The sequence below is a fragment of the Phalacrocorax carbo genome, chromosome 2 (assembly GCF_963921805.1).
Source record: "Phalacrocorax carbo chromosome 2, bPhaCar2.1, whole genome shotgun sequence".
NCBI classification, from domain to species: Eukaryota; Metazoa; Chordata; class Aves; order Suliformes; family Phalacrocoracidae; genus Phalacrocorax; species Phalacrocorax carbo.
The window spans coordinates 156,249,164-156,825,879 of record NC_087514.1 but is presented as its reverse complement, the minus strand read 5'-3'; the positions used below and the strand labels follow the sequence as shown (position 1 = coordinate 156,825,879).

Genomic DNA, 576,716 nt, shown 5'->3' with positions numbered 1-576,716 from the left:
TAGTAAGGAAAGAGATAAGATCACTTGGCATAAGGACTTCGAAGTCACACTGGACAAAGTTAGGACAATGGTAGCAATGTCAACAAGCAATTGCTGAGGAAATTCCTTAACATCTGATGATATTTTCTGAGTCTTCTGGTAACAAAGTATTTATTAAAGATTAATTTAATCAAATGTAAATTTTGCCAGGGCTCCAGAATAGTAATATAACACACAAGTTTAGGTGTTGATATAAATATCTTTTGCCTGTATCTTTTGATGTAAAATATATTTCAGTCTATATCTTTTAATACATTCACACTCCTGGCAGGAAAAGACATACCTCTTCAAAGAATGATTGCAGAGGATAGAACTTAAGTATATAGAAGCACCTCTGTACAGCCCTGTGACAAGTACTGCAAGCCAGGCTGTGTTTCACGTGTAACCTCAGACCTTACTCCTGGTTTGCTTGAGGGGTCTGTATGGTGAGTGTGACAAGAGCTGCGTGTCCATCCTCAGGTGCAGTATGAGGATGAGCACAGGGGTCTCTGGTCAAGGACCAGGCTTTAGGGCTTCCATGTTAAAGCATCTAGCTATTAAGTTCATAAATCTTTAGATGTATCCCTAAAGCTTCATTTTCTGAATATTTACTTATCCCAGAAGGTGTGAAGAAATAAGGCTAGCCAACAGGCTAGTTGGGGGAAAAGGGTCATTTGAGACCGAGGTAAAAATTAAATTACCTTTTAAGGTTGTAATAATTTGCTCTGTGGTAAAAATGCACTTTATTACAGAACATTCAGGAATTCCCAGGGTCTGGTGGGCTCTAGTTTTTTATTCACTACTGAAATCTACCCAGTGGGTTAAGCATATCATTTCAATCTAGTTTCTATTATATTTGATTCTTAAATGTTGTCCTCTACAATGTTTCACGTGTGAATAGCAACTTGCAAGTTTTTTGTTGAAAGAAAGATTACCATCCTGCTAGCACTGGCAGTCAGTCTCTATTTATCCTTCCAGCAACATACAATCTTTAAAAATTCCCATAGCTACCTGATATTTATAGGCACATTTATTATCCAAAGCATAATTTTACTTGTGGGAAGGCACATAAATGCCCTGCATTGCAGAACGTCTGGTTTGGGTTTTTTTTTCCCCTCCAATATTTCTCTGAATTTATTAATCTTATATGGGATTCACCTCACCTAAGAGGAAAGTATTTGAGGGAAACTACCTGTCACTTTTACCAGCAATTTATAGAAACAGACACTTGGGAAGAAGTGATTCATCCCAACAGTCTGGGACGTTTATTTCTCTCCAGGAGGTGCCTTTGTCGTGTCACTGAGGTGGAGAGTGCTTAGATGTCATGCCTACCTTTTAAATGATGATTACTAAGTGAGATAAATTCTAGACTGTTAATGTACAAAAATACTTCACACATTCTAGGTAGTATTCTGACTGATATCAAAATCACATTTAGCTTCTGATTACAGAGTTTTAACCTACTTTTTAAACAGAAAATCTTTGATCTGAGAACTCAATTTTTGTAACAAAAATATTTTACTATAAGAAAAAAACCACAGTCATTTCCAGAGCTAGTGAAAATAATGGGTTCATGGAGTAACTTTAATATAGTTGAACAAACATATAATAAGAATACCAACAGTCTTTGCAGTCATTATCTAGGTTTTGGTTCTGGCATTAATTGTGCTCAGTTCCCATTTACAGTGCTATCATAGTAGCATGCTCTAGCCCTCTATTTTTTAAATGTGAAAGTGCCTGTGCAAAAATCTTGGTATTTTGGATAAGAACAGAATTTTTGTCTACATAGGAGTATTACCCCAAATGTGGGACACAGCAAGGAGCAAAAAGGCAAGTAAATGGAGCAGAATTCCATTCCAGACAACGGAAAATGAAAAAAAAAATAAAATTCAGTGTTAAGTGTATCTGGCTCGCTATTTGACCAAAACTGGTTAAAAATGTAAGAGATTTCCTAACCACCCCAAAATCTTCTCCAGTGACAATCTGAGCAGTTCTGCAATGGCAAGAGAACTGGGCTCTCTACACACAGACTTCAGCGCTGACATTCTGCTACTTATGCCCTGTGTAAGGAAGGAAGAAACAGCCTGAATACTCCTGGGAAGAGTTTCTGGACATTCTGATTACATGGGAAATTCAGTGACTGAAACAAAACCTGGAACAGTTCTCTTTTTTTAATTTAAATTTCTGCCTATATTTTGTAAGCACGAAGACTGTGGACATCTTGTGCTGCTACATCCCCCTTGGGCTACATTTTCCAATATAATGGGCTGTGTGCCCTGGGACTCACAAAATCTCTGACCAGCCAAGCAATGATATAACTCAGATCTTTCCTATTAGGGGAGGACAATTACAGTGGATTTTCATTACTTTTCAAGAGGTTGTTAAAACTCTTGGCAATCATTACTGGAGAAGCAGGGTAGCCAGTTCTCATTTTTCTGTTTTACAAATCCATTAATGTTTCATAGTAAATCCAGCAATATTCACATCCCTGAAAACGACCAATCTTCAACAGCAAATGGATGAAGCAAGATCTTCTGTTACCAAGACTGCATTAACTAAACAGACTATGATGTACTTTGCCAACAAGCAGGAAAAATAAGCAAAAGAAGTACCCAAAACATTGGCCAAATTTTGCTCTGAATTGCTCTCATGTAAACCAAAGAGAAAATGTACAGAGGTTTCTTGCACTTACAGTAGCTAAACATCATTTGGGTGCTATGTTTTGACATGCATAACCAAATTTTTGTTTGAAAAAGGTTGATAAGAAGATGACAGATTTTCCCATATTGATACAAATGCAGAAAGTGAGAGTTCTGGGACACACAGCAGACTGAAAAGACTCCTAAAACTGTTGAGTTCTGCCAATTGTCCAGACAATATAGGATGTATGAATATATTTCTTATTCTTAACCATCTTTGAGGGAAACACAAACACGCAGAACATGAATAAAGTTTCTACTATCTTTCATCTTTCCATTCTTCAGAAATTGGGCAAGCTTTCAGCCTGCAGCTGCCTATTACTAACTTTAGCTTGTTTAGTTGCTTTTTTGTGCCCATTTAACCAATTCATCACAACAAATGTTCCACACTGGCCCCAGAGCTGGCACATAAATATTTACTTCCCCTGTTCTTCTGTTATTGTTTAGTCTCATCTATTATTTTCAAAATCATTATACACGAGATGGGCTGGACTCCCCATGAAAATATAAGATTGATATGAGAATATGCTTAAAGCATATCTAGTCAGCAGTTGAGGAAGCAGATACTTGTTACGCTGATATTTTTTTTTGTCCCAAATATTTGTTATTTGCTTGGATGTGACAACTACACTGAACTTCATCATATACTTATTAAGGTTGAATTCCTTCAGAGAGCTGCACAAGGAGATCCTATACCAACTCAAGATCCCACCAGCATGTTTTGCTCTGTTAGCTGGGAACCTCATCAATTTCCTGAGCTAAGTGGCTCAGAATATCTTCAAGAGTCCTTTGTCCTATGCTCTAAAGCATGTACATAAAAATATTGTACAAATAATACACATACTTTCTAATATTTGGATTTGATTTAGGTTTGGGTTTTTTTTTTTAAGAAAAAAGGTTTTTGCTTTCAGAAAGCTTAAGATGTTAATTTGTATAACAAAATCCTTTTGCAGATTTTTTGCTAAAAAAGGAAGCTCTATATGATGTATGTTTAAAAATGCCCAAAGCTACATGACTTGATATTGCAAAGCACCATGAACACAAATTTGTTTCCAGTTGTCCGTGAACCTTCACTTTTGGAGCATTTAACAAAGTTTTGGATAAGATATTCTAGTATTGATTAATCTCATTTAAAAAAATAAGAAATATAAGACCTTATTCTTATTTTAATTCCCTCATACAGATCTAGAATGCATACTCTAACATAAAAAAAATGAAAGGAGTATTTTTTCCTGGAATTGTAACATAGAACTGCCCTTGAAAGTAATTTATCTGAGGCAAGCTGTCTCCTTTCCTCCTTTTCTAATCTGTAATATCTAAATTAATACATGAGCAAACAGAATGAACAGGTTGCAGCCGAGGGAAAAAGATTGACTTGTTTATCTCTAAGGACCATACCTGACCCAGGCCGTACCTGTTAAGGCCACAGTCTTCAGAGAAACTCAAAGGGTGATCAGGAAATTATATACAGATTAGAATAGAAATATGGTAGATATAGTCGTGGTAGCTCAACAATGCTTCTGAAATTTCTTTTGCTGGCTGAACTGCCATTTCTTCCTTCTAATTCCTTCTCCCTCACTTCACTTTAAAAAAGCTTAATGGAAAAGACAATAGAAAAAACAGAATTCACTCAACAAAAAAGAAATATTTTCACAGGGAAAAAAAATCAAAAAAGTTATTAGGAAGAAAGAAAAACATTTCAAAGATGCCCTTTATGGTGACCTCAATCATAAAATAAACAGTAATACCAACAATGGGAAAATGAATTTTCACTCACTCAAATAAATAAATACATATCATGTCTTTCCAGATTGGATAAAGGCAGAATGAAAAAATAATCCTTTCATATTCAAGCCATATAGCACAAAGTGAGAAAAATGATGCATCCTGACAGATTTACGGTCTAAAAGAACTGGGAATTTCCACATTTTTCAAGGCCAATCACATTCAGAAGGGACTTAGCCCTGGAGCAGGGTATATATATTTATAGATGTTCCATGGACCCTTCCAGTACTGAGTGAAACACCAGACTAGTTTCTTTATTAGCAAAGAAAGATCTGCACTTAGGGCTGGCAGCAGTAATATAGAGACAGAAAGCCCCAAAAGAAAGTGAAAACAAGATCTCTAGCTTTCTAGTCGGCATGCTCAGGTATTCAGTCCCAGCTCTAAGCACAGGTCTTACACAGGCATAACGCTTCAGTGGCTTCAGAAGAGGCTCCGGTACCATCTTGGACTTACTCCAACATAATTAAAAGAAGCTTGTGCTCATGTACTTTGCTCTGTGAGAAATGCAGTACAATTATTTCATCGCATAACAGCGTGCTGGTATAGACAAATTGGACTTTCTGAAGCTGTTCTATTGCTGCTCTGACCTGGCTGGGCATGAGCTTCCTCCAGGCTGGAAATCATTTTAGGAGGATGTACTCCAGCAGGTCTTTAACATGGCTGGCCCATACTGACCAACGCCAGGCTGAGCCTTGTCTGCATTATATGCACGGGCATAATTGCAGTCCACACTGCCAGCTCAGGGTCTCTCAGCAGTGTAGGCACCATTTCATTTTCATTTTCCTGCTCCAGGACTGAGAAATGAGGACTTGAAACTGTCCGTTCCTGCTGAAAAAAAAAGGGAAGGAAGCATGATAAAATCCAAGCCAGAGGTCAAGAGTGAGTAAAGAGCCACAAAGAATTTCTTGCCAGCAAGAGAAGGTGAGAATATTGGCTCTGCTTCCACTGGAAGGAGAAGGGCTTACCAGCACTCCCTCTTCCTGCCATGTACCCAGCAGTCTTCTGTCAATGCAGCAATGGCTGCAGATTTTCAGGGCTCAAAAGCAAAAGGAGTAAGCTGTGGGCCCACACTGGCTTTAGAGAACTGCTTGCTTCACCTGTGCCTAGCAATTACCCTGCCCAGGAGGTTACCTGCAAGGCCAATTCTGCAATGAACTGGTCTGCATTCCCTGACTGACCCCATCCGCCAGCTGAGTGTCACTGTGGGGCTTGTGCACTCATGTGCTTGGCATCTATCGCTTCACCAGTGAAAACAACTCTTCTGGGTTGCTGGGAGAGGGGAGGGAGGATGAGTTCTTCATTTCCAAAAATATTTCTTCAGAAGAATAAGCTAACCCTAATGACTTTCAAAAATTAGTACTGCATATGGCAAATAGAAAAAACTAAGAACTTTCAATAGGCATTCCAAAGTGCCACTTAGCACTATAATTCAAACAGCAATTCAATTTTCCAAGGTCTAAATTCAGGATATGATGTGTAAAAAAGACCCAATTCAAAAGACATATGAATGAAATGGAAATGCAAGCATGTGTGATTCATTCCATCAGCATCATCAGCTTTATAAATGCAGGTTCAAAATACCCAAGGTCAAACTGCATTCATGAGAAACAGTAACAAGTTCAGAGCTGTGATGAGGGATTTTGTCAGAGGTAACAGCCTCTTTCAAAAATGAGTTTTCCCTAAGGCATGAAAGGTAACAACAGTGCAGAGATCTGAGTGTTAAAATAGTAAATGGTTTGGGTTTCGTCTGAATCTGGATTCTCCCATACAGCCATACAAGACCTAGGGAAAAATATCTTTTCTATTCCCACTTCTTCATCCCATTTATATTCTCTAAGTTTCCCCAAACCTTGCCACCACAAGTTACTTCCATTGGCCTTTTCCATATTTTCCTGTCAGGCAGTGATACACCCTGTAGCTTCATTCTTAGCATGTACTAGAATCATTGAACTTTAGGAAAAGTTTTTAGAATAAGTTTTTAGAAAAAGCATTTGTTAGAAATTAATTTCTGGTCAATATTACTATTTTCCCATGGCACTTGCTTTTAAATTTATGAAGACATCCAGATGTAAATTTGGAAATTATATTTGAAACAAAGATTAATTTGATTCAGAGTTCCTAAATTTGCAGTGACCAGATTTCATTGATTTAATGGATGATACAACTGACTTCCCAATTCATAATACAGTTAGTTTCCATCTGACTATTTCTTGGATCTGCGTATTACTAATAAAGTACATGGAAAGCAAGTTGCCTTAATACTCATTGCCCTCTAATTCAATGCTGAATTTTGAAAATATTGGGGGCTCAGGATTGTTTTTGTGACTGCTTATTCACCCATCTTTTTTTTGCAGTACTGAAAACTTCTTTTCTTTCCTGTTAGATGGTTGTCTTCTGTAAAAGCTGTATTGTTAGCAAAACTCAAGTAATGTTCTGTGTAGGACCACTCTGTTCTCACTTTACCTGTCCAACTCCATCTCAAGAACTTATAAATTCAGTGCCAATTGCCATGTTGAAAGAAACTCTCTGACATCAATAGTAACATCATTTGTCATTGTCATTGTCTACTTCGTCTCCCCAAGCTATACCTGATATAAAACCATCATATCTCATTTATCTTCATTTTGCTTATATAGGATTCCAAGAAGGCTATCAAATACTTTCTTAAAATCTGTGGTGCATACTTTAAGTATTTGTTGTTGTTTGATGCATCTTTGATTAGTCTTCTATGGCTAAAAATGTGGTTGAAGAGTGGTTAAGATTTACCCGGCTCTTGCTAAACTTTGTCTTTATTCTCTTTAAGATGCTTTTGTAACATACTTGGCTTATTAATTCTGCTGTTGAACTTTTCTCAGGTTAAGGTGCATAATTTATTTGTCTGTTATAATTTAAGATTATAGATTAATGTAGTAGGCCTTGTGATTTACTAACACCTCTTTCAACAGTTGTATCAATTTCCTTATTATTCGTGTAAATTCTCTTGGATTTTTTGTACTGCTTTTACTGATGTGATTTTTATTGATTTTGCTTCATATGGAAGAGTTGTGGGCTTGTTGGAGTTTTTGAAACTGTTTCTGAGAAGTGAAAGTTTTTTTTGGCTGATTTCCTTTTGTTGATAGAGCTCTGTATTTTCTCATTTACCCATGCTGAAGGATTGCTTCTCTGGAAACTGTATTTTTTCCAGAATTTATGATACTGTCATACCGAAAGGGCTTCATGATGGCAGTGTTGATGTCTTGTGGTGAGTCAAGCCTTGCCGCATGTGAAATCTTTACTTCAGTTTGAAAATGCTGCAGTAAATGGCACTGCTCTTAGTCTGTTGTGGTCAACTTTCTCTTTTATTTTTCAAAGATTTGTTTTCTTATGTTTCATTTGCTTTCTTATCACATATAGTTTGTTATCTTTGGTTCTGAGGATTAGGTTCATTGCATATCCAGATATTCATGCAAGCTTTTTCCAATACATATATGGTACCTGATAGCTCTGTTGGGAGAATTCCAAGTTACTTCATGGATTTCTTCATGAGGAAGTATAATTCATGAGCTCCTGTGCCAGAAACAATTCAGATATCTATGCACCATTCTAGCTGGAAAACTCATGCTATATTTGTACATTTATTCTGAGTTGTTTTCCCAGCCACTGGGTCTGAAGTTCCTCATTAACCTATTTGCTGTAAGCTTATCTAAATAAGGTGGGGTTGAAGTTTATGTGAAAACAGGAAGAGTTCTTGCCTAGATGTTTTGTTTAGTTCAGATTCATTTTTTCTTTCTTTTTATTTATTTGCTGATTTTTTTTTCTAACCTAAAAAAAGCACCCCACAGTTAGATTTAGATACTATTACAGGAACGGAATGAGACAGTCAGTCAGTAAATATTTCTTTAAATTAATTATTCTCTCACAATGTCTTTGACAGTACATGTTTATTTATCTATAGCATTTTTAAAATACAACTGGAAAAAAATATAATTTTTGTAATTAGGAGGTCCTCATATCACAATACTATGTGCTAGTAAGAGGCGGCACGCCTGGTTACGTGTACCACCTATCTGGGGTTTGTTTACAATAGAGCTTCGCTGCATATTCTCACTCTATCGAGCTGTGCTTAAGCCTGCAAAATAGACTTTAATCTCTACTTGGTAGGAGTAATCTGTGCTGCCAATTTTTTAACTAAAATGTAATCTTTGATTTTACTTTAGAAGTGGATCTTACTTTTCTTCTGGCTAGTGACCTTGTAGGGACCTAGCTAATTGTTATAAACAGAGGTAGACAGCAGAGATGCCATTACCATGTTAATTGCAAATATTTTGTAACTTTTTTTTTAGTAGTGTATTGTTGATATGAACTAGGGGTTAGTAGCACATGGTTTTGTTTCACTTATCTCTAGTGACCAATTTGTATGTCATCTACTGGTGTACATGGCAAGAATATGCTGCCATGTATTGAGTAGAGAGTTAAACCAGAGCAAGTAAAATTGGAATGAGGTCTTTTGGATACGTTATTCCCCATATGGTAAGAATTATTATTATGCAATTTACAAAGTTATTGTTTTAAGTTAAAACATTTAGAAGGGCCTTCTTAAAACTCTAGAGGCTTTTAAACAATTCATCCAGATTCTTAATCCCTGAAAGGCCTTTTGGACTATTAATCAAGCCATGTTGGCTTTTGCCCTTCACATTTTTCTTCAGACTAATCCACAGAAACAAGCAAATAAATTACACATTAAAATTTATGAATACAAATTTTTTCTTCCCTCTAACTAATATGTGTGATTTTCCCTGGAGAAATTCCCTCCTGCATAAGAAATTAAAGCTTTTAAGCAAAGAACAGTTCCACTGTCAGGAAGAAAAACAAATCCATTGCTATAACCATGTTATTTTCAAACATTTTATAATTTTGAATACTATATTGTTCATATGAATGAGGGCTTAGTAGCATACATAACCATAGTTAGCTCCTGAATGTCACAACACTATAATACAGTCTGGAAAAAAAAAGGATAGGTTAAATATTTTTTCTGCCAGCAAGCAGATTTTGTCACAGTTTATTCTTTAAAGAAGCCTCAAAAGGAATAAAAATCTTAAAGCAGCAAACTTTTCAGTTCTTTTGATCTCCTGACAGCTGAAATCAACAACTCCAGAGCCTACAGACAAGTTGGTTTCCAGTCTAGATGATGAACTGCATTTGCAGGAGATTAACTGTTCATAGGGAATGGACAGAGAAACCAGACGCGTGACCTGAGAAGGCTGTCTCAGTTCAGATGAAAATTTTCATCAGTTTTTGAAGACTCAGCAAAACTCAAAGATAGGTTGTTATTTTAGTCAAGAGTACACTTTGAGGTTAAAATGGACCTCTTGAAAATCACAAAAATTAAGATGTAGGCATTTTAAACACCTACTTGATAAATGTCAATGGTATCACCACTGGAGGTTACTGCAGCATACTTATTAACATCATTTTTACATTGGAATGCTTTTCAAAACCAGATTATTGTGCAGAAAAGTAAGGGCTTTATCTTGGCTTCCAAGAATATATCCAGTGCACAGTTATCTGCTACACTATAAATACACATTTTTGCAAAAGGGAAAGCATAATTGTCTACTGCTAGTGGAGCTGATTGTTAGAAGATAGTTATTTTCTTGGGTCACGTCAAGACAGAGCTTTGATTAGTTCTATATTAAGCCAAATTACTTTATTGCATCAAACATTTGAGCCAAGCAGGCCTAAGCTTTAGCATAATGTTATCTCTGTATTGCTAATGTTACTCTTCTATTTGTAGAGGGGAAGGACCTGCAAAGGAAGAAGCAGACCACAGTTGCTGAAATGTCATCTGTTACTTACCCAACATTTTAAACATATAAATTTGGTTGTAGGCTCCCAGTACTAAGAGCCCTCACAAAACAGACAGCAGTGGACTGACATTCTCTTTGCAATCAACCTATTCAATGTAATTATACCTTACTGTTGCTCTGATAGGTTTGTTCTTCTAAAAGGCAGAACTGCCTTTTATTTGAATTACCTGGAAAACAGCTTTACTGAGATCAGCTGGATATTGTACATAGAAGAAATAGAATGAAATAATAATAAAAAATTCTAATTACAGAATAGGTTAGAGTCAGACCTGCAATAACTGGCAAGTGGTTTTATTCAATTGTTGTGGTTTAACCCAGCAGGCAGCTGTACACTGCACAGCCATTTGCTTGTTCCCCCAACCCACTGGGGAGGGGGAGAGAACCAGGAAAAAAAAGTAAAATTTGTAGGTTAATATAAAGAGTTTAGTAGGATGGAAAAGGAATGGATAATAATAATAATAATAGTAATAGAATCTACAAAATAAGTGATCACAATGCAATTGCTCACCACCTGCTGGCCGATGCCCAGCCAGTTCCCAAGCAGTGGTCACCACCCCCTGGCCATCTTCCCCCAGTTTATATACTGAGCACGGTGTCATGTGGTACAGAACATCACTTTGGCCAGTTTGGGTCAGCTGTCCTGGCTGTGCCCCTCCCAGCTTCTCACTGGCAGGGCATGAGAAGCTGAAAAGACTTTGACTAGTGTAAGCACTACTTAGCAACAATTAAAACTACAGAGTTCAGCATGCAATTCCCCCTTTCATCCTGGCTCAGCTCGGCTCTAACTTTTCAATTTCAAGGTAAATTTGATTCTTCTGCACAAAGCAGAGGTTTCCCATGTTCCACAGTGTTCAGAAGAGAGCCTGCTGTGCTCCAGGGATGAGTGCTGCCACTTTCACTGGTATGATCAAGCTGTACTCATTCTCTGGAGATGCTGAAAAACTGTAGAGGACATGAAAGTCTATCTTGACTTAGTTCCTGAGCTTTCATCCAGAAAGAGATTTAATGGACCCAAAATACAACATAGCTTCATACTTTTTTTGGGGGGGAAATAATTTTCAGAAGAAAGAGGGTTTGTTTTTGAAATAACTCAGTGGCACTTTGAGGCAGGTTGGGAATAAGACGGCATTTCATATCAAAACAAAGAAGGAAAAGGTAGAGATAGCCAAAGTTAGATAAACCTATTTGACATAACTACATTCTCACTTTGACTAGAGAGAGACAGAATTGCAAGTCTGAAAAAAAAAGAAAAACATTAATACCTTCATTTTCTTTCATTCTTTTCAGGTCTGCTTTAAAGATTGAAGAAGTTCAGTAAAGCCACCAAGATTTTGGATGTGTAGTCTAAGCCAAAATTAACAGCCAAAATTTTGATACCTAATTCACCACAAGTATTGGAAACAAACATTATCTTTGACCTAAACTGGTACTATTTGTTCTCATAATTTAGGGGAGGAATTGGGGGGATGCTATTTTGTTTTGTTGGTTTGAAAACTTAAATATGAAAATTGCCGATGACTGTGGGAATGGGTACTCATAATAGCAGCTTTTCATGTTTCTCCTGATAAGCTTAATCAAAGTATCTGATTATAACCCTTCCCTTAGCACTTCATGTATTGTCTCCTTGGGAGCACAATAGATGTAATTTCACTCTTCCAGACTAAATTATTTTCATGGTAATTTCATCACCATTATCCATCCCACACGTGGTGATTTTGTATATAAATGTGTCTGACCCATGGCTTCTAACCAGCAGTCTGAAAAAATGTAGCTTTCAAACATAATGAAAAGGTAGAAGTCATAGCAGAGCTAATAGCATCGAGTACAGATAAAAAGACACAACCTGGACACAAAAAATCTGTTAAATAGAAGCTGAATTAGAGGTGGACTATGAGAGCATACCTGATTACTCTTCACTGGAAATAATTCTTGAAAACATATAAGTTAAGTCTTGCCAGATTATTCAGCACATCAAATATTTCATTTGCATAAAAGTCTGATGTATTTCAGGTGTCTCTGTGGAAGATAAGAAATTTAATGTGGTTCACCTTTGCCTCTACTATTCAAGTACTACAGCTTTGGATGTCCTGGTTTTGGCTGGGATAGAGTTAATTTTCTTTCTAGTAGCTGGTATAGTGCTGTGTTTTGGAGTTAGTACGAGAATGATGTTGATAACACACTGATGTTTTAGCTGTTGCTAAGTAGTGCTTACACTAGTCAAGGACTTTCCAGCTTCCCATGCTCTGCCGGGTGCACAAGAAGCCAGGACAGGGCACAGCCAAGACAGCTGATCCCAACTGGCCAAAGGGATATTCCATGCCATATAACATCATGCTCAGTATGTTAACTGGGGGGACCTGGCTCCTGGCGATCGCTGCTCAGGAACTGGCTGGGCGTTGGTCAGTGGATTGTAACCAATTGTATCGTGCATCACTTGCTTTGTGTATTATTATTATTATTATTATTATTATTATTATTATTACTACTACTACTACTACTACTACTACTACTATTATTTTACTTTATTTCAATTATTAAACTGTTCTTATCTCAACCATTGAGTTTTCTCACTTCTACTCTTCCGATTCTCTCTCCCATCCCAGCGGCGGGGAGTGAGTGCATGGCTGTGTTAGTTGGCTTAGTTGCTGGCTGGGATTAAACCATGACAGCAACAAAGGTAGGTGAAATGTCAAAAGAGCAGACCCTCCCACAGACTGGAGGTCAGCAGAACCAGCAGTCCAGCAGAAGAGACCTACTGGTAGTCATGTAAGAATGCTCAGTGTTTCTGCTTGGACATACCCAAGAGAATATCTCCTCTAGTACAAACATTGTCTTCTTTTAAAAGGTAAAGATGATAAAGTAGCATTGTAGAAACAGCAGTATGGAAGCGAATGATGAGATACTACATGGAGGTAACAAAATCGATTTTACTTGTTTATCTGTTATTCAGCTATCACAAAAGACAGAGAATTAATCTTGTGAGGACCCAGGGGAATTAAAAGTTCAGGATCCCCTATACAATGCACAGACAAAGCTCCCCTGTGGAGCACTTGTCCTGTGCTGTTCCCCAACAGTATGAAGCATCACAGCTACTTTGGGGTTAACAGCCAGCGCCTGTCTCCTGCAGCTAACCATCTGTGTCTGTTCAGTCCTTTCTTTCGCATAAGAGGCACTCACCTGACGACGAGGCTGGCACAGTGGGATGGATCCTCTGTCTAGAAACTGGAGGCCTGAGTTAGCTGTCTCCCTTCACTTGGTTGAAATAGAAACTTGAACGGTCTCCCACCTTGCAGGTGTGTACCATAAGAACTGATATATTTTGTTCTGTGCCACTGAAACTGTTCTTATGCAAAACACATAAATGACTGCTAATCAGAGAGGACTTGAGAATGTGCTGGTCAGAGAGGACTTGAAAACCACAGAGGGTGAAGACACATACGTGGGCCAGAAGACACAGGATTTAGTTTCTACTTCACTTTGGATTAAAAAATAATAATCTCACTGCTTTTGCCTTCCTGGGATTTTTTCCTCCTCCACTTTACAATGCTGTTGCTACTAAATGATATACTTGAGGTCAGATTTGAAACTCAGAAAATGTACTAGAATACAGTTTTAAATTACTTTGTACTAACCTGATAAACAAATCCTCCCCTACTATAGTGTGACAACTTATTGCATTTTAGCAATCATGATAGCAATGTACCACAAATGTATTCATTATTTTTCTCAAATGGATAACTTCTCATGAAGGAACCTTTGCTTCACCTCAAGTCAAACATGAATTCCTTGAAAGACCAAGTTAAAATCATCCAGCCTAATCATGCGTCCTGGGTTGCAGGTAAAGTTTCATGTCATTCTGAAGCAAACAACACATGGTGAAATCACCTTGGACTGCAGCAGAACTAACACAACTTGCCTTGCTATGGGTTGTGTCCTATCCCCAGGGGATCCCTTAGCTCCTGATGGCAGGAACATGCCAGGTAGTAGGTGCCAGGTGGGTACATTTTGCCTTTGATACTCCCAATCCTGTTTCTCTCACTGCTTTCCTCATGTTAGATGAGAATGTCTTTCTGTGCCTGTTTCAGTGGAACCATTTACTCTCCATTTAGTCTTGATAGCTGGAACACGGGTGTCCTGGTCTCAGATGGGATAGAGTTAATTTTCCTACTAGGAGCTGCCATAGTGCTGTGTTTTGCATTTAGTATAAGAATAATCTTGATAACACACTGATGTTTTCATTGTTGCTAAGCAGTGCTTACACTAGTCAAGGACCTTTTCAGCTCCCCGTGCTCTGCCAGGTGCACAAGAAGCTGGGAGGGGACACAGCCGGGACAGTGACCCCAACTGACCAACAAGATGTCCCACACCATATGGCGTCATGCTCAGCTTATAAAGCTGGGGGAAGAAGAAGGAAGGGGGGGACATTTGGAGTGATGGCATTTGTCTTCCCAAGTAACTGTTATGCATGAAGGAGCCCTGCTTTCCTGGAGGTGGCTGAACACCTGCCTGCCCGTGGGAAGTAGGGAATGAATGCCTTGTTTTGCTTTGCTTGTGCAAGTGGCTTTTGCTTTACCTATTAAACTGTCTTTATCTCAACCCATGAGTTTTCTCACTTTTATTCTTCTGATTGTCTCCCCTGTCCCACTGGGGGGGAGTGAGCAAGAGGCTGTGTGGGGCTTAGCTGATGATGGGGGTTAAACCACGATAGTGGGCCATCACCAATACTGCTTTTTGTTTATTCTTGGCCCTTCTCTTTCAGAGGACTTTGGGGAGAGCAGCCCTTGAGCCTAGTCTGATGACCTGGGTAAATATCTAGGTGAGGCTCAGAAATGTCATGAGGTGTCCCAAAGTCCTTGTAGTCCCTGTGTGACAGATGGCAGCCTGTCAATATCTAGTCCATAGATAGGACTGTTGTCATGGAAAAAAACCCTACATGTAAATACTAAAAATAAAGCTGGCCAGACAACCTTGATATTTTTTAAGCAGAAAACCAGAGTGAGACCGTGCCATGGATATACTTGGAATTTAGACAGGCGTTTGATAAGGAGACATATGATAGTTTAAGGAGAAAATGAAATCAATTTGGTTTAGACAATACAATTAGTCCCACCAAAAGCTGCCTTGGGAGTTACTGACAATAGAGAATTAGAAATAATTCATTAAAGAGAGAGAAATTGCCCGGTGATGTCCCACAAGAATTGGTATTGGGCTACCTGTTTAAAGTTTGGATAAATATATCTCCAAAATTCTATTAAGAATACTAAAGTAGAAAATAAGTAATATGTATTACAGTACTAATTGCTGGGGGTGGGGTGGAGGTGCTTATGAAAATACATGTCCAAATTTTCCAGCCTTCACAAGCCAAACACATTCGGCTTTTATCTGTCAGTGGAAGATTTTTTGCCTGAATTTACATGGTAGAATTAGGATAATAGCTCTAAGAACTGGGACTTAGTTTTATTGGATGGAGAATCCAAAAATCCTTCACTCCCAATTTTCTCACTTTCAGACCTATGTTTCCCAGTATTTCCTTTAATATGAGCCACACTAGGTAGCAGCATGAAAGACAGCCCCGGTGCTGTAGGTCCCTGGGCTGGTATCCAGCCATGCATTGAAGAATACACAAAATCCTTCTCCATCAGCAGGTAGCTCACTATGTAGTGGCAACTTTACTCAGCTGTGTTAACAGGCATGATTAACTTAGACTCCTGCTAGTAATGTCTATGACAGAAAAAGGTAATTATTTTCTTTTAACTTCTTTATAACAAGAATATTTTTACTATCTAGTCTCCTGTGCTGACACCTCAGCTGTGGAAAGCACAGTGCTAGTAAGATAAAGGGACTACACAGAAACATTTGAGATGGCTGTAGTTACCAATCTCGGACTCTACTATTAATCATTTAAGTCACCCAACTTTTGCAAACATCCACTTAAAATAAACACCAGCAGCTAAAATCATAAATACATCAGCAGCCAAGACTCATTTACATTTGCAGATGTGGTACAATAGGCAGAACAACAGTTTCATTGTAAATCCTCAAATGGCCGCTATTTTCTGAGACAGATATTTCACTTAATTTCTGAAGATAGACAACCTCTGACTCATCAAAGCTATACCTCCCCTGTCACTGAACAGGGTTTTTCAGATAACTAGTTTTATTTTAGATCTCTTTCTCACAGTCTGCTGAGTTATCCTTTATTCAAGTAACTACATTTTCCTCTGCCCTTGAATTATTTAAACTGTTGTGCATCCAGACAAACACACTTTCCCAGCTCTCCAGTAAGATTCTATTATAAGCAGATATTTGTGTCTAATCACATGCATTAGTTAATGTAAAGACTTAATGTATCTAGCATTATGATCTTGGATGCAAAACTACATCAACATTATTTATAAAACACTTAGAGCTTTCATTTTATATTTTATACACTAATAACATTTTTTTGTTAAGAGTCCAATCTGGCTGCACTAAGTACATACTCTCCCAAAAATTAACCTATGGAACCTCAGGCTGAAGACAACATTTATATTCATGGTTTAAAACTACCACCTTAATCAGAGTATTATTGTGTTATTACTTGATAATGCATTTTTTGTAGATAATTTAAATATTAATTAATGCCCAAGAATAACTGATTCCCCTCAGATCAAACAAATTAAGGGACTAGAATATGTAAACAAAACCGATTTATTTCAAATTAAAGCAGCAGCAACAGGTTTAAAGAAAGTTTAATCTGAGACAATTATGCAATTTTAATGCAGAGGAAATTAGCTTAGAAAAACTCATCAAGAACTTAAATAACCTGCTTTAAAGCAGTCAGTCCAGAAAGTATTGACAGCACCATGTCAAAGGCTTAATCAACTGCAAAACATATATGCGAAACTCAGTTTCACTGTGTTGAAGCTTCCTAACTGCAAAATATATGAGGGTGGTTTGGGACTACAGCCTCATACAGTGTTGTGGCAAAGTCTCTACGGTGAGAGAGAGAGGCACCTGGACAGAGTTGAGGTGGTTATAATCAAAATGACTACAAAACCCCCAGAAGTGCAGGTTCATGCTCCAAAAGGCAGGTTCCAGCCACTGCCAATGTCTTTAAAAGACTGGAGAGCCTCCATGTCTGCCTTTGTCACCAGGAGAGGAGTTGGACACCAGGACACAGAGTTACTCCGTGCGCAGCCCCCACATTAAACCCCTGGTTCCTGGGTGACATGAGCCCGTCCATCTGCCCTTTGTGACCTGCGGGCAGGCAGACAAGGAGCATCCTGCTCAGCCCACCCTCCTCCAAACCCACCTCACACAAACTGTCTGCACCTGCAGGACTTAATTTTCCTAGTGAGCTCTGAAGCTTTAAATGCCATTGCTCTGGATCAATCCCATACAGTTAGGTGGCAAATTCTTAATAAGGTAACTTGTCATTCAGGTTACCCAACACTGTGCACAAATAGATAGACTCTACAGTAACTAATTCTAGCTATCTGAAAACTGATCACTTAAGACACATGCTGTAGTTTCTCCTCTTTACCAAGGTGACAGAATTTTACATTTTTTAAAGAAAATTAAGTACTTAAGGAAAAACTGCATATTAACTCACTCCGAGAAATACTCACTAGTTATCTGCTTTCTTTAGGAAGTCTTCCTGTAACCAAATCTGTACTTACACAATCATGAACAGAAAATACACACAAAGTGGTATGACGTACATTTGTGGGTTTAAGCTGAATCAGAAGTCCTGAATTTTATCCTAGGACTTTCCCTACCAGAGCTCTAATCTATTTGGAAAACCTGACAGCGTATTGAGAAGAATAAAAAGAAATAAATTATATGTCTTAAAACACCCAAATTGCAGAGTGCCTGAATCATGTGAAAGATGTAGTGTGATGCATGCTTCTGCAGGCATTAAATCTCTGTTAAGGGTTAAGAGGAGAGTGCAAAGTAATTTATGCTAAAAATTATCACAATCTCAGCAGAGTATAAACCAAGGAAAAAACGTTGCTTTCAGCTTGCCTCCTCCTGGTGTCATGCCATATACATACGCGAATAGTCAATGAACTGCAGACCTGGTATCAGCCTACGAGAGCCCAGGGGCAATTGCAAACCCAGGCAGTTGCCCTGCCGCAGCTCTGCGACTTGCAGCTGTTTTGCTGGCTGGTCTTGGCTACTTCTCATGGGTCTCTGAGTTACTTTCTCAGCTACCCAGCTCCACAATAGTCAGAAAACAGAGAAAGCTCTAAAAACCCGTTTTCTAATATATTTCCAGTAAATAATTAAGTGCATTGGCTGGTATCTTTGCTGACTGGGCTGTTGCAGCATCTTTGATTCTCAGGAAAAGGAGGAGTAGAAGACAGGCTGAGCCCACTGCAGTGAGCATAAAGCTACACACTAATTTCTCCTTTTCACCACAGCAGTTTTCAGTAGCCTTTTTTGTGGCAGAACTTTCTGCTTTTACAGATATATTGATCTATGGCAGTTTTGACTGCACTATTCTCCATTACTCCTTTAAAATGACTTGTGTGATTGAAATTCTGTTTGTTGTTTCAGACCATCCCAGTATGTGAGCATGAATATTTTGGAACCTGAGACTAGAATACCTGGGTGCTTATTACTCAGGATAATATTCAAATAATAAGGAATTTTTGTGCAGTATTTGCAAAATTGTTTTTCACAGAATAGAGGTGTTCACTGATAAAGAGTCTTCATCCTTTCACTTGAAATCATTGATGAGACGCTAATCAGAGGCCCTTTCAATCTGCCAAAAAATCCCTCTTGTTCCATTGATAAATTGGGCTGCTGATGTCTCCTTGTGGTTTCAGTGGACCATGGCATCAAGTATACTCTTTATTCAGAGACCCCAATTTCAACTTGGTTTGTACATTCCATACATCTTCATGTCAGATATATCTTGGCATAAAAGTAAAACTTTAAAAAGGTATCAACAGTAGTACACATTTGGATACTGAGAGTAAAAAGAGAAGTGTTAGAATAAAAGATTTAAGGTTTGTACTTAAAAGCTAGTATTCCACGAAAAGAAAAGAGAAATCTTAGACACTTACAGTAACACAGATAATTTCAGAAGTATTTGTTTGGCAAAGGTTTTCAAATATAAATTCAGTTATAAATGTTATAAATGGAGTAACTGCCTCAGCAGCTGAACAAATTAACACAAAATGTATATGAATCCTGTGGTACTATAAACATGATTAGTCATAGGATTGTACCAAACCTTCCACATTCTGATACATATTTACTGTTCTTACATAATTTAGCTTGTTGTAAGATTTCATTTTCTCCAAATCATTGGACAGAACAGGCTTTCTGATCCTGAGATAAAACAGTGATGCTTCTTCCAACTCAAAACTTTTACTAAACATAGTCTGCAGTGACAGTTATGTAGCAGCCTCAACTCTCATTTTCAGGATTCATATCTTCGTATAAAACATCACCTGTGGACCTCAGAATATACAAGGATTTTTCAAAAAGTGATCAAGATTTAAACTGTACATGGCTTTTGCTATATTTATTATACTAGAAAGCTGTTCCAGACCACACTGCTTTGATGGATAAAATTCATCCTGACTGCCAGCCTACCTGTGTTCCTAGTCTGGTTCCATTATTTTCCTTGTCAAATAGATTAAGTAGTACTTATAGCACTTTGCTTTTTCTCAGCTTTGTTCTATTTCCAAAACCATGATATTCACTCTCAGCCTTTGCTTCTCTTAGTTAATGAAGATGAATCTTTTAGGCTTTTTTTTTTCCCCGTTAGTTGCCTGTATTTTTCTCATGGAGACCAGAACATGAGTGATTAAGTTTGCATGCAGTATTCCAGCAGGGTCCCAGCTATGCCTTGCATAATGTCATCAAAACTACTCTTTCTCTAAAAAAAGTATGCAGCCTACAGAATTCCTACTACTGCCTTTCATTTCTGATGGGTGCACCATAACAACAGATCAAGGTCATTCTCTGATCAACTAATTTAGCCGGATTTCTTTTTATTTCAGTGCAGAGGAAATAAGCAGCAATGGCCAATGAACTAGTTTGTGTTACCTGTGCCCGGTGCACATGCCCATTGCATCAGCTCTGCTCCCAGATTTGCTACTTCAGCACTGAAAAAAAAATGGTTAAAGACCTGAGACCCAGTGATGACTGCAGCCAGCCTACACAGAACTTCAAAGCAGACTAAAGGTGAAGACTGTGCACAAGAAAGTAAAACAAGGATTGTTATTTATAGCAAAAGTCACAACATGCAATTTATTATGGTGTTTTATCCTCATATGCCACATATTGTACATAGAGTAACGTAATGTATTTATAATCCCACAAAAGCATATTAATGTAAATAAACTGTAAGATATAGATATATATATAAATACTGTGCTAAATATTAGCATTCCAAGTCTATAGACCTTGATTCAGAGGTCTTCAAACATTTTTCTTAGAAATACAAGTAATTCAGTGTTATATATTAGAGTGCATGAAAATTTCAGGAATTCAAGCAATTCAAGCAGTCGGGGTCTGTGTGTACTACAGTTTGCGGAGTAATCTGCAGAAATGAGCTTTGCTTGCAAGGACTTGATCATTCCAAGAAACAAAACCTTAAGTCAAGGAAAGTGCTATTTAATGCAGCAAAATAATCTGTTCCTTTATAATTAGGAAAACATTTCAAAATTACCTTTAGGTCATGAGCAGTTGTGAATCTAAAAATAAATGCATTTTGGCTTTCTAAGCTCTCATATTAGAACACAAAGTGATGTAAGTCAGTCTGTAGTTCTCATGCACTTGTGTGATACTCTGAGGTATGTATATCCAGCATGGCAGAAACTGGTTTAATTTAAAAAAATATTATTGTTTTCATTGACATTTTCAAAAATCTTGAAAGCTTTTGTATCCCGATTAGTCCATTTTAGGAGAAAATCTGAAACTCTGGGTCTTAACATTGCCTGAAAACTCTTTTATCAGTGTACATGTTACTAGCAGTAATCCAACTAGAGAGTTCACTGTTGAACTAAGGAAGAAAAACAAGTATTTCTATTTTAAGAGACACATGAACCTCGTTGGAATTAAAACATGCTGGAAATGTAACCCCTGCAGTGGCAGGAGTGTTTTACATGGTTTTCTGAAGTTTCAGTGGAGGAGCACATAGAAGTAAATTTACTATTATTGACATTCTGTTGAGCTCTTCTAGCTTAAAATCCAAGTTCTACATATATTTTTTGCCAAAAGGGTAGCAGGTGTCAATCAACAACTGAAGCAGCATTTCAGACCTGAAAGCCCTCACAAGCCCTCTGCGAAGTAGGCTTACAGCCAGCTACACATTAATTTTAGCAGATAAGAACCAACATCAGCCTGAGTCTTCCCGAAGTTGAGGCATACCTGTAGTTTTACTTTGGATTTTTCGTTCCTCTTATAATACAAAAAGAATGGTTTGCTTAAGTGCCTGGATCAAACTGAAACCAAAAGGTTTAATCATTTTGCAGTGGTGAAGATGACAGTGTTATGAAATACTAGCGCTGTGTGTTAAATATCAAACAGAACAATCAACCCCTTCCGCCCCAGGAAACTGAGATGTCAGTGGTGGGATATTCCTTTGAATCAGCAACTGTCACTGCTGTAAAACTTAATTTCAGTTTATTAATTCTGCTGAAAATAGAGAATCCTAATTCCTAATCTCCACTGCCTGTTTCAAGCTGAACAGCTTACTTTTTCCTACTGGAAAATCTTTCCTCATTCCTTGTGACGTCTACGTTCCAGAACAGAAATATATGGGCAACAACTTGCCCTAACCAGTTTGTTCCCTCATGTATCTGTAATGCCATCCAGCTCACCCTTCGCAGGATTTTTTAACTTCATCCAATGAATAGTTAAGCAATAGCACATTTTGCAATCTATCCTTTCTAGGCTGTTGCCCTAAAGACAGATGGAAGATATGAGAGACAGGGAGGATGGAAAAGGAACAGAATGAGGATATCCTTCATGGAAACACAACTGCTCATGTGCACTGTATGTGAGCTATGGCATAAAGTGAACCAATCCAATACTTCACCAGGAAGCATCACACTCTACAATGTGGTCTTGGAGGGAACAGTACATTGATTCATCATAAGAGAGCAGCTGGGGCAGTGCAGTCAGAAGCAAAAAGAATTAGAAAGTTCTGCTAAGGACCCAGAGTGGCTCTAGCTCCGGCTGTCGTTTGCCTCCAGGAAGAGTACCTCCATGCTCTGCATGATGATTCAGGATGCAGTATTTGCTGTGGTCCCATTTTACAGGTATGGAGACTGAGTTCTGGAAAAAAATGAAGAATTTGCTCGCAAACTTGATGCATTCCTCAAAATCTTACTTATGCCTACCTCTGCTTCTCACTTCCCAGAAAAACTCATTTATTCCAAGAGAAAACTGACAAATTCTGGTATGTTTTTCCATATGTGCTCAACTCACCATCTTTAGCCCTCTTTCCTGTGTTTCTCCCAGTCTCTAGTAACTGACCTCAGTAAACAAACCCTCCGACCTCCTTAACTGTTCCTTCTGTGTCTTCTTCAGTGATTCCTTGTCTTTTTCCATCCCTTTTTGGTGACAGCTCTGTCTTTTCTGTGTACACCTTTTCTAAGTAAATGTCATCTACAAACATAAATTCTCCCTCTGCTTCTATGCCTCACATCTACCCCTGTATTCTGTTCCTGTGGATGGGATTCATATGTCTGAATATAGATATTTATTCCTGAACCACCTGTTGTAGGCTCTCAGTGACAATCAAGTCAATAATATTTAAAGAACTTTAGGATGCAATTAATCCAGCTGCTAAAGAACATCTCTAAAATAAGGCAGCTGAAAGATGATCTAACTCTGCTTCTTTCCTTTTGCTGTAAAGCGTAATATCTACATTGTAGCTACAGTCCTTAGGTGGGATAATTCCTACTATTTTGTCCAAACTAGAATCCTAGTCTATCTCTAACATTTATTTGTAGACATTTAGGCATAACATAGCTAATATAAAACTAATATTCTCCATAGTATTTTTCTGCTTATTTCTTGTGGACAGAACTATGAAGCATCTGATCACACAGGACCATAACCTGACCGTGTTCTTGAGGTCCTCACACTCAGTCTTACAGAATCTTTCTACCGGACATCTCTAAAGCACACTGCTTCTGATTCATTCACTCAGCCCAAACTGTTATCCAGGCTCTCACTTCATGCATGTGGCATGCTTTCATGAGCTCGAGTAAATCCCATGTCTCCCCTATATACCCAGAAGACCATTGCAATGAGGATTTTCCAAGTGTGTTACTTTATTCATGCCATTAGTCTCCTCTCACTGAGGTTCTTCCTTTTTTTCATATCAATTAAAGGCTTTTGAGGACCTTCCCAGCCAATAACAGCTATTTTTCTTCTGATTTGGCTCTGAAGCCAGCTTCAGGCTTTGTTCAGAGCATGTGGCTAGTTTGTACCTGACTAGATTTTCAAAAAGTACCTTTATCCTTTCTTTCCAGCCACTGCTAATGTTTGACAGGAACCTCTCACAAACATGTGCAAAACCTCCCAGTCTGCCTTTAAACTCTTTCTTGAACTTCCCTTTTCCATACTGCTTCGTCAGACCCTTGGCTAGTTTGGTAGTTTCCTAGGAAAACTGTCTTATCTCCTATTGAAAAACACTGCTGCTTCTTCTTGCACATTGGACTCCAAGTTCTCAGGGCTTTGACCATGTTTTTGTTCTGTTTTCTGTACAGCTCCTAAAACCCCAAGGTGCCAGATTTCAGAAAATGGAAATTTTGACCAACATGTTCATGAAGTATCTACACTATGCCAAACTGATTTGTTTATATTTATTTCTTTTCCCAGCAGAAAATAAGTTCCACTTACAGAGCATAAGACTGTCAATTTATTATAAAAGTATAAATTATTTGTTCTGTGGCAATAGGCATTAAGGGAAAGGAGGTTTAAGTGATAATGCGACTGTCAGGCACAGAGGAAGGAAATGAAACCCCACAAGTTTATTTAATTATTTTACTTGTATTTATTTTACATTCTTGATTAACCGAATCCAATAACAACGAAGTAGGCACTGTGAATATTTTCCAGCTAGTTTGGAGGTATAGAGATAATTCTGCAGGTAGATTTTCCCTTGTGGAAATACTGCTTTTAGTGCATAGTGCACTGAAGCAAAACAAAGACAGTCATAGATGCTCTTAAAGTGTTTCTTAAGTGGACAAATGGCCTTTGCAACACAATAGAGACTCAGAGTGTTATTTATCAGAAGCTGTGCAAAGGCTGTCATTCAACCTTAACTTGGGGAGCTGGAGTCCCACTTTCCTCTTCCATTGTAAGGCAGCAATTAGTTCTGAAAAATATAAAGTCCTCAAACAAGAACATTATGGTGCTACACAAATGGTTAACAATAATTGTTGAAAAGGCTAGTAAAATGTGCAATTAAAGGTGAGCCAGATGATGTAAAAAATTCAACTATCCATTGCTTAGCTTGCTCCAACTACTCAAAGCACTGGTTCAAGCAATCAAAAAAATTTAGTAGGAGATTAAAAGGAAATATCTGTCATATTGGCACAAGGCAGACACTGTGCTCCATTCCCTCATCTGCCTACTTCAGAAGTGCTATGCCTTGTTAACTCTGGCGTATTTCTCCTCCTGTGCTACTTGGAAAGACCCGATTACTGAATGGAGTGTATTTGTCAATGTTTCTCTTTCCTTTGGTTCTGCAACATGTCTATACAGGTACAACAATGCTTTCAACCTCATTACTTCCACTTTATCACAAGGCTTATTCTAAACAAGAGGAATTCAAAAGAAAGAGGCATCCTGTTCTCCTCCACAAATGAAACACAGATGATAAACTCAAGTGATTATAATATGAAGGTTGCTATATAGAAGAAATTAAATTAAGTTCCTCTTAGAAGAAATCAAAACATATTAAGGCAGCAAATGTAAGGCAGCAATATGTAGAACTAAAATAACTGTATGTTGTGGTTTAACCCCCATCATCAGCTAAGCCCCACACAGCCTCTTGCTCACTCCCCCCCAGTGGGACAGGGGAGACAATCAGAAGAATAAAAGTGAGAAAACTCATGGGTTGAGATAAAGACAGTTTAAGAGGTAAAGCAAAAGCCACATGCACAAGCAAAGCAAAACAAGGCATTCATTCCCTACTTCCCACGGGCAGGCAGGTGTTCAGCCAGCTCCAGGAAAGCAGGGCTCCTTCATGCATAACAGTTACTTGGGAAGACAAATGCCATCACTCCAAATGTCCCCCCCTTCCTTCTTCTTCCCCCAGCTTTATAAGTGGAGCATGACGCCATATGGTGTGGGACATCTTGTTGGTCAGTTGGGGTCACTGTCCCAGCTGTGTCCCCTCCCAGCTTCTTGTGCATTCCCAGCCTACTCACTGGTGGGGTGGGGTGAGAAGTGGGAAAAGGCATTGACTCTGTGTAAGCCCTGCTCAGCAATAATGAAATCATTCCTGTGTCATCAACACTGTTTCCAGCACAAATCCAAAATATAGTCCAATACTAGCTACTGTGAATAAAATTAACTCTATCCCAGCCAAAACCAGCACACCATATAGGTGCTGGGGAGAGAAAGCACAAAGAGGAAGTATCTACTTTTTTTTAAACGTTAGAACTAGTTAAATTTAGAAGTAAGAATAATGAAATTCATTATTTATGAGAATAGGGTCACTGCATGTTGTCACAGTGGCATGGGTTTACAGTTGCCCTCGTGCACTAGATGCTGTTTTCAGAATTAACTTGTTTGTATTATTTTTCTGCCTAACTAAATAGTGATAAATGTTTTTGTCACACATACAAGGTACGTGGCCTCAAATTTAGCATGACTTAAAGTGTGGTTTGGACATGAGTAATAATGTGAGCATCAGCGGTGTGAGTCCTACAAGACATGTAAAAAAAGTGCATAATGCACAAGTTCAAAGAGAGCTGAATGGGAAGGTGAATTTGGTTCTGATATGAATAGAAGGACAGTAATTTTCAAAGAGGGAAATCAGTTACAACTATTTGAAATGGAAGGCCACCTTCTGAATCTGGTACCTTAGAAAGAAAGGCAGAGATTTAATTTCATTTTTTGTAAAATAGTGTAATTACTATCCCTCACTTTTTTCTTACTTCCTTTTTGTTGGTCTTGGATGCTGTTCTGGATGCTGAGAACCAGTTTGAATCTGGAGATATCAGCCCAGCTCTGAGCTAAGGTGCAAAAGAAAGCAGCTGGGGAAATGTTAAGTAGTAACTTTGTAGAGATTCTGGTGAGAGCCACACAGTACAGCAGTAACTTGAGGACATCTTAGTCATGAAGAGAAAACATAAATACACTGCTCTGATCTCCTGCACAAATGCCTCTCAGCTATTGCTGTTTCTTGTCTTGTCTATCGGCACTGCAGCCCTTTGGAAAAATTAGAGCCAAGGAGATTGCAGGGATTTGAATTGTGAGCTCGAGCCCTAACTCTGTTTTGAATGAATAAGATCTTGTTCCTGCAGGTCAGGGTCAGGTTCATGTTAATTTGAGGGAATTAGGCCAGAGGGGGGTATCTATAAAAGCCCCCTGGTGCCTAGATGTTGTGTGCCTAAGGATTAGACAGGCACCCAGCAGAGAAAGGCCTACATACCTATTTGTAGCTCCTGTGGCAAAGACACTTCTATGTGTGAGGGAAGAATGCCTTCAGGAACCAAAAGTACTGAGGAGTTAGGTGGTTTCTTGGTGGACCAACCAGTAATGCATAGGTGCGTGAATTGCACCTAAGCTCCTTTTGGAGATACACCATCACTGAAGCAAGGAACCAAAAGATTAAACGATGCTTAGATGAAATGCCAACTGTCAAGTCCCCAGCCACAGATCTAAGTGGTGGAAACCTTACCAGCATGCAAAAGCAGAGCCTGAAACTATAGAAGTATACCAAAATATAACAGTAAGATGCAGCAGGAGGCAAGTCTCAGTCTGGTGTGCCCCATTCTTTCAACTGTTCTTACATAATGCAGATGTTTCTTTCTTACAAAAACATAGATAAGAAGCTTCTGAGCAGAGCCCACACTGGCATCCCTGAGATTGTAGCAGTCTACATGTGAATTCAGTTCTTTAATATTATCATTATGAAGCAGCATGGCAGAAGGCCAACAATCACTAATCAGGGAACAATAGAGCTAATTACAGCTAACTGCAAGCTGAACAGTCACCAGACAACAAAAATTCTCTTTCATTATGGCTGAGTCCCATCCTGAATTTAATTTCAATTCAATCTGTTCTAAACAGCGAAAAGTTCGAGGGTAACAAAATCCTTTCCTAGATGGCTCCTGGAGCACCAGCTTACAGGCTTTCCTCAGCTAAGGTAGCCCGTGCTGGTACAGAGCAGCCAGGATTTACAGTGCTCTGCATAAACCTAACTGATATCCTAGTTTATTACCCAGTACAACTCTCCCACACTGTCATGGAGACTCACCCCTTTCAAGTTTTAAAGATTAACAACCTACACTTGCATAACCCTTTCTGAGCTGATCTTCAAACACTCTGGGTGCTGCCAGACTAAGTAAAAACTATAGATGGGCTGCTAGACAGAGATCTACGGCATTTTTTTGAAGGAAAGAAATGTTAGGTAAAGTTCATATTCCCTAAGGTCTCAGCTGGGATTGTGGGGCTAGCTAAGAACTGAGCTTACTCTTGATATATGGCAGGGTTTTTCTCAAGATTTATTCTAATTATACAGATCTGACCCTGCTTCCTGCAGTCTATTGTAACATAAGCCTGGCACATGCCAACTATTTTTGCATGCATTGACATATGTGTCACAGGCACAAAAGGTTCTTTCATTATACATATAAGATATTTTTAATGTAGCAATGTTGACATATAGCACATTAAACACTAGAAAAAGAGCTAGTGGTCTCTCTAACACTAAATTTTCTCTAGAAGAATCCGGCAGTTTTTCAGTTATCGCTGACAGAAAAAAAACAAACCTCTATAAAGTCGGGCATACTGTAATTCTCAATGTCATGAAGAGGACAAAACTAATGAACAATAATAGCAATACCTTTTCTGTTCTAAAAGAAGCACAGGATCAGAATAATGAAGATATATCTTGGGCCCATCAGCACAGAATGCACAGCTGGGGTGGGCTGAAGCCCTCCAGCACAAGCCCATCCTTTCCTCAGCTCAGAGCAGGGGCTACAGCAACCCTGCAGTAATGCTGGCTCGGCCCTGAACATCCTGGTGCTTCCTCTCATCGATTTGCAAAGCTCTTTTTCACACTTTCTGGCTCTAGCACTCACGAGCTGGTTCCATATGCGACAATCTAGAGGATCAGGCTTACACCAGAATAGTTTTAAAATCCAGAGGACTCCAGAAACACGTCCTCTATTGCAATGAGCCTTCAGAGCCAGAAAGGCATCACTCAGTTTTTGTCAGAACACTTTTAAACAGACACATCTTTACTTGGCTTCCCTCTTGCTGTCTTTTGTCCTCCCTTGAGGGCTCTTGAGGGATGTTTGCACCACTTTACATTAACAGAGTAAAGTGGAAAACATTGTGCAACCAAGAAGTAACATTCAACATCTTTGGGTGATCAGATTCCTGCCATGAACATACCCATTTTAAATTAGTTAATCCACTGCTTGCAATGCGACTATTGGCTGAACTAAACCTGTGAGAATGATTATTTGAGACCATTGATATTAAAAACAAATGGGAATGAAGGCACTTCCACTGTCTTTACTATCTGTCAGGCTGCCAGTCATAGCATATGTAAGCGATGTTATACCATTTCACCAAATAATGTGCTTATGACCACTTACATTTTGGAATATGAATCAGTGTTTCTGGAGGAAACTGAGTATTCAGTAAGAAAGACCTGATTCAGGACATTGATCTTTACAAGTTTAATATGGCAACTTAATTGCTTTTGGAAATCAAATGGATATAGGAGGATTCAATGTAACTTGCAAAAATAATTCAAAGTTTATCACCATCTGGAGATGGGTGACAGGGCCCTGGGAAATAGGACACTGCATAATGGCAGTAACAGTGGGCACTGAAACAGTTGCAAAATTTTCTAATAAATAACCTGAAAATTAGTCATTTCTTGTGCTGGACATAAGTGTTATAAATCCCTGTGGCATTCTGAGTGGGGTTTTTTGTATTCAGTGCCCTCTAAGCAGGAAAACCAATTTTGGGAGGAAAGTTTTCATTTACGTTTCCAAGCAGACAGGACAGCAATTCCACAGCACATTTTTAGTTTAAATAGTGCACACAAGACTTTGCTAATAGAAGACTGCTCTCATTATTTCAAATGTTATTCCAGGTGAATTAAATCATTAAATAGGAAATTTTGCATTCTCTTTCCTCTTTTTGCTGTGCTGCTATATCAGGAAATGGCAGTACTACCAGGGTAGAATATAGCATCTGGAAAACAGAGCAAAAAAGGGAAAAAATGCTGCAAGTTGGATTAGGAGTCTTGTTCTTATGAAAAGTGGAATCAAAATAGCCCTCCATCACAGAAGTAGTACAATGAAGTATCATTCCCTACATTTTTAAAGCTACTGCTATATCTGGATAAAGAAGGAGGAAATTACTGGATTTATTTTTCTGTGTAGCAGAAACTAGAAACTAGAAACACTTTACTAAAAGAACTAGATTTCACATTTAATCAAGAGTCAAAAGGATTGTCTTTACTGAGAAAAACAAGCCTTTTTTTCCCTCTATTTTGGGTTGATGAGTGCATGAGGTATTCAAAGATAAAAAACATAGTCAAATATGACACTTTCATCTTGGCAGAAGCCTGTCAGTGCAGGGGCAGAGGGCTGACCTCGGCCTCTTGGCCTTCTAAGAGTTCACCTCTTAGGAAAATTAAGCCTTTTTTTCTTTACCATTCTCCCTTTGGCCAGCACCCACATTACTTATAGACAGTAAAAAGCCTTGAAGAAATTGATGGAAAAGCAGCTTAGTTGCTTTTGAATAATCCACTGTACTTCCACTTCATCTTTAGGAACTTAACTATCTTTGAAGATAATTGTCTGCATATTCTGGGATTGAATCCTCTCTAAAATGTCTATATAGATTAACCACATAAATAAACAGGAAATATAGAGGTAAATGGAGCTCAGAATCTATGGCAAGAGATTTAAATAATATTTTTTACTCTTTTGTATTTCCACAGGGCTGATCCTCAGGCTCAATGATATGAAACAAGTGAATGTAATGATAATAATAACACTCACAGACTCTCTTTTAGCTTCCCACAGCCCAGAAAAAGAAAATAAAGTAGCCCAAGATGGGTTTATATAAGATCTGCTTGTACTGAGATATGTGTCATGGAACTTGGCAAACTTTCTCAGGTCACAGACTTTGCTACCACAGTGCAATGTGAGCAGTTTAACCAAATGAAGTAAATATAATCATTTCCTATCCTTTAATCATAAAAATATGTTCCTAAATAGACCACAGATAACTCCCTCGACATACTACAGGGCAATGGCTGCAATTTGGATTAAAGCCACGCAGTAAGAAGGCACACAGCTCAGTGGTTTTTCAGATTCATTTGCAGTTCCAAGGACAGCCTCAAATTATGCCTTTCACTTCCACAAACCAAAGAGAAGGACTGGCAGATGCTGTCCAGGCATGGAGAAAGTACTTCCTTGGTAGTGTCATCCCTACCTTGGGGTGCTGCTGATCTGGATTCTAAACCGAAGCAGGGAAAACCTCCTGGAATATTTTGGAGTTTCGGCCACTGTTTGAATTAATCCCATTGGGATGCTGCTCCACGTGCTTTGGAAGACAGTATTGTCTCTGTAGATCCCTTCCCACTTTCAGAAGTCAATAATTATTAGTGTAGTCTACTCACTGTGATTTGAAGAATGGTTGGGATTGCAACTGCTTGCAAGCCATGGAGAATGGGAAGGCTGGAAAAGTTCATCTAGGCTTTAATTACAGATAAAATACTGCTAGCATTTAGGAGACATTTAACAAGGTTAGTAGGTGAGTATTTCTAGGCTTTTTTTTTTCTTTCTAACAACTACTAATCATTTCAAAAGCACCACAATCAGTTCAGCCTGCATGTAAAAGTGCAATGACAGCTCTGTTAATCATCCAGAAATCATCTGCTTGGGACAGTCTGATAAATAACAGGCAAACTACCCAGCCAGTTCTTGGAAGCAGAGCCCCTGCTTTGGAACAGTGTGAAACCACAAATACTATCCTTGTGCAAACAAATGTGACTTACAGTTTATCATTTATATTCAAGCTGCCCTGAAAATGTCTTTCCTCTTCCTGAATCATTAACTTGTCCGAAAAAAAATAGAATCAGATACATATTAGAGGAGGTCAATAGAAGAAAAGCGAATGACAAAAATTAAACAAAACAATAGACTGTGTTATGTTTCCATGGAAAGGCAGCAAAGGAAGAAAGGCCAAAAACAGAACGATGAAAGCATTAAACAGAACATAACCAATATTTCAGTAAACGATGGCATGTTTCTCTTCCCTTTGAAAATGTTTCTCTTGTCAATAGTTACAGGTCTTACGATAGGCAAGCTGGGGAGAGCTCACTCTGCTGAGGGCATCCCCTCCCTCCTCATTACACATCCACATCCATGCCTTCGTTTTGCAAATTATTTGAAGATCGCTTTTTATCATTTCCTAAGGCCTCCTCCGTGTGTTCAGAATTACATTAACCAAAGAGAAAAAGACGGTTATTTCTGTGTGAAGTCACTACTTACATGAGTGACAGATGATTACTACTGTAATTACACCCAGCACCCAAGTTTGCAGCATATCCCCCCTCACAGCTCTGAAGCCTCTCAGATCTGAGAGGTCTTCCAAGATGTTTAGCTTGCCATTATTTTTAGAGGTATGGCTGAGTGAAAAAAGCTAAGTGGATGCTTGCATTTATATGGAAGCCTTGACAAGCAGAACCTAAGGGAGCTTTTCACAAAAAATATTACCCCAGTAACTGCAGAAGTGATAAATAGTCTGTAATTGAGAACACAGGATCAGTGGGCAAACACAACAGACAACTGTTGGACGCATTGTGGTGTCAGAAGAATGTGAAAATAAGGCCTGACATGACAGCATTTACTCTGTGGTAAATGTTCAGGGTATAGGCTCAAGCTACCCAGTCTGATTACATGCAGAAATCCATTTCTGCATTGTGCTGCTCTGGCTGTGTATATGGCATTAACACAATTGCATTTTGAAGGTGCAGAGCACGGTTTGCATTTTTTCCACATGCACTCAGTTTTGGGGGCTATTTTTACCAGGTATTAAAGCCATAAAATAAACATGATTCTAAATATTTGTGAAAGATTTTTTCCCCCCATGTTGCATTTATATATATTCTTTTACATTTGATTTCCACTCTGCTGGTTCCCATTCAGAAAAGGAGCTAAAGGGGGGGCAAGGAAAAGAAAAAGCAGGTATCATACAGATTGTTTTCTTGCATTTTACTTCTGTTTGTTGGCTATACAGAAATAACTCTGAAAAGGATATATCTTCCTTTAGGAATTTAACTTTAAAAAACCCCACAATGTGATGCAAGTTCATACAGACATGATGCCTATTTCTTGTGGGTTGTTTTCAAAAGGATAAAAGAGGTGTGTTTCATCTGCTGTTCTGATAACAACACAAAGAGATTCATCCTGAAAACAACAAATTGGATGCCTCTTGGAAGATTGGGAAAAAGTCGTGACCATGGGAGTTATGTCTAACATTAGCCTAAAAAGTCAACCACAAAACTATCTCTGATGTAGCATTTGCAAGGGTTGTAACTCCAGCCTGGAGACCAAGGACAAGCCCCTGGTAAACGGTCATAACCCCACCGAAGTTAGAAATGCTTCCTCAATTTACAGAGGCTGACCTTTTGTTTAGAGAGGCTTGAAAAATATACATTTTTTTTAAATAAAATGACCTAAATACTTAGGCCTGGAAAGCCCTTTACAGAGAGGCTGAATATTACTCTCTGATCCATGAAAACCTTTTTCCAAGACTAAATCAAACAACTGCTCTTAAACATTCTTGTCTAAAAGGATGGATGTGCCTCTAATAGACAGCAGTATAAATTAGCTTATAGTCTAGATGGGATATTTGCATTTATAAGTGTACCTAAACCACAAATTCTTCACTAGTAACAGGATTGTGCTTAGCAGTTGCTGTATGAACTTAATTAACAGAGTATTTTCGTTTAATTGCTCATCTCAGCAGAGCAGGCTTGGGCCTTCAGGGGTTTGTAACCCTAGGAAGTGAGAAAGTCTTCTCTGGTGTAACACGGGGAGTGGTTACTTCTCAGTGCTGTGGGAATCCTCAGAAAAACATATTTTTGTTACATCTGGGGACTGATACTGGTATGTCTGGTTTCTGTTAAATTAGATCTTTTATACTGTCAAAACAGAGCCACAGACGCACCTATTAGCAAACCCATGATTTTGTCTGTTTCCCTGTTATGGTGCTCTCACCGCTGGCCACCACTTCAGATTTGTGAGTGTCACTGTCCTGCCACCTGCCAGCACGGGCCCTGGGAAGTGACCTTGTCCTCTGGCACCTGCTCTGGGTTGCACTGAAGATTACCCAGTGTTAGAAGAAATAAGAGGTTAAAAAAACCTTTAGTGTTAAACTGACCTTGAAACACTACTAAACATCTCAATTTCAGACTTTTAAAATCTGTGTTAGCTATGAAAGGTGTGGCAAACAGCACCAATACTGATATTGAACCGCACTCTTGCTCTTTCCTCAGAAACAAGGCACTCTTTGGTAAATTATTTCCAATCAGGGTTAGATTTTTACCTATCTTCTTGTAACCAAGATTCTCTAATGACTATTTTGCTGAATGTCTCTCAGTGTGTTTATGTATTGCTTACATATGTACAAAGGCTTTTATATAATTTACCAACTCATCATACTAGTTTTAAATTCACTGCTAGTAGTGCCTGTGTACCTTTTGTTTCATATTTGGCCAGCCACCCATACATTCTGCTGAACCACAACCATAGCAGGATGCTGGAGTTACCATCAGAGAGCATTTACTTAGCAGGAGATGAGGGAGTGGAAGAATGAGGGGGGCTGTTTCTGAGAGATGCTGCCAAGAAACCTCTGTACTCATGGGCTGTGCACACAGCACCTTGCATGAGGAATTCGGCCTCTCAGATCCATAGTAGGGAAGCTGTAAATTGCTCAGTCTTTTAACTTTGTGAAAGTAGGTTTGTACAGTGCACCTGCCAAGTGCCATCTAACAATAACAATTTTAACTTTTGGGTTTTGAATAAAAGTACTTTGACAAGAGCCTCCAAAATCCCACAACTTCCCTTTTTTTTTTTTCTTTTCCACTGTTTTACTTATGTGCACAAAAAAGCAAAAAGCAATCCCACAGACTAGCAAAAGACAACCATTATAAAACACCTGATAAATGAAATTTTACTATTTTGCAGCATTTACCAGGATTCAAACCTGTGTGAAACAAATGAAGAAGTCAGCTGCAATGCTGGGAAGCCCTCCTAGAAGAAAGCAGAATTCAGAGACATTAGCTGCGAAGTAACAGAGCTCTCAGCAGCAGTGTCGAGCACACAGGATCGTGCTGTCCCTCAGTGAAGAAACTGATTTCAGGGTATAACAACTGAGGATATCACAACATTTGAAAAGCACAGAGTTTCTGATTTTAATCTAAATGGATGGCACTTTACATGATTACAATTTTGATAGAGAGTACAAGAATTAATATTATTGTAATGGTTTTCATGATCTATGTTATCTTATTTTTTGACTATAATCCTAGAAAGCAGAGGGGCATCTGCAAAGCTGTATTAGCCGCCACCTTCCTTGCCCTAGAGCACTCCTGAGCCCTGATCCCCTGAACCGCGTGCTGTGGACTGCTGGATGACCCTCCGGGAAAAGAAGAGTGGATGAGGGCTGCTGCACTGAGAGGAGTGGAGGTAACTGAAGACAGCCCCGAGGCACGTGGCAGGGCACCCGTGCATGTTCTCAGGTTCTCAGGGTAACCCGCATTTGAGTCCTGCATTTTGCACCGCTGAGCCCTTGCAGGAGCACATCCTGGTGCACGATGCAGCTGTTAAGAACTAGCTAAGACAGTACACATTGTCTTTCATTCACACCATCACGCTGGCACCGGAGTGCTTCTCCCCAGATCTCACTCAGAGCTGTCACTAAGGACTGTCTGGTAGTGATGGAGCCTACCTCGACTGCACAGCTGGGTCGTGGCATACTCGTCTCCAATTGTCCTTCTGTGAGTTAAACCCCTACAACCCTCAGCACTGGCACGAGCTGCTTGGGACTCTCAGCTTGCTTGGTGCAACATGGCCATGAGACCTCATCTCAGTTTAACCAAGAAAATGGTTATTTGAGGTGTGAGCAGGGCTGTGAGCTGAATCCATGCGAGGAAAGAAAAGCAAGAACAAAAAGGTGTCATTGCCAAGACACTAGCAGAAGCTCAGTGAAACAAGAGAAGAAATACTGATATGACAATGTACAAAACCTGAGGAGGAAAAGCAGAGTATAGGAAGATGGCGGCTCAGCAGTACAAGGATCAGCAGAGGCTAACCCTTCCCCCAGGGCTGACATCTGCTCTGCCGGTGAAGGCTTGCAGGGTTTCTCGCTAAAGATGGTGAGATGTATTAATGCTTAGCCTAGTGGGTTATAAGTCCTGGCCTTTTGTTGTGTGCATTAGCCAACAGATAATTGCTCTGTCCTCCTAAGTGGGTATATTCCACTTAGATTCTCTGCCCACAGCAGTAGATGCTGAACCAAATGTGACCCACTGGGAGAGGTTTACCACACTGCTTCCTGGGGCTGGGACAGGCTGAGGACTATGGGGACTCCAGTTCTCCCAGCTGCTGGCAAGCCCAGGACACCAGCTACCACTCATACCTTTCTTCCCTGCTCAGTGACGTGGGTTTGCTGCTGTCTTGAATTGAGGTACTTTCTGTAGCTGGCCCTGAAGCAAGACTACCTTCTGCCACGTGTTTTACTGTTGGCAATTCAGTCCCTATCATGAATCCAACTCACTGCAAATAGATAAAGCCTTAAAGAAGAGGCAGAAGAGCACAGACCTAGTCGCAGCATCACCTCCTGCTTTGTGCCCAGCTGTGTCCATAGTCCTCCTGGGCCAGGTGTGGGGAAGGACTCAGACAGTGGGTATTTTTGGGAGTTAACACAGTGCATGTGTACCCCTCCCTGAGCCTGCCCAGCCAGAGTGGGGTCTGGCTGTGGGTCAGCATCAGAAAATTCACTGCAAAGTGGCTGCTACACTGCTATGTCTGTTGCAGCCCAGACCCTGAGCCAGCTTAGGTACTTTCACAGTTAACACACCAGGAAACGATGCTCAAGGTATTGCAGAAATCAAAAATACTGAGTCAGTAATGAAGACATGTATTTCTGCTGTTTTTCTGCTTACAGACAACAAACCTCTATCTGGTCTCTCTCTTTATGTCACAAACCAGACAGGCAATCTCTTGGTTTCCCCAACCCAGCCTGCCTTCCCCTGAGACACCTTGCACTCACCATGGCTAAGGCAGCCAGCCTGTACTAACAGGGTTTCCTTCAGTCTGCATGCAGCCATTTAAAGAGAAAATAGATGAACAAAAGGTTTAAGATGCAACCTTGAAAAAGAAGATTGCTTAGTTACCTGCTTTCTACAAAAATGTTTTCATTGGACATTCAATTGAATTTTAAATTAATATAAATAATGATTCTTAAGAAGAATACAGGTCTATAAACTCGAGTTCTGTTCCCTACAGTATAGTGTTATGTGCCCCAGTAGCTGGTACCTGCCAGAAGGCTCAGAGAAACCCAAGTACAGGAAGTCACCAGATAACTTTCTTCCTGGTAATTTTTCTCCTGTTCTCCCTTTTCCATGGAGATAAAATCTTGCTACTAAGCCAGAACGAAGGAAAACTGAGACCAGCCTCTAAGGATGATACAACTGCAAGAAACCAAGTTACACATCTGTTGATGTTAGCCTGTCTCAGCTCAGCTGGGCTAATTGCACATGCTCCTTGATTTTTCACAGTATGAATGAAAATGCTCTTGCTTAAACTGTTGCAGAAGGTTACAGTGCATCCATGAAGATGGTCAGTAAAAATGTTTTACTTCCCACTGCAATGGGCTTTGTTTCTGCACATCCAGGCTTCATGCCTGGGCTGCAGGGCAATCACTTCCAGCTGACAGGCGTAACTTCTGAAAACATGATGCTGCAAGCACTAAGAGCTTACCCTCTTTTGAAACCTCTAGCCCTTTGCCTCAAAGGTATGGCTCTGGTTTTGAACACAGTCTCTCCCATCCATTTTAAGTCAGTGTCACACTGATAGAGAGGCATACTGGATGCCTTTCTTCTCAGCTTCAATCAGTGCCGGTTTTTAAATTACCGTAGGAGTCATAGAGCAATGCTGCTGATGTTCATGTTCTCTTACCCTATCCCAGAGCTGAGCAGGCTGGCCTTACTGTGATTCCCACACAGCCTGAACAAGAAGTTGGATACTTTATTCTATGTTAAATTTTAAACTTTAATTAAATTTAGACGTACTTGAACTGAGATGCTTATGCGGCATCTCAATAAAATAGCTTATTATTTCCAATTGCCCATGGTACACCTGCTTCAAGAGCTCCTGGATGTCCCTGGATGTTTCATGCTTTAAGTACAGGGAACTCCAAGTAAATGAATCCTGACATTAGAAGTTTTATCTTGGAGAATCTGATTTACTGCAAAGTTCCAGTAACAGCTCAGAAAATATTTCTTAAGTATGTCTCCATTGACGCGTTTAGCTCAGCACCTTGATGCTGGTAACTGTTGATAGCAGATGCCACGGAAAGATTATAGGCATGGGCAGTCATAAAGTGCCTGCTCCTGTGATGTGGTCTCCTGCCTTCTAGCACCCTGCAATTCTGGAACTTACTGACCCAAAGATGTTTTCCATGTGATCAACAGGCATTACCAGATATGCCTTCCAGGTATTGGTCTCACGGATTTTTGCTCTTTAGGCATCCATAATCTTGTGACAGTAGTATTATGAATTAAAAACCCCCCAAACCTACATTATACATTCTGAGTCTGTCGCCTCATAGTAGAAGAATTATGGGGGCATTAATGAAACTAAGAAGAATGGTGAGAAAAAATTATCCTGTTTATCTACACTATCTTCCTGATTTCATAGACTTGTTTTAGAAATGCTTTTTCAGACTCATGAGCTCCAGTTTATTTACTTCCTCCTTGTACTGAGGCCATTCCACACCTCTGAACACCCATCACATATCACATTTCTATATCCTTTTCAGACTGGGACCGTCCATGGGCCTGAGGTGTCAGCTTAAATAATAAAAACACCTCAACTGCTGTAATTCTCAGGAATGACACTGAATAAGAGAAAAGCTGTGGTAACATCTCTTTCTTGATCTGTAATTTTTCTGAAAGCTGTCAGGTGAGCCTTTAAAACCCACTCACTCAAAGGCTAACATTTTTAAAGACAGTCATAGATACACAGCATTAGATGAGTCATCAGCATTGCTTCCCAACGTCACCTACTGATAGCACCCCAGAGGAGCTATGACTCCTCTGGTGGGATTTGTCTCACCAGCTGTGGACACCTGCTTCTACATATCTGTTTCTGATGTGGTCACCCCATACCTCTGTGTAGGCAATGGATAGAAACAGGCACTATCAGGAAGCATTTCATCCAACCTACATAAGATTCCTTCACTGGGACAATTTAAAATATGCCACCTTCTCTCCACTGACTATCTAGTGAATCTACATGAGTAACTCAGATCTTTATTCTAAATTTGGTAAGATTAGCTTTACTTCTTGTGTCCTCAAATGCTTGTGAAAATTTCTAGTTGTAATTCTTATGGCCAGACAGCAGTATGGCATTGTACTATTGTGTCTTGTATGTGTTTACTCTTGTTTTCCACACATTCACATCCATTTGTTGGATGAAAACCAATGTAAGTTCTTTAGATCCTTTTATACGTAGTATTACATTATATTTATTAACATTTACTTACACATACCATACATAATATATGTGCTATGCAATATTATAATGTAACAACACTGTGCATAGTATTATATATTTGTCTTTCTCAGGGCTGAAGATTGCCTGTAACATTAAAGAAGCTTGATACAAAAAGACTCCTGATGATGGAGGTAGGAGTAGGGGTCAACTTCTGTTCACTGCTCCAGCTTTCATTCATACAGGGGGAAAATGAACTAACGTTTCTGGATTCTTGGCCTACCATAACCTGGAGATCAGTGCCCAAATTAAGAGGCTTATATTTTTTTCTGCAGGAGCTGAAAACCCTGGGTTTCATCCCCGATGCTTGATTAAATGATTTAGTGAAGTGCTTTTCCTTTACCCATTAATTTCTTTCCAATACTTTTTATTTAGACCAGTGCATCTAGTCCAGGAGCCATCTGCAACTTCCATGAATGGCAAGTGAAGTCCCAAAGAATAAATAGAAAACAGCTTATTCACTACAGATTTTTCAATCACATCCATTTCACTTACAGATTTAAATTGTAACCTGGAATTTGACCAATGCTTCTATTAACTTAACTCTTCATTTTATATCAGTAAAGCAATTATTTCAACTAATAAAGATAATGGATTATGGGAAAGTAAAAAACAACCAGAAGAAGAAAGGCATCTGTACAGATGCTAAAATAAAGTTGCGTAGAGAGCATCAGTTTGCACAGCTGTGAAATTATTGGGAATGACTCACTGCAGAAACAGTTAAATGTTACCTAGAGACATAAGGGGTCTAATAAGAGATAAGTCTTAATGGGTTATGTGGGTGCCCTTAATTCCTTCCCCTTGTTGTTCATTTGTCCTAAAACAAACCTGACAGTATGTCTTCAGATCATGAGGTTAATGAAAGATGTATGTATTGTGAAGGTCAAATAAGGCCTCTGGTTAAAGAAGTTTCCACACAAAAGCCTGAAGCAATTGGCATTCTTCTTGTGCTTCTGATTTCCTAATGCAGCCACTAAAGAGGCAATTTGACAAACATAAAGCGCTCAGGGCTTTTTGTCCACAGTTGTCAACTGTTTTTTGTTCAGTAAAAGCCAGTGGAAAGAAAGGGCTTTAAACAGTCATTTTGTTAACATAGAACTTGGATTTAATACACACACATCTGTACCCAGTGGTGCTTTTTGCACTGTTCTTTGTAAACTGTAAATCCCCCATATGAGGAATGTGCAATCTACATGTGGGAGCTCATCTGCCTTCCCCTACTGCTCCTGCTTTTACAGCAGTTTCTTTTTAGCAGTCATTAGGGGAACACAATATAAAAAGGGTTTTAAAAACAAACAAGCAGATTATTTGAAGTATTCTGCCTTGCACTTTTCCTAACAAACTTCATGTTTCAGAGTGCATACATCTATTTTTAAGTTTTACTTAAAAGTTTGAACAGAATTATCTACCAACATGCAAGAAAAAAAAAACCTCAACCCATAGCTCCATGAACATCATCTAAATCACTGGATTTACAGAATTACCAGTAGGAAGAAAATAACTCAGTGTTTTGTTTCATATTTCTTTTTTCTAAAATCTTTGTTCCCTGGTTCCCTTCATGCAGAAAATAAGGATACATAAGAGCTGGTCTATCAAGTAAGACTCGTGGTTCATTGAACATACTTTCCCCTCTCTTCCAGCAGCAAATGCCAAATGCCGGCATGAAACTCCATGACAGATAATTATGGATTAATCATTTTTTGTGTGTGTGTGTAATAACCAACTTACTTTCTTGCTTCAGTGGCATCTATGAAAATGTTCAGAGACTTCTCAGGAGCCCAAGGCAAAATGGAAACTGCAGAGAGGGTGCAGAAGTTAAAGACAAGCTGCAGGAAATGGATGGGCCTTGGAGACCCATTGCCCTCTGGAGATCAGTTGCCCTCTGGACACATATTACACTAACTAAATCAGGTCTATGTTTAAAAGATGGGTTGCTACATTTAGGAACAATTATTTCCATGCTATGGCAATAGTACTAAAGATACATGCTTTTGGTGGGCTTGGTATGATTTTTGGTAGTTTAAAATTATTTGGGTTTGTTGTTCTTTAATGCAAATACCTATCAGCAACTAATAAACAAACTAAATGTGATTATCAGCCTCTGCTGCCTCTCAAAGATCCAGGATGAGCTCTGGCTGTGGCACCTGGATCCCCATTCAGATTGGCATCTAAAACCTTGCCAAGACTGCCAGAGGGAAGTGGCTCCATTTTTAATCCCAGTCAGACCTTATCTCAGCAGTGAGATGTGAGAACCTGGGGAATGAGCTGCCTTGGGAGGGGTCTGCAAAGTTTCCCAGGGTTTCTGGGCACAGAGATTTTCTGTGGAAAGATATCATCCAACAAAAAATCTTGTCCTTGGAGAGTAAAGTCCATCATTATATATGAATAGTAGTTAAACTGGCACCAGCTAAACTTATTTTTCCAAAACAGATCAGCAGGACTTAAAGAGGTATTAGAAAGGCACTACAAATCTCTGCTGGGAAAAAGAGAGCTAGGTAACCTTTTACATAGAAATGAACATGTGAAAAATGACTGGATTTTTAAGAAAGAATACACTAGTGAGTCCAGCTGTCAGTCTGATTTACAAAAATCCTTAAACTATTAAATGCATATTCTTAAGGACACAGTTTGACCTTGCTGCTTCTTGGACTGCTAATGATTCATTTTCTTGTTTTCCAGAGGAAATGAATTTTGCAAAAGCAAATGATTAAAACTTGCTTTCAGAGCTTCTAGCTCTGGTATGGTAAGGGAAAGACAAGATGATATTAGGTCACATCAATAGATGATAAAACCACTGTATTTTTAAAATGCTGGTGAAAATCAAGGATAAAAGTACAAGGGAGTCTATTTTGTAAAAAGAAAGGAGAGAAGAAAACTGCTTTGAGCTCTAGATTTTCTCCTTGTAGACACTTATTTAAGATCTTTGCTAGCAAGAACCATTCAGAAGACTGAGATTCTCTCTGAACATGAGATCTTTCCTACATAGTGGCTTGTTATACCTACCTAAAAAGTGTGCACCAGGATTTATTCTCATTAAAATGTGTCCTAATTTTTAGGCTTTTCTCCTACGATGTCTTTTTCTCCCCCTTTTCCTTCCTGCTCATATTTTACAGTCTCCTGGTAGGTCTTCACAGTTGCATGTCCTCTGTATGTTTAATGAGCATTCTCCTTTTCTATACTTCTGTAGTTAATGAAAACAGCCCCTGAAGCATGCTCATTGATTATTACAACAGCGTACATACCTCCAGCCTGTTTTACACCTCAGCCTGTTGTAGTTCCACTTAGAAACGCATTTTCAAAGCCTACTTGTGAGAATGCTCTACAAAGCAATGTGAAAGGCCTTATTACAGACACCACCCAGGGTATCTTCCACTCCTCTCTCATTCACAGAGCTGCTGAAGGAAATTTGAAAGGTATGACATTATTTGTTCTTGCCAAGACTGTGCTGGCTGTCACTCAGCTCTATCTTCAGCTCCCATCATTCTTCCTTTTGCTCTGGCTTCTATGCAGTTGCTCTCGCCTCTGCAGCTTTTCTGCCAGCACGCTGAGGTCCCACTGACAAAATTTTTGCTGTCTGTGGGATGCAGCTATCATTCCCTTGATTTGCCATCTTCACACTTTGATTTGCATTTCTTTTTCACCCTCTTTTTTTCCAAATAGTTTAATGTTTTTCTATCTGTTGAGAAAACTCATGCAAAGGCTCCCATTCTTTGCCTATAATAATATTCCACTTCTCTGGATGCTTCCTCAATTTCTTCTCACTGCTGTGTCTGTTTCCCTCTCTGCCTCTAGTCCTTTAGACCTCCCTCTGACTTCTCTTCTTTATCCTCCTCCGAGAACCCCAACAGCTATTTCTATCACCTTGAAAATCTATCTTTTACATGCCATTCTTGCTAATTCAAAACAACAAAAAAAACCCCTTTCACCTCTTCTGCATCACATTATCCTCCACCACTGAAAATTATTAGATAGAAACCTCTTAAATATCTTTGTCACTTCTGAAAATTAAGAGGAAGGATTAAGCCACTTCTACTGATTTCATTTGGGACCCATGAGCACTACAGTAATCCAGGATTAGATTCTCATAGTCCTTTTTTAAAGCAGCCGTAACAATATTCCTATTTGCTAGTCTGACAGATCACAGCAACAGAGTCATAACTTTTAACAAATTGACAACAATCCCAAGGCTTCTGTCTTCTAAATAAGGCCATTCTGAGTTTCCAGCTCTTATAAAGTAATTATGTTCCGTACTACATTTACAATGGAAATGGATTCATTCAGTCTAAAGAAATCGGCCTTTTCAAAGGAAATCAGACTGAGGGAAAGTAGCTCTGCAATCTGAGAATTCACACAAAGCAAGCAGCTGATCTTGCCTACACGCACTGGGAATTTCTTTTAAAAGGAAAGGTCTAATTACAACTGGCACTTTGAAACCAAATAATTCTGCTTTACTCAAAAGTGACATAATTATTCTGACACTGCTAGCATGGGACACAATGTGCAGCAGTCCTCATCCTCTCACCTCCATTTCAAAATAAATAGAATATAATAGGATTTTTGTGTAATTTTTAATGTCTGAACTTCAGCATTTTCCTTTGCAGTATTGTTTCAGGGAAAGGGTTTAGAGAAAGATCAGGCCAGGCAAACAAATGAAAATCAAAGGGCTTGTAAAATTCCCTACAGAGCAGTAATAAACTCAGAGCAAAGGTATTTATGCTTCAAAAATATCATCTGAAGAATTTTCAAATGATATTTTTAAAATCTGACAGATGACCTCAAGAGGTAAATCCACTTAAACAAATCATATTCTTTTAAAATAAATGTCATTCTCCCTACTCACAGCAACATCCTCCATTGGCTTATCAGCATTTCCTCTAACAATCCAAAAAGCTCTTAACTCTGACTATCTGTAATAAAACTTGTTGCTAGGGGCTTAGGAGATAGCTGTATGTTCTGAAAGGAAGGTTTCTCACAGGCGGATTATTTGAGTGGGAAACAGGTGAGGGCTGTCTATGTGGCCCCAGTCTTAGAACAGGGAAAATCCACGAATACCATCTAAGAAACACCAGGGTATCAAAACCTACCAGTGTATTCATGAGGGAAGAAAAAGTTTCTAGGTAATTTCATCCAGGATCATTTTCTAAATTGCATCTAACTGTATATTAAAGCCTGATAATGCTATTTAAAATGTATTTCTTATCCCAGTGAGGTGTGACCTTTCTATCACTTTCTAGTCCAGACTGGAGTACTTGGCTCTTTCTCCATTCAACTCTTTTCACAGCCTTGCCGCCTCTTATTTAAAAAATAATTCTTCACCAACTTTTTATGCTGTAACTATGAATTTAAAATTATCCATCACTATGCAAGGAGTTTAAACTTATTCAGGTGGCTTAATTCCTGGCAAGCAGTGCCTTGTTCCTTGCAGTATTTCTAATGCTGATCTTGTTTGTGTTTTTTGTTTTCATTTGTCTTACTGCTATGGATTCTGAGACATGTGACCCCATAGTCCTAACCCCTTCCTAGCAACCCAGAGCATGAAGGTAAATATCCTGGTGCTTCTGAGTCCTCTCCTTATACTTGGGTTCTGCTTCCTACACTTGGGTTCTTCACCAAACACTGACTTCCATTTTGCCTTGATTATTGTTTCTCAGCTTAAAGCAGTCTGAATGGCACAGTCAGCCTATCTCTGCAACCAGGCTGCTTCTGAGCTGGCTGAAAAGCAATCAGATGTACATTGTTTGAAAAAGTCCAAGCTTTCAAATATCTTCTTGGTCCTTTACGGTCAGACCATCAAACAGCTGCGCAGCATTAACACAAGTGAATTGCGAAAGTTTATATTCTTTCGGGCTGATAATAACAAAAATTCAGTTTCTTCCCTGTCTGCCAGATTTATCAGTCATGAATGATAAAGTGAAAGGGGGGGGGGGGGGGGGGAACCAAACAAAAAACCACCAGAGAGGGAAATAGAAAGAGAACCTGCTTCTCTCCTTGTTTACAGCTGGGCCAAATTACCTCACGTCTGGACTCACTCGACCTGTACAAGAGGGACTTGCTCCTAACAATGCAGCCACTACCCTGGGACAGGGCACTTCAAGGAAGGAGCTACTGTAACTTTCAGGACCAACAAACCATTTAAATTCCAATGCCATATGTAAGCTTCTCAGGCAGGTCTATAAAAAGGATCAGTCCACTTGCTGAAATGGAAAGCACTTCTCTTTCTGTTCAGACACCTAATCCCCAAAGAGACAACATGTTCCTTAAGTTTCCTAGTTCCAAATGAGGAAAATTTTGGAAGTAGATTTCCTAGTTTCCAAAAGCTCCATAGCCTCAAAGCCCACGTGTACTTTGACCATGCCCAGAAAAATATGTCTCAATAGTGCTAAGCAATTAAGCATTTAGCTGGTCCCAAAGTTTTGAAAATAACCAGAAACCCTTCTGAGGTCTGATTTGGAAGTCCTGCTCTGAAAACCCTCCTGCCTGGACTTGTGCAGCGCTCAGCTGTATGGAAGGGATGGCCATGCTGCAGGATGGGACGCAAAGGAGCACTTCTCTGCCAGGGCATCTCAACCCACCTCTTTTAATTGATAGTCCTAATTCATCAGGTTGGAAGATAGACTGGGTTTGTGACCTGCCCTGCGGAAGGAAGCTCTCTGTTGCATGGGAAAATTAAATATGCATCATGCATATGATAAAGAAAAGGAGAAAGAGATAAGAGGAATATGACTTTCCATCCTCATGGTTCATTTGGGATGAGGGTATCTGGTATTCAGTCTCCGCTCCAAAGGACATGTACACATTCTGTTTCAAGATACTGATGCTCTGGCTTGCAATAAAATGTGTTTTTAAACCCAAGAAGTGTTGGACTACACAGTGAATGTGCACTTAAAATTACTGCATTTGGAATGTGATCATTTTTAAAGATGATAACATCTGTTTGAAAGCTGAACAAGAATTGAGCTCATGGGTTTGCAGGAACTTATTAAATAACATAAGACAGATTGTCTTTCATATAAAACTTATGTCTTTTTTTTTTTCCTTTAAAAGGACAACTACAAGCACTGTGCAAAATGAAGCTAAAGGCTGCTAATACTTCCACTCTACAAATAGTGTTTACTAGTAATTATTTGCTGGATCAAGCTGGTACTAGTGCTGGTATGTCCTGCCTGAAATTATAACCATGTAACTTCAAAATCATATATAACACTGTCCCTTGTCTCTGCAGCTTTCTTTACCTCTTCCCGTACTAGCAGAGCCAGTCTCTTTCCTACACAAGGATTTTAGCCTCCTCTCTAAGGTATGCACATCTGTACATCAGTTGAGTTTTGCAGGTGTGAGCTTAAGAAGGGGAAAAGTGAAGGTTTCTGCATGGTTATTGCAGCTGTTACTTAAGAATCAAAGGATCATCCTCTCTGTTTACACCAGATATTTTAGGCTTACAAGGGTTCCTTGGAAATTAACGTGCAATATGTAGCTCATGATCCTCAATATAGTCACTGGGATCTGTACATCAAGACACACTGTGTGCCACATCACCTTCCATACAGGGAGCAAGGCATACATCTCTGAAGCCTCCAGAGGGACATCCTACTTGTCTAATTCAAATATTTATATTTGTAAACTGCATATACAAAAATACATATATAGGTACCTACACTCACATATAAAAGTATAAAAAAGCGTTTAAGTCACAGTGAGAAATTGGTTTCTTCTCATAAGCATGTGGCGATATGTTTGGTATATTATTTAGATTATAAATCAATATAAAATATAAAGTGTAACATGACGATTTGAAGACAAATGTGGGTAAGACTGCTATTTAAATGGCACTTTTGCCATTTTTAGCACTCTGAACTGAAAAACCACAACAAAACCGACCCTACCCCAGGAACACAGTATGTGGGGTGGGACCCAGGGGAGACTCCGGCTAATGGTACGTGGAGTGGATGCAGCAGGGTTTTCTCAAGGCAGGCTGCCCTGCCTGGGCAGGGCTCTCTTCATGCTGCACTCCATAGACAACATGCACATATGCAGGTTAGGCACGTGGGGTCTCCTTCTGGAGGCTCTAGAGGCATCTTCCTCTCTCCATTGGCAATATGGAGAATTTATACATTTAATGTATGTCCACCAGAAAACTCAGCGTGGGAAAAAATTAGTTACTCAAGCTTGTAGACAGATCTATGAGTAGATGAAGGTAGTGGCAGCAGAGAGATGCATTTTGGTGCAAAATGAGGAAATAGAATAACTGTAGTTTTATGCTAGCAAAGCCAGCTTTCAGTGACTCCAAGCCTATTTATTTTACTTATTCATGCTTTCTTCCTTTTTCCTCTTTCTTTTTCATCTTACTTCTTTAGTATTTGTACCTAGAATATTTTTCACACATTCATCTGTCTGCATGTGGATGTTTTTCTTTTCTCCAAGGTCAGTTTGCACCCAGATGTCAGTATTTCACTATTTTTGACATTTTTCCCTCAGTAGTCACAGGGACCTCTGACACTGATATGCCCAGTAGTGAGGTGCACAATGACTCCTGACCATGAGAAGCCAGGGGTAGGATAGGGATTGCAAGCTAAAGACCTGATGAGAACTTGATAGGTTAGGAGTACCAAGCCTGCTGGGAACCAAGGCTTCAGTGCTGGTGAGAGATGTGGGGAGCAGAAGCAAGTTGAAGAGGGGCAATGAGATGGATTTGAGTACTGGGATGAATGGCATTAGTTGGATGAACAGCCTTTGAGAGCACGAGTCAAGCAGAAAAGGATGGGACAGGGAAAGGTGGCAAAGGAAGGAGAGCAAAAGGAAAAACTGATACAGTCAGGCCCACATAATAAAGCTTCCAGTAAACGCCACCCCTGAACACACTCCAGCACTGCAGAAATTCAACGCAGTCATGTAGTAGCACAATGATTCTTCATATTGTATAATAAATGCTGTCGGCTATATAAAGTGGCCGCATTTGCAACTCTCAGGGAGACCTGGACCGTTTTCTCATCACAAAACAAAGATATACATTGGACAAGAACAAATAATGGAACTTGAATATATTTATTTTAATTCATTAAGTGTTATTTTATGGAAAAGTATTAATCATTGGGAAAATATATTTTTTCCTGGTAAGTACTTTATACTGCTAAAAGTTTCTGCTAACAACATGTGCAAATAAATCCAACAGTCACTGTTTTCTTTCTCTCTTAAAGACAAGTTTCTCCTGCATTATTTCTTTGTTAACATGACTGGCAAGAGCCAGCCAAAATATTGAGTTTCTTCATTAATGCAAATATGTATGGAATATCCCTTGGGTCCGTTGGGGTCAGCTGTCCCACCCGTGTCCCCTCCCAACTTCTTGTACAGCCCCGGCCCACTCACTGGTGCGGTGGGGGTGAGGGGCAGAAAAGTCCTTGACTCTGTGTAAGCCCTGCTCGGCAGTAGCAAAAACATCTCTGTAATAGCAACACCTTTTCCAGCACAAATCCAAAACATAGCCCCATACTAGCTACTGTGAAGAAAATCAACTATCCCAGACAAAACCAGCACAATGCTGTTCTGGTTTAGTTAGTTTATTAAAGTTCTAGTGGTATTTTCTCACTGAGGACCACAGGCATTAGAGTTTCTGTTGGACAGGTGTCGTATTAGGTTATATTTTTAATTCTGGGGCAAAACCTTTTGGACACCTAAGTGTTTGCACATGGAAGTAGAGTCAGGCTTGCAAGATCAATGCCCAGCATTATTCAAGTCATGCAGGGCATCAAAATGTTGGCTTATTACAAGCCTGCCAATACTCTGAATGTCTGAAATTGTCAAATCTTCCACTCAGATGCAGAAAAAAGCCAATAAATCCCCTTCCTCTGAACTACATGCCCTCTGACTCTAATATTTAAGCTCCTTCTAGCCAAAGAAGCTAAGCTATTAATTTTATAATACTTTAAGTTTTGCCTTGTTAACTTTCTCATAACTCTGTCTAATGGCGTTTTGCCATTATTCAAGTTCTGAAGGATCCAGAAGCACTTCAAAAATCATAACACAAACTGTTAACTAAGGTTACTCTGCTAAGCACCCAGAGGCATCTGTCCCTATGGCTGTTCATTGTTCCTTTTTTTTTTTGGTTATGTCTATTTTGACTTCACAGTTGTGGCTTTTTAATTATTATCATGCTTCTGTGTCTCAGTATGAAAATATTGTGGGCAGGATGAAGAAAATTCAATCTCTAAACATTAATATGCTCCTCTGTAATACCTTATCTTAGAACACACGATTGGAATAAAATGTACTCACCTGCTAACAGAAACACCAGAAACTAGTTCTCCCAATATATCTGTAGATATATTTTCCAGGATAGAGATAAGGGAGTAGAAATGTCAAGAAATCTCTATCCACATGTTGGTTTTGAACCTGTAGGTATTCCACTGACTGCAGACATTTTTTTTCTTTTCTTTCACCCATCACCGCAATAATACAGTACTTGATAGCCAAAGGGATACCTTAGCTGTTTTTCTTTTTAACGATAAAAATACTATTTACTTGCTACATCTATGTCACAGAGCACGTATGAAACCTTCACAAGCCTCACCTCTGCAGTTTTCCTAATACCAACTTCTAAGGTTGAGAAAACTCAAGGGGTCTATAGTCCCTGCCCGTGCTATGTTTATACCAGCTTCCGCTATTTATTACTCACATTTCACAATTTTCAACCAGAACCCTTTACTGCTCATTGCCTTTTCCAAAACAATTCAGAATTCCTGAATTTCTAATGCATTGCTACTACCCTTTCAAACTGCTTACTTACTCCATTAGTAAATGTTGCCGCTTTTGCCAAGTAACCACTCCATTTGGACACACGATATAATTATTTTCTAGGTCGTTACATAAATGACAGGGAACAGCATCAACCAAGCTGAATCCATAAACTTATTTCCTAAAAGAGGCAAATGACCAAATGATACAGTGTGCGGATGATATAAATGGAGCTAACTTAAATCCTTCTAGGCTGCGGGAGCAAAAGAAGGTAGCCAGGCAGTGGTTTGGTGTTATATGCCACTTATTAATAAAGAATCAAAACTCATGTCACCCCTGAAATACAAAAGGAAGGCACTTTGTCTTTGTCTTGATAACTGCATTTACAGCAAACGTATATTTCTATCTGTATAAAACTTATTGAGGTTTATCAGTCCCAAGCAAAGAATTTGCATGTTCATCTGAAAATGTCTCCTTGCAGCGCACTCTGGACCCCAGTTCTCCTGATGAGGATGTCTGCATATAGAATTTGTCAGAGTCTGAATCATTACAGGTCCGTTACTCAGAAGAAAAAGAAAAAAGCTTGCCTTGCAGAACTCATTCAGGAACCAGAGTATGGGAAGTCCAGACTTCAGTGAGCAGAAGGTAAACATGCACTGGACAATATAAAAGTACTCAGAGGCAACTGAGAAAAGTCTTGAGTTGGGAACCTGTATGTGAGGGAGAAATAATTTTATCTGCATCCCTGAGTTTGGCATTTTCTACCGGCTCATTTAGCTTATGGTTGCTCTAAATCCCTCTTTGCTCCACTTAATACTTACTAAGGGCATAGCAATTTAGCTGTCCATCAAAGCATTGTGAATTCTTGGTGCCAGACAGCCAACATTTAGGAGTTGCAGCACTGAATATTTCATTGGATTTTTGTATTCTTTTTCCCAAGAGAAGTTGTAGTTTCGTTACAGGATGATGTGACCGGGAGTCACATAATTAGTCCTCCTGCAGTCATCAGCTTCTCTAATACCAAAATGTGGCCTAACCAGACTGTCTGCCCGCGCCTTTACAATCCATTTTGATTCTGTGACCCTACTGTTCTCACTATGACAATTGCATATTGGACCCTATAACTTCCCTTGGCTGCATGCCAGGTCAAGAAAAGGGGTGGTTACTACATTTTGTATAGCTCCATGACCTCGCTGAGACTAACAGCAAATTGCCAGTGCAGCTGTCAGCTGGGCGGTTTGTGTTTGGCTAAAAGCAAATGTCAATAATAATCAGCATCTGTTGTGGGCCCCACACTACTGGGCACATCTTCAAGTGTGAAGCATAGCTCCAAGTGAAGCCACTTATTTAGCTGCCTAAATATGGATCAGGAGTGCCCATTTTCTGTTGTTGTTGTGGTTTTGCTGTTCATATGCATGAGCAGTGTTTCTTACCCCTGCCAATTCCAACCACCTTGGACTAGAGATGACTAACATGTGGCTAAGAAGAAAAGTTTATATTAAAAAAAATAAATTTTAATCCACAGTAAATTCCCTGTGTTACATGATACTGAGCTATGTTTGAATATTATCTGTCCTTTTGCATAGGCCAAACGAAGTCTCAGGGAGGACTCTGAAGAGTGCTAACTGTGCTGCTTATCGTTCAGTTTAACCTTTAAAATCTAATAAAATTTAATGCACACTAGAGGAAAATATGGCATCAGTTAGTTGGACTTCTTGTATAGTGCCTTTCTCTAAAGACTTTACCTACTGAGGACTGAAATCAACTTTAGATAAAAGGCATGGCACAGAGATAACAGGGAACACCCAGATGCTCACAGTGGCCGAGAACCAACTAGGTCAGATCTGCTTAAATGTTCCTGTGGACAGGCAACATGGAGAGGACAGGCAAAAACCCATGGTTACTTCCAGATTGAAACTTGCACTCAAGATCAATCTGGAAGTAAGCAGCTTGTATCTCCAGAGAGACTCCTATCATGCAAGTACATCCCAGGTGACCCCTATAGCTCTCCGGCAATAACTCACCATCCCCAACATTCACAGTCCCAGAAAAGATTTTATATCAATCCCTGCTTCATCACATTTTGCAAAAAATGTGCCAAGGATAGAGCTTATCTTAATTACAGTGAACCACTATTAAAGTAAGGAATGATTTCTGGAGATATTCCCTCAGTTCCTGTGAATTGCCAGTCACTCATGGAAGTCCAGGTAAATCTCTTTCATCTCAGTTTCTGGTATCAAGGATGAAAACATTACACCTGGACATAAATGGAAGTAGGTTACTGTTTATACTCAGGTAGATTCCACTGGTTTTGCAGTATATTGTGCTTGCTTGCTCTTCATTGCCAGGATTTGTGGTTATGTAGTAGGTTGCTTAGACAAGGACTCCTGTGATATTTTTAGCCAGTTTTTCTTTCTGGTTTTTATGTCTGCTTTTAGGCCAAAAATTCAGAACTCCTCTAGTATTTAAGCTCAGTGTAGACTTTTGCCCCTTCTTTCTCATTTAGACAAGAACATCCCTCCCTCCCTGTCTCCCTTCCTTCCTTCCTCCCTTCCTTCCTTCCTCCCTTCCTTCCTTCCTTCCTTCCTTCCTTCCTTCCTTCCTTCCTTCCTTCCTTCCTTCCTTCCTTCCTTCCTTCCTTCCTTCCTTCCTTCCTTCCTTCCTTCCTTCCTTCCTTCCTTCCTTCCTTCCTTCCTTCCTTCCTTCCTTCCTTCCTTCCTTCCTTCCTTCCTTCCTTCCTTCCTTCCTTCCTTCCTTCCTTCCTTCCTTCCTTCCTTCCTTCCTTCCTCCCTCCCTTCCCTCCCTCCCTTCCTTCCCTTCCTTCCCTTTATTTCCTATATTTCCTATATTTCCTTTCTTTGTTTCTGCCTGCCTATTGAACTGTTACTGTTGATGAGGTGTGTACTCAGCAAAACAGGAGGCTTTGTAAACCTCCTGAAGACCCACTCAGGGCAGAGACACTTGGCTCATGACAGATATCACTGAAACTCATGGAAAACTGAGCACCTCATTCTTCTAGTCTCCTTTGGAAAATCAATCTGCAGCTCTTCTGAACGTCAGACTATGCTGAGTTCAATCTTCTGCTGGTGTTGACTTACTATACAGACTCAGACACAGACTCGTTGCCAGCCTACGTGAAGATCATGGAGATTAAAGAAAATGACAAGTCATTTGATACTTATGCATGACCTGTATATCTCAAAAGAGCTTGAGACTCAGCATCTTGCCAATATTTTATTTACCCTCAGAACTCAAGCTTCCTCCCATTTCAGCTTTTTAAAAAAAATTCTTATTAAAAAAATTGCTTTGTTTCTTATCTGAGCCTTCAAGATCAACATAAAAGATTCAAAATGAAAGTAATATAAGTGCCTGCAGCTGACTCTCCATCAGTGTTCACATACCACCCTCTTTAATGCCAAAGGAATTTGTTATGATCTCTGTTATTTCTGAGTCCACATAAATTAAAATAATAAGACAGCTAAAATAAAGTGTTACCAAATCTTAATCTCTAAAAGTGGTATGAAATATTTTCCAGTAAATAAAAGCAGAAAGAACTAATGATCTAGGGCTTTTAGCCTATTTATGTGAAAGAGTAAAATAAACCTAGATTCTAAGTTTTGATCAATAATAAAAATGTGTGGTCTAGAAAATAGCCAGCCTAACAAATGTATACATTGGATTCCAGCTGAAAATGTGGGCACTTGTTAGTCAAATCTTTTGGTGAGGAGATTCACTCTACAGTTTGGGGGCGGCTCTGTGTTAACTTCAGAAGAAAGGTAGCTATTTCTGGTTGTTATTACAAGAAATCATACAAAGACCTAGACCTCTTTGGAAAGAATGCTAACAATTTCAAATGTCATAGGCCAGTATTGACATGTGCTTTGAAAAAGGATCAAATTCAGTATAAGATATAGAGTTAAAAGCAGGATTTTGGCAGTTATAAGAGATTTCTTTCCAGTTGTAGGCATTGAGTGATTCACGTATTTTGCTTCTCCTGTGGAAGAATGAGCAAACTCATTTCATCAGTCAGAAAGATGACGAGGATTTCGTTCATGATGAGAGTTTTGTACCTTCTTTGAAAATCTTTTAGTTGTGCAGGACATAAGAACACAGAAACCTTGGATGCTTGTGACAAAGAGAAAGGCAAAATTTTCTTGTCTTTTCACTTCATATTGCAGGCTTTCAGTTTTTCCTTGGACACATTTCCTAATGTCCCCATTAGCACAGTTAATTCTTAAGTGGTGAGGAAGAGGGGGCTGTGGGATGATCTTCTCCAAAAAAACCACTGCATTGCCTGGGGAGATGCTGGTCACCACAGTCCCAGAGGAAGTCCTGTAGGAGGGACTGAGCTGCTTTATACAGAGGAGGATGTTGACACAGTCGGGCTTTATAGTCTTTAGGACACCTTCAGTTGAATGCAATGGGTGTCTTTGACAACCTCTGGGCCAAAGTGCTCCTGAGCAGCACCAGTGTCACACTGAATCCTCTAATGCCAGAAAAAAAAAAATCCCCAACCCAATGCCAGATTACATTTTTCTGAGTCTAAATTCAGGACATAGCTGAAATCTGTAGCTACATACATCACACAGTGTATGTGATGGGAGCCTCTTAACCCTGAGAGCCAGCCAAGAAGGTAGCATAGGGTGTGCATTTGTCTTTGCTGGCAAGTTTGGATTTCACAGACAACATTTAGGCATAGGAAAAGCAGCATCCCCTGTTCCCTCTCCCACCCATCAGACACCTCCACATCTGAACAACCCCAGGGCAGTGGGAAGCTCCTGGATGGAAACACGGGGAAGACAGGGCAAGGGGGAATCCAGGGAATCTAGGTGACATCTCACAGTCCAACAAGTAATGCTGTCACTAGACTATGCCTAAACCTGATCTTAAAAATTAAAACTTATGTAAATTAAAAATTATACATAGGAGCTGAGCTGAATTATATATTTATTCTGTGTTCTCATCAGGTGTTCAGGCTTGCTAACACTGGCTCTGTCCCTAGATACTAATAGTGAATCTCAGCACTCAATTCACCTTCACAGTTGTCATGGGACTCAAGATGCTCCAGAACACCCAAGGCACCTGCACAGGGCTAGAAGGACCAGTGGGTATACCCATGCCCTTCTGGAACGAAGTGGGGCCTATGGTCATTGGGTATCTCAGATGTTTCTACACATCTATATGTGGGCAACTGAATTGAACACCGACTGTCACTGGTTTAGATAGAATAGAATTTTTTTTTAATTTATTTTTAAGAATATTGCTTCAAAGTATTTTTCTTCTAAGTGGTGCACTGAGAGTGTTGGAGGCTTTGTCTGATGTCAGCAATGAACTGAAAATCTTAGTGAAACAAATTCCTCCTCTTGTCCCCTGCAGTCACTTGCCAATCTTTGCTGCCTTGCCAGATTTTGTACTTTTTGTCATTTGTTCTTGGCTCAGCAGATGAAGATTAGTTTAGAAACAAATGAAAGAGGAGTAAAATGCAGATGCTAAATAAAGTAATGCATGTTAATGGGCGTCCTACAATTTCTTCCACTTTAGCCAAAATTGTCTCTAATGGTGAATGAAAGGAAGAGGATGGGAAGCAGATGTTTCTACTGTCTGTAGCAATTGATTGTAAATTGGCCTGACACTTCCCCCAAAGAATTTGTCAAGAACATTTGATTCAGTGGATCAGTCCCAAACCCAGAGTTGAAGCACCATTATCTCAGCCAAAGCGATCGACCACTTGGACCTGATGGGGGGGAAAAAACAACCAATCAGTCAGAGAAAATATTCCAGCTTTACATAAACACATTTCTTTTACCACAGGTGAAGAATTAAAATACTAAAGTAATCCTGTAGGTTAGCTACACCTCACACTGATAGCCCTGGGAGTTGGCTATAGACCTCCACGAATCAAATGTAAGCTTCATGTGGAAAAGAAAATAAAAATTTGGTTCACTCTAGAACATGTTCCCTTGTAAAATAAAACTGTACCATTTGGGAGGAGCTGTCGCCTCAGTTCAGATACAGCAGAAGACAAGAATAACAGATGCCTCAAGTCAGTTGTGGACATGTGCTGAACTAAATGAAAGGAGAAAATGAAGAGAAAAAAAACACCTAAACAATCTCAGTTAAATTTTAACTAAACTTTAGACTTAAAACTGCATTTTAGACATAGAATTGGGTTTGACTGAAGGTGCAGAAGTCTTATAATGAGATAAAAGTAGGCTCTAGTGTTAGATCTGAAACACAAATCAAGGCATAAAATAGAAGATTATTTTAATGCAAACAATTATTTTAATGCATAGATGTAGAGAAACACTACTTTAGCTTGTCAGAAAAACAAATTGGAATAACAATCACACTTCCCATAAGGAGAACCTAAATAAATACACTCAAAAGAAAACTGAGAACCATATGTCCTCCTTCTGGATCATGAGGAAAAAGCAAATCAACCAAAGAAAGGATAATAGGGAAAACAGCATGGAGAGAGAAATATTAAAGAAATGGGTTATAAACACTATTGCCAAAATGTTGCATAATGTTCACTCTTATGAACAAACAGAACTGGAAATGTTGCCCTCTTGCTTTCCAAGAAACTTCCAACAAGTCAGGAATGTGACATGATTAAAAAGGACGACTGTTTTGTCCCCCTGAAGTAGTGAGTTTTGGGCACTTTATGTACTTTTTGAGAAGTACACAGTATGTGTGTATTCTCACATACTCTCAAAAACTGTGCTAGCTTTTCAAACATGACTCATGTTCTGTCCATTTTCTGTCAGCTCTGGGGGATTGAGCAAGACACTTTAAGGATGGTGGAACTTGAAAGTTCATCAAATTCAGATTTCTGAAGAGATAAACAGTATATCAGAGTCTGGAATTATATTTATTTTTCCCAGCAAATCTGGGAAATTTCAGTCACACCTTATTTTCCTGGATTTTCCTGATCTCCTTTTCTTTCTGGAATAAGAGGGAAAAGAGGGACTCCATGGTGGCTGGAAGGAGGGGTTGTTCTGCTAAATAAACACTCAGTGGTGCAGATCAGTGTCTTCCATGCTCTGAGGTACAACCACTGTGGGAGCTATAAGAAAATCTAAAGATTAAGGACTGCTAACAAAAGCTTGCAGCCATTCAGTCCCCAGGCAAAGGGAGAAGAGTAAAGACGTGCATATAAGCAAGCATACGTTGTCCCTCCTCCTGCCCCATCTCATCACCTTGTGAAGGAACTGCAGACTGAAAAACATAGATAGCTCCCTGGCAGGCATGAACATTGCAGCTGGCAATTATGGGCTGTTCCTGGATGGTAATTTCATGCGGCATGTTATGGTAGCCCTGCTAGCTGAAGGAGTTCCCTCTGTATACACACTCCTCCTGTGGCCTGGCTATGTGTTCCTCCATTCCTGCCAGTTCACACCCATCTTTGTGCTGAGGTCAATGTCCCTCAAAATGGTAGTTGCAATGATGGAAAAACAATCACAGAATTACAGAATCACAGAATGGTGGGGTTGGAAGGGACCTCTGGAGATCATCTTGTCCAACCCCCCTGCTTGAGCAGGGACACCCAGAGCAGGGGGCACAGGAACGCATCCAGGCAGGGTTTGAATGTCTCCAGAAAAGGAGACTCCACAACCTCCCTGAGAAGCCTGTGCCGCTGCTCTGGCACCCGCACAGGAAAGGAGTTTTTTCTCATATTCAAGTGGAACTTCCTGTGTTCCAACTTGTGCCTGTTGCCCCTTGGCCTGTTGTTGGGCACCACTGAAAAGGGCCCAGTCCCATTGTCCTTTAGATATTTATAAGCATTGATGAAATCCCCCCTCAGTCTTCTCTTGTCCAGGCTGAACAAACCCAGGTCTCTCAGCCTTTCCTCATCAGGGAGATGCTCCAGTCCCCTGATCATCTTGGTAGCTCTCCACTGGACTTGCTCAAGCAGTTCCACATCCTTCTTAGACTGGTGGGCCCAAAACAGGACACAGGACTCCAAATGTGGCCTAACTGGGGCAGAGTAGAGGGGGAGGATAACCTCCCTCGACCTGCTGACCACGCTCCTTTTAATGCACCCCAGGACACCATTGGCCTTCTTGGCCACAAGGGCACAGTGCTGGCTCAGGGTTGACGACTTGTCCACCAGCGCTCCCAGGCCCTTCTCAACAGAGCCACTTTCCAGTAGTTCAGCCCCCAGCCTGTGCTGGTGCATGGGGTTGTTCCTCCCCAGGTGCAGGACCTTGTGCTTGCTTTTGTTGAATTTCTTGAGGTTCCCCTCAGTCCAGCTCTCCAGCCTGTCCAGGTCTCGCTGGGTGGCAGCACGGCCTTCTGGTGTATCAGCCACTCCTCCCAGCTTGGTATCGTCAGTGAACTTGCTGAGAGTACGCTCTGTCCCTTCATCCAGGTCGTTGATGACTATGTTGAACAGGACTGGAGCCAGCACAGACCTCTGGGGAACACCACTAGTGACAGGCCTCCATCCAGACTCTGCCCTGTTGATCATGACCCTCTGAGTTCTGTTGTTGAGCCAGTTCTCTGTCCACCTCACTGTCCTCTCATCCAGCCCACGCTTCCTTAGCTTGCCTATGAGGATGCTATGGGAGACAGTGTCAAGTGTGTTACTGAAGGCCAGACAGCATCCACTGATCTCCCTTCATCGACCCAGCCAGTCACGCCATCGTAGAAGGTTATCAGGTTGATCAAGCATGATCTTCCCTTGGTGAATCCATGTTGGCTGTTTCTGATAACCTTTTTGTCCTCTACATGCCTGGAGGTGACCTCCAGGATGAACTGATCCATCACCTTTCCAGGGATGGAGGTGAGGCTGACTTGCCTATAGTTTCCCAGGTCCTCCTTCTTGCGCTTTTTGAAGACTGGAGTCACATTTGCTTTCCTCCAGTCCTCGGGCACCTCTCCTGTCCTCCACAACCTTTCAAAGATGATGGAGAGTGGCTCAGCAAGAACATCTGCCAGCTCCCTCAGCACTCATGGGTGCATCCCATCGGGGCCTGTGGGTTTGCGAGGATCCAGTTTGCCTGGGTGATCTCTGACCCAATTCTTCTCAACCGATGGTAAGTCTTTCTTTCTGCAGATTTACTCCCTCACGTCTGGGGGCTGACATTCCTGAGGGCCAGCCTTAGCAGTAAAGACTGAAGCAAAGAAGGCATTCAGTAACTCTGCCTTCTCTGTATCCTGTGTCACCAGGGCACCCACCTTGTTCAGCAGTGGGCCCACTGTATCCCCAGTCTTCCTTTTACTGATGATGTATTTAAAGAAGCCCTTCTTGTTATCTTTAACATGCATTGCCAGATTTAATTCCAAGTGGGTCTTGGCCTTCCTCATCGCATCTCTGCATACCCTGACAACGTTCCTATATTCCTCCCAAGTGGCCAGTCCCTTTTTCCACATACTGTGAACCTCCCTCTTCATTTGAGTTTCACTAGAAGCTCTTTGCTCATCCATGCAGGTCTCCTGGATCTTCTGCCTGACTTCTTCCTCCTAGAGAGGCACCGATCAGTCTGTCTTGTGGTGGGTTGAAATCTTAAGAGGACAGTGGAGTGCTGGTGTTGTGAAGAGGTGGTTAAAGGAAGACAGATGAGCCAGAAGAGCAAATACAGATGTTACACAACTTAGGATGTTCTTCTGGCCTTTTTGGTAAGCAGGATGCTTTCTCATTTTGAAGAAATACCATTTGCATGAGCAACTGGCTCTCCCATAGCAGTCTTCCAGTAAGTATTAAACAGGATAGGTCACTGAGGTTGTGTCTATGTTAGTAAACTAATGAGTACATCTACTAAATAACAGACCACTGCTGGTTGTGAGGCTGTGTGGGACATGTACAGTGGTCCCCTGCCACCCACCAGAGCTGGCAGCTGCATTCAACACCCTTAGCAGCAAGATGCCCAGGTCTGTACCACATCCTCCCTGATGTCTTGGCATCTCATGGCAAGAAACAACAGAGGGCAAGCTGCAGCCATGCCAGGCCAATCTTTACAGTTTAATCTTTGGGACAGTTGTAGTCCTGGGGTCCTATCCCCTGGGCCTGCTTATTTCACTAGTAGAGACACAGCTAACAAGACTAGGAAGTAGCCATTAAATTTTTAACATGGTTTTGGCTCTCCTGGGCAAGGTGTAGGCACGGTTCAGGGATGGGAAATACCAGGGACTGGTACCAGTTAGCAGTATGGACCACTATGGGCCAGTATGTGCCACCTGCAGTCAAGGCTTAATAACATACTAATACAGGTATAGTAAGTGTGCAAGCATGTATTTTCCTAGGCTTGAAGACTGATGGCCCAGGGATTACTGCTGATGCGACTGTATGGATTCCACAGACTGAAGAAGACTCACTAATATTTTTCATAGCTCAAGGAAAACCCTTCAGAAAGCATTCCTCCTGCATGAGGAAAGTAAATATTTAAAACTTAGTCTGAGGGATGGGACGGAACAAAACATGCAAATTTTATGTCTTCTACAAAAGAGTAATTTAAATTCACAAAAGTAGGCATTTCTGGTCAAGCTACTAAATAGGAAGATACTGGGATTTGAGGGAAAATAGGCCAAAGTGCGTGAAGAATAGTCTATAATGATCTATTTTATGAGAAGGTCCAGTGAATTTCTGTGACTTAATTTAAGATCATGTCTACACTAGTGTTTTAGTGCAGATCAGGAGGGTGTTCTGTTCCCATTTCCCATGATTTGATTAACTTCATGGGGATGTCTTGGAGAGCATAAAGAATTTTATGTGGATGAAACCAAAAGGTAACTCCAAGCGCATTCCTCATGGGATCTAAACCCAAAGTAAAAACCACTCAAGTGTGTATGGTACACACACTAACACAAAATGTTATACATATCTGCTCCCAGTACCTGCCCTACTTGCTGGTGTAGACGTACCTTATAGTGCTTCTTGTCTATAGCCTAGACATTAGTGTCCTTCTGACATTTTGAGGAATAGTAGATCAAATAGGCAAAGCAGAATTTTAACATGCTATTTTGAAATTTCAGAAAGAAGAAAGCCACAAGTACTGTACTATAACGCATCTAAAGAAAATCCAACCTTTGATATTTGTAGTGGGTTTTGTATTGTTTATGCTTTTTTTAGCCTGAAGCAATAGATTTGGCATTACATCCAACCAGCAAGTTGCCAAAAATTTAGCCTTAGCATTCCAATTGACTGAGCCAGATTTGGCTTAGTCAGATACCCTGGTTGTATACATACAGTGTTACTTATGTCCAGTGTTGTCACATCTGTGAGGCATATATGGATTATCCTCACAGTGCAATTTTTAATTTCTGCAGAAATATGTGATACAGGAATCTGTGAATTTGTGCAAAAAACACAGAGCTTCAGGTATTCACCATTCTAATTTCTTCGTTACTCAAACTTTTCCTCTGAATAGCCATCAAAATTGCTTAAAACCTAACAATGGACAGTAAAGGAATCATTAATGATCAACAGTATCATTTATGATCATCTGAAATGGCAAATCTTGGGGTTTAGATTTTTAGGGCATTTGGAAGTCCTCAGAGGAGAGGAGAGAAGGCACCCGTAAGTAACCTTCATTTCAGTGGCTGCATTTGTTGATAGCAGATTATTTAGGTCAGTACAAGAACCACAACTGAGAGTTTCATAAATTAGTTGTAAACTAAATGAAGAAAAATATTTTCTTTAAATGTCAAGGAGTTTCATCTGTAGAAGTAAGACCAGTCACAGTGGTTAAGTATTCTCTTGTGGCTTTCTAAATACAGGCAAATGCATCACTGAGTTTTATTTCTGTACAAGCAGGGTACTGGCTGTGCATGGTACAAGTGAATCCACTAGTCAAACATCTAAATGTTCTCAGAATGCGTCTCTCTGTGAAGAGAGGTGTTACATACTATTCACAGGCTCTGTAAAATAAAAGCCAGATATGGAGTCTATTATACTGTCTCTTGTCACACTGGAAGCATATACTCTTTTATAATGGCACAATAACACTTGAGATAATAATGACATACAGTTACTAACACTATATGCATGTACAGTGCTATTCTTCTTCTTTTATTGCTAATCAGAAATAAGAGTAAGAATTAATAACTGAGCTAGAGCCTAAGTCCTTCACTCCCTTTGCAGATCATCTACTCCTTTGAGTATTTCCCCATCTATACAGATACAGTATTCACCGTCTGGACCTAGATTACAGGAGCTTATGTGTGAGATGTTGGAGTAGTCAAAAGATAAAATCTGATATAACAGAAAGGCTATATGTGAAAGGGCAGCTGAAAGCACAAGAGATGCAGACACAGGAAACAAAGCAGAAAAGCTTGGCTGGAAATGAATTATGGATAAGCGAAGTGCACCTTCTTCGAGGTATTGAAACAAGATACCACACAGCACCTACAAGAAAGACATCCTGTGCACAGGAGGTCAAAAGGAATCAGATGAGCATACTGAGACTTGGGGTCTACTTTCAAACTGCTCTCTGTGCTTATTTTCTAGTAAAAAATGGCCCTTTTAAGAAAGAATATACCCTGGGTTACGTTTTTCCAAACAAAGGAGACAGCTGAATGGAAAACTGGAGGACAGAGTGAATCAGTGATGGCAGAGGAAAGAAAAAAGGAAAACAAAACTGAAGTAGTCAATATGATAAATGCAGTATAAAGAAAAGTCCAAATAATGCCAGACGACTTATTGAACTAATGTGAATGTAAATAAAAACCAAAGTCACTCTGCAAAATATAAATACAATAGATATGTACATTAATGTTCCCCAGCTGGCGTGCTATAAATAGCATGAGGTAGCTGGAGGTCAGAAACCAGTGGGAGCCATCCAAGAGCAGGGTCAAGGCTGAGAAAAGGCCAGATTCTTCAAACTACAGAGAACTGAATTTGATCGAACACAGGAGCTCAACGCTGGCCTCAGGAATGAGCCGTTCACAGGAGGGAGAGTAACAGCTCCCCAGCACCGTTCTGGTCACTGTGTCCCTTGGAAAGCCTTTGCTTACCACCAGCACAACAGCTACAGTTATGTAGTCTACAGTTACATTTTAGACTTGGCAATATCCTCTCAGGCAGATGTTTTATCCATAATTCCAGTTGTAGTATTCTCAAAGTAGAGTAAACAAGATCTTGCTGGCTGTTTTCCTACATCCCAGATCCATTCACAAGATCTTATGGCTAGATCATTTCACAGCTGCTTTAGGAGTTCTGTAGATTATTACACAAATATTTAAATTTCAGAAGGAGAAACCAAGGGCATTAGACCCAAGTCTCAAAAGCTTTGTTTCTTTTAGCTTCCTCCTGGGGGAGGTTGACAGGCTGAAACAAATTAAAAAGATGAAGAAAACTCCATGTACAGTGTGGAGTGACGTTAAAAAGTCAGAGCATCACCTAAGTGCTGTGGTGCTGCACCCTCCCAACAGCCAGCAAAGCACAAGGAAATGATGCGACTAGCAAATGCCATATGGAGGACCTCTCAGGCCTCAATACCTAAGAGCGATTTACAGTGGTCATTTGGGAAGCAGCCTTCACCACAAGCCAGTTCAGTCCAAGTGAGGCTTGGACACATGCCTTCCTCTATAGGGAGATGCATTTCAATCTGCAGTGACATGCCTCCGTCAGTCCACTTCCTCACAGACGAGCAGGGATTGAAAATTTTCAAAATCACTGCTGTGTGGGTTAAGAGCTCAAGTTTTGTCTTCAAGGCAACTTAAGGTTTGAAAACAAGGTCCAAGTTCCTCCATCATTTATGGAGTCTGAAAGATGTCAAGGAGTACTGAGAATTTCGGAAGTGAGGAGCTGGGCACCTTTGCATCACTGAAGACAATCAAACACAAGCCCTGAAAAAGCAGGTCCCATTAAAGCAACATGACATTACTCAAGCCCTGAAAAATCTCACATTACTGACTGCCTTTGAAAAATTGCAGCCAAACTGCTGCCTATTTTCTGGCTGTAATCATAAAACTGGATCTCAAAATGATACCACACAGAAAGCGTCAGTCTGGACTGACTCCAAGGGCTACAGGCATTTCTTTTCATTTAAATCATATGCAAAGTGATCTCAGGTTGCTATGAATAAAGACAACTCATAGTATAAAGTAAGTGATATATGGAAGGAATGTCAGCTCATTTTCTTTCTGAGGTAGATATACTTATGTATTTAAAATAGGTAATACAATTAAGGAGCTTTTATTGGCTATTAGACATTATGTGAAAGTAGTTCTTTCCTACTATATCAATACTGTTCCAGGGCAGCCAGATTTAATTCTGCTCTGTGAGTAATAGTGTCAGGTACATGTTAATGTATCCCTGAGGTGGTAAAAGTGAGAAGTCACACTTTGATTTTAGGGAGGTTCACAGTGGTTGCTTTTAGAGGATTAATTTTCAGTTTGACATGTCAACAAGCTTCATACGGAATTATCAAAAGAAGCCACGTCCCCCCTTTTTTTAACCTATTTACCTCGACTTAACTAATCTTGTATAATGTTCTACTTGGTAGACTCCTCTAAATTAATTCCCTGAAGAGGCATAAGAAAGTGACTTCAGGCATCCAACATATATAGCAGTAGAATAACTGGCATATTCCAGGCCAGGATACCAACTTGACTGTTAGATGGAAAAGGAATTGACTGGATGGCCACATCAAAAGATTTATAGTCAACGGCTCAATGTCCAAGTGGAAAACAGTAATGAGTAGTGTCCCTCAAGGGTCTGTAGTCAGACCAATACTATTTAATATCTTAATCTACAACATAGAGTGTGGGATTGAGTGCACCCTCAGCAAGTTTGCAGATGACACCAAGCTGAGTGGCGCAGCTGATATGTTTGAGGGAAGGGATGCCATCCAGAGGGACCTTGGCAGGCTGAAGAAGTGGGCCCATGTGAAACTCAGGAAGTTCAACAAGGTGAAGTGCAAGGTCCTGCACCTAGATCAGGGCAAGCCTCAATATCAACACAGACTGGGGGACAAATGGAGAAGCCCTGTGGAGAAGAACTTGGGGATACTGATTGATCATAAACTGGGTGTGAGCTAGTAATGTGCATTTGCAGCCCAGAAAGCCAATTATCTCCTGGGCTGCATAAAAAGAAGTGTGGCCATCAGGTCGAGGGAGGTAATTCTCCCCCTCTACTCCATTCTCATGAGGCCCCACCTGGAAGACTGCATCCAGCTCTGGGGATCCCAGCACAAGAAAGACATGGACCTGCTAGAGCAGGTCCAGAGGAGGGCCACAAAAATGATCAGAGTGCTGGAACACCTCTCCTATGAAGAAAAGCTGAGAGAGTTGAGGTTGTTCAGCCTGGAGACGAGAAGGCTCCAGGGACACCTTATGGCAGCCTTTCAATATATAAAGGGAGCTTATAAGAAAGGCAGATAAAGACTTTTTACCAAGGCTTGCAGTGACAGGACAAGGGTCAATGGTTTTAAACTGAAAGAGGGTAGATTTATATTCGATATAAGGAAAAAATTTTTTACAATGAGAGTGGTGAGGCACTGGAATAGTCTGCCTAGAAAGTTGTGGATGCCTCATCATTGGAAGCGTTCAGGGACTGGTTGGACGGGGCTTTGAGCCATCCTGGTCTAGTGGAAGGTGTCCCTGCCCATGGCAGAGGGGTTGGACTAGATGATCTTTAAAGGTCCCTTTCAGCCCATACTGTTCTACGGTTCTATGAGTCACAAAGAAACCAGTGGCAACTAGGGTGGCTATTCAGCAGTTGTATCAGCAATTATCTTCTTGGCAACCAGCAGTGCCAGACACTCAGATTTATGTAACCTCACTGACATGGATTTTGAACTTTCCAGCTTAACTGGAAACTTTCTTTGAAAATACTAGCGTTATCTTAAAAATGGCCAAAAAGACTCCCCAAACCTCACCTTTTTTATTAGGAAGATTTCAGCCATGTCCTCTTCAAAAATTACATCCCTCTGACTTCCCTTTCACAACATGGTGAAACAGCAGAAGGAGCCGATCATGGCACTTATCCTTGCTGAGGTGGCATGGATTTCCCGCAGAAAGCCCTGCAAAGAGCTCCATGCCTAAATCACTTGGCCTGGGAAGTCACTTTGTTCTTTTGATTCCCAGCTAGATGAGAAGCACTGGAGACAGAATTCACACTGCTGAATTCAGCATAGAGAGACAGACCATTAGTCAGTCGGCTGTGAAATGTAAATAATTTTTGCCTTTCAGAATATCCTCCCTGATTCTGTCAAAATCCATCATGCACAACTGCTTATTCAAGCAAAAGGTGGCCAAAAGTAACTCTAAAAAATTCCCCAAACTTACAGCCTCACAGTGAACAACTTCATTTCAGACAGTCATTCTCATTACACTTTTGTGAAAAATACTGTTTTACCAATACCAGTCTGTCTGGCATACTGTTCAAATAACAAAAGCCAAACCTTTTAAAAATTAAAGGTCCAACCTCTGGTCTCCCTTATGAACTGTCAATTGGGAGCAACTCCACTGGTCTCATGAGCCAGGTTATTTAATTCTTAATTGCAACCAAGGGTAACATTTGACCCACAATCAGCAAAAAAAGTCAGTAAAGGCCAAACCAGGACCCATATTTATGCATCGGCACAGCCATTCTGTTGGGAGTAAAACACACTCACTAGCGGGCACACCTCTCTGAACAGCCTCTCGATCTGCTTTGCAGGAGGGTGATGACCCCTCTGGGAGTCTCCCTTCTGCCTTTGCAGGGGTGAGAAAGAATTGGCTTCAAGAATCAGCTGTTGTCTGGGTCTTAAGTTCTTATTTTCCCCTTCAAATTTCCAGACTGATTACATGGAAAGCTGAATTCAACGATATTTCAAAGATGCAAAGTGATATGATAATGCACATTGTTGGATGCTTTCAAAGGTCCAGTCCAACCGAAGCAAGAAGGTCATACACCTAGGGAAACACTTCTGTCTCCTGAGTTAAGCACATATACAGAAGTATGTGCCAAAACCAATACTCTGAACATTTGGCTTTCCCATCACTGCCAGACTCCACCAGCAAGAGTATGACCATGAGTTGTTCTTCAAGATCTTTGTAGATGGAAACTAAGTTTCACAGAATATTTGTATGAAACTTATCAATTTTGAGCAAACAAATAGGTTCCTCTAAGCCAAATTTGGGTTTGTTAAAAAGAATAAAATAGTAGCATTAGCTGAAAGTTAGAAGAGCTATAAAGTCATATTCAATGTAGAGATTATCATTTTACTAATAGAAGAAAATAAATGCATAGAAACATTGAGAAGCAGCTAAATATTTTAAATAATTCCTTGGAAAGATATAAAATACAACTTAACTTGAATATCTATTTAGATATTAAAATTGTCATAAACAATGCCTGCTTTTAACAGACAGATAAATTTTGCTCGGACATAATTGCAGTAAGATTGTCCATAAAGACAAACAGTGTTCTGGCCATCAGGACTGAGCCTGTTTTTAACTTTGTGTTTACCACTTTTTGTCCTTTCTATCTTTCTTTTACTTACTGGTTTGTGCCCTAGAATACCTTCCTCAGTTACTGAGGGGTTCTGACAGGGGATCTTTACAGAAGCTGTCAAACTTAGTATTTTGGTCAGAGATGGTGAATGCATTTTTTAGTCCTGTGCCATCAGAAAGAAAGAGACTACCATGGCCCATGTTAGCAGCAAAGAAACACCTGTCCAGGTTAAATGTGATTGCTGCCATCAAATTTCAGAAAACCACTCCGATCCTGATTTTTTTTCCATAATTTTCCATAAATTTCCATATTTTTTGCCATATGACCCACCAATGAATTCAGAATGTCACTGTTAATTAAGAATATTATTGTACTGATGAGCATCAGAAGAAGTATGGCTATTTTTTAAACAAAGAAGCAAAGAACCAAGCAATTCACAGCATATTTCCTTCTAGGGATTGACTGGTTAATTAATTAATCAATTTTAATTAATTTTAGTGACAAATCTTCCCTACTCAGTCTTGTCACATGCATCTCAGCATCGGAGTAAAATAAGACTTAGAACCTAAATCATATTCTCAGACCTGCTCAGTCATCTCACATCTTAAAGATTTCTAGCTACCTTGGCAATTAAGTCTTCTTAGCTGGGGTCACTGTGGCGTCTGTCCTAGTTCGAGATTAACCCTGAAATTAATAAAGTTCTTTGAAAAGGTTTCCAGTTGTTTCCTAATTGTATATGGATATGATTGTGCTTACCAAATAAAACATGTTTCCACATGTTTGTTCCGTGAATTAAAGTAGCCTTCCAGCATCCAACTTTCCATTATTCTGTGGTTTTTCATAAACTTGTTAAGATTATACGTTACAATTCTGTTTTAGTAAGAGCTCTTACATTACAAACACCAATATTTTTTTTCACTAAGACCATTAAATGCTCAGGTAATGCTGGAGTCTGGCACAGAACATCTCTTTCTGCATAAAATTAAAGCAGTTCAATCCTGCTGTCTCCCAGAAAAAAAAAAAAAAGGTCCATCTGCCGAAAGGAGCAGCTGTGTCAGGTTTGCCACTGGTGCTACAGGTAGATGCTACTTAAAAGAAAAGATACCATGCAATTAGAAGATGCGAGTTTTTCCCCCAGAGAGGATATAGATTCTGGGAATAAGATTGTTTAAAAATAAAAATCCAGTTGGCTCCTCCTTTTCCACTAGTGTCAAACAACCAGATTACAAAATAACTCTTGTTCCTAATTTCACTGAGGCAAATTCTACTTAGCCATGGATGAGGTGGTGGTGTGCAGGCAGCTGGAACCACAAAATTATGCTTTAATGAAGCCAGAGTGTAAGTAATCACTTCATTCTCCAATGGCAAATTAAAGTTTGAAAATTAGTATTTATTATGAATTTTTTAGAATGAAGAAACAATGTTTATACCAGTACTGTAGTTAGGAGCTCCAGTGAGTTTCTGAGATATTAATTTAGACAGAGACTGTGTGGTAATTGATCTCAGGCATTTCTGGAAATCATGTTTTTTCTTCCAGTTCAATAGTCTTTAAGGAAGACTACGATGGAAATCGAAGCACAGTACCAGTAATACTATACCACAATATAGAATAAGTAGAGACCAGCCTGTGAGCTTCTAACTAACAAAGGTGACCCCTTTGTGCAGCTGTGCAGGTTTTGGTGGGGCCATTTGCATGAGGTTTTGCTCATTAATCTCACCCTAGAATTTCTCAGGAGGGCAGGACTGGGTTACACGTAGTGACTTCAGGAGTCCCATTATAATGTAGCAGAGTCATCATGGCAGGAGCGAGTATGATATAGAGTAGCTTGGAGACATTAAGGAAAAAAAAGTTCTTTCTAGACAATCCTTGTCATATTTGACACAACGCATGGATCTTTCACAACAAGTCCTGATGTTGCATACTACTGGATGCACTCATCTCTTTTTCTTTTCAGGATAGGACAGATTTATTTCTTAATTTCTAAACTTCATGCCAACATATGCGACACCTAATCATTTTCTCTCTCTCCTTTTTCCCTTATTCACTTTATTTCCTCTGCTTCTAAAAAGCCACCTTTTGGTACACAAGTGCCATCCTGCATCCAGGATGATGCAAGGGCTGCTTACCTTCAGCTACCATCTGGGCACTGCAGGAAGGATGGGCTCAGTGCTCCAGCACTGTCCTTGACTCCCTCAATCTCTATATTGGGTCAGGGAGTCAGAAAGAAATCCCTGTATTATGTTGTAACACGAGTTCCCAGTACAAAAGCATGTAAATTTGCTTCTTAACTCTGACATATATATAAGGTAACAACAGATGAGTGTATGAACATCTGAAAGCGCTTGGTGCAGAAAGTAAGAGGGAGAGAAAGAAATGCATCTCTTACAGAAGGCTGTCAGTCTCTGGCAAAACTGGCTAAGGAAGTGTTTTATCTATGCTTCTTATGAACAGTGGAACTTAGAAAAAAGGTAAAAGCAAACTCTTTGGTGAACTGCTTTGAATACTGCAGGCTACATCAAGGTTCAAGGCAGGGATGTTTGAGGGCTCCCTCCTGCAATACTAGTTCCCTGGTCTGGATATTACTGGAGCCTACCATGAGTCCTGGTTTTCTGTCCATGGAAACCAGGGGACAAGGAGAGGCATGGGGCTGGGGCACAATACTGCGTCTCCATGTGTCCCCAGGCTGGAGGTTCAGACACATTAGTGCATCCCAAACAGTGGGCATAGCCCACTCACGATGCTAGTCTCTATTTCAAAAAGCACTGCAGAAAACACAGCTTACCATCGGGCTGCTGATGTTCACACCATACTCTTCCTCCTTCTTCTGCATAATTAAGCATTTGTGGTGATCCAGCTGCTAATACTTACCCTGCAGCGAAGGTACCATAGTATCTAAAATACATGAATGAGTTCTTGCCGTTTCTGTTGCAGCTGCCTTGCAGTAACACACTCTGAAATAGTAGCATGCTTCACAAAGCAACAGAAGATGACTGTCACAACCTGTACATCTTACTTTTAATTACAATTTAATTTAAAAAACTAATTACCATTTTTTCCTTAGTTTAGATATACAATTGCAATCAGGAATCAACCACTGTGGAAGTATCGCTTATATCTAATTTGGCCATCTACTTCTGCATCCATGTCAAACCAAGGAGCCTCAAACTCATCATAACAATGTTCAGCATTTTCTGTTTTGTTTTGCTTTTTTCCCCAAGTGTTGTGCAACCAGTCACTAATTAATCCTCATAACAAAGAGAAAGAGAAGGGTCAGATTTATTTGGGGTTGTACAATGAGTTAGATGGCAGAGCTGGCAGTAGGATTTCTGCGGAAGTGGTTCTTAGCCTTTTGCTTAATTCATAATTTCTGCTAACTTTCCACATATAATTCATTTGCTAATTTTGCTCCTAGATCTTTTTATTTTCACCCTCCAGTAATTACTGTTAGTTGATTTATTGCCCGCAGTGTAGTTGACACTTTCCAGACATACAACCAAGACAAATTATTTTTACAAGGCTGCCTATAAAAATACATTGCGTGTCTGAGATCACTTTGAATTAGTGAGGCTGGGAGATTTCACACATTGGTATGCGCAGTGTATTCAGTATAACTATGTAGGTTGGTAACAAAAAAGTTCACTTTTTCTCTTGCTTGATGTGATTGCAACTTGTTGCTTCTTCCAGTTACTGAGCACAGCATGCTCGAAGTTAGTAAAGCTGGAGTTTCATGGACCACAGAAGTCCTTAAAATTACATGGTTTTGTCCCGTCCAGAGTCTGATCCTAGTCTCACTTAATCAGTGTTTCACCTGTGCAGCAGTGAAGATAAAACAATCGCCAACTTCTGTTAATGACAGTATGAAAGGGATTTAAGTCACCTATTTTAATATCTCTGTTATTCTCTGATTCCTAGGAACAGTAAGGCCAATCGAAAACTAAAAACACATTCGTTTTCCTCATACTGACCAGAAATATATATTTATAAATACATACTCTATATATACACTATGCATATATGCATTTATGCTATTTATTTATATTTTAAAACTTCCAGATGTTTATATATTTTAACAGATAAATATAGAAAATACTTTACAAAAATATCAGAAGTTAACTTGCTGCTTCTCTTAAGTCCAGCTGTCAGGTTGTATCTGCAACTGTCTGTTCTCTTCTGCCATCATGCGGATATTACTGAAGTGCAGAAACACACCAGCTCTGAAAGAACACCCTTGCGCCTCCCGGGTACTTCGGGCAAACTGGTGTAGCTGCCTGACAAGATGCATGAAATCCATAACATTTCTCCATACCTTCAGCTCTTTTACTACCTAAAAGTTCAATGCACATCCAAAACAAAACAAAATAAAACAAAACAAATAAAATAAAACAAAATAATTAAAAAAAAAAACCCAGTCACTTTCCTGCAGAGGTGTTTTCTTGGAATACAACACTGTTTGGGATGATTGTGATATTCTGGGTGTTTCTTCAAGTAAACCCAGGAGCAGAACACCTCCAGGCTGGTTTCTGTTTGTTCTCAGCGACCATCCATGTCTCCAGAGCCACTCATTTTTCAGAGGCCACCAGAGACTAAGTGGCTGTTATATGGCTATGCTTTAAATATGCTCTTTTCAGTTTAGCTTATTTAATCCTATCTCCCTGTGATTATGCTACTGACAAAATATATCAAATATAAGATGTACACAATACAGCTACTTCAGATAGAGGATCTTTTGACTTTACAGCTAGTTAAACAAGGAATTATCCATCTAGCTCCTGACTCAAAGATGTTCTGTAAGTTCTTACTCCTCTAGTAAAAGCCTGAAAAGGACAATACAATTTTGTTAAAACTTTATTTATTACAAAATTATTTAAAAGTCACCATCTCTCAAGAATTCCTATACAATGGCATTCATGTTGCTATAGTCTTCCCCATAACTAGCAGGAAATAAAACTGGTATATCTTTTGGATAATGCTGAAGGAGTCTTAATGTAGTGTATAGTAGTTTTTAAATACTGCATTTGAAGAGTCAGTGTGTAGGGATTTCACCCTCACATAAGCACTAGTATTCTGGGTAAGTGCATATTTTGTCTTTCTATTAAAAATAAAAGAAGACGGAAAAGTAAACTTATGTCTTCTCATTAAACAACAGATAATAATAATCCCTTAGAAATAAGCTACAATAGTGTGTTCTTTTTTTCCTGACTGTATCCTGAGTTTGTAAATAGTTAATATTTTCTTTAACACCAGTCAATCTATAAATATATTTTTGACCTCTGGATAACAGCAGGCTTAATACATCTGCATGTCAAACACTGCAGGTTTTACTTTGATTCACCCACTTAAAGATAAGCCATCATGTGTGCCAGACAGCTGTTTTTTCTCATAGCTTCCCACATAACTAAAACCTCTGCATAGTTACAAAGCAAAAAATGACACCAGAATCACAGAGATATATGTGCATTACTCAGGACTAAATGGCTTCTGCTTACTTGCTTCAGCCAAGTATAAACCATGTAAAAGTACACTAACTTAGCTTCTAAAAGCAAATGTCTTGTCAGAGTATTTCACTCCAGTAGTAAACACTCCATCTTCAGATTTTTCCTCCAAAGTAAATAGTAAAATTTGTGCAACTTTTATTCAGGGTGGTAAATAAAATTTTAATTAATAGCTCTCTCCATTTCAGAGACTGCTTTCCACAACCTAGATTGTTCAATATAATCAATGCATATTTTAATGCTAAATAATTTGCTGCAGAATTCTCACAGTGTAGACAGAGCCCTCTTTATCTATTCTTACATATGTGCAAGTACTTTGTAAACATTACCATGTTAACATTAACTTTATAACCACGTTAGCATTTCAACAGCCCTTAAAATTACACAGGTGAATGATCACCATCTTATAGCTATTAAGGTCAAGAAGAGTCTTGGAAGTTATGTGCTTCCAATTTGGCCAATGCAGTGTCTGCAGTGTCTAAAAATTAGGTGTCTGGAGTCAGAGGATAATTTAAGAGAGCCAAAGGCTGCTCTGTAGAGTCAACGGGAAAAGTCAAGCCATTCCAAAGGCCAATGTTCAGCAACTGAAAAGAATTAGGCCCCTCTAAGACATGTTCCAGAAAATCTACTTAGAGCTAGAAAATAGGAAATGCTTGAAAAAAGTCAGAAGGAAAGCAGTATAGAGGGTGTAAAGGTTGTGTTAACTGGGTAAGTGCAGCTAGGAAATAGTTTGGCCTCTAGAAGGTCTAGATAGGTGCAACAGAAGTAGGAATTGCTTTGGGCAAAGCAGGAATGGTTGGTTAGAAGATTATCATGTCCTGTAATACCTTAATTTGAGTGATCAGGAAGTTTCAGGAAGACTTTCATTAGAGCACATCATTTTGAAAAGATATTATCAAAGCCCTAAAAGCTTTGTAAATTCATCAAGATGTAAATGATGTTAGAAATGCAGCAGAATGCAAGTAGAAACCAAAAGCAGAATTATTCCATATGTACTGTGCAATATATACAATACGTACATGAAATGGTCTGGATTAAAAAAAGAGGGTTGGCATTTTTTTAGAGCTTTCACCAAGCTGGTAGATTTTACTTCTGTTCATCATCTTGTTCTGCCAAATAGGTGGCATGCTTAAGAGGGATGGTGACCACTGCCAAGGTTTGCTTAGGAAAAAATGCATTGACTGTTTTAGCAATAAATAATGCTCAGTATACCATGTTTTCTTAGCAGTCATGATTTCCTTTCATCTCAGTTTGGGGAAAGACAAATCAAGAAATATTAATAAAGGTTAATTAATCTATGTGTGATCTCAGCAGACTGTAAAGCTCCATAGGAAGCCAGAAGCAGCCTTGCTGGAGAGAGAACACTTGGGCCCTACTCACTGCCAGCATCTTAGCTCATGCATTTTACATGCAATCAGCATTACATAAAAAATATGGTGACTAAGAAACACAAAAATAACTATTGCAAGAAGGACTGTAAGGCCAAACATTCCCTCAAAAGGAGGCTAGAGTCAGTTCATTCATTTTTCTCCTTTTACTGCACATTTCTTGTGTTGGAGGTTACACCATATCTCAATTTCAAGGGGAAAGTTGTCCTGTGAAGCCTATTTCACAACCTGGTGATTTGCGTAGGCTCCTGCAATCTCCAGCGCACAGAGAAAGGCTGGGGTTTCAGCTTGCTTGGTTGGTCTATGGCACTGCAAACCCACAAGGTCATTATGAAAAGGCAGGCAGAGGTGTCTCCTCCACACTTCCTGCAGAGAGAAATCAGCAATGGCTTTCATGTGTTACACCTGATTCAGGCACTCTGCTGTGTATTACAATGCTATGAGTAAGACTCAGAGACCTGGTCTTTGACAGAAAAACCTAGGCACCTGTTTCCCCAGAGCATAATTTCTGCAATTACTGAAATGCCTGACTCTGCTGTCCAAAACGCAAGCACCCAGGACATTTGAGGATCTCTGAAACTTAGGTTACTAGAACATTTTGTGGATTGCAGACAAGAACTACTGTGGGCAGCCTCTTTTGTTCCAACTTTAACTGATTTGTCCTTGTCCTTAGGACTTAATGTTGTGTTTGGCTGGCTCCTGAATTTCATTATCGCCCTTTGCTTACTAGGCTCAATACCCTCTTCATTTTTCTTACTCAAGTTTAGTTTTCCATTATGTCAACAGATTGCAGGAAAGCTGCTCTGCTGATCTCCTCATTCCAAGACTGAATAAATAAGTGAAACTTCCTAATGTTACATTATTATTATTTCTCCAGTTCCCAGAGCTATAGGAACTTCTGACAGCTCATGCAGAGCACAAGGCTGTTAGTAGTTATCTTTCAATAAAATACACTAATGAGAAAATTTTTCATCAAATCTCAAAAAGTGTGGTTTGTTCCTTACAATGTAATGTTGACACATTTGTGGGCTGCTGTTCTGAGTCTGGATGTCAAAGCACATCAGACTTGTACATTGTATTAATGAATTTGATTGGTAAAAATAAATTAATGTTTACCTTCTGCAGTTCCAGTTGTTGATTAGGTATTTCAGTTCAACTGATGGTATATTTACAAGCAAACATCTGGAAGAATATTAGCATAGATCAGCTGAGGTCATCTTTCTTATCTGAAATCACCAGGTATCTTGAAATCCAGTGAAATTCAGAAGCATATTTGAAAACAGACCAAGTTCATCTACAGGTTCCTGTTCTAACTCTAATTTACTAAATACCTGGAAAAGCACTGGCTTTAGTCATCTCACTAACTATACAGATTGCAAAAGGATTTAGTCCAAGTTTGAACTGGCAACTATGAATGTTTCAGCTGTCAGACATAAACTTCATGTCAGAGTTTTCATGTCTTTTCACCCTGGGCAGTAACCCTGGAGGGACTGGGCATGCAGTGCTTATCTTAAGTGTATTTATAACGTACATGCAACCCTTCACAAATACAAAGAGGACGTAGCATGATGTCAGACATGTACACTGTAACCAAAGCTGGGATCTATGCTAGCTGACAGTAATGAACTCTGATAGTGAAGCAGTAGTTATTTCTGTCCTAAATGACAAACTGCCATGTCCTATTATGCAGAAGCTTTAAGGCCTGTCACACTCTATTTCATCTAATGAAAACAGTTTAAAATGAAAAGACAAGTTAATATATGCCAATAGGAATGAGCATGGAGCTGTATTTCCTCAGGTAGCCGAGAACTAAATAACAGTGATTTTTCTAACCATGGTGGTGTTTGTTGGTTCGTTTTATTTCAAGGTGGGCTTAAACTTCAAACAAGTACTTAAATTAGCATCCCAGCCTCACCTCAGTTGGCTACTCTTCCCAGGAGAAGACAGAAAAAGGCTGAAGTTATCACAAGTAATTACCCCTAGCTGAGCAGACATTTTACCAAAAGAGTGACAACCACCATTTATAATCAAAAAGAAGAGACAGTGAAAGGTAACACCTTGTTGCTTCTTCCTCTCTTAGGAATGGGTGGTTGTAAAGTAGTTCAGACTAGCAACATCCCTGCAGATGAACCTCACAGTACAAGAGTTACCTCTCCCTAAGGGTAATTCCATTTAGTATTTAGCTCCGAATCAGCCTTTTGCCTCTTGTCTAACATCTTACATTTTCAGTACTGCAAGGCAATGACATCATTTTTGCCTTGGTTTTCTGCAGTGCTTAAGCTATGATTGGGATTCCTACAGCAGTTATCACTAACACCATTGCATACCTAGACATTCAAAGTCCCTTTTCCAGGGGCTTCTCTGTCAGACTAATACTTGCAAAATTCAGCACACGGGCTAGGGTTTGGCCCAGAGACTTGAGACAGTGGTATCATAAACCATGGGAGTACAGAGTGCCATAGAAAGACTATGTGCCCTGGTTCATCTTTAAAGACTCATGCTTTTAATGGAATTTTATCTTCCCAGACATTTTGAAATTCATTAAAATGAAAAAATACTTCTTGTGGGTTCCTGGAAGTAATTAATTCATTTATACTTAAAATACAAGATAGAGATTGTAGTAACTGTAACTGTCAAAAAAGGCGACACATTAGAAAGGCATAGGAAATACAGGCTATGTTTCTGAAAGGCAGCTGAGGAGCTGCAGGGAATTAACAATGCTGGGGACATTACATTCTTTTATACCTCACTAGCAGGGACCGAGAACCCTGAAGTGTCATTTAATGACAGGATTAAAACTTTACAAAGCCTCACAATTTCCTTTTCAAAATCACCTAAGTATTTGGGCAAGAGGAGAATATGAGTTAGTTACACAGAGGTGAACTAAGTATTGCTACACTTGCCAAAACCAAAAAAGTTTTTTGCATACATACTGCAAATGAGTGAAGTATCAGGCACTCGATGGGCAGTCTTCAGACAGATGACCAAAATTAAATGCATATATATGAGAAGGTAGTCAATGATGTTGGTGGGGTTTTGCTGCAGGCAAAAATAAAAAGCATTCAGTTCAGCTCTTTGTGATATAGTCCACCTTTAATTAGGTACCCACAATGAAGCTGCAAACAAAAATTATGCAGAAGCAAAGAAAAAAATGCTGTCATACATTGTAGGAAAAAACTAATCACACTATTCCCACTAAACATCCATCTCAGTAACAATTCAATTGAATTCATCTAATCTTTTAGTAGTATGAATATGACTCAGCTGAGAATTTAAATGCAGCAATGCAGCATCGAAAAGCACCCAAAATATAGTAACCACCCTGAATTCATTAAAAGATTCCTCTAGACTTTTTCTTCTGGGTCTATCTGTATCAGAGAGAGTGAAACAGGAGTCCACAAAAGTGTAGGTCCTGCAGATGGGATGAACAAGATGGACAAGGAATAGTGGATGGCCAAAACACAAGTCTATGTGTCGACATAAGTCTTAAAGCTGTTTTGTTTTTTCTTTTATCTATAGTGGAAGAGGTAAATTCTGTCTATCCAGGTTGCAGTTTTCAGAAACTCTTGAAATGGTTTTGAAAAGGAGTCTAGTACTTCTGCTTTGCCTTTCGCAAGCTTTACACACAACTGTGGTTAATCATAAGGTTTCCTTACTGGAACGCCAAAGTATCTTTCCACCTTCCTATATCCTATGTTCTCTTTGATTTTGTTAAAACGACACTGAATTTTACATTTTGCATTTTTAAGAAAAAAGGCTTTTGTTTCATCCTCTAGATACCAGTGTTTTTGTCTTTGTATATAGTATTCCTGTTCCTATCTATAGATATTTGGTCCAGAGGAGGATGGCAAAAATGATCAGAGGGATGGAACACCTCTCTTACGAAGAAAGGCTGAGAGATTCAGCCTGGGGAAGAGAAGGTTCTGGGGAGGCTTTATTGCAGCCTTCCAGTACTTAAAGGGGGCTTATAAGAAAGATGGGGACAAACTTCTTCGTAGGCCCTGTTGTGATAGAACAAGGGTAATGGTTTTAAACTAAAAGAGTGTAGTGAAACGCTGTCCCAGAGTTGCCCAGAGAGGTGGTAAATGTCCCATCCCTGGAAACATTCAAGGTCAGGCTGGCCGGGGCTCTGAGCAACCTGATCTAGTCAAAGATCTATGATATTCTGCCTTAGAACATCCTTTACCCGTGTCACAACCTCTGAATTTGTAGCTCTGAGACTCTGCTTGTTTGAGTTTAGTTCCAGTGCCTGGATTCGTATACACTTTGCTGGAGGGACAAAATAATACAGCAGTTCTGAATCCGAAAATAGCTTTACTAGATTTTTTTTTGTTGGAGTTTACATTTAAGGTAACTAAAATTCTCTATTGCATAACTCTCATGCTTATTTGCTAGCTGGGTATTAACTGAATGATTCAACACCCTAGAACTGTAATAGTGTGCTAATTGTAAATTGTGCGCTAATAATAATAAAAATAACCATAAGCACAGCTGCTAACTGCACTATTTATCTGAAAGATGAGCCCAAGTCACAAGACCTCTATCCAGATCTCAATTTCCCTGTTTTTCAGATAATGCAGATGTGCTGCTGGCTTTTAACTTGTGTCCCATTTAAATAGCCTTTTCATTCATGTGTATATAGCTTGTTTATTTTTAACAAGACAAAATAAACATCTAGGATTCAAATAACTTTTTTGTAGGATTCATTGAAGAAGAATGAAGAATAAATTTTTATCAGATACAGTGAGGTTGAGCTGAGGAGCAGGTGTTTCAAATGTACACAGAGCGATTCACTTACTGTCAGTGTGTTTAAAGCTTGCTGTTCCCAGCCTGGAGAAGCCGTACAGTGCTGTGCTCCTCAGCTTGTAAACTCTGTTTGCTGATGTGATGGGAAACAGAGAATGTTCTGCTTACAAATTTAGACTCTTCATCCCAAGAGGTCCTACTAGATCCTAGGCTCTGGGAGGAATCCAGGTTCTTTTTTCATGCCCCATGTATTCCGGAATAATAATTCAAGACATATGCATTCTCCTGCTGAAAGCCCAGAAGAAAGCTGTTTCCTTCTTGTACAACACGAGCAGCCCTTTCAGTCTTCACCAACACAAGTCACAGGGCTCCCTGAGAACCAGGAGGGAACAAATGCAGGAATGGAACGTATATGTTGCTATTTTCTGTATGTTGCTTTCACCAGTTTGTTTATAAGGCTTCTGTCTTCCCAGAGTATATGTAAATATAGGTATAGGTATAATAATTGCTAAAATATATATAACAGATTGTCTAGAGTCTATCAGACTATAGTTGTGTGAGAGCCCAAATCAGAGTTCCTCCAGTCTCTCTGAACTGCCTGGCAGTGAGCAATGGACAGAGAAACACTCTTCAGAGTTCTATCACTAGTGGATACATTTATAAATATAAGGGTAATGAATACCATAAGTTTGTCTTTACGTCCTTTTTCTTTCCTATTTCTTATTTCAAAAGTGTAAATAAACAAAAATTCCCAAGTTTCCCAGTTGTATTCTTCATGGATGTAACTATTGATAAGAGCATTGTAGGTGAACATAGAATACAGTGGAGCTGTTTTCAGAAAAGCCTGCAATAAGAAGCAGACACCGGAGTCTGAAGAGACAGCAGAAGGCAAGGTATTTTGAGACAACACATAGATGAGATTTTTAGTGAAGTAAATGATGCTGCATAGCAGGGAGCAAATCAGGAGAGGAGGCACTGCACCAGCATGCCTTATTCTGCCAGGGAGACAGCTTGAAAAAGACAGCAATTATCTTCTGAAGAAGCAGTACGGATGGGAAAAGTCCAAAATTATTACAACTGCTTTTTTTTCTCATGAAATTTAACGATAATGAGGGCAATCAAGGCAGGAAAGCCACAAAAAAAATAGCTGTTGCTATGTTCTCTGTAAAATTGTGCCTTTTGCACTGGCTCAAGCAAGGAATTAAAGAATCATGAAGAAACCAAAGAGGAAAAAAATTAACCAAACCTCTTCCGACAAAACTAAAAACTGAAGACATGAGCAAATGAGCTTATACGACCAAAGCTGTGTTTTAACCTACATCAGCTCATTGTCACTCAGTACATTGTTTGCATTCTGACTTCTGAAAGAGTTGTAATACATATCCCAAGCAGCAACTGTCTGAAACACAAACAAAATCTTCTTAGGAGTTAACCTGATATATTATTATTAAAAGTATTTTGGCCTCTGCAAAATGTAGTAGTCATGATCGTTTGAGTTCACAAACTGTCAGCTCCTTCCAAGGTATAAGCTTATTGCCCCAGAACATTAAAGTTTCAGAAAAAGAACATTTCTAAGATATTTTAGCAGAAGAGTTATAAAATAGTTACTGGCAAAGGTGCTGTTGTTCATTTTATTTAAAGGAAGTTTATAGGTCAAAACCTACCTGGTTTCTGTATACCTAATGAATAAGAAAGATTAGCTAAGTATCTCTTTCAGAGAGGGATTGTGTGACCTCTTAAATACTTTTCACATTTATTTACAAAAATAGTTCTGATATGAGAATGCCATTAACTTCTCAGAATTGGTTTATATACGCTAAAAAAAAAAAAAAGTTGTATTTATAACCATTGCAATAAGGTTAAGAATTTTACATTTTCAAATATCCACTAATTCCACCAGTATTCATATATCCCAAAGGTGGACCCCTATGGTAGAGCGTCTCTACCAAGCATCCTCAGGTTTACGTAGAAGCAAATGACAGCAAAGCATTGTACAGAACACAGAGGATTTGTCATGCCAGGCATCTAGATTAAAAAAGGACTATTTCTCGAACCTACAATTTTATTCTCCTATGAGTTGAACATTGGTGGAAATCTTTATAACAGTTATTTTCTGTTCTTGCCACTTTTCCTCTCTGAAAATATTGGTACTTCTTGCCTTCACATACGGGACCAAAAGCCTTATGAATTTATCCTGAATGCACAAAGCCCAAAATCTGGAGTTTGGCACAATGTCAGTGTAAGGAGAACACACACATACCATTGCAAAGGCCTTAATAGTTCAGCCAAGAGCTTACAAGGTTTTCATATACTCATGCATGAGGAATGCAACTCCCTGTGAATTCAGTTGTCAGATCTGTCTTTCTGAGATTAAAGCTCTTACCTATATGTTGAGAGCATATGATTTCAAGGAGGGCATCTGACCATGATGAATGCCACTGCTGCATGCTGAGAACTCCTGTTGCACATTTCAGTTACATGAATCTTGTGGACAATTTCTTGCTACAAATCCTCCCAGAGTTTACAAAAACCTGCCACATAGATGGTCCCATTTTAAAAGTTTCCTGAACATTGAAAGTTTTTGCTGGTTTGAAAAAGATTCTTTGGATTACATTCTGGCCCCACTTGTGTTAACGGGCGTTTTGAAATTGATTTCAGCAATGCCAGAATTTCAGGCATAATAACTGAAGGGGATATGTGTAAAAGGGGGAAGTATTTAACCAGGTACCGCTTCAAGCTTGCACTGATCTAGGCTCTGCTCATGTTAATGTGGCTACGGCTTAAATCTGCAGTCTTCACAAAATTCAGGTATCTACTTGCAAGCACTCGGTACATGCAAAGCTACTTTCTATTTTCACCAGTGAAACTATATAAAATTGTAACTCACTGTGCTTTTGTGAATTTGCTGTGAATATGTAGTAAGTAAAAAAAAAAAAGTTTCAGTCTTAGATTTTACTTCTTGTGAACTAAGTGACACTAAACATTACTCTATTTTCCCAAACATAGTTACTGAGTTTCTTCAGCAGAGGAAGATACAGCCTCCAGCAAGGATAACACAGTGTTCTGAGAGCTGCATGAAAACTTGAGGACTGTCCTTACCCTTTGATTCTCACACCTGAGCTTGCCCTCCTCACTGAAAAATTCAAGCCAATAAATGTGATGGTTTGCTGTGTGAAGGCTTCATCAGTAAGACAGTGGCTGTGCCCTGATGGATAACAATGAAAATGCCTTATCAGATTTGTACATGAAATTCAGTGGCATTGTACATAATGGGTGCTTGCAGTGTGGTCTTCATGCTGCTTCTGGGGCTGTCACTGACTGCTCTGCATAGCCGAGGCTTGTGTTGCAAAGAGCTGTTGAATAAAAAGTCAACCACATTTTTATTTTATGAAAGAAGCCTTCATACGAGCAGCCTGACACTGAGGACCCCTAGATACAGAGCATGTTGTGTTCATAGAGCTGATTTGGCTTCAGGGTTATAATAATGTTTCTTTACATGTAATGTGTATATCTGTAGGCATTAAACTGCAGAAATAACTTGCCTGTATCGTGGCAATGCTTGCTCAAAGTTTGGGGTTAGTTGGGTATTTTGCCTCAGACTCTAAAAATTCTAAAAAACCAGAGCACTCAGAAATAGCATAGGTGTTTCATATTCCTAATTCCTGTTTGTCACCTTCCCAAACTCCCCCAAAACAATCCCCCCCACCATACTATCTTTCAAAAAGAGTGTGGAAATTAAGTTAATGTCAGCTACACACCTTGTAACATCACTACCAGGAAACTGGATTGCACATTTTGAGGGAAAATAAGATTCAGTGTATATCTTTCATCCTGGTTTTTATCCTTTTTCTCCATGGAAAATATTCTTACCTTTGCTGAAAATCTAGATAAAATTCTGTCTGTGAGAGGAAAATTATGTGGGGTTTTGGGGGGATTTTATTTATTTATTTATTTAGCTATTTTCTCTTTCTGTTTGGGCTACTTTTAATCCTTCTTGGAGACCTGATATAACCTTAGTTTTCTACATTTTTGCACCTGATTCAAAGATCTGACTGTGATAAATGTCCACAATGAAGCTCCTTGGAAAATCTGGTGGTATCACTCCTGCCTCTATTGGAGAGCTCCTAGATTACAAGAATATAAATGCTTTCTCCTTACTATCCCAGCTCCAACAAGAGGAAACAAAGGGAACTATGAAAGAAATGTTGACTCCCTCTGACCAGCTGAAAGCCTCACTTGGTATTTCTACGCTCAAGATTTTTTTATGTAATTTAAGTGCCATCATTGCTTTTACATAATTCTTCATTTGAAAAGGGCTGTATGAAATATTCAACTCAGCTAATCAGCATATCTAGCTTAGTGATAACAATTTCCCACAAAAAACAGGGAGACACAGGTTAAAAAGTGTGAACAGAAAGGATCTGATTTATTTTTGTGATTAACTACTGAGCTGTGATACATTGGAAACATTCAGAACTTTGACAGGACAAGGGAAAACTAAATGTAATTAAATTATATTCCAGTGCTCACAATGAAAACATTGCACACTGTTTACAGCTCATGTTAGGCTTTCAAACCTCAAAGAAAGAAAGGAGTGATTCAAATGCTAAGCTCATTTAAAGTGCATCCACCTCTATCAGATATCAGGCTTCTACCTTGCCACTGTTATCCAACACCTTAGAGGAAGTTACAGAGAAGCTGGAGGTACTCTGTTCTCTAGGGCGCACAGTAGCAAGACAAAAGACAATGAGTACAAGTTGTTCCAGGGGAAATTTCATGTGGGTTTAAGAAAAAAATATTATTCATCCTGTGGAGACTTAAACACTGGAATAGGCAGCTCAGAGAAATGGCAGAATCTCCTTAGCTCAAAATATTCCTTGGCCAGACTGTGCTCTGGAAAACCTAATTTAAGGCCTGGCTTTTGGCTGGAGATTAGACCAGATTATCTCCAAAGGTCCCTTCCAACACTGAATTTTCTGTAATTCTGTCCTGTAACTTACCACTTCTGTTATTTTCTAAAATGTGTTAGTAGTGCTTAAGAAATATTAAGTCATGCAAAGTGCATGTTCACCTAATATATGAAATCATGTGAGAAATAAAATTATTAAGTTATGTCCATGGAATTCAGACAATGGATATTACTTGAAAATCAAGGTTATTCAGACAGGGTGAAAGTCTAGGAACACTGGTCACTGTCTATCCCAGTTAACTGAGGATGCCTGGACACATATACCAAGAGGCACGGAGCAGTCTCCATCTGTGCTAGCTAGACTATTGTCTCCGAAAGTAGTGCCTGCAAGCAAATGCCTATTTGAGCTGATCCCTGGTCAATTCTCACTGCCAGCACCTCCTGTGCAGGGTGAGCATAAGGGAAGTCCTACCTGGGACAGGCATAGCTCCTGATAGATAATATTCAAACCATTTATCAGACAGATCACAGTGATTCAGGGCCCAGAAATGTCCCTGGGCAAGCTGGGATTTACAGCCAGAAAGTACAAAGGTGTTAAGAGTAAATAGGCCTTTATTCCACTGTACGTGAGCCAGCAAAAAATACGTTGCACATACAAGGAACAATTAGCACAAAACATTAATTCTTTACACTACAAAAGCATAAGCACACTTTAAAAACAAGATAAAAAATAAAAAATAGTTAGCTTGTGGAGCAGATATGGTGAAAGTATTTTATAAATCTGTAGCAGATAAAATTCTGGATTATTAATGATTTGATTAGTCAAGGGAAGGGTGGGAAATCAAACAAACAGAATGTCCTTGCTGTCTCAAAGGAGATAAATTATTTGCATGAGTACATTCAGTGTTACGGCAGATCTACACTACCAGTTTGACTTACCACCCTTTTTTCCTCAGCCCTGGATGACTGACAACACCACTACACAGCATATTTCCTGGTTTATTGAGATGCTCTGCTAAGGTATCTGCATATTGAGCTTTCCCTGAGACGAAACCTGTGCATGGGTGACAAAACAGCCTTCTCTGTGGTTCAGACAGAGCATATTCGCACATGACCACCACATGCCTCTGATACTGGCCTGAAGGTCCTACTCTTCCTGATGCACAGTTGCTCCAGTGAGTTACAGAGCAGGTCCACAGACATTTTGAGCCAGAGAAATCCGCTATCATCATTACAAACTGGGGCAGAGAGCGTCATCCTCCAAGGCTGAGTCCCTCACAGTGCTTGTGAGGAAATCCCCTCCGTCCCCCAGATGAGGAGGCTGTGCCCTTGGATCAGGCGCCTGGCACCTGCCATAGGATAGCACAGCAGCTTAGCACTATTGGATGTGGCTGTGGCACCAAACCATTTAAATGCCACCCAAAATTCAAGAGAATAAAAAATGGCCTTTATGAAGGCATGGATACCAAACAGGATGTGGTGCACCCTGAGACATGGTTGTACCTCATGCCATACCACTCCACGGCCTCCAAAGCAGACATCACAGCAAGGCTGGCATTTCAGGGTCAGTGGGCTCAGAAGGCTTCAACCTCCCTGACCGTCAAAACTTTCAGAAGATCTAGCAGAGGGTCCATCTTTCAGGGTTTCATCTTCACTCCCAGTAACACAGCAGTAAAGCTCAGGTGGACTGCTACCATCCTCCTCTCAGCATTTCCCAGCTCAGGTGATTGCCTCGCTCTGCCTACATTTAGCTGAGGACTCACAGGGGAAAAAGACTAAGTATTCAGGCTGTGCTTAAGAACAGCGTGAGACAGACAGACAAATGATCCCCAAAAAGTTATGGTATCCTCAGGTGGGACAAGGTTTCCAGAATCAGCCTGATCCATTCATCATGCCCGCATCCACAGCAATACAGAGGCAGAGGAAAGGAATCACTTCAAGTACCAGAGCCCCAGGGGCTGTTTAATAGTAGCTGTGCAAACTATGCCACGGCTTCGGCCTCTGTCAGTTGCATGCAGGGCAGGTGCATGCAGTGAGCACCGCTCTGCCTGAGCCTCCCAAACTGAAGACATGTCTTGATCTAGCAGGGGAGCATGTGTAGATCTTCCCTGCTATCCTCCCTTCACAGAAAAAATGGCCCAGGCACTGTCTGCAAGCTGGCGGCAGAGGGGGTGGGGAAAGAAATCTTTCCCCTATTTTCATAGAAAAAAGACACAGTTGGCAGGATGGTAGTTTTTACAATTTATATGGGACATCCTGGTGGAGCAGTGGTTACACAGCCCCCTTTGTGCACCTTCCATGTCATCATGCTATGGACTTCTGCGGGTACCCGTCCTCCTGCGCCACCCAGTCCCAGGAAAGGTCACACGGAGCCACCAAGGCACTGGCAGTCCAACAGGGAGGGCTGAGGATGGGGGGATCCAGGGAAGCTGTGGCCATAGCCAGGTAAGCTTTGCTGCTCATTCACTCACATGAGAAACCTCCAGATGCAGCAACAGAGTGAAAACACCAAGTGATAGGTTGAGGCTTCTTCATGTAGTCTTTCTCAGGTGTTTCAACAACTCTTGCCTCCACTAGGACACCCCCTGTCCATGTCATGGCACAGGAGATGCAGGTGTAATTCCTCACCCTCAGGGGTAGGAAGATGGAGAGGAGAGCCCAAAGTGGTCAGCACGGTCCTGGCAACACATGTCAGGAAATGCCATAGTGTAGTTGAACAATAACATGTGATGACACTTATCACTGCTTTTAAAAGCCTTTAACAGGGTGCCTGAGTTAGGAGGAGGTTCTCAAACCAGATACTATGCAGCAGAGACACACCAGTAAAGCCCTGTGTAGTGTAGCGGACTTTCACACAGCACTTTTACTTGGTGCTGCCTCTTGCTCCATCTGCCTTCACTTACTCCATCTGCTTCTTTTACAATTTATCAGGAGGCTCAGGATACTCAGGCAGCCTGTGTCATGGACATCCCTACCATGGTATGAAGACACTTTTCTGTAGCTAACAGAGTGTTGCCTTCAGAGAGGTTTCTAAAGGTCTGGGCTCAAGAAATTAAGGATGATGTGCCTGGCTGGTTCCCAATTATGAAGCTGTGAACTTTAAATTCACATAGGCTCGACACAGGCTCACTGTGGTATCCCTCAGTCTTATGGGATGATCAGCGAGGCTCTGTACTCATGCAGGGTGTGTTGTGAGGATGGAGCGGAGCTCTGCACACCTGCCTGGCCCCAGCGCTAATGCCAATGTAAGGAAAGGGGTCGGCAGAGAGGTCTCAGAGACAGTCTGTGACCACAACACTCAACCACCTACACAACCCCCTCAGGTAGATCATAATGAGACTGTTAGGGTCTGAAGGATAGGTAGGTGAGTTTGGCAGTACTGTGGCAATGAAAGCACAGTGAGCAAATGCAACGTATGTTCTTACAGTGCCATCTTGTGACACTCAAAGGTAAAGTTTGTGCACTCAGAATTGACAAATCTAGATTTACTATTTCTAAATAGTACTTGTAAGCAATTTCCAATAACACGCTACTGAAAATTAATGCATGCTTTCAGTCTGCTAATTAGGGACAGTTCATTCATTACTTTTAGTTGATTCAACTGAAATTCTGAAAATCCATGCATCTCTAATTTTGAACGTTTTTTCAAACAAATTCAATGCCAACAACAAAGTCACAGAGTCCTCACAGTGTCTGTATTCCATTTTGGACAAGGGTCAAATCTGGGAATAATTTTTAAAAAGCATTTAACTTTTTTGTTTTGTCTTTTAAGGGGGAAAGCTGGCAGAGTTTGAAGACTTCAAATGCCTTTAATTTGCTGAAAAGGATCTTTCAGAGTGCAGCGTTTCTCAGAAATAGATCAGGCCACTATGTTCTACTGATCTCTTGGAAGTTTATTTGGACCTCTCTAGCGGCCAATGCTTTACTTCCAGCTCTCAGATGTTAGTGTCACGCTCTGAGTTGTTCTGATGGCACATTGCTGATTTAATAGATTGAAATACATAAAATTCCTCCTTCATGAAGTTGGGGGCGTGAGTCTTAGACTGATTGCTTTGCAAATTAACACTAAAACCATAAACTGGCATTGGATGGAAGCCAAAAGAGAGACTATAACCTGGGGCTACAGCTGTTACTGTGACCTAAGCCGTGGGAAAGGCTTTGTATCAACCTCTCAATCAGATACAAATACCAGTAACTTCTTTCAAATTTCTCTTCAAAACACCAGCAACAACTGGGATCTGAGGCACTTTAGCTTAAAAAAAAATAGAGTCGGTAGAACAGTAATGACAAAAAGCAGTTTATAAGCTTACTAAAGCCAAAAAGCTATGGCTTCATGTGGATTCTGACTTCCAAATTATTTTGTCTACGCCTGCATTCTGAGTCAGACAAATTATCTGCAAAAGTAAACTGATGCATTCAAGAAAATAGATCCTTTTACCAATAATTAATATAGCTGGAGTTGTCTGAGTTATTAAAGATCTCCAGCCGGTAGCTGTTCTACAGCTGCTGCTGCTTCCTTTGAAGAACATCTTTTTGTCCATTGCCAAAGAGACCTAGAGGTGATATGCAGTGAGAAATACATTGATGTGAAAGCGTACTGCCCCTGCCCCACAAACTTGAGTGGAGGGGCTGCAGATTCCTGAACAGAATTGAGGAGGGAAAGAGCAGGGAACAGCAGTGCTCAAATAGCCTTGTCATAGATGCTGTTGTAAAGCCCAGACTGATGAGGGCTGACCATCTATCACTTGTTCACAGTCCCATTTACAAGGCCAGTCTGGATAATGTAATCAGACATCTTTCTCCCTTTCTATTTTCCAAATAGAAAATGGTTTCCTCTTTATTTTAATGATTTGGGACCTCTTTATTTTGAGACATAAAACTGCAGAAAATATAAATGTAAAGGAAGAAACAAAAAAGACACGCACTTATCTCTGCACCTATGTACTTCTGGTAATATAAATTTCAATATCCATGGTAAACTTTTTCATATTACTGATGTTTACTTGCATGAGTAATTGTGTGTTTTCTCAGCAGTTTTCTTCTGTGCTTGGGTTTGATGTATAGTTCAAAAATCAAAGAGCAAGCCAACATCTATGCTTTAAAATTTCCAGCACATTTTATCGTTATAATTAACTTGCCAAGACATCTATATTTTTATTGACAATGTCCACCTTTCCCTGATGTGTGACTGAGTTGCATGACTCTTTATAACATTAGTTTCTGCTATAGCAGAGTTTTTAGATTTGTCTCTTCCCACTTCTCTGGACATTTAGAAAATGTATTGATGTCATTCGACTGCAAAATAAGAAGTACATTGTCGCATACAATGTCCTAAACATTCAATAGAGAATACCTCTAAATAAGAAACTTGTATTCAGGTTTGATGTATGGTATTCATCTCACCTAACTTCAGACATCAATGATGTAGACATTTAAGCTAAACAAGTCACTCCAGTGTCTTCTCATAGGGAGTTAAATGGTGTTTCAGGATGATGTTCTTCTGATCTACTTTAGCTATTTACCTGGAGAACGAGATTAACTTATACCCAGATAATACTGATATCCTGAAGAAAATAGAATTTTCCTCTAAGTAATAGCAATGAGCCATCTGAGCCTTGCAAAACAGAATTTGGTGGCCAGAGAAGAGAGCTGAGAGATAGGGAAGCATTTGTTTTACGACTATATCCTTGAAGAGAGCTGAGAGACTGATAAAAGGGAACATCCTGCCTCAGAAGACACTGAGAACTGAGTGATAAAGTGTATAGCTAAAGAGAACAACTAATTGGGATGTTGATAAGAACTAAAACTAAGTGTCCTTTAGGTGAACTATCCTCATTATAATACCAAAAATCACATCCATAGGCCAGAAAACCCTTACTCAAATAAGCCCCTTACCCTCTGAGCATGCATAGTAAATTTAAAGGGAGCTGCACCTTTAAGTTGAAATGAGAAAGAAACTAACCAATTTTTAGCTGGGGGGTGTGAATATTAGCTGTGACTGACATGTTTAACTGTATAAACACCTTGCAGTTTCTCAGTGCAGTGTGCCAGCTTGATAGAATTACCACCTAGCATCCACCTTTGTGCAAAAAATGAATTGAATAAAATACCTCTGCTCTACGTGTAGTTTCACGTTTTGCACAGTGGGCGAATGAACCCACTTTGGGGATAACAATATTGACAAAAGTAACTGCTTCTCCGCTGACTTCAGTATCTAGCTCAAATGTAAACCTATCTTTGTTTAGATCAATGCCATTCCGATTGTAAAAAGGCAGTAACAACACATTAATAAGCATCAATTTAAAGAACAACTCTCAGACTTCTTTTTAGTCAATGTTGTATTATTGTAGCATCATTCTGTTTTCGCAGGGTTTGTTGCAAGGCTTATATTATCAACATTGGTTTAAATCTGATACACAGCACAAAGCCTTCCCTAAAGCTTAGTTCTGTAATCTACAAAAGCTAACGGCAGTCACTGCACAGTCTATAACATTGCCTGCGTCTCAGCTAGCTTAGAAAGTTGTTTGCATGGTGTGATACTGGCTTCAGCAGAGTAGGTGAAAATTCTACCAAAAATTTCTATTTCTGTAGGTGGGAGGGGAGGGGGTAAGGGACAATCTTTTTCCTCATTCTTTGGGAAGAAAGAGGTTCAAGAAGATAAACGGTTGAAAAAAAATATATAATCTTCTCTTGATTTAGTAGCAGACCTTGAGTATAATATGAATATTGTTAGAATTTGGCAGGGTTTTCAAACACATTCACTAGTTCACCAAAAAGTATTTACGAACTCCTACAGAAACGGTCTGCCATAATAACCAGAATATCAAATTCAGCTGTTCATTATAGTGGATTTATAGGAATAAAAGGTTTAGATTTCACTGAATGATTTTAAAAAAAAAAGCTTGAAAAATTTCAACCCCAGGAACAGGTTGGGGTTTTTATTCCTGGAAACTTACTGTACTTTAAATAGACACCCCCCCCAACCTTCATCTGCTATTGTAATTAAGCTAAAACTGTTGCAATGTTATGATCCTCATCTAAAAAATTATCAAATTTATCCTCACAATTTGTACTGCACCGTGGTAATTGTATTGTCCTTACAGAATTAGATATTCAGTGCTGAAATTCAGTTTATTAACAGCACCTATCTCTATTGATTTTCTCTGTGGCACCTTTTGACCAATGCTCTGAAAATTATGCAAACTTAATGAATTTAGTTTCACTTCTCACTTACAAAATTAAATCAAAATACTGACCAGATTCTAGAGACTGAGAAACTAGTGTCTCATCTGAACAAGAAAAACACTTGAGTTCTCATGCTGTGTTCTCAAGTTAAATACCACAAGGTAACACTGAAACCTAGACAGTTTGTAACTCTGACATGAATTTGCAGGTCAAAATAAGCTTGTAGGTATAGTTTTTACTTGATCTACTAATTGATATGAAAACTAAAAATAGAGTTTAGCTTTCAATAGAATTTATTTGCATCTGAGTTAATTCAATTAGGTAAAGTTAAAATAAAACTTTTCCCACAAAAAAAATGCAGCCAGAGTTGTTAAAATAGTTACAATTGTGATGTGTTCTGTATCTACTATTCAAGTCCAAGCTACTTGATACAACAGTGCTCAGCAGCCTAAAAAAGTTTAGCTGGAAATCTAAGACAGAATTAGGAAGGTTCTGCCCAATTTCCTGAAGTCCAGCTTTTGCCTTAACTTGTGTGAAGTTGGCATGGTACTGCACCTCCTGAAAGTTTTCACCTGAGTGCTATTTAAAAGAATCAATAATTTAACTGTTGTTTATCAGAAAAACATGGTCTCCTCTAATCTTTGAGCAGCCTATTTTCCTATCAGTGTACATGCCATTATCTCAGTAGTGCTAATGGGATTTGGAACCATGTGTCTAGAGACAATGCTTGTCTCGGGAACCTCTCTGAGAGATATTGAGCATTTGCAATTCTCATTGACCTTAGCAAGAATTATCAAGTTTTGGGTCTCAAACACAGCAATCTTTTTTTTTAGGTCACATATTACAGTGTGCTGTGGCAAAAAAATCTGGACTGTGAAAAAGAAAGTGGAAACTTTAAAAAAGGTCTGAGCTAGATCTAACAAGCCTTTATGCATGCATGTTCTGTACATAAGCAAGTAGTCACACTGCTGAAGAGACTGCACTATCAGGCAGTGTTAGAGAAGAAAAAGAACAAAATTAAATTACAGCAAAGAAGAAATAATTAAAATCCTTTGAAAAATCATCAGTAACAAGGTTTATGCATCTTTTAAATTTTTATTTTTCACATTTTTGTTCAATTCATCTTTCTTTGAGTCTCATCCAGTAAGGTCTCCCTTCCACTCCCTCCATCTGGAATATGAATCCACTTCTTTATGTACTTTCTTTTCAACTTACTTTTCAACTCTGTCCCCAAAGATCCTGCAATTTCAGTGATTAATTGAACAGAATCTGGAATACTTCCAAGCATACCTCGTCCTCATTGGTTTGACAATGTTCCTGTGTTCTGGTCATTAGTACAGCATGACCCTGCAGAACTAACTCAGCCATGAAGCAAGTTAAACAGTAAATGGAGTTCTTGAATAGAGAATTTTTATCCTGAGTTCACCAAAGCAATTATGTGTTAATTAATTCTCTGCCAGGAACAAAGTAAGACAAATATAGGAAGTATGATCTTCAGAGACATAATTTTCTGGGGAGAAGGTCAAATCCTAAACTGATGTAAATTGTCAGAGCTTCTTTACTTACTTTGAGCTGTTATGATTTATACCTTCTGAGGATCTGGACCTATTATAAGCGGACTCACTATTTTAATTTTATTCTTAGTCCTAATAACCAATAGCAAATCCATGCCAACTGAGCCTTTCTTCAGAGAAATAATGAGTTTCCTCTGAAAAATTGCTTCATAGGACTTAAGTTAGAAGTGACCAATCAGGTATATCGCCATTTTCTAGATATACATGGATGTGTCTCATATTAGACAACATATAAATATATATCTAGGTCCTGACTTCTTTAATGTTGAGCTCCTTATAAATTTATGCATGTAACTTACTACAAAGGCACAGCATTAAAATCCCCAGGAATACGCAGACTAAGACTTGAAAGAAAGCTTTGGATTGTATATTTTCTTATATTTGAAAAATTAACTCCTATGAGCGTAACTCAAGTAGACCATAGTTCAGAGTGCTGCACAAGCAAAACAGCTTGCAAATCTCAAATGAAAAATACATCAAGAATCTATTCTTGTTCCCATTTCAATCAGTAAGATATTTATTATCGATTTAAATGGGAACCAAAGCAGTTTTTAAACCAAGAAACCTCTTAATTATTTCAGAACCCAATTTTTTAAAAATGGACACTGACTGGGGTTTCCCAGTTTTCAGATGTCCCTTTTGTAACCCTTTGAAGGGATTTTATGTTCAGAGGATCCCCAAGTGTAGCCAATAAAATCTCAAGGCACTCACTCAAATCGCTTTGGAAAGAAGAGGCCATCTAATCTACCAGCAGAACAGTGTACGCATCTCATTAATCCTATGGCTAAGAGTCTAAATAAAAATTGATCATTGTCAGATTTTTTTTTTTAAATGAAAGCATTTCATATGCTGATCACAGCAAAGGTGCTGCTCAGTGCGGTTGTCTAGGCATCGTACTTTCTCAAGAAGGAGTATGTCAAGTCTTTGTGTTCCATTTCCATCAACACCCGGTTTCACTGCTCTTCAGTTGTGCTTTCAGTTCTATAAACATACTTACATGAGAGTAAGATGAGAAAAGCATCTTATACTGGACTCAGCTGAATTACACAGGTGTAGCTGAAAGCATACTGCTTCATGCCAAAACTTCATATCGGATGTGCCTAAGGGCTTATAATGTATACAAGGTTCTAAAAAAGTGTAACACTGAAATGTCTTCACTGGAAAATTGATTATAATTCCTCTGAGCAAAAGTAAGCCTAGTCAGACATATCTCATCTGTAATTATCCTATTAAATCTCTTGTTGTCTTTCCATATTTTTTGCATTCCAGATAGTCAAGCACGAACAAATAGTAGTAATGATGTGTCTTCTCAGAGTTGTTATTACTTCCAAACTCACCAACGTGCCTACAAAATGGTACTTCTCAGATTCTTATGGGATTTGTGTTGTTTGCAGACACAACAGATTCAACAATCAAAGGTGACATAGAAAGTGTAATACATGTCTGTAGGCAATCATAATTAAATATCGCTAATAGTCCTGACAATATGCCTGTTGCAATTACTTGGACTGCATGTGACCAGCTGGTTATTTTATGGCTCCTGGTGATATTCAACATGTAATATTTCTCAAATAATATTCTTCATCCTTCGTTTGTTATTAATCTCTTGCTGAAGGACAGTGTTTGCTAAGGAAAACAGGGTGTTCTGAATTCTAAAGAACACAGATAACGATTTAAAAAAATTGAGCACCTAACTGCTCAATTGCATACCTAGATACCATAGTTCTTTGGGCAGAGTAGGTAAATGCATCTCCAGATAGATGTATGACTCATCATTGAAAGTACAAATACACATTATATGCTGAAACAAAGTGCCAGCACAGTGGAAGTTTATTAATAGACACAAGCAGTTCTACATAGAGGTGAGCCGCTTCCAGTGGTGTGCTGTATAAATGTGGATCTGGATCATCTAATAAAGGACTCTGCAGACTCTACTCATCCTACTTTGTATTTTCACAAAACTTGTAACAATGATGTTTTTTCCTCTCTCTTCCCCTCTCTCACATAAACAAAATGGGATCACGTGTCTCCTTAGGAAACAAGGGTGAAAATAAAAGTTGGGATTCAGTTTTTGTAAAGGAAAGTAAAAGGGGAGAGGAAGTACCCAGAAGGGTTTGGGAAGGAAACCATTGCAAAACAAAATAATGAAATTACAATAATAGCTTAAATATAATCCAGTAATATACAAATAGAATCCTAAACTAAAGTTGCATGCCAAATTAATATTTCTATGTACATATTGCATCTCTTCTCCTCGTATTTTCTGTCTCTGACCCTAAAGACAACAGAGTAAGATCTTCAGGGAGGAAAAGCATGTTTCTATATATCTTTGCAGAATTCAGCACCATGTGGGCCTAATCCCTTTATGGCTTTTGAGAGTTAAAATAACACATAACTCCTAGCTGTCACTGTAGTAAAGTGAACCGAAGCCAAAGAAAAGCCAAGAATATCTACAGGGACCACTGTGAACAGGAATTGACAAGTTTCTTGGAGTTCTACCTGCTAATATGTGCCAAAATTTCATGTTCCTGCTTGTTTATAATTTGCTTAACACAAAATTAGTTCCATTATTTTTATCCCCATTAAGTTCTGAAATGACATATCCCTTTCATGCACAGACTAGCCTGCTTTAGTCATAACAAACTGCTATGTTAAAGAAATGAAAGGCCAAGACTTTCTTCCAGCTGTAACACTTGTCTAAGGAAAGGTAGTATAAGATTACTGAAATCCATTGTCACTTCTCTATGACTCTGTAATGTTATTAAAACAACTATTTTAGCTACTTGCCTACAGAGTAGGTTAAAATATGTCTTACATTCTTTTTGCCCCTTGACTATTCCATAAGCAGTCTTTCACAATATTTTTTCAGAAGAAAACATGCATGTTTCTTCCAAAAAATATGTCAAGTTTTCTCCTTTAACAGATGGTGACAGTAGTGCTTATCGTATTTCCTCATCCCCTTACTTTCCTAGCAAAACATTTTGGCAAATCAAGATGTATAAAAAAAGATTCAGATGTTTATTGAACAGCACGTAATTTAAATAAATCATATTTATGAATGTCTGGCTGAGCAGAATTGATTGCCAACATATACCCTTTGGCCCTGAGTTAGTTATCTGATGTTTACCTTAGACTGGAAAACACAGTGTGTGAATCATTTATCCATTTTTGTACTCTTTTTTCTCTTATTTTTTCATATTTTCTGAATCACTATTTAAAGTAAAAAACCCCATTACTTTGAAAGGTACTAGCATGCCCAATAAGTTTGTAATGCGGGAACCTACAATAATTAAACGGAAATTAAAAAACAAATCAATCAAATAAACCCTCACTATTTGCCCCATTCCCTCTCCAAATAATCAAATACAAAGAAATTCTTACATTGCAACATCAGGCTTTCAAAAATTTGGCTTTTCAACCTGTCAGAAGCAGGCTGCAGAAGTACAAACCCTCTGCTAAACAAGCTCTGAATTCTTGAGAGGTGCAATGCTGGCAACACACTGTACCAGCAAACCAAACAGACAAAAATGCCATGAAGGAATACAAAACAAGCAATGATCTTTCCGATCCCCAGACCTGGGGCAATTCGAATTCTGCAAGCCACCCAGGCAAACCCAGTAGGTGCTTCCATGTTCTCACCATCACTGCTGATGTTTCCAGACTGACCTTGATTAGTCTACTCCCATCTGTACTGTCAACAACTGATCTAGTACAACATTTACAGTGTCTGGAAGAAACAGAGGAAAAACAATTTCAGCACAGAAGGCCAAATCATGGGACTGCCACTGATAGTAGCCTTGTAGGATAAGCAATGTCTAGACCTGAGAAGAAATTGCAAATATTCCTTCATTTTCTCATGTTCTTTCAAAGAAGGGAAAAAGAATCCAACAAAGACAGTACAACTATCCCCACAAGATACCAGAAACAAATCTTAAAACCACATAGTGAATGGATTTTTATACCTTATTTTTATAACTGCAATTATAATGAAACTTAGTAGAAAAAACTAGTAGTCTCTTAAGATGCCCATGCAAAAAAGGTGCAGCTAGGTTTTTTAGCATTGAATGAGATGTTCATAGATAGCAAACTCATACACCTGATGTGCAGGTGTTAGTATCCACAGCAAGACTTGATTTCCTTCTCATTTATATTTATATATGTCTACTAAAGTGGATGGAGTACATATTCAGCAAAGTCTCAGCCTATTTAAAACTTCATGTCTGTTACCACCTCTGATATATACAAAGTCTGAAGTCCTTCTCCCTTCCAAAGCTTTCATAATGGCAATTATGTATGTCTCCTTTCTCATCCACTCCTAAGCTCCCCTTCATCACCTCCTGCAATCTCTCATTACAGTATAGTTTTTATATCAATACTGTTACTAAAAGATTCACTCTTCCCGAAATAGAATTTCTCTTTGTATTCTTGCTTTGTTTCTGGAATACTTTTAAAAAATATTTTTCATAAGAACATTTAAAAGAAGATCCACCTCAAAATGAATGTATTGCCATTGGTTGAAGTTGTTTTAAAACCAGATAACTTCCAATGTTTGAATCTCCAACTAGCAAAATTAAATCACATTGTTCTCAACTTCACGTTTCCAAGTAAATAGTGGCTGAAAAAGAAAATGGTAACTATGTCCTGGGTGGCAACAAATATGACCAACTTCTAAAACACATTATCAAAAAAGATGTTTTAAAGAATTCACTCAAAAGGCCTGCACACAGACAACATCATGAGAACCTGCTTCCCTTGGTTAGCAAACTGGTGCCAAACTGAGCAGCTACACAGATAGAGGAGTCAACACTGACCTTTATCAAGTTGATCAGAGGAGTCACTGGTGTCTGACGCTTACGCTAAATACGCCGCTTAGCAAGGCTGCTACTGAACCCCATTCTTCATGGATTTGAGTAGCATGATGAATTATAACAACATAATCTCATGTACTGGTTTTGGCTAAAAGGAATTAATTTTCTTCATAGCAGCTCATTTGGGGCTGTGTTTTGGATTTGTGACCAGAAGAGTGTTGATAACAGAGGGATGTTTTAGCTATTGCTGAGCAGTGCTTACATGTCAGGGTCTTTTCTGCTTCTTATGCTGCCCTGACAGCAAAGAGGCTGGGGGTGTACAAGAAGTTGGAAGGGGACACGGCTGGGACAGCTGACCCCAACTGACCAAAGGGATGTTCCACACCATAAGACATCGTGCTCAGCAATAAAAGCTGGGGGAAGAAGAAGGAAGGGGGGGACATTTGAAGTTATGGTGTTTGTCTTCCCAAGTCACTGTTCTGCATGATGGACCCCTGCTTTCCTGGATGTTGCTGAACTCCTGCCTGCTGATGGAAGTAGTGAATGAATTCCTTATTTTGCTCTGCTTGCACATGTAACTTTGCTTTATCTAGTAAACTGTCTTTATCTCAACCCACAAATTTTCTCACTTCTACCCTTCCTGCATGGCAGTGAGCGAGGGAGCTGAGGGCTGGGGCTGAGCTGCCTGTTGGGGTTAACCCACATCATCTCAAAATGACAAAATCAGTCATTATGATAGAAAAGCATGCAACCATTCACAGACAGTATAATCAGGTCAGCTTTCTATTTTCAGTGCCTCACCAGGACATAGCAAACAGTTCTTTCAAATGCAGACCTGGCTACAGTTATTCATACTGTGGAGCCAGCCAGGAGAATGGTATCTTAGACTATACACACCAGGAGCACCAGTGCTTCAAGGCACATAGCTAAGGCAGTGAGCTCTATCTGCCCTTTTTCCTCTAAGATGCTCCTGCTTAGTTTGCTTTTAGCTGTTCTCGCATGAAAGTCTTGTGATTTTCTTCCTGTCAGACTCAAGCAAAGGGGTTAGGAGAATCATATTTATGTGCAATGAAGTAGAAAGCAATGGTTTGAAAGCAATCACCAGTTTACTGTGGCAGTATGTACTCTATGTTTGCCTGCCAGGCATCTCTGTTACATTTTGCATGAATATACAGGGCTGAGTGTTTTGTGTAAAGGCTAAACCCTCCCCAAATCTTATAGCTTACAAAATATTTTAAAAAAAAATCTTAGAAGATAAAATACTGACCCGGTTGCAGGCAAATGTTTCTAATATCTGAAACTATGTATTCAGTCAAGGCCACGCCAGGTAACGCTGATCCCTTCCTGAGCGATGTCTACTCAGACGTGAAGGTTTGTGCCTCCGCTGTCTTCCTTCCTCCCTTGATGTTCACGTAAGTCCTTCTCTGTGATGGAAGACTCACACAGTCAGTGAAGTTAAGGGACCAGTATGAAAAGGGGTAAGGAAAAGAGATAAAATGAGAAAAGAACAAGCAAGACAATAAGGTTGGTGAAAAAAAGCATTACTCTCCTGGCCTCTCTTTTCCCTGATGTGTCTCTGTTGACTCTGCAGTTGCTGATCTCTGCAATTGAGCAGGGTCTCAGGTCCTTCCTGTCCTCACTTTCCTGGCTGTCACCAACGTTACTCCATAGAGACAGAAAATGAATACTACTATCCCAAGTACGTGGGGGTATGCTTGTTTTCTCCTTTAAGAATCACTCTCCTGTCTGGTACAGCATGGGCTATGTAAGTGATGTGTATGGTTTGTGACCTCTTTCCCATTGTGTAAGGCAGAGGACTCTCTCCACGCAGCTTCACTGGAATTCAGATTAGGCTTTTACTGTATCATAGAAAGGTTTATTTCTTCTCATGTTCATTTTAGCATTTACAAAAACTTCCCAAGGTAAGAAGCAGGCCCTAGCTCATTTACAACTCAGAACTTCAGCAAATTTTAACTTAGTAAACGGAGTGATTTATTGAGTTTGCTAGAAAGAAAGAACAGAGTTTCCTGTTCTGCCTTGCTAAATCATTTTTGTAAAATATTAAAAGTGGACTCCTATTTCTCTTTTGTATGGTTGCCTGTAAAAACAACCTCCAAAACTATGAGGTTATTTTGCTAGGTTTCAATGTAAACAGAAGAAATGGAACAACTCTAAAGGCCTCACTCAAGCTAAGTTTTCTTGACTTCTAAAGGGCTTTAAATTCCCTCTGAATTCAGAGATGCAGAGTGTGGCCTAACAGAGGGTCCAACGGTACAGATGCAATGGAAATATGAAAGCATAAGGGATTTTTTTTTTTTTTTGACTCTCGGAGTTACACTTACAGATTTTGGCATTGCAGGGATTCTTACTGTATTTTACAAGAAGCATTCAAAATTCTAAACATTTACAAATGGTCCTCAGCAGGTAACAAAAAGTATTTTAAAATGGCATTGTAACTTGAATTTCCTTGGTGTCTTTTTGCCTGTGTACTACGTTTAAGGATTTGATATTTGTTCTCTGCCAAAAAAATTGTACGTGATTTTTTAAACTTATACCGTTATACCTCTATTTAGGTATCTAAGTACTACAACCTTCATTCCTTAATAAATGAGAGATGGATACATATCAAGTAATACTTGATATGTTCAGAACAAGATGTTGGGGATCAGATTTCTTTTTTTCCCATTGCCTCTTCCCTGAATTTGAGTGATATTAACTTACAACTTGTGCTTTCTAAATGCTAGCACAATAAATATTTAGACTGCCTGAAAATAAGATTTATTTTTCAAAAATAAACTGCAGAATAGGAAAAGATCAGTAATATATCTGTGTAACAGAAATAATCAGTGTGGTCTGTCTTCTGTTGTTGAATTAAACAATTCACACTTATGCTCCTGTAATCCACAGGCATAATGAGCAACAGTCTTTTGGAGTGCACATGGCTTCTACGGTTCTAATACGACAAAAAGCAATAGAGTTTCACACTGTCCCCTCTCTATTTCACAGTACCACAGGAGGACGAAGATATAGCACCAAGCATTTCTGTTATAAGCCTCAATTAAAAAAATATGTAATTTGTGGATTGAAACCTGTCATAGCTGCTTCCTTTCCAGGGAAGCTCTAAAGAAAATTTTAATCAATTCTATTTAGCCATTTCTAATAGCCAAGGGAGACAAAAATGAATATATGACAGCTGTTGCTATTACTACAGGCCCCACTTTTTTAGTCTCCATTTTTCACATCATGTTCTTCTAAAAATTAGGATATAAGGAGCTTAAGGTTGTATTAAATTTTCTGACTTACAAAACTTATTTTAATACATTTATTTTTAACATTTCTGATGGTGTTAATTAAGAAAGGTTGTGTGTGTATGCTTAAAGAAATTATTCAGACATTATTGTGCTTGCTAACTCAAACATGTCTTGACAAGTTAAAAAAGCGATTTAAGAAGTAGATGTTCCTAAATGCTTCACAAATTTCATGGGTCTTCAATACACAGAACATAAGTTTTTCAATTTTTTTAATTATGTTATGATGAGAACTAAATAGTAAGTGATCAAATTAATGTCTTTCATACACAAACAGGCACTAGACATGATGTATTTAATTCTAGTAATTGTAAACTGTATTTCCATGAATGCACATTTAAATCCTACTCTCATTGCTTGCTAGGCTTGTAGTTGCTTTGCAAACAGCTTGCTTACATTAGTAGTACCAAAATTATTTGTTTAGGGCAATGATTATGGGAATCCTGATTAGATTTCAGGGTTGTCAGTAGATGAATTTTTTTTAAGAATAACTGGACTCACATATATTTCTGTAAGTCAGAGTATGCAGGTAGTATGAATAAAGAAACAATGTCTTTGGCCTCTTCAAAGACCTGCTGTCAGGAATCCCATGGGCTAGGGCTCTGGAAGGCAGGGGGTCCAAGAGAGCTGGACAGTATTCAAGGACCACTTCCTCCAAGATCAAGATCGGTGCATCCTCGGGGGGAAGAAGTCAGACAGAGGATCCAGGAGACCTGCATGGATGAGCAAAGTGCTTCTAGAGAAACTCAAATGGAAGAGGGAGGTTCACAGTATGTGGAAAAAGGGACTGGCCACTTGGGAGGAGTATAGGTATGGCAGAGATGGCACAAGGCCAAGGCCCACTTGGAACTAAATTGAGCAATGCATGTTAAAGATAACAAGAAGGGCTTCTTTAAATACAACAGCAGTAAAAGGAAGACTGGGGACAACAGTGGGCCCACTGCTGAATGAGGCAGTGTCCCTGGTGACACAGGATGCAGAGAAATAAATCTGGAGAAAGAAAGACTTACCATCGGTTGAGAAGAATTGGGTCAGAGATCACCCAGGCAAACTGGATCCTCGCAAACCCACAGGCCCCGATGGGATGCACCCATGAGTGCTGAGGGAGCTGGCAGATGTTCTTGCTGAGCCACTCTCCATCATCTTTGAAAGGTTGTGGAGGACAGGAGAGGTGCCTGAGGACTGGAGGAAAGCAAATGTGACTCCAGTCTTCAAAAAGCGCAAGAAGGAGGACCTGGGAAACTATAGGCAAGTCAGCCTCACCTCCATCCCTGGAAAGGTGATGGATCAGTTCATCCTGGAGGTCACCTCCAGGCATGTAGAGGACAAAAAGGTTATCAGAAACAGCCAACATGGATTCACCAAGGGAAGATCATGCTTGACCAACCTGATAACCTTCTACGATGGCGTGACTGGCTGGGTCGATGAAGGGAGATCAGTGGATGTTGTCTGGACTTCAGTAACACACTTGACACTGTCTCCCATAGCATCCTCATAGGCAAGCTAAGGAAGCGTGGGCTGGATGAGAGGACAGTGAGGTGGACAGAGAACTGGCTCAACAACAGAACTCAGAGGGTCATGATCAACAGGGCAGAGTCTGGATGGAGGCCTGTCACTAGTGGTGTTCCCCAGAGGTCTGTGCTGGCTCCAGTCCTGTTCAACATAGTCATCAACGACCTGGATGAAGGGACAGAGCGTACCTTCAGCAAGTTCACTGATGATACCAAGCTGGGAGGAGTGGCTGATACACCAGAAGGCCGTGCTGCCACCCAGCGAGACCTGCACAGGCTGGAGAGCTGGACTGAGGGGAACCTCATGAAATTCAACAAGAGCAAGTGCAAGGTCCTGCACCTGGGGAGGAACAACCCCATGCACCAGCAAATCCTGGGGGCTGAACTACTGGAAAGCGGCTCTGTTGAGAAGGGCCTGGGAGCACTGGTGGACAAGTCGTCGACCCTGAGCCAGCACTGTGCCCTTGTGGCCAAGAAGGCCAATGGTGTCCTGGGGTGCATTAAAAGGAGCGTGGCCAGCAGGTCGAGGGAGGTTATCCTCCCCCTCTACTCTGCCCTAGTGAGGCCACATTTGGAGTCCTGTGTCCTGTTTTGGGCCCACCAGTTTAAGAAGGATGTGGAACTGCTTGAGCAATTCCAGCGGGGAGCGACCAAGATGATGAGGGGGCTGGAGCCTCTCTCTTATGAGGAAAGGCTGAGAGACTTGGGTTTGTTCAGCCTGGACAAGAGAAGACTGAGGGGGGATTTCATCAATACCTATAAATATCTGAAGGGTGGGTGTCAAGAGGGATGGGGCCAGACTCTTTTCAATAGTGCCCAACGACAGGCCAAGGGGCAATGGGCACAAGTTGGAACACAGGAAGTTCCACCTGAATATGAGAAAAAACTCCTTCCCTGTGAGGGTGCCAGAGCAGTGGCACAGGCTGCCCAGAGAGGCTGTGGGGTCCCTTCCCTGGAGACATTCAAACCCCACATGGACGCGTTCCTGTGCCCCCTGCTCTGGGTGTGCCTGCTCAGGCAGGGGGTTTGGACAAGATGATCTCCAGAGGTCCCTTCCAACCCCTACCATTCTATGATTTTGTGATTCTGTGATATTGATAAACTAAGCAGCGCTAAGGTCCAAGCACAGTCACTGGCACATGGTCACCAACTTTATTAAACAGTTAACATGGTTTCTTAAGAAAAAAGAAAAGGCAAAGCAGGACCCAAGTGCAGTACAAGCCAGACACAAATGCCAATAGGATGTTTGGAGGAGAACATAGTATTCTGGAGGTAACAGAATTCAGCCATGTGAATGTAAGATGATGTACGGCTTGATAATAGTCTGGGACACATTTTAGTTACTAATCAGACAATGCTGTTGCTTCTGATCAAAATCCTAACCCAAACTTCTATTAAAATATTTTACAGAGGGCATTTTATTCAGCATTTCATTCTTCACTACCTCTTTTTGAAGCCTCAGCTACAACAAATTCATTTACCTTCTCAACAGAGTCCACATATCACCATCTATACATATACACCATATGTCCATATACATACCATATATACCATATGTCCATATACACCATCCCTAGAAACATTCAAGACCAGGTGGGACGGGGCTCTGAGCAACCTGATCTAGTTGAAGGTGTCCCTGCTCACTGCAGTGGGGTTGGACTAGATGAGCTCTAAAGGTCCCCTCCAACACAAACCATTCTATGATTCTATGATCTAAACCTTAAGTCAACTTTCCTATAGACTTACTGCTTCAAATGCAGCAGAGGCTTTTTGTTTTTAATTTGGTCTTCAACTCGTTATTCCCCCTCTAATCCATTCTACTTTACCTTACTTACTGCAACAATATCCTCCTTTCATTAACTACGCAAGTTCATGTTCAACTAATTATCCAGCAGGACCACCAGCTCCTTTCAGTTACTAAACTACTAAGTCATGTCATACATTCTCTAGACTCCAATCTGTATTCTTTGTTTCTGGAGGGAAGAATGATTTCTATTTTTTTTTAAAGGAGTCACCTGTGAGAAAGGTTGGAAGCACCTCTTTGTGACGCTTTTGCCAGCTGGTGAGCTTCCCAATTTCAGAGTCTTTTTTATATTTTCCAGTATCATATTTGATCAGGTATTCCCATAAAGATAATATAATTACATTGCTGTCATATATAATGTGTTCAGGTTTGACTTTTGCACTCCAAGGAATGCTAAGCTAGAACTTGAGTAGAATTTTGTCAGTCTGTATTGTGCCATGTAAATCTGGTAACTGAGACAAAAATAATCGAGACTCCAATCCTGCAAAGGCATGACTCCTTACCACACACACTTCATTCTTCCATGAAGACATTCAGACAAACTGCCACCATTACTCTGTGGCAAGTTAATGGCTTACAAAAAGCTCATACCTCCCCACGTTCCCTGAGCCCGGGAGTTCCACAGGACTGAATGAAAATGCTTACAAATAGTACAATTTAACAATTCAATTAATATTCTGCTGGAGTTCTGTAGATTGTAATTTTTCCCTACAGACATCGCATTGCAAAATAGCGTACATAAATCTGTTATGTTTTGTCTCTTTTACCATCAGGGGGACTTGAATGCTTTTACTGTGCCAATGAAAAGGCAAGAGAAGTTCACTGCTAGCACTAGTATCTCCTGTCATCTCGGTGGCCTTACCAGTAAAATATAAATGTGGATACAAATCTGGGACGCTTGACCCCAGAATTCACATACACATATGATATAGATGTACATCACATATACACATATACACATATAGTGCATAGCAGTCATACTGCTACCACAAAGATACTCTGAGGTCATTCTTTAGTCACTAAAGTCACTAACAAGTGTCTTGTTCTTTACCATGTGTAATCCTATCATTTTGCAGTTTTTCTGAATACCATTAGAAAAATAGTTCTAAATATAAGAAAAGTATAATTATATAACACCAGTTCTCTCGATTCATTTTCCAAATACAATTATTTCTATTTTCGGCATTCCACAATTTTTCTGCTTACTTCATCCATAGATTTCAGAACTAATATGATGCTTTGTTTAAAAAGTCACATAGGATTTGCTTATACTCTAAAATTGTACCAATGCTTCATCTTTAGCTTGATGTTATGTAATGCAGAATATTTCTACTAGTCCAAAACTAGTGTTGCTGCATTTTTTTGAGGAGTTGAGCTAAGGCATAAAATGTTTTAAGACCTGTGCAACTGGAATCTGTTGGCAATTTTGCATATAGTAACAAGCTTCAGAGCTTGAATAAAGGAAATGGGAGCATTTTATTCACATGAAATTTAATAGTTTTAACCACAGTTTTTACACTGCAAACATGAAAGCGCTTACAGGATTGGTGGCTGTAGCCTGTTCCCTTCATCTGTCGATATTTGCTGAGGGAAATATTAAATGGCTGAGATGGTCCAAGGAAACGTAAATATGTGGAACTGCTTTTGAGCCACAAAGAGTCTTTAGAGAAGGAATGTGCATATTCCCTAACTATATGCAGTGCTTTTTTTCTAAAAAAAAAAAAAAAAAAAGAAAATAAACACAACACTTATTTAAATGGCACTTGAGCAGGATTCCCTGGATCTCTAGAGACTTATGGGAGACAGAAGAAAAAAACATGTCTGTGTTTGTGTCCCAACACCTTGGTGCTGTGCTAAACCATTCAAAGGCAACATTATTTCCAAAGTGAATGCAATATAGTTGTCATCTGAGAGGGAAAATGTTCACATCAATAACTGAGATGAAAAGTAGCATGACCTTCAGATAAGAATTGAAATATGGGGATGATAAATCTTTCCCTTTATGTTAATAAATGAACAAAATTAGCACTAGCCCAGCACTAAGAAGAGGCTATAAAACATGCAAATACTAGCAATAGAATACGTGGATTTATTTCTCAGTGTGAAAAATTTAGTAAGTGCAGATATCAAACACAAAATGTATTATCAAGATTGCCCTGACACATGCATACAGTTCAGCATATCAAAATCTGATTCTTTTTATTTTTTTATTCAGGACTGAGGAAATTTGGTGGAACTTTCTAAATTCATCAGTCTGGAGTATTCAAAGCTACTCTTTCCATGGTAACTGTATTTAGTTACCCTGCTAATAGCTAACCATGACTTTTGAATAGTATGCCTCATAAATTTAGGAGACGTCAAAAAACCACATTATTCTTATTAGAGTTAATAGGGTGTTAATAAATTCTTCTTAAAATGAGAAATCTTTTAACGGATTGCATTGCCATCTGCTAAACATAAAGCAGCTTTTAGCTAATATAAATAGACAAATATATAAATAATATCTATTACCTGTGAAATACACATAATACATATCCTACATGACACATAAGATCAAACACTATACTATCTATTTTTCCCAGCACTCTTTTCAAATCCCATCATTTCAAACAGTCCCAGTGTATAAGTTCCACTTTGGTTAACTTGTCATGGCATTCTGTTCCAATTCCGTCAGTGTAAGAAGGTTGTTATTGATAGGCCAATTAGACTTGAATATTACAATTTGTTTTGAGCAGGTGATTCCTTACAGAATGCAATGAAAGTTAAATTGGAGATACTGTATCAAAATAATTTATCTTATCCAACATGTTTTCTTTTACTCTGGATAATAGAAGCTGCTTTCAAATAAGGGGTCAGAACCACAGAATGGCAGATGTGGATTTGTTTCGTTCCTACATTAGCTTTCATCTTGACTATAACGGTTCAAAACTGACACAATTGTTGCTATTAAATATGCCTATCCTGTACAGCCAATGAGTGATATCTCTAGGAGGTTTATTCAAGCTGCAGATGACATCAGGATACATTAAAGCTGCAAGCACATCAAGATGGCTTCATGCCAGGCCAGCTTCAGTCTGGTAGGGATCTTTAGCTCCAGCAATGTGTTAGATGCGAGAGCAGCTCTGTTCCAGAAACAATTTTGCCTCTTCTGCGTACCATTGCAACTGGCATAATAAGCTGTGTGAGACTGGAGCTAATGCCATGCAAAACACTGTGTTCCTGGAAACTGGAGCTGGGGAAAAAGCTGTACAGAGCCACAGCTGGGTAGCTCTGCATATGATCAGCTCAGGTCCAACAAGGCTTATTAGCTTCAGTTCAGTACTAGTGATAACACATTATCTCTTTCAGAAATATTTGGATGTCTCTGCTCTATACAGGACAGAAGTCTGTTTACTGGAAAGGCTTATTAATCCCAAAGAAGTGGCACATGAATGCATGGAGCCAGCCTGGGAGCTAACAAGCCAACTTTGAACATGGAAGGCTTTGAAGTGCAGGGCAGAGACAGACTATTTCTGCAATAATTAGCTCAAAGCCGGTGCTGGACCAAACCTGGTCAAGCCTGACTTGTAATGAGCTGATTCAGTGCAAAGGCTCTTGGATGTCTCTGCATGTTCCTAATGCATGCAATAATACCTCCCTTATCCATGTATTTCCACTGTCCTGGGATGACAGACCCCACTTACTTTAAATATAGGATATTTTTTTGTTATTATTGGCTATGTTTGTATTTAATATGATGCACAATGTAATTAATATTTCCCTAGAATTATGACATTCATAACGTTGCCTTGTAAAAACTCTGGTTTTGTAATTATTTTAATAACAAAAGGTACTACTTATTTCCTCATAGTCATAGCTGGTTTTCTAGCAAATGATATATCTGCAGTCACTGCATCCTCATAAAATAACAATAGATCCTATTTCAGTCTAAAAGCAAATTCAGGTTTTGTGATCTGTTTTGCATAAATTATTTTAGATATTACACCAAGACTGGACAAACCTGGGTGAGATAAATTTGTTGTACACTTGGAAGCAGACATTAAAACTTTTCTTCATGTTACATGTTATGGCACCTACTCCCATGTCAAAAATACAGTAGCCAGATGACACAAAGTATGAAACCGGTACTAACGCACTCTGTTGTTTTGAATTAGTTAAAAAATATGGAGCTATGTTTCCTTTGGCAGACTCTGTGCTGAATCAGGCATACAGTTTTCATGAAGCATAATGCTGGCATAAACACATGTCATGTCATATGTCAAACATATGTCAGTTTACTCACAGGTAAACTTTTTTGGATAAACCTCTATTCCCAATTGTGCATGAAAATGTAAAGAGAGAATACAGTGGAAAAAAATGAATTTTGTATCTTAATCTACATCTATACTTGGCAGGCTTTCCCCATTTTGTTATTACCAGTTATTATACCCACAAGGTACTCCCACATTTGAGTACTGGCCATAGAGGGCTGGACCAAAGGTCCGCCTCCCCACAACATACTGTCTTCAACAAACACCCCAGAACATCTTCAGAAATTCTGCCTGTACTTTTCCTCCCACTTTTTAATTTATAACCTTACTTTCTCAAGGCTCACCAAGTTGAAGAATTTCTCATCAAGCTCCTCTGAGCATGGTGGCTAGCCAGTGCTGGATGGCCAGTCTGCGTGGCCAGGGACATAGCAAGGAGAAGTAAGCTGAAAAGGGAGGAAGGGTCTTGGCTGCTGTGGGTTCTCCTTCAATTCTCATCATGTCAAGCCTGCAAGGACAGCACCTCTGGGTGGCATGCACTCATCCCTTAGTTTTGTGGAGCAGCAGACATTGCTGGGGTTTCTTTGCTGTGTCTCCCTCTTGAGTCTGGTATTTTGTTTTCAACGCCTGGGGAAAACAGGAACAGCATAAGCTTCTCCTTAAGACTCTCCCATCCTCCAACTGTTGTCAGCTCAGTGGATTTCCTGAGCCTGTTGTTACTAAGGCTTTGTTCCCTTCCCCCCAGCTTCCTAAATTAAATGCTTTGCTGAGATTTTTGCTGCAAAGAAAACTATGTTGCTAAACTTTGTTCTGATTAAAAATTTACACTAATTTTCTGCATTAATACTCCTATGATCACAACACAGCAGACCTGCCTCTCAGGAAACACATTCAAATTATCTTTGTTTCAGCGTGGCTGGGAGTGGAGCACACAGTAAAGTGGGTTGGCACCAAGAGCAAGAGACAGCTATCTTACAAAGCCAGATAAAGACTTGAGCACGTAGTGGGTGGGTTTGGTTCAGCCAAGAAGATGGTAGGAAGTCCCGGAGAAGAAGGATGGGCTGTGCATTCATTAGCCTAGCACAAGTCCCGCAATGGTGAGGACACAACATTCCCTGCTCTACTAAGGGCAGCATTCAATTGATGTTTTCATGGTCCCGAGACCAGTGCCTAGAACCCGCCAGCAATGATGTACTTGATCACCTGCGTGCTTGATGGTTGTACCACCGAACCAACAGAATGGCAAAAGAGCGTGGAAAGAATAAAAGGTCATATCCACACAGGATTGCGTTGTCCACAATTAGAACTAAAACAATCTTTTGAAAAGAAGTATCAATTAATAGGAAAATTGAGACATATTTACCAGCCCACACGCTACTAGGCAGTGTCAGCCTTCTCAACACACACAAAGCGTAGTGGATGTAAGGGGATATGTTGGGAAAAGGTAGAAGCCAGACACCCAGGGTATTTGTGTCTCAGCCTCCAACTTTCAGCTCAGGGGTTTCCCAATCCATGGGTCGTGAGTCTCCAACCTGCAAGGTACTTCTTTCCCATGAACCTGCCTGATATCCCCTTTAATTCATGGCAGTAGATTACATTCTTAGTGTGGATGCCGCTTGTTCTTGCAAAACTCTGCTTCTGCTTACACATGTTCTCCTGCCCTCCAAGCCCCTTTCCAAGGGAAGCAAATGGTACCAACGAACCTCCTGTTTACACACCAGCGCAGCAATACTGGCAAAAACATATAGCACACGCATGGCCCAGTGTGTTCCTATGGTAAGGACTTTATACTCGAAAGGAAGTAACTTTATCATGTTTTCTTTCTGACATTGCATTAGCGGTGGGTTTTCTTTCGCCACAACCTTGCAAGCAAGCAGATGGCTGGACCCCCCACCATTACACCCCGAGCTACCGACTGCAGCTCTACAAACGTTTTTGACAAGCAAAGTCGTTGCCCACCCAAGCTCCTTCAGCCCGAGACGCGCCCGTCCCGCTGCAGGAGCCCATTCGCCACCCGCCTGTCCCGGGGACCTTCCACGGAAGGGCGGGAGGGAGGAAAGGCCGGCGCAGCCCCGCGGCGCGCACAGTCCCCGGCCCTCGCCCCGGGGAGGGGGGCTGGAGACGGCCCGAAGCCCGCTTTTTGTTTTAACAAACATTTCCCCCGCCTGCGAGGAAACCCGCCGCTGCCCGGCGCGGGGGAGGGAGGGATTTCCTTCCCATTGTCTGCCGGGCTCGGCCCGCCGCGCCGGCTGCGGCGGGGCTGCGGCGGGGCTGCCTCCTCGCCGCCTCCCTCCTCGCCGCCGCCGCCAACTTCACGGCCAGAGGCATCGGCCGAAGGGCCTGCGGCAGCTTTCACACCAAAGGCTGATAAATGCAAGAATCGGGACTGACCAACACTGCCCAGCAGGGCTTCAAACCTGTATATTAATGAGCATTGAAAAGTCTTTCCAATACAGACACAAATAAGCCAAAGCACCGAAAGATGCATCCTTTTTATCCTCCAGCACGCAAACCGAAGGCTATATAATGCAAACAGTTACCCAGCAGACCTAATGAGGATATACCCCCAAGGCTATATAATGCAAACAGTTACCCACGGGACCTAATGAGGATATCAGAATATTTCAAAACAAGGCCCACAAACACCCATACATGCCCGTCTTTCTACACTGGATTTAATTCACTGCCCACCAGCTCAGACAAGGTAACGAGGCTACGGTTACAGACACTCCCTATGTGTTTGCTTTAGGATACCTTGTTCTTTCCAAAATCAAATATTTGTATCCTGAAACAAATATTTGGCGGTGGTCCAGACTAGCCTTTACAAATACGTTAAGTACAGCAAATTGTTGGCACGCAGCAGACTCCAGGTAAAAACCTGTAAGGTTGTCAAACCGTAAGGCTTCAACCCTGCATATGCTTCTGCATCAGTGAAACCATGGCCTAAATATTTATTTGACAGCTCTCTATGGGTCCCGAAGAGATAAAGGGCTAAAACCTTTTTATACTGAAGATAGCTAAACTTCTGCCTTAAGTAAATATTTACATAGGTAAGGAGAAAGCACTGTGGCAGAGTAATACATCTTCTCGCTAAAGAACCCGAGGCTGGAATTGGAGCTTCATTTTGGAGTTATGGCAAATCCCTGGAGCCAACCCAGTTGCAGGGGTACCTGGCTGTGCTGGCTGAGGAATTGAAGCTCGTTTGGTATGCTGCTGGCTACGCCTCTCTCTTTGCTTGTGGGTGCAAAAATCGGTGTGCTTTAACCATGCCAGCTTGAGCAGAACTGTTAGCTTGACTGCATGGCAGAAACAGTAAAAACGATAAGGACCCAAATGTTTTGGGTTTTTTAAATATAAATATAGCTCAGACACAATTTGTATAGAGAAGGTTTCAAAGAAACCTAGGACAGCCAAGCCAACAATATCCCATGGAAACTTGGCTTATATTTCTATCAAACTTCTTTTGAAAATCACATGCCATAATGAAATCAGACCCAAACATCACAAGTAAATGCTTAACATAAGGTAGCCTTTTTGTAATTCTACTGATGGTAAATCCCTTCTTACTTAAAGAATGTCCTTTAAATTTCATTTGCTTTTTATTAATACAAGAAATATAACACAGTTAATAAATTATAGCACCGCTGTTTGGTACATGCCCAACCCCTCAAGCACCCTTTGAAAGTAGATTACCAGCCCTTTCTTTCCTATCTATTTTAGATAATATAAAATGTTCTTTCATATTTAAATACATAATAGAAGTAAAGCTTTATCACTGCTGTGCAACCAACTGTTATTTGTGTTTTCTTTTTCAAAAGAGGATGTAAAGTCCTGATGCAGCAGTCTCGAACAAAATGTGGTTTTAGACACTACTAGAAATCTTATTCACTAAACACACCGGAGAAACTTTTGCTGTTCGGTGTGCAGACTCTGCTCAATCTTTGACTGACTGGGCACAATGGATGCATCTTCTTCACCATTATCAGTCCAAAACTATTTCAGTAATGCTAATGACTGCTCATATGAATAAAATTATTTGCATGCATAAATGTTTATAGAACTGAGCTTACAGCGTATCTTAATAAAGTATGTCACATTTCTGGTCAAGATAAATTAGGTGTGAAGTATGTTATTTTTCCATTAAATAATTCCTGAAGTATTCCAGAAACTTTAGAATATACTTGCTTAGTCATTTATTATTAATAATATTTATCTCACAGGCAAATATAAAACCAGGAAAAAATGTACATGTTTTCTTGCTACTTACACATATATATGCACCTAAAAATGTGTATATTTCATGTTACTGTGTATCTCTCAATCCTGCAGCAAAAGTGCGGATCTTCAGCTCGCATCATATAACCAGCTCTGAGACAGACCACTGATGCTGTATGTCTTAGTTTCTGTTCAAGGCAAGCATCCACTTTTGAAAACATCACTCGGAATTTCTCCAGGTTGCACTTCATGAAAGGAGGAATTTGCCGGTATCAAGGCCAGATAAGCAGCACATTTTTCCTCTGCAATGAGATAAGGTTCAGACCCAAGAGCGTGATAAAACACATATATATTAAATAGTTAAAGATCCGTTTCGAATGTATTATTAAAAAAAATAATAAAAGAAACAAACAGCAACTCCAGCAGACACCACTAGAGTTCTCCTTCTCCCAAATATCCCTAGCACCATCCTAAACCCTGTTTACCCCAGAAACCTGAACTGTGGACAGACAGAAGAGGAGAGAGAGAGAGAAAATTCAGACACAATAAAACTCTGAGGGGAAAAATATGTGGAAGGAGGAGGCAGCATCGGCCTGGGGAAGGGATTGAAAAGTTTCCCCTGGCTTAACTTCTCCCCCCCGCCCCTGCAGCAGCAGAAGCAGCGGCAGCAGCACAAGGTGAGAGAGACTTTTAAGTCTGGGGAGGAGGGGTGTGTGTGCGGGAGGGGGGGTGAATTTACAGCCCTGTGGATATTTCTGTGTCTGCCTCCCTGGCTTTGGGGTGCGAGAGGCGCCGTGTCTCATGCTGGGTGGATATTTTTTTTTAATATGATGGAGGATTATAAACATGGCGCCTTAAAAAAACTACAAAATCATGTACACACTGTTCCAAGGAGATGGGGGAGAGGGGACAGGGGAAGGGCTGGGCACCAGAGGAGGGGGTGATCCTGCCCCGCGGGGTGCCATATGGGGCGGGGGGAGCGATTATACTTAATAATAAAATGTATGGGGCTGCGGTGGGGGGGGGGGGATATGATATGGAAGGCGGGATTTTTTTTTTATTATTTCATTTTTCGGAGTGGGCAGGAATATCTGGCAGCCCGCTTGGAAACCGAGGAGAAGGGGACGGCGGCGGAGCGCGTGTGATTATTAACGGCGATTATTTTTGTCCCCACACCTTCCCCGGTCGGATTTCGGCTGGGAGGCGGCGGCGGGTCCCCCGCGGCCCCGTGCCGAGTTGCCGGCAGCCCTGGGCCGGGGCGGGAGGCGGTGGGGTGGGCGGAGGGGCGCACAAGGGGGTCGCTGCCCTGGGCGCTCGGCGCGGGCCTGCAGGGAGCGTGGGAGCCGGGGACTCGCGTGAGAGGCGAGGCCGAGCGGGGTGTGGCGCAGCCCGGCCTCAGCCCCGTCACCCCCCCCCCAAGCCCCGCTCTTCTCCCACACGCGGGGCGACCCGATTTGCTCCCCACTCCCCCCTGCTTCCCTTTCTCTCACACACCCCCGCCCGCCGCCCCCCGCATTTCCTCGCTGGGGTGGGGGATGTCTGCTTGGAGGACGGGTCTTGGCCCGAGTAATGGCAGCTGCTCGACAGCGCCGAGTCTCCACAGGAGAGAGACGGCGGGCCCCCGCAGGCCGGCCGCGGCGGGAGAGGGGCCGCGGCTGCCCTTCCCGGCGCGGGGCAGAGGAGGGGACGGGGAAAAGGGTGAACTTAGAGCCCCAGCCCTCCTCCCTCCGGGCGGCTGCGGGCGGGCTGCGCCACCCCCGCGGCGGGGACGGCCTCAGCGCCCGGCTCTGCGAGATGGCAGGCGGGGGACGGGGGGCCCCTAGCTTCCCGGATCGCCCTGCTGGCGGAGCGCCTCGGCCTCCGGCGTGGCCCCGGGGGCTTCCTCGCCCCCCCCCCCCCCCGCCCCGTCTGCTCCGAGGCAGGGCGTGGGGGGGAGAAGGGGCAGATTTCTCCGCTCTCCTCCTCCGACTCCCCCCGCTGCGGGCGAGGGGCGTGCGGGGAGCCGCGCTGCTGCGGGCCGGGGCCCACCCGCGCCCTCCGGGGACAGCTCTCTCGCTCCCCTCGGCTGGAACGGGCCTTCCCGGAGCCCCGCCGGACGTGACGGTCGGATTTCGGGAGAATATGAGCTACTGAGGGGCTTGCTTTTGGTGGTTTTGGGGGCTTTTTTTGTGTCCGTGTCCCCGAAACCGCGTCTCCAGATAACTCCCCTTGGTTCACTTCGTGAGGTGTTTTCCTTCTTCCACTTCTACGGGGGTTGTCCAGAGGCCTATCTGCCTTCTCCCTTCGGGGGGAGAGGATGCAGGTGTAGGTGTGGTAAGGATGATGGGGAGTTTTGGTGTGCTGTCCTGAGCTTCCGTGTGTTTCCAAGAACAGTCCCCCCGTAAATTACTGATGTTAAGGACTTGGGAAACTTTGTGTGTCTTTTGGGCTTATACTGAAAACAGCAGACTTTGTTTGGGAAATTGTTTTTTGTCTTCTGTGAACATGGCAAATGGAACTTTAGAAAGGCTAGAGCTGGGGTGGCTTGAGAAGAGAAAAGGGAATGAAAAACTGATTTGGTGCCGGTGGGTTTTATAATATTATAATTTGGCCTTTTAACACCCTGGAATCATCTGCCACAGTCTCTGTATTGTAGAAGTAATACTATTCGTTGTATTTTTGAGATCTTACTGCAGTGGAAAGGACCCAAAGTAGAAAATGCTGTCTTGTCCTAGATATGCTGAATTTTTTGCGCTTCTGTTGCTATTCTTTGCAGGAAATTGTTTAGTTCTTTAGGGGTGATCACTGAGACAGGTGTCGGGAGGGGGGAAGAGTGGGAGTGGAGATGCCAGTTTGTGGTTCAGGCTGCAGTCCCTTGGGTTTTTCTAGTCCCTCATCCTTCAGCATGAAGGACCTGGCATCTCTCCACATTTTTCTATTTTTTTGATTTTGTTATCAACCATTCTGAGTGCACTACAGAAAGTCTTTGGGGAAGTAGACCATTTGCTGACTGCTGTTTTGTACAAAAGTGAAAGTACCCACAAAATAATTCTCAGCATTGATTTATGTTTATTGCCAGCTTTTCCATGCCTAAACAAACCCTCTCTGCTTTGGCCAGATATCTGTATGGGGAAGGGAATGGTTCATGGGCTAGGTAGTTGTCATGGATGGAGGTGCACAAAGTCAAAGTAGGCGGCTAATATAACCCAAAATAATTTTTATTCTCACCAAAAGTGGTTTGATGCTCCGACGAACATTTGAAAACCACAGGTTCAGGGTGCCCTGTGCACAATGGACTTAAAAATTCTTAAGCTTTAGAATGACGACTGGAGGTGCGCAGTCACTCACTCACCCAGGAAGGCAAGGGCTCTCCAACTTCACAGAGTTACCTTGGGTGGCATCCTGACCCAAGGGGAGAGTCCCCAACGGCAGACCCGCTGCTCCCAGGCTCAAGTCACCCCCGCAGAACTCCATTTATCCCCTAGCTGCATCTGATCCGCGGTCACATCTGGTCATGTCCATTTCCTGTTGGCTGAGGGCTCCGTCTGTCGGCGACTGTGTCAGTGACAGCAGTCGCAGCAAGGCAGTTATGGCGCGAAAGTGAGGGCACAAAAAGTATCAGTGGCTGCTCTGCTGCAGCCATCGGAAAGCCCTGTCCTCAATCAGGGCAGGTGCACCTGCTGCAGTAGTACAGCAGAGAGCACTTTTATCTTTCTGGTGGTGAGTTTGGTTTTAATGAGTGGGGAAAAAAGTTACTTTGTTGATGACTCTTTGTGGATTGTGCTATGGAGGGTGGTCTCTGCCATCAAGAAGAGGCACCTGCAACTGATAGTTGGTATCGGGTTCAGCACCAAAGGACTGAATGAGAAAAATGACCCTTCGACTCCATCCTACTAGCTGGATAGTGTGATGGAAATTACCAAGTGATGAAGTCAGCTATGTAAGGGGAGTTGCGGGTGTGTGGATGTTGGGTGGGGGTCTCAAGACTTTGGTGGTGTGCTAGAAGATGCTCTCTTTCCACAATGTGGAGCTTTATAGCACTAGTTTAACAAGAAAGTGCCCTCTATTCTGGTTAAACAGGTGTATTTTTTTTAATCTAAGCAAGCACTTAGAGCCATTATTTTTAAATATAAATGTAAAAAAAAATAAAAAGGAGTTTGTTTGCCATGGACTAAAACTCCTAGCAGCTTAGCAGTTTGTCTTAGTCCTTATGTATTGTGAGCCAGAGCAGTACTTCTTAACTTTTCGGGAAAAATTGAACGCTGCAGAAGTAACAAGAATTTCATGACTGTAATCGCTGTGTGTGCAATGTGTGACTACTAGGTTGTTTGCTGGAATCTGGTGCTGTGTGCCCATACTATTTGCAGGTAGTAGGCGGTCTGTGTGCAGCTAGTATTAAGGTTGCCTGTGGGTCCTGCCTGCCCTTGTACCAAAGAGTAGAAGGGACTGTTGAGGAAAGTCTTGAGGCTTCTGCAGGGCAAGAGCCTGGATCATCTTTTCAGCCAAACATCATCTCAGGAGCAAACGAGATGGTGAAAGTTTGTGATGTGCTTGGCATTTCCACCTTGCAGGTAAACATAACCTTCCGGGTGCTGTTAGTGATGTGGTGCTCCTGGAGAAGGAAACAATGTGGATGGACAATGAGTTTGGCTTCACACTTACCTTGAAGTGGCTTAGGCTACATCTGGACTGCTGTGCATTTCTGTCACTGAAACGCTGCTTGGGGGCCACTGAGCTGTGCTACCTGCAGTCTCTGAGTTAGGATGAAATACTTGAAAAAGAAATAGATAAAAGGCAATGTTTGAAGATGTTTTCTCAATTTAGGTATCTAAACCTCTCCATAACTCTCTGCATTGTCTAGTTTGTTAGAAAACTGTCTTATTGCACACAACTTGAGGATCGGGAAATTTTGGAATTAGGAGACTTGTTTTGGAATAGAGTACCCAATTTCTGTCAACTAAAGTTTAGAAATCCTGGCCATACTTATAACTAGTTTTCATAGTTACTACCTTCCAGTTTTGCAGAGCATTTACCCCTGGAAGTGTGTAAAAGGACTTCAGGGAATGAATCTGTCCAGGATAGAAGTTCTGAAAGAGGGACAGGGTGGTGATGAAGATGTCTTCAGTAAACTTCTGATTTCCTTCTTAAATTGAAGACTTTTTAGCTAGCTCTAGAGTGGCATAAGTGTCAGTAAAATAAATCTTTTATCCACAGTGTAGATTGTTACAAATGCTGTGTCAAACCATAAACAAAATCAATCTATCCAAAGTACGTGTGGCTCACACCAGTGATGAACCTGGTTCATAAAATGCTGAGTGGTCTAAAATTGCTGGCCAGATGTGTACAAGAATTTACTTTCCTGGATGAGTTAAAGTAGATGGTTTTTATTTTTTTGCGAAAGTTAGATTAGAATTGTTGGAGCAATTCCTTTTCCCATGTCTATCCAGTAGATATATACATTTCTTTTGAGTTCTGACTGCTGGTTTTATTAATTGGGGTGGTTTTCCTTCCACAGTATACAACTTTCTTTAGCCATCCTTCTTGCACTGATTGTTTAGGACCTAATGTCAAATCATGTTCTTTATCTGCAGAGGTTTTTTGTGTTGGTTTTTGTTGAGTTTTTTTAGTCTCAGGTTATGATGAACACTCCCATAGTACTTGTGTAGTACTTGGAGTGTGGTGCCCTTGGTAGCTGGGCAATGCAACATATGTCATCTTTTATATAGCTCATACATTTTAGTCTGTCAGTGTTGCTTGTGCTAAGTGTTGTGAACAAAGATTGTTCTTGTCAGGTTCTGGATGATTTTTGATCAGTTGAATGTAAATTTAGCTCATAATTGGGTTATTGTTCTAAGGTTTAATCTGCCAGTTGGGAGGATATAGCCTGCAAAATAGGTAGTTTATAAGATGAGGTAATGATTCAATTTTGCAGGAATTTCCTAATAAGTTAACTCTTACATTCCTAAAACAAGTGTTCAGTAATTTTCAGTGCAGTATAAAGATGCAAATTCAGCAGTGATGACAGGGTATCATGTAATCTATACGAAATGCATAACAAGTGTAGAATGCTTTTTCTTGAAATAAAGCTCAAAATTGTCTTTAAATGGTGGAAAATAACATTTCTCAAAAAAACCCTGTTCATTCCTGGATGTAGTGGAGGTACCTGGAAGTAGATTGATAGGTACTGGAGTGGCTATGTACAGTACAAGAAACGCTGTGGCCTCTAGCCTGAGTGGGTGAACTCCTACGGCACACGGAGCGCCCTGGTTTCAGAGGCCTCTCTGCATGCATCTCCCTTTGACGCCAAGGCTGGGTCAAGCCAATTTTTTTCCCATATTTTCAGTTCTAGTTTTTAAACATAGTTTTATAATCTGTTTAAACCAATGACTGCCATCAAGTTAACTGAGCAAGCCTGAATTGTGTCTTATTATTTATTTTTAACTAAGCTGTGGACCTTGAATTATACAAAGAATTTTTTTTTGAGGAAAACTAGGCAAATAATTGCGTAATGGATTTTTAGCATTGTTTTTGTTTCAAAAGGAATAAATAAGCTACTTGTTCCAACTCTACTGTTTCACTGAGTGTCTGAAGTCATGCTAACACACACTGTTGGCTTGAAATGCTTTTTGATGTAAGATGGCTGCAATCAGTTTCTTTAAATACACAAGTTATTAAAGGGTGAACTAACTTGAATCATCAGCTATGCTAAAGGCTGATTTTTTCCTTATTTTTTAGTAAGACTTCATTCACATTTTTTATGTCTCTCTGCTCTCCTGGAGATGAACAGGGTCTTTTAGTCCTGTAGGCAGGCAACAGCAGGGACAGTGGTGATACACTGTGACATGTCCATGAACCCAAGTTAAAGCTCATGGCATCTAATTTTAGGTCAGCTAGCTTTGGTAATATCCCATCAGAGCCTGATCCTATAGCTGTACCACACAGATAAATCCAGAGTGTAGTTATTGAGAGTTTTGTGTACAAAAAGACTGGTTTTGATTTTCTTCCAGTCTCTCATTTTCCACTTCACAAATGTGCAGAAGTTTCTGCTGTGAAAGTATAGAGACATATAATTTGAGTTTAAAGTGTGTCATTGGTTAAAGTGGCAGGATCATAATATTTGTAATTTCAAAATTACAGACTATTTAAAAAATATAAGTAAACTTTGTTACTGGTGTACCAACAGTCAGAATATCTTTGCGTATACCTTTACACTGTATTCAGTGTTGAATTCCAAGATTAAATAATTGCAGAACAAGACATTGTGAATTAGTGATTATGACTCTTCATACAACTTTTAATTGTAGTACAATATAAAACTAATGCTTAACAAATAATTTTAGCACCAGAGGCAGTGAAATCTGAAGTGCTAAAATCCACTTATTGGTTAAAAAATTAAGTCAAGCATACCTACAAAAATACCAGTAACATCCCATTCGCCCTCTTTGTGGAAATTGCCTTTTTTGCATGCAAAGAACTGGTCTCACTGTGTTAATTAATTTTTTGTCTGTAATAGGATACTATTGCTTTGAGATCTAGTAATTTTTAAAAAAGAAGAGTTAAGCATATTGCTGTTTACCTCTCATTTCTTGTATGCTTCGTTTCCTTTTCCTTTGTTAGTATGTTAAAAATACACATGAAACCAACTTGCCTTATATTCAAATATATGATTTTAATGCAGCTGACTTAACTAATGTTTTGGTTACAGACCATAGGAGCCTGCTAGTAGGTGTAGTACTCAAAAGCAGCATTTTGGAAAGTGGATATTTGTACTTTGATCTCGTGCACTTACAGCACAGCATTATTATCTGGTCTTTCAAAGATAGGTGGACAGGAGTCGCATGCGGTGACTCTTGGGACATAGTACTTAGTTCACTAATTTTGGCAGCGTGATTATCTTCCAGCATTAGGTTTTATTGGAACCTTTTGGAAAAGTGATGATGTGAAACAAAATGGGGTTGACATAAAATTATTAGCAGAATCCCAAAGTGTCTAGAAATAATATACAGTAAAAAATAAATTAAAAGGATGTAAGATATGTTTATTGCTCCACAAATCTTTGACAAGATCTGAAAGATAAGAGAGCTTTATCTTTCTTAGCACGCTATCGTCATTTTCTGTTAAGTCTTACACAACATTTATGCATTCAGTAAGAGAGAATCTCATACTAGGGATACCTGTTTACCAATACAGATGTTTCTCAAGTCAGAAACCAAGTAGCAGCCTAGTCTGCATTGACTGTGCCTTATTACTGTTTTCTTGGTGTCATTGCCAGTAAAATAAAACTTCTGAAGGGGAGATAGTCTGTGCCTTGCTGCGTAACATTGCAGTGCATGCATTCACTTGCACAAATTAAAGTGGAAATTTAACCCCAAAATGGCAGGGTTTTTTTGTTCCTCCAGTTTTCCCTTTGGTTGGTAGGTTAAGTTTGAGGTTGGTACCTTCTGAGCTGTCATTGCTTCAGGGACAAGCTTACACCCAGTGTTTATGCATAATCCCCTCTCCCCAACCAATTACTTAAGATTGAGGTTCAAAATTGTGCAAAATCAAAACAAAAGAAATGCTATTTCATAAAATGTAACCACAGGCTGCTGATTGTTCACTGTTGCAAATTAATGATGTTCACTGCAGAAGATTCATTGTTACCAATAGATTAATATTCATATAATGATGGAGACCTTGGTCATATAAGCACTTGTTTCCCACAGGCATAAAAATGCATAGGCCTTGGAGCACACTGATGAATCAATTTTATTTTCATAAAATATTTTTTAAAATGAAAGCTTTACGTACAACTCCAATATTCAAGGAAGAATGCAGTTACAGTTTGTTTTGCCTATACAATTTTATGTAACATTATATTTTTTATTCTTATGCAATGTTATGTAGGCATTTTTCATGCCTTTTGAATATCAACAGTATGTCTGTTCTTTTAAAGAGACTTTTGCACACGCTACATTGTATGTTGGTTGTTGTTCCCAATGAAGTTAAGGCACTTTTCTTATGTGTACATTAGTCTTCAAAGGAATTTACAGTATCTGTGAAAAGAAGAGAGGAAACACGGCCAACATTTTTCTATTAGTGACTTTTAATATTTTCTGTGTATCTTAAAGCCTGTATGTTACAGAAAAACTTAATTATAAATAAATCAGTAAAAGAAGAAATATAAAGATTCTTAATGGAAAACCTGATACCATTATGAGAAGAAAGGTTTATTTTTACATTAGGAAAGCTAGGAAACACATACGTCAGTGAGCTGAGAATTTTAACGTTGTTTCAAAATTGTGGGAATCATGTATGTGAAAGCAAGTTTAACAGTTGTATGATTTTATTTTTTTTCTACCACAGAACATAAAGTAAAAACCTGCAAATTCTGAAAATTATCTTGACTCATCCTGTTCATTAGCAAAATCTAGATGATCCTTTGCGCTCCGTGTGACAAGGGGTTTAGAAAGAGTAATGTTCTCCTCACCTTGTGCTTCCATTCTTTCTTTGTTATGCAGTTCAGAAATCTCAGAAAACTTTTTTTCCTTTCTGTGTTAATTAAAAGCAAAGAATTGTTGTTAGTTGTCTTCACAGGAAGCAGACTGGCACCGTTTTTAGCTTCATGTAACTATAGTTGCGACTTCAGGATGTTCCTAAGAACTGACTGCACGAACCTTTTCTCAGGAAGCTGGATGTTTCAGTGTCAGTCATCATGTGCAAGCTGACATTTGAAGATAATACGGCACGCTGAATAATTTGGCATCGACATGAACATTTTCTCAATTAAAAAGGAGAATTTTAAATTATTTTCACCAACCAAAATAGCTTTCTGAAAACTTCTCTTGATCGTGGTAGAATGTGAGGGAGAGTGAGAAGGGATGTACACTTTGCTCATTGATAACTCACAGTGTCTGACCTCTCTCTTACAAGTCTGACTAGAATGTAATGTCAGTTGTTCAAAAGCTGCCATAAGTATTAAAATCTTGTTTATTTGTTTGCTTACTTGTTAAAGAAAAGATTGCTTTATTTCACTGACATACCTTTTGAAGGAAAGTGCTGATGCATACCTGGAAGCATTTCAGACTGACAGTGTTGGAAAGCAAGAAGCATGGACACTCTCAATCTGTAATTGCATCTCACCATTTTTTAGCTAAGTCTTCTTTTTACAGTGACCTCAAGTAAATAGACTTACAGGAAATATTTGTAGTAAGAAAGAGATTCTTGTTTTTCCTGCGCACTTTCCACTCCACTGGCTCCCAGAGGCTTCTTTGTAGAACCTCCTAATTGGAAGCATACTCCTAACTTCTCCCTGATTGCAGACGTGAGATCTTCTCTTGTTATTCAACTTGTACCTTTTAGAAAATACGGATTATTAGTGAAGTACCTCCAGGTGCTAGTTCTATTAGGTTTTCTAATCCATGCTGAGATTCTTTTTCTCAATAGTTTTAAAAAGTTTTATAAAAATAACCCATTTACAAATCTTCCAGGTATAAGCCTAACTTGGAGCACTAACTTCTGAAGACATAGTTTTCAATAGAATGGAATGATTTTTGTCCCTTGTAGTGGCACAGGAAACATGGATAAACATCAGCTAAAGGTAGTTGGTGGCGCAGATGCTTTGAGTATGGGTGCTCCAAGGAGCCTAGAAGTAGAATGGTGTTTGCTCTGCCAAGTTAGTGGATAAGTTGTTACAGTTTCCCGGGCCAGCAGGAAGGAATAGTACCCAAATTTCCGTTTGGCTCTTCTTAATGTGAGAACTGCCTTTCTTGATCAAACTAGCATGTCGTGTAATCCAGAGTCTTGTCTCCAGCCATTGCCAATCTCAAATGTCTCCCAGAAAGATGCCAAAAATCACCCAATTTTCTGATATAGGAAGCTATAGAATACTTTTCCCCCCACAGCAGTTCCCAGACAATAGTAGTTTAGATTTTGGTTCCTGCTTTTATGCATAAAACTTTATATTTATTCCAAAACCCTTTTGGGGGTTGTTGTAAATTCTCTTTACTATGATAACTGAATAAAGTTCAAACCTACTCCTTTTTTGGGTCAAACCTGGTCTTCTGTCCTTTCCAAATGCCTTGCAGCCTCCCGCTGCAGTGGTCTTTCTCTTCTGTTATTTACTTGAGAGCTCCTGCCTCGGTTGCAGAAGGGAGCCACATATACCTGCCTGTCTGCACAGTGTTTGATGGAGATGAGAGACTTTGAGGGGTGAGTTAATGAAAGGCCATAGTGGTTGTCTGTTGAGTGCAAATAAGAGCTGGGAAATGCATGTATGAAAGGAAGAAAGGGATAGTTATGGGTGAAATGCACATTGAGAGAAAGTCAAGGTACACATGGCACAGTATACGTGAGAGAAGGCCAGTGTCTTTGCTGACATAATTTGGTGCAGCACTGTTGACTTTAGTGGAGAAATATTCGTTTACACCTGCAGAAAATTTTCTCCTCAATATCTGGGAATGAGAATATATAATGAAGTGTTTATGTATGAGTGACAGAGAGAGAGAGCAGGCGAGAGCAGGAGCGCATGCACGCATTTTCAGGCCTGATTGATTATATGAAAAAAACCCTGGAGTTGAAAGAATGTTATTTTAAATTAACATTCATTATCTTCACGCGTGAGATAACAGTTCACTTTGGACCAGATTCTAGCACCATTATGTTTCTTGAGCAGAGACTGCTTTTTCCTTGAATGAGGTTATTCAGTGTGAGAATGGCAAAATGTAGTCTGATCTCTGACAATAAAAATATATGCTTTAGTCACCATACATTAGAATAATACTGTATTATTTCTGTCAGGAAAACATGGATTCTTTTTTTAAAATATATGGTTACATTTCCTTTGAAATGTAAAATAAAAAGTAAGAGAAACCTTTTTTTGATCTCTAGTCTTATGCTTGGAGAAGCTTGTAGCCATTTTAATTCACACCATATTCATTGATCTAGCAGTTAGATTATTTAATCACACTGCAGCTAGGTCATCTACCTATCGGACACCGTGAAAGGGTTCAGTCATATACTTTGGGTTATTGGCTTCTAAATGTCACTGGGGGGGGGGGGGGGGGGAGGAAAACACAATGTGAATTCATGGTCTTACGTTTCAACTTTTTTTTTTCCCTATACATAATACAAATATTAAAAAAAATGCACATCATAGCAAAAAAGGGAAAATCCGATTTTGATCTTTGGCAGTTATTTTCCTTTTAAATACACAGGTTTGCAACATTAAGTCATCTAACATAGCAGAAGCTTGCTATTAAGTATTTTCATAACAGACAGTTTGTGAGCATGAAAACGAAAGCTACATTTTAATTATAACCCCAAATAACTTTCTGAAATTAAAAAATACTCTAAAAATGGCTTATTCTGTAATTTCAAGTATAATCATGGAAAAAGTGGGAAAAGCCTGTATTTTAGGTATTCAGCAGCACTAGGAAACTATTTTGCTAGACTATAAGGGCTACAATAGTAGAAGCCCAGTGATCAAGGTTTATAAAAAGGGAAATGTGGCAACACCCGATGTGTGGCAGTGAAAAGTGGAGGAAAAGATTGTCATGATGCTCTTAAGTGTCCTGTATTTTCTGAGACAGACCTACTCACAATAAAGTGAAACCTCTTCTTGGTATGCAGTAGGCGAGTATCTTGTATAAAAAGTGGTGGTAAATTCTTTGGCAGTGATGCACTTGGCAGCAGCAGTTTTTAAAGGGTGACCCACGTGCTTTTCAGTTATTTTCCTACAGAGATGAAAAGGAAAGTTCATGCTATTCTGAGGTATTGTTTTAGTCTGTCTGAATGCAGGTGGAGTAAGAAAGTCATGTTTCATATGAAGATGGGAACTGTATTTCCCTCTTGTGACGTGAAGGCTAGGGATCCAGAGATGCTAATTCTGTCTGTCTGTGTCTGGATCCCTTGACTTATTTTCTTGTGCTGTCCTGATGTACACTGAAAGCTCCATCAAATGAACAGTTATGATCATGTTAAGTATCTCTGAGTGTTAGTATACCTTCAGCAGAGAGTCTCTAAACAGAGGAAGGGGTTTGTTGTTCATCTTATGAGCAGTGTTTTCTTAATAAGCAAATTATTTGATGGTTTCACTCTCAGACTATTTTAATATCTCCTCTGCTTTATTATATTAGTCTATGAGAATTTTGGTACAACTTCTTGTTATACTTTCATCTGGGCACTCTGGGATGCGATTCATTTCTTTAAGTAATACACCGTGATGTATATACATGAGGAGCCCGACTGTAGAGGAGGAATTTGACTGAAGGTTTTATGAATACCATCCCATTGCTGAGTAAGACCTCAGTGCAGCAAGACAGGTTAAATAGGGATCTGATACTTCTGCACTCTTTCTTTGGAAGAGCTCTGAGTGGGCTGCAAACTCAGACAAATGCACTGTGTCCACGCTGTGTATTTCTTTACCAGTAAATAGGGACTTTAGTCGTGGAAGGCAACTCAGTGAGGTTAAAAAACAATGGTGCTGAAACCCAGCTGCATGACAAAGGAAAATGAGAACTGAGTGATAATAAAAGCAGAAAGTCAGTGTTAATGCAGTGTATTTGCAGTTTTTTTCAGGAGCTGAAGATGCCTCTTGAAAAAGGTTGTGGGTGGCTGAATTATAGTTTAGGACGTGTCAAGAGAAAGGGTCTCTAGCTACGGGTGAAGCAGACTGAAGCCCTCCTCTGCAGGAGAGCTAACAAGTGTCTGTTGAGTTCAGTCTATTCTGGTGGGTGTGGTGGGCAGATGATTATCAAACAAATAAACGAAGTACAATATTGCAATGGGTATCAAACCTTTTCGTGTCTACATAACTAAATTACAAAACAAAAGAGCTCTTGACAGTTTGAAATTACAGCCCTGTTTTTGAACATTCTTCCGAGTTCCACTGAATTTATGAAATTAACTGAACTGCCAGAGTGCCAGGTGGAGAGCTGCCGGTTAGCTGTTGTTGCAGGAACCCCACATCTCAGGCAGAATGTGCTGCTTTACAATCACTTTGTCTTGAATTTAAATGATGACCTTCACTTCCTGCGTCTCAGCCTACAGCAAGCTGCAATGGGAGGTAGCCCTGAGAAGGTGTTTGCTAATGAGGCTCTAGCACCCTTGACAGATATGCTAGGTAATTAAAAAGTGATAGATGATGGTGTACTGTGTTTGGAAATTTCATTTAAAGTATACATTTATGTAGTTATGATTTTGACTCATCCATGCCGTTTGTTTGATCCCTTGGCACTTTCCACAAGAGTGGAAAGTCCTCGTGTCCTGGCCAAGTTCCAGTTTAGGTAATTACATTCTGACTACCTACATTTCTGTAAGGTTTCATTTGGATTTTGTTACTGTTGTTTATTTACATAGTATTGCATATGTACTTGGCAGTTTACAAAATAACAGCACAGGATAAAAAAGTTACAAAAATCTCTGCTCCAAATTACATTTAGTATTTGTGCATGAATATATATAGTGTGGCATGACACAGTACAGAAAAAATACAAAGTGACATATTCAGTAATAGCGCTCATAGAAGAGGTAGCTTTTTAGAGTTTATGAAAAAGAAGAGACGGTGCAATCCATGAAGTACAAGTGTAAGACAGCAAAGGGGAGATGAAGACAAAGGAGGGAGCTGAGAAAACCAGATAGATCTGGGAGGGATGAGAAAAGAAACACAGGATGAGGTTTAGTTCAAGAATGCTTTGTAGAAGACTCCTGCAAAAGCTGGTACACCATGTGTTAAGTTGCTGAGCAGTGTGCACTGTTGAACATATGATATATTTTGCAGCAGGAATGGATATAATTCACTGCTAGGAGAAATAATACCTGTTTGTATTGTAATTAAAACTATATATATATTTACAAGGCCATTGGGCATGGATTTTACATGTGTATCAACAAGGGAGGGGGTGTCAATTTATGTGGCGGTGTGTACATGTGTCAGTACAACTTAGGCAATCACAGAGCTGCACGTAACAATCATCTGCTGGTGCAGAAATGTTCCTCTTCTACATACAAAGGCACATTTTCTTATCTACCACTCAGTCTCTCGGAATCCTGCTTAAATTACAGTAGGAAGAACTTGCTGTGTGTTGCTGTAGAGTGACAGGTAGGTGAAAAAAATGAACCCAAGCCACATCCTGTTGTGGAGAGTTGTTCTGTAGAAATACGAACTTTAAAGCTGCAAGCTTACTCTTAAAACTGATTGATATTAATAATCAGTATTAAAATGGAATGGATTTCAAGAGGAGTTCAAAATAATCCAATAATAGACAATATTGCATAACCACAGCAGTCTAATATTTACAAGAACTGTCCCAGTGTTATTTAAAAAATACTTAAGTCTGCTTAGAGATGCTTGCTCCGCAGCCCAGATGTACCCCATTTAACACAGGTATTAGAAGTATGTGGAAAAAAGTTTAAACAGTTTTCATTTTGAAAATGCTTTCCAGAAATATGATTTTGAGTAGTACTTGTGAGTGAAATCATCCTCATCTCAAATAGATTGTTCACAACAAGAGGGTTTGGGGTTTTTTGTTTCATTTTTCTAGAAATGGAAAAAATGGTTTTGAAAATATCTTGGAATTTGCATATTAACATTGATGCTTCTTATTGTTAGTAGTTTTTACATTACTTCATTTGCTAATAAAAGTAGTACATAATGTACTGTGTACTTATGCAAAAGAGATTTAGGACAATGCATGTGCTTTTCAAAGTTGTGGTTCTTCCTATTTTTACTTTGGTCTGTTTAATGTTTTTTTGGGATATCTATCTTGGCATTGTTTTTGGAAAGAGTTTCAGAAAATATTTTCACTTTAGGTCACAGATACTCACTAGTACCCAACCTTCAAGCTCATATCTAGCAGGGCTACACTGATCACTTACTCTGACCTCCTTTAGCTCCTGTGTAATCGAGCTTAAATAATTTTACCTATTTCTCCTGGATCAAGCCCACTGAAAATGCCACCACAAGCCCTTGTGACAGCAGCCAGGCTGTCGTGAGTAAGTGAAAGGGTTGAAAACCCATCTTTCAGCCCTGTTGGGCAGACAGGGATCTTACCCATTTAGCTATGTTTGTCTAGTTGGCTCTTTTTTTGTCATCTGTGGGCTTTTCTAATGGAAAGAGGCAGGAATACTTCAGTGAGGAAAGCCATCCAGCGCCCACATGCTGTGCATTCTGGAAATGAGATCCATGTGGCTTCTTACCATTTTTTTTCCTTCTGTATCATTTATTAAAGCTGTTATGGAATATCTGCTTAAGGCTAAAAGAGTTTGAACTCTCACTTGGCCTCATTAAGGTCTTGGGCTTGGCATTTACTACTTCTGCTTTCATCTAGGCCGCTTCCTCAGAGGCTTTTGCAGGACATACATATGTTCTTATGGATGACCTCCTTCATCTTCTGCCTCAAATTATGGTAGAATTATACTTTTTAATCAGAAGGTTTTATTTAATCTCCAAATTTTATTTCTGGTGTTCTGCTTCTAAACACCAGAATTTGTTTTTTATACTTGTATGCCGAGGGTTGTCTACTTCTATAGTCACACATTCAAATGCTTCAGGCTATTCTTGTGTGTTTTCTGAAGTTTTCTGAAGGGTTTAACAGTTCAGCCATTTCCACACAGACTGTTGAAGTCAATTGGAGACTGTCAAAATTTGCTATCAGACTGCTAAGATGAATCTCCTGCTGTTACTACAGGGTACTTCTCCAGAGCACACAACATTGTTAAGAAATAGCTGAGGTATTGGAGATGATGTTTTCTGGAGCTCCATCTCTACCTCCATGTGCTGTAACATTACCCAAACCTATGTATTGATAAAGAAGTGCTAGAGTGGTTTGTACAAAAGACTCCAGGACCTCAGGTACTTAGTGGCCAGGTGTAGTTGTTTAAGTCACTGTGATAAACTGTATTTGTGTGCTGTCACTCAAAAGGAGATAAAGAGGTGATTTACCAATAGGAGGGTATTTTTTATATGTATAGTTAACATTTATGGGTTTGGGGTTTTTTTTATTACTTTGTTCTCCCTCAGAATTTTTGGAAGTTCCCTGAGTTTTATTTCTATGGTTGAAAGGAGGCTAAAAGTGGCACAGTCAGTCTGCATCTTTTATACCTGTTCATTGCAAAGATGTGAGACTAGACTTAACTGAAAGGACATATATGTAACTCATTAGTTTGAATATATATGAAGAATTAATGTCTCAAAGAATTCTGGTTTCTGGTACGGCACCCCTCTTTTCCTTCTAACTATAATTTTAAACTTTGATCAACAAATGTGCTTAGACTAGTGATGTGCTTATTAGGTTAAAAAAAGAACAAACTTTTAATAGGAAAAAATTATCACAGGGCAGACAGCATGGGATTTCATTAGCATTTATGGATTGTTAAACTGCAATTTAAAAGTCACATTTCTGTCTAAAAAAGTTTTCCACAATAGTCATACAAATAACATTAAACAATGCTTTTTTAGTTTGTTTACTTGGGATCAGATCTTCAGTGATTAAAGTTGCAGGGACTGTCTGTGAAGGCTACACTACTTAGCTGCCATTGATTTTAGTGGGACTTTGAATAAATGTTAATTCTGAAAATCCTGCCATGCATGGACCTCATCTCTGTCTTCAGACATCTTTGAAAATCTGGCCCTTAGGACAGTTGACAACATTCGCATGTTGTTTCAGTGGTTTTCCCTTACCAATTTCCCATTTTACTCTGCTCAGGAAGGTCGCTCAATTATAAACAGTATTTTGTAGTAATTTCTGAACTTAGACTTCATACCTGTCAAGAGGGGATAGACTGACAGAAGAGCCTTGGCCCTGGCTTTCCACATAGTATTGTAGTTCTTTGCTCTAATAACATAAATAGTCCTTAGGATAATTCTTTTCATCCATAGATGTTTAAGTGCTGCACAAAGGGGATTAGTATAATTAGTTTGCATTTGGAAATGGTAATACAGAAATACGCATTGACTTGCCTGAAGTTAACCAGCACAGGAGGAGACTGTACCAAGTTAGGAGCCCTGGCGCTTGGTCTTCTTTCTTCAGTAAATGTAGTTTCAGAGTGCTTGATCTATCCATACAAAATATCCAGACAAGAATCTTGTAAATGTAATGACTTGGTACTTAAGCGGTGTGAGTCATGTTCTGGGATGCTGGCAGTGTTTTTTTGTGATATTTCTGTTTCACATTCAGCTTCGGGGGCTCAGCGGGGGCTTTTGGTCTGGTTGCCATATGAAGTTCATCAGGGGTGACAAGCGAAAGCAGCTTAATGTGCTCATGTTATTTTTGTCTATAGTAGAAATTTGTGATGGGGACTATTTCTGTTTTGCATAAAGTCACCAAAATAATGCGTTGGGCTGTGAGCTAACTGGAGATGCCCAGGACTACTCACACCAGACTAGCCTGGCTAGTGTTAGTTGTTGGATGTAATTATTTTGATTTCACTGGGGGCAAAGGCTAAAAACCACTTGTCAGACTTCCGAAATTGCACACCCTGATAATTGTGATGCTGAAGTTGGGTACCTCCGCTGGGCCTTCCAAACATTGCTTTTTGTGTATTGGTTCCCCAAATGTAAAATGAAAAAAAATCAAAAAACAAATCTTACAAGTGCTCTGAGCAAAAAAACATTCAGGGCTACAAGATCCTCAGCCAAGATGTCTTGTGGAAAAAACACTAGTAACATTATCCAGCTTCTAGTCACCATGGAGTACTTGTCACTCTTCTCTCCTTGCTTTCTCAAAATTTACTGTAGAGGAGGGACACCGGGCCAGGTTGGATGTGTGTACTGTAGGTACTACGGGAGCTCTGGGTCCAGCTTGTTAGCTTTTCTCTACCCCATCACTTAGAGTGGATTACAGTAAACTTTTCAGGCAGGAGAATAGACATGTGGTCTGTCTCCCTTAAATTAATTCCTGTAACTTGCTCAGCTGAGGGTTTTTCCTGATCCCAAAGGCTAGAGACCATTCCCTCCAAGGACTGAATTAGCCAACACCTGCCTTGAGAGCCCCCAGACTTAGGACACATTTCTCCTTAGGATTCCTTCTCTTGGGCACAACAAAACGGCTCCCCAGGGAATCACAGAATCACAGAATGGTCGTGGTTGGAAGGGACCTCTGGAGATCATCTTGTCCAATACGCAATACACTGCCTGAGCAGGCACACCCAGAGCAGGGGGCACAGGAACGTGTCCATGTGGGGTTTGAATGTCTCCAGGGAAGGGACCCCACAGCCTCCCTGGGCAGCCTGTGCCGCTGCTCTGGCACCCGCACAGGGAAGGAGTTTTTTCTCATATTCAGGTGGAACTTCCTGTGTTCTAACTTCTGCCCATTGCCCCTTGGCCTGTCGTTGGGCACTATTGAAAAGAGTCTGGCCCCATCCCTATTGACACCCACCTTTTAGATATTTATAGGTATTGATGAAATCCCCCCTCAGTCTTCTCTTGTCCAGGCTGAACAAACGGAGGTCTCTCAGCCTTTCCTCATAAGGGAGATGCTTCAGTCTCCTGATCATCTTGGTAGACCCAGGATACTTCATGTTGTTTTCAAAGTAAGACTCTCAAGATTCCTCATAGCATACTCATTCCTTCTAGTCACAGCTCTATTTAGAGAAAGAACCGATATTTGTGGGCCTTATGGGTATGTTGGATGGGAAGGCAACTGGTTGAAACATGGAGGTCTGTTTGCTGAGTCAGTAAAAATATCTAATCTTTATTACTCTTATTTACAGTCTGCTTATGCTAATAAGCTAGGATTTAGATTTGTTGTGAATTAGATGTTGACTTTTCTCTAGTGTTCCAACAGAGAGGCTGAAACTGTGCTGTTACCTATGTTACTTTCTCCATCTTTAGCCTGTGAATATCCCATGTATTTGCGTAGCTTCATGTCACACTCAAGGAATTCAGTAAATGTATCTTTGATCAATACCTATGGTTCTTATGATCTCTATAATTGTGTCTAGAAGCAGGTGCATATGGAAGAGAGTAAAAACCCACTTAAGCCTCTGGCCAATAATGGCATTAGGATGACGATACAGCTAGAGTAAATGAAAATTTGAAGCTCTGCTGTAGTTTCTAATCATTAGCATTTCAGATGGAAGAACCTGTCATGACGTCTATATAAGACACAGGTCATGTCATAGCGGCTTTTCAATGTTTACTGTATAGGGCAAGTATGGCCAAACTCCCTCACCTTATGGATTACACACTATATAAGAGCCAAACCCACCATACCATATGCTTTGGAGAGCTGAGGGTGCCCAAAATGTGGGTAGAGACTTGTCTCAGTGTTGAGTGCTAGGGTGATGTTTGCTTCAGCAACCTTTGTTGACTTGTTTCTTCCACATCCAATAATTTGAATTTATTCAGCCACCGCTGCATCAGCATGGCCCTGCTGCCAGATATATGACTGGCATCCTTGCGGGAGCCACACCTGAAATATTTTGAGCCAGGAGCTGTGCACTGGCTACCACTGACTTCAGCAGCTCTGTATGGAGCAGGTGAGAATAACTCATCAGGTTTCTGAAATGATTTACCAGTCATGCTGTCTCACTTTCGTGCTTGTAACAGATTTTGAATATACTTCTCTATGGTATGATTTCCTCCCTGTAAAATAGCATTATCAGCACTTTGCTATATTATGAGGCATTTGGAGTATAAATTAGAGGGGAACAGTTGCTAAGGCAAACACTTCCATTTTATTCAGAAGACAAGTCTGCTTCTAAGACCAGAAGCAGATAAAGATAATATGCCAATACTTGTAGCACTAGGAGAAAATTAGAAGTAAGAAATAATGCATGTTATTTTTGTGGGAGCAATGGATGGAGAGAAAGTGGTTTTGATAAAAATGAAGGCAAGTGCAAAAGTAAAAGGCAAGGAGATGTAATACACTAAATTATTTAATGGCTCTATAAAGGTGGCTGGAGCTTCAAGTTGATGGTATCCCTGTAGCAGCAGGAAATGAAATCGTGCTCAAGCCATAGAAATTGTGAAAAACGCTTGCTACTATGAGTTTTGGCTTAAAGAAAGTATTGCATTAAAGGTAGCAAATTTTGTACTTAGTAATTAAATTAATGTTACTTTGAAATTGAGAAACTGCTAATAACTTGTGAAAGAATGTCACAGGCAGTAGGCATCATCTTCCTCAAGAGAAAAATCTTCCTTAAAATCCTCACCCTAGCCTCACTGCTAGCAATTCCCTTACCAGTATTCTACTACTATTTCTTCTCTGGGAAGACTGAAATGGGTTTCAATTTACATTTGCTCATAGCCCATTCTTTACTTTTTGCCATGACATCAGAAGTTCTGTTATCATCAGTGAGCTGAGGCATCCACTGTGATAAAATCAGGAACTACCCTCAGCTTTTTAGAGAACTGAATGTTATTCTTACAGAAATGGGCAGAGGGTCCTTGTGCTGTAGAACATGAGCCCTACACTTGGAAACACCCTCCTCTATTTCTTTCTTGAGCGTAATTAAACAGGAATGGCTTCTTCAGTGTTCACTCACTGAATACTCATCTTTCAAGAATGCCTAGAGAGTATTACAATGAGAATGTATATGTTGGTGTTTTTTTTTTCATTCTATAAAAATAAAGACGATTTATGAAGTGCTAAAGAATATAGATAGGATATCTTTTTTTTAACTGAGGTTAAGAAACTTTCCTGGTGTCGTAGCAAGTCTGTAGCACTGCCAGGAATTGAACTTGGACATACCTGCAGGACAGATCTTAAACAAATTTATTTGCTATACTGTTGAAGCTGGCTGTCAGCAACTGGCCATGCATTGTCATTTCTGCTTAAAACAGATAGGAGTGGCACATGAGACAGGAGACTTAGTACCAAAATAGTCAGTGCAATCTTCCTGTAGCTCAGCTTTTCTATTTTTTAGATTTTTAGCAGATTCTTCCAGAGTGTTTACCAGGTCAGCCAGTCTTTTTTAATTTTCTGAAAAACTAGTTGTACAGATTTTACATAGGCTCTTCCTTTTCTAAAGAAAAACAATAAAAATAAATACATTAAAGAAAATGTCTTTTTTTTAAGCTTAGAATTTATTAATAATAGCATGATTTAAAAAATGAATAAATTGAGAAAATATAATTTTTCACATTTTCTTACTAAGCTTACATGAAAGAGCAGCTAAAACACTCCCAGTAAAAAGTATTAACATTTTAAAATAATCAAATATGCTTTCCAATATGTACTTCTGTTGCTTGCTTTCTTCTAGCTGGTAGCTGTGGCCAATTAAAAACATGAGTCCGTTTATTTTTTATTACTCATAATTAGCATTTTTATGTTCCCTATAGTCACTGAACTTTCATAGCAGTTTCCGGGTGATTTAAAAAAATATTTGTAATTTATTGGTTCATACTGCTTTTTAGAAATTCTTTGGGCATTTTGAGATGCTGGCAAAGGAGCTTATTTACTGCTCTCTTGAGAAGAAGGACTTCTCTTACCCTGTCCTATATTTCTACGCCCTGTGTATCAAAAGCTGCTAAACAGGGAAATAAAAGGAAGTAAGGACCCCCAAGAAAATCAGGCAGAGCAGAGATGAAATGTCCCGTGTTCCTTTCCCACGATTGCAGGAAACAAGATATAACAAGGAACAGGGAGGATGTCAGGGAGGTGGCCTATAATCCATGAAAATTTGTTGCAAATCAACTGGACAACTGAAGAGGCTCTTGGTGTGGGAAAATGACTAAAATAACTGAAGTCGCTGGAGAAGTACTTGGATACTACGGCTAAGCAGAACAGCAGCGAGCAGGTCCTGAATGTTAGAGGCGTCATAGAATTAAGGGTACAAAAACTGTATCAACGTGGTGGATTACCTGAAGGAAATTAAGTGCCTCTGATGTTCCCCTTGTTGTTTTTTGAAAATAAATATTTGCAGAAAAATATCTGAGTAGAAGAGAAATCTGACTTTTTTTTAATTACAAGAGAAAAAAAGATGAAGTCCACTACTCCTCCTGGATGAGATCCAGAAAAGGCAAAGCTGAAATTCATTTACAAACTTTTGGGTGATAACGTGCCTGTTCTGCAGGATTCTGAATGTCTTTACCCTATTTATAATTAAAGTAGATCTGCACCTTGTAACATCCCCAATTTGTTAGGAAGGCAATTCATAGTGAGTTACCTTTTAGCTGTTACTGTCTGCTTCAGTCCCTTTCAGAATTGCGAAAAAATCCATGTATCTTCCAACTAGCTACCCTATACCAAACAGATTTTTCCTGCAAGAGAAAAATCGAGTCTCTCAAATTTTTTGTACACTTGTGTGTTTATCATATAAATGATAAGCCCAATGCAAAATGCATGTAATCCTTCATGTCATTATAGTATTTCTTGTTTAACTGTCTGCTACCTCCTTTGCTCTAAAAGTGCAGTCTCTTTGTAATACACTTTGGATTTTTTTTTTCTTCAGATTGAGTGATTCAAAGATACTACATGAGGGAGAAGCAATTTATGTGATGTGGTTACATTCTTAAGCTGTAACAATGATAAATTAGTTACATTGCTTTAGGAGTTCGCAGTCATTTTGCTTTGGTATGATTTGAAGAACTGTGTTGTTTTAAACTTGTTTTGTTCTTCACATACCATAGAAACTTAATAGTATGGTTCTGTACAGATTCTTGACTGAATTATGACTAGATTTGCTCCTTAGTCTGGTTTACTGGAGTATATTAATGTACAGATATCAAATATAATTTATTTCCTTGGCAGTGCTGTACATTTGTATTTGATTTATATTTACAAAGCCAAAATCATATAATAAATAATAGAGCCAAACTACTTGCATAGCTTTCTTTTTGATCTTTTTTCTTATCTGCATAAACATTACTGGCAGCTCCGGGGCTGATACCTGTGGTAAATGGATGTTTGACGTTTTGCATTTCTCTACCATCTTATCTGCCTCTTCATCCAGCCACGTAGTCAAGCGTCTCTTCCAGAACATGCTTATTCATAAAAGCTACTGACTGTTGTCAGGATTGAGATGTGAGGGCTGTAGGCAGTGATGAGATGTGAAACTTTGAACACGTATCTTTAAGATATCCATCTACCTGATTTGCTTCTCTACTGAAAAGAGTGTTTATTCGTCTTGGCTATTTTGAAATTAATTTCTTGATTTTTGATGCGACTGAAGCTGAGAATTGAACTGAAACACTGCTTTTCTTAAAATTGAATTATTTAGAATTCATGCCAGAACTTTTGGTTTATGTATTTTTCCCATATGTGGCCTTTTAAAATAATTTCTATAATCCCTGCTATAAAACGCTGGTGCAAGATTATATCTGATTCATGATGATGGAGGGAGGGAAGAACAGCAGGAAGGATGGAGCTTGGAGATTTGTCTTTGCTATTTACAGATCTTGGGCAAGCCCTTTAACCTTTCAAAGCCTCAACTCCCCCTGCTTTAGACTGTGGGCAGGATTTTGAAGTTCTTCGGCAGATACAACAAAAAAAGCCAACTTGTTTAGGGTACTAAGAACTACACTAGAGAAAATGAGTTACTCAGTCATCCAGTCTTAGTGTCTTTTCTTGAAGGGTTATCTATGACCTTTGGAAATTAAATATTTTTCTGGTTTTTGGATAATGCTTCATAACTTAGAGGTAGCTGTGTATCCTATGGCAAGTCCAGTACTGAGCGTACTGGCTAAATACATCCATTTGTGGTTTGAACTGTGGGATTTTGCAATGGAATTGGCTTGTGGACATAAGCTCCTGATACACCGGAGGAGAATAACATTTTCTCTTGGAATTAGCCTGAGTTATCCGATAGAATACTTCTGCCAGTTTCTACCTGTGTCCAGCTCCTGTTACCATCTCCATCATCATGCTGCTTTTGGAGGACAGTCATGCCACGCTGTTTGCACCTCCCCTGTTGTGGGGGAGGTGCCTGAGGAGCACTCACCATCTTATGCCCTGTCCTTGTGAGGTCTCTCCTTCACCAGGAACATGTCAATAAGAGCCTTTTTTTAGCTGTTTGTCTTTATGCTCTTGTGTGGTGGTGGTGGACATCTCACAACCATCTCCTTCCCTCTCAGGCTGGTTTGCACATGTCAGCTTCTGTCCTGGTGTAATTCAAAACCACCATATGCTATTTCCACTGCTTTCTTACAGTGCCATCGTGACATTTGTCACCTTTTGCGTTTAAAATGTTATGATTGAAGGCCATTTTTGCCTTTAACACACTATTTGAAGTATTGAAAAGTTGATAAGCTTTTTAACTAATCCAGAGCTTTGTGGTAGTAATTAAAAAAATGAGTGGTGCTAGTTTTCGTCAGAGCTGAAGGTTACAGGAGGCATAATGTATCAAGAAAATGTGGCACATAATTCTCCTCCTGATTCTTTTGTGAAAATTGAAATATGTATTTTTTTATTAATATCTTTTTTATAATTTTGCTTTCTTTATTAAAAATAAAATTAAAAACACTGTAAATTGAATCCTTCCTTATTTAGGGATGAGGAAAAATGTAATTCCAGGTGCAAACCAGTTAACAATATCACAGCAATGAATATATTTTCACTGGAGGTTTCTATAATGTACGGGAGATTGTGCAGTTATCTAGGATTTGAGGTTTTGAATCATGTTGGAATAAATATTTAATTATTCATGCAAGTGGCACCACTCCAGCAGGGCAGCTCCATAAACGCTTATACAGAACCTAGGTGCATGTTCACAATTGGTAATCACTTTGTGTTGGGTATTTGGCAACAGGGTAATTCAGTTAATGAAATTTAAATGACTTGGGCTTTTTTTAAAAAAAAATCTCAGCATGTTTAGCAGCATTGGTACATACCTACATACCCCTGATATGTGGCCCCAACTCCCACTGTACTAGGATTTACCTCAAGTAGTGGATAACAATTAAAACTCCACCTACCTTTCTGACACTAGCATTTTAATAAGTCTTTAAAATATTCTCTGCCCTCACCGAAGGCAAACCTCAATTCTAAAATGTTACCTTGTTAACAGACTTCTGCCATTCTGTCATGTTGTTTAATGTAGGGACAATAATGTCTGTCCACATTCACCACCTGTAAAGAAAATCTATCGTGGTAGCGTGCTTAGCTCAACATTGCGCATGCACAATATCTGTGTGCAAACACGGCAGATGCTGTTCTTCAATGTTTTGTTATTGTGCAGCACTTCAAAGAGTTCCCTTGTATCACTTCGTGTATCACTTAGTCATAAAAAACCTCTTTGAATATACATTGTGGGAGCCTCAGAAGAGTGTTAACTGTATTCTGCTGCAGTGGTAGCCAGAAGGTCAGGATCTAAAATTAATATATTTGTGAAGAATTCCAATTTTGCATCAAGGTTAATTTTCATGGTTACTACTCAGACTATCATGCTAATTTATGGCTAATATATTACATATTTTTCCGATAAAAACAAGGAAGGCCGTTCCCTTGTCCTCACAGATACAGGCATGCTATCTAAACATTTCTACTTTAGAAATCATTAAATACATTGGTAGATTCTTGGACTCACCTCAAATGTGTACAGAAACTATAAAATTAAGAAAAACTCTTTTGAAATTAACCTACTAGAGATTTTTCAGTGAAATTAATTAACTTTTACTTATATTATCAATATATGCATCTGAAAGCATTTTGAAAAAATAGTTAAGTAATTTATTTCTTTAAGGAAGAAGTTGTGTATTAGCTGAGTTCCAATACAATATTATTCTTCTTTGGAGAACAGTTGAGTGTAATTATCTTTGGATTAATCAGGTTTTGAAGTCTTTTCCAGTGATATGTATAGAGAGGATTAAGAGAGAGATTACCAAAGCATTAAGATTTTTTCTGGTTGTTTTTAAGAAGGAATCCTTGCCTTAAGTCAATTACAAAGCGATTTCCGTGTAAGAAACTGTCAAACAAACTAAAAAAAATAAAATCACCTGTAGCAGGCTTTTTGTGTCCTAGGGCTGGAGAGAGAGATGTGCAAGCAGTGAGGTCCTGTTTTGGTCGTGCACCTTCTTGTTTTCTAACTCTTTCTTTCCTTGTTATGAGGTAAGGCAGAGTTGTCTTTTTCTTTCCCCATTACAAATGTTGAAGTTCCTTTTCTCTGGCTTTTCTTCTGTTAGATGAGCAGCAATAAAGGAGAGGAATAACATCCCTTCTCATATCCTCTGCTACCATTTTTCACTGGGGAATAGTTTTGTTTTTCTTGTGCTCATTTTTCATGGGTATTAACTGGCTCCATAGTGTTCTCCAGTTTGACCTTTATTTTATGTTTTGCTTTGGATTTTGTCAGAATGATGATACAATTTAAATGCAGTTCTGTAAGGTTATTTTAATTGAATGTTTGAGTAACTTTATGTGCCTCTGTAATAGATTAAATTAACTTGATCTGGAGCTTGGAAGGACTGTCCTATGTATGATTTCATAATTAAAAAAATAATTATTAATATAATGTTCTGTTGAACAGATCTCAGATCACAGTTCATTTGCTTTTGGCTTTAGGGAACCAAAGTGCAGCCGCACCCTGAATTCCTGCTGCTGAAGGGTTTCTTTCAAGCATCCTGTTATATCAAAAAATGGTATGTGACATAGTTCCAGCCCTGGGATTCACAAACTAACCTTCTCCTATAGGAATTTGCTTTTGAGTCGTGATTGCTTCTTTTTCTTGCCTCCCTACAGTAGTCCTTGTTTAGTGCTGGACTATATCGCATCAGACAAGCCTATGTGGATATTGTTAAGTAGCTCTGTAATAATATCTCCATTACTTTCATGCCTTCAGGGTTTCTTGCCTGGGTTGTTTTTTTTTTTTTTCATTTTCCTCATTTCAAATTTATTGGAAGGGCTGAAGAATAAAGGGTTGAGAACAGCTTAGACCATGCTCTAGGTTGAGATGAGTTACATTGAGTTAATAACGCAGGGTTCAGGTGTGATCTGTTCACCACTGCTCTCCTTGTTCTTCTGGTACATCTGCATTGATAGTGTCCCAGTGTGGAGCTGTTCAGTGGGACTGTTTTCAGTTTGTCTTTATTTTAGTTGCTTAGAAGAAAGAAAATCTGCTTATCTAAGCCATTTTCTGCTAGCATGTTTGCATCCATGACGGGCTTGCCATTTTCATTATACTTCCAAAGTGGCAAAAGTTTTTATTACAGATCAGTTTTTATTATAGCTGTCCAAGACTCATAACCTTCTTATATCAGGGAAATACCACCCGCTAAGTGACACATCATACTCAAGCAAAAACCGTATACATGAGTCCTAAAACCCACAAAGGCAGAAACAAAGAACAATCTGTCATTTGAGACATCAGGCAAGACTGATTTTTTTTTAAGGTCCATTGTACTTTATTTTGAGATGTAGCTGATTGTAAGAGCAAGCCTCAGCCCTTGCCTATAATTCATTGCTTGTGACAAGTGGAAGAGGAAAGGATCTGCTTTAGGTGAGGTTTGCCCATGGGTCTAGCCAAAACCTAGGTAGAGCCAGCCAAGATGGTTAGCAAAAGGCAATATTTAAGCTGGGTCATAAACCTTGAAAAGGCAGTCATAAATCATAATTAAGGTTTTTTGTTTCCTCAGTGGTGTAACTCCTCAGAGATGGAGACTGAAACTGTTTACCAAAGCCCATTTTTTTTGTCTTTGGAAAAGTGTTTAGGAAACCTGAACCAGGGTTTATTAAGCATATCTGTGGGAGACAAAAGAGGGAATTGTTGGTCTCCAAGCAGCAAGAGGCATTGACGGACTGACTGGTGTGGTCAGAAAGGATATTTAATTTCAAAGGATAAACTACAGGATTCATTTTTTCTTTTTTATCTGAAGTTAAGCTTATCTAGTTTATGCCTTATCTAATTTAACTTACGAGAATTGTAAATTTGGCTGTTAAGCAAACTATTTATTTTGTTTTAATTCCATTTTCTCTTTGTTTTATTAAGTCTTGGTTTTGTTAGGATTACTGTTGTGGGGGTAATTTCACACAGATGTCTTCAAAGACTAAAGAAAATCCATAACTCTTAAAGAGAAGAGCTGAAGGGGAAAAACCCAACTCTGGAACTCCTTTTCATTCCTCCGTGGTCCTACTGGAGGGGTTGGGATTAGTGTTGTATCAGGAAGCTGTCTTGCTGCAGTTGGCAACCATAAGAGAGAACCCCAGAACTGAAGAAGAGATAGAGAGTTAATAGTTTCAGCCTATAAAATGTAAATTTAAAATTTTTCCTATAAAGTGTAAGTCTACTAAATAGTGTAGAGAGGAGCTACAGGTCTTGTCTGTGAGATGACAGGGATGTATTATCTTTGAGAAAGGAAATAGTAAAAAATTAATTTTGAGATATATAGTAATATGAAATAAGAGGAGAAATGATCAGGTTCTGTTGTTTTCTCCTTCTTTTCCAGCTTCATAAAACAAGATGAAGAAAACAGATATTTAAGAGCAGCTTGTAATTTTATAAGATACTGTGTTTTCAGAAAGCATACATTTAGCCTATAGAATTCACCATGGAGGTCATATAGTTAAATATAGTGGTTCAATTTTCAAAAAGGGCTTGATGATATAAAGGCTAGTAACAGTGGCAGGAAAGCATGCTTAGAGAAGGGTAATCAAATCTCATGATTTAAGATATAAGTACATTACCTGGGAGCATCTGGAAAGACCTCGTTCCTCTCTGTCACCTGCAAAGTCTTCTGCAATTAGTAAGGTTCATTGTGGGTATTTGTAGTGTCTAATTTTTTTGAAGCCTTGCTACTAGCAGTCATTAGGTATAGGATAAAGTCTTCTGTATTTCATCATACTGTATCAAACATTTGCACAGAATGTTGCCCTGCTTTTCTGTGCTGCTGTATTGAATGACACCACCATAGTTTGAAACAGAAGAAACTGGTGATGTGGTGGTGCTGCTGGCTGCAAAATCAGAAAATTGCCTGATCCACCATCAAATAGGAGTGAACTGGAACAGTTTTTACTTGTTACTTTGGGATTTAATTCAACTCTTTATTTTGTAAATCAGTTGTTACAGTTTGTGTAAAAAATCCCTGAATTTATAAGCAGTAGTAAGATAAGAACTGAATGCATGGAAGTAGGCAATTGCTTTTGAGATGAAAATGGAATGGTATTTTATGTCTGATTTTTGCTTTAATTTTTTTTTATATCTGAAATTTACTCTAAATAGCAACTACTGAAGTTAAGATATTTTGTTTAAAATGCAGTGAGGAGTATATACAGAGTTGAATCATACATGAGTTCCTCCTTTGTAAGTAAAACCTATAGGGAGGAATGAGGAAAGAGTAACATGTTTTAGTAGGTAGGAGAACATGCTGTTAACCCTTAATAAATCACAGGAAGAGATAAAGACAGCTTCTGAGGCTGAAGGTTTGAATTATAGTGTCAGATGAATCCTAAATGTTTTGAACTGCTTTTCCAGCACCCTCTCTATAGAGGAGTCCTGGAAGGGAGCAGGGTGACTCCTTGGTGGGCTGCTCCCTCGCCCATGGGATGTAGTTCCACATGCAGCTTCGCTGGGAAGTGAGGTTGTACCTGTGGTTTCAACATTTTTCATATTTATTTTACATACCAGTTATAACTTTCTGTGAACTCCATAAAAGTCAAGGTCAAATTGAAGGAATTCTTGTGAAGAAAGGGAGGCATTTATTTTAAGTTGGTGAACAGAGAAACATCAGTATTGAAAATTTCCACTGCTTATAGTTGCAGCTTGTTTTTTTATTGCACTTCTTAAACTGTTTGGAGGTAGTTGCATGCAGTGCATATAGAGATCAACCTCAGAGCAAACAAATGAATTTGATTAGATGAACGCTGAGAAAGCTAGGAGGGTGAGGCGATGGTTCCAGTGGTGACACGGTAGTGAGGATGAAGGCCGCAAAGTTATAAAAACAGATGAAAAATTTGTAGTTCTATTTTAAATGAAGGTACAACTGACCTGAAATAAACAGAACGCCTTGTGACCTAGGAGTCAAAGTCAGCAAAAGTTAGCCTCCTGAAGTAAGTAAGGATATTAATTTTCTTTCTTAGCTCAATTTCTACTTCATCAAGGTATTGTCATAAAACATTGAAGAAAATTCTAGTTACGCTTTTGGAGCTTCATTTTGCCTGGCTAGATAGCTGCATTTATAAAAAATATGCTTCTTGCAAGAAAAATGAAAAAATGTCTTACACTGCAATTTTTTCTTAATTAAAAACTCAATCTGTCAAGAAAAATTAATTCAAAATAGACATTATTCACATTGACAATTAGAATATATATTAAACATTGCCATTAATGAGCCATTTACTAGAATTGCAATGAAATTACTATGGTTATAACTGAACTTTTTCTGGTTTTGTTTTTTTTTGTTGTTGTTTTTTTAAAAAAACCAGTTATTTAAGCCTTTCTCAATGAAAAACACAACTGCATTTCTTGACTTTAAACAGATGGGGTAAATAAGATATCTTCGCTTATTCAAAGATGTCCATATGGAAACTGAAAACATATCGATGAAATTTTGCATCCAAAAAAGGCAAAGTAGCAGAAAACCCAATAATATGGTGGCTAGAGATGTAAGAAATTCTGTCTCAAGCAGGACTTTAAACTAGGTAAGTGTAGGTGTTGGTTAAAAAAGATGGCCTGAGTAGTGTGTGTGATTTAAGTCCAGCCACATGAACTAGTCACCCTAATCTCACTTTATCTTCTGTGGAGAGAAATGGTTAATTTTAGGGCTTCATTCAGCTGACCTATTTGTGATGTCTGCTTCACAACAAGATGAATTGTTGCACTGACCAGATCATGTCGAATGTGAAGGGACCGTAGAGTGATTAGCTCAGAAGTAGCTGTTTGCGTTTAATCCAGTTTTTCCAATCTCTCTCGTGTGCTGGAGGTTACATTAACAAAATAACAGACGTGCTGTAGTACACTGGCTATATAGCTGGAGCTTCTACAGTGTTCACCTACAGTGCCCAAAACTCCAGATGAGGTGAAGGGATTGAGGATACATTTCCACATACATGTCAGTTAAAACTGGTGTGTTTCCACAAACCATCTTGGTACTAATAAACCAATATTTTTCAAAGGAGAGAGCTTTATTAAAAAAATGTTCAGCTTAGTGTTCATTTCTACCCTAGTGTGACTATCTACTTCACTGAAAGGATCATAAAACAGTTGGACTACAAGGAGTACACAAGCGTTCAGCAGCCTTGCCAAAAGTAGAATAAACATTCCTTGATTTGGGGAGATGAAATTTCAAATGTTCTCCTCTGAGCGACCATGCTATGGAAAGAATATCAGTTTGTTTGTCAGTGTTATTTCCTGTTCTCAAGTTGCTTAATATGCTCTCATTTTTGCAACACAGCATGCAGGGAAAAGAATTCTTGGTCTAGTGGCTGTGCTCTTTCTTTACATCAGAAGTCTGATATTTTCAGAAGACTAAAACCCCAACAAATACAGAGTTACGGGTTGAAAATGCCTAGGTGAACATTTCAGCAGGTTGATGCAAAAAATGGTTTTTGCCTTTAAAAAGGGTTTTCATGTTTCCTTGTTTGCTGGCTCTAGCTAGCAGGAGGCACTGCTGTGCAAAAGGGGGTTTTAATGAAGCTTGTGCTTTTTCATTTGAAAACCAGATTTTCAGCCTTCCCAGCACATTTTGGGGGTAAATAGCTGCTTTCTTCTCTGAACAGGTTAGGTAACTTGTTGGGCACCTTTTTTTCTCAAGTAATTATACTTTAGGGGCCCTGTGTTACAATTTCTGCCTTGAATTGTTTTTATAGAGCAACCGGCAGCGCTGCTGAATGGGGTTTCTTGGTGCTTTCCATTCTCTGTTCTCTCCTCAAATGCTTATGCTTTTGTTAAAATGCTGCCTGTTTGGCTGTTACCTACCATAAACAAAAGTTATATGTTGTCATGCGTTGGACTTTTTGCCTAATACTTAATTTATTTTTCTGTGTGGAAAGTGCTAGTAAGAAAATGCTGTAGTTGTTTAACCTGCGTGAAATAGTTGAAAGACCATCTGTAATGTGATTATTAAATATATTCAAAACAGGAAGCACAAAGGAGGGGAAGAGAAATGGAAGTGCAAATGTAACTGCTTTTTTTTTTTTGTCATCCTCTTGTGGTATTATGTAGATCCCCAGCCAGATGGCTACTGGCTATAAGCTGTGTGTGGATTCACAGGATGTTAACTCCTCTGTTGGTTTCCCATCTGTCATAAACTCAGAAGCTGCAATCCAGAGACTGACATGTTAGCATCTTCTTTAGCACACCGAAACAGTTATGCTTGAAGGCTGCAGAAAGAGCATGAACCCTAACGAAGGCAGGCTAGTGTCTCGTTTAGCAACCATGCTGCTAGACTGGGGAGTAAGATTTCTTGTGGTCAGTTTTAAATAGTGCTTTGAACTGCAGGTGACCACTGTGGCTGCAGCCTCGGACTAACACTGCCTGAAAAGTCTCCCCAAAAGGAGCTTTTAGTGTTGTTGGAGCTCAGCAAAGACTCTAAACTCACAAATGGTTTTGGTAGGAAATCTCATGTCTGAAAATAAAATAGCAGACTATCTTCAACAGAAAGAAGGTGGTAAGAGTCAGAATCAGCACTGGAAGAATAGAGGTGAAATGGCTAAAAACAATACTATGATCTTTCTTTGCTTTAAAATTACCAGTTCAGTATATGTCATCACTTCAACAGACACATTCTGTTTCTGTTAATGGAGGTGAAAACAGTGAAAAAAATCTCAGGTTTCATGGTATAGGGTAGAGCAAGGTGTTCATCACTTTGACTGTGGGCACCCACTGGGGCCTTGGCATCACTGAAACAAAGAAACCTTGCTCCTTGAAGTAAAAGAAGCTCTCAGTCTCCCTTTATGTCATGTCTTGTTCAAGAAAGCAGAGTGAAAAATTAAGATAAACCTTTATGAAACAGGCGTGAACAAGTGAAATAGAAATAGGGGCTAAGCACACTCTAAACTGTTTTAGAATTAACTTTAGCAGGTAAGTGTATGAAAAATATGTATGTAAGCCTGTAAGGAAATCACTACTGTTATGATGTCTTCACAAATTTTGACTTGGTTTTTGTAATTAATGGATTTTATTTATGTGAGAATAAAAGTTACACCCCTGTGAAAAACTAACCACTTTCCTAAGGAGTAGCTGTCTGAAATGGAGCAATCTTGTAACCCAGCTTCAGAAACACTGTCATGAACAAATTAACCTCTCCGTTTCCACTTTGGGTTTGGTTCTGTAGGACCGGGAGCAGCTTAAGAGGGTGATGAAGTGCTACTATGCTTCAGGTGGTTTCTAGTGCTTGGTGAAGTAGCCCAAGTTAAACACCTCATTCAGCATTAGGCATCACAACTGAAGTTGTCCCAGGCAGGTGCTTCAGCAGCAGAGTGGGATCCAGGTCTTCTGCCTAGGTTGAAAGAACACCACATGTCAAAATAAGATATTAATTGGAAAGACTGCCAGAACTCTAGCATTTTTTTTTCTCCTCTGTTTGCTGCAGAACATTATGTTGCAAGTCCAAGCTTCAAGTCAACAGGCTTGCCCTTTGTTATAACACCATAATGTTATGATACTCTCACAGTTCATTTTCCTTGGGTTAAGCAGAAGAGATTTTCGCAGAAATCACAGTAGAAAGCTGTATTTCGTGAATGACATTTTCTGAAATTTATGTTAGGTTGATGGTACGATTGGTTAATTTTGCTGGGCTTTAGTTTCTGTTGGTAGCCACAGGGATGTCACACTATTCAGTTGTGTCCCGCACTTTCATGAATTTCCCTCACCCTGTAGGGCTAAGTCTCGGTGTCAGAGCTCTGGCTCATTCATCCACATTCAGGTTAAAGGAGTAAAATTAAAAAAAAACAAAACAGCCAAATATTGGCAGTGGAATAACTGAAATAATCTGAAAAATGAAGTTCTGCTTCAGCTGACAAAATTATTAATCCTGTGTTTCTGTGTCTGAAGGAAATGGCTGAGAAGAGAACAGTATGGTCCTATTGCCTTTAATAAACCTCAGTCCTAGATAATGGTACAGCAGGAAGAGCTCTTGAGTTTTCAGGAAGTCATTTCCTCCCTAAAGGACCTTTGTAATCTGCTCTATGTTATCACCACCACCATCATCAGTGCTTGAAGAAATAGGTTTCAGATGCACCTGCCATAGGAGAGGCAGAATATAATTTTGCAAGTGAGAAGTACTGTAATCTCACAGAGCTGCAGAGAGCTCTTTCGTCTCTCTGACCTGACGCTCTAGCATATGCCATGGATGTGCATATGAATATAATAGTGAACCATTCGTCAACGTAATAAGTTTCCCATAGAAGTAATACATAAAATGCATACAAAATGCAGGAATCATGCTGATGTGAAATGGATTTTCAGTATCAAAAAAGGGCATCATTTAGTTCACCCATAACTAATCCTGGAAAAGCCTTGAGAAGAATTCTCTACATTAAAAAATAAAAACATGTTGTAAGTTGGATTCAGGTGAGAGCAGATGAGAAGAAATAAGAGTTGGAAGCATCTGAAAGTCACAGATAATAGAAAATTTATCAAAAGAGATCACACTGGAGCTCCCATCAAGATCTTTGAAAGGAACAGCTCAACAAACTTGAGACTGCAATCCATGATAGCATGTATAGTATTAGGAAAAAAAAAGTCTATGCCAGAAAAGCCCATTTGCCAACCTCCCCCACACCATCAGCCACACCAAGAGCTAGTGAGCAAATGAAGTCATATATTCCTCCTGTCCTCACTCCTGTCTCTTTCAGACAACTTATAGGAAGGAAATGCTAACCTGCAATGGTAAGGCAAAGTTTTCTTGATGTCAGCTGCTACCAGGTTTGCTGAGAAACTGGTGTTATCTGAAGTAATGGCAACATATTTTCATCACCTGACCAGTTTCTTTGGAAGATCTTTATTTCTTTTAATAATGTTTTGGCTTTAAAATTTTCTCTTTATAAAGATTGTAGTTTTTGAAACTTACTTTTTATAATTTTCCCACTTTTGATTTATCAACTTTTGCAGGAAAGATAAAAAGAAAAGGGCCACGATTATACTCAGCTGTTTTCCACATAAGGATTTGTTTAGTTATGAATGCAGTTGCTTATCACTCTACATTGGTTTTCATGAAGGCTGCTGTTCTCACATGTCTGTAAATTGTCCTCCAGGCAAGCTTCGTCTTTGTCCAGACATGAACATTTTGGGGGGAGAGCTGAGGGCAATCTGAATGAAGAAAGTGCAAACAAAATAAATTACCTGCTTTTGAGGTATAAAAAAGATTTGAAATGTCAATGGAAAAAAAATCAAAGTGGGCCTTTGAAATGGATAGGGATTAAGGCTTCACTAAGTAGTGATGATAGACTTGGTTTGGGGCAGGATGAGAGGAAAGCTTTATTGGAATGCATATAATTAGTGAGTTTGGATACTGCCTGTGGAGGAGAAAGCATAGGCTCCAGATATACTTCAGAGTGTACTTTCAAGCCAGATGTCAATTCCCAACATAGGAAATACACTCCCTAAAAAACAGAGAAGAAAACCAAGCGAGGTGAGGATGTGGGGAAAAGCTTCCAGTTTTACAGCATATTATTCTTTCTGTTGCTCTTGTTTTGATGAACTGTCCCACAGCTGGGGGAGCATTGTATGAAACTTTTAGGTCCATTATTTCTGACATTCACCTTGAATTTCAGAAGCAGGATCTAAAGCTCAGATTTTAGAATTTGATCCTCTCCCTGCCTTAAAGTTTCTTTTGATTAATGCTGTAAAAGCCTGTAAGCTTTGGCAGTGTTTATCTTTGGCTCATCTTACTGCATTACAGATCAATGTATTTTAACTCTCTAAGTTCTGAGCATATTTCTGAAGGTTTCCAACGGTGAGCCCAGGCATTTTGGGCTTGAAGGAGCTTCGGTTTGGAAACCTTAGTTGGTTCAGAATTGCACTAATTTTCTTTATATAGTCTCAGCTTTCCCTGAGATGACTGTTGACAAGAGAAAGTCTCCTCTGGGCTAATGCTGCTCGTGGCCTGACTTCTGGAGGAAAGCAGTTGTGCCTGCATAACACACTGACTTTCAGATAATTCAATATCTGAGCAGTTTTAGAAGTTGTGTAGTTGTGCTTTTATTTATGAAGAGGGAGAGGCCAAAGAGAATAGCTTTGAAAGAAACAAGTTCAGGCAGTCTTCGTTTTTGTTAAGGAGCAAGAAAAATTGATTCAACTGCCTTTCGTCAATAAAAATGCAGCCTGGTGGAGGAATAGTTTTTACGAACATCTAAGGTTTAAGTCCTGTTGCTAACAGCAGAATCACAATTTGTACTTTAAAGATACTGTCAGTTGCGTGCAGTTCAGAGAAAGAGAAGAAAAAACAGCAATTTGGAATCTCACGTTACACTGCAAAAACTCAACATCAACTCCTTATTTTACCACATAGCATACATGATCTGCAATGAATTTAGTTTTTTTCATGATTTAGCTCTTTTCTATACATTCCTAATTCTTTGACCTGGAAAGTCAAAGTTTATTGTTTAGTGCAAAACTGACTTTGTGTGAATTACATTCCCTGCTAACATACCATGAAAAAATATTTATTTATTTATTTATGTCATCATACCTTATTTATTTGTATTGCATTGGTTTAGCTGAGGCTTACAGAATAACCAAGCTCCTTAGCCTTCAGAACAGACAGGAAGATGATGATCAAAAGCCTGCTTTTGGAGAACGAGATACTCCTCTCATTTACATTTCTTAGCATTTGCTAAGATGTCTTCCACCTCTCACTTTTATTAGAGAGAGTTGCAGAATTAAAGTGGCATCTATTTATCATCCAAACTGAAATTCCAGCCCTCACCATCAGCCTTTTTGGCCATGGTTTTCTCCCTTTTTACAACCAAGTGAGCGTTGGAGCCTGTCAGGATGCATAGCTGCATTAATCATCTCTGCTCACTACAGCCAAGCGAGTGGACAGGAAGCATCTATTTGCGAAGTGCTTGTCTACATGGGGAAATAGCTCAGATTGCTCATTAGGCATTAACTCCTTCCCTGAATTCTCCTCAAGCATCTTTCTGTGGTTTAGCTTTAGGCTGCTTTGGAAAATATGGAATTTGGTAGTGGGTGTAGTGAAACCACAGAAAGCCCATATTAGCATGCAGCATGGGTTCAGAACACGAAGCTGTCTCCACGTGTCACTTAATCTGCTGTAACTGGCTCTCTTCATGCTCTTAGTCTGTGGCAAATGGAAGGTAAAACGTGTTAGTTCAAGCCTCTTATATCAAGGCATGTGTGTGTAACTTGGTTGTGTGTCCGTGCATCTGTGCATTCATTCCGGGGATGCAGAGCGACGCTGATAGTAATTTGGGTGCAAGTGTTATTTTTGATGTCTCCCCAAATAAACAAATCTGAAGACAACTTGTTTTTTGACAGCCATGATAGGGGACAAGAAGTGAGTGGGATGATCTGCACCTCGTATGACCCATCTATTATTTAGTGATGTTGAAGTTAGTCAAGTTGGACTGTCTTTTGTATAGAAAATTTCTTCGTACAAAGATGAGTAGCCTTCTGGAACTGAACAACTTAAAGGCTGTTTAATACTACTGTATCATCATCCTGGAAGTAAGGGGCTTTGTTACTATGGCAGCTAAAGCTTATCTTCATGGAAAGTTGCGTCACAAGAACTGTATTTTTTTAAAGCAATTTATACTAGTGCAAACTCCATTCTGGAAACTCTTTATTTAGCATAGCTTAATTTCATTAACTAAGCTTAGCCAAACAACACTAATTTTTTAAATTTAAATTACGTTCATTCAGAAGTTTGCATTTTTAGTAGTGGTATTTTCTTATGTAAACAAAAAACCTCCTGTGGTTCTTGATATTCCTATGTAACTGTTAATTTTGTTACTAGCTATACAAAAATAAATATTCTCCATGTATTTAATACCTATTTAAAAGATGAATGATGAATATGGAACACAGGAAAAAATTGCATTGAGACAAATCTTTAGTAGAAAATATATCATGTGCTTCAGCTTACCTATGCACATTACCTGGAGTGAAACATGATGACCATTACCAAAAAAAAAGGTAATCAACTGAAAGAAGTTGGTATGGATGGCTACATTGCTAGTAACAGATTTGGCTCTTTGCTTTCAGCCCTTTCAACTATATTACTTTCTTTGGCAGTTGTGTTCTCCTCTTCTCCAAACTTACTTTACTAGATAAAATTTTATTCAGTGATTTCTGCCAGATGGGAACAAAGGATAGTTTCCTTCCAATTTTTAGGACGGCATTTGCTATTGTCTGTGAAATTCCACACTGGGGTTGGCTGCAGGGGCAGCAAAACACAGGATTACATTTTAGCCCTGTACATATGTTTGTATTAGGTAGCAAACAAAACCACTTCAACAGCCTTTGTTTGGGGTGTATGGCTGTTTTTCTTTCTCAGCAGCTGTTGTTGATGCTTCATCTCAGGTTTTGTTATCCTCCATTTACACTGACTTACACTTACACTTTCTTAGAAATTCTTTTTTGGGATGGTGCCTCAACATTTGTGTCAAGTTCTCTCTAGCAGGGTGAGTTAATTAAACAAGAAAGTCCAGGTTTGGTTTCAAAGGAAAAAGAGAGTTCTGTTTGTACACTGATGATTCAGAATGCCTGTGCTTAAAATTCAAGTATCATATGCCTTATCCTTAGTGAAGGACACTTACTTAATCATTTTGGATTAAACACTATACAAATGAAGTAAATGCAATATCAGGGATTCAAATAGAGCTTACATATATGTGTAGTAAAAGTGTTCTCGGGGCCTTTAATTTTGTACTGTCCTTGGCTCTGATTTCTACAATGGCTCACTGCCATCTTGGAACAGCACAAGGTAATAGCAAAAGCTTTCTTGTATTCTGCATACTAAAGTTGGGAAAAAAAGTTGAATTGCAGAGAGAAAGAAGCAGAATGCTACAGTTTTGTATTAACATAGTCCTGTTTTCTATCTGTACTGCACTTTATGGAGCTATGCAAAACCTCACTCAAAAAGGTGTGTGACGTCAAGGTTACAAACCAAGCAATTAGGAAATGCAAAAGGTGGGATTGTGCATAACAGCACAATTATTTCACTTGCACATGTGAAATATTTAGGATAACTATGCTAATAAACATCTTTTGAATGGACTGTGTGCACCTTAATATAACAGTGAAATGAAAAGATTTTCGTTAGTAATAAAACACATTCAACATCCAGAAATCTTCTGTAGTACAATAACTTCCAAAATGACAGCATTACAGCATGAACTAATCTCATAATACAAAAAGGCATACTGAAGAATTCTGTAACTTTTATTAATTTATAATCTAACTTTCTGAGTTTAGTTTAATTAACAAAGAATTTTTGCCTCTCTCAGCCACAAGCCTTTGTTACATTTTTCAGCTTCCCTAGCATCATTAAACACCTCCCCAAGTTTTTCATTGTGAGGATGTGGAATAGCAGTCAGCAGTTGAAAGTTTGCTCCAAAACCCTGGAAAGTCAGCAGAAAGGCATTTGTTGATTTTAGTGGATTGGGATTAAGTCCAGAATAAATATCTAATGACATCAAAACACTTGCTGATTCTTAAACATTTGAAAATTATTTTGTATGCAAAATCTGCATTTCTGATAGCCTGCACTCTTGCAAAAGAGGGTGTCCTGCTACCAGGTGCTCAGCTAATTATTGTACTCTCAGAAAGACAAGTGAATGGTAAGCAAAACCAAGATTTCTCTTGCCAAAAGCTTTGTCCTCACCCTAGCAGCTACTCCCCACACTTGGATCACTAGATCTGGAAGGTAGACCTGAAGTTAATCTTTCTCTTGTTTTTCCCCCCATGCATGACGTCAGTCAAAACATTGTCATGTGCACCTTCCATGTGTAAAAATAGGGTAATTGTCACCTTTCCTCTCAGTTGTTCTAGGACGGGAAGACTGAAGAGTTTACCCTCCCACTAAACTGGTGATGAAATACACATTTTAAAAGCAGTTGAAATTTTGAACTATAAAGTTGCAGAACTTCAGAGTACAACAAAGACCTGTATAAAGTCCAGGAACCCAAATTCTACATCAACTCACAAATTTGTAATCTGGATTTTAATAGGAAACTCATATTTAATACAAGAACAAAGCACTAAACATTTGGAACTACTTATACTGCTGATACATATACATTTTTATGCTTACTATAAAAAGTTACACTTTAAGAAATGCTGGAGCCCATATTATAATGTGCATATAAATATGGAGCTAAGTCTGTGGCCAAGTTTCCTAACCACCCAAACTCAGCCAGTCTCACAGCATGAAAGCCACAAAAACTAGGACTGAGCCTAGCCGCTTCTTCCTGTTGAGCCTGAAATCTTTTCACCGTGTAGTGTGGAAGAAGTAAAAGCAAGCTCCAGGGATGTGGGCCTGAAAGGCAGAAACTAGCAGCTGAACAGTGGCAAGGATCGACTTCTTTAACTGTCTTTCCATTGCAATTAACTGCATACCAAATCTTAGCCAAATGGTCGCTAATAGCAGGGATGAAGTTTAACCTGTTTGACTTTGCACTGAAAGGGACAAGCGCTACAGGTAGCCTCGCTTACAGTGAAGTATAAACATGAGATTTAACAAGCTACTACTTGTCAGCTCTTAATTAGCAGCTCCCATCAGAGCAGCAGCATCCAACTGCAACACCGTCTGCTTCAGTGCAAAGTCCAATTCGTTAGTTAAATTTTCAGAATTGGACGATGGTATTTAACAGCTTAAGCGTGGCAAAATTTCGCTACCTTTCAGTGGTTTCTGTCTGTAGGGAATGTTTCTAGCTAAACTTAGTACCTGATAGTTTCTGCTAAATTGGATGCAAGCAGCAGGTCAGGAGGTTCCTTGGGCTAAATCCCTAGACATGGTGCAAGGTGATTTTTGTTTGTTTTGCCTTGCAGTGCACATTTCCATATCCACTACTATTGCAACAAAGAGCTGTATAGCATTTGATTTGGCCACGTGTGGGTCTAACAACTAGTAGCCTTGCTGTTTAGACAGTATGTCTGGTTTGCCACTGCTGTAACATCGCCACCACAAACTTTGCTATGGGTTTTGAGAAGATAAGCTATGCTGGGTGTGTTCACAAGATAAAGCGCAGTCTGTTTAGCCTATGTAAGAAATGTGGGTAAGATCTAGCTCTTGAGGAAAGTTGTGTACTTTTCAAAATGTTGTACAGAGGACATTCAAGAGGGATTTAAAATATAAAATATGGTAACACTTTACTCAGCACTGAGGAACAGTTAGAGAGTTGAAAATTGAGAAGGTAAATGATTTGCTTTGGGCACATGCAAATGAGCATGAGATGGGAGTGTGTGAGCTGGCACATCAGCCACACAAAAATTCCTTTCTTAGGAGAATTCTTCTTATATTCTGCAGGTCCCATGGATGTCTACAAAACCTAAGACACAGACTGCTGATATAAATTCTTAGATTTTTAGCCATCTTTTGTTTGCCAACCTTTCTCCAAGAAGGTGCATCCTACCATAAACTTCCTGGCTGAACATGGCAGAAATGGCAAGAAACAAATAATTTTATGTGGACAGGGGATACCATAGCTAAACAAGCATGATGGATGGCAAATCGCAAGTGGGAAATTAATGTTGACTTCAGCTTTTAGTTTTTCTTTCCAGGGTATTGAAATGAATGCTATAATGAAAGAGGGGGATGAGAAACATCTTCAAGCATTTATACGTAAATGTACATTTCAGTATTGTGGTCTTAAAGAGTCTCTGGAGTTCTACCTTCTTTAAAATAATGCATGGATGAATCAGCCTCTTTCAGTATTTAACCTCTAAGCCATAGATTCTTACACATACTCACACATACTGGATGTTTATGCTTGTTCTCTTACGCGCGCGTGTGTGTGTGCACCCACACATAAGCAAGTAATCAGGAGTGATAAATATAGATTTGCGAATCTAATATGTCTCCCATTAAACTTTAAACTGTTATTTGCATGAGTAAGTTGTGCATGTTGAAGCACTGGGAGCATTTTCTGTTGCTTGGCAGTAGCACTCCAAAGCATTTTATGAACTATTAACAGTCTGATACAAGTTATCTTTAAGATTTTATACTAATATAGAACACTGCTTTTATTTTTGCAGGAATGCAGGGAGTAGACTGTTGTGGCTAGTTTTACTATGGAGGAAGAGTAGCTGCAATGAACAGCAAGAAATATGCCACAATCTTTTAATCTTTTTCTTTAAAGCAAAAAGGCTCTATATTTCTTCTACACCACACAGTTAAAAGATGAAAATAATGCTAAAGTGGTCTGGGCCTTTTGGGAAAAAAAAATAAAATCTTACTTTTACATTTTTGGAAGTGTGGTGTTTAAAACTGCTATTTCAATAGTGGAGTGTCAAGTCTTGAGTTTAACAAAAGTGGCCTTAAATAGTAAACGAAAGCTATAAAAATGAAACTTATATTCTTTGAAGGCAGAACACCTGCTAAAATTACTCTATCATAAAAAAAAACCAAAACAAAACAAAAACCCCAAAACCAGAATACTTTCTGATTGCTGTGTCCCACATGTCACAATTCTTACTGCTTTTATTTCTAGACAAACAAGGGGGGAAGCAGTAGTGGGGAGCAGGGGACCAGCCAGCCAGGAGGGAGCAGTTCGGGCAGGCGTCCTCACCAGCTGCGTTTTGGGGGGTTTACTTCAGACCAGGTCCAGTCTGGTCCCATAGAGTGACCTCCTTGTAGCAGCTGGGGCCTGGGAGGAGCATGCCTGTACTGTGGGTTGGAGTTAGCCATGGCACCGGCTGTAGCGTTCGCATGTTCCAGGCCAACAAAGTGTGATAAAGATGGGGCAGGGGCGCGGTTGGGAAATTTGTTCCAAAAGTGCACTGCAAAGGAAATGGGGAGCCTGTAGGGCCTTTGCAGGGAGAGACCTTCCTCTGACTGCTGGCAGCCATCTTGGGGCAGCTCCGCAAACACAGGGCTTCAGGAACCCATAATTACAGCTGTCCTTCACTCTCCCACTCCCTGTCTCGGATGTGGGCTTCTTCTTCCACCCTGGAGACACAAGAGGGAATTCCTTAGCCTTTCCTTTGGCTGCACAGTGGGGATGTGGAGCCATGCTGAGGCAGCAGATGGGTCCCCTGAGGCCCTGTCCTGTGCTGGGGCCCTCAGGCCCGGGTGTCACAGCGGGGTGAGGGAAACCGCCTCCTTCCCCTCTGCTGGGCACACTGAGCACGGCTCTCTCACGGGCAGCCATATGCCAGGCTGCCAAAAATAATGGTTATTTTTAAAGTAATTGGGATAACAGGACCCACTTCATTTATTACAAAATAAACTGAGAACGGGTCTGTTGTCTCACACTGATATCAGGGTCGAGAAGGATGAGCATTTCCTCCTTGATCGTCACGCTTGGGCATGATACTGCGTAAGAGGCTCTGTGTCTGGCCTGTTGACTGCAATATCAGCTAACAGTTTTTAAAGCAGATAGTTTGTAGAGAGCTAGAATAGAAAGAATTACTTCACTTCTACTCTGTTCTGAGTTAGGAAAGGAGTTTTATGCTAAGATAATTGGCCTGTAAAGGTTGTCCTTTTTTGTGTTAGTGTCTAACCTTTTTTTGTATTTTACAAATCTGTTTTCCTTAAGAATGAAATTCTACAAATAATCATATGTTTCCCTTGCAAATTGGGAGGGTTTTTTTCACTTGTAATGGCCTCATGTTCTGTGAAATGAATGCAGAGGAGCTCACAGGGATACAGTGTCTTTTCCCACTATTCCCAACAGAGGCTTTCTTTGAATCATTCTTAGGCAATGCTATCGACTGCCTGCCACTCTTAGCTATATGTCTGTCATATTCTCTCTTATCCTTCCCTCAAAAATGTATTCTTGGCCTTTCTTTTCTGGGAGATCCATCCAGTTGCCCTTGCTTTAAATCCCAGTGGGAAGAGATTTCTAAAGCAGAAATGCAGGGTCGATGTGTGACCGCACCGTGTCTCCGTGAGCGCCGCTCTGTTCTGCTGTTCCCTGCTATCGCCAGCAGCCAGAGCTGCCTCATGCACCTGGATGTGCTCATATCACTTCACATAATCTTTTTTTTTCTTTTTTTTTTTTTTTAAAATGGGCTACATAATGTTAATTATAATGGTGTTAAATCATTTCTTCTCCTTAATAATAAAATGTTGCACTTCTTTTCATTACACCTGTAGAGTGAGTGAGCATTGCTGAGCTAATATTGCATCTGAAACTTGACAGCCCTCTGACAAGTACCTGTAGGTCCCATGGACTTGAAAATTATGTTGCTGGATCTGATGGAATACTCGAATCTGTTTAATTTTCCTGAATTTGAGAGGAGGAACACTTTTAATACTTAAATTCCCATCTTTAACATTGCACAGATGGTGTAACGCTTTAGCATGTTTTATATTATTTTGGGTTACTGAAGTTAATATTCTGCTAGCTGCAAGTATCCGCGTGCATACCACAGAGTTCATTTTGAGGACAGAGCTCTAAAATAAATTAGAGACCTTGGTAGCAGTCATAAATCAGTCATTTTTTTTCATTGAGAAAGTGGTGGCACTGGAAGTTATTTAGTGATCAAAATGCATCATTAAGCTTTTAAAAAGGGATTCTGTGCCTGTAGTAGAGCTGTAGGCGATTTATGGCTTATCTGTACTCATTGCCTTGAGCTTTTGGAAAATTTGTAAACAAAGCCAGATGCTCATTACGTTCCAGTTCAGGGTTGGTTAGATAGGTAAATGCCATCAGAAGCACTTTGATCATGTTGGGTTTTAGCATGTTACAGAAAATGGAATTGCTACAAAATATTTTTTAAAATATTTATCATCCATGGAAATATACTTCCTATTTCTCTCATAGAATGGATTTTTTGAATAGTTGTAAGTGATGAAAATATGAAAGTAATACTCTGAGAACTATATTGTATACTAAACTGTGGGCTCAGCTTTTTCTGTGTGTCACAGTTCATGCTTACACCATGTTATGTAGTCAAGCACCACTTGCCCTTTTTAAGGGTTTTGGGCAATGCAGGAGGCTGTGGAAGTTTAAGGTTAGGGTAGTTTCTGCTTTTTACCAAATTTTAGGGAACTGAGATGTGAACTAAGTGACTTTTCATAACCAGTTTGATAAGTTAAGCCATTTGCTATTGATTTGATAATTTTTACTGCTCACTTTTTGCCTTCTCTATAGATTATGTAATGTGAAAGGGGTTCTTGTAAACTACACTGTTCTGCTTTTTACTGTTCTTTAAGCACAGAAAACATGCTGCTATATACAAATTAAATTGCTATAGGTTAACAAAATTTTCCTTGTAATGGTATTTATTGCAATATGATCATCATGCAATCCATTTCATAATTCATTATTAACTTTTTGGTGTATTTTTTTTTATTTATTGGCTGCAGCTGACCAAGTAAACAGGTCATGGCACGCTTAACGAAGAGACGACAGGCAGATACAAAGGCTATCCAGCATCTTTGGGCAGCTATAGAAATAATCCGGAACCAGAAGCAAATTGCTAACATTGACCGTATTACAAAGTAAGTGATCCATTCCAAAAAAGTCTTGATGAGGGGGAAGGTTGATGCTGTTAAAAGCCATGGGAAACAGAGACAATAAACATTGTGAGAGATTGTGAAACAGTTATGTGCACTTCTGTGTTACTAATTATAAAAAATAAACTTACAGAACTGAGCACCTAAAGATCCTAAAGTGAGGTTTAATCTGTTGAATTGAAATGTTATTCACCCTCTGTCTGTTTTGTATAAGCATCTTTAGGAAATATGCAATATATTTATAGTACCTGAACTGAGTTTAACATGTCAGAGCTGTACTCACTTGGTAGCTTGGTCAAAATACAAGAAGTAGATATAACAGTTAAGGAGAAGAGGGCAATAAAATCTGTAAATAATCTAATTCTTTAGGAAACTGTGATAGGCCAGTGGAGAACTCTTCTTCCAGAAGGCAAAGATAAACCTGAAGTGTTAGGTTGCTCAAATAAATAAGCCATATTTGCTGAGATGGGCATAGGATGCTGTTAAAGAAGACACGAGATGATTACCACCTACGCCTAGTACTATTGTTACTATTAAAATATTATTCAAAATGTATTAGGTGCTGCATACACAGAGAAATATATACTCTCTGTTCTGTGGAACTTGCAATGTATAAAAGGGTCTACAATATTAAAATACCCTTTAGGATAGCTTGGAGTAGCCACTGTAATAAAAACCGAGTGAGGTTTTGTGCCTCTTCCTGCATTTCCAGGCCAACATGTACGTCACATTTGTCAAAGTAATCAATATGAATAATTTAAAATAGCAAAAATAACCATTTGGCAACTCTTCAGTTGCCAGAACAAATGTGAACTGATAATGAGGCCAGAGACCACTAAAGGGAAGAGTTATAAACAGTGTAGGTGACTAACGAAGTCAAAATCATTATAACATGGTCCACTGACAGAGTTTGGAAGCTCTGGGGTAGAAGTGGCAAGCAAAACTGGCCTCATAAGTGAAAGAAGTGTAACAGTTCAGGTTCTCCAAACATAGTGAACAATAAACAGGAGAAAGAAAAAAGATTATGTCCCAAATGAGTTGGTGTGCACCTGGATCCTACAATAAAGGAGACTGCACCATTAAACCAAAAAGTACCTTCTCAGAGATAGATAGTTCCAAGTGGGCTTGAGAGGGAGATTGTATTTTAGGTTATTTAATTTCTGAGTTGCACTTGAGGTTCAGAATGCTTTAAAGCATAAATATTTGCATCATGTCTCCAAGGAGACAAGTGGGTAAACTAATGCTATACACTTTCTGTTTTAACATTTCAAATTACTTGCTCCAGACCATATATTAGATGAGTTTGTTAGCTGTTTACGCTCTTTTTATATGTAATAAAGGGAGACAGGCATGTCTAGCTGGGGATTCATCCCACTCTTATGAGAGATGCCTATTTTAAGATAGCGTGGGTAAAGTTAGGTAAGACAAATCCTATCATTACAAAATAGGTTGAGAAAACAAGTAATTAGGTACTAGAAAGAGACGTAGTGCTCTTGGTAACTGAAGGATAGTTTGCTCTTTTAAAAAAACAGTCTAGATCCAGATTGTATGACTCTCATCTAATTAGAAGAAAAAAGTGACTAAACAGAGATGCAAGCAGCCTTAGTACTTTGAGAAAGATGTGCAAGGTGTTAGCCCTGAAGAGTAACCTAAAAAGTGCTTGGCCATTGTAAATATTCCATGTGCACATTGGTGACAAGAGTGGTGAACAGTAGTCTGGTTTCTATTATATGATATTTTTAAGGAGAGAACTTTTGTAAAGGAAAAGAAAGGAAAAGGCCTTTGAGTTGCTTTATGGTACTAGTCATTGATGAAGCAGCACAGGTGACAGACAGTAAGTGAGTATGCATATTACACAGTATTCAAAATAAAATTCTGAAGTTAGCAGGGCAGCAGGATATCTCTTCTGATGAAAACTGAGCAGCTGATATATTCTTCCAGGCTCAAAGATCATTTGATCAAGTACAACTGCATGTCCTTAAAAGTTCAATCAGTCTCTGGGCTCATAGGCAAATGTATGGATAATAAGAAAGATCAAAACCAAACAGTGGTCAAAAGTGAGAACGATGAGCTTATCTACATAGCTGGAGCTAAAGGGAGGATTCTCATACTTGGGTTAGTAACATTTCTGAGAAGTGTTAATACCTCCTGGGATTGACTGAAAGAGTGGCTTTGCATATTACAAGTATTTGCAAGTAATAATGACAAATTTATGGAAGCATGTCCTATGCCTGAGTAAGGATACAGAGAAACAGCAAGATAATCTTTTTATAAGTATATGTTTAAGGTAAGTGACAGGCATCCAAAGCATTGGTAGGGAAGAGACCACACTGCACAGACTTGATGTCTCCAGAAAAAAAAAACAACCCAACAAATCATTATATGAAAGGTATTCTGCAATTTTAGTGTTTATTTGTGGGGTACATTATAGTTGGGATGGTACTTTCCATTGGTTGGAGATAAGCATTCTTCAGTAGCTTGAAAACTAAATGAAGGATTGAAAACCAATACTAAGAAGTAACAGGATAGTGAATTTAAAGGAATTAGTACTAAAACCGCCTTTAGTGCAAACTGCCTTTTGAAGAGAACTTTAAAATATATATATGTAAGTTCCTATCTTTGTACATAGGCATCAGTGTGTTCAATGCATTTTTATTTAACAGTAAAGCTCACTTGGAGGCAGCGGTAACATTTCTGTAAAGGTATACAAGATAAATATTCTCACCTGGCTTACATTGTCACAGTGTATCTCAAGTCAATGAATTACAATCATTTAAATTCTAACTACTAGTAATATCTAACATTTCTAAACTACCAAATTACTTATTAACAAAATTATATTTCTATTATTTAGATGTGAATTATTGGTATTAGTTATGCTGAAAACACTAGTGAAGAAATGGCTTCCAGTATCTAGTGAATTCTCTGTCAAGAGCACAGCTTGACAAATTGTTCATCCTTAAAAGTGTGTTAAAAATCATAATTATGCTTTGACTTTCTGTTTTTTCCTCATTATCTTCCATCTGTTTTGGATTTGGGGTAACTTCAGAAAATGATCCTATGGAATAAAATCCCTTAAAATACACCAGGGAAAAAGGCATGCGTATTTTAATGAGTAGGATAAATTATTGACATTCAGTTGCCTAGCAGATTAGTAAGTACTTCTGTACAGACATGGTTTTAAAGTCCCTTTCTTTGGCTACTCCAGTCTTCCAGTTTCTTTTATAGTGTTTTCTTTATGATTCCCTTACACGTAATTGGACTCCTAAGATTTAATTAACTATTAAATAAATATTTACCCTTTTTCTCTCAAGGTATTGGGTTTCCTCAGTAGGAATTTATGAACGTTTCATGATCTTTATGATTAGTTCAGAGTTCATTATCTATTAAGTTAATGTTATTAAAATACCCAGTTGGCAAATATGGTGTTCTAGAACTATTATTTTCCGCTTTCAGGATTTTGTCATTGTAAACAGATAGTTATTCTGGTTTCTAAACTACTCCATGAAGGCTAATGTGAAGAACCACAACATAATTATTTTCTTCCATACTTCCTTCCTCACACTTCTGTCTCTTTCCTTTTGATGTGTTTCATGATTTATTTAGTTGATTGGCTTCTCCCTGTCTGTTATGAAGGCTGTGTCTGTACTGTCTTTGTGTACTGTGACAGGGAATGCCCTGGCATCATCTGGAGCAGAAGCACTGCGGCCACACCGCATTGGCTTTGGCTCATGGAGTGTTTCTTTGGCCCTGACATATTCTTTGTTTGTTTTGTGTGTGTGTGTGGTTCTTCAGTTCTAAGTGCCAAAAATAATACAGCCCACAGCAATGCTATTCTTGAAACTTGAAGCTATGGGCATAATAGTTTGCCATCGGGCATGTCATGAAGGCATTTGAGGACACATAGCATGCTGGAACACTGTTGGAGTGCCCTTGGCAGAAGGAGCCAATCTTGGCATGGTTTACATTCATGTTCTCTGTCAGGAGCAAACTAACCTCTTGGCCATGCTTTGCCTTTTTCCTAGGAAGAACAAGTTGGCTTTCTCCAGAAAGGAGTCTGAAAATGAGTTACTTTGGGAATGAAACCAAGAGTGGCCATAGTCCACAGGGTAGAGGTATCCTAACTCTTGGGGGGATGAAGCTGGTGGAAAGAAATCTAGGATAAAACTGATATGCTATAATTGGAGAATTTGTGTTATTTTCAAATAGATCACAACTTAAGCTATTATTTTCATCATCCAGAAAGCTGTTTTACAGCACTGGTGATACAAGAAAATGTCTTTTTTTTCAGAAATACGTACAAAGACTCTAATCTTTTTAAATTGGCTTTCAAATGGGATGGTCCAGTACTAGGTTCCTAAATGGTCATAACCGTTTTTCCCATATTTGTTTTGTGGACTCATTTTTGTTATATTCTAGTTTAATGTAAGCTCAGCAAAGTCAGATCATCTAAGAGAAATGAGCAGATCCCAAGCCTATATAGAGTGGACTCTGTCAGTCCCCTGTTAGCTTTGTGTGGACTGACATTAATCAGCATTGATGAAATAGCATGCCAGAAAAGAATTGCTCAGTATGAAAGACTGCTGTAAAATGATGAGATTTTCTGGTCCCACAGTTGAGGTGGAGTCACTAGCAGCTGATCGAGTGTGTGACCCTTTCAGTTTGGCATTTAGACCTAGGAAGGGGATTTCTTCTCCAAATATCACTCTATGAAATTTCTCCAGTCAATCTCTGACAATAGTTAACGTTAAGGGCTTCTCCCATCCATAAATCTGTTTTTGTTGCCTTCATTCTTCTGTGGTTCTCTTTTTAGACCGTCTAATTTCTAGAATTTCTAGAATTTCTAGAAGCACTGATTAAAGCAAAGATGAGAATGAGCAATTTGAACAGGTAGAGAATAATCACAAGAGTGTAAATTTTAAAAATGAGCAATTTGATAGGGTAGGGAATAATCACACATGTCTATAAATAAGAATATGTGATGCAGTGGTAAGAAAAAAATTGAAAGAACAAGATTCTTACAGTATTGCTTATTTGAAGCTCAGGAACTTGTTAGGAAAAGTCTGCCACTATTTATAGCACCTTTAATGAAAATTTAAATCTTCCTAGTATTTCCATGTTGCAAATAAACAGTCATACATAAACAAAAATAGTAAGTCGTAAGAATGATTAGGAGAGCAAATGACACTGGATTTATAGCTAGATAATCCTGTTGTTCTGTTCTGTGAGCAGAAGTATTGTAGCACCTGATATTTCTTTGACTGAAATGAAAGCTTGGAAATGTTTTTCTGCTCTGTCAGTTTCTCATTCTTTGTCAGGCTATTCCCCTAAAATATCTGTCTTTTTGTTACTGGAAAGTAAGCTTATCTGAGAACAATTGTTTGAAGTAAAACATCCTCCTGTTACACAGAAGAATGAAGTGGTTGCTTGACTTCACTTTTAACCAGTGTTACTGGCTCCTTTTCCACATCTTTACATCCTCATCCTCATGTATGTTTTAAATGTGACCATGTGAAGTGAATAGGGTTATTAAAAGCAACTCTTCAGAATCTGGTACATGTTAATCAAACCCTGGTCAGTTATTCTATGGTGAAGCAGGTCAGTATTGAAGGAGATACTCAGGAAAGCCCACATTTTAACCATTTGGGAAAGGATGAGGAAGAACAGCACAACAAAGTTTTTTTTTCCATGCCAGGCAGTGTAATAGCAATTCGTCATTATGCAAGGGTAGGCAAAAATGTGAAGTACAAGGTCCTACAATAAGAAGTATGGTACTGCTTCCTCAGGAGGGCACACTGCTGCTTCTAGTGGCAGCCTGTCTATTGAGTGTTCACCTTTGAGAAAACTGAATTCAGTTTGTATTGGATTGGCTTAATTATAGATATATTATTTAAAGAAAACAAACACAGAAAGACATCACCAGGTGATGACAGGGTAGAAGACTCTTAGTTTTAAATACCGCTTTATGTATTTTCTGTTATAATTAAGGACAAGGCACTTCTTTCTGTCTGCCTCCACTATGTCAATCACCTTTTCTGTTTCTTTTACTTTACTTCTCTCTTACCCATTATAAACTTCAGTTGCTTCTTTTAGGCCAAACCCAATGGTTTTTTCCTGTTTTCGTAACACTATTTTTATGTTAAACCAAGAGAATGAAAGCTTGTAAAGTGTTAGTCATAGAACATCCTGTGGGGGAAAAAAGTGTCTTCTGTGCTTTTTTAGCAATTTTTAACTGATTTCATTAAAAATCATTTTATTAATAAACCAAAAGCAATCTAAAACTGATAATTTAACTCCCTAATAACAACATTTTTAGTAAAAGTACTATTTTGGTCATATATAAAACCCCTTAGGAAGAAATGACGGATTGTCATTGATTGCACAAGGAACGCTCACAAAGTTCATTAAATTTCACCTGTGTTGCCTGTAGATGGCTACAGTTGTTGTAAAGCTTTTATCTGTTTGTTTGTATTGTGTTTAATCTTAATTTTGTTTGTGAGCTCATAATGATTTTCTGTTTTGGCTACTATGTAACTTTAATAATGCTGGCATTAATGGTCCATTTTAAGAGCTCCTTTTAGACATTTTATGCTAAGGAGGGTGGAAGCAGGGATGACAGGGAAAAAATCTAACCTTTTCTTGGAAAAAGGCTATAAAGAACCTCGCTGCCTTTACTCTGAATAGCAGTAGAATTAAAACTGCTGAATTAGTAGATTTGGTTAAAATGTCATCTTGAGTTTAGAATGCATATTAATAATTACTCTTTTTCCCATCAAGCTCTTTCCTTGATATAGGCAATGTCTTCATTTTTTGTAACAATTCTATTTAATCACATTAATTAAACTGATTAAAGCAATACATAAAAGTAAGTCCAGATATATTAAGCAGCATTGCTTGTGGTTTGTTAAGGATAATTGTTCCTTCAACTTGGTACTGAGCCACTGTCCCGCCATGTGATAAAGAACATTGCTACCTGAATTGATGGGTCTGCTCCTCAGTGCTGGCTGACATAAGACTAACTCAGTGCCTAGTGGAGAAAACTCTTCACCATGGGACTGACAAATTCCTCCAGCCTTGCCACCTTTTTTTCCTGCTTTATGCTGACTACATGGAATGGAAAGGATGCTGTAGCTGGCTGTGCAACTGTTAATGACTGTAGGGGTTTAGCATAAAAGGCTATAAAAGACTGAGGACTAGAGCTTGAGGTTAGGCTAAACTTTTTATGCATTTGCATTGATCAGAAATATTAGCGTATACACATCTAGCTCCTACAGTTCATTCTGCAAAAAATAAACAGGTGCTTAGATGTTCTAACAAGTTTTGCTTTATCAGTTTTCCTTATCTAATAATTCTTCTCCTAAGAATGATCGTATGTGGTATTGTTAGTAAGGTGGTTTGGCTTTTTTATCTCAAAGGTCAATGTTCTTCATTGATTCAGTACGTGAAGTCATCTCTGGGCTGAGCATGAGTGTGACTGGTGAATAAAATGATTCACACTAACACATGGTTATTAACAACAGCCATACTCCTTGTTTGATGTTTGCTAATGAGTGCCAACTTATTTAAATGCTGAGTTACTATAAAAATTGTGGTATTCAATGTTTAATACTTTTCATAGAGAATACATGCAAACTATGGACTCCAGTATAAATATTGAGAAGGAAAGTGGTGGAAGTGTAACAGACTTGAAAACCTCTATCCACGTTTTCATTTTAGTGAATATTCTCATGTACTCCATGTTAATATTTGTGTTGAAGTTGTGTAAGTTTACACAGAAGAATACATAACAGGCTACCTTTATTTCTAACTACTAAAATCAAACCAGTTTACTTTTTCTGTCACAACCAGCATTAAAAAATAAATAAAAAAATGTTTAAAATATTTGAAAGTGAAACTTCTGGCTTATGTTTGGGTTCCTTTCTGTAAACGTGGTTTTGCATTAGAAGTAAAAGATAAAACTTGGGTGTGACATGGCCATTTAACAGGTTGTTATCTGGCCTGAAGTGCTCCTCAAGACCCTACTCATACCATCTATTTTAGGCTGAGGTCTCATATTCCCATTCATGTAAACAATATCATCACCAAAAGCAGCAGCCCAGTCCTGATGGCTTTTCCAGCCATTATGCTGTTCCCTAGCTGGTAATTAGGTGAACATTTGTGTGGCAATGTGATGATTTTGAAACTCAGCCAAGCCAAAACTAATCTGACCAAAAAGAAAAAAAGTTTTTGTTACTTTTAACCCAGATAAGAATGGAAATTAAATTGGATAGAAATAGAAAACTCTGAAAAACTGAGTCATGAAAGCACTTGAATGTTCTTTTTTTTAAGCATGTTTTGAATTGAGATGCTCAATATGAGCTTATTAAATATTTCATTTGCAAGGTATTAGCCAGGATGTTATATTCTGAGTCATGTATTACTTGTTTGTCTCTTCAGTACATCCACAGAAAAGTGGTGGATGGAACAGTGGCTCTGCTTATACACAAGCTATTTTTCATATGCATGAAATGGCACCAATTAGTGCTCCTGTTTGCCAGTAGTGCTCAGGGCACATATTTGTACATTACCAGCAGTATCACATACAACTTTCTAGGTTTGAAAAATGGGATTTTTGTTTAGATGAGCTCCTCCTTAAGAAGCTGGTAGTAGTTCTGAAAGGGAGATTTTTGTAGATAGGGATTGAATAGCTCAGTACCTTAATTACTTACTTTTCATGGTCTTATTGGAGGGTTACACAGTCTTAAGTGTATAGTGAAGTTGTGTGAGGGAGAATTTAAATTACTGAAACAAGGAATTACCTGAGATAAAATTACCATGTTTTTGACAGAAATGACCCAAGTGATTAACATCATTGGAAACTGCATGGTGCCTGGGGTATCTAAAGCACGCACAAACAAGATTACTCCTTACCTTTGTCTCAGCAGTGGCAGAAGAAACATCAGGCAGATCTGTTTCGTTGAACTGATGGATCTCACTGTTATCAAGTTTATGCGTTCTTTTTGTTTTATTAAAATGCTGCACAAAATTAGATTCTAGATTCATGCAACATTAATTATAGATTACAAAGGAGAGTTGAAACAAATTTTTAAAATATTTTCTACTTAGTGTATGTGTCTTCAAAATGAATGTTGCAGATACTGGTGTCAGAGGGAAGAGAAAATTCATCATTTCTCTGTAACTCAGTTTATCTGTGTCCCCCGTTTGGAATTTTGGGCTGCACAAAATGTAGATCATATAATCAGTGTTTCATTGCACAGGCAACAGCTCTGTCAGTGCCTGTGAGGTCTATGCAGTGTGCTGTTGGTATGTGAAGTGCAGTGGAAATCAAATGCAGTCCGTTCATGTACATGCATCATCTCTTCCTGAAGTGTAAATACAGGGGAAGAAAGCTATGCTATGCTTTGCTTGTCTTTATCTTAGTGAATTTAATCCAGAATCAAAACTTCAGAACCTGTAAGTGTATAAAAACGTATCTTAGAAAACAAAGGTGTGCTGCTATGTCCCTGCTGTAAATGGTTCTGCTTTGTCTGTGTGTCTGTATTGTCTTCAGCTCTCAGACCAGCTCTCAGTTTCTGGCAAGCAAGGAATATATATTTCAAATATATTGTTTTGAAATACAAATACCCAAATGTTTAGCCTGTGTTTTGTGAAAGTTGATTTGTACCACAGTGCTACATCTGGTGGGAGCAGGCAGCCTGTGCTTCTGAGTTGAGACCTTGAGATACCACTGAGAGAACAAATCTTCACCTGCCTCTCCACAAGGATAGCTAGTGGATTCCTGAGATTTGAGCCTGGGTATTTTAAGTTCTTATGCTATGTAGCTGTATTTGTTAAAAACAAACAAACAAACAAAAAATCACAGCTATCTCTTCCATTTTTACTTTCAGTACGATCAAGTGACCTATTCTTTGCAAATTAAAAAAAAAAGTCTTACAAGTAGTGCGTGGGCCTTCTATAAAACTGCTGTCATACCCTGACTCTAAAGCAAAAGGCATCATTTCTCACCAGAGGTAGGAACACAATATAAAACTCAGAAGAGATTTTTGGCTGCTTTCCTTCCATTTTATGTATTATTCCTTAAGGTCTGTCCCTGAATCTAGGACATTTTTATATAGCTGAAGGTAACATTTTAAATTGATGGCAGTCTTTTAGTTGAGTTTAATGGGAACTGCTGTATTTTATCAGATCTCAATTGTGAGATGGGCTATGCATACAAGGAAATCTTAAGACCTCTGTTTCTCCCTGGATGAGTTGCTTAGCAGACAGTCTGCTGCTGCCAGTACACTGCTACTTGCCTTCCTCTCGTGGAGGGCGGGGGCATCCAGCATAGACAAATAATTGATCAGACCAAGATTACAGTGTTTGCCACTAAAATTAGCATCTACCTACACTTGTCACACTGTTGTGTTTTATAAAAGGCAGCTATTCCCTATATGTATTTTACTTTAGTCTTCTACAGAGATGCTTGCTGTATCATTTTTTCAGTATTTTCCTTTTGATGAGTTCAGGTGAGTGAAAATGCAATTCCTTATGAGTCCAGAAAGCTTAGATTTTATTTTTTTTTTAATACTGGTGTCAACTTTCCATCTTAAGCAATTCTGCTTCCTTCCGTGGCCAGCTTTGTGTTTTGGGCCACAGCACAGCTGCGCCCATGTAAACCATTTGCTGCATCTCAGTAGACCACAGTTGCCTTCAGGAGGACTCTTTGGGGGTACAGTTAGCTATTTATGTGCATTATTTTGTGGCCATATATATTAAGCCCTTTGGGACAGCGTTTGGCTTCATGTTGTGTCTTGCACAGCACCGAGTGAGAGAGTTGTGAGCTGTGTGACAGCTGTAGGCGAAAAGTTCACCATCTGATCCCCTGCAAGCGCCAGCTACTTTTGTATCTGTTTTGCTCCCATGGTGATTGCAGCTTTAGAGTCTGCTTCCTCCACACCCCTTAGATCAAAACAAACATTTTTCTTGAGTTTTAAGGTGTGTTATGAAGCACATGTTTTAGATGTAGGTTTTGAATAGAAAGACACGCTGAACACTAGATAGTTTGAGAAAATTTTTTTTCAGTTTTAGGCGTGAGTTGCTCATACACTGACAGATGTTGGTGCTTCTATAACGTCTGCTGGATGTTGGGCAGGCAAGTGGTTTAGAGGTGGATTAGGGTTCTCCTGTGGTCCAGTTTTGTTTAGCAAAGGGAGGTGGCAAGATCCAGTTGTCACTTAGTAATGGAATGAGTAATAGGAGCTTCTGCAGTTTGTTGTTCTGGAGGACAGAGACTCTGGAAGGGCATGTACCAGGTTTCCCTGCGTATGATTGCTCCCCTGTCATAGCAACATGGCTCAGGTGGGGTGTCCAGCAGATGGCTGTGTGGCTTCTGGATGCTGTGAGGCCTGTGAGAGCTCCTCAAGTCCTCACCTCCAGCTGTGCTAACCCCTTGGGCTGTCCCTTGCCTGTGATGTCTGAAAGATGGTCAATGTTTTAGGATGGGTAACAAGAAAAAAGTATATAAATGATATTTTATTGCTGCTAAATTTGAAAAGACCTCACTACTGTTTACCTGCAGTGCAAAATAGGTTTGAAATTGTTGTTTCACATTTTTCTGATTGGTATTTTGTGTACTAAATACAGATGAGCATGCACACACACATACAATCTACAAATCTATTAATAATTATCTATTGTTCTCCTCTAAATTTTTTCTTTTGCTGTCGGACAGGTGTGCACATATATTAGCTATGTGCACATATGCATTTACATGATTCTGTTGGTAGTATCTTGTTTCTGAAGGTCAGCACATTTACATACACATTTGATGGTGTGACAATGCTGAGGTTTGTTTAAGGGTGGTAACAAACAACCTACATGCTAAAGATTCTTATCCTTTGCTTTCCAAGTGGTGTTGCAATAATTGAAAACATGCTTTAGTAGGCTCTTAGAAGTTGATTACAAAAACTGTAATTGTGCTAGATTTGCTGGATTCTTCTATGCTAATGTCAAGGAGGTTTACACTGCCAGTTTATAAATGGAGAAAATACTGACGTATAAATACTGTAATATTGAGCAGCAGTTCGGTTGTTTCTGTGTCCTGCAGACAGGCAGCCTCATTTGGTGAGATTTGGAATTTAACATGTAGATTATCAGGCCAAACCTCTTCTTTTCATCAGACAGACCCTCATTTTACGTAGTAGGGATTAGCACAGTTAAATTGTATTTTGAAATGGTTGTTTCAGCCCCCTATCTGTTTAGGGCTGGTTTACTGATTTAGGGGATTTTACTTTGTCTCCATGCCTTATTCTCACCCATCTGAAAGCATATTTGCTTTACTTCTTGTGGCTGGCTACATAATAGCAGTATAGGGATAGCATTAGACTTCTCAATCTGTCGATATGGAGGACTGGGCAAGAGCATAACAAACCAGTATTGCTTCAACTCCCTGTCTCTAAGGTAAGGCTAATCAGCTTCTGTTGAAAACAGCACCCGGGGATTGCTTTATCTCTCTTACTTGTTTTTTAACTTCTTGGTGCCAGATGCTACAGTGCATGCAGTGCCAGGAAAAGACGTGCATTCCCTGGATTAGTAGTGTCACTTTTGCACAAAGATGTTTAAATATTGTTTTTCCCAGATCTCATTATGAGTCTGGTATGGTAGTTAGGACTCCAAACATCATGCTTTCTGTCTCTTGGCTGGAGTTTAACTTATTTTGTGTTTCCAGCATCTTTCCCATGTTGTGACAGTTTTTCACATTTTATTATTAAAGAACTTTAACTGTATTTTCTGGTTCAAATCCTGTGCCTTAATAGCTTCGTAGTTTAGCTGCCGTCCTTCTGGCTGAAAAGAAACAAGATAGGATTTCATCCAGACCCTGCCAGTGTTGTTTTATAGTCTGTGAATATCTAGCCATGTACACTTCACAGGTTTTAATAAAAGTAAAAATTTGGGGGGAGGGAGCACTTTTCTAACAGCAGTTGTACTCTGCGAATTAAAAACATTCTCTCTACATGTGTGTGCTTTCCTGTGAAAGCTGATAGCATTTTACTTTAAACATGGAAAACATAGCCTTTGTGGATCTCCAGACTACACAGTCTGAACATTGACTAAGGCGTTCTTCAAAAAGCTACTGGGGATTTATTACTCCCGATTTACAGCTAGAGAAAAAGAGGAGATTGTTTCATTGGTGGAAGTGCTTTCACTCTAGTTGAGAACACAGATGGATTTGAGAAATGGGAGATTCCGAGCCTTATGCTCCTTTTCACTAGTACACGCCCTGCCACAGTTGAAATAGGCAGATAAACCCTCCTAGCTGATTAGAGTTGGTTTAAGGCTTTTTGGTTTGTATTATATATCTGTTCTGATCAGAGATGTGCGTGAGAAATAATCACAAAATATGTAGCTTACATGCAAGCATTTGGTTGGACTGTGTTTCTGCAACCATGGATGATGCAGTGCAAAATAGATGGTTTCTTCAGCAGGATGCACTGGAGATTATGGCACTGGGTTAATGCTGATTTCTGTTCGCATATGTATAGCAGCCCACTGTATAACTGTAGGGAAATGCTTCCTTGCTCAGTCCCTGACTTGTTCCATCAGTAAATTAGGAAGAATGATAGTACCTATCCCTAGTTTGAGGCCTATTAAAGACTTGAAGAAATTGCAGAAGACCTGAGTGCGATGGCTTTGATGGGGAGGTTGTTAGTACAGAATTAAAAGTGAAATTTACTGAAAAACCAGTAAAGTTACAAATGTTGACAAAGGTAATGTGCACTTTAAAAAGCTAGCTGTGTTTGCATAAATATGTGTATATGTGTCCACACATGTGAAATACATGTAACATGAGTATATAAACAAATGAGTTGTTTTCCCTATTTCAGGCACTTTTAAAGCCTCAGCAAACTAATGGCGTTCACTTGCACTCTGAAAGTGAAGTAATAGATTTCAGTCTCTGCCTTTTTAAGCCCTCCTTGGAATCTGGAGAACTTGGAAAACTCATTTGTAGTGTTTAATATCTCTTGAACAGATTCTCGTGTTCAGTTTTGGTTTCTACAGAGGCAGAGGGGGATCAGGTTGGGCAGATAAGCATCCACACAGTGTGATACGGAACTGAACTGATGTGCCTGTCTTCTGAGTCATTTCTTGGCCCTTGATCCTTTTCGCTACCCAGCATAAGATTCACAGATATTAGCTTGGATCACAGACTTGCACAGAATTTTGTTCTTTCTCTATTAATTCCATTTATTATTTTTTTTATGCAGTGGTAGTATGCACAAACCAATCATGTTGTGGTACATGTTGTGAAATACAGTAAATGCCAGCATCTGTCTCTAAGAGTTTTTACCCTAAAAAAAACCCCAAGACTATGCAAACATGCTGCATTTATGTAAATGCCTCTGATACCAGGCAGAAATTTATAAATGTCCTCTGTTGCTCTGATTATTGTATAATGAGCTACACAAATATATACTTCTACTCAATCAGAAATTTACTCTGTGATTATGTGCATGTAGTTTCCTTTAGAGGAAAACAAAAATATTGTATTAGGTAAACCAGTTCTCGGCAAAAGCTTGAGAGAAAATGCAGGATTGGAAAAGACCTTTATTCCTCCAAAACAATAAGAAGTTTGAAAGTCATAGTCTTCAAAGAGAAGGGCTGATTGAAGGGTTGACTATTAGAGTGGTCTTCATCCCTTATTGTAAGTTTATAACTTCTAAGGCATTAAAAGTTCATGTCGGCCATGTTATTAAAGAAAAAAAATTAACTTATACAGCTTGTTTTGTTTTTGTTTTTGTTTTTCATGGAGTGCTACTGCTTTAAAATAAATGTTCCTCAAGTTTGCTCCTGATATTAAGTAATTATATTTTTTGTGATGATATTTGTGATGACAGTCACAAAAGAATCATGATTACTGGAATTCATTATCAAGCATGAAACAGAAGCTACTGTAGCTGACAGCTTTGTCTTAAAGCAGGCAAATTACAGATTTCTCTCCTAGGAGACAGGTAAAGACAGAGCACCTGGAGAAACCATAAAAGGGAGAGGAAATCAGTTAGCCCTGTAAATGTAAGAGAGTTATAAGTAGAAAAGTGTTGACAAAAGAGATATTTCCAATTGGTTCCAAGTCAATTTACTTACCTGTTGATTGCATGCGATTGCAGCTGTCTTCACTTCTCCTTGTGCAGTGACTCAAAGATATGTTCTTGGAGTTCTGAAGTGTAACGATCTTAAAAGAGGAAGGTTGTCTTTTTTTGAGGGAAGATAATTTTGTATTGTTTAAACCAAGTTAACTTTTGGTGTTGGTCTAGAAGTAAATTATACTGGGTGAAGGTCAACATTGTACAACTGAATCTCATGTATATACATGGTTTAGGCTATATAGGTTTTGCTCTTACCAGTGCAGTACATCATAGTGTGATCATTGTGGTTATCTCAAGAAAAGGAGAAAAGCCACCTAGTACTGTAACTGTAGCTGTTGGGTTTTTGTATGTGATGAATGAATTTCACATTATTTGTAAATACATTGTACTCACGAGCATCATATAGATTCACTGGTACGTCTCCAAGCTCATTCTATAGTATATATGCTAGAGGGATTATTACAGAAATGCAGGTTTCAATTAATTTAAGTCAGTCTCTTTAGGGGCACAAATGGATGTGGAAGTTTAGCAGAGACAGGCCTGAGCAGTGTGCCTGTTAGTTTTGGGGTGTAATAATTTTTTTGGTAGATTACTGTTCTACTGCTCATCTAAGTGTGTACATGATAAATTCAAGGCCAAGAAAAAACGATTTGGTGTAAAGGGGGAAATTGTATAAGTCTTGAGGGTTTAAAAACAACTTAGACTGTGTATTATTTCAAATCATTTGGAAAAGGGTAATTTTTTGCTGATGCATTTTGTAGTTTAATACTAACACTTAGAGAGTTTTGTGCTTTTTGTGCAGGTATATGTCTCGAGTCCATGGTATGCATCCAAAAGAAACCACACGTCAGCTGAGTTTAGCAGTCAAGGATGGTCTTATTGTTGAAACCCTGACGGTGGGGTGTAAAGGGTCAAAAGCTGGTATTGAACAAGAAGGATATTGGTTGCCGGGAGATGAGATTGTGAGTATAAAATCTTTGAGAAAATAAATCACGACTTCTGGTATCTTAGCATGAAACTTGCTTTAATTTCTATTTAAAGTTATTTATAGATGCTGTTTGGTGCTTGTGAACAGGGAAGTAATGCACTCTCAAACTTTTTTAACCTTTTCTATTCCATAGAAGCTCTTTCTTCTTGAATTCGGAGTTTTTTGCTATGAAACATTGGCAAAGTCCTTTGCTCAGTCATCTCTCACTTTTATGTAGTATTCTCTTCTACAGCTGTATAGGAAGATAGTAAATATTATTGGTATTACTTGAAATCCTCAGACGTCCTCAAATCCCAAAGACAGTATCTTTTAAAAAAAAAGAAGGCAAGAATTTTTTGTTAATCTTGCTTTAATCTGAATCTGAGGAAGGAAGAAATCCTCCCTTTCAAAAGCACAACAAGAAGTTGTACATTTATATAGAAACACATATGAAAAGGTGTGTTTTACAGATATTTGTGAACACCAGGGCGCTCAGTTAGGAAGGATTTTCTTAGCAAATTAGTTACAGGCATCCAGACATTGTTCCACTGGATGTGAAAAATATTTAAATCGAGTTAAACAGGTTGAAAGTGTTATGAAGGGAAGAAAAGCATGTTTTCTCTATCACTCCATAGCTGAGATGGAATGCACTCACAAAGTTAACTGAGAATAGTCCCATAGAACATGAAAAAGCTTGTGCAACTGTTTTGCCTTGTTCAGAAGCCCGGTCTCTGTATTTACAGGACCATATTTTCATAATTTAAAAAAAAGAGTTTGGCAGAGCTTTAAAATACTTGAACTAGGAACTGTTTCTTTGGAATATGAATTTCATTAAATACTTGTAAAATGGACAGTGTTGTCTCAGACATAGATAATAATTTAAATTTTGAGGAAAACTAGAAAAACTTCACAGCAAAATAAATTCTAAAAACCACCAAAATGCTCATTGCATTATTGCAGCCATTAATATGATCCTGAAAGTGAAACAACAGATTATTTTTTGTTTTAAAGTGAGAGAAATAGAAAGTAGAAAAAACAGTATCCATAATAGAAAACATTATGGTTAAAATTGTCCCAGTTATACTAATTTAAAGTATTGAAATACATATTTAATGTATGTTATGTTGCTGTTAAGATTCTCATTCTAATTTCATTAGAAGCCCTCAAGGGAACCTTTACAGGGTATGTAGCTTTGTTTCTACTATTCTCCCTGGGAGTAAATATTTCAAAATTCCAGCTTAGCTCTTTTAGGTATTTCTTATGTCAGTTTTATCTGTTCAGAGGTGATGTCAACTGTGCAGACTCAGCATGACATGAAATCTGAGATCTGTATTTATCTTACCTCAGGTACTTAGTATGTTTGTTTCCTCTATTTCTAAGAGGGAAAAAAAAAAGAAAAAAAGAATCAAAATGCCTCACTGTAGCCATTTCTTAAATGGTCATTCAAAAAAATGTTCCTGCTACTTATTAGGAACATTTGACTAACAGAGCTTGTATGATAACCAGCATGTAAATTCCCAGTGAGTCACTAGAATGACGTAATTATTTTATCTCAGTTTGAAGCAAGTTGTCTTTGACTTGACTGAAGATGCTGCTTAAGTCACATTATGAATAGCCCTTTGGTTAAAAGTGTTGACTGTATTTTCAGCATGACTGCTAATCACTGATGCGTTGTGCTGTGTCCATATGTCTGATGGCCATCTCAGTTGTTCAGAACACCAGTGCGCACTTGACTTAATTTTATGCAAAAACGGGAATCAGCTTCTGATCCAAGCCATGTTTCAACAGTACCCAACCTCCAACTTCTTGATCCTAATAATGAATCAAAACGCTGCAGACACATGAAGAAAAACACATTGACTCGGTATGAAGTCATTCTCTTTGTTCTTTTACTCACAAGATTTTAATGAGTAATAAAGTGTTGTTGCCATCACTTGACATGAGATCAAGTATTTTCCATTCTCCAACGACTGGTGCAAAACCATGACGTTTGGTACGTTCTTTATATTGGACACACTGGATAGTTTTACAGATGCTTTGTCTGCACTTGGTCAAGATGCAGTTTGTAGTTCTTTGTAATTCAGTACTGCTCAGATCTGGTGCTAATGACTGTTGAACCACGAGCTCAAGTTAATTTCAGTGAGGACAAACACACAGGAGATCCACCTGTAGGAGATAGAACTCTATGAAACAGGGCGATTAATGTTGGAACAGGGATTTCAGGCTCATCAAACTTTAGCACTTACAGACAGGCCCTTGGCCCAATTGTCAAGCTCAGTTTGACTGGTACTACAGGAACTTGGAAAGCTCATAATGTGATAAAAAAAGACTTGAGAACTGATCCACCACCTATTGGCATCTGTGCAAAAATGCCCTTGGATTTTAGCTTGTTTCCTGACACCACAGTGGCAGTCAGTAAGGACCAGCTGTTTCAAGGAGTTGCAAAGGGACACATTCCTGTCATCCCCTCCCCCTGTTTTTTATTTGAGTATTTGTTTGATGTTTCTTTGCATTTTTGAAGTTTTTGATCTAAATCTTAGCATTTTAAATCCATATTCAGGAAATAAGTTACTGACCTGGGCCACAGAACTGCTGAGCACCTGTATCTGTAATTTATGTAGGTGCCTGGCTAAAGGCTACCACAAGGCCTGAAAGTACCGATTTTAATTATGACTGTGGACTGATTGCTAAATGCTAACAATAATTAAAAGCATACAGATTATGAAAACACAGTTCTATTTGCAAAAGATTTATTAGATAATCTGTGGTGCTTGCTTATGTGTTTCCAAACATTTGCCCTGTCCAATAGGTTGAAATAATGATTGATCTGTGCAGTAAGGACACAATCTCTGGTAGAGTTACTGTTAGCCTTCAGAGGAATGTGTTAAAAAAATTATGCTATTTTGCTATCATTGTTCTATTGGCATGGTGAAGATGTGGTAAAAAAATTAAGCAAAATCTTATATATTTAGAGAAATCATACAAAAGAAGCTGAGGAGCAAAGACAAAACAGTTTGAGGGCATCAGGAGGAGGCCCTTTCAAAACAGACAACTTATGTGAATGTGAATATTCTGAAAAACTGGTAAAAAGAATGGTCAGATTTAAAAAAATATAAAATTGTTCTCTTTTTCTCTCAGATATGTGTGGGAGAAATATTTTTAATATATGTTACTAAATTTAAAATATGGGTTCAGTTGCAAAACATACTATATTCGAACTGGTGTTTAACGGTTGGTACCCATACAAGAATTTTGCTGCAAATATTACACCTCTGGGGCTTGGGCAGGTACTCATTTTGTTTGCTCATTTGCCATCTATCCAGATGTTTCGCAGATTTTCAAAATGTGTTCTCATCTTACAGGCTTCCTTATCTTGCAGATGATTAATGCATTTGACACAAAATAAATGAGAGAAGAAATTATTTCCCATTGTTATCCAGGATTTTAGTTAGGAATTTTGCATTTTCACTGTTTGTTGATGCCTTTATTATGCATTTCAACAAAATCTCTGCAGCTTCTTACCTTGCAAGGGAAATGTCAGTCCTGAAATCTTGTAATGGTACTTTTTCTTTCTAAAACCTTTATTTCTATTTCTCACAGAACTTGTGGAATTTGAAAGTTTTATTTATTATCAACATAAAAGAAATTATCTCCTTACTCTTTGGGTTTAGAAAAGAATTTGCAAATCAGTGTTGTTAACTATGTTTTCAATGCAGTCAATAAAGTTGAAGGGAAATGTAGTTCTTGAAGAAAAGAATCATGAATCTCCTTACCTATTCATTTCTATTTTCAGTTACACCATGATTTTCATGTACTTTTTTTCTGTGTAAAATAGTGGTCACTCTAATCCCAATGAAAGAAATCAAATTAAAGCACCAGTGTCAGGTAGCTTTGTAGAGGATTGGGTACAGCTCTTAGAGTTAGTTTATCTTACTCATTTACATATTTTGTGATTTTTCTACAGACAGTGTGTACAGAGCTATTTTGAGCATTTAATGTGCTAATTCTTCTTCTCATGATTAAAGTCATAAAACTGCACTGACCCAGAGAGAGGCATTATGAATGTATAATTTCAATTTACGTGTGTTCATAAAGCCAAACAATATTGTGCTCTTTTAAAATGGAGATGTGTTAGTAAACATGGGTTCATTGTTTGCATCTGAATGCAACGTATCTCATAGCGCTGCTGTGGTTTAAAGGTGGTTCATAGGGGCCAAATTCTCCAATGAGATGTGAAGAGTAAGGGACGCTTCACACTTAGTTAAGGCACTTTGAGCTGTTTCTTCACTGACAAAATACATATGAGGAGATTGTGTTTTCAAGAAGTCGCCTTTTTACAGAGTTCTCTTTTCTGATCATTTAATTGATTGCTTAGAGAAAGAGCCAGCAATTCTTCTGGCTAGTTAAGTCTGACTTTGGAGTTTAGTTACATTCATTTTCCTGTGCATTTGGTCCTCTCCATATCTAAATTATTGCCTCTCCAATTCTTCCCTCTGAAGATTTTTTAGTTTAGTGGAGAGCATGCTATTTGGAGGGGCAGTTTGCTTGATTTCCTGTTTTCAGGAAGCATCAGAAGTAGAATGTGCTTTTTCCCACATGCCCATGTATTCATAACTTCCTAACTCATTACTGGGGATTTGCTGATATTTCATATCTAGAAAGTACTGGTGCTTGCTCAAAGTGACTCCAGATGCTTTCAAAACTCAAGGCTGCCTAAATAATCAATCTTTTCACTCTGTCTGCTTTCCCAGCATTTTAACCTTTGTTGTAACCCACAGCCCAGCCAGCCCTCTGAGTTTTGAAGGTGATTTTGTTAACCCTAGTGACCTTAGGCACACACCCAGTGATTATTGTGATGTGATGTATTGCAGGTTCAGTTTTGTTAGGATCAATCTATGAGAAAGGAGTATTTTGGCTATTATGTTTGTGTTAACCTAAATTGCTTTAGATTGAGCAAAAGCTGGATTTCTTACTTGCCATGCTTAATTGCTTTTGTAATTATATTGATTTTTCCATGCTAGGCCAGTATTGGTAGCCAGAAGCTGTTTTTTGAACAGGCTGTGTCATCTTGAGTCTCCATAAATATGAAGATAATTGTAAAAAGCTTAATAATGGTCACTGTAGGGGTTTGAATATTTTCTGTGCAGAAAATACACTTTAAATTAAAAAACAAAACAAAACAAAACAAAAAACCCACCCTCAAAACAAAAGCAACCTACATAGCTGCCAGTTATTGCTAGCAAGCTAAGGGCTTCTAACTAACTAGGTTGAAGAATGGTTTTAATGTGCATCCCATTCATTACAGTTAGGAGCAGAAGGATAATGTGAAACAGCAGTAGTGACAGCCAGTGCCTTCATCATGAAAGCGCTTACAACTAGAGAGCACAAAGAGGAAGAACATGTCATGCCAAATGAAGAAAAATTTCCTTCAGTGTTTGAAAAATTCTCTATTTGTCTTATCCATCCATATTGCCTTTAATCTGAAGTCCTGTGTGAATTCACTGATCCAAAGCCAAACATAGCCCAAACCATGGTAGTTACTATTTCTGACATATTATAACAAACTGTGGATTTTCCAGGCTGGAATGTTCCAGGAAGATTCCCAATTATTGTGAAAGTACAAATATTCTTTACATTTGGTAATTCACTGATGCAAAGAGTTAATGAAAGATCCTGTGGGACAGAAAAGTTCAGACTGGTTTCCATCTCTTATTCTACACCTCAGGGAGAGTATGAGAAGGCTTTGAGCATCAGGACAGGTAATAGTCTGGTCACATGAGGGCACTCAAGGGAAATGAGCTCTGGAACTCTGAATCTTTCTTTGCTGCCTATCTTTCCATCCTCTAAGGTCCTGTCATTCAGAGCTTATTTTGCCAAGACACTGCCACCATATCAATCCACTGCGTGCTAAAAGCAATGATTTTTGATCGTTATCACAAAGTACACTAGTGTAAAATTCTGCTTATTAATGAACCAAAGATTAGTGTCCAGTGGTGTAATATCCTGCTGTGGATTTGTGAAAGTTCAGAAAAGGAAATATTTCAAGGAAATTTTCAAATTGCCAAATCAAAGCATAGACTATTTTGTCCTTGAGAAGCAATTTAGAATTCTGAACTCCCACCTCATGGACAAGAAATTCTTGCTCTATTAAAACCAAGACCCTCCTTTCTCTTTGCATTAGGGCTATTAGCATGCAGCTCATGAGAATGGCCTCACTGCTATTCCAGTGGCTCTTTCTCTCTCCAGATGGGTTAAGAATCATTAACAATTCTCTGCATTCCTTTTCCAGTCTTGTTTTTCTCTTCCCATCTGTTCAGGAGTATGTCTTCCCTCTCCTCTGCTCACTCTGATTTTTCATCCCCTAAGCCACGCTGTTTGGAGGATCTTCATATTACCAAAGATGACACTAGTAGAGTCTGCCTTATTGCATACCGAAGAGATTACACTTCTTTTAACTGGTAAAACAACCTCATCAGCATCTTCACTTGCCTCTCCCAGCTTTGCCAACTTGACTTTTAAAAATTCAGTCCATGTAATGCTGTATTCTTCTTTCAGGCTTTCACTCACTCTTCTGCAGTTGAGATACTGATGATGTTGTACACGGATTTCACAAAATGTTTTTTCTGACTGAAAGGGTATTTTGGAGAATAATAATTTACTTTACGGGTTTGAAGTAAACTAGTCAAACTAGTCTGTATAAAGCTTCCATCATGGGACTCAAATTATGCTAACGGACTAGATGACGTAGATCAGTCCATCTTGAGTTTGTTCTGAAAACATGCATCTTGTTTTTTCCACTTCTTTTGTGCCAACCCTGACCTAGTAGTGTTGTTTTTATTAACTTTGTGGGTTCAAAATCCTCTGCATCTCTGGCAACTGTTTTGAATCTTTTATTATTATGTCATGCTGGTCACTGAATGAAACTTCATTGAAGCTGATGGGTTTATTAACATTCACACTTCATTCACAATAAATGCAGCCCTCGTTCCTTTATATCGCTGACAGCTGAAACAATACCAGCCACACCTACGGCACAGGGGACATGGACAAGAAGTTGGACATTTAGGTGAAGTGTGTAGGGATTTCTGCTGTTGGTTCAGATAAAATGTTTCTGTGTGTGCAGAAACATCAACGAAGAAAAACACTACAAAATGCCATGGAGAAGATAAGGCCAGAAAAGCAATGTAAACATATTTTAAGAAAGAAGAGGGGAGGGAGACCCCTTTTGTGCACAGTTCTTCCTGGAAGGAGACTTGGAACTACAAGCAAAGAGATGGTTTTTTTTCTGGTCTGGATTCATCCTCTTTCTAGGGGAACACAACTTTCACATAATGTGGAAATAAAAGGCATTGCACCTAATAAATACTTCACTCCATCACTGATTTATCTCGCTAATGAAAATAGCCTACAAACCTTGTGGCTCAACCTAAGTAAAAAATTGTGACATTAATAGCAGAAGTGAATCCAGTTTCTGAGGAAATAAGTTGAAAGTTTTTATTAACCTTGAACTCACTTGGAACATGAAGAAAGAAAAAAAATATTTTCATTTGAAACTATTTTCTATTTCTAATATCCTGGAGGATAATACTTGTGTTGTCTCACCTCAAATTCTGTAAACTACTGCTACCCAAACATTATCTTCTTGGGAGGGAAACTGAGATTTATTCATTGCTTCAGGAACACAACTCATAGGCTGAGACGATAAGCCTATGACAGGAGTTTTAGCAGTGATTTTGGCTGCTGGCATGCTCTACACTTCTTGAAAAAAACTTCTTAGTTAGCTCTGGGAGCTAGAGACTGGCTCTATACTTTGGAGCTTATCACCCTGTATTGTGCAGAACATAACTACGAGGTAGGAGAGGGAATAAAAATCTACCTGTCTTGGCAGGCATCCAGAGAAGAGTTTGCTGGTTTCTGCCAGAAACAGAAGACTTCTAAGACAAAATGGCAATAAATTAATTGGACAAACTTAGGCTTGCAGATTAAACTCAGTGAAAGAAAGCTGAAAGTATTCTGAGAGGCTATGGAATTCACTGCAGAACCTGAGTCTTCTTGCATCAGTGCATCAGAAGAGGAAGCAGTTATCAGTGAAGAAAATGGAAATGGATTGTCACAAGCCTATAAATATGTTTGTGTTTAATATGCACTATGGAGAAGGAGATTTTGGTCTGTCTCCTCACTGATGGTTTTGTGTTGGTTCTTTTTAGACTAAAACTGATTTCTAAAATGAGAAAAAGTAAAAATAATAATAAAAAAACCCCAGTTAATTGCTGAGATTCTGAAAATCTTGGCCATAATAAATAAGTAAGTAAATATATAAATGTACTTGAAATTAAGCAAAGTGCCTAGGTAGTGGTGAGGACATACGAACTCATAATTGCTTTGGATTTCTTTGTGATAAAATATGAGAAATGAATACGCACAAAGTGTCCTACAGAGTCAGTTTGTGGAAATTGATTTTAAAGATGAAGCCCAGGTCATCAAAGGAAAGGATCTATAAAGGCAACTGATTTGCAATGGACAGATTATCCTGTCTGTAAAAGAACACATCATTGTAGCTACCTGCTGTGGTAGCTTTCTAGAAAAGGAAGGAGAAGTTAAAGTGAAACAATTTTCATAAAGGGATTCTAGCTGCTGAAGTCTTTTTGGCTTTGAAGGAGAGATGAATGCTTGTTTATTTGCTGAGCACTTCTGATGAACAAAAGCAGTAGGATAAAAAATAGATGCAAAACAGGAGGCAATGTATTTAGTAAATACATACATACAAGGAAACTTCTGGGGAGAAAATAAGCTTATTTTGATGCTGAATTTACTCTAATGCATTACTCTAACATTAAATATAAAACATGGGATGATCTAAGAAACTTTATCACTGTAAAGCAATCATCTTGAAGAAGTATGGATTCTGTACAACAATGCTAAAAGGGAAATACTTTATTAAACAGCTAGCTCACCATTTACCTGCTGCAAAGGTGGAGTAAATCCTCCGAGCCATCAAGGAATTAATCATGCCTTCCTCGGTTCAGAACCTAACCTATCATTCTGATGAATAACTAAAAGCAGATTCAGTGGGCTACTGAAAGCAAATTTACAGGAGGATTCATGCTCGCTAAGGAGTAGATGGAGCCAGGGATGTTGTGGCATGAAGAGAAGGCCGACCCAAAGGGAAGGAGGAAGACTGCCCTCACAGCAGGCTAGGACCTCTGGCAAAAAACACACAGTATCCTCACTGCATTTGAAAAAATACTACAAATGGTGTTCCATGACATACTATGTTTGTTCGATCCAGGTAGTATTTGATGCATGCTAGTGTCTGAGTGAAAACCAATACTTCTGCCAGAGATCCATGATAAGCTGAAGATTTCTTACTAGCTACTGTACCCAATGAGATGTAGCCTGTTTAAAAAAGAGGCCAGTGTGCACATACAAGGTGCACATGCCAGTCTTCCTCTAAAAAAGAAACAACTAGTAAGGCTCCAATCTGTCCAGCTCTAGAGATAAAGAGACACATTTTATAAAACTCCTCTTCCTACAGAGCAGTTACTTGGAAGTTCAACAGTATTGCAAAAGCAACAGATAGATGGGCAAGGGGCGACATTTCAAAGCTGAGCACGGTTTAGAATTTGCACAGTTTTTAAGGGCTCTTACAACTGCTTTTGCCTGAGCCTGTTTCAGACTGCCTTTTGTACAGGACACAGATTCTGATATTTAAGCTTTGAGAGAGGTATTGGTGCACAGACAAATAATTTAAGTGTGCAGTAGCTATTTACAGCAAACTTAAAAGTAAAAAGCACTTTCTTCAGGTTTTGTACTGGAGGACAGGAATGTACATAGGTAGTGTGTCACTTCAGTGGTTTGTTGTATTTGTGAGTCATAAAGACTGCAAAATGCACAGCAAAGTTTTAAGAATTATCTGTAGTAAAGCTCATGTCTAACTGAGAAAGCTTTGATGGGAACAGATGCTGCCTGAAAAAGACAGAAAGGAACTTATTATTTAAGAACGAAGAATGTGTTTAGAAAGAAATAGATGCTGCTTTGTTTAATGCGAATGGGGGCATAGGTTCCTGCGGCATACTCTGAGACCTCTTAAGGAGAGGAGTCAGACAGCAGAGAATGATGGTGTGGTAGATATACCCATGCTAGAATGCAGTAGCACCACTTGTTATTGTAATAAAGGCTTTTCGCTTACAGCAGAAAGTTTGAAATATGAAAGATTAAGTGTAGAAGATAGGAATTACTTCCTAACAGCAGATAGTGATGGATGCAGGTTGCAAAACCTTAAGCAAAATGAAAGATGTGAAAAAAGTAATGTGTAATTCTTGTGGGAGGCATTTCTCTCAATGTATCTGTCTGCTTGATATGGACTAGTAGTCAACTTTGTTGGGTTCCAGTGAAGAGTTACTGAAAGCCAACAAAGAAACCTTAACAACAGAATCCAAGACTTTAAAACCTTCTCTCTTAGCTGAAGGTGGGAAAACTAAAAGAACTAAAAGATGTTAAAGCTGATGGAGGTGGGGAGAAGAGAAAGAAGTGTACCTTAGGGCTGTTCCCAAATCCTAAAGTACCAGAATCCAGAACATTTGCCTCAGAAATGATATCTTCAAATTGGGCATGGTCTATCTCATCAGATGTCAGAGAATTTGGAATCTCAGAAATGATAGGAACTCATATGTTGAGATCCTTTTCAGTTTTCTAAAGGGCTACAAAATAGTCAGGAAAAGATTACACTGAAGTTTTGGGTTGGTTTTTTGAAAATATCTTGAGATAAATGTAGCATGTAAACACTACTATTTTTAAATAGTTTATATTTTGTAAATTACTTCTTTCTGCTGGCACGGACCTTGTTGCCATTCTAGATTCCACCACTGTGACAGACCAAAACTGTTGTTATGATACAAAATGGGTGAAATCTACTATGTATCTGCTAAATACTCTTCCTTTAGACTAAATGTGAAAAACTGTTTTAAGTTCTTTATCTGCTAGACAGCTGGAGCTGTAGGGACTGTTAAAGCACAGACACTACACAGGGCAGACCATGAGTCTGTGCACAGGTGGGTCTGAATGAAAATCCAGTGATCTGGAAGGAGCTGTGTGTGCATGAGTGTGGATGAGAGATACAGAGAAACACCATAGCAGTGCATAGGTAAGCAGCAGAGAAACTCTGGAGAAGCCCTTGAAACAGAACACCTGGGGAAAAAAAAGTCCAAAGAGTGCTATGGGACAAGTGCCACGCAGGAAATGCTGGGAACCATGAGCTCCGTGGAAAATGCTTTCCCTCATTTGCGTCATATTGAATTTAGGACAACAGAACTGTATGTATATTATTCATAAATAAACATGATTGCACCAAAGACATAACTGACTTACAATTGTTTTTCCCATCTATGTGACCCTTTTTTTTTTTAGCTTACTGGTTGGGTCCAAAGGATATCCATAATTTGGATGATTTGGGAAATCTAGTTCAACAGTGTGAAACCAGCAAAGCCCCATAAAGGGGAGTTTCATGAATAGAGTTTTGCCTTTTTTCCCCCTCCCTTTTCCTCTCTCCACCTGATAGTACAGTGACTTAATACCGAGTATCTGGGCTACCATTAAGGGACTTGGAGAAAACAGATTAACAGGTAAGAAATGAGCTATGTTAATGGCATATGCATTATAAAAAGGCCGAGTGGTCCTTTTAGACAAAGTCTAAGAAAGGAGGCTATATTGTTTTCATGTGCTGTGCCTACATATGATTTATAGGAAAATAAAAATTTACTAATTGTTCTTACTTTTTTTTTTTTTTTACAATAATTATGGGCTTGCTAAGGTATGGAAGTGACCTAATAGTTACAAGTGTGACCTCCAAGTTATTGTTAATTTTACTGTCAGTATGTGCTTCACATCTCCTACTTAATGGTATGCTAATTGTACAGCAGGATGTCACATTCTCCAACATACAGATTCCCTATTTCAATTACAGCTAAGTAAATCTCCATTACTAATGAGTAAGCATTTCTTTTCCATGTACATTTGCATTATAATGGACATTTTCTTTATGCACTAAAATTATTCTTTCCTTGACAACAACTATATATTTTATTCTACAGTAAAATCTACGGCATGATGATTCGTTCCTTTCTGTTGGGTTTATCTGTATTTAAATGGTGAAATGTTCTGGATAGCCTGACATTTTCTGTCCCATGTTATTTTTATGTACTTCTAGAGTAAATTTGTATATTTGCTTTAAGACAACCTACTTAAGACAAATCACAAAAAAAGAAAGCTTATGTGTCGGTCATAAATTAAGCCATAATTTTGAAATTGTTGTGTTGCTTCATTCATGTTGCTGAGAAATCTCAACTATTTGTGTCAGTGCAGTGTGACCTTTATGATATATTTTACTGATTTGAATATAAAGAACAAGTGACCACAAGTGACCCATATCAGTGCAAGATCCCACTCTGATTAACAGAGCATACCTCTTTGGCTGTTAAATACGATCCTCCAAACAGACATTTGCTGCCCTGGTGATGCATAATCTACAAATGCACAGGCAGCTGAGTAAAATGAAGGGGGAAGGCCTCCTGCTACATCTGAGCTATGCAACTTTGCTGCCAAATCCGCTCCCTCTTGGGAGTTGTGGCCAGTCACTGGGTGCTGCTGAACCGCTGAACTTGGGCAGCTGGGCACTGCCGGCAGAGGATTCCCGTCGTCTGCCAGCGCGGTGACCCAAGAGGCTTTTCCTGCCCCGCATCAGGAAATAAGGATATTGGCAAATTGAATTCCTGTGGTGGAGATCCTTCCTTCATTCCACATGGCCCCGGGAAAATGTGTCACTTTTTATATACAAATAAGGACTGTGAGTTTTATTGATAAAGCAATAGCTTAATCTTTGATAATATGCAGCAAAGAAGGTGTTGCTTTGATTTTGGTGGGGTCACTGCCTATGCAGTAAATTATGTTACAGGGATCTTTTTTAGATGCCCAGAGAAGGTTTATGTATCAAAGAGAGTGCATTAATTAACATTAATTAATATTCTTGACAATTTTTAAGTTGGCCTGGTGGTGGGTGTTTATATGGGGAAGAAGATGGGTGTTGGGTTCTTTTAGGGATACAAGTACATGGGATATTTTAAAGAAACAAGATGTGGTGAAGGCATTAGGTAGCATTCCAGAAATGCAGGAGGAAATGTATGCAACCAGATGTTAGAAGTAACAGATTGATTTCCTGGTCACTGTGCATGAATTCTTTCTAGCCTTGTCTATATCCTGATAATTGGATGGCTTACAGTATAGATACAAAGTTTGTTTTGTTTTTATTTTGAAAGGCCTACGGTATGCAGCCTTTTTCCCAGACAGCAGCAAAAAACAAGGTGAACAATTTTTGCACTATGTGGTTTTTGAATTCTGTCATATTTTCTATTACGTTTCTGTCTTCCATTAGGATAGCTTAGTTTACTATATTAACCACCACCATCATCCATATCACTTCCAATTCTGAGTTTAGTCTACATTATGTATGTATGTAGTTTGATGATTTTTTCTCTCTCCTGGGGGCTGGAAGTGGTTACTCACATGTTACTGTTTAAAATGTTGTTACAATGGTTGCCCTTTAATCAGTCCTTTTCGGAGTGGCTGCTGACACCTGGTGGTGCATTTTGTAAATGCAGACTTAAATGTGCAGCTGGTGGAGAATTTTGACCTGTCCTATCCCGAGCACTGTCAGTCAGAGTTTGAGATATTTAAATGAATCTGATCTCCTGCATGAAAAAAATGTCTTGGGAGCACATTCTCCTCCCATTCAAACTTATGTAAACTAAGAAAAGCAATAACATTTCATTGCTGTTGGAACAAAATTAATGCCTCTGACCTTGCTGTTGAGGTCAATAGTGTAGTTGTTCACAAGGGATATGTACCTTTTTTTTTTCTTATTAACTTTTCAAATATATTGCATAAATGAATGTTTAATATATACTTATGCACTAAATATACTGCATTAAACTAAATATCTTCTCTGTGAAAAACCTGGGTGATTATATTTAGAAATAATGATGTTTTCAAAACTTCACGGTGTGAATACTGAAGGAAGCTTCTTCTGGTGCTTGATTTAACATCATTGTTTCTGGCTTGAGTGTATGATTTTTCTTGCCAGCAAGTATATTTCCATATGTTTATTAAATTCCACATCTCTTTGCCAGCATATTTCCTAACAATGGAATATCTGGGATATACCAATAAGTAACTAGTATGAATAAAAATTAAGAATCCTGGAATCCTGATTCTGTGGTGAAATTCCTCAGTAGCTGAGACCTCTTGGGGTCTTCTCAGTTTGATTTTTATCTGGATAGATCTTTAATCAAAACTGTTTCTTTTTCTTGTTTAATTGGCCCTTTACTGCCATCTGATTATTTTTTAGTTTCATAAAGAAGATAAGTATTTCACTTAATATGAAAGAAATATAAAGCAATACTTTATCCTGATTTTTCTCAGTCTACAGGCAAATCAAGTACATCAACAATGCAGTATCTTTAGTTGTTTCTGAAATATTGTGAAGAAAGAGCTCCCAAAGTGCACTGCCACTGGACTTTGTGGAAGGGGAAAGATTTGGTGAAATGGAAGTGTGTTCTTTATAACCAAATTTGGTGGTATTATTATGCCATTCTGAGATACACAGAATTGGCAAGTAAAATTAAATGAGGAGAAATGATAGAAAAGTCAAGTTACACTGTTAATCTGAACAACAAAGGAGGGCAAAGTTCTGAGTTCAAAAATCATTGGTTAAGGGTTGTTTGGGGTTTTTTCCCCCTAAACTTACTGCCCCTGCAGTCCAACATTCACAGTGTACAAACTTCAGTGCAGGCAATCTGGGTTGAGGCTGTCCCTAAATCTCATTCATGGGGGGCTCTGGTCAGATGAGTTATGTACACAACATGGCTGCGCTTCAGCATAAGGGACTGGAAGTGCCACTTCTGTGTAGCACTTCTTACGCTGCTCCATTGGAGGAGACCTCTCATGCAAGGACTTAAATGACCATAGTTTCCACGCACGGGAAAAGGACAATCAGACAAACGCCAGTTCTGGCAGTTGGTGGCAATTGCTAACTCCACCTTTTTAACAGGATGTTAAAAATAGCTTGATCAGATTTTTATCAAGATAATTTATTGAAGAACAAGAGTAATTGTTTCAGAGATCTGAGCCCATTGAAAAGTGACATTTGACAGGAAAAGGCATTGGGGGTTTTATCTGATATATGACAGCTATTTTGTCTTCTAAGTGCAGGAAAAAGTGTGGCATTTCAGATAACAAACATAAACATTTAACGGTGGCCACTGGCAATTCTGTCTGGTTTTAGTACTATAGATTCCTAGAGCAAAATTCTGCCTCCAAATTCTATGCATGCTGCTCTCATTTACTTCAGCAAAGCTTGTGCACATGTTTCAAAGGTCAGAATTTGGCCGTTGGGGCTGAATTTTCAAGGAAGAGTGTATTAAAGACATCTGTGCATCAGCAGAACCATATCCTTTGTCTTCTGAGAACATTTCAGGAGTAAGCCTAGTGCTATTGGGCACTGCAAGTGAAACATTTTCTATTTTTTTAATTGCATTGGGATTGCTTAGCAGAAGCATTTCTTGCAGTAATTGGTTCATGATTTCATTTATTTCTTGTAACTCAACACTTTGATACTGAAAAGCTGTCAGTTTTAAGAGAGTAAAGACTGGAAGGGACCGCCCTTCAGAAAATTACAGTTGCAAATATACTGTAACAATCAAAATAAGGGGAAATAGTCCAAGGAAATAGGTATGGTCCGTTGAGGTGCACAAACTCTTGTTTGTAGTCTAATACAGAGAGGTCAACAAGTGTTTTACACAAAGGTAGAAAACAAACCCACTTTTCATTGTGGACAGAGCTCACACTTGAAATTGTTACTAATCAGACACTTGAAAAAACTAAAACTTGGCATTCATATTCTATTGGAGTTAGTGTGTATTAAACATGAAAATCTTTAAGCATGTAGGTTTTCCCGTTTTTTAAACATTATACACTTCTTAAAATGTTTATAATGTCTAATTGCTGCTGGATTTCAAGACATATCAATTTTGTTCTTAGTTCCTGCAGATTTTGACAGAATGTCATACCAAAATATTTTGTATTTTTTGTAGGACTGGGAAACAGAAAATCATGACTGGTATTGTTTTGAATGCCATTTGCCTGGAGAGGTGTTGATATGTGACCTGTGTTTTCGTGTGTATCATTCCAAGTGTTTGTCTGATGAGTTCAGGCTTAGAGACAGCAGTAGTCACTGGCAGTGCCCAGTTTGCAGGGTGAGTACCTATGAGATTTCATGTGCTGATTAGAGGATTGATATTCATTAATAGATCAATGAAGGTGTCCAGATGGTCTGGCCAGGTTAATGGATAAAGAACTGAATGTTGAAACAATGGTACATACCTAGAGCATCTATGCAAAGATACCGAACAATGGTGCATGTAGCAGATGGTAATTTTTGAAGAATCCAGCAAGTTTTACTTATGCATTTGATCGCACACAGTATACTGTGTGGGAATGTGTGTACGTATGTATGCCACGTGTGAATGCAGTACATTGTGGAAATCTTCAACATGAGTAAACAAATTGCTGTGTAAAATGCTACTGTTTTTACTTAACATCATTTCAATGAATCATAAGTAACTTTTTGTATTTTGATGACTGCATTCTTAATATTTTATTGGAATAATATTTTAAATTGTAAAACCACTATCATGTTACTGATGAGGGCAGTATCAAAAAATATGGGGTGAAATCCTGCTTCTTATTTACTTCTGTGGATTCTATTGGTGCAAAAGGGCCAATCTGGATTTCACCCATAGCATTATATCTATATTGCTTTTTCTTTAAAATTGCTATTTTTATGAGTATGGTAGGGAGACAGCAAAGAGTATTTTTTTATATACTTTCCAAGAATTAGCAGGTATGTTGTCTGCATAAAAGATGAAACATTCTAGTCAGGATGGTGCTTACTGGAACTTGGCCTCGAATCAGCCAGATACGTCTCCTTACTGTTGTCATCTCTGCATCACCTACCCCCATAGAGCACATTCATAGGCTTCCTTAAATATAGGGAATAATGCATATGAACGTTTAAGATAAAATTTTTGCTACAGAAAGACATAAAACTGCCAGTTGCACTCTGCCTTGGATTGCGGGAGGGAGAGGAAATTCCCTTGCTAAAAGCTTAGATCTTGCTGTAGAGCAGCAGACTGACCTTCAGATGATCTGTGCTGCGAGGAATGTAAGGGTTCAGACGCTTCATAGTGTGGAGAAGCAGTTTCTGAAAACACATGGATTGTTTTGTTTCAAAACAACACTTTCTGACTTCTGTTACCTTAGAGCCAGTTGTAAAAAACTTGTTGCCTGTTGCCTCAGACTGGGAGCTCTCAGGGTTTAGGGAAACAGCAAGAAAATTGAGCCTGCCTCAGGGAAGTGAGAAGGAATGAAATAGAAGTAGTGTCAGGGAAAAAACAGTTAAGAATAAGGACGTGTACTGTACCTCTCTATATTGAATTACTAGCATTCAACTTAGCCACTCAATATTCCCTCTGTTAAAAGCAAAGAATGACCATATATATGTGAATTGCTTTCCGATTTTTAAATAAATCTCTTTAATAATTGTTGGTTCTGGTAGTAAGTATTGATAGTTATTATAAATAGTTAAAATTAGGTAAACTGGATCCAGTCCCCATTCTAGTTTACCAATAATTTTAGATGACACCTGGTGAGAGTAGGGAATGTAAATGGTTTAAGCCACCTTGTATATATATGAGGTGGCTTATAGCATGTCTTGTAACATGGATGTCATCAGAGTGGAATGATGAATCATTGCATGAAATATGCACAGATATGTAGGGTGGTCAGCTTTGAGATCAGTTTGACTTTCATCCTGGAGCCTTGAAATCCTTTATGGCAATGATATTAAACAAACGTTTACCTTAGAAAAAAATTCTGTGAAACTCAGACCATGTGCACTGTGTCTGTCCTTCTGCATATTGGTTTCCTTTTTATTTTACAAGGACTAAGGAGAAGTTTTAGGGGCTCTTAAATGCTTCCTGCCCGAGAGATCTTTAGCTTGCTCAGTGCTTCAAATGATGATCAACCTATTTTTGAGACTACTGCCATTTTGAATGGTATCCTTTTTCCCCCATGCTAGCAGATCCTATTTTCCTTGTCATTAATCCAAATCACTTCAAGCCCTAATTCTGCAAACTTGGGCTAAGGAGGTTTGCACTGTCCCTGGACGCAAGGTCTAGTTTGGCATGGGAATTAGCATCCTTATGTCAGGCTCCAGTATCCTTCCGCTACTTTTCCCCCACTTTCCTAGGAACTGACTGCTCTTAATTTTATTTTATTAAAAGCAAGAGAGGCCTATATTGAAGAAACTATAGTAGTTTAGAGAGCCCTGGCTGATGTCCAGAGGACATAACAGAGCTTAACTACGTTGCATAAGGGCAATGGGATTTACTTTGCATTATCGGCAGTAAATAAGTATGTTCAAGAAAAGTAATAGCTGGGGCAAAGAGGTGCATATATTTTCATACTTTATTCTTGTAACTGGACATAGCACTTTTCACCTGGGGATTTCAAAGCTCTTTACAAAGGTGAAGTAAAATTATGTTTGAAACCTGATATATTGGGAGAAATTATCTAAGAACACTCCATTCCTATGTAAAGGTTGCTTCTGTAATGCTGCCAAGGTCAGCAAGCCTTTGGATTATTCATTTCACAATTGCTGGTTGTACTAGTTCAATCAACCTGTGCAGCTTTATCTTGCACACTTGACTACTCAGAAACATTTTATAAAGGACATTGCCAAGGATTTGTTCATAACTTTAAAATATTTTCCCTCCCATAATGTTTATAACGGTCCCTTGCAAACCTTGCTCTGAACTCTGTTTTCCTGCTGGTGGTTTTTCTCCACTGCATCCATAAGCAAGACTGTCCAGTCCCTGGCTTTTTTTTTTTGTAACTCAACAGTACCAACCTGAATGTTTTGTACCCTACATAATTCTCAGCAGGAGTCAAGAGTCAAACAAAGTTCAAGTCAAACCACATTGCAGTGATTGAAAATTTTCCCTGACTGCTGACTAATCATTGTCTTAAGTGAAATAAATTGGTATTATCAGCAAAATTCCTAGTAGACAGGTCACAAGAGAAAGACTCAGTATCAAATGAACTTAGAGATTACATTAGCCTTTTCCCACTACTGGAATGGTCCGTTCAAGACAGGGTTAGTCAACTCGATCTCTGAAGACTTGTACATTTATTACTGCTCTTTGGTTAAACAAAAGGAGGAAATTAATCTTCTCCAGCTGTTAATTTAGCACCTAAAGACTAAAGAAAGTACTGCAAAAATACTAGGGGTTTTTTTAGGGGGGAATAGATATATACAAAAACCTGAATAGGAGAATATTGATCACATGTTGGAGTAACTGACTATTGTTATTTCTTCTTTTAAATATTCAAGTTTTAAAGTAATTTTATAGAAAGGCAAATTTATGCATGGTGGCATATTGTTTGTCCCAGAGGAACAGATTTTGATTTGTGAAACAAAAAGAAAGAATTATTCATATGGCATAACTTGACTACTAAATTTTTTACAATCATCTGATCAGAGATTGATCTTCCATGCTTGTGCTTTGCAAGGTATTATAACCAATTTACCTATCGTAGTGGGTGTTTCAATATTTCTGGTTTTTATATTTATGACAGTAAACTGTAGAGCTTAAGATATTAAATGCTGTGCTGATAAGTATTCTATAAATAGTCTATTTCTAAGTTCTGATACTATACTAAGCATTTCATAGATTACATAAAAATACACCATCATGCAGTTCACAATCAATGTTAGACATAATTTGACAAGTGAGAATGACAAATGGTAGAAAGTTAGAAGCACAGAAAGATGAAGGTTGCTTAAGTGAAGTAAACTGAAGTTTACTTTAGATCAGGAGGTTTTAGGTACTAGCTGTCAGTCAAGATGGTTAATGTAAAATACAAGGAAAGAAGAAAGAATATGGCTCTATTGACTTACTTGATGGGGTGTTACAGTAGGAGTTTGTTAGATAACTGTATGATGAAACATATTCTATAAATAGGATTTGCCATAATCACAAAAATAATAGCCATGGATTGGTGAGTGAAGGGAAGTCCTAGAATAGGACCAATATTAGCACCACATGGTTCAGTGTACAGAGCCCACACCTGGGGAGGTGTTAATGCTCAGCAGATCCCTCCAATTCACCTTGCAGCCACATGCACCCTTGAGGAAATCAGGGAGCCAGCGGAACTGGGCACTGCATAGGGCGTATTTAATAAAGTATGAAGGAATTTGTCCACAGCAGTGAGAAAACTGGGAGACCTCCTCTTAGAGTCTCCTACCACCTTCTCTGTGCATGTAAAAGCATATTTAATTCATATGATACTTCATATTCAGAAGGTGCTCAATGCACCAAATACAAACCAATGTGTGGATTCCATTTCCACATTAACATTTCGAAAAGCGCCTAATTTGAAAAGCCTAATTTACCTGTATATGGTCTTGAAAGAGGCAGGTCTTATGGCATGTTATGCTCATGCAGATGCTTTTCTGTATGCTGCTTATGGCATACGGTGCACTGGTTGCTCTGGGACCCATCTTGTATGTCTGCATACCTTTCTTAATGGTACAGGAAACCTGAGGACCTGAGGGTTGGGAGTTTGAGAGGGCAGCAGAGCAGTAAAGCTTTCCATATGAAGCACCAAATTCCTCTGGAAAGTTAAGCCCTAAAAAAATCCAAGGGCCCATGGGTAAATCAAAGAGTTTCTAAACAGCAGTGGTGAATGTACGTTAGACTCATGCACATAGCTCCCCTCTGCAGATATACCCCTGGAAACCTGAATTGCTTCTGAAAATGGAACTGGTGCCTTAGAAACATGTATCTGTCATTGAGCAGCCTTCACCTAATCCATCACTGAACTGAAGCTCTTTGATGTGTGTATACACATGACAGTTGAGGGAGGAAGAGAAAGAAAATTTGTTAATGGGAGATTATAGGGTAACCTCCTTACATGGAGAAAATGTAGTTTAAATGCTTATAGCTAAACAGAATGCTGGCGCTAACACCTTGCTTTTCTTAGAGTTTCTCTATATTTTCCTCTTCAAATTAAAGATTGCAGCAATTGCAGCATAGAGGCTGCTGTCCCCCTGGGAGTTGAATGCTACATGCTAACTCAGGGTGCAAAGGATAGTAATTTCCATCATAAACGATGCTACTGCAGGATGGAGTGTTTCTTGGCAGTACCCCTTGCTGCTGATAACGTCATGTGGTTTGTAAAGTTTTGTAGTGAATTCCTGCACTTATAAGCATGTGAGAATTGCTAAATAAGTCACACCTGCACAGTCCAATATATTGCTACCCTCTTTAACAGCTAAACAGTGTTATTAATCTGGAATATTGAATACAAAAAGCAATGTACATCCCAACCTTCAGGTACCAGCTTCTAAGAAATAGATGTGCCTCACATAAGGCATATATTTCCTGTGCCCACAAGCAAAGAGTTAGGTTGCAGCCTTGGCCTTCCCCCTACCAGATCTCATTAATCTTCTACATGAGTATTGCTATTGTGAAGGTTATTAATTCACTCCTACATTCCCTACGCAAACACATATGCATGACCAAGCCTTTGAGTTCACCATGATTCAAAGCAGAAGAGTTGCAGATTTCTCTAAGAATTGGTGTGACTTAGGAATCATCCTTGTTGTGGGCTAACTCCGGTAGGCAACTGAGCACCACACAGCTGCTCTCTCACTTCTCCCCAACTCCCAGTGGAACAGAGGAAGATAAAAGGATGACTAAAAGCAAGAAAACTTTTGGGTTGAGATACAAATTGTTTAATAAGTGAAGAAATGGAAGGCGAGAGAAAGAAAACAAAACAAGTGATGCAAAGGCAATCATCCACCACCCTCCACTGGTAGACTGATGCCTAGATAGTTCCCAAGCAAAAGATGTCTGACTCCCTTAAACCCGCTCCTCTCCCTTTCTGTTGCTGAGCATGATGTTATATGGCATGGAATATCTCTCTGGTTGGTTCAGGTCATCTGCCTGATTGTGTCTCCTCCCAGCCTCCTGTGTACCCCCCAGTCTATTCTTTGTGGGGGCAGAGTGGGAAACAGTGAAGGCCTTGACACTGTAAACACTGTTCAGCAAGAGCTAAAACACCAGTGTGTTAACACTGTTTTGGTCACAAATCTAAACCACAACACCATATGAGCTGCTATGAAGACAATTAACTCCATCCCAGCCAGACCTAGTACAATCCTATATTAAGATAATATATCCTACAAATAGGATATCTACAAGTATAAAGATCCTGATAATTTTTGGGGGCTGGATTGAATCTTGGCAGTCTCCTTGAAAGAAACTTGTGTAAGTAATGAGGTTTGCAGTAGCATATATTAGTAGATCTGTAAGAAAAGATACACAGTGGACCTTGCCACTTTTGCAGATTCACAAGCCACCATCATTGTTTTCGTTTCTCAAAAGTAGGAAATTAAAAGACCTAATTTTCATGTATACTTCCTTCTATATCACTTTGTCTATAAAAGGACCTGACAGTAGTCTTTATGCAAATTATATCCCTCACCTAGTATTGTCTATTTTCTTGCTTTAAGTGGCTCTATGTTGAGTTCTCTGAGAACACTACAAGTCTTCCAAATACAAAGTAGGGTTTTTTTTAATTTAAAAATTACACATTTTCCATTATAACTTCCAAAGAACACGTGAGTGGTACCTCCTAAAGGGCTAATCTTTGATGAAAAGTGAATGAAGCAGTTGGATTATGACTTGCTTTCTACAAAGGGTGAGCAACCTTTCCACAAAAAGACATTTTTGCCGGCTCATAGGCTCTGATACCCTAAATTCATTACCTTTCAACATTTAGTAGTGGAACCTGGAGATCAAATTTTTTGTAAAATAAATCAATGTAGGAAAAGTGGAGAAATTAAAGTTTGCCTGAATTGGCAAGTCAATTATATAATTTTCATTGGTGCTTAAGATGATATTAATTGCTGACATCAATAATGATACAAAGCCAGCTATCTATCTTTTCTTATGATCTGAAGGATAAGACTGTAAACCATCTATCTTAACACAGTCTCTTACAAACTGTCTTGCCCAGCAGGGCATGAAAAATGGTTCGCATGAGTTCTGAAATACTTTCAAAGGATGATAAATTCAGAACCATGTCAGAAAAAGAAGTGTAGAAGGACTAGTCAGTGCAAGTGAATTTTATTGCGTCCTAATAAGTTTCAGACTTTTAAAATGCTGTGTCATTAGCAAGCATACAGCACTCTAGTGCCTAAAATGACAGCAGTGTTTCAAAATGCAGATGATTTAATGCACATTTGGGTTTGCATTTGCAGTCGCAATATTTGTTTATGCAAAACTGAATAGGTGAATTGAATCCCAGCAGAATGCACGTTCTCATGGCAAAGTAAAACATGAATATACAGAAGGTGATACAGACATACAGCACAGGGCAAAATTCTGTCTTATTCCAGAGTTTGGAAGGGAGGTCAGGGAACCATTAATATTATGAAAATAATGCTTAAATGCACTGTTATTGCACACTTAAATGCACTAAGTGTTAGAAAGGCCTGGTGCTGGCCCTTTCCACAACAGTGAGTTTTACGCAACAGTGATAGTGCCCTGTCAGGAAAAAGCTATAGTGTTGTTATGCATACTGTAGTATCTATATAGGTTCATGACTGAACAGGTATTTTAACACAGTTTGTAATGATTCTATGCATACTGTTAAGCAATCAAATAAACAGCTTCATTGATAGTGCTGCGTACAATTTCGATTTAAGGAGGAGTCAGTCAGTACAACCCCGAGATGTATAGGTTGCTCACTTGCTGTAGCACAAGGGCCAGCCTGTGATTTTCAGTGTCTTCAGTGTCTTGCAGGACGCATCTAGGCAGAGGGGACACAATCAAATCCTATAAATTTTTTTTTGTGCTATTGTGTAATTTTTACTTTTGCCAAGTAAATACATAAAAGTAGTTGCTCTGTACTCAATGTGTCTGATCCCTCTATATGTTCAGAGTCATATATAAGTAATTCAGTTAAAAATAGCACATTTCTAGTGATTAATAGTTCATAAGCCTCATACCTCTCTTAGCTAGCTATTAGGAGATGGATTCTGCCTTTTCTTGTGTTTGCTAAGCAACAGTCATCTGCACAGTTATGTGGATCTTGCTAAAGACCATCAAAATTTGAGGATGCAGGTTTAACTGAGCCAGTTTGGTCCACAGAGTTTGCATACAGGTGGTGATGTGAGGCATGAGAAGGGGAGTACTCAGACTGGCACACAGTGCATTCCCAGGTGTGAGGAGGAGTAAATGTTTCTACAAGAGATGTGAGCAGTTAGAAATCACTTCAAGATAATGAACCTGAAACCCATGCTGTTGTTTCACTGCACTTTTGTTTTGGAGAACAACTGTAGGCAAGAGCAAGGAGGGGATAGCACTTTTCAGCCAGCTGTTTTAAGGCCATGCAGATCTGTGCACAGCTGCTGTGACATGGAATTGGAAAGGCTGATTTGTAAGAGCACAATAGGCATTTGCAGAGAGCCACCTTCTCTTTAGCAGCACGTTTTCTGTATGCAGTGCTTCCCACTAGCCTGGACTGACTTTGAAGGGTGGAGATAAGTCTCTATACTAGTCTAAGATGAGGGGGAAAAACTCTGGATCCTGAGCTGCTAAAAAGCAGCAGTCTGTGTTCCAGAATCTGGATTAGATCTTGTGAAGGAAGAACCACAAATATCAACAACTGCTATGTTTCTCGAGCAGTAAAAAGTGCTCTGAGTTTTTACTGGCTAAAGCCTATTTGACTTCCTCCTAGGCGGTGTCATTTTGCTTAGTAAGCACATAATTTGTAGATGGTACAGGATATTCTTTTAAAAATTATTTCTTACTTTACTGAAAATATTAATGCCTTGCTAGTAAAAAGACCATTGAATAAATTTTAAACTGCTCCCCAAAATGCCTTTCTTCTTTGCTTTATTCTAAATAGACAAATTTTTACATGAGAGGTTTTGACAAATTATTATGGATACAAGTGGAAATAAAACCTGTAATTCTTCTGTAGCTGAATTCCTCAGCCCAGACATAATTCAAAGCAACACATATAGTTGTTGTGACGTGTTAGTGTTACTGATTTCCCAGAAAAGATTTTCCCTAAGAAATTGTGTGTTATTTGATTCAAAGTTACCTTTTCAAATAATGTTGCGATGAAAAGAAAATTTATATTGGATTAATTTTGAAATCAAGTTTAAAATAATAATATGATCCTGTTTTTCTTTGACAGAGTATCAAGAAGAAAAACACAAGTAAACAAGAGATGAGCACATACCTGCGATTCATAGTCTCTCGTATGAAGGAGCGGGTGAGTCTGAAACAAGGAAGTTTACCGAAGTGTTGGGTTGCACTGTAGAGGATGTATTGCAGTTGGCTGTTTGTTGCTGTGCAGGGAGGAGGGCTACAAGAAGGTGTGTATTTCAGCAGATACTTACCATGTCTCATTGCTCAGATTAGTATCATTCTGGCAGGAGTATTTTATGCCATGGACCTGTGGTTCTTTTGAAATGGACATTTTCCAGGTTTGAGACACATGTAATTTGTCAGATTGTGGATCTACAGTTTGGCCTTGTGTATTCCCCACCTGAAATATTCCAAACGATTGCATTTTCCAAACGATTGCATTTTTTAATAAGTTTTTTGTGTTTTAAACAGATTCTAAATGCAATAACTTACACTGTCTTATGGTCCTTTCAGGCTATAGATCTAAACAAGAAAGGGAAGGACAACAAACACCCGATGTATAGAAGGCTGGTGCACTCAGCTGTTGATGTTCCTACTATACAGGAGGTAGAGTGACTTGCTTTCTAACTTCCACACTGCTTATGGTGCCTTTTAACAGTGAACATAAACCTTAAGGACTAAAGCACTAATCCTGTTTAATTCTCCTTATGATCAGTATTTCAGTATTGTATCCAGCATTGGGTACGGGAGCTTAAAATTTCAAACTTTTTCACATAAATAGGTAACCGAGTAAAACATTTTGAGTGGTGTCTAGTTTTCAGACATAGAGTATCCTCAATTCCTTTTCTACTAAGATTTTACTAGGAGCTGTAGGTAGCTGCAATCTTTAGAGAAAGTACCTTTAATCTAAGTTGCTGAATATGGACTTGAGTGCCCATCTGGCCCAATATTTTTGACCATATTTCAGTTTTAGTCACTAAGGCCTTGTGTAGGTGACAACTTTGTAAACATCTAAATGATTCGTAAAGAACCAATCATTTTTTTGATCATGAAAAAACAAGACTCACTTAAAACATCTGTTTTGCACTAATTGTTCCAATAATAAAGTACTAGTAAATATGTTGTCCTTTTTTTCTGAACCAAAGGCCTGACCATGACTCATGTAAATCAACTGCACATGACTGAAATGAACAGCATATTCATCTTTATTCATTGTCGCAAATTGATTACTATGCAATGCTCTAGTATATATTGCTCTTTACACCCATAGATGTGAAAAGCCTTTGTTTTATTATTGTTATTGAAACACATGGATAAACAATAGCTTCACTGGCAGTTTTGGAGACCAACGCTACTTGTTGGCTTGAAGTACTGGCAACACTGGTTGAGCCTGAAAATAGGTCAGGCCCTCCTTTCACTGTGGCACCTTCACCTGCTTCCACAGAAGGTCTTTTGGCCTTGATAACATACTAAAAAACGATGATGTTTCATTTGGTGATTGGAATTCTCATAGGTGTTCTTGACAGAGCACAACTGAAAATGCTGCACCCATCATCAGACAAAAGAACATACTATGAAAATGAACTGCATGGCTCCATGTAGGTATTTGTTATGAGTTTGGGAGACTAAGACAATCAGCCTTCATCAGAAAACACTGACTGTCAAGTGAAGATCCTGGAAACATAAAGGCAGTCAACACTGATTTGAAACTAGCTGGTATTTTAAGGTACGAAAGCTTCACCTTCAGGGAATATATTTTAATTTAACCAAGTGTTCTGGGCCACACTTTATGGTGAAGCTACGCTAGATTTACCCTGTTATAGCCAAGAGAATTTTTTTTAAACTTAGTCAAGTATTAAAGCACCTGTTCTACTTCTGAGCATTGCGTAAAGGGACCAATGCAGTCAGTGTTCAAGTACTAACAAATCATGTCAGAGAGTTGTAAATATTCCATCTGTGTGCAGGAAAGGCAGTGTCGGTTCTGTGTTGCATAATACAGATTTCTGTGAAAGCTTTGCTGCATAAAACATATAAAGCACTTTAACAGTTTTTTCACAGTCCTATGTCTTCTTCTGTGTAGAAAGTAAATGAAGGAAAATACAGGAGTTATGAGGAGTTCAAAGCAGATGCTCAGCTGCTTCTACACAACACGGTGATTTTCTATGGAGGTAAAGTACTGCCTTTACTGCTTGCTTTATTTGATTTACCTCTATCTGTAGGAAACTCACAAGTTCAGGATTGAATTTGGTGTTAGATAATCTTGTGTGGATGAGGTCATCTGAGAGCCCTTAAAAATCAAAGTAAGCTGCAGGAGGACTTCGCAGGGTCTTTTCTGGCCCACCTACTACATTATTTTCATCCTCTCTGGCTAAACCTGTTGGTGGGAATTTGCACCTTTGCCATCTTGTTTCTTCTGCAGCCTAAGTCATAAGTCACTCTGTAATGCAGATTTCTGCCAGTATACATACATTGTTCTAGGGTGGAAAGAGGTCTGGTCTCTGATGTGCTGTTTCAGCAGAAACATGTACTATAGACACATAATTTTCACTCGTGGGCAATATCTGCCATATTGTGACAGCAAATACAGCTACATCCGCACTAGAATTGTCCTGCTGGTGCCCTGTGTGGAGGTACAGCCATCAGAGAAGCTGTCAGCTACTGACTGGGAAGGTAATAAGTGACTGTTTGATGTGGTGGGACAGTCTGATTGGACGTGGAAAAACACTATGACCGCATCCAGAAGCTATAGCCAGGTCCTGTAACAAGGTTCTCCAGAACCATAATTTCAGGAAGGATGTGGTTCTCCCCTGCAGACACGGCCCACATCAGGACAGCTGGGAGGAGGGTGGCACCAGTCTATTTGCATTGTCATCAGATCCACACTGTCCTTGGTAGGGAGAGATGTGAATGTCCTAATAGAGAAATACACAGGTGTATTTCTCATATATATATATATCACATAGTGATAAATAGTCTGTGAAGCATTCCTTTGAGCAGAAATAGTGTGATTGTACCTGTGTTCCTGTCAAGGGCTGACGGTGGAGAGCCATGTTTTAGGACAATTGCAGTGTGTCATTAAGACAGCAGAGAAAGAAACTGGATCCATATTACGAGCAACCATGCCTCCCTGCTGCTGCTCCTCAGATGTGTGCTTGTATTGTTCAGTTTAAAAGCTCCCAACAGTATTTTTACATATAAATATGAAAGAGAAAACAAATATAGAACTGATTGTTAGAAAATTTTAAATGGAAGGGTTATCTGAGTGATTAAATTATGTTTTGTATTCTCAAGCAAGACAATTATAGCATTGAAGTCATAGCAATGACAGCTGCAAATCTTTGTGAGCACTGTGATCCCACTGTGATTGTTCATACCATTTATTTTCAATTTATAGCGGACAGTGAACAAGCTGATATAGCGAGGATGCTTTACAAAGACACATGTCATGAAGTAAGTAGTACCAAGTAACAAAGATGCAGGCAAGTTACTTGCTTTTCATTTCAGAATTCTAAGAAAATTATTCTTCATATTACAAAAATAAAAAGGGTGTGAAGTTTGTTATAAATTTCCCCTAACTTTCTAACAGCTGATTCAGAATTCCTTTTTCTTTTTTTTTTTTTGCACCTAGACTATCATTTAAAACTACCAATATTCAAATTTTAGTTTTGAAAATAATCTAGTAATACATAGTTGGACTAGAAATAATTGTACTTGCTAATATAAATTGAACCTGAGGTGAGCTGCCTACCAAATTCTGTAATTGGCATTGAAACATTTCTCAACATTCAGAGGAGACAAAAAATAAAGCTAGGGGAGCTGTCACGCTTTCTCCATTTATACAGTTGGATTACTTCTTTCAGAATGTACTTCAAATATCTGATTAATTTAGAGAACTATTCTCTGCATTTTAGCTCTAATAAATCATTGAGTTGAATTAGTCTTCTCCCTCTGCATTGTTTTTCTAAAACATTAATAACTTTTCTGCAGCTTGTCTTTCATCCACTCAGCTCACCTCAGTTTCACACCTCTAGTTTGCACAGACAGAAGTAACTCCACCAAATTAACAAGCAGGGCTGAAGAATTTTACTACTTGAGAGGGATACTACTGAAGTCACATAAATAGGATTTTTTGGGCTTATTTACCTTTTTTTGTTTTTCAGCTGGATGAACTGCAGCTTTGCAAGAACTGTTTCTATTTGTCAAACGCGCGACCTGACAATTGGTTCTGCTATCCTTGTGTATGTTGCTGACACAGATTTTTATTTGTTTGCTTTTCGTATAAAAGCCTGCAGTTTTGGTGTCGTTAATGCATTGAATATTCCATTTCAGTAGGCTTGTTTCAAAAGCATGGTTAAGACTCTGTAAGCCTAGATATTTTATACAAGTGAAATGTTGATTGAAGTTCAAAGCTGTAAAAATATAGGTTATAAAACTTGGTTATCAGCCAGTTACAACAGTCTCACAAGAAAATAAGGAGCTTACAGAAATAAAACTTTGCTCCTGTTTTCAATAGCCGGTTACACCCTTTTCAGACTTTGTATTTTTTTTACTTTGATCCAAGCAATACATCTAACAGGGAAATATGTATTGTGAGAAGATAAAAATGAAAATAATACTAGACATAAACAACAACCATATTCTTAAGATGCTAGCGTAGTATTACAGCAAAGTATTTGTGGGTGATATCAATATAGTACTTCATATCCAATAATGAATACAACATTTTTTCCAGATACCTAATCATGAGTTGGTTTGGGCCAAAATGAAAGGCTTTGGGTTTTGGCCGGCTAAAGTCATGCAGAAAGAGGACAATCAAGTTGATGTTCGCTTTTTTGGCCATCACCACCAAAGGTAATTTATTAATTCCATGTGCTGCTTTTTACAAACAATACTTAAAAGAATTTATCTCATCTATCATGTTGTAAATCCTGGCTCAGCTAGTTGCCAACATTAGAAAGACTGAGTACTTTGCCATAATTGTTTCAGAAAATTTAAAGCTCAGTCTAACACATCGGAAGTTGCCAAATGGCTCAGAGATTCCCTTTCCACAGTTGCCATAGGGATGTTACTTAATGCCATTTTAATTAAAGAAAGCAAGTGAACTTCAACTGTTCCTTCAGATCAGTAGCAGCCTGATAATCCAGGCCAAAGTCAAAATTGGACAGAAATGTACTTTTACTACCAGCAGTATTGACTGTGTGCAATTTTCTCTTCTGAGCAGGCACATTGCAATTTTGTGTTTTAGTAACATAATACGCATCTCAAATGTTTCTGTCTCACTGCTAGAACATTGACAGAGCTCCTGCTGTGAGCCAGCTTGCAATTTCAGAGAGTAACTCTTTACGCTGGAAACTTCACTCTTAGAGATCAGCTTTTACTTCCATCTCCAGTTTTTTGCTCAGCATTTGGGGAGGGTTATAGTAATGTTACTACAGTGGATGTACGGACTTGTTTTTGTTGTTGTTGTATGATTTATATGGCTATAATGTGAGGAGAGGGACATTTACAAACTAATTCATGTTTGTTGGGAAGGTGGTATATTTTGGTGCATCCGAAAAGGGCCTAGACAATTCAGTAACAGTGTTTTATGAGGCTGTTTATTTAAATTGTTTTTAGGGTAACTTGCACAGTATATAACATGTTTTCATTTGTTATATGAATTACCAAGATTTTCTAATAGGCATAAAGTGGGTAAAGGATCTTTTTTTGTGTCTCAATCACAGAATGATGTACCTTGAATCTATTTGCAGGTACAGCTTATCTCATTAGTTTTGGCATTAAATTCACACAGCTTTAAACTATTTAATAAAATAACACGACACTTGTCAGATGAGGTGCTTGCAACTTCTTAAACATGTGCTGATAGAAAAGGCAAAATACATTTACTAGAGTGCCATTGCTTAGTTATTGTGCTGGACTTGGATGAAAGGCCAAATTCCTGGTTAGTGTAAATTAGCATTGTTTCCTTGACTTCACTGAAATGAAATTTACATTGCAAGAATTGAGAATGTGTCTGCAGACATTTAATTTGTTACAATATTTACTCTGTTATGTAGATGTGCATGGCAGTGACTCTTTTACTGTAATGTCCAGTGTTGCTTGGTATAACCTTTCAAAATGTCAAGAGCTGCCCATCTAACTCTATGAGGACTCTCTGAAAATATCTAAGAGGACAAAGTACCTTTGGAACCAAGTCACTGGCCTGAATTCAGTCCAAAAGAGCATGACAGTCTCCACATGAGTTCAGTCCTGATATACAGGAGCCCAAACTACAAAATGTCTCTATTCGAGGTGATAATTTGGTACATTCCTTGAGAGTTTTAGCAAAGAGGGCAAGGGCTAAATTGGATTAGCATACAAACCTTCAATTAAGATTTTTCTATGTCTGGCTCAGGGCATTTAGCAAGAGAGCAGGTAGGAGATGTGACTCTCTTGGTGCTGGGGAGGTTTGTGGCTCAGCAAAAATGAGACTTTCAGCCACAGCACCCATAGCTAACAAGTGCTTATAATAACACAAATGTCTAACAGTATGCAGTCCTTTTTTTTTTTTCAAATGTGTTGAATATACAAAAATTTTGAGTAAAAAGGAATTATCAGTGACCAGCCACTGTGAGAGACTGCTTTTGAAGTCAGTTTCTCAGGTCAAGATCCTTCATCTGCATTTAATGTTTCTGAACCTGTCTGTACTGTTTATTCAAAAGGGCCTGGATCCCCTCCGAAAACATTCAAGATATCACAGTTAACATCCATCGGCTCCACGTGAAACGCAGTATGGGGTGGAAGAAGGCCTGTGATGAGCTGGAACTGCACCAGCGTTTTCTTCGTGAGGGGAGATTCTGGAAATCAAAGAATGAGGATAAAGGGGAAGAGGAGGCAGAGTCAAGTATCTCTTCCACCAGCAATGAGCAGGTGAGTGCTGCCACAATGTTAGTAATCAGGGCAATTTATTAAGGGGTACAAAGGTGACATATTTTTTATTGATCTACTATTAAATTAGCCTTGTACTCTGTCTGCAGTTTTGTGGTGGCAAGAAGAGGGTTCAAAGGCTTATTTTCCCTATGTTTTGTGACTCAATAAGAGCAAGAATACAGAGTTTTCCTCTTTCCTCAGTTTCTTGGATGACCTCTGGGAAGTTTTAAAATGTTTGTCACCTACAGCACCTTGATGAGACAGATCAAGATTTCTAAAGTTAAATAGGAATGTTCAAGTTAAATGTCATGGGTATCAGATAGACTGCAACATTGCCTTCTTGGACTCCCATCAAGGGACAGCCCTGTAGCTGTTCAGCCTTTTCACAGCTGGAGTGTGTTCACTTTGGACCATATACTGCGTTACAGATCCCTGAGTAACACCAACCATGACATTTTCAGGAATTCCAACTAAAGTTAGGTGCAAATGGTGTGCTTGAGGACCACATGACCAGCAACTGATTAAAGTAATTAAAAATAATTCTGCAAAACAAGAAAAATCATATTGCTTTAACAAAGGTGAAAAGCACAAAGGGCCAAGATATAAAACTTTGCATTGCCATATGGAATTTCCCTTATCACAGCTGAACCTTGCTAGTCATTCATTGTCCAAGAGGGTGTTATATATTCACTGTTACTGACTTGGCAGTAATATTTTCATAGCTTGCAGGATGCTTCTTTGTACTTCTGGCACCCTTTTCCCTGACAACATCTTTTTTCCTCATTTAAAACCACAATCCTCTAAGTCTGTATTTTTAAAAAATCAGTGTGTCTTCTTCCTGTGCCCTTTTGTAAAACAGATCTGTCATCCAATTCATAGCTAAAAACTTAAAGGTTATAAAACTGGATGTTGCTTTAAGGGGGTGCTCCTTATCATGCAACAATGTATGATGAAACATGAAAATGGTCACAAATAATATTTATGAAAGAGAACAGAGACATTTTCCCAGTTTTTCAGAAGTGTCAGTCATAAGGTTTAAAGTGTCCATTTGTATATTTTCTGTACTACCCCAGCTGTTCATCCTTCACTTGCTTAGTGTTTATACCTATTTTACTGGTTTCCCAAATACAGGATTATAAAAGTAGCCTCAAACTCGGTGCTCTGTAGTAATCTGCAGTATCCTGTCGCTAGCACTAGCTAGTACTGAATGCTTCAAAGACATGAGTAAGAACTTTGCTGTGAGCCATTGTAAGATAACATACCATCCACTTAGATCTCACTTCTGTTTCAATTGAAGAAGATTGGCTTTTATTCTAAAACTAAACCACGAAGTTTCATACCCCTCCAAGCATTGCTGTTTTCTGGCTTCCAGCAAGATCTGCTGCATAATTATGGGTCACTGATATCAGAACATTCCAGAAAAAAAGTGTGAACTTGTATGTGAAATGAAGAAAAAAAATGGTTAAGGGTATTTTAGCAAATATATATGTTAGAACTCATTCATGAATTTTCTTCCTCATGCAATCACAGTCACCAGTGATAATGTGGAAAGTTTATTGTGTACACTTCTCATTTAAGAACAGTATTCAACTTTCTATTGACTAAATAACTGCAAATAATTGAAAATAAAAGGTACATCAGTCATGTTGCAATGAATGCTGCTTATATGAACTGTTTTTTGGAATGATTCAATATGCTTTTCTTAATGTTCACAGCTGAAGGTTACTCAGGAACCAAGAGCAAAGAAAGGACGACGTAACCAGAGTATGGAACTCAAGAAAGAAGTAAGTAACCTCAATTACCATTTTTGTAGAGATAGGAAAGTACAAAAAGTCTGAAATTTTAATAGTCACACTGTTTCTGTCACCTTTTACTGATTTTACAGTATCAATCTTGGAAGTTCCAGCCCCATAGCCTGGTCCTCCTTGCGAACAAACATAATTGCACCTCCCACATGCAAGCCACTGGTATCATTTTGGTAATATTCTGTAGCATGACTAAGTCAACAGTCAGCTTATGACTTTTTTTTTAAATGACAAATTCAGGCTAGTTAGTCTGTAAACAGCAAAAATTAGAAGGTATTTTGCATGATCAAGAATATTAAGTTTATAAAAAGTCATATCTGCCTTTGTCCATGGAACTTGCTTCCTGCTTTATCCAACTTGTGCACTGAATGAAGAAGGGAAAACAGAAACCTATGATTGTGTAACCAAGGAACTGTATTATTATGCTTGTACACAAGGGGGCAGTTGTTGAGGCAGCAATAAATCTCATGTTTCCTAACTTTTGAGTACTTTTTCCTGGACTTGTTTCAGCTGCATGTTGAGCACTAAGAAAAGGTTGCACATATGCACAGTCCTCGGAAGAGGACTCAGGACTCCATTACAGAGGAGGGTTCAGGTATTTTAGCACCGGAGTTATTTGAGGTGGCCCTGGTGCCTGAAATACAGACATTGCCACTTCTAATACCTGGGCACCTGCCTCCCTGTTGTATCTGATACCGCAGGGCTAGCTCTGTGAGGCACCTTCATCGATGGAGGCGGTGACACACAGTGTGTGCTCCCTGGAGCACAAACTATTTGAGTGCAAGATAGGAAGACTACAGTTTAGGATGTCTCATCATTTTTATTTTGTTTTCTGTCGAGCAAATGCTGTAATTTGCTTCATATATTTATGTCTTAAAATTTGCCTTCTTAGCTCGGCTCATACTTGATCAGTGATCCAGAAGTCAATCACAGTGACCTATTAGAGAGTAATTGGTTGCAAAAGGGAATACACAGTCAGCCTTTTGATTGGTGTGAGCAGGGCCCCATCACACAGGCAGGCATGAAGTCCAGTCCTCAGCAAGCGTGGTGTTACAAGGACTGCGTGCTTTGTCTGTACACTATTAAATGGGCTTTAAAAAATCCAAGTTAAAAAAACCCCAACAAATAATGTTTGTCTGTGTCTTCAGACACTTCAAATATCAATAAGAGTTTTCAGGGATATTACTTCCATCTGTTCTAAAGAGCAGGAATAATTGGCGTTACAGTGTAAGAACATAGGCTGCTAAATTCAGTACAGTAACTATGATTTTGTGCTTGATAATTGTGTAATTACAGAAAGCTTCTGTGGTCATCCAAGTCTAGTTCTATATTATTGGAAGCAAGGCTTAGACGCTCATTAGTCTTTCATCTTCAAAGCACCTTTGAAGTATTAATCAATCTTTGCAGCAGTTCTGTGAAATTAGTGGAATATTATAGACTCCAGTGGAGCCTGTTGGGCCAGAGTAAGCCCAGAGTTTGCCAAAATAATGTAGGCACCTTGGCCACTCAGCCAGTCTCTTGAGGGAAAATGGTAGGGGGGAAAATCTATAGCAACCCTTTAGTAATCACAAGGGATCTGCAGTGATTCAGATGGTGGTGATACTTTTTGGGAAGTGAGGCTAGTGAGTGTGGCATACTGATGCCATACCTGTACTTCCTTCTGGAGGGCTCCTAGCTGAAGTCAGAAAAGCCTGACCAAGAGCCTGCCCACTGTCATGCTGGTTTTCCTCAGGGATCCCACAACCCATTAGTACTAAAGGTCTTCAAGAAACACCTTTCACATTAATTGCACTAGCATTAGTCATATAACATTTTTTTCCTCCAGGTGGAACTGAAAGTTAACTTGTTCTATTTTGATATCTGGATTTACAAGTTTGTTCCTTCTCTGCAGGAGCCAGAACCTGAAACTGAAGCAGTAAGTTCAAGCCAGGAAATTCCCACAATGCCTCAGCCCATTGAAAAAGTTTCAGTCTCAACTCAGACCAAGAAGTTAAGTGCCTCTTCTCCAAAAATGCTGCATCGGAGCACCCAGACCAGTAATGATGGAGTATGTCAGAATATGTGCCATGACAAATACACCAAAATCTTTAATGATTTCAAAGACAGGATGAAAGCTGATCACAAAAGAGAGACTGAGAGAGTTGTGCGAGAGGCAGTGGAAAAGGTAACACTTCCTGAACACCACATACACTCTGGTTTGAGCAGAGGGGGAGTGTGGATTTTCTTCACATCCTTTTCTACCTTCTACCCTTAAGAAAATTAATAAAAAAAACTTTTCCAAAGAGACCTCATAAAAATAGTCTTCATTATTGCTTTTTAGACCATTTCTATACCAACAGACCTCACTTTAAACAGAAAACTGCTTTTTTTTTATTCTTGCAGTTTGTGATCCTAAGATGAAACTAATTGTTCATTCATGAGTATCCGTTTCCAAAGCCTTTGTCTCCATTGTCAAGTGTGGTTGTAAACAATGGCATTGTTTAAATGCTATTCATAAATAACTCTTCTTTTGTCATCTTCTGACCTAAACATTAAATAGAACCGCTGAAATTTGTTTTATTTTCTTATCTAGTGATATTCTGCTTGAAATTCAATATCTAAGCCTGAGCTTGTCACCTTTGGCTGGAGAGAGCAGGACAATTTAGAGGATGAGTTGTCTGACCTCTCTTAAGTACCTGTCTTAAGACAAGATGAATTTCCTCCTGGTCGAAGGACTGTACAATGAACCTAGGGAGTTTAGGTGTTAATCCCGTAGGATTAAGACACCGTACGTTTAGATAAGTAGGCAAGGGCAAAGGAATCCCACCAACAACGAATACTAAAAGGTACTTCTTACTGAACTCAGGGATGTTCTAGTTTGTGTTTTCCATTGTGCCCTTGCTGTAGATTTATATGCAGTTGTAGATTTGGAAAAGACAAAATCTTTGTCTAAGATAAATTAATAAATTTGTAAACCGATCTTTGACAAAATACACATGGGGCCTATTTAGTTGTTTTTGTAGAAGCCTAGCAGAATAGAAATATGGTGAGATTTTTATTTTGAATGCTTCTTATGGGATGGAAGTTTTGTTATAACTCTAAAGGAGAGAACTTTTCATTTTCTAAACAGGAGAAATCTCTAATTATGTGACCTCCACCCACATCAGTAATAGGGGTTTAAAGAGTAGAGGTTTAAAGAAGACACTTTTATCTCAATAGCTGTCCATTGACTTGCTTTGCTGACTTTCTTATGGCAGCTGCGTACAGAGATGGAAGAAGAGAAAAGGCAAGCTGTAAATAAAGCTGTGGCCAACGCACAAGGAGAGATGGACAGAAAATGTAAGCAGGTAAAGGAGAAGTGCAAAGAAGAATTTTTAGAAGAAATTAAGAAGCTAGCAGGCCAGCACAAGCAACTGATTTCCCAGACCAAGAAGAAGCAGTGGGTAAGTGTCAAAAATTTATTACAAGAGAATAAGTGGAAATGTATAATGCATACTGCAGGGCAATTGAAGGTGGTTTCTTCCTTACTTTTAACTGCACCGCTCATTCACTGGTCTTTCAGCTTTAAGGTTTTCTCCTTCACATTACTGCTTTCAAATTTTCTTAACCTTTAAATTTCAACTCAAAGTTCTGATTGCTTTCCATATTAAATATGTAGCGTTTAACAGCACCATCTCCTTGAGTTCTATCAGGTGTTAGTATCAAAATATTTTCTCTAAATGCACTTTTACTCCATATAAGACATGTTTTGCATTATGTTCACACTCCTTTGATCTCAAGGCCTCAGAGGATACAATATCTGGGTGCATCAATTTGTATTCCCCTGCTAATAATGCTGGTAGTGATATCCTTTTGGCCTTTTCCTCTCCTGGCTTTTTCTGCAGCTCTTTTGTGTTCTTTTGTATTTAAGACATGACTTTCTGAAATATATTTTCCTCCCTTGTTCAATCCTTAAGCCCAAATCTGAAGCATTGCCTGCAAAAAACCTACTTTTATGCTCTTTAGAGAAGTGAAAACAGACATCTAACTTACCATTCTGTTACATGCTGGAAACTTTTCCCCGTTTTTGTTTGGTTTGTGCCTTGTGTTTTCAAGCCAGAAGTGTGTTCTCCGACATGGCTGTACAGCATCTACTCAAACACTGCAAGTACTGTAATACTGTGCTGCTAGCCTATAACAGTACAGGTGGAAACTTACACTGAGGAGCAGTGAGCCTGGCACACATACAAACTTTGGTATTTCTTTGCTAATTTTCATAAAACAAGGAAATGAAAGCCATTGTTCAGGACATCACACTGCACTGTAATAGCTATCTATAACTTGCAGTAGGGTAGGTACAATATCTTCTACTCGTGTCCTTTTGAGCTTTGATTTTGCCAGATGCGTCTGAGAAGTGTGCGAGTGCCTTGCCACAAGATGGCACGCTGATCTGAGCAGCGATGGACAGCCGCCATCCCACTGCCACTGCCGCCTGGGGACAGCCAGCCCTGGCTCCCTCCCGCAGCTCCTGTTTGTCTTCTGCTGTAAAGGGCTGTTTGTTTATGTTCAGCCTCATTAGTCCTTGTTCTTACAGATGAAACGATGGTCCCTGCAGAGAAAACTCTGCTCTGTAAAAGAGTGAAATAAAGACTAAGGCGAGACAATCGGATGCTGACTATCACAGTTACGAGTTTGGTTTTTTGTAAAGAGGGGAATTACTTCAAATGCCAGAGTTCCCGTAGAGTCTTCATTCCTGTTCCTAGCAGAGATTTTACTGTGGGTGTTACAATAGTGCAGTGCCTGGGTCTCTATCAGTTAGAAAATTCCTCCCTGTCTACCTATCTGCAGACCAGAGAAGTTATTTAGTTGTGTTATTTAGAGTATTATTTAGGTCTCCAACTTGATCAAGTTACTGTGTTTAATGTGTCACCAGCTGCTGGTGTCTGCATGCATGCTTTTGCCTGTCGCACTTGAGAGGAAAATTGAATTGCCTTGCCTACTATAGAACTACTTCAAATTAGCTCTCTTCTGTCAAAAGTTAAGAGTGCACATGTGAACTGTTGCCCCATTCAGTTGATATGTAGTAACCCAATCACAGTAACTTGATTGTGAGTCTGGACTCCTAACTACAGCTGATTTTGGTGTTTTTGAAGGCAGAATTTATGAAAGAGGCTCCTGAAGCTTACTTTCATCTGCTCCAATTTGCCTTTACCATATCCTTTAGCCCAATCAGAGAGTGCCCTGGTGCCACACTACTGTCTCTTATGATCACGTGCATAAAGCCTCTTTCCGAGCAAGGCAATTAAAGATCTAAAGAGTTTTTGACAGTCTTGCCTAATTCTGTGGCCCCAGAACTATCTGTCAATCACCACCTTAAATGAAGGCATCATACAGGCAGCTGGTTTGTATGTGGTAGGAGAGGGAGGGTAAGGATAAACACCTTTGCATTCAAGCTGATGGATCTGCCTGCCAACTCACAGCCTCAGGCGGCTGGAGTTGGTCCAATTACACAACTCCCCAGTGATTTTTCCTTCAGTGGTACTAATGACAGTCCCTGGTGTGCAGTACCGCTCTTGTATGCTGCTATTATAATGATACCTCCTTACCAAAATCTCATGTAATTAACACACATACTAAATGAGTTTTGGTGGCTTTGCTTTTTAATTAGAAGCAGAGACCTCTGGTTATGCATAGTGCAGATGTCTAAGCTTGGGAATACAGCAGCTAGTAGTCACACTATATTTGTCTTTTTCTCATATCTAAAAAAAAAGCCCAGTCAGGATGAAGGTATCGTTTTGCTGGTGGTGTGTGGGCACATGAGAAGATGACGTCCCGGCCCTCAGGAGCCTAATGCTTAGTTAAAGAATATTTTCTGTTGCTCTAACTGGTCGCAGTCCCCTTGGCTTAACCCAATTTCATTGTTATACCTCCAGAAAATTTGGATTTAACGCAGATGCCTCAAGTAAATAGCAAATGAAAGGAAGAAATGTAAAAGCAGGGATAACAATCATGAGATTATGCAGTTTGGTGGCCTCCACAATACAGGCTAGAGTGCCGGTCTTGACAATGTTTCTTTTTCAGTTTCTCCCAGTTCTTTTATTTGCATATGAGCCTTATTTAAATTGGTACATCGTTCATTTTTATAGATAATTTGTAACTTCTGTATCTTTCAATTATATTTACATGTATATTTATCCTAACTTGCAACAGGTTGTTTTTAAGTGAATGAGCACTGTCTGTGCTGTGTACTGAAACAAAAACCAAGTGATTGATAACATTTAGAAAGACGAAAACACAAAGAAAAGAGGAGGCCTGAGGCCAGCTGGCATTCTGCCTTCTCTGCCACATGTGCTAGTACCAGCTTAGATGACACTATTTTCCTTTTGTAAGTGGAGATTTACATCCCCCACTTATGGCCAGCATATGTAAAGGGAAGTGCAGGACCCACAAATCAGTTGTCCTCTCCTGCCTTAGCTTTTTTTGATCTCCCCAACAAGCAGATGTGAAGCTGGTCCCTGGGCTGAGGCCCGTGCTGTATGTAGTGGAGAGATACAGCTGTTCCCTGAACCTTTCCAGCAGATGATCCTAATGGTTCCCACAGGCTTGTGGGCAGCCAGCAACATGAAAAACTAGGAAAACAGCTCTCAAGAGGACACTTGTTTGCAGACATTTCTACAAATAAACTTCCCTGGAGCTAAGTTAGAAAAGGAAAATGGAGAGGTTCCCTTCTTGTGCAGCTAGGGCAGTCCCTTTATTGCTGATGTAAATAAATAGTTATTGGTTTGGCCAGTGTAAATGTTGGCTTCCTTGGATCTGTCTTTTAGTAGTGTGTAGGCTTGTTTGGTTTTGTTTTGTTCTAAGGCAGGTGCGTTTGTTTTCTTTGTAATTCTATGTTTTATTATCAATGCTGTAGCTAGATGGCATAAAATGTAAATTGTGTGTTATTCTGTGGTTTGATAGCAGCCTGCGCAGACTGTGTGATATCCCTCCCTCCGTTTCCCCACCATGCAATAAGCATTCCAGACTGTATTTGTAAAGATAGTCTCAGGTTTTGAGCAGACCAAATTCAGAAGGACAAATCTGACATCATTAGAACTGAGCTTTCAAGGGCGCTGATTTTAAGTGGTTACTTGAGCAGCAATGCCGCCCTGCTTTACAGGATTTTGTCAGAATGGTAGTCAATGTTTTTGCAGCACTCCCTGAAGGGGTATAAAACCACCTGGAGACAGCGCACATTGCCCGCCTGGGTGCTGTACCTCCTTGTTGACCAACATGTTGATTCCCTCAGAGATTCCCTCCCTCCCTCAGAGGCCACGGGGTTATTTTCCAGGAAGCCCTTCCAGCTACCGGGAAACTGGGGCATTCTGGGTGTTCCGGAGTAGAAAACCTCTTTGTGCAGCACTCCCCAGAACCAAGTATTTCTGCAGAAATCATGGGTTGTGCAGTATCTCTTTCCTTCAGGAGTTTCGTGCTGTCCTGGCAGGCATGACAAGGGGCAAGAGCCCATGTAGCCACCCTGTGTACGACAGGCCTCTGGTTTCTGGAAGACTTGAAGGAAAGGGCACTTCTTAGTAGCGCTGATGCAGCACAAGGTTTTCTTGTCACGGGACTACAGCACTGGCTGGCAGTCAGCAAATCCCAGAGACAGGAGTGTCCTTGCAGACCTACCCTAAGTGGGCTCTAACAAACCACTTGGTAATGAATTACAGAGAATCACAGAATCCCAGGTTGGAAGGGACCTCAGGGATCATCTAGTCCAACCTTTCTGGGAAGAGCAGAGTCTAGACAAGATGGCCCAGCACCCTGTCCAGGCGACTCTTGAAAGTGTCCAATGTGACCGAGTCAACCGCTTCCCTGGGAGATTATTCCAATGGTTGACTGTCCTAGTGTGAAAAATTTCTGCAGTGATGTTATTGTTGTGACTGCTGAGATTTTCCTAGCCCAAAAGGATCTTCCCCAGCAACCTCTGGAAAGGTCAGAATTCAGAAACGCTGATTTTCAAGCTTGCACAGAGCCTATTCACGCCAGAAGTGCCTGTTGACTTATAGTGGCTTTTAAGACATAGATCAGGGTGCTGTTATACAAATGTAGGGTAAAAGATGGCTCCTGCGCTGCGTGGCTGAAAAATGTCAGTCCACTGACCCGAGAGATGAGTTTTCTTAAATAAGAGATGATTTTTTTCAAAAGCAATAGTCTGGACTCCAGAGAATATGAAAGCATTGTGCAGATTTGCTAAAGATTGCTGCTTTACTCAGCACGTGTGAATAATGCCCTCCTGCCTCTGGATGACCCAAGCATAAATAAAAGAGAAGTATTGCTCTGCGTGTGCTGGTGCATCCACGAGCAGGTGAGAGCACTTGTGCGTTGGTGGGGAGGGATCCCGCGAGGGTGGTAATCTCGTCTCGTTTGTTCTCTCCAGTGCTACAACTGTGAAGAGGAGGCCATGTACCACTGCTGCTGGAACACTTCCTACTGCTCCATCAAGTGTCAGCAGGAGCACTGGCATGCTGAACACAAACGTACCTGCCGCAGAAAAAGATGAAAGAGTTATTCCTCCCCTAGAAAACCATCCCGATGACTGCTTTTCTCAGACACAGCGTTTTTTGTTTCCAAGAAGCCAAAATTGTTTAGAATTTGCTTCCCATTTTGCACCAGCCTTTAAACACTTTTCGTAAAAGAAATTTTGCACAGTAATTTCAATCTTCTGTTTAATGCTCCTCCACAATTTTGTCAGCGAAATGAATTTAACATCCGTGGGAGCAGGTTACTTTAAATAATTTTAAACTAGAGGATTTGTTGCATTTTCAGCAAATTTTAAAACATTTTTAGGTTTTACAGAGATTTTAATCTTTAAAAACAGCAGATCTAAAAAGAAAAAAATCATGCAAGTTTAACAAAAGGAACATTTAAAAGCTAGATCTGAATGTAAGAAGTATAGAACTGTTTCAGAAAAACAAAGCATACTACCTTGATGTAACATTTATTTCTTAACCTTGTTGAGCTGGTTTTGTTCAGCTTAATTTTACTGTTTAAAGGCATTATCTATTGGTTATACCAGTGGATACATGATTGAATTTAGGGAACAGGGTTGACACAGCAGGTGCTAGTCCTGCATATTTTTTCTTAAATATTTCCCAACTGTGTTTTATTTTCATTATTTCTTTTCAATATATAACTTTTATAACAAAATATTAGCTTTGATCTTGTAGTTTAAAATCACAGGGAACTGGGGTAATCTTTTACTGAGCTGGATCTTAGAGAAAAATGAATATTTAAATTTTGAAGTTTGCACATTTCATCTTTGTCCTAACATGAGTGCTTGTAACAAGAATAAGAAAAGCCAAAAAAAAAAAAAAACCACCAACAAAAAAACCCAACTACCTTTATTCATACACGGAATTATGAGGCATACAAATTTCTTTATTGTGCCCCCCCCTTCAGCCTCCCCAATCCAATGCCATTTGACCGCCTCTGATCTGGTGTCACCTGGTCCATTGTAACTTGATAATAAAAGGAGAAAAAGCACTTAAGTTTCACAGAAGCCGTTATGTTTGTAGTAATGGGTCATTGTCTAATAATGAGCTCCATCACTGTACTCAGAATGAAGAATAATGCATGTTAATTTTCTTGTATTAAAGATGCCGTGATTTGTAAAAAGTCTGTATTTTGCGGAATGTCTGGTTTAAGAAGCATTACCAATAGGAATGGATCGATAGTTGAAAAATGATTTTCTTTTCGTTTGTTTTATATATAGATATATGAATTGCATCCATGTTCAGAGACAATTTTTTAAATAGATGTAAAGCTTACTTAAATAGCTTTTCTTTTAAAGTGTCTCAGCATTTTAGTTTCTTTCAAAGATCGGTCTTAGACTAAGTCATACGCCCATTAATCATCCAGCTATTTTTTGAGAAGTTAGAGGAATAATTTGTAAATATTTATTTAGATCTTTGATATTTATTGAAAGCAATTACATGATGGAACGATGGAAGCTGAAGAATCGGGAGGAAAGCCTTTAAAAAAGTTTTCTCTAGGATTTGTCAGGGTCATTGTAAAGATGAAAATGTAACTAAGACTTCTGTGAACTACCACTGAAATCCTGATCTGTTTTACTTACAGTGGTGATATAAGTTAATTGACTAGATACTGCCAAATAATGCCCAATAAGTTGCAGAAATTAAGTGGTAAGCTGATTGGAAAAAATAGTAAGTAGATGGTAACTTGTATTACCACAGCTACATTATTGCCTGATAAATGTGTAATTAACTTTTGTCGCCTCTGTGTTGTGACTGTAAAACACTTCACAACTAAAAATCAATCTTGTTCGATTACTTTACAAGTTCCAAAACTTCGATCCACCCCTATGAAAGCAAGTTATTGTGGAAATATTTTTGGTGTAAAATCATTCCAGAATATGTAATATTTAACTAATAGCTGCATGAAAGTAAGATTCGTGTTACTTTGGCTTTTTTGTCTCTGTTGACACGGTTGCACATTTCCAAGTTACTACAGCGTGAAAACTGTGTGTTTTAAAGAAAAAAAAAACAAAATGAAAAAAAAAGATTGTGGCCTGGTTTTGTATAAGTTTTAGGTAAAATTACAATTGATTGTTTTAGGAATCATGATTTAAAATTAATTTTTTCTGCAAATCATAAAGCTATATTAAAGTGTTGAGCTTAGCCACTATGCACATTGTAATTATTCATTGTGGCTGTCCAGTTTATGATGCATTCTGGCATTTTGTAAGCTGCTCTGACTAGCAATATATAGAGTCATTTAATGTGTTAACATTGGTTAATAAATGTATTTAAAAAAAAAAACAAACCTCACTGAAAGCGTCTGTGATGATTTTGGCCAGTTGTCCCTGGGTGGGCATGCGTCAGGCTGCTATTTTTACTTGTCCTCACCTAGAAAGGCCGGGGCTGTGGACGGGGGAGCTGTGCCTGAGCTCGCAGGGACCTTGCGCCTCACTCAAGGCGAGCTGGCAGGTCTGTGCAAGGGCTTGAGCATTCAGCAGGGCTGTGGGCGCCAAAAGTGCATCTTCTCAGCCCGACCAGGGCCAGCAGCTGCCCAGGGCCGGGTCCATCATGCTCCCATTTCCATGCCAGGTCCTGCACTGACGGCGGCCGGGGGGGGCTCGCAGACCCCTTCTCCCTGTGCTTCCTCTCACCAGTGGCCCCGCTCTGCCTCCTCCCTAACCCAGCCACCGACTCTGAGCCTGCACCTGCCATGTATTTTATTAATAAAGTAGTTTTATCTGGAAGGACTGAGAGGACTCCATGAATCCCGCCCCAGCCTGAGCGGCGGCAGCGTTCCTCCTACAAAGGCCGCCCTAAGAAGCAGTCTCTCACCTATTTTTGGGGTCGGGACTTGCTGCCGGCGAGGTGCCCGAGGGAGCCGAGGGCCCATGCTGGTGCTGCTGCCCGGGGGCACGGCCCACGGCCCACGGCCCACAGCCACCCCGGGAGAAAGGGCCACTCGGGGGTGAGCCACAGGCAGGGTGCGCTGTCCTGGAGCCTGTTGTGACTTCAGGGCCGCAGGAGGGACGCTGCGGGAATTGGTTTCTCTGTGGCAATTAAGCATTTCCCCGTGGGAATTAAGACCTGGCAAGACCTGCTAGTCCCGGGGGAAAAAAAAATATTTTTTAAATATTTAAAGATCCCCCAAAAGTCTGTTGTTATTTTACTAGCCAAACTTTTCTGTTCTTACATGAGTCGTAGCATTTTACGCAAGAGTGCAAATTTTATTCGTCCATCTTGATGAAACTCAATTAAATACGCTGGCCAGCGTAGCGCACGTATTGCAAATGAATCATTTATGCTGAATCAAGCCAGCAAGGCCGGATCAGGCGGCAGCAGTGCCCCCTCAAGCACCCTTTCCCAGGCCGCCTCCCCGTTCGATGACTGCGGTCAGCATCTGAGCACAGCACCGCTCACCAGCACCCCACCGGCAGAAAGCCCCGGTGGAAGCGCTCCCCCACCACCCTCCCCACGTGCATTTGCTGGTTCAGGTGTCACCAGTGGGGCAAGTATTCGGACCAAACAAGTCAAACGCAGTGGAAGTGCCAAGGCAGCTTCCCACCCCCACTGCTTAACATGGGCCCTCTGTGACCTGCTGGGCCCCATCGCACGTCCCACGCGGGGCCCCGTCACCCCCCCCCCGCAAAGCGCAGGAGGAGATTTGTCCTTGCGCTGCCCCAAATCTGCAAATTTCCTTCCACCAGAAATCTTAGGGTGAGCAGGGGTTTCTCTGAGCTGCTGCGTCTTCGCCACTGCAGACAGGGCTGCCTCTGAGTGCTCCTAGAGGACCCATCTTAAAGGCATTATTTGGCTTTTTATTGTTGGCATTTCCTACTTTTTATCATTATTATATTTATTATTGTTGTTATTATTATTATTATTGTTAACATTATTGTTATTATAATTATTACTATTTACTACTTTAAATTCTGGCTATTACTTTATTTTAATAAGGAGGAGCAGTGGTTTCTGCCTTCTGTTTCCTTTAGGTGGAGTGAGCTGCCCAGCTCAGAGCTTGTTTGCCAGTCCAGATCTTAAATGACCAAGTATGTGAAATACGTTTGGGATTTGTTGCCAGTAGTTAGGGGCCACCCAGCCAATTTTAGCCTCACTGAGTGAGAGCACATATGCAATCTGTGCATACGCTTTCCAAATGCTTTCGTAAATCAAACTGGGGGGGTTACCAAAACCATAAAGGCCCATCTTGCACTGTTTCATATTAAGGAAATTCAGTTGCAAGTGCAAAGGTCCCTCCATTTGTGAGAATAATACAATATTTTTGGTTTTAAGTGGGAGATGTTTGTAGCTAATGTAAAAGGAAAAAGACAGCTAGCTTGGACCTTCCAAAACCCAAAAAAACCTATTTTATCTTAATAAAACCTATTTCCAGAAGTCAAAAGGCTAAAAAGTACGTTAGGCTCTGAGTAATGTTCTTTAAAAAAAAATGCTGGGATGCTAAAGGTTCGAAATTGTAAAACCATAAAAAGAAAGAGAACTGAGGGAAAATTAAATTGCCCCTCCTGCGCCCCTTGGCCATGCCTGCCCCGGGACCTCTCCAGCCCCACAGCCCCGGAGCCGGTACTGAAGTGCGGAAAGATGCCTTCAGGCCTGGCAAACAGCGATGGAGGGGCTGAAATCTGCTTTGCAGATAATTTTTACATAGAAGGGGAGTAGTAATTGAAGATAGCACAGCAGAAAGGCCAACAGAGTGAGAACAGGCCATGATAAAAGGCAGAGCGATGTGTTTGTTTACAAAGCCACCAGCCAGTTTCTGTTAACTCCCTGGAAGTGAAAACTAAGCTGGCGTAAAGCTTCAATGGAAATAGGATTTGCCCCAGAGAGGTACCTAAAAATAAACTTGAGTTCTGCGTAGAGAAGGCTCTGGGAAGCTGGTTATACAAAATGCTTTACTAGTGTTTGGAAAAGGACTCCTGCAGCAGAGAGCAATGTTTATTAATAAAGGCAGAGCACTATTTTATTTTTAACTGCTTTGTTAATGGGAAAGGTATATTTTGCAGCCAGCCACTGCAGGTGGCTCTGGGCCCTGCTGGCTGCCACACGAGGTCTCTGCCTCTCCTCCGCTCATGCTCCTATGGGAAGAGTGTGTGGGGGTCAGCTCTGCGTGGGGCCGGTGCTGAGCCACGATCCCACGGAGCTTGGCCACAGCAATGTGCTTTTGTCCCTTGTAACAGGGGCTTCAAGGTGAAAAAAACCTTCATTAAAAGCAAAAAGGGAATTGGTATCTTGTGCACAGCAGCTCTCGAAGTCCTGTCATCAGGGAAGAGGCCTTTGCCTGGTGTGGGCCACCGACGCACGCCTCAGCTGATCAGGTCACCATGTTAACTGTTCTCGTTAAGAGGAGTAAGAGCCATTTTCAAGCAAGAAAGCTGGTCTGGCGCGCTCTCAGGAGGGAGTGAAACGAGGCATCCAAACCCCAGCAGCACGGCGCAGGCAGGGAGCGCCTCTGCTGCCCGTGCTGCAGTTCAGCCCCCGCCAAGGAGCAACAGTGGCCCTTTCTCAAAGAAAGGGCACAGCCAGAAACGCTGCCATGCGTGGCTTATGCACCAGAGAGAGAATTTCTTTGGCTGACACAACACTTGACTGAGTGACAGAGCCTTTCCCTGTCTTTTCACAAGTCTGTAAAGACCACAAATGCTGGAAAGCCTTTTATTTTCCCCCAAAGAAACAAAAGATCTGCAGCTCAGTAATGCAATTGCACGTTATTTTTTCCTGTGGATGCTGGAGCCAGCAGCATTTTAACTCTGGGGTCCCTAACGTCAGTGGCTGCCGTGGCAGTGAGCAAGCTGCTCCGTGCTACCCGGGCCGTTGGGAGCCGGTGCTGGATGCTGAGCCAGAGCCCAGGACAGCTCACCCCTTCCCACAAGCAGCGTGGTTGCTGTGTCTCTGTGCAATATTTGGATGGGTGCAATGCTGTGCTTGCAAAAAAAGTCCCCAAGCCTTAGAGGTTGTCTTTCACCCCTGTTGGTGGGGTGACGTTGGGTTTTCGGGGCCTGGAAGAGGAGCAGGAGGCAACTCACACAGCGGCTCCCTGCCACAGGGTGCTGGATCTGTCCTGCAGTGCCATGCCGATGTGACGGCGCTGCCGCTGGCTCCAGCCGAGGAAGGGCTGAGCCGCCTCAGGCTTGGCTGGTGCAGGAGCCTCCTTTCAAAAGCTATTGACAATAATAAGCATCAACTGCTGCAGGAAAGGCCCGTGCAGGGAAAGAGCAGCCAGGAATTCAAGCTCAAGAGCTACAGGCCCCCCGGACGCCTCCCCAGCCTGGCACCCTTTTGCCTTTGCAGGCCGTGCTTGCAGCGAGCGATCCCTGACCAACGGCACAGCACGGCTGCTGACTCGGCAGTCCCGGGATCAGCTGAGGAATTACACCTGCCCTCGCCTCAAAAATAACCCGTGCCACCACCACCCCTTCCCCTGAAACCTTGCCCGCTGCCTTTGACCGAGGGGCCTCAGGGAAGGCTTAACCCCGGTGCCCAGACAGGACGCAGGCAGCCCCCTGCCACCCCTCCCGGGTGAGCTCCTCTCCCGGCAGGGCTTTCTCCTGGGCACGACACCCCTGCCCAAAGCCCTTCATTTTAGCAGAAGCCTCCCGGGGGTACACTCTGTACAGAATTATCTGCAGATATATAACCTATTTACAGGCCTTTCTCTTAACAGCTTGTTCAGATTTTGCCAATTCTTCACCTAATCTTGATCTCTGCTCAGGACCTCCCTGGGCAGATTGAGCATTTCCATCTCTCCTATCTACTGCCATCACCGTTCAGTGCAGCAAAGCAGTGTCCAGAGTTCCCTGTCCCAAAACAGCCCTAGCTTTAAAAAAAAAAAAAAAAAAAGCTGAATTTTGATTTACAAACTTGCTTCTGTACATTAGTGCTCAGCACCTCAGAGCCGAAAGTGTCATGACATTTTTATGGTGGTTTGAGGTCCTCCAGCTTGTTAAATGAGTACCCAGGCCCCGAGGAGCTTTGAGGAGCTTTGCTAAATGGGAGCTACTGCGGCTGAAGTTCAAAGCAATGTGTCAGCAGCATTCGGAGGAGGAGGGGGCAGAGGAGCAAGAGGAGGGGGCAGAGGAGGAAGAAGAGGAGGGCCATTTTCATTTGCCCATCCAGAAGTTACAGTAGAAAGACAAAGTGTCAATTAGGTATGTGGAGGAAATCTATCCTTTTGCACGTCACACCACAGATCTTTTTAACAGTCACTTTATGACGCAATGGCAGTCACTGGGGGCTCTGCTTGCACGGGGCACGTAGCTCAGCTGTAGGGTTAGAGACAGCCATCAGGCCATTCCTGAGCATCTTTTACATGGGCCAACTCTATAATCTCTATTAACATGGTTTCACTAGGGCTGAGTGGATAAAGAAAGCACAGAACTGGATCCAAAGGAGCAACCATGCGACTGGGGGAAAGGGAGGGGATTATTTTTCTCTTTGACTTCCTTTTATCCTCTATTTTTCTTAGCAACATTTTAATCCATGGTTCGGTTGGCTTGATCCTGTGTTCAGAGACGGAAAGCTCCCATGCAAAGGCACTCACAAATGGCAGAGGAAGTTCTCCAAAGGCTTTTTGTGGAGCAAATGCTGCCCTGAAGCGAATTTCAGCCACATTTCTTACCATTTACTGAACTCAAATTCACACACAAGCACATCCCTAAGACTCCAAAGATCGTGTGTGACTCCATTGCTGCCGCAAAGCAGGGCTCCTTGCCTCACTTGTCCCCCATGGGGCACACTGGCATTGGGGTGCTCCTCCAGCCTAGCCTTCCCCCATGAACGGGGGCACAGGGTATCAGCTCCACTTCAGCCAAGTGTGATCATGCCGAACTTCAGAGGAGCCCTCTGAGACATTTGTGTTCTTAAGGAGAACCATATGGGCATGCCAAGGAAGCTGCGTAACTCCTGCTGCTTTTTAAGGACCTGAGTGAAAATGCTCTCCCTGTGGATAGAGTCAATCCATATTCAAAACCGAAGCCAAATGCAGGCTCAGGGTTTGGGTTTTTTTTTGTTTGCTTGCTTTTTAAAGACTTGAAGTGCAGGTCTGCAACGAGCAAGTGGTCTCAACATGTCCTTGTCCTTCCTGTGGCTCAGCATTTCCAGATCAAAACTGCATAAATTGAACAAATATATTTTACTTAAAATGAAGTCGAACTGCCAACGAGACCAACAGTAACCTGCATTTCCAGTTGCTTTCTCCGACACACTTTGTCATTTCTCAGACTGACACATGGTATCCTGACTTTGCCTTTCTCCCGCAGATGCGAAGGCTTTACTGTGTTGGAGAAATAAATGGTGCTGTTAGTTGTAAGAAAAGTGCACGTGTCTGCATGCACGCCCAGCAAAAATGCAGTCGCGCTGTTTCGCAGTGAGGCGACAGCCCTCTTGTGTGATCTGCTGGAAGTGGGAGCATTTTAACAAAAGTCTTCATTTAAGAAAATCTGCGGTTTGTTAGAAAATTTTCAAAATGGCGTGATCTCTAGTGTTCATTTTATTACGGCTTAAAACAGCAGTTAAAAGCCTCTTGTTCTGTTAACAGGCTTTGCCCCAAGATGAAAAAATACTTCCAGCCTTTGAACGAAATAATAATTATAGCTGAGACGGCACTTCAGTTGCTTTTTTTGTTCTCTTTACTAAGCAGAGAGCTGTATGAGGAGGGAAGGGAAGACCTTAAACATTCCCCATTCAGGTTTTGCTGGCCCTACACCTTGGACTGGCAGGGTGGGCTGCGGGTTTCCATGGCCGCAGATGCCCAGCGCCTGCCCCTGCAACGCACAGAACAGGCACCTTCGGCCATGCAGCTCCATCGCTGCCCCGTGCAGGCGGACAACCGGGGCTGAGCCGCTGCAGCACGGCACGTGCACGGCTGTGAGACACTGCAAATGCACACGAGTGTGTGTCCTCACGCTGGCGTGCAGCCATGTCCGGTGGGGAGAGAAAGGGGCACGCAAAAAAATCCTCATGGGGATTTCAGGAAAGTAACTGAAACCAAACGTTTGTGAGCAGCATCCTAGAAATGTTAATGAGCATGTGTGTCTGCAATGGAAAGTTTAATTCCTGTGTATCTCCTTGGCCACTAACTTCCTTTGGGCAGTTGTTGGTTCAAATTCTTGTCTCCCTCTGCTCTGTGAATGCTGGCCATGCCATACTCCCCTCCTGACCTTGCTTCATGGAAACATTATTTTCTTCTTGCATGCAGCTGCTTTTCTTACCCTAGTCTTCTCTCAGCACTTCCTTGCTTCAGGCCTGCCTTTTCCCTGATACAGATCTGGGGTTTCTTTTAGTTTCCTGAACCTTTCAGGTTGGGATAGCCTCTGTACTTTGCTTGCACCAGGTCTATCCTCCCACCTGCATACATTCCCTCTCTTGGGTCTTACCCCAAAGGCCCCTGGCTGAGTTCAGCAGGTGGTAGGTAGTTCATCCAGCCTCCAGACGGAATGTGGGCCAAGAGCAGCAGGGCTGTGTCCCAGCACCTGGAGCCCCTTAATTTGAAATGGGCACACCTAGGTGAGAAAATTAAAACGCAGGCTGCTAAGATTAGGTGCCTGATACCACTGGGTTAGATAGCCTGGACTACTTGACCCTACCCCCACATGCACAGGCTTCTCTTTTCTGGCCTTACCTGCATTCTACACCAAACACTTCCCAAACCTGCCCTTCATTTATGGCTTCCTACACTGGTGTCCTCTTCAGCAGTGATGGCTCAGGACAACTCTTCCCTCAGTGCCTCTCCCAGATGCTGCCACGCACATCTGGAAGCCCTTCCCTGACATGGTGCTGCCACCAGTTTCTCCCCCTCCTTCAGACCCCTCTGTAGAACACGCCCTTGCGTGAGGCCTGTCATCATTAATCTACCAGAGCAAGATCAACTTTGTGCCTTTACCATCAGCCCATTAACTGGTCATAGATGTATAAAATTTCCCAGTCATTTTTTAAATTATTAGTTGTGTTGTGGGATCCCTGGCGCAAAGACTTGTTTTTTTTCCCTGGGTGGATCATACAGAAGGCAATAGGGCTTTGGTGTTGAAGAAATCTTGTCCATGGAGCTCAGAAAGAAGTATAAGAGCGCTCCTGGTACTGATTTTGACTGGTGTGATGTAGTACGACCTGCTCAGGGCCATCGATCTGTGCCATGCAGCTTCCATCATCAGGATGCATGCCAAAAACGTACAGAAATACGGTGATGCTGGTTTGCTGGGTAAGAAAGGGAGAGACACTGTTTCAAAGATGTTGACCTCAGCGAGGTAGAGCACAAATGAGGCAAGCCTTGAGAGGATTTTTGGACCAGCTTTAAGGTGATGCCCCTCAAAAGAGAACAGAAAACCCCTGGAAAGGAAAGGCTGTTTATCTAAATGACAATGAATGAGAGCTTTTGGGAAGGTGGGCTGCCAAATGAGGCACTCCAAATACCAAAAAATAGCTCAGGTTGAACATTTAAATTTTATACCCATACTTTCAGAATGAGACTCTGGTTAACTTCCCCCCCCTTCAAATCTCAGCCAGTTTTAAGCAAAAAGTTCTTCTATTAAAGCAAAAACCCCAAACAAAAAAAATATTCAGACTCAGGGTTGGCTCTTACCCTGGGGCGAGCAGGGTCCAGCCCCACTGGGATGATCTTTCTGGGCTTTACCCCTCCCCGCACTGCCTGGGCAGCCATGGCCGTGCCAGCGCCAGGCCAGGCCCCCACAGCGGCCGCACAGAAGCCACAGCGGGGGTGTGTATCCCCAGGGTTGCAGAGGGGGTCTGAGACTGCTCAGGCTGACGGCAAAAGGCTGTGGTGGAGCGTCTGACGCTCCCCCAAACCCAGCTCTCCTGTGATTTCGTTCACAAGGTGACTGGTGAGAATTTGTAGTCGATCTCCATGCACACCCCTCCCACCCCAACTGATATGATAATTCTGCATAAAGCAAATTTTTGTGTTGAAAGACACACAGAAAATCTGAAAGGTCTTTTATCAAGCTTTTTTCCAGTTCTTACCTTGTTGGCATCAACCTGATAATGAATAAATTATACTATTCTTATTGTGCATGAAATTATTCTTCTAACCCTACTACCATTTTTTTTGTTGAGATTCCCCGCCAGCTTTTCAGCGCTGTAGCCACCATTTGCCAAAGTGGTTGTTAAAAGGTGTACTTGAAAGATTTTCACCTTTTAATAATCCTCATCGTGATTAGCACAAAACATCAAAAACCTTTCTTTTTTTATTAAATAATCTGTAATACTGAGTCAGGAACTACTTGCTGTCCTGCCACCCCTAACTTGCCCTCTCCCTCCCACAATTTTCAGATCACACTCTCTGCTCTGGAAAACTGTGGCTCCTCTAACCTGCTCCCACCTCTTGTGATGTGCAACCTGAAATCTGAGCCATTGGAGATGGGATTTTATACCTTGAACTTCTCAGATGGGCTACCAAAGAAACGAGAACTCCGACTTTCACCCTTTGAAATCACGTTTGAAAAATCAGAGCTAGGGCCAAACCTCTTCTCTGCAGACGCTGCTGCTCCGCGGCTGGGAGCTGGCTCTGCAATCGAGGGGGTTTTGGAAAAGGCCAATGGAAACGGGCAGATCACATTTCCTAGGGGCTTTATCTGGTCGTCCAAGGCTTCTGAACTGGTACGGAGGTTCCAGCCCCACGTGTGTGACCAAGCAGTTACCCGTGTATTTCCACTGGCAGAAAGCTCCAGCACAGATGTAACACCTGGATCGATAACTTAAGCGACTGATTAGCAACAAGCCGGTAGCAAGATCTTGCGACAAAGTGATAAGTGACAAATTTGAGGAGTTTTACAGTACTAATGCTTGTTATTGCTTCTCACAAAATGTTACCAAGCTTACAATAATCTTTACACTTTCAGCAAAAATGTGAACAGTATATTTGAATATATTAAAAAGAATTAAAAAAACATTTCACAAAAAACATTTGTTGCCATATGAAAGTCTTTCAGCAATAAATGCCCACACCAGTATTTAAACATTGTTAAAAGTATGATTCGTACTAATAAATTATGCAACAAGAGAGGTAAACAAAATAAAATTACAGTATAGCTCTCCATGTTCCTCCACTGAGCGTCCGCAGCTCTCGGAAGCTCCATTTTAGATGACTAATTAAGAAACTGATATTTTCAGAGCAACAAAAATAAAAGCTTTTATTTGTTCATTTGAATATAAAACAGGCGTTATCACAGATGTACAAAGCGTACTGGTGGTTTAACATACAAGAAGGTTGCTGTCCTTTGCACATAAAAATTTTTGTTTGAAACTGTGATTGGCTGAGTTACATGAATTTCTCTAACCAGTCACCACACTCTATGAAATAACGCTGCTAACATTCAACTGATAAAAGGGACAGTCTTCCCTTGGGTAAAGTGTCAAGCAGGATTAAATATATATAATAAACAAGCACCATGAGGAATCTGCTCCTGTTTGATTAGTTTTGTGTTTAAATGTTCATTGTGTACCCTCTTTTTTTGTGCATGTGCATCAAGTTGATTACATGGTTTTGTCTGACTCCAAAAGCACAAGGTCACAAGACAAACATTTTATACATTCTCATGAATGGTTTATCTACAGTACAACTTCTAATACAGAACAATCCTTCTTTATTGCTCAGTCTGATGGTGCTTAAATGTTTCCTTCCTTTTGCTTGCACAACAAAACCAGAAATTCAGTTTCTCATTTCTCTTAACTCAGGATTTAACAACCACGGATGACAGGTTGCAGAAGAGAGCTGTTATTAACTGCGTTTCACAACTGCATTGCAGGTCTTTTATTCTCTACAAATGCAAAGTTGACTTCGTGAAGGTTAAAGTGATGGTTTGAACGACAGCGAGATTTGTTTTGCAGTACTGAGATCAGCGATAGCAGGACTTCACAAGTTAGTTCACACACTGCAATTATGTTTGTAATCAATCAACATCTTGTCTGAAACCTTACAACAACTTGCCGTTAAGAACAGATTTTATTCTCTTTAGGGAGCAGAAAATGAATTTGACAAAATATAGGATTGGTCTGCAGAGCATGAACGGGGCTATTCACAGGACAGTGAAGGCGGAAAGGATGGCCTGAAAGAAAAACGCGTCTGACGTGACACGATGCTCTGTACTGTACATGCAGACTAAAACGTCCCTACCTTTTAAAAAGATTTTAAACACCCAGCATCGAGACTCCCTTATACGCGATATAAACATGGTTACATTTGCCCTGCAACAATCTTAGTCATGCATATCCGGTAATGAGAGCCAGCACATGAACGTCATTTGGGACAATAAGAAAAGCATTCTTGGACTGCAGCTGGTACATCCCACTCTTGATCACAAACAGGTCAGTTCAGTTACAACCACATGAAGGAAGGGGAAGGTTTCAAAAAAAGGGGCACGGGGTGCAGGGAAGACAACAGAACTGGGGAATCAAACCTCTCTTTTATCCAAAGGTAGTAAAATGAAGGCAGCTGTGATGCATGTTTTCCTACTCTTCTCCCGTGATGGCCTCAGGTCCGAGACCGCGGGACTCCTCCGTTCTTTAAACAGGCAGATCGGTTCCTCTGGTGTTTTAATGCGTTTAGGGACCAGTTAGCAGAGGCACGATTCGTGCCAACTCGGTTGTAGTGACTGTACGCTCCTCTCTGGTAAGGAATAAATTAAAGACCATCGAAACAATCATTTCCTGTAAATGTAAACTGGATGCATTGGCCACCGAGCTACGTGTCCTAGCTGAGAGGCAAATTGATAACTCTGTGCAAATAACCCCAAAACTTTTCCTTATAGCAATAAAAACACCAACTAAAACAATGAAAAAAATTGTGCAACAAAGTTCTGCAGCTAGACAACAGTGCTATTCCTCAACCTGCCTTTTCTAAGTCTAACAAGTGTATGCACATGCCAGCACGAATATTTATTGTTGCCTCCATGGCAAAGAAAAGAAAATTATTGTAGTGCATTTTTAGTCTTAAATTCATTCACTGCCTTAAAGGCAGCAATAATTCCACTTGCTGGTATCTAGAGGATTCTTTTCGACAGGGGTACTTAGCAATCCAAGATTGCTTTTTTTTTTTTTCCAAAAAATTTGTGAGTAACATTTGATTATCTACAGTGGGAGACACCATGCAAGTGACAAGTACTGCATTTTAAACTTTAAAATCTTTTGTCATTAGTGAATTTATATTTCATATATATATATTTGATGTGATACTATCCACTCAAGATAATACAACACTTTGTTTTTATATTAGCAAACATTTCAAGAGTTTAATATTCTTGAATGTTTTTTCTCTTTTATACTTCTAAAGAGATCAAAATAAATTAAACGTTTTGTACATAATTACAGAAGAAGTTAACTTATTTTATCTTTTTAGTTTAGTACAAAGATATTTGCAAGTTCATTGCCGAAATACACCTTATTTATAAATTTCTTCCATCCTAACGCTAACAGCAAAGGCTCTTTGGCCTTTGGGCTTTCAGCATCTCCGACAGAAAGCTGCAAGATTTCTAATTGAAAGGTGCTACTTTGGGTATTCTCCTCGTACCACTACATAGTTTCCTAAGATGTGGGATCTAAAATGGCTTAAGTTAGTAACGGATCTGTATTCATCAGCTTTTTATGACATATTAAAACAAATGAAGAAAACAATTATTTCTATTGGTATGCAAATTGTTTTAAAAGAATCCATTTGGAGGGCAGAATAAAAAAAAATCTACTTCAGCTTACTTAATGTAAAATACGGAGCCACATTTACTCAAAAAGCAGTATTGTCCAATAAGCAAAAAAAAAAAAAGTTTAAAATGGGCTTTTCCAACACACTGAAGGGCCTTACCCCATAGTCCTTCTTCTCTAAAATTTAGTGGTAAAAGAAAACATTTCACATTTTATTTCCTGCCAATCGTGACTGCTTTGAAAAGTCGTAATAGAAACAGTTCCATTCTGATGAGTGTCAGCATCTTATCTGCGCACTTTTTTAGTGGACACCAAAAAATTTTATACATCTATAGTAAAGTCCATGGAAGCTTTAAGGTACAAGACTACATGTTGTAGGCCACATAGATGGGATCTAGCTGGTCTGCCAAAAATCCATCTCGTAGGTGCATACGTTGTTTCTCTCCACGGGAGTTGATAGGAATTACACCAATGTCCACAACCACCACCACCCCTACAATCAGATAGTGTTCCTCCAGGACCACGTTGGTCACCAAAGGAACCAGGTCCAAAGCTTCTTGCTCCGATCCATCCAGCTCAACTACAACGACCAATAAATTTGTCCAGGTAAACACCGCACTGGAACGAAAGAAAAAAATAATATTAGTGGTGGGGGCTTTTTTACCCATTTCATCTTTTACCCTTTTCATTCCACCTTGGTTACCTTTTGTTTCAACTCCTAGGGCTCCTTCTCTATGCTCACCACAAAGCATAAGTAGCAAGAGAGACCATGTCTGCAGGCAGGGGCAGAACAACAGCCCCACTAGCTCTCACTTTAGTATTGCTGCAATACTAAGGATTGGGCTAAACTTTAGAGAAACTCAGGTCTAAACCTTACTCGTCATGTAAAGAGGTAGTAAGGCGACGTGTGGTTCCCTCTGAAGCCAGAGAAGCGTCACAGCACCGCTGTGTTCATGAAGGCATGCATGAGTGATGTGTGGGTGGAGGTGTCTTCTCTGGGGTTTTTCAAAGAGCAGCCCAGAAGGGCAAAGGAGGTTAAAAGAGGAGGCACCAAAAGGAACAGCAGGAACATAGCGTGAGCTGAAAGAGCTTTGGGATAAGCTCTGTCTAGCAAAGGGGAGCGGAGCCCCAGGCGGCGCAGAGGCCCCTGGGTGCCTTGGGAGGGGTTCCTCACTTGCACAGTGCTAGGCTAACATGGCTACGTGCCTTCAGGACTGGGCTGGCTGCTGTCCAGGCAGGTCAGAGCTCAGCACAAAAGAGCTGCTGATTCTTCTGGACCAGTTGGTTTACATAGAAATAAGCAGTGTGTCCATCTGTTTTATTTCTGCTGTGTTTTATTTCTGCTGGGTTTAAGGGGAAAGGAGTTTTTACACTCCTTATTAACAGGTGAGATAGTCAAGTGAACACCATTATCACCAGTATCTCCCCTTTACTAAAAGGACTTTGTAAGACCCCAAAATTTTAGTGAAGCCCTTGAGCTGAAGCAGGTAAATTTTGGTTTCTGCTACTGGCCACCTTTTTCTGGCTAAGGATAATGTATTTATTCTTCCAAATATGGAGGGTGGGAGGGTATGAAAGTCTGCTGTATGCTCCCCTCCATTCTCCTCCCCCCATCTCAAATGTCTCTAAAGCCTCTGATGTCTCACGGGAGGTCAGCAGGACTGAGGCTCCACAAAAGCAATCTCATTCTTCCTTGCAAGTGTTTAAGACACACACAGACTATGGTTATTTCTTCCTCTAACTTATTCCATAGCATAAATAATAATATTCTACACATGCAAGTGATACGTCAAGCCCTGTACTTTACCCTCCTTTACCTTACAAAATCAGGGGATAATTTCCCAGAATTGTCTCAAGCATAAGCATCTGAAATTTAGAATATATTATGTATATAGGCCAACTTCAAAAAGAGCTACTTACCCTAAGGTCAAAGCTTGATTGAGACAGAAGTGCACTGTTTTAGTCTACTAAAATTCTGAAAATCCCTGTACTTTGGAACCGTATCTTACTTTGCCCAAAAGTTAGCTATAAAAATGTGCTTTGTGTTGATGCTTAACAGAATGGATTTTAGGAGAAAAGTACTTACTATTAAAAAAAAATTCATTTTTACATCCTGCCAAAGCACTACTTGATTGAATTCTTATGTGCTTATGGATCTGGAAAACTAATGGGCAGCCAAAGCAAGGCCGTGCAGGCTCCTTTTGACTTAGTACTGCTATGAAATGAATTTTAATTTGTAATTGTATTTTCACAGACGTTCTAGTAAGTTTGTCTGATGCTGAATATTAACAAAGTGAAGTATCTCTCTGCATAGGTGATCACCTCCAGAGAGGTCCCAGAATTTTTACGGATTGCTGCACAAACACCTAAATTAATATTATATATATTTTAACAAAAAAAAGCCTGGGGAGGATTTTTAAAATATAAGTTAGTGCTTGCAACCATGCCTTAAACCTACTGTTAGCTTGCGAAAGCAATTAATGGCAAGATTCAGGAGCAGGTCCTTAAAACATGGCTTAGGAGAAGTCAGTCTGTCTGAGTTCAGAAGGATGATTCCCAAAACCTTCGTATGAAGCTTATATTAAGTCCTAGAGCCATTGGCACTCCTAAGAGGGTTTCAATTTAATTTAAAACTAATTTCATATGTCATGATTCTAACTCACTGGTGACCACTGTAAGCAAAAGGAAATGTTGCCCTTTATGTTCTCATCAGTTGAGATAAAGATATATTGGCCAGCATGCAGCAGTTCCAAATAGATTAACTTTCTAGCGCCAATGAATCAAAACCCCAAAAAACTAGGGTCCCAGGAAGGCTGCACTTTCTCAAGAAATTATGGAGTCACACCTAACAGATGCAACACAGCCAAAGCACTGAGCTGGGCACGGCCCCTCCAGCTGCATCCATCCCACCAAATGCTTCAAGAAAAGCAAGGAAGTTGTTGAAACACTTCCAGAGAAAGAGACTCATAATGGTTTTCTTCTCCAAGTATCTTGTGTAGCTTTACCTATTTGTCATTATGCAGAGAGAGAAAACCACTTCTTAGCAAATTTCAGGAAGCTATGTTCTGCTCCTCTTTCAAGGATTTGAAATTTACATGAGTCAACAACGTGCTTTAATTAAAACACATACACATACATAATTTCTTGAGATAATCTGCAGTTTTAAAAACACTTTCAGAAATGCCTGGTGTAGTTATACATCACAACAAAAGCAGTCAGTGCCACTCTTTTGCTTGTTATGTATTGAGACGCAGGTGGTCCAGAGTCAGAGGTTGTTGATTTTGTTCTAAAATTTCTTAAGAGACAAGAGTAATTTAAAATGAACCTTTAGATCTGATCCTCAAAAACAGAAGTTGCAGAGCAGGATCACATGTTGGTCAAGAAGTCACCGCTTTCCTCCATAGTGTTAAATGTTACAAAATGAGCAGGTGTTTGTTGGAAGCTGAGGCTATTTTTACAATCTATTGACTGGACATACCCAGTACCTTTTGTTTGCAGTAGGTATTGATGCAGTTAAATCCTTAATGGGTCATTGCAACCAAAACAACAGCAGCCTCCAAGAGGACCAGAGGCTCATGCCCGCATCCAAAGAAAGGCATACACAAAGCATTTATAAAAAGAAAGATTTAACTGGCTATTATTTTGTCAAGGGGTGTTTACAAAGACAAGAGGAGGATCTGTAACGGAAGCTGAATGACAAGTGAGAAAAATCAAGGACAGTAAGGACTTGGACCATGAATGAAAACTCCATGATGGTGGCTTGAGAGAGCTATTAGGCAGAGCACTGGTTAGGAAGAGGATGGGAACTGTGACCAAACTAGATGCTGTCTCTCCGAACTACTGTGCGTCCATTTTCTGCAGGAACCACATCACAGAAACATCTAACTCATCAGCAATCTCTCTCCTTTGAGGAAAAAACAACCCCGAAGACTTTCAGTTTTGGCCTTTGGGCAAAGGGTAGTAATAGCACAGTGTGTTTTCTGAAAAGTCACTCATGTGCCTTGTACATTACCACCCCACTACTGGGAAGAGTTAAGGCACCACAAATTATTTGCATGTACCTCCACCTTCCTGCAAAAATTCAGTGGCCTTTTCTTTGGCTCTCCCAGCTTACCCCAACCCTTTTTCAGTTGCCACTATCCCACTCAGGATTTCCAGGATAATGGAAGGAAAAGGATCCTCAGTAGTCTTGACATAAGGAACATAATTTAAGCATTTTTGGCCACTGAAACCCATGATGATCACTTCTGCAGTGTGATGTGGCTACTTCATTCACTGCCCACGAGCACACACTTTGAGGACACCAAACTCTGAAAAACAGGTACTGCCAAACACATCAATTTATGAATCTGTGGCCATCTTATAATAGAGCTGTCCCTAAATAGCTTGATCTGAAAACTTTGCATCCACTGCTGATACTGATCTGACACATTTTCAAGGAGAATTTCACAGCATCCTTGAAGTGTTCACACTGGTCTACATGAGGACACAGTACCCACCACCCTGTCTAATGGCTAGCTGGCACAAGACCATACGAGCAGTGATGATGCTCTAGGGGGGAGGCAATAAGGGAAAGCCTCAGTTACAGTCAGCCAAGCAATCAACTGCCTTAATTTTAACAGTTATTTAAGAAAAGAAAAAGGTGTTTTGACTAAAGAAACCAGCCCAGTCGCTGTGCTTCATTATTAAGTTTACTGCTCCAGGCCACACCTTTGCAGCCAGGATTGAAAAGAAAAATGGGGAGTCACGTCTTATGCTTGCTAAATTGCTCTGGCTGTTGTGACAGGTTCGTTTTGGTTGAAAGGAGAAGAACTGAGCTGAGGTTATATCAAAACAAAACAACTACCTGACTCAGTCTTCTGATGCAAAAATAATGAAAAGCAATTTGTTCTCATGTCGGCCTCAAGAAATGATTACCTGCTGTGTGCACCTGATGATGTGATACATTGATTAAGACAATTATTAACTCATCGATTTACTGCTTCAATTTCCATTGTGACCTTGATTTCATCACTGCTTGATTTATTAATAACCAATTCAAAAGCAACAGTGTGTTCACTAATAAAGTTTATTACTGTGTGTTCATTTATTTGAAATGTTTGCTTGCTTACTCCTTCTAATAACAACACTCCTAAAGCTTGAACTCGTACCAGTTCGCTTTTCCTGGTTAGAATATAAATCTCAAACTCCAAGAAACAGCTACTGACCTACCTGAAAGCTGCTTGGCTCTCTCAAATTAAAAGTTTAATCCTTCACTTGTACTTAAAACCACACAAATAAAGAAGCATATTGAATGATCTTAGCAGAAAACAGTCCTTCCTGATTAAATCTGTTTGTGAACTGTTTCATCCAAAGGATGTATTTACAGCTGGGTTATAAATCCTGTGACCATCCTGACAGACCATTTCCTGGATCAATTGCAATATCCAAGAAAAAGCCCCAGACATTATAGATATTTCAGCTTTATGTAAGGGCCCCGGTGTTATATAATCCTTACCATTCTGTGATGCTCTTGTGTGCTCTAATTACAGAGGTTTCAATATCGATTGGATGGTATCTCATCCCTCGTAACTCCATGGCTTCATCTAATGCACCCACAACGTAAAGTGCATCATGGCGCTCTGGTTGTAAGGAAAAAATATTAATGATTCTATTCTCCAGTACGTTACACTACAAAAATCTTCACATTAATAAATAAGTAAAATAACTATAACATTTGGAAGTTATCATCAAATTTCTGAAACCCCAAAGTGATTTCTGAACTAATGAGAATTTTCCATTACTGAGGTGCAATGCGGAGCAGAAAGCAGAAGAAAGGAACACTATTCCCATCTGAAGAAGAGAAAGGTGGAAGTTTTTATCCGAAGACGGTGACATAACTTCCTGTTTTTCTCCCAAGTGGGTACAGAACAGACTCTTCTTTTTTAAGGTGCCCTAAATCGACAATAGGCTACTTGTTCCTATTTCCTTTGAAAGAGAAAGGCTAGATTTGACACTAACAGTATGAATGATGTTCTTCCAGTACCTTTGAGGTGGTCAGTACTGATGCTTAAGGTGTATTACAAAGGTGTTTATCAATAAACTAGAAATACCCGCCATGTGCCAGATAGCAAATTGCTCATTCAGACAAATGGCAAGCTCTGGAGAGTAATGCTTTTATAGTACAAATTTTTACTGACTAATGAAATAAATGAGGCTGAAATGACACTTTAAAAAAGATATTAGGCTGTTAATAAACAACTGCATGTTATCCATAAAGAAATAAAATTCGCTAAAAGATTTAAAAGCAGATACCTGGCTCTTTTTACATTAATTTAGATAGCTGCATGATGGTAATGCAGTGGCAATATAACCTCTATCAGTAATAAGGGGCAGAGAACTTTCTGTGCTGAGAGGTAAAAGTGGGAGGAAAATGGAGACTTTAACACCTCTTTGCCAGGAGAAGATTTAAGCCATTTGGATACTTAAGTTGCAATGTCCTCAGAGAATCCTGAATTTTCTCAAGGCTGGGCTATCATTACTAAATGAAGAAGCCCTGTGCAACCGAAAGCACATCTCTTCAGGAAGATGCTAACATAAGGACATGGGCAGCAGTTGTAATCCACAGTGATTACTGAAACGCTTTCAGATTTGATCACTCTTTGGCTGAAGGGCAGCTATTCTAATTGCACTGACACTGGGGCCCTGGGATCACTCCTGGAGGTGCTCGCAGCGTTGCTAGAAGCCATACTTTGCCAACAGCCTCAACTGCCACCTCAGCCAGCCGCCGCTTGTGGCACCGTGCTCTGCAAAAATCACAGGAAAGTAACATTTTCCCAAGCAGAGACTTTGTGTGCCTGGCAGTGCTGGTTTGCTTATATGTGTACATGAGATAAGGAGTGTCATCAAAACAAGTAACGAAATCCTGTACCTTCCTGACAGAAACCTAAACACCCTGTAGCTTCTCCTGCAGGCTACTGCTTGTATTACATTTCATAACCATCCCCACAGGTTTGAAGACAGGGAAATTTGAGAAATGGACAGCTTCTGTAAATAAGTTTATAACAGAGGAATTATCAAAGCTGTTCAACACAGGAGGGACAGGGCTCAAACTCACAACAAGGCTTTTTCTATGTGCACAAATGCATTCCTGTGGATATGACTGCAAGAGCATTTTAAGCTGCATTTCATATTTTTCAAGCTGAAGCACTTTGCACGTGAACAGTGCCAAAAAGTCAGTGATGGAGGGGATTTATAGCACCTGAGATACAGCAAAGAAAAAAATTGTTTAAGCAGGAAAAGCTTGCCCTCTGTTTTATTTTCTGATTATTTTAACTAAAGCTTTTTTGCAGTTCCACAGGTTTCACAGATTGAACACATTGGGTGGCGCAGGCTCAGAATAATCCTAATTACGTGCATTGACCTATATGACAAGAAACCTCGTACCTCCGTTTGCATCTGTGAGTTCTGTCCTTCTCAGGAACCCCAGATAGCCAGTTCGAGCCCAAATAGTCTGTGTGTCTCCAAAGCTGAGTCTTGAATTGAAATGATCTGATTGCAAAGATTCATCTCCATAGATGGTAAAATATCCACTGGCATTGTGAGTGCTGTGAACCCATATCTAAGTTAAAAGCAATTATACTGGTATTAATTAAAGTAGCTTTCCAGAATGAAGCATTATTGAAAATTCTTGATGCAAATATTTTCAGTCAGAGCTGGATAATACCATAATGCCTTTTAACACTGCTTCTGAACCCATAACTGACCCAGTTTTAGGCACAGAGACCCCTGTCTAGCCTCGCTGAAGTTGGGGTGCGGATCTGAGCTGTGCCTGGGGGAGAGGGACACTGGAGTCACGGCTGCAGGGCACCTGCCTTGCAGCCCTCTGGCCCCAGGTTAGCCAAAGACCTGCACAGCCTCCTTGAATGGCTCAACTAGCTCCGAGGTCTCTTGGTTACGGCCGTTTTCAGAACAGCCTGTAGACCAGTGCTCTTTCCATAGTCCCCACCTCCTGGTTCAGTGTATTTACTCCAGCAGGGTATCCTCCATAAACTGCAGACAGACAGATTATTTTAAAGGGTGAGGCCAGGGACCTTCACCTATGGAGAAGGATTCATTTCATCTAACTCAAGGCATCATGGAAATTTTTATGGTATCATAGTAATGAAACCTTACAGATGAATCTCACAAATTAGATTGTAGTTTTAATTATGACTAAGCAAATTCTTCATTTTGTTAATTAGATCTTTAATTGCTCATTGAAAATAACATTTTTTCCCTCTCTCTAGAAACATAAAATAAATTGGAAAAACATATAGCCCTGCTCAACTCAGCTAATGAGAGCACTTCAGTGCATTGAAGCACAATGATTATAAAAAGAATAGCACTAGAAAACCATCTAGCTGAAATTAGACTAATCAATAAACTTGTTTTTTGTGTAAGTTTGTATCAGAATTAGTGAAGCACCAAGTAGAAAACAGTTAGAAAAAGCATTTTTTTTCATTGTTTTAACAAACTTGAGGTAGTATTACTATTTTCAAGTATGTCACTAACAATATTAATAATGATACAGATATCATGCTACACACTTCATAAACTATAAAGAGCTGTAGAATCCACAATTTTCTTAACGAGACATTTGATAAGACATATATAGGAAACTACTGGCATACATGATGATAGCTTTATCTCTGCAATTTAGTTCAGAGCATACAAAGGTTAAGTTTTCATGGCTCACCTCACCAAGATGAGAATCTCCTAAGGGTCCCTTTGTTTCTGGATTAGCAATAATGATACGTACTCCTGGGAGGATCTATTGAGAGAAAACATGAGAAAGCAGATACTGGCTTATGCAATCAGATGCTGACTCTTTGTCCCTAAAAAACCTTCTCCAAAAACTAGAAGAAATCCTTAAAAAGTTTAAGCAGAATTATAACATCAAAAATTAAAATAGTCCATAGATGTAATAAATTCTGAGATATCTGGGAAATGCTACAAAACCTCTTGTCTTTGTGAAAGCTGGACCATCATTAAAAACACCTCAGAAATCAAATGTTCACCTACAATACAAAAATCACACCAAATGACCTGAGTCTCTCTGAGAGTATATACTAGAATAGAAAAAAAAAAAGTCTAGCCACATGAAACTTTGGCCTGAAACAAAAAGAAAGCCAGAGGCACCACGTAGTCTCCCCAGAACGAGGCCCTGCCAATGACTTCATGTAATGGACACTCAACCACTACAGAGGTGGGCAGATGTTAAACCCTAAAATAGAACAGGGAGCATCCTCTGACTATGAGAGTTTGCAAAGCTATGGTGAGAAAGTTTCAGATGAGCATCCACAGTGTGAAGGGCAGTCAGTGATCAGGGAGTACCTCGGTGGCTCAGTGCAGCAGCGATGGCACCTCTCCTTTCTCCCAGAGGCAGGGCATGCTCAGCAGGAGATCTTGGTCGCTGGCGCATGGCAGACGCTGCGGCCAGAGACAGAGCTGAGAGCAGCACCCCTATCTCTGCGTGCCAGTCCAGTGTCCTCACCCTGTCCCCACAGTGATGCCACCCACTAGGGACGGCTCCTCTGCAGGTGATCAGTAGCCTGCAGCGTTGGAAATCTCAGACCAGTTCTCAGTGGAGGTGGGACTACGTCGATAAAACTGCCTTTGCTAGTGGCACATTTATTGCTGTTTCAAGACTGAGATGTGGAGTATGAAATACCTTTTTTTGCATAAAAGAAGGAAATGCTTTTTGCATAAAAGAGGGAGGTACGGCTTCTGAGAGAGCAGTGATGCATCAGTTTCTACCACCATGCTCTAACCTCAACAGTAAAGAAAGGTCTTCAGTCTGCACAGCTGATAAAGCCTTCCTCAACACTACATTCACATAAAAATGAACAACAATGGAAATTTACTGAAAATATTTACCATACAAGGTACATTTAAATCTTCTTTCAGTACTTACTTTTCCTGACTCCATGAGGGGCAAACTATGTGGAGATCCTCTTTCAACTAAACGAACTCTGTAAAATACAGGTAAAAATAATATGCGTAATACATGGTTGCATTTATTTGCTTTTAATGAACATTTATTTCTAAAAGGAATGGTTAATGGTTCCAGGGATTAATGTTGCTTTTGGAACAGACAAAGCTTATATCCTGTAGAACATAATCGGGCCCCGTATTTAATCTTAGTCAAGACTTAGGGGTGGGAAAATAATGAAAAAAAGATGTGTGTGAACATTTTCTTAAATTCCTCAAATGTAGTTGATGCCTTTTATTTGTTTTTGATAGACTTTTGCAAATGGAATTCCATGCACAAATTTATTCACAACAAGAGGGATCTAAAGTATTGATTTCCCACAAGAACATCATAAATGCCAGGGCACAGACACAAAAGCATGTGAGCTGAGTGAGCAACCACATTCCACGAGTAGCTAACAACTAAAATCAAAGTCATATTGAAATAACTCATAACCTGGCTCAGCTTCAAATCTGCATTTGCAATCTTTTAATTATTTTCAATGGACAGTGGTTGATAAACATTTAAATTTAAAAAAATCATTTAATGAAAAAGGTTATTACTGCTGAGGTCAAACCCTTTCTCTGAATGCAGCTTACTGGTCCTCTCTCTTCCTTTCTTAGCTAACTTATCTTCCCACTAAAGGAACAGAAATGGCAGCTCTCCTTTAGTGGTATGATGGTCTGGAAGGAAATGCCTCATTTAACCATAGAAAAGTACTCAGCAGGTTAGAATGAAAGAGACTTTAAAGTCCTAAAATAGAGGATGATCTCAGCAAGTAGATGGTGAATAAAATTTGGTAACATCTAGGCATTCTTGTATCCTAAGTGAGATAAATGAAAAATTCTAACAGCCCATGAAAACCTTAAACTTCCCACTCCTGAACGTTTTTCACAATCCACTTAACCAAGCTAAATCTGGACTTCTGTCAAAAGAGCTGTTCTTACCTCTTTCCTCCCCTCAGCTCTCCGATTAGAAAGAGAAAAAAACAACACAAGATGCCTAAAACCCAACCCTGTAAAACCTATAAAAGAAGAGACGAAGACATAGCTAGGAGTAGATGGGTGGAGAACTGGATCTGGTTAAACCAATCATAAAACTGCTGTCTGTGAGAAGCAGTCACGATAGATCTTTTTTGGACTGTTGTGAGATCTTTTTATAGACAACAGTACCGCAGTGCTCAGTTTGGGAAATGAGGGATGAGACACAGAGAGACCTCAGCCAGAGGTCCCTTTGGGGAAGAACAAAGCTTTGGCAAGTTCAGTCCCTAAACATAAAGGAGATGGAATTTTTTTTTTTTTTTACTATTTCTTTGCTCCAAAAGTCTTCTATAAAAGCTGGGACTGTCAAGGTCAAGGCAGGAATAGTGAATAGTGTTTTATCTGCAGTTCTGGGAAGTCTCTCAGCCTTGATGGATGGGGCAGGGCTAAGCCCTGAGGCATTGCACATCAGTGTGAACAACTCCTCGCACTAACAGAAAGAGATACAACCAAAATATCCAGCAATTTCAGACTGCTTTTCCAAGTCATTCTGAGAAGAAAAGGATGTAAAGTGCCCTACAGGGGGCACTGCCTGGAGCAGACACAGTTAGGCAGCTGCAGCCTGACCCGCTCTCCTGCAAGCTGCGCAACAGGAACCATCTTCCAACATTTGTTCTACTGCCACAGAACCCCCAGACAGAGCCAGACACACTAATTACCACTTCTGGGTGTTACCTTTAACGTTACACTGTCCTTGTTTTACACTATTGCACTTAAACCTCTGTTGTGTTACAGGTGTGCACACACGCCTGTGTTTTCTACATTTTCTGTTGAGCCTCCCACCAGCTGAAGAGCAGAAGGGCCACCACAGCAAAAACAGTGAAGCTACAACACCCATCTATTCAACCGGGGACACAGACACGGGGCAGCAGAAACCCAGGCCATAGGAGCTTCGCTACAAGGTGTACATGCAAGGCTAAATTAATGCTACTCTAAAGGGCATGCCTACATAAGCAACGCTTATGTGCCGCTGTTCAAATAGCAAGCCAAAACATAGATACTTAGGAGTATGCAGCAAAGGCTTTAAAAATAACTCTGTGTTTATGGAAACAAAATCATAGAGTCATAGAATCATAGAATCATTAAAGTTGGAAAAGACCCTTAAGATCATCGAGTCCAACCGCTAACCTATCACTGCCCAGTCCACCACTAAACCATATCCTCAAGCACCACATCTACCCTTCTTTTAAATACCTCCAGGGATGGAGACTCAACCACCTCCCTGGGCAGCCTGTTCCAATGCCTGACAGCCTTTTCGGTGAAGAAGTTCTTCCTCATATCCAACCTAAGCTTCCCCTGGTGCAGCTTGAGGCCACTTCCTCTCATCCTATCGCTTGTTACTAGGGAGAAGAGACCGACCCCTGCCTCACTACACCCTCCTTTCAGGGAGTTGTAGAGAGTGATAAGGTCTCCCCTCAGCCTCCTCTTCTCCACACTAAAGAACCCCAGCTCCCTCAGCCACTCCTCATAAGACTTGTTCTCTAGACCCTTCACGAACTTCGCTGCCCTTCTCTGGACATGCTCCAGCACCTCAATGTCCTTCTTGTCCTGAGGGGCCCAAAACTGAACACAGCACTCGAGGTGTGGCCTCACCAGTGCCGAGTACAGGGGCACGATCACCTCCCTGCTCCTGCTGGCCACACTATTCCTGATACAAGCCAGGATGTCATTGGCCTTCTTGGCCACCTGGGCACACGCTGGCTCATGTTCAGCCGGCTGTCAGCCAACACACCCAGGCAGCTCTCCAGCCACTCCTCCCCAAGCAAATAGTGCAAAAACCAGCTGTTAATAACGCCAGTATTTCTGCCTTTTAATATGTATCTTCTTTTCTGTAAAATCCGTATTAGTGTAGAAATAGAAAATGCCTTTAACTGAGTTCTTCCAAACAACTGACATCTTTAATCTTTAAATCTGTATTTGCAGGCAGGTAGCTGTTCTTAGAAGTCATCATCTCAATCACTTGGTACTTCTTTTAACAGACAGAATTATCTTATTTATTATATACCAACATTTGTCAAATGGAGAAAATCTTAAAAAAGAGACAATTTAAAAAACCTCAACCACAAGCACTGCTAAGAGTGATGGTGTAACACAGGTCAGCAAGTACTTTATTTGAGTTTAGGATTGGTTTAAAAAGAATTTGATTTGGCTAACAGTAGCAAAAAACCTCTGCTGCAGGAAAAGTGTGTGTCAGAGCTGTCCAGCTGCCCGGAGATACTGCTGGCCTTTGCTCCCTTCCTGCTATTAAGACATGCCTCAGTGAAGTGTTGCTGAACTCCGGGCCTAGCAGAAATCACTTATAATAAAGCTACACATTCAGTAGTCAATGAAGTGACTACTGGAAATGAACCAACCTTCATAAATCTGACCATCTTTTTCTGCTTTGCTTTCAGCATCTGTGCTTCCCACTTTGTTCTTATTATCACTAGCATATTCTTCTAGTTCCCTTCTCCACCTATTTCCTTTAGCCTCATCTGATTTTTTAGCACATGACAATCCAGAAGGCACAAGTTCTCAGTTTCCAATTCTGTTTAAACCTCTCCCACTCTGTGCTTTCCGCCTCACAACCCTACAGAGTTATCACAGCAGTGCACTAAACATAGAAATGGCATTTCCTGGAGGTTTTCTGCGAGGGCCCTGTTAGCGCTCAAAAACTTGGACTCCTTTTTAAAAAGTTTCTGCTAAGCTCACAATCCATTTGGGAACATGCTGTTAAACCTCTAACAACTCTGAAATAATAAAAGATATTTTGCCACAAGCACAAGGAGATTTAAAAAAAAAAAAAAAAAAGGGAAACAATCTGATATTACTGACTCCTATGTGCATACTTAATTTTAAGTGTGCAATAGTCTTATTACCTCTACTGGGACTAGTACTGTGAATAAATTATGGACATTAGGCAATAATTTTTAAAATTAGTTTTACTGTGCCTCAGCATAAAATAATTCAATTGTTCCCAGTCTCCCCCAAGAGATATCCGTTTTTCCACTGACAAACACAGACAGCAGACACCACTGAAAACTTCACTTTCCCTCTCAAGCGAGCAGCATCACTACAAAGGCTGGTCTGGCAGGCAAGGTAAAAAGGCAGAGCACAGGGCCCATCAGACCCTTGAAAAACAACACCTCTGAATTACCCAAGTGATGCTGGCAAAGAAACCCACAGCTCCTTACAGCCTTCTTAGGACAATGTTAATAAACCTTCTCCAAATTCAGAAATAATCATAAGGTGCTCCCAGACAGCCCAGGTCTAGAAAGGGCAAGTCCTGTTTCTCTGCAGTGCTCCAGCCACTCTTTGTTGGGAGTGAAAACAATCCCTTACAAAGTGAGTACAGAGCCTTCTTGCTGCTTTCTGCTGCCTTCGCGTCGTGCTGGGAAGGGCAGAGGAGAACATGGCAGTAGACCCAGCCTGGGCAAAGAGCCTGAAAATCAAGCGGATGGGAGAAAAATGCTGCCCTTGGGTGTGAAAGCTACTTTTGCACCTTCTGGTGGTTTGCAGCCAAGCTGAGAAGGAAAACATAAACGAGTGACCCGAGGTAAGGCAGACAAAATGTCTCACTGGAGGGGAAACGCAGAAGATGCTTAAGAATCACTGCACTGTTACAAAGCTATAAGCAATGATGATACGCAACAAATCTGTAATATTTACATAGTACAGTGTAGGAGAGTATAATTTTTAGAATTTTTTTCACTGGATTCTAAGAATTAGTCTTTTTTGTCTACTGGAGCTGTACGGTTAAGAAAGATGCCTATGTTTCAAAGTCTGGTTACAGGAATTTAATAAGGAATGCAGCTACAACACCGGTATGTGCTAAACTTTTTTCTTGTTACAATTTAATACATTGGACAGATTCCATCTCCTTTAAATCAAACACTTACTATAGAAAGGTAGGACTGAAATCTGACTTCAGAATGAAAACTGGCAAGCTATAACTAACCAGCACTGAAATCACTGTGCAGCGAAGGGGATACCGAAATAGAGTAACGTCTTTCTGCTCAACTCTCTTCCATGAAACTGCAGATTTTGCTTATGCTCCTTTTCAGATCCCGTCCATTAGATGATGAAAACTCTCCGAAATACGTTCCACGGCTTGCTAGTATTTTGCACTAACTGGAGAGTTTGTCAGCAGAGCTAGTAACTGTTGCTTTGGGAACCTGCAGGGGCTGGAGCGTGCAGAGTGGTACTAACCAATGTTATGGTGCCAAAACTGGGCAAACCTTCAAAGCTGGCTGTGCTGTTGCTCTGAGAAAGAGTTTGCATTCTGTGGCTCTAATAGAGATGGAAAGAAGCTATGAGGTCATCCAAGTCTCGCTCCTGCCAAAAAAAGACTGTTCCCTGCAGTGCACTTTTGAGTGCTTTGTCTACTCCTGTTACAGTATTTCAAATGATGGGGCTTCTTCCACTTCCCTTCAGAGTTTATTTCTCAGCTGAATGTATTTCATAGTCAGGAACCTCTTTACTCTGTGATGCTTGGCACAAACCATTCTTAGTTTCCTCTTAGTATTTCTAACTAGTGCTCCACATCCAATTCAAAGGAGTTTTTTCCACTGTCCCATTTCTTTTTAAATATAACCCAGCTAATGAGTTTGCCTTCTACCCAAACACTTGGCCAAACCCCGCATCTTGAACTTTTTTCTTTCCTTTTAGAGCCATTCCCACAAGCTGAGCCATGGTAACTGCCCTCCTCCTCGCCAGTGTTCCAGCAGCTTCTGCTGTTAGCCAGGCTTGGGATCTGAAGCGCTGCACCTTCCATCATCTCAAGCTCTTATTTCCCCGTCTGCCCTACTGGCCCTTCCTGCGGTCTTGAGCAGTCTGTTCTCACACCATGTCACTTTGCAGTTCATGCCAGCTTGGAAGTCCAGCATTTTGGTTTCTTTAACACCAGCTATTTTGCCTGCTAATTTCTTTCAATAGCTGGAAAGCAGGTAAGATGTAATGCACATATAACCTAATATATATTGAAAGTACGCTGTATAGAAGTCCCCTCCTTGCCCATAGCCCTTCCGTGGCAGAATGAAACAGCTGATGGTCTCTGGCTTCGTTCCAGCCCTATTTCTCAAGTTTTCCTGCCGATTGCCATCTTACATTAGAAGTTGAGCTTGTGGGGAGAAAGTGGTATTTTCTTATCCTGCAAGAAATTGATGTTTTGAAAATTTTTGTGTATTAAACTGGAACAAAAATGTGAACTATGGAAAGAAGCTGTAAATGGAATTCAAAAAAATAATGTTGCAGGTGAGAAAAAGAGGTTATTTATGTTTAGTGTTTCAGGGTTTTTTTGTTGTTGTTGTTTTGAAATATAAGTTAATTAACTTGCCAAACTGAAAATGCTTTAACCACCATCATGAGCAAAAATTCAAAAGTTAAAGTAGGGTGTTTTGACCACTTTCAAAATTCTTTTTCCTTAAGCTGAAAAAGATCTGTCAAAACTAACCTTTCTGATTTCAACACAACAGTCTCTTCTGGTGAGAAAAAGATGATCACCTAATTCATTAGAAATTTTAACCCAAATCTAACTGTAAGGCATTTAACGCCAGAGAGCTTTCGTGTAGCTGTATCCACAGCACGGTGATTTCCCAGTTCTGACTGAAGTGGCTAGGAAGTAGTGCCGTGAACTATTGCCATCATCAACACCTTTCAGATATATATTGCTGTCTAATGTTGAGATAGTGCCTGGGTTAGGACTGATGATGCAGCCTGTTCTGATTTTCTGTAGTTAGAGGAAAGATAGGCACTGTAGGTAACAGTGGGATCCTGGACTGGGGTCAGGGCTCTTTGACACTCAAGACTTTCAGTGCACCTTTTCTTTACTCAAATCATAAAATATTTCTACATAAACTCTTCCAGAAGTTACAAGACAATGAGCTCATTCTACCAAAAATGGAAATACAGATCAAAGAACATAAGCTCTGCCTTACAAAATGACATACCCAGCTCAAATAGCCGCATCAGAAAAGTAGGAAAATGGCACAGCTGAACACTTGGCTGAAGCGAAAATCTAGATAATGAAGAAGAGTTTCCCTGCATCATCCTGGTTTCCTCAGAGCAGTTTTCCTCCCATCACAAGACTAATTCAGCTAATGGGTAAATACAACTGAGACTGAAAAAGGGAGTTTTGGATTGAGGCAAACTTTAGCCCACAGAATGGACAACCGTTACATCTTCTATATGTCTAGGACATATTTTAATCCTGTTAATTTGATAATCAACAAGTTCAGTTAAAGAATTAGCACTAAATCACTTCCTTTAATGTAAAGACTTTTCCTCACTATAAACCTAAATTACACTTCATGTCCCAAACTCCCTGAGGTTAAAAGCAAACTAACAGCTTCCAGTCCTTCAGATGGCTGAACAAAGAAGCAGAAAAGGTTACAAAAGGACTTAAGACAGTTCAGGAAGTTGCAAAGGGATCGAAATGAGGCAGGAGATTTAATTCAGGAAGGGAATAGTCAAAGCTTCAGAGATTAAAAAAATGAAGGCAATTTTATCATATAAGACTATGGGAATATATAAAAAATCTAAGTCATGTTCATGTCTGCTTTCAACTTTGGAGTACTTTAAAATGTCCAGATTTTGTTATATGTGAACTACATTAAATTTGTTTAAATTAACTTTGCACATAGTGTAAAGCACAATACAGAACTATTTGAAGTGAAGGCAATGGACTGGGACTCTGGAGAATTTGGCCTCCCTCCTGGCCCTACCTCACACCTACTGTCCCCCATCAGGCACAGCATCACTTTTCTCTGTGCTTCAGGTTCGTATTTGCAAAAATGGGCATAATGCTAGCTCAGCTGTTATCTTTTTATTTAGATCACAAACGTCCCAGAACACAGTGTTTATCACTGATTGTACAGCACTTTTCATAATCACAGTTGTGATCTGATGATTCTGTTTAATGCAGTATGCCTTCTCTATTTCACAACCCTTTATCTTCCCAGTTCTAATTGAGAAAAAGAGACTCCACACATAGGGAAAACTTTCATTATAACAAATTTGGGATCTGAAAATGTCCTTATCTAATTGAATTAGCTTATTTGTTCTTAACAAATGACAAAAATAATTTTAGCTTCCCTGATGCAATATTCATATTCTACATTCACACAACATAATCAAAGGTGGAATTTCTGAAATCAAGTCATTCTCTTTCACCTGCCCTGTTGTCTTGCTACAGCCTTCAAAATTCATACCACCAGCTGACTCACCCTGCATTTTGGGGGAGGAACTTGCAGAAAGTTCCCTCTCCTTAACAACCACCAGGGACGTTTCCTGTGCATGAAAAACTTCAACACAAGGAGCTACTTTTTCAGTTGAATTAAAACTGCAGATCACCACTCTGAAGAAAAGGTCAGCGGTGCCATGAGCAGCAGCGCCTTGTACACCTGAAGGCACTGAAAAGGGACTGTCCTTTTCAGAGAAGACTTATTGGGAACCCTAGCTGTGCTTCGCAAGACTCTTCACATAAGTAAGCTCATCTTCTGCAAACAGGCACTTCCAGTATATGCAATAATAAGAAGGATATGTGAGGCTTGAAGAACATGCTAAGAGCTATTGAAGAGAGCCATTGAAGAGGATATTATACCTCTAACCAAGTTAGTGATGGATCCTTATATAATACAGGATGCTTTTACTGTTTTTGAGAGCTCTCTTTCCCAACCCTAACCATTTGGTATTCCTACAGATAGAGACTCCACTGATGACAGGAGCCAAATGACTGCCTGAAGCTAGCAGAGCTGGAGTGAGTCCCAAAGGTGACAGAGCCCATTTCCCAGGAGTAACTGCCAGCACAGCACCCTCCGCTGAATTATTTGTCGCAAAAAAATGTCAGCGTGTGGGATAGCAAAGGCCCTGTCTTCCCTGCACTGGCTAGCAAGACAAGAGGAGAAAGGAAAGAGGGGTGGAAAGCACTTAGGAAGCTCCATCTCTTACAGCACACCACAGTCTGTGGCTAGGTCTGCCGAAGCTGCAAAGGCTCACTCCAAATTTTATATTTAAGTATTTTTCTTTCCAAAGCAGATGTCTCTATTGTGAAATGCACTCTAAGGTATGGGAAAGCAGCACTTTTTTTCTCCTCTACTGAAACAGTAAATGTGTACTCTATGTTGATCACTCTTGGCATTTTTAAGGAATCACTGTTTAGTGCTCCATTACTAGCATATACCAAAATGAGGGGGGGGAAGCAAATTATGCTTCAGAATACACTATCTGTAAAAATCAAATAGATAATAAATTTTATCAGTAAAGAAAATGGACGAATGGAAATTCCACTTTTTTAAGACATTCCTGTAACTGTATTGTTAGAGTCACAGGAAACTCTGGGAGAGAGAAAGAAGTATGGCTTGCAGGGAAAAAAAAGGAAGAATTTTTAATAAATTTTCCTCAGAAATGTGAGCCGCCAGCTTACTTTATCAATTCCCAGATTCTGTAAGGAGCATGATTGAAAGAGAAGGACCTGTAACACCGAAGAAGCTCAGTACACTCTGAAATGGGAAATGTCCGTTTTTTTTAACAGCATCAGACATTCTTCTGGAATGAAAATGTTGGTGTATTTTAGTAAGCTGGGAAATTAAAAACTGATTTGTAAAATCAAACAAAAATGGAACCATCCTCCATCTAGTTCTTTTACTCATGTTTGAAGACTCACATGCAAATGGCACTTGCAAATGATTACACAAAGGTACAACTGCAGTACACCTACCTTCCTGGAAAGCTACAGCTTTTTTGTTTTCCTTTTGTCTTTGTCTTACTTGGTATACATGACAGTATTCCCTTTCCCCTAAGCCCTCAAGGGAAATATAACTGGGATTTCTTGGTTTGTAGTTAAAGCACCACATCCTCTTTCAAAAACCACATTTAGAGCCAACTCTTATTGTCCTGTTCTGCTAAAATCATAATACTCTGATCCCTTGAAGAAGACTTTATCAAAGAAGAAATAGACTTATTTCAAGGGAGGAATACTTCAAGAGCAAGTAATCTTGCCTTAGAAAGCACAGGAATTGCTTTGTAGGTCTCCCATCCCCCTAGTTTAGTCTCACAGCTCAGACTGATTGGGACAAGAGGGGGTGGCTTCCCATCTGAAAGTTATTAGATGTTTCTCCCTTTCTCCTGCCCTGCAAGAGAAGTTGCTTTATGCCTGGAAACATGAAGCACCTTTCAAATTACTTGAAATATGTACATTTACAAATTCTGTTATAACTCTGGATCCTCATATGTAAACAGTGCAATCCCTTAGATAGTATTCGCTCCTCTTCAATCTCCCAGGTTGTCAGCTTTATTCCTAATCACTGACTATCCACTGTGCACAGAGGCTGAACAAGTCTCTTGGTTCGTCCCCCGACTCAGGCAGGACAGCCTGAGAGAACCTTTCCTCCACTCTAGACAGACCAGGACTCCTCCTCTAAGTCAGAACTGGGAGTGTTGATACGATGCCTATCACCTGGAATTAACTTTTCTTTCTGGGAGATTTGTTTCCCATAGATCAGAAACAGTGCCAAGGGGATTTTTGAGACAGCAGTGTTTGCATGGCAGAAACAAAACACAATGCCACTAAAAGGCCAAAGCTGTATCTTCTCCTGAGCAAAAAGATGAAGAACGAGGAGGCGTTTGCCAGTACCATGACAGAAAGCTTAAACTCACTAATAAGATTCTGCAAGTTAATGGGTAAAATGCCTAAAAGCCAGATGTTTCTACCAAGACTCCTTAAAATCAAACTCCATTGTTATTTATCATACTTAGAACTTTGAGGGACTTAGGTTTTATTTTAAAGAGGTTACCTCCTCCTCCTCCTCTCAACTGAGTTACCTCTTCTACTGACTTCACAGGGGTGAAAGTCTTCATTTTTCCATGAAGAACCTGTTTCTGTGATAACAGAGAAAAACCCAAACAGCTAAAGCAACAGACAACCACCCCCCCAAAAAAAAAATGGAAGCACGGGTGATGTGTGAAACTTGGAATTGGAGCCACCCATATAAGAAGATCCTCGAAGCTCAGGATGACAGGAACAGCACTGCTGGAGGCAGTACCTGACAATTCAATTTGCAAATGAGTTCACTGTGTATAAAGCACTGGTGGCTTTCTGAGGCCAGCGACTTACTTGTGAGGTCTATGTTTTGAACAGTTCACCAGGTGTATGGCACTTCAATCCTCAACATACTCTACACACTTTACCTACTGAATCTCACTGCAAGAGAAAATGTGGCTGGGTGTCAAAGGGGGCAATGACAGATTTTAACTACTTCTTTGGACCCACACAGAGTAAATAACTGAGGACTGGGATTTCCTCTAACCTGCGACTGGGTTCTGTACACTGTAACCCGTTACAAGAGCTGGGAAAGGCCCTGCTCCCCAGTGCATCGAGGAGCACTCTTTGAAGTTTCTCTTTTGCTACCCTTGGTAAATGGCTTTTAAGTATGATTAATCCATTAAAGTTTCACCAAAGGTAACTATTTTACTGCCATTTGCCATTAGCATGTTTCCTTCTGACGTATCTCCCCCCAGTCTCTTTTCCCTACTATGTGACTATAAAAATGGTTATCCTCCATGCCGTGACTGTGCTGCAGAGCACTGCTGTGTCTGTAGCTTAGGTAATAATTTAGCTAAGTATTTCTTTTGTCTGGTAACCCTATAATAAGAGTATTGTTCAAGGTAGATGGAGTAGAAGTGTTTGAGAATTAGAAAAAAAGCTCCTGTGGCTTTGTTGCTTGGTATTACCCAAAACTATGTATACACAACATGAAAGTTTCAGTAAAATATGGAAGAGAAGGATAAACAGTTGACAGCCAGAATAAAAGGCTATTTTTGTTTTCCTGCATGATGTTTTCCTGCATGATGCATCATGTTTTCTAATGATGGAGTGGGACTATTTCAATGACAGATTATGGATACCACAAGCCACACGTGGAATGACAGCCAGACTAAAAAATTATTAACTTGAACCCAAATGCATCTTGGTGCTTCTAGTCTATTTGGCAATATCCTACACCTGGGTTTGGCTCCCTCTGTGGCGCCAGCTGCCTCACCGTGTCTGTGACCAAAGAAACTATCCAAGCAGCTCACCATTATGTGTAGCTCAAAAGGAAATCTAGTAAACCACAAAAGGGTTTAATAAATTAAATTCTTTACTTTTTTAACTCTACTGAAAAAAATACAGACTTAACTAGATAAAATTGAATACTTTAAAGGACCATTTAATGCACCTATGATTTCACCAAAGGGAATACTGGAATTTAAAGACAGGATCAGGAGGATATGAGCGGTGAGGGTGCCTGCATATATGAAACTAGAGATGGTATCAAATAAAATTGCGAACAGTTTACTAACACTGGTTGAAAGTCTTCATTCTTGCCTGGTTTGGTGCAAAACATGGATGTAGTTCAATAATCAGCTTAAATACAATTTGTAGTCAAAATAAGTGATTTTTACAATCTTTTTTTCTTTATGAATAAGGTTTTGCTATAGAACAGAATATTAGGATGCCAGGGGATGTTTATATTTACAGGATTTGTAGGAATTTTCAACTTTAGGAGAAGATCAATGATCTCCCTTAGCCATCACCAGATGGATCCTTCAGCGCACTGATTAAAATTTCTGAGGAAATCCTCTATACATGATATACATGATATGAAGGACAGAGCAATTCCTATTTTACAAATCTGAGCAAAAATTTAAAGCAGTTAAAATAGTTCAACATTTTAAATGATATTTTATTTCTTATTCATACCAGCTTAGTTTCAAATCTAAGGTAATTTCAAAATTTAAACCAGCAGGTTAAAACAGTAACATTTTGAAAACAGTTTTCAATGATTCTAAAAAAACCATGTTTTATAATATTTGCAAATATATTGAAACATTTGAAAATCCAGCCTCACCTCCTGAAGAACACTTAAAAAATATTTTTGCCTTGTCTATGTGAAGGGAAGACTTATTTTGGAACACACGAGGTCTATTCTCAGTTTGATGAAGTGGATCATTTTGCCAATAAATAAATTTTCTATGAAAAACTAACCTGCTGTTAACGATGAGGAGCCTGTGAATTTTTTATGCTAATATCAGAGATGTATTTTTTGTTGGACATTTTTAATTTTGTAAACACATGTGCATATTGTTTTAGAACATCCTGGATAAAAGGGATGCTTGGGCTTTAAATTTACATCTTTACTGCTACAAAAGCATGCGTTATAAAAGCCACCATCTTTCAAGTATATGGTGTTTTGGTATGATGCGAAAAGGGTGTCTGTCTCTTTTTTTTATCTTCCAAGCACTTCTCAGCTTTTATCATCTTTAGGTATCTTGTGCTTAATCACCTCAAAAGCTTTCTGAGGAGAACATGACTGGTCTAAAAAGATGATGGAGCGATCTGAAAACCAGCAGTTTAGACAGCGGGACAAGAATATGAATATATTTATTCTATTCCTTCTTCTTTTCTGGGGGGGAGTATAAAGTTGTTTTCCCAGAGGCAGCAGCAGAGAAATGCAGCCCACGACCCGACAGGCTCCTCGTGCCTGGAGTTCCGTTGCATCTGCCCTCCCTGCAGATGCACGCGGGCACGTTGACGTGACCTGAGTTGCACAGTGAGTCAGCAACCGGGACCAGCTGTGCTGTGCCAGCGCAGCCTGCCGTGGGGCCAGCTCATGCACGGTGAAGCATTAATCCACCTATTTTGCCTTTTGGATCTGAGTTAACGTCTCTCAACTGCATCACACTGCAGTGCCGGGGCATATTAGCCACTTGGTACTAACTCAGGAGTCTTCTGGTTTTTTATTAAACAGCCCTGGTGGGACTAGCCTGTCTTTGCTCATTCTATGTTGTCCATCTGAGGACACTCTGATTTTCAGAAAATCAGTGAGATGTTGAGTACAATGATACTGATGCATTGTCACCAAAAGCAAGGCAGAGCTGTATACTCTTGCTATTAGGATGTTACTCAGTTTCCAAAAAGAGGTGTCATTTGGGACAGCACAGGGTGCCTGGGATATCTCAGTGCTAGCAAACACAACCTATGGGAGAGCCTGCTGGAGTGACTGTAGCATCTAAACCTGCATTAGATGCTCACAGCTAGGCAATCAAGACTTTTTCCAGTATCATACTAATGTCAGCCACTGACCAAGTGGTTGCACCCCTTGGCACAACCTTCCTGAACCTACGGGCTAGCCCACTCCCAGCCATTTCCCTCAGCTGGCAACTATGGCCAGAGCTGCAGAGTCCCAGCAGCTACGCCAGTGGGCTGGTGACTCAAAACAACACAGAGACACACACAGAAAAGTGTTTCAGAAACTCTAACCTGACCTAAGAAAGAAACCATCCAAATCCAATGAGAGCTGGGAGGCAATGTCTAGTTCGGTCAACCGACCACCCCTAGATCTCTACCCAAATTGTACATAGCACAGGTATTTTGATCTAAACTCCTACCAAACAATGACATTTTCATAAGCTGTGAAGCATGCAAACACCTAATTACTGGATGAGCTTGAAATAGTTGTATTCAAACTGATCAATAATTTTTATAGATGTGAATAGGATTTGAATAATCTCAAAGAGACTAATGCTGCTTTTTGCAGCAACTAGCAAGTGTTATCATGTCAAGAAAAAACAAAGATGTTCAATGTTTTTCGAATCCTGGAAAATATCTTCTAAAATATAAAATATGAAAAAAAAATTCTCACATTAAGTGTACAGTGTACATTTTTCATATTGTTGGGGGACTGGCTGATCTGCAAAGCCTCTGTGGGTTGTTACTATACAGTCTCATGGCTACGTACAGCAATCTTCCAGTTACTGTTAAGCAATAGTGAGATTAAGTTCCACTAAAATGTTTAGAAAAAACAAGTGTGAAGAGAGTATGTCAAAAAAGTTATTTTCTCCCCTAATTTATGACCCATGCATCTAATTCTAAATTCCACAGGACTGAGTAAATGAGGCACAGCTTTAATCCATCAAATTAAAATCTACATTAGCACAATCTGAGAAGCCAACTCGGAAGATCATCTTTCATGTTCTGTAGAACTAGTCACTAAATATAAGTTAATACACTACGAAGTCTGATCTCGATAATGATGCCTACTTCTCAATGACATGCTCAGGCAGGGAAATAGAATACCCATGGTTTCTGCAGCTTTCATGAACAGTAAACCTTATTCCTCTATATAAATATATACAAATGTATGTTTATTGTTTATCATTTTTATTAACTGTGAATGTTATGTTCTCTTTCTATATATATATTTGTTTCTATATATTTCCCTTCCAATGAATATTCTATAAATTTATTTCTCCTCTCAGAAAAAATAATTCCAAATAAGGAATTAATCTACACTTTTTACTTTCCCCTCTGTAGCTACAACTCTTTCTCCTGCACTTCAGTGATGCTTACATGTATCTATCTACATTATGTTCAACTTTAACTTCAACGATTTCAGAGCTCTGTGATTAAACACTATGCGTAAATAACTCTCAGCTTACTGTGCTTATTAATAAACATTTGATTTCCAAAGTTAGTCATGTAAGCTTTCTTCCTTATCAATATACAAAGAAAGGTACCTTAAAGGTCAATTCATCCCATGCTGGTGCCTGTCTGAGATAGCTGGGATACACAGGTGGTGTGCGTGCCTTTCCAGTGACTGCAGGAGGAGCCTAGGAGACCACTTTAGGCTGGATGAGATCTGTCCTGGCCACTGTGTTTGCTCTGCTCTTAGGTAAAGAAATGCTCCACTTCTCATTTCTTTTTTACAATATAAATCATTCAACTTCTCAAGTAAATTTCCCTTCAAAAGTGCAATGCAGAGAGGGTAAGCTCACATGACGATAATGCCTTTTCTTAAAAAAAACCCCTTTTTTTTCGCTGGGTTGTGTATGAGCATGGACTGTGTATACACAGTACCGCAGTTGCCGGGCCAGGAAGACCAAGTTTTCTATGGCTTGGTCACGCAGACAGTAGTATCCCAAAGGACAGATCAAACACACTGTTGGTAACAGTGCGTGCAATAGGAATAAAGAAATGGTGAGAGACTCAAGTATCTTGCAGTTAATTTCTTCCACCTGCCAAACTCCATGTGCTAGAAGAAAATATCTATATGTGTATTTGACTTAAGTAACCAGAGGATAATTAGGGTCTGCAGTGCCCTGAGGTCTGCACCCTGCAAGCTGAGCCAGTCACTTTGATATAGCCAAAGCTGGTATTCACCTAAGGGGAATAAATTCTCTGTTATGCCTTTAAGAAGATGAAAGAAAAAGAAGAAAAGAAAAATGGTAAAAAAAGCCCTATTTGGATAATGATTTTTTTAAGGCACCAGGGCTGGCATACAGTCAAATGTTCATCTTTTCCAGATTTAATAGAAAACTTTTTGTTTTGTTACAATTTTTTTAAAGAGACTACCTGCTAGCCTTTTGACCAGAGTACTGGAAAACTGAAATATATGCGCATGGGTATTTTCTAAAATTGCACATAAAATTACAAGTTTCCCTCCAACTAGAAGATTTCAGACATCTCCTTAATACCACTAGTGGTAAATCTTAGTTTTCACTTTTTGTATATGTATCTAACATTACAGACAGAACTAGAAAATGCCCTCAGTTACAGAATGTGGTTGCTCACAATGGCTACATTCCTACATAGTCCTGCAGCACTAAGAATTACAGCAAAATCCCCCCCACAGTCTCCCCACTGGCTAATAGCTGACAACCCAGGAGAAACACCTCCGTGAAGCTACAGGGCCCAACAGGACTCCATTTCTTAGGGACTGGCTAGGCTGCACCACCTGAAATAAGTGTCATGAAACCCTGATACGCAATACAAGCAGGGAATTTTGTTAGTCTTTGCAATGGCTATGTCAGATGCTTCAGTTTTATCAATGGTAAAATTAATTAACTAACTAGTAAAAATGTCTATGTCTATGTCTGCTTGCTGGTAGGAGTTAGCACAAACTATTTACGAGGATAACAAAGGTTTTCAGGGACCGGGAGGTGTGCTGAAGTAGCTCTCTTCTAGAAACAGTTAATTGTGTGTAGAGAAAAAGAAAAAGGTGGTTCCGACCTGTCATGCCTCAGTGCCCTCATATCAACATACACTGTGGTGGGATCTGGTCCAGATGTTCCCTGTAAATAACAACATCAGCTAATCAGAACCTGAAGGCTGGGAGGAGAAAAGAGTTTTACCCACCAAGTAACTGAACGTTCATTTCACTGCTAATTATGCTAATCAAATTACAAGTTGTTTTTTTTTTAAGCTGTTCATCAAACCAAGCTCAGCTTTACAGAATCAGGAAGAGCACTGTAAAACATACCTACCGTCAGGTACTTGTAACCTTGGGGTTCGGAAAAACATTAAGCAGACATACCACTTAACCAAACGTATGTCAACATAGGTTTTATTCGCTACAAAAGGCCAAGTAATCAGCACGTGGATACATACAAAAAATGATAAAACACATTTTGCCATATAAAGGAACGCAGAAATTGCTGAGGAGACACAGTTTAATGGCAGAAGCACATGGTCAGGAATGTGAAGCATGGTTTACTGAGAGTCTTCCATACATGCAACAGAGAATAGACTTGAAGCTAAAGATAGTAAAGGTAGCACGCATGACATGAACCAATGTGGGCTGAAGGTCTGTAAGCAATTATTCTGTTTCTTTTCGGTCTTCCACTGCAAAATTTAAATCCTTGCTTTACGTCACAATATTTAGTTACTTGAAAAGCAGTAGACTAATTTTAGTTTCCTGTCATACAAGCAACGATACAGTCTTTTAGGCCCTTCCACCCACAGCTGTGCTGCAGTTTTGTAACCTGCTACGATTTTCCCTTATCTGAATCTTCAGACTCATCACCACTGAGCATCATGTGAAAAGTCAAGGGCTCTTTTCTCTGCTACATACATCACATCACTGCTAAGCAGAAAGCTAAAAGAAAAGCACAAATTCATTTCGGAACACTGGAACTTTGGAATTTCTTTTTTCCCAACAGATAAATTAACCTAACCCTGGCAAGCTACAGGTGCAGGAACTCCTTTGTCAGTTATTTAGATGTTTACTAATTAAAACAGCAGACAGTATCGACTCCCAATGATTTATGCCCTGTTTGGGATATATTACGGGGTATAATTCTTCACACTAGGAACGTCTAGGGCTAAATTCTCCATTTCTGCAATGCTGGCTGGTAGTTCCACAATTTGTTGAGCACTAAAAACTGTGATGGAGTTCCAAATTAGATAATTTTTATACCTAACAGGGGAAAGAGTTACCACTACCAATTGATATTTACTGTACAGGTACTGATAGTGACCCACCACCAGAGGAGAGAAAGAGTAACAGAGCTGCACATGCATGTTAGCCTCTTTAGCTTGTTATACACAATACAAGATACAATATCCTCTCTAGCTATTAACGACACAATTTTCAGTCTACTAGTAAACTCAGCAGTGTAACAGACTAGTGCTGAGTGGAGAACTTATTTGAAATATATGCAATGTTAAAAGAACCCCAAAACCAAGGAAAAATTGGTTCTCTTTAAAAATAAAACTAAACCTGAATTGATTTATACAATAATGGAACAGTCAAGTTTGAAAATCAAAGACAATCACTATGATATTTGTTATTTTCAGTGTGAATGAAACAGTTAAAACAGACAGCTAATATTTGATGAAACCTGCATCCAGATAAAGCTATAATGGACTTGTTTAAAATTTCATAGAAGGATCTGAAAATCCCCAAATCTCCAGACTCAATTTCTAGTCTGTCCCACTGTTGGAAGCTGATAGGTGGGTATTGAGGGAACATGAAAATCCCCTACCTGCTCGGCCAGCTTCCCCAGCCTGTGAGGCTATAGCAGCAGGAATAGCAGGGATGAGGGAGAGAAGGAAAGAAGGTAACACAAGACGAAAATAATAATAAAAAAATGGGAATGAAGGGTGGGAGAAAAAAAAAAGAGGAGAATGCCAAAAGCAGGGAGTAAAATAAAAAGAAAAACAATGTCAAATACAGGAATCTTACAAATTAATCACTATACCATTAAAGGTTAAAAAAAGCAAAAAAATGAGGTGTCAACATTTTAGTAGAGCAACAGAAGAGACAGCTGTAGACTGCTAACCTTGGACAAACAGACTTAAATGGTTTTAGGACACTACAGACAATGTTGTTAGTGGAAAACATGTGTCTAGCATACTGATTTTTTTGTTGTTTTTGGTGAAGAAGTCAGTAAACGTTATGGCCCTGCTATTTTAATGCACATCCATTGAGACAGGGGTTCCAGGTCTGCCATTTCACTACTAACAGAAGTTTGTAAGCGATGTCCTCTGGAAATCAAAAGTAAGCTCTCTTCTTGGAAAAAAAAAATTAGTATACAACAGAGAAAGATACTTACACCTTGTTTCATACAGATTAACCTGCTCCTAAAGTGAAATAAAATCAAGGCTTCATGCACAACCTAATTACTACAAGACCATAACTAAATGGAGTAACTTCATAGTTCATGAATTCTTCATTCTTCGTCTATTTGCTATGATAAACAGTGTAATATGTATAAAGAACAATAAAAATAAAAGCCAGTAAAACCCCATCAGTTCGCCACCACGAACGATAATGCAGCAAAGAGACAAAATACAGTGGTGACTAGTCTAAACTGCTACTGTCGCATGGAGCACCCAACACCAGATGGCTGCAGTGGGACTTGCCCTACAACTTGTGGAAATAAACAACTCTGAGGGCATTGGCATCCCACATCCCTCTCATCAAACTTCTGAATTCCAGCAAAGTTAAAGATTACAGGAAGCTGCAACACCAGCATCTTAAAATAGTTTTATTTTGGATGCGGGGGAAGATGAAGCATTTAAAAAAATAGGATGAATCTGCTTATTACATTGCTGCCCCAAAATAGAAATATTACTAATGATCCAGGTTGAACACTGCAGTGCATCTGCAAGACAGCAGGAGAACTGCTGAAATCCATCAGTTATATAATTCATTGTTCGTGACTATACTGCGGGTCCAGAGAGAACTCTGAGAGTTCCAGAGCCTCATATGGCTTTTAACTAAGGAAGGGCTTGAGAAACAGCAGCTGAAGTCTCAGCATTGGCCTTCTGTGGCCAACTGCAGCTGAGATACTCTGAAAGTGTTTCGAAAAGAAGCAGAGTCTTAGCCAAGACCAGAGAGACTGACTCAGTTTGTCTGCGTGCATTTATTTTGCGAGACAGAGATAGAGAGCACCTGTAATGCTGGTAACAGGAAAAAACCAGCATAACTTCTTTTGTTTCTGATACTTCCTAAGGACACGCTAATTAACATTTAAGGCAATAAAATGGGCCAAACATAATTTTCTGTCTGAAAACGGATACATCATAAGTCCCATCCCTTGGGCTAAATAAATCTCTGCATACATAGGCTGCCACCAGTGAACCATCTTTGGTCCATGCAAACCTCTGCAACACGCCAGGCTTTTATTGTCTGGAAAAACATTCCAGGTCAAAACTGTACGGAGGACTACCCTGACAGTCAGCAGTAGGGATGACCATGTGCCAGCACTCAGCCTGTACCTAATTTCCACTGAAGTCAAAGGCCAAGCTGCCTGCTCTCCCCTGCTTCCCTCCCAAGGGTTAAAATCCAGGAACTAGGCAAACAGAAGTCCTAAGAATTTAAAAATAACTGCCATTTTGGGTTTGGTTTTGTTTTGCTATCTAAGGATGTGGCCTCAATGTTTGCTCTGAGTCTAATTCTGCTCCAGAGACGCTCAGAAATAGAATTTTTGATGTACACTTAACAATATCACGTATGCAAGCACGGCAGCTGGAGCTGTGAAAAGATCTTCATGGCATGACTCATAGTAAAGGTGGGAAAACACAGAATCTGAGGGAAGTCACCCAGAGCTGTACTACACAGCTAAGTGTGAATCATACCTCTGATAAAGTGCACGGTAAAGAGTGCACTCTTCGCAGAGCTATCCCCTATTACTTTTGATACGGAAGATCCTCAGAAAGTGTGATCACTAAGTAAAAAGAAACATTATCTTTAAGCCTTGAATTTCCTAACAAAGTTCCCTTTGCTAGACAGTGAATGAAGCATTAATTTCATATAGCTTCAGCCATCAAAGAAGGAAGTGTGCAGTATAAGGCCCATCCCAAGATGGGCACCTAAGATCGGCTGAATGAAGCGCTCTCTGGAAGTATTTTTCTGGTTTTACTGACTATAGACGGGTATTGGATAACTCACTTAACCTTGCCATCTAACTTAAAGGTAACATAAAAGAAGCAAGATGAATCCTGCTCTCCTGCCCTAGCTTGGGCAGATTTGTTAGCACATTTTCAGGGTTAACTAAGGAAACTGTACAACTTCTAGAAGTTTTTCCTCAACTGAAATTGAGTAGCAGGTTGAATAAAATGAAAATGTTTATTTCAAGTGTCTAAATGGAAATTAGCTAAAATCCTAGAGAACCATCTGTACTGCTGTAAGAAACAGGCTACTTCTCATATCTATTTTTCTCTCTCTCTAGAGAATGCTAAGAAGCTAGTTAATGAGAATTTAAATATGCTGGATGCAATCTTTTCATCTCAGAAATCCCTGGACAATTATCTGTGCCTATACAGCCATAAAAGGTCAGATATTAATGGTATTTAAGTGCCTAAAGATGGAGAGAATTATTTATTTTCAAAAGCACACCTCTAAAAATCTAGTCCAAAATGATTACATCAAAAGAAGCATAGAAAATTTGCTCTAAATTTGAAAGCAAATGAATACAAATGACAATGCATTAGTCTGTCAGTGATCCTAATCCTGAAATTAAGATTCACTTGGTAGACTAAGGCTCTTTTGTACCAAAGGGATTATCACAATGATTTCCTTTTTAGGGTAATCTTTAATAAAAGGTCAAATTCTGCTATGAATTTTTTATACACACACATATACATGTACTTACACCACACCCCACACCCCCCCAGTCTTCTTTTTGGAGGTGGTAACGTTTTGGAAATAACAAGCTTTTTGGAAAATTCAGGATACCTTCCCCTTGAAACACTTCAGTCTTAAATTTGTCCAAAAAACTGGAAATGAAGTGAAGAAGGTATCAAAGATCACATCCAAGCTGCATTAGAGGCAAGAAGAAAGCCTGGATAGGCTTTTTGCTGGCAAGGGTCAATAGCTGAATATTGAGATATGTTTAGAAAAGTCATTAGTAGTTGCATATTTCAGAGAGACCGTAGAATAAGCTGGAGCACAGTTATCCCTGTGGAAGATGTTGTTCCAGGAAACACACGCTGGTCTTATGGATGATACAACTTGGAAGAAAAAAAGCAAAGGTAGATGCTATTGACTCAAACATCTTTAGAAGTATTTTTATGCAGTGTGCAGAATCCAGAAATCATAACCCATTTCTGGAACATATTGGAGACAATGATAATTTCAGGAACATTGTTGACTGAGGATTAAAATTCATTCTGTTCCTCAGCCCAGAAAACAGAATAGCCCATAAGCTCTTCCAGAATATCACTAGCCATAAACTTCCAGACAGTTTGGAAAGACCATTCAGCCTAATTCAGTAACCAGTCTTTGGCAGTGTCTACTACCAGATGCTTCAAAGGATGCAATCCTGTACCTTTATATTCTATATCAAAATGACATGTTTTGCAGTGATGCTTGTAAGTACCATCTTTAGTGATTTTTCAAATGCCTTTAAAACTTGCCAAACTACCGTTGGCTTAAATGCTTTGAAACCCATTCCACTTGGAATGGTAACATTACTAAATATAGCCTGTTCTGAAATGGCTTTTCTTCATTCCACACCAGAGTATGGCTTTTAGTTTGTCCCATGGACTGAAATGCAACATCTTAGTAGAACTCAGTGAAGCCTCACAGGAAGCTATCTGATCAGCCAGGCTGTTAATCACCTCACTCACAGCTCTCATTCTGTGCTGTTCTTAAATTAAGTTAGTATCACTAATATCTTTAGAGAGTTATCAACTTTTACAGTTTGGTTCAATAACTCAAGAATTTCTGTAAAGAACCACCTAAGAAGAAAACTTCAGCTAAGGAGTTAACACAATCAAAAGGTAGATATACATGGTCAAGCAAAAATCCAGCCTAACTCTGTGCTGATCAGGACTTCCAGCTTACCTGAGTATATTCAGCTTTCCTGCATTTTTGTAGTGGGTTGACCCAGACAGCACCTAAGCACCCACCCAGCCACTCACTCACTCCCCTCCTGCATGACATTATAAGGTATGGGATATCGTACCTGCACCTGTACCTGGGGAGGAACAACCCATACACCAGCACAGGCTGGGGGCTGACCTGCTGCAAAGCAGCTCCACTGAGAAGGACCTGGGAGTGCTGGTGGAAGTTGACCATGAGCCAGCACTGTGCCCTTGTGGCCAAGGAGGCCAAAGGTATCCTGGGGGTGCATTAAAAGGAGAGTGGCCAGCAGGTTGAGGGAGGTTATCCTCCCCCTCTACTCTGCCCTAGTGAGGCCATATTTGGAGTCCTGTGTCTAGCTTTGGGACCCAGTTTAAGAAGGACAGGGAACTACTGGAGAGAGTCCAGCGGAGAGCTACCAAGATGATGAGGGGGCTGGAGCATCTCATTTATGAGGAAAGACTGAGAGATCTCGGTTCGTTCAGCTCAGAGAAGAGAAGACTATGCAGGGGGGATCTTATCAATGCTTATAAATATCTAAAGGGTGGGTGTCAAGAGAATGGGACTGGATTCTTTTCAGTGGTGCCCAATGACAGGACAAGGGGCAATGGGCACGTTCCACTCCAATATGAGAAAAAACTCCTTCCCTGTGCGGGTGCCAGAGCAGGGGCACAGGCTGCCCAGGGAGGCTGTGGAGTCACTTCCCTGGAGACATTCAAACCCCGCCTGGACACGTTCCTGTGCCCCCTGCTCTGGGTGTGCCTGCTCAGGCAGCGGGATTGGACGAGATGATCTCCAGAGGTCCCTTGGTCCCTTCCAACCACGACCATTCTGTGATTTTGTGATATCCTTGGTCAGCTGGGGTCAGCTGTTCCAGCTGTGCCCCCCCCCAGCCTCTTAGCCTACTCCCTGGGGGCAGTGGGGTGGTGGTGTGGTGGGCAGTGTGAGAAATGGCAAATGATGCTGTGCAGCACTGTTCAGCAATAGCTAAACCACTGGTGTGCTATCAACACTGTTTCAGACACAAATCCAAAACTCAGCTCCACACAGGCTGCTATGAAAAAAGTTAACTCCATCCCAGACAGATCTAGTACAAAACTACTTTCACAAGGACTACTTGGGCATTAAACCTGGCTTGCTTCTGCTTAGTGTCATTCCCTGGTTTTATTATTTGTAGTGGAACAAATGCCTTATAAGTGAAACAGCCACTGCAAACAGTCCAGAGATCACTGCAAGCCTGAAATGGAGATTTTCATTAGTGGCAAGCAAACTTCTGCAGCTAATCTGCCCTTGTTATCTACAGTATCCTTCATGTCTTGTCCCTCCATAGACCAGAAGGCAGAGTTCAGTTATTTTTCAGAATGAGCTCCCCTACACCTGCAGGGAGGAGCTGACAGGCCCCATCCCAACCTGTCGGGAAACTCAGAGCAGTTGCCCATGAAGGTGTGCCATCACTTCCTTCGTTCCCCTCATCTGTAAAAGACACCCCATGGGTACTTCAAAATGGCTAAAGACACAGGAGCAAAGTAGAAAACTATTGTTACAAGTAACCAGCTCATCTCTTTCTCCTCTGTTTTCCCTTTCTATTTGAGGGAAAGCCGCCAGTGTCCTTACTGCCTGCTGTGCCCCTCCCATGCAAGTGGTTGGGTTGTTGACTGGGAAAGCACACTAACCTGCACCTGCTAACTGGTTTCCTCAGGTGGGAGTGCCTAAAGATTTCCTAGATGTTTTCTGAGTTGTTCTCTCTGCCTTGTCATCACCTAGGACTCTAGATGCAGAGAAAGAAATGAAGAGGCGCGTATTCTTGCAAAGAAACATTCCATAGAACAGATTTCAAAACCTCAGTCAGTACTTTTTGTATCAAATCCATGACAGAAATATGGGGGGAGATGCCGCTTGAGTTCATAGATGTTTCTAACCTACAAGATGTATTTCTCTCTCAAGACTATTTATTACGTTTTATTAGGGTAAAACTGTTTTGAAGGATTCAAGTGCTGCTTTTGAGACTACAGATTTTCTTAAACTTTTATTCCTGAAGAATATTTATGGCAGCAATTGCAGAATGTCAAACTAAAGAACTCTGCCTCTGGGACACAGAATGACTTTTAACCCTGCTCAGCTTTGCCTTGTCATACGTTTGATAATAACAGTAATTAAAGTCACCCTGGGCTGAAGGGATATTCTGCTGGTAGTCAGAGAGAAAGCAAGCAGTACTGGAGGTGTAGCATACCTCCTGCGTTCATATTCTGGTAACATGCTGAACTACAAGGTCACTTTTAGCCAAGGTCTGATGAAAGCCAGGATTCTTTAGTGATGTTGAAAAGGGCAAGAGGCTAATGCAGGCATAGCACACAGACATATTGGTCTGTGCTGAACCCATCACCTGTATTTACCACATTGTTTGGATAAAACAAAAAATCTTTACGTTTACAATCAGGAAAAGAATAGCAAATGCCTTATTTAGTGTCACTGAGAAGATCTCTTATGGCTTTCACACCTGAGCAATTATGCATGTTACATGCATGAGAAATCCTTTAATGTAAACTGGGGGTAACTGCCAGATTTGAAATGTTGGATGCACTATATAGAATACAGACAAGTTATACTGGGCAGACAGTGGCTTTAAAGAGGTTAGAGACAAGGTAGGTGACAAAATAGATATGGAACTTCCCAGCCAGTGCAGCGGCCAATACAGAAGATGATTCTTGTATTATTTAAAAAGATAATATTAAGTCAGAAATCGTATTACATCTGAGTAGGGCACCTGTGGCATTATTAAAGGAATAAAATGTGAATTTCTGACACCCGATTTGCAAGGATAGGAAGAGTTCAAGAGTCATAAAAATGAGACACAGATCAGGAAAGCATGTCTTAAGATTCCTTATCTATTTATCAAAGACTAAGATGTGTATTACAGTCATGATAGAAATGAGATAATTTGTTCTGGATTAGAAAAATGTAAAAAAAAAAAAAAAAAGGCTGAATCTAATGCAAGATAAATTTAAACTAGAAATAAGGCAAAATTAATTAAAAATGGAACACCTTATAAAAAGGCAAGGTAACCTTCATCACTTGAGTCCTGAAAGATGAGATACTATACTGTAGATCAGCCTAAAACTACTTGCTCTATTTGAACTATTTTCACATTGGGTGAAAACCTAGATGCTATTCAGAACTTCAGATCAGATACCTACAGTGCTCCGTCTGTCTTTAAAATCATGACTCAATAAGGATTCCTGGAGAATGCAAGTTAAATCCTATATTATGCCTGGGTACTTCCTTCGATTAGTGGATCAAAACAGAATGAAAGAGATGCAGCAAAATAATTTTCCATTGTAAGCAATAAACTGCACAGAAAATATCTATCTAGTTAATTTTAAGTGATGGCTGGAATTATTTATAAAACAGAAGGAATCCATGAAAGAAGGTAGATTTAGATTAGGTAAAAGGAAGAAATTATTCACTCTGAGGGTGGTGAGGCACTGGCACACGTTGCCCAGAGAAGTTGTGGATGCCCCATCCCTGAAGTGTGCAAGGCCAGGCTGGATGGGGCTTTGAGCAACCTGGTCTAGTGGAAGGTGTCCCTGCCCATGGCAGGGGGTTGGAACTAGATGATCCTTAACGTCCCTTCCAACCCAAACCATTCTATGATTCTATGATTCTATAACATACTAAAGTAAGCACTAGGAAACTGGATTTTACATTACATGGCTAAATACTATTTTTGGAGTACATTCTGTCACTATCACGCACTTTTCTGAATTACTGTATTCATGGGCAGAATAAATGCTATGATTGCAACATGAGAGGGATGAATAGTTGACAAAGTAACAGAAATTTACTACTTGTATATGCAAGAACATTAGGTACCACATGCATTTTCGTAATATGTCTAAAATCAAGCAGCCAAAGGAAACACAATGAATGCTTCTTACTGAAAACCATTTTCTTAAAACAACTTTGAGCGTAAGGAGTGAAAAATCTTACCTGTAAACATATTGCCAGGTTAACTCTACAGCCAAGTGATGTGCTGACAGCCCGTGGATGGAGACCAAGGTCTTTAAATAATTTTGAAAATGACTGAGTAAGAGCTATCCGAGGTCGTTCTTCAGCCACTACTACACATGTCCGTACACGTGAAAGGTCCAGTCCCCTTGCCTAAAAAGAAGTTGAAATGTAATAAAGGCCACAAATGGGCAATGTTAATGAAGAAGTTAGTAGTACTTAAGTGTATTATGTAGGTATTATGATTCAAGATGAATAGCGAAGTAAAAGCTAAGGTGCCAGTACAATTTCCATCTTTCCTGGAGGCCGGATGGCCAGATGACTGTCTAATAGCTGCAGAAGAGCAGATATAGTTGCCTGTCATCTCAACATTAGCACACAGGAAGAGATGGGTATGCTAATTCTGAAGGGATTGAATGCTATTTCCCAAGATTAATTCAGAAAGCCAGTGAATAATAGCAAACAGGAAGCAGTGTCTAGCCTTGGAAAAACTGATTAGGAAATTATTAAGTGAGGTGGTAAGGGCTGGAGACACCATAAATATCAGTATCCCAAGATCTAATTTATTTCAGTAGCATACTGGAAATTCTAGATGATTTCAGAAATGTACTCTGCCTACCTGGCTTTTAATTCTGTGGGAAAAAAGGAAGATACATACCTCCCCCTCTCCCCATACAATGAGGACAACCCAGTTAAAATACCGTACTTTTAAGTACATGATTCTTTAACTACAGGGGCCAAAACCAAACTAGTACTTCATATAATCAGGGAATTCATAAAGCATAATATACAATATAATACTCCTTGGGCCTCCTGGATGTTTAAACCTCTGTTTTCCAACACTTGCCTATCAACACAGCCTGCAACACAGATCAGAAAGCTTAGGTAAATAAAAGCTTTTCCTTGATGTTTAAAAGCCTTGTGATCTGAGAGAGAATGACTGATATTCTTATATAGCCTTTGGCAAGGAATAACACAGGTTCTGTGGAAGCTGCCCTTGGCCTCTGACGATTTTCTCCTCGCTGCAGACATTTAGCACAGCCATTCATGGCAGGGAAGGCTCCCAGACACCACCGTGCAGACGACAGGTTGTGCAGGATGATAGAATTACTCACCTTCAGTGACTCTGTTTGCGAACCGAGTCCCTTAGTACAAAGCTCCATGACCGAATAGGAACAAAATGTGTCTCTCACTTTGTACTGACTCACAGCAAGAAGCCACAGAGCGGGATTGGTCTCCAGTTCTGAGGGAGGAATCAAAATAGACTGGTGTCCTGAATAAACGCTGTAAAGACACAAGAATCATTAACGCATGCTAAACGCCTGTGTACATAGATGTATACAAGCTATGGGGTACTAGAATATACAGCACTGGATGAACCATTGAATGTCTCACAGCGGTCTACAGGCCTAGTAGTTTAACATGAAATTTAATTCTTGGTTTTTGCTATACCTTCAGAGTCTATGAGGAATCATGAGGAATGCAGGCAGAACATGGTCAAAAATACTAATTTCCTCAAAATGCCCATGGACTTTGCTGTTAGAATGGTACTGAAGAAAGCAAAATAGCTTGGTTATTAATGGTGCTACTAAACAGTATTGTAATATCAACAAAAATTACGTGTTGCTGACAAATAATTAAGATTAAGTAATTACCATTTTAAGATACCTTGATTAAAAGTGTACTTGATTGCTTAATATGGAAAAAACCACTCTCCTGCTGAGGCAAGCAAGAGGTTTGCAATGATATTCAAGGGAGTAAATCTGGCCCCAAGTTAACAGTCCTCATGGCTTTAAATTTCTTCTGTGGAAGTTTTATGAACTTTTAAAACCCAAATATTCTACATCTCTTGTTTACTGGATACCCAGTGAGCCTAAGTATTGTGAAAAGACACTTATCAGGGTCCCTGAAGGAAACAATTATGTCAGAGCTAATTTCTCTGGTACCCAAGATTCTCCCCAAGGGAAAAAAAAATTTCCTATTTGAGGTCTTTACTTCCCATGGGTCCTGTTTGTTCACTCATCTCAGGCAGGCAGATTTATTATCAATTTTACAGCCCCTTCATACCTTAATTTGTGATCTGTAGATATTTCAAATCAGAACGGTCATAGCATAAAAACCCCAAATCATAGAAGTTCTGAAAAAGGACCATAAAGATCCAGAGAGTTATGATGCACATGAGAGAAATTCATTTGTGACTTGAAAACTTGAAATGCCAGCTTAGTAAAGTAAAACTGACGTTTTTCAAATCCTAGTGCCTGAGGTAAGACATGAAATGTCTTACCTATTTTCTGGAATATGAGCATCTCTCTAACATTTGACATTAGGAAGAAGATACGCACCTTTGCAGTTCTTGGAGATGGGCTGCTTGCACAGCTTCCCTCCTCGGTGAGTGAGTGCCCCCACCCCCCCCCAACCCAGATCAAAGTGCTTTCAAATGCTCTGCAATTTAGAACAAGGGTTTTGTGATGTGGATGTCTTTACTTGGTATGATAAAGGAATAAAAGGGTACAAGTCCAGCCACAATGGCAGTTTGGCAATCCAAATATTTTAGGTCTCTGCTGCAGTATGAGCCAGAGGATGTCATGGAATATGTATGAACTACAGTTCAAATAATTTCATTTATCATACAGTAAAAATTTTATCTTTGACTGCTTTTCCACATTTACACTGCTCTTGATTCATGACCAGTGACTTGCCACAAAGTGATGTGTTCTTGGATACGGTTGACATAACGACTATAGCACAGGACGGTCAAATGAAGCATTATGCTTTTATGTTGCTGTTATGGAATCAGAATAAAGTACGACTGAACCTTGAGCATGTGCTTCATAACATGTGAAGAGAGATGCTGGCAGAGTTATCCAAGCATGAAAGGAGTATGCCTTGAGCAAAGGTGACAGATCAAACCCAGCTAGGGAGCAGTAACAGTTTTCACTTAAATATTACTTCACTCTTTCTTTCTCAGCCAATCCTATTAAGTTTTTCAGAGAAGACCAAAAGGTCTTAGCTCTTCACAAATTTAAGGTTAAGGCCCCACAAACAATCCAGGTGTGTGATCTGTCTGGTAAATAAGTAATTCTTACAAACAGGAAGCTATAACCACTCAAGTAAGAACCTGGGATGGGCTCCAATCTGTATGAATATGGTATACAGAGATTCAGCATCAAACCCTTCCCTCCATCCCTGAAATCCTCTGGTTGATGCAGCCATCATCAGGAGGAAAAAAAAAGTCTTCACACTAATAAACAAGCTGCCAGGGTGTAAAATGTGGGAGAATTATTACTCAGAACCACGTTAAGATCCCTTAAGTGCCTCTTTTTTCGACTGGGCAGAATATCCCAAAATAAATTCAAAAGAACAAACTTTATCCCTGTACTGAAAAGTGCCCACACAAACTCCAAAGTAATAAGGGAGTAAAAAGCTGCATTGCTTTACCAGAAGAGAACCTTGACTCCAAGTGCATTTCACCAGGAAATAGTCCAAAATGGTGGAATTTGGGAATACAAATTTACACCAAAGACACATCTTTTCCCCCTCAGCAACACTAAAGAGTGGGGGTGAACTACCTTCCTCTCTTCATCAACTTAAGCTAGACAAATAAGAAAGATACTTGTGTTTGCTCTTAAACTCCCACCAACAGCCTGCAGCAAAGCATGAGGATTTGGATGGAAAATAACCCCAACTTCTCTAGACTGAGGGAAACAAACACTCTTATGATAAGACAAGGGCAAGAAGGAGGACCTGGAAAAGTATAGGCCAGCCAGCTTCACCTCCAACCCTGGAAAGGTGAAGGATCAGTTCATCTTGGAGGTCATCTCCAGGCATGTAGAGGAAAAGAAGGTTATCAGAAACAGCCAACGTGGATTCACCAAGGGAAGATCATGCTTGACCAACCTGATAACCTTCTATCATGGCGTGACTGGCTGCGTCGACGAAGGGAGAGCAGTGGATGCTGTTTACCTTGACTTCAGTAATGCATTTGACACTGTCTCCCATAGCATCCTAATAGACAAGCGAAGGAAGCATGGGTTGGATGAGAGGGCAGTGAGGTGGACAGAGAACTGGCTCATCAACAGAACTCAGAGGGTCATGATCAATGGAGCAGAGTCTGGATGGAGGCCTGTCACTAGTGGTGTTCCCCAGAGGTCTGTGCTGGCTCCAGTCCTGTTCAACATATTCATCAACGACCTGGATGAAGGGACAGAGCGTACCCTCAGCAAGTTCACTGATGGTACCAAGCTGGGAGGAGTGGCTGATACACCAGAAGGCCGCGCTGCCACCCAATGAGACCTGGACAGGCTGGAGAGCTGGGCCGAGGGGAACCTCATGAAATTCAACAAGAGCAAGCGCAAGGTCCTGCCCCTGGGGAGGAACAACCCCATGCACCAGCACAGGCTGGGGGCTGAACTACTGGAAAGCGGCTCTGTTGAGAAGGGCCTGGGAGCGCTGGTGGACAACAAGTTGACCATGAGCCAGCACTGTGCCCTTGTGGCCAAGAAGGCCAACGGTGTCCTGGGCTGCATTAAAAGGAGTGTGGCCAGCAGGTCGAGGGAGGTTATCCTCCCCGTCTACTCTGCCCTAGTGAGGCCACATCTGGAGTCCTGTGTCCTGTTTTGGGCCCACCAGTTTATGAAGGATGTGGAACTGCTTGAGCAAGTCCAGTGGAGAGCTACCAAGATGATCAGGGGGCTGGAGCATCTCCCTTATGAGGAAAGGCTGAGAGACCTGGGTTTGTTCAGCCTGGACAAGAGAAGACTGAAGGGGGATCTCACCAATGCTTATGAATATCTGAAGGGTGGGTGTCAAGAGGATGGGGCTGGACTCTTTCCAGTAGTGCCCAGTGACAGGCCAAGGGGCAATGGGCACAAGTTAGAACACAGGAAGTTCCACTTAAATATGAGAAAAAGCTTCTTTCCTGTGCGGGTGCCAGAGCAGTGGCACAGGCTGCCCAGGGAGGTTGTGGCATCTCCTTCTTTGGAAATATTCAAAACCCTCCTGCACGTGTTCCTGTGCCCCCTGTTCTAGGTGTCCCTGTTCAAGCAGGGGGGTTGGACGAGATGATCTCCAGAGGTCCCTTCCAACCCCTACCCTTCTGTGATTCTGTGGTTCTGTGACTTTTACTAAAAAAATCACTCTGCTTAGACAGAAATAAATGAAGACATTGCTAGCACCTTTTCTGAGTTTTCTAATCCCTCAGATATGCTGAGGAGTTCAGAATTAAACTGCAGAGCAGCAGGAAGTACCTAGCAGGAAGAAAACTCTGTGGTGCAGAACCTGAGACGTTTGCTGCTCCTGTCTATACTATATAAGCCCACAGAAAGATGGTACCATACCTGGAAACTTGATGACCGCCAACACAGGCTTTTCCTTCTGATCTGTGGTTTAATAACCCATGTGTATCATCTGATTTTCTAGAGCAGTTGGTAGAGCTAGGGAAAGAACTACGAAAATATTTGTGGGGTAAATGTGCCAGTTCCACAGCTGAAGTGGTTTATGCAGCACCTGGCCACCACAGTGTCAGTCATAACTTGGTTCACCTCCCTGCATCCATCTCAGAAACATTATGTAGGTTTTGTGAATCACTCCAAGCAACAAAATGTTCCTGGCAGCCACATATTCTTGAAATTCACAGACTTTTTACTGCCACGTTAACCCCTGAGAAGCTGTACGTCACCAATGTTTTGGTGGAGAGAAGCTGTGAAAAAACACCACTCCCTTGTATAGCTGGTTGAAACATTTCTACCACTCCAGTGGTTTCAAATCACTGTGAGATGTTAGAGGGTGTTTGCTTAGTATGGATGCCAACAATCAAGCAGAAGACCATGTGCTTGAATAGACTGCAGTTGTGGAAGGCTTCTTTGGAGATGCTGGATAAAGATAGATATGGTCCCAAATCTATAGGAAGTGCCATCAATGCTGCTGCTATGTAATTCCAGGCATGGTAGACATGTATGGCAGGTACCTCTAGGTATGGTATATTCTAGGTATGGTAGAGTCAATCCTGAAACTGAAGCACTGAATAAATAGACAGTTCCATCTCACATTCTTGAAACACAGTAGTCATCAAGAGATGGTTATGCTGTCAGTTTTGTTATTCTCATACTGGAAGCAATAGAATTGTGGTGAACACTGTTGCATCAGGGGGATCAGATGGGATGTCAGGAAAAGTTGGGGGTTTAAATATAAATCGTGGAAGCTAAAATTACCATTCTGAAATTGGAACAATATATGGTATATTGGAGTAGGCCAAAGAATTTGGTTATATAAATACTGGAAAGGAACTGAAGCAAGATTGTTTCTTCCACTGCTATAGAAATCTGTTGTCACAGAAGTAACTCCATCTCCCAATATAAGCCTTATAACAGGAGTAGACACAGTGCAGAACTGCAGAGGATATCTGACAGACCTGAACATCTGTTTATGAGTCTCCACCATTTTTAGAAAATGCAGAAAGAGTAGGCAAAAAAGAAGACAAAAAGGGACAGTGACTATAGAGCATCGTTGCATCATCTTGTAATGACTTTTGGGATGCAGATGCAGAGTGAAATGCAGTGGTACCTGAGGTGGGAGATCACCTTTTAGAAATGTTGTCTTCCTTTAGGGAAGCAATCTGGGGAAAAAATAAGTATTCATGTGGTGGACAAAGCCTTGAATTTTGGCAGTAAGTGAAAAGCTTTGTCTGCCTGCACTGAGCAAAGGCTGCCCAAGGACAGGAATACTCCAGTTAAATGCACCAGAATGTATTTTGGTATGATGGCGCCATCTGATCACACCACCGGTTCCACTGCCTGGCAGGCTGTTTTGGCAGCATACAGACATGCCTGGGAGGACATCTTGGCAGTTAACTGTTCCACTGAATCAAAGATTTACCCCATGTTGTGCTGAGGCAGATTAACAGTAAAGTCTGAGATTTTATTATAGTTCCAGCAATTTCAACAGGGCAATAAATACTGACAAATGGCAACTACAATTTGGAATTGCATTCTGGCAGGCTACTGACCCGCAGCTGCCCTTACTTCTGGCGTCCTTCTCAGGTGATGTGAGCTGCTTTCCCACTTAACTGCAGGAGGCAGGTAGATACTGCTCAGTCTTATAAGTATATGCATTTTTTTTCCTGCATTTCTGGAGATGATACTTGCATTTGGTGATGAGGGATAGGTATGGGAACTGGGCATTTGGTAGGGCCTGAACTAATTGAGTTGCCATGCACATAATTCAAAGTCTGTGAAAAGAGTCTGCTTGCTGAGGGAACCTGAACTGGACTGAACAAAAGCCTTCGCTATCATCTAGACCACAGCTTGCAGGAATGCAGGTACAGGCCACAGAGGAAAGTGTTTGGGCATATGTCTGTCCAAGGCTTCCCAGGACTTGGGCCAAAATAAAATCCTCAGTTCTCCTGGAGACCAATGATATGCACAAAAAGGGGCTTTTGGAGAACAAGTAAAGGCCTTCACACCATCTGCAGAGTCCAAAGATGCCCAGCTGGTATACAGTGCACTAAGCATGATTGCACATGGTAAGCAGATGAGCCCAAGGAAGTGCAGAGCGGCCCAGCAGCTCTTGTGAGGGAGGCTGATGCAGCCTGGGCATTGCCACGAGCAACCGCAGGAGATTTAAATGGCCCCAGGGAGTGTGAGCAACCGGGATGGTCAAACAGGGCGTGGCGCGGCAGTTTGCACGGCAGTTCGTGCAGGCAGGGCAAGCAGGGAGGGTGCTGCATCTGGCTCGTAGGCCCACAGCCCAGGAAGCTCTCTAGGACTCTGCCAGGATGGTGAGCACTCGCCGTGGAGCTAATACCAGTGTTATAATGACAAAAGCCCCAGAGAGGTCTGATGCATCCACCCAGATGGAGCCGGAGGCTTCAGCACAGATGGTAGGTTGCAACATGTGCCCCAACCCCTCGCCTGGTGAGAAGGTAAGTACCTGCACAAGGTGTGCACAGGTTGATGATCTGTTGTGCCGGGTGGCTGAGTTCCAGGAGACAGAAGGCTGAGTAATACTAGTAGAACTGAGGCAGAGGTAGATAGGCGGACTCAGAACCACACTCCTGTAGCAGACACCACTGAGAAGGAGGAGGCACCTTGGACCCTGGTGACCCACAAAAGCAGGGCTCTGCCTCAGCATCCACCTCCTGGTATCACCACCAGCAACAGATTTGTAGCTTTAGCGACTGCAGACACCCACGAGCAAGGTCCGCAAGGTGCAACTGTACCAGCAGCACAGAGGAGATACCACAAAAAGAAGAGATGACTGCTCGTAGTGGGTGACTCTCTGTTAAAAGGCACTGAGGCATCCATCTGCTGACGTGACAGGGAGTCACGAGAGGTTTGCTGTCTTCTGGGAGCTAAGATCCGAGACATCACTGAGAAGGTACTGCAACTTGTCAAAAGCACTGATTACTATCCTCTGCTACTCTTCCATGTGGACACAAATGACACTGCAAGCCAGAGTCTGGGCAGAACTAGGCAAGACGATAAAGCTCTGGGAAAGCAAGTGAAAAATATTGGTGCCCAAGTTATCTTCTCCTCCATACTACCCGTTGGAGAAAAATCGATGACTAGAAATAGGCAAATAATACAAATCAACTCCTGGTTATGTGGCTGGTGTCAATGTGAGGGTTTTGGCTTTTATGACAACGGGACATTCTTCAGCAACCATAGACTGATAGGGAGGGATGGACTCCACCTGTCTGGAAGGGGCAAGGGAATCTGTGGCAGCAGGCTGGCAAACTCGGTGAGGAGGGCTTTAAACTGAGGAACTCGGGGGGAGGGGGACAAACTGGCAATGCTAATGCCATCACACACAATGACAGGACAATCTGAGCAGTGATAAAGTTGCTGTGGCGGCCTCATGCAATGGCAACCAAAAGACCAACCAACATGGCTGTAGTGGGTCCTCATACACCCCTCTGGGGAAACCTGTGCTCAAGCACCTTTCTGAAATGCCTGTACACCATTGCACGCAGCATGGGGAACAAACAGGAGGAACTAGAGGTCTGCGTGTGGTCACAGGGCCATGATCTCATTGCAATCACAGAGACATGGTGGGATAGCTCGCATGACTGGAATGTAGTCATGGATGGGTACAGGCTTTTCAGGAAAGACAGACCAGCAAGGCAAGGTGGGGGAGCTGCTCTTTATGTGAGGGAGCAACTGCATGTATTGAGCTCTGCCTTGGAGTGGAAGGAGAACAAGTTGAGAGCCTGTGGGTAAAAATTAAGCGACAGCCAAATATGGGTGACACTGTTGTGGGTGTTTGCTACAGGCCACCTGATCAAGAAGAGGAAGTTGACGAAGCCTTCTACAGACAGCTGGAAGTAGCCTCACAATCGCAGGCCCTGGTCCTCATGGGGGACTTCAACCACCCTGATATTTGCTGGAAAAGCAACACGGCGATCCATGCGCGACCCAGAGGTTCCTGCACAGCATCGAGGACAACATATTGATGCAGGTGGTGGAGGAGCCAATGAGGCGAGATGTGCTGCTCAACCTTATCCTGACAAACAAGGAAGGGCTGGTTGAGGATGTGAGCGTTGGGGTACCATTGGCTGCAGTGACCACGAGGTGGCTGAGTTTAGGATACAGCGAGGTAGACGCAGGGCAACGAGTCGGGTTACAACTTTGGACTTCAAGAAGGCCAACTTTGGCCTCTTCAGAGATCTGCTAGGAGGAATCCCATGAGCTAGGGCTCTGGAAGGCAGGGGGTCCAAGAGAGCTGGACAGTATTCATGGACCACTTCCTCCGAGCTCAAGATTGGTGCATCCCCAGGAGGAAGAAGTCAGGCAGAGGATCCAGGAGACCTGCATGGATGAGCAAAGAGCTTCTAGAGAAACTCAAATGGAAGAAGGAGGTTCACAGTATGTGTAAAAAGGGACTGGCCACTTGGGGGGAATATAGGAATGTTGTCAGGGTGTGCAGAGATGCGATGAGGAAGACCCACTTGCAATAAAATCTGGCAAGGCATGTGAAAGATGATAACAAGAAGGGCTTCTTTAAATACAACAGCAGTAAAAGGAAGACTGGGGATAGAGTGGGCCCACTGCTGAACAAGGTAGGGGCCCTGGTGACACAGGATGCAGAGAAGGCAGAGTTACTGAATGCCTTCTTTGCCTAAATCTTTACTGCTAAGGCTGGTCCTCAGGAATCTCAGCCCCCAGAGAAGAGAGGACAAATCTGGAGAAAGAAAGACTTACCATCGGTTGAGAAGAATTGGGTCAGAAATCACCCAGGCAAACTGGATCCTTGCAAATCCATGGGCCCTGATGGGATGCACCCATGAGTGCTGAGGGAGCTGGCAGATGTTCTTGCTGAGCCACTCTCCATCATCTTTGAAAGGTTGTGAAGGACAGGGGAAGTGCCCGAGGACTGGAGGAAAGCAAATGTGACTCCAGTCTTCAAAAGGGCAAGAAGGAGGACCTGGAAAACTATTGGCAAGTCAGCTTCACCTCCATCCCTGGAAAGGCGAAGGATCAGTTCATCTTGGAGGTCATCTCCAGGCATGTAGAGGAAAAGAAGGTTATCAGAAACAGCCAACGTGGATTCGCCAAGGGAAGATCATGCTTGACCAACTAGATAGCCTTCTATCATGGCGTGACTGGCTGTGTCGACGAAGGGAGAGCAGTGGATGCTGTTTACCTTGACTTCAGTAATGCATTTGACACTGTCTCCCATAGCATCCTAATAGACAAGCGAAGGAAGCGTGGGTTGGATGAGAGGGCAGTGAGGTGGACAGAGAACTGGCTCATCAACAGAACTCAGAGGGTCATGATCAATGGAGCAGAGTCTGGATGGAGGCCTGTCACTAGTGGTGTTCCCCAGAGGTCTGTGCTGGCTCCAGTCCTGTTCAACATATTCATCAACGACCTGGATGAAGGGACAGAGCGTACCCTCAGCAAGTTCACTGATGGTACCAAGCTGGGAGGAGTGGCTGATACACCAGAAGGCCGCGCTGCCACCCAATGAGACCTGGACAGGCTGGAGAGCTGGGCCGAGGGGAACCTCATGAAATTCAACAAGAGCAAGCGCAAGGTCCTGCCCCTGGGGAGGAACAACCCCATGCACCAGCACAGGCTGGGGGCTGAACTACTGGAAAGCGGCTCTGTTGAGAAGGGCCTGGGAGCGCTGGTGGACAACAAGTTGACCATGAGCCAGCACTGTGCCCTTGTGGCCAAGAAGGCCAACGGTGTCCTGGGCTGCATTAAAAGGAGTGTGGCCAGCAGGTCGAGGGAGGTTATCCTCCCCGTCTACTCTGCCCTAGTGAGGCCACATCTGGAGTCCTGTGTCCTGTTTTGGGCCCACCAGTTTATGAAGGATGTGGAACTGCTTGAGCAAGTCCAGTGGAGAGCTACCAAGATGATCAGGGGGCTGGAGCATCTCCCTTATGAGGAAAGGCTGAGAGACCTGGGTTTGTTCAGCCTGGACAAGAGAAGACTGAAGGGGGATCTCACCAATGCTTATGAATATCTGAAGGGTGGGTGTCAAGAGGATGGGGCTGGACTCTTTCCAGTAGTGCCCAGTGACAGGCCTAGAGGCAGTGGGCACAAGTTAGAACACAGGAAGTTCCACTTAAATATGAGAAAAAGCTTCTTTCCTGTGCGGGTGCCAGAGCAGTGGCACAGGCTGCCCAGGGAGGTTGTGGCATCTCCTTCTTTGGAAATATTCAAAACCCTCCTGCACGTGTTCCTGTGCCCCCTGTTCTAGGTGTCCCTTTTCAAGCAGGGGGGTTGGACGAGATGATCTCCAGAGGTCCCTTCCAACCCCTACCCTTCTGTGATTCTGTGATCAATACTGAAGGGAGAAAGATATCTCAAGAAGTTGCACTAATGTACAGCAACAGGGATCATTGTGTAGGGCATGCAAATTTTCCCAGCAAGGAAAGGACCTTACCCGTACACCTTGATAGGCTTCTAGTGCTGAGAATAGGTGCAGTCTTCAGAACTTCCACATCAGAATACTGGGAACCAGTGAGAGTGGTGCCATAACCCAGCACTCTGCTTTAACCCAAGCTCTGGTGCTGTTTCCACAATCAGACACCCATAAGTCTTTGGTTAACACTGAAATGCCAGCATTTTGTTCCTGCAGTGCCTGCACTGCCCAGAACGACAGCCAGAGGGGACTCAAACTTCCTGTTACTGGCATGTCCCCCAAAAGCTTTAACCTCCTCATTTCAGACATTTCAGCAATTTCGGAGCCTCACAAGGGAAGCTTTCTAACACAGCTATGGGCTGCTACTGGGCACTTTTGAACTGACGTGTGACTTGTCACTTGGAAGTGTGTTGCTGATTGCTCCTAAGCACAAACACATGACCAAGCAGCACTAGTGGTGGAAATCATACCGTCTCTTGACAGAACATGGGGTGATCAGTGCCATTCCAAAGCAAAGTTCCTTTATCTAAATACTTCAAACCAGGTGAGCGAGTTCTAAAAATTTGGCCACTGTTTCCTTTTTGTATTGAAGAAAAAAGAGAGTCGGCCTTCTTGCCCTGCATACAGAAACCACAGCCTAAGGTTAATTAGATGATACAGATGGCAGCATCATTTCAGTTGGCATGGCATGAGAGACATCCTAAAATATCTAACAATAATTAATGAGTCCTAGCACACTGAAGTTTTCCAAAATGCAGTTCTCATGTTAATGCTGTAATTCCTTGCTTACTCCTTGCACAGTTCCACCTGTTTAGTTAATAAGAAACCTTGCAGCCTCTTGCTGCAGAAGCTACCCAGCAGCACCACTGGGATCTTCAGCTTGGGTATATGGAACAGAGACAGCAGGGGCAGGACAAGAGAAAGCTACTTCACTGCACGTTACCTGAAAAGCCTTTCCAGGACCATTTTATAGCATTCACGCTATTTATTATGTGGCTACTGTGGGCTGGAAAATTCTGTTCCTCTCGTTCAGTTTGAGTCTTACTGACTTGCACTATTACTACCTCAGTTTCTGAGAATTTATTTAAAATTATTAATGTACTTAACTTTCATTCCAGCAAGGACAATTCTATCTTCCAGTAGTAAAGGTAGAACTGCAGTATGGGTTGGCTTAGTTGGGATAAAGTAGAGGGGAAGTTCTTATTCTGTCACATCACTCAGCAACTATCAGTTAAGTAAATCCTCACTAATTAAGTGAAGAATGCTCTACTCTGCCCCACCATGAGCTGCATTAAGATAGAGACGTCTTAGTTTCAGGAAGCATTTTTGAACAATGGGATTTAGTATTGATTTTTTTTACACTGGAGGACACTTTTAATTTTTTTTTTTATTTCAAAGCATGTAATACATTTTAAAATGTAATGCAATGAAAGTCAGAATACTAGGATCACCCTCTCAGAATGGATAAATGAGATTATTAAAGAGAAGAATGCAAAAATAATGTATTTGTTTATCGAGTCATTAGTAAGAACCTGTAAAATTGGGAAGTTTGGGGTTTGTGAACTCACATGGGGCTGATGACTGCCGCCACACCCAGGACGTGCTGTTCAATGACAAAGGTTCCAAGGAAACCCTGCTGGAGCATGTAGCCAGTTTAGAGGGAATGTGGTAAATCCCCCTTTTTTAAAAAAAAATGTATTGCTCTGCTTTGCAAGGTTTCTTTTCTTTATTATTTTATACCCTTTAGGCCATAAAATAATAAATTTTTTAAAAATAAAAACTTTGCAAAACTACGCAATATATTCCAAACTTACCAAAGGGCTGGCTCCATGCTCCAGCAGCTTTCCTAAGTAGCTTTGACCTCACAGAATGGGGCATTCTGGGGCACCGCAGTGGAGCAGGCCAGCACAACGCCTAAGCACCTACAACAGGGTATAAATGGTTAGTTTTTCTCTCATTCCTCAGTCAGTGTCTCCTTTGGTCTAGTTAATAAAGGGATTTAAAAGTACTTGCCGTTTTAACTGCACCCAGCACAGGAGGTTGCTTTCTCTTCCCACTGGGCTCCTAAACTGAAGAGATCCTATTTAACTCCCAAAACCCCCTAGCTGATCAAAAATCGAAGATCTAACTTCTTTTCCATATGCCATTAGAAGTATTAATTCAGTTAATGGGTGTGGTGACAGAGAATCATAATTTTACAGTTAGAATCCTCTGAGGTAGAAATCTGGGCTGTAAAATGTTGGGGAAGATTGGGGTATGCTAAACTATGAAGAGTAAAATGCAAAGTTGCAAAGTTTAAAGTTATGAACAGTAAGAGTCTAATAACCTCCAGGTGTATGTTTTGCTATCACATCAAATAATACAAATTTCTAAAATAGTAATGACATGGAGATTAAGTTTGTAAGTGGAATTAATGAAGATGTATCTGATGTCAGCTTTCTCTAAATGACAGTTGCAATTCAAGCACACTGCAATTTTTCTGGTTTTATAGGAACAGGACATCAGTGGCAAAGAAGAGATTGACATGGTGGTTCGTAAGATTAGAGCGTTGCTGGCTTGATCTCAGTTCCTTCAACTCCCTCGGTTTTTTTCTCTTTGAAAATGGTATAAAATTTTCTATTCCTTCTGTAAGCTACAGAAAGGCACAGACCTTGACTGCTTTCTCCCAAAGGCTTGCTGCCTTATTCATTTGCCAGTGATAAACAATCTTCTCCTCCTAAAAGGCTGAATACTATCAGTATTGGAAAGGACCTGAGGGCAATGGTTCTGGAAGAAACAAAAATTCCCATATTCAGGAGAGTCGTGGGTAGCACAAATTACTTGGGTTTTGGACAGGTCAACATTTATCTGTATTTTACAGCTCTATAATGATGCTGCATAGAAGTTATTCCTGGATGCTCCGTGTCCCAACATTATCCCACTCAATAATACAGTCCTTAGCTGAACTCTCCTGTGGTGTTCTACAGTCCTTCTGGTCTCACTGACTGCATCATGGCAGATTTGGCCTAGCCCCCAGAAGAGCGAAGGCCTAACAGTGTTGACATCAGGACATGCTAGAACACATAAATCTATACAAGAAATATTCAGGTGACTTAAAAACTCAACATTTTAAAAATTTAACGCAAACAAAGTGATTTAATTAAGATCTCAAAATTTCTGAAAGGTTTTCTCAGTTTTTTTTGCAGCCTCAATATTTTTATTTCTTTGTCGGGGAAATAAGACGTTGAAAAAAAAGATTTTTCAAAACAAAGACATCTCTAATCCCTATGCAAAATCTGAAGTAATATTAGGGCATGTGTAGTTTGAATCAAGAAAGACTGATCAAGAATGAGTAAGATAATGCCATTAAACTTTGGCCCATTTAATATTTAATATTTAATAACAAGTATTTTAAAAGGGCAACAAAACAGGCCAATACCCTACTAGCTTACGTTTAAGTAAACAATACTTGTTGAAAACATATTGTTGCCCTTGTTATCAAATAATGCTTCCTTCAGGTATTTAGTAAATTGGTAAAAAGTTTATTTAGACAATTTTTATTGCCCTGGGTTATCTTCATTTTAGTAACTAAAAATAGCAGTACTGCTAACACCAAAGAACTTTATATGGAGGGAGCAAAGATGTCAGACTACTGTGACTTTAAGATGTCTTCATTAAAATGTGCTCTACTAATACTCCCATAGCTCTTCCCCCTTACCTCTGCATTGACCCAGCTAACTTAAAAAAAAAAAAAAAAAAGAAGAAAAAAAATCGATGGAACTGCTTTCAGTGCTGAACTGTAACTTCCCTGGAGTACAGAGATTGACAGAATTGTTAAATTTCTAAACTGCTTGCTAATAAAAAAAGCCAATTCGCATTTCACTAGAAATGTTTTTTTCTGACAGCTTTGCTACTGCCATAGAAGTATCCTTCTCAAGAAAACACACTTCCATGTCTCCACAAAAATCACATACGTAAGTTCCACAAATGAGGAAATCCCTGATATCTACTCGTGCTTTCAGATTAGAGAATGAAAAAGAGGGCACCAGGAAACCACTTCCTTAAGGTATTATTGGTGGAGCACTGCCTTCATCAAATAAAACTAGCCAGACCATGCAGAGGCAGCAGTAAAACAGCAGGAGGTCAATGAGCAGCTGTGTTGATGCTCTGCACTCATAAGTCTAAATACCTATGGTCATGCCCAGCTCAAACAAAGCCTATTCTCCGTACAGCACTCTCCATATTGCTTCCAGCAATTCCAATTGCCTAAGTCAGTCCTGGAGGTATTGTCTGTTCTTCCCATCCTTTTACCACTCACATCATCCGGTTTGCTGTGTTATAGTACAAAAGAACGGTATTTTAAAAGGTTGAGGAGAAACCTCACCTGCAGAGGCACCAGAGGACAAACCCAAGTCCACAGTAGGGGTCCAAGCAGATAGCAACTTCTCTGGAGGGATAAAGCTCACACTGCAGCTTAATAGAACGACAAAAGGCACTAGTGGCTGCATGAGACATCTGAAAGACAACAGCAAAGTAATTAAAATGATCAACTATGTTATTCCGAAGGCTCACTCCCAAACTGTGCCAAGTGCTTAAATCAGTTACAGAATAAAGAAAACAAATAAATATTGACTTTCTGCTCAGTGTAAACACACATGTAATTTATATCTAAGAAAACGTAATTTTTCTTCAAGAGGGCATCCAAATAATCGTGAAAGGGGAGGAGAGACAGAATGAATGATAAGTTTGAAGCAATTTAGGGAGAAAGCTGTGAGTGGTTTAAAGATGTGCTCCAAGCTGTATGCAAAGCTAATGATAAAAAGCTAAACTTTCTGGAAGAACAAAGGACTGAATGACTGCAGGATCTGAATTTGAAGTATTCTGTTGATCATCAGTAACATATTTCTAAGTACATATTTCTTAATACAATAAATGAAACCTGCCTATGCACTTTTCAAATTGAAGAGGATTTTGCATGCAAAATGGTACTAAGGACCTAATCATTCAGTGGCAAAGATCCCCAATAAACTTAGTAAAGATTCTGTAAAATGTCAAGTTATCCAGCTCCTAAGTGAGAAACAGGCTATTAAAAATCCCAGTAAAAAAGCTCCCAGAGATAAAACATGCAGAAAGTAGAAACAAAAAACCTGATGGAAAGGAAATTCTTCTGATTTCTTTTTTCCCTAGTGTTAGGATGTTTCCCACACTCACCCATCCTGGCTTGGAAGTTCTAAATAGAGTGGGAACAGAATTATATCTTTTAATCTTTGTCCTCTCCGTTAATATCAAGGAAGATACCTGTGTTAGAAAGACAGCCTGGATAGGATTTAACTCATCTAACCTTTGATCCCTGCCACATACTGAGCTAGCTGCCTTATATACTGCTAGAGTCAGTGGAGGAGAACAGGCACTTGGAAGGTAAAATTTATTTGATCTTAAGGTAAACAGGGGAATAAAGCTCCAGAAGTGACTTTTTCTCCATTGCCAATGAGAGCTGTAACTGAGGCTGGACATGTTCCAAGTGACGCAAAAAGACCAGCTCAAAACAGGTATCCACATGGTGATCATCTGCAGTTTGCAGAGATTAATTCTACCCTAGCTGAATCCAGACCACTTTTTCACACAGGATTAAACTGAACTCTGTAGGCCCAGAACTGGTGTTATTATGTGAATTTTGACACCATACTGGGTGCAAACTAGTGAAAAAGTTGAGCGTAAACGTAAGTGGAATATTCTACTTCAAAAGTCATCACAAACATTTATCAACTTCTCAGAAGCCATATAAGTTGTTTAGCCATTTTTTAAATTTAGCACTACTGCACTATGAATATAAGCCTGTGGCCTCTTACGATCATTTTATAATTAATTAATCACTAGTGATGATCTAGTAGATGGTTTACGTAAACCTGCTGCATCAGTGATCTGGAGCCTTTGTGACCCAGATATCAGAAGCTAATCAAGAATTCCTGGAAAGATTTATCTGAATTTCCATTTAGCCACATTAAGAAAAGGATGTTCAACTTGCCCTGCCTTTGACTATCTTTGAAGCTCTCCAAATTCTGACTTTACATAGTTAGCAGTCATTTCTTCAAGTCTGATAAGGTGGAATTCAGACCTGATTTAATATGGATGACTGCATCTCAAACAACCATTTAAAGCTACCTTTAGAAGAAATGGAGACTTACGTGACATTCACCCCATTCAAAAATCGATGTTTCAGATAAGTCAGATAAATTACACCCTAAAAGTCCCTGCTTCTCTCTGTTGATTATTGAGAAGCCCAGTGACTAGTCCACATCTGTAGACTATTTAAAGTTAGATGAAATCAATCTTCCAGGAGTATCTGATATGTAACCTTCAGGCAGCTCAGACATTTAACCGTCAGTCAGCCGTGGGATGGTCACTTCACTGCTCTGTGCTTCAAATTCTCCATCTGAAAACTGGGAAAATGACGCTTGCTTTGTTTATGAAGTATGCTGACAGCTTCTGAAAATAGACACATGATGCCAAAGAGCACGAGGAATTCAATACAGGCTGTAAGTGTGATATGATACATCAGCAAAAATTGCTAAGTAATCATAATCCTTGGATATGCAACAGATAGGAGTAAGGAAGTAACGGCTAAGAGAGTGATTCTACCTCTGCCTGTGTGCTGGTGAAACCAACACTGGAATAACACGTATATTAGCAGCTAGAAAAGACAGCTTTGATAAATTGTGGCTAGAGGGTTGGAGAAAATGCCAGAACAGAGATTTAGAGAGCTCAGGATGCCTCAGTTTATCAAACAAATCCATCAGTGAATTTTTTTTTGCTGATTAGTATTGTACCAGGCGAATATTTCAGAGACATTGGCAGTTCCCTTAATAGCATGAAGAGAATATTGAAAACCAGTGGCCAGCAGTTGAGTTGCAATAAAGAGCAAACAGTGAATGGGCACTGGAACAAGTAGAAAAGGGATGACCGGGTCTCATTTCCTTCATAAAACAGAAATAATAGATGCTTCGGTTGAAGAACGCTTCAGGCAGACAAGCTACTGGGCTACCTGCAGGAGTATCAGAATAACATTTTTAGTCTGAGGAAGAGGAGCGGGGCTAAACTCACCACACGCAGTACCAAAGCGAGTATAAAAGAACTAATTTCATGTTGATGGAATAAAAAATGACTGCAAGGGAGGGAGCAATTCCATTTCTATTACCAGGAACCAAGAGGAGTTACAAATCAGGAGCAATGTACCACCTGCCAGCCAGGCACAATAGCAGGAATGCCAGCTTTAGCAAGAAGTCCCTACCTTTACCCCTGCTAGCATGCCAGTTGTGGAGACGCTGAAGTCAAGGTAAGCAAGCGTTTCAGGGTTAGAAGGTTTGTAGATCTGTGCAGGCCGCTTCTTTGGCAAATCGTCTAGTGAAAATAGAGAAAGAAAATGTGTGTTCTTACTCCCACGACAGATAGACCTCTGAGTGATTGACAAATACAATGACAAAAGAAGACACAGAGGTCCCCAAGCCTTAGTACTCACCCGTATCTAGTACCGGAGGCCACGTTCTGACATCCACTGCTGCTGCTGCCTCTCGTGACCGTAACAATTTACATATTAATTGTGTAGTCATCAAGCAGGCAGAGCGGCTCACCTAGGAATTTAAGAAATAAATAATGACGCAATGGGATACTGATTAATTCTCCCACGAAAATGAGCAAGACCATGATTTATTTTCTGCCAGAACAGGACACAGCTATATTAGTCTTAGGTTTTTCAATTAGGAGGTGTAAAGATGCACAAAACTTGCAGCTCACAAAGCAGACAGAGTCATGTAAGTTTTACAAATTACATGAAATTGCACTTTGAGAAGAGTGTTGTAATGAAACTAAAGGCACCTTAATAGTGAGAATGTGACTTTTCTAACACATCATATCAGTTATAAACCCAGAATGCCAGCAGAGAAGACTGACCAAAACATTTCCTATGTGATGGTAATAGATCTTGGTTTATAAACAGTATTTTCACATAAACCAAAACTGAGCCTGACATTTATATGAATAATTTTAAGTCAATTCTATGTTAGCCATATATTCCCGATTCCTGTGCTAGTGATAAACCACTGGGAAAGTCTTCTGATATCGGCAAAATAGCTCTAGACCAAAAATTGTGCAGGTGGCTCTAAGAAATGAAATGGTAAGTTTACTGCAAATACCATCTGCACTTAATTTTAGATGACACATGCTGAAGGTATTCTCCTTTTAGATTTGCTATTTTAAAAAATACATAAGTAGCAACTACAAGAATATTTCTTACTGATTGTAAAAATTAATATATTTAAGGAACTATTCAAACATAAATATGAACACTGTTAATCACTGAAGACAGTACAGAGGAAAAACTGAAAAGGCAGCATCATTCTTCTTTTCCTTGAACTGCGAGAATCTATGCAAATATTGCGAAGAGTATTTTTTTCTTTAAGGAATCTGAGACGTTTCATTGCATGCTGAATTTCCAATGCTCAACCTAAGGAAATCGGTAACCATATGTACACTAAAGATTACCACTGAGCAGAAGAGATCAGCTTCTGTTGACAGTAATCTCCTGGAGGTCAACTTCATAGAGCATATGAGGAAATTAGGAGCATACAAGCACTGACCCAAGCTCTACTTACTTCCTCTAACCCCACAATTTCCCTTAACAATCTAAATATTTCCAGCTAAAAGTGAAGACAAATTAAGCCACTGCAGCATCCCTCAATCCTGTTGTGTCCCTGTCATGGCAAGGCAAGGTAATTCTTACATAGATAATCTTCATCTGTGAAAATCTTGATTTGGGACGTAGTGGAACCATAAAACAAACGGAATTTCAAGAGTTGGCAGTTACTAGCCCTCTCAGGAATTACATTATCTAGAAGATCAGGAGGTTTATTAAAACACAGAATGTCCATGCCTGGAGAATAGCAAGTCAGAGGTAAAGACCTAGGGATGGTGGGAGGAAGAAGGAAGACATCTTACCTACCTGTTAGCAACTGCTTGAGATGGGGCACAATAAAGTTCAGTTATATTTTAGTACGAGTTCATCACCAAAACACAATTGTGTGAGCAAAATTTTGTTCAGAAGTCATTCTTACTGACTTCAAAAGGCGTTGTGTAGACATATAGCATGTCAGAGCAGGCTTTGACCCCATCACACCAGGAAATATGTAAGATTGCATCAGCAATGAAGGAACAGCCTCAGTATTTTAATTTCTACAAGGTCATCCCTCTCCAAAATGAAAGAAAATCTTGTGTAAAACAGAGCTGAGAGGCTTTTAAGTCAAACTGGCATTAATATGGCTAATAAATGTCCATATTTTATTTGGTCTATTGAAGGGTTGACAATTACAAGTCAGCTTAGACCTGTCATGAAACCAAACAGATCTAGTCTGGCTATTAAACATCAAAGGAAAAACAAAATAACACATTTTACATCACTTCTATAATTTTAACAACTGATGTTTAAAAACTGTGAGTGCCAAAATGCTAAATAATAAGAACCCTGAAGACAACAGGATGGTTTCTCATACTTCTACTGATACTTTGTGGCTTCAGATGCTCTAAGGACAGCCACAAATTATAACTATCTCTTGTACTCATTACTTGAAAATAGCAACATTAATTAGAAATGTTAAAACCACATTTGTTTCAACTTGTTTTTTCAGAGACTTAGAAGTCCATTCAATAGATCAGAAACTGCCAGATGTAAAAGGCTATCTCTTTGCAACCATTTTATTTCCCTCACTAACATGCACAATGCAGTTATTTATATGCAACAAAGACCAAACTTTATCAGATAAAGCCAAAATACCAAAAGAAAGCATTGAATGAAAAAGTCTGAGTAACACTTCTCTGGATGAACCAAAATACTGACCAACACCTTCACAAAAGAATTTTGAAATTGCTTCGAACTGCAAAACAATTAGATGTACAGAGCTGAGCACAAATCACCATCAGGTCAAGATGACCTTTCCACTGGGATTTTTCTCAATAGTCAGTGTAGCACTGCCAGGTGAGGAATCCTACCATTCTTGGCATATAGCTAAATACAAAAAAGCACTTCAAATATATTTCCTGGAAGGAGTCATGTAAAATGTGCAAAATGTGACAGCGGAAGTCAGAAGGTTGTGTGCTGTCAAGCAGTGTTGACCCTGCAACACACTGAAGTCCTGAATCTTTGGAAGTAATACAACTCTTCAACCTACACCGCCACTCACTTAAGTTACTGTTCCTAAAGAGTACTCAAATCCTCTGCCCATTTAATCTACTTGTGCACTTTCAGGTGTCTTCTCACCTCCACAATCATCTTCACTGTAGGTAACGTGGTAGCTATGTTCTGGGGATGTGGAGGTCGAACTGTTATTGGCACACAGCCTGCATACAGGCATCCGTAAAATGCGGCAATCAGGTCTATTCCTGCATGAAGAACAAAACACAAATCCTCCCCTCAAAATCAAATAATTTAATCACAGACACCTATGTCAGCATAAATATTACTTGGAACTCAACTCAGAAGGTTAAATGAGTGACTAAGCCCTTTAACAGATTTCTTTTTCAGCCCCATGTCAGTATTTGTTCAGCTTCACTGATTCCTTTCAATTGTACTGTTCTTCTGAGCATGAAAAACCAAGGGTGACACACAAAGCTGCAGCCAGATATCACCATTTAGGTGAACTCCACTTTTATGATCAGGAGCTAACCCGTTAAAAAGACTGATTTCTACAGATTAATTATCTACCTAAATTTACATTTATAGGCAAATAAGAGTCTACAAGAAAAGGAATGCCCCAGCAAAAGGATGAAATGGGATGATGCAGAAGGAATGTCTGGAGGTTTCATTAAATACTCTCTCGTGCCATTTTTAACCTCAGATATGCAGCTTTGACTTATCTACCTGAAATTTTACAGTAAAAAAGGGAGTAATGAGTTTGAAATCCTGCTTCTAACATAAAACCACAGGTATAGTTCTATATGAACATTGACTGCATGCGACAGATTGTGGACAGCACGCTTCAGGCTATCTAAGGAGGCTGAACAGACAACAGCACAAAGGTCCCATAAATAGTGTTAGTTGCTAGGTCCCTGGTGCTGTACACAGGCCGTGATAAGACAACAATGGGAGCTGTTTTATTCTTTCAGTGGAAAAGGATCTGGAGTACTGATAGGTTATTGTTCCTTCAGCAAAATGCTTTATTCTTGGGAATTGAAATACAGAAAATAAAAACTCAAGTTTAAAATACTAGTTGTCTTCTGTGGAAAAAAGTTTTCTGATATTAACCGCTGAGATACTACTCCTATAAAGATGTAACAAGTATCGTGCAGCACTTACAAAATAAGTATTGCAATACAGGCTTAAATCAGACTTGATTTCACCAACACACATGAAATGCTAAAGACAAAATAGCAGCACTAGATCAGAAATAATTTCAAGCAAATGTCAAATGTGGTACTGGTTAACTCAGGCTTAAAAGCACTTATGTGAAAGGATGAAAATCCAGGCCACAGTGAGCTGTCTAGGTTAAAAATGTATAGAGAAAATAGTGATTATAATTTGGTATTTCTTAATCATCTGCTATCTATTCATCATATTTCTACTCTAAAAAACATGGATTACTTCCTAGGTATTGCTGTTTTACCCTCATGAAATGCAGCACTTCCAAGAGGGAATTCAACAGGTGAATCTAAGAACACTCAGCAGATGCAATATTTTAGCAGAACTGTGTGTTCATAAAATAGTATATTTCTAGCAAATTAGAAGAAAAGCAGTAACTAGATTTGACTGCTTATAAGAGATGGGTTTTAAAAACACAGGTTAATCTTAATCTGAACCCAAAGAAATCATATCTATGCGCATACACAAAAAGAAATTCTTTTAAATATATTTGACTAAGTTCAAAGAAATGTACAGAAGGCAAAAATTTTGCATTTTGCCCCTTAACATGGTTTACAGGTTTGTAACAGCACCATTGCACCAATGTGGTTTAGAACCACAACCGTTCTAAAGGATCTTGATAAACTCTTGGGACTACCAAAGTACCAAACACGGCAGTTCTTTACCTGGTGGGTAAACCAAAGCCACATGGTCTCCATCTTGTAAATGTCCCCTTTCCATCAACATGACAGCTATCTTCTCAGCTCGTTTGTGTAGCTGGACACACGTTAGCGAGTTGGCTATTGTTCCCTGCACAGGAAGAAAGATAAATGTCACAGAAGATAATGCAATGTGCTGAAATTCTATTTTCCTCTGCACCTTAGAAGTTACTGGATGAGCTGCAGCCACAGTATGTCATGCAATCAACTTAAGTATGGAAACCTTCAGCCTTGTGCCAAACGGTAGTTGGAAAGAAAAAAGATGTTTGCCACGCAAAGGAATGTTCTCTATTTCCCTTTCTGCACTTTCTGCCCTCAACAGCGTTTCCTCTTTAACCAAAGGGGTACAGTAGTATGCTAATATCCTGCCCAGGTAACCTGTTCTTCTTCCCTTGCTATACAGGCAGCATTCCTGCCACAGCCAGCAAAGTGTCTTTATGGTCTCTGCAGCAATCCGGACAATCTGTGGAAAGCAGTCCTGAAAATTTCACTTCATTGTCTGCATGCTGGAAGGAAGCCAAATGGCACAGCAGAAATACTTTATAAGACAAGAGATAAAAGACACAAGTGAAAACAATACTTTGTGATGGGAAAAAGAATTAGTCTGGAACAAAAGCTAAGCACATGCATACCAATGAAATAGAAAAGAAAGACATTTGTTGAATTTGAGTAACTCTGTTCAGCATGAAAAAAAAGGGGAAGTGACAATATGTCACAGAGCTTGGAAATTCAAATAGGGCTACACTGTTTTAAATTGGATGAGTATTATGGTTCTTGCATGCCTTAAAAACATGTATGTGTATATATATGCACATTTACCAATACACTTTCAGAGAAATAAACACTTCTGTATCACAAAATTCGCTACCACAGTTGACACCTCAGAAGAGAACTCTAAAAGTGAACATGCTGGACAGACTGACTGCCTAGAGCTGGTCTGGCCAGACGTGGGCTGAGATAAAGGGATAGGGCAGTATGGGAAGGGATGCACCTCTCTGCCTGTGCACTTGTTCTGTGGAAACAGAGGATTTCAGTCTCCAGTACTACTATGATGTACCTGGCACCTATCACAAGCACTAAGTTCACTTAAGAACAGAGAAGCTGAAGAAATTGGGGAAAAAAGGTAAGAAAATACTTACAGTTAAAAAGAACAATGTATCAAAAATGCAGTGCAATCAAAAATATTGTATCACTGTCCTTATTAAGAGAGAAGGCACTAGGGTCTTCTGTTGTAAATAAGTATTTTTTACACTCCATTTTAACAAAGCAAGAAATAATAAGCATTTGGCTTGATTGCTGGCTTCTATCCACCATCACCGTCCCACCCAGTGCTGCAGTATTTATTGACCACAAGCTTCAGAGAGGAGAGAGCAGTTTGATAAAGGTCTAGAACTGGAAGTAGTGGCATGTTAACAGGCATCGCTTGGCATTTACAAACTTTATAAGAAACTATATACAAACTCAAACACTGTCAACAAAAAGGACAAACCTAACTGCAAATAAAAATGGCGAAGTCAGGGCTTAGCGTTCCTCTTCACAATCTTCAGCAACCACACTTAGTGAAATGCACTTCAGGCAATATTTATCAGTCTTCTGAACAATGAGGAGATCATTTCTCTAAGAAAGTTACCTCTAAAGACATATGCAACTATATAGATGCTGGACTAGCAATGGCTTCCATCTGTCCAGCCCCAAATATGGCCAAAGTGACCTGAGGTCTGGGTGTCCTTGTCACTATAGACCTGCCAGTAGAAATGTGATTAAAATCTTTGTTCCTTCTTTCAAGAAATTGCTTGTTTGTGCGGTAACAGGAAGAAGAACCTTTTATATCCCCACATATATCAGAAGCACAGGCCCCACTGACACACAAAGGGAATTGCTGCAAATCACGTAAATTTCTGCAAAACTTGTTTACATTTAAGAGTTTTGGCACTTGCTTCAGGTGAGCTAGCAGAAAGACAGCGTTTCTATGAAGTGCAGGGAAGGAGAATCCTGTTGTTGGACAAGAATCATTGGCAAGACCCAGGCAACTACTCCCTTTGTGTCTTTTACACAAGGTGTCCTGCAATGTAAAGGTATTGCAATCCTTCATGATTAACACTAAAAACAACGCAGTGCACTGATTTTGAAATATTCCAAATTCTCAAAAATCTTGGGTTACACTAATCTCAGTGGATTTCTATTAGTCATCCACTGCAAGATGCCTGGATAGTTTAGAACAAAGTGTACAGACAATGTGCAAGGAAGACAAAAACGGAAAAGTTACAAATCAGAACTAAAATTCAAGATGGGCAATAAACCTTGCCTAGGCAAGTTGCCACCAAACCTGTCACTCCTTTCCATAAAACATTAAATCTGTCCATAAACCATTACATCTCTCAAACAAACTTCATATGATAAGATATTCCACACTGAGAGTATTAAAGGAGCAGAGAAACTGAATTTCAAAATTTGACTATTTTTCACTTCTGTGGAACGATGAATTCTTTTGTTCATCTTTGTTTTCCACATTGTGTCCTTCCGTACCACTGTTGGAATCCTTCTGCCAGCATGGGAAGTCTGGCTTTTTGTAAAGTGCAAAACCAACAGCCTATGTGGATAACACCGTCTCTTTCTCACAGCATCTTTGCTCCTAACTTACAGGACCAAAAAATGCACTATTTTAATGGTGTAATATTGACTCTACTTTGCCACAGACAACTACATTACTACTTCACTACCATCTGTCAAGTTGCACATGTTCACATATTAGCTAGTAATCTGAATTTGAAAAAGGTCATTTAATGACTTATTGGTAGCCTGAAACTGAACTTTGGTACCAGCACTGTAATATGGGCTGGAGAAGCATATCCTGTAAATACAGTAAGCGGTCATTTCACAGAGGTTCACAAAGTACTGGAGGTTTAAGAACCCATCCAAATTGCACAGGGACCACATGGGCTGAAACAACATCAGCTACCACAGGTGGCCCAGGGCAATAGCACTATTCCAGGCTCCTCCTCTCCCGGAGACCCTCACACACTACGTATGTTTCCCAGTTTTGACAGAGGTGTCTAGGTGTACTGTCTCTAAGCGGTCTTGGGAATTATTGGTTTGTCGTCTACAATCATCTAGGAAATCTGTAATCATAATCACCCACTCTTAGTAAAGCCAAGTTCTGTACCATGTGACATGCATTAATTCATTTCTGATAAGCAAAGAAATGCTGTGCCAGGCTGGCACCTGATGTAGGCTATGCAGAGAAATTTATTAGTGATCCTCTTCAGACCTGGTTGGATTCTGGACATACCTCTTCTTTGCTTCACCTCCTTTCCCCATTCCCACACCTCCCCCAGATGATGCAGACTCAAAACCAACAATCATTGTTTCATTTAGGGCAAATGCTTTGATTTTGCCAAGCCTGTGCTTTTCAAATTGGAAATTAGGATGGTGAGCAGTATTAAATACTACTCTTGGGTATAGGAATGATAAGTACTGAAATAGATTTGCAGTGTCAGCTCACCCACAACATATATGTGGTAGGAAAAGAAATGAGAAATGCGTAAGGCGCGCTGTCTGATACAAAAGCAATCTATATTTTGACAACTGGCAATGATTATTCTCTTTTCCTCTCTGCCTCAGTGAACATTAAATATAACAGCAGAGTATTAATGGAAAAATCAACAGAAAGGTCACGTTCAGCCATAGCATGAGGAGGTGCAGCTGAAATACCAGGGTGCCATTTTCCATACCACAGCCTGAGAGTAACAGTCTGAGCTTCTTACCCTGCAGTTGAGTAGAGTGTAAAGCACATGGTCAGGAGTGGTCTGAGCTCTCCACTGTAACACTTCCGAGAGGAAGAGGAACTAAAATAAAGCAGAGCGATAGCTGTGACACTAAATAACTTTTTGCATTTAAAAACCAGATAAGTGTTTTTGCTAGTTTAGCTATGTCTTTCTTATTTATATGTTATATTTTACATCAATACCCAGAAGCCCTAAACATGAATTAATTCTCTTGTCACCACACATATTTATAGCAAGGTGCTTTCGCACAGTAGCAGCAGCCTCTCTAGATGTGAAGCCACTGCTGGGATTATGATATATTACTACATATACTTTCAAAGCAATAAATCAGTTCTTACTGATCTCTCTGAATTTAAGCTCAATTTTAATTCTTTAGCTTGTTGCTTTTTCTTACTATAAATATATAAATATTTATACAGCTTAGAACTTACTAATTTCTCACATAAGCCCCCAGAAGAGCTGAATTTCAAGTTAACTTTACAGGACCAAAATAATAACAAATAAGGTCAGGACTATATATTCAAACAAAATTCCTTGGAATCCACTTGAACTAGTAAAAAAGATGTAATAGAGGGTGATTTTTGGTAGAAGCCTCATTAACACTTTCCATCACGTTTGTTCTGTTGTCCCATGTACATTTACAGAAAAAATCCATACATATAAAAAGCAGACTTCCACTCTCATGTCTATTTTATATTTGTCTGCAAAGGGCGTTCTGAAATATTTTAGTGTGAATTAGAAAAAGCAATCAACAAATTCTGCAATAATAACAGTACTGTCTATGTACTGCTAAGTGTCCTGATGCTACCTAGCTAAATATAAGCTGTGTCAGAAAAGTTTAGCTTACCTTTCTGGCTTGGTCATTATCTTCTATTTGCCCCAAATCTCTACCACTGGCCTGTGCAATTCTTTTTCCAGAGACCAAGTTCCCTACCATCACAGAGGCAGGGCCAATTTCTAGAATAAATCAAAAATGTGCTAAGTGCAATAAAAATCCTTCGCCTGTAGATGAAAATTCTTTTTCTTTCTTTTGCATTACATGATATTTTCCTCATTGCTATCCACAACACCAAACCATGAGCACATTTCTGTTGATACAAACCTTGGTTGATGGACCAGAAGTAGCTGGAAGATATGTAGGCCTGGATTCATCCTCTCTAAACCTATCTGAGGAGCCCATTTAGCACGGGCTGTCTACAGCCAGAGACACATCCTGTCTGCCTTGATATGGGGAATCTTTGGAAAATTCAGCTCCTAATTTAGGCATGTCCATTCAAGTGCCTAAAACCAGATGAGATGTATCCAGGCTTCAGGGACAATGTTCCTATTTTTCTCTTCTGTTCCCTAGGCTAAGTTGCATCTGTATTAGCAATTCTGTAAAGCTATAGACATGAAGTGACAAGGATTAGGAAGGCAGATGATGCATATGATAAAATATATGCAAGCACTTTAGCACAAGGTAGAGACTGAAGAAAAATAATTTCACTTTAGAAGACAGAAAGATGTCAAGGCTGACACTTCTCCAGGAGGTGGATTTCACTGACGTTTTGTTGCTGCCATTAGGGAAAAATACCTGTCTCACAGATACCATTTACACTCATGTTACCATTTGCTTTCTGCTTCTCCAACATGGATTACTGATTAACTGCAACTGATACCAGGCTTTACTTCTAGTCTATGATGTCCAAGCTTTGTCTCAGTGCTTGTATGTGGTATAATTGTCAAAATATGAGATGTCTAAGTAACCAGATAATGTACAATAAACAACATCTACAGACTACTCCGTTTAAAAAAGATGAAAGCAATATATGCTCTGGGTATGTCACAATTACACAAAATGCGAGAATGTGATGTTACCAGTTTGGTTTCTGCATTGATGGCATTACTTTTACCACAGTGATATATAATGCATACATAATGTATCTGTAAGTTTCTCCACTGCACCGATCCTAATTCAGTGATTACTTTTCAAAGAAACAACCGGGAAATACCAAAGTCAGCACTGCAGTTGAAGCCTTGATTACTTTTGTTAAGTCAGTGGAAGTCACTGTTAGCCTCTGACGGTCCCAGTATCTGCAAACTCAGATTATGGTTTTGATTTCTGAAACATTTGTCCAAGGGTTTTAAATAAAGAAACAAGCTGGTGGTTTTGGCAAACTTGTACTGAATTCATGACGGAGAGCCCTCATATTCGGGATCCAGAGGATAAAACACTTCATATTGCAAGCTAGTTTTCAAAGTGGAAGGTAACTAAGACTTAGTCTAATGTAGCTGGAATCAGGTCTTAAGCCTGAGGCTACAGATCCAGAAATCCTTTAAATTAATCTGAGTACTAAAATCTGCAATTGGATTAAAAGTAAAAAATCTGCTAATAAGGTTCTCATTCATTGGGGATGAGTAACCAGTGACTGGACTACAGCAGGCTACAATGGCTTTCTCAGTCATTTGAATCGTACCTTGCTGTATCATTTCATCCAATATTCTTCATGAAGTGTGGCAGAACTTCTGGTGAACCACCTTAAAACTAGTTAGGGTTTTCCCTCAAATATATCTGCTGTCAGAATACTTCAGAACTTCCCTACTCAGGTAAAAACCTATATCCTCATTCTTGGGTTTAATTTATTCATGACCAGTTCTTAAGTATTTGCTCTACTTCCAACTGTTATTTACTGTCAACAGTCCTCTTCCTCTCTACTTCTGCTTTACAAACTCAGCCTTCAAATAAGCCAAGATTTTCTTTCTCTGTTTTGGTCTCAGTCCATCCTCTTTAAACATAATTGACTGGGAATTTACAAAGAACTTCATGTGTGGTCTCAGCAGTGTCTTGTAGAGTGATAAAAATGTCTTAATCTTTACTGAATTTAGGTTTTTGGAGGATTTTTTCTTGTACTCTTTGTGAAGGTACTTCTAGCTTCTGCCAAAACTAATGATGTTCTTATCACACCTAGAATATTTAACGGGAACAGCTGATCGAGCTTATTGATTCTCATGTGCATTAACAGTTACTTGATTTTGCTCCATACAATACCGCGAACACACAGCATTAAGTCATGGCCACTCATCTTACCTGGTTGTTTTTGCCTTGGTTTAGGCAGGTTTGTTACACATGTGTGGGGACACATCAACACATTACAAGGATGCAGCGATCCTTCCAAGAAGAGCTGTTTGGTTTCTGACAGGTGTATTCCACCCAGTGGCGTCTTGGGAAGTGTGTTTGCTGGTACGAGCGCTAAGCAGTAGACTCCCACTTGATGAATACTGTCAATAGCCTTAAAAAACCAGGAAGTTGATTTTAATGAAAGGCTAATTTTTCATCATTCTAATAAACACGTTATTCTGCGTTACTGCATAAAACAACCCTAATAATTAACTAGCAATGGAAAGACACTTTAGCAATGTCAGTGATAAGGAGGTTCTTTTCAGTGGGAACAGGTGGATGGAAATGTAACACTGATGTTATTACACTCATTCCAGAAGATAAAAAAGCAAACAAAAACCTGGTGATAAATACACAGAAATCTGTTAAGAAATGCTACCTAAGCACCCCTTAGGCACATGTTAGTAGCACATATCCTGGAGATTAATTACCAAAAGGGACTGGCAACTCGTGAAACTGAGTTTAACTGGCACACTTCTCAGAATTACAAGTTCAAAGGAGTCCTATGAACTTAACATCCAGTCCATCTGGCAAAGCAAAGAAAAATTTCAAAAGTTGCACATATATGACCATATACCTACTGATGTATGTAGCTTATAAATTTTTTTTTTATTTTTTCTAAGATAATAACTGTTTTACTTTCTGATTACTGTGTAAAAGATCCACAGGCAGGGATGGGAATTAGTACAAGAGAAAACTAGAGTACTATCCACTTGAAAAAACTCTGTTGAATAAAAATGAAAAATAAGCATCTTTGAATCTTGTAATAATCATGTTCATTGCCTGACAAGCGGAGTAAACTGCATTTCTTTTTTAAAAAATATATAACATACAGTATCTATGTAATTTATTTTTTTAGACACGAATGTCCATGCACTTAAGATTTTAATTCCATACACATTTTAACTGGTTATTTTCCTTGCGTTGGTAACAAAAATTGCAGTGAGTTAGAAAAACTTCAGACATCCAAGCAGACTGAGAAACAACTTACAGACAGCAACTCTAATGAGCAGTTAAATGGTCAAAAATATAATTTACTTAACTTGCATTTGATTTTTAACTGTGAGAAAAGTGACTGCATATATCTGTTGCCTTGAAGATACAATCTATATTCTGAGAATCAAATAATCATTTATAGTTATGTATTTAAGTGTAGACCAATAAATTACTGATTATTTCTACAGAGACTCTAAGTAATGCTTTGCTTTTGGCTTCTGTTTGCTTCATTTTTTATGTATTTAATTGCAAAATTTCATAAGAAAGAGTAATAAAGCAGTTACTCATTTCACAAACATTACAGTTTTAGTAGTGGTAGGTCTCACTGTAGTATTAGAAGACCTTGCTGTTGGTCTACATGCACCTCACCCGAAAGATCAGCACTAGCAAGATATATGTGACAGCCAACATACAATGGCTCATGTTTCTGGCAGGAGCCATCGTAACCTCCTCATTGTAACGTTATTTGTAGGTTCTGAAAAGCAGTGATAAATCACGGGATCCTCACCTGACTTCAGCTTGAAGGAAAACTGTTACAGGGCAAATAACCATACGACAGTGTGGATCCCAGAGTTGATGAATGGAAAGCAATACTCAGCTGGGGTGGGATGAGGGGTGTTTTAGATAATGACTCCCCAGTGACTTCCAAACTGTCTGCTTTGATAGCCACCTCGGCAGCACAGTGCCTGATAAAATGTCATGGGTCATTCAAAATTGTCACCTTTCCCACTCTGGAATTTGGCACTGAAGCAGTGAATGACTTTGTTTCACTAGGATGAATCCTAATGAACTGAACCATAAAATTTTGTGAGAGAAGAGTATCAGTCAATTTTAATACTGCTAGCATTTGTTACTCCTGGTGAGATGGCTTGGTTTTTGAAATTGCTCTGTCCAGCCAGAAGTAAACAGAGTATATGAAATCTTTACCCCTCTGTTTCAATGAGAAAACAGATTAGAGATATCAGAACTTGCAGAGTGCAGATTGTTACATTATCCAATCTAAGGAAACATCCCATACTGACAAAATTCCCCAGGCAGACACTCTCCAGTTCTGCAGCAGATCTCCTAGCTTTGTCTAGTCCTGTCAAGTCCTGCCAGTGCGCTGGCACTGGTAGAACTAACATCCAGTCTGCCAGGTACATGAAGCCCAACTCTGCCTGAAGGGTCAGATCAGTTTGCAGCAGTCTGGGAGAGGAATGAGTATCTAGGATCCATCTGACTGAACTGCTGGGTGACCTGAGATCTTCACTTACACTAACTAAAAAACCATACTCCTCCCACTACTCTCAAGACACTCTCTACCCAGACTGACCACTCCCAATCACGGCTCTGCTAAAACCCATAGATGCAGTCCCACATAGTCCATACATACAGCAGCTCTGCCATCCTTCAGCCCTCTGCTGAGGAGCAGGAAGGGCCAGGAAGAGCCAGAACGTGGTGCAACCCATTGGAAACAAGTCCTGCAAATTGATACAGCTCAACTCTAGGAAGAGATGCAGAGACACAGCAAGGCACAGCAAAAGCAGACGGTGTAGGGCAGGGCTGGCACGTGGCAGCGCACACAGGATGTCAGACGAGTCTCACAAATATCATCAGAAATGAGTAGCAATTTGGTAAGTTTGTTGTTATGGAGGTCATTGACAGTCATGACACAAGTGTGATATCATTGTGTTGCTCATCTCTAGCAGATGATTCAGATTTAACTGGTTACCACTTCCTGACATCTGTCATTAAAAATATGACTGGGAAGGAGGCACAATGCATCCCGCATGTTCCTGGTTTCTGTCCACCATCTCTGCTCTCAGCCAAAGTGGAACCAGAAACTTCTTGTTCACATAGTGATGCATGCCAGAGTTGCAGACTTCACACATGTGCAGTAAAAGCAGCCACACATATGTGTACTTTGATATATGGCCTACTGCTCCTGGACACTGCTGTGACTTGATCATACTTAGAGTAATAGCACTGACTTTTGGCAGAAGCAACTTGTCACTGGGCTCCCACACTGTTCAGTACTGAATTCTACTGGCTATGATGGGGTAAGACATGATTTCTGTAAAAGTCACAAAAATGCTTAGCTGATAAAACTGGAGAAATGTTAAGTCCAGAATTTCAATGTTTTCATTAGGAGCTTGATAAAATTATCAAGGCATGGGCAATCCAAAAGCCTCTCCTTCTTAAATAGGTTGCCCTAGGTGCTACTAGTTGCTTCAAAGGTTTTCTGTGTGATGGACAAGCTAGAGGTTCTAGCTTTTCTTCGTAATAATTTAGATCTACTACTGTGAATATGAGATGCCTCCAGCTGTATAAAATACAGTTATCTTCTAAATCAAGAGAGCAAACAAACCTGTCTTGAGATGGATGAAAGCTTCTTTGTTCAGTCTCTTCAAGGATACAGTAGACAGATTCCCTTTCTTATTAGGCACAAAGCAATAATGAATAAGAACAACTTTGAATTGTGTGGGATCTTTTTCTGCGGCTCTTGGGCAAAGCAAAAAAAGATGTTTGCAATATATTTACCTGAGAATAGTCCTCGAGGAAGGATAGAAAGGAAGGTAAGCAAGGGAAGTGGAAGTAATAGGTGACCAGCTGTAGTCAGAACCGAGAGCTTTTCACAAGGTAGCAACAGACAGACTTCATTTGACTACATCTCCATTAAACCTATTGCTTTTGAGTGAGAATTGGCTTAAACATGGAGATGGAGAAGACAGAAGATCATTGCTATCTAAAGTATCTAATTATTTCTGTGTGGACATTCAGGTTGAAAAAACTTCAAGTATGGTAATGATATTGCATTAACTTGGACTGATAGATGTAAGGGGAAGGTCAGAACTTTTTAGTATTCAGTAGCTTCTGTCTTCCGGTCGGTGTCCACACCACCACCCAGGTATGTGCCTTGCATGATCCACCAGACAGCTGGAATGGGATTCCTTCAATAGGTGTTCTTTATGCAGATAACCTCACTGTAGATACCTACATCTGAGCTAATCAATCACTTCCCTTCATTTCAGTGGAGAGAAATCATCATTTTTAGGCTGTGTTTCATTAACATAGTGCACTAGAAACGTATAATTCTCTCCTACTTATTAAAAAAAATATCTGGAGATCTAGCTCAGACATACTTATCTACACTTGATGAGGTCAACTCCATAACAGTGCCAGTAGCTGTTTAGTAAGAGACTTTGGTAGCTTTTGGTAGTATGAGTATATAATACATTCATTGGTTACCCTTTTGAAGTAAAAAATGACTATATCCTTATGAACAATACATTACTCTCTCCTTGCTATTACTTACTTCAATTCACTCCTACAGCATTTTGATTAGGGAAAAGCTCACTCTTTGGATATGTGTGGCCCAAATAGGAACTGTCACTCAGAAGAATCTAATTTTGTGCTCATTAGGTACAAGTGCAACTGAAACTGGACTTAAAATTATTCAAAGACAAATGTCAGTTACCTCCAGGGTCTGAAAAAGCAAGAAAAAGAACACAAAGCAGGACAAAATAGCTTCCAAATGTACATAAAGAGCATTACCTGGAGAACTCTACTCATCCATTGAAAACTGTCTTCCTCTGTGGAATCTGGCCTTTGCTCAGCAACAATAACTATCCTTTCATCGTGCAGCACGCTCACTGAAAACACTGCTATTCTATAGAGGAGAAGGAAAGATGAGTATTTAGTGCCAGAACAGATGGAAGAACCTGTCTTCTAAATTAATCCTCCATAACTATGATTTTGTTATTTATTATCCAGACAAATGGTACTTCAATTATTATTTTATTTATGGGGGAAAAAGCAACAAGAACAGTTTTGACTAACTTCTGGAGGAGAAGTAGGGGTTGTTGTTCTAGTATCACAAAAATACAGGCATAATGTCACTGCAGGGTTGGAGAAGTGAACCTTCTTGGGATAAGAAAAGCACTACATCTGGGTCACAGTGAGGTGGTTGTTAAACTGTTGTATAACAGCCAGCATAAGCACCTTCTTTGGCCCCATCTTAGAAGAAAGTAATTGCAACATCATTTTGTGAGAGGTCTGCCATGTGTTCACGTGTGCATTAGGCTCTTCAGTAGTTTTAGACTCTCCTGCTCAATTTCAGCACCTGAGGAAGGTCACAGAAGGAACTGCTGTTGTGCTCAAGAACTTCAGTGTTAGCCACATTGGAAATGTTCAACTTGGAGAGCTAGCATTCTCTTGAGTCAACACCTTCAGAATCAACCAACTGTTCAACAGGGAATTTTAATAATCACAATTTTGAACCTTGGTATCTGCCTCAACACTGTCTTAGGTTTCCCTCTGCTGTCTCTTGGCTCTAGCCATATAAACAGCAATGTAGGGAAACCGCAAATAAATTTCATATTATTGCTTTTTACTGATATCAGCAACTTTCAGAAAGCCCAGTGCTGATTAGGCACTGCCTTCTGAAAGTGTTTTGGGTCACTTACACCTGGCCTAAGCAAAATAAGAATTTCTACATAATATGAGAAAAGAAAGGATCAAACCTTCCCCTGTAGACAAATTTCATTGGTTCCACGGCCAGTGCTGTTGCTACAATGTCATCAGCATTATGTCTTCTTCCACTGACAACCATCAAACCATCCATTTTGCCAATAACAAAGACAAGTCCACCTGGTCCTATAAAGCCTAGTAGTCCGGTCCTTATAAAAGGGTATTCAGTGATGGGGCCACCAGAACTAGTCATAGGAAACACCTGTAAGACAGAGAAACACACGTCTTCAATTCTATACACAGAGATCATGTTGCAAAATATTTCAGGCATGCTCTCTCAGATGCTCTTCTGGAATGAAGTAAATAGGTCACCATGGATGCTCTTTACTCTTCACTGACCATAAAGGGAGTGTCAGGAAACTTCTAGACTAGTGTGTGTAATTTTCAATACCTGAGTTCCAGTAAGTTCAGTGCCACTCTGTTTACCATACACTTTTTCCCTAACCATGGCTCTGTAAATCATTTATGACCTAAAAGAAATATAAATCAACATAAACAGTATTGAATTAGAAAAATGCTGTGCAGAGTGCAGCAGCTAACCTGAGGTGCTATGTATAGGTTACCTGAGAGATTAAATCGTAAACATTACTGTAGAGGTTCTTTTTAGTACCTCATGCTCATTTCCAGCACAGTATAGAGAAATAAGCAGGCTAGAAGTGAAGCTATTTTAAGGTACTGTACGTTAATGACTCTTGCAGCTGACCACATTTTTATCTAAGGTCAATTAAGTCCACACAATACCAGTGATAATGCTTTCTGTAGCACATCTAAAAGTGAAAATACAGGCCTGTACAGAGCCTCTCTAAATGTCTGAACACCAGATGCAGACATGACTTCCACAGGATGGATTTCTACTGCTTTTCCTATCCTAACTAGCACAGTGTTATCATTCTGACACGTGAGCTACTTTAGAGCTGCATTCTGACACAATCACACTTTCATACCATCGCTTCTTTACACTGAAATAGTCTAAAGGCAAGTTATTTAATACAATGGCAAGTGGAAGACCATGGCTATACAGTGCCCTTCAAGGCTCATCTAAAAAGAAAGGTCAAATTCTGCTCTCAGATGCCCATGGGTGACTGTTATTGAACAGATTTAATGCTTATACATCCTCAGCGTAATTCATTTCAGGAACACAAAGCGCTTTGACTCTCTAATACCTGCAACATGAATTACACAGTAAAACAGGAAAGTGGCCCACTTGGAGAAGGCTCCTAAAACACGCTTAACTTTAAAAATGGGTGGTCCTGCTCCCTCAATAGCAATTTATTTGCTTACCATTAGGAATAAGTCTAAATCAGTCTAAATATGCTGTTAAACTGGAGATGCAGTTACGAATTATGAATGACTTTACAATTACAGCAAGTACTACAAAATGAATATAAGTACCTTTCTATCCTGAAATATGTACAATCTGGGATTATCATTCACACTGGGTCTTGCCAATTGTACTTGTAGCACAGTAATCAGCTATCAACAAATTTCAGATCGCAATAGCATAGTAGGATTCCTGGCTTCAATAGCAGGATGCAGAATCGTATCCACTAGTCTCCATTAATTACTTAATGTATAGTGTTTACAACATTCAGATCTGCATTTTGTAGGAGATATTAGTCATGTCTGGTCTATGAAAAATGGTAATATCAGAGCATTTGTTAAGGGAAATGTAAATGTATTTTTCTTAATGTTTTTCTCAAATATTAAAAGAGAAAAGGACCAGAACTTAATAAAAATATCAGCTCATTTTTTTTCAGTATTTCTCTGATTTGGTCAGCCTTTCATATTGGCTTCAGCAGAAGTTAATGATAACAAGTGAGCAGGTACAACAGAGCTATCAATACAGCTGTCTGCACTGGAGCTAAAACCTACTGGAAAACAGATTCCACAAAGCAAAACAGCTTTCACCTAAGGCAATTCAAACAAAAGCAGGTGGGGACTAATTAGGAAAAGTTATCTTTGCTATTCCGATACCTCTTGAAGACTACATCTGTCAGGATTCTGTATAAATGCAAGCCTTTAATGCCAGCTGCGTTGTGGAAATGCTGGCAACTGCTTTTTAAAGATACCCAGCAGCCTCCCTACTGTTTGCAACAATCAAATTCTGCATGTAGCTAGCTCATAGACTTGCACAGTATTACCTTCTGAACTTTGTATTTCTTCCTGCTTTCCTTCTGATTGTTTCAGCCCCTGGTCCTTCTTTCAAAATTAAAGTAAAAGCTCTTCAGAGCCAAAACTAAACCCACATAAAGATCTGCTATTGCACTTAATGAAATGGGCTTCAGTGCAGATTATCTGGTTAGAGTAGCTAAGGTCTCAAGCCATAAGGACTGATTATTACTGCTGTTCTGATATTTTATGTGAAATATTATCCTGAAATAGAGAAAGTTAAAAAGGAAGGATTTTATATAGCATTTTTTGGACAGCTTACCTCAAAAGTATTTTTGGTCATGCCCGAGAGTCCATAATATGATGTACCTGTTGCAATAGCACATACACAAAGTTCTCCTATTTCATCTGTTTTACAGAGCTGTGGAATTCCATCTGGCTTCACTGAACACATTATAGCTAGAGGGAGAACAAAGGACTTTGAGAACTATTATAAAATGAACTACAGAATAATATAAATGCTGTGGGAAAGACACTGTGGTGGAGTTGATATAAACAAATAAATTTTATGTAGACTTTAATGTCTAACAATCGGTTTCTCAAATGTTAAGGTGTTCAACTTTATCAAATGTTATTTATATTATAAATAATACACAAATAAATAAATCATGCAAAGATCTTTATGTAAACTCAGTCTTTACACTGATAACAAAACCTAGTTTGCCTTGCTCTCTAAAGTTTCAGTTTATCTGTAATATTGCTGTGAAACATGATTATGTTCCCCGTGTTGCATACTGAAGACTAGATTTGCCACAGTCAGTGCACTATGAAATAACCTAATGGAGTTCTTGATAATGATTATAATGCCAGGGAGGCAGCAACCAGGAAATCCACCGCTCACAAAGTAGCAAGTAACATCATATGAAAGATCAAGATATTCTAGGAGACTAGCATGGTTGTTTTACTAAGAATTTATCAGAGCTCAGACTCCCTCTCGCTGGTCTCACAGGACTGCAGAGACAGCAGGAGCTAAGCAGGAGGGATTAGAAAGCACTGGTCCGAGGAAGAAGCACTACTTTATGCGTAAGCCATGTGAATAAGAATCAAGTATGCTGCTTTAGCTACAGTGTCTGGAGTAGGAGTCCAGCATGTGTAGATTTTGCAGCTGGAAAGAGGATATGATGAACAAGAGAGACCAAAAATGAATCAGCATGTCTTTTAATTACAAGTGTTAAGAATGACCTTTCTCTCACTCTGAAAATAAACAGGAGCATGTACTTCTATTAAAACAATCAAAATGTATTACGAAGTGCAAGATGGCACTATCTTTTATCTTATATATTGTATCTATAATATCATATATGATAACTATTAGACAACAACCAATCTTCTTTTCCTTTATTTTAAGTTGCTCAACTTAAAATTTATAAGATGCATCTTTATGTTTTATTCCTCTGGTGCATAACAGACATCGTCTAATGAAAAAATACAGTATTATCTTTTCTAGTCTCTATAACACCTCATTTAAAATCTAGCTCTTATGAAGAATATCTTCATCTTTAGATTTCAGTTTGAATTTATCAACATGAACTGTCCAATCATACCTTCTCTTTGTAGTAACTGGGTGATAGCACAAGATCTTCAGAAAAACATTCTGCAAGCCTTCAGATACCAATTTCGTTGATCCTTAGCATAGGTTATGAAAATTTTCACTACCGAGTCTCATCTGGGTCAGGCTTATGGGTATTTATAGCCTCCAGACATTGGAATCCAACTTTCTTATTTTCTGTACCAGTATGTCACAGTTAAGGAATGGGGGTTCTGATGTGGTGACAGGTTGTTTAAAGCACACCACTAATGTGAGTACAGACAGCCATGGAGGGAAACGGAGAGAAGAAATCTTGGGATTTCCAAACTGCGAAGTTTTACAAGGTAATGCTTTTGGACTAAAATGTTTTCAAGTACACATGTTCTAATCACAAAGTTTGCTGTCTAACAGCAAAGTATGCCTACCTATGACTTTTTACAGCTAATTACTTAAATCAATGAATCATAGTAAGTTTCACAGAAAGTTCCTTACCTCCTGGCATCACTAAACCAACATCCTGGACAGTCAGAACAGAAAGCTTTTCTTCAGAGTCCACTCGAATCACTCCGTAAGTGAGACCATGCATGGACAGAACTCCTCTGCCTGGTGGCTGATTGCTGTCATCTGTTGGCCTGCAACCATAGGTTATAACATTAGTGCACCACCAGACAGATATAAGCATCTACTTATTTTTAATGGATGACTATTGCAAATAATCCTCTATTTCAGCGTTTAAAATTTCACCTTCTTTTTTCCCCTACTAGACTTGACAGAATCCTGTTTTTTGGTCATTTCTGAGTAATTACATCTGTCAACTCTCCCATTCAGTAGCCACCCACATATATAGGGCTGCAGAGTTGAAAGTAACACTTAACACTTACCAAAAACACCTTGTATTTAATTTTTAGATAGATGTATAAAGATTGTTTAATTACCCAAGTAATCAAGCCTTTTGTATTGTTTTAAAAATACTGCAAGGCAGTGCAGGTGATGTGGGGGGAAACCGCACTCTAAATACTTGGAACTGATTGGTAAATAAATCAATACACTCTCTATATGATACCTACTTTGGGGCAACCTAGGATGCCAAGCTCACCTGCCAGACTAAAAGCCTAACTCTAGCATACTGGTATCAAAGCCAAGATTAGAATACAAGTATGCTGTGTTTATATCACAGATGTGACTTCCCACTCCCAATCCTTAAGCATTTAAAATTACTAAACAGCAGAAATTAGGTTGTAATAGAATCACTGCCAAATATCTGTGGAAGCCACCAGGCCTTTACCGTCTTTATTTTAGTGTGTATAATTGAATTATTCCTATTCTAATTTTCCGCATGAAAATTAAAACAAATTATAGCTTCATCAGTCATGGCCAAAATGTTGTGGATGCAGCCTCTTTGTAAAGCCTCAGTTTGCTCAGATTCACTGCTGACATGCTGTACAATTCCACAGCATCAGCCCAAGCTGTCTGTCAACTGTTTCAATATAAAACTGCCTGCTGTATCAGTGGATACAATTATACATATGTACAGTGTGGCTTGAGCAAACAAATGTTGATGTATGCAAGTTATTAAGTCAAGGGAATATGTTAGGGCTTTTCATGTCTGGAAAGATTCTTACACTGTCCTGCATTTTAAAACGCGAAACCAGAAGCTAACATGATGCTGACCTGAGTGTGGATAATGCATCCATGTAGAGCAGCCAGACTCCAGCTATTTTCGAGATGGATAAAACAGCCAATATTTAGTTCAAAATTCTGCATTTTTCCTTAGTAGTCCACACAACTATTTTTCTTAACAGCTAATGTCCTTATAGGTGACATTTCTCCTCTACTGTGCTTGAAATACTAGATGGGCCTTAGCCAATCACGCTCACGTAAGCCTTGCAGTGATCGGCACTATAAATTTCAATTAATAGGTTTTACGAGGCATATTTCTCAAGTGACATTGTCAACAAAGAAGGATGTGGGCACGCTTGAAAACGCATTAGAGCATAACAAATGGCGCAAGTAAACAAGCAGCTGTGATAAATAACTTTCCCATCACATAAAAGGAACTTTCAGCAACATTATTGATCAACTTCCTTTCACTGTTGCTCCCAAAACACATATTTTATTGCTTATGAGAAGAAAGGTCTCCTGCAGGCACACACAGCTTCTCACAACCTTCTAGGAGTAGAGGCCATCTAGACTTCCATCACATACATCTTCTTGCATTACTTACCATGTACAAAGACCGCTAAAAAGAAGAGCGGGCACAGCTTTGAAAGACACTGGCTGTGTACAGGGCAGGGGTGCTAGCCAGGGAAGCTGGAAGCACAAGGCCTGCTAGGATCATGTGGGGGACTTGTCAGTAGAGCTACACTTGCTGTGGCCTGGGTTGAGACAACAGCTTTGCCCAGGTTAGCAAGAAGCATTGTGCAATGGAAGCAGGTGCGCAGAGGAAGGAGTCGGTGCCAAGGACTTTGGGTCCACAGGACAGGCATTTCAGAACAGCTATTTCAGAGTATTTCTGGTTTTCTGGTAGTCTGAGGTGGATACCTGAATGAGACACCAGTTAAACATGTTCAAGCCTTCTCTTGCAGGCAACTAGCTACCTGACACCGAATGGGAATACAGTCAGAGGACCAGGATGGAGGAGTGAGGTGGGGGGCTGAGCACCTGACAGCACCTATACATCCTCTTAGAAAGTATCTTGTCAGCAACAATCCTGAAATACATGGTATCTTATTTTGTCCTGTGCATGATATTCACATGGGAACAACTCTAAAACAAGTATCTCTGCCAAGCAGGAGAGAAATCACTTGAGAAGAAGATGAGATATAATTAATCCCATTCCAATGAATTTATAATTTGTTTCAGAGTTCACATTTTTAATTTGCTTTACACATTCAATATTTCTAATACTGGATTTGGAATTCTATACAGCTGCTTGCTAGACAAAGACAAATCCTTTGATTAAGGTAGAGGCATCTAAACAAAGCTATAATTCCACCTACTTTATATACTGAGTAAATTTAGCTTAAACCACCAGACAAACCTACCCCTTCAGTTTCCGTAACCATGAAAGCGGGACAACGTACATCTGCTTCAAAGCTGATTTGTTCATACTGAGTAGCTGCAGACCATTTTGAGAGCAGTTACTACCAGCATTTACAGATACAATCTATTTTACCACTATTTTTTGCCAGTCATTTAAATGGGAAAAGACCTCTTCTTAAACTTTTGCACTCCCTTAAGCAAGTAGGTTCAGACTAATATGCAATAAACCAAAGGGGAATACCATAAAGAATTATTTGCATGACACATTCCTTTAAATATAAGGCTTCATGATTCAGCTCTTAGGCTAAAGTACCTATTAATCTATTACTGACTGTCTTTTTCTAAACTATAAGGGTATTTCAACTGAGAACTGATTTTGTTACTCTTCCGTATAGGAAGATCAGTAAAAATACACCATAGATTTTGAAAGAGTCAGAGCATTAACAGGGAGCTCTCTGGATCGGATCGGTGCTCTGCAGGGAGTCATTTTAATGCATACTTCAGCTGTAACTCTTTGGAACTTGTATGATAACGACTTTACTGTCAGTGGAGATGGCTTGAATAAAATGTAAAATACTAAAGCTCCCCAGTTCAGCTGGTATTATTCCACCATTAAACGGATTTCAAAAAAACAAGGAGGTGTGTGTTCAGTAACAGTCACTGTACTAAGAACTGCTTTGTAATTGCACAGCAAGGCATTGAAGATAAAAATGCCTTTTTTAATTACCCACTATTTTATGTGCTAATAATTTTTTTTAATCCAAGCTCTCAATGCTAGTTAATTTCAAAATTAATCTCTAGTGCTTCAGGTGGCTACAAGCATAAAGTTTAAATCTAGAAAGGGCTTGCCAGCCATTGCACATTGAAATACAGTGAGTTCTCCCACTTCATAACCTGCGATCTGCGGCAGCTTTTCCGGGGCTAGCCCAGGAAATTAAAACCCTCTCCCATTAATCAGTGTTCAGCACAAGTGATGTCTGTGGCCCATCCACTTCCTCTCTGCACTTACAAGCAAGGGCTCATTCCATGGTAGCCAAGGCCTGCTCAGCCTATGGCAGGGAAACCCATTGCAAGGGAAAACCAACATACTCCTTGGTATAAAGCTGAGAACAGGCTGGTGGAGCTGAATGAAGGGCTGCCTGAGATCCTGTAGTTCACAGAAAGACAACTAACCTGGACAGGGTAAGTCCCTGACGGATAGCTTTCAGATGTTTTAAGCTAATGATGAGGTGGCTGAAAGTCAACCACACTCTTGGCCTCATGCCTTTCTTCCCGTGATGTTTTGTTGGAAAGCTAATTGAAAATCTAGTAAATTTCACTTGGACAATGTGTTTTAAACTTTGTGGCAGGAAGTATTTTACTTAATGCTATTACAGTGCTTTACACTTTTATACTGCATGTTTTAACATGTGAAACAATCATAAATGGCTGCAGAAATCTGAACAAAGTACCTACTGCTCAAAGTACAACAGGTGACTGCTGCATACTGACATTCATGTACATAAGGTTCAATAGTTTTATTAGAATTTATCACTTTTATTTCTAGGCACAAATCCCCCAGACTCAAAGGACATTTCCAGATGATTACTGAGAGTCTATGAATGGTTAAAAAGCACCAGTCAGCCAGAGACAACCCGCAGAATGTTGTAATTCATTTTAAACAGACTACTTTAAAGCATAATTTTCCTCAATGATAATTCCACTTAAACTCCCACATTTTAATTAATTTTATGCTTACAGTGACATTTTTCCACTTCTTTTTACAGAATTAGTTTGCATTTCAGTCTATTTCCTTTTTGAATTAGATAAAATTACAGAAATGGGAACTGTATTATAAAGCACTCTGGGGTTAAATTATTACTCTACAAATTCTTCTTGTATGTCTTCTTTGGACATAAACAAAATGAAATCTAAAAATGTCATTCAGAAGTTAAGTATGCAGATTCATACTTAAATAAATTTTTCATTTATTTTCAAATGACCACATATGTTCTACAGTGAGTCTATTTCCACTGGTGGAACACAGTACCTTCGAATAGCCACAGTGAGAGCTTCCGGTGAACTAGCGCAGGGACAAATGACCTCCTGTCTTAGACCTTTACTTTGGAAGACATTGAGAAACGCATCACAGGAAGAAATAGACCCTGGGGTAAAGAAAAAAAAAAATCAGAGGAGAAAAATAATCTCATTTCTGAAGTGATGCTATTCAAACTGCAAACTTACTATTGACTATATAGGCTTTTCAGGAGAAAAAATTTAAAAAGGACCCATGTCCACTGGGGCAGAAGTCATAGCTACAACAACTATATATATGTATAGACAGTTGTGTATGCATACAGAGAATGAAGAGTAATATTTGAGCGTGAAATCCTTTCACTGTGCTTACACAGAAAAGCCATTACAGTTTTCTTGTTTAGGATGAGGGAACTTAAAGACTTAATTCAGAAACTCAAAGCAAACTACTACAAACAAGCAGAACACCTGTATGTTTGTACCTTAAACAATACAGAGAAACAGTTCATGCAATTAATTGTCATGAAGTGATCCAGATGTGGTTCTCCAGAGTAGTAAAGTATTCCCCTAAAATTCCTAGTTACTTCTGCATCTGAGCACCATCATTCAGAAGAAATGTTCTGATCCCCTCTATAGCTTAAGGTTACTTACGTCAGTCTTTATACATGACTGTCATGTTAAACAAAACTGGATTTACTGCAACTTACATTATGTGGAACATAAAGTTTGCTTCAGGATTAGCTAAAGAAAAATATATTTTTTAAAAATTCAAAATCAATTACTGTTTCCATAAATATCATATAGTTTGCAGTAGATAAACCTTATACTTTGTAAATATTTTCGCTAAGATAACTAAAAATTGAAACTTCAAATGCAAAACAGAAAACACTTCCTGTTCTCTATTGGACTGCAGAAGCATAGCTTACATGGGTTTGCACCATCAGCCACTATCAGCATACGCAGTGAGGAAAGGTTGATGTCCCTCTGATCTCGATGTGCCACCAATGCCCAGTGCATGTCTCTGGATTTTACACAGGCAACTTTTGCTGCAATAAGAATGGTTAGATTACTAATACACCATATAAAAGGTATACAGCTGTATTATCAATTTGTACTCTTGATTTTGACTACCAAGCATACTTTTGTATATTCTTGTTCCTCACCTTTGTATTGACAGACTTTTTGTATCCATGACAGTGGATTCACTTTCATTAAGGAGTATGGAATACTTATAACATGCATCATGTTCATGACACTCTGAAATCAAATAAGATAAATGGGTTTTATACAACAATCGTGGTATTTATTTATATTGTGTTCTGGGCAGGGGCATCTATGCAAATCACTCTATGCTTGTTTTATTGTCAATGCTGGCATTTATCTTTTCCTGTCTAGTTATCTACATTAAGATGAAACAGAACCCCATTTTCTAATGCTTTAATTAAGAATTATGGATCTAGACTGATCAGATCATAACTTTGAAGTGGTACTGAAAAAAAACCCCTGATTTTCTTTCTATTTATACTCTAAGTGATTCATTTTAAATAGAAAAAAAAAATTGGATGAACAATGTCTGCCTGTTTGCTATGTAGGTTAGTATTATCCCTCAGCCTGCTAAACTTCAGTATATATGAAGATTCTTCACGGAAAAGGACAATTAATAGCAACATATCTGTCTAAAGAAATCCATCTCTGTGAAGACTGAAAAACTACTAATGGTAGTGGGGCACAAAGTATTTAAGACAGTAAATAGAGAAATGTGAGCCACAGATTAAGAAGAGATCAATTTATTTTAACAGACAATAAATGAAGGAGTTTTTAGTCCTTCTCCAGGTGGGCTAATTCCAGTATTTTCAAGAAGATCATGAAAAGTTGCAGGAAGCTTAGAAAAAGCAGCTGAGTGAAACCAATGACAGATCCAAAACCAATCTCCCAGTCTGAGACGGTCAATTGCTTTAGTGATTTCTCAGTGCTACTACTAAACAAACAGCCCGTAAATGAGCTGCTGCTTTCCTTCTGTTACCATTTGGAAACATCATCTGAGGGCAACGTGTCTCCACTCATAGCAGCTCAGGTTAAATAGAGGATTTGTTTGGGAAAACCTAGGCTTAAGGGCCCTGTGGATTAGTCATCTAAACACTTGTAGAACTGCAGAAGGTAGTTCTTGTTTCAGTCTGGCACAGGTGTAGCCACAGGAAAAGCACTTAGAGGCAAGTCATGAAAAAATGAAGTTCATACTAAGATAATAGGAAAGGAAGGCATAGAAAAGCACTATTAGATGCTTGCTTTCAACTTCAGTGATAAAGATGGGTTTTTAACATGAGATATTTATGGGTGTTAAGCCTAATAGATCCTTTCTGCTTCAGAATTGTTATTACTGCCTTTTGATATTAAGTACAGTATAACTGCATGGGAAAAGTATATTGGATCCCTGGGAATCATAGCATGTAGCGCCTGAACATCCTGGGACCCCCAAACAGTGACCCTTCAAAACCTGGTATCTGTTCTTAAAATGATCAATGAATAGTAAGCATTTTGTCAGTCATTGACTGCAGCAGCACCTTTAGAAGTAATCCTTAAAGATATGTCAATCGCCTCCCATGTCAATCGAGGAAGACATTCAAATAACGAGTAGATATCTTCTGCAATTTGAAGTATCAGAAATGCTTCAATGTTAGCAAAATCATCTGTTGGTGGGAGTTCTGACAGAGAAGCTAGTCCGAGGCAATATAGCTATGCCATTGGATCATATCCTTACAGCGGGAAGTACCTATTTAATTTGTTTCTGCTGTAAAGTCTGATCTCAAAATCACGCATCAGTAAATTCAGAATAACATGGTAAGAATGGGGCCAGAGTACTTGGCATGATGCATAAAAATACATTCGCATCTTTACTGTGCTCATTATGGGTAAGTGCACTAGCAGAAGATCATGGGTTTAAGCCACATATGTTTTCCTTTCAAAGCAGAAAAATTTATATTAGAAGAAAGTGTAGCACATCCCAGTTCGTGACAGTAATAACCATATAAGGTTAGTTTATTTTCAAATACTCACACAAAATAAAAAACCATACTTACTGTAAGAATCCCATGCCATAAACCAACATCCTTCTTGAAATCTAATACATTCACAATTGTTTCAGCTGTCCAACAAAAACAAAACAGAGTTTATTTTTTAGAGTTTATTTTTTAGAACATGGCATTGACCCAAGGCAAACCCACTCAAAGGAAGGAAGCTTCAGTATAACATGACTGTTGACCTCTAAGCTTAACTTTCATAGTAAGTCTCCACTGCAGGATTTGTATTGGCTAGGACATTATTTGTGCCTCTCACAAAGATATTTCAAATGTGTACATGTTTTCTGAAATCAATGAAAAAAAATCCCAGATTTTTAAATCTAGAAGCCTTTAACACAGGTCTGTGTAAAACATAAGACAGGAGCCTGATGAGAAACAAATTACAATTCACGCTTGATTTTAAGGATGAAGCACGGGAAATGTACTCCATACCTTCTGTGTATCCACATGCCTGGGTCAGAGCTTGGCAGTGCGTCAGCAGTGCAATCCTTGTCACAGTCACCCCAAGCACGCTTCCATCTTTACATGTTTTATACTAAAAAGAAATAAGCAGGGAAAGTCAATGTGTAATAGTTGCCCTATTTCCATTACTTAATGGCTATGTTTCAAGTGTTTCCTATGTAGGTGAATGATGGGCAAATCTAATGACTCTATTTTAAGAAGGCAACAGTATTGAGGAGTTTGGGAGGCATTTTTTGGTTAAAAGACACCTCTTTCAGGTTGGCTTTTTCTTCTTGTCTGAAGCTTCCCAGGCTTGATATCAGAAATCCATCTGCTGTTTGAATATGGGCATTAAGAGGAAATAATCCTAACAACTCGCATCATGTTCGTGACTAAAGGAATGGAGAGATTTTGCAGAGAATAACCTAGTTCAGTCTGCTCAGTGTTCACGTTAGATTTTATAGGCCAACCAATAAACCTGAGCTTCTCCCTTCTGTGTCTCATAAGGCATGGGATAAGAGCTGACCACAGAATCCTTGCTGGGTGCTGTTACAATAATCTATATGTATATATTCTGAAAGACATAAGCTCTTTGGTCAGAAGAATATGAGAGCGCCATGAGAAAGCAGCCTAAAAAAGATGTGGGAGATCACTGCTGATGATTGCAGTAATTTTTGCAACTTTATGCAAGAGTCTGAAAACCAGTAGTGGCAATTAAAGTACACTAAACATTTATCTTTCTCCATGATGAAGATAATCAGTAAGATCAAAAATGGAGGCATCTCTCCTTCTCTAGCCCAGTGTTCTGACTGCGCACAGATAGGAAATACCTTTGCTCCACCCTCTTGAACTTATACCCTTTGAATAATCGTTTAAACTCAATACTAACATCACTGAATTCGAGGCATTTGAGTCTATGCAGAAAAGGGAAAAAAGAATGGGGAAAAAAAAAGAAAAATCAAACTTAACAGCATCGCTAATTTTGCCTTCCTGATGCTGGTGTTTTATGGGGAGTGTGACTCACAAAGCAGTAAGTGACAGGAAAGCATTTGAACAAGAAGTTCCTTCTCTTTCAAAAGGTCTGAAGGCTGTGAAATGAGAACCAAACCTTCACTGTGAAACTTGCTGTCTATACATCCCAAGGCTAGCGGGCAAGCCCACACTGAACAAGACTGAGATTGGTCAAGGCAAGTTTAAGATAATATTGTGGGAGCCACATAGATGACATTAAAACATGAACGTTAGAAACCCCCAAAATGCAATTTAACATTTCATTAACTTTTCTGAAATCAATATCCAGCATAATTTATTAGAAAATATTACTTATTAACAGGATAAAACAGGACGTTCTTTGCTTCTGTGACTAGTGAATGAATAATGATGTTTACCTAATCCAGAAACGCCATATGCAATGATTCGAGGAGAAGATGCATCTTCATTAACTCACCTCAATATAAGCTGTGTCATTATTTGCATCCTTGATGTGTGGGAACCAGTCACGAGGCGGCTTGGAGAGGTGTTTAGACTCTGTGACAAACCACAGCAGCTTTGGCCAGCCTGAGGTACAAAGAAAAGTCAGCTTTTGCTGAGTTTCTGCCGAATAAGACAAGATGACACTCTTCTCTGCTAGAGTTTTTTTTTTCCCAAATGCCTGTGTCACCGTTACCTAAACATTGCTTCTTTTAAACCTCACCATAGCATGGCAAAGATTTCCCAGAACTGCTTTCTTAACATGGCTGTTGTGGCCTTCTCAGACAATCCCTGAAGAAATGGCTGGGCAGTTTAAGCTGTTATTGACCCAAATAGTTTATTACCGCTCTCCTGTCAGAGGTTACCACTTAGCTATAGGACTGAATTGTATGAGTGTTTCTCATCTACTACAGTCCTAAGTCTGTTGGTTTAATTTTGCTTGTGGCCACAGACGATCTCAGCAGCCCGGCTGAGCCAGCAGAGAACCAGATGAGAAACACTCGTACTGCTCGGCAGGCATGAGGCGGGAGCAGCGATCGCTACCAGCCAGTGATACACGGCCAGGGCTATCGCGTTCCAGCAGCCGGGGCTGCTCCTGTGGGAAGTGTTTCAACACAGACCTGATCCTCACCCAGTACAACGAAACAAGCGCAGTGACTGTTACTGTAGCAAATGACCTGTGATACCCATGATAAGCAAGGGTTAGCTTACCTTTAAACTGTGGTATCTCCCCTGTGGGGCTTTTCGGCAGTCCTTTATGGCATGCATCACTAGTCAAGGCCACAGTAACTCCACAGCTTCCAAGCAAAAAGCCTATTTGTTGACTTCCTGCATCCTAAGAGATGACAAAATAAAATCAATACACAGAATTGATCAAAATGATTACAGGCTGAAAATGTTACTGTCCTTTGGCACATGATCTTGAGGGGAAAACAGTCTCTTTCCTTTAAGCAGCTTAGCTGATTAGCAAAACTCCTCTGTACATTGGCAAAGGAATTCCACAACCTAGATATCCTCTTGTCTGTAACAACATAAATCATAAAGAGAACTGAAGCCATCACGTGGTGCCTGCTCTCACATCTCTTCAGAAACGACGAGTGGCTGGGAGGAGTGGCTGATACGCCAGAGGGCAGTGCCATTCAGAGGGACCCCTGGAGAAATGGGCTGACAGGAATCTCACAAAGTTCAACAAAAGCAAATGCAAAGTCCTGCACCTGGGGAGGAACAACCCCCTGCACCAACATGGGCTGCGGGCCGATGGGCTGGAAAGCAGCTTTGTAGTAAGGGACCTGGGGGTCCTGGTGGGCACCAAGTTGAATGTGAGCCAGCAATGTGTCCTGCCACAAAGGCAGGAAATGGTAACCTGGGCTGTGTTAGGCAAAGTATTGCCAGCACGTTGAAGGAAGTCATCCTTCCCCTCTAGCTCAGCGCTAGTGAGGCACATCTCAAGCGCTGGGTCCAGTTCTGGGCTTCCAAATACAAGACAAGGAGCTACTTAAGAGAGTCCAGCAAAGGGCCGCTATGATAATGAAGGGACTGGAGCATGCCTCCTATGAGGAAAGACTGGGAGAGCTGGGACTGCTCAGCCTTGAGAAGTGACAGCTTATGGGGAATTTTATCAATGTGTACAAACATCTGAAGGGAGGGTGTAAAGACGACCAAGCCAGGCTCCTTCCAGTGGTGCCCAGTGACAGGACCAGAGGCAATGGGCACAAACGAAGATGGAGGAGATTCCCTCTGAACACTGGGAAGCACTTTTTTACTGTGAGGGTGACTGGCACAGGTTGCCCAGAGAGGTTATGCAGTCTCCACCCTTGGAGCTATTCAAAAGCCCTCTGGTCATGGGTCCTGGGCAACCTGCTCTAGGTGGCCCTGCTTGAACAGGAGAGCTGGACCAGATGGCCTTCCGAGGTCTCTGCTAACCTCAACCATTCTGTGATTCTCTGACAATTCTAGGAAATTATACAGATTATAGATGCTTCCACCTGGAGAAACCCTGCAGCCCTTAAGATGTTATGATGGGCATACAGTGGTGACACTATCACTATTTATGCTGATTTAACCTGATTTGTCAATAACCATTTCATTGAGCGGTTACAGACACATTTCGGGAGCACTACAGATAGTCAAGTGCCCATTAGAGAAAGCACATTACATTTTACTTTCATCAAGAGGATACGGGCAGTGAGGCTAAAAAGTCTTGTAACGATTTTCAAGTCTAGGCCATAGCTGTTCTTTCAGAGACGCTGTGCTTCTACAGCATTATGTCTGCTTTATGTATAGTGTCTTGTCATGATTCTTTCATTAACTTTACATCTATCCACTAGGCTCTTCAACAGAGCAAAGCCCTAGATGTAAATGCACATGGAAGTATTAACCCTTTCTTCACAGAATGATTCTACAGAAATAGCTTATGGAGTCTTAAAAGATCAAATTAAAATATCTTTCAAATCAACCATAGAGCACACCTTAACCATGGAAGCAACCAGAAATACGAAACAGTTGCCTTAACCTATCCTTAATCTACTTATTTATTCAAAGCAAAACTGTATGATGGAAAGAAAGCTCCAAAGCCTAACCAACTGATTTTAAATAATTTTTTTATGCAGCAAAATAAAGCCATCAAAAATGGGGAAGCAATGAGATCAGAGGAAAAACAAAAGCTTAATTGTTTTCCATACAACTTCAAAATATGTATATGGCACCAATTATCAGAACCTTGATCGCTGAGAAAACAATGTGGGACAATAAACCGATCAGTCAAAACTATGCTGTGTAACTCCTTTCATCCAGAATTACTGCATTTGCTTTTGCTTATTATAACCAGAATGCATATAAAACCAGGAAAAATCAACAAGGTACATTTTCAGGAGGGCTTTTTAAAATTAAGCTTGTGCACCATCTTTTCCAATTAAAAAACAGACAAGGAGAGTACCCTTTTAACAACAGAGAATAATACTGGCATGTCAATGAACAACATTTTGGGGAGCATGTTGTTGACCCCACCATACCTGCAGCAGGGCAGGGATTCCAGGACAAAAAGGGCTTTGTCAAGCATTACTGGCCTCACTGACTCTTGTGTTAGCTGGTCCATATCTATGTTGTGCTTAGCCAGCTCGCATCCTGGTTCCACATTAGGATGAGACCTGGCGTCTCCACTCTTGGAGTCTGCTCAACTGAAAGAAATGTGGGTGCCTGAACCAGGCAAGAGAGTTAGCTGTCCTTGGAGGTCCCTCAGAAGGAACTGCAGGAAGATGAGGGCTCTAGTGGTCCATGGAGAACATCACTCCTTGGGTAAGACATAGCCTCTGAGACCTGCTATTCTATCATGTATGAAGGGAGGTCACTGTTTCTTAAAATACCAGATCCATACTACCATTACCCAAAATTCCCCACTAAATTAAATCTAAAAAATAGTTACCAATGTATGTATATGTATGAATTTCTAACTACCGATTTAAACAAAATTTGCATGTAAGTTTCATAATTGAATGCACCAACTGTGTCACTCTCATTTTTAAACGGAAAATAAAATGTTATTGTAACTGTATGCCCCATAAAAGACTGCTAGCAAACTGTTTAACCACTGTACCAAGAAAATGCCAATTCTTAAGCAATCAGATTCCATTTAATGCAGGACTTTATAAGCAGGAACTAACCTAATAAATTCCATTAAGAAATCTAACATAAGTAAACCAGTACAAAGTGTGGACCTTAGAGCATCAGCATATCATGGCCCTGGGGGATGTATCAGCAAGAAATGAACTCAAAGCTCTTCTCAAAGCAAAACAAAACAATAGGAAAAGGAAACTTGTATTAACAGTTTGCGTTTTTTAGATAACGCAAAAGTGACTATGTTTCCACTTAGTGCCATATCAACCAGTTCAGAGCATGTCCACATAAATATTATTCATTCACCTGTAGTAGTTTACACACAAGCTGAGAGAACCATATACAGATTTCTTAATACAATCTACTCACATGCCACAGTTTCTAATAACAGATTGTTTTACATCTGGGCATCCCCATCTCAAATAGCATCTTCACCCTGTTCTTTTCTGTACAGTTAATTCTTTCATTTGAAAGGACAACATGGCTAAACAATTAATGACACAACACTACCACAGGAGATGGGAAGAATTTTGCCATGTGTGGACAGCATCCAGTGTGTTTTACAGACTTTCAAATCCTATGCCATGACCTTGGTGTCCACACTAAATCCTGCCTTGCAAGAAAAAAGCAAATCAAGACGCTGAAGTAGAGGTACTGTGGTAAACACTGTTCTCAACGGCAACAGGAGCTCCAGTTGAGGATCTTACAGTATGAACACAATGAAGATTTCTGGCAGTCTGCTAGCCTGTGCCCATCATTCCCACTTTCAGTCTCAGTCTCACAGTTATCACCACCTCCTGCTTGCTTCTGGTGGCTTCATCCTGACTTAGAAGCAAAAAGTACTGCAGAGAACAGGCATGAAGAAGGGGTTGACATCCCTTGCCCCATTCAGGTGCCCCTGTGATACCTACAGCCCCACAGAAGCAACCGTTTCAAACTACTCAAGTGGTGTTGAGCTACTGGACTGACAGCCACGAGGTGGAAGATCTGAAACCATCTCAAGCTGAGAGCCTTATACATCCCCACCCCGCTACACTGCAACCCTACCTACACACTCAAGCATGTAAACGTGACAGTCTTCACTGATCCTCATATCTCAGCATGACAGTCCCAGAGCAGTGAGGACCCTGGGTAAAACTTGTAAGTTTGAAAACATGAAGTTTGAGCTGAAAATGCAGATATTTGCATGAAGCAGTCAAAGCTTCCATGTGGGTCAGGAAAAAGACTACTGACTTTAAAGGCATTGATCATTTCAGATTTCAGAGACAAGCTATCGGGACTCCTTTTGAGTAATGTAAAATGAATGTCTGCAATGCTGAAAACTGCTCTTTGAGTAGAAAAAAGAAGAAACCAAATCATGTGCTGCTGAAAAAAAAAATCATCCTCCTCCCTTAAATAAAATCACTCTTGCGCCCATAAAGGGAATAGGTTTTCAGGACACACTGTTTTGTCAGCGATGTTATTTGTTATTTTGGTAATTTATACTAAACTGCTGCTTTGGCAACCCCCCTCTTGCCACAAATGCTTTATTTTGCTGAATTTTGTGGGGGTAGAAAAACCTCAGGGAGCCAGTGGAGACCAGGTGACACAACTCAACCAACACAGACCCAACCGCAGATGGGGAGAGACCGGTCAGCGATTCTCATTGTCAAATCCTCCACAATTCACAGTTTGAAACGACACGTAATGCAGGTGGAAGGCAAAAGACAGAGCTGAGGTATTGTAGCATGAGGTTTGAGACCAATTGCTGACTTTGGAACTATCATTTTACATTTCTTGAAGGCACAGCACTTGCTGAGGTATGAAAAATGAGGTCTGCATAGCTTTAGACTATGTCTGCACACACCTAGAGAGATCAATCTTTCAGATGAAGTGAGCCGGAAATCGTCTCTGCTGTAGGTAGCCATTCAAGGTTCTCTAAAGACTTTTATTAAAGGTTCCCTAAAGGTTTTCACCAGTACCTGGAGGGAAATTGTCTTCTTCCTGCTGCAGAGAGTGATAATTCATTGTCAGGATAAAAAAATCCCATGTGTGGCTGCATTTCAGCATGCTGTTAATGTCATTTCTATAATGCTTTGTGAGAGTATCTGTGTGAAGGAAAACAATATGATCCTTTCTCCGTGAGTGAGAGTGCATGTCCTTATCTAATACGGACGGAAGGAAGAGACAGCCTGCGCAAAGGTTGGCCTGATAAAGGTTACTCCTGTCCACTTGCAAATATTGCTTTCAAAATGAGAATCATGTGGCAAAGCATCGCAGACTGAACTAATCTTGTTTTCTGTTACGATGCTTATTTGAGCTCCATTTGCCTTTACCCTAACAAAAGTTTGTAAAGTACACATTTCTTGTAAAGAACAAATAGGGCAACCATCAGATGTAAAGGCCAAGCATCACCGCTTTTGAACCAACAGTGAAAAGGAATCAAAGAAACAATTTTAAAACCACAAATATCAAATACTTCAATCAAAATTAACCACAAAGTAGATGCGATTTTCATAACCAGCTCTAAGATAAAGAAATCAGCTGTCTCATCAGACAGCTTCAGCAGCAAGCTATAATTTGCATGTGAATTCTCCAACTATGAGCAGTCATGTCCAAAAGTCTTAATGAAAGCAAGACAACAGTTATTTTTGGCAGGGGACACTGCATGAAATCTGATATGCTCTCTATGAAACTACCACCTCCTAAACTTGCAAACATAAAAAGAAAACGTAGACTTTGGAGGATCTCAGACTCACTGTGGCCAGCTGAGCAAAGACCTCCACTCAGTGCCCAGCTGCTGAAGCGTACAAAGAGGGAAGGATGAGCACAGGGCTTAACAGGGTCCAGCGGTGTGCACAGGCACTCATATGGGGCTGAGGGCACTGCTGTTCTTTGGAGGGCCTGGAAGACTATGTCGCCGAAAAGAAAATATATAACATTTTATGCATATTTTAAATCCAGTGGAGAAAGAGATGCATTGTCGAAAGATGTTCAGAAGTATGTAGAGCTCCAGTATTTCTGGCACACTACAGCCCAACGATGACTTAAGCTGAGAGGACACAAAGCTCATTTTATCTCAGGCCCTGAAACACTAGGAAAGGCATCAAGGTGTATTTCCTTTGGAACACAATTCTGCCTTCAAATGGAAGACAACACTAGGACAATTTCACTGTCTTTAAAAAGATACTTCTCTCTGGCTATTGTTAAAGCTTTAATAACCTAACTTCTCAGGATTTAATAAAAAGAGCTGCTGAAAACCAGTTTTTGCCCTGTATGAAGCATCCTTTAAAAAAACACAAGTGTCCTGGAGTGGGTATCTCCAGATTTCCTATGACAATACACAGGCACACTCTCCCAGTCACACTGTCAGAGCCAGCGCCTGGAAGAGCACAGAAATGCCTGCTGGAAGCATTATATCTAACAGGCTAGCAAATAGTGTTTTGATGGAGAAATAGATTTTTACATGCTTTCATATCATACCCTGCTACAAATACTCACTGCCTATGATAAGGAGGCCATAAAGATCTATGCGGATTTGCTTTGTTCGTATGTTCACAGCCTGTGATTGAGCATAACTATGAATGTGCTTGGAGGACAAAAATGTTATTCTAAGATGAAAACTGATTAGCTCCCCTGACTATATCACAGCAGAATAATAATCATGTCCATGGTGCCCATCAAATGGAAAAAAAACCATTAACCTAAAAAATCTAAAGAAATCAAAACCATATTTGTATATCTTTTCATAAGGGAGATAATAAATAGCTATTTGAACTGGCACTTGACATGTTGAAAACCCCATATAATCCACTTTGATGGATATATTATCATATATTCTATGATATATAGTTTGCAATTCATATCATAACACATTCAATGAAACAATTTGTAATACTCCAGCTTCAGACAAGATTAACAGAAAGTGGCAGCTCTGAAGGAAGAGAAGTTGTATAGAACATACTACATGTTTGGGAAACATAAAATATTTGGAAATAGGGACACTATTCTGAAAGAACACAGGCCATAATCCAGGGGATGAGGATTAGTTATAAAAATTTTGAGTGTTCATGATATAGGCCTTTCGGTGGTATTAATGCAGGGAAACAAGAAGAAATAAAACATGCTGTTTGTTCCATCGCTACAATGACCATGGAACCCCTGACTGCTGCATCTAGAATAGTTAGTTTGATGTACTTAAAAAAAACCCTGGGATTTCAGTTTTTAATTTCAGATCTGACTTCCCAAGTCTAAAGAGCAAAAACCATGCTGCCGTGTATGCCAATTTTCAGGTCTTTACTGAACACCAGGAAGCATTCTGGGAATAAAACTAAACTGAAGAACGCTGCGTGGTTGCTGGGTATTCAGGCAATGTACCCCCGATGCCGTGTCAGACAGGTCTCCTGAAGTCCTTGGGGAAGTACAACTAATTCTAAGTATTCTGTCAACACAAAGGTGGAATACAGAAGGAAGAGCAAGGAGAGATGGACCCTCACCTAACAATGAACTGGAAAAAGCCCTGCGAAAATCTTTAAAACATAAGTCATGCTATGAAGCAAAAGGGAATGCACACAAAATCTATGAGTTGGTGAAGGAAAAGCCTTTACCTCCATATATGGATAAAGAAATCTGCAGAGTAATATGTAAGCCAAATGGCTATCTGGCTGCAGACATTACTGCCCAATTTTAAACTGCCAGGCACAAAAAATTTGCACAGAGCTGTGGAAAACTCTTCTTTATGAAAATGCAGAACAGTATTAAAGCTGCTAATGCAAATTTTTAATATTAAAAATGTGCTCGTAATATAACTCCCTGAAATAGCTCATCCTGTATCAGCTTATTATTCTGTAAGTCTGTATTAGACCATAATATAACCATCGTTCTATTTATTAGTTCACATCTCTGTCTTCTAAAAAGCAAACAAAAAAACGTCCACTGCCAGAATGTACTAAAGCACGTATAAATGAGAACAAATAATGGGAAAGCATAAAAGAACAGTCTAGGCCGTTGTGTGATGACACAAATGACATCTTCCCACGGATGCCAGAAGCAATTCGCTGCCATTTGACCAAGCAGAGGTATTCCTTCTGGGACGACTCAGAACATGATTTTCATCTCATTGTTTCCACTCCAGTTCCCATTGCATATAAACAAATGCAAAAATATTTGCAATAGTATATGCTGTGAGATTGCGTAGTTGTATTTATAGATCATAGATCATGTTGCTTTTTTAACTGTACCACTGACATCTCTGTTATTGTTTAATTAATTTGGTATTTAAACATCATGGAATGAGCTTGGCAATCATTAAACAGTCTAAGTCTAGATATTCCTTTATATAAATATATATATGTATGTGTGAGTGTATATTTATATATCCATATACACACACATATTTTAAAAAAAAAACACTGAAGAGGTTCAGCCAAATTAGGGTAAATTATTAATTTGACATAGAGTATTTACTTGGGTAGCTGGATTTTATAGTTTACTGGATGGATGTGGTATCCGATGTTTCAAAATAAAATTTACACCTATCCATGTACTTTAAAATGTCATTAAACCTCGGGGAAACAGTAACAGGGAAAGACATATTAGATTTTTTTATCCCTCAAAGCCATGTTGCTTCTTTTTTTTGTACAATGAATGCAGATTTACACATGCGAGCACTCTATGTGATCTTAAAATGTACAGTTTGCTCGCCTTCTTTGTTGATGCATTTAAAATATCTGTTTTATACCGAAATAATGCACCACATTAAGCAACAGCCTCAAACCATCTTAAGGTATAGCACTCACATGCGAACGCATGGTGATAGCCCAACACAAATGCGCTGTATTTCTACTAAAATCATGATCCTCATTCTGTAGTCATATCCACCTCTCAGTGCTCTCAAATACAACATTTTACAAATAAAATAGCAAAACCCTATTCCCCAAAGCAGGTAGACTAGTTGAAGTCCCATCCTCCCTCCTTGCATGGCCTTTCTAGCTCACCTGCACCTTTTCTCTAGTCTCAGCCAGTTAAACTGGCTCCTGTCTCCCCTTTCCCTTGGTTCCCACTGTCCTTCCTGCTGCTCAGCTACTCTCACTGGATCACGGCCTTATGTTGTCTGATCCACTCACTCTCCCCCATCTCTCTACTCCTTTACCAGTTCAGCAAACTGTCCCTTCCTCCAGCTACCACCCCTTCTCTCCCTGTCAGCTTCTGCTTTCACCACGGCAAGGGCCCACCACAGATGTTGGCCAGGGTGGAGGAATCCTGAGATCAACTCAGCTTCTCAGAGATGAGGAAGGTTCAAACATGTTCAGTTAGGAATGTATCTCCAGATATTTTTAGCTCTTAGATTGTGATGTGAGATGTGCAAACTGCAAAGCATTTACGAGGGCTTAGAAACTTGTTTTCATGGCTTTCCATTTGAAAGTCAGGGTACCTGTCCATGAAACAAAGATTTGAACTTCTGCTCCAGGGTGCTGTGACACCAGAGCATTTCAAAGAAAAGCCCTTGACAACTAAAAAATTGAAAATGTGAGCAAAGGAATACATCTTGCCAGCCCTTTCCTTGGAAACACCTCATGGCTCCAGTCAACATAGTCAAGAAAAGAATTCCGTTTAAAAAAGAAAGCTTGTGAGGATTAAAGAACACACTTTGTGTGGACAATTCTGGTCCAAGTAATTAAAGTAAGGCATTATTAATGCTAGCTAATAAAAAAGGGATTATATAAGGGGATATTTGGGAGAACCTCACATCAATCATTGCAGCCAGCGATGGTAAAATTAAGGGGATATGACAAAAAGAACTTGCAATGAATAAATACGTTTTGCTGTACTTACAGCCTCCAAGGCATACACCCTCAGAAAAAATGCAAGTTCAGCCTCCGCGTAAGCTTCCCAGCTATGGCTCACATATACCACTGAGCCCCCTCCCCTCATTGCCCTCAGGCACTCTGCGGCTGGAACGGCTGTATTTGTCTACTAACCCTTCCCTAGGATACATGGTTGAGCCTCCGAACCAACACTGCATGTGAAAGGCTGTTGATTAGCAATGGCCAGTTTTCTCTATGAATGGATGTTCTGCAGCAAGAATTCTGAAACTTAATTTGTTCAGTTGCCACCCATGGCAGAAATGACTGTCGTGACAGAAGCTCTGGGATATATATGCACATATAGACACAGGAGAAGGCATCTCCATAACTGCTTTGAAGTAGCATGCACAGCACTAGTGGCATTATAACATAGCTTGGGTTGCAGGGACAGGTGGAAAATCAGCAGTTGTTGCCAAGATTCTTTGTCAGTGGCTGACACCAGAATGCTTTGGGAGGCTACAAGGATAATCCATCTAGGACTGGCAGAGCTGGTCTCTTGGAAAATTTTCCTCTCCTTTTCCAGACAGACCTGCATTTGCTGAAATTGCAAGCACATCTTTGGATTTTCCATCACAGAAAAGAAGGAACTATATATAACTCACCGCACAGCACTATCTTTGTATCCTCAGTTAATCTCAAAAATGTACTCAAAAGCTATGTTCAGTTGTGATTTGTTCTGACATAAGTTTTAAAATGCAGTATAGAGAAGAAACTCGGTTCCCTACCTTTCTTGTAAGTGGCACTTCAATAGGGACGGGGACAACTTCCGCAAGCAGGCAGCCGTAAAATGCTACCATGAAAGCAGCAGGATCATTGTTAGGAAATACAAGTGTTACCTGAAACAAAAAGACATATGTTAAATATGTTTTATCCCAGCTTTCAGATAATGATAATTGGAGTTTCCATGGTTCCTTTTGGAGAAAGATGATTACCGTAACATTTCTGTGGTAATTATTCAAATACCTAATGAAAGATGAATGAAGAATCAGAAGGAATTTATCCTGATAGATATTCCTTTTGTGAACTTTTTCACTTACGATCGAGTTAAATATTTTCATGCTGCATTGTTTCCTACATTGACAATACCTTTCATCTGGTTCTCAAATTACTGATTGCTTTACAGATGTTAAATAACCACGTAAATTGAATTAATTAAATTTTACATTCTAACATAATAATTTGCTTGAAGTTACCGAAAACAAGGTGGTTCTGTGACCAATTCAGATTACCCAAACTTACTATGCCATTATGTCAATCATTAACATATTATGTTTTGTCTCCCTATGTTTTGTGTCATATAACAATTTCATTTTAGGACTGGACTATTGTCCAAGTGTAGAAGTTTCTGAGTACTTAGAGAACATAAACAGCTGATATCTAGAAAAGCAAATGTCACATCCAGAGCTGGCCATACAGCACGCCAACCTAGGCCTGGATTTGTTAAACTTCACAGCTTTAGGGGTAGGGCTAGGGAACTACTTAGATAAAAGAATGCCAAGAAAAGATAAAATACCATAGCAAATCACCCGTATGCTCCCTGTGCGCCCTTCCTCCCCCAGTGTGCTGAACTGTGCAGCTTACTTCTGTGGGGACTGCAGACAGTGTCTTAGATCCTCCAGGGCAAAGGGGAAGGAGAGGCGAGAGTGCACGGTCTCGCTGAGGATCCAGCCACTTAGAGAGTCCATGACTCACTCTGCAAGTGCAGGGAAGACTACCGCTCTCACTTACTGGTGAACGACATCAGCGGCTAGATCCTGCCTACACTTTTGTTTTGGTTCAGTCAGACACATGTTCTCAGCTCATGTCTTAAACATCTGTCATGCAGGTAGTAACTATCATCTTGCACGGTCAACTGAAGTGGCATGCAAAAGGCATTGCGAATGACTTCAAACTTAATTCCTCTGGGTTCGCACATAGGATCGGAGTGTATTATTACAGCATCTTAAAATTTGCTGAAACTACTTAATAACTCTTGAGCTTTGACGTCCACGAGTTCTGTGTTTCAATCTCTTGAAGTAAAATCGTCATGTTTTCATTCATGCTCCAAGGTTCAGTTGCCAGAGATTAAGTGTTTCCAAGGGATTTCATACGGCTTCAGAGACAGTCGCCTCTCATAGATTAACTTGATTTCTTCAACCTAGAGGAAATCTAACCAACCTTGTCCAGGTGGATCCAAAATATCTCTGTTTTAAGCTGAAACCTGTTCAGAACTTCAGAACTGTTTAGAGAAACTTCAGAGAAAATACACTCCTGCTTTACCTGTACACTTCACATGAAACAATCCAGCTGCTGGAGATGGCTGTGCAGAGCCCGCTGTACATGTTCTCCATGCACATACCATAAATAGCAGCAGGGGAAACAGAAAGGAAGGGGTTTTGCTAGGTGCACTGGGGGGATGGTAGTTTGCTGAGCCCAGCAAACATCTGAAAGATGTTGGAAGATCCCAAATGATACTTTGAGGATTGCTGGGTTTTGTGTTGGTCTTTGTTTACATACATGCAGCGAAGGCTTGGCTGGAGGTTTGCAAAGGAGCTGACAGAGGTGAAAAAATCTCTGAAGTCCAGTGGGAATGAGGCATTAACTTCCCCTCTAAAAACATTAATCACTAACAGACCTGTACCAAATAAATAAATAATGTGTATAAAAGCAAAAAGGGATAAGGCTGAGGGAAAACAAAACACAGTGTCTATTACCAGATGAGAATCTGGTTATCTAGCAGATATTTCAGAGGGCAAGCTTGATTTCCAGGCAGCTGTCTGGGATGACACAAGGTTAAACTTCTGAAGTTACTACAGAAGGCAAATGCAGTTCATTGTGTACTACAATAATACTAGAAACAGGGAATCAAATGCAGGCACATTCACTATTTTTTGGCTCACAAAAAGAACCTAGGGAGTGATGTAATGGTAGTCATGAAAAATCGAGATTGTATTCACAGAAGACGCTTTTAAAGGGAAAAAGGCCTTTCTGAATTTTATATAATATTAACATAAGGAAACAATTACATTCTTATTTAGAAAAGACCAGAAATATATGTCTGCATTTCATTTCGTATTTAAAAACTACCTTTAAGTGTTGTCACACAAAATACATTACTTAGAATAAAAATGTATCTACAAAGAGGTCAGAAAGCTTTTATGTTATTACAACAGGGGTATAACAGCCAGAATAACAGCCTAGAACATCAGACGTACAGTAACACCTCATCTTCAACATGAAGTTGCTTCAAATGATCATGTTTCTGTTACAGAGGGATGTTAGGCAAGGTGTTTTTACAGGGTAAAGCATATGCTTTCAGCCTATACAGCCTATACTTTCAGCTATAAACATTTGTTTCTCTGTAATCTAGGTGGACTTACTTTAGAAAAGCTGCAATTTGTTTTTTATGTGTCCTGCACTAGCTAAACTTCCAGGTTTCAGCCTGAATTATCCACAAATCCTTTCTTAATGTTAGGAGATGCCAGTGGCTGCTGCAGTAAATGAACATGAAGATGGGCAGACAGCACACGAGATAGGGAGAGATGCACACTGCCCATATGTGAACTTTATTCCTTTTGGAGCTTTCTGGGTGGATTGTTTTGATGTGTACACTTGAATAACTTGGTTTTTTCTGCTGTTGCTTAGAGACACGCTTGTATATCAAGTAAAAGAGATCCCTCACATCCTACTCTCGGCTGAAGGCCATTGTAGGAATCAATTTAGATTAAGGATCTATAGATCCTTTAAATCTTTTTTCAAAAAGAAACATAGGAAGGACTGACAGGTTTCATTTTGTTATTTTTTTCCCTTTCTTTTTTTTGGGGGAAGCATTATTGCATGCCTTCATTTTTGAAGCCCTAAGAAATGTGTAATGCAAACAAACATGTTTCTCAATGTGTGGCACAAGAGGACCAAGCAAACCAACAGTCTGAGAATTGCTATCAGACCCTGGGGGGAGGAAGACTTCATCCCACCCTCACAACTCCAAGCAGTAAGGCAGGACTAAAATTTGCATTTCTGACAAATTTGTTCTGGGAACTCCATTCCATGGCTTAAAGCCAACCTGGAATGGGACCTCTGGAAATTTCTGTACATGCTCTGGCAGAGAAAAGGGGTAGCAGACTCAGCCAGCCCTGACAGAGGAAGTGGTAGGTTTGTAAGCATGTCAGCAGCAAAACCATAGGATGTTCCATCTTCATTTAACAACTTCAAGTGTCACCTCTGTACTCCTTGCTCTCTGTGGACTTTACCTGCTCACCCAGATTCAGCCTCTAGCAGCAGCTACATCAGAGTCAGGAACCAGGAATGGAAATATTCTCCATGTTACCAGTCAGCGTAATTTATTTATTTAACTGGCTGCCAAAATGTGCTTACTTTGCTTGCTTTTGCCCTCCACAATGCTTCTCTTGTTCTACCATCCCTACAACTACAAAGTCATTAGTAAGTTTTTTATCCACATGACACCTCCAGGCTCCATAAGCAAGCTTTTGCTAAACAGACTGCTGTTCTATGTCCAAAAATCACTTTCTATGGGAATGTTTATTGCTGATAACTTCAAGTTACCATTCAGTGAGTACCAGCTCAGGTTATTTATTATGCAGTTCAAAACACCTGTCTGAATGATCAGTCTTTTTCTGAGTAAAAGGCAGATTTCATCATGCCCCAACATTTCACGTATTAATTCTCTTTGAGCACCCCAAATACCTCATTCTTTCTTTGTCAACATTGGATTCTGAATTATTAGTAAATAAAAATCATTGAGATACTCACCCTGTCTCCAGGTCGTACCATTGGTTCTTGTTTCGTGCCTAATTTATGTAGTATATTGTATGCAACCTTCATACTTCTGGTCCAAAGTTTGCCTATTAACACAAAATTTGTGAAATTAATTTAAAATTCTTCTTACGGTTTACAAGATTACTAAACGGAAAGAATACCTAAACAGTGAAAAAAACAATAGTAGGAACATCATTAGTTTTCCAACTACATATGACAACACTACCAGGACTAGTGGAAGTATTTAAACACCCATTGGAAGCTTTCTTTGTAATTATTTTTTTCAAACAGCAGCACTTTTAGGAAGAAAATAAAAAGTAAGAATAGTTTTCTTCATGGCCAGAGTAGTTTTCTTACTTTGTGGCTGGAACATCATCAAGTCCGGACAGATCATTGCAACACCTTTAGCTGTAGCAAGCTGGACAAGCAGTGTTTCAGCCCAGGCTGACCTCCGAGGGTGTTACTCTTGTTTCATGATGGCACTTCCCCCACCCCAAGCCACCAAGGGAAAAATGAAAGCAGTCCCAAGAAGTAGAGACAAGGAAAAAAAACCCAACAAACAGAAAACACCCCGCAGCCAAAGGGGCACACTGAAGCAGCAGGGACCCTCTGATCCTTAGCCATATGTATGCTGCATTTCACTTTTTATTCTGGGCCTTCCTCCATTTAACCTGGCTTTCTCTTCTCACCCTCTCCCATATCCTCCCCTCCCTCAGTTTCATATCACTTGCCCCAGGTACCCCTCCTTTTAACCATCTCTCTTCTCCCTTGTTTTATCTTTCCATCCTGCACTTAGCTAATCCTTATCAAGACTTTACCCCAATATTCTTTAAAAAAAGAAGTCTCTCATCAAGACCTCATTGGCCACATTACATGCCTTTCATTAATCCTTCAAGTGATCGGCACCTTCCAACTACATAAGCTCCTTCAGATTGCCTTTGTTTAGAGACCTTGTTACTTCCATTTGAACAATACCGAGCGTACAGCCCTTGTTTTTGGCTGGCCCCTAGGTACTGTCTTTAAGCCATATTCAGTCTGACAGTAACAAATCTTTAATTCATGCCCACCAATAACTGAAATGATAATCGGTTCTGACAACAGATTACCTATGGGGTTCAGCAGTTCAGGCTCCCAAACAGGCAGTATTGCTATTTATAACTAAGCCAAGCAGTTGTTATAATAAGTTCCTCCACATCCTTGTTATAAAATGGAATACTACTGAATTATTTTTAAGTGCAAATCTGATATAAATATAATGTACTATGAGAAGGTCAATTTTGTTTTTTCCTCTTAAGGAAAATTGGAAGGGTTGCTGCTGCTTGTTACTGAGAAAGTGTTAAATGCAATTACTTCTTATGAAAACAGTAGTATTTTATCATCAAACTAGGTTTTGCAAAGTTTTTAGTTTATTTAAAATCACTCCAGTATTTGCATGCTGAACTGCCTCGATGATCAGAAATAAATGTGACTCAGTTCTTTTCCACTAGAAACTCAGCATGGATACAGGAGTACATCTGCAGAATTAACCCTCACAGCACTACGGCAGAACTACCTACAAATGATGTGAAGAAAGTCTTTAAAAGCATCCCTGCTGCTACAGTCAACACTTCAACTTGACAAGCAAGTAGGATAAAACCAAGGATGCCTTAAGAAAGCAAATACTCTTTTTCTTAAAGGTTTCCAATATTAAAGTTTCAGTGGCAACAAACTTAAAAGAGCAATTAGTAATGATACAGAAAATTAGAGAATGGAAATCAAAAGCCTAGCAAAAGTTCTGAATTGCAAGAAAGAACCATCTTTACACAAAACACTTTCAAGCCTGAAATGAACATTGAGTTTTTAATCCCTTTTCTGAGAGACATAAAGGGCTGCCTTGAAAAATTCTGTCTGAGCTATGGAGATTAAATCTGTTACAAGTCTTAAATTTGCATTTGTGACGTAGTCACACTAATTTTTCATCTATCAAATGTGTCTTATAATATTTTCTTCAAATCTAAGGGCTATACATATTAAAGTATTTGGATACCTTCTTTCAGAAGTACCTGGGTACGCAGTACAATCATCTCCATGTAAGTAATCTGAGTAAATGCAGAAATTAAGTTTTCTCAAAGACTAAGAAAATTTGAAGGAGTACTTTCTAGTGAAGTTTTAGATAACTAAGTCTTTAAATACATTTTGTCACGATATTCTTTTATTGCCAGAATTTTATGTCAGCTTCTGCTCCCTAATTCCTCACCTTTCTGTTTAAATACATTTTGAACTGCACAATAAAATGCCTGTAATATTTTCTAATGGTCAGAAAAGACTTGAATTGTCTGTCACCACAGCCCTTTCCTGCTCTATTTACTGGTGCAATACCAAACTATGTTAATTAGTCGAGCTAACTGCATGTGCGTATGGGTATGAAACTGCGGAAAACTGGAACGAAGAATCTAGTTTGCTTTCAGCTGGGAAGGAGGTGGAAAATACAATCTCTCCTGTGGCCTTTCAAAGCTCCATAACTTCACTCCAACCCTTGCAGGCTCTGCCTGACCCCGGCTGCTGTTGCCTCCGCTCCAGCGTGGGCAGCGGCAGCCAGGGGCAGGCAGAGCCCGCAAGGCACCCTTGCAAGCAGGCAGAGCAAAGTCCATGCAGATCTTGAACTGGATTGTGTTCAACAGGAAGCCCGTAATTTTATTTCCAGGGTATAGAGCTGCGTTCCAAAAAATAAATAAAAAAAGGGGCTACAAAAGGAGCAGTAATCCAAAAGCTGGAGCCAGGAATGTGTGAATCATCAGGGCCAGATATGTGGCTGCTGGATGGGGCACAAGCTTCTGACCAGGGGCAGACTGAACCGTGCGTTTATTTTGCCACCTTGGTTGTTTGGCTCCCGCAACATCACTGAGAAGTACAAAGGACGGCACGACTGCAGGATAAAAGCCCTCAGGATGTTATAAAGGAAATCTTTGAAGTATTTCCTTCCTTGGTTCTGCAATTCAGTATAATTCTTCCTTTGTAAACTTGAGAGATTAGACATTGCTGGGAAAAAAGCCGATTGCTAAAACCTCTCCCACAAATCCCGATAGCGCGACCTTGCCACAACCTCCGTATAGTGCCACATCTGTGCAGTGGGACAGGGAGGCCTTGGCGAGGAGGCCGGCAGTGCTTCATCCAAGGCTTTCGCTCTGAGACAGGGCTTAGCGCCACCGGGCCGATCCTTGTGCCTGGCAAACCATCTTAGTTACATGGGCTACAGCGGAAATCTGGCTCTTTGGGGCCTCTGAGGATATGCCGCGTTGTCCTCAACCGGAGTGCAATGAAGCACTGGTCCTCCTCAGATAAACACACTGCCATTAATCTTCTTGAAGTTCTGGAAGTTGGCTTGAAGACAGGAGGGCAGATGTAGGAAACTCACTTTCAGTCAGCAGTGAGTGAACCAGCCCGTGTCTCGGCTCAGTGCCAGAGCTCCTTTCTTTCAGCCATGTCACCGCAGCAGAAAGCTGCCCGTCTGGCAGAGCAAATGCTGCTGGGTGCGGGAACCTCAAGCACTCTTGCTGCTTCCCCACTGTCTCCCCAGGTAAAGACCAGACCCTGTGAGACCTCCCCTTCTTCACCTTCCTGCCCGCATCCCCTCTGCAGTGGGGTCCTTTTGAACAACACTCCTACCGTCAGGGGCAGGATGTGTTCCTGCCAGGCTCTGATCTGCCCATCAGCCACACGAGCAGCCACTTTATTGCATTTAAAATGAAGAATTGGTAAGTCATCTACAGAGGCAAGTCACTAGCGAGATATTTGAGTGTCCAGTGGTGTTTCAAGCATGAGGGTACCCTCCAGAAGGCCTGGGCTCTGCAGACCCTGTGTCACGTCTGCCAGTCACACACACACATCATGGTAACGTGGGGCACTAGATGTTTAAGTATCTGAATTACCCCTCAGTTTTCAGGTCACAAAACTATTTCTCAAACAAAGCAGACTGGTAGACGTCCACATAAGAGTTTCCCAAGTTGATTTTGGAAAACAAAAACCCAACAACATCCAGTTAATGCACATCTTGCTGCTACTACAAATTATAACCTTGTTCCTACCTCCAATCAAGCTGCTAATTGTGGTGCCACTTTCCAAGATCTTGCATAACTCCACAAGATGGTAAGAAATTAAGCTTTTCTCTGCACCTATCATTGCCTTATAATTGCTTAAGCATTTACTGAAACAATTCCTGTTCTTCTAAAGATGATCCTATCTTCCTTAGCCACTCCTGTGGCTTGTCCAGAGTTATGCTGCTGGACTTGCACGCCCTAGCATTATGCAGGGAGGCCAAGTCACCTTTAATGCTTTTCACACACTTGCTAACTAAGCTGAGTGTTCCCGCTGCCCCGCAAGTATCGGCAAGTACCGCTATCCTTCTGAAGCTGAGCCATACCCGGCAGACTTTGCGTACACGGATATCCTTGGTAGGGCAGGATGGAAACGAGCATCTCGCATTCTGGCAGCTGTGACAACCACTGTCAACACCTGTGTGGGGCAAGTCCCCTTTCTTTTGCTGATGGAATTCTGATTTAGTTGAATAGTAACAAATCTACACCAGCAACGACATATTCACTTGTATTCAGTCTTGCTCTTTTTTCAACTGTCTATTGAGAGGGCAGTATCTTTTACTAATTAAAATTTAGCAAGCCAGAGTGAGTTAATAGCCAGTCCCATCTGGTTAAGCAACACATTATGGGGGTAAAGAAAACCACCAGGTCTTAAAAACCACACAAAAAAGGACCAGTTGACAAAAACCTAGATGCTTTCCCCATGACACTGAAGTAAATAAATCCCCTTCCTCTTTCTTCACAAATCTGTAAAAGGACTATAGGTTTGTGTTGAATGTAAAGAAGGTTATAAGAGAAAAGCTGTATCAGGGAGAAAACTCAGAGAGAAAACAAACCACAATCAATGTCCTTATCATCTTCAGGGTGCTTTTCAGAACACACAGCACTAACTCGACAAAGCCAAACCAGTGGTCGCTTACCAATCTCCGTGCACAGCAATTGTGAGACTGCCAAAGTTTAACTGAAAATAATTTTGTCAAATATTCATTTTCTCAGTATCACAGTACGACATCTCTTACATTAAATAGAAACAAGAGTATTTATTAAATCTGGTGTAAATGGCAAACTTTCTAATGCTATGCAGGTAAAGGGACAGTTTTTCTGCTTTGCAAAATAATAGTTGCAGTTCTGCTGCTTTGTTAACCCTTTCTTTGTAAACTCTTTAGATCCACCCTGCGCAGCAAATGAAGTTGTTGTCTTTGGGGAGAAAAAATCCAAAGAAAAAGAATAAAAATGTTCTGTTGCAGAGAATAAAAGACTCCAGACATACTCAAACTTGAAGTAACCTTGCTATTACAGTGCTTGATACTCTGGTCTTAATTCTAGATTGTAATACAGGTTTTTATAAGTAATTTTCTGTCTTTTTATTAAAGAAATAAAAGTTTAAAGTATCAAACAGTCATAAGATTGGTCTCTAGCTAGGGACCTGAACCATGACTATCCATATGTCTGCAAAAACTGAGTTATTTCAGAGATAAGGACAGTCTGGTTATGCAGCTACTTCATTAGAAGGGTCTCGATTTCCTCTCTCTTCTCCTGATAATTGTGTTATGCCTGGCCTAGGAGGCTCTTGCAGCAAGAGGGTGTGGGGGGCCGGGTTGCACACCAGGTGCAGCATGGCTTGGGTTGGCTATTTTCAGTCTGTTGTTAAGTTTCAGCCATCTCAGGGTATCTCCAGCATAAGCTACATCACCTCTGCTAAGGCAGCATGACTTTGGCCTCAAAATATTTACAGTTCAATTGAGTATTTTTTAAATGGACAATTCATTTGAAAAAAAATGCCATTTTTTCAGGCATTTCTTCCTCCATGGAATCCAAATGGATAAAGAAAAAATACTTCTCTATCCAGAGTGCCTTCTCTACTCTTTTTGCTAGCCTTGCTGTCTCCAATGGGCCTCTGACATGGGAAACAATACACTTAAGCTGCTGAAAATGGCTTTTCAAAAATCTGATTACAAAAACTGTTAGATAAAGGAAATTAGATTCTTTGAATCAGATGTAGTTAACTCATTTTTTTTGTTTTTAATAATGGTTACAATAAGAAAGCTCAAAACTTGTTCATTCCCAAATTACTTTCAGCTTTTTACTTTTTCCCCACCCTTTCTAATTCTTCTCTAGAATAATCATTTTAAGAAAAGCAACTGTGATAGCATAAGTACTATATAGGATTTAATTGTCCTTTATTCATGTTTCTCCTCTAAGAAATCACTAAGCGCTTCATTATTAGTAACAATGCTAAAAACAGACGCTTGACTACTCTGATTAACTTTGAGCCAGAAATTGTCTTCCTTTCCCTCAAAGCATGTATTAGGTTTCTAGACAGAGTTTGGACTTACATAAAACCCGATAAAGACGTCTTTCCTTCCCATATCTCAGACATTTCAATTTATGCATATTCAGTGATTTGATTTATAAAGGGATTGTGAATAACTTAACTAAGATGTTCTCCACTTAACCAAGTTCCCAGAGGAACAAAATATTTGAGAAATAAGTAATATTCATAGTGTTTCATTCACTCGAAAGAGTTTAAGAGTTTTGGGTACATTAAATAAAGATTACAGCTGGGGCACTGAGAAGAACTTCAAGAACTGAGGCAAACCACTTCAAAAACTTGCTTGAAAAAAGAATCAAGTCTACAAGTGCAGTTATTCATTTCTTCTATCTACCGTAATCTGAGACACATGGAGGAACACAGTCCTGACATGTTACGAAGACAAAAAGCTCAAAAAACATGCCAAAAAAGACACAGGAGAGATAAGGCATTACAATTTAGATGAATTCCTGCACAGGAATGGGAAGGCAGAGATGATTTTAAGCAGCAGCTGAAAGAATAACTTCTTTAAACTAGTTCCCCTTATGGCACAACAGCACATCATGATCTACAGCACTCACCAGTTAAATCCACATTGACTGTATCATATCCACATCAGCCACTGCTAGGCAGGAAAAATCATTCCAGTAAACTACACAAGGTGGTCTTATCACACCAACCTACCATTGTTTGACATGGCATATCACAGCTTGGCCATCGGTCTGACCATGCTCAGATGTCTCTGGACAGGACAGCAAAAGGGTTGTGAGGAAGGCTTTGGAGAAGGAGAATTTTGTGGACTCTCAGAGCTCCTTTTCAGCATGCAAGGCCACCAAGGGGAAGTATGAAAGCGTCCTGGATAGATGCAACAGGCCAACACTGCATTTTTCAGGGCCAGACAGAGCCTGCTGAAAGAATTAAGACTAAGGTGACAGATGGGATAAGATTTAACCATGTAGATGCAGCAAAAGGTCTGCATTTGAAAAGATTTGCTCCCAAAATAACCCGTGAGGTTTGGACACAGAATGGCTGTACAAAACTAAGAAATGTCCGGGTCATGTATGATACTCAAGTTAAAGCCCGAGCGACAGGCAGCATGGCAATGTTGTCTACAATGATCCACAAAGGAGGAGACAAATGTGCTTGGTGATAAGTAACAAGTACTCCTACTCAGATGGGCTATGCCCTCGGTGACAGCTGCAGAGACACTCCTGGAATCCAGTTTGGAAAGATGGAAAGAAGTCTGGAATAAGCAGGCAAACCTGCAATTCATCCACGCAGAGACAAGAAACTGGAGAAGATGCTGTGTATGAAAAAAGTAGGGATCAAAAGATATCACGTAGAAGCCTCCTCTTACCCGGACAGTTGGAGGATGAATGAAGAGGATTTCATGAAGACACAACAGGGTGTGAGAAGAGATTGAAGCAGAAACAGTAACCAGAGGTAAAATATTCAAGAAGAGGTGCATACTGACCATGTTGGCAACATGTCAAAGCCTGAACCTCTGGAAACTTAGAATTATTCTTAAGACTCTCTGAATATTTGTCAAAAAAGTGAACATATGAAAAATCCTGGTGATGGTGTTTCCTTAAATTGGTAAAGAACCCAAAAATAACTGTGAGGTACAAACTCAGAGGCCACTGGAAGTCCTCAGTGTTGATATTTTAAAGTTTTAGTCGTCTGATCATAGCATGTACACAAGGAAATCAAGTGTCACATTAATACCATGTGGCAGGATTGTAGGTTAAAATCATCTTTCAAAAGTTTATTACCACCGGGGCCAGTGGAACTACTCATAGGGATAAAAAATTCATGAATAAGAGCATCTTTGCTGAGTTCAAGGTTTAATCTCTATTAATGCTCAACTTTAAAAAATGCCATGCCCACAACTGCTAGAAAATATTACAGACATGAAAGGTGGAATAGCTACAGCAAAATAATTCATAAAGTCACCAATAAAATGGCAGGTGGTTATAATGTTAATGATATTTCAAAAGCAGTTGTCATTTCAGAAAACTGCTATGGCACAGTGAATGGACATTTCCCGTGAAGAAGAATGTACGCTTGAAGTCTAGCTAGCAGAGAAGAATTCACTAAATCGCTTAGGAAATGTTTTGGTTTGTAATTTCTTTTATCGATAAAAAGAAAGGAAAAAAATTTGATTTTTTCTGACCTCAGGAAACTACTGAAAGGCAACAGCAAAAACCATATCCCAGAGTGCTGCCAAATGGAAGTAATGAAAACATGAATTTTAGTCCTGTTTTTCTCAGGATTTGGACAATTTAGAAGAGGGGTTTGGAAAGAGTTAGCTTAGGACAGAGAAGCAGGCTAGGTGGCTCCATCAGCCACGTGGATGAGTTCCTCAGGTTGATTTGCTCAGCCTACAGCCCTTCAGATGAAGCAGGACATATGCTCAGACTCTCCAGACAGAATCCCATATTAAGAAAAATGGTCTGATTCTCACTAACATCTTAATTTTCTTTCCTGCCCAATTTATTTAGGGCATTCAGTAGATTATATGAATTGCTATTCTGCGAACATGCAATTGCAAACTTTAAAATTCTTCTCTAGTTCCAAGTAAACGTCCTTAAGGAAGGACATGTTTGCTCCCTAATTTAAGTAACTTCTTAACTCTAAGGTACCTGAAGGGAAAATGTTTCACGCGTGACCTTCAGTTGCAAAGGTTCTGTTATGCTTTAAAAGCCTTTAACTATATTTGCAATGCCAAACATCTTTTTGGCAGACATCTTTTTGGCCAGAGATCATCACTCAGTCTGACTCCTGAATGGAAAGGAGCATTCAGCACTGAACAAAAGAGACAGACCTCTATATCATAGCATGTAAAAACATTCTCTGCACAGAACTCTAGGTCCCTGAGAAGGTAGATATAAAAAATTTTTTTTAAAACAATTTTTTTAGATCCATATCAATAGCAATCCATATCAATAGCATATGGAAATGTTCCAGATTGCTTTCAAAGTTTGACAGTTATTCATAATAATTCCTTTGAATGTCTCCCAAAAGTCCCGTGAACATCTCAAAATTAGAAGCTACATGGGAGTAATTTGTCAGAGATATCCTTATGTTTATCTTTATTTGGTCTTTCTTGGTTGCAACAGATTGTCAGGCAGTACACGTTGAACAGCATCAACACACCAAAGATCACACTGAAATATATCCTGGCAAATCCATTTCAAGGGGGTACATTTTCTAGCTGTACAACTACTTATCAGGAGAAATAATTCAAATCACACTTACTATAATGTCAGTAGAACACAGGAAAAAAACTATTTTAACTTCTTCAGAAAGCTGGTGAATTTTTGTATACCAGGTTCTGCTTTTGCCCAACAAAGACTAGGCAATATCCAAGGGCAATGGGCTTAGACATTAATCTTCAGGAAAATCTGCCCCAGATTTAAATATTTATATTTAAAAGGTGGTTTTAATTTGTAATTTGTGATTCCATGGTGTATCTACTCAGCTCTTTTCCTCTTTGTGATATAAATCATACTATAATGTCTCAGCAATCCATACTCAGACACCAACAGCTTCAGAATTGTCTTACCCTACTCAGAAATGGAACAGATGCATCATTGGAGTGCTTTTTTCAGTGTATATTTACACATTTACTATACACATAGACACTGTACACAGTATATAAAAGCATATGGAGTTTGAAGAGTGCTCACCGTAAGTCAGAATATACAGTGGTTTTCCATTAGTATCCATAGTGGTTAGGCAAGGAGCTTTCGGTGAGATAGTCCCCCATCGCTGCAAAGCTGCTTCCAGAGAAGGTGGCCAATTTGTAACCACACCTAATTGTTCCCCACGCATAGCCAACATCTGTGCTCCTTCTGGCTTTGGCTGGTTTGGATCTGGCTGTTGAACTTACGATTATGAAAAGATATAAAGTTACCATGTAAATTCTATACCTTGTGTACGCCTGTGTAACCAAGAGAGTAAGTTACCTTCGCAAAATATCCTGAAAATAATAACATGTTAGAAAGTATTGAGAAGTAACAGAGAAATATAACAGAATAATTAACTTTTAACTTTAACAGAGATGAAGGAGGGGGAACATCTCAGGAATGCACATCCTTATCCTCACACTAGCTCTACAAGCAGTCAAAGAAACTCCTGAGGCAGCATGCATGTATTTATCTTTTAAATAATCAACATTTCTTTATTCCTAAAGAGAGATGGAGAATACTTTTTCCTGGCAAAAATGAAAAAATGCAATAATGAGATGAACTGCAGAACTACTGAAAAATGTACTTTAACAAGTGATCAGTAACAGATTGATTTAAGCCATGCTCTGTTACAGTGCTTTCTCATAAACTACTACCGAGACTATTTAAAACTCCACATCCTGGCAAATCTTAATTCTCAAAGCACTGGCCTCCTTAAAAAAAAAATCCCATTTATTGACTTTATCATTGTTTCTATCTTACATTTAGTTCATTTTCTCGATGCTTCTCTGTTACACAAAACATTTAGCATGCTCCCTCACTGAGAGTTTTTCTCACACTGGTGTTCAAAAGCAATGGCTGTAACCCACAGCTGAGTGTCCTCAAAGCAAAGCTCCCCTCCACTCTCTTCTGTCATTTCTTTGCAAGCAGAACCAGGAGCTGAGCAAATGAGAGACTTTTAGCTCTATGGCACTACGTCCAAGCTCACTACAAGCAGATTCCAGTTAATACCAATGCTTTTCTGTACTTGCCAATACAGGGAGGGCTTACTTTGCTTTCACAAAACTCAATGTGCAAGACAAACATTTCACAGAATTTTAATAAGAGATCCCCAAACCTTTTGAAAAACAGTCATTTTACCTTCTAACAATTCCTCAAAGTCATCTACAAAGAACTCTCGTAATGGTGGTCGTTTGGGCCGTTTTAGTGTATTGACCAGCTGCTGAATCTTTGCTGACACTCTGCTGCTCACTGGTACTCCTGCAGGACAGGGATCAACGGAGACATCAGTCGACCGCTACGCTGAATGCCACCAGACGTTAAGTGGGGTAAGAAAAAGTCTAGGACTGCAAGGCCACCACAGCTACAGTTTCATGCCATACTGTGACTCAAGTATTCAACATTAAGACATTAAGATCATTTCAGCAAAAAGGAACAATGATGCCTAGTTTAAATAAAAACAATACAACAAAATCAGAGGGGAAAAAGCACACAGACTGAGGGAGAGAAGCACAGTGAAAAAACCCTCCCTTCAGCAACTGTCAGTAACCTTAGAGAACTCTTCTAGGTGGCAATGGCGATGGTCAGTGAGAGGACAGGCATTGGCTCTCTCCATGATCACTGGTCATGCCAACATTGTCCGACTAGACTGCAGCTCAGCAAGGAGTGTGGGTCATAGGCTCTGCCCCATCATTTATTCTGGGTTGCTCTTTACAGTGGGCATCTTTAGAGTGGGCATCTGTCCAGGACCCATCCTGAACATGGTTCACATCTTTGTATTACTTCAATATGGCTCTGTATTCTCTGAACATCCCTACAGCCAATTCCACCACCCAGCAATCTCCAAAGGGAGAGTGCTTGCCCACACAGCACTATGAAACACACAATTCTGAACAGGAGCGTGGGGCAAGGGGCACTTTTATAATATAATCCCATCAATCACCTCCCCCTTCCTTTTTCCTAGTCGAGTGCAAAGCCTCTGCAACGTTCACGTTATCTGTTCCTGATGTTCCAGCTTTCTGTGACCGTACTGGAGGAATTTCAACTTCCTGCCCTCCCATAAGGTTGGCTCCAAAACTTTTACTGAGTGGTTTTTAGAGCTGAAGCTTCTAAGTTTAGATGTGATACACTTGGTCAACAGTTCCACACCTTGCTGAAATATTGCTTAATAAGTTTTAGAGAAGAGGAGCAGTAAATAAGAAAGGGTTTACAAATAACTGTTTTTCAAAAAAAAAACCCAACCAAAAAACAAACCTTAGAAAATAAGACTTCAAACACGTCACTTTTCAAGACGTAGCCATCCTAGCATGTCACTTTCCTTGCCATTTGAAAACCAGACTAGCTGTAACCAGGCAGCATGATCAAAGCAGATCTAAAGAGATTCACTGCTTTCTTTTGGCAACCAATTTCTACAGGGAATCAGGTCTGCTGATTAAGAAATAATTCTCTATGTTGGCTTCATTTATACCAGTTTATTTTAGGACTGTGAAGAGGCTGCAACTTTGTGCGTGCTTATAAGTGAGAAGTACCCAGAAGAAACAAAGATCAGATTCATACAGTAACCACCAAAAAGGTTATGATACTCGAAAAAAACACGTTTTGCTTTGTGACATACCGTCACCAGTCTCCATAAGTTCAGCGTTTCCATACTTTGGTGCCACCCGTGCCGTTGATCCTTGTGGTCTTTCTACTTGTATTGAGTGTTCTGAGGTGTAAGTGGTAACATCTGGAGGGGCAGAATGATTTTCTGTGAAAAATAAGTTAAAAGGTTTAACTGTGTACCTCTAGTGTCGAAGGGCAGAAAAGCAAAGGGGAGAGGAAAGGATACCATTTGATATTTTTCCCCAACACTTGAATAGGCATTACAGGTAATGCACAAAATGAATGTATACAACTATAATGTACAGCATGATTTTAATAAAGTTTCCACTGGTTGAAACAGGGGCTGTATATCTGCAATCATATAAGCAATAGGCTAAAAAAATGATACAATTAGGTTGTAGGTTCTCCACTGACATTTGATTTTATACTAAGATAAAGCTTTTGACAGCGTCAAAAAGGAAAGACCCAGACAAATATAATTCTGACAGTTTATTGCATCGGTTTTTCTAAAGAAAAAGAATACATCATGTTGTCAATCACTTCCAAGTGCCAATGCATATCCCTTTTATAACCTCTGTATTTTGAATATGCCAATTTTAGTTAAGAGAGGAATTTGTTCATATATTAGGGAAAAAAATCAATCATGGCAGGGTTGGAATCAAGGGGAAAGAAATAAAGTATAAAAACCCACGAACTTTGCATTCTGCATGGACACTTGCTTGTCTACTATTTTTAGATAGAGCTATTTCAATTCTTCCGTATAACAAAGGCTTGCCTTCCAGAAGGTAAACACAATTTGGTCTGACTCATGCCAGCACTGCTAAACAATTCCACAGAGCTAATCTTTCTCTTTCATAGCCTGATAACTCAGCATGCTACCACAGCTTGTTTTCCCATGTTTTCAAGTCTGAGTCTGTATTACTTACGTATTTGTATTATTTTTACAGGTTGTCTCATAATTTTTTTCCAGGTTTTTATCAGCGTATGGGTAGACGGACATAAATACCATTCGATCCCAAATTCATACACCATCAACACAGATAACTAGTTTTTATGGCTACATATACAGTAACAGGGTGCTATATTCAATGCCTATTTTGCATACTTGTCATTTGATGGACAACTATCATGAAAAATTAAGACATGATATTAATGTCTGTAGTTCTTATGTAATGTTTATACTCAAGAACATCATAAGGACTCAACCTTATCGCTCAACCACAGTACCTGGTTGAGGAAAACATGAGATGGCTTTTATCATGCAACTCAAAATCATCTTCCATCCTGCACATGTTCAGCTGAGCCTTTTGTGTCTGATCACATCCATTGTTTTAATTTTACTGAAACAAACACCACATATCGTGCTGTAAGTGAACAACTGAAGTGTAAGTGTAATAGCTTGGACAATGAAGCTTATGCTGGTAATTGTTTGAATAATGTCTTCATTTTAGATGTCTTGTCATTATCAACTGTTTTAGACTCAGCACAATTTTTGCCCCTTCTTGCTAAGTGGCAAGAGCTTTTTAGAGATCATGATTGACTGACCCAATAACTAAGGCAATTAAAAAATGCTGATGTTTCTCTTTTTATCTTTTACTTATAATGCAGTTTTGCTATGGAAATAGGAGAGGAGATCATGACTAAGGAAATAATTGTACTTAGTCAGCTATTAGTAACATGAGAAAGTATTTTTAAAGTTAGCTTTACTTGTTCACATCTTTCCAGTGAAGTATTTCCATCTGTCAGACTTCACAAGGCAACTGGAGTTAAACTATCTCCTTTCAGGTTTTAGCACTGAGATGGATTTTTTCTTTTTTTTTTTGAATGGGTGGGAGGGAAGGTATGTGATCCAAAGCACCACAGAGCAGAGATGCTCCCCCTTCATATCTATACACTTGAAATCAAATACTTCTTTGTAACACATGGTGCCGAGTAGGGTGAAATAACATGAGTGAGAAGTTTCTTGCTCTTCTGTAAAAGTGTTTCCTTTTGAACAAGCAGCACTGGCACTTTAAATTACCTAAAATAAACTCTCTTCCCAAGGTGGCCACCACTGGCTGGCCAAAGAGTGGGGTTTTAGCACCCTGGCTGCCCATCTGTTATTTATATTTGCATTAAGAAAAACCCTTATCTAGCAGAAGAGGAACATTAAAGTTTGTCTTGCCATGTTCCTTTATAGTATCTGTGTAACAGATGTCTTATCATGGCAATATCTACAGCTGTAGGTTTCATCCATTAGATTTACAAATCCTCAGTTGGTTCCCTTCTCAGAGTCAGGCTTGGAGAAATGAAAGTCGTAAGACAATCATTTGGTCTGAATGACTTCTGAAGAAAAAGATAATTGTTATGTTATGTGAAATGTGCCCTTTTTTGTATAGAACAGTCAATCCAGGCTTAGACTATGGACACAATCTTTACAGAGCCGCTTGGTCTTATGTCAGGTACCTTGAAGCACTGTTTGACGTTTAGTTAAGAATAATGATCCTGACACATCTGTTGACTAAAAAGTAGAAACTGTGACAGCTGCATGACTTCAAAGCATTTCCTCCTTCAAACATACATATTTGCGTCACCTCCTCTTCCCATCTCTTCCAATATTCTTGCATTAGAAGATCACAGACAGAACAGCTGTTTCCAGTTAAGGCTGTCTTCATTTCTGCCACTGCAGTGATATAATTTACCCCATTTCATGAAAATCAGAAAGAACCAACAATGCAGAGCACATTCACGTAGGGATGGAGTGTGTGCATTGTCAGAGCCTCGTGTCTGAGGAGAAGCAAAGGGGTGGAGGAATGCCTTCCAGTGGAAATTTGGAAGCACACATAAGTGCCGTGTATTTAAAAACTATCCGGGAGCTAAAAAAGCATCCCTGAAATACTATAGTTGAAGAAAATGTAGCTTTTTCTCCCAAGCGAGCTGGCTCTTCTGGTTGTCAGGAAAGGGAAGTCTGGAGTAAGAGCTGTGAGCTGTGGCTTCTTCCATCGGCTGGGTTTCTCCCATATTCATGTCCAGGTGACAGAGAGTATTTTAAACTAGTCTCCTGTATTGTAAATTAATATTCCCGCTCAGAATGCATGACAATTTTAAGCTTGTCAGAGAACTATCAGTCATGCCTTACGCCACGTTTTTATATATACTTTATTAGAAATCTATGTAGCCTTTAGGTTGGATAGAGGCCTTTGATTTCCAAAGAGAAACATATTTGAAGCATATAAAAGAAACATTAAATGCACCTACAGGATCAAAATTTTGTAGTGAAATTTTTAACTCTTTATATAAATTTACACTCATATGTAAGTGCTGTGCGGTTTTCATTACATGAACTTTCTGAGCTTCGGGATGTGCTTTCTCTCTTTGATTTTTATATACATATAGATCCAAAAAATATAATACAGACAAATGAATGCTTAAAGATCTTAGAAATATATACAATAGGGACCCAAAGATGGGTCAGAGCACTAGGTATTTTTACAGATTTCACTGGTTTGACCTCTAAGTTCAAGAATTACCCAATGCAATTGTGATACCTATGCCAAACTAAAGATTCTCCCTGTAGCTTAATACAGACAGCCGAGTGTCTTAAAGCTGAGAATAAATATTTAAAAGATATCTATTGTAAACTAGAACTTTGGCCATAATAAAGCAGCAGCAGCAACCAAATTAAGTGAATAGTATAACATTAACAGCATATAATAGCTTATGCAAATTATCTAAATGATCAACAAAACTGAACTCTGATTATATTACAGCCAATGGTTTTTATCAAATCCCTTCTCAGGGCTGCATTACAGTACTTAAACTGGAAAAATCTTGGTTTGATTGTGTAATGCACTCTGGAGGTAAAAACCTAGTGGGTATCAGAATGGAGAGCTTTTTTCTATGTTATCATTAAAGGCTTTCCTGTTGCCCCTTAAATCTGTATTTATAAAAATTGGCATCTTCAGAGTACTGCAGTATGTCCTTATGTATTTACAGATGAATTCTCTCTTGCAGGCTGATCTGCCTCTGGAGAACAACTCCCTGGACCAAACAAACATCAAGCCATGGGAATACATGTTCTTTGTGATGAAGAACAAATTGTTTCCAGTAGCTGAGGAGCTTCAGAGACCAGAATTATTCTCCTCTCTCACCTTCTCATCTACCAAAGAGGATTATTCATCTATGATCACTGGCACACTGTCTCTGAAAGAGCAAGGCTATTTGTGGGAATGCTGCAAATCTACTACCTCTTAGAATACATTTATTTGCAAAATCCACCTCCTCAAACTGAAAAGGAACAAAAGAGCCATTTAATTTCCAATTCTTAAAGAAAGCAGAGCACCACAAAGAAATACATCTTGTAGTTATAATCTGTGCAGCTTCTCTTACATTTCCAGTGATCTTAGCAACAACAACTGATGGTAAACTTAAGATCACAGACTCAAAATGCCTTAATCTGTTAGCAGGTATCAGTCATATTTTGTATCCAAATGACCTTTACATTACTACCTCACAACCACTGTCCAACTAGAGATGCAATTTAAGGTATCTTATTGTCAGAATCAATAAAAATATGTATACCCTGAGGTATGCTTAACTGCTTCCTTCAAAGGAGAGATCTTTCCAGTCAACAGCAAGGCAAAATAAAACAAGTAAAAGAAGTAGTATTTTTCTCTTCTGCAAATACTGCCATTTTAATTTAGCTCCATAAATGCTGTATTATTTACCACAAACTCAGTGATTATAAAAGAAGACTTACTGTGCCAGATTTAAAATTACTGAAATGTCACATTATAAAGAAGCTATATTTAAAGACACATTAAGTCTTGGTGTGTGAGTAATGCAACCTTTTAGAGTTTGGATAAATTTAATTCTCTATGCTATAATTTCCTCTAGCATTTCAAGATGAAGTCACAGAAAATAACCAAATGCGATGATTAATGTGTTCAGAAGTGTATGTGTTTCTAAAACAAGGTTCTAAGCTATTCATTTAGCATGAATTTAAGAATACAATAGAAATTCTTCCCCTGACTGCAATTCAGCAATTCCAGACCATGGTGAGAGGATTACTTATCTGAAAATACAGGTGTTGCATCAAGCTATACTCAGAGCGAAAAAAAAAAAAAAAAAGGATATGGACTACTGTTCCAGCACATCAAATCAGGAACATTTAAGATGCCTTCATGTATCTCATTACATATACTTGTAACAGTCACACAAAGCTGCATTTCAGATGTGTTGTAGAACAGTAGCAAGGTTGCTTTATCTGTTCCAATATAGACTCCAACAGATTTTCAGTGAGACAACCCAAAATACACAGTCCCAGCAAGAATGCACCCAAAGCAGATGCCTCATATGATAAACAGCAGTTACTGGACTATGAAGGGAAAACAAGCCTTGCTTTCCACATGCCTAATCGAATAGCTGCCTCATTTTAATGATGACTAAGGTCAATGGCACAATATTCAGAAATAATTCATGCCTGTGAAGCTTAGCCCTAATGGAAAGAGAGCATTGACTTCCTAGGATCTTTCCAAAGTATATAAACAAGGCACTATTACGAATAACAACAGAACTTTTCTCCAATGGTATATAATAGAATTTCCCAAGGACTAGAATCACTAGATATCAAAAATCACTCAAACTATGTAATTAAAATGGTACAGCAGTAGGGGAAACTTGTGTGCAAGCACTCCCTAATGCTGCATGCACTGATTTTCTTTACTGATGGATCCTACACAGATGTTTTTTAGTGCTAAGTAATGGAAGTCATGCAACTGTATGTTTTAAGATATCTGGGAGCCAACAGCTGGACCGTGTTTGCCACAACATAAGTGTACCCCCAAATCTAAATGCTTTTTTTTTTATTTTCTCACAAAATAAGAACATAGGACTATCTCTCCATATAATATATGGAAATAGAAAAAAGGAAACAAGAAAAAGCACAGGAAAGACTTTTATAAGACTTCATATAGCAACATCAGCTACATGTGAGAGACAAAATTAATGTTAAACTGGACATACTCAAAATGTCCATATACTAACCTATATGCGTTTGAGCCATAACATCAGCTAGTCTGTGTGCAGCACCACTGCCTCCACTTTGTGTCGAGGAGGAGGAAGTGGTTGACGTGGTAGAGCCATGGATCGCTTGACTGATCCAATGTTCCATGTTTATACTCCCCTGACTTGAGGTGGGAGTTCCCTGGGAGTCGCCCTGTATGGAGCCTTCATCTTCTGAACCAGAAGAAGTATCTAGTAATTAAAAACAGCCTGTTAACTTGCAGTTTGGATTTTCCTAATAGAAATAAGGCATGTTCATATTACAAATCTAAAGATAACTGCCATTACGAAAAACTTACGAAGGTAGGGAAACGTAGTAAGAAATGTCTGTAATACTGAGAGCTCTGAAATAAAGTTAATCGCTTTCCTGCTCTAAGGCCATGTCTTTTGCATTATTGTACAAAAATAAGGATAATAAGAGTCTTTCTTTATAATGTGGCTTGAGAATCTTCTGAAGATCTCCAGCCATGTATGAACATTACAGAATGCCCACAATACTTTCCTAAGCTCAGCCCACAAAGACCGTGAACAACTTTTCCAATTGTAGAAAGCCCATGCCTCAGTGAGAAATGGAGTCCCAGCTGGACTCAGCGACCATCAGAATGCATGAGATGTGGGGCATTTTCACAGTCTAGTAGGTAAAAGAGCAGATAAATTTAAAAAGGAATGGCACATCTAACTGTAAAGACAATGTTCCATTATAGTGTTAGGGAATAAACTAGAAACTTGAAAGGAACTTTGAGTTACAGAAAATATGACAAGCTGGCCAGAGTTAGGTCCTCATAAGACCAAAAGGACCAATGCAAAGTTGAGGTACCACCAAGGGAAAAACAATCATGTGAACTGCCCCAGTTGACTTTCCTACCATTCAGTTCATATTCTCCTCTTCAAACATACCTCAATGTTATGCTCAGTGTGCTTCTAATGACATTTCCATTAGTATCTATGCAGACAGATTATTAGTTGATAGCAGCACAAAGAACCATTTTTAAAATTCTCATAACATACGCAGAGGTGCTCACCTGGAGGTGTGTAGGCATCCATCGATGTTTGGACCACCAATGAACGCCGTTTTGAGGGCATGGGGACTGCCATTTTCCTTTCTTTATGCTTAGCAAGAGCTGCCTGAACTGCTTCTGTGTGGACATCTGGAAGGAAAGAGATTTCAAGCTAGCATTCAGACAGAAACGAGCTGTTTGTTTGTGCATTCAGTGCACCTGCACGCAGGTTCATCTGTATGCCAGCTAGGCTGACAACGCATATGAAATGATGAAAGGCCAGGAACACATGGGATCTCAGAGGGACTGTGTGAGTTCTCACTGTATAAAAAGCAGCTTAGTGAAAAGTGCTATACCAACAAACTTGAGCTGTGTGATATTCCCAAGACAGTGTTGCGCAGTATTTGAAGAGTAGGAACTCCGCTTGCCCAGAGCAAACCGCTGCTTCACCAAGAGCTGTTACTTCAGCAGCCATTACCGTTTTCAGTAAAAGCATGGTGTATTAACATTGCCTGGTTTTTAAATGAATGAAGTTTCCAATTTACACAAAAGATACACAGACCAACTGAAAGGAACATTTGCTTGAAAGCTAAGAGGTATGTGGAATGTCACAACGGAAATGGCAGCAGGTCCCCGTTCCCAAATCCTCCTCCTGCCTCCTTCCCTTGGCTTTATTCACTGAAAAGTAAGTATTACATAGGGTTGGCCTGAGGCAGAATGAGCACGGGCCTTGTGCTTCACAGGCATATACTACACACAGCTCATACCAAAGCATCCAACAGACCCCTCCTCCATGGGGACATCCCCAGTGAAGAGCTTCTCTACCTTTCACGTGTATATATAGCTGTCTGCCTCCCCAAGTCTGAAAAAGGCCATTTATCATGTCTAAAAGACACTAGCGACATGTTTTGATTAATTACTTTGTTTTGTGCAAATCTTGTAATTAGTACCATAACTATACATTGAAATAAGTCTTCCTTTAGTTTACTACCTTGCACTGTTTGTCTGCATACTTCTATGGTTTTGGGACAAGATGTACATGAGGAGACTGTATGCAAAACACACAGCAGGCAACAAAAGCCACTTATGTCTAAAGAAGTTGCCACACACTGACTATCTGGCACAAAACTGGAAGCACATTAGACGTTGCGTTTTAACCGGTCACTGTTAGGCAGCTGTAGAAAACGCAGCAAGTTGTGTTAACCATTTAGCTGTTTCCATTTGTGAAGTAGGAACTCAGTGAAGTAGGTTTAATCCAGAGTGATCTCACTTCTGCTACTGCTGAATCTGTTTGAAGACCACCCTTGTAGGCAGTGCACAGCCTGCTTCCTACTCCCGTGTCAATGTGGCAGCAGCTCTGAACAGTCAATGGTCCCCAAGAAAAGCAACAGAAAGACAAGAGTATATAGAACTTTATTTAAAGAGCTGTTGGTTGGATCACATCAGTATAAGTAACTTGTTTAAAGTAACAACTGGGATGGATGTCTAGAAGCATTAGATGATACTCTCTGCCGATAAACTGCTATGTCTCATTTTAATAACAGTATTCCCTATCTTCTGCCAGGGTTTAAGCACTTCTCAATGGAAAGGCTGCAAGGATGTCAAAGAAAAAAAATTATCAGTTGCTCTGTGAGGTTTTTGTTTGCTCGTACTTTAAACCATAAAGAGGATGAGCACATCAGCAAAAGCAAAGCAAGAAAAGCAAAGAGCAGAGCTGGAAAAGCATACGCAAAACATAAAAGAGCCATGCGGCTGACAGACCAAAACGGAGGAAGACTGCAATGCTAACATCAAACCAGAAAACAATTTCTCCCCTGTCAAGTATTTTTTTTTTTGAAGTAGAACATTTAAGGTCTTTCTTATAATTAAAACCTGATGAAGAGTTTATGTGAGAAGTAGCAGGTTAAGAAAATAAACAATGTAAGTCTTTACCTAACAGCATGTCCCCAAGAAAAATTCCTGCGTGCTCACTCCACACCAATGCCAATAACATATACAGGACTGAACATGCTTACTAATAGTTTGTGCTTCTTGTCCAACAAACAGGGAAGATTCTTGGTTTTCCTTGAAAGGATAGCAATTAGATATCATGCAGTAAAAGTGAGCTTTCCCTTTTAACAGAAAAACAAAAGTCTACAGCAATTTTTGGAAAAGAACAAACTGATCAAGACAGGAAGAATTATTTGTATGTTATTGTATTTAGAATGTTTTTAATGCAAGTATCAGGAGGGACATGAGGTGTAATGTGAATTCTTCAGAAGTTTTTTAAATGAGGGCAGCTGACAAAATCATTACTAAAATGCTTACTAACAGCTGGGCACTGAATCATAACTTGTGAATTCTTTGATTTCTTTTTTGATGTAAGATGGTAAACTCATCAGCTTAATTAAAAGACACTCTGCAGGGTTTTGATTTTCAAATGAGTCCATGGGAGTCCAGGAATTGAATTGTTTTCTTAATAAAGCACAGGCCTGTTATGTTTATTTGTAATGGATTACTGTGGAATAAACCAAACTATAGATTACTAAATTAAAAAAAAAAAAAAAAAAAAGAAAGAAAAAGAAGAAAACCAAGACCCACAGGAAAGCAAAAACAATGGAAAAGATAAGAAACTCTGAGTAAACAAGAGGGAAGCTGACTGGCAAGAAGGAACACACACACCTGCTCCCAGCCCAGCCTGCAAGGTCAGCTATTCTGAAGGCATTACTCAGAGTATGGAGACTACCAAAAAAGACCAGGACACATGCCTAGAAAAGGCTGAGGACAGTCCAGAGATGGTCCAGGGACTATCTGCAAGAGCTTACACGCTTTTAGGGGAGAGGAAAAAAAGGCAGCAGAAACAGTCAAGCTTGGATGAAAAGTCTTTTCACAACGTTCTCTCCCAGGAATAAAACTCTTGGCTAAAGAAAGTGTCTCTAAGCATATAAAGAAAGGCTAAGGATTAGGTAAAGAATTAGTGACAGCCTATATAGTTTGTACAGTCTTCTTTTTGAATGAGAGCCTGTTGATGGGTTCTAAAAATGCTCTTCAACCTATTTTGACAGTCTTGTATAGGACTTGTTAAGCTAATGAACAGCATTCAAGTCATTCATACCTAGCCACGAAGTCCCAAAGTACTGAGGAATCAGAGAGGTGAGGGAAAGCCAGACTGATACTTAAGAATTACACTTGAGAACAACTCACAGGTTACAACATCTATCCTGTAACCACAGCAAGACAGAAACAGTAAGTAGATTTGTTCCCACCAAATATCAGCTTCAGGTATGCACTTTCCAAAAACATGCTTTGCTTTTCTCTAGGTTTTAGCTTTGCTTTTCTGATCCACAAGCCAACTTTACCAGGGTATCACAAGGAATGTTAAGCAAAATACAACTAATGATATCTTTTTGTAGTTTTATGAAGCACGGATTTAAACCTAAACTGAAATGCACATTCCTCACCAAAGGGTGACCCTGGTGATTTGTTTCTCATCGATTTGAGCAAGAGTGTGGTAGCCCTTGCCTTTATCTTGGTGAAAAATGGGCTACGGTGTCCGTCCTATTGTATGCGACCCATTCTCTCCCACTGCTTGCCCACAACCTGTCCCTAGCAGCTACTAAAAAAATTCAAGGACACTTGTAATTGGAAGCTCCTTGTCCACTAAAGGAATGAAACCACATTTGTGATACACACTGGGACAAAGTATAATGACGATAAGAAGATATATCCAAGTTCGCTCAGGACAGGAAATTGCTTATCCCCCCAAATCCCATCAGTACAAAGCAGTTCGTATTCTCTACATATCACGCATTGTGTCAGCAGAGAACATCACATTAGAATTTCAAACCGTCTCTGGCAGGGTGATGCCCCTTGTCTTTCAGGTCTGACAAAAATGTCTGAACTGTCTTCTCAGTCTACCCTGGCACACTCAGGCTAACTGAATTCATCACACTGTGACTGAGCATTGCTTTAGAACACAGATTTCTTGTTAAATTTTCCTGAAAAAAAATGTTCAAGTATGAAGATTTTTGTCTAGAAACACCACACAGTTAGAAGCTTTCATTAAAAAAAAAAACAACCAAAACCAAAACCAAAACCAAAACCAACAAAACCCCCACCTCCCCTCTCTTTCCTCATACTGTGCCATGCTACAATTTCTCACCTACTACAAACTTCTGATAGAGTTTTTCAAACACAGATATACCTTGATGTAGCTGCACTCAAGCCTTCTGAAAAAGTCCTGGGTCTAAGTGGGAAGAAAATGCTTTTAGGTGAAATGTTCTTTCATGTAGAAGTCTGTGACATTCTAACTACACTGTTAGAGCTGATAAAACGACTTCAGGTCCCAAGCCTTCAAAGCACTCCTATGGGTTACAAAATCTTTATACTCTTGCCGCCTGGCTTTTCCACAAGTCTCAATGGAAAATCTAGAGCATAGAGTAAAAATATCACCACCTCGATCTACAGTAGTGGGAACCAAAGCACAGTTCCTTATGTGCTATTGTCCTCCACTGTTTTAGGTTGGCCAACCATATGTTGAATCTAATTTCTGAGTTTGTACTCGAGGAATCAATAAACGGGAGAGAGTAAAGCGACATGCTTGGGAAAGCTAAGTGCTTAACTTGTAACCAACCTGGTGTTCAGTGTTCAACCTGGCATGTATTTCTTATAGGCTGCTGGATAATACTTAGCAAACTTCAGACAAAACACCTCTGTCTCTAGTCTTTTCCCTGTTGCATTCAAGCATTTTTATTTGTTTATTCTCTCCCTTTACTTTCTATCACAGGATAAAGAGGGCAAGCATACTTCTGGGAGCAACGGCAGTAAGTGAAATACAAAGGAAGTAGAACTATAAAAACAAGCACGTGGTAGAAAGTTTCCCTTCAAAGAGCTAACGATCTATTAAACAAGAGATGAGGCCTCAAAACAAAGGGCTGAGAAATTAAAACTGGCATAGAGAATGAGGGTCCATAAGCTCAGACTCCCAGAGCAATGACCCATGGATCTGGCCACTGCACACCATAATCAGGAACTCTCATCTATTGCAAACAGAGGTGAATTCTTCATTCCATCAGCAGGATGAATTGCCCAGATTTCCCAGGAGATGCTCTGCTTAGCACAGTCACTCTTTTCATCTGGTTTATCTTGTACAATGCTGTGCTCCTCGTCTAACTGAAAAGGCTTAGGAAAAAAACCAACCCACTAACATACATTAGTACACAGCACCTGCTTGATAACAGACACCGTGTTCTCCAGGGTCTTTCCCAGCTTCATCTCTGAGCGTGCTCTAATGGCTGCATGCTCAACACGTCAGTGGATTTGACTGTCCATGGAAAAGCAAACAAGCCCACCTCTCTGCTTCTGTGGAACAAAGTGACATCATACCTGCGTTGGCACGCTGCTCCGATGGGATCCCCCCGGCACAACAAGCCGGCAGGAGACCAGAGAGCCAGTGGTCGGCACAGAGCTAGCCGGAGGGATGAGCCTGCACTCAGGAATTGCTCATTTTAAATGCACGGCCATGTGGGAGGGAGCAACCTATTCTCAAGAGGGAGAACTGGGTGACAGAAGATGCGAGGGAGATAACTGTATTAACCACTGACAGGTGGGCAGTGTGAATGGATACACACATTCAAACGTTAAATAATAATGCCCAGAGAAATAGGAGCAAACACTGTTAATTACAGATTGCTGATACTGTTGACCCCTTTTTCATCATGTTCTTTAACTGTTTATTCCCTACCTTTTTGATGACGTAGCACATAATATCTTCTTTGTTTGGGGAGGCAACTTTTTATTTAGTCAGAAGTTACGTTGGCACATAGAAAGAGATCCCAGCCAGGAGTTTTAGTCTTGTTTATATTGGCTCTGCGATAAAAAAAAGTCCCTTCTGAACTTTTACTGAAGTCTTTTCTATAGAATATACTTTCTCTCCTCCTTGCACAAACATATGCACACTTAGAACCAGTGGCAACTTTCCTCTGTGACAAGCTGCCCTCTCCTCGCTATTTACTTTGGGGAAGACAGTATGTATGATCTGTCTAGGCTCAGATGAGCTCCACAAGCAAATCAGCCTTCCGTTCCTGAAGCAAGAAAGCAACTGTTGTGTGACGAACAAGGTCAGCCATTTCCTGGTCCACATATGGAGCCATGCTGCAGTATCTTGTGTTTCTCTACAGCTGACAGAAGAGCACTCGTTTGAGTGTGCAGCCTCGTTGGGCATGGAACACAATCCTGACTCTCCTCTCCCCTTACACCCCATGAACAGGGATGCCTCATTCCTTACCTGGGCCAGATACAGTGTCCTTGAAAGCTCTGAACTGTAACCGAGACATCTGAAATATGCTGCATATTCCTAGTCCTCCCACAGACTTTTGCAGCTTTTAGAAGGAGAATGAGTTTGCTCCTTTTTGTTCAGCTCTGTTTTAAAATAACAAACACCTATTCAACAAATTGCAGTTGCGTTCTTCCTCAGTGTAAAGAGGTTGTTAAAATTTTTTTCCTATATGAGTTTAACATGCCTCAGTGGCTTCCTTTATTCAGTATTAGCTGCATTTGCTCCATAGGCATGTCAAACATTCAACATACTGTTAAGCAAAGTGATACCTCCTCACGGATCAGGGGTCTGGGTGTTAGTTCTGCCATGGATCACAAAACAGGGCACTCCTCCCATGGAAGCTTTGGATAAATTAAAAATTTCCACATTATGAAACTGTTCCTCACACCCTTTGCATAAAATGCCTCAGCTCACAAAAGGGAAACAGCGTCTTCTGTTGTACTTAAACCAGGTCTTGCAGTTGTGGGTCAAGTAGTTCTCTTGCATCTAATTTATCATGCAGCCCTGTTTCTTTTTAAGACAATAAATTAGAATTGCTGTAGATAGGAGTCATGCACTGCTAGAATCAAGATAGCAGACCTCTGTTTCTACCTATGTTTCAGAAAAAATATATTACTTCTGTGGTTTTTGCTTGAGTCATCAGTTTCCCAGTAATTATAAAGCCTTGATACCCAATCACTAGGTGTTTAAAAAACACAAACATGGGAAAAAAAGCTGTTGCCTTTTTTTTTGCTGTACAGATGTAGAATTAGCTAACGGAGTCCCTACCATCTTCTGCAGACTGGTTTTCCAGTTCTGAAGTAATAGTACTTCCATCCCTCTCTTCGGCGGATATACCCCATAAAGAATAAAACTGGTGGGAGACATACCTAGATGTGACCTGAATTCATGTAATTCCTCTCCCCGAGCTATTTTTGTCTTTTTTTCATTTAGCCTTTAGAAACAATCTTTCTTCCGTTGCTTTAGTAGCCAAATCCTGGAAACATGATGATAGGACTGGAAGCAGGATGGGCTCAAGGACTCTGAGAAGCTTTAGCATCCTTGCTTTTTACAGGATAGTCCACAAACGCAACTGACTTGCTCACAGAATGGCAGATTATTAAGATCAAGAAGGTTGATGCTCTGCACTAATGAGTTGAGAATGCCAAATGATTTTTAATAAGGGGTTATTTATGTACATATAATACATATTTATGTATTATTTATATTGCAGTAGAGGATCAGCCCTGAAGTCAGACGTTTAAACAAATAAGTAAAGCCACGAATAAGTGTCTGTCTCAGGGAAGCCAGCATCTGGGGTGGCATCAAGGAAAACAGCTGGAAGAACAGGCAGAGAGGCGGCTTGCAGGAGGCAATAGGAGCAAGGGCAGTTATTGCTGCATCAACACATTGTGCAACAGAAGAATCCTAACAGCTTCTGAGTTATTACAGGGAGGCAACCGCATCACTATCAAACCAGCACTATCAAAGTTGAATTTTGGCTGAAAATTCTAGATAAGGCAATGCTAAGTATATCAATAGTATGCTAAGTAATTATACAGAGGAAAGGTTGGCAATTGCTGCCTTACAGGAAACTAGTAGTTGAAAGCATGAAAGTCTCTTATGAGTTTAATCAGACCTTTGTTGTAGCTACCATGGAAACGAAGGATATACGGAGAATTCATTTCCTAATATGTGGCCTGTAAATACTTTGAGTAGAGATAATTTGGTAACTACATCTATTGGAAATGCAATCAGGACATACTAAATAGGGTGAGACACAGTAAATGTGGTATCATCAGAACAGATTACAGTTAGGCTTTGTCTTTTGATTGTCCTGGGCTGACAGCACTGACTTATTTTCAGGCAGATACAGGGCAAGTGATTTCAAAAAAATTGCTGTGTTCATCCAACACAGATCATTCCTTGGAAAATCATCTCACCCCTGGGAATGTTAAAGCAAGTGAGTCCATATAATAATGGATCTTTGCTGTGGGTGATGCTATAATGAAGCAGTCTCAGAATACTTTCACAATCTCTCTGGGTATTAAGATAGGAAAGCACAAAGCCTGAACAGTGTGACACCTAATTTCTCTCCAGCTGCAAGCAGGTGTGCTGTTAATTCTGAAATATGGCATTCACAACAAACACAGTGAATACTTGACTGAATGCAAGAACATCTGCTCTAAGACAACACTCATTTATAGGAGGGCTGTGGAAGTTACTAACCGAAATAAACTGTTGCTTACACTTCAAAAACAATTTAAGTGTGTGAGTTTCAGTTTTTGGGATGTTTAAACTATATATACTGGGCCTCAGGTTTTACTGGGAACTGGGGATACATGGATATGCAAGGGAAAGTTCTGCTGACTTCTCATGAATTCAGGGCCAAATTTTGTTGACCTGCACAATTTTTGAAAATGAAAAGTCAGCATTCTAGAAAACATCTGCACTCTCATGAACGTGACACTGAAAAAGGCCTGGCTCTTCTAGGATGCTGCAGCCAACAAGCTCCACTGGTGCAGGAAACTGTACTCTGTGCACCCCGCAAAGGGCTGCGCTGTGCCATCATTCAGTCGCTGCTGAGCACCTTGCGGGCATCTTCTGCCCACCTCCTGGTGCACACCAGGAAGCTTTGTATGCTCTCATGTGGCCAGAAAGCTTAACTCTAATGAAGAAAAGCATGGCTGTCACCTCCCACTTTGGATGGCAGTGGCGACAATCCATGATTCTGGGTGGAAGGAAGGCAAAAGCTGAACAAGCAGTTGGGAAAGCTGGATGGGCAGGCTGGGAAACACAGAGGTTATGTGATGGAAACAGGGAACACCAAAACAGAAGACTGAACTCTTTATGACTCCACTGCTAGTTTTGCTGAAAGGCATAGTTTTTGCTTTACTTTGGATTCTTCAGCTATTAGAATAAAGTTGATTTTTAATGTTTTTCTCTAAACTCTAAAACTATGTTAACTCTACTCATACATTAAATAAAAAAAACCATGCAGGCCTCCCACTAATAATTTCCATCCCTCCATTTGTTTATTATTTCATCTGTAATGCAATCTGAAAGTCAGATTCACATAGTGACTTCATCTCAGGCCCCCTTATTATGCGATCTGAAATAAATCAACTTTCTACTGGTTTCTCTCTGGAGATCCTTGAGTAATTTTCCTCAAGAGTTTTGCAATAATCCTTACAAATTTTTCTGCTGGGTCAAAAGCAAGTATGTGGTCATGTAAGTCACATCTTTGCAAAAGTTCTTCTACAACCTCTTTTTTGTCCTGATTGAGTTGTAGCTTGACATTAAGTTTGTAAGTGAGCTAGATCAAACATGAGATTAATTCATTTCTGAATAAGTGTGTCTACAGTCAGGTTAATGAATTCAGATTAATGTTTCCAAATATCCCTCACTCACCTGAAGGGTTAATAAATTTTTTGTTTTATGATGAGCCAGCTTAATATAGATATGCAGTCCTGTCTTGATACATAGCATATTCATCACATTTTTTTTCCTCCTTGTTCTGTGGAGTAATGTTAGATGGCAAGGGTTCATTAAGAATGATTCCTCAGATCTTCCCATTCCATCCTTTCCTCTACCATGCACTACATCTCACATATTCTCACAGTGTAATTCTTTTTTGTCAGTTCTGGCGAGATTGCAGAATGAGATTTTGAATGTCCTTTCAAAACTGCAAAGTATAAGCTACCCATCTGTTTTAAAATCACTATGAGGTGAGCTGTAAACATGCAAAATGTCGGCAACCTTTGCTACGGTTCTTATGCACACTTACCTCATGGTAAATGTGAACAAGTACATGGTTAAGGCATGTACCGAAGCTGCTAGAGCAGTGCAGCTTAGCTACCTAGGGCCTGGTGCCAACTTCTCTAGGATTTGGGTCTACAGGGAACATTCTTGCATTGCTAGCTCCCTTACTATGCCCCTCAAACCTAGCCTGGGATGATTTGTTTTGAAGCTTAGTTATTTCATGCTCAGTATAAGCTGTTCAGTATTTTCCCTATTGAACCACAGTGTGGGAAAGGTGGCTCAGGAATTTGAGCTGGGAGAGTTGTAGTTAGGATGCGTTTGCTTTGGCAGTATCTCCAAAAATCTCCTATATTAAGATGTCTTTTAAAAAAATTGCTGAGTGCGCTTGGAGAACGAGCTGTTCTCTGCACTGGTGGGATCTCTGGGGCAGGGGTTGGCAGCCCTCCAAGAACGGGGTACCAGAATGATTTTTTCTTTCTCATCTTCAGAAGTTAAACATATGGGAAAAAAATCAGCAAGAGCGAGTGGGAGTAGGGAGGTACTCCCTCCCGAGAGGCCAGGTACCACAGCCACCTTACCAGCAGTACCCCTCCTCCATGCTACCAGCTGAGAGATGCTGATTCCACATATGGCATTTCTCAAAGTACTCCATTTCTCAGGTCCCAGCTCTATGCTCATCTACTCTTGTGCCTTTCAAAATCTGTCCACATAGTTCATGTAGCACATGTGCTCTCATCCGCTAGTGTCTCCTCTAGGACACTGTGAACCCTTAGAGACAGAGGCAGCACAATTTCACTTATGCTGCTACTTCCCACATCGTTTCTGACATCTGGAAAACTCCGTTTTTAGAGCTCACCGGTCTCATTTTTCTTAAGCATTACACTTGCTCCAGGCAGTGCAGAACACTGGTCATCCTCAAGGCCTCTTAGAGACCTCATGAGAAACAAGGGACTTAATAAACCTGGCCCAAGCCATCTGTCATATCCTCATCTCATCAGTGGAGAATTCTACAGCAGAAATCACAGAGCCAAGAGCCACTGTCTCATTCTTCACACATGCATATGCACTTGAACATATTACACCGCATTCCTTACCACTGAGTACTGATTTTTTTTTTTAGTTTTTATTTTCTATTGGTGCATACTTCTTGTGTACTTACAACATCCTTTTTTTTTTTTTTTTTTACTGACAGACAGGGGCTGTGGAAATGGTGAAAGCCAGGTTCTGGTACAGAAGGCAGTGCTCTGGTTTTCAGCATTGGGATGGAAAACTGAAGCATTCTGTTTTGCTAGGTTGGTAATGAAGTTGGTAAAGACCTGGCGTTCCATTTCTTCATGTGTTGAATACCCTGCTGAGGGAGGATAACATACTTGTTCTCTGGAGAGGAGTTAAAACAGGTGCTGAAGGTCTCCAAAGGAGACTTCTTCTCTGCACCCCGCAGGCCATGACTGGTTGAGAAATGCAGATCTGAGGGAGATTCACTGTGATCAAGAAAACAATTTCTGATCACAAGGATCTGCCCAGTTTACCCATGGGGTATTTTGTTTAGAACTGCCACAGGAGCAGATGCTGCTGTACTGCGCCGCAGCCTTTATGTGGCAGCAGAGCCCAGCTCTGCTTCAGGCCCCCAGAACAGCCAGCCACGGGCACCGGGTCAAACCCTAGCAGCGGTATTACTTCAGGGCTCCACTGTGGAGAGGTTACAGATCACTATTTTAAGCAACATACCAGTAAGCCTGTTCTTCCAAATGCAAGACAGCCTAGATGATGGTATTTTAAATGATGGTGGCAGAAGCTTCAGGTCCTTCTACGAGGGATTTCAGTGTTAGCAGGAGCAGAATGTAGCCAATGCTAACTGGGGTGCAGACAGGTCCCTAGTGACTGGAAGACATGTAGGGCCAACAGCCTCCGAAAATCTCAGTATTCAGCTGAGTTAGCTCAGTTAGACAGCATGATAAGGCTGTGAAGGCTCAGTCATTCAGGTTACCTACTTGTTTACTCCACCACATAATTCCTGTCTCCTTATCTCAACACACCATACCAAATCCATGGATTTGCTGCTTCTGAAGGTACCTGAGAAACCTTGTTTCTAAACTGCACTAAGGAAACAAAGCTTTATGCCCAACAGCAGCTACATCTACATGACCATTATTAACCTTGTACTCAAGTCTGTGCCTGATTTTGCAGTCACATCACTTGAGCCAGATCAAGCCAGGCGCTGACATCTATTCTGCATGCAGAGGCAGAAGTGAAGCGCAAGCCAGTTTTCCTTTGCCTGGGTTTTCTTGCCTTAAAATCTGCTGGCCAGTCTCTTGGCAAAAGTTACTGATCCATCCTACAGAAACATTTGGCTTAAGTGTCATCTTGAGCCCTCAAATAATGTTAAAGTACAGGCACAGGCTAAGGAACGGCAGCTGTTACGAGAAAAACATTGCTGTGATCTACATTTGGCAAACCTTTCCAAATACTGTTTCTAAGTGAGTAAATACTACAAATTTTTGCATTCAGTAGTAAAGAAATGAAAAATGCTTTTGAATTAGTATCAGCTGAACTAGCTGACACATTTGTATAAAGTAAAGAATATAGCTTAACCCTGCACTGATTCAGTTACTCCACTTATAGCATTATCTGTTTCTTTAGACATTTGAAAAATGATTGAAGAAGCTGACATTTTGAAACACAATAACTTCAGGATCCCTTCCTGTATGAAAAAGAAGTAGCCATGAAATTCTAAATCTTTTTGGTTTTAAAGAAATAGACTAAATTCCCAATGTAGGCTTAACTCTAAAATCAAATTATCTTAAAACACAAAATGTACCAGGAACATTTAGGAAAAAAAATAGTCTCCATAAACTCAGAGTCAATTTTATTTAGAATGCAAAAATCATAGAATACAGGTTTTCAAAAATATAGTGCTGAGAAATTCTGTTACAACATTAATGACATAATAATAAAAAAGACTGAAGTGAGAAAACAGGTAGGGATTTAAAATGTCACAGTCTGACATTTTCCATAATAAAAGACCATAAGTTGAAGGTGATATTAGTGGCAGCAATGATTTTGAGTCTCCAAAGAGAGTTCATTAAACAATCTTTGATGACATCTAAATTTATGTAAAAAGCAAAGGCATGGAAGGAGAGTTGGATGACTTTCAGATGTTAGCATTCCGATTAGGAAAACCTTACCAAGAAGAGACAGAAAAGGACTTTGATCAGAGTTGGAGTGGAGGATTTGTTTGCAGATGTTAATTGAAATAAATTGTGTAAAAAAAACTAAGGAAGGGAAATGTTTTCCTAGAAGTGAATTACTTATTGGTTAAAGACTGCGAATTCATTTTGTTTTGGGCTTTTTCCAAGAAGATGTGCCAAATATGATAACAAGCACTGAAACTGGGTAACAGCTAGGATCTAATAAACACAGTATAATCGGAGCAGAGATGCTGAAGTATTAAGCACAGCAAACGAACAAGCAAAACAAAGGCTTCTACCTGAGGCAAATCTGAATCTGAAGACAAGACAACCAGAAGGAAATCTGACTTGCAAGTCTGTAACCTGCAGTAATGGAGAGTATCAGTCATGGGAGCAAGAAATAGACTTCTGATCTCACAAGGGTGATGTATAGAGGGGAGAATATAATCCAGGATAGGAACATTGCTCTGTATCTTAGCAAAGATCCTCTGAAACTAAATCTAAAGAAGATGATCTGATAACTTTTAAAATTGAAATGGAAGTTTACATTTACCTTCACTGACATTTGCTATATATAGTCGTCTTTTGAGTGAGTGAAGATGCAGTAGCTGTTCAAACCTATTTGTTGGAGAGCTTGGTGACTTGCCGAGGAGTCATGCTATAGAGCAATCAAGGTAGGAAATTCAGAGCCCTGCCATAAGCCCTGCCAAAACACTGTCAAGCTTCCCAGTTTTAACACCAAGGACATTTTCAGAGCAGCAAAAGGGACCCAAATTTACACCGCAGTCCTGCCTCTCTTAAAATGAGACTCCTGCACTAATAACCAGCAACCCTTTGTGCTCAATTCCTTACTTTTCCTCTCAGCAACAGTTTCTTTGTTATATATGTATCATTACAACACCTCACCCCAGTCCTAAGGCAGGACCTTATGTATCATTTCACTGAACAAAAGCCTTCTTTTTAAGGCATCAGGCAATGACTGAAACCAAGAAGCAGCAACACCAACTTGGCGTACTCCTGGGGTACCAGGACAGGCACACAGGGAAGATGTGCATGATGTCTCCTTTCGCCCATGCCCACGCTGACTCAACATCTTACTTTACAAATGGCAAGCATAGCTCAAGCAGATGACTTTCAAAACACAGTCAAATACACATGCTCTGGAGAGTCACGGCTTGGAGGTTTGAGGACCATGGGTTGCACACCCACAAACTAGACAATTTCAGGAACAGTATTTTTACCTGTTTAACAACACTGGGTAGAAATCAGATGATTTTTAGTGTAATGTGGGAGAAGCTTCTAGGAGCTTATATATCAAGGAATAATTATGCAGATCACACAACCATTCTTCGACAAAAAACCGGCAGCATCTACAGAGTGAACCCAAGGTTTCTGAGGAGAGAGGGGAGTTTTTCAAATTTATCAGAATGGTCTGGACATACATGAACTTTCTCTGCCAACATTTATCGTTTCACTTTATTTTAAATGGGATTGGCAAGCTCTTTGACTAATGGAATGAACCAGAAGTATGTTAAAGAAGATTTAATAAGGAGTTCTTTATAATATTCCAGTTGTGTCAGCACAATGTGTCTGACTGTGTACAGCAAGATGCATCTTTCAAACACAGTCCAGAACTTCGAGAGTTCCTCCGCGCTGTCCACACCCATTAGTCCCTGGCTCCAGACTCTCAGCTCGCAAGGGTCTCTCTGCCACAGTGGTGCTGCTGTCTACAGCTCCCTTATTCTGCAGCTGCAAGAGAGGCAGCAGCAGACAAACCAGCCCATGGCCCCTGGCTGTCATCTGAGAAGGGCACTTACACGGCAGCACTGCCTGTAACAGTTGAAACAACAACTGAGCACACCTATCCTTCATCCAGTTAAGGTGTAAGTACATGCAGTTTATGCATTCAAATATAAGAGTAAAGAAGCTTCAGAGCTCACTTTTCCTTCAGTTGTAAAACAATCACTTCCTTCACTGTGTGTCATATCTGGAGCAGCATTATGAAGAAACTTGGATCCCATTCATCTGGAAATGAGATTTTACCCTTTTGTTCAGCTCTGAAATTCATTTTATCTTCCCTTTATCAGTGCTTCTATTTAGGGCATAATGATGTTCACAACTTGCTATACTTCAAATTAGATATTTTTCTTATGTTATTCATCAGACTAGAATCAGTACAATAAAATCCAGCTGCGCCACAGAAGCACAGACTGGTGGAGGCCAGCAGGTACCTCTGCAGATCATCCAGTCCAACAACCTGCTCAAAGCAGGGTCACCTACAGCAGACTGCCTGGGGCCATGCTCAGTCAGGTTTTGAATAGCTCCAAGGATGGAGACACCACAACCTCTCTGGGCAACCTATGCCAGTGCTTAACCACTCTTAGGGTAAAAACGTTTTTTCTTATGCGTGAATGGAATTTTTCGTATTTCAGTTTGTGCCTACTGTCTCTTGTCCTATCATTGAGCACCACTCAGAAGAGTCTGGCTCCACCTTCTTTACTTCTCCCATGAGGTACTTACACACATGGGTAAGATTCCCCTGAGCCTTCTCTTCTCCAGGCTGCACAACGCCAGCTCTTGTAGCCTCTCCTCACATAACAGAGGCTCTGCTCCTTAACCGTCTTTGTGGTCTTTTGTTGGACTCATTCCAATATGTCCACCTCTCCCTTGTACTGGGGAGCCCAGCACTGGATTCAGCATCCAGATGTGCCTCACTGGTGCTGAGCAGAGGGGAAGGATCACCTCCCTTGACCTGCTGGCAGCATTCCTTTTAGGCTGTTGGCCTTCTTTGCCACCAGCGCCCAGCTGGCTCATGTTTACCTTGTGAACCACCAGTCTTTTGCTGCCAAGCTGTTATCCATTCTGCCCCGGTGCATGGGGTTATTCCTCCTCAGGTGCAGGACTTTGCATTTCCCTTTGTCAAACTTCACTAGATTCCTGTTTGCCCACTCCAGCTTGTCCAGATCCCTCTGAATGGCAGTACACCCATCTGGTATATCAACCACTCCTCCCAGTTTGGTATCTGCAAATGTGTGAAGGGTGCACTCTTGTTTCACCAGCAAGGTCACTAATGAAGCTATTAAGCAGTACTGGAGCCAGTTATTTACTCCTAGAGTACACCACTAGAGGCTGGTGTTCAGCTGGACTTTATGCTGCTGATCATAAGCCTCTGAGCTCAACACTTCAGCCAATTTTCAGTCCACTTCACTGTCCACTTATCTAATCCGTATTTCACCAGTTTGTCAATGAGGATGTTATGAGAGAAACTGTCAAAAGCCTTACTAAAGTCAAGGCATACAACATTCCCTGCTCTTCCCTCAACCTCCAAGGCAGTCATCTCATAGCAGGCAGCTATTAGGTTGGTCAACTTAATAAGGGGATTTCACAAATCCATGCTGACTACTCCCAATCACCTCCTTGTCCTTCATATATTTAAGAACAGTGTCTAGGATTATTTCCTCCACCACCTTCACAGAGATCAAGGTGAGGCTGACTGGCCTGTAGGTTCCCAGATCCTACTTCTTGCCATTCTTGAAGACAGGAATGAATCTTGCTTTCTTCCAGTCCTCAGGAACCTCCCCTGATTGCCACAGCCTTTCATAGAATTGAGAGTGGCCTCACAATGGTGTTGGCCAATGATGAATCCCATCATGTCCCATGGACTTGTACACGTTCAGTTTGTTCAGATGTTCCCTGTCCTCATCCTCCTTCGCAGAGGGCAGGTTTTCACTGCTCAAGACTTTCCCACTGGTCTCAGGGGCCTTGGATTGCTGAAAGCAAGACTCACCAGTAAAGACCAAGGCGAAGACGACATTAAATATCTTGGCATTTTCCATGCCCTTTGTCACCTGGTCCCCTGCCCCACTCAGCAGTGGGCCCACATTTTCCCTAGTCTTCCTTTTGCTGCCGACATGCCTGTAGAAGCCCTTCTTGCTGCCCTTCACATTCATTGCCAGATGCAATTCCAGATGTACTTTGGCTTTGTAACTCCACCCCTGCATGCTTGGACAGTGTCTCTGTATTTGCACAATGAATATTTCTCATGTATAGCCTCTACATGAATTTACAACAAAATTATTTTTTAAAAAACAAAGAACAGAACCAGACATTTCAAATTTTCATTCCAATTCTGTGGTCTTCAGTTCTACTTACCCGATCTATAGCGCTCATCCCGTGACCCTGAGGACCTGCGACGGTGGTATCGAGAGGAAGAGGATGGAGTAACAGGAGTTCGACGTTCTTGTGGTAATGCCTGGTCTACCCCTGCATTAATTAAAATAAAATAAAATAAAATAAAATAACATAAAATAAAATAAAATAAAATAAAATAAAATAAAATAAAATAAAATAAAATAAAATAAAATAAAATAAAATAAAATAAAATAAAATAAAATCTCATTCTGATTGAATTCCAGAAGTTAATAGTGAAGAGGAGTTCAGCCTACACTAGAAGTAGAAAATGAACATTCAGTGGCTAAACCATGTCATGCCTATCGGTTACACAGTACTTGCCTCTGGTCAGCTTTTGTGCTATGGTTATTTTCCCGGTTCTCTCTAAGACAGCCTTCTTCCAGGATCACAGACTACCTAAGAGCATATAGACAGCAAGCCTGGTGGTGTTTTTTTTTTCCCAAACAGGTGCGTATCATAAAGTAGTATTCAGGAAATATTTTGATGTGCTAATAAAAGGTGGACACCACTGCAGTGGATCTTCAAGCTTTCCTGCAAATTGGTTAAAAACAGTTCCTAGGAAGGCTTAGCCAGTGAGTATTATGTAAAACCTCATGCGGTTGGATGATGTCGGCTGGTGACAGCTAACCTATGGAAACTAGATACCCTGTGGGAAGGGAACTATATTAATATCTACAGGCATTTTCAGCTACCAAAGGCCAGAAAGTAAACAATAACTGCACCAAGCCAGGCTGAAAATAGTAATCTGTTCCAGCAAAACAATAAAAATAACTCAGCCTTATAATATATACCTGCAATTTCTCAGTATGCTGGGCCTAAACATCCAGTATTTAAGATTCAGACCTTGTATTCATCCCTTCCCCAGAGCAAATTTGCTTTTTTAAAAGAACAGGTATTGTCTTGCAGGCTCCTTCAACAACAGTAGTGGTATAACAGCAGCATTGTATATAAACACTTCTAGAAACTGATGTTCCTTGGCAACTTCCAGAGAAGAGTGAAGTGAATTACTTAAGCAGGAAAATTCAAACAAACAATAGGAAAATAAAGCAAACCTGGATCTGTAATAGTGGCAGAATATGCTACCCATAATACTCTTCCAAAGAACCTGAGCAGACAGGCCCAGTAAGAGATGCATTCAGCTTACAGCTGTTAAAGCACAGAGCGTTAGGCGCTGTGATGCACAGGGGCAAACACCCAGGAGTACCTAAAGAAATGAAATTAATTCTCTCCTAATATTTTTTGCTGTTAGAAAGTACTTACGCACTATGTGTAACTGTAGGGACAGAAGTAAAACTGGTCTCTTGCACTTAGGGTTGATGGTAAGAAAGATCTGTTAAAATTACTTAATTAAATGACTAATAATTAAGTATTCAAATGGATGACTAATAAATTGAAATTGGGTTCAACAAAACAATGCTTGGAAATATGTTCATATTTTTCAATTAAAACACAATGTAAAAACTCTCCACTACCATTTCTGAACTATTCAGTGCCTGCTTATTGGACAGCGATAGGAGTTTGCTTTTCTGGAAACAAGAATTTTTATGTAGAATACAGACCAACCGAGAATGCTGTGTTGACTTCTATCAGTCTCAATTGTTCCAATGGACTCTTTAAAAAGCATCTTTCTTAAAAAGCTGGCATTATATACTTATTTCTTTGTGAAAACAAACAACTCAAAATACAGCTTCTCTCTTAAATCTTTGAAATATCAGCCATGTCAAGTCTGCTTTGATTTTGTGGAGATGTGTCTGATTGGCTAAAAATCATACTTGGAGTAAAATCTCACAGGCGCATAGGAGAGAGTGAATCCATGAATTTTCTTTTACTCAGATTGTGATTCGTAATTCATACTCTTAAATCAAATAAAATGTCTTCATTTAAATGATCCTCCACACTATAGTACTATATAATTTCACTTGCCCTCAAGCCTTTATATTCTCTAAGGCAGGTGAAATAATCAGAAGAAATATTTTTGCATCATTTGTATATTTAGATTTTTCTTTATTGGTCACCCTGCGAACCAGCAATATGTCGTTAACAACAACATTAATTTTGACCAAAAATTTTCAAAAAATTGTGTTTCAGTCTGTACAAGATGCTAACCACCTCTATTCATCTCAGTCCCTATCCACATTGTCAGGAATGAGATACTTTCTGGAAATCACATACATTTACAAAAAGCCTAAAAAAAACCACCCAAAAAACGTGCACCTGAAATTGCTGCTGTGTCACATAGGTTTTGTGAAGGAAGCAGTGCCATAACTTCCCATGGCAAATGACTTCTGTAGGGCGGTGGCGTGCGGAGAAAAACAAACAGAAATAATTTAGGTGTTGCTACTGAAGTACAACATCATGGAAAAGGGGATTAAACACATCCTTCCAACAGTGAAACCATATGCTTTTGAAATTCTGAGGGGAAATTAAGTTGTGAGGAAAAGCATCAGTTACAAAGGGGTGCGCAGCAGCTGTAGATCTACCTTTCTGGTAGACCTGAAAGCCACTGGACAAAATGCATTCAAGCCCGTGGTTTCCTTCTCCCGGTCATTTGGCTATGAGACACCTCAGGTGTCTCAGTCTCTTCTTCTGCAGCTGTGGGCAGCGCACAAAACTCTTTTTCAAACCATAAAAATGACAGTGCCTGTAAGGTAACCTGAAACACTGACCCTGAGGTTGCAGAAGAGAGCAGGACACCCAACTGGCCATGCAGCACTGCCACCCACGGCACTCCCTGACACTGCAGGGGACTCTTCCCTCCTCTGGTTCACCATGGAGATTGTACTGCTACTTGTTCTTACTACAGATACAGAATTCTCATATCTAATCTTAAAATTGAGACACTTTGACTAGTTTACCTCCCTCCTACTTTGTACACGTGTTTGTTCTTTTAAGTAACTCTATTCTAACACAATGGTTAATATGGAGTTTCTTCTTATATTTAGGAAAGAGACAGCCCCAACATCCTACACTAGCAGTCATTTAGGGCCATAGCAAACTAAATGAGAATATCAAAATATCTTCTGCTTTTATGAGGTCTGGTAATCATTTGATGGCTTTACTTTCCACTTTTCCATAAATATAAAAACAGTGAATAAACCTCTACCCAAGTACAGAGCAGGACGTGTGAACTTGGCTTGCTGATAGCACCGATGTACATGAGGAAATTAATTCAGCACTAAAATACAGAGGAGAAGCTCTCCTCTGCAGAGAGACGTCTCTTACTAACTTATTTCCATGTGAGAAAACACAAAACATTGCTCCACTTTGGAGAGTAAGAAACCTGATGATGGCTCCTTACTGAAGGGTCTGGAGCAGGAATCGACCGGTACCGCCTAGACTCACACCCTCTATTCCCGTGGACCCGCGCCCTCGCACAGCACCAATGATGGCGTGAGACAAAGTGCACAATAGCGAGAACCTACATGCTGCCATTCCTGAGCGATGGGTAGGAGTAAAAGCCATACAGAATAATGAATACCATGAATTCAGTGAAGTGTTGCCATAAATAGCAAGGTGGTGTTAACAGCAGAATTGTTCACCTCCATGAAGGCTCTAGCGATACAGTGCAGTAACAAGCATTTTTTTTTTTCCCCCACTTGTACTTCTGAACATAACTAAAGCCCAAAAATTGATAGCTTTCACAGCCAGCACACAGGTCCGTGAGTTAAGTGCTAATGCTTGTTCTAGTGCGGCTTCGCCCAGATGCATTTGTGAATCGGTGGCAGCGGTGGCGTTACGGGCTTTCAGAATTTATACTTGGATCGATTCCTAAATTTAAGGAGGCGGCAGAGCAATGAATGGCTTTCAGAAAAGAATGGACAGTGTCATGCCAGTGCCCTGTGTGCAGACACAATCACAGACACTGTCAAACTGGCATCATTCTTAATACTGCCATAGTCCACCCCCAGTCTTGCAGCTAAAGCAGGGTTTTAAAAGGTAAGCATAATTAGCACTGACTAGACTCATTATAAGTCATGAAGAATTTTCACAAGATATATATGCTTGGAATGCAATTATTTTATATAAAAGGCTGAGAAACCAGTGCTTTATGCTCATGACATTACACGTAATCATTACGAAGGTGCACTGGAGCAAACAGCCACATTCTTAATACAAGCATTAGTTCATTTATCTAATGCTGCCTAATGTGGGAGTCAGCTTGCAGATTAAGAAACCTATATTTAGGTGTCTACAAGAAGGTGCTTAAGATAAGCTCCCCTTATGAAAAATAGAGACCTAGGTCAGGACTCAGGAGTCTAAACAGAGGTGTCCAATGTATTTTCAAATGTTGTAGACTGTGATATCTGCCTTGACCAGAACAGCATGGCCCCCTCTAAGCCCTGTTTTATATGTGCTTGCTCTGTGCAGATGTCTCTGATACCATAGGAAATCCTGAACAGTATTAGACACCTATCTTCAGGCAACTCCATGAGTCCAGTGAAGCCTTCAGAGCTATGCAGGTGACCAGTGGAGGTATCTGCTTTGCAATAAGCTGAAAAGCTCTCTGGGTTTCATGAACTGAATTAATTGTGTCTCTTCACATAAGAATGGGAGTTTAAATATCAGGTTCATAGGCAGATAACTTAATGCAGATATATCAATCTACAAATCCTAATCTGCAAGCTGGATCCTGCCTTGACTGTGTTTAGCTAAAAATGCAAGACCCTCAGCAAAGCTATTTAAGGAACACCACTGCAAGCTGGATAGTTTTATTCTAAGTGAATGGAAGGCAAAAACTGTCAGCTGGAAGCAGGTTTCACCTCCTTCCTTCTTCTTTTTTATCTGCCTTCACCTCTCTGTTCCTCCCTTATTTATTACTTCTTTTTGTAGCTCAGGCCTATGTGCTGATAATGTGGCAATAGCTGCATTGCCCTCTCCATCAGAGGACAATTTTTTCCTTAATGACAGCTGGCAAGTTGCTTTGCTGTGTCTCTTATTCCTACGTCTGTGTCAAATTTTTCAATCTAAACATATCTAAAAGCTGAAATGTCTCATTGACAAGAAATAGAAGGCATTCTTAGACACAGGGTACATTTATTGTTCTAAAACTAACTTAACAGTGTGTGACCCTGGGACAGAGAGAGCTGTAGGACAAACCCAGCAACACCAGGGCTACTGGGAAGGAAGGCAATCGGTGTTTGCAGTGCAGTTTTAAGGAACAGCATTTACATTCTGTTCAAAGTATTTCCTGAGCTTCTACGTAATGGCTGGTGGCTCATCTTTAAAAGAAAAGCCAGGTGATGAACACACCGTGTATTTTATAAACAGGCTAAAAGTCACATCAGCCCCATGGAACTTGTTACTTAGTGTGGCACTTCACTCTTCATCAAACGTACATGCATCGGAATAATCTCCCCAGGGAAGTGGTTGACTCGGCCACGTTGGACGCCTTTAAGAGTTGTCTGGACAGGGTGCTGGGCCATCTTGTCTAGACTCTGCTCTTCCCAGAAAGGTTGGACTAGAAGATCCCTGAGGTCCCTTCTAACCTGGGATTCTGTGATCTAAGAAATTAATTCACAGGATAAACCAAAGGAGATTTAAAATGTGATACTCCCAATCAAAGACACCCAAGAAAGCAGAGCCACTTTATGCTAGATAAATATGGAGAAAATGGAATTTCTGATTAGGTGTGCTCAGTTAAAAATCTTTCCTTCACAGGTGAGTTTTCACATGCATTCCTGTACTTGGTTCTGTTTTCAAAAAATGCACATACTTCACATTGATCATCTTCTTTTACGGGATCAAGTGTAGCCTGATGAAGTCTGCAGATGACACCAAGTTGAGTGGGGAAGTAGACACTCCAGAAGGGAGAGCTGCTCTGCAGGGAGATCTGGATAGGCTGGAGGAGTGGGCCAGCAAGAAACTTATGAGGTTCAACAAGGACAAGTGTAAGGTCTTGCACCTGGGAAAACATAATCCAGGAGTGCAGCACAGACTGGGATCCACCTGGCTGGAGAGCAGCTCTGTGGAAAGGGACCTGGGGTCCTGGTGGGCAGAAAGCTCAACATGAGCGAACAGTGGCTGCTGCGGCCAAGAAGGCCAACAGGATGCTGGGCTGCATCAAAAAGGGCATCGCCAGCAGAGATAAAGAAGTCATTATCCCGCTCTACTCAGCGCTTGTCAGGCCACACCTGGAGTCCTGTGTACAGTTCTGGTCCCCGCTATACACAAAGGATGTGGACAGGCTGGAAGGGGTCCAGAGAAGGGCCACCAGGATGATCAGAGGACTGGGAAGCTGCCATACAAGGATAGGCTGGGAGAGCTGGGTTTGTTCAGCCTTGAGAAAAGGAGGCTTAGAGGGGATCTCATCCCCATGTACCAGTACTTAAGGGGCAGCTACAAAGAAGATGGAGGTTCCCTTTTCAAAAGGAGTCCCATGGAGAGGACAAGGGGGAATGGACACAAGTTGCTCTTGGGGACATTCCGAATTTCCCAAGAGGGAAATATTTCACCGTGAGGTCAGTCAACTGTTGGAATAATCTTCCCAGGGAAGTGGTTGACTCGGCCACACTGGATACTTTTGAGATTCAGCTGGACAGGGTGCTGGGCCATCTTGCCTAGGCTGTGCTCTTCCTAGAAAGGTTGGACTAGATGATCCCTGAGGTCCCTTCCAACCTGGGATTCTGTGATTCTTTCCTTATTACAATCTTGATCTTGCCTTCCAGCATTTCCTTGCAAGCTTTAGCTTTCACTTCAAGCTTAGCATGGCTATCGTGGGCTTCTTCTTTCTTCTCATTATCTCAGAGATGGTTGACATCACATTACAGCTCCAATTCATAAACAATGTTTGATTTCCATTTTTCTCTAGATAGTCCCACAGCTTCAGTGTACCATTTGAAGATTCTTTTAGGAGAGGATGTTGAAAAAGCCTACCTATCCACATAGGAAACACATTCACCAATGTGTTGGTCAGCTTACATTGCCAGCAGTTTAATATCTATCCTTCATAAATTAGCTGCAGACAAATTCGGGCAGTATTGTGAATTCCAGCAGGTTTTGATTTTGACAGCAGCACCCAGCTCTTCACATGCATCCACTGGCTCCATCTCCTCTGCTCCAGCACAGACAAGCTTTGTTTTAAGGCCCTCAGCGGTATCTCCCCTTTCTATCCGCCATTGCTCACCTCTGAGCCATCTTTTCTCACCCATTTGTCAGATTTTTAGACAAACATCTTCATGTTTCCTCCTATGCTCTTATGTTTCACAGATGGTCTCCATGGACATCAACAAATATTTCATTGAAGTTCTTCAAATTCTTTGAAAAACACCCTCTGATGTGTACCAAAAATATCCTCCCCCAAAAAACTATCATGCTGAGTGCTGAAACCACTACACGCATTACTAACTGATTTCATCATGTACTCATTTCCTCCCTTACACCCATTTCTTTGGCCTTACTCTTAGGGTGTAAAGCCTTTGAAGGAAGGTATTTCTTTCTCTGTGTTTGAACAAGGTTTAATATTATGAAGTCTTACTGCAGGATAGGAAACAGAGGTGTCATCATAAAACAAAGAATGCATAAGATGGGAACCAGGCTCTCAGTCAGCATGGCAAAAGAGAAGCAGTAACCATCACGCTTTAAATGATGGCATCAAGGGGCAGTTCTCAGATGCTTTCAGAACCTTCCTTTTTAACTAGACTAGACTCTGCAAGGCATCCGCCAATTCAAACCAAAACTAGTTTTTAAAAACAAGACTTACTAAGCATTCATCTATGTGCCATAGTTTCTCATCTGTGAAAGATCTGTCACACCGTTTTCAGAAATGTGTCCATGAGTTGTGCAATGCATATGCCTTTCAATGAGATCCATGTTCTCAACACACATTTATGCTTTGAAATGCCCCATCGTGGTTATCCCTTGATAAGATCTTTAAGAATTAGGAAGGCAGATGTGATAGGAATACTCATTAGTATTAATGCAGAGAATACATGAGGGTTTTTTTTACATTCCAGAATCAAGCTTTGTTTAAACATTTGCTTGCAATCCTTGCAATCCAAGTAATGTTGTAATCCAAATAACGTCTGTGAAAGAGAAAATTAAATTGTAATCACCAACTTTACTTTCAGTGCCCAAAAGGCTAGCAGCAGGCATAGCTGAAAGCAAATGTATGCATGCATACACAGAGAGAAGTATGCAAATATATGCACACATTAGAGATATATATATATAAATATGTGTCATGTTAATAACAGAGGCTGCGGAAATTGGTTTCTGTAATTCTACAGAAAATTGTTTCTTCATAAGGTGAAGGGATCTTGTGTGTGAATGTATCATTCCCTCTGCACTGTGTAGCTTGAAATCTCCCCGTGCTGGTGCTGTTGGGCTCCAGCAGTGGGAGAGGCAGTGATCTGTCTCTAGGCCTGTGAAAGGAGCAGCAGGTACCTTTTAAACACTGCATCTCACAGGTTTATTAGCCATAATAAATAAAGCACTGGTGACTGGTCTACATGGTTACGCTACAAATAGAGCTACGCTGGTGGTACCAATGATGGGAAATTATAGAAAGTAATCTAGTGTAGACACAGCACTTGATTAAGAGAGAATGAACCACCCATGTCTAAGCTGTTAGAAGCAAAGCTTAATTGATAACAACATCGTCTCTGTTCTGTGAATGAATAATCAAATTTCCTGGCAAAAGACTGGAAGCAAATTGGGCAAAAACACAGTTTATGGGGGATGCAGGTAATTTAGTTATTTTTTCTTCTAGGGAGGGTTCCTCTTAATAGCATGCATGCAGCTGTCCACATGTTATCTTACGCAGAACTAACTGATCGAATCAAGATAATCCTCAGAAACATATTCTGAAATAAATGTCTGTTTAAGTGGTTATTCTTTCAGCTCTCGGCTGTCAGGGCTCCTCTACAGAGGCAGTAAGAGAAAGGTCACAGCACAAGAGAGATTGGGATATACGTGCAGATATAAAGGTCTGGATTCACTATTATTTTCAGATGTCTGACATACCGGCATGCTAAGGAAAGAAAAACTACTCTGCGCAAAGAACGTATCCAGCTACAAACTGACATCCTGAGAAAGCGTTTTGAGGAAACAAAGCTGTGCTTTTGTCTCCCTAAATTAAAGCAGGTGGGGATTTAATGGGAAAGAAAAAGGGGTCTCTCCCTATCCCTTCTCCCATTAACACTGCCAAACGCAGCATATCCGTTCCGGATTTCTGGATGTTCAACAGCCCAGCTGGAACAGTACAAATGTCCTTTGCATATGTGCAGTCTGTGCAGCATCTGGATGTGTCAGACCTATTGTGGATGCGCTATGGAGTCAACTTGCAGATGTGCAGCACATCCAGCACGTTCCCCATGTGTCAGACTCACTGCACGTTTGCTGTACAGCATATGTGGCAATATTCTCTCTGGGATTGTCCTGTCAAAAATAGGGAGCCTAAAAGTGAACTCCCACATCACTTAGTACAGTATCGACCACGTGGCTGCCCAGCTTCCCCTTTCAGATTAGGATTATATCCATTCCTGAAAAGTAACAGCTCTCCCTTTCTAAAATGACAGTATCCCAATGAGCACGACAAAAAGACCTCTGGTATATGTCGAGAGATATATATGTGTGTGTGTGTGTATTTATGTGTGTAAATAGCCATCCCTTCCACTGCCTACATTTAGCACTTGCATCATTTTATATCATTGATTCTGTTAAACCTGAAATTGCAATTTAAGTTTAAACATTCCCATTTTGCAAAAAGTCTTGGGCAGAGGAAGTTAATCATGTCAGACTGAGGGAACCTGACTTAGAGCAGCCTCACGTAAGAGGAGAAATACAAACACCACAGTCAGAATCTGATATGGATCTCCTCTATAGCATTATAGCAAATTGGTTTGAAAATGAGCAGGGAAGAGTGTCTCAAAGGGATCATCTTTTTACAGGTATGTCTGGTCCTGACAGAACTGCAAATCCCATCTTCTCTCTAGCCATCTTACACCATGCCTGGACTGCCTTGTGGGAGTGTGCACAAGCACACAGGCAAGACTGCAATGTCCTCCATGTGCCCACATGGTTGGAAAGAGAAAATCCAGTGTCTTGAGGGGCCGTGAATCCTCTGCAGCGTTGCTACAAACCCAGGGAGTAGGAGCAGACTGCCTGCCACCAGCCACAGGTCACCCTGGGGAGGGAGGACGGGTGTCTGCTGAAGAGCACAGCTCTGCAGGCATGCCAGGGGTCATGCCTTTGCAGACATGTAGCCCTGAAGAATGTTATTCCTCCAGTCTGCTCTACCAGCCTGATGCCTGTTGCTAAGTCAGCCTGCTTCTGAATGGTTTGGATGTGAGTAGAGCTCAGGCAGAGATCTCTACTTGAAAATAGCGCAGAATTAGGGGTGTTTAGATTTTTACAGCTTTCTCCACGTACTGGCGGGCTTGGACCTGTCCAGAGATCTGTAAAAAGGCAGTGCCAAAAAGGGAATTAGAAACACATGCCTTCCTGTGTTTCACCAGCTTATTATATGAAACGCCCTCCAAAGTATCCACGATATGGAAGCTGGAGAGATGTTAATATGTTCAAATGTTAATAAGTAGGAGTATTCCTTCTCCCTTCCCATCACTTCATTCTTAGGCAGATAAAAGTTGGTAACGGCCCTCCAGATGTTGTCCGTTGGTTGTCCTGCCTTGTCACTGGCAGCTCCTAGTCTATCATATTGATGTGGGTGTCTGCCAGAGGCTTCCAGATGAGTCACAGTTACAGACAGATATGGACTGGAAAAGATACATTCATTGTGCTCACCAAAACGAAAATAAAAGAGAGGCCGGTTTCCTGCTGTGCTGGCTGCTCTCTCTCTAGCGGCCGCTTCCCGGATGTCACAGACACCAATGTTGGCAGTGCGGAGCATTCTTCTGGCAGCTCCTTCACTGTGTTGCAGTCTACACCGTACCGCGGCAGCTCCATTCGCTGCTGTAACAAGTTGAAAAAAACTAATTAATTCACGTTTAGTTTTTTTACATTTGTTACAGCAACGAATGGAGCTGCTGCCCCCATGCAGTAGAGCACACATGCACACACACGCATAGACACCACAGGACACTCATGGAGCCAACGCGGGTCAATGTTCCACTCTGCCAACATGGGCGTTAGTAATGTTAGCAAAGGTGCAGCAAGAGGACTGGATATCCCAACAGAGGAGAACTGCCTTTGGATTTCCTTTAGTTTGTTGAATGCTGTCATGGAATGCAAATCCCTGCCCTTCCCCAATGCTTCCAATCCCAGTGAAAGAGCCATGTCCATTCTCATACTGGTTTAAAATATCTCTAAAACAACTATTCCCTTTTAATAACAAGATCCAAGACCACCAAAGCTTATAAATTCTTGCAGTTCCCCATCAAAACAGATTACAAAAAAAAAAAAAAACAACCAACAAAAACATGACTAATTTGGTCATCTATGTGATTGTTCAGATATTAACAGAGGCTTACAAAAGGCAGCATCTGTTCTGTTACCCTGTTTCTTCTTGGAAAGGATTCATCTCCCCCTTCCTAGTGAATGGGACCTCAAGCTGTTCAGATGAGTAAAGTCTTAGGAGGAGAATATCAGATTGAAATGTTTCAAGTTTAGTCCAAAAGGTAACACAACAAAACAAACAAGAAGTACAAAGACAGCAAAGACCCAAGCACGAACAATATAATTTTCTGGAGGAAAATACTTTAAGAGAGTAGAAGCAGTGTCTTCCACTATAATAAAATAGTTCATTTAGCCATCAGCTAAATGATTGAGCTTGATGTATGTACAAGAAAACAATGGACAATATTTCAATACTTTTCATCCTATTATAATCTTCCTTCACTCATCCGTATCACACATTCCCAGTGCAGGATTTTCTGGGAAGTGGTAGAGCAGAAAACAGTCGCTCCATTCTTCCCATCATTGAAACAGCTAAATCAGCTACATCCTCAATCATGACTTCTTCAAATTATTGAATGGGCCCTACTATAGGACTGGCTTACAGAGATCCCTTTGCTTCTCCTTACACTGGAAAACTTCAATATCACAACAGAGACCTTGAAACATAAACCTTGGAGGGTTCTCCACGTTCTCTCTTTCATTGTTACTTGCTTGATGAATCCCCTATCAAGCTGTGGATACAGCTTGATGAGAAGACTATGAGCTTTCTGAAGAAAGAGCTGCGTTTTCTTATGTGAAGAAAAAAAAGGCACACCTACTGTATAAAAAAAAATACTGGCACCAACCGCAACACTGTGTTGATGACTACCATGAGGCAACAGTCTCTCCAAAGCTCAGTAAACCTATGTAGGTCTCATGAGAACACACTGTGAAGACTATTGTATCTCTGATAGTCTGGTCAGACCAATAAATACCCAGAAATTTAATAACTGCACCTCTGGTATTGTAATTCTGTTGATTTGATTTGTTTCATTCTCTAATGGCTCTCAATGGCTAGGAAATGTCACAGACACCCTCAGATCAGCCTGTATCACTTGAGAGAATGGTGTCTGTTACACTGATCTGTTTAGTAGAGTTTCTACCAGTGGAGCAGACCAAGTAAAATCCAAAGGCACAAAAATACCATTCTGCTATGGAGCTAGCTAATATACATACACTTGAAGAAGAAAGAACAAGGCAGTGCCTCCACACATGAACAGTTTAAATAGAAAACCATTAACTCCACCATAAAGGCGGGATTTTGTAAAAGAAGGAGGAAACTGGTTCTGAGGCCCACAACAAAAACAGGGCTCAGATGACAGCCAAGCCCAAGTGGAGCCTCTGTAAGGTGAGTGAGATGCCATGAGTGTGTGGGGCACACTCCTCCAAGGCCAACACAAAATGGAGGCCTACACCAATACCTACAACTACATATTCAACTTCATGATCCAGTGCTTCAGAAGACTGAAAGGACTCTGAGAAGTTCTTTTATATATATATATATATATATATATATATATATATATATATATGAAATAATTTCAGTGAAGTGATACACTATTAACTTTAGTCTGAAGACACTTTAACACCTTTTGGGCAAGTACCTGCAACCCATCCCTCATCACTGAGACCAGGTATCTATAAAGGATTGGTTGCCCATGTGTTACAGGATAAGCTGAACTCTAGGGATGTTGCTGGTCAGCCTAGTGTCCTCAAAAGGGAGATTTGGACAGGAAACCCAGAAATGGAGGAAGATACTAACTCCAGGGCCCTCCTCCACTCTTGTGTACGCCTCTGTTCAGAAAGCTTTACTTGGCTGAGGTCTCAGTGAGTTAGGACATCACATTTTCCTCTGCATTTTTGCGTTACTTCTAACAAACAATGCCTCTCTAATGACCCTAGGCTGATTTTCCAGACATAACTGCCAAACCCACAGCAACATGTGTAAAAAATGTACACACTCATCAAAGCAGACATATATATAAAAATATACATAAAATGGATGGAATAAGCTTTTTCTGCATAGAAATAGCTTTGTTTCTGCCACATATATTTCTTCAGAGATGCAGATTTTTACAGTGGCAACTATCAGTACGGTTGACATCTTCATATATTGCAAGCACAGATACACGTACCGGGAGGCTGTGGCAGGTAGGCCCCAATTAATTTTGATCTCTTCTTTTCATATCCCTTCTGTGTGATGTCACCTGCCAAGGAAAGAAAAGGAAAATCAATAAGACGTGGATAAAGACAGTGTGTAGCTGCTTAATGGCAGCACCATCAGCTTAGCCACCACTGCATTGTTTGTCTGCCTTAACAATTATAATGAACAAATGAAAAGCACAGTATGATCATTCCACCCAGAAAAAACTCATTTACGCCAGAGCCATCCTGACAAGTAAATACCCACCCTTGATTTATTCCAGCACTGGAGTCCAGTGGCACAGAGTTTTAAAACCATTTTGAGATGCTATTACACAAGCTTTCAAAAGCTACAATGACCTTCATTAGGTTAATAAACAATGGATTATACAGAGTGCATGGGCCTGTGGTGGCTGGCGAAACACACTGCTGATTAGCATTTTCTATCATTAATGGGATTTTTCTAATCAAGCATATAAGACACAAAAGACTTGAAACTGCTGCTATACCATTTTTGCAGTACAAATATTTTAGCTGATTTCTAAGGAGTACTGAGAGGAACAAAACCAAACCAAAACAAATCTACCACAGATCCACTAGAAAGTAGTAGCATAAAGACTCTGGCTGACTTTTCAATAAAATCTCAAAAACAATTTTGGAGACAAATGTTTGAATATCTTAAATTCAACTAATATGACCCTTCACTGTCTCTGCAGTTTCCTCAGGTAACTTTTTTTTAATGTAAGGATAAAAAATATTTTTCTGTAGAAGTTTCCTAAAATTAAGTGATGGATAATTAGATATAGAGAATATAACATATACTTTTAGTCTTATTAAGAGTTCAGGAGAGGTTTGGCACTGAAGTTGCAATAGTGTCCTAGCTCTGGAGTTTTAGATCTACCTTTAACGGTTAAAATACTTGTTCAAATATAATTCAAATATCTAGATTCTTCTTTCCAAATGTGTGAGCACAGATGCACACTTATATACACCTGTATTAAACTCAATACAAGCTACTTCGGAACCTAAAAGGAGTGATAGGTTTTACAATGATAATAATTTTTAATTAACACCACATTCCCTGCCCTTTCAAGAAGCATATATGCTATTGTGAGACTCATTATGCAGTTAAAGTTCAGTTGCAACACTGGACTTGTATGTTTGTAAAAGACTGACGGTGTAGGAGGGCAGAACAACAAAAAGAAGTGGAGCTTTGGCAGCAACGTCCAGCTAGACACAGGAACACGTGTCTGCTCATGTTCTTCCATCCCCATGCTCAACCTTCACGTATGGAGACCGTTTGCCAAGAGAACTACATACTCATTTCAATCCCAGCCACCCTGGTAAATGGATGCTAATTCAGCACCAATGTATAGACAGAGCTTTCTGTGGGTTGGTCTGAAATCAATAACTACTTGAAAACACCTTCAGACGTCGTTCCTCGATGAAAGACCTCTTCTTAGCGATTGCTCCAATAAGCAATAAGGAAGCTAAGTTCTCCAAGCCTCTCTGACAGTGTCCTGAGCCAACCTCTCGCCCTGGTTAAAAAACAGTGCTTAAAATAACACCTACCCTCTTCACTACCCTATCTCAAATTGCTCTACAAAAGAAGTCAACTAAAATTTCTGTGTTTTTAAATGAGGACAGTGAAGCACTTCAAATGATAACCGTCCCATATTTACCCAGGGAAGAAGTGGCAGACTTGGCAAGAGGACCTAAGCCTTTAAAGTTCAAACCCACTGACTCTTCAAGCACATTTCTTCCCATTCTGAATACTCCTGCATGTGTTCAAGCCAGTGAAACAAGCTCCCTCCCCACTGTGGTCATCAGCTTCTCACAAACCAGACAGTAACTATAGATACCACTTCATTAAAATGTTTTAACAAAAAAAGTGTCTATTTATATTTGAAAATGATAAAACATGAGTTATTCTTTTAAAGGTTTGCTAAACAAAATGCCATTAGTTTACTGTGCTCATCAATACCAAATTCTTATGCATTCCAGATACATCTTAATTTGAGTAAAACTTTGATTGTATTAGTTTACTATTGATCTTAAAAGAGAACAGAGATATCCTATGGAGAACCATAGCTCCACTGTGGTATGTGCAAGCTGGCAATGCCATTTTAAGTATGAAACTATTAAAGATAGGTGCTTAGCTATTGGCTACTCTTCCACACACAGGGTAGTACATACACATGCAAACTGATATTGCATGCTATACATTCTAGACATTGCTCATGGAACCTACACCCATTCTTGCAACGTAAGCTGCTTCTGCTAGTTTCTAAACCTATAGTGTCCTTAATGGGAAGAAATGCACAGGACAAGCCATTTTTTGACACCGAAGTGGGAAAGATAACTACCAAGTGTTAACTCCTGTCAATAATAAGTTTTAATTCAAATCAGCATCCAGACTCACCCTTTTGAAGTTACCATGTATAGGAATTGTTCTGAGAATTAACAATAGTGCCTCCTTCCCCAGCCCACTGTCTCCACCAAAAAATCACTAATAAAAAGATTTTTTGAGATGATTTAATATGTCAGCTATTTCACTATTACCATTCTGAGGTGGAAGAAAGTTAACTGTATCATACAGTCTGAGGAAGTACACAAAAACGCTTCATTTATCAGGATTAATGGCATGTGTATTAATTTGTATTTTTTCAGGTAGACTGACTTCAGAATACAAACAGTAACTGAATTACCATTAAAATATTATTACAATATATGCAAAACTATTGCATTTCAAAGCTACATTGAACTCATTGTATAAGCTCCTAACATATACTAAACACAGCTCACCAAAAGTTAAGTGAGCTTAAACTCTGCTCTTATCATCAATTACCATTCACTCAGTTTTTAAACAGAATATCAAGACCTCTGGCCTATGGCATTCATTCCTTTGCAAATTAATGCAATTAAGTTTACAAGTACCATATGAGGAACCTTTTTAGTTAGGTCCATCTAACTCGTGCTCTTCCACAGCACAATATTGAATTTAGGTTTGGCTGTTGGAGAATATAAACAGCTTTACATGAACAATACTTCCTTGCCATGAGAATACAGGATTTATGCTATGTTCCCCTTTTTAATTAGCTCTTTTTCTCTTGAAATGCCAGCAGAGTCTCAGGACTTTGCTGCATCCATTCAAAGTCCAGCTCAAAAGACAGGAGGGAAAAGGGACTCGCCCACAATGTCTTTTGAGCAGACAATATGTGTTGGTTTTTCTATTTACTACATGAACAAACTCTTCAAATCCCCTGCAAATTTAGACCCCCTCGTTGCATCCCTCTCTAGTTTTCTTCTCGTTACACTTTTGCCTACTTTGTGTGGCATTTCTGAGCCACGTTGCAATGCTGCACAGAACAGCTCTGGGAGGTAAGCTGGTATGAGCAGGGCACAAGGCTGGTCGCAGATTATAGGGAAAGGACCAGGCGATGGATGGAGGGATGATGAAAAGACTCCAGTACTAAGGACATGCAGGTGCAGAAGGAGCACGTGGCTGCAGGGAGCTTTGGGCACGGGTCTACTAGGGACAAGACACCATCATATAACGTCGGGCAACTGAAAGGTGACACGTCCAGTTAGCAGCTCCCTGCAGCCCTATGCTCTGTCTCCCTGTCTTCTTCTTTGGCTCTCGCCCCATCCCCTAGCCCTGGCTTGGCTCCTGAGCACTCTGCCCTGCTCTGCTACTTCTCAGCTTCACCCCACAGCTGGTTCCCAGGGCCTCCTCCTCCTCCTCCTCACTCCCTTCCTCCCACACTGCATTCACTTCACTGCACTTCAGGTGTTCAGCCTCCTGTTTGCATCAGCATTGTCCCGGTCTTTTACCTCTGGACATGTTGCTCTTTTCATCCTCACCTCCACTGGTGATTTGACAGGTTTCCACCATCGGAGGGCCACAGATGTATGCCCTGGAGCATGTTGCAACCAAGGGTCAGCGGGGGTGAGCAAAGCACAAGCCTGAGAGATCTGAACTCACCAACAGTAACTGACAGAGAAAAGGTAGGAAATTTTACCCTGATTTTTTCCCCATCCACATTTAAAATTGACTGTCAAGGACTGCTGAACAACAGGCATGCAGTACACTGATCCTCTTTCCACAAAATAAGTTCACTTATTTCTAATCTACCAGGGTCTTTTTGGGCACTGGGAGGAAAATGTCACTTTTGCAATGAAAGGGACAGCACAACTGAAAGAACATCCAGTCCTCCAAGGAAGAAGGTTGCCTGGTTGTGTGAGTAGAGGACCAAGGCTCTGGCACTCCATAATCCTATTCCCATCTCTTTATTTGTGATTTGTGCCCATTTCTGCAGCTTCCAGAGTTGCAGATGGCAATACTCTCCTACATCGGCACTAACAGACAAGTATTTTATAGCTATATTTAGCAGAGCTGCACTATAGTGTAAGTTCAGTCAACTGTGCTCACCACAACTGCTACTGTTTGCATTATACCCTCCATTTTCTTTGAAAATTTACTGTATTCTTTTCTTCAACAGTGTTGGATTTCTACCTCTTTACAACGATGGTGGGGCAAAGCTGGGGAGGCAGGTCAAAGCAACGCAAGCACAGCACACACACTTATCGCAAGGGAGGAAGGAACTCTAGGTAATAAAGAGCCCCATGGGATACTCCACATTGTACAAGACATTTTAAGGAGAAAGGAATGCCCCTACATGTTGAAGTCGTTCCCATTATCCGATCCCCTTTTCTGGCCCGTCCATGAGTCAGCTCTGTCCATTTGTATGTTGTGTCCTAGACTGATCATGGAATTACACCTTAAAACGAAAAGAATAAAAAGACACTTCACACTTTTCAGGTAATCAGCAAAATATTGGCTTTCTAGTGCTCTGTTGTGGGGAAGATTATTGAATGTGAAAATACTTCCACATGAAAAATGTGTACATGAATTTGAATATGAAAATGAATACATGAATTTGTGTATTACCACCCTTCTTTAAAGCATTTACACTTTAAAAGCTGAGTGTGCTGAGAAATGCTGGTATCATGGACAAAAAAGACGCTGTGCTACTTTCATGAAAGTAAAACACTTAAAGTCAATATAGTATAAAAGTTTCCCTTTCAATTGAAATAATCAGCTATCTATTATCACTTTCTGAACACAAACACGTCCAGTCCTGATGGACTGCTACCGTGACAGATGAAGTAAATTCATTCAAGCAAAAGATAATTGCATTATACAGGGGAAAAAAAAGAAAAAAACCCAACCTAAACCTAAACCAAACCCAACAGGAGATAAATTTCACCAAATCTTTCCTTTTCTCTGGAAGATGCCAGTACTACTTACTGATCTCAGTCCTTTAGGTGAAAAGCTAATGATAAAACCAGGGACTACATTCACCTTGTTTAATGCGGTGAAAAGCTCAATTTAATTTTCAGTGATCTCAAAGCCTGACTGATGCTGCTGGTTTTCACTACACATGCCATGTTTCAAAATGAAATTTCAGACTGGGACTTTGAATTAGTTTAAGGCACTTATGGAAAAATCCACCACAGGAAATAATGCAATCAATAAGGCCTCTCAAACACAGACTAACAGAGAGCTCACCGGTGAGTGCCTTTCCTCTGCCCATGATTTTCTGCCTTCTATAGATTCAATTTTCTGTACGACTTGTTTATTGCTGATGACTCAAATTCAGTGTCAGCATCTTGGCAAGAGGGATTTGAATGAAACAAAGCTCCTCATAAAGAGAACTGTGACTCATTTACTTCTCCCACTCACGATGCAGACAGTCTCCCTGTCTGGTTGCCCAAAAATATGCCAAGAGACAAAGGATTTCATTTTGGATGGTGCAAGCACAGAGACATCAAAACTGCACAAATATATCTCATGTAACACGTACATGAACACAGAAATATATATCAGGAGCCGTTTTCTGTCCCAATGTCTTTTAAAAAAAGATGTTAAATCTCAGAAGCAGCTTAGAAAACTACTCAGAACTGTGATGAAGAAACAAATGGTAAACTATGGCACTGGGCAGAAAATTTAACGGTATCCCACACTTTCACTGCAAACAGTATCATAAATTACAGTACTGCACAAGTGCCTTTAAGGGGAGTACCCTGTCACTTAAATGTTTTGATAATTTTATAATTTTGCCCACATACAGCTGAATTCTTTTTTTTTTCCCAAAGATACATTTTGTTCCTGTGTGTTGCAAGCAAAGCAGAAAATGGCTGAATTTCAATGACAGATAAGGAAGAGTGCTCCTTGTGTACCTTACAGCTTATAATGTTTCCTAAACTGGCATCTAATTCAGGAAAAAATATTTAAACAGATTATGCTATTAACAGATAAGCTATATTAGCACTACTAAAATAACAGATACAAGGTCTTTTGAATTTTAAAAGTACTCCTGTTCAGAGTAAATACTTCCCATTCTTTTGATACACAAATTAAATATCTATTGTATAATCTGCTAAATTCTTAGTTTTAACTCAAATTCTACATTTTAGAACAAGTAAGTGAGCAGTAAACCATTTTACATAGAAGACATTTTTAAGCATCTCCACCTTGAGTCCCAGAAGACCCCTTAATGAGTTTCCCCACTTACTTTCTGGTCCCAAAGTCTTCAGTGCATTTTTCCAATAGCCAAAATATGCCTGGGCTTCAAAAGAAATAAGAAAAAAAAAAATCCTCCCCCAAAAGAACCCCAAAACACCTAATTTAAGCCAATGAAAACAATCCCAGGGATTTTCTGACTCAGACTTTCTACCGTCCGGGCGAGCTGAGTACCAGCGGTGGCTGCCAGCGGCGTGGCGGCAGGCCAGCAGCCGGGCGTGCTGCTGGGGACCCCGCTCCTTTGAAGCCGGAGAACTGTGTGGTCCTCGGGCATCCCGGAGCTCCCCCAGAACACAGTATTTGTGCGGCACTACTTTTATGGCCTGGATTATTGTAAAGTAAACAGAGGCTGGTTGAACAGTGAAGGTTTCCATTCTCAGTGTCAAGAGTTTATTTCATTATTTAAAACTTTAACGAACACTTTATATAATGAAAGCAATCTTTGCCATTTTTGGAATTTTATGGCTGTTAGGACCCTTCATAATGTTGTTTTCCTTCCTTTATTGCTTTATAAGGCTTATAGGGCACCCTTGAAGTGTATATCCTTTTTGCAGCTGCTGGAAGCTCATTTTTCATCTCTCCACTCACTTTTCTGTTGCCTATGAGGCATTCGCCTGTTCTAGTTATTCTCCCTGTCTCTAACACAAACCGTGCAGAGTCAGATCTTGCTCAAGATAAAAATAAAATACAGTTCTGAAAAGTATGCCTAAGGAAACATTCCTCATAAATGCTATTTAATAGACAGGCTTTATATTTCAAGTTAGAAATGTTCCCTAAAGAAAGATAATTACAGCAGTAATTCCACTTATCATTACTTAGAATTTACAGTTCAGAGCAAATCAGACATTTCCATAAATGCTGCACTGCGCTGGGTACTGCACAAATTTGTGTCCCAATTTTCCCAGCCCTGAAAATGTCTTAGGAAAAAAAAACCCAAAACACCTGAGAGGAGGAAGAGGAGGAATCCTGAAGGAGGAACATATAAAAGATGTATAAAACCAAATGGAAAATATATTATCCTAACCAGTCTGTAAGCATACTTCCTCCTCCGGGCAAAAAAAACCCTATATGCCAGTTTTTCAGAAGGAAAAACCTGCAATATCTGAGTAAAATGATAAAATTGATTAATAGAGAAGTTTCTTATTTTGCCACTTCTCTAGGAAGCAGCCTATGAAAATCCCTCTCCTGCTTGTGACCTGTATTTTTAACTATTTATTTTTTCACTACTTTGGCTATTACTAATTTTAACAAAAAAAAAAAAAATCCAAATGGGTTAATCTTCTTGGAAAAGAATGCATATCTTCTAAAAAGCAACATATTTCTAAATCCATCATCCATAATTTTGCTGCCAGTCTTTTGAGGCACCACAGTACGACTGCAGAGCTCTTCCCAAATTTCAATTCAGAACAGAAATCTGGAACTCCTATTTTCATATTCTGGAAAAATAATAAAACCATGGATTTTACCCAATACATCACAACTTTCTCCCTTTTGACTTGGGTTCACTGTAAAGCTTTTGTGTTTGAGATTAGTTATGCTAGTCAATAATAGAAGTGTTTCAGCACTACCTAGAATAATTTTATTTTACCCTAATGTGGGTTAAAGGCATTATGCTGATTTTAAAAATAGGTATTTAGAGCAGTTGTACTATAGTATTAGAATGCCAAAATGTCCAAATCTCTTCCCACAGTTTTTGTAAAATTAGAACCTCTTCTGGGAAAAAAAACCTCTTCATGCAAATGCAAATTTCCACATACTTTGACAGCTGGATGCAAACGCAGAAAAGCCCAGATTTCTTAACTACCACCGGGGAAACTGAAACAGGAATACTCCTTTTCAAACAATTAGAAGACCGCTAATGGTTGTGGAAGAATATTGAGGAGTTGTAAGTATTTGAGAACAGGGACTTGAATTACCATAATGACAATGCTGAGTGACCATAATGTCTTTAAAAATGCATCACTTGGGAGATCATCAAGCTCAATAATCTGGTCTAGCATTTTAGTACACCATGTTTTGTTACATGACACATACGATTTTGGAGAAAAATAATAAAAAAGCGATCATTTATGAAGGGAATACAAGTGTCTTCCATGAAAATACTCACATTTTTCTCTTGAAATGATAGTGCATAATTTACTAAATCCAGCTAATAAGTTACTTCCTACTACTCTCAATTTAACCCTCTCAATCACGAACTCTTGTCAACAGCATTCAAGAATCATAAACGCCTACTGTCCACAAACACCTAATATACCCATCACCTGCTTTCGTATTTCCAACAGTTGAGATGCAACCCTATCATAAGCTCAGAGCGGCCAAGCATGATTAATACAAACCGTGTTATGTGATGCTCAAGGAAGCCTCCAGACACATACAAGTTCTGATAAGCAATTCTCCCAACAACCTCCCCACACCTGTTACCTCCATTCCAGTCACCAGTAACTCTGGTTTTTTTTTTTCAAGCTTCCAAACAAGAGTAAAATAACTGTAGTTTCTTTCAAAACAAATCTAAAGTATACAAACATATTCATTTTAAGAGCATACAAAAGGGAATGACCTCCTCAGACACCCAGTCCAACATCCTGATATGCAAGAACAGCAGATGAAAGTGAGCACCCTTCCGCTGAGTGATGAGCGCTCTAGCAACATTAAACAGTGCTTACATCTTCTCTGTCTCAGCAGATTTTTAACTATTCTGTGCAAAATAAAACTACTTTATCTAGAGTTCCCTTACTAGAATGCTTCTGAAAGATAGTTATCTATGGATTTACTTAAGAGGCTGAGATGTTGCTTCAAATCTCCTCTGGAGGGAGTTTAATTTTACATGCTCTAACATGTATTAAATGAAGGCATCTTCAGCTGTATTTTGTGAGACAGGCTGGAGATGGTCCACCGCACAAATAAGTCACCTAAATTTCCAATAACCAAACCTTTTCTTACAGTATTTCTTCTTGGCTTTCAATTACATTCTTGCTAAGATGGTTGTGATGGACCCTCATGTCATTTTACCTGGGAACATATGTTTCACCACGCAGAAGAGCACTTGCAACTTAGCCACAGCAAGGGTTAGTATTCAGTGTCACTTTATGGATCTAATCAACATTCTCTGACCCATATCCCACAGTCCAAAAAACCCAAAGCAGGTACAAAACTGTGTTAGTCTTCTTCTACCTCTCACGCATTTGAAAACGTAATTCTGATATTATTGCTAGACACAGAAAACACCACACTCAGGAATTTCTGAACTGTAATACCATAGTACATACTTATTAATGCTGTCTTTCCAAGGAAATCTGTTCATAATTTTGTGTCTCGGAACTTCACTTCAGCACAACATTAGATACCAGGTCCGAAGCAGATCACCTGAAGTACTGCTTCTGGCCTGCTGCAGGTCGGTGGCGAACTGCTCACCAGCGAGACAGGACACGGAGGCTGCATGCAGCATCAACGGAGCCACCTGAAAGTGATGCCTTCACCAAGGGAGCATTGTGGAGGGGAGGACTACACTTTTATTCATAAACCTCACTGCTCACTTCCACTTGAGGAAAAACTGACCTCCTTTTATTAACCTTATCCTCCAGGAGGTCTTAAAAGGTGTCAGACAGGAACATGGCAACTTGTGGGTCACTGAGTCCAGCCCCCTGTGTTGCAGGAGAGCCTGTCAAACCCTTTCAGAAAATAATTTGGTTCCAGCAGGAAATAAAATCAGCTGGACTCCTTTTTTTATTCCAATCTCTTATAGGATCATCATTACCTTTTTCTGCAGTTTTTCACAGATCTGCATCTTTTCAACATGAAATAATTCTTTTCCATTTCACCTTGTACCACAGGCATTCCTGGCCTCCAGGTAGACAAATGTCATTTGTCTAAAAGTGAGCTACCTTAACCAAGCATGAGATCAGGCCAGTCTTGTTCAACTTATCAAAGGTAACTCAGGTTGTATTTTATCAAGCTTCCATTTCCTTCCCGTCTTTCACTAAATTTCCTTCAAACTACACCTGAAGTATCCCATTCCGTTAAAATTAGACATGTGGCTTAGGTCACCTTTTTTTCCCATTCCTAAACATAATTTACCAGTCACTATTCGTAAATCTCATAATGTCACTTATTGTTTGAGAATTACAAATTCTTGCCACCGGACTTTCCCCCACCAGTATTTTTGCTTTTAGTATTCCAGCGTGGACATTTTCTGGTTGCCTACTTCAGCAAATTAAACTGAGTTTTTCTTCTGTTGTTATTAATACACAATAACCACTATACAAACGGTTTCTAAAAAGATGAAGGCTTCCCAAACTGCACAGTTCCTGGAAGTCTTTATTTTCCTACTAACCTGAGATAACTAAATATTCATTGCAATTAATTTGCAATTCAAAGAAAACCCAGTTCTGATTTTTAACCAAATCTGGGCCTCAAAACTAAGGAAGATGTATGCAGAGCAAATTGATCTATCTCCAATTATAAATATTAGAATATCCCTCTCCTAGTAATGCAGAGTAAATGAGATCTGTCTCTGGTCTCAAGAAATCAAAAAAATTAATCCTTATTTTACAGCCTGCAAATGCAATTTAGGCTGATATTTTAAAATATATTCTGTTGACAGCTTATTTGATCCAACAGCCAGATATGATAAAATAAACAGCTATTTAAAGGCATCCACAATATGTGAACCGCAATACACATTAATAAGGTACTAGATCACTTCATCTTTTCTATGTAAAAGCTACATTTGAAAACTGTCACTAGCATAATTTCTGCATGAACAAAAGTACTGAAATTCCACTCTTAAAAGAAATAACCTAAAATGTATTCATGTCATTTTCCCACTTTGTTCCAGAGGGACCTCAAACGGCGAGATGAATTAACATCATCTGGTTACTCAACTTGATTCCAAGCATGTTACTAAAAGAACAGAAAAGCCCAAAAGCAGCTCACTGTTCTCCTGTTATGTGGGCAAAGTGTTTATGAAGCACTGAAAATATGCATCCTTTGACTCAAGGACTTCTATTACCCAAAGGCTGACTCAGATCCTAACTCTCTTAAGCCTGGTAAAACAACTCAGAAGGAAAAATAGTTGCATACCTTCAATTACCTCAAGACACAATCGATGTCCCTGTTCTCCACAGCTTTCACAGTATTTGACAATTCCATTTTTTCCCTGCTGTAGCACCTCCAAAGGCTCCTAAAGGTCCGTGACATTATTATAGACCTAATGTGACAGCTCATACTGATGTTAGCACACAGCAGCTGTTCTCGTAGGAGGCATTACCCTCCAGTGCCTGTGAAATATGGCTCTTGGAAAACTGCAAGTTCCTGCTAGGTCCAAGGTACACACTTCTATGCAGTTGGAAAACCAGATCTCCATACTGTCATCCTTTTTATTTTTCTCTATTTCCAGCTTAAGCTACTCTTGATGAAGACACAGAAATTTGCTGCGGTAAGCCTGATGTGCAAACATTTTCTTTTCTTCCTCAGTTTCATGATTTATTTCATATGTTAATGAGGTTATTCTGTGACTTCTGTAGCTTTTCCCTTCAGATTTCAAAAACAATAAAATATTTCAAACCCAAAAGAAGCCACTTGTTTCACATCTTTGTTACATTCTTTCATGCAATATGGAGTTCTTTTAAAAAAGAAGCTGGAATTAAATCATAGCTATACTTAATAAAATAAAAGCAAGCAAACTTCTACTAAGTAGTGTTCATTTTCATCTGTACTAGAAGCCAAAACTAACAATGTCTTTCTAACAGGGAGGCGTTAGCAAAGGTCATTTCCCAAGATGATCAAGTTCAGCACTTGAGTTTGGCTTTCACAGAAAGGGATGGTGGTTTGAAACTAGAAGTTTTTGAGAAAGCCCATGAATGCATGTTTGTATCAACACGTCAAAGTGGATACTGTTCTGCTCTTGTTCTTCAATTGCCACGAGCTGACAGGTAGCTAATTATTATCACAAATGTTTCTTAATTTACTGGTTTGCAGGAATTCCCATTATGGCTTGCTTCATTTTGTGAATCAGTAGGTAAGTCAGCAAACATGCCAGCCTGAGGACTGAAGAAACACCAATAACATACCTTACAAAAGCCATCAGTCCATTTGTTTTTACAGTTACAATACAGCTATACTTTAGAAGTGCCAATAAAGATTACTCAACATGCAGAAAAGCATTTAATACTCTGTTATTAAGTCCTAGCTGGGAAATAGGGCTAGCAGCGCCTGGGAAGGCAGCCACTTTAAAGAAATTAAAAGTGTAAGAATTAAGGTAGGATTTACAACCTGTTGTAAATATACACAAAACACTGACTTTTCAGCATAATTCAGATAGCACGTACACATAGATTGTTTTGGACAGAAATGCATGTGACCGACACGCACCCATCTGCTATCAGCCTTCAAACTTGTACACTGAAATCAAAGATCCTCTGTCCTGCAGTTATGTCTTCAAGCACCTATTTGGAGCCAAACACTGCTGATCCGTGTGCCCAGACTGGGTGGGCAGTTGTCCACTTAAACCTGACAAAGCCATGGATGAAGTACCGGCTGAAGTTGTACCTTTGCTTGCTGTCCCATGCAGGCAGATCCATACATCCAAACAGACCTCCTCTGACTTTAAGTCCAGATCAGCAAAGAAATACACCCACTCCGATCAGCTGGTGGCCCATGTAATGCTTAAGAAATAACCTGATATCCTGAAATACTAGGCACAAGCCATGCTTTTATTTCCTTCTGCTTATTTCTTATCCAGACTTGCTATTTTACTCATTCCTCCCTTCTTCATTCCAGTGGGCTCTGATGCTGTAAGGCTGTGTCAGAATCACATTTTCAGAGATCTTCACTTTTTTCTGCCTTGCAAATAATCAGCTGCTCGGCTCTGTGTCAGGTCATGGGCAGCCGCATCCAGGTGGCCACACACCACCTGGGCCCTGGCTGGCCACGCTCGGAACTGATGACCCCAGAGCTGCACTGCCACGGTCTTTAATCGCTCCTTTGCTGTTCAGTGCTTGCAAGGCTTATAATCTTCTTTTAATTTACCTTTATTAATCACCTGCAGTCGCAGATATTCCTCATCCTAACATCCTCCTGGATCAGCTGCTGTCCAGCTAAGGCTTTCCAGGGCCAAGGCTGACATCAGAGCTCGCAACTGCTCTCTCCTGCACACAGAATGGGAAGTTTCACTGTCTGGCCCCATAGGAATGCCTCACGGTTTTCACCTGGTGTCACCACCACTGTATGATTTCTTATCACGCTAGCACTGCAAAGCCTATCTCCCCATCTGAATGCCTCAGCTTTTGCTAAGTCTTCATTTTTATAACTCAAATATGGACAGCACAACTAGAATCAGATGCTTTCATTAACTAAAAGGCGATTCCCACCCTATTTATGTAATTAAAATAGTGAGAAGCATCTGAAAACCTGTACGTGTAAGGTGGGGAGACACAGCATCTTTGTGTATTCCAGAAGACAAATACTAGCTTTTGCCACATCTCTAATAACATCATGCTTTGTACGTCTGAAGAGGTAGTCAATTTTTATGGCTGGGAGAGAGTAAGAAACACAGGAACGATCACACTGTATCCCATCCAGCGTCAGAAACAGAGGAATGGTCACACTGGATCCCTGCCAATGCTCTTTCATGTCTTTCAGCACTTAAGGTGGTTGCTACTTAGAGGACAGAGTAAGGCAAAAAGCTTGAAGTGGAAATGTAAATAATCTATCCTCCTCCTCCTCACAGTGTCATTTGATCTAAAGCTATTAGAGACTCACTAAAACCTCAGAGCACAACAATGCAAAAACCTTCAGGCATTCACTGCTACAGCTCAGAGTATCTTGTGTTGCCCAAATGAAACCCATTTTGAATCTTGCTCAAGTCTTGGCTGAAGTCTTGGCCTCAATAACTTCTATGAAGAATTAATTCCACAATGTAATTACACTCAGTGTGAATTTGCCAACTTTTAAGTTAATTAAATATCCCCCTACCCTCTGCCATGAAAAGTTCATTACATACCTTCTCTGCAGCATTCATTATTTGACACACTTTTGTCAGTTCCTCCTCATTTGGCTCCTCGCAAGGTAATTAATTCCAGATTTTCAACACGCTTTAGATACAGATTTTTTCCATGCCGTTCATCATTCTCACCCCGCTATCACAGCCGCAGGCCGGTTCCCCTGCGGGCCAGGCGAGGCGGTGGGTAGTGCAGGGAGAAGCACTCGGCACAGTGCTCCAGCCCAGGGTTTCCCAGGGCTCCCAGCCCGCAGCTCCCAGCCACCCGCCCTGCACACCGCTGCCCACTTACCCCAACTACTGACACCCAGGATCACGTCTCTCTTCTGACCTGACTTCTTCCATCTAAAAACCCCTAAATACAAACCTTTCTCCCACAGTTGGTTTTATACAACTTATTATCAGCTCCCAAAAGCAGAGATTAGTAACATTTAATGGAGAAAACTTGACATATCTGATTTTACAGTAAGGTTAAGTCTCAGGCAGTCCAAGGCCAGAGGTTTAAAAGAAAAACAGAGATTATTCATCCTGACACACAGATCCCACACAGAACATGTTTGTAGTACTTCATACATCAGAATAAAAACAAAACTTATCTTTTAAAATTTATAATATTATATGCATTATTTAATTCTATATTGCATATACTTCTATATTAATAAAAGCCTTCCTTATGATGCCTGTGTTTTTAGTACCATCAACCATTACATCGCCATTAGGACTCAGTTTTTCTCTTGGTTGGTTGTAGTTTTCTGGTTTGTTCTGTTTTTCAGCTTCTTTGGTTCTTTTCAGTCAAAGACTATGCTACCCCAAAATGCCTTCTGGATTGAAGTAGAGTGTTTTGAACATCCACTTCAGTCTAAACCTATCTCATTTGAAAATATTAAAAACAGAAGAATAAGAGGATTGAAGAGGTTACGAAGACAAAGACATACTTTTGCTGCCTCAAAGTTAGAAAGAAGACTTTAGCTAGTAAAAGACACAATCCCCTTTCCCCTTGTTTCTTGTTCCTAATCTTTCAACAACAAAAACAACATTGCATGCACCATTCTCTTACTAACTCATTCCCTACAATTTCTCTTCAAAAACTGGTTAATGTAGTGGCTAATATATAAATATTTCTAAATATCTTAGTATTATGTGATTTTAAATCTGATACACAAAGCTTCCTTTTCTTTATTTCTCTGAAATGCAATACATATATACATCATATATATAACACAGGGGCATGACACTAGAGAGACTCGATAGCTGAAACTAGAGAGCAATGTAGCAGTCCAAAATAGACCAACAACACATCTTATGCCCAGTGGCTATCAATTTATTTCTTATTTAAGAAGCTGGAAGAAACAATCCCAGAACAGTTTCCATTTAAATCTAAAAAGCAATGCTGTGAAGCCTCTACATCCAAAAGAGTTGCTGGTTGTTTTAGACATGGCTATTCCTATACAAGAGTTTTGCACAAATACAGGATTACTCTAAAAAACTCAAATGCAAATCTTCTATCAATAAGCACCAATGTGAAATTAGTACCCATCTCAGTAAACTGGAGGAATAAATTCCTGAAATCTCTCAAGTCCTGCATTTTTCAAGTGGCATTTGCACTGGTACTTACGTATTTCTCTTACGTAAAGTTTTTCGAGACTCCTTTTGCACAAAATTATGCTACAACATAAAATCACTAACTCTTTGGACTTGTAAGTGCTGAGTGCACTCAAAACACGAGAGGATGCTAAAGCTGAACCTAGGGTCACGTATACCACAGGCATGTCCAGGTAAGGCAGGCTGATGCCCTGAAAAATTCAGGTGAATTCAGGAGTGGCTCTCTAGGTATCTTAACCTACCAGTGGGCCACTGCTGGTAATAGTTGACTAAGGAAAGGAGCATGAACAACAAGGATACAAGTCTAGACTTCAAAAAAACTTATACTGAAAACAATGTTTTTATTAGGTAAAGTTTCCACCTGCCAAAAGAGCTCTGTGAAGCTAACCACTCCTAGGAACAAACGCTGAAATGTCTTTCTGTTAAACTATATTAATTTACAAAACTGAGACTCTTCTTCAGACCAAGAGACCATGGCGTTTCAGTGCTGACCTATTCTGTAGTCTCAGGTGCACTGTCAGAGCCATATTCAGTCACACATTGCCTGGGAGAGCACAGTAACAAACAGCACATTTGTACCTCCACTATGAAAAAACACTTTCCCTGAGTTTTATTAATCAGGCCATGTATACATTTTTACTCTTTAACCTCTGCAAGCTGTATGTCAAACAGCCCCTTTAAAAATCACAAGTTTTTGCAAAGTCAGGCACTGCATAATGGCTTATTTCAGATGTTACACTCTGCATACATATGTATGAAGAAATTACAGAAAAAAGCAGTTCAGCTTATTTGTGTTTTGGTCACCTAATCAAAAAGGTGATTGAATTCATTTTTACTGTATCAATGAAGTCACTGAAGAGCAATCACTTTTTTTTTTTTCCATGTGACAGGTGAATGACCTTCACCATGGACTCAACGTAATGAAAGGCAAGCCCATGTTTGTTCCAAGAACAGCAAGGCCGTGGTTCACTTCTGCCTGTATATGTAGGGAATACTAGATGTACTGCAGTAGGGCTTGCTTTCCTTCCACTCTCAGAGTATACAAAGAGGTGAGACAAGCAAGATGCCTGCTATGCATGATTAGGAGGAGATATAGCAAGGTATCCTTCACTTCCCAAGGGAAATCACCGCCCTGATATGGCCAACGTATTTAATGGTACATGTGAAGATTACAGGGTGGGACAGGGACCTTAGTTAAAATACACAAAAACCCAACAAGCACCCCTGAAATTCAACTCAGTAATGTTTTTGATCACAAGACTACCATAGGTCTGCCCCAAGCCTCACTACCACCTTCTCTCCTCCAAAACTTTGTGTTTGATAACTTCCTTGTTTTATGAATTATTCTTCCCTGTAAGACTGAATTCAATGCGCTTTCTTCAGGACCATAGCAGCGTGCACCCACAACTTTACAGAGTCTTCTCTTCTTGACCTTATCTCTTTGCTGTACAGGAAATGGCACTGCTTGCTTTTATCTCAGAATATGACAGGTCCCTGCTGGAGCCTCCCCTGGGCCACAGTGATGTTATTACTAGGGATTACACAGGAGCAGAATGTCCACATGCAGACCTGCAGGCAGGCACTGCTTTCAAGCGCAAGGTTTCCGCACGGAGCTGAAGGCCAGCGACCTGACTGCCTTGTGACCCTTTCTCCCCCTCATCTGTCCCCCCAAAGCGGGAACCTTGGCAGTTTCCTCTCTCCATGCAGCAACTGCAGGGCATGGCTAACCCACTGGTGGACCTTCAGAGATGCCTTCACTAGGTATTGGTCCCATGCAGTGTGTTTGCACAGTTCCCAGAAAATCTGGTAAATTCTAGAAAGATCCTCAGGTAAGCAGGCTACCTACTTACTTACCCGGGTAGCCCACCAGTGCAGGACTAACAGCATCTGGTAAAACTTGGGCTGCAGACTCCTGCAAAGCGATGGGCTGCATTGGCTATCTGATAAGAGTGGAAAGTAATATAATAATGGAATATAAATACATATACTCCATTACATATTTATTACAAATTAAAAAGAAATATATAAATAAAGAATAATAAACAAATGCATTATTTATAATAAACTGAAATAAGTAAAATAGTAATGGAAAGTTCCTGTTATCAAGGAATTCTAAAATACAGAGCCATAGTAAACTTAAAAATAGAGAAAAACTACCTTACGTTCTAGGACAGTGAGGAAAAGAGGGACAAGGGAACCTAGATGTAACCCTGGGGGCCAAGTGGCATTTAAACCACCTACAACTCCTCCTTTTAACCTCAACCTGTTCTCTTTCCACTACAGGCAAATAACCTTTGGTTTACTCCCGCTGTACTCCAGGCGCTGCTGACCGGCCAATCTGAAAGACATTAACAGCAGAACTCTGCTGCTGCTCCCTTCTTCAACTTAAAAGCAAGACATAGGATGAAGTCTTTGGTTCTGGCTGGGAAAAATGAGCTGTATGAGTAGAGAGTTCAGGAGAGCGATGGAGATGGATTGCAGAATTGTGAACCTCAGCAAACAACACTTTTCTGTTCATGAAAATTCAAAAGGTTGCAAGCTTCAATAACAATGTTACACTGGACAACATGGAGGCTGGCTGTGTTCTCACTTATACAAACCTAATTTAGTATTACATTTCCTCTTCTTTCAGCTACAGCCTCAGTTTCTTGCAAGCAGCAATCCCAGTATGGACTCAGAAAAAAGACTCTGAAAGCTCAGCTTTGTGTACTGTTGTGTAGTCACTTGCATCTGTAATTTGCTCTCACAGAAATAAATGCTAATGTGCTTGAAAAATGTGACTCAATTTTGTGATGTGAATGAGTTTTCCTATGTAAATCTCTCTCTACAATTTACGTTATTCTTTCTAAAGAACAGAAACTATTACTGCATTCTAGTTCCAGTTCCAGAGTGAATACTGAGATTTATACTCCAAATTTTACCACAGCATGACACAAGAGAACCGCTCCAACTTCCTCTCCCGATTTTACTAGCAACGGAAGTCCTTTGACCACATTACACTCAGCATTTAAGATGGATGCACTTACTAAACATGAAATAAAGTAAATGAAACTCCAGAAAGTGAAAAGGCATTTCCACATACTTCACAAACCCACATAAGAAACTCTTGAACATAGGTACAGAAGGCTGTGACATGCTACTCGTCACAACTGTATCTCATAAGAAGAAAAGCAAGGAAGATGATTTATCCCCAAACTCCTACCTCTTTGGCACCCAACCATAGGCAAACTGATAGCAAATCACCGTTTTACATAAATCTTCCTTTAGTTGCTCCAGAGAAAGAACAGGGAAATTCAGGGGGAAAAAAAATAATTCTTTAAAGGAGGGAACTACACTACAAATAATTATAAATATTCATTTCAGAAAGCAATACTACAGAAAGACAACTTTACAGAAGCAACAGTATCTGAGATTTTGCTTTCTTAAAGCAACTAATAGAGAATGTATTTCACCTCTTTTTTTTTTGCACACATACACAGGTCCTGGTAAGTAGCACAAGAATGGAGTTTTGATTAAATTGTTTCTCAAAGCACATACCACCCACATACTGCAAAAGCCATGGAAATTATAGGCTCAATACATCCATCTACCCATCCATCATTTAGATGAGGTGTTTGATATGCAGTAGCCCTTGTCACCTTCAGTTTGAGGCCAGAATGCAGGATCACTTCCATTACTCTTCTGTATATGACAGTGGCAATATCCCATTTCAAATGTTTCCATCTAAAGTAGTGAGTGATTATCAACAACATTATAGAACCATATACTCTTGTTATATTTATTTTAGTACATAAGGAAATAAAATAAGTGTAACTTGCCAAAAGTCATGTAGGCAGTCCATGGCAGTGAAGAGAACTGAATGTAGATCTCCAGCTAGTGTGTTACCCATCCTATTAAATTATCCTTTAAAAAAATGTAGAAGATTCCTAAGAACATGATGTTTTCCTTCCTTTCTGGTGATTTGATGGATCCTGCGTTCCCTCCTTCTTGCTTTCATAGGTCACCAGGCTATGCAAACCATTTTTTCCATACAAGCAAAAAAGACAGCTTAGAAAACGCATGTTGATTTTGGCTGGACTGAGATTGTACATCTTCTTTAAATAGAGAGGCTGATGACTGCTTGGGCCCCACTGATTTTCTTTCTGACCTACATGATCTTTTTGATTAATATCTGATGATGCTCTTCTGTAGTCCTGGCAAGGTTAGTTCCATGTCATTACTAGCTCACCCATGTTGTTGTTGGGGAAAAGCTATACGATGAAGAGCAAATCTATTAATGACAGAGATTCACTTCTTCTCTTAAGAAAGGAAGAAAGGACCTGTCCTGAGAGGTTCATTCAAATCTCTCCTCCATTGAGAATAACGTTAAATACTGAGCTGTGTTAAACACCACAGTCTGGCAGAGGAACATTAAAACAACATGAAAAATCACGTCTACTCATGTCTTTTATATAATAATGTACCTACTGCAATTCAGGAAGAGGAAAATGTATGAATTGTTGGGATTAAGCCTATGAAATGTAATTAGAAATAGCCAGAAGCTAAAACCACACAGATACTAGCATCACTAGGAGAGAATGGGGAACCTCATACCTACAACATCATACAAATTCATGGTAAGCCCCATCCTGCAGTCACCACTTAGCAGCAGTTCACCACTAAGAGGTGATTCTGAGACGACATATCAAGGAGGTAACAACAGTGAGGAAGAAGAGACCTGCGGAAACATTTCTGTAAACTGAAAGTCTATGAAGACAAGCTCCCTGCAGGAACTATGACAGATTTCTATAAAATCATGAAAAGCAGATACAATGGCTTCCCATTTAGCGAAACAGGAAATATGGGTGCCCCAAGCAAACTATCAAGAAGCAGATTTAAAAGAATTTTTAAAAAAATACATGCTTTCTACACAGCACATAACTCCCATATGGAACTGATCACTCCAGCACATTGCAAAGGACAATTGTAAGATTAATTACAAAAAGGGATACTGACATCTATAGAAAAAGGAGGTCCAGGCATATGTTGGACCAGACATAAAATTACTTACGCCTCTTATTTTCAGAAACTTGGAAGCTCTATGAGGGGCAGAATCACATTATACCTGACTCGTGCTGTATTTTACCCCTAATCGTCCATAACTGGCGGGTGATGGAGCAGAGAGGCACATTACTGAGGAGATGAATGATTTCAGCAGTGCAGTATGGCTGTTGCTGTGGAGTTGTCAGATCTCCTGGCTCCTCTCCTCTACTGAACATGCTTCAGCCATGGCACGCTGCAGAAGCTGCTGTTTGCACTGTCTCATCTTCTCCTTAAAATGGATAAAGATCAACTGCCATCGACCAGGGAGTCTCATCAAGAAGCCTGCAGCCTCCAGCAGATACCAGCTGAAGCGGATCTTGGGTACTGTTTGGAGTGCATGAGAAGGCTGTCACCCGCAGCGGCCTCCTTCATCTCTCCTATCAGTGTGTGTGAGGTCAACGGTGAAAAGAAATGAGTCACGTGGCTACACAGACACTGATGTCAAGCTGCCAGGACTAAGTTTAAGAAGGAGTGGGAACAAACAGCAGTCTATTTTCTCCAGGGCGTCTCCACAAGGGAATAAGTTCTCCCCTTCCCTTGGAGATGACATAATTCAAGCTTTCAGTCTCCCAAGAAGTGCAGAGTTGGAGGGACGCATGGTTATTCGTGTCATTCTGGGCACAACCGTTTCATTAAGCAAGAAAACAAATCAGATGAATTAGGCACAGGAATTCATCCTACATCTGTATGATTTGTGCTCACGCACGTAAAGCACTAGCATGGGTATTTCTGGCAAAGGAAGGAGAATATAAATTAAAGTACATATTAATCACACATTGTATCTGCAATCCAAACTAGCAGGTATGTTCATTTTATGTATGAATATATTCTTGAAGCTGCAGGATACTAATTTAAAAGACAAGCAATTCAAAGCTTCCTTGGTTGACACTGCAGGTAATGAGATTTTTTTCCCCTGGCATCTTGTGTTTCATCTTACCTCATAACTAAATAATTTAGTGTATTTTTAAATATATATATAAGTATTCTAAACAGTAAGCTGTGTATGACCTACTTATTTTGATGTTTCCAACTTAAAAATAGATATTCCAGAAAAAAATATTTCCTACGCAATTGTCAACCAAAGGAAGTTGATTTAGTCCATGAAACAAAGACTTGTGAAGGTGAGACACATGCACCAGTAATCATGAGAAATCTTTTGAACTGCAGTCCTAACTCTGAGAAATGAGTTTTCAATTAAAAAACATTTCCCATATGACTTTTATCAGTTGGTAAAGCACATGACATCTTCAGCCAATATCAGCCTGGCGGCTGTGACAGGTCGTCTCGCAAAGGATGTTGAATGTGCAGCACGTATATAATTGGCTTGATTGTAGGTATTTGTATATGCATAAAACAAAGGCTGATGTGAAGGCTTCATCGGCATGAAATGGAGGTGGTTGCGTTCTCTGTGCCTGACCAAAGCTGTGAGGACACTCAAAGACTTCAGTGTAATCAGTGTCTTTAACACTTTCATAACCACTGCTGAGTGCACAAATAGACTGATGGGACAGTAATGAAAGCTGGATCATCTATGGGATTTATTACTGCTACATATTTACTCTGTGCATGCCCTTCTTTCCTCCCACTAAAGAAAAAAAAAATTAAAATATCAGCTGAGTCCATTATAAAGAATTTCAAGGCTGTTGGAAAACAGCCCAAGTGCTTAAATTTCAAGAAGCTTCTAAAAGGCCCTTTGAAGTCTGCGGAGGAAGTCTCCGGAGCCTCCACGGCAGCGCCTCTGAAAGCACGCCTGTGGCCAGGAAGCACGACCACTCAGGGGGAGGAACCACCCAAGGAACTGGTCAGAAGGTTGGAAGAAAAAGGAGGAGGAAAAAAAAGTTGTTAAATACAGTGGGTAGCCAGTCTGGAAGTCCCTCTCCCCCTCAATGCTGAGCTACGAGATGGCTCAGGATAAATCTGAGGCTACCTCTGACATGCTCACACACAGGATCATTGGCAAAGGAAGTCCCATGTCTGACAAAGACATCCCATGAGCTAACTTCCTCGCTCTTTCCAAAAACAAGAGAGCACCTTTTTCTGCTGTACAATTTCTGCTTAAACCAAAAAACCTAGCAAACCGGTAAGAATTTATATTGGTTTTTGAGCAGGCAACATTGAGCAAGGCATAATTATCTTAAGCAGGCATGCAGATCCGTGCAATGTGTGCAGAAGGGGCTTCTTGGGTATGACTGATTTAGAATAAAGCTCTGACAAGGAAAGGAAATCCTTCCCTGTTGCTTTATACAATCCACTGACATGGCTTTTTAATTTTCCAGAGATCCCCAAGCCTTCACGCCCGCATGCAAATGTAATCTATTCCTGCATATGAAGCACAAGTGCAAGTATCTTTGCATCTGGCTGCCTATGCCAGTGCCCACGTTAGTATCATGACAGTTGTTGAGGGCAGAACTATGCAAAAAATGGGTATAGTCGAATACAACCTGACTGCATTACATGCTAGAATTTGGAGGAAGCTTGTTTAGGAAGCATAGATGTGTGCTCAGTTACCTGAGACTGGAAATATTAGAACTAAAAGGAGTCAGAAATGAAGTGGAGCTGGTTTCACTGGTATTACAGCACTTTAAAAGAATTACATCTCCTTCTTGTATGTAGGATAGATGGTGTTGGATCAGGATGAAATTATTCTGCATTACAGAACTTAAAAATGGTGCACTTCACAAAGTTAAAATCCATGGGATTTGTAATATTTCTAGAATACATACATTCGTTTGATACAGTTTGCCAACCCTTTTTACATTTTACTTGAAAACAAAAAATACAAGCCACAGAGGAGTGGGCAACTAAAATAAAATGAAAACTACAACTACGGCCAAGTTCCGGGGAATTTGATTTTGAAAAATAAAGACAGAAACCTAAAAGCCCAGTCCTGGGTTTTCTTGTTAAGAAAGTGAGTGACTTTCCAGGCATATTTTAACAAAAATATGTCAGACAGCAGTAGCAGGGTTACAGTCAGGAACACTTAAGTTTCTAGGCAGGCAAAAGAAAGCTATAAACCATTACCAAATATTTGTCTAGAAGGTTTAAAATGGAGAGCATGCATTTATCGGACACGGAAGCATGATTTCCAGCCCACACTTCAGAAACAAAACAGTAAAGCTTTCCAAAATGTCTCACAAAAGGTGAGACCATGCAAAGGGATACCTTATCTCTCTGCATCTATAGATCAAAAAATTGGGGAATTATTAGAGAAAGACATTTGGATAAGTAAGCAATTAAAATAAATGTTTCAGATAAACTTTTCTGAGTCAATGGTTTCAGAAACATGAAGTTAAATGACACTTCAGAAATTGTTTGACCTCCACCATTTCTGTCCAAGACTAAAATAGAAGCTTATGGTTTTGGAGTTGTCTCGGAAATATTATTTTGCCTACACAATTTTTGCCTTTTTATTGCAATGCAATAAAAATAACCCCTTATCTAATATAGAAAAAGGGTGCAGAATTATTTGAAATAGTTACTAACCCTTCTTACAAGTGGTTCGCTGCAATAAAATGTTAAAATGGGAATGCATGATGCAATTTTACGTGGTGAAGAACTGCCCACCTGCCAGACCTTCTGCAGACAGAGAAGACCGTGGAGTCAAAATGAAGCCCCTCAACTTTGCAGGGGGAAAAATCAACCAGTACACACTGAAATTGAAAAATAAGCTTGTGTGGCGTGCATGTGTTTCCACAACATCTGAAGCTCTAAAATTGCTTCAGTGATTGTTCAAAACGGCAATTTCACTTTCCCCCTTCAAGCACTGCACCAGCAGCAGGTCTGGGTACCCTTCCCCGCAGTGACAACCAGGGTCTCACAAAAGCCTGTGCTACACCCTGACACAAAGGCCTTCCAGTGAGTCAGGCAAACATCGATGCATGCTCTTGCTGTATGCTTGTGCATTTACATGTGCTTGTTCTGCTGGGAATTTAAATTAAATAAGAAGTTTAGTGCATTCTGCCTGTGAAGCCTACAGCAAATTCAGCAGTGGCTGCAGAACAGCAGTCTCCGGTGGCATTTGCAGTGCTGTGTGTACAGGATCGGGTCATGAGCTCCAGTATGGGGCTGTGATGGTGCCAGATGGCAGGCTTTGGCACGGTGGCAGGGACGGGTGGGATGACAGAACCTGGGTTTGCTCCTTCAGCACTACCCAGCACCCTCACCTGCCTCGTGTCTTGTTCAGCGTACTGAACACATATGCAAAAATCCTTCCCTACCGAGCTTCAACGCAGCCCTCATGTTCCAACCCTTCAAACTGGGAGAAGACCACCAGCAACACACAGATGTACACAAATAATCCTGCCGTTGGGCCAGGGAGGACCCACAGAGCCCAGGCACCAAGGGCTACGTGGCAGGATGGCCGGCCTGCTCCTGCTGTTGTTCGCCACTCAGGCAGCACCAGAAAAGAGCCCGCAAGAACTCACAGTCGTTATCATGGAAATTTCCCACAGTAGCTTTTACTACGGGCTAACAATAGGGTCCTATGAGAAATTAAAGCTTATTTGAGCTGGGTGATTTGCCAGCATGGAACACAATGGACCTCTTTAGCAAAGGCGAGGTGTAATTTGCCGCTTTCTGCAACCGCAAAGGATGGTCCTTTCTCCAGAGCGTATGTTTAACTGAGATCATGATAACTGGGAGATGCAACAGCCCTGACAGAAATGCATAGCTCCCTCCATCATGCACAGGGGGCAACCTTGAACCACAGGCCAGAGAAACAACAGCTTCTGATTGGGAACAATGCTGCCTTCATTGCCCCAAAACTGATGGTTCCCTGTGACCCAGTGCAGGTTTCTCCTTCTCCGTCACATGAGACAGAGCCCCAGTGTGCCCATTGGTAGCACGACCTTTCCCAAACAGAAGACCAGTCAACTTGCGGAGTCTCTGGGACAGCTGCCTTTGCTGAGGGCATGAGGAAAACAAGCAAAACACCAGCTCCCAGCCCCACTGTGAGTGCCTAATGTCACCGGTGGGATTTGGCAAGTGTCGGTCCCTCCCAGCTGCAGCTTTGGGGAGATGCACCATGGAATAAAAGTGCATGGAGGAGTCATGTACTGAAGCAAACGAGGGCTGAAGCTGCTCCCTACAGTATTGTTTAAAGCCTAGGCGAGGAGGATAGGAAGAACCCTCAACATCTTCCCTTCAAAAAGCCTCCTCAGAAAAAAATCCCAAACTGTCAGAAATGTCCAATGGAAAATGAGAGGAAGGAAAATTATGTGAGGATATAAACCCCATGACCCACAGTCCAGCAATACCCAGTTGTGTTAGAAGAGTCCCACCTTCTCAAGGAGCTGAGATAGGAACTGGGGAATCATCAAAGGATTTCTCTAATCGCTTTTTTGCCCTTTGGCTTTTCCCTGTGCTTATCACTAGCAAGAACACTCCAAGAACAACAAGGCTAAGTGCTGGGTCCTGCACTTCGGTCACAACAACCCCATGCAACGCTACAGGCTTGGGGAGGAGTGGCTGGAGAGCTGCCTGGAGGAAAAGGACCTGGGGGTGTTGGCTGACAGCCGGCTGAACATGAGCCAGCGTGTGCTCAGGCGGCCACGAAGGCCAATGGCATCCTGGCTTGTATCAGGAATAGCGTGGCCAGCAGGAGCAGGGAGGTGATCGTGCCCCTGTACTCAGCACTGGTGAGGCCGCACCTCGAGTGCTGTGTTCAGTTTTGTGTCCCTCAGGACAAGAAGGACATTGAGGTGCTGGAGCGTGTCCAGAGAAGGGCAGCGAAGTTGGTGAAGGGTCTAGAGAACAAGTCTTATGAGGAGCGGCTGAGGGAACTGGGGTTGTTTAGTGTGGAGAAGAGAAGGCTGAGGGGAGACCTTATCGCTCTCTACAACTACCTGAAAGGAGGGTGTAGCGAGGTGGGGGTCGGTCTCTTCACCCTAGTAACAAGCGATAGGATGAGACGAAATGGCCTCAAGCTGCGCCAGGGGAAGCTTAGGTTGGACATTAGGAAGAACTTCTTCACCGATAGGGTTGTCAGGCATTGGAACAGGCTGCCCAGGGAGGTGGTGGAGTCTCCATCCCTGGAGGTATTTAAAAGAAGGGTAGATGTGGTGCTTGAGGATATGGCTTAGTGGTGGACTTGGCAGTGATAGGTTCGCGGTTGGACTCGACGATCTTAAGGGTCTTTTCCAACCTTAACGATTCTATGATTCTATGATTCTATGATTCTAAGAACTGGAATTTGTATACCCAATGTATGATATTTGCGTACCTTATATTTGTTTTTATTTCTTCTGGCTGTGTTGCCTTTGCTTTCCCCGTTTGACAGGTACCAAAGGCAGGAGAAGCCCAGTGACCTAAGGGGCACGTTCATCAAAGAATGGGCAGTGCAGAAACAACAGGCGATTGCTCTAATTCAGCTCTCATGTACAGCAGACATTAATTCAATAGAATTAAACTCAAGAGAATCTTTATCAGCAACATCGAAAATCTCTCTGACATCATTTGGACTGATACTGATGAACTCAAAATTGAGGCGAGGCTAACCAAAGGTTTGCAGTCCTTTTCTGACAAACCTGAACCTGATTCATTCAATCTGTGCTAGGTCTGGTTTCTGTACCAAAATCATACAAAGCTGCATATTTGGGAGAACTTAAATTTGTGTTCATGCAATTCCAGAGCAAAGCAGAGTAGATGAGCATATATGCAGTGGAAATTAATAATTTCCTAACATCCCTGCAAAGGCCGCTCACCCCTCCAGCTGGCTCTACTCAGAAGCCCTTGGGAACTACCATGACAGAAGTCCCGATACGCGACACAGCCTGCATCAATCAGTCTCCCTGAAACAGTACTTCCAACTCACTTCCAGATGAAAGGTCCTTCCAGCACAGCCCTTTCCCACCAAGCAAACCGAGAGAAAACAAATTAACTTGCAGGAAACGGATTTGGAGAGAATACAAACCTGGGCATTTATCAAAGCCGCATGGCAGTGCCAGCAGTGCCACCGAACAGAGTCCCTGACATCCATTACGCACTCGCATCTGCAGTTTAACATGCATGACTTCCACAGAGGTCAATTATTCAAAAGCAAAATGTACAATGGCCCTGTTCTTCAGCTATTGTTTCGCTTGATAGCATTTACATATAGTCCACCATCAATCCTATCCCCAGAAGCATCTGTTCTCCATTAGCAAGAAGACGATGCATGGAAGAGAACCACAGTCTTTGGTCCTGGCTTTAACCTGGGCTACCTATCTTTGCAATTTTAAAACTTCACTTGTGTAAGCCTGATTGAACTAAATATTTTCACAGCTTAAGATTTCTGCTTTTGATTTTACATCCCAGTGGTCTGATTTGTTTACCGGGCATTGCAATGAATTCTTTGTAACAGTTAATTGTCATGCTGCTATTTATTCCTTTTGTGTGTGGTACTTGAACTATTAAAGACTTCAATGTAATATATATTCAAATAGGCAGTGATAAGCCAAGCACCTGTGAGACTCAGGCCAAACCAAACAACTTTTGGCTTTGAGCCAAAAACCTACTTGGTCTCCATAATTTACTGCAACATTCATTTAAGTTCAGTATTCTTCCATCAACTTACAATTGGGTTGGTTGGGGTTTTTTTTTTTTATTTATTCCATCAGGTGCAGAGGAGATTTCATCTAATCCAACATTGGCTGAAAAGACATGGAATTAACGGCTCTTGAATATCCAAGTGCTGAAAGTTAAAACAGCACTTACACTTTGTGTATCTGCCTGATTCTTCACATTAGCATTATCTGTGGTTTTTATGAGTTTTTCTATTGTGCTCATTTTGCAAACATTCTACGACAATAAATATGATTGAGGTTAAGCATGCATGAAATTATTTTCAAGATTGGGACCAAAATTAGTTAAGCTTAATGCAGGTCACTGTTAATAAAATTTTAAAAACCCACTATTTTTATGGATGTCTTTGAAATAAACTCTCTTACTTCTCTTTGATCTTCTTTGTTCCCTTCACGGTACTACTTTACCGGTGACATTCAAAAGCAGAAGTCTGCATTTTTTAGGTAGCAACACTGTAAAATTTATCCACAGCTTTCCATACTGAAAAATAAAATTATGAAAACAGTGGCTCAGTACTTATTGCCCTCCCTTCCCCATATTACAATAAAAAGCTTTTCCTTAGAGTAACAATATAAAAGTAGTACAAATCTTTATTTCATCAAGTTGGCAGCTGCATATATGTCTTTAGACTGGTTGAGAAAGAAGGTTCTTGGGAAAGTGGTAGCAATATATTTCTCCACTCTATATGACAGTACTTCATTATAGCAGGACAATGCTTTTGTATTTGCATATATATCACTTCTCTCAAATTTCTACCCCTCTTTTCAGGCCACTTTTTTGTGTACATGTTTATTATATTTATGTTGAGTGTTGCACAGCATTGCTCAATTGATGTCTGCCTAAGTCTGTACATATGGCAAGCAAGTATATTATTAAAAGTTATATTTACAGTAACATGCATATTGAATTTATTCTTCCTGCTACTGAGCACAACTCGTGAAATTTAATGTTTCTCTTCCCACTAACCACTAAGACATTTGTGCTCCAAATCTTCTGTCCATTTAAAAATAAATGAACGATAAGAACGTACAATGTAGTTGTTATATTAAGTCTTCTGTTTTATTAGAAAGGAAAAAACACAAGCATACCAGGGCTGAAAGAACAACACGGGCAATCATGTCCAGTATCCACAGCCTGAAGTATCTATATAACAGATGGTTAATGAGGAGAGTCTACAAAATATTTATTCTACTCCTCCTCCATCCATCAGTCCGCTACGCTTTTTAACCTTTCTGACATGTTCAGAAACATCCCCTTCAAATGTAATTCCAAACAATCCTACAGGAGCTTCAGCAATGAGAAACACAAGTCAAAGCAGATCTTTGCCCTCAATACCTCTGTAACGCTACCATGTCGTCTCTTACACCTCACATAATTCAAACATAAACTGTCCTTAAAACATTTATTTTAGAGAAGATGTCCTCTTAGGAAGGAAGCCTGGGGACCACGTGGCTCAAGGGACTCTTCAGACCCATTTCCCTGTGCTGTTCTAGCACCCGTGCACATTTTTGCCCTGACCTTTCTGCAACAGCACTGGCAGAGGACAGTAGGTATTTCCCCTCGCAGAAGAGACAGGGCTTACACAACAGTAGAAAATCCATGAAAACACAGTATTTAAGCTATAAAAAAGTAGATGTTATTACTAAAGGCATTAGGCTGAATATAAAAAAAAGAAGAGTATGCATACTAAAAGTCTGCCCCTCATTCATGAGGTTTGAAGGCAAGGAAAGGCACCTTCTTCAAGGCTAGGAAGCATGTTTTATGGATCAGATGCAGTAATGGTGTAGAGAAGCACCACGTATTCCTCTCTGAAAGCTGGTAGTGATAACTGAATGTAGATCCAGATGCTCCGACAACTCTCCACAGCCAAAGCAACACTCTCACAAGCTGAGGATTTCCGATACAGCCTATACACACATACAGAGTCTTCTGGCCTATTTTCCCCACCAGAGTCATTCCCACTTCAAAACATGTACAAAGCTTCGTTCAAAATTCTTTGCGTATTTGCAAAAATACAGGCTTGTTATGCATCAAAGATTCCTTCCATCATCCAATTTCCTAACAAATTTGAAAATAGAAGTAAATGTTCGCATAGCTCCACATTTGACTGGTGCGCTGATATTTAAAATTGTAGCCTCTCATGTTTTTAAGTAGCTTTAAAAGCAGCAGACTTGCTAAGGAAACTCTTTAAATAAAGTATAGGTGTTAGGGAAGAAACCTTTACATCTACCCTTGCGCTTCAAAGTCCCACCAAGCAGTGCTTCAGAGCCAGGCACTTTTGTTTCAGTCCAATTCAGCAAGACTGTGATGTTACTCGATCTAGTGTAAAGAGTACAGCTGGTCAGAGAGTGTTCTGCCAGCTGGGAAAACAAAATCAAACCCCTTTATTTTTAGCTGAAAACAGAAAGCCTAAGAAATGTTTATCTGGCAAAAAAAATCCAACCTTTTTTATTATTATTATTTTATTCAGCTTGACATTTCCGCAGGGAAGTGTTCTGCCCTACCCAAGGGTGTGAGGCTGCCGCCTTTCCCAGTGAGGCGGCAAGCTGAGCTGGTCCCCAGTCATCACAAGATTGCTCTGTGGAAGCAGCCCTGGTGCAGATGGGAAATCACAGGCATGCTCTCCACGGTATGCGTGACAGCCTTGGAGCGCCACAGCAGACAACTCCCAAGAAGAGATCTCCGTGTTTAAAACCAGAAGAAAGCCATCAGACAGCCTTCCCTCCTGAGCCATGATGGGAAGGGGAAGCCCACAAGGGAGTTCAGCTAGAGATGTGTTTTTTCTCCCTCAGCCTTTGGCTAGTGCAAATATATTCCAATGGGGGGTCGGACCCTCCACAAGAGGAATGTCCCCCTGGCCACCAGACTTCTCCCCCCAGGGCAATGGAGGCAGGCTCTGGGAGCGGGGCCATACCTGCTGCTGCGGGAGGAGAAGGCAGAGCCGAAGGCATCACCCCTGCTCCTCAAGCACACTGCCCCAACCCTCCCACCACCAGCCTTGATTTAAAGCTTAACACTCATATTTATAGAGATTTTTCACCCCCAGCATACATAATTTTGAAAAGCACAAACCCATCTGCAAGTTTTTTTCTATATTTTTCTTTTCATTGTTGGAATTTAACAGGACGGTGGGGAGCGGGAGCGCCTGCATGTGGGAGGGGAGGAGGAGCGAACACTTTGCCCTTTCCAAGCACTCCCTGATTTTGTCTACCCCATGCTGGGATGTCAAAGCCAGTGATATACATGTAGCAGGACAGGTTTCTCCAGGGGCTCACTCCTGCATGCAGCATTCAGCAGTTTGTGAAGAGGAAATCAATAAGAGCTCTCCCTCGGCTCCCCTGCATTCCCACATTTCCCTCTACAGTGAACGTACTTATGCAAAAAGTGCAGTCCTTTGTACGATTATCCCCCCATGAAAGCCATTACTGTATCCGAACAGTGGAAGGTGACATCAATAACTATAGCTACAGAAATAGCTTTCATAGCTCGTTGAAAGAAATACAGGCAAACTAAGTATTTCAGCTAAGTCCCATTTCATCATTCCTGATGCAGAATGGTGCCTGGACCCTCCTGATCATAAAACACCGGATGCATTGCTACATTCTCACATTGCCAGATTATCAGACATGCGTGTCTGACACACAAAATACCCTTTCCAGTGGCACAAGCCCAGTAATCATCAGACAGGTCTCCCTGTCACACTGTAGCCTTTAGATAGTGGACTCCGAAATGCCAACACCCACCCCTCTTACTCTTTCCATTGCTTCTTCCCATAGGGTGGCTTTATCTGCTGCGACAGCTCGGTATTTTTTCCTGAAGAAACTAATATTGTTTACTTTGTCATTTATCTTTATCCTTTTGAAAACAATTTCTTTCCATTATGCATTTTCTATTGATAGTATTCTCTACTATAGCCATCATATGGTCAATAACAGTATTTTTCTTAGGGTTTTTTTTTTAATCCCATCTCATTTACGTTTTCCACATTCATTTAACCCTTTCCTATTTTTGAGTAAGTTCTGGCATTGGTATCTCTGCAACACATCTTGTAACACATCTGGTGCAAAATGACACAATTACAAGCAAAACTTGTTCAAAGATATACTCCTGTTGGATTTTACTTTGTCTGTATGGAATTAGAAAGCAAGAGTTATTAGGAGCCACCATGGCTGGGATGACCTGATGAGACAAGTGCCAGCTGGCTACGGGCAGAGAGGCAGGCATGGGACAAGCAGCCCACACATCCCAGTATCTTTTCTGTGTTGGACATTCAAAAAAAGACCCTTCTTTCCAGTGTGTTTCTTTCCCAATGTGCTAAACTAATTGACAGGAATGGAACAAAGCATGAGGAGGAGACAGCCTGGGCTCCAGCCCCACTGCGGAGGGGACTGCCTGGAAAGCGATGGATGAAACCCAGGAAGGCTTCCTATACAGCCTCTTCATTGTATTGTTTTTATATTCTCTGAAGGGAGGATGCATATGCTTGCAGAGGGAAGAGAAACTGTGCCCCAGAAGCAGCCAGGCCCTGGCCCATGCTGTATTTTATCTGCTGGATTTCTTTAGTTCAACCCAAGCATTTTCTTGTAGGTCTGTGCATTAAGACATCCGCCTGCTGATCTGTTACAATTCTAGTTCAGTTATTTGTGAAGTCTGATAAATGAACTAGTGAAATGTAAGCTTCTCTTATGTGCACAAAAAACAGTCCAGCAAAAAGAGTAAACCAGCTATATGTAATGACACCAAGAGGATGAGGAAAAAGAAGTTATCAGTCAGAGGATGAAAGCATTAAGCAGTGAAAACAAATTATAAACTTACTTCAGCATTGCGGACACATAGACAAAAGCCAGATGTTGGTAAAATAAACACCACAATCACTGGAATTAAGAGCAGAAACATTCAAATTTCAGTGGAAATGCCAATGTTTCACTTCACCATGCAGGTGTTTAACCTTCCAGGCTTCACCCTGCCTTCATTTTGTCTTTGAAAGGACAGAAATGCTTAAGCAGAGAGCTTTTCTGCCTCAGCAGCTTCTAAACATACTTGTTCAAGGGTCTCGTTATGCAAAAACTTTGGAAAACTAATTTCCTTGCCAGCAGATCGCTGGTAGCCAGCTGAAGGGATTTAACCTCTCCGCTGACAGATACATGACCAGAGTATTTCCAGGCAGAACTGGTACATCAAGGGACTGCTCCCAGCCACCACTGTATTGGCCCTCGCTCATAACACCCCTAATTGCAGCACAGCAACAAAAATTGATGCATTTTGACTTATCGTGGGTTTATTCTAGAATACCAAAATTTAAGTTGTGGCTCAAACTCTTTACAGATCTGTTATCAAAATCATTCACAGTCCATCACAAAAAGAAATCACATATTTTACTGTGAATCAAGATATTTTATGCACGTCCTAAGACTTCATTCCCACCTCAGAGAGATTTTAACTTTTCTTGAGCAGCTTTTGCACCCAGTTAGGTTCCTGAAAGCACACACTGCCTCTAACTACTGCCCCGAGCCCTTCATGTGGTAGGAAACACTGGGGGTTTCACTCCTGAGTGCTTGGTAGAGGGGTGGCAGCCGCCCCCCAGCCCTGCCTGACTCCCAGCAGAGGAAGCCACCAGGTACTTACAAAATATAACTAATAATTTTAATTCAACCCAAATGTTGCTTTGCAACATCAATTTCTTGAATAACATGTCCTAATGTGCCACTTTGTATTTCTCTCTCTCTCTCTCGTTATTCATACTATAAAGAAATCTGCTGTGGGAGATGCAGAAACCCAAAGCACAGCCAAATAACTGCATTTCTCAGGTGGAAGGCATACTAGGTGCAGCAGAGATGCAATTTTAACAAGCCTGGCTCATTTTTCAGGTTATATTTTTTTAGTCAAGATAATCTGGTACATTAGTTAACTTCACTAGAAAATGAAAAGAAATTAATTTGGGTTCAGGTGAAAGAGCTGTTGACTTGTTTGCTTTATACAGATTTTGTTTAGCGGTTTTGGAATTTGTAATGAGAGAGTAAAATTGGGTTTTATATGCTTAGAGCCTCAAATTACAATGCCTTGTCTGGACAGCAGAAAGATTTGAGGGAGATGCTGTCACCTATCACTATTCATTTAATGCAATATGGCAGCAGGGACCAAAGGGAAGGCATTTGCCCTAAACAGAAGAGTTTGAGCTTTATAGTTTGCCGGGATAATCCTCTCTCTGCAAGCTCCTGGTGGCAATCCACTGCGGGCGCTTACGTCTTTGGTGTCTCACAGAAAAAGAAGCACCTGTGTTGGTAATGAAAAGCAGCCAAGAGGGAAGAAGAAAAAGATATAGTGTTTACAAAATTATTAAGGGAATTAAATAGCAATAACAAAAAAGTGGAAAAAACCATGTTAGCTAACAGTCATAGCAACTTATTTCAAGTGGTCCTTTCAGTTCTACACAATATCAAAAGTTAGGTGACCTGGTACCACAAAAACTAAAATCTCACCAAAACAAATACCTTGGGAAAGAAGCAAGTAGATACACGGTAGTGAACCAAGCAAGTTCTTTTCTGAAACTCTGGAAGGCAAAGGTTGCCTTTAAACATGAAAGCAACACTGAGCACCAGTAAGCAGCAATGGCATGTTAATTCCCAGTTTATGGTTACGTGGACCATTAACACATTAAGCAATGAATATAAATGCCTGGTGAGATGTGTATGCAAAGGGGGAAAGGCAGAGTTCCACTGCTGGAAGGAGGGGCGGGAGGTACTTGGGGCGGTGGGACTCCAGCCAGCTGAGCTCGTGGAAGCTTCACACCCAGGGCCTCTCTGACACCTATGTGGGAAGATGGGATTTTACAGGTTTCACTTTTCAAGTAACTCTAAATTTCCCCTCTGTTGCACTTCAGAAACACAGGTGTGGAGTTTTTTTAATTTGGTCCTGAGATTGGATTCATGATAGTTAATTTTAGCCATATATACGCTTGACATTTGTTATGCAGTAATGATTGATGCTTCCTCTAGAATCAGCAATGAGAGACAGGCACTTTCAGCTGGTGATTCACTGGATCCTAAAATAGGTTTATAAAACAGGAATCTCCTGGGATGATTCAATCTACATCCACTGACTAGGACTGAACTTAGCAGCTGAAGTTAAATGAAATGAATCTCATTCAAACTTAACTAATTGCAGCACAATAATATTTGCCCACCAGAGAATAAGAAATAAAGCCAAGGGAAGGAGGTATAGTGAAAAAGCCTCATTTTTGAGCATGTTTCATCTGCTAATACTTGGATTTTTTGATTCATGCAGCTACACTCCATGTAGAACACCAACTGATTTCCTTCTATTCTAATAAACCATCTACACATCTGGTTTTCTTTCTCAAAAAGCAATCAATTCCTAAAGAAGGTATCATATTGCTTACTACTTTTTCTTCCCAAACTGAGTTTGATCTGGCAAGTGTGTCTTGTCCTCCTGACCTTGGAAGAAACTATACTGGCAACAGGTCCCCAGTTCCTTGGGAAACCTTAGCCCCCCTCCCCACGTGTGCTCACTCAGCCTGATGCCTCCCAAAGCACAAATGTAAAGATGTCAGTTTTAGTCCACTAGTCAAAGCTGTGATAAATTACAGTGGCAGAATAAATACATCTCTAAAGAAATTACAAAAATATTAAAACGTATTACTAAAAGTAGACTATATTCAGCTACAGATACCAAACTCAACAATGACTCTCTTCACTTTATGTACCAGGGTAGAACATTTCATTAAGAAGGTTTATTACATACAATTAGCATTCATTTCCTCTTGGAAAGCTGACTCTTTAATCGCACAATTTATGTAAAAGGCCATAGGAAAGATAAGAAAATAAGTAACACAAACAGATCACTCATAATGCAGCATCTATTTATAATTTCTAGGGATATGGAATTAGAAGCCAAGTCATAAAACCTGTATGAACACATAACTTACTTCTATGGAACTAAAATTAATACACTGAAGAATGTAACAGACTGTTGAGTTTCAGGGGACTTCTCTACAAATGTCCATGCAAAAGCGAGGCATACATCCAAAGCAACACAAAACTCTCCATTGTTCTTTCTTCACGTAACTTTAGGTCAGACAGATTGTTTTGTTCTCTGCATTTTTTCTTGTTTTTTTTTTAGAAAAGAACCAGCTTTGCATATAACAAACTCAGTGTATTTTCTGAAATGTAAGTAGGCTGAAGGATTAACAGATTAAGCAAAATAAAAGGAAACATTACGTATCATCAAAAGAGAAGAAACATTCAACAACAATATTGCAAAGTGAGAGATTTTTCCACACGATACTGGCAATGGGAAACATCCACCGTCAATAAACGAACTCTTGGGACCTACTAACACTGCACTGATGGAAAATTAACGGGCCTTGCACAGACCTCTCAGCTGCAAAGGCTGAGCATCACAGCAAAGGATCTTCATTCCACAAACAAGACACATCATACAAACTCAATGATCTCATTGTATAATCTCTGGCAGACAAGACCTTCATGGATATTTTTTTAATATGCATAAAATGTTTTACAGAATACACTGTAGACATAATTCTTAAAAATGCCACAAAACAAACCATATGAAAATGTGCTGAAAATCCACCATCTCCAAAAAGAAAGCCAGATATATATAAGAAAAGAAAAACAACCTCTGATAAAAAGATTACAAGGTGTAAAATATGTATATAAACTGAAGCCCCTGACACAGAAACTTCTGAGGAAAAGCTGCATCCTGCAGCACGGAAGCATCCATCCTCCAGAGCCCCCCAGGAGCACCCCCAGCCAGAGCAGCCTGGCCTGGGGACCTAGTTAAACATGCCCAGCAGCATTCTTCAAATGCAATGAGATGTGGCCAGATGGCTTGAAGGCATGTCTAGGACCAAACAATTCTGCTGGAACCAGAAAATAACCTGTTCTGAGTAGTACATAGGGATCTCAAGTGATCCAGAGAAGGGGTGCTGCTGGAGTATAAAAGAAGCCTTTCCCACCTGTTATTACCCTGTAATACCATGTATTTTTTCTACACTTTGGAAAGTACTCCGTATTCAGGGAAGTAGCATGGCAGCTGTTATTAAAATTCAACTGCTGTGATATTAAGATAATAGTTTTTGACATAGCCATACTAAATGTCAGTCCTCATTCTTCCATGTCACTACCAGTAAATCAACACCAGAAACTAATTTATTGCTGGCAGAAAAGTCCTCCTGTCTTTTGACTGACATAAATTAACAAGTTAAATAACATCAAATTATCTGAAGTCAACTGCTGTTTGCATTAGTCCTACAGAGGTCACAAAGCAGACGGTATGCATACCTGGCAAAGTCCCATACGAACAGCAAATTTTAGTTTACATGTAAAATATAAAACAGGCTATTTTTATTACCAGGAGTTTTATATTCCTCCTCTGCTTCAACAGGCTAGTCCTGCTCTGGCTTCACCAGGGCTACACTGACACCACTGCGGCCAACAGCACGATGTCTGAGATACAAATCATACTGGAAAAAAAGAATAAAATGCATAGCTAAGGGCTGAGCCTAGGGGAAAAAAAGATCATAACATTGCAAAGGATTGGCAGTATTCTGCTGAATTAGAGCTGCAGCTCGCACTTGCAGCTTGGCTGTCCATAAATAGCAGAGCAGCCGTGCCGGGCAGCCGCTGGAGGCTTTCTCAGACAGCAACTGTACACTATCCAGGCTGCATAAATTAAAACCCTTTTGCCATTTCCAACTTGCCAGAGCTCCTTCTCCCCTGCCACAGCTTTGCTGACCACCGCCAAAGACTCTCCAGCCACCCGGTGCGGCCTACAGCCAAGGATGCTTATGCTATGTCAAGTACAATCCTTCACAGTAGGATAATAAACACCATAACCACCCCAGAGCCTTAAATATCCATTTTTATATAAAAATAGAGATGTTTTATAGCAGGTGACTAGCTGATTTGTTTGGAGGAGCGTATGACAATCTTAAAGCTGCGAAAGGAGCCTTCACGCCCACTGCCTGTCCCTAATTAAGGGAGAAAAAGGTCCTCCTGTCACGTATGCCCCAGCCACACAAAGAACTCCCATATGACGTAGAAGGCGGCATGCTTAGATGAAAGGAATATTCAAAAGGCAGCACTGCCCCATTTTCTTACGGGCACCATCAAAAAGGAAGGAAGAAAGAATGTCAAAAAGCAGTGGCATTTAGAGGCAGAGATCACCAAAAGTATACTTGCTTCACAGAAGACCTGTGAGTCCAAGGAACTTCTTGGTTCCTTGCAAGTACTTTGGTCTGGTACAACCTGTTACATCACCCCACAAAACATCTCCCAACCTTTATTTTTCCTATGTAAGTTAAAAACAACTGACAGAAAATCCAACAATTTTTTTTTTCATACTAAACCTCAAACTCCAGGATTTTAGCATAATAATGCACAGTCAGAAGTGTTGCAAAGAGAACTGAAACCACTCACATTTTGATGTTAGCATACAAGCAATTCTGCCTAAAATAAAAGAAGCTACCAGCTTGATTTAGCAAGCACTTGACTCTGCTTTACTAAATAACAGAGACGTCTATGCAGAAACAATTTTGTATCCTGAAGAACACCCTGTTATATCTAACTACACCAGCTGACCAAACCTCAATGTCCTTGGCAATTACATAGCCTTTGTTAAAATATATCATAATCACAGTCACGTATCTTGGCAAAACACCACAGAAGTCAATGTAGAGAGGAGATTTGTATACTTTCACAGATTAATCCATTTTCTGTAGCTGCTCACTTCACTGACATTTTATTTCCATGTGCTTGCCATGCAGCACCTTGCTGTCACCCTTGCAAGAGCTCACTCTGCCCAGCAACTCTCTGCTGCTGTATTCACATTTTTTCCAGTTCCCTCTGCACAAAAGTAGCCTTAATCCCCCCTGCTTCCTCAATGCTCCATTAAATACAAGTTATTCTACAATCTTTACACATCACGTAGCTTAAAATGTCATTAAACTCAACAGTGAGCTTTCCCTGCTGTAGGTTTCTCAGACTTAGGGTTTTCAGTAGCAATGTTGAGTAGGTAGCACTGAGCAGGGCCGTGTATTAATAAATTTGTTCAGCAAGTGTTCGGTTTAAGATCCAAGTACCAGACGCATCATTCATTATTCCAAATGAAGTTACTTACAGAACTTAAAAATATGTGCAATACTTCTGCAACAGACAGCAGAATATAGCCCGTCATTTGCTCTTCACGCTAAATTAATAATCTACACAATTAAATGCTTGCAATTAACAGGCGTTGATTATTTTTGCAGTGTATTTCTGTAATTGCTAATGTAGTGTAAAAATCCTGAAAACTGTCTGGGGGTTCATTTGAGGGATTTATTAAAATTCCACGGAGCCTTACAACAAGTAGCACCAAAATGGAACAATGTCTAGAGGAGAAAAACTACCGACATTTAATTACTGAGCAAGGTCTTAATCAAACCTCTCTATTTTCCTTCACCATAACAAAAGAGATGTTTTGGCACTCGGCCAGGAAAATAACTGCAAATTTACATATTCTTTGCTTCTGAAGAAAAGAGGTTAAAAATTCATTTTTAGCTCAGTGTAGTAATTATTTAAAACTTCTGTCAGGAATTGTTGAAACGTTAAATGTATTCAAAATTTAAATGTGAAACAACAGGGAAAAATGGGATAACACTGAAAAAAGACAGTTTCTCTCCCCCACAGGGTCTTTGTGAATTACTATTTTTCATAACATCAGGTAAACTGATTCCTAAAATATAGTCAATGTGGTATGTTTTTCAAATCCCCATGGTTGGCTCTCTCTGGGTAACCGATCCTGCAGCTGTCTCAGCCCAGCACAGAAAACCTTGGCACAAATTCTGCACACCACTGACTTCCAGTCAAGAAGTTTTCAAATTTTCATAAAACTTTAGGCATTTCTTCTGTTGTGGAGCCATTTAACTCACTGGCTAAGTTAAAGAAAACTTTCTGATAGTGGGAATGGTCTAAACTCTGTTGCCTAATTATACAATATACTGAAATCTATAGCCATACAAGTTACCTGTTGATCATTTAGTCATACATACATATTCAGCCACATCTGGCCTACAATTCTGTATTCTTCCATCTGCAGCCTCTGCTTAAGAAAACGTATGAACTAAGCCAGCTGCAAAGCTCTTTTCTGCAGATATTGTCAGCAGTTGAAAATTCCCCCATCCCACAGATACAGATGATTGTAGCAATGGGTATAGAGCACAGAAATGAAGTAAAAAAGCTTCCCCAAAAACCAACTTGCTTAAAAATTTTGCAATGTTGTTCCATGCTTTTTCAAGTATCCAGACTTAGACTAAGTACCATTCTATTCTTCCATTCTTGAATCACCAAGGTAACGTCATTAGTCTCTTTTTTTTGTTTTGTTTGTTTGTTTGTTTGTTTTTAGGAACAAAGTGAACCTTTTTCTAAGTAGGGCAACGAAGAAGAAAATTTGAAGACAAATTAAGGGAAAAATTTGGCTAGCATCATAATAACTTGAGTTCACACCTGTTTTGGCAATCACCATTTACACACTTATCAGAAAGATTTTAAATAAATAAAATAGACATTTTGTTACTCCAAATATAATACGTATCAAGAACACAATGCTTGGCCAATAGCTTTGAGAACAAAGCTCTACGCTGTAACCTGAGCTCTGAAAGAAATCAGCCAAAATAGTATGACAGCAATTACAGCACTTCCATCTCCCAGAAACCTCCAGCGGTTACGCCTTGTGCATTTAAGTGAGTTGTCTCCACTCTCACAACTAATTTGCAAAAGCGATTGAGGCTCTCCAGGGTGGGAAGAGACTCATTCTCACAATTTTTCCTCTGCTACTGCACATTAACAGGTTTTGTACATTTAGATGTAGAAAAGAGTATAATCTTGAGGAAAGGCAGTCTATGGGAGTAAATCTCTAAACCAGATATCCCTAGTAAACTAATCGAGTAGATCCTCTCAGCAAGTACTGACTGGCAACGCAGCACTCTGCGGAGCTGAACGCCGCGGGCAGCGCATGTGCCCCCATCCCAAGAGACACCTGTCTTTCTTCAGAGCAGCTTCCCACTCCCAGTCTTAACTCTCCTCTTCCTTGCTTTGCAGAAACACCATCATTTGCCTGTTCCCATGACCTACTTACTCAATAGTGCATCTTTTCCTTCCAGAAGCAACTTAACACTATCTACTGATAAAAAGCTAAAAGCAGACAAAAAATGCCCTATACAGACTGCAGGTGAAAAGATATTTGGAAATAGAAGTAAGATAGATTTTGTAAGTATTCTAATATATCTGCAGCAAAACAGTGCAGGCTTACATTCAGCTAACAGGAAACTGGCTGCAGTTTGTTTTAAAATAACAATACTGGAAAAATAATAAGAACTGCAGAAGCCGAAGGCCACAATGAAAAGAGTTAAATCTGCAGTGCTTTAAAAAAGCATACATGAACTGTAAGACAGAGGCCATAATGCTGCAGGACAGTACTCCCGCTCCAGTGGACTGGGAACTGGCACCAGCAGAGGAAGACGTTTACGCTCATGCTTAACTTCAAGCCCTCAGCTGACCCCAGCAGTTATGGTTTATCAGTTTGACAGGCTGCCTTTCCAACTCAGCTGACAACAGCCAAGTACAAGCACAATATTCACATGCTTAAAATTAGCCGTGCTCAAGTGCTTCAAGGTATTGGTTCTATATCCCATCTCATCGTTTAATTAAACCACCAGGTTGCTCCGGTCACAGGTATTTCTGAGCACTGAGGAAGGTCTAAACAACTGTCACAACTCATTCACCCACTCCTAAAAATATGGCAGGAAGAGGTGTTTTAAAATGCAAAAATTATATGAACAATTTTGATGCATTTACCAGTTCTCACCATTTCAGATAGTTGCTGTCAACTGAGTCTGAGTGTATCCGCCAGCCAAACTGATAGCAGATATCAAGGCACCATGGAAAATGTTCTTGCATGCTGCTATGGATGGTATGTATTGTGCGGCACTGTTACACCTCACGTGGTTAGACAGGACAAGTCAGTACATTTAAAGGTGTTAAAAGTTAATACTTTTGTCAAATATCACGTGGTGGTCTCTTTGGCTGGCTTAGCTGTTGTAAAGCCATCTTGCCTAAAAAGTGACTTGGTTTGAAGTTCTACTTTTTACCTTGGCACGGTGTAAACTCCTACAAGTAACTCTTTGTGCCTGTGTAAATTTATTCCTGCAAGTTTAGAAGACTCAGATGCCTCTTGGGGGGGAAGATAAGTATAGTCTAAATTAGAGCTCATGATTGCTGCTAGCAGTGGATCAGGAATGAAATGCCATCAATCACAAAGCCCGCACGCTTTGAGTTTAAGCTCCTGTAGGGCCCGGTCCATTCCTTCATAAAGGGGCAACAAATCAAAAATCACAGTGTCTTCATTTCCCTGATCAAAGTGTAATTCATCAAAACACACTGAACCTAAACAACGGGATTTAGAGGAGCTGGCAACAGTCCATTGCTATTGGAATAGTGATGAAATTGGATCAGAGCACGCTGGTGTGCTGGCTGTGTTAGGGCTCCACACTACCTGGTTGTGCGTACCTATATTCGGATCATTTTATGTGCTTTCTAAACCCCACAAATTTTTTTTTTCTGTTTTTCTAACTTAAAGGATATTAATAATAGTTTATAATGGGATTTTTCAATTCAGGAGAAAGTAGAATAGTCAAGTGTATGCTCACTTTATAAGAAACTGGTTTTGGTTTTGTTACTGTGTATTTTAATTTCATTAATTTTGCTAGAAAAAAGTTTTTTCAATGAAAAAATCTTATTTAAGTGCAAAACTGTATTTTGAATTGTTTATTAAAATTGCATTTTGCTGTAATATTGTCATTCACTACACCAATAAAATGTAATTACGCCTTGTCCCGGCACTGCTTTAACTTATGTTTCTAAAGCAACCCTTTGTGGGCATTTCTTTTACAACTCGTAATTGCTTCTTGCCTGGAATAAATATGAAAACCACTTAAGAGCTCAGATTTGCAAACGCTTAGTGCACTTCTATGGAGATCTTTTGAAGATGGAGGCTGGCTGGCTGACTCTGCTGCCCTGAGCTGGCCAGATGTCAGGCAACTCTACCTGAAGATGGGGTAGCCACGTTAACACTGTGCATCACAGAACACCTCCAACTGCCCGGCATGCAGGGGTACAGCCAGCAGAAGGTCCGACCCTGCACTGCCAAAACACCCCCTAAAAATGAAAACCAATTTTCTTCTCTTCCACGGCTATGCAAAGTTTTAGCAAAAATACCCCCAATAGTGGAACCATATGGGGAGCAGAAACACTGACCACAAACATTTTTTCTTAATTCAGGATCACCTAAAAGATCAATGAGACATAAATTATTAGTAAGCCTAGCTATTTCTGTAAACACTACTGAATGTTACATCAAAGGCAAAGCAAAAAGCCCATGAAAAACAGTACAAAATAATTCCCCCTGACCTACTTCAGTCACTGACTTCTTAGGTGTTTCTTCTAATGGAAATAAAAATATTTCTGTGTGCGTCATTTCACAACTGATGTCGATGATTTAAACTAATCACTCCTTACCTATTCAAAATAACTCCAAAGTGTCATGATCTTTTCTGTATATTCCGCAACACTCAGGCAGTGTGGTGTATTAAAAATGGTATGTATGCTTTCCTTTATTACATATTTACTTCATTTTGCTTTAAAATTACGTTATATATTTTTCTATTATAGGATGCTGTTCACAGATATATCCACAGCTACACAATACTGCAACACAAACTCCATGGAGAAGCTTTCAAAATGCAAAGCAAAGAGTCAGCCACTAGGCTAATGTTTATAAAATAATACTAATTTTATGGAAAACAATCAAAAATAGGTGGAAACCCCACTGTTCTGCATACAACAGATTTGACATGGCAGAGATAAACATTCCTCCACCTTCCTCAGAGAAGTTCTTTGTCTCAGCGTTAAGAGGCATTTCAAAAAATTAATGGAGAACGTGGTTCATACAGACCATACGACTATCCCTCCGCAGGGCACACAATGGGTAGTACAGGGCTCTCAAATGTTAAATAAGAACTATGGCCAGCATTTCTGCTGTGGTAGAGGGAAATGACACATCGAATATTAAACTGTTCCCTTTACAAGCCTATTTTTGCCAAAAGAACTTTAAAAACAACTGGACACAACATTTGAATGAAAAGCAAGCCAATGACCCTGGAGGAAGTACACGGGTCCATAACTGGATACAGTAAAATACGTTATTTCTTTCTATAGAAGTGCTCAACACACTATTGCCAAAAATATTAATTTGGCTGTTGATCTACTTCAGACGTGTTAAGATTATCTTAAGATAATACCTTTTTTAATTATCAATAAGAGGTAAAATAGAATTAAATTTAATTTGTTCACTTGTAGCTGAAAGGAAAGCACCTTTTGTTTTAATTAGATTATTGGCCTTTATAAAACTTGCTAAACCAATTCTGAGTCCTCTCCTGCTTCAGAACACCTCAAGGCCCTCTGTAATTAGGGTACTGCTGGCGTGCCAAGGTGCCAAAGGAAGATCGCTGGTTTAGAGCACCTATCGCCAAGGTACTTTTTGGTGGCAGTGCACAGAAAATCCGTCTTGGTATCCATGTTTCAAGGAAATAATACTTTCATAAACGTTTGAAAGAGTCCAAAATTTAATTAGCTTAGAAAAGATACAAAGTTGGTTCTGTTGTGCAATAAACTGGGATTTCCAACTGCAGATGGACCTGGACATGCAATCTGTGTCCCGAAGTGCTGCGGTATCTGTACGCACTTCTCCAATAAAAAAAAATACATTATAGTTCTGGCTTTTGCCATCTGGCAAAACTGTTCCAAGTCTAAATTTCATAAATCACCATCACTCTTAATTATTTGGGGCATATTTTGTAAGCATACAACTTATCACAGCTCATAATATGATTTACTGTATCTAAATCAGATTCAGTTCACTGAGAAATCCTGGAAGTCACTACACAATTCAGCTCTTTAAGACAACTCAATATGCATGTCATAACTTAAGATGAGCTGACAAACATGTTTTCTGTACTAACTGCTTATGGTTATTTTCCCTTGAGCTTGTTTTAAAGTTCCACAGGAGCAGAAAAGTTGGAGGTAAGCCTGATCCCTTACCACTCAAGAGCACACTCACTAGTACATACTGCAGCCCAGTGCTGCTTCCACCTATTCTATGTCTGTATTTAAATTTGTATTTACTTATTTATATTTACACTATATTTAATAAAAATTTAATACCAGCATTAAACAGTAAACAGCATTTGTACATGTGGACTGCGTATGCACAGCCACCTCTGCCGTCCTTCTCAGATCCTAGAATAACAGCGACTTCCAAAGTGGCAGGTTTAAAGAATATTATTTACTGACACAAATCAGTGTGAATGATGAATAGTTTTACAGCTGGCTTTGGAGTCATCACCTGGTCAAGCTTCTACACCCTCCTCCACCCAGTTCTTGCTTTGGGGAAATTTGACTTCTTATGATGTCTGCACTCTTTTAAGTGTGCACGATCACTGAAGTATCATTTTCAATTTCAATAAAAGCATGTATATAAGGATTAGACTGTTATGATCACTGCAGTGCAGATCTAAATAACTCAGTCTGCCAAACTAGTGTTACTATGGAAACAAAACTAATGTACTGTGACCACAGCTCTGACTGCATTACTTAAGACCATCTGGTTAAAACAAATATTTCCGTGGCACAGTGCTTGTTCTTAATTGTATACTGATCATTTTTCTCTTTTTTTAACATACGCAAATATATTACATCTTATATATGTTTATTTTTTTGTATTATTATACCCTGTTCAAGCTTTCCTGATGCTGTGTGTGATTTTAGTTATACTTAACATCCTTATGAATAAATCCATCACACTCTAAGTTAATCAAGGTTGGATGAAGGTACGGGGTCTGAAGTTCCCCATTCTCTTGCACCGTGTTTTAGATGAAGTATCTTTTCCTATTCCTGCATCACAGTATTACTGAAGAAACACTTTATACCAATCATTCTCCACTGGGAACGCAACCATGTCGAAAAGCGAAGCCTAGAAGTGAGCAGTACAGCTCCCATCTGCCAAGTTCCAGCTTCTTCATTGCACTGAAGGTGAAAAGCACCTTTCAGTCAGTTGGCAGCTCCTCTGGCAGCTCCTTGCTAGCAAGAGGCAGAGCGCTTCCAAACCGTTTTGCTGCTTTGAAGCATTTTTCAGACTAACAACTCATTCCCCATCTCTAGCCTGGAGAAGTTTAATATTCTGAACTGAGATGTATCACCACAGATACTCTTCTGATAAGAAATAAAGTGCTTTTACAGCTAAATGCAGATTGACCAGATCATCACCAATACTAACACAGAAAGGTGAGGACCACCTTTCCTACCGATTTCTAAAACTGGAAATCTATTTTATTCAAGGGAAAGCAGTACATTAACAGACAGTTGAACTAGTAAACAAGTAGATCCATTTCTTATTTCAGTGCTTCTACAGAACTGCAATATTCAGTTCCTACTTAACAGGGACAAGGAATATATATAAAATATATTTTTTTAATATATATATATATTGCCCTTTCCAATTCAGATCTACTAAAATAATTAGGTGTCCACAAAAACATGAAAAAGCCCCACAGTGCAAGTGTTTCTATTTTTTTGCAAGCTCCGCAGAGTAACCATGTTTCACAAAGCCAGGCTTCCAGGCTGCGTTCTTGAACTGCACTGTCAGTCTGAGGAGAGATGATTTGGGAAAAATTGAAAACAGTTGGTTTTCCAGTGATGAAAGGAGCTAAACATTGTCCATTATGACAACTAAACATTAACAGCAGAATGATTTTCAGCCTGCCACAGTCCCTGGCCATAGAGGTACATTCATTCTTCCGGGCTCAGCTCGAGCATTCCTTAAAAATATGACTCGGAGAAGCAGATTTATTGCCCCATGGATTATCCATGCTGCCAGAGGTGTGAAAAGTGCATGGGTTAATACTGGCGAAGTGACCTGCAATCTTCTTCAGGCAGCTTTGTTGCATAAAGGCTCTGAGACCTGCAACTCAGGACGGGGAGGGGGCTTTGCCCAGGGAATGCAGCGAGCCCCCGCTTCCCTTCTTTCAGCAGGAACTGGTCAACGCAGCTAGCGAGCACTTCTGGCAAGAGCTGCAGCAAGCATATAGCATCTTTAAGGAATCATTAATGATATTTTAAAGAAAATCTAGAGCAATTAATCTTCTGCTATGCTTGCAAGTCTATCTACACGCTTCATCTAGACATACTGTCATGGTATGTGGGAACTTGTAAGGTTGCAAAATTATAAGCGGTATTGTATACTGATCTTTCAAACTATAGCAGAAAATTAAGAATTTATCTAGGGCCTCCACCATTTATGAAATATATATCTAAGGAAAATATTAATGTCCTAAATTATGTGCTTCTGAATGCCACCACTGGAGGTGGAAGAAGAAAAGCAGCTCTCAGTGCAGAGCTCCTCCGGATCCCCGAGGGCAATTCTTTCTGGAACAACCTTTCCTCAATCCTGCCACTATTTCACTTTTTTTTCAGTTGAGAAGATGACTGGGAGAAGATTACTCTTTCAAAGATCACGAATGTTAAGGAAGCATAATCTTGTTAGTTCATAATTACAAGCAAGTATCAGATTGCCAACCACGTATCAGCCAAGCGTTTCTCATCATTAAGAAATCGGCAATTGCAGCAGGAGATGATTGAAGGAAATCAGCTAATGGCTCTAACAAAAAAAATCTATGCCACCATTTATCAGATGGATATGGGAAAGTGAACAACAAATCGTGGCTAGAGGCTCCAAGAAAACAGGTCGGGAACTAAATGCGATATAATTAAGAGGTGATTACAGAGAACCTTTACTACAGCACAGTACGCAAAGCGCCACACCTTCCCATGCCACACGCAGATCATCCTTCTGCCAGGAGCTCCTCCTTTGGCTGCTAGGAAGGTATTATCACAGCAGACGTTTCCAAAGGGATCTGCTAGCGAGGTGGGAGCCGCCAGCCTCTCTTCTGCAGCCAAGAGCTACGCAAGCATGCAACCGTTGCTGGCTGCGTGCAGGGAGCTGGCTCTGGACCTCGGGGCAGCAAGTGCCACCCAGGGAGCTGCCCCAGCTCTTACTCCGTTCCTCTTGGGTCAGCTTCAAAGAAGATATTAAAGTAAACTTGCTCCTCCACCTCTGATAGTTAATGATGGAGTTGCTGCCATCTGATGGCTTAGTAAAGAGACAGAAGATGGGAGGAAGGAGCTGTTCCGACAGCAAGACAGTGTTAAAAGCTGACAGAACAAAAAAAAGTAAACTAAGTCCTGTGATACAGATGATCTGAGGGTAGATAACTAAGAGACCCTTACTTCCCAGGATGGGGGAAATGTCCAGCAATTTTAATTGTCTTTGCAAGGCTACGTAAATACGCTGAATACTTAACAAAAGAAATCCTGTAACACTTAACTATGTTTCCATTACCGACTGACAGTTTATGCAAGACAATGGTGACTTAATTACATGTCACCTCTTAGTGAGCATCACAAAATTAAATTATGATCAGCATCTTTTCCGCTACTTGCCCCATCCGAGTTCTAGCAGAAACCTCCTCACAAGCTCTGTCTAAAGGAAGGAAGCAGGGAATAGCCAGTGTCTGGGCTCTGAAGTGTTTGAAAAATCAGCAGAGAGGGAAGGGGGGGGTGTTACTTTGGGATACAGCATCTACATGGCCAACGTGGCAGAGGAAGAAAGGTAGGGGGAAAAAAACAAATGCAGGAGGTCTCTGCATCTTCCCCCTCCCCACCCAGGGCAGAGCTGCATCATGACAGAATTGCCTTCAAACTGAATTTTTAGAATTAAATTTCTTTGGACTTGGAATATCCTACAGATTCCTCAAGTCCATTAAAAGTATTTCTGCTTTCAGCATATTGGAACATGAATGTGACTGTATTTATGGTCCATTTTGGCACACGTTCCAGTATTGCATGTGATGAAAAAATCAGATCAGCTCTGATTTCTTCTCCTGATGATCTGCTTTGATGTGATGAGCATCCATACAAGAAGGTCCCATATTTCATTCTATCCATTGTTTCAGGTGGCCTCTCCAGTCGTAAGGATGACAAAAATAAGAAATCCTGTGCGCAGAGCGTGAGGTGAGCACAGGGCCCACCTGGCCTGCCTGGGTCTCCAGTCTCTCCCATAAAGGGCGGCTGCACAGCAAGCCGGACCCCCAGCTCTGCCCAGTCCCTGGCCCTCCAGCTACAACTGCAGCTGGCCTGTCCTGCTGGGACCTTCAGCTTCCCTGGAGACAACAGAGACAACCTTCCCCGGCCGTTGCCCATCTGCTCTAACCACTTCCGACCCTTGGACTCTTCCACCTCCCTTTCCCTTTCTGGGGCTCTAAATCTCACTCCAAATTCGTAGTATTTAAGGGAAAATAAAAAGCATCATGACTGCAACTTAATCTTCAGAATTCACACCTTCATACCCCATGGAGGTGTGAGCATACGCTTACGTGGATGAACACACTGCATGACTTTTGCATCGTTGCCCTCTCTTTTCCTCTTCTCTCAACTGCTGCTTCTCATTACCTAAATTTAGACTGCAAGCCCTTCAGTCCAGATAGCATGTCTTGTCGTGTCTGGGAGACAAACTTATTTCTGTCCCACTTTCCATTTTCATGTACCTTTCTTCTCTTTGCGTACTCTTTATGTGCATGTTGCTGCCAACAGCTTGATTAACACCATTTCTGGACACATTTCTTTTTTTGCACAGGATAAGGACAAACAACATAGTGAAAGTAAAGGAGTAGCTGCACTAAAAAGTACTTTATAAGATTAATGTTATTGGATTTGTACTTGAAGGATTTCAGACACCACCACATTACAGTTGCTTCCTTTGCAAAATAAAACATTTTCACCCAACAGCCAGATCCTAGGCCTCCACCTGGACTCAAACTCAACTTGTTCCTCTCCATCTTATGTCAAGAATAGTACTATTTGCACAGAATATTCCTCCAGTTGCACTGGGACATATATACAGAACTAAGGGTTTTTAATAGGATTACTATGGTGTTCCTGGGGTTTAAAGAGAATATTCACACGTGAATAGCTGAAAACTGAAGTCTACTTGCAGATAAATAAAAAAATAAAAAACCAGAATTCATAAGTAGCAATTCTATAAAGAGTAAAACTTCTTAATAAACAAAAGACATGGGTTTTAGAAATTACATACACATATACAAATTTTTAGCTCCTCTATTTTCATTTTTTAGGTATATGCAGATATCTGCAGATTCCAAACTCTGACAATCAGTCACAATCTCACAGACCAGTATATGGACATTTCCTTATTTTAATGGGAACACGGAATTTCTAGTAACTTCTAATATCTGTAAGTAAATATAGTACATACAGTAAGTGCCTGTATAAGCAAAAAAACTCTGGATACCCTAGCTCAGAAGCCTACCCTTGGACCACCCATTATTTAATAACATGCCTTTGGCAGGCACTGTTGATTCTTGTTAAGAACACTATTTTTTACAATAGAAAAGGATTAACAAAAAGTTAAATGTTCAGTGCTCAACACGTGAAGATCACCAAGGAAACTGTAATTATTTGACTCAAAGAGAACAGTGCTTAGATTTAAGGATGAAGCACGTGCAGGATTCTTTGGGAGCTTTGTTTGGTTTGCATTGAAATGCAGCATTTCCAAACCCATCTCTCCAACTTTTCAATGTATTTATTAAATACTTAACATATTTGTGCTCTTCCATACATATAAAGATGACCCAAACATGTCGATACTAATGAAAACTATTTATGACAGTGTTCCTAAACACAACTTCTTACTCCCTAAATCATGTGTTCAGGCACCACTTCTGTACCTCTACTGGGAAACTCCACCTCAGTAGCCTGGACCAGTGCTCCAGCTCCATCTGAGAGACGACCAGCCATACTGGTCTAATTTACAGCCTGGTCTATATTTGTCTATATTCCACTGCATTGAAATACGTTGTCTTTAAAAATACATTATTTTTGCTCATTTTTCCTTTTCTTTCAAATAAAATGCTTTCCAAATGGATTGCTACTCTAAAAGCTCTTCATGCCTACGCAACTTTAATTTTCTTGTAAATTCTTTGCTGTTAGGTTGACAATCTAACTGTATTTTTTAAAGAAATTTCACTATTTCAGTGGTTGATGTTTGAATTCTACTCATATAAAAAAAAAGTAAATATTAGAAGTGTCTCCTTGAACCTTTCAGTTAAATCCCAAAGCGACACACCCAGGGAGTTACCTTCCTGAAGCATGATACTCAATTTGGGTAATTACAGGCATGTCCAAGTGTCCAGAGGTATCTATTTCTGACTGTAAACATTCCAGAGAGCTTTTGCTCTATTATAAACTTGAGCTCTGCCACATAGTTACCAAGTTACCATAGTAAGCAAGACCTGTTTGGTATCATAAACTGCAACAGCATTTTCATTTTGCTGGAACCGACCGAAATGGCTCCAGCAAGCCCTGATCTGCAGTCCACTATGATTCAACCAAAGTTTTCGTGTTATCCTAAATTAGGTTTTGAGTAGACTATTAACAAGAAATGTAGATACCTGTCCTTGGACTATCTCCATGGTTCCAATACCTAAATGGCGAACCGCTGCAACCCTTTCACACATACATTAACAGAATAAACTGTATTTAAAAACACACGCCCTGTTCTTAACAGGAGTGAAACCTAATGGCAGAAGTAACGTAAAGAATAATAGGAAGAAAGTGGAGAAGGGGTGTTGAAGTGACCAGAAGAAATAAAATGTAAGCAGGCAAAGGTAATCATGGCTAATACTTTTTAAACAGACTGCAAGAAAACACTCACATTACTTGTTTTTTCCTAAACTCTCCTTGGCCAAATTTCTTGATCAGTACTTGTAACTCACATACGCTGTGTAAAATATTCATATGATCATCATTATAGCATATAGCGTTAAGTGTCCACATTGGTTTGGTCTCAAAGCTTTTGCCCCCTGGTGTTGAGCAACCACACCTACCTTTAGACACAATCCTGCCCATTCATTTTGGCCAAGGAGACTGGTGATGAGCCTCAGCCCTGGGAACAGCTGCTAAGGGGAAGGAGCAATGGCAACAGAAGCCCTGTCCGTGTAATCAACAGGACGGACACATAAACTCGAAGAGGTCACGTTAGCGACGAATGACTGCCAAAATAATCTTCATTTGCCAGATGACACGTAAATTAGTATTTGCCCAAGAAGAGGGAGATCAAACTGGGGTGAGTGTGTCTGCACACCTGAGCTGCAGAGCCGGGGCCTCTGATGAAGATCCTGGACCTGACCCTCAACCAGACAGCACGGTGACTGTGGTGTACATGCTGTACTTGGAACACCCATCATCAAGCATTTAACATTGACTCAAAACGAATTATTTCTCTGGAGTTATCTTTCTCATGAACTTGAACTAGGGCTCTTTCTTACTGCTTGGAAGAGGCTTTGGGGGTGGGAAGAGAAGGGCAGAGGATCAAGAGTCCCTTATTTGGGACACACACCTTTCCTATAAGTCACACGGCCAAACTGGTGAGACAGGGACTACAAAAGTGGGTATGGTGAGTGGAAAATTGCCTGTATCTTTGACTCGAAAGTATGGTGACCAGTCGTACAATGTCCAATGAGTGGCCATTTTCTAGCAGTCTCTGAGCGACTGACTTTGGGCCAACACTGTTGAATGTCTTCCTGAATAACCTGAACAGTGAGACAGAGTACGCCCTCAGCAAGTTAGCTGATGGTACCAGCTTGGTGGTCAAAATGCTAGAGGGCAGGGCTGTTATTCAGAGGGACCTCAAGAGGCTGGAGGAATGGTCTGATAGGAGCCTCCTGAAGTTCAGTAATGACAAGTGTGGAGTCCTGCATCCCATACGGAATAACTCTATGCAAATATATGGAGTGGGGACCGACTGGCAAGGAAGCAGCTTTACCAAAAAAGACCTGAAGGTTCTGAGAACCACAGTGACTCAGCTGTATGCCCTTGTGGCAAAGAAGGATGACTGCACACGGGCTATATTAGCAAGTGTAGCCAGCAGGCTTACGGAAATTATTATTTACTTCTGTGCTGGTTTTGGCTGGGATAGAGTTAATTTTCCTCCTAGTAGCTGGCATTTGTGCTGTGTTTTGGATTTAGTACGAGAATAATGTTGATAACACACTGATGTTTTAGTTGTTGCTAAGTAGCGCTTACACTAATCAAGGACTTTCCAGCTTCCCATGCTCTGCCAGGTGCACAAGAAGCCAGGATGGGGCACAGCCAAGACAGCTGACCCCAACCGGCCAAAGGGATATTCCATGCCATATAACATCATGCTCAGTATGTTAACTGGGGGGAGCTGGCTCGGGGGCAGCGATCGCTGCTCAGGGATGGGATGGGCATCTGTCAGCAGGTGGTGAGTTGCTGCATCACTTGTTTTTCCTGGGTTTTATTCCTCTCTCTCGTTGTTTTCATTTTAATAATAATAATAGTAGTAGTAATAAAAAAACCTGTTCTTATCTCAATCGATGAGTTTTCTTACTTTTGCTCTTCCAATTCTTCCCCCCATCCTAGCGGGGGTGGGGGGGGAGTAAGCAAGTGGCTGTGTGATGCTTAGTTGCCAACTGGAGCTAAACCACGACATCCTCTATCTAGCATTTCTGACATTTCTAGAATATTGTGCCCAGTCTTGAACAAGTCCGTAAGAGGAGTGCCCCAGAAGGCTCGACTGAGTCTGATGTTTTAATCTGATCAGCTTCAGTGCATCAATTAATGATATTCCAGCCTACAAACCCACATCAGGAAAGAAGGCAGCTCTATGGAACATTCAGAAAATAGTGAGCTTGGTCCTGATTGCTCAAGATAGTATTAAGGAAAATCTTTTACAGAATTTAGGAATTTTTGGTTTGCTTTCTGCAATGCTTCTATTTAATTCTTCAGGCTGTTTGCATGGAAAAGTATTCTATTCAAATGTTTGCACAAAGAAAATGTTGAGCTGATGGCTATGGTTTCTCTAACCATGGACCATAAGGTGTTGCAGAAAAAATAATCTGATCAAGAAAAGAGAAACAAGATGTTCTTTATGCGATCGACCATATAGCCAGTCCCTCTGAATCATAAAGATTAACCATCTTATGGAACAGGTGTAATGAATTATTTCCAAGTTATTCCTAGGATTTAAACTGTGTATGAAAACAAGTGAAAAACAATTACACTGTTTCATTTGTTTCTTTTTCACTTGTTTACACACAATTACAAAACACAATTACAAGCTGCAGGCAGGAGGGGAAAACAATGACATATTTTGTTCCTATACTATTTCTGGACACCTAAAATCGCCTGAATTCTAGTAATTAGATATTCACAGTAATTCCTTCATGCAAATTGATTCATAACACTGTTGCCAATTCTTCAGCCACAAACGGGTCATTCACAGAACAGCACAGCTCTATTTATCTTGGCCCCCCTCGCCAGGATCAGAAGCACAGGCAGTATAGCCAAAGCTGAATAAGGATTTACACATTTTTAACTGAGAAGCTTAATTTTTTAAAATTCCCTAACATCAGTAATAAGAAAGCAATTAGTTTATGTCCTGCAATACTGCTACTGTCAGCATTAAAAAATAATCTTGGCTTCAACCTCCAAATTATGAGATTGAGATACAACATGCTGAAATTCCTCCTCCCTTGCTTAACTTCTAGCATATGCCAAAGTCCTATTTTCAAAATTTTCACCACACCTTGAGGATTAGTGATTTACTTAAAAGCACAGAGACAGAGAGGTGAGATTCTCACATAACCACCAGAGCACAGGGAAGTAAACCAAAAAGGAAAAGCCACAGGGTCAAACCCCCACCTGCTCAAGTCACTGGTCATTTGCCACAAGGACTGCACTCCAAGCAAGATCAGGAAGGTTGCCAACATGACAGTTACATATAGAAACAGCCTTCATCAAGGAAGATCCTCCGTTACCAATCTAGTGCTCACATATATACTCAGTCCTGTTACCCACTGATTTACAGTAACTGTTCAGTGGCAGTGAGCATCAGTCCATAATACTCAAGAAGAGGAAATAATTAATTTGCTTTGGATACTGAGAATCTTGCCAAAACACCAGTCAATACTTTGTTACAGTCACTGCTGCATAGAAAAACAAATGGTCTTCAGTAATGACAAAAAAAAGCAAAACCGTCTTCTATAAAACCCACAGACAACATACTCTAGAAATTACTTTTTCTGTTCTAGTTCAGAAATGTGATTAAAACTGTATTTCTGTGCACGAGTGAATGCACATACATCAGTACAGGGTTTATTGCACTGAATTCATAGTACTTGAGTACATTGCGTAGTGTGGCAGAAACAAGAATGCAGGTGGAACACAAAAACTCGCATTTCTCATAGGGCAGCCCGTATTCTCAGGCAGTTCATTCACATATTGGTGGTCTACACCCTACCTTACCTTCCACAGCATGTGCCCAAACCTTAGATATAACAAAGAAAAAAAAAAAACATGAAGGCCATTCCTAGTGCATCCTGAAATGGATGGCAAAGCTTTCCTTGAGAATGGACAGGATTAAGCCTTCTTCTCACAACTGATCCAGAAAGGGCCGGTACAAAATTATCAAAGCTAGTTCAAAATCTTTTTCTTGCACAATCATCCTGTACAACCTTAAGAAATCATATCACCTCTCCTTTGGATTTTGCCCTCTGGCTGTGAATAATGGCATTTTTCTGTCACCTATTACCTGAGCTCCATTACAACAGTAATTACATTATCATTTCCAAGACGCTCACATGCTAGAGACGTGGGCCAGAAAAGCAGTACATCTACAGAGATAGCTGAAATATTTACAAAGGAAGACATCTCCTCTTCCCCCAAGAAATAAACAGCAATTGCCATAGATAAATTAAGGAGTCATTCCAATTTCTTTTCATGTGCCACTGTTTTAACAGTAATGAAGAGATGCTGTGTGAGGCAAATTAGTTTGATATTTATTTGCTCTTATTTAGGAAAAAAAAAAAAAAGAGCTACACAAATTGGTGATTGATATTGGGAAACTGCATTGAAACAATTCCTGGTAGACATCAGGAGACTCTACCCATCTGGCTCTGGCTTCTCCAGTGCATTCAGTGCTGCCAGGAATCTAAATCTGTAATTACAGCTACCCAGTGCATGAAACACCCACGTTCGTTTGCCTTCTATTTTCTGTATTCACAAACTAAAGCTTGTCCTGCAGCTGGCCACTTCCTCCAGAGCTCACAAAGCCCCAGCCACGCACTGTGAACACGACGGCACAGCCAGAGCCTTTGGGGACCAGCGCTGAGATGCCCCGCTTTGGCTCCTGCCTCCTTTCCCAGTGCCCAGCTGGTCCTCACATCCACAGCCTCCCCCACGCCCTGCGAAAGCTATGGGGACAGCACAGAGCTGGCTCCTCACACAGACCATGTTCCTAAAAATCCAGTGCTGTACGAGAAGACAAGCTGTTATTTCAAGTGATCCAGTGACAAATTGTTTGTTATTATGGGGCAGCCCAATGCCAACAGCGTACTGCAGGCACAGTGATCTTGTGCCACATGAGAATATAGCAAACAAAGAGCGTGAAAGCATTTGACCAGACATCTGAGATGTGGCTATGATGGACTGCAGCTCTTCCACTTATATTAATTGCCAGCAGCATTAATGAAATGCAAGTATATAACTTACGGCACAGAACACTAGAAGTATTGAACTGACTAAGGGAGACAACTATTCAGTCATAAAGGGCTAGAAATAAAACTGGGTTTTGTAACATATAGTACCTAGCACAGAAGCACGGCTCTTTGGTGATACTTCAACTTGAAGAGCAATAATTTGGGTTACCTAGCAGGTAACTGCAGACAGTGCAACGGCCTGTCCTCCTCTTCTGCAACCCCTGGCTCGGCAGATGGCCTGTTTGCTTTTCTGGTAAAGCTTTCAAAGTGTTCAGAGGAACCCTCTTCCCAAACACAAAGCTCACAGCTCAGACCTAATCTCAGCTGGAAATCTGCTCTGACTACAATCAGTAGAGTTCTCTGTCAAATGCCATAATTACAGAAGGCAAATTTTTTATTTCCCTGTTTGAGTCTATCAGTGCAAACAGCCATTTTGTTAAGATGCATTTATCGTTGGAACCTATGCAACTAGAGCAAGGGTCACAGAAGCACTCTGATATCTAGACATAATCTTAGACGCTGCTGATCAATAAGCGTATCTGGTACTCCTCAACCCTACCTCCCTTTCCTAAAAAAGGGTATATGAGATGGAGAAGCAATGAACACATGCACCACCAGTGCTATTGCTAATAGCTCTGAGAATGCTCCTGCCTGGGAAGACCAGCAATGGATGTCTGCTGTATCTCAAGCACACCTAAGTGCTTTCTGATGGTCAGATTCTACAGGAAAAATATGTTTTATAGGGGAAGTTATTTCAAAAGAATTCAGCAACTTGTGGATTAGGAAAAGAAAATCCCAGCAAAAGTAAATTTCCCACCTTTGTCAGTAGATAAACCTGGCTGCTGCATTTTATTGCAGCACCATCTGCGGAGTTGCTGGTATTATATTCTGAAATTCTATTAGTCTTTGCGTTGCCACAGACATCTCGGCTGGTATCAAGGCCCTACTCTGCAGGATGTATAATGTAAAGAGACATCAATTCAGGTTAGGGAAGAAAATGTAGAACTTATGAGTAGGAGAACAAAAATATTGATGACAGGACAGAAACTACAAGGACTACCATAGAGTTGCCTTGGTTCATCAATATTTTCATCTTTACATACTTCATTGACATATAACTTTATGTGATGTGTGTTACAATGTAATATATTTTATAATTCTGAGGTTAGAGAAGTTAGAGAATTCCTGGTTTCAGCATCCCATCACATAAAATAACGATGCCCTAAAATAAAAATTTATTCCTGACATTCGTAAGTGTGGCCCTAAGTGTATATTTATTTCTTTCACTTCAAGGTTTGCAGAACAACTGCTGCAATTTTCTCAGTGAAGAAGTAGGAAAAAAAGAATTAGTATCAAATGTTGGGTGATCAATTTTCACAGACCCCAATGCTTGATAATTTAAATGCTAAGTACTGCAGCCGATTAGTCTAGACTGAAGTATCTGAGGGTGCCAAAATTTAGGTTAACAAATACTGCACTATATTATCTGAATAACATGGAGCAGACTTCCTGCAAAGACGGATTTTGAATCTGCCCATTATACGAAACAGGTGCAAAAAGTGCGTGGGAGAGGTGAATTCATCCCTCCCCTAAATGGCAATGTAAAATAAAATTAGGATATAAAATTTGGGGGTGTCTCACGGGGCAGTTTTTAATTATATACTTAGCAGCATCTTTGCATATAATCATTACCTCAGCCTCCTCGTTTGCATGTATATATTCTTTTGTGTCATGATCAAAGAACAAAGGTTAAATCCTTCTAAAACTCTATTCAAGCAGTGAAAATTGAAAAAAGCTATTTTGAGGCTTTGGGTTTTTTTGTGTTTTTCAATTGTCTGTATAATCTGCTTAAAACTCTGGTTACTTATTAAATCATGTATTCATGGTGTGACACTTAGACCATCGCAGAACACCGGTGAACTAGCAGAGTTTTAAGCAGGACCCTTTCAGTGGTACCTCCCATGAAAGGGAGAAATAAAACGAGGTCTCCAGCTGGGACACTGGCTGGCTGCCGGAGGACTTCTACCAGACCTTCATTCCTCCCATTCTACTCCCGCACCCAGTGTTGGTTTGCAAGGAAGGGCTCGGTACGGAAAAACCAGAGTCGTCGTCTAGTCCTCTGTTGCCATGCTCATGGCACACAAACAGAGTCCCCTCTCTGTCCTGACAGCAGTGGGCAAACATCCAGCCTCGGCGCCTGGGGTGGACGAGAATCGAGGGAGGGGCACAGCCATTCTCGTGTCAGTGGGGAATGATGAGATTCTGTCTGCTAGGGCGATGGGGCTGCTTTTAATCACTGCCTTCCTGCTCTAGAAAATGCCTGGTTTGTGAGTTTTCCTTCTTCCTCTGCTGCTACCAGCTGGCCTGCACGTACGTCAAGCTGCATGTTATGGCCATTCAGTATTCCTGGCTATCTCTGTGGAAGTCCTCCGTGCCCACTTAGCATTCCTGTTTTCTGCTTGGGCTTAGGGTTAACGGTGAAAATAACCCACATACTGCAAACTTCGTCCTTTTTTCTAAATAGAAGCTAGCAGGACCTCACCAAGGGTTTAAAACTCTAGAATAAGACATAGGGAAATGAACTACTGCGTAAATGAAGCCCTACGAGGTACATGGTATGGGACCAGCTCAGCAATTCCTCATATTAACAAAACCTGGACAGATGTACTTCTGTAACACATCCAGCTGATCCTTGTCACACATCACCGAAGACAAGAGAATATTGAGACCTAGAATGCTGACACACAAATACCACATTCACACAGGTCATAGCACCAAGAAGTATTTCAGGGTGCATCTAGACACCAGATACCTAAATTCACCTGCTATCCTAACCTCCCAAACTGACCCAAATGCCAAGAGCTGGAGAAAACCTCTTCCTTCTTCCAAACACAGGTTCCTGAAGTGACAGTCACTGAAAGCTGGGGAAGATTTTGTTCCTGGACTAGTAACCGCTTTTCAGTAAAGAAAATTATTATCAGTTTAAACTGTGTTACTTTGCAGCCCTGGAGAAATTTTCTGCAACTTAAAAGATACCAGGACAGCTCCTCCCCACCAACCTCCTGATGATCTGAAATCATAGAATGAAAACACTCCCTTTCTGGCCCAGAACACAATCTTTAGTACCAATTATGAACACCTAGACAGATTGTAGTTGTCTTCAAAGAAATAAAATGAGACTTAATTACTGCATGCTCATTTTTAAACCTATTAAAAATTACTGTAAGCAAGGGGTTACCCTTACTTTGTGACAGCAGAAGCTCGGGTTGGAACTTCTGGAGGTTGGTACCGTCTTGTTCATAAACACACGTAGAAGGGATCAAAGGGAATTTTTTAAGTTTAATGTTTTGCAACTCCTCTCCAAAGCTGCTGTAAAGCTCTGTGTTCCTTAACAGCGGCTATTAGCAGCATGCAAATTAGGCCAAATATTTCACCGTACTGTAAATGTTTTAAAAATCTTAAAATTTTCTTTTTAGCTCTCTTTATTACTACTTGATATCACTAGTGTTCAAAGTAACTCCTGATAATGACAGAAAAATTACAATTCTAATAAAATCTTTCAGGGAGGTTTTCCCAACTGTCCATTTTAGAAACTGTTCGTTCTCTTTCCCTCGGCTTGTAATTTTCATGCCCTGCTAGCTGGAAAACAAAGATCTGCTTAATTCCAAAGGTTTTCAATCTTTCCACTCACTAGAATTGAAAACCTCAAAAGAAAGAAGTTTTATCCTGAAAGGATACTGTTCACTCTGCCAAAAATCTGCATTAGCAAAAGTACTTCTATATAAGCCATAGTTAACACCATTTCTGAAGCACAGACTCACTTACAATGACACATGGTAGAGATGGGAAAAAACTGAGTTTAAGCTAGATCAGGAGTTAAAATAATGAAGATTTAACATTAGGAGTATTTGATCATTGGTCTCAGCACCCCAAGCAGTAGTGCAGTCATGCAAACGTGTTTTTCAACTGGAGAACACACAGAAGCAACCCAACGGCACGGCGTGTTGGGAACAGACCTTGACAAAAGCAAGGCCACCAGCAGTGCTTGGCGTGAATAAAGTAAACCACACTTTGGGCCACATCAGGAGGAGCCCGGCCAGCAGCTGACGGGACGATCCCCACTGACTGACCTCACTTGGGCCATGCTGTGACCATTTGCCAGCCTCTCCCAGTTCAAGAGGAAAGAGGAAGAAGGGAAGAGGGTCCAGAAGGTGATCGGGGCCTGAAGCCCATGATCAGCAAATGGAAGGAACTTGCCTTGTTTAGAGAGGGGAAGATGAAGCTGGGGCAGTGGCCTGCAACTATTCCAAAGGACCTTATCATGCATATACATATGGAGATATGCACAGAAATTATATTAGCTCTTTATAAGTGGAAGAAGCAAAATGAAGTCCTAAACACATCAGTAGGCCACAAAGACTCGAAAAGGAATCCTTGCTTCATAAAATCACTCTATTAATAAGGCTAATTCCATCCTAAGCACAGGAACAGCGTGCCAGCAGGCTATTCTCCAGGACTGAAAAGCTGTGGCAACTATTTCTGCTGCACCACATCCCATTAGGAAGAGATGGCAGTGTCAGCCTTTCTCAACAGACCCATGGCTTAGGTTTGCCACGAGACGTATCTGAAATTTCAGTTACCAAAGGGCTATTGGGATTTTCACTGGTGGTTAATTGTTTCCCATTATGCACACATAAAAAGCTGCATAATGGGAGAATTGACTGGAAAGTACTATAATGCAAGAAAAAAATGTTTTTGACTAGTAATAGGCTCTAGAGAGCTCTTCACTGGACATATGTTTTATCCTTTTACACTGGAAGTCCTCCGGATAGTTTCATTCAGTTCAGATTTAGGCTACGTCAGATTTACTGAGGATAAAGTGAGGATGATTCAGGAGTGGCACTGTGAGATACACAATTCCGCTTCAGCCTCTTCTGCAGTCTTCCTTTAGAAAAGTTGGAGAGTAGGACTGAGCAGCAGAGAAGGAAGCCCAGCAGGATGTGAAACACCAGGTGAGTCTGTCTGTCTACAATGCTCAACATTAATAGCTTCTTGGAAAGAAGAATTTGAATAACATCCTATTTCTGTCATGCTCTGCCAAGGTACTATTTTGGATGGGGATGCTGGAGCATTTCTTTTTACTCCACCAACTCTGTCCTTCTTTCAAGAAATGTTTCCACCATATGGTAGAAGTAGTGACTTATAAAATCACAGAAAAAGTCATCTGGATATTCAGTCAACTGCTGTTTCCAGAAGTGATGGCACCCTCAGTCATATAGGAAAAAGGCAGTAAATGTAGGGCCTTACCTGCAAGTCCAAAGGCACCCTGACATTCTGGCCTCTTCAAAAGAAGGGCTGAAACTTGGTTAAAATCTTCAATTACAAAATGGCAATCCACTGAATATATGGACTATGAGGCTAAAGAACACCCAGTTGCTGTATTTGCCCCTTCCCATCTAAATACCAAAGGTCTGATTTTTACAATTACTGTGTCCACACACAGACACAACCCTCCACCTGAAGAAGGGCTGCAGATGCTCAGCAACATCTGAAAAACAAACTATGGATTGAAGGAACAGAATATAAAACAATAGGAAAAAAATTATCTGAAGGGCAGCATGCTATGCTGCTCTGTGCTACTGGAGTACTGCTGTCACTGTAAATCCTTTTCCTCTCTTTTCCCCCTTAACAACTACCAGTATGTCTCTCCCCTGATGACTGCAAAGACATGCAAGTCATGTGTCTCCTGCCATTTCAATGGTTCAGGTTTCCTATGCAGCACCTGTCTGAAGCTCACTGTATCGCTCCTGCTTCCTTCAGCGCTTGACTCTTGTGTTCAGAGGAAAAGAAGATCAGCTACAGTGCACTGTAGCACACAAACTGATCCAACTAACAAATTTATTTTACATGGAATAACTAAAGATAGACATCAGAAAAAAAAAAAGAGATAATAAAGCCAAAGGAGCCAACATCCTAGGAAGGCAGAAGTTTAAAAAATATACTCTAATTTAAGCACAATTTAAAGCCCTGCATAAAGCATACAAACAAACAAAAAAATTCAAAGTGATACAATGAAGTATAATTCAAGCCTAATGTTGCAGACGCTAAAAGATCTGCGATGAAGCAGGTGCCCTGCATGGCTGTTTCACTATCCTGTGCATAGAAAGCAACTTAGAAAAATATGCTTAAAATTTGCACTGTTTCCTCCTCACAACAGCAAAATTTTATTCAGATGATCTTTTATCATTCAGAAAAAAGCAAGTGCCAAAAAATTCATAGTAAGAGGAAACTAATTAGAGCTTGTACCTATGGAGAAAACAGAATTAGATCTCTTAAATAATTAAAGGTATTTCTAAAAGGCAGCTTTTCTTATAATTATCCAAAAATCAGATTATATTGCAGCTGAGATTCATATTTTTAGTATCCAAATGGAAATGAACGTCTATTAAAACTGTGTGATGGCCTAAGGCTTTATAAATAACCACATCCCCTCTTTGCCTGTTGCAGCGATGACTACAGATTCAGCATGCTAAGTTATTCCACGACAAGTCACACGCTCGCGGGAGCACTGCAAAGTGAAGATCAAGGTTAAATAGTTAGCAGGGATTTCTAAGCAGGAAGATGGCTGTGTGACCTTGGAGCTCTGACAGGCCCTAACTGAGGAAAATATAGTATATAAATAATCAGATGGTACAGATGTTCTTCATGGGAGAATTTTTTTATTAGATACAAAGCATTTTATGTGTAAGAGGCCAACTAAAAAAGTCAAGAGTTCACATCAAAAGGTGTGCTGTTTTTAAAAGTCCCCACATTAAATTTTAGAGAACAGATACTTCACCCCCAAATTCCTTGCTTGTGTTCATCTGATATGGAAGTCTGTCCTGCGCTGAAACCCTAAGGCAGGCAACTTTTAAGAAGACTCAATATGAGTATTTTCATTAGAAGGTGTGCAGCTGCTTTGCAGTATTTCCCTGAAAAAACAGCACCATTCTCACAAATGGCTTCCCGACGTGAGCTGATTAATATTCCAGCTAACGGTACCGTCCCAAACTTCGCCTGGCATTTCCTCCCCCTAACAGTTACACTGGAAATGCATTTTCATAATCCAGGCACGAAGGTGACTTCTGCCGAGCAGAGGAAGGGAGACCGGAGCCTGACGGAGTGCTGTTTCCCCTTGGCTCGATTCAGGGGCCAGAAAATCAACTCAGCGAGGACGTGTCTTACAGAGAGCTGAAGGAAAGAGGCCAGGACACTTCATACTGGGATTTTTCCCAGGTTTAACTCTGTATTTTCATCTGCAGCTTCCCATGAGTCAAGGTAAAGTCGGGACTGCCTGGTGTGGCTGCAAACCTGGTAGCAGGCACAGGTTTAGGCTTGTGTTCTGTCCAAGCCTTTTTCTCCAGGCAGATTCCATCTGTCCTTCCCACCTCCATCTCCTACCTTATCCAAACAGCCCCAATATTTCCTTTGAGCACCCTGCGTACTCCCTCCCAGAAAGGTACCTTGTTAGAGGTTTAAAAACTTGGCAAAAATTGGGATATACTTTCACAGGAAAAGAGAAGGAAAAAAAACGGTTAAACCCGGCTATGTGGTACTGATAGATCAAAAAAGGATGATTTTAATGGGCAAAAAGAAATTCCTCCTTGCTCTTTATTTCAGAACTAGCTTGAACAGTTTTGGAAGTAGTTTTCACACGGAAAGCTCTTACCAATAGAAATTTTGGGGTAGCCAAAATTAAAGGAAGCTCTGCTACAGCTTCCAATGGCATTTCCATTAGTTTTATTACCTCTATCTCTACCTAACAGAATGCCCTTAAGAATTATTAAAAACACAAAAATGCCTCTAATTTTCCTTCTGTATCTAAGGAAGCACACAACATTAACCAAAAACAATTTCTTTAACAAAAATGACACTTGGGATATCTCATTAGAATTTGACAACCGCTTAGTTTGCCTTCAAATCAACACCCTCTATGTTTCTAACTACACATAACACAACGCAGCTGGCGATGACCTGTATTTACATTTCCTCGCCTAAATCACCCTGCTTTCTGAACTGTTAGAAATGAGAGCTGCTAAGGAACTAAAAAAAAAAGTTATTATTTCTTTCTAAATGGTTATTGGAGGATGACAAGCCTCAGATCACTCCAACCTTAATAACTACTGCCAGAGTTGTTTCCACCCATTAGCAGTTGTCAACAGATTGGTTTATTTAACTGGCAGCCTCACTCAGCTTCACTGAACAGCATCTCCCTGGAAAAAAAAAAAGCCAGAGTTTGCAAACCTTCATGTGAAGAAAATTAATATGATGGATGCAGTAACATGCATTTCAAAAACAAAATGTAATCTGTCCACAGAACTTCAGGATGTATCTTTGCTCTCATACTTTTTTAGTAATTCCTGTCGTCTAGCCATATATTTGAATAAGCAAGAACAATACAACCAACATCCCAAGACAGAATTTTGCATGAAATAAATGACATTAAAATGCTGAAAAATAACTTGAATCAATTTTTTTTCCTAAGTATAGCTCCAACTCCTTTTCTAAGCAGATCAAGAGTAATTTGACACAGAGGGTCATAGTAAGACATGGAGCAAAACAGCTTTTCAAAAAGAAAAAGAAATCAAACTATCCCAAACTCTCCCTGACAGGCTGGGCTACTTATTTCATAACCAGAGCAGAACAAAGGGTTAGGGAGTCAGAGCACCAAGCTACCACACTTGTGATTTTGCTCATTTCTCTTGCTGTGACAGAAAGTCACTGGGAAACCTATGGTGATATTTTTTTTTTTTCCTAATTAATTCGAACATTGAAATTTAATTCAAAATGCAGGAGGAGGAAGATGAAATGAGCATGAGCTATGGCAGAGGTATCCCTGCCCTTTACCCATACTGCGTCCCGGGATGCCTTGCAAGCAGAAGTCTGCCCAGACTTAGCACAGCAATAGGAGTGCTCAGCAAGGGGCTGGAGACTGAAGCTCTAATTAGGTACCTGGGGGAGGGCAGGGAGCCTCTTCTTTCCCTCTCCCTGGTGATGCCTGGCAGTCCAAGAGGAAACGGAGGTACCCATCATGGCACAGCTCTGCATGGGCTTCTCTTGGTAGCCTGAGGAATTGCTATTTTCCCCTTATATTTATAATGGGGGTGGGTGTGGGGGTGTGTGCACTCCTGTTATAAGCGCTGTTTTTAGTCTCATGAACAAAGGCTGGGGTGAAGAGAAGGGAAAGGTTTGGGGAGGATGCTTTTGGAGTAACGGGGTTTGATAGCTGGACAAACCGAGTGTCTGCTGTTAGCATATGGTATCATTTATATTTAAGAGGAAGCACAACCAAGCCAGTAACACAGCCATCAGGGGGTACAGGGAGCAGTGTCCCCATGCAGATGGAGACGCCTGTCCTGCTCCGTGCAGCATCTGGGTCTGGGCTCAGAAACTTGCTCAGAAGCAAAAGAGCCTTAGTTTCCTCCTCATGCTTCATATACACCATTTCTTTACAGAAACAGTGTCTGCAGATGAACACTGGTTGCCAAAAACATGATAAATTCAAACAGACAGGCTCTCATAATTACCAGAGAAATCTGTATACAAAGGAGGGAAATGAACTATGCACCATGAAGAAAAAAAACCCAAACGGCATATATGAAAACAAGACAAAGGAAGCTGTTGTTGAAATGAGAATTGCCAGTTCCCAAAACATTTGATTTTCTCTTTTCACTTAGGCTTTAGGACCATAACTGAATACCATTTTCTGCAAAAAATAAAATCATCCTGTATTCTGTCATTCTGGGAGAGAGAAAAACAAAAATTTAAAAAATCAGCTTCTCTTCCACCCTCCACCCCACCCCAAGCAGCACACATGAATCTAAAGAAAAGATAATTACCAGCCTGAAAATACCTGAATTCAGAAAAAAAGTATAGCTCAACTACTAAAGGCATGGGGTAGTCCTACTGCACAGCATCTAGGCACCAGCAGTACAAATTAATAACCAAAAATCTGTTACACTCCGCTGCCTCAGAATCAATATACAGGGCTTTGTGTTGCAGGCCTAGAGCAGCAGAGCAGTAGGTCAGCCTGAAGGGCCACATGCAAACACCAGCTAGCACGGAGGAGTTACCTTTAAATGAGCAACACTGAAAGATTCAACTGGAATATTTTTATCATGTTCCTTAACCCTCCCAGCAGCATCCCACTCCCATGTGGCCAGACAGACTCTCCCATCATCTTGACAACACTCGTTATGTCGCTTGCTTATCCATTGCTGTTATCTCTCCACTGAAAGCTGATTTGAGAAAAATGACTTTTTCACCTCTTGGTTCCTTCCAGTGTAAAGCAGTAACATGAACTTGTTTATTTTCTGACCTCACTCAACTTTACTTTTGGTTGTTTTTTTTAAAAAACAATTCCTTCTTTTTTTAAATTACACCTTGAAGTAACTCTGAAACCAACAGCTGCCATTTAGCACCTCTGTCAACAGCAGAAAACAGTTATATTGCCATTTCTTTCTTATGAAGTTTTCTATTTTATTTCAGGTTTGTAGTTAGGACTTTCAAGAGAATCCCACTCAACTCAATAGATAAATGTACAGATTTTACAGGCATTTTTGTCATGAATAATGTACCTCACATACTACTTCAAAATGGTGCCAGTACGCCAAAAATGCAGTACTACTGGAACTTTGAAACTATTTCATACTGCATTCACAAAAGAAACTGGATCACAAAAAATGTTATTGCTATTACCTGTGAAAGTCATTACTGCGAGGTCTGACGACTGCATTAAAGCAGCATCACACGCTAACGGAAAACCTTTCAAATGCATTGGCTGCTAATAACAAGTCAGCCTGTGCCAGCACGTACCACATATTAACCACAAATTATTTCCTTTTCTTGACAGAAATCTCTCCACAGACATTTGCTCTACACTAATGCCTAAAACTGGTTTTGAATGGTACAGATGACATATAAACGAAATGAGTTTATCTTCTCAGGGAAAAAAAAGAAAAAACAAAACCCACAACCCAAAACAAAAAACCCCAAACATTTCAAGGCCAATCCAATGCTTTCAAGATGCATTACAAAAGAGCTAATTCTGCAAACACAACTCCTTTTATTCTTCTGAGTTTCAGAGGAATGCTTTGCTGACATTTCTAACTTGCATGCTGGTTTTTCAAATCACTTCAAAAATGGCTAATCAATCACAGAAATCACCCTGTTCAGATTCTATGAACCTGCGATGCCCAACAGACAGGCAGGTTTGAGTGCTCCCGATGAAAACACTTGCACATTAGTTTGCAAGGTCTACAAGATTTGGAAATCTTCTCACTGACATATTGTACAAGAACAGAAATTCTCTTTACACTGATTACATCATATATTGCTCAGGCTCTAACTTGCCCCCAAAATGGCAAGTTTCATTAATTGGTAAGAATTATTTTTAACCTTCACACTTGTAGACTGAACAAAATGAGTGCAGTTTTCTCAGAGCATAAATTGGTTAATAGCACTAAATATGATGTTTTGGTACATTCACACAAGAGCATCAAAGGTTGATTTCACTTTTTAATACTGGAAGGGTATGTGTATTAAGTTGCTTTGTTAAAATATTTTGGCATGTATCTGGCAGAAATTTGAGATGAAATGCGTTACATTGATGTAACGACAGTTTCTGTGAAACAAAATAAACTGGCACACTCTTCTCTCCCTCATATGTAAAAAAATATCTCCATTAGATATATAATGCTTTCTGAATTAAACCTAAGTGTTTGAAATCTTTTTCCTTTTCCAGAAAAAAAAAAAAAAGAAAAAAAAAACTAAGCCAAGAAATCTAATTTACATTGCCAGCTTTATAATATTGTTTGGACGTATTGCCAATTTTTGTTCCTAGACCCACAGTCACATATTATAAATCTTTAGACAATACAGCAAAGAAGTAGTACAAGAAATCCACAACTGCAGAATGCAAAGAAAGTATCCTCCAAGGCAGGAAACTGAACTTCCAGGGCTCGTCTGGTTCTGATAGTTTTCAGCTCCATAAAGCTTTCCATTTTTCTGTTCTTCGATTTGGAAGCTGGTGTGGGATGTATTATCTATTTGAGGGAGATTTTTTTCCTCCAGATTGTAGCCAAAAAAAAAAAAAAAAGATAACAAGAGGGAAAAAAGAAAATCTCATGTAAATAGCCTCAGAAGATGTGATTTACAAAAGAAACCTACCAGCCACAAATTAAACCACACTATATTTATTCTGAAATGGAACTAAAGTGAATAGCATCATTTAATGCATCTGCTAAGAAGTTAGCCAGCTTCTGTACAGAATGAATCTTTGCTAAGGATGACTCCTTCTTGCCCGCATCTCATCCATGGAGTTTCTGTGATAGAAACACACACCGAGTGTGGTCTCTCATTTCAGACAACTGAGGAAGTCAGAAGTCGAAGAGAGAAATGTACTAAAACAGGTTCACCACAAGAAAAGGATTACACAACATTAGATATAATTTATACGCTAAATGAAGAGGGATTAAAAGAAGAATGATTCATATATATATATACACACACACACACATATATATATATGAGAAAAAGCTCACCACTTCAAAAACCAATAATAAACAATTTACTGCTATTACATTATATTGTCGGGACTGCCAAGCAAGTCCATAGATATTAATGAAATTATGTAATTGTTTAGACTGGAATGAAACACAGCAATAGTTAAACAGTTGGCAGATGTGATCCAAAAGTATTAAGTCTGCTCTTGATTCGAAGTTTGCTCTTGGATACTCTGACCATGTGTCTAAAAGCAAACAGAACAGGCTTTTTATTTAACTTATTCTTAAAAACTGATACTATAAAGCCCAAGTAAAGTGAAAGGAATACAAGCCTACTCCCAAGTTGCTGGGCAGAGAGGGAGGGTAGAGCTGATCTCTATCTTTTTCAATTACTCAGGAAGCACATAAACAGCCCATAACATTTTTTCGTTTTCAGAGTTGTGTACAACAACTTCAGTGTTGGAGAGACCTGGAGGCATCTTTGTCTCACCAATAACGAAACTGCAACAGGTTGTGTCCCGTACCTACCTTATGTCTGTGGGATAATAAAGTAAAACCATTTTTGAGGGAAAAGGAAGAATTCTTTTTAAATTAACATTCGAATTTTCAGTTGAAAAAACTGACAGAAGGACAAAGTGCATTTCTTCCCAGGCTACAGAGAACCAAACTACTGAACATCTGCTTCAGAGGCAGCAGAACAGTAACTGTGTGTCCCAGCCAATGAATGACCTGTGCAAACTTTTCCTTGATGTTACTTAGCAATAGCATATTCACTCTCCTCTTTGAATAAAGAAAGCTCGTCAGCATTCAAGGGGTTGAATCTCTCTTCTCATCTTCCTCCTCTCCTCAGCTTCCCACACAAGAGCAAACCTATTTCATAAATGAGAGCTGTCCTCCTACGTAAGATTTGTATTAATGGAATCACTCTTCAAGGATCGCAGGCTCCATCTATCCTGGCACATTAAGCAGTGCCAGGGAGTGTTCCCATGAGAAGGAACCCAATCGTCTGCACTCTCATGGCAGGAGATGGTCCATGGCATGGGGCAGCACCTGGCCCCAAACCAGGCAGCATCCTCCCAAGGCAATCTGTGGCCCAGCTCCAGGATGACCTCTGCCCACCCATCAGCTGGGATGTGACCAACCTGTTTTGCAGTGTGATAGATTCAGCGGTGCCAGCTGGCCCCACCGCCAGAGCAGCCGCAGCATTTTTGTGCACCAACGAATCCCAACAGCAGACCACCAGCATCAGGCAGGGTGTGCCAGCCTTGGATCTCCGACTGTTTTACATTTAGGTGTCTTTAACAGTCTAATGTACAACCACTGGAGAGCAGAACCAGCTCGATCGTCCCCACAAGTTAGCTTCTCCCCTGACCATGGACACAAATCACTGACAGTGTTCCCAGCAGAGACGACGCACTGTGACATTGAGGAGGTATCTCCTGTGGTCCAGGGAAAAATACCTGTAATCAACTTGGTAGCATTAAAAACCCAGTAAGTTTAACTCTGGGAAATGTGTTCTATTTCTGTCAATTAGTATATCACTCAGACTTGCATAGAAGTAAACTGTTATTTAAAAGGGACTTTATGAATGCAGAACACAGGCTGTAAGTACGGCTGCCTTCTACAGCTGCACCGAGCAGGAGGACCTGGGTTTCAGCACAGGCATTAAAAAATGCCTATATTATAACTCTTGATTCTAAGTTTGCTTAGAAAATGACAAATGAAGCTAATTCCTGTGCCTTTCTGCATCCCGAAACACTTTGCTGTACATAGGAAAGCTCAGACATGCCTTTAAATGTGGTACTGCATTTGATTCTATTGTTTCAATAAAATACAAACGTTAAGAGAGGAAAACAAGTGATCTGACAGCATTACTTTAATCACCATCCAATGCTCCACAGCTTGGAGCTGGCAGGACTCGAACCTGTATCGCTCCTAGGTCGTTCATTCATCTCTGTTGTCAGAGGTGTCTACAAAAGCCAACTCCGGAGATGCTTCCAGTAAGGCTGGTTTTAACACTAATCTCTGTCATCATTCTCCTTAGCAGCTGGAGTGAAGGACAGAAGGGGAAGCCCCATACACAGGGACCTCAAACACAGTAGATGAAGGTGTAAAATCCACATTCAGCCTGTGCTTCTCTCTATTTGGACTGGACTAACTGAGCACCGATCGTACTACAGACAGTCAGGAAAAGACCAGCATTTCAGCTGACAAGCTTGAATACTGGGAGTGGTGTAACTGCGCAGACTGAGGCCACAGGATGAGCACTGGTGTATTCTGGTTTACGACAGATGAGATGCAAAAGTTAAAGGTATTACTGCCAAGTCTTTCCATCATTTCCCAAACCCTTCATTTAGCCCTTCCACTGAAGGCGGCAAAAACAGCGGGGTGTGTGCCCCAGCCGAGGGTACCAGTATCTCAAACTGTCCCTGTGAACTTCACCACAGCTCGGCTGCCAACAGCCTTTCTTAGCTCCACAGAGCATCCAACACCAGCTTTCCTCCTCCAGAGCCACAGTGCTGGTGTGCCTGATGTAGCTGGGTATCTCCTGCCAAAACCCACCCTCTGTAATTACCGTCAGTGATGAAGATGCAGAGAGAGAGAGAGAGAGAGAGAGAGAGAGAGAGAGAGAGAGAGAGAGAGAGGGCAATTAATTACCAGAATCTACTTTGCTGGTTTTAAGTATCACACCAAACATGTATTATACCTTTTCTTTGACACTACGCAGTGTAAAAGGTAGCGCTATATTATATATTTTTGGACCAAAATGCTCAATGAATACAAGTAGAAAACAAGAACATTAAGTATAAGCAAAGATAATTTTAAAAATATGATCTAAAAATCAAACTTGGAGCAAAATGGAGTTTTCATCTTCCAGATGACCGGTATAACATGAAGCGACTTAACTCATCTGACAAGATGGATTACAGCTGGCCCCTTATCTCTTGGCCTGCTTACGAACATGAAAGGAAAAGAAAAACAATGCATTAATTGATGGTGGAGAGCATTTTTCTTCCTAATGGTTTCCAGCCAGAATTTTTGAGCTCGAGCCATTTCCCAAATAATGGCTAGCATTTGTGTACACATTACTTTCTTTCATGTGACAAGGAAATGTAATTTTTCTTTGAAAACATACTCATTAAGGAAGCAAAACCCTTCCCCCCCCCCAGAAGCCTTTGCACCCCATTCATAAGTGTGACACAGTATAATCACTTTAGAAGTCTGGAGGAACCACAGATCCTTTGAAAACTCCCACAGCAGAGACGCAGCCTTGTGCCTACTCTCCGATGCCCTCTATTAGATCAGGTCTACCCAGTATTTTAAGGTTATTTGCAATGCAATAACCATCAGAGATCTCAATCAGGTTGAGAGTTATTCTAGGAAACACAGAAAAAAATCAAAGAAACTAATGATTATCACAAATAATTGAAAGAAGCAGGCATCATTAATACAGTCATAATATTACATAGGTTGATTATATGCTCAGAAGTCACTTGGAAGTATTTATTTTCTCTGACAGAACCTTTTCAGCTCAGTTTCACAGAGCTCTGTGAAAGAAAAGGAAATGCACAAAGGGAGCTGCAAATGATTGTGCGGTAGGTACTTCTTACAGCCTCAGTGCTGAGGGAGATGTGAGTTGCAGGGATGACAGTGGATGAAATTCAGCACGGGGAGGCGAGCAGCAATGCACGCTGGCTGAGGCACCTGAAATTCTCCTGTCTACTACTAACATGCAGATCCCCGGATGACAAACTCAGCTGCAGAAGGGCTCCGTGAATGTCTCTAGCCACTGCATGGTAAGTCTATTAGGAACAGAAAACAAAAACATAGCAAAAAGATAAAATCAAGATAGTGTGTCCTGTAAGTCTGTGCCACAGATATCTATCTGCCTGAGCCTCATTTTTCTTGCCCTTCATTGCTCAGACCACAGAGCTCCAGCAGAGAGCACAGTATCTATCCCACACTTAGGCCTGAGCTGTTACCAGAACAGAGATCGTTTAGCACAAGACTAGAAGAAATTATCTTTTTTTTTTTTTTTTTCCTGTTACAGCCAAAACCACTCAGTCTCCCTGCTTGGGCTGCACCCCAGGAGAGGCTCTGCCTGAGACTGAAGCAGGAGTTCAGTTTTACAAGGAAACAGACACAATATGAATGTGCAGGCATACACAATTAATTTAAACCCACCCTGAAAACAGGGAGCCAAAAGATGCTCCCTCACAGAAACACTCCCAGCAGTGCTGCCGTGACAAGCACTGCCTACCTGAGCAGGCAGGAGGGACGTTGAATGCCCATCACTTAAAGGAAAGAGAAGCCCGATGCTATACATCAAGTCCTATTATTTTATTTATAACCCCAGTACTGAAATGCATACTAGCTAGGTGTGGCAAGGTACACTTTCACACTCTGTCTCGCTGATGTGTCAGTGGAAAGCTGGTACTGCAGATTTCAGTGACTATTGATAGTTATCACATAAGGCTGGAGACAACCCATGAGAAGGAGCCAAGCAGTCTCCAACCCTTCCATGATTTATGATCACAAACTGGGAATCCAAAAAAATCAAGTCCTCTGCTGCGGTGGATCCCACAAGACACCAAGTTGGAAAGGCCTCAGGGAGTACCATATTTTCCAGGTGATGGCAAGGTATCTAAGAAACACACTTACTCCTGTCAGCAACTCTCTGAAATATTTAAAAGTTCATTTTCAAGAGCAATAAATATATTTCATAACCATCCCAAGGGAGTGTTTCCTCTTCACTGAAGCTACTGTATTTGGCAAGGAAGCTGTGTGACATTTTTCCCCAAAGGCTTTGGTGTGATAAATGATAGCTAAAATGAAATTTTCTATTAGACTTAAAGGCTCTGCAGAGCAGGCTTTAGGAAGTAAGGTTTGGATTTTAAAAATCCAAAATTTAAAAATCCTGAAATGGAAATGTTTAAGTATTTGAAGCAGAGCCATGACTGATTCACAAAGAATAAGCTATTTTAAAGCAGACTCCCAGATGACTCTTTGGTATGAAAGAACTGAGGGATCAGAGACATCCTCTTACTGCCTTTCACACAATAAACTTTCCTCTGAAGATGCACCATAAACTAAACAAAGATAATCTTATTAAAATAGTAAGATATTTCACTGATATTAAGTTGCATTCAGATATATTCAAAGAACAGAATTCAAATATCTTCCAGTCCATTCTAGAAATATGCTTGTTCTTGAACGTGCTCAACTTAGGTACACATAGAAACAGTAACAGAAAAATTACCTGTCCGAGGGGCTTGCCAAGTTAACCCCCAAAATCTTAAATTTAGGTCATCAAATTATGAGGGTTTTTAAAAAAAAAATCCAACTGGATTATTTCTCGTGGTTTTGAACTGCTAGGTATACACTTGAGTCATGTTTTCAAAAGTTTTAATGTAAAAATCATTTTGATTTGGTTTACACGGAGACAGATGCAATCTCACAATTTACCAGGCTGGCTAGGTGTTGAAAACAATGTTCCAAAACTTCACAGTTAACTCTTCTTGACACCTTGGTGTGGAATTTAAGTATATTCAAAAACTGCATTGGCCTATGACAACATTATTGAAATGGCACTATTTACAACTCCCAAGTTCCTGTGAAAAATGTTCCTGACCTACATGTGCTCTGAGTCGCTTGGACTAAACTTAGTTTTGGATCTGGAGTCTCACATTTTCTTGGGGAGTGAAGCCCCAGCTGCAAACCGAGGATGCTGATCAGTCATTGCAAAGGGTTACAGCAGCTTGCGACAGCACCCAGTATGAGTGAATTTGTGAGATTTAACTCCAGGTCTGAAGCTGAGGATCAGAACTACAGAGCAATGTGGGAATGAATCTTTTCGATACCCTCTAAGTGAAATAACAGGATACAGGATACACAATGGTTGATTACACCAGGAAAATGTACTTTTAAAAACATATTAGCAAAGGTTTTATTTACTTAATATATACAAGAGGAAAAATCTTCAGCTTTGACTACTGTAGTCACCAGTATCCTGAGCTGCAAATGGAGAATCAAACAACTGGCAAAAGGAAATTATTCTTAAAGAAAAGAAAAAAAACCGAAACCACCACATCAGCTAAACATAAACAGAGCATTACATCATTACACAGAGAGTAACAAGTACTAACACATTTTTGTTTTCCCACTAGAGTAATATTAGAATAAGTCAGTGCCCCCAATATCCATTTGGATTCATTTTATGGGTATGCCTTCCAATCCCACTCCTAGCAAAACTCAGCAACTATGAAAATAACTGAAGTAAAATGTTTTCTATTTTCTAACCTGTAAGCATCTGCTGCACTTAAAGACATTTTCACAGGTGAGTGATTGATGCAGGGGAACAGTTAATCAGATACAGAGCATTTCACCACTTGGTCACCAGTTCCAATCCAGACCCAAACTGATGCTGTATATTGTTGGGGGGCAGAGGGACCACAAAACCCACCCAGAAAAACCACCAAAAAAGCCCAAAGTTTCCAGCAGCTGTTCCGTAGTAATTCTTATACTCCCTGGTAACAACCAACTATTTGTACAATCTCCCTGCACAAAATACGGCATTAAAATAAAACCTCAGCCAAAATCACTAACATTTCAGTCCAGACAGGATTATTCACATGCCTAAAGTCTCCTTTCTTGGAGAATGAAGACCAAGATATCTGTCTCTTCCCAAATGGCCACGCTTTTATACCAGAAGCCGCTGAACTTCAGCAGCATTCAGACTATGGCTTTGGGCTGCATCCTTCTATCAGTTATAATCTGTACTTTCACATGATATACATCATGAGGGTGTAATGTGCACAACCAACAACAGACTGCATTCATCTACAGACTGACGGGTTGAATCCTATGGATTCTGCTCAGTGCAAAGTCCTCATAAAACTAATGCCAAATGCAAGGCTGCTACTGACCTGGCTCTCTGGAGGCTCCGCTTGGCTGCCAGCTGGCCCAGGCCCTGGCTCCCCTCCCCCGCCTGCCTTCACCAGTACACTAGTGATAATGGTTCCCTGTTCTTCCATACAGAGCTATGGATGAACGTTCCTAAGTGCTGGGTCATCCTATACAAAGCACCGGATGGGAAATACAATTTAGTCACCACTTGGTATTTCTGAAAGCAGCGAAGAGCACCTGAACACACCCAGGTAAGCAGGAGTAGAGCCCAAAAATTCCTGTCAGTGCTGTGCTTATAACAAAGGGCAGGAGAAGCCTTATTCTGGGGCAGGGTTGCCATTACCCTCAGAAGCAGATGGAGGTACCACATACAGAAAACACCTGATACTTGACAATGAATTACTGCAGTAACTGCATGTGGAAATCAAGCAACTTCAGAAGTTGTGCCTCAGCACAGAACCGCCACGCACCTTGTTTGGGGACATGACCAGAGGCAGCATCCACATGCACAACCTCAGCACCACTTGGAAGCTAGAGTTTTGTTTGTTTGATTGTTTGTTTGTTTTTCTGGGAGCTCAGAATGACTAATTCAGCAGGCCTTGTTTGCAGTCAGTCTTATAACAGAGCTTGGAAGCATGAACTGCCCATTTAGGTCAATTTTTTTCTACTGGGATTTCCAGGTAACATTTACATGCCCTAAATATGAATTCTTTAGTATACTTTAAGCACACTTAGGTAATCAAGCACAGCTACAGTGAAGTATTTCAGCCAAGCAGCCATTAACTACTGGGAGCAGCAGTTGGGAGTTTATTTTAGGGAACAACACTAAAATCTTTCTCCTGATCCATAAACAATCCCATTGGAGAACACACACAAAACCAGAGAGTAATTAATATTAAATGAGAAGTCACGATGAGACAAAAAAGGAGATGTGACATAAAGAAGCAAAAATGTTAACCAGAAGATAAACTTAGTGAACGTGGGGGAGAATAATGCAAGCAAGAGGGAAGCAGAAAGATTATCTAGAATTCCTTAAACAGGACCAGAGGCATTTTGAATAGTTACCTTTTAATGAAGTTAGAATTAATTGGATGAAATTCTGTGACCTGTGTGGTACAAGAGAGCAGACTAAAGGATCTAAGGTTGCTTTCCAGCTTTAAAATCTAAAAATCTATGAACAGAAAAGGAAATAAGCTGGAGTGGTAGCAACAGACAGAGCTATGCAAAATTTGTTATTTCAGGCAGAGAAAACATACTGCCAAAAATAGTAAGAAAACATGTCTGACATATGCATATACATGCTCTGCTCTCCACTACCCACATCAGTACTTATGTATTTAACATATAATTTGGCAAGAAAAAAAACAATACAAAAGGATACACTGGGTCCCAAGAGAATGCCTTCACAGGTGCCAACAAACTTACACCATGTGAAAGAGGAAAATGCTCAGCTGTGGTGGGCCTTCAGCCCTGTCCAGACAGTAAACAGAGAGGGCACAGCCCACCAGTCCCTTGGACTTACAGCGGTATCTTCCTCAGCAGCCCCAGCCTCGCTCCGCCGTGCACAGGGTGTGCAAGTGCCGGGCACCACCAAGGGAAGGACTGGCCCAAGACCAAGTTGTTCCAGCTATTCACAGCTGCTGGATGCTCCCCGGGGATCCAGGGACAGCTGGGACAGGTTGAGCATCCAGTGTTTCTCGATAAACAAAGGAATTTTTAAGAGGGAAGATAAAGATGAAGATCAAGATCAAGGCCAGCTTCGCCATAACAGCACCAACCGGCTTCATTGTGTTACGTAAACCAGAGAGGAGCACCAGCCACTTTTCTGAAGAGTCTGAATATGAAAACTGCTCCACGAATATGAACTGTCACTGCTGGGTACCTTCAACTCAGTTTTTTTATCACACGTTATGAGGAAATTTAGCTTTTAAGTTAAAAAGAAATACTGCATTCAAAGCAACACTTACAAAGCTATTTTGCTGCTGGCTGTAGTGACAACTACAGTAGATGTATTCATATAACAAAGAATCAGGCTTTTTGGAGAGCATGCTCCAACCCCTGTAAGAGATGCTCCAGTAGGGCTAAGAGTGAAGAAGAACCAACAAAGTGCAGAACCGTACTCCAAAGGCGGCCCAAGTAAATCACCACAGTACAACTAAAGTGATATGAAAACCTAAGTGCTTTCACTGAAGAATTCTGATATTCCCTCTAACCAACCTCACTAAGAAATCTCTAGCACTAAGTTTTCCTCCACAAGGCTTCTGCTGATTTCCTACACCACCTACCACAGTGCAAGACTCCAGCTGCAAGGTTTGCCATAGCCTGTCCTAAGCAGCAAACGTAATACTTCAAAAATGGCCCAAAATGCACAATAAAATTGTCACAGCATTTTATTAAATCAAATCTTTAGGATTATTATTGTGCAGTTCACTGTATAGCAATTAAAAGGAAGTACCACAGAAGCCATTGCCTATGCTGTGCCTACCTATACTAATATATGCAAAAGCCTGCGACTCATGAAGGTACAGTCATAGAAACAAAGAAAACGGAACAGAACCAGGAACCAAACTCCCACACATTTGCATTTTTCAGCTAATCTTACCAATAATAGCTCAATTGTTTCCTTACAGAGAACTGCAGGGAGAGTTAATTATCAAAGTAAAACTTAATGCTTTTAAGGCTGGGTGCAGGGGGGGAACCTTCCTTAATTTCCTAGCCTTCAGCACAAAGACTGTACTTAGAGATCTCAAATTAAACCTTTGGTGTCACTGGAGATTTGAAAGCTATCACTCTCCTTTTTAGTTTTTCCCAGGTCACCTGCCATCACCACAACACACTAGCTCCCAAGAAAAGAAAGCAGTATTTTCTGAATTGCTGACGTAACTTTTCTTAGAGTAAGACTGGGTCATTAATATCAAGGAAGCAGCCTTGACTCTTCAATGCCTGTATTGAAATGAAAGTGCCATTCACAGACAACTGGTCTTATATATTTGGCGCCATTCCTGCTAGAAGGCAAGAGTCTACTAACTCCAGCACTCTCTAACAGGACTTGTAAGCTGCCTTGCAGTGGAACAAAGATGCGGGAATTGTAACTTCAGTTTCACATTTAGAGTGTGATGGCCAAAGCTGCAGGGCACTCAGGATGGTGAGCTGGTACGTTTAAGTCTCAGAGCAGTAAGACTGAAATCACATCACACTTCATACAGCTCTGGAAAAAACAAAAGGGAAAAATAGAGCTGGGAAACTAACTTACAATTGCACACTCACAAATTCAAGAAAGTAGACAGGGTTCTGAGGCTGAGCTGTATTCGATTTCTGCCCACGTGTCACTAGCTCTGGTGTGATATGTCATACTGAATTAAAAAAAAAAGGCTGCAGATTTCTACTTACTTTCTTTTTCTTCCCATGTTCTCAAGCATGCCATCTATGGAAATGCACAACTAAACAGTAAAATAATTATAACTAACAGTAGTAGTCTTAAAATGATTCATTTATTTATGATGAATAAAACATGATGCAGAGCTGTCATAAAAAAAGACGGAGATCTAATCTTGTAAGACACACAAGTGCAAGTCCTGTTTAGGTCAATAAGAATAAACAGCCCTGTGCAAAACCCAGTGAATTACTGGGGCTTAAGTGCCTCAGTCATATAAGAAAAAAATTACAATTACATGTTTCACATACAAAATGAAGGAGAGGAAACCTGTGATGGTAACAAAAGGAAAACTATGGTAACAGGAGCTAAACTGCCAGCAAGACCTCAGCTCAGGATATGAGGAGAGCAGACTTCAGGTTCCTCAGGGAACTACTTAGTAAGGTCCCCATGGGAAAAGCTTTTGAAGGTGCTGGGGTCCATCAGTGCTGGTCAGTTTTTAAATCCCACCTCCTAAGAGCACAGGAGCAGACAATTCCAAAATGTAGGAAGTCAAGCAGGAGAGGCAGAAGGCCAGCTTGGCTGAGCAGGGATCTTCATCTAGAAGTATGGCAAAAAAAGAAAATATATGGCCAGTGGAAGCAAGGTCAGGTGATATGGGAGGGCTACAGAGATGCTGTTCGCTATGAACATGCAATGCAGTGGGTGAGCAATTGGCTGATGGGTCAGGCTCAAAGGGTCACAGTAAATGGGGTTACATGGGGCTGGCGGCCAGTCACTAGTGGGGTTCTGCAGGGACCCATCTTAGGGCCAGTACTCCTTAACATCTTCATAAATGACTTGGATGCAGGACTGGAAGGAATACTAATTAAGTTTGCTTATGATACAAAATTGGGAGGAGCTGTTGACACTTTTGAGGGCTGAGAGGCCCCACAGAGAGATCTAGACAAATTAGAGAGCTGGGCAGTCACCAACTGCATGAAGTTTAACAAGGGCAAGTGCAACAATGGCAACCCTGGATGTATATACCAACTGGGGAACGGGAGACTGGAGAGCAGCTCTGCAGAAAGGGACCTGGGGGTTCTGGCCGACAGCAAGCTGAACGTGAGCCATCAGTGTGCCCTGGCAGCCAAGAGGGCCAACCGTGCCCCGGGGCGCACCAAGCCCTGCATTGCAGCCGGGCGATATAAAGGGTATAAAGCTACTGGAGAGCATCCGGAGGAGGGCCACGAAGTTGGTGAAGGGTTTAGAGGAGAAACTGTATGAGGAGCAGCTGAAGTCACTTGGTTTGTTCAGCCTGGAGAAGAGGAGGCTGAGGACAGACCTCATCATGGTCTGCAGCTTCCTCCCAAGGGGAGGAGGAGGGGCAGGCGCTGATCTCTTCTCTCTGGTGACCAGTGACAGGACCCGAGGGAATGGCAGGAAGATGTGCCAGGGGAGGGTTAGGCTGGGTATTAGGAAAAGGTTCTTCACCCAAAGGGTGGTGGAGCCCTGGAACAGGCTCCCCAGGGAGGCAGTCACGGCGCCAAGCATGACAATATTCAAGAAGCACTTGGACAACGCCCTCAGACACATGGTGTGAATTTGGGGTTGCCCTGTGCAGGGGCAGGAGTTGGACTTGATGATCCTTGTGGGTCCCTTCCAACTCAGGATATTCTATGATTCTATGAAAGGAAAAGAATAACGAGTAATGGCAGAACATGAGGAATATTTACAAAAGTAAATTAAAATTCAGAATTATACTCCTTTTTTTTTCATACCTATTCATGGTTAAGTGAAAAAATTAATATTCCTGACCCCACAAGAAAACTGCATAGAGCAGGATCTTTCTGCTGAAGAAACCCGAATCAGAAAGAGATCTCTAATAATCTGCTGTCAGCAAATGGGAAATTAAATGGACAGAAGCGGTAGCTTGCATCCTAAATTTTATAGTAATTTAACTATTCTTAGTCTGTTCCATTACTTGTTTATCTCAGCAGTTCAGTATGAAGAGAAGCAATCACACACACAAAAATGCAGAATGGGCAACAACTGGTTTTTTGCAGGACATGTATTACTGATTTCATGCAATTGCACAACAGCTAATCACCACATTTTAGAAATACAAACAGGTATTTAGCCTGCAAAGTACCCAAGCAATACTTCTACGTTTTTCAGCTTTGCAAGACCTCACATGAAACCTGGCGAGTTAATGTATAGTGCTCTGGGCACTATATGTTAACTCAGCACCTGTTAAGACAGTCTGGAGTTACTCAACAAGGAACAGCAGAGGTCTAGAAAGCTTCATCTGTGCCCTATTTAGTGTCCAGGTAGTCCTTATAAATCAGCCAAAAGATATAAATGCAGCTGATCCCAGCCAAGACAAAGGAACAGACCAGACCATCTCTCTAGGTCAATCCAAACCATATTTCCGAAGAACATGAACAGTAAAGTTTCTGCAATCCCAGGTGAACTGGTTTTGACCTAAGGACTTTAAACCTCAACAAAAAACACTTTTTCTATTACACCTATAAATTCAATGTCCGTTGCACTATACCTGCCTAAAGATCCCGGCAATACAGCTGTATACAGTTGCTAAAGCCCACCTCTCAAAATGAGGAATTACCACACTGCATATGAGGTAAAATACAGAACTGCAAAGAGTAGCATTTTATATCCATGTAAGGAGTGAGATGACTGCTGACATCTGAACATCTTTTGCCAAGTAGTTCCATCTAAGCAAACAGAAGAAGAAATTATTTTAAAACATTCTGGGGGAAAAAAAATTATTTCCTCAAACTCATAGTTGGCTTTATAGTCCTGCTTTATTTGTGAAGGTTTGCTCCTAGTTCCAGTAAAACCACTCGTGGTCTTAACAGTGTGCTGATGTTCGGAAAAGCAGCTATAAGAAAACCACCCCTTCTTAACAGACATGGTCTACATGTGACATCCATATTAGCTCTAGTTGCTTTAGGGATCAAAATTACTTTTCGACTTATTTGCAGCTCTTTGCAATGCAAAATCCAACACAAACTGAAAGCAGGAACTAGACTGTTTCTGGCTCATACATCATTAGACCTGTTAGTTAAACTCCAGTTGCAGAGCTGCTATTCCTGGATGGAATGCGTGAGCCATGAAAAACATGGCCTGATACTCAATTTATAGGGTTGGCACTTTGGCATCTGGAAACAGAGAAAATCGTTCATAGATGATGCGTATGTCAGCTAGAAGTCATTAAATGGCCTTGAATAAGGAATGCCATTTTCAAAGCATCAGTATTCAGATTTTTTACATATTAAGCATTCCTTTCACATACAAAATTTCCCCAAAAGTGTTTTTGTGTGTTTTACAATCTTATGTTCAAATTCGGGAAAAGAGCAACCAAGAAAGCACCATGGCCAAAATGGTCTATTTTGACAATAAACAATAACTGTTAAAATAAGAAACTGATGCACAGCTCTCTAGACACAGGTCTGCAGCATACAGTTCCGTGAATCTGAAGTAATCTGTTATATGAAAGACGTACTTTATCAGATAATTAAACTTCTCACTCTGCACTAGTAAAGAGAGACTCAGTAAGAAATCAAATCCGGACTGATGTCTGCAGGGACATTTTCAAATACATAGTTTCTGTAGAAAATTTACGTGCTTATTACACTTACAAAGGCTTGTGATTTCCTTAAGGACTTGAAATGTTACATTATTTCCCCCACTGGTTCTCATTTCCTTTATTTTTGACCGCTCCAAGAGAACAAACAGGTGACTTTGCTCATTGCTCCAGCCGTGTGATACCATTAGATTGACCAAAATTAATAAATAACAAAAGATTTAATGAGCAAGAAAGAACACAGGAACTGGCTTTAATTGGGATCACTATGTTCTGCAGAACTGAAAGAAGGCTATAATATAAGAAATGGCTTGAGAGGAAAGTACAAAGGAGGCAGGATCTGGCAGGCAAATGTGATACACATGTGGTGAGGCAGCCTGTCATCCATCTTCCTAGATGGAGATCTCTTTGTTGTTCTGCTGGGGCAGTTTGTAGATGTCCAGCTTGCAGAGTGTGCAAGATGAAATTGGTGCTCATCTAACAAAAATAGTTATGTTCACGAAATCCAAAGAGATGCAGGACCAGACCTGAAAACAGGGATGTTCTTGGTTGTCAGGGTAACGTGATCACCCCAGACAACACAGACGTCAGCAGGAACCTGCAGCACACATTGGGTACCCAAGAACACGAGTCTTCCTGCTTCCTTCTTGCAATTATGCCACAGAGGGATGCAGGTAACTGCTGCTAAGGTGTGGCTCAGTGTTTTACTGTATGTTAGCAGTCCAAGAAAACCAAGAATCTAGCCTATGCTTAGAAAACAGCCCTACTGTTAGGTGTTACCCACGCACCTTTCTGACATAAATAAAAAGAATCAATGGACAGCAGAAAAACAAAGAAGCAACATAAGGAACGATCCTTTTGTCAAATGTAGAGGTGTCCAGCAAATGTAGTCAGATCTAATGTCACGCAGAATACTACTATTATTTTCTTTTTCTTTTTCTTTGGGGGAACACTCATGTAGCTCTTTGTTTTCTTCAGATCAGATGCCCGTTGTGTACATTCTCCTAGTAAGTTAATGCACAGTTTTCCAAGTTTCCAAGATGTTCAAAGCCTGCAGCCTGACTTATGGATGAGTACATTGCCTTCTCCGTCAAACCAACAGACTTCAGATCACCACTCAGCCACAAATATACAGAGACTCAGATGCACAGTAGAATAAATGATCAGATGAACAAGTTTTGCTTGTGTGCCTTGCTAATGATCCCATTAGCAAACAAATAAACTGAAGTTGTACGGCTGACTACAAGAAAATGTGCGATTTTTGAGGAATTTTTACTGATGAAAGCAGTTATACTTTCTAACAGTCACTGATCCCACAGCATTACCAATGCGTGTTCATGGATCACTCTTCTATAGCAGTCTACTCGCTTGGCTTTTTGGGTAGGTGTTTCCCTGAAAACATTTTCAGAAACCTGTCCAGCTGAAAAGAATCCCCATGGAGCAGAAAATGTTAAAACTTCTGAATTTTTAATATTAAAGCTGATGAGAACAGCCTTGCCGTTTTTCAATCTTACTCTATGTTACTGCTGTTGTTTTCTTTCCTTCCTAAAAAAAAACCCTGTATTTAAAACCTCTTTGTTTAAATCCCCCTCGAGGTTAGACCAGTTCTTTAGCACTACACGGTAATTAAAACTTTCAGTCACCAAATGGGATGAACACTAGTGCTTGTGCAGGAGAAAGAAATAATACGATTTCAAAAAAATTAAGGTAAAACTAAGTTTACTTTTTCATTGTTCTGGTATTAGAAGACAACTTATACTCAGCAAGGCTTAAGGGAGACAGAGATTTTAAAAATATAAATGGAGGAAAGCCTAAGGAAAAAAGGTGGAAAACATCAATCCTAATTTCCAGAGTAGCAAACTATACAATCAATGCAGGTTAAAAATCTATTCTTTTACTCCCAACCATAGCTGGGACATATTTGCAGCCAATATTGCAATGCAGCTTTTGCCTAGCTGGTGAAAGATTTTGCTTCTTCACTGCCAAAGCCCAAGAAACTCAACTGTACTTGTCCTTCCTTCTTTCCCCCCTTGGTATGTAATAAGCTGGCTGGTTTACTTTTAGGTTGATAGTTCATATGACAAAGTTTTCCCCAATAATTTCACAGTCAGTACTAAGACACCAGTGAACTTTCTCTGTTTTACTTGAAACTGAGTTTGTTGCTAGTGTAAATATTTACTTTATATCCATAAACACACATATACCCTCCCCTCCACACACCCTTGTGACCATGATGTAGTTACACAGCTCGTATTACCCATCTGCAAATAAAGAGATTTTTCAGGTTATAACTTGAAATGTCTATTAGCAGATGTAGGAAACCAACGACATGAAAACATCAGCGGGCACTGAAATACCTAGAAAACAGCCATACTCTCTGCTAATATCTTGCTTTGCATAACTTACAGCTTATTATCAATCTCAGATTTGCTTCATCAGTACAGGAACAGCCTATTTAGGCACATATCCCACATTTAGGCAGAAAACGCCTCTTGTTCTCCTCTCCCTTGGAGCTTGGAGCCACATGCCCCTGAGCTGCTCTGGAAGAAACCCCCTGGGTTTCATTAGTGCTGCCATACAATTAAGCACAGAAGACTCACGATATCCACAAAACATCAACAGAATTAACATACCAGTCAGGTAACAAATGTAAGTTACAAATAATAACATTCAGTTTGTGTTTTATATCAATAATCATATGCACTGAAGACAAATAATACAAGAAATAGCTTCAATATATCGGTTGCATGCTTCATGTTAAAAAGCTTTTAAAACCTCTCAAAATTACTGCTCACCCTGTAATCAAAAATAGGAACCAAACTCAGGCAAGGCCAACCATCATTTTAAATTTTAAATGAAGTTTAAAATCTACCTCTCTAGTCTTGTTAGGTGAGAACAGATTATAATATTTTCTTAAACATCATATTGTTTTCAATTCCACTTGACTTAACATCAGACAAGGCAGCTCAAGAGCGTTCTTGGAAGAGCTCTGCCATCACCTGGCACAAGGCAGGTGGGGATTACAGACAGTGTGAACTAGAGTTCAAGATGCCCCTAAAATAACATGAAAGCAGAGATGGATCTCAAAAGCGTTCCGGATTTCTGGCTGCCCTTACGACTCCATACCTCAAGTAAAAGTAGACCTTTGTCTCCATGCTTGGCTACACAAAATGAAATTACTAAGACGTTACAGTTCATATGAAGTTCTTCGCGGGGTGTGGGGAGGAAGTGAGCATCAAGATCTAATAAAGTTGATTCCTTAACTAGGAGTTTTGGTGAGTTTCCCTGAAGTTGTTTCCTTTCCCTTTCTTTTCCATGGCAGAACAGCATTTGAGGGAGCTGAAATTTATCTGTAGGACCCCTCAGTGTACACATGTAGGCAACTAGCTCAGAAAACTTCATAGGTGATCTCAATATTCATTTGTGAGCAAAGTCAGCTATGACTGTCATCTCTTCCTCAATTCTTCGATACTTACTGAATTCCCAAATAAGAATGCACATGCTATAACAGAAATTTATTGAAGTCAAAGAATGGGAAGTTAGACATATTTGAAGGAATCCGATGGTTATGAAGCTTTATACACAGAGTCAGTGATATAATGATTTTTGTGATTCTTAACATAAAATTCCCAGGCTTCAGTTGAAGGACGTATCCTAAATAGCCTACTGCAGGACATCTATTCATAACCCAGAAGAAAAGGGTAAGTTCGGTAAGCTTGCACTGACAAATATCAGGCCAGGATTAGGGCAAACGTCTAAAACTGGTTTAAAAAATAGCTACCATCAATTCTTGATTTGCATCAATCTGAAAAATAGCTGTAGAAATCATCCCTGAAATCACCATCTCTGGACAAAACCCCACTGATTTCCACTAATTGGTTCACATTAATCGAGATTCCTCTGTGAATTGTAAGTAAATAGCTGCCCTCAACTACTAAATTTATTATGCTTTCCATAAAAAAATTACCTGTGGTTCAAGTGGCAGCAGTGACCCTTCATATTTTTGTTACCAGCTGCAGAAGGGTACTAGCTGGAGAGCTGGAAGGAAAGCAGGGTCTGGCTGTTCCACTGGTTTGGGTTTGTCATTTTACTCCATAGCCGATCCCTCTTCCTTCCGCCCGCCAGGTCTGTCTGTCTGTCTCGTCCACTATGGACTTCACAGCTTCCCGGTTTTGCTGATTCTTGACTTCCCAAGCCTTCTCCATTTCCTATTAAAACCTCAAGAGCTAAAAGTTAATTATCAACCATTTACTTCTGTGACATTAGGTGGTTTTATGTATGCATTCAAGTATGTCTGTATGACACTGCAGGATCAAGGATGATCTCTGCCTCCCCCTTTCAACCACAGAAATAATCAATGCAAATACTTAAATAGTAACACCATCGCCATTCATCGTTCCTGATCTTAAAACTAAGATCTATGCTTTGAAGTGATGATAGGTTAAATGACAGTACCACCCTCTCAGTCATTATGTCCCTTTTATGGCAAGTTTTCTGGTATACAACAGCTGGTTTTATTATTATTATTAATGCTGCACATTGACTACAAAAAATCTGACCTGAATGGGATAAAACCAAACCAGCTGTTTCATCTCCTTTCATCTGTCCACATCTCAAAGGGGGCTTTGTGCACAATTGGTTTCCACCGAAGAGCTGAAAAATCACAGGTCACAACAGGGGCCCGATATATGTGGGTCATCTAATAACCGGCAATCCAGAGCCCCGCCGACAGATATCTTTGTCCAGCCGATCCCGCCCCACTTAATCTCACTAGGCTGAAATGGCACAGAGGAAAACAACTAGCACTCACTCCACTTAATTTCTACAGTGAATCAATAAAGAAACAAGACAGCCAGTGTGTTCAGTTGTAGAACCTGCCCTGAAAGTCCAGATGAGCAGTAGGATTAGGGACGGGGGAAGGGTTTTAGTCCCCAGAATTAGAAAAACAAAACCCTAACACTATCTTACTAGATCCATTACCTTGCTTCTGCACACAATACAGAAATCACTCTGTTTTTCCACTGCAGAAAATGACTTCTCCCAGCCCTCTCCCTCCCAGGCTCCTTAGTTACCCTGGTTTTGCATACCATACTTCTGTCGCTGAAGGAGATACATCGGTGCTGCCCACCAACTCAGGAGGACAAAAGCTCAAAAATAAACATTTTAATTAGAGATGTCTCTTAATTTCTCTTGCAAAGAATAATTAGAGAGCAAAAGAAGTCCACACAAAAACCAAAAACATCCCACAGCCACTCTGGAATTCACCCAGGTTCATCCACAGCTCCCATTTAATGACCCCAGACATGATTACTGGCAAAGCCTGCAACTAAAACAATTCAATTTTACACCAAGACATTAACTGCAAACTTAGCTCACTAGGATACTGCAATGGTTAATTAGGGCAGCTTTGAGATGACATTATTAGTACCAGAAGATTACACATGTAAAGTATGTTTTAAGGTATTATTTAGCCATGGCTCCAACATGGCTGACTCTCTTCAGGCTTCTTCTCAAACACCAGTAATTACATGTTAACAAAGAGCCATTCAATACATCACTTTTTGTAGCCTGAAAAAATTAATTATTCAACTAGGTGTTTATTTCCAGCACCAATCACTATTAAAATGGGATGCAAAGAACACACATAGGCAATATTACAGGCACTGCTCTGTTTCCTCTATTTTAAGTTGTCACTATAACAACAGTATGGTACCTAGTATGTCCTTTAGTGAGGTAAGCCATCAGCCAACTTTGTAATGAAGCACAGCTGTAATGGAACATACTCTGTGTATCAATGGCTGCAGGCTGCATGGAGGGCAATCCTGCCTTTGAACAGTCAGGGCTACACTGAGGCCCCGACAGCACACCTGAGCCTGGGGCCGCCCAGGGCAAATCCAGGCACTGGGCAAGTCCCGAGCGCAGTGCTGCTGGGTGGCCCTCCGCTCCCGCACCAGGTCCAGTGGGACTGGCAAGATTTTGGTGGCCTTTTGCCAGCAGCAGCCTCTGGAGCATGTGAATGCAATGGAGCCCAGCAGAAATGGGGTGTCTTTAATACGGAAGCACCCTGGCACAGGGTCAGTATGCCCCAAAACTAGGTGGGAGTGAAGAGCCTAGAGGGAAAAGATGGGATACTGAAGCATAAACACCCAGAAGAAGGTGAGGAATCAGCCTCAAGAGAAAATCCTGAATCAAAATCCTCTCTCTTCTTCAGCTCAAAACACACAACACCAGGGAACTGTGCCAATGCTGCAACGCAGCATTTCCCTTTGCACGGAAAAGTGCCTAGCGAAAAATATTCCTGTAAAACTTTTATTACTGTGAGGACCATGCTGCTCCAAGCCTCAACGCCAGGGCTGCTCTGAGTTTTATTCGGATTCGAGGGCAGCTTTTCCTCCCTCCTCTCTACACCACAGCACAAAAGCTCTCCTCAAAGTAACAATGGGATGTGCTTGCCCATAAATGAATAAAATTGCATTCATACCATTATACGCATGAGAGAACGACATGTCTTTGTTAAATAGAATTATTTACATAAAATGTGACTTTGGTAGCAAGTCAGCTTTGTACAACTGGCCTTAAACTACCAGGCCTGCCGCAGAGCAATGCAGAACTTCACACTGCTCGAGATCTCCGCATTCCAGGGCTGAAACTGTCAGAAGGCCTGCTCGCACTTCAGGTGACGCTGGCAACAGAAGTGTCCTTAATGGGACCAAGCTGGAGCACAGTAGTGTTCAGACTTTTAATTAAAATATTTAACGTGCAAGTTATTGTGCCATTTTATCAGTTGCAGCACTTCTACACAGCCTCTCATCTCAAGTTTAGTGTTAATTGTTCAAATAATAATTACAAAAATGGTTCAAATCATAATTATAAAAAATAACTAATTTGGAGAAATGACATAATAAACATTATGAACAACTTCTTTGGGATAATTCTAATACACTGCAAAGATTAATCCCCAAGTAGGGAAAAAAACAAAGGAAAGCAAACCACTTGCACAGCCCCGCTGGAGCAATTCCTCTGCAGTAATCACTCTTTGCAGAATCAAGGATTTAGTGTTACAACTCATGATGTTCTATTAAAGCCTTGGAGACAGCAGAAACTCTCTAAAATGCATGTTACTATAAAAATTTCAATACTGTAAGTAAAAAGAACAAATAAAAAACTAGTACTGAGCAACAGATTCGGATTTCATCTGAACTAGCTATAAATTTGCAACTCACCATTCAAAAACCCCTCATTTTTAGCATTATTAAGACAATGAAGGTGCATGATAAACTGCAATCATATCAGAATTCAGAATTAGAAACAAAACATTTAAAAGTATCATGAAGAACCGCTGAAATTTTGATGATGGATATAAAAATAACAGTAAACGATTTCCAACTTGGCAGAACAATTCAACTCAACGTGTTATGGAGATTAAACACATGGAAGCGTATCCACACATACCTGTATTGCCACATAACAAAACAAAGACAGAGATAAAAATTTTGTAACATCCAATGTTTTCACTAGCTACTTTTGTCTTACAAATATGTGTGCTATGTAGTACATGAAAGCATCAAGGATAAAATACATGGTCCCTCTTCTGAAGGCAGTACCGTTCACTCAAAAGTTAGACTTTCATAGCTCTGATACAGTCTTAAAGAGGTGTATAATCCAACCAGCTACATGCATGCACATTTTCCTCTCTAACCTTCTCAAATGCAAGCTACAGCCAGAAGAAATGGGGATTAAAGATCAAGGCCAGCTCCAGCTTCTGCTGCGAAGAGGTGGGCAGAGGCAATGAATGAGTCCTAGACCCCAGCCCCAAAGGTGGCCTCTGACAACGTGCAGCTGCCAGTTGCTTCTGCAGCCCTCCACGCAAATGTACTGAGTGGGGCGGAAATGTGAGTCTTGGTATGCCTCCGAAGTCAGAAGCATGCTCGCCTTGGCTACTGCTGGCCACCCACACCGGAGCTGGGCACCCCGATGCAACGGGGCCGGCCGCGGAGGAGCCAGGTCCCCACCCGGTGCAACCCCCTGCCCCACGGTGCACACTGAAGCAGAGGTGAGTCACCCTTGGCTGGCACCCGCTTCCCTCCAGTGACTATAAATAGAGCCAGAATGACTGGTTCAGATGAAGGCATCTCCACGTTGGACATCTGAGTGAAGGCAGATGAATCCTGTAACCTCTGAGTCATGGTTCCTCCTCGGTTTTTCACCTGAGGCTGCACAACTATGTAACACCCACAAGCAGGACTTAAAATTACATCCTCGCCGAGAGCGATCTGTAAAACGGAGGATACAAAATTTGACAGTTTTATCATAACTAGCCCTTAGGCCTTCTAAAAAGAAGCCATGCAGGGAAAACAATTACTGCCATTTTAATGGGAGTGCAGATCTCCTCTGAAAATTAACTTTAACATTATATTGTAGGGATATGTTTATTGCTCCTCAGTGATAAAAATAAAACTATCATTTAATTTGACTGCCAGGGCTGAAACCTCCATCAAAGCACCGAAGCTGCAATCTCCCTGGTTTACACAGCACCATCAGCCCCACTGCTAACAGCGCATTAGCTTAGCAATCCTAAAATAAGTAAAAGTCATGCTAAAAATTGCTTTGGTGACAAAAATAAGTACATACTTAAAGCTGCAGAAAGAAAGCATTTCTTTTGTAACAATTTTATGCTGTCATTTTAACAGACTATAAATAGATTTTAAAATATTTACTGAAGGCCAAATTCTGCAGAGTTGAATTTACCCAACGGCATTATGTAAGAAAGGTCTACACTGAATGGGGCTGATCATACAGATCTAGCAATAACATATTCCGCTTTCATGCATTCCACCTTTTTTCTTAGTTTCTTAAATTGGTAAATTTGCACTGATGTTTTTCTCTTCAAATGGTATCCACAAATCTCCAGTATCTGATGATGATGAGTTGGATGAAAATGGGCAATTATGGCCCCTTTATGCCAGTCTTCCCTCCCTCACCCAAAAAAGTTTTGCTATAAACTTAACCAAAAATTACAGAAGGGCAGGTTTAACTGAAATATTATTCAAAGATGATTAATTAAAAATCCCTCTGAAATATTTATATCACTGTCATTTAATTTCACTGAGAAGATTCAAAGTACTTGAAATGTTTTGTTAAGTATAATGGATTTGTGATCTGCCAACACAAAATGGAGACAACCTGGGTCAGGCATTTCTGCCAGCTGCCCATGCTCCTGCCTGCCTGCCTGCGGTCCCGCACGCCCACCTCCCCAGGCTGCTAAAAGAAACTCCTGAATTTATCCTGCATACTCAGGCACATTAAAGTCGATGGCACCGACAACAAAACAGCAGGTTGCTCTTGTATACCACATTTTATTCTTCAATGAAGACAGCCCTTGCTTTTAGGCCCTCAACAAAGCATACTGCAATTTATGTACAACAACAACAGCAACAATAACAACAATAATAATAACAGAATATAACCAAAGCCAGCAGAAAGAAAGTCAGCAATAGTAACTCTATGGTGTGATTAATTGCTCTCAGAGCACAGGGAAGTGTCTCCTCACCCACCCAGTTTCTCACCAGTACAGAAGACATATTCAGTGGCACAGGTGGAGGGTCTCCACAGCCAGATGAAAACAGAAACAAGACTTCTCTACCATTAACTTTCCCCTTTACTTCTTCTACCTCCATACACTAAGGGACCAGGACAGGACGGCAAGGGCTCCCAGCAGCAAAACTTGCCCAAGCCACAGGACCCCAGCTGCTGTTCCTGGGAGCTCCACAGGGACCCACAGTGTTTGCTGCCCAAATCCACCTCCCCCTGCAAAGCTATAGATGTTACCAGCTGAAATGGGGGGATGCTCCAAGCCTCAACTCTAACAGTAGTTCTAATTCTCTCCCTAAAAAAAATCTCATTTAAACCTCAACAGTGTCATTAAACCACCATGATTTGCTTGCCTACAAGACAGAATTTCCAGGCTGCTTTCCATGGACCTACACTAAATGGCGTTGAGTGTTCCCAAACCCTTCTGGTTTATGCCTTCAGGTGGATCAGCATTTGACTGAGGGGCAGAATACCCATCCTTCACTCAGCACTGGCCACTGGAAGTGAAATGCCGAGGTACAAATGCCCATCGAGACAATCCAGTTTTTGGGTTTTGCCTCAAACAGATGAACGTCCAGCCTTTGGTATGGCATTTCAACTAGTGGTATACCAAGGTCAGATGATGCCAGGGAATATAATAAAAACCAGGAAGTATTTCTAAATCACCGTTGCACACATCAGCCTATTGAAAGAGGATATAAAGTCTGACTCACTGTAATCTTCATACATTTAACGGATTTTTCCACACTCCAGTTGGGCTCCATACCAACAGGAAGAAGGTTATTTTCCTCACTGAAGATCATTAACAATTCGTATGCAGCAGTTTCTACCATATGTGGCTCGTCAGCTGACTGTCTTGATCTGTTAACCAGCCTGGTGGAGGGGTTCTTCTAGCTTAAATGAGGAGCACATTATTTCATACTTTTAATAGCGTTACAGAGAATGATACTAAAGTCAGTTGCTGTAAAAGAAATTTTGCTTTTATTCAGAAACATGGTTGTTTAATCATCCTCTACCTAAACGCGTTGCTCACTTTTTTCCCTTTCTCATGTATGCTTGCGGGGGAAGAGAGAGATGTGGGAGGACATTTGCAAGACATATAAAAAGCTTCAGAAGTTTCCAATTGGTACCATGCACTGATAAAACCTTGTTTCAATTGGCTAGAAAACAAGACAAGAGAGAAAAGGGGGGAAAATTCGTAGCAGAGAAGAGTTTTCTCACTTCTGTCCAATCATGCCTTAGTTCACCAAGAAAAGGGTGAAAAAGTCTCCTTCCATCAACATAGAAAAGGCTGTGTTTTAATAAAATACTTTGAAAAATTACAGATTTCAAAGCATTTTTCTACAAATCTCAGCACTATCTCTACTGCACTTCATCCCTGCACTCAATCACCATTTTGCAAGTATCCAATTTTTGGTTAAATATGAGCAATTAGAGGAAACACAGCGAAAGAGGAAATCACGATTCCATGTCAGCCTCACGTAAAGCTACAGTTACTGAAATCAATGAACTTATTATTATTGTGTGTAATGAGAAAAAAAAGGTGTGAAACATTTCTCCAAGCTACTTACATTCTGTGCCCATCTTAGACGAAGATACTCTCACTGGAACTGGTCAACAGTCCAGCAAAATTGTAGATTACTGATGGCACCCCTACACCAACAGTCAAACACATGTTAAAGTATCTGCTGCATTCTGGCACTTTTGTTCATATAGTACTGACTTCATCTTTTTCCTAATACATATAAATTACAGTCATTTGTTCAATGAAATTATATTTTAAATGTGCATATTAAATCTGATTGTCTCAGAGTCCCAGAGCAGTCTATATGTATCAAACGGGCAAAATTTACTTTGTCAATGAATAAAAACCTCCACAAAAGAAAGCATCAAGAGCAACATTGCATCCATGCAGTCAGATGGCTTGGCCCAGAACAGATGTGTTTTCACAAAACAGTGATGGATCAAATACGACCTTTGGTTATTACGTCTACCCTCTCACTATGAAACCTGTATCTGCTTCACAAAGAAGGTAAGCGGAATTATTCCAAACCTGGTGTTTAATGGTTTCTGCACTGACAGGAAAACACAGGAGTTCCTAAGCTGTGTAAAGATACTGCCAGAAAACAAGTAAAGGAATTTTGGCCATTTTCCTGTAACATTCAAACAGACAGAAATACAAATTTTACAAACACAGCAAAGAGCCATAAAGAACCATTCCAGCTGTGTTTGTTTTGAAAAGAAACTTGTTTTAAAATAATACTTAATCATGCATTCACAACCAGAAAGACGGGAAGGTCTAGCACAGGCGACTCCAGGGTTCTGCTCCTCACCTCCTGCGCAGTTTGGGGCACACTATTAACCTCCACAGCACACTCATCACCTCTTGCTTTTCATTTGCCTACGGGGATTTGAAATGCAGCTACAAAGCTCAGATGTGATAGACAGCATTTTTAGTTCAATGCTGCTCTAAAGAAGCCAAACCTGAGTTTAAGATTTTAGTATTTTATTAAGATTCTTCTTACCACGTTCAAGGGGTTTGTCCAGAGATTAGTATGAAATTTTTTTTTCTGCCTTAGATACCAGTAGAGATTTGGGAATACCAATGATTTATGTGTGGTGTTGTTCTAATGCTTCTTGGCACAGACAGCCAAACTACCTGCATTTTTCTGGTGTTGTTCTTAGATGGCACTAACAATGAGCTGGCTGTGTTACTAAATATCTATCTTCAAAATAAAAAAATAAATCCTGACAATCCTGGAAAGCTGCATATCTAGCCTTAAGGAATTTATTTTATAGTACAGTAATAACATGGCATATTGTTAGCAAGATACAATCAGCTTAGTGGTCACAGGAAAAGAGGTAAAATCAAGTAAGATTCTTTCTCTGAAGGGAAAAGACAACTTGACAAAGACAGTAATCAAGAGTTATTTTGTAAATGGATTGGTTGATGCTTCCAAAGGCATTGAAAAGTCTTAAGTTACTTAAAAGATTCTAGTAAATAAAAATTACACTGTTTGATTTATAAATACTTTTCAATTTCATTTGCAATTAAAGTGGATATTATAATATACACATAACATAAGAAAATCTCTTCTGGCCTTATTTGTGGAAAATTTAAGGTCTGCTCCTCTTTCTAACAGAACAAATGAAAGTAAGATTTCTGTTCCAGTAAAATAGTTCTGATCTGTAAAAAGGGTGGGACTTTTTTTTTCTTTCTCTCTTAGCACTGAGATTTATTTTCAGTTTGACTGAATATTCAAGAAATGTCAAATAAATTATTTCAGTGTGACTGAAGGAAGGAAATTAGTCAAGAACTGGGGGCCAGCTTCTACAATGGTTTTCATAGATTTGAGGTTTCCTTTCAGATGGATTGATGCTGATACACTTTGAACCCACTTAGAATTACATCTTTTGTCCCTACACAGCTTAGTAGCTTCAGCTATAGCAGCCATCAGCTGGGTTGGAACGAGTAGCAGGGAAAGGCAGAAGACTATCTTGATCACGCAAACAAAAGCATGTTTAATTAAGATATGATCAGTACTGTAAAAATGGAAAAATGTGAGCTACAGGAGGATATTTTTACAGGTAGCCGACCTCCAGAAGGGAAATACTATCCTGAGGTCTCATATCAGACAATGCACCTGATAACAAAACAATGCTTAAGAGTTGTCCTAAAATTACAAAGCCTCCAAACCTTCATGTGATATTGTTGAAGTATTTGCAAGATCTGATTCACTGATTCCAAGTGCAACCACCTTCTGCTTCAGCTCACCAGCTGAAAACATATCCCCATGACAACCTGGGAGCCGCGGAGGAGAGCTCAACACCCAACCTACTGCAAAGCAATGCTGAAACCCTCCTCCAAAGCAGAAACGTGCCAACACACAAGAGCATGTTTTCTCTCACTGCTATGGGGCCCATACATGTGCGTGTCACCCTGGATTAGAAAATTAAAATGAGAATGGCATTAGGTGCATGCCAACAACCTTAACACTCAGCTAACTTTAAGTTCAACAGTGACAATACCATTTCTGCAAACTAAAATACTGCTTATGTGTGTGCAGGCTGGGGAAGGAGGTTATCTAGCAGCCCAAATGTCCATCTCCTGCTTGAGCAGAAGCAATGACCAACCCAAACTTGCAGTATGAATCCATTATATCTTAGACCAGGGAAGCTGGTTTTCCTCCTCGACAATATGCAAAAGAAGCCTGCTAATGGTAAGGTTTGAGTTGAACAAAACATTAGTTCTACAACTGCATTTGTCTAGATCAACACCACAGACAGATTATACTAATTTCACCACTAAAAGCAAAATAATTAGCTACATTTATCACAAATGACATCAAGCACTGTGAGTCTCAGCAGTTGTACTGCTGGTTCAATTATTCTGCCTCTGTCTGTTACATAAGCTCCACTTCGCAGCTCCAGGTACCACGGGGAAAACCCAAATTCATGCCACTTTTGAAGTGTAAGTTATAGCACAGAGACAGAGAAAAATATGTTGGGAAAAATCCGGAGAATCATCTGCTATATTATTTTGCAATAGTTCCACTTCAGTCATTTCATAAACATAGCCTCATCAGCCACTTTGGGCAAGGAATAAATGGGTTTGGCAATCAGAGTTACCCAAGCATTGAAATGATCCCTAGTTTAAATAAAATATGATTGTAACAAGCTCAAGGTAGTTGGTACTTGTGTGCACTATTTCATCTTCACCAAATACAATAATTAACTTGCATGGTGAAATCCCAGCTACAGAGACCAAGAGAATAGCTCATTACCTTGTGGCCATGGTGACATTTAATTCTCCTAAAAAGACTTCACAAATCCTGTTAAAACACAGTCCCTTTATTACAAAATTATGATGAGCACATATGACTTGACACGTTTTTTTCCTGACTATTGTTTCCAGAAATTGGTTCTGGAAAACAAATCCTACCAACGTAGTCTGCAGGGGCTGGCAGGCTCACAATTCAACTCTTCCCAGAGAGCATAAAATCACAATCAACAGTGTTCAGCTGGTATTTAGTGTCAACTACACAGAGACAAAGCTGTTGTTCAAGTATTGCATAACTAGTGCTGTTTAGTGCTTTACATTTTTCTTGTGTTTAAAATACAAGATTGAAACCTGATATTTTTTAATCATCTGTCCTGGCAATTTCTTCTGGTTTGTGTGCATCATACTTCCTATTTGTTCTTCATTTGGTAATCTGTTGCTGAAGAAGTTCACGGTATTCATAAATTCATACCAATTATACAGTGTAATCAATGGCAACAATAGTTTGCCCTGGAAAATCAGGCTCTAGCTCTTCAGCATCTTGCATATCGCTTACCCCTTCCCTGTCCATATCCGTATTCATCACCTGTCACATGAAGCAAACAAGGAACGAGGGCGCTCGGTGGGCCAAAGCCACTTGCAAGAACAGGCTGCCAAAGCCGGTTACTGCAATTTAGAGTGACAATGCTATACGTGTGCTCTTCAGAAGCCTTACAGGACACACCAGATTAAAAGCTGACAGGCACCTCAGGGGGCCTCCCAGGAGCCAGCATGCGGACAGCACCCACAGCGTACCTGCCACCTTCGGGGAGCTCCCCCAGCTCCAGGCCACCGCTGGGGCCTGGTGTCCATGCTCAGGGAGAGCGCAGGCGCTACCTGCGCCCAGCTGCCTGCAAATCCCGCCCGTCTCTTTGAGAAATAACTTCACATTCTTTCTAGGAAGGATTTTAGGACAACTGCCAAAACACACTTCTTCCATTGTTTCTGCCTCACGCTGTCACCACAAGGACACGTGGGATGGCTGGAGATGGGGACCTACCACAGAGCAAAGAGACATACCTGGGACTTCCCAGTGGACACACAACCAGTGCTGTTTGACAGGGCAGTGCAAGCTGGCAAAAACAGGCCAAGAAGCCACCCAGGGAGCCAGTAATGCTCCACACAACAGTGCAGAGTCCGTGCTGCCATCTCATATCATGCATTCATCTCGCCCTGTCAAGTGCCGTAGCCTGCATGGGCTGTTTTGAATGTTGCACCAAGTGCATTCTGGGGTGAAAGTCTAATTTTTCAAGGCAGATTAGACACACAAGGACTCACATTAATTACAGGTTCTGGGCACTAATCCACAAAGGCAGGTGCAGAAACCACAAGTTTACTGCTGCTTCAAGAGTTCTGCGAGAGCAAGCCAGAATCACTACATACTCCCATCCCAGGGATACAAGCCCCTCTGTGTCTAAACAAAAAGAGCGAAGCAGCACGAAATAGAAAACATTCACATGAGTACTGTTTAGAATTTAACTCTGAGAGAAACGCTGCTGGCCCTGTTACAAACCTGTCTTCTGGCCTTCTTCATACTTTGCATTTACTTTATATATTCATTTTATCACAGAAATAAGAGGTGAGCTTTACCATTGAAATGACCAGTCTAAACACACACGCTTTTTTTAGGGGAAGTTTCTATTAGCTCCCTTTAAGAGTCAGAATAGACTAAAATGGCATTCCTACTAATGAGTTGCACTGCTGTGCTGCAATAAAAGTACCCTCCAACATCAACAACAAAAATTTTCTTCATGAGAGGCTGCTCACCATTACACTCTACCAGATAAAGCTCAGAGAACTTGTCTGAAAAGCTTACTGGGTTCTCTGTTCCCAACACCTGCCCCTGCACTGGGATGAATGGGGAAAATCTGAGACTTTCTGCAGGCTTTCCAGCTTTTACTGAGACCGGGAGACCCAGTTGTATGGCCCTTGTTCTGGCTGAGTAAACATAACTCCTCCTGAGGCCAAAAAAAAATCTAATTTGGATCATTAGGCAGAGGCATTGCTACTGAAGAAAGTAAGATGTTTCTCTCCTCCAGCAGCTGAGCTCAATGCCATGTTCCCAGACTTTGCCAGCTCAGAAAATACCACCAGTTTCAGGTCTCCGACCGACTGCCAATCCAGACACACAACACAGTCTCTATTTGAAGAAAAGACATGCATGAAGATCCCATGCACTGCCTTCATCCATTCCTGCTGCTGAAACACATCCAGGATGGAGGACAACAGGTATCTCCAAGGAAAGGTATGTAGCTAAGGTTGAATAATGCCTATGTTTACACTGTGCCAAAGCAACAAATGTCAAACTTGCCAACATATCTCCATAATAAATCTCCCTCATCCTCCATCGTAACACTTTCATGAATCCTAGACATGTACGTCCTAGAATCCTATCTTATAACCCAATGGGATCTAAGCCTTCCGCACCAAAACTTTAGGGGTGCTATTAACCAATTACTAGTGACCTGAATGAATTCCCCCAGGCGTCTGAAGGGACAAAAAGAGTTACCAATGGGAGAACATATTTCACAGTCACTGAATCCCTTTTCTCTCCCTTCTGACCCACAGGCAAGAACTTGAAAGAATCTTCAAAGCAAAACAATATCAGCACAAAACCTGAAGTGAATTATTTTGACCACTAAAATCTGCAGATTGGCACATTATAACTTCCCACACACTCTTCCCTCAACCAACTCCTTAACATGTTTTCAATTATGTAAATAATTTACAGAATTAAGTTAAATTTTTTCAACTGTTTTTTTTCAACTGGTCATAGTTAGCATTTACTTGAAAAATTATGGTCACGATGATTTCACTTCTGTACTCTCCATTAAGGCAATCCCCTAAGCCTTGCTGGTTTCATTAGCTTAGTTAGATTCATCTAGGGCAAATCTAGAGAAGATTTTAGTGTAATTTGGAACCTAAAAGTAATTCTGAACCCTGCATTTTTGCTAGTGTTTCAACAGCATGGTTGGAAAGTGCGAACATACAAGACAAATACAAGCTCAAGTCCAAAAAGTCTAAACTGTATACAACCACTCAATCCAGGCATAAACAACCCACTGTGCTGCAGAATCTCTGAATCCAACCCTTTCTTTGCAGGGAATTATGTAACATTTCTTCCTCCAAAATGTACGCTTCTGCTCCTTTTCCACCTCACCATGACCAGCCCACTGGGACCATAGAGTTTTCACAAACCTCACAAGTGCTCATAAAGTACCAATTATTATCTGCTCTTTTTTATTTCCCCTGTCCCAGTCCCTCCCATCTCGTCTTTTAGGAGATGGGCCAGAAACTCTTAAAAAGGTTCTAGTTACTTTACGACAGTCGCTTTCAAGTCAGGAAGAGACAGAGATGGCTTCCAGTGATTTCTTGTGTTCAAGGGGTGCAAGCTCAGAGAACAACTGTGAATGGTTGAAAGACTGACGTAAAAACATTTTGATAAACAAATAAACCAATAACCATTAAATTATTTTGTTTGCCAATAAGTAAATGCATTTAGCTTTCCAAAGCTGAAATGCCAAAGATGCATATGTTCATTAAAATCTAAAGGCACTACAATCGATACAAGATGCAATGTTAGTTAAATTAGCATACTCTAGAGCTCAAAAGGACAAATGGATCTAAGAATCTGCAGTTTTGTTTAAACCGCATAGCATGTTAAATTTAGCTGCTTACAAGCCAAACACTGTGTACCTCATTGGTACAAAATTGTCCCAATGAAGTCAATAAAAATAGTTCTGTAATAAAAATAATTTAGCTCTGTGTTAAGAGATAACTTCTCTCCATCCAGGGAAAATATTTTTTTCTTTAAATATCACATCAAAAATGTAAATTAAGCAGTGGGCTGGTGCCTGCCATGTAGTTTAAATGAAGAGAACCGAGGCAGATTTCATTTTGAATGCCAAGAAGCCAGGATGCCTTTTGTGGATTTGAGAAAACACAATACCGAAGTACCAGTATGACTTAGTGAGTAACTGGTACTTCAAGATACTGTAGGCAGTGCAGATTCTGCAGCAGTGTTCAGGAACATCCTTACAAGCACCTATCCAAAACAAGTACATTTTCTTTCAATGGCAGCAGCAGCATCAAGGTCTTACATGTTCTCTAGGTCTCCTCTTATCCCCCCTAAGAGGACTTGGAAGGCGAAAGCCTGATACCCTCCCTCAGCTTTCCACCACACATTGCTGTGGCAGTGAGGGTCTCTGGAAACAGCAACAGACACCAGCTCTTAGGATAAACAAACAGGATCTGTGGGAATCATAGAATTGTTAAGGTTGGAAAAGACCCTTAAGATCATCAAGTCCAACTGCTAACCTATCACTGCCAAGTCCACCACTAAGCCATATCCTCAAGCACCACATCTACCCTTCTTTTAAATACCTCCAGGGATGGAGACTCCACCACCTCCCTGGGCAGCCTGTTCCAACGCCTGACAACCCTATCGGTGAAGAAGTTCTTCCTAATGTCCAACCTAAGCTTCCCCTGGCACAGTTTGAGGCCATTTCATCTCATCCTATCGCTTGTTACTAGGGTGAAGAGACCGACCCCCACCTCGCTACACCCTCCTTTCAGGTAATTGTAGAGAGCAATAAGGTCTCCCCTCAGCCTCCTTTTCTCCAGACTAAACAACCCCAGTTCCCTCAGCCGCTTCTCATAAGACTTTTTCTCTAGACTTCTGTGGGAAGTACAGTTACTGTTGGGCAAGTAGCCGTCTTTTTCCCTTCCAGGCCTCCATCATCATGCATTGCCCCTGCAGTGGCAGGCCAACAGTACCCTTAAGGATGACAGGTATAAGGAGTTTCTGCTGTATTTGCAGAATATTGATTATAGTGTGGCTCTCCCAAATTAGTCACTGAAATCAGCAGCTAAGAGCGGGGCAGCATGCTGGACAAAGGTCAGTGGGCTCTCGTTATATTGCTGCTTTACAAGTTTGTGATCCAGTGCCAGTCCTGAAGCAGACAGAGAATACTGTTTGCACCGTGATGAAAACAACTTTGATGTCCAGTGGGAGACCCATTAATCTGGTGAGTGGTACTCTGTTATTCCTTTCAGTATCTTTTGTGTTGAGATCTCTTGACCTAGAGTATATCGGACTACAGCTGAAAGCAGTGATGGTACAGCATGGTCCACGTGGTAATACGAAGTAGTATCTTGGTTATGTCCAGCAATTCCTTTTTTTCCGAGGGACAAGTGTGCCCTCAGAAAGTGGAAGGGCAGGCCAATTAACTAGGACACAGCAATGAATGCTTGCCATATCTCAGACCTTGTCCCTGCATACGGATATTTAACGTGGTGCCTAAAGTTTCATACATTTCTGGGCAACATGCAGAACAGTTCCAAAGCAGGCCTTACATGTTTCAGGATAACTGTACTGAGGTCCAGGCAAGGGTGGTCTCTCTGACCAGCATATAAGTATGTAAATACTTTGTAAGAAACTTCCATTCCTACAAGAACAAAATATAAGCCCAGAGGCTGAAAGGGCTGCAAAACTAACTTTAATCGTGGTAAAGCCAAGACTGCCCTCTTAACAACAATAAGAGGTCAAACACATCGGCGTGTAGGACTGGAATGGACATCTGACTGAAGGCCCTCTGGGCTGAGAGGAAGGGTTCCCCATGTACCCCGGCTGCGGGCGAGGAGGCGGTGGCTGGCAGAGCAGTCCCTGTCCGTGGCACTGGCACTGCCCACCCTGCAGGCAGCACCCCGACCTGGTGCACCTTGGGTGCCATCCCAGAGCAATGGGCCTTTCTAAAACACCTGTGGCAAGTTTGGAACTGGGAACATGCTGGTTCTTTCCTTTTCTTTTCTGGACCTGTAAGGAACCCGGGAATAAAAGAATATACCTGGCAATGATCCCAGATGGAGGCCAGCCATGAACAAATACTCTGGTGTTTGTTATTTTCCCTTCTAGTAAGAAAGTCTTTTAAGAGAATCAGCTATGATGCATCCCTGCATTGTAACTGTCCCTGTGATGCCTCTATCTACAGACTATCAGTCTGAAGTTGGATACCTGTAAAATCTGTACAGCAGTTTTTGGAATTGAAAGGCCCCTGAAGTCTGAAGTAAAAGGACTTATTCTGACCATGACAAATTTTACTCCAACTGTAACAAAGGAATCCATTGTTTATTGCATGAAAAGCCATAATTTATTTTTTTTTAATCTTTCTTCTCTACTTTGCTGGTTATATATACAGTACTTAAAATAACTTTAACTAAAATCCATTTATCAAGTTACTTGGATTCTAGAATACATAAAAGTTCCAGTCAGAATTCGTGTCCCATTTTTTCCATTGTTTGGCAATAGAAAGAGTCACCGACTCAATCCATCTGGGGCCTGATCAAAAACCTTATATCAATAGCGAGATTCTCTGGTTAGGATGTCTCAGTTTTGTCAAATGAACACATCTCATTAATCTGGTTTCCACTCCTAGACAATGGATAGAGACAGGCACTCCTGGGTTACAATTCACTTGACCGTCAGATGTCTAAAGGAGGGATCAGATTAATTGTGTCCAAGAAAAAAAACCATGCTTCTCCCTTGATTACATATGGATCCTAGTACGATTTGATCAGGGGAAGACAACTATACTGCTATCTAATGTTATACAAGATGATTCACAGCTTCAGTAGCTCTGACAGACTCTACCCCAAGACCTCTGTGCAGCCATTAGCCAAAATAAACCAATATTCTCCATTCAATTTCCAGGGCCCATCATGGCTGACCATCCTGCTGCCTGGCAGAATAAGAACTCAATGTACTCTTTCAGCTCTACTGCCAAGTCAGGGCTGAGCTATCACAACCAGCCCTTTGTCCTGTGGGAAGTCTCTTTTGTGTTCTAAATTAAAAAAACATTTCAAAATATTATACAGAACAAAAATACCAAAACAGAAGCATTTTGTTTCAAATACCACTTTTTAAAATTAAATTCTACATGGAATCCAAGCTCTAATGTCTTGGAGTGAAAATTTCTGGCCAAGTACAGGAATGCATGAAAATCCCAGCTCGTGACAAACCACACTGTGGTCCCTTCATTCGTGTGATCCGGGTGATCCTACCGCATAGCAGCACACAGGCAGGCTGCCTTCAACAAGACAGGCAAGCAGGTTACCTCAGAGTTAAAGCAGCCTGCCTACATTTTGTTCAGCAACTCATCAGAACCTACACAACAAGGTCTCCTGGTTAGATTTTTATTTTTTCTACATTGCCTAAAAAGTCACCCTTCTTTTTTGCTGGTTGCTGGTTGGTAACAGTCCAATAGCTAAGTACTATCATCTCATTCTGAAATAAAAGTGCACGCCTGACCCTGAGCAAAACCATGCAGGATTAAACCTGGCACACAGCACTAGTACAGCAGGCAGGAATACACATGACTGAGAGACAGGAGACACAGACCCAGTGAAATAAACACAGGATACAGTCATGAACTCAAATCAAGTTTAGCATAATACTGATTAATGGGACCAACATGAGGATAGCAGAATCCTAGACACTGGGTTCGTTTCATGAGCAGTATTAATATACTTATTTCACTTTTCTTATCAATTCTTTATAGAGTGTTACCATGAGCTTTTACTGACTTTCAAGTCTAAATGCAAAAAGATTACATAATTGATGCAGTTTGGTTTCACACAGAGAGCTTCATATAGAAGCACTAGCTATTCTTATCAGACAGTGCTTCTGGACATATCTACATGGAGAATATTCCCTCTGGAACCTTCACAATTATGCTTCTGTAATGCCGCAACGGCCAACAGGACAGTCGGTATACAGCATATTTACACGTACTTTAAAGAAACAGTTGAAAGGATGCACACAGGTTAGATAAACTAAACAGTTCAACAAAAACCATAGGCATAATCCTCCATTTCATTCTTTCTAAATCAATACTTGAAAGGTGCTGAGCATCTGCATTTCTTATCAACAGCAGTGGAGCTAGAGTGCACTTGAAAGACATTTATCACCTGGTGGAATAAGGAGTATATTCATTGCGTGATGACCTGGAGAGGCCTTATCCTGCAAGACGCCAAGAGCTTCCTGTGGTTTGAAAGTGACTCTTGTGTAGCCATGAGATCTGTCTACATGGCCATACACACACCTCCCTGCTTTCCCCTCTTGCAGTGTCTGCTCACTGGGACTTTCTCTGAAGCCGGAATGTAAAGTCTTTTAGGTAAAAATTGTTTCTTTTTATACATTTGTATAATAAACTGGAGTAACTGGGCATGATATTGACCGTATTAAACCTAAACAAATATCAGCATTGCAGATTTATACGGCTCCTTCAGGAGAGATTAATTAGAACAATTCATATTATGGCAGGGCTCTAAATGACTCCTTCTGTCTCACCTCAAATGTCACCAAGGTGCCTCAAACTAGATGTATCATTTTATTTCTCACCCTACTTATTCTTACCTGGGGGAGATAATAACACGTCTCATGTACCAGCTTTCATTTCTCATGTCCTTTTATATTGTAAATTCCTATAGCAGCTATTGCCTCTTACTTTCCACAACACAAAACAACAGTGGCTGGAACTACTATCAATAATTAAGAAAGAATCTACACCATTTATTACCTCCAGACCAGAAGAATGCCCAAGATGGCTCTGCAAGACTAGATGTCTATGGCAGTACACTCCAACAGAGGAAACAGCCTCTAGGTAAAACTGTATGGGATGTGTCAAAAAGACAGGGGGTTGGGGGAAGGAAAGAGGATGCCAGTGCAGTAGCCAGTCAACCTGGAAGTCCCCTGAAGTGAACTACTGACATTCGCGATAACAAATACCACTCTGCTCCAGAAGTTCTGACAGAGGTCAAAGGAAGCCAACACATTTTTAATGTTAAATTCTCAGATTGCACATAAAACTTCAGAAAACTGGAAATTTTCTTCTGTTGGCTAGGAACACATTCATCACCGCATACCAGGATTTGATAGCATTAAAACAACAGGTCTTGCACTGGCTTGAATACATTATAAAAGTAACAGCTCTGCTTAAATAATGAAGTGTTGTAATACCCCTGGCGAAACACTAATCTATGCAGTGAAAGCCAGGCAAGAAGAAAAATGTGTTTTACCACATAGTAAATAAATTTCAAGTGTTTAGTAAACCTTTATAAACAACAGGATGTGAATGCTAGGACAAACCCGTAACAAAGAACCAACAGTGAGTAATGGTGGCTTGAGGAAGCCATCCCACCTTGGAGCCTGAGGGCTCACCTCATGCAAGGACAGCGGCTGCATGACATTTTACCTTTGTCCTCAGGGGAGCCAGGACTGATGACTGGGATGCAAACAACACATGAGGAACTGAACCTTCTCTGCTCTTGCAAGCCCTCAGCCTGATGTAAAGAGGAGTGGATGGAGCTGAGGCCACCCTCTCCTGAGTGGGTACCAAGTCCTAAAACCACCTGCCATGGGTAGGGTAGGGTACGGTAGGGTAGGGTATGGTAGGGTAGGGTACGGGAGGGTAGGGTAGGCAAAGCAAGGCAAAGCAAGCTTGCTGGGTGGACCAAGGGAAGGGAGAAGAGGCTGGGTCACTTGCATCGAGGCCTACTGCTCAGCCACCTTTAGATTTGAAAGGCATCATTTTTCACGACAAAGAAAAGTCAATAAACTAGCTAAAACAAAAGGGTCCCTTGCAACTATGGACAAAATACAGATGGTAAAAATGGCACAGTTAACTACACATGAATGTAAAATCAGGGATATAATTGCCCCAGTGATCAAAGAGGTAAAAATTACTCTTTACAAAACATATTTCAGGTTCCATTATGTGGATCCAAACAGCTCTTATCTGTGAAAATCTGTAACATCTCAATTACTAACGCCATGGAGACCAGACTAGCTTCTCAGCTGTAAAGTCTGGCCCAAGACAGTACCCTCCATGCCAATACGCAAATCAACTGTCCCATCACTAATGCTACATAAATGCTAACTAGACGATAACAATAAAGAGAATTTGAACTATATACGTTAATACACTGACACAGTATGCATTGTTACCTCCCCAAACACACTGGCAACTGCATTTTAGGTTTTTGAGATACTTCTTTTTCCATGGTTGGCAGGTCTGAAAAAACACATTGGGACATAAGCTGCCATCTGTCTTACATGAAAATGAGGTTACGTGGACTCCTCAAATAGAGTTCTTATCAAAATAAGTTTTTATTAAAATATACATAATGACAATTCCTGGAAGTATTTAAATAAAATACAACTACAAGCAAACTGTATATTGGAGAAGGTAAACAATTCTCTGAAGAGCTTTTACCACCATTTATGGTATTAAGTGCTTCTTCATCTCACAACTACAACATCCATGAGAAAAGAGAAAGACTTAGATAAGTCCTACTACGAAAATTATCTACCAGGATAAAGCAGCTCTGATCTCAGGGTATATTTCTGACTTGTTCTTCATTTGAATACTTTCTGACTGCCTTTAGCTAACACATTCTTTCCCAAGCTATGAAACTCGCCCTAAAACTGCATGTGAAGTTGTGAGCCACGCCGCCTCATCTGCTTCCTTCAGATATTTATCAGGAAAGGAGCGGTCACGCTAGCCACCTTTCCATTCTGTTTGACTCAACTGCTGTGATATAAATTTTCATGCCTCTGCTTTAGGAGCTCTGACCATTCTGGCCTTTCTTAATTACCACCTATTTTCCAGGTCACTAATTAGGTTTTGCAAAATGCCGTTCTTAGACAAAGCACTGCCAAGATCAATCACTTCCCACATCTCCTGCTTCTTTCATATTTGAGCTTTACTGAAACAAGGTTTTCCGAGCTTCCTTTTGAAACCACTTCCCTGAGAATGCATCCAAAATGTTATTACTAAATTTTGAATTATTTCTAGAGTTTAACATAATATAATAAGCCAATTCTCTTTCTTTAAATAGTGTGAAACCAAAGGACAAGCACACCTCCTGATGCATAGAATCCAAAACATTTCATTTATGCCCTGCATAAAGTAAAAGACAGAAAATTAAAATATACACACTTCTAAATTAAATATATATATATAAAATTCATGAATATTTACAACACAGGACTCCAAATAATTATAAGTGCCCCATTCTAAAAATGCAGCATTTAATCTGATGTGTGCAATAGTTGTAGTTTGTGTCATAAATTGTTGCAAACAACTGAATTAAATATACATTATTACTTGATCAAGATTATTTACTTTCATCCTAAAATGAAAAATACTGCAGCTGTTAGTGCACTGGTTACATTTTTGAGCGACCATACTCCCTTTTAACCAGAAAAGTAAATGCAGGAGGGCATTTTCCGTTGTTTTCCAGCCCTACAAACTCTGATGCCTACATTTAACTTAAGCATGGGCAGTCTCATTTAAGCCAGTGGGAACAGTCGCATGTTGAAATTTAAGCAGGCTCATGGCTTAGCTGTTCACATGTAATAGTCAGAACATAAATCAGATCACACTAAAAAATTTCTGTTAAATTTTTTACTTCTGCCAAAACTGGCTATCATTGCAGCCTGCTGGACACAGCCTTGAACCTATCCCGTGCCAGATACAATTGCTTTCAGACTCAAGACTTGTTTCAGATGCACAAAATGGTTCCAGTGTTTCACAGGGAAAAAAAGGCAACATTTGCCTTCCAAACATTGTTATTTAAACCCTATGATGAACATATTCTTAAGGCTTATTACATGGACCCACTCTGTTAACAAATGTAATTAGAGAAAGAAAATAGAAGTCAGGGGTGACTACCCAAGGAATTTAAGAAGTGTTTAAAAATTGGGATAGAAAAGATGGAGCATAACAAACCACCCCATTTGGGAACACACTGGCACTTCTGACTGAAGTCACACCTCAGTCTCTAGCACTGCTACCACAGCATTTATTAACAGCAGATACACAACGCATGCAAGAAAAGACTTGCTCAAACCCTGATCCACTGCCATGCAATATGCAAAAAAAAAAAAAAAAAAGTGACTTGTTAAAGAGCACCTAAAAAAGTCCCCTGTTCTGGAGAACCACCTGTCCTGAGGAAAGCAGAACAGTAACATTCCCTAGAAAACACTGAGTGCGCCGGAGTTATAAACTGAAATGAGGGGAAATACATTTTTCTTTCTATTCTGGGCTGCCAGGGAAGCACCCCTATGAACACATCTGGTCATTCCATTCTTGAGGTAACTTGTATGAAACAAGATTTTTAGATGCATTTGACTCAAACTTGTCTTTCACTTTCTCACCACAAACTTCTCTTGCTTTGCTTTTAAATGAAATAACTCTTCAGTGCATAGTTACACAGTAATACTTAATACCCAGATAAGATTTTGAGTTGGAATATATTATCACTCAATAAGAACAACACTAATCACTGTAATTAAGCCTCTATCGAAACAATTATTTTAGTATTAGAAGTATTTTCCACAGTCTTAGTTTCATTACTATTAATCCACTGTGAAGTTATTTTACTGAGCAAGAACAAAAGTTTTGTTGAAAAACTTGATAATCACACAGTCAATATTTCAGTTCTAATGCTGATGTTTAAGTCCTTAACAAGAAAATCCATTTCATTTCCTTTGGATAACAAGGAGACTTTTGACACCATTACATCTCACCGCACAAATTACTCTGTTTTGCAAAACACAGAGAATCCAATTCTCATTACAGCCAGCTAAACTTGCATAATCCCAAGTAAATGTGTGGTCCTGTACATATATAAATAAGGAAAGAATGGCCACACTTCGGCATATCTCCATAAAAAAGACTGCGTGGTGCTTCTTTTACCACAGCAACGCATCGTATGCAAGACTGCCGAAAACACAAGACGAAGTTTGCCCATCAGTCTCCCACAGTATTACTGTGCCTGAAGAGCAATATACAAGGTCTATCTGAAATTATAGCCATTTCTCTTTCCTTGTTTTCCTGTCATCAATCTAAATTTTAAAAGACAACGTAATTTCAAAAGTGTAACTAATACCAAAAAAGGAGGTGGCAATCAGGAAGCATTTTGCCAGCTGAGTTATTGACTCTTTCTTTCCAACCCAGTCTCATTCTTTCAACCTACAAAGCGCAGTAAAAGAGCAAATTCTTTAAATACTGATGAGTTCTGTTTGTAGTTATGTTCTTATTACAAGATTACTGCAATAAGCTTTTCCACATTGAATTTTACCTTCATTGAATGAAAATTAATTAGTCACACACTAAACAGCATCCAAAATTGAGAGGTTATGAAGATTTAAATGCTGTATAAATACCTCTACTGCTTTTTAGACCCTGTTGAAGTCTTCTAGTTGACTAACTCCTTTTCTTTTGCCATTCACACCAAATGCTTTTAGACAATTTTAGACACAATATCTTCAGTAACTTTTTCCACTTCCAATGAGCAGTAGTACGTAATAGTCAAAAGACTAAATTGTTTATGCCTCCTTAAAATGCAGGGACTATTTAGTTATATTACCTTTGGTTGTAGCTTCTGATTTCTGTCTCAAGACATCTATTATAGGATCAAAAAGGAAGAAGGCAGCAATATTTATAATATGGCATACATGCCACTAGTAAAACACAGTACTTTACATCCCCAACCTATTGAAAAGGTCTTTATTAAGTGTGAAATGCCACTCAAAGAATTACAACATAATTTTCTAGTGGGAACACAATATGTACAAGGGTAATGAAAAACAGAAAGAACATTTCTTTTATTACAGCTGCTGTTAACATTCAGGTGCAGTCGCAACCTACTGCATTGTGTGTTGTGAGTAAACGAACCCCTGAGGGGTCCTGTTGAAGTCAGGCTTACACAGAGTAAAGCAGAGGGTTCAAAGAATTTCAGACAGTAAACGAAAGTAAGCTTGACAGACACCAGCACTTCATCAAAATCCAAGATGGAAAAAGAAGAGACTTTCCTCCTATGCTATGCTATGCAGGATTTGCTTGCATGTATGGAACACATTCCTAATGCTTGGGGAAAAATACATAAACTATGGCAACCCAGTGCTAGTTTAAAATGATCAGTTAGTCCAATGTAAAATCTCATTAGCAATATCTTTGATTATAGCTACACTAGAGGAAGAAAAGAACAGAACAGAATAGTTCAGTTGGAAGGGGCCTACAATGATCGTTTAGTCCAGCTGCAATACGCCAGCTTTTCCAGCAGACCTGGAAACTTAGAAGTGTTTGGAAGATGATGTGTCAGTCATTAAACTTTGCACACCACAAAAGAGACAGCATGGCTTTCCTGTAATAAAAATTCATTTTCATCATGATGAGTAATTTTAGGCTTCACCAACTTGCATCCCCACTTTCAACATAGCTAGTAACATATCCAGTTTTACTTTCAAAAAGCAGCACAACATGGTGAACCTCCACAGAGAAGTTATTTGGAACAGAAATCTTTAGCTGCATTAGGACCATCACCACTTCAGTGAAGGAATGATCCCCTTGCAGGGAGAAACACAACAGGGGGCTGGCATTCTCAAAACTGTACAGGAGCTGAAAACAGCAACCTCCAAGGCTTCGGACTGCTCGGTTATATTGCCAATATTTAATTGATAAATTTTTAACACCTCTAATGAAAAGTGTTTAAAAGGCTAGGAAGAGAAAGAGATAAAACTTGGAGAGAACAGTATCATTCAGGTGTTATTGAGTGGGAAAGCGATCCCATGTATGAAGTTTGAAGTCATGGGGGGGTGGGGGATGGGGGGAGGCAGTAAAACTGTTACTCCTATATTCAGATGTTTACAATGCTACCAAACCCCAAATCTGTAAACCCCAAAACAGAAAGAGTCACGGATCTGCCGAGTTTTGCTTTGCCAACGCGGGGAATGACATCAGCGTGACTCACAGCGCACAAGCTGAAGAGGCAGCACGACAGCTCAGAAAGGGAGAGAGGAGTGGGAGAGAGCAGCCATTCAGTAATCCTCCAGCTCCATGTCACAGAAATCATTTACACATTTATGTTCCTGTGCCTTCATTTTCAAATGAAGAAGACATGCTATATTTATTTCAAATCTTTCTTGTGACACATTTTAAAGTCTTGGTGGCAAGCTGTATGGAAAAGCAGTGCAATTAGAAGTTAAAACTCTAAATCTAAGGGTCTGTGAAGATACACAAACCTGCAATTGCACGTTATGGATAAATAAATCTGTTTCAGAAAACCTAGTTGGCTCATGTTAACCTTGTGAACTGATCCTATACAGAATTAATCTTGCTGCTTAATCCCACGCTTCAAAACAATCTTGAAAACCTCACAGTTCATTTTCTAGATATTGTACCTCCGTACTATGTGGAAGTGGTAACCAAAGCTCTCTCACAAAAAAGGTTCTCCTCTTTGTTCGTACATTGACAAAACCAAACTTTTCTTACACTCTTTTTACCCTAATAATAATAATAATAATAATGGTGTAATTCTATCTCTGGCAACCACCTTATGAAGCATGCTTTTCCTTTTAGTCTTCTCTTGTGCTATTTAGACTCTCAGGAGTCAATACAAAAACCCTACAATTAATTATACAATTAAAAGTTGCAGCATAAACAATGGTTATTCTTTAGGAGAAAGCAGCAGGAGTGTTAAATAACAAAAAAAATAAGATCCAGTGACCTCTTATACCTCTAAAAATGTGTACATTGCAACAGCTGAACCATATGAAACCCAGCACCAAGTCAACTCTTTCAACATAGGAGAATGCTATTTTAAACATCCATCTGTATCACAGCTGTAAATAACTTCACATGTAGTCTTCATTAAAAAACTGGCTAGCTAAATGAAATTACAAAGTATAATTGAATTTGAAAAGACTTCAGATACAGTTCAAATATTGGTTATTTTTTTCTTTCTCCTACCATTCTACAATAAGGTAAATGCAAGAACTACATAAACCAATAGACTTAGTTGATCCTGACAAAATCATATTTGGGGGGCTGGTGGTGGGAGGGTGGTAAGAGGCAGGAAAAGGACAGTTATGTTTCCTCTTCTAGACTTTCATCAGTTTCTCCATCCCCAAGTCAAAAACAAAACCTAGGACAGTTATATTTGTTTATGATCAGATAACCAAAAATGAAGACTCTTCTGGTATAACAGAGATACTCCATCAAATGTAAAGTTTATTTGTTTTGTCAAGATTGTGAATAGATTTTCAACTTTTTCAAACCCTTACCACCAAAATATCCTTCTCCAAATAAGCCTGGGTAGTTTTTAATAAGAAACAAAATCATCTGCTTGAAAATAGGTTGCAGTAGGACCCAAACAAATTCCCTTCCTGCTGTCATTGCTGCTGAACTCCACCTGGCATCTGGTTATCAAAGCACGTTCCGAGTGTGACACTTAGCAGATCTCATCAGTTTTCATACAGCAATTTTCTTCTTATATCTGTAAGACCACTGTAAAAAGTAAAGTAATAAAATGGCTGTTAAAAGCATGGGGAGGGGGGAATGCATATTCTCTGCTAAAATGCAGAGAAGAGAAAGCAAACTAAAATTTTCAGCTCCTTTTTTTTCAGATGGATCTGCTCTTAAATGCCATTTCCTAATTTCTTGTTCTCATTTTATTCAGTCATTCTGGAGTCAGAACAAAAATAGCTAAGAGTACATATCCTGATTTTTTAACCTTTGAGATATTTTGTAACTGCATTAATTTCTCACTCCACCTCTTCACATCTCAAAGTCACTGTAGAAGGCTAAGGAGAGAAACAATATTCAGAAAAATGGAAACTTCTTAATTTTCTATTGTTCAAATGAAGCTTGGGTACCTTAGATACACGTACTGAGATTCTGAAAATGTACAGCACTCCTGGCTATGTGCTGATTTTTCCATATTCCTAGGTACTGTTGCCTACTGAGCTACTTCAACTGAATGCTGAAGATTAGTTAAAGGCAAACACCAAAAAAACACAAAAGTACTCTCAGAGGGGTAGGAAGTCAACAAAAAGACTGGAGCTGCCCAGTTGTCTGAAGCATCAGTTTCCTTAAGAACCACTTACAGAACTTTACAGGAATTTCAGCTAATCGTTTACAGGAACAAATGAACTGTCATACTGGATGAAGCCAAAAGTCCATCTGATTAAGAATATTTTCTCGAGTAGTTTCATATTTTATCTAACTTTTGGAATTTCTTCCCTCTCTTGTAAACACAGAAAACTCTTGGGGACACAGAAATTATCATTCAGCAGGTTTAAAAAAAATAATCAAAACTAAAACAAAAGGAAGGACTTTTCCACACAAACAAAATCATTACATTGTGAAACTCTATGCTGTAGAGGCCAAAAGTATAAATGTTTTCATGGAAAAAATTCAGGGGAAATAAGTTCATCACTGACTATTGAACAAGATGACCAAGATAACAGTGTAGCTCGGAAAGTCTCTGGCTGGCCAACTGCGGGAGGTTCAGGGGATTCACCAGGGAAAGAGCTGCCCTGAGCTTACCCCTTCCTAATAGTGGCCCTTCCTGTTACTGGCCAGGAACAATCTGGGCTTGTCTGATCCAGTATAGCTGCTCCCATGACTGAAAACAGTATCAGCAGTCTGCATATCAAAGGACTGAAAACCAATTTCATTTTATACAGTCCTGGGCCAAGATTTTTTCTCCCCAAGTTCTTAATAGATAGCATTAGCCTGTGCAGTAATTCGTGGGCAACCAAAAGGGTTAGAAAGGCCTATTTGGTCTTTCACAAGGCTCTTCATTCAACCCACTTGTCTAAGTACAAAACTTCATAATGGATATATACTCAAAAATATTTCTATGGGTGGAGCGTCTTCCCAATTTTGGGCAGTGAGAAAAGTCACATCCTGAAAGACAGGAAAGAGTTTTCCCTATACCTACTTACCTTGACTTTATCAAACTTGTACAGACACCCCTCAAAGTATTTTGCGGGTGTCCATACAAATAGGCTGTATCAACCTAAGCTGCCAGCTGACTTGCTAACATCCTTGCAACCATTTTGCTTAGACAAGATCGAAGTGAATGCTACATTCACATATACCAGGGTCTAGTGCCCTCCACATCAGCTCTTCTTATCAATTCACAGAATCGCAAAGTAGCTGAGGTCAGCAGGGACCTCTGGACATCATCTAGTCCAAACCCCCACCCAAAGCAGGGACACCTACAGCAGGTTGCTCAGGGACATGACCAGCTGGATTTTGAATAGCTCCAAGGACGGAGACTCCTCAGCCTTGCTTATTGTGTTTTAGCAGAATTTCCTGTGTTTCAGTTTCTGCCTCTTGCCTCTTGTCCTGTCATTGGATACCCTGAGAAGAGCCTGGTTCCAGCTTCTTTACTCGCTCCATCAGGTATTTATACATACTGATAACATCCCCCTGCACCCCAGCTCTCTTAGCTCCTCCTTATATAACAGATGCTCCAAATTACTTCATCATCTTCATGGTCCTGCATGCATGCCCATGTCCTTCTTGTACTGGGGAGGCCAGCGCTGGAGCCAGCACTCCCCGCTCCCTCGATCTGTTTGTGACACTCCTCCTAATGCAGCCCAGGATGCTGTGGGCACGCTCTTCCTAACACAGCCCCGCCTTCCTCATTTCATGGAAAGAGGTCAAAATTCAGAAAACCTAAAAGAATGTAAAAATACAGTTTCACTGCCTGATCCTATGCCAAAAAGACAGTGGTCGTAGGTGCCTGCCTCAGATGTCTTATCACTTTGTACAGCCAACTCATTCACCAGCAAGTACTACTGAGGCTGACCAGCTGCAAAGCAACGTGGCTGCAAAGGAGAAAGCAGAAAGCACACAGCAGATATCATAAGATATTTAAAACTCCAGCAATATATTAAGGTAAAAAACCAAACACCAGCAAGAACTTTTAACATCCCCAGAAGACAGACTATTCAACACAGAAAGACAAAATTACTGCTATATGATATTTTACTCCTCCCATAAACTATTTATAATGTAGTTCTACAATACCATGCGATACAAAAATACACCAGCCCTTTCACAAAAGCAATTGAATAAATAAAATCTAAACCAAGTCAGTACCCTCCAGGCACTCCCAACAGAAGACCCAGATTCTCCATCACGGTCCTTTAATGGAAGCACGCTCACACAGCCACAAGCACACCACCCTCTTGAGCTTACAGAGACCCTCTCTCAGAGCACAGACATTTAACCAAGTCCCGTTTGTGTCCCGGTGCTTCCCTGTACCTTTTCTTGCTTTAATTCTAATGATGAATGGCAATTGGTAGTGAAATATCAATGGTGTCAAACAGATCTATTACTCTTGAAGCTGGACTGGGAAGGATGTTTTTCAGCTGTTTCAGTGCAGATAGTTTTTTAAAACCAAGTTCCCTTAGCCAGCCAGCTCAGCAGCCCAACATACCCGTTCTGTACCAAAGAGCATCACTGAATCTCAGAGGTACAAAAACGTGGCTGAAAGAAGGCAAGTGGCAAAAAAGCTATTCCAGACCCTGAATTTCAACCATCCTCTTCACTAACTTCAGCTGAGTACCTGTATTTTTCCAGTAGTATAAGTCTATTTGAAAATTCTGAAATGGGATCTTCCTAAGACTACCTAATGATACCTCTAACTTTCAATTTGTGGGCAAAAATACACTAGCAATAGCGGGAATCAAGAAAAAATGGGAAGTTGAAAGGAAAAAAGCAAAAGTAAAACTGGACACTGGGGTACAAAATGCCCTGACAAAAAGAGGAATATTCCAGAAATAAGAAAAGTTTGATAACACAATTATTTTTAAAATGTCATTTGCCTCCAGAAAGACCAATAAAGCGATGACCCTCATGAAAGCAGCAAGCATACTCTTCAGTTTTAAAACACAGGGAACTAAGACATTGGCCCATAAACACAGGACGCAACTCAAGTTGGAGGAAAAATTCTAAAATTTAAAATTTTTCATTTGTGTTCCCTTTCCCAAATTATGCACTGTAAAAACATTAAATCATACTGCAAATAAAAAATTGAATACAGAAAAAAGATGACGCAAAAATTTAAGAGGAACATTTCTGTAAATTAGCACACTGACAAACCTATGTAGCTCAGATGCAATAAAACGACAATGTGGTGGAGGCTCCTGTGCACTCCCCTGTGCCATCAGGCAGCCTCCGCTCTAAATTGTCATGAGATGCCAAAAATTGTCGTAACTTCTGAGCAATGAGTTACACGAGTGCAAGCTTTCCTATTCAGAAAAAATCTTCCACTGGGAAACTCCAATCTATAAAATCATTTTTCTTTCTTGTTTACAGGATATTGACCTATAAATTGAACAAATCAAGTAAGAAAGGTATTTTTTTGCCACAAACCCAAACTTCTGCATCCCATTGAAGACAACTCTGTGGGGTTCTCCATCCTCTCCAGCAAGCCGGACAGGTCTCTGTCTGTGCGGGAGGGAGTGGGTGCTTGGCTTTGCTGCTCCCCTGCCATCAGAATAGCTCCCACATACAAAGAGCTTGTCAATCAGTGTTTCATTAAAAAAAAAAAAAAATAGTGAAATGTCACATTCCTGCAAGGACTTGAGGACAAGAGAGCTTACCTAGAAAACTGGCATAAGTGTTAGCCAACAAGGTCAGAAAAAAATACAAACCCCTCTGTCTACAGCCAGAGTTTCAAGTGTCTCATGCTTCCCCTTGGCACTTCCAGGCATGACGCATGGGTAACGCTTAGGTGAGAAGGATATGGAAGCGAGAGATTTATTCTCAGCTAACCTTGATCCTCCTCTTCAGAGTAAATGAAGACTGTATCATGCAATGCAGTGCCAGATCTGGATGGCACACAGGACACTAGCCAAATACTCTGATTCCCTTACAATGACTTTTAAGGCAGTATTTTTAATAGCCACAAATTTTCAAATAGTGCTCCAGCCATCCGCAACTGGAGTGTGAACAGAAGGTATGGAAGCAGCTGAGGTAACACGAGTTGCCGAGTAATCTGACTTGGACTGAATTCAAGGCACCTAAAATTGGTCTCACTGATTTTACACTCTTGGCAGGAGAAACTTGATTAAGAAAACAATTTTTTCACTAGCTACCGGTTTTAATAAATAGCTTACTACTTGTAGTCTACAGAAATTGGTATAGTGACTAAGGGTGGGTGAAGCAGCAGAGAGCAGATGACTTGCTAGGAAGTTATTATTAGATGTTTGATGTCAGAGCCATGATGGATACTCGGTGCAAAAATTGCTCCCAAATCCTACGAGGTTCTTCTGAAAGTTCTTCTCTCAGTAACTCCAGGGAGGGACAAGAGGAGATGACGACATCAGCAGGCCACCCTGCTGTCCCCTGGGGAATATTAATCCACTCCTCCCATTTTAAAACAATATCCAAATAATAGATGGCATCGCACCCCTCTATGGTACCTACAAGACCATGAAGGCAGGATGGTCTGCCCACAAACGGTGTGACCGTCCCCTCCGACATGGCCGCAGGTGATCCAAACCACTGTTGCAGGGTAGCCTGGATACATCCTCCTGTTTGCAAAAAAACTTCATCCTTAACAAGGGAGTGGATGTATCTTCTCACATCTGGCACCATCTGCTGACACTTGCCAAATTAGAAGATTTTTTAAAAAAAATGACCATAGAGAGGAAAGATAATTTGTGTTCTAAGAGGAAGAGCTCTATCTTCTCAGACACTTGAAAAGCTTACTAAAAATCCAGGAGCAGCAGGATGGATAGTTTGTTAGACAGCCATTACGTTGATAGAGACCATCTGAATTTCAAGAACAGCACATAAAAACCCAAACTCAGGTAGTCTATTAGAAACGAGAAACTTTCTGAAAATGGAACCCAGACAGATCATGACACACGCATTTTTCTTCTGCGCAGAGCACAGATCAAGTAAATATTGGCAATCATTACCTCTGTAGTGAAGCTTTACTTTTAAAGGGGAAAAATATGATAAGTTCAGAGAACTGAAAGCAATAATACCCCTGGCTTTAGTCAGACAGATGACCGCCTCCCGAGCAGCATCATGGTCTGCATCCCTCAGCCACCCATCAGGCACAGCCTGCGTCGCTCAGCTGCGTGACCGCCGACAGCTTCCCGCTTCCTACTGCTTCTCTAGCTTCCCCCCACTCCCTCCCTCTCCCAGATTATGAACAGGGTCCGTCTGTCAGCACATCCTGAATTAAGTGGTCAGTCTGGTATCTCGTCTTCCACATACAATCACGCATTTGTCTTCAGCTGGAGGCATGGGGTGAAGTCAAAGTCAGGAGACTGATCTCCACAGTCAAGTAATCAAGATAATTTTAGTTCATAAACTGATGTTTCACTCTAGTCTGGCCAATTTAAGAAAATTTTTAAGCTTTTGCATCAGCCAGAAGGCCGGGGAATGTCAGTGTCCTCATTTCCGCAGTGGGAAGTCGCTCCTGGACCAAGTAGCTGGGACTGGCTGTGGCAACACAGGGATGCCAGCAGCTGGCGAGCATGCCCTGCCACCAGCACACCCTCTACTTCAGGGGATTTTTAACCATGCCTTGACACTTTAAGCAGAGTTAGGACCCTGGCTTACTTTTAGAAGTTACCTGATACTTCAATAGGTTAAATTCTACTAATCTGCTGGAGTCATTTTTGGCAAGTAGCAGAAACAGTGAATCATCCTACATTATCCCAGAGAGACTTCATAAATAAATCCTCCTATCCGAGGGGAACTTGCTGAAGGCTTTTTATATGAAGGAAACTATTTTAGTCCTGTAAATAAGTAACAATGATTCAGTCCAATAAATGAGCCATTTGCTTTTTCATGCTGATCTTTACTAGAGAATGATAGGGCTGGTATGCTGCTGTACACCTCCAGATTTCATTCACTCCCCTCCAGCAACCTACCAAAGGAGAGAGAAAAACTAATATAAACTCTTTTCTTCTACAGGTTTTCAACCCTGTCCCATGTATCCTGCATTTTTATTTTAAAAGCCTCCCAAAGCAGAGGTGACTCAGCAGTCATTACCTCAGACTTCAACATAAAATTAGAGATGTTATAACAATCATGTCAATTAAATTAGCCAGACATCTTTAGCGATTCTGATTATAACCAGATATTAAATTTCAGGCTAATTTGAATTGCAATCATAGCCCATATTTACATCTTAGATGAATGCCAGATAGAAATGTCAATTAATTAGTATATATTGTTTGAAAGACCAATTATTGTCGTCAGGCACAGTGCTAGAGAGTATCTATACAAGTGGTAAACAATCTGATCTCTTTTCAAAGGATAAGTTTGCCAATTTCCTTCTTTTCGATGCATTTTAAGCTTTTTTTTTTTGCTTATTATTTTGAAGGTGGAAAAAGAAAAATATACCTATTTTGATAAACAGCCTTGGTTTTGTTGAGAATGTCAAAGCAGCTCTCAAATCCAGTAAGCCTATAATGTGCATTGCTGATGGCATATTAACTCTAATAATTAGTCTTTGTTAGCAAAGTAAGCTGTACGAATTTTGCCGAAGTATAAAAGTCATTAAACAATGAGCATCTGTCATACAACGGTGCAATACATCATGCGCAAAATCTCCAGTCAGTTCAGCCAACAGTAAAGATCCCCTCCCTCTGTCTATGATAGGATTTCTGAGTAATGAATGGGGCTTTCTCTTCAGCATAATCCTTTCCTAATTTAGTGTCAGGATTTTATTATGTAATTCTTCTATTCTGGAACTGAAACAATTTCTAGTCTCTCATAGTAAAAATAAAACATTAATAACTCTGTCTCATTGACATGCGAGTTTTGTAAACACTGAATTGCTTTTCTTTCCAAAAGACAATACCAACAAACACTTTCTCTTTGCCATCTAATGTCCTTATATACTTACAGTGCTAAAGAGTATCTATAAAATTGCAGCTGACAGACGAATACAACGTTGGAAGATCTCACGCTTACTCGGAGCTCGTGGAAAGCTAAACAGTCTGTCAAGCCGTTTAGCGGCAAATTGGATATCTTATTGTTCTGAACAGGACTGAAACAGGACCTGTATTGCTGTACAGAATTAGGAGCGACAATGCACACGTTACTCAATTTAGCAACCAGGAGAAAGAAATAACTCGACCTGAAACAAAAACAGGGGGTTACAGTCTCTCACCTAAAAACCTTCCATGAGCAGAGAGGGACTTTTCCTTATAAATACATCTTGGTTTTGTTTTTGTTTTCATATATAGAGGCAGATTTTTCTTTATACATACACAGGCAAGGAGAAAATCATGTCTGTTGTATTTTTGTAAGAAATTCATTGTCGGAGAATAATTGGGTGGAAATATTCTCTCCCTGGTCAGAACTCACTGGCATAAAATCTCACTCCTGTAAACCCAAAACATGTCACTGATCTCTCCGGTGTGCACAGTACCTCAGTCACCAGTCAAGAAAATCAAGGATTTACATACAGGGTCGCAGTTCTGCACCAAATGGGGCGGGGGGACAATCATCCTTCCACATACACGCCTCAAACCACCGCCATCAGCAGCACCACGGAAGTTTTCAAAGTAAAACAAAAAACCCACCCTGAAATACCACTAGTTCTGAATTTGCCAACGTCATTCCCATTTCTGTCCCTAGAGTTACACAGGTAACCACTGCTCAGAGTGCAACGGCACCTCGTGAGGAGAAGCCCTTAGTAACCAGCAAAGCAGGCGACCAGAGCTAAGCAATGCCTTGCAGAGATTTCACTGTGCAAACCTATTTTTTCATGTTTTTTTATATAAATCCAATTGCATAGCTTAATGTGCATGGCTACACATGAACGTAGTTTTGGATACTGAAAATACTGTTTTGTAACATGGAGTTTTAAAGGGAAAGAAATCTATTTTGACAAGGGGACTTAAGAGCGGTATTTTTAGAATTCACATACGCTACAGCATCTCAGCCAAAAAAGGAAACCAGCAAAAGATTTCTAAACTGAAATATCAGTGGATTTGTGCTCCATATTCCTGACTCATTAAAATCTCAAATTGCTCAACTTCAATCTTCCACACAGTTAAACAATGCTTTTTTTTGCTTTACGCATTTTCTTATCTGCAAAAAAATGCTTCATTCTGTGTTCTTCCTGTATGAGCCCTAAATAACTTTTTCATTAAAAGCAATTTTCTGCTATCACAATTTGCACTGCAGTTATCTTTCTGCTCAGCCTTTTCTAAATAGATCTGGAATATCAGAGCAGACCAGTCAGCCATTTAGTTCAATATCCTATCCCTGACAACAGGGATTTATAAATGCCGTAGTGAAGGCTCAAGAAACTACCATAGAGTAATCTGCTCCAGTGGAAATTTCTCCATACTACTCATTCATTTACAACTAGCCTTAGCCCCTGGGCATGGCAGTTTATATCCATAATTTCCACCACTTACTTTACTTGCTATACTTGAAGCCTGTTTTTGCTTACTTCACCGGAGTGTTATTTCCACTACATTCAGAACATGTTTTCCTGGAATAACTTCACAAACTCACAACGCAATTTCAGTGCAGTTTTTGCTGCTTGTTTGTTGAGGTTATACACATCTCAGTGACCCCTATGTGATGCTCCCGCTGATCACAACCGTCACCTCTATGAGCGTGCTCTCAGGACTTGGATGCTCAGATAGATCTAAGGGATGCCTTCGAATGAAGGTCTGACAGGATCCAAGGCTGTATGCAAGCAGATGGCACACTTGCCACCAGGCTTAACCAACGGCTGAACTATGTACTGCTAATGAGGTCTTGTCACACAAGAACGGCAAAACCACCCATCAGCCTGTGGCTGGATTAGCTGACCTACCCACATTTCTCAGATGCACAGAACACAACTGCTGCTTGTAACATTTCAAACACAATAGTAAGAAATTCAGTGACTCCTAGCTCTTGGCCCTTCCCAAAATCATTTTAAATACTCAACTGTCCAACCATGCATAAAATGGCCTTGAGGCTGCAAAACAATTGATGACATGTAAGTCATATGAGGGAACAATATCGAACGTGATCCTTTAACAGTACGGAGGTTTGTGAATAAGATACACCACTCTCCAACTCCCATGGAAAGAAAACTTCTAGTTTGGAAATGTCCGAAACACATTTTCTAACTGGTACCCAGTGTAAATTTAAAAAAGATTTTCACACACAAACTGTGGAAGTCACATACACTGGAGCTTCTCTGTATTAAACAAAACAAGTTCATAACAAAAACACCTCGACTTTGTGTGCCTCTACTTTGCTGACTTGTGAACTGACCCTTTAAAAGCAACTGAGCACAAATTAGGATAATACCAAAAATCATAATAATTTCTTTACAAACTATTAAAAATGTCAACCCGAAAGATAAAATGAAAGACCTTCATGCAAGGGAAGAATTCAATGGTTAAGTAAATTTCACCTCACCACCGAAGGCATGCAGATGAAAGTAATTAACCAGATCTCATTATCAAGGTTCACTCTAATTTATAGTTTTGCTTTCAGTTTTGCTATGAATTTGTTGAAGATAAAGATCAAAAAAAAGAGGTCAAACTGAAAAATTCCAGCCTCTTATCCACAATTTGGTTTTCAGTACAATTAAAATAGGACAAAAGTGCTATAGTTGATGATGGCCATTACAAGATGGCCCAAGACTCCATTGACTCAGTCTAAAGCTATATTCTAATCCGAGTTCCTCCCCGAACACAGTATAATCCGTCACCAGTTCATTTTGCAACAGACAATAGAGTACGATTCCTCCTCAACAAAATGCCTGAATGTCTTGATTTCACCTTTTGCTTTTTCTGTTAGGACCAGTAACTAATGTAACTGGGGAAAAAAAACTCTCAAATGCTTTAAAATGTAACAGTTTTATTCAGGTTTTGATGACAAAGCTCTTGAGGACCTGATGTGCTGGGTTACTTTTTGCTTAATAAAGTTATAAGACAAGTGTAAACAGATTACAAAAAATTCACTGTAGTTCTGAACCACTTCAACATATCTTCTTTACAAAATTGCTCCAACAGATACTTCTTCCCCACACAAGGCCAGGACTAAGAACAACGCGTTGGGCACTGCACCAGAAAGCAATGAGCACGCTGCACTGGATGTTAAGTACTGTACAACAGACCAGCCGACTTCTTCTCCCTATGGCTCTTAATTATTCAGTATGAAAAGGCAATATCTCTGCAGTCGCTGCACTACTGTTTGTCCTTTCTCACCTCATTACTGCTTTCCAACTAAATATATTCAAAGTTTTGCAAGCCTACATCTAACTTACTTTACTGCTCCCACAGGCAGTGTCTCACTATGACACCTGCTATGGAAAGCAAGCATGCAGCTGCTGCTTGGCAAAGCCTGGGATGGACAACAGAATATCTGCATCAGCTACGCTTTCACACTTCAATTTTCCTTCCACTCTACCTTTCCTGCTAGCAAAAGGTCCAAACCAAAATCACAGCTCAAAGCCTTTTAATCAGGGAAGAAATAACAGCCTAGCTCACTCACTTGATTAAACTCAATATGATTCTCCCTTTACAGTATTGACGGTGACACCTGGAATGAATTTTTTTTTCTGAATTTGGTTCAAAACCACAAAAAGTCTGAAGCAGATCTCTACAATAATCATCCAAGCCTGGTTCCGGAAACCCTTATTTTCCATTACGAATACACGTTGAAAAGGGGCTTTTGCTATTCAATTCTTGCTCTGTGCGTTACTTGATTCTATCCATTACTTCTGCAGCAGAGGAGGGCACAAAAAATAATCAGAAAGAAATGTTGCAGTCTTTATAATCCAATGGTAATGCCAATGATCATCAGGCAAGGAGAGATTCTGCACACAGCAATCTGTGTTTTCAAGTTCCAATGTTCCAGTTCTTATTTGGAATGATTACAGGCTTGTTCCTTATGCAATTATTTGCTCTGTTAGGCCCAAATTTTTGATGGTTTTCTCAGCCATTACAGTCAGCACTTCACTTGAAATAAATGGCAACGTTGCCTAAGTAAGGAACACAGAAAATCCCTCTTGAAGAAGGTGGCATTGGCACATGTTATACGCTCAAAACCCATTCAATGCTTTCGGTGATCCAGAAACAGCCAGCGTGCATCACTCAACTCAGTCTTCTCCTTTCAAGCGAAGAGGTACTACTATCATGACATTTATATCTTTCAACCCTTGCTAAAGGCTTGCCATCCCCTTGACCTCTGTCCACTCTTTTCTTACCTCTGGCCAGTTCAGTCATGCACCAGAGCTACTTCCAGTACAGTGAGCTTGGTTTATATCTTTCCTTTCTCCAAAACACAGGCATCTAACTTTCTGCCCACAATTGAACCTTTTCATGCTTCCCTGATACACTCCACTATTCACTGCATTTTTCACATGTGTTTTTCAGCTAGTCTCTGCCATGTGACCATGAAGCTCATCCAGCAGCGCCTACCTCGTGCTCCCCATGAGGACAAGCGATACAGCTCCAGGATCTCAACCTTGCTCTGTCATCCAGCACGTCAGACACAGCCAGCCGGCCTGTCCTGAGAGAGAATTGCCGTGACCCCGAAGTGCCTCTCCTAGAAGAGCTTTACATGGACAGAGACCTAGTCCTTTCGCAGTACCACTGATCCCTTTCACAGTGACCTGTCCCAGCACGACGCAGCACAGCCTCGTGGCCCAGAGTCTCTCACATCAGCCTGCTGAATTCGGAGCATCCAGCTCTTGGGTTTGGAGTGACTTGCAGGAGGAAGCATCCTTCGCTCCCTTCTCCCTTCCTTTTTGGATCTGTGTTCAAAAACATGAAAAGCCAGAGCCAGACATCTTCTTAGAAGCCCTGAATTCTATCCATGGGTTGTAACAGAAAGCCTTTACACCATTATGTAGGAAAACAAAAGAAAAAAAAAACCACTTGAAAGTATTCCTTCACTTTACTTGGACAGAGAAAAGTAACTCACTTTGTCCCCAGGCTCCATTCAATTCTGTCAGATAGGCACTTTCTGAAAACACAGCCTCCCCATACCACACACGAACTACTGACAAAATAGGCTGTATTCAAGAAAGGAAAAACAAAGACAAAATTTATTCCTGTTTTTTAGTGGGTTTTGAAATCACTGTCAGGCATTTTAGCTTGCAGACTCAGGTTTAAACCTGGATAGCCAAACAGAAGTACAGCCCTAAAATTGGAGAGACACTTGTGCAGCTGGCCACTGCATGAATGTGAAGAAAGAAAACACTCAAACCCAAAGTCTGCTTCTCTGAAAACAAATCCGTTATTATTTCTTTGGAAACTAACCTCCGATTGAGTTCTGGCTCGCACGTTAAGCAGCACACCCTGCATCTGCCAGCTCCAGTCAAATTAACACAGAGCCCCATGACAGTGACTAAGAGCAAGCATGGAAACTGGCCCGAATACAGAAGTGCTCACAGTTTTTAAAGAAAGGGATAATGGGTAATTTGTAGGAGTTAGTTGTCAAATTATATATTTAATTTTTTTTGTATGCAAGCTAATAATAGGCTTAAGCCTGTAACTTGCACTTGGAATAATGATTAAAGTAGCAAGCTTCAGCAGTTTTTGTCTGTAGGACTCTCTCCACTGAACTTTTCCTGTAGTCACAGCAAATCCTAAGAGATATCTTAGGAGTGGATAATATGAATCACTGCTTTTTAAAAGAAAGAAGTATAATGCAGACTGGCAATTTAAAAAAAAAAAAAAAAAAGAAGCTAAAACCTGCCATGATATAAAATCACTGCTGACCCACAGGAAGTCACCGGCACAGCCACTGATTAAAAGAATCTCATAAAACACAGCCAGTGATGTTACATCATCAACTCTGAATGATTTTTTTGCCATTTTAGATGATAAACTGTAGTACAGTTTAAATCCCCTTAACTTGTACAAATAATTTTTGAAAGTGTCTGAAAACATAAAGACCCACTTAATCTTTTTAGTGATCAATACCACTACATTACACAGAAGACAGTGCAGTAGATTTATTAAAGAAGTTGATACAGAGCTATTTGTAAGTCTAAAATGGTGACTTGCCTGGATTCATCTAAAAAGAAGGGGTGACGTGGCAAGCTGAGAACTGGTCAGGTAGTGAAAATTAACACCCTTAAAGAAAACAGTGAATAAGTAATTTTCACTTTCATAAAACCTTGATTGATAAAGCACAGTTCTAAACTATGCAGTGAAAGGGGCAAAAATTCAATCCTGAATGTAATTTGAGCCTTGTCCACACATGCAATTTGAATCATAGTAACAGGATTGGTTTAGAAAGAGCAACCAACAGTCAATATGCTGAAATTATTTCAAGAGATCTTTTTAGCAAATGACCTTACACTTACACTGTACTCTTCCAGCAATCCAGTGGCCATGGATAGCTGGATGGACCCCCAAAGATACTGGGGTTTAACATTTTTTATAAGCAAGGTTCATGTTCTGTTTGAGCTGTACAGAACCAGAGTGCTGCGTACTGGGGCTCCCCAGTAACCTCCATCTGTCTTTCACCCACTTCTAGTACAGTGGATAGTCACAGGGACTAGCTGGTATTTTTTCAACGGTTTTTTCCACAAACACAGTATCTGAAGCACATGAGAAAAGGAAACCTAAGAGGAACAACCACAGTGGATAACAAAAATTTTACCTAAAAAGAATCCTCTTCCATAAGCGGCAGCCAGGCTTTGGACAAATGCTATCATCAGATTAAGCTTCGGTTACTTTGCACAAACAACTCTATTCATCACGAAAAATCAAACCCACAATACTTAGCATTAGAAAGTGTGAATCTTAGCGTGGAACTAAGTCATTACCTCTTTCAGAACACTTTTTCCATTTAGTAAAATACCCGCAGCCATTACAAATTGGTAAAGTGGAAAAAGGAGTCAGAAACAAAGGCACGCAATTTTTGTAGTTTTTAATTTTGTTGCTGTTAAGTACAAACATTTTTAGCCTGCAACCAAAAGAATAATTTATGTCAGAGAAAAAGAAAATAGTAAGAAGAAAAACAAATTAGGTGTCTCTTCTTTCGTAACTTCGATATTTAATTCTTATATACAAGAAACACATTTTAGACCGTTGCAACAATATTCCTACATAAGTGACTTATTTTAACTAAATGAAAAGGTTGTATGGCTTGGATAATTATGCAAAATGAAAAAATTTACAAAATGCCCTCATGAATCTTTAGGATGATGTCTTTGCTGCAGACTAAGAAATGAACCTTGTTTACATCTTACAAACAGGTATGTGTTTATTTTATGAGATTGTGCCAAAAAGTTCATAATTATTACAGTAGGGAACCACTAACATTAGTTAGATTCTACTTTATTCACATCAGAAAGAAAAAATTAGCATAAACTAACTTCAGCCTTCAAGCACAGAGGTTACTTCAAGGACATTAAAAATGAGAGAAGTGCATGTTTTCGTCAGAATCTCGCTCAATAAAATGCATTCAGTCTATCATACGTGGAATCAAACTTATGACTGCTTGACACCACTATGAATCAAGTAGCTGGCTTATTCCCAACTGCAACATTTTTCATCTCTATCTGAAAAACAAAAGCAAGCAAACCAGGTAAGTAATTCACTCTTGATACAAAGGGGTATTTGTCTTTAGTTTTCATGTGCTAAATTTTGTTAACCTTGCCATGCATATCTTTTCTCCCAAATGGGGACAGTCCCAAATGTCCAAAACACGGCTAGTCCAGCCACGCTGATTCCAGTGGGATTTATTCCAATTTGCTAAAAGCACAGGGCTCTGATACTGCAGGGTCAGAGAAAAGCAGCTCAGGACTCAGAAGACAGCACCTTGCTCAAGCCTTACACCTCAGGAACTCTGCCTGTCCACTTGCTACAGTGGATGCTCAGTCTAAGGACATCCATAAGAAACTCCAGTCTCCAAGTCTGGAACCACAGAAAGCCAAATGGTTAAACTGGCCTATGAAGGAAGATTGGCTTATGCAGTAAACAAACCAGGATGAGCAAGTGTTGGAAGTCTCACAGCTTTGTCACTTGGCCGCAACAGCCACGGCCATGTGCAGCAGTGAGCCCTCAGCAAGGATCAGGGCAGTTTAAAGCACACAGCCCTCCAAGCTGCAGTGACTGGGTTCATTAGAACATACCTACAGCTGTCACTGCTAACACAATTTCACACTGTCTCTAATCACATTTTAATTTTAAAATAACACATTTCCAATGGTACATTTCTATTCCTTCCCATTTTACATGGGATTTGCATTTCTTAGAAGCAACTGGCTTCTCTGGGCTCACACACTTCATTTGAGTCACACATCAAAACCTGCTCTGCTGTTAAACAGCCGCTCCCTTTTAATAAGATCCAACAAGAACCAGAAATGCAAACGCACCAAAATAAAACGGGTAGGTTTGCATCTAATTTGATGCAGACATAAAATAACAAGCAAATATAAATGCGTCAAAAAGTAGCATTGAAAGCCATTTTTCTTCCAAGTCCTAGCTCTTACTTTGCTGCACTTTATTGCCTAGAAACTACAATAGATGAAGCTCTATGAATACAATACCTAGAAAAATGACTGCAGCACAGAACAGGTAATTTGCATTCTATATTTACCATGCATGCATATGGTAGTGCTGACACGAAGAGGTATTAGAAATGGCTAAAAGCATCTCAACCTGAGCTTCTGCAAGTTAATTTTTCATGGTAAACACAAGACAAAATATTTAATACTTGAAATTTATATTTTGGAGGGGCTTACTTCTGAGACTGTTCATCACAGCTTATCACAAGTGCACTACAGGTTTTATCTTAGACAGTGGATGGAAATATCTTGAAGCTACCAGCTTTAGAGAAACGCATAAATAACTATTTTTTGTATTTAAAGAACAAATAGAGATATATTCCTAGACTGGTAGATTAAAGATACAAGATTGGAACTTGTCTCTCCTCCCTCTGGAGTGGGGAACACAAGATGACTTGCTAAGGGACAGATAAATCAATATGACTTTTAGGAGGAAAGCACCAAGCTTATACTGGTAAGGAAGAAGCTAAAAAATAAATGTAATTAAGTCTACACAGTGTCTTTTTCTCCTAGCATGCACCTAAGATGGAAAGGTAGAAAGATACTGGATTCCCACAAACTTGGGAAGATACCTGCTTTCCGTGGCAGGAGGGAGGAGCCCTGCCACATTTCTTAGCCTTGCCACATCTCAGATGAAGTGGGGAGAAGGACAGCCTGCATCTCCAACCGTGTGCTGGGCTTCCCAAGAACTTGCGCTGAAGACATGGAGGTGAGGAGACAGTATCTTGGCGGTAGCATAGCTGTATAGTTTGTCATTCCGAGAGGAGTGCTCTTCCCTTAAGAAACTTACAGTTGGGGTGAAGCTGCCTCATCCCAAAATAGCATGGCCTCTCAACACAGGGAAAAAATCCCGTTTTATATTAATAATCACCTTAAAACTGGTCCTGAAAGAGCAGCCAATGAGTCGTCTCAGCTGAGAGCAAGACACGAGCCTACATAATTACCATTGTATTAATTCCTTCAACTGTGTTTTGGGCATTTGAGATGAAAGCAGAGAAGCGGCACAGCACCATTTGGAGGGCAGAATCCAGCAGAGCAAGCTGCTGACGCTGCAGCCTGGTCCCCTGCCAGGCCTTGGAGGGCATGAATCCAAGCAGCATCTCACCAGCAAAACACAATCGGAGCCCCCAGCCCAGTAAGGCAGAGCCCCCGCAGCGGCAGAGCACTGGCTAACCGTGCTGGGGAAGCGCTACAGATGCCCCACCAACAGGGAAGATTTCCAGAAGGGCCTAATGTTTTATGAGCTTGATCACCACAGCAAATCAATGAGGCCTGCCTTTCCAAGCCATTCGTAAAATTAAACCTAATGTGGTGTCAAGTACATAAAGAAAACAAACAGGAGGGAGAAAACAAAAACTCAAACATTTTCCCCCCACTCTCTTGAGCTAAAATAATCCAAGACACTGCACAGAACAGACATGCTGTAAGCTGAATTTAGGCAGACATTGCTGTGATTTAGGATGATGCTATTGTTTCAGTAGACCCTTCAAAAAAATCTTCTGATGCCTTTTTCATTAGGCAACCAATCTGTGTTGCTATTAGCCAGCCACACAGTTCAGAAAACTTCACATTTCAAATTCATACAGCCTGCCAAAATGTATTTGAAGTGTAGGTGTAAGGAGACAAGAATACAGCCTTTTTATTTTTTTTTTAAAGAAAGAAAAGATGAAACAGGGAAAATATGACTTAAAATGTGGAACATAATCAGGTTCATAAACAAGGTGAAAAAATACAATATAACCAATTCTCCATGGAAGTCAATTTTACTTTATAAAAAAATCATGGCTAGATTTGCTCTTCCCATTTGCTGCCAGATTTGCTACCATTTATTGCTCCTAAAATTAATGGAGGAGGAGGAGGAAATGTTGTCACCTTACTACTTTCTATGGAAGAAGTAATACACAACACCAATCAATGTCCTCTCAAAGAAGCTCCAAGCCCCACGGAGCTCCCAGTCCTTTATGAGTCTGGTTTGGATGTCCCATTGACACGACAAGAAGTGTCTTTTCCATGTACCTGAACCACAACAGTCCTTCCAACGGTGGAGATGACCATGCTTCTGTCAGGGTGTTTCTGCTACGAAGCAGTGATCTGGGATTCCTCCGGTGCTACCAAGCAGAGAGCATAGCTACTGTCAATTGAAAGACTCTTTCTGGACTAGTACTGACAGCTTTCTAAGGGCAGTAAGAAGAGTTACTTAAATGATTGTGACTGGTGTCTGATTTAGAGTAACTGAAACCATCTTACTGCATCCACAGAAGCCGCAAAGCAACAACTGAATCACTTTGGTTCCACCCAATGCAACCACTTGGATTACATGATTCAGGAACTGTGCTTTTTCAGGCTTTTGCTTTCTCATAATGAAAGGTTTACTACAGTAACACACATCACGATGCAGATCCTAACAACTTGACAAAGAAATACGCAGTTGACATTGCCCACATCTTGCTTCAATCACTTTGCCTTCACTTGGAACATCTGGATATGTATATATGAGCACCTACAAAGTACGGACAAGAATCTTTCCACTCTGGCAGGCAAAGCTTTAATTTAAATATCCCTAAGGAGTTTCTTACTGCACCGTGATCCTGAACAAACATCTCTCAGAGCATTCCACTACTAACTTCAGAAAGTATCATAAATACTTTACCAATGAACTAGTTACCAAATCTTTACCACCCCGGTATCTGAGAAGAGTAGTCATTAGTGGAATTTCTACTTGCAATATTATACAGAGCTAGCAAATGGAAAAAAATACCACAAACAAAACAAGCCCTGCTCCTGAAGGAAGTCTAACACTCAGGCAAGAATTAAGAACATGTTTATGAAGACTATCCACGTACCTTTCCAGGAACATAATCTTTTTATGAGCTATGCAGTTCCCTTTTATGCTCTACATTCAATGACGATGCCATCTTCAGAAAGAAATGGTAGCTTCGGTAAGGTACAGCAAGAGAAATCCAAGAGCTCATTCTGGCTGTCTGTTTAGATCTGCTTAGAGTTCCTAAAACATGGGACATTTGTCATTCTGAAGTTAGTAGAAGACATGTACATTTTCCTTAGGAAAAAAAAATGTATCTTCTGCTTAATGACTAATTAAGGCAATCAGCTGAAGGAATTTTCACACTTTATTGGGCTAAGGACCTTTTACAGAATAATCCCTGGGAGTTTTATTTGGAATCATTACAGAACTGTATTACCCTTTTAGAAAGTCTGTAACTGGGAATCTGCATGTAACTGGTAACTTCAATGCCTGTTGGTAAGTAATGGACTTACTGTTTCTCCTAGCTACTACACCTCATGCTACAAGGAAACCCCCTGTTCATTTCAGAATTATTTGGGTAGAGTCATTGAACATGCATCCTTTCGTAGCATTTGTACCAACAAAACTGGTGTCTAGCAGCGTACGCAACAGTTCCTCGCTGATGTTAGGGGAAAAAAAACAGATTACAGACCCAAGTTATTACTACAGTCTCCTATTTATAGGAAAGGAAAGGGAACCATTTCAGAGCTGCAGCCTGGTGAAACAGCCATATCACCCTTATTATTAGCTACACACACAGATTTGGCTTGGACTGTTTTCTCCAGTGACACTCAAGACTGCCAGAGACTGAACCCACATTAGCACAGCTGGTGTTGCTGGGAATTACCAGGGCTGTGCCAGATCCGAAAAGTACTATCCAAACAGCATTAAGACTTGACATACTTCTCCCAGTTTAGTATTTACTCTCAGGTGAGACAAGAACAGATCGAATTTTCCAATAACACTTTACTACAGGCAGCACCATTGAGCTGCAGACACTGAAAGTCTATATACATACTAACAGCACTGTATGTATCTGGAAAGAGACTGTATGTTCTGCCTTCTCCTCCTGTTCTGCATAAAAAGTAAAACGTCTATGGGATTCTGAAACTTTGTAGTTAACTTATTTTAAGACAAGTGAATTCAAAGTCTAATCTTATGTTTCAAGCAAGATATTTTTGGAGGCAGAAAACTAGAATTGCATAGTAAGCTAATCATCATGAAGAAGATAATAAGAGGCAAACTGCTCTGCAAGCCTATTCTCTACCCTCTTTTTTTTCTAGCATCCCTACCCTGTCTGTATCGCACATTACACAGTGTGTTACTCCCATATACACTAGGGTGGACTGGGAGTTATCAAGCCACAGACCAGAACACCAAATCTATCACGGCAGTGCAAACCTGCAGTGCCAGCTGTGGGGAGCAGAAGAAAGTGAATGCAAGAGATACGGAGGACTGTCACCTGCTACTTTTATCGTACCCCTTCAGAGAGCAAGACCAAACACCTCTTGGAAGTAAGAGCTGCAGTCAACTCATGAAGGGATATAAGATGTGGATCCAGTAGGAGTGAGGCATCTTTGAATCTCCATGACTGCAGAAACCAGCTCTACAGAGGAGCTGGAATTTCAGACACACTGTTTTGTTTAACCAAGAACAAACACTATTTATTATTTAATCATTAAAGAACACTATCTGTGGGGTAAGATAAAACCCAAGTAATCAGTATATAGGATTCCTACATTTCTTTTTAGGTCACATGTAAAAGCAACTTTGTCTCATGCATGACCCAGCTGCATGGGAAAGTAGATAGCTCTGGTTCCTTACTCAGCTACAGGGGTCAAATACCCACAGATGACATGCTGTCATGCCCACAGACCCCCAGAGGTTTCTCACTTCATTTGTTCATAAGGATACGTCCACCAGTGAAGCAAAGACACCAGCATTTGCCTACAACAGAAAGCACTACAAGGTAACAATGCTAAGGGAACTGGGCCAGGTAAAAAAGTGCTTCATTCTTAACTGGACAAAACAGTATTTTGCAGGAGATACTCTATAGGTTACCAGATTTTTGTTATGCTCAAACTCAAGTATCTGTTATACTCTTTGTAATCGCACACTAGAGTCATTTATTTGCTCGACTACACAAACAGCAAAGCTGCTAACTAAATTAAGAAGTTGTAAAACTGTATAAAAAGCAATGGGAAGAGCATGCGAGTGGTTTTACCATCTCTGAATTACAAATGCATCCTGTAGTTTTTTTACCATAAACAAAAATTAAATTCAGCCTAGCATCTACCCTTTATTTATTGATTGATTTCTTGATTTATTCAAAAAGGTACTGTTCTTAAACTGAGTATCCTTTCGCAGTCATCAGAGACAACCAAACTAGCTACAGGATGGCAGCTTCAAGGCACTAGTCTCTGTAAATTTTGCTGAAGAAGTTAAGTTTCATTAATAATTCACAGTAACACCACACACAAACCCAAGGCCACAAAGATGAGGCAATCAGTAATCGCAATATATTTCCTAAACACAAGGGAGAAGATTCTTAAGCTTAAAATTAAAGAAAATAGTGCCAACCTCACTCATCTTACTCGTAGGGAACAACCTCTTAAGAAAAGAAATCACATTATATCCTTTGCTCTTTTGTGAAAGCACCAAAGTGGGAAAATGGAGCTCAAACCTGAAGAAGGCTTCACCAGTAATAATACTTTCAGGCATTAAAATGCAAATCCCAGAGCTTTCATTCTGTCAGATAATAAGTCAGTATTAAATATTATCAGTTATCTCTGTAGGAAATGCTAAAGAGTAAACTAGTAACTCAGGTTCAGCCTGAAAATAAGAAAAGGATCATAGAGGGAACAATAATGTCTCCTTATAGTATAAAGGGGCATCAAAACTGAGATTCATGAAGTTAGGACAAAAATCAAGCTTCGTGATAAGATATTCCCATGCATTCCATGACCCTTTCCTGCCCAAGGCCCTCTTACACTGACATATTCCTCTCTTACCAAGGGACAAGTCACACCACTACTGCAAACAGCTGGCAACGCTGATGAGGGCCAGAGCGGTACCCTCATTCCCATTCTGCACACAAGGAACTCGGTGTCCGAGCTGTCTGCAACAGAAACAGTCTGAGGTTTTCACAGCCTAGGCTAACTTACTGTGCACGGAAAATCCCTCCTTGTTAAGACGACCCGTTACAACAATACACAAAGTTTCCTGCATCACGTTATCTGAGAGTTAAGATCTCCACATAATACAGGTCACTTCAGTTTGGAATTCAACCCCTTTGCCAGGACACATTTATTTCTTAGGTAACACCAATTAACCCAGTTAAACAGAATTAATCCATTATCTGGGGGGAGGGAGAGAATAAAAAGAAGAAAACAAAATACTCTCAAGCATTTTCTTCTGGGATGAAGTCTTACCATGTGAAAACGTACGATGCACCAGAGCGTGACAGCATCAGAGGGAAGAAGGCCAAAACATCAGCCATGGCATACTGATTTAGAAAGTCAGGTTACGATAATTGCTTTTGTACAGACACTTTGGCATACTACTACTTGAGATTAATGAATAGAGGTAAGATTTGACAATATCTGTTCCACCTGTTGCCCCACCATGGCTCAAACACACATTTAGAAGAAGCTGCTTCCAAATGTTGCAAGAGGAAAAAGGACCCCTGCAGTCATAAACCTGCCAGAAGCTGGGTGTGGATGGAAAACTGATCTTCTGTCCTTCATCCACTTGACTGAAGACAGAAACTGACTTCCTGCAAGTTATTAATTAAACTTACCGAGCAAAAATTAATCCTTTGTGTGTGGCTATCACATTATCTTTCATTATTCACATGACTGAAATCATACTGTTCTAACTCACTTCACCTTCATTTCCTCAGCCCTAGAAGAGGGAGTACTGGAGTGCTACCCACATCTGGCAAAGCCATTAGCAGTGGCGTCAATTATCGCTACTATTCTTGCTTCTAGGTTAATTCCTCTCAAACATAAGGTCCAGCTTTCTTAAATGCAGCCATTCATTTAAGAAATTCAGACAAAGCAAAAGGGACTTCCATTCACGAGGTAAATACAAATAAAGGACAGAGCAGCGTTTGGACCACATCACCTGTAGTGAATGAAATGACAGAAGGAGCTTCAGAAACAGGAGTGCAATAGGTGACTGCTAAGGACTCATATCCTGGCAGCAGTTGCTGGCTGTGCTGGAAAATGCAAAGCGCAGCTTGCTACCTCCACCTCGGATGCCGCTAGGGCAGCTGCCATTGCAGAGGTGTGCCAAGCACTGGTCCCACACTTGGGTTGGAGGGGGAGGCTTGGGCTGCAGCTGCTGCTCCAAAAGCCCTTCGCCAGCAAGAGGTGTTCACAGCCCATGACATCTGTACAGTGTGGAAGTGGTTGAGTCACCACCACAGACTCACAGAGATGTATAGAAAAAAATGGCCAGATTTTTCAGAGATGAAAATCAAAACCAGCCCATCCTACACTGTCTATGAAAATGTTCTCAAGTACCATGAAACATTAGTTTAAAACTACAACAGACACAAAAACATGTACATTATATGAGCACGTTTATATGGCCTCACTGTTGGAGGAAGTGGTTGTTAACATCCCACCGCTCAAGGAGATTATTACACTCGTTACTACCAGCCACTGAAAATTACTCTCTTGCTTGGACATAAGAGAGAGAACTTGGTATTACAATTTTAGTATAAAGAATCCTCTCCCTGGACATTTCCAAGTGACTGAAGACTCCACAGGCACAGCTCTGCTCCGTATTTCATGAGGAACAAAGTACCTCAGAGCAGTTTCACATGTTCTCCATTTGTCCATACGCATGTCCATACGTATGATGGCATGCCAATCATTTGTGCTTGCAAACATATTTCTTTTCTGCTGGCACACATAGACTACATGCAGCTACCTTTTCTGTGCATTGGTGAGTGTATAGACAATTTAACACTGTGAAAATATATCCCTCAGATTAGAAAACAGACCGCAATAAAGCAAGAACTGAATTGGCCTATTATCTCAATATGTGGTTTTAATTACCTCTAACTCATGGAGGTCTGTTCATTTGCATCTTCAGATGAGACCTTAAATATCCATACCCTCTGTGCCTGCCTTGGACAAAGAAGATGGCTTGGGGCTTTTTGGCAAAAAAATAGATTCCTGCCTCGTTGTCCTTGGCTGCTACAGTCCTCTGAGGTGGCTGCAATTCAGCAAAGCAATAGGCTTGTACCCTGGGAATTAGGGTGGAAATTGTTATATGAATGCAAATATTGTTCTAGGTCTTTTCTTAAATTATTACCAAAAAAAAAAAAAAAAAATCACAGAATCCTCCCAAAAAGCACCTGTCTATTCACAAGCCCTTAAAAATGAGAAGAGGTTCTAATTAAGGATCAATAAGTCACCAAGAAGAAAAGAAAATCTGACAAGAGTAGCCAAAATGACATAATTTAAGGTTAAATAGATCAAACTACTAAGTTATCATTTAAAATAAAGTTGTCTAAAAAGGAACTGAAAGGAACATAGTAGAATTTGAAATGGGTTTGGGGGGAGTCAAGAGGAAAGCAGAGAAAGACAAGGTCTTTCTTGGAAGACAAGGTGTAAGACCCTAGCCACAGGAGCTGACTGAGAGTTTATTATTGATCGAAAACCCAGTTTGTTTTAACAAAAATGCATAACTACAGTCTGAATGTGTCTGGCTCTTTGTAGGGCATCCAGAGAGGATTAATCTTCTGGCCCTACCTCCTTTTGCACAGTAGCCATGATCTGGCCCTTCAGGTCTGACTACAGCAAAATGCCAATCAACTTTTATGGGAAGCGGCAGCTTCAAAATTACATTTCATGGCATCTTCTTACTTCACACACAACAAACAACAGTCCTTTAGTTACGGCATGCTTATAATAACACCAATCCTGAAGCACCAGGTTTAAACACTAAACAACAGACATAATACACTGTGGTTTTTAAGCATGTGAATTAAGTGTTTAGAGTTACTGGTAAGGCACTGCTGCAGCTTGCAGCCAAAGCACAGTATGGAACCTGACAGCATATCTGAAATCCTGTAATTTTAACCAAGTTGTCACTTCATACTACAGCTAATCAGCTTCCTCCAATGTATCCCAACTATCTATCACATTTGCAGAAGCCTGAATCCTTTGCCTTCACTTTTTCTCACAAGAACCCTCTCTCAAACCACAAGCCTGAGGATTAAGACAGGTGCAAAGTAAGCCCATTACTTAAGAAAGGAAAATCACTTTTAATTACCAGCTTGCAGCCTTAGCTGCAGAAATACGTAGGCCTGTAATTTTGATCTTTGCCTGCAGATATGCTTAGCACTAGGGCAGTCTTCAGCAACACCAGACTGTGTTAGACTGGGGGGGCAGGAGGTTGACAACTGCAGTTTCGCAAGCGGGGAGGGCAGGAACAGGCTCCAGCCCCCGGGTGGGTCAGCCAGCAGCCCCTGCAGAGAGAGCTGCCAGGGAGGGACAGGTGTCCCGTCCTTATAGGAGACTGCACCTATGAAGAAGTTTAAGCCACCTGAAGATCTGCCCAGTAAAATCAGCTCCAACTCAGTGGAAATAAATCTTAAATTAGGTACTAAAAGTCAACCCTATTTCCTTCTTGCTGGGAGAAGGATTTCTGCACTATTTCCTTTGAATTAGTTAGTCACCCACCAGGAAATAACACTGGAGAAGATTAAAAAAAAATATATATACAAACAACAATGAACAGTTCTAAATAAATCGGGGTGGTTTCATAAAATGCTAGCAACCAGTGAGAGGGTTCAGAGGGTAAAAGCAGCAGGTGAAGTCAGGGGCTCCTGGCTCCGTGTTCAGCTTTACCATAACTGGAAAGTTTGTTTAGACACAAACTGGCAAATATAGTGACCTCTCTGTTCTGCCCTTACATGCTTACTGTGTTTTGACTGAAAGGTTGTTTTCAAAGGATGAGCAAGTTCCCAGGACAACCTCATTAAACCCTGTCACCGCTTTCACAAAAAAAAGTGCACAACTGATGCATCCTACAAATTCAATTTCTTTGTAGTAAGTACATTACAGAAATAGTTTCTTCATACTATATACTGGCAGGGAAGTTCTAACAGAATCAGTAGCCAAACACTACTTAACATCTGCCATTTTAATAACTATCTCTGCTGCTACTGAATGGGCTATTCATTTTAATAAAATGTTGTAAAATTCCAATAAATCTCATGACTGGCATCCATCTCTCTCTATTTCATCTCATTTTAAGTTTCCTGTTTAGTATAATTTTGTGGAAATGGTAGCTTTAGTTTTCAAAAAAACAAAAGTGTTTGAACTTGAAAAAAATAAGAGATACACCCCACAGTTTCAAGACAAGATAACAAGCACCTCCATTCACAACTGCAACTGGCTGTTCCTATTCTGCAGGACACTTCCATAGCTAACCACCCACCCTCTCCTCTTTTTAAATAAGGCTGCAGCTGGTCTCTAAGAGGTTCTAAATTAAGGCAAGAATGCAATAGAAAGTGCATGTGCATGAATTCACATCTCCACACCCACTGAAACGCATCTCCAGAGAAACAAAAGGACAGTACAGCAAGGGATGCAGAAATCAGCACTTGCGCTATGTGATAATTATCTTACAAAGCAACTGCTAAACGTGTTTCAGGAGTTAACTAGTCTACCTTGACAAGTCTCAATCATCTTTGATTGGTAAGAAACCTGGAATATTAAATAATACATACTCTAAATTACAGCTTGTATTCTTTCATAGAGCAATAAGGTATTACAAAAACTCAAGAGAACACAGAGCTGCAGATTGCAAATGTTGATAAACATATTTGTAAATAACATGAAATAAAGATAAATGAAAATAAGATAAAGTAAAATAAAATAGTATTTTAAAAGAGTGATCTCAAACAGAAAAGCTGAACTAATGTCAGAAATAGACAATATTTACCTTAGAATATCTTTGCATGTTAGAAGTTGAAGATCAGATCAATGCATGGGTACTCCATTGAAGGCCAAACCCAGCAACCAACACCCAGTTTCTCTGCTACTTGTGTGCTCTGGTTTTTATTTCTCAATTCCAGAAGTAAAACAAAGCCTCCTCAAAGTGAAGTGAAAAGGCTTTGCACCTTCTGTGGATACTTTCATGTACACTATAGACGTCTCTGTGTTTCTCACACTTCCATTCCAGCCAGTCATAGAACACAGACAAGTACATAGTCTTAACGTGATGGAAGACGGAGCAAAGGAGTTTACTAGCCACTTATCAACTGACCATGTATATTAACCTCACAGTCTGAGCCTATGATCCCATTTACCTGCCCCAGATGCTAATCTCCCTTTTCACATCTGTCTTGCATTCATTGTAGACTTCTATTTCTCTTCCCTTCTTCCTCCTCTTGCTGTTAACGTGTCCCTTGTTTAGGTAATAGCTTGTATTTTTGCACTCATGGTTGGCCATGGTTCACCAAGGACTTTGCACCTCAGCCACTCCTACAGCTCGCCCTGTCCCCGTTACTGCGTTGACACTCCTGTCATCAAGCCATGCTGCAAGTGGATCAAGAACTGATCGAGCTACAAAACACTCTTCCAAGGTTTTCAAGATCAGTTCCCTGGTATAGCGAGGCAGGGATGCACAGCAGTGAGTGCTTGGGAAAAGGGAACAGCAGGGATCACTGCAGGAACCAAGCCTACCACCCAACTGCAGCCTTAAGCCAGTCTCTCCCTACTCCCACGCTCCCAGTGTTCTCGCCCCACACCTGGCAGCACTGGGAGCTCTTACCAGGAGTTCCTCATCCTCCACAGCCTAAATATGTTTTGCTCAGCACTTTCCCAGCAGTGACACGTGCAGGGCACCCCAGCTCAAATCTCTGCTCCAGGAACTTCTGTCAGAATGGTGTGGCTCACATGCCATATCTTAAAGCTTTTTAACTAATACATTTTGTTCATTAACAAGATGGAACTGAAAATACACTTAGATGGAATCTGGATAGGCATACTTTCATGTTATTCATACTAGCATATATCCAAATCATCATTTATTTCTGGGCATATAAAAACTGATGAAGGATGAGAAGAACATGGTTATTTTTTAAAAAAAATCCTATTAAAAAATGAACTAGTGAAAAATTCCCAACTTACTAAGCCATTATACTGTCTAACTTAATAACTCCAAGCTATATGGATTTAATTATATTACTTGGAGCTAAAACTAAGTGGTATGCTATTATGTATTTACAGAAAATAAAGGAACTAGAAATCTAGTAGTGCAGGTTAATCAAACTGTCAACAGACCTTCTTTGCTGCATAGCATAATCCACACAGCAATCTTAGAATACATTATAGAGCGTTTTATAAACCGGGTAAACTTAGCAGGTTTCATTTTATAAATAAAACACTGTCACCTCTAAGGCACTACAATATTCCTTTTGAGGACAAGAGAGAAGAAAAAAGTCTCAATACTAACATCAGAGTTGGAATTTTGACTTGGGATGCAGCTGCACATGTTCAAATTTGGGTAGAGTTCAGAGAGATGCCAAACATAACAGCAAAGCCCAGAGCCCCTTTTGTGAGATGGGATGACCAGGACCTCAGCTAAAACTTCACTGGTTACACCCAAATCCTAAATGCAAAGATGCTACAGATCACTGCTGTGCCACAACATACAAGCAACAGGACCAATTAGGCCTCGGTGGATATTTTAAAAGCTCATTTTATCTGCTTTTTCCAGATGAAGTTAAATAGAAAAATTCAAATTCCATTCAAAACAGAGGGAGCGGGAACTCCACCAAGTTAAAACTGACCTCAGTCACACCGCTGCCCTAACACTTACGTTGGCCCAATATGTCTTACACCAGAATTTATAGCTGAAGAGTAAGAAAGCCAGAAATCAAGAAATTCTGGTTTCAAAAAGTATCAAAGAAGCCTCAGCCTGCTCCAAGGCATTTCAGAGATGTACAAATCTTTGCAACCATTACAACTCTTTACTTATTCACACATAACCAACTGAAATGGGGTCTGACCCCAGCAAGGCCTCTTCCAGAGGAGGGAAGCTGGATGTCTCTAAATAGGTGGTTTCAAATATCTTGCTGCAGTCTATGGAGGCTGCTTTTATAACCTCTCCAGTCTCGTTCACACTGCTTAATGACAAAACTGCGATGCTAAGCATTGCATGGGCCATGAATCATAGTGTGGTAGCAGTTATTCATACAGAAAATGCATGACATACTGATTCAACATGCCAAACAGAGTAGATCCCTGTCCTATAAGGTACCTTAAATTATTAGTTTAAATTAGACTTTACCCTCAAGGCAGTAGGCTTGCATTCAAAATTCAGATAATAACACAGGCCCTGGTTCAAGTGCCATTGAAATCAGTGGAAAGAACCAGAAATGCTTCCAAAGGCTTTGGATGAAGCTTATGAACGCAGGGTCCCATTTGAGCCTACTCATCGCCCACTGGCAGTCCGGGGGGAAGAAAAGCAGAAAAAAGGGACTACAAAGGACTCCAATTACATAGCATGGCTTCAGGCCGCAGCAACTAGTCATCCAGGCTATATAACACCGAGTATTTGACCTCTCTTTTGTCCGTTGAAGTACGTATTTCTGCAATCCTTTCTTGGAATGACTAAGAACAGAAAGGGTACTGCCATCTAATTTCATGCACTTCAGCACACAATACCAAACACTTAGACAAATTCATACCTCCCACCATACAACTGTAATTCCACTGTCGAAGTTCACCTCCAGAGAAGCTGTGCAAAACTTGCGTCTCCCAGAAGACAGTGATGCCTGGCAACATTTGATCATGGGAAACCTTATCCCAAACTCACTACAACATATATGAAAATTCTGCTGATACTCTGATAAATTGGAATTAAATTTATTCTGTGGAATAAATTGCGATATCTTAAGACCCAATATACATAACATTGCTGCAGTCTCACTTTAAAAAAGTCTAAACATCAAAATGGAAGGTACAAACCTAGCTACATATTTTGTTGTTAAAATTATCTAATCCTCCTACAATAGTATCACCCAGAGACCTCAACTGACACGCTGCATTCTGTACCTTCTGCAGCAAAAGGAAGGCAGAATGGAAAATAACAAAACTTGAAAATGTGTTGCTAGGATAAGACATCATGGAAACCAAATGCACTGCACTTAAATGCTGTGACATTCTCTATGTGCTCTAGCACGCAGCAATACTTAATTTTCTCCAAGGTTTAATCTTTTCCCTCTGGTGAATTTAGATTCAATTTTTTTTTTTTTAATAGCATACCTGAGTTTAAATTCAAAATGTTAACTAAATATTGTCTTAGATTTTAATATATACCACTCAATAAGGTTCATGAGATAGTATGGATCCTATTTGGGCAGAGTTTCTCTGCTAGACTATTGTAGAACTAGATCCCTAAATTTCATGCAAATTATTGCTTTGTATCAGGTGCAACTCTCTTCCCTCATCCTGTAAGTTTCCAAAGCCCCAAGGACATTCTGAAGGAGAACAAATGGAAATGAAAATTTAGTAGCTGTGCAGAGCCTCAGGGGGCTCTTCTATTGATGTCCCTGGAGAACAGCGAGCTAGGGGTGGTATCCCAAATACTTAATTCAAAGAAAAAGTTTTCAAGAGAGACAATTTTTCAGCAACGTGTTTCAGGCACAGCCTATGGTTTTCTTCCTTTTGTAAAAAAAAAAAAAATCCATTAAAGGTTCAAAAAAACTTCCAGTCTTTCAAAAGATGAAATTCCCTCTGCAGACTTGAAATTACGGTATCACAGGTTTCTAAACAGTACGCCACTGTTTGCTAGCTACATCAACAGAATATAAAAAAGGCACATTGCCACTTTGCAAGAGTACATCCCACTATGAAGCCACACATGCCAGTATACAGTATTTTCAGGATGCTTGCCCATTTTGATAGCAATCCACAAAATGAAGCTATATGACCTCAGAATACCTGAGCACAATCTCCAGAATGCCATTCTGTCACTTCCCAGCTGGGGTGCTATATTTTTAACATTAACTAAATATATTTCATCCCTGCAAAAGTGCAAAAAAAAGTCACTGTCACAGCATTTTCCCACATTGTGATTACTACAGTAATTTCTTGTCACAATAATAATAATAGCAGCAATACAGGTGATTGTGCTTGTTAGAATATGGATGGCAGACATTTCACCTGCTGCTGTCTGGTGCAGCTCCAAAGGTCATTACAATGTAACGTAGTCTTCCTCTAAGAATTCAGGCTTTGATTAGGAACAAGAAGTTGGGCTATGTCAAAAACCCTGTATCCAAATGGTTCCTTCATATTAACGCATACTATTTATACTGCATCTATTGTGCAGAATGCGTATATTTTGAAAAACAAACAGATCTTTTAGACAGGACAAGATATTATTTCAAGTAAGTATACCATAAGAATCAACAGATTTGCGCATGACTTTGGAAACAGGATACGGTCCCACAGTCACAGACTCGCAGCTTGCAGAATTAAACGTATCAGGAGAGCAGGAAGTAGGACTGAAAAGGATTTCATGGTAAGTCCTTCATTAGCCCTGGCAGTAGCTTAGAGTTGGTCTGAATAGTTAGCAAGTTTCTTCAGTATATTAGTATGTATTTATATGGCTTAAATAAATCCAAAAGTGGCATTTTTATCATCTCTTCTAATTAAGCTCATTCTGGGAAACATTCAAAACAGGAGTGGAAACAAATAAGCTGAAGTTAGAGCACACCGTAAGACAACTACAGTCTAAGTCAGAATGCAAAAATGCCACTGAAGTTTGAGAGAGATTTTCCTTCGGAATAATTTCAGGTATTGTCGCTTTTTTAAATTGAAAGATGACTGCAAGTCCGACTATTTGCTATCGGAATTTCAGCATTGCTGCAGCATCCAAGAGCTAGGAAGGGCATTCTTTGATCTGGTTAATATGGAAATAAGGGCACAGAGAGTGCTTTCTTGTAAGAAAAACAGCTGTATCGATAAAAACTATTTGTGAAAGAACTGAACAATTTTCTCAACAAAATTATATTTAAGGTCTTTAAGCTAAAAAGGAAGAAAACCCTCTAGTTTAACAGATACTGCAGAATCCTCCCTCTGATGAGCAATCACTTACAGACAGGGAAGTAGTTTGCCCACGCTTTCAATGTACTACCCTCGCACCTAGTACTGCTAGATCCCCTGGGGGAGGTCCCCCGCTATCATCAGATGAAAGCAGAAAAGCTTATGTGAAAGATGTGCAGGCATCTAACTGCAGTGTGGAAGGTCAGTGAGGGAAAAAAGGCACGAAGTACCCTTAGTGGCACAAGTTGTGAAGAAGAACTTCAGGATAAGGCCCAGCAATAAGTGTGAGGCAGCATTTGCTTTCTCACCAAATGATGCCCAGGGAGATTTCTAAACAGTTCTTTCATTCTTCACAGCTGCAGCCTGGGTCTGTTGCATTATAATAAGAGCCTTCCCAAGACCTAACCCATGGCACTTCCACACAGGCTGCCAGATGAAAATAAGAGGAATGGGGGAAGAGGAGGGATGTTAGTTCGCTACCAGCATAGCCCAATCCTGTGAAAAGGGCTACGATGGAAGGAGCCAGGTGGGTTGTGCATTGCAAATGCATGATTCCTGGAAGAGAGCCTCTGAGCTCGATGCTGGATCAGCAGAGAAACTGGCAACCAACGAGCGCTTCCAAGGCACCAGAGTTAATAAGGAAATCAGTCTGTAATTTTGGTTTCTGTTACCCACCGCAGCATCCCTCCGCTGTCTGCTCGTTTGCTCAGGAGGGCTCCAGAGCAGGGCTCTGTACTTGTGCAACCCTTGCACAAGGGCACCCTGATTGTGGCTGCTCTCCACCATCTTACTGTAGCAATGATGATGAATCAGTGTTTGGCAAGTTCAATGATGGTAATGAAACAGAGAAGAGAGTGAGAATGCTCTGATGTTGGAATTAGTTCATTTGTTAAGTAGCAATAGCAAGGCCCTTGTTACTAGCAAGGATCTAGAGTGTTTCCTAAGCATCTTTTCTTTGTTTAAAGCTTTGTTTCCTGGATGTGAGAAACTAACAAATAAAAAAAGGCCATAAATAACTGTTCAAGACATTAACTCTTTTCTCCCCTGCTGTTTTTAAAAGCGGTGCAAGCTATAAACTACCCTATAAACATAACCTGAGCTTCTTGTGACAACTTCAGTGTCAAGTAAAGCCTTGCACAGTGAAATAGTATTAGTTTCCCATTCCCATTTTGACTATGGATATAATTTTAATCTCAAGTACAGCCTATTTTACAAGTTTGCTCTTCTATTAGAGTTCTGCTCCTATTACCTTAAGATGACTCATATTTACATTGAACAATACTGTGTTGTATTGTTCACATACTTATATGGTACACAGTATGTGAAATATTGCTCTGTGCAACACAGCATTTCCACTTACTTTTGCACTTACAGATAGAAAATACTTTCAGGCCACAACACTATTCTGAAACAGCATACTTGTTTGCATAGGCAGTGTAACAGGTACAAGACAAGTTTATGGCATGTTAATTACAATTTTACCTTTATTTTACTTACTGTTTTGTTTCTCTCTACAAAAGATTTTGCACTCCTAATTAATTGACCCTATGTATTTATGCAGCACATACACGTTATACCCACCACCACTTCAAGATCACTGCTAAAAACCCACGGTATTAAAAAAAGCAGTCACACTTAACATAAAAAAGAAGAGCTATGTATTACTTAATAAACAATAAGATTACAAACCTCCATCTGGCCAAGAAGCATGTCATAACAAAAAGTAACAGCTGGAACTTCTTCTGTGGAGTTCTGTTTTGCCTTTTCCCCCCCTCATATACATGTACTTAATGCTTTCCAAAATCATCTTAACATGAATAACATCATCAGTTGTATCAAACACACATGGCTTAATTAGTTTTATTGCCTATTTTAAGTGCTTTTATCATACCTTTCAGTATGATTTTACTCACATCAGTCAGTCTGCCTACTAATAGTCACTTGTTAGGAGTTGTGAAGCTACTTATTGGTGAAGGCACAAGTTACCCACTGATACAGTTCCAGTCCTCTCTTACAGAAAAGTCCACACCAGCAACCAGGCAGCCAATCCAGGGACGGGCAGATTTTTATAGATCTAGTAATTTTAAGTAAAGAAAAAGACAGAAAACAGATTTGCAAGCCTTGGTCTCCAACCACAGTAGCAGTCTCTAAACATCAGTTACAGTAAACATCTAAGATCTACAAAATGCTTGTAATGATACTTCCTTGAGCCTCCCTTGCAGTCCAAACCTTGGAGAACAAATACAGAATGAGCAAGTAGAGGGAGACATACCAGTGGTGTTAACGCAGTCATCCTCAAAAAACAAATGCATTGTAATTCTGTGTGTGTGATAAGGCAGCAAGAAAAAGCATCTCTAGAATAATAATCCAGTGATATTCTCACATTGATTTGCTTCTGTGATTTTGACTATTTTTTTAGTTGATTAAAAAATTGATAGTAAATCAAGTAACAATTTGCTCTGAGTGTCTGAGTGTCAAAAAATGTTCAGACCTTGTTAAATGAACATTCACTTTTCTACACTATTCAGTTGAGATTTGGTAATACTTATATTCTAGCTTGAGGAAATGCTTTTGCATTGGAACCACACTTCTTCTGCATACATTATGTTGCATACAGTACCCTGCGTGGCTCCCAGGCAGATAGCAAGACATGTCTGTGCAAGCTGCAGTAAACCTGTCAAGGTTCACATCAGTTGAGTTGCTGATCTCTTCTCCCTGGTATCTAGTGACAGGACACATGGGAATGGTTCAAAGCTGCATCAGGAGAGGTTTAGGCTGGTCATTAAGAAGCATTTCTTTACCGAGAGGGTGGTCAAACACTGGAACAGGCTTCCTAGAGAGGGGGGCGATGCCTCAAGCCTGTCAGTGTTTGAGAAGTGTTTGGACAATGCCCTTAATAATATGCTTTAACCTGGTCAGTCCTGGAGTGGTCAGGCAGTTGGACTAGATGATTGTTGTAGGTCCCTTCCAAACCAAAGTCTATTCTATTCCATTCTAATTCCTCTCTACTGTTATCCAACGAACCACTGGGATTAAACCCTGGCTCCACAGGAATGGATGGAAGCTTTGCCTTGACTTTGTCCAGGCTAAGATTCACTCAGAAGTTTTGGCTGGAGAAGAATGTGGTCCATAAATCTTGTCTGGAAGGTAGATGGGATATTTACATAATTCCACCCTATTGGTGATTGAGCCTTGCACTCACCAAAAGCAAGGATGCTCCCAACAAGAATAATGAAAGAAAAATAGTTCAGCCTCCATTTCACAAAGTTTGAAAGCTTCACGTTGAGCTATCACCCGAAGAATAAGAAAACAGCATCCATACCATCTCTGCACATATCCAGAGGTAATACCTAGGGATATGACACATGTACCTCTAACTTTGTTTCACACTGGACAAAACCACCATCCTATTAAGCTTCCTGTTGATACAAGCTATTTACAGTATTGGATACAATCACCTTAAACTCTCCATTTCTCAAGTCACCAGACCATAATATTTTTGCAATAAGATTGAAAACAGACACTGATGTTCAATCTACTTACAAGTAGTTTCTGAAAGCAGCACATCCCTGCTATAATGTAGGCAGTAAGTTACCATTTTTCTACACTATTACTTTGTTAGTGTCTGACACACCTGGATTAAGATTATAAATAAAATAAAATTTAAAAATACAATTAAAATATCCCTATACTTCTCTATTCTTCTGGCAAAATCAGAAATGTGAGAAATGTGAGCTAGCTATAATATTTGGAGGTCAAACCGATTTTTTACAAAACATTTTAAGCTAACAGAGTCATAGAAAGCATATAAAATCAATAAGACATATAAAGCTGATTGCAACCTTATAAAAAGCCTCAAATCTTTAGCATGGGTGAGACAAATATAGCATTTCACCCTAGAGGCAATTTCCCAGCAATGTAGGCCAGTTTACCTTTGCACTACGGAGGGATTTTTGCATCTCTAGACTACAAGTAGTTGCAGTGTTTATTCAGGATGCAGACAACTCCATAAGGCACCATGCAAGATAAAGAATAACGCCTCACTGCTGCTAATGAGCCATGTAAAGCATGGGTGTCCCCCCACACCTTGCACAGGAAACTGCCTGGCTTTGCTTTGAGGATGGGATGAAATTATTTGTAGTATTGTCACATAAAGCATCTTTGAAGCCAGTTAAAACACCTACTCAAAAAAAAGATTTAAAAAAAAAACAAAACAGTCAGCAACAGAATATATGCCTAGGAAAAACAACAGTGGACTTGAAATATTGTCTTAGAAACATACTAAGAGTTAGAATTTTCCAGTAATGACTCTTCATTATTTCTTGGTATTTTTCTCCTAGGTAAAAGCAGTTTTACCTAACAATAAAATGAAAATAAAAGGTTTGCTTTTGGGGAAAAGAATACAGGGAACAATAACTTAACAGAAGGGTTGTGGGGTTTTTTTGTAGTATCTGATATAAATATTCAATCTAAAACCCTTGTTCTCCCAGGCGACCACTTCTTAAGACCTTTCCAATACTCCATGTAAGATGGCAAACAAGTATAGGTCTTCCAACTTCCCTATACCTAACTGCCCTCCGTGGATGGCCAAGGTGTGCTTCTACAGCAGCAGGCTTTCACAAGGAGAGCAGAGAGAAATCCATGATAAATGGACTACAGCTAATGTCTGGACATCCTCAAGCCTTCAGCATCCTCTGGACACGCTCAGAGGTGCAGTCATGCATCCAGGGTATCACTCTTCTGACTGGTCTCAGTCAGGTGACTCCAAAACCATAAGGGACCTCTTATATTCACTATTTGCAGAGTCTGTGCTATGTCCAAAATGTTCAAATCACATTAAGCTTCCAGGCTGCTTTTTTAGCATCATGTTTCAGACGTATATGTCCAAAAATAAAATGGAGACATGTGCTGCTTTTTTTATAAACAGGCATATTCACGCTTTCTACAAGTCAATCATCTTTGACTAATAAAGATTCAAAGGAATCTCCAATGAATGCCAGCTAATCCCAAATCTTTAAGGATCGTTCCTTTAAAACTTGCAGTTAAAACATGAGTAAGTAGATGCAGCAGGTATAGAAATTCTCACATCAGTGCTCAGGGTGCAGGCAGAATGCTCCTCCAAAGAATTCAAGAATATCTTTAATACCTTCTGCATCAAAACACCACCAGTTAGACTACAGACATTTAATCTTGTGGCTGTCGGCAAAGCTAGGACACAGCTAGATGTACTTTGTGGAAAAGCAGTAATCTATATAGGAAGGGAAAATGGTAACATAGAAAGTAGAAGGTATATATTTTGAAGATGTACTGAAATAGGAAGATTATATGAAATATCGTCACATCAGATCTTTATACAGTAACCCAATAAAAGATAGTGTTTCCCAGAACAAGTGCAGAAAACATGAATGTTTGTAAGAATTTTTTTCATCTGTATTTCTGGCCTGATACTGTATGGCACTGTTTTCTGCAACACAATGCACTATTTCATACACAAAAAGAAACACTGTCCACTGAAAATTAACATGTGGTAGGAACATTCCTCTGCAAAACATAAATGATTTAACAGTGGGATTTGGGATTATATCATCTGACCATATTGCTTCTATGGACTTTAAGGCAAATTAACTAACTTGCATTTCCAGCATCCCACCCAGGCCTACAATTTCTATCCCAGGTTGATATGCACACATGGATGCACTAAGAATTAATAAGAAACACTAAACAAGTATCAGGGTACACACTGTTGTTAAAGGTGCCACTGTTTCAAAAGTCTTTGGTAAAGTTGCATCATTTTTGTACACCTAGAATAAATTTTTGCCAGTTCATGCAAATAGATGTGGCACAGGATGCTCACAGATGGGGCATGATACCGCAAAAATGCATGAGAGGCAACCCCACCCATCTAGGGCGGGGAACAATAAAAGAAAATTCAGGGATATACTTATGGGCTGCTTAGTTTGTCACTCAACCAAAACCAGAAAACACATGAATTCCTGGCAGAATGTGGTTAATTACTAACTTTATTTATCATTTTACAAAGTAAACTGTAACAATTAATAAAAACAAATATCCAGAATATCCAAAACCACACATTAATAATAATAAAACCCAAAACTGCAGATCACAAAATTAGACTCCATTAGGCACATTGTTGCAGTAAGTGGCACCCATTTAGAAGACGAAGGACAGCCAAAACCAGCGTCTTCTATGTAGAGATCCAACATGAGAAAAATTGAGCTAGATTAATACAGCTAATTCATATAAATCTGGGATAAGAATGGAAACCAGGCATGGATTTCCTTTTTTTTCCCTTAAGACAAACAGAAAAGATTTATGAATCTAAACACAAACAATAACAACACTGAACAATTTTGTGCTGTTATTCATGCTCCTCAAAACACCCTGACTCCCAACAAACACTGCCTACAGTGCAAGAAGTCCCACCTGTATTTGATACGACAGAAATATTTTGATTAAGAAAAAGCATCAACATACAGAACAACTTTTAAACATGCTTAAATACTGCCCTTATTATGGATGAATGGAAGCTCGTAACAGAGCATTTTCTTGAATCATGTAACAGTCAAGGGACAGAAGAAATGGTGCGTGGTAATACTAATACCCTCTCTCGCAGCAGATCTCCCGACTATCCTGGCTTCTAAGGCTGTCTTTGCCACTTCCTTTTTTGGTCTTACTGAAAATAGAGCAAAAATAAAAATGCTAGCCCCAGAGTAGTTTCAGATTCCACAAATTCTCTTTGCAATCAATAGCTGGAGTCCAGTTATTCTGAAGCAAAGTGGCAGTCAACCTCACTTCTTTTAATTTAAGATGGGACACAAACTAAGACAGAAGAATGTATCAGTGTTATAAGGCAAGAGAAATATTTTAAATACCCACAAATGTTATGATTATTACTTCTTGGAATGAAAGACTAATAAATTTCTGAAATCTGAAATCACTGCACCTTTCTATGACAGTCGTTACTGTGATATACTGATAACTCTAGTTATGATTATTTAATTTAAAACAGTTGTAAATAAGACTTTACACCTTCTTGATGGCAAACCTACATTCTTAGTCATGTATTTGAGTCAATCCCTTCCCTGTGAGAATAACTGCACCCTCTTAGGGATAAGCATACAAGCAGCCTGATATCCAGGTGAGGAACCTGGACAGAAGTCTCATAAATTAAAAAAAAAACCAAACCCAAAACCAACAACAACAACCAAAAATCCACCACATAACAGAAACACCTGCATATTTAAAATAGCATTTGTGCATCTGTATCAGTAATGCACTTCGATAGCCTAGGGTGCAAGTAGTACGCTTCAGTATCAAGACTGTCACTATCTCGAACAGTGCTTTAATAACTTCCTAAATTACACTTTTGTGCTCTGCTCGCTTCCCTTCTCAAGAAAAGTCTAAAACAAAAGGGGTTTAGACTTCAATACACTGAGACTCTATGACAGGACTTCTGTTGCCACGCTCTGAAATTAGCACGACAATTATATGGGTATAAAAACCAGCAAGAATGAATGCAGCAGAACAGTCTTTTCTTCGGATACACTGCATTTATTTGTTTTTGAAATTAAGCCCAAGGATCTGAGTTACAATTGCTACCTTTTTTCCCTGACTCCAAGCGTGTATTCTGTTGTGTATTGTCTCATTATTTCATACTATAATAATCCCCAGTTTGCTTTTCATTTTGCAAACAATAACGCAACAGTTGCCTTGTCTTAACGCTTTTTGTGAAATTTTTCTTAACACATCAATTTCAAACTACCCACAAGCATTTGGCTGGCTCTTAATATTTACTATAAGCTATCCTTGTGTTTTAATAATATATTCTAAATCCTCATAAAATTTAAAAATACATCAATAACATGCAAGGATATGGACTGAAAGGACTTATTTCATGTACTTTCAGAGACGTGACAAGGGGTGAAAATGGGAAATACAAATCAAGAAGAGACAGCATTTTTTAATCCCTACTTTTCCATACCCCACCCTTCCCCATATATTCCCAAGCCTTTGGAAATACACTAAATACCAGCATAAAATTGCCGTTTCCAAAAAAAGTACCCACTGGAGTCACAAACAGTTTGATCCAGCTTGCTTTTGGTTCTACAGTTTACATTGCTTAAAATTGACATGATTTGGTTAAAATGGGTCACCTGCTTACTGTTCTAAGAAAGACATTCTGGGTTAAAACTGAAAAGTTTTAGCACTATGATGCAATCTAAAGCAATAGTTCTGAAACTGCATGGTGGATCCAGTGATTACATCAGCTCATGGAAAATAATGGGGAGAGGGGAAAAAAAAAAAAAAAAGTGAGATTTGACCAAAATACAGGATGTCAAAACTTAGAAAAAATATTTACTCGCATCTCTGATTAAAAGCAAATGCTTTCAATTCGGAAACTATTTTTTTTGTCAGTTCTGTGTTCTTCTTCCTGCTTCTTTCTAATGACCTCTCCTCGTAAGGAAGCCAAGCGGCCACCTTCGTGTCAAGCCACCAACTCGGAGCTCACGCACTCTGAACTAGCAACACACAGTTCGCAGCAGGGACTGCAGTAATCCTGTGCGTGACGTTCCCTCTTTTTCTCTCAACGAAAGTTGTGAACGCCAACACCTGAAACCTTCACATCTCAAGGCAAGGTTATTTTATCTCTGCCTTATCCTTCTGTTAAATCGATAATTTCTACGAAATGTGAGTGCTCTGCTTACTCACCCCTTGGGAAAGGAGCAAGGCAAATGCAATGGCAGAAGCCCCGCGTGGGGCTGCTGTGGGACAGTATTCAGGCTGGCCTGTATTCTTCCATTGACTTTCTTTTCCTTGAGAAGAGTTTCAGTTATGAGGCTGTTGTCATGTTATCCTCTTAAAAACAAAGGGTTTCATTCGTGGCTGAGATACCCAGGAAATACAACTGGGCCAGGGCACGGGGTCAAGCACTGACCCACACTTCTCTTTGGCAGTCAGTGCTCTCACTGACACAGTTTTGGCGCGTGACAGGCAGCGCTGTCCCGGATAATGCCCAGACACAGGTCAGGGAATAGCACGTATCACAGACTGTTCACAGTAGGCAGTCTGGATACGAACATATGCTGCAAAAAGGTTTAGACACCTACATGAGAGCCAGGCTGGGCCTCCCAATCACAGGACCAGAGAACCTTCCTTGGCCCTAGACGATTTTCAATGCTAGCATTGACAGATGAGGGCTTGGGGTTTCAGGTGCTACTTTTTTAATACACACCAAAAAAAACCCATATTCTATGTAGGAAAGACAACAGATTGATTGGACTCTTATTTTACATATCAAATCTCAACTATGAGAAACTGTGGAGAAAGCGATCTAAAGGAATTACTTAGGTATATATTGCACTTATGAAGCTCATGTAAACCTGAGTTCTGGAACAGTTACCAGATGCTGTTTGGGTAAACTGTTGCCTGATTTTCGGATACTAATCTTTCACAGCTGACTGACAGGCACATCTCATTTGAAAAACAGACAACAGGGCACTCAGATTCTACATAAACTGGCTGCCTGCAGAGGTCTGGACTATCCTTCATCATCCTCTTCAGTATGCTCCAAACTCAGCTGAGGTTTTTTTATTAACAGAAGAAAATATAAAAGCAGAACACTACATGTTTCTGAGCCATGAAAAAGCTTGTGATAAACTACCATGATTAACTCTGAAAAATGAACCATATTTTTTTCAGTATTATACCCAGCATGAAAAATAACCCCCAAAGATATATTTATACTAGAGATGGGCTTTAAAACCCCTGAAGAACAGACTGGGAGATTTAAATAAGCCTCTTGGAACACCAACCTAAACATTTTCAATCCTGCCACACTGTTTTTGGTAAAGTTAATTGCAGAGACATGCCCTCATTCTTGCTGGGATTCAGCTGCCACCATTACCCTCTGAATGCAGCCACAAAAGCCACTGACCCCACGGCAAACGTGGCAGAAGTGAACATGTGCCACCAGGTCCTTCAATTCACAGTCCAGTATATTAAGGATGATATTAATGAACATACAGAACTGAGCAGTCGGGTACCAGAATACATCCTCAGCCACTTCAGCTTCACTCACAAGCAACAGGACGGTGCAGACAGCCAGGGGCAATGCCTGAGGGATTTCCACCTGAACAACAGAACATGTCTGAAAGTAAACTAAGCCTTGGTGCTGAAGAACAGATGCTTATTGCTTCACTGCTAAAGTGTTCCAACATTGTATTTTTCTTGTTGTCCACTGGACACTATTACTGTTTTTCCTTCATTGTCTGCACCAGATATAAAAAAGGGCAAGAGGGAATAAGAAGAACCATGTGTTTCCAAGACTGTAGTTCCTGCCTATTAAAAGAACATTTTGAAAAGTTACAGCTACATCCAGAATACCGGTTATCCAGCTTTACAAGTGGGAGCGTTTAGCCCAGTAAAAGAAAAAATTTACAGGACTTTCAGGCTTATTCCTTCTTTAGGACTTCTCTTGCAGTGTACATTATTACAGTATTATAATCAAATATTGGTTAGACAATTTTAAAAATATGAATTAAATTATTCCAGATGTGAAAGTCTCTGAGGATGGAGAACTCAACACCACGTCAATACTGAAAAGATCATGGGGCTTAAAAATAGTTGCATAAGCAGGTTTTGTGTCTGCTTCAGTAATATTGGAACTAAGAAGGCTGGATACAGTATAGTCTCCCAAAATGGCTGAGATGCCTTATGTAATCTTGGTCTTCCTCACAGTGAATCCCTTATGTCCCCAGTTGACCTCTTTCAGGATTTTCCAGGTATTCTTTCTTCTTGATGTGCCCTTGTGGATGCTCCCTCTTCTTCTAACACCAGTCTGTAATCCATCCCTAGATAGCAGAGCCAATGCTAAGTGTATGATCATTTTTAACCATGTGTTTCAGTTCTCATTGGTTGCAATCTGACTTAAGCCCATAATAAAAGCAGTACGTCCAATGCAACTATGTTTGTACCTACACATTTCCAGAAGCAAATAATATAATCCATAGTTGCACAACTTCACAAACTTCACAACAGTATCCCAATATAAATTTCTTCCATGTGAATGTCATAGTGCAATTTGTAGTCCAGTTTTTCACAGGGAAGTCCACAATAAAATGCCCCACAGCCTTTTATAACAGACTGTAAAGAAAGATGTAAGTACTTGCTCTTGGCTTTAAGTGGAAGCACAGTGCTCCCTTAATAGCAATTCCATTTCTTAAAGTACAATGGAGTCTGACTTCAATATACTAAGTTATATCAACCTCAGCTTTGTCAATAACACCTAACTTCATGTCCAAACCTAATACTTTTTTAAGAAGCCATATACAGTATTAGTTTCCTAAACACAGGGCCTTTTCTAAGACCCGAGGATGAATCACCACTGGAGAACATCAAGCTGGAAACAAAGTACAGTTTTTCCCCCAGCACAGGAAAGGATGGTCATCTAACAAGAACTGTAGTTCATCCACAGGATTTTAGACTCGAGGTAGGAATTACTGCAAGAACCTTTTCATTCATTCATGTGTGTGTGATCAAAAGACACGCGGATTTCTTCTGACCTGAAAGAAAAACTCAAACAAAACAGCTATAAACTTATGAATCCCTGAGATACTACAGAAAAATGAAAAGAAAAAAAACAACCCTCATGTCTTGAGCCACTGATATGCCATTATTTATATGCTAGAGCACTTCTTGACATGTTGGTTGGAGAAATAACTCTAATGGCACATGATTATCTAGAGACATTTCAGGACAACTGGTCCTGCACATTGGCAAATTAAGCTGCTGTCTGTTCAGCCACTACTTCAGATGCTGAAACCACTCCAGCCTTGCTGCCTTTCTGCCTATATTAAGGCTCTGAGAAGCAAATGCTGCTTCTGTCACTGGCAGGGAGGTTTCAGCACGTATGTTCAGCCACCACCCCAAGGACAGAGGAAGGGCTCTTGTTCAGAAGCAGCATTCACCTCTCCTACAGCTCAGTTCTGCCTAATGCTGCTGAGAAGTCTTTGAGCCAGCTTTGGATTTCAAAGCTCTTTTGCTTCCATCCAAAGACTCCCTCTGTATGCCTGTGTCCCCGTCTGCCAAACTGATCTTCCCTCTCTCATTATTTTCCCAACCAATTATAAGGGTCTGAATTTGCTCCAGTTTTAAATTTGGTTCAGTGGGAGCCAGAGCATTTTGTAACAAAATGCCCCTACAGAGACCACCAGATACTGCAACTGGAAAGACACAATGTGTTAAAATAAGCCTCAAGATATATACAATAGAGTTTTACTTTATTCACCATGTATTTTGAAGTACGAAGGGTTATTATGGTTAATTGTTCCAAGCCAAAAGGCATCATTGTAAGCAACAGCACAGTGTAATTCATTTCATGTGACCAAGCAGAAACATACACATCTCAAAATGAACTGGAATAAAGATATTTCTTAAGTCCATTTCACAACAAAAGCTTTGGTGACTCATTAGAAAGGGTGTAAGTCAGTATAAAAGCCAAAACACTACTGAGAAGCGATAAATAAAATAGGATTAAAATTATCTTCTTGCACCAGACAGCTGAGACTGAGCATCAAGAAACCCCACATACCCTGGTGGGATTTAGAAGGCCTCCTGGTGACAGTGATCTGCCCCTTGTCCTTCTTGACCTCGGCAGTTATTTAAGGAATTGGGAGCGTGGTGGGGAAGGGGCTTGCACATCTGAGCCCCAACGCTGAGGAAAAATCCATGACTCAGGCCAGGGTTAACCTGTGAGTGCCTATCCCTAAGGGAGCTGCTGCTTCCCAGAACATTCCCTTAAGCAGGAAGATTTGTTCAATTGAGGAGTCAGTGTGTGAAGTTTCTCCTTCCCCATCACCTCTACATGTATATTCCTTCACATCGTTAAATATGCCTACAGACACACTGCTTGGAAAAATTATGATGTCTGCGTACTGATTTTTACAATTTAAAAAGCTACTTCCTTAAATATCACTGAAAATAAATCATTGCCTCAAGAGATGTTTCCACAGCTAAATTCTTAGGTTCTCTAATGTGTCACATTTAGCCTTTAATGGAATACATAGTCCTTGTCCAAATACATTTTTATGCCTCAACTTTAGTTATTCCATCACAGTGACAGAGGAACTTCTTACCCTCCTCACCTCACAGCAGTGGGTATAAACAAGAATTTTGTACTAGGCTTTGCAGGCCATTCCTTTTATTGCACAAATGATCAGAAGTTTATTTCATTATTCAGATCTTATAAAACACAGAAAGAGAGGACTAAATGACCATAAACACAAGATATCACAAGAGGACCAAGCTCCTCGCAGCCACTATGTTTTCATACAGCTTAAGGAAGCAAAACAAACCCACTGTGACAACAGTGATCCTTCAGACCAAGTTCAGTATGTTGGACGGTAAAAGGAAGATGAAAATGAAAATGAAAAACAAGTCAAAATCGTAATCCATGATCCAGAAGAGAAACTTTCGAGTCTTGACCACAGTAATACACTATCAAATTCTGAAAACTGATACAATTTATGCCTTTGCCATTCAGTGTCAAAGGACAAGGAAAGAGATACCTTTCACTTGGCCTCTCCCATTCTTTTTATGACATTTTGAAAATCCAGAAAAAAAAAAGATCTCACCCATCCCTCAACTGCCTCTTTTTCCCATAAAAGAATGGCTTGAATACAGTCTTTGGAAAACTACCTGGTTGGATCTATATTTTCCATATGCCTGAGCTGCAAACTCAGCCCTGGAAAACAGGAGATAGGCATTTTTGTCTTTGGCTGGTGATGACAGTAACAGGCCTATGAACCACATTTGTTAAGGCAATACTAGAAAAAAGAAAGAACAGCTCCAGCCTTGCTCTTCTTTGTTTCTTCCCTCTTCCTGCCTTGCAGCAAAACGTGAAGAGAAGGAAACTCAAAACCTTTTCCAGAAAATGAGCGCTTAGATCTCCTTGTATTTAAGGAGGAAAGGCAATTGCTGTAATCCCTCATTTTCCCACTGCCACTCAAAGGCACCAGGTATACTGAACACAAGGACCTGCCTTGGGCTTTTAAGGTGATCGCACTGGTATGGCTGCAGACAGGAGGCCCCTCTTCATGACACGTGGCTTCTGACAACTCACTGCAAGCATATCGAACACATCATTCACCAAAACATTTATCATATTATATTCTGCTGAGATGCACAATCTGATGGAAATAAAATTGGATTCTCTCCTTGTTATCTGGCTAATCTGATTATTAAAGCAGATTCCCAAATATCCCAAGACTTCACACTTTCCTCTCCTGCCCATCTGAGACCTGTGGTTACCACTGTACCCGGAGCACAGGATTTTGACTGACTTGCATCAGCCTGATTTCAGGTCTTGGAATCAGATATTGCCATCCTGACTCCTGCAATCACTGTCTTTACCCTGAAGGCAACCAAAGCCACTTCTTCAGACAGAATGTGGGTGATACAATTCTGTTTCTGAGGCTGTGGTACAGAAGCAAGCTATGTTTGAGGACCTCTGACCTCATCCTATAGAAATGTGGAATGTCATCACCCAAAATCTTTTAAATCTACAAATTCAATAAAGCACACAAAATGAGAACTAGATATGGGTAGTTCTGTTGTTCTTCACCTAATGACCTGACGTTGTTAAATATATAATGGAACATCATTTAGAAAAAATAATGCTTTTAAGATCCCTAACCTTTTACACAGTAATCTGAAAGAACGACTGTTGATCCCTTGATTAATAGTGACCCTCTTTTTTAAGCAAGTGATGACAATGCCAAAGATTTGGATTTTCCATGCAGGAGACAGATATGCTCACTCCATGTGTGACAATTCGGTTTAAGTTAAACTGGCAGTATCAATGAGACTGCAGCACATGCTTAAAATGCTTCGCTGAATTGGGACCATACTCTACATAACTTTCTCTTGCAAAAGCTATGTCCAGCTGCTCACTGAATAGTCAGGAGACGATGTGGATATGGAAGTTCTTCCATATTTAAAAGCTGTGTTCATACCCAAAAAATACAGTCCAGCTCTTTGGACTTCCCTTTTTATAGAGAGGAAGAGAACCCCTGGTAGCTAGGAAAGAATTAACAGCGTGAGGCCAAACACTCAACTGAGGACCACAGCCACCAAACAGCTTTCATAAGATCTTACTGTGGGTAACATGCCAAGGTATCTGGTGACTGCTTTCTAGCTCAGTCAGGAGGATTCATTATTGTATTACTGACATGAGATTTTGAAAAAATACGTGATATTTAAGTGCATGATTACAGCTGCATAAAACTCTCAAAACAGGTTTCAACAAAAATAAAAGATCTCATCAACATTCAAGACATTTTCATATCTAAAATTGATGTTAATAAGTAATCGAACAAACTGATTTTCAAAGCCATTCAGTTCTGTTCATTTCCCCTCTCCTGACAGAACTAAACAAATTACATTTCCACAGATATAAACAGGCACATACTTCTACCATACAGGAAAAAAACCTAGGAATTGTTTAATTGACAGTCATATACCTGAGTGATGATCATAATGACAGTATTAAAACCATCACAAGCAACCTTACCCACGCTTGAATTCTAGATCATTTACATAAGATGTAAATTTACTGCCATTATCAAGTTTTGCATACAAAAAACAGTAACATTATTTTAAGTGAAAAGATTTTTAAACGAAGTATTTTCATGAACTGTGCTTCACCTCCCATGTTTCATATTTTTGTTGACTATCATGAATGTGCACATGGCATAATTACAACCAAAATGTAAAATCTTGGTGTTACAGAAGATCTCAGCTGGTGAGCCACTGATAATGGGTATGAGCATACTGCAGGAGCGGCTGAGCACATCATTCCAAGAAACAAATACACTGTGAAATCCAGGACAAATGCACTGAGCAGCACAAAACCACATGTCAGTGAAGGGGTAGAAATTTCAGGGTGTATCACAACATGATTGAGGCTGAAAGGAACCTCTAGAGGACATCTTGTCCAACCCTCTTCCCAAGCAGGGCCACCTAGAACAGGTTGCCCAGAACCATGTCCAGACAGCTTTTGAGTACCTCCAAGTATACACAGCCCACAACCTCCCTGGGCAACCTGTGCCAGTGTCCCAAGTAAAAAATGTTTTTCCTTATATTCAGATAGTGTAGTTATATAAAATATTTCATTCAGCAGCAAAACTGGCTTAAGATGTTTCCATACACTCATCCCATCCCAATGCATCCACGTTTTCCTCCATCCACGCTGTTCAGATCCCTGTTCTCAGTAGGGTGCAGTTATTTACGAAGGTGCACTATCTAACAAATTGCTGACTTGACCCAACTTTAAAAAGCTACAAAAACAAACTTCCTCAGGGGGGAAAAGAGAAAAAAAAAAAAAAAAAAAAAACACAACACCAAAACCCCACAAGATTTTCCTCCTCCTCTTGTTTCTTTTGGTTTTGTTCTTTTGTTAGTAAATTCAGGCATCACTGGAATCACAACCCACCTCCAAAGAGCAGCACGGCAGCGGGGACATTCGATAAGACTTCCAAAAGCCAGCTTCATCCCACAACATGCAGCACCCTCAGCACTGTTGTTGCAAGTCAGGCTCCCCAGGGAGTTTATCTTGTGGGTACTCAAATTAACACCAAAGTCTAAACTGAGCGTAACGCTTGCACTGAGCAGAGAAGAGGTGCAGGATAGAGCAGTCGTACAACCCCCCCAGCTCTTCTCCTGAGTACAGGCCATGCCTGAAAGTACATGCAAGTAACATGACTCGGCCTCAGCTGGCGCTGAGCCCAGCAGAGCTGGGAAGTTAATACAAGCCAAGAAGGTGGCCCTTTATTTGTTTCGTCTTTTCCATATACAGGTGTGAAAGGAGACATACTTCAGTATTTCAGGGATGTTTTATAGCCATACTGCATGCTGCACATTGTGCTAAATGGCAGTGCTGGGGAGGGGCAGGGTGGGAGCAGGAATCTTTATACAGAACAGAGAGCAGTACTTCAGCCACTGACAGTCACAGGAATACAGCCCTGCTGAACACAAACAGCATCGTTCTCCGGTATTAGGCTATTAGGCAGATAAGGCTCCACTTTGGATTTATTTAAAAGACTTAAACTGAAAAATGGTCTTGGTTTTCTTCACCCTGACTAACCATGGCAATGGGCAGGATGAATCTCAGCACTTCCCACTGCTTATGTAACAGGTGTACTCATAAATATGCAAAGATGATTTGAAGATAGTTTCTAATCCATGCTTTATGCCTGAACAATTTAAATGGCTTTCATCATGTAGACAGCATTGCCAGCTCTTTGCAAGTACTCCTTCATAATTTTAGGCTCTAAACTGTATTTTTGTTTAGTGTGGGTTTCACATGAATTAAAAAAAAACAAACCACACACTCCATGGGGGTATTATTAAGTGAAATGCATTTTTAGATGGAAAATGAATGTCATGACTTATCTCCAGAACGTATTTCAAGAAATGTAAGATTCACATTTCTCCATGAATGCCTTGCACTACACAGAGAATATCCTATTCTAGCTCTAAGCAACCATGATAAAGTAAAAAGCAATAACCAAAAAAGCAAACCTCAGGCATGATTAGCAGAACACCTCAGCTGGTGCCCCTACAGTCTTTGAGTTTCAGTAGTTAACTAGCTACTCCAAGACAAGACTGTTTTAAATCAATTTAAGAATAAAAGCTTTCAATTTTCAGCATGTTGGCCCTAACATGTCTCATGCACACTCTTTCACATGTGAAAAAAAGCTATTGCAAAAGGAGGCATCACATGAATTATCGACATTGTGATCCTGCACACAAGCCTGCTGTTTAAGAGGACTGGTGAAAAGACAGATGACAAAGGAATGGAAATACATGGGGCAGGATGGGGGACTGACCCTGACCTGCCGCACCAGGGCTAGGTGCCTTTGGAGAGAAGCCATGAAGGTCAGTGTTCACAGTGAAACTACAGGAAAACAGAGAGATGTGAGGAGAAGGAAAAAGGGAAAGCAAAACCAACATAACGCTGGCTTTCTCTTTCTGTCGCACAGGAAGAGGTGATACGGACCATGTGTTACCTTTCACAAAGGACCAGAAATGCTACAGAGCTTCTGTGATCACTAGCTGCTTCCAGCAAATTGGTAACAACTTCTCGAAATACGGACAGGTTTCCCAGTCCTGAATGGGGTCCGTACCTTTCTGCTGGGACTACATCTTGGCCTGCTGTTCCATATATGTAAAGGCTCTCTGAAATGCAAAATGTTCTCTTAGTACCAGAAATTACTAGACACAAAGAGAAGAGGAAAAGAAAAAGTATCTGTTTTTTTCTACCATACACCCTGGCATAGATCCTTTAATATCACAGATTGTTTCTCACTATTCACAGACATAGCTTTAACTGGAAGCATACCCGGCAGTGCAGTCCTGATGCCAGCATCAGTTTTGCCATTTATTTTTAGGTGAACTGGACTTCATTCCAAGTGAAAAAATAAATTCAAGAATATATTTTGACAAAACTTACACTCCCTCCTTATTTAAGCCCCTGAGAATGAAGCTTCAGCTTTTACATTGAGAGAACTCCCATCCTTCTGTTTTGGGGAGACTTCAATCACCCCCCTGACTGTAATTCCTATTGTAATTCCTACTGTACACTCATAGGAGCCCAGCTCCGGGAGGTGTGACTGCTTTATGTCCTTGCTGGGCTCTGGGGTGGAATGCAGAAACTGATGGGGGGGGGGGGGGGGTCACTAAGTCCATAACAAGAGTCTTACGATATTTTCAAAAGAAGCCTAGAGAAAAACAGATGCCACCATATTTCAGACGGATATGGTTACTTAGATGCTTTATTCTCTCTCAACCCTAACATAACCATGTGAGCAATTTTTGATGAAAAAGCATATATAACATGTTAACATTATTTATTAATAATTACTTAAATAAGACATTTAGGTCGCATCTATCAGCTACTATTTTCAAACTATCACTTTTCACAAAGTCCCCACTAGCAAAACAGCCTTGTATCTAGGGAGAAGTCAGGGGAGACTTCTTTGGGAGTCTGAATTAGAACAGATTTATGACAGAAGTAAGACGACTGTAAAATTCAGATCACGAAGCTGTTTGTGTTAAAAAAGCCAACTCTTCTTTGCAGTTGGCTTCTTTCTTCCCAATTTCAGTCTAACATAGTTCTAGATATTCAATTTACTTCAGTCCTAAAAATGTACAGAGGAACAAGTTGGCATGTAAGGCCTGGAGTTATTTCTAGTATATCCTGAAGCAGAATGGCTCATAAAAGAAGTTAAATCTGAAGATAGGTTTATTATTTACCAGAAGTAGCCAATTACAATCATGAACAGCCAAAGTGCATCTGAAGCAACATACATATGCAATTTGACATTTTGAATGATGGGTAATAGACATAACACTGCAGATGGTATTTTCCTATTAAAATACACAGAAAAGCATTCTGCAGGTCAGCCAAAGCCAGACCACCACCTAGGAATGAAAAACACCATCATACAACACGAGGACTTCGGATTGAAATTCCTCAGGCTTCAGAGATGCTGTGGTCTTTGCGTGAGCTTCAGGACAGAAAAGAGACAAGTATATTTCTTGAACAGTACAAAGAGCTGGTGCGTGAACCAGGCTAGATTCCTCCCAGAAGGACACAGAACTGGCACTGACAAGAGCGAGCCCAGGCTTCCTATACCTGTTGTTCCAGAAGTAGTCTATATGGGGGGAAAACCGGTACAGACTGGGTTACCAGAAGTTATTAAACGCCTCTAAAAGGTCCAGCAGTCAAAGATGAAATTTAACATCGCTGTGCCTATTTCTGGCTCAAGACATCCCCCACACAGCCGCTTCGCTTTTCCACAAGGTGACCCCAGCCACGTAGCTCAGCTGCACAGCATCCTTTGTGGAACGAAAAACAGAGAGGAGGCTGGCTTTCAAAGCTGAAGAAGACTTCCCAGCAGCCCTGGTCTTCCTCGGAAGTACATTCAGCAGACAATACCAGCCAAGGCATCATTATGCTCAAGAAGAAAAACAGCGTCTGGGCTAAGCAAAAGGAAATACCTTACTTCTCCCACTGCAGACAAAGGAATATGTTCTCTTTACATCTCACTGTGCTCCAGAAGTGGTTTCCTCTGGAGGTCAAAGATACCAGCTTTGCAAAACCCCCAACAAACAAAACAGCTTTCACAGACGTTCTGACAGCAGCACAAAGGCACAGAAAGACTGTTACCGCTCCTACACCCTTCACCTATCGCCGCAACGCAGAGAGCAAACTCAAGTTACCATGACTGGCCAGTGAGGCAAAAGCAAAGATATCAGAGCAAAACGCAGCCATCCTGATGAAACCTTCCAATGAGAACTGGGTTCCCCTTCAAAGTAGGCAGGGGCTTCTCCTTAACTTAGTATGCTGAAAAAGCATGGATTCAAGGTGCATTCAAATCACATATGGAATTACAAATAATAATAAGGAATCCAAGAAACACTAAAGGGGAAGGAAAGAAACAATATTCACAGATAGGTTAACTAAAAATATACACTACAGTATATATCTACTGTATGAAAGCTAAAAGTAGGGAAATAATACACTAGCTGTCTTACTACGACTCATTCCATACAGACCTCACTTCCCTGAAGCACCAGGGAACCGGATGTGGGAAGGATTAAACTTCAGAGGAAGTGAGTGCTTTCCTATTCTCTATCCAAATTATTAAAAGGTACAATACCTTTATGTAAAAGCCAATTTTCAAATCACATATAATAAATTTTAAGGGAGCTTTTAAAAATGCTATTGTTCTGCCACTTCATGCTTATACAGAAGTCCCTGGAGCTACAGATAAATATATGAGTAGTCAGTATTTGAGCAAGTATTATCAGAGTGGCTGCATCTGATATCCTCTCAAACTGTAATGTATGCACAACCTTACAGTGTTCAATATTGATTTAAAACAAATTACTACTGCAAGTAAATGCCAAGTCATCACTAGTAAACTACTGAAAATATACTAAACCTGAAATTCTCAACTGTTGCAGCGTTTTTTGAAGTCATCAGGAAAATATATATCATAATGCTGGACTAAAACATTTATAAAATGCCACTACAAAAGTACTTATTGCACTTAAGCCAGTACATTTCTGGTCAAGGGTGGATTCAGTGGTTTACGTATCTATCTACACACACAAACTTCTTACATTCATTATTTCTTAGAAAGGAGCCTTCTATCAAGTCTGCTAGTGGTGGATTTCTTTTAGAAAGCTGTTGAGTCTTCTTTTCTATGCAAGTGTTTCAGTGTTTATCTAGCCTTATTAGTATTTTCCGTCTTATCTCCAGTCTGACTTTGTCTAATTTCCATTCCTAGGAGTTGGATCTTCTCATGTTTTTGACTGCTAAGAGTGCATTAACTTTGCGCTATAAGTATTCCTCCCTCCCCAACACAAGGTTTGTCAAATAATCAAAATAAACTCCCCAGCTTTCTCCTGGTTAACAATGTTTTATTAGGACAGCTTTAATCCCCAATGCCCATGTCTCTACTCTTGGTCACTCTTCAAGATCTCTTCTGAACTGTTTTGTCAAATTCTCCAGAGTCTGTGGTATGGATACTCATATGACTAAAAAAAGAGTTTGTAAGAGACACAGATAAAACATTGTGACTGGAATGTGACAAACGCTTTAGCAGCATAAAATTCATAAGCATAAAATGCAAAACTTTTTTCAGCATCATCAAAAAAACCCACCCATTAAATTTAATTCTTGACAGTCCCATGTTGTTGCTCAACACAACAAACCAACTTTCTCCATTACAACATGGAGCTGATTAAAAGTAAAGCCAGTTAAAAGTATTGCCAATCTGTTATTTTCCCTCTTAAAAGCAAAAATCACTCCAGAGTCCAACAGCATTTTTTCCTAAAAAAAGTTAACACCTCACTTGACAACACTTAGAAAAACTTACACCATCTTCTAAACAATGTATTCATACATTTTTTAGACTAAAAATATAACAGATGAAACTGGGCTCTTCCAGCAAATTCAGCAGAGGGGTTTGCTGTTGTCATCATTCAGGCAAGAATAGGGACATTTCTGCATTTTGCCATTTCACTAGGTAACTGTTGTTTGTTCATCCTCAGGTTATCTATCAAAGAGTCTAGCATTTGAAACACAATTTCCATTTTAAGATTCTTTACCAAAGTTGAACTGTTCACATGTCACCACAATGCCATCATTTTATGTGTTCAAGCATTCATCAAAAATATTATCCCATTATTTGAATAACATTTCTTTCAACAAGAATGAGAGGCATGGCACACAAAATTCTAGATTTTGCTCATTCTCCATGCAATTATAACAATGAAAAATATGAGGTAATATGACTAAGGGTACCACCTCAAAAAAAAAAGTGAAATTTCATTATTTGCTACGACCTTGAGGCATGTAGCTGTAGTTACAGAGTATACAGATTTTGGAAGGAAGCTTTCTGTGCGATTTCAGAACTGTTCTGTAATGCGATACTAGAATCCCAATTTGGTCTATTTTCTCATTAAATGGTAATAGATGCAATAGCCCTGTAATCATCCTGCTAATACTGCATAACCCTATCTGGAGGGGCCACACAGAAAGGATAGTCCAGGCCTGCTTTATGGGAAGACATTGTTGCTAAGGGCTCTTTATTTTGCCAGGCTGTTTATGGACACATGGACATCCACATACTAGGAAAAAGCGTGTCAGCACACATTGTTTGGGTCTTTAAGCCAACCAAATGTCTCTAAACTTTTGCTAGTCTAGGCAGACTTTCAACCACCAGCCTACCAGGGAAAACAGCAGGCTCCATGACCTACACTTCAGTCTCTGTCACAAGAGTTCGTGAAGAGGCATTTTCCTGGTTTCTGAACAGGTCCTACCAGACCAGACTTAGAAAATCTTTTTTTGACATTTTAATCTTACATACAGATCAAGTCAAGATTTGAATGAAGGAACTGCAAATGTCATGGTTAGTGTGGAGGTACGATTTCTGGATCCAGGGAGCAACAGGGTCAAACACAGGTCCTAATACCCATTTTTATTTCCATAGTAAGCAGACAACCTTTGAAGAATCCCTTCTTCCCTCCACTGCCACCATTCTGTAGACCCAGTTGTACACATAAAAGCAAACACAAACTCAAGCATCCTAAAAGATGGCCTATTAATGGTCCAGTTCAGTCTTTGGAAATCACCTCTTCAAATGTCACAGGAAACACCTCCTTCCCTTCCAAGTTATTTTGTAGTCATCCAACCATTTAGCACAATACTCCTAAATAGAGGTCATTGAGACCAGACATCATATACTTTTCAATGTTAACAACTCCCGTAAAATAATGTGACGATTAACCACACCCCAGCACTTAATGCTGCTCTAAGCACTGCAGGTTGTATGTCAAACAGACTATGCCTATCAAACTGCCAAGAACCAGCCACTGACTCTGCTCTCAGAAAAAGGACTACAAGAAGCACCATGGCATGCCTTCGTCCATCCCCCAAGAGCCATGCACAGGCTGCTCTGGTAGGACTCCACAAGGCGTTAGGGCAGAAGCCTCCTCTTCTGCGGCCAGAGGCTCCAGCCAAAGCCGTGGCCATGGTCTTCTCTGCATCTGTCTCAAGCTGAATTGCTTTGAGTATTCCTATTCCTATATTTGCTTTTTTACTGCAGAAGATCATTATGTCCCCAGTATGTTTTATACATATTTTAAAGGTATACTTAATCCTAGCAATAAATAATAGTGGCTAGCAAAATTAGAAGCCCTAGCTAAGATTACTGAAAAAAAATTTGATTGATTCATACAGGCCTAAAAGGAGCAATTCCCTGATGCATTCCACCAAGTGGAGTTAAATGAAACCAGTTCCAGTTTTTTTAGTGCCCATTTACCCTAGTAATACAAGGAAAGACCAGGAAAAAACTCTGCAGAGATCAATCATGTTTTGGAATTGCCCCCCACACCACCACAGTCAAGGACAGTATCGGGGGCTGTTGTTAACCATCAGGAAAGGCTCTTAACAAGTCAGTAAAAGACTGCTGCATCCAGACCCCGTGGCTGGGGCTACAAACTGCAGGAGGTTCTCAGGAAGAAGGGGAAAAAAGGAGGTGGGGGAGGAGAGAAGGCAGAATGGGATCATCAGGAGTTTGGAAAAATGAAGCTCACCCACCGGGAAGGTAGGGGAATATACATGCATAATTTCACATGGATTAAGAGTCTGTGTTAGATCTGTGATTGCTGTGGTGAATTCTTACACTGCAGTGAGTCATCTTGTCTGACAGTTGCCGGGGAATTAAAGCAGTTATTTTTAAAAAATTATATGTCCTGCTTGACGCGTTATACAAATAGCCTCTTAAAAAATTAAAATGTAGTCAATGCATTTTTAAGTATAGAAGAGCCATGGTACGTTTAGAATTCTCTGTACCACACCACAAACATCCATTCTGAGCTACGAAAACCTAAAGGAGTCTATTGATGTCCCTTCAGAGAAACATTGATCTTTCTGCTGCTCCCAATCCAAATCCTGCATCAGAAATTAGTTTGTTATATCTGCCTTTTATACAGCATGAAAATATTTTTCCCCGAGAAAAATTACACTCAAAGGAAAGAGGTGTGCTAAATCTGAATTCCTTCGATACCAAATAATATTTGGTTTGCTAAAGACTATTCGAATCAAAACGACAGCATTCCCCTTATAATGGAATAACAAAGGCAGGTCAATACCCTTCTACAGAAAGCAGCACGCTGACTCGCAACCGTAGGCGTACATCGCGCTGTTGGTTTGGCGAGGGGAAGCAGTGCTGGCTTCTGCTCCCTGCACTGCGCCGCAGAATCACGCAGACGTTCCCTGAAGCTGCAAAGGGCAGCTCCGTACAACGCACGTTCTCGTTATAAATACACTGCTTGCTGCCTGTTTTGCCTATAAAACTGACACCCCATTGGCAATTTTCACAGGTCCTTGGGAGAAGTTTTTTGAGTATGCCTGTTGTGTAATACAGTAAAGATCATCTGAATGATCTAGTAAGTGTAACCCTTGGGCATCAATGCTGCTCAACATCAGCTGGCAATAAAGGTATATTTACAGCATGCCTTCAGGGCAGCTGTTCTGGGAACATCCTGGAGATTTGCATAGTCTATTTTACAAGGCATTACAATGCACATCAACTAAATGAGTGGCAGAGAATCCTGTCGACGCAACACCACACATTAAAAGCCCTTAAGTCCAAATATCATAGTAAAGTGAAGTAGGTAGATTTTAAAAAATACTTCAAATTCCAATATCTTAAAATACAAATAGCTATTGACTTGTGAGTGAATTTAACCTGTTTTTAAAGTAATCAAGTTACTGTCCCTCTCCAACTTGCGCACCATACAAGAAACAAAGCAGCTCATCAGAGGAGCTTCATCTTACAAAGAAGGAAAAGTTTCTCTTGCCAGCCCCCTTGATTTTATCATAATTCTCATGGCATTTGGCGTATTTCCTTAAAGCCTGAGATCTTGTAGGTAACTTATGTGAAAATTTCAGCTTTATGTATTTTGAGTAAATTAGCCCTCTCTCTGTCAGAAAAAGAACCAAAAACATGAGCCAACTGCACCCTAACGGTTCGAAAAACAACATGAAGCAAATGTGAGTATTGAATTTCTTAGTTCATTTCTCACCTAAGCTCAGAAAGTATTAACACTTTGTCATTGCACAGGTGATACCCACTTGCTAAGCAGAGCACTCTCTCACAAGGAGTGAATTAAAAGGATGACTTTCCATCCCAAATCACAGAGGTGTGGTAGTTATTGAAATTTTCACACTTTGAAACCTCTCCATGGGTGAAGAGTCAGCTGGCAAATGTTATGGAGAAATAATAACTAGAGGAGCTAACTACAGTGCTCTGGCCCCAACCCAGTGACTACATGCAGACAACAAAAGGCAGAACTTATACCTAATAAAATAATAAACCTGGCAGACAGTGACCCAATCAACCCAACAATATCACCAAATATAATCGAGCCAGTTGACACAATGAAAGCTGAGGACCAAATTAATTAGCTGAGTGCATGTCTAGTGCCTTTGGGAATAAGTAACCCGTCATTAAAGATCTGCTGACACTTTTTGAAAGTGTGCTTTGGAGAGAAGTTCAGACTTTCAAAAAAACCCAAACCTGCTATGCCTTAATGGAAGAGGACTAGAAGTATAGTGTGGAATATAGGGAGAATGGTTTCTGAACAGTGTGGTTTTCACATTTTCCATGTGGCATCTGTGGCTCTTTAAGTGTTTCTGCAATGTTATCTGGCACTTGGATAAAACACTGGAAGAACTACAGAGCATCTTTTCCCAATTAATTTTGGTTCAGGAAGTAATTGGAAGGGCAATATAACCTTGTACGACCTTAAATTGAGGGGAAAATGAGACAAGTATTGGGGGGGCTTTTTTCTTTAAGTTCTTAAGTGTTTTTAAGAATGGAGGGGTTGTAGAATTACATTTTTCCTAATAAGAGAGCACATTTCAGGACTCCTGCTTTTATTAAATCAGTTTGTCAGTTAACAATCCCCAAGCTATTCTAAAAAACAAGATGATTCATCTATTTCCACCCAGTACAATTTTATACATCGCTAGAAAACTAAAGCCTCATAAAATTCTAAGCAGCCCTGAAGAACAACTACTGCAGAGTGACATGTTGATTGCATCAGCCTAGAAGGGCTACAGTTTTGAGCAATGCAAGCTTTAGTACACGCAGTGGAAACTACTCCAGAGTGTCAAAGAGCACATATGTAACATGCCAGCATCAGGCACATTCACTCAAACACAGCAAAACAAATGTCTTCAGAGTATCTGGTGGGATAAGGATGATTCCACAGCTTCTCATGAAATTTAAACTGCTGCTTAGCCCCTGTGTTCTGAGAAGCACAGAAGCATTTGCCCCCTCCCAAAGTGAAGCGAAAGCACCGTCAAGAAGTGTGCTACTGATGCCTTAAGCTGAACACAACATGACATGCCAAGCCATCAGCGTGAAAGTCATTCTCAGCACTCACCAGCGTGCTAGGCTGCCTCCGTCACTCATCCCCTGTGCAGGGCAGGCTGCCGGCACGCAGGCGCTGAGGACACTGGTAAGCATTTCTGACTCTGACTGATCTTCACCTTCTAAATCATAATAACGAAACTAATGACATCTAAAATGGTTATCCTAATTTGCATCCATAGTACCTTTTAAATAGCTATGTTTAAAACAAAAAAGCCCATTCAGACCACAACAAAGGGGAGGTAGAAGGCATGTGGCTTGCCCACAATAACCAACAGGTTAGGATTGCCACAGAGAGGATTTTAGCAGAACACCAAGTAAACACCTTCCTGATGAACTGCTCCTCCCTCTCAACCAACGAGCAGTGCAGAACTGCCTGAAGGCTCACATGAAAAAAGGCACTTTCTCCTATTGTCTAAAGAGTATGTGTTACCTGACTGTTACCTGTCCGGCAGTTGCTTCCTGAGGTTCTCCCACCAGCATCCCTGCCGCGAGTGAGGCTATGCCTAGTGCACAGCTGAACAAGGAACTCAGAATTTGGCTACAAGGTGGGGTAAAAAATACCATGGCCAAATTTAAATGTATGATGACTACCAGTGAAGACTGTACTTACAACATCTGCACAGTGCCAGCTGTGCTAGTGACACAGTAACTAGTGGTCTGGCCACACAGACACCAGCTATTTTATGTTAGGTTTCGAGATGCATTGTGTGTGTAGGACCCACGCTAACACACAAGACACTTCCAATAGCTAGGAAGGAGACAGCTTTTAGCCAAGAAACGATCTTGCAATGACAATCCTGCTGGTGCTCCTCTCTCTTGTCCACAACGCAGCAGCTTTCTTTCAGAAGCTGTTCCTAAGGCTGCACTGTCCATAACAGGTTTTGACACTGGAGAACCAGGTCACTTGGATACAAGCAGCAGCAATTCACAACCTGCAGCATTCAGCGGCACCAGAACTGAAAAACTCATGCTCACAAACAATACAGCAACCGTTTCAGGCACCCAGCATTTGAAAAATATTTTCCTAGCAAGTCTGACTCAAGAAAGCACTTCAAAGAGGGGCACAATTTACGGCAGTTGCTCAGCTCCCAATGTTATCAATGAGACCCAAGCACATGTTTTAGCACGCAGCCGCCTGTCTACTGCCGTCAACAGTTTCTTGCTTCCCAAAGGCAGCGAGGCACCCTAACAAGTCATGAGCATAACACGTGTTGAAACCTCAGTCTTGTGAATATTTATGTACACGCAGAAGCGTATCACGGTGAATGTACCGTTCATGTGTCCACTTATGAGCCAGTGGACATAATGGTCATAATGGTCAAGTTAAGTACATATGTAAGGTGCTGCATGTTCAGGGTGTAAAGATACACAAAGTTGCCTTGAAAACCATTTACCTCAGAGTTAGCATAGCCAGAGCATGACCAGTCTTCTACAGCACAATCTAACTGTACCAATTACTGATCCCACTGTACGTGGGGATTAGTTTTGCGAACAGAGTGGGAGCTGGAGCACAAATGCCTAAAGCTAGGAGCTTTAAGCAACAAATTATTTCATCTTCTCAGGTACTGAGCACTGTCACGTACTTGACTATGAGCATATCAAGAGGGGCTTTGCGGAAGACACTGAAACCAGGACACTGACACTTTCTCCACCTGCCTCCCAATTCCAACCGATCTTCATTTAGGCTGCCACAGTCAGAAAACATGAGCCACCCCATCTACTGGGTATAATGTCAGTGGCACAGAAGGAAAGATTATAGTCAGTGGGCTAAATTCATTCCAGCTCTAGCTGCAGGGAAGTTACAGCAGTGCAGATACAGATGTCCAGTTGCGAACCACGTCGCACTTCCTCAGAGCTTTCTTGGATTATGCTTACAGCAACTGCACCGTAAAACTGTATTACAACTTCAGTACACTGAATTAGCAGATTTCTTATTGAAGGTCTATGCCAGCTTGATTTTGGTCTTCTGCAAGCTTTTACTAACAGCTGTTTAATTAGTACCTTGTTGGTGTGTAGACAATGGTGTGAAACACACCAAGAAGCATTTTCTGCATAAAGCGAGAATGTTACGTACACGGTGATATAAACAGTCCTTCCTCCCACCCTTACTACCACAGATAAGGGCCCATCGATGGGCAGTGCATCACAGAAAGGCAATACTGTATTTAACTCCTCTTATTACAAGCTTTCAGGGTGCCCTCGGGGAGGGGGAAGCACAGAAACAAGAGCCACGAGCCATCTCGGCAGCTCATTCTCCTCTTCACCCTCAAAGCGTTAAAAGGAAAATACAATGTCAACATCAGCTCCTCCCTGCTGATGAAACTGGCTCGAGCTCATTTTACTTTCTGGCTTGGAGCCCTTACAAACCGTTACAAAAAGACAGAAAGACAGACGGCTCAATACATCGACCGCTTCCAATAACTAATTTGGGACACGCTGGGTCATTTGCCCCTTCTGTTATGTCTGTAGCCTCTCGGTGATGAATGAACCCTGATACTTGGGGGGGGGTTATTCGAAATAAAAGGGGTGGGGGGTAGCTAATAGCAGATTTGCCTTGCAGGAAAGAGCCAACCCTAGCACCAGTATATATAAATACTCCCCACTCTCTTCCTCTGGGAGGAACAGATTACATCTCATACACTAAAATCGTCTGCAAGGCTGCTGGCACTCCGGGCGCTCCATCCCCATCCTGAGGGATCCTGACAGGCACTGAGCGCTGCCTGCCTCTCCCTCCTCAGCCGAGCTGGCACACAGGGAAGCGGGGAGCCGGAGCCAGGCTGAGGGGAGGCGGGCTGGGGCTGCTGCTCGTCCTCCCAGCCACGGCAGCAGCGACACGCGGGCTGCATGAGAGCCCTCCCAACCCGGGAACCGCCGGAGCATCGCAACCAACCGCGCCAAGAAAATCACCACAAGCTTTCAATTACATGAAAAAAAAAAAAAAAAAAACGCAGTTAAAAAAATATATATATCGTTTCCTCTGATCGACCTAACTAGTATTGTCCAGAACGACCTTATCGTGGGGTATTCCGCTGCAACCGACAGACACGTTGCGTGGACTTCGCGGCGAGCCCCTCCACACGGTCACGGCGGGGGGGCTGCACGCAGGTACACGGCCGACTTCCGCGGAGCCGCATTTTCCTGGCAGGGCAGGAGCCCCTCGGAGCCAGCCCTACGGATTCTTCCACCTCCCGCACCGCAGCGTGCGCGGCCGGGGCGGCCAGCCCTGCCGCCGGAGCCCCCCGCCCGCCCCCGCCGGCGCCGCGGCCCGGAGCGGGGACACCGCGGGCGGAACAAAACACCCGCGGCGGGGGCGCTGGGGAGGGGGCCCCGCCGGGGAGCCCGCGGGCGCCATCGGCCCCGGGCCGAGGACCGGAGGGGTCCGGGGACAGCAGGGCCACAGGGCGGGGGTGTGTGAGGGGGAGCGGGCCGCGGCCGCCCCTCCGCCCCGCTCCGCTCCGCTGCGCTCCGCCGCCGCGCTCCCTCCCGCGCCCGCCCCGCCCGCCGCCCCTTTACCTTCGGAGAGCTCCAGCTCCAGCTCGGCCAGCCGGGCCCTCACCTCCAGGGGCAGGGACACGCTCTCCAGGCTGCGGTCCGCCATGCTCGCGCGGCGGGGACGGGCGCTCCCCTCCTCTGGCTGCCCCGCTCTCCCCCTTTGTCCGCGCTGAACGGGGAGAGGGCGGGCGGGCGGCGGGGCCGCGGGTGGCTGGGTCCTCCCCGCGGTCTCAGCCGGGCATGCAGGGGGTAGGCGGGCGGGCGGGCGGTCCGCGCGGGGGGACGGGGCGCGGAGGGAGGGAATGCGGAGGTTTCTCCTCTCCTCCCCTCTCCTCCTCCTCCTCCTCCTTCGCCGCCTCCTTCAGCGGGGCCCCGCCATGGCTATGGCTGCTGCTGCTGCTCCCGCCGCCGCCGCCCGCCCGCGATCGCTCCGCATCGGCTCCCCGCCGCGCCCGGCCCGGCCCGGCCCACCCCCCACCCCCCGCCGCCCGGCACCGCGGCGGTGGCTCCCGCCTCGCCTCGCCTCGCCTCGGCTGGCCGCGCCCCGGCCCCGGCCCCGGCCCGCTCCTCCCCGCCCGGCTGGGGCTGGCGGCGGCGCCTGGCGCTGCGGTGCCGCTGCCGCGACTGCCGCGGGCCGGGCACGGCGCCGCTGTCACATCCACGTGACCGCGCCGCCCCGCGCCCCCGCCGCCGGCCCCCAGGGGGCGCCATGGCCCTGGCGGCGCAGCGGGAGCGCGCAGCGGAGCGGGAGCGCGCGGCGCGGCCGCGCTCCCGCCCGGGCCCTCCGCCGGCCGGCGTCCGGGATGGGACGGGACGGGGTGGGGATGGGGTGAGATGGGATGGGGTGGGTTGGGATGGGGATGGGATGGGATGGGGTGGGGTGGGGTGGGGTGGGGTGCTGGCACCGTGGAGGCACAGCAGGCTCCTCTGCCCTCCCCTCCAGGGTCCAGAGTGAGCTCATTCCGGCGCCTTGCGCGTACACCGTGGCTTCAGGGTGAGGCTGGCGAAGTGCTTTATCATTTATTCATCCTAACGGCACTCCCTGGAAGTAGATCTTCATATCCCTATTTTACAAGGAAGGAGGGGAAGGAGTGGTGTGCTCAACACCAGAAAGACAAATGGCACCCCGACAGCCCACATGCCCTTTTCCTTCCCCACCTGCTGAACATCTTCCAGTGTACCCTATTTTTCATCTGTATTTTCTGCATGGAGCCAATAGTGGACTTGGCACTCTCAGGTTAACAGTTGGACTGGATGACCTTAAGGGTCTTTTCCAAATGTATTCCATTCCATTCCACTCCATCCCATTCCATTCCCAACAAGCCGTGGCAATTCTGGTGTGTATATCACTACACCCTGGGTGCACGTTTCCATGAAAGAGTAGCACAATCTTAATATAATTTAAAAAAAACCAAACAGCTGACACCATGGTGTGTCCATGCTCAGAACAAGCATGTACCAACCCACACTGGGCCCGATTCTGTAGAACATGGTTAAAAGGACTGACGCACCACTACCCTTAATTACACTGCTCCAAACATAAGGAGGAACTCTTTGGAAAACATCTAATAAAATTCCCTTTCAGATCAACAAACCTATTTCACAGAGAACATTTTGCTTCCTGTCTTTTTCTCCCTGTGCGTATTTTCTTTTTTCGTTTGTTTGTTTGGATTCAGTTTTGGTGTTTTGTCTTTTTTAAATCTCTCACAAGAACAAAGGAGCAAGATGCCACAGCACCTATCATTTCAAAAATCCTTGGGAGTCCCAATGGTAGAACAGGTCTCAGTGGGGCTCAACATTAGCAGAAACAGAAAAGGTGTAATCATTGCCAGTCCAGCCTTGGCTTACCAGCTTACTGTTTCAGTCAATGGAAGAAAAGCAAGGATGTAGGAGTTTCTTCAAAAGGTAAAGCTTAGGCTGTGACTATACTAAACAATGTAATTCTTTAGTATGTTGTGGAACAAAAACAAATTACATCATGTTACCATCTGTGCTGAACTGGCGTCAACACTGGGGCGATTCCTGCAGCATGTGCAGGGCTGGTGGTTTCTCCTGTTTTCGCTGGTTACCAACCCCAGACGACTCGGGAGAGCTGTTTACACCCAGATCGTGGCTGATGCCAGCATCACTTCAGCCAGACCAGTGGCAGAACTGGTTGGGATACTTCACGAGGTTGCCTGCTGTAAACAAGGCTTGAACACAAAAAGTCCCTTAATTTTATGGTGCTGCTATTTGTTTTGTTGTCATATATGTTGATCGCTAGTAACCACTCGTGGACTACTCTTTAATACACTGCAAGATGAGAGACATCTGGTTAGCCTGTCTTTAGCAGGGCCATTACTTTCAGCAGCATGGCGACATGCACGCCACTTAGGGCTATACAAACACCTCTCTCCCGAGCTGTGCTACGCAGGGGTAAGATTTTTACCTTTTGTTAAGCACTGCGTGTTTCAAACAGAGACATTCAAAAAATTACCCAGGTCTCAAGACTTAAACAATGAAAAGAAATTAAATCCAAATATGCTCCAGGGTTCCTACCTGAGAATACGAGTTTTGTTTGTTTGTTATGTGGGATGAAATAGGCTGAAAGTACTAGCCTTCTGCAGGAGCAGCTTTTTCAAGTATGATGGAGGCAACCAAGAGGGAGGCAAGGGAAGGCTTTGGCGTGATCCAGCTTCCTTTGGTAATGCATATCTCCGAGTTGCACCTTTACTTCCCCAGTCCTGATAGTAGCTGATTATTTTACTTGTTATTTGATCATTACAGAACCTCTACTGGTGGTGTTAACCCTGCCTTCCAAATTTTTCCTTTTGTGAAGTTACATAAAGGGACCTAAAAAGAAATATTTGAACATTCACATCATTGTGCCTGAAATTTTGTTGGTGCTTCCACATCAAGACCTGCATTTCAGGCATTGGGTGCTTTTAAAGGAAGAGAAATCGCTTGGAATTCATCCGTCAGAAATGGAAATGGCTGAATTCGGCAAACTCTCTGCCAGGGGTATGTGCTGGGTGGTGGCTTCTGTGGAGGGAGTTTGAGGGGCTGTGGGGGCCCCCTAGGCAGGCAGGGCCATCCCACCACCTGGGGCTGGGCGCACACAGGGGTGAGCACTGTGGTAACCTTGACCCGGGGCTCCACCAGCCAAGCCCTGGCTTGGCAGCCTGCCTTGGAAAGCCCATTTGTTCCCCTAAGGCTCATCTCAGGAGCAAAGATTTCTTACTTATGCAAAGTATCAGGGCCCAGACTCCCGTAATGAAATCTCAAGCATATAAATTTGCATGATGATTTTGATGAAACACTGGAATTCCAACAGAAAAGAAGCAAGTCAGGACATTTGACCTAGCTGGTCTTAATTCATAGATCCTTTCAGATTTATAGACAAGAGGCTGTACCCTAATTATCCCCTGGAATGAGGGGTAGAAATTTTCCTGACTCCAAGAAAAGCAGGATGCTATTTATATTTTGGATGCAGTGATTAATTGGCATGGTCAGGATTTGTAGAATGTTTTCCTGTCATGACATGCTTTTCATCAGGCATGGTGATAGTTGCATGGCATACCATTTCATCTGCTTTCAAGAGAAGAAACAAGTCAGTGATGCCTTTCCAACAGCAGCCCTCCTCAACACAGCTTACGAGTGACTTTGTACACAAATGCTTTTGTTAAACTTATTTGGATGATTTACATCCAGTGACCCATTTGAACACGTGTATCTTCATGGAAGAAAGAAAAAAAGTGTGTTTTTACTTAATACTTACTGTAGTGCTCAAATCCTGCCAGAGATTATGCTCTGTACAGATCTTCTTATGGTGTCAATAGCTGAGTGAAACCTCTGAAGGACCACATAGAATTGACCTTGACTAGATAAAAATTATCTTTCCTGGCTCTCTCACAGCAAAAGATGTATCCAGTTTGGCAGAGATTTAGCCCAAAGCCACGTCTATACTAGAAAATGTTCCCAGCATTATAACTAGGAAAGGAGCAAGGCACTAAAGACATTTAGAAAACAGAAAATGCTGTTGTGTAGATGCTGTTACCTTGACCTAAAGCACCCAGGATGATATGTGTGTCTTCTGGACAGCATAGTAAAGGCAAGAGAATCGTGTCTGCAAATGAACAGGTTAGCTTCTCTTCTGTCTGTAGGAGTGGGGAGTCAGGATGTGGCCAATGTAGCAAAAAAATGTCAAAAGCAGGAGGCATTCACAAAAGAACAATGAAAATAATCAGCTGCCTGGAAGGACTGAGTTATAAGGAGAGATGACAAGAGTGCTTGCTCAGCTTGCTGAGCAACAGCAAGGGACGGCCCGGATAGCTACCCATGATTATTTGGAAAGTGGAAGCACCAAGGAAGTTGAAGAGGGCAAAAAAGCAGGGAGAAGATGATACAACTTCGAATAATCAGATGGAAATAAGAGAGAGAGCTGAAACACGTGTCAGGGAAAGCTTCCAAGGGATGAGCGGCATTAGCCTGCAGAAGAGGCTCTCAGAGGAAATGGTGGAATCCCCATAATTTGAAACATTAACACCAGAGTAGACAAAGCAATCATGAATATGCTGTAGGAAATAATCCTATCATGGGATGGGATGAGCATGCTTGTCTGGCATTGCATGTGTGAAGATGTACGGCTTTTTTTTCCTGTTGAACTCAATTTCCCCTTCACCTCTCCACTCCCACTCCCTCTGTTTGCGTCTGTCTGCTTATGTCTCATATGCAGGTCATGAAATATATTATTCCTTTATAGCATCTATCACAAATGTGGCTGGATGGCTACCTGCTGCCATACCTTGAATAGCAAAAAATAATTGATTAGATGCATTAATCAAGTTACCTCTGAATGCCATACAAATGGTTCTATAATTATTTCCAAGCTGGGTTCTACTTTCTTTTAGGAGTTAAAAATTAAAGCCAATCTCATCTTGGGAGAAAGGAAGGGAAAGGGAAAGGGAAAGGGAAAGGGAAAGGGAAAGGGAAAGGGAAAGGGAAAGGGAAAGGGAAAGGGAAAGGGAAAGGGAAAGGGAAAGGGAAAGGGAAAGGGAAAGGGAAAGGGAAAGGAAAAAGGAAATGGAAAGGGAAGGGGAAGGAGAAGGGGAAGGGGAAGGAGAAGGGGAAGGGGAAGGAGAAGGGAAAGGAAAAAGGAAAGGGAAAGGGAAAGGGAAAGGGAAAGGGAAAGGGAAAGGGAAAGGGAAAGGGAAAGGGAAAGGAAAAGGGAAAGGGAAGGGGAAGGATGGGCCACTCAGCACTTCTCACACATGATTTTTATTCTCTGTCCTGATACCTGGGCAAGCACCGAGGCCCATTTCTCCAAGCTGTTTAGATACCTTAGATCCCTTTAATTACCATAGGTATGTGACAGATGTAAATTGCTGCATATCTTGGTGCCTGTTTTTCTGCTTTAATACCTTAAAATACTGTAGATGTCCCTCTCTTAATTCGCTACAGTTTATGAGAGTGAATCTGAGGCAAGTCAAATGAAGACTGTAGACAGACTGACCTACCTCCTTGTACAGAAAAGTGTGTGAGCAAATTCTGGACAGCTGAGAGGAGCTATGGCCTTCAGTCATTTTCTTCCTTAACATCATCGCTGATGAGCTCCAGTGATGGGGGAAATGAGAAGTTCCTTTCCTGCCTGTCCTTGTGCCAGAGCTTACTGGCCTGGTAGCACAGCTGGCAGCAGGGAACATAAATTCATGCCTGAACTCCTTCTGCACATAGCTTGGCATATTAGTTCACATGCTGATGAAACTGGATTTGAGCTAAGACACATAAAATGAACTTTCTTGGCTAGAAGTGAGGCACCACACAGGAAAAGGAAGGAAAAGGAGACCTTGGGAAATATAATTTTCCTTAATGTATTAGATATTTCTCTCTCCACTTTGCATTTCCGTTGTTCTTAGAGGAACAATTTGATTACTATCAATTTAAAAGTATTTTTTTACAATGGTATTTTGTGCTTTTTAATAATTTTCATACATCTTTTTATTAAAAGCAAAAATCTAATAAAAAGCCTTTACTGGCACAGTTTAAATTAACTTTGGTCTGAAAGTTAGTCTCACATAAGAAGTGTTTATTAGGCTCCTGCAGTCTGGCAAAGCCTGTTTACACACACAAAAAAAGATCCTCTCCACTGCTGCATTTGAAGTAGGAATTGATAGCACATTTCACAAGTTCAGAGGAATTGCAGGAACAGGCGTCTGAAGACAGGAAATGTCCCAATATTCTACTACAAGATCCCAGTACATGCACCCACACAGCTGGTCTCTCACTGCAGCACGTATCTTACAGGAATAATAGTTGTCCACCCTTTCATTGAGGTCTGAAACTTCAATTTCAAACAGTTTCCTAAAAAGTCACCAATTTTTCTTCAACAAAACTTCTTAAACTAGATGTAGTGAATTTTTCAGTCTACTGAAATTAAAATGTGAGTATTTGAGAGCAAATTCCCCAGAGTAAATTCTTTTCCATTTTTCTGTTTTCCTATCATTTTTTTTAAATAAAACATACATGTATGGAAATGGAACTAATGATTTTAATAGCTTTGCCTCCAGTTAATGCATTATGTCATGTTTTTAGGAACAAAAAATCAGATTGTTGCTTTAAGATGATGTCATACAAAACTTTTGGCACACTGTAAAAGCAATACAAGTAATATTCTGTCACTTAATATCCCTCTCTGTGATCCCCATCTTCACCTTTCCTAAAGAACATTAAAATTGCTCAATTAATGTATAAAAATAACTTTTAATACCTGGAAAACACCATAAGATTCTTTCTACAACAACATGTATTAACTCCCCACTGGACATGCCTTAATATTTTAATGGTTTCACAGTAGACGACATGAAATGTCCTTTACAAATGAGAAATTCTTTGGGAAATGAGGAAAAATTACTAATATTTGTTATTACAAACAAAAGGATATTTTAACTCTTGAGCCTTTTGCCCAATTTGCCCTATCTGAGATAGATTAAATCCATTTCAGCTTGGTTGTTATCACCCAAAGTTAAGATTAAGGTTACCCTGTGCAATGATGATGCATTGTAAAAGTTCAAAACATTCCACTTTTGAATATTTTTGATGTTTTGAGCTAGTCCTAGCAGAGTTTCACGCTTTCTTAAAGATAATCAAGGAGATGACAGGTTACTCCTTGTTAATGCAGAGTAACAGATATATATCCAAAACATTTGAATAATTCTGTGTTTTGAAGTATCAACGATCACAGAATAAATACACTCTTCTCAATCTTCTTTTAATTGTTTTCCCGGCTGACATGGGAGCTGGTTTACTACTGGTAAGGCTTGGAGCATTTATGCCACCAAGGTGCAGAATCTGAATTACCAGTGACTCTTGGAAGAAAAAATAGTTAAATAGTTCCTTGCTACCACATCCAAATGACCCATTTGAACAACAGTGGAAATATTCTGGAACTTTCCCAATGTCTGTGGCACCACCTTTACTTTTTTTTTTCCCCTTAGCAACCAAAAAAAAAAAACTTAAATTTTGTTCTGAGAAGCTGTGTTAAAATTGTGTTTACAATCTGCTCCACTTACATACTATCTTACATATCTACTATTAGCAATTTTGCACAAATGCAGTAAACGTATGACAATTACTGATCTCACTATTTAACTGCATAAAGACATTTCTTCTATCTTTCTGTAAGCTACAAAGCCTTTTCTCTTCTGAGGCAGTAACTTGACTTTTGAGAAAATATTGCCATCACCGTCACTTTCAGTGTCACAATCCATTTAAGGATGTAACTCCACTAAACAAAAATAATACTTAGAGTCAGACTTAGGTCTTTTTCACTGTCTAGTCTGTGCACGTTGGTACTGGCTCAACAGGATCCATATCCTTGTTCCAAAAAGCAAGTACATGTTTCGGTTGGCCTTCAGCAAACATAGTGTGGACTCAAGGATGCTCACTGGGAAGTCAACACTCACGATGTCCCTCTTAGTCGTCCCGAGATCCTTGCCTCATTCTGGCCAGGCTCTTCACCTCTGAGCTCTCTCCATAGGGAAGCTGATAGGTTTTTTGAGAAAATCTTCTGATTTGATCCTGTCCTAAAACTCCCATCCTTATTTTTGTCCCAAAAGGAGCCATTTCTTCCTTCCACTCTTACTGTGAGGATCTGAAGGGTGTCTTCTAGCATTTCTCTCTATTCAAGTTTGCAGTACTAGCTTCTCCATGGGCTGAAGTCCTTTAGGTCTTGCTGAGTCCAGGAGAAAATTTGCAGAGAACTGTACTAAAGCTTCTCTGTAGAAACGCTTTTCCTGAAAGAGCTGGCTTGCTACTGTCTTTTAAAAACTTTACCCTACAAAAACTATTCTTACTCACCCTTTGCAAAAAACAACCCTGTGAGGGCTTAAGTGGCAAGTGTTTGCTGACTACATAGCCATGAAAGAAACAGCCTAGAAGTTTTCTTCTTTGCATGCCATTTCTCTACTCATTCTATGAATGCAAAACCAGGGATGGTATACACCCATGGTTTTGCAGGCATTGGCTCCAAGATGAAGCCACATCCCCATTTTTTATTTCAGGTGCATGATTTAGCACGACCTCAAGGCAGCACAGAAGAGGAACTTCTTATTTGTGATTTCGTGTCAGGCTTTTTTTTTTGTTAAATGATTAGATGGAGGTTGAATTCAGTGCTGGAAATAAGATTAACCAGCAGGTTTTTTTGATTTCTGTATGCTTTCTGCAAATGCTTACGTCATTAATTCAGTCTTCACCTCACGTAGGCAGCAAATTGGTGAATTAAAGTGTACCCTTCAAATGACAAACCATTGCTCAGTGTACCTGACATATGGACAAACACACCCTATGGCGAGTGCTGCTGTGAGCAGTCGCATCTGGCAGCAGTGGGGTACCAAACAGCTGTGCAGCACCAGCCAGAGCTGCAGACAGCGGATGGCTCACCGCATTACTGCTTTTCATTGTGCGTGGATGTTTTTCTCTCCTTTCTAAGCTAAAAAGATTAATGTTTGACTACTTATTCATCTAAGCCTCCTTAAAGGCATGAGATCAGTGGACCATCTTAATAACAGCAGACAGTGCTTGCTTCCCCCTCTACTCCCTGGCCCTGGAAGCTATTCTTACCAGAAAAGACTGAAACTCCACAAACACAACATCTCTGGCCTACAACCCCATGTCAGTGGCTCAGGTTAATCACCCCTATACTGTTTAACTTCCAGTGACAAGCTTTTACATTTGTGTTTTAAATAGTCTGGGAAATTCAGGTCAGGATTGACAGCTGGGAACTTCAGTTCCCAAGTTTAATGTGACTTTTCTCTTCATCTTCTTAATGTTTTCAAGTACATGCACCTGTCTGAGCTTCAGGCCTCAGGCTTCCAGGGGCATTGGAGCTGACAGTGAAATCACTTAATTTCTCTGGGTCATTGTAGTCCAGAGAAGGGGGTAACATCTAGCCACGTAGAAACAGGATAGTATTTACTTACCTCACCAGGTGTTGTAAGGACCGGTTATTTAATAGTACTTGTGCATTTCTGTAGGAAATGCCATGAATGCCATGGATACCTAATATAACAGACACCTAAGATATCAGATATCTAATGATAAACATTTCTTTAGCAATATAAGAAAGTAATTCTTCTTTAGGAAGCATTTCTTTACCAAGAGGGTGGTCAAACACTGGAAAAGGCTTCCTAGAGAGGCCTGTCAGTGTTTGAGAGGCATTTGGACAATGCCTTTAACAGCATGCTTTAACCTGGTCAGCCCTGAAGTGGTCAGGCAGTTGGACTAGATGATTGTTGTAGGTCCCTTCGAAGAAAAATAGTCGATTCTATTCTATTCAATTCGATTTGATTTGATTCGATTCTGTATTTTTTAAAAACAAAGATAATTCTATGTATTAAAATGCCTCCAGTATTTCCTTCTGTTTTCAGTAAGATTGTCCTTGAGATTTTACAAAAATTCCCTTTCAGCATAATTAAGAGGGCAAGTATTTCACTGTCTGGGATTTAAACCTTGGCTTTCAGAGAAAGCAGGAGAGCTTAATATTCTCCAAGCAGGGCAACACTGCATCCCAAGAACCAGTAATCTTGCAGTCACACACTTTGATCTTGCTTTATCCTCTTTTCTTGCTCTGTTTTTACTGTTTCTTGGTCTGATTTTCAACTGATCTATTTACTGACCTTTAAAAAACTCTCCTGCGTCACTTCAGGAGGACTCTTGGCTTGACTTGCAATGTTATCAGATGTACATAGTACTGAACCATTGAGAGTAACTGAGTACACAACCATAGGGTTGTCTGGGTGATAGCAAGAAGGGAAGTAACTAGAAGGGCTGAAATTAAAACCTTCGGATATTTTTGGTGCAAGTCGGTATATGAATACTTTTATTTTGATATGAGGTCTCCAGGTCACATGGGACTAACTTACCGACTCCTTCTAAGCAATTTTAGTTAAAACCTATCTAAAACACTTTCATTTCAAATTAAACTGAGTTGTATCAGTAAGCTTGCATCATTTAGGAACAAATCAAAACTAAGATGAAATAAAAGTACCCTTAATCCAAAATAAGAATTATTACACCAGTTTAATTGGTGTGACTGTATCATGCACTCTTGAAATAATTTATTCAGTTTAAAATATGCCCAGGGGAAGGATTCAAGTAATGTCTTCGTTTTCCCCAAACTTCTTTGTACAGTTTGTTAAATGTCCTGATGCTTTGTCACTTTTCTGGTTATTGGTAAGAAAAAAAAAAATTCTCCCCACTGGAATTAAATTGTGTCCTTGGGATTCTTATATGTAATTCCTCTGAAAAATAAGTTTGTATTGCAGGAAAGTATTTGATTCGCTGTTTTCCCAGGGTTTCACCTCTCTCTGAGTGGTGATGTTTATCCAGCACAGATGAGGTAACTCCAGATTTTTTATTATGCTTTCTGGGAGTCCATCTGAAAAAAATCCTGATGTGACAATTTCACACATGTAAAGGAAGAGGATATTATTGCCTCTTTAGCCAGAGTAGTCACTCAATATCTTGCTTGAGTGCATTTGCATGGTGAAAATGCAGAATATCACAGGATCACAGAATCCCAGGTTGGAAGGGACCTCAGGGATCATCTAGTCCAACCTTTCTAGGAAGAGCGCAGCCTAGACAAGATGGCCCAGCAGCATGTCCAGGCGACTCTTGAAGGTGTCCAATGTGGCCGAGTCAACCACTTCCCTGGGGAGATTATTCCAATGGGTGACTGTCCTCACTGTGAAAAATTTCCCTCTCGTGTCCATTCGGAATCTCCCCAAGAGCAACTTGTGTCCATTCCCCCTTGTCCTCTCCATGGGACTCCTTTTGAAAAGGGAACCTCCATATTCTTTGCAGCTGCCCCTTAAGTACTGGTACATGGGGATGAGATCCCCGCTGAGCCTCCTTTTCTTGAGGCTGAACAAACCCAGCTCTCCCAGCCTATCCTCATATGGCAGCTTCCCAGTCCTCTGATCATCCTGGTGGCCCTTCTCTGGACCCCTTCCAGCCTGTCCACACCCTTTGTGTATAGCGGGGACCAGAACTGTACACAGGACTCCAGGTGTGGCCTGACAAGTGCTGCGTAGAGTGGGAGATTATATGAATTTGATCTATTCTTTCATGTGATGTTTTCATTTAGCAAAGACCATGTTTTCTGAATGCACCAGAGACAACTCATGGGCAGTTTTGTTTCTCCCAGATCCCCAAATTCATTTTTCAGCCAGTTCTTCAACCAGATGTCTTCATCTTCACTGCCACTAGTAATCCCCACTTCCCACAGACCCCTTGTGCCCTGGGGCCCCTGCTGCAGGGTTGGGGACCTTGTGGTCCTTGTGACTCTGCTTCTAGAAGAGTCCCTGCTCTTTGACACAAAGTGTTGGGCAGGGCACACCTCCAGCCCCAGGGGCTTTTTTGCACCTTCTGCTCAGCCTGAATGAGGGATCAGCCTGGGCTGAGATGAGTAGATAGTCTGGGACCTTCAAGTGGCAAGCAGGAGCTAGCCCTGAGGGGCTGGTCCCTCAGGACTGACTGGTGTTGAAGGAGATGGTCGGTGAGGAGGTCTGCACTGGGAGAGCTGCTGGCTCTCAGGCTCAGACCAAGCAAGGGCTGTCAAATGCTCCTGCTCCTAGGAACTGCCTTTTACTCACCTTCCCAGATAATATTAATGGCAAGATCTAGTGGCATCTGTTCACCCTTTGCTGGTGACACCTGAATAGCTCACCACCTGCCCCATTATTTGAGCTCTCATTTTTCCAGGCACATAAAAGGATGAACCAAACTTTTGTCCCTTCAGGCTTGTTTCTGTTACAGAAAGGGGAGTAAAAACATTTGTCTGTGTTGTCTTGTTTTTAATTACCACAGGACAAGAGTGTGTTTTATGTAGCTTGAAAGCATAAAATAGATGTTGCAAAACAAATCACTGTTACTGTATGTAGTGGATACTCTTCAGTGAAATAGCCTTTTTTATACATTACAGTGTATCCACTCATGGACAACTTTTTATTTTTTATTTTTTATTGGAAACAACTTCAGAAACGGTGCAATTTAGGGAAAGAGGTAATATCTGAGGCACAATTACAATGGATAAATTCGTGGAAAGACATATATCCGAAAAAATGATCTGTGCAATGCAGATATGGCTGATTATTATAGGGATATCACATGAAGAGTAAATTACCACTATGAACAAAGTGGCATTTAAAAACTCTTGAATTACTCTGCTATCAGGTCTATGATCTAGTCAGAATTTCATATGCTTTTAGGATCATGCCTTTTTATGTGGCTGCATCGTGGAAATGACATATAGACAGTGTTGCCTTTCCTTCAAAATCTAGATTATTATTGTTATTAGGAGTGAAATTCTATAATGTTTTTTTCTAATACAGAGTTAAATGATACTAATAAAACAAGCTACTTAGTTTTCTAGCACATCAATAAACCATTAAAACAATCCATACATAATTCTAACTGTAATTGGTAGTATATTAAGGGCCTGAGTTTTACTTAGGGAGATGAAGTAAATGCCTGCTGTTTTCAACTGGAGTTATATGTATTGTGGGATGATGAACTAGATGACTACTGGGATTTTTGCTTAGCTTGGATTTATATCCTTTTTGTTTCAATATAAGATAAAAAATGTACAATGTGTTTTCCTCTGGTTGTTTTTATATGGTAAATATATATCAGAATTGTTACATTTGGCTTTCCCTGCCGGAGGGCTTGAGAGAGAGACAGATATCTTTCACTGCCTTCCTACCCTCGTAAAGGGGTGGGAGATTCAACCCTGGCTCCTCCTCAGTGCCCAGTACCCAAAGCAGGGCACTACACCTTAGCACTCCTGGGCTTGACCCACAGCCCTTCTCTCTGGGACACAGTAATTTGGGTCTCCTTCCTCTGCCCACTATCCATTTCCATGAAGTGTGCAGGACTGCAGTGTTTCCCCCTCATCTGTCAAATTCAGCAGAAAGGGATAAAGGCAAGAAGGCAGGTTTATTAAAAAATTGAACAGAAACAAAAAGGAGCTTAAGAGTTTTTCCTCTTTGTGGGTCACTTGCAGTCTAAAAGCTAAAAGACGATATTCAATGCCAAAAAAGGTTGACACGTGAGTAAAAGCTATTGGTTTGTGGAAAAATCATCATCTCATCAGTTTAAAATGTTCCCAAACTGTAACTGTTAAATAGACTTTATAAATACACTAAATATTCAAAGACATATTGTAGTCAAACCATGCTCTAAAAGGCTACAGTGAAGAACATTTGAAACTGCTTTTGCATCGGACACATACGTACATTAATCAAGACTAACATACATCGAGTATGAATTCCTTCAGAGAGAAAGATCAAATATAATTCTTAATTCAGAACTATCTTTAATACACGTAACAAGATGGTTTTTGTCTTTAATGAGTGTAAATGACATGAGACCCGGTTCATGTTGGGAGATAGCATAAGAGGTGCAGGGTCAGGAAATGGAGCTGGGATAACGGTTAAAATGAGAACATGGAATGGAGCTCTTCGCAAGCCTTAATACAGAGTTT

At 40.3% G+C, this 576,716-nt stretch overlaps 2 protein-coding genes across 9 annotated transcripts; one reads left to right on the top strand and one right to left on the bottom strand.

The window, feature by feature from the left end:
• The first annotated feature begins 113,111 nt into the window (after positions 1 to 113,111).
• ZMYND11 (zinc finger MYND-type containing 11) lies at positions 113,112 to 219,986 on the top strand. Of its 5 annotated transcripts, XM_064445004.1 has the most exons (17): positions 113,112 to 113,324; positions 140,046 to 140,122; positions 158,912 to 159,046; positions 174,989 to 175,148; positions 188,464 to 188,508; positions 191,296 to 191,457; positions 200,537 to 200,614; positions 201,004 to 201,096; positions 202,571 to 202,658; positions 203,885 to 203,940; positions 204,651 to 204,728; positions 205,223 to 205,341; positions 207,192 to 207,399; positions 209,115 to 209,183; positions 211,096 to 211,368; positions 212,441 to 212,626; positions 217,582 to 219,986. In XM_064445004.1, the coding sequence occupies exons 3-17, from the start codon at positions 158,931 to 158,933 to the stop codon at positions 217,702 to 217,704; spliced, it is 1,854 nt and encodes a 617-aa protein (XP_064301074.1). In that variant the 5' UTR covers positions 113,112 to 113,324; positions 140,046 to 140,122; positions 158,912 to 158,930; the 3' UTR covers positions 217,705 to 219,986. The 5 variants fall into 5 exon arrangements, with proteins under 5 accessions (XP_064301074.1, XP_064301073.1, XP_064301076.1 ...); XM_064445003.1 differs by lacking the exon at positions 140,046 to 140,122; XM_064445005.1 differs by lacking the exons at positions 113,112 to 113,324; positions 140,046 to 140,122 and adding an exon at positions 113,770 to 113,788.
• Positions 219,987 to 229,472: 9,486 nt separating this feature from the next.
• On the bottom strand, positions 229,473 to 563,318 carry DIP2C (disco interacting protein 2 homolog C). Of its 4 annotated transcripts, XM_064444999.1 has the most exons (39): positions 562,721 to 563,318; positions 385,503 to 385,574; positions 382,717 to 382,884; positions 371,938 to 372,048; positions 354,565 to 354,690; positions 353,525 to 353,734; positions 347,514 to 347,645; positions 346,040 to 346,159; positions 344,900 to 345,097; positions 334,821 to 334,912; positions 330,797 to 330,907; positions 320,326 to 320,449; positions 319,592 to 319,701; positions 318,136 to 318,238; positions 317,704 to 317,768; positions 315,790 to 315,883; positions 315,553 to 315,672; positions 314,643 to 314,757; positions 310,064 to 310,203; positions 308,306 to 308,442; positions 305,868 to 306,076; positions 304,900 to 305,014; positions 300,280 to 300,481; positions 298,060 to 298,169; positions 297,192 to 297,272; positions 293,395 to 293,518; positions 291,632 to 291,753; positions 288,842 to 288,953; positions 288,614 to 288,723; positions 285,710 to 285,840; positions 270,594 to 270,762; positions 269,461 to 269,631; positions 261,149 to 261,178; positions 259,395 to 259,456; positions 242,274 to 242,331; positions 241,056 to 241,130; positions 239,765 to 239,939; positions 237,837 to 237,960; positions 229,473 to 232,957 (listed from the first exon to the last, which is right to left on the bottom strand). In XM_064444999.1, the coding sequence occupies exons 1-39, from the start codon at positions 562,803 to 562,805 to the stop codon at positions 232,705 to 232,707; spliced, it is 4,866 nt and encodes a 1,621-aa protein (XP_064301069.1). In that variant the 5' UTR covers positions 562,806 to 563,318; the 3' UTR covers positions 229,473 to 232,704. The 4 variants fall into 4 exon arrangements, with proteins under 4 accessions (XP_064301069.1, XP_064301070.1, XP_064301071.1 ...); XM_064445000.1 differs by lacking the exon at positions 261,149 to 261,178 and having other exon boundaries at positions 562,721 to 563,317; XM_064445001.1 differs by lacking the exon at positions 382,717 to 382,884 and having other exon boundaries at positions 562,721 to 563,317.
• Positions 563,319 to 576,716: the final 13,398 nt, after the last annotated feature.

What these genes read in the sequence shown, in the direction of transcription:
- DIP2C (XM_064444999.1), bottom strand. Translation starts at nt 562,805, where the DNA reads ATGGCGGACCGCAGCCTGGAGAGCGTGTCCCTGCCCCTGGAGGTGAGG. An exon ending in ACTGTATATTCTGACTTACG is followed by an intron (nt 334,913 to 344,899) that starts GTGAGCACTCTT and finishes TTGTGTTAATAG; the next exon opens with GCAAACTTTGGACCAGAAGT. An exon ending in AAATTTGTCTACAGGGGAAG is followed by an intron (nt 305,015 to 305,867) that starts GTTTGATCCTTT and finishes TCTCCTCTATAG; the next exon opens with AATAGCAGTGTTTTCAGTGA.
- ZMYND11 (XM_064445003.1), top strand. Translation starts at nt 158,931, where the DNA reads ATGGCACGCTTAACGAAGAGACGACAGGCAGATACAAAGGCTATCCAG. An exon ending in CACGGTGATTTTCTATGGAG is followed by an intron (nt 202,659 to 203,884) that starts GTAAAGTACTGC and finishes TTCAATTTATAG; the next exon opens with CGGACAGTGAACAAGCTGAT. An exon ending in CTTCCACCAGCAATGAGCAG is followed by an intron (nt 207,400 to 209,114) that starts GTGAGTGCTGCC and finishes TAATGTTCACAG; the next exon opens with CTGAAGGTTACTCAGGAACC.